This window comes from Equus caballus, chromosome 6 (genome assembly GCF_041296265.1).
Source record: "Equus caballus isolate H_3958 breed thoroughbred chromosome 6, TB-T2T, whole genome shotgun sequence".
Classification (NCBI taxonomy): Eukaryota; Metazoa; Chordata; class Mammalia; order Perissodactyla; family Equidae; genus Equus; species Equus caballus.
Genome location: NC_091689.1, coordinates 63997827 through 64485413, shown reverse-complemented (window position 1 = coordinate 64485413; position 487587 = coordinate 63997827). Strand labels below are relative to the sequence as shown.

The following is a 487587-nucleotide window of genomic DNA, read 5'->3' as shown; positions in this document are numbered from 1 at the left end:
ATACACCAGTCACTGGGTATAGACTGGGGAATAAACCAGCCACTATTCCTGCCTTCAAGGGCAAGAATGAAACATTTAACAACTAAATAATAGATAATTACAAATTGTTGTAAATATCAAGAAGGAAAAGATGATTGTGGTATGAGGGAGAAGATAAAGGGGTTCTAAGTTACATGATGATAAGGGTGGCCTTCTCAGAGAAGACCTTTCTAAGAAGGATATTTGAAACTTACCCAGGGACGAGAAACTACTCAAGGAGATGGTCCTAAAAGAAAGAGAACAACAGCTTGAGCAACAGCCCTGAGGTGACTCTGCTGGACAACTGGACAATGTGATTGGCAAGAGATGAAGATGGGGGCAGGGGCCTAACCACGCAGGACCTTGTAGGCATGCTGGGGATTTAATATTTTTATCCCAAGAATAAATGTGTTTCCTAAGAGCTTTGAAGACTTTAAACAACAAGCAACTTTCTCCTCTTTTTCAGGCTTCCTGGTGGGAAGAGGCACAGGAAGGAGTGTGTGCAGAGGCCTCTGCAATGAGGAAAGACAATTGTGCCTTGAGCTAGGATGGTAGCATACGGGGGACTGGGAACCCGACAGTTTGGAAGGAGATTTTGCCAGAAAAGTGGACAGGACTTTGTGACAAACTGGTTGGGTGGGGGGGTGATAGAACAGGAGAGTGGAGAATAACTCCAGCCTTCTGGCCTGAGTCACTCGCTGGATGGATGAGACGAAAAACAGAGAAGGAACAGCTGAAAGGTTGGGTAATCAAGAGCTCAGTTCTGGAGAAGTCTGAGATGCTGCCATTTATTGGCTAAGATGTGTCAGGCACTATATTAGGTGTTCTACAAGTCACAGCATCCCTTTTAGTTGGAGTATCCCCATTTCACAGAAAGTAAACTGTAGTTCACAGAGTCTGAAGTAGCATGACCAAGCTCGTTCAGTTCCAAGTGAAAAGTCACACTTGCCACCCAAGTCTGGCGGCTGGCTGACTGTGGGGTAAGCATTCTTTCCACTATACAGAGTTCTTGGAAACTATCTCTACACTTTGAATTTTGAAATCTATTTAGGGTTGGAGCAAGACAGCATCCAAGGAGAGTAAACAGGTGATAGATTATTTTTCAAATCCAAATCCTCAGATTTATGATGCACAATGTTTTCCCATTCCACGCCCATCCCCACTCCACTTCTACCCGCAAAGAGTTTTGCAGTGTTTTGAACACTAGTAAGATATCTAGGACCTTAATGTTTTACAATAAATGAGGCAAGCCATTATGTGAGAAATCAACCATAACGAAAAGAGCAACAATACCCAGCAGCAAACAATATTTTTACACTCAAATCATTATGTATGTCAATATAAGATAGCACATTTAATAAGTAAGACATTTTGAAAAACTAATCATTTCTCAAAATGACCAAGGCATTCAAGTCAAAAATTAATGCCAGCCACCCAGTACAGAAGGATACAAAATCCAAGCATTGAGATTCACATTAAAAAATTAAAACTTTAAAAAAAAAATAAAATGTTAAGCAAAAAGAAATGATACAACTACGTAGAATTTAAAATCTGCAATTCCCAATATCTCAACCAAATGCCAAATTCAGTAAACATGCACTCTAAAAACAACCTAAACATTCTCTTCTTTTTAACTGCTTTTCCCTGTAGCATGTGGGCACTTCAGCAAACTGAAGTGCCTTTCTTATCTGCACAGCACCATGATTTCCTCCCTCTCTGGGCTCTCTGAAGTGCCCCTCAACTATTAGAGCCCAGAAATTAGGCTTGATGAATGAACCCAGCAAGAACCCAATGCATTACTGCCAGTTGTGTCTATTATTGAAAGTACCAGCTTGAGACTCTTAAAAGGAGAGGAAATGAGGAAGTACGAGATTTTTGAAAGGTTTTCTCATCTATGTTACGAACTATATTTTTGGGGCTCTGATCTTTCGACAGAATAATTATCAAATTATGTTCAGTCCTCTTAAAGTGGGGTATGGTCACAAGTAATTTTCATGATTTTAGAAGAGTTTCCTACGGAGATAAATAAGATTAAAAGTACTATTAATACGCCCACTAAAAGATAAAAACTCACACAAACCACCCTCCACAATGATAGCGCTGTGTCCTGCGTCCCCCAGGCACCTCTCCCTGCAGAGGGCTAGCTGGCATTCATTACAGCCTCATCCAGGCAAAGGACAGGATGCTGAAAAATCCATTACGAAAGCTTTCCATTTTTCTGTTCCTTCATAACATGATTGCCAACTCCTGGCAACCTAAAGATGAAAGACTTGGAAAAAAAAAAACCTACCTGGTGCCTCCTACTAGAACGAGTGGTTGATCCAACCGACAGAAAAGCAGAGATCTACACACATTTAAAGGTGCTTCCTGAGGACACAACAGATCTAATGAAGAACGGCTGAGCCATATTATACTGGAAATCCACAAATGTTCGTCCTAGCTGTCACTAGGTTGGAGGAATTTTTTTTTAATGCAATGCTTTTACGCATTGACAGGGCTAACCTGACGGGTTTAAATCAGCTACGAAATGTGCCTTGCATCTATTTCCCTTCTAAATCCCTAAAGATCGGGGGCAAAATTGACCCGCAATTATATGCAACGGTTGCATTGCTCAAAATGCCATTTGATGCTGAGAAAGTAGTGGTTGAGCAACACCATGCGGCTCTACGATGCTGAAGTAACAACGCAACACTCGATTACGAACCCAGGTACTCGGCTTGTAAGACCCAGTGCCGTACAAGGACCCACAATCAAAGCTCACGTCCCTTCAGGTTGAATCTTACTAAGCTCTCTGCGATCTACCCTCTGAAAGTTTCTACTTTGCAAAAACGAATTACTTTGGAAGTCCCCTCTGCTGGACACCTCTCCCCAGACCGGTGGGCGGCAAGGGGGAACAGGGACGGAGGATGGTTAATCGTTCAAACAAAATTTAAGAATCTATAAACCAATCATTTCTTTCAAAGGAGAAAATAAGCGTTCCCCAAACCACCACCCGGCCAGCCGAGCATCGGATTTCCATTTGGAAAGAAAAATATTAAAGAAGCCAGACATACATTTCCCTGCCCAACAAAAGTGGCCTCTAAACTCCCCTGCCAAGGACACCGGGAGGAAGCATGGAACAAGCTCGTACTTTTCAGTCCGAGGCGCGTGTGTGTGTGGCGGGGAGAAGGCGCAAAGGGGAACACGACCGGGAAAGGTGGACGGGAGGCGGCGGGAGCGGGCCCGGGGACCGGGAGGGCGAAGAAACCCCCGGTGCAGAGATGGGAATGAGGGGCGGGGAGGAGGAGCCCCGAGGCTGTAGGAAAAGCAGGGAGGGGACCCGGACGCAGCCCAGAAACCGCGGCCGCCGAGTAAAGTTAATACTCACTCAGTTTCGCAACTACGCCGCCCCCGCAGGCCGCCCGGCAGGGCCGGCCGGGGCACGGGGGACGCGGGCGGCCGCGGCGGCGCCCGGAGCCCGGCGGCCGCGCAGCGCCTGCCCGCGGCCGCGCACCTCCCTCGGCGGCGCTCCACGGGCCGCGCGCCCCGCACCGGCCCGAGGCCCCGGCTCCCCGGCGCGCCCTCGCCGCGCACCTCGAGGCCGGCGCTAGGTGAGGGTGGCCGCCCGGGCGCGGTGCCGGGGCTGCGAGCGCGCGGGCAGCCGCTGCACCGCGAGCAGGAGCCGCCCCCTGCGCCGCCGCGGCTGCCGCGGGCGGGCGGGCGAGGCTCGGCGGGGCGCGGGGCGCGGGGCGCGGTGCGGGGCGCCGGGCGAGCGCGGGCGGCCGAGCTGGCGGCCGGCGAGCTCCCGCGGCCGGTGCCTCTGGGCTGGGGGCCGGGCTGGGGGCCGGGCCGGGCCGGGCCGCCCGGCGGCTCCGCCCCTTCTCCGGGCGGCAGGCTGAGCGCGCGGGCGGAGCGGCGCGGGGGCGCCCCCCTCGGCCGGGCGCTCGGGTTACAGCCGCTGCTGCCGCCGCCGCCGGCCCCCCGCCCGCCCGCGCCCCGCCGCTTCGCCGGCGCCCGCAGAGATGGGGTAACGGAACTGGGACGCCAGCGCTGCATTGTGGGAGCTTTTAAAGCGGCGGGGAGCGCGGGGCGACCGCTGGGGCCCACCGGGCCGAGCTCGGCCCGCCACCCCCGCCCCGGCCACCCGGGCCTGCCGACCGGAAAGCCAGAACTGGTGAGCCGACTGCGGCCTCGCTGACTCTCCCGGGAGCCAAATCTTCCATAGCCCGGGGCTGAAACTTGTAAAACTGCCCTCTCCGGTCACCCCGGAAAGTAGGAGGCTTTTTTCGCAGACGCGTTAAAAAAAAAAACAAAAAAAAAAAAACACGCCTTTCCGTCCCCCCAGGACTGGGTCTGAACTGCTTTGCAGCTGGAGTGGCAGTGATTCAGCGACCCCCTTCTCAGCAGCAGGCAATGACAGAGGCAGGAGACGAAAAACAGCGAATGAATCAGCCGTGAGTAACCAAGTTTAGAAAGAGCTGGGCTCAGATTCAGAAAACCGCTCCTCCCCCCAACCCCCCCTTGAAATAGAGCAAATAGTCAGGGAAGGAAACCAGTGTTTTCATCTGGAAATGCAGATGTGGAGGTTTTCACCATCCCACCTTTTTTTGTGTGGCATGCGATTACTCTAGCCACTGGACAAAATTCCATCTTTGGTCCGTGCTTGGGTTCACACCTGCCCACAACTCGGCAAAAGCTATTAATTTGGAGGGAGATGGGGTGAAGATAATGGATGAGATGCAAGACAGCATTCCAGTTATAAAATGCCCCCTCTGCTTCTCCAGACACTCGTTTTTAAATCATCAAAACAAGGAGGTTAAATTGGAAGCCCTTTTTATGGCTCCTCTTGCTCAGGGCTTCGTTTGTTCGTTTTGAGTCCGGGTGCGTGGACCTTTTGCTTCTTGTTTTTTGACCTTTAGTTTTTGCACAGCTCATTAGTTCCTCTACCTCAGGTGAACTGAGGAGAGAGCCTGGTAAGACTCAGCACGGGCTAATCAACTTTGGCAGATTTGGGGACCAGAAGAGTTCTCTCTGATTCAAATGCAAATCCTGAGGGAATTTTATTTAGAGCTGACGCTGTAGGGCAGGGATCCTCTTCTCGGAGGAGTTTCCCAGCCTTAAGGTCAGCATTTCCTAAACTCTCATTCCCTTGTCAGGCTTTCACTCCACTGAGCAACATCAGTCACCGCCTAATTGCCAAATCTAATGGAAAAATTTAATCCCCACCTGGTCGTGCCCTTTGTGGCATTTGCCAATGCTGCCGTCTCCTTCCTTCTTAGAACTTTCCTCCCTTTTATTTGCTGTGATAGTCATCCCTCTTTTGTGGAGGTTTTGAAACAGGGGTGAGTAAGTGTGGCTACTGTTAAACCAGGATTCAGCATCTTACAGAGTAGAAGAATCTTATATGTAGTTTCTGTTGGTCACCGGTAGGGTCCTGAGCTCGATTTTATGGGGCATCCAGAGGTGAATGAGTTGACAACCAACTTTCATGTGACCAGCATTTAAATCAGGATGAGATTTACTATGACTGAATAACCATGTCCACTATTTAGGAGAAGCGCTCCCTGGGATCCAGGTATCTGGTGAGGTATCCCCGCCTCCAGACTAGAGTGTGCCGTACTGATGGCTGCCAAAGTCAGTGAATTTACCTCCATTTGGTCCTGGATAAACCCAGAAAAATCTCTTCCCTACCTCAGCTCCATGTGGTTAATGCATTCTTTCTTCAGCATATAGTGCAATTTGCTTTAAGCTTTCTCAGCTATAATCACATCCCTGTTAAGCCTTCCTGAGATCACACCAAATGCCCTTGACAGGATTTGTAAACAACCCTTATTTCTGGTTTCTAATTATATTCCCAGAAATAACCTAACCAGAATCAGTGAGTATTCATGCCCTTCAAACCCTGTGACATAATCAGATTTGATTTTTAAGAGAACGGTCAGAGGATGGATTCAGAAAAGAGGAGAATCCCAAGGGAGAGAGTTATGTGGAGAACAGAGGGAATGATCCAGGGTATATATGCGGGAACAGCACCTAGAGATATGTTATATGTTTTTAGTTTCCCATTGCTAACTGTAAACAAGTTACCACAAACTTAGTGGCCAAAAACAACAATGTGTTATCTTACAGTTCTAGAGGTCAGAAATCCTAAAATCAAGGTGTGAGCTGTGTTCTATCTGGAGACTCTTAGGGGAGAATCCATTTCCTTTCCTTTTTTCAGTTTCTAGATGCCACCTGCATTCCTTGGCTTGTGGCCTCTTCCTCTATCTTCAAGGCCAACTGCATAACGTCTTCATCGCTCTCTCTCTCTCTCTCTCATCACCTCTGCTTCATGGTTAGGTGGACAGCTCTTTCTCAAAGATAAGCAAAGAAAATAGAAATTGATGTTGATCCATTTATAGCCATATATGTTATGAACTGAATTGAATTATTTGCAGGAAGAGGTGGCTGTCTTCATCACTAGTCAAATAGTCATTGGGGTAATCTGTTTGACTATAAGATTGCCGAAGTGGTGACTCGTTAGTTCAACTAAGCCTGTATCCCTCCAGTGACCTGTGTGACTGAGACCCAGAGTGTTAGCACACTAAGAAAATCAGGTTCACATCTGCAGTTCTTGGAGATAAACCCCTTTCTCTGGAAATCCCCGACAACTGTTTTTTATGGTGTCCAGGGGAGTCATATTGCCAAGTTTGAGAAGTATGTCTCTAGACCAGCGTTTCCCAAACTGGTCCACCAGGGAACACCACCCTGGAAGAAGGGATGCTGGGAAGACTGTCGCTCCATGCTCAGATAAAGTCCGTGGAACACAGCTCGCACCCAGAAAGGGATTGTCTGTGGGTCTCATCCATCAAGGGCAAAGTGTTGGGAAATCCGGTCATGAGGAAGACCAAGGGGGCCATAGGAACAAACATATTATCACAACACATAGGTTTGTGTGCTGGCAGGAATAAACTCTGCACTTCTGCATGTAACTCAGGTTCTTTATTATCTGGCTCTGCCGGTCTTTCCTCCTCTTACCCTCCTTCTCTTCCCACTCCATGTTTCACCCAGCCTGCTTACAGCTTCCTGACCGCTCAAACGGCGGGTCAGGACCACGTCTCAGTTCCCTCGCCACGTTACCCTGCAGTTGCTTGTTTGCTTGTGGAGCCCCCACCCTTCTCCCCCAGTCTCACCCCTACCCCTTCTCAAAGCCGGAACACTGTTTATCCCTGTATCCCCTATGCCCGACACAGGGCCTGGCTCAGACTGAGAGCTCAGTTAATACTAGTTGAAATAACAATATGGCAATATAAGTGGGATAAATTAATACTGTCTATTTACCTGTTATACTTGTCTTCGATCTGCCTCCTTCTAATCTATAATTAGCTAAGATTTCCATTTTCTCCTTTAATTAATAAACATAGTAAACATAACAAGCTATGATATTGTGCTGTGTTCTGGGATTACTAAAATGAGTATGATATAATCTCAACCTTCTATGAGTTCACAGTTCGCATAAGGAAACATGCTAAAAAAGAAAATACGGCAGATAAAGCTGGTTGCCTATTCCATTCCCTTTCTCTCCTTCTTTCTTAGTAACAGAAAATTGATTTTGTGCCCAGTGACAAATTTCGTTTCACAACCTTCCTTGCAGATAGGGATCACTGAGTATAGGTCAATGGTATGTGGATGGAAGGTGTTGTATGGAACTTCCAGGAAAATTTCTTATTTGTGTGCCTGGTGTAGGGTACTGACAGGGCTGACTTTAGCCCTATTCTTGTCTGGAACATGGATGTGATAGCTGGAGCTACAGCAACAATCTTGTGACATCAAGACTACCTTCAGGAGCCAGCCCCGTGGCCAAGTGGTTAACTTCGTGCACTCCACTTTGGTGGCCTAGGGTTTCACTGGTTCAGATCCTGGGTGCGGACCTAGCACTGCTCATGAAGCCATGCTGAGGTGGTGTCCCACACGGCAGAATTAGAAGGACCTACAACTAGAGTATACAACTATGTACTGGGGGGCTTTGGGGAGAAGAAGAAGAAAAAATATTGGCAACAAATGTTAGCTCGGGGCCAATCTTAAAAAAGAAAGATTACCTTGAAGCCCAAAGTCGTATACTAAAATATGTGTAAATAGGGTCATTTAGAGTTTTTCAACCTATCTTTCAAGCCTTCATTTAGTCACTGGTAAGTGTGGAAGGAAAAGAAAAAAAAGTCGCATCTCCTCTTATCTTCACTATATTTGTGGCAAGCAAGTAAATACGGTATTCTTTCCCATTCCTAATGAAAATCTTGTACACATACTGAAATACTGCAAAGATCTGTAGATATTGTGACTGCTTTGACCACTGTAAAGGAACTTTTTAGAAACAACCAAGATCTGTAGGAATTTTTAATTTAATGATAGTCTCCTCTTTAAAAATACAATATTTAGGGGCCAACCCAGTGGTGTAGCAGTTAAGTTCATGTACTCCACTTTGGCGGTGTGGGGTTCATCAGTTCGGATCCCGGGCATGGACCTACATACTGCTTATCAAGCCATGCTGTGACAGCATCCCACATATAAAGTAGAGGAAGATGGGCACAAATGTTAGCTCAGGGCCAGTCTTCCTCGGCAGAAAGAGGAGGATTGGTAGTGGGTGTTAGGTCCAGGGCGAATCATCCTCCAAAAGAATTAAATAAATAAATTAAATAATTAGTTACCAATATACAAACAACCCCTTAAAAGACCCTCCAATAATTTGATGGGACAAGGAGGGATGATCAGTGTATTTGGTTAGACAATGAAGTACAGTATGAAAAGAAAATGAAGCGTAAACTATAAATGGAAGCTATAACAGGTTATACCAAAAGGAATAGTACATCCAAATATATTCAGAAATAGAATTTAAAATATGATTGGGTCCCTATTTAGGTGGAAGCTTTTTGAGAGGATAATCCTATGAAAATTAAAAAGTCTTGATTATTTGTTGTAGGCTAGAAGAACAGGTTTCATCAGCTGAAACTAAGTAAACGGGACTCCCCAAGAGCTTGTACAAGGATCTGTGTATTGGGGTAGAACAGCGAATGTGGTACCTGATGTTATGAAGTTGCATCTTCGTAAATACATGCAGTAAGATCTGCTCTGTCTGACACTCTGAACCCGAGTGCCACTCACCAATCTCTCTGCACTTCTGCAATACTGTAATTGAGGTTTATAATGATGACCCTGATATGACTTCTGAATCATAGCAGAAAGATTAAATTATCTGCTGTTTTGCCTTCATATATTTAATTATATTTTTATTAATTTCAGGCTGCAAATCTGATCTGTTTTATAACACTGCTAGATTAACCAGAGCCTTGTTATCAGGGACCCACCCATCCACAATAGGAGAGTTTACAGTTCATGGGGGAAAAAAAACAACCAACAACTGATTAAAAATGTGAGATTCATACCATCATAGCAAGAATAATTATGACAAAATAATTTAGAATCATTCAGCCACATTTTTAAGAATTGTGACAAATGTATTGGTTAATAATAAATTCTACATAGCTAATTATTTTCATAAGTATAATCATTTATATTCTGTAGTAAGAGAAAAATTACCTTAGAGTATGATTAAATAAATCTTCATTTTGGATTTGATAGAATGTGGTCTTTTAGCGTCAGCTAGAGAGCAGATATTAGGCATAGGCCCAGGCATGTTATAAATTGAGTTGGGTGTATAACCAAATTTGGTTTGTGGGTCCTGTCAAGCTGGTCCTCATCTCAACCTTGATTCCTTCAGAGATGTATTGCTCTGGTGACAATACAGGACCTCTAATAAACATATGGAATAAACATGTGTCTTAAGTCAGGTTCCCTGGATGTGGGGCCTGAGAGGAATTCTTGTGCAAGTGACGTATTGAGGGCATGCCTCAGGAGAAGGGAGAGAGGAGGTTGCACAGAGCAGGGAGGATAAAGCTAAGTAAGGAAATGGTCTCAGCCAGAGGCTAGCTTCAGCCTGATCCTGTGAACGACTGTTGAGCAAGAATTGCACCACACTGTTGGCCACTTGGGGCAAGGAGACTGGGCTTCTGTACTCCCATTATCAGATACTCACCAGCTATGGGTTGGTGGTAACCCCCCAGGCCAGGCAGCCTCTGTTCCCCCAAGGGCAAGCGTAATTCTCTGAGAGGGAGGCAGCTACAGTTAGCAACCAACACTCAACAGCAGCTGGGGCTGCATGCGCCAGCTCAAGAAGGGGATCTGGGCAGAGCGCAAACAGTATCTACTACACGTGGCAACACTGCCATATCCAGGTTAGAGCCCCAGACCAACCCTCAGTGTGATCCCGTAGCAACTGAAGCATCCTACTAAAAGGAAGACAGAAGCCACACAACATGTATGACCTTGTTTCTAAAGGAGAATATGTTCAGAGTACAACTAGGAACACATCTCTTCTAGCATGAGCTTGGGAACCCCCTCTCCCCTCACCTACCCTTTTGCCAAGAAGTGGTGATGCCTTCAGGGAGTGAGGCAAGGTGCCCTGCAGGGAGAGCTCTAAGGATGTTAGGAAACTCTAGGATAGATCCAGAGAGGCTGGGATGGGACGGAGGTTTGTAACCCAAGGCTGATGTCTGAGGCCACTTGCCAATCTGCCCCTTTCTTTTCTTCCACTGGACCTAGAAATTTACTTGCCTGCTTATCTTTCCTCTGCCAATACCCTTTGCTGCCCACCAGGATGTCTGTCTCCCCTGACCTCCTCTGGAGCTGCCCTTGTCTGTCTTCAGCAGCTTTTCTGCCACTCTTCATATAACAAACATTCAACTTCAGCTTCTCTGACATTTCCTAATACTGTAGTGTGACAGCTAAATGTGATGGCAGGTGTGGGGAGAAGGAATAGAGTAAAAATGCTCCCCATGCTATTCTGCTTCCTAAGTTTAGCCCAGCATGAGTGCTACTGGTGGGTCTTGGGGAAAAACAGGGGCCATGTAGTTGATTCACCTGCATTTCAGGGGAGCACCCAGAGGCTGTCCTGGGAGGTGCTGGGTGAAGGCTCTGGGATGCAATATGGGCGTGAAGGAGGCAGAAGCTCCAGAAGAGCTGCAGGAGTGGGCAGGTGGTACAGGAGCAGGGACAAGGCAGTGCCTGGTGTTCCTCTAGCAAACTCAGGGACTCTTCCCTCCCCTGGCCCTTCAGCCTCAGATCTTCCACTGAAGACACCATATTAGACTAAAGGAAGATATGTTGACAACCGAGAATGGATGGGTATGGGGCAAGTAGTGGCAAGATACTGGCTACTATAGACTCGGAAGGAAGGGAGGAAAATCATAATTTTTTTTTTTTCTAATCTGGGAAAATCAAAGTTCCTTTTATTCTAAGGCTAGGGTAAAAATAAATGACTTCAAGAACTACTGATATTGAAATGATGTGTAATACCACTTTGGCTGTTCAGCACAGCATTTCCTGAAACTGTACTCAAATAAGCAAGGGGCCGGGTGGCCTCCGGCAGTACAGCCCACGTGGGTGCTGTGTGGTCCGGGGAAGGCAGGAGGTGGGCTGGTTAAGACATTGATGGAGTCATCACCCTCCAGAAGAGACCCTCCCCTTGCTGCTGCTGCCCTTTACCCTTTGGAGAGAACCCAGTCTTCCTGACCTGTACGGGAGGTAAGGCAACTCATTGAAACAAAAGCCTTTTAAAAGATCTCTCAGACCCTTTTCTCAGAGAAATTGGAAGGTTTCCAAGACAGATCTCAGTTTAAGTCCTGACTCTGGTTCTTACTACGTGGGTGACCATGAGCATGTTGTTTAAGTTCTCTGACCTTAGTTTTCTATTTTCTGCAAAAAAATAAGGGACAAGAGAAGAGAGGATGATACAGTAGCACATAAAGACTTGTTGTGATTAACTGTTTCTAAAGCATTCAGTACAGTGCCTGATACAGAAGTGATGTTGGTGTTTTTCTTATTATCATTATTAAGCTGTAGGCTCATAGGTGAGAAGATACTTTCAGCAAAGCCAGTAATTATAATTTTCTGTTTCAATATATTCTTTGCCAGTCACTGTTCTAAATGGTTCTCATAGATCAACTTTTTAAATACTTACAACAACCCTCTCAGGTTGGGACTATTCCCATTTTATAGATTAGGGAGCCAGAGCATAGAGAGATTCCAAGGTTGCATCGTTAGGTAGTGGCAAAAGTGGAACTCAAACCCAGGAAGTCTGGCTTCACAATCTGCACTCTTCACCACTGCAATATGTAGTTAAAGAGTGAGGTGAGAATCAAAAATAGCTGAAGCATCCATAGAATTGGGACAGGTTCAGGGTGAAAAGATCAGAATGGAATCGCATGTTGGGGTCTGCATTGGGCAGGTTCCTTTCACCTGGTGCTCAGAGTGTGCTAAGGGGGAGGGGAGGGGAGTGAAGATGGGGCAGGCCCAGCAGCATCACAGCCTCTTCTTCATGCATGTCCACCTAGAAAAATAAGTTAACCTCTGTTTTAGGATGATTGATAAGTTTCCAAGTCAATTTACAAGCAAATTGGGAAAATAACTCACTATGACTAACATAACTATATGCATTTTAAAGGACATTCTAGGTCTGATCTGTCTTTTACTGGGTGAGGGACCATTCTAGGATATGACCCAGTAAGTGGTAGTTCTTTTGCTGATATTAGCTTTGTGACCCTGGGCAAGTCCCTTTGCCATCCTGGATCTCTCTCAGATGGGAACGTGATCTGCGAGTAGTGTTTCCCCTTCAAACCCTAGCACTGATTGGCAGATCTGGCTGCTTAATGGGAGTGCCTTTTCCTCTTCTACTGTTCCCTGTGTATCCCCCACAAGACTGTGTGTTATTCCAAGAAGGCCGCGTGTCCGTATGTGGCTGCATTGTTTTTATAGCAAGGGCTTACAGAATTACCTCAAATGTCGCATCTAGCTCTAACATTCTGAATATATGAATCATAAATTAAAATAATTGGTGCCATCCGAAGAAAGAGACATGGCAGAAGAGGCTTGCTCCAGCTTCTAATAAGGACCCAAAGAGCAGTTCAAAATCCAACTAAAAAATCCAGAAAAAAATTTAGATAAGACTTTAAGATAAATTTGCACCAGAAACATAATATTCAGTGGATGTAATTATATTATGTATTTTTTACTTTATTCTGTGACTTCACTCTTGCATTCAATTTATATATCAATTTCTGAGCATTGGTTTCCAAAAAAGTCATTATCCAGTGTGCTTTATGAGCCACTAGAGCTTTATAATAAATAAATGAACAAAGAGTGGATACCCTAAGAAGAAATAGCCTCATGTTACTTGCTGCCCTCAAAACAGGGAAGTCCCTGTACTAATAGGGGTCATGACAGCGTGTCAAACTGAAGGAAAAAACTGCACAGTACTCCAGTGATTCTAGACAGGAGTAGATAGTCAATTCAGCCCTGGCTAGTTTCAGAGAGTAAATCAAGAAAAGGAAATCTTTTTCTTCCCCTGAGGGCAGAGATGTCTTTATTTTTGTGTTTTAATTTTAGCACCTGATATTCCCTAGGGAAGTGTTGATTGAAGCAAAAACATTATTTATTAGAATCCAAGGGTCAGAAATTAATCAAAGATGCAGTAGCATGTCAGTCTCCCGTCTCTTGTAAGGAAAGAGCAGTCATGCTTGTACTGTGGGGCCCTTGTAGGTAAGGGATCTAGTCCTGTCAGGTCACTTTACGGAGGAGCAAATAAAGGGATAAAAAGGAGTTATTAGGAAAAAAATTAAGTTAACAAAAAAAGTGAAACAAGCAAGACAAAATGAAATATGGGAGCTAAAATTCCAGAATTTGGCAATCAAGGCCCAAGCCTGGGTGCCATGCAGATAAAGGAAACCAAAGGAGAGAGGATGGCAGTGTCAGTCCAGCTTTCAAGGCAGGTAATTTTAATTACTGTTGTTCCTACTGGAAAAGGGAAGAAGTGGTGATTTGGAAGAGGAACTACTTCGCATACAACAAATATTTTACTATGAGACCTCAAGAATATACTTAGGACATATTTTAAAGATAGTGCAGAATTCACATGAATGATTAAAATTTAAATTTCTAAAGTTGAGAGAAAATAGACCAAAGATGATCCCCTAATTTTTAATGTAAGTAGAAAGTAATACAGACAGAAGAGAAGATGCATTGGGAGGTCACATGGGTTTAGGAGAGGTTTGAAAGGCTTCGAGTACTGGATTATAATCCTCCTAGGACATGAACAATATCTTGGAGTTCGTTTCTCTTCTTTCAAACCCACTCCCGTAGTCAGTTCAATGGTTACTATGCATGTAAGAGGTGCTTGCGTGAGTCTTTTTGTTAAATAAATGAAAAGCAAATTAATGCACTTTTCAGAGCTCTCTTCAGAGACCTGAGCCTGAGCGAGGACAATTATCAAAAGGATAGAATATTTGAGAATGAAGCGTATTGAAGTCTTCTAAGGCTGTTTGAAGTTTCTCACCCTTCTTCATCCTCCTGGCTATCCTAACCCCACCCTCGAAGGCAAGAGAACAGAGCACTACAGATGGCTCCAGGCAAGCCGTGAAGTGTGAGGATTAGCATCTAGAGTGGGGATGGTCCTGCTGATTTTGGGCGATTTATTTAATCCGTTTGGGCCTCACTTTCTGCCTGTGTAAAAAGGGATGAGGCTAATGTGTATTTACCAAATAGAGTGGTTGAAAGATTAACTTGTGTCTGACCTGGAGCAGGCCCCAATTCAAGTTAGCTATTATCCTTAATCTTTCTACTGAAACCAGAAGTTTCAGGTTCGAGGCCTGATCTCTTAGTGAGAGGCTTTCCCTTATATGGTGTCTTATGGTGGGACAAGGAGGAGGTGTGAGACCAGAAACCCAGCCTCTGGGGGGTGAGGGTGGGACGGGGGTGGACCAACTCTATGTTCTGGTTATGATTCAGAAATGAGTACCAGTACCAGTGGTGGCTTTTGGCTCTAAGCGGTAAAATATTAGACAGAAAAGTTTCTTCATGTACTTGTTTGTTTTTGTTTTTGGTCCGTTCTGCTGATAAACATCCTCACTCAGAGGTTATTACTGCAAATGAAAATACTGGTAAACTAGACCTCTGAATTTTTTTTTTTTTAAATCAGTGTTTTATTTTAAATCTGAGCCCAGACTTGGCATTGTTGTTCTGAATGAGAGTCTGTGAGGCAGGACAGGAGCTGAGCAGGAGACTGACATCTGAAGGGTCTCAGTGTTAATGGTGAATGCCTGTTTGTCACCTTCTAAAGTTGGCTTAGGGTAGTCAGGTCATGGGGGGAAACCTTCTTAAGAGTATCATGGCAGGTTTCGAAAACTCTTTAGAGCTGGGCACAGAATTTCACTGGCCTCAGTCCACCCAAGCGGCCTCTAACAAAAGGAACCACAGCAGCTGTGAGAGATCCATTCAGGGTGATATTACATAGGCTTGATGCAGTATGCTCCATCTTTGAGTAATCCAAGATTACCAGTAAAGTCCCCTGTCACGGCACAAGTGAAGCTGAAAAAATGTGAATTACAGCGTGTCGAACTGCAGGGGGTCTTAGAGTTCATCTCATCTAGTCCCTTCAATTTCCAGTTGAGGAATCAAATCCAGAGATCTAATGACCTGCTCAAGATAATACAGCTAATTAGGCACAGAGTTAAGACCCAAGACAGAACACAAACAGATACTTGTATTTATTAAACTTCACACCATTTCCATCCCTTGTCTCATCGACCTTATCTCTTTGCAAAATAGTTAACTCTGCAATAAACTGGAATAAGAGAAATTTGTGAGAGAAACTGTGCCAACATGTTTGGGGTTGTATTGATATTCTCTGAAACCACAAAAAGCGTTTGATTAATAGTCTGCAGCCAATTTGAGAATTTATGTTTCTTTTCAGAAGATGCTTTCATTTTCAGGAGTTAAATCTTTGTTTTGTGTTCAGGCTTTAGTGACTGGACTCTCGATACCCATGGGGATGGTTCATTGTTGCCAGGGCCACCGTTACACCAAGTACTGCTTCAAAAGCAATTCGAGGCAATTTTAGAGGAGCCCAATGTCGTGTCTCTCTGATTATAGTACATGCAGTTGTCAAGTGAGAGAAGCCAGTGTCCCTTGGTGAATTCTGCCATCACTGGGCTGTGAGCAGTCAGTCAGGCTCATGGAGAACAGCCATCCACTGTATTTAAGACACAGGACTTACTCCCAGATCAAGCTGTTCGAAATTGCCTTTTTCTCAAGATGAAGCATCTTCAGAAGTCATGTTGTAAGCAGTAGGGGAACTATTAAGTTGTACTGAAATAGAACAGCTAGAAAGAGGAAAACAGAAGTGTACTTGAAAGATGCAAAGAGGCTTATCCCGGGTATATTCATAGGGGCCCTGTTCAGATGTATCTTTTTATTTCCGCTAGACTAGTTTCAAAATCTCTGCCATGGAGATTCTTCTAATTTGCATTTTGATATGTTCTCCTTTTCTTAATGTTAAACCATGAGCTTCCCTTGCGTGAATTAAAGAAAAACGATACAGAGGTCAGTCACTCCCTGAATTCCTCTCAGCTCGTGAACATTCTTTCTCTACACCTGGTCACTTGCACTCTGCCTTTCTCGACTGAGACCCTCATTGCAGGCAGTAATCAAATTCCTGGAGATCGTACTAGGGAAAACTCAATCCCAGATTGTTCTCTTCCTTCCCCCTAAGAGATCGTGCATATGCCCGTCTTGGTTCCTCTCCCCCACCCTCAGCTTTGCCTTTCCCTCTGCTTATCTTGTTCTTACATATTCTTGTAGCTGGAGAGCCATGAGCACGTGACACTTTTCCTCCCTTCTGTTCTGCCTCCCAACTCTTTCCTGGTTACTTTGTAGAACCCTCTCTTCCTATACCTCTGCTCATTTTCTTCCTCCCATTTTGTTCCAAAAGTCTACCTGTAATTCGTGGCTGATAAGCATGTGCATTTTGCTTGTGATAAACCTTAAAGGAGGAAAAAGCAAAGTCCACACATTGTGGTGTGTGCTCAAGCTAAAGAACACTGCCAGAATACTTTGGAAAATTCATTTTGACATTACATTGAAGTATTCATTTCCCACTCCCCACCATATCCTTCTCTAATGAAACTTCGTTTCCTTATTGAAAATATTTTTACAAATTATTTCTGGCTAACAGTTTTCTTCCATTTTGAGTGCTAAAGTACAATATTGTCTTCCACTACTTTTCATTGCAGACGCACCGCAGGAGGTAAAGGGGCCCTTTTGAAATTATTTTGGAACCTGGCCATTTTCAGAACATTGTTTCTGTGAGAAAATGAATTCCCAGCTTTTAGAACATGATTTGTTTTAAGTTGGGTATTTCCTGTGTGTGTTTGGTAACAAAAATCTTTTTGATGTGGTGACATAAAATCAAAAAGACCTTCCTTGGTTTTTACCTTGTTGAATATTTTCATAACAGAAAAAAATTAACCTGTTTACTTCTTTTATTTTGTTGTGTTTGTATAACATTCTAGAGACCTTGCCATGCATATTGTTGATTATTTATAACTTTTCGCAATCAGTATATGGAGACTGCAGTTGTCCACTGTTTCTGTCCTCCCCTCTTCCTGGGCACGTTGAGAGACTGTATTTTCCGGTCTCCCTGTGGCTGGGTGTGGCCATGTGACTGGCTACTTGTCAATGAAATATGATTTCAAGTGATTTGAGGAGCTTCTGTCTCATCTACTTAAAAGGATATCCCTAGCCCGAGATTCCCTCTCTTTCCCCCATTTAGCCAGCTGGAATGGTGACAACCAGAGCAACTCTGCAAGCCAACTGTTGATGGCAGAGCCACTTCCAGCCTGGGTCTCCAATGCCTGACAGGAGCAGAGCTGCCCACCAAGCTAACACTTAACTGAAACTGTTACCTGGGAGACAAACTTCATTGTTGTTTAAGCCACTGACTTTTGGGGGCTCGCTTTCTTTCAACAGCTTAGCCTACTTTATGATATTACTACAAAAATTATTTTACAAGGTGCCCTATTGTAAAGTATTTTACCTCAATATACTGAAAAATTGAACTATATAAACAAGAATTAATTTTCTTCAAAAAACAAAACTCTAGATGTTTTCAACTGTTTTAGTTTGATGCTCATAGTGAATTTCTCTAGACATTAAGAAATTGATACGGCTAACTTAATCTCCCCTTGAAACATAAAATGTGTTTACCAAAGCCAGTCGTATTTTCCAGAGTTCTTATTTGAAAGGGGTAATATGTTCTGGCCTTCATTATATCTATTAAAGGAAAGTGAGTAAAAGAATACCCACTTCAGAAGCACATTTCTTTGATATAGTATCCCATGATAATCCCTTTTTAATTAGGGCCAATTCTGCTTATGATAAAATGCACTCTCAAGAAACAAGATTCTTCAAGGGCCGCTCTATAGTACAATAAAGGAAGAAGCATAAAGCAAGGTTAACATCATTGAATTTCCAAAAAGAGTATAAATTAGAATGAGGATAGAATCACACACACCTGTTCATGGTTTGTTTTTATACCCACAATTGGTGTCATACCTAATGGTACTTGCTTGCTGAATGTTTTTGTTTGTATATTTGTTTGCTTTGTTTTCCTCACAAAGCAAAATAACACTTAGGTTCTTTGCAAAGTTCTTCCATCAGAATAGATATTAACAAAATATGTATGTGAACTATATGACTATATAAGCTATATAACTACATTAACAAAATATTCATATGAACTATGAAAGTTAAAATAAATAGTGCCAAATTGGCCCGTGGCTAAAAAACAAACGTGTAGGCTCTGAACGAAGTTAGGGTGAATTTCTCACAATCTTAAAACTGAAGAATTAGGAAAAGGGGTTACAAAAGAATCTGTGACCTTAATAACCTCATAAAAACTAAGTAAATATTACAGTATTCTTAGTAGAACTCAGAACTCTCAGTGAGTTCTAAGAAAATACATTTAAGAGGATAAAATAGGCATTCACTACAGGAAAATAATCCATTCTCTCTTGACATATTTGAACTAAAAACAAATGTATCTCACTTTTTTTTAAATATTTTTTTTTTTTGAGGAAGATTAGCCCTGAGCTAACTGCTGCCAATCCTCCTCTTTTTTCTGAGGAAGACTGGCCCTGAGCCAACATCCATGCCGGTCTTCCTCTGCCCTACATGTGGGACACCCACCACAGCATGGCTTGCCAAGCGGTGCCATGTCCGCACCTGGGATCCGAACCAGCGAACCCGGGGCAGCCAAAGCGGAACGTGTGCACCTAACCGCTGCACCACCAGGCTGGCTCCTCACTTTTTTTTTTAATGCAATAGTGGGCTTTAACTCTCTCTGCCAGTACCAAAATTATGATTGTTGTTATCTAGATCTTCATTAGGCATATGAAGATTTGTACTTCAATCTTAAAAGATGTCTCTGGAACTTTGCTTTAGTAAACATTGTCTCCCCTCTTCCACCAGTTCCTGGCCGCCCAACTCAGCTAAGTAGAAGCATCATAACCAGCCATCAGACTGACGAGAACATGCTTACAGCAGGGGGATACAATATAATATGGATCGTAGATCTGAAAAGAAGCTTAATAAGTTTTCTAACCATTTCTCTTTCTGTGTTGAAAAATACAAACAACACATTGTAGGCAATTGACTGCTGTGTCACAATCCATCTAAGGTCTTGGTCCAAAAAGTCGGGAAAGCTGAGTTCTAATGCTGGCTTTAGCACTACTTAACTCTATGACAATTTCAAGCTGGGCCCCAACTGCCTTATCTGAAAATGGGACTACTGTATTGATAATTGTTTTCCCCAAGCCCACTCTAGAGGAAGTCTGTACCTACAGGAAATTACACAGCACACAACTCTTTATTTTAAAATAAAAATAAAGACAGTCTTAAAGAGGAAACAGAACCACAATGGGGAGAGAGGGGTCAGTGGCTGAGGAGCAGATGATTGTGGCAACCCCTCTGGAACAGAGGTGGGCAGACTACAGCCTGAGGCCCAAATGCAGCGTCCCGCCTGTTTTTATGAGATAAGAATTATCTTTACATTTTTTAATGGCTTTTTAAAAATCCAGAGAAGAATAATATTTTATGATACATGAAAATTAAATGAAATGCAAATATCAGTGTCCATAAATAAAGTTTTATTGAAACGCAGCCACGCTCATTCATTTATGTATTATCTGTGGCTACTTTCACACTACAACAGCAGAGTTTAGTAGTCAGAGACCATATGGCCTGAAAAGCCTAACATATTTACTATCTGTCCTTTTTAGAACTAGTTTTCCAACCCTTTCTCTAGAATATCCAAGGTAGAAATGTCCAATAGGCAGCTGGAATTACATTTTGGAATTATCTACAAGAAGAAATAGTTTAAACTTGAGAGTTGATGAAGTCAAGGAAGACATTGGAGAAATGAGGTCTGGAGAAAGCACCTGATGGCAGATCACTTTCAACAAGCTGGACAGGAAAGAATCCCTGAAGGAGGCAAAGAGGGCACAGTAAGGGCATGGTATGTCTCCTGAAAGCTAAGCAAGGAGTGAGTTCAAGATGAGTTGGTATGAGCAGACATCTCAGAGAGATCAGGTGAACTGAATAATAAAAAGTTCATTGGTTGGTGAGGCTGTGGAGAAAAGGGAACCCTTGTGCACTGTTGGTACCACTATGGAAAACAGTTTGGAGCTTCCTCAAAAAGTTAAAAATAAAACTACCATATGGATTCAGCAATTCCACTTCTAGGTATTTATCCAAAGTACACGAAAACACTAACTTGAAAAGATATATGCACCCCCACATTCATTGCAGCATTATTTACAATATCCAAGATATGGAAACAACCTAAGTGTCCGTTGATGGATGAATGGGTAAAGAAAATGCGATGTATACAATGGAATATTATTCACCCATAAAATAGAATGAAATCTTGCCATTTGCAACAACATGGATGGACCTTGAAGGCATTATGCTAAGTGAAATAAGTCAGAGAAAGATAAATATCATATGATCTCACTTACATGTGGAATCTTAAAAAAAAAAACAAAACAAACAAAAGACCAGGCTTATAGATATATGAGCTCATAGATACTCTGGTGGTTGCCAGAGGTGGGAGGTAAGGGTGGGCAAAATGAATAGAAGGAGTCAAAAGGTACACACTGCCAATTATAAAATAAGTAAATCCTAGGGATGTAATGCACAGCATGGTTAATATAGTTAATAATACTGTATTGCAAATTTGAAAGTCGCTAAGAGAGTATATCTTAAAAGTTCTCATCAGAAGAAAAAATTTTGGTAACTATGTAAGGTGACAGATGTTAAGTAGGCTTATTATGGTGATCATTTAACAATATATGCAAATATCAAATCATTATGTTGTACATCTGAAACTAATATAATGTTATATGTCAATTACAACTCAATTAAAAAAAGGGTTCATTGGGTTTGGTGATTAGAAGTCATTAGTAGCGTTTGAGAAAGCAATTTCTATGAAGCAGTGTGGCATTAGCCAGTTTTCAAGAGGTCCAGGAGCAATCAGATTTACTCTGGAAAGGAAACCAAGAAGATAATAATCTGAAGGGATTGCAAAACCAAGGGAAGTTGACTTTTGTTTGCTTGCTTGTTTGTTGGTTTTTATAGGAGAGTACCGAGAGTGTTTGTAGGCCTAACAAAAGCATTCAAGGGATAGAGATGAAAAGAGAGATAGAGACAGAGAGCTGAGCAAATACTAGGGAAAGGAATGGAGAAAAACTTGAAGGGGCAAAGCTCCCTCTAAAGTAATAAGGAAGAAAGAAAAGGGTGGAAGTGCAAAGAAAATTTGAAGGGGGATGTGGAAAAAGGTGTAATGACAGTAAGTGGAAAGGTCACCTACATAGAATAAGGGAGCTGGGGTTACAATGGGGCATTTCAGGAGGGAAGCCAATGACTGTCCTGCATGAAGCTATGCAAAGTCCACTGGAGGGACTGCAAGGACTACCGAAGAAAAGTATTTGGTATGGTTTGTAATTTCTCCCCAACGTTTGGTAGCTTAGGGGTGGAGATAGAAAAGAAAGTTGAAACGATCAGGGTCAGGGATTAACCTAGAAGACTTAAGAAAAGTTGAGGGGTGGAATGAGTGTTCAAGAAGACAGTGTTGACATAACTGGTCTTGCAGTCTAGACTGGTTGGTGGAGCAAGGGAAACCAAAAGGGACATGATCTGCTAGGATTAGAAAAAAGACTTGAGGCAAATTCGACCAAAGTGCCATTTCTATAAGACGACAGGAATACAAAAGATAGAAATCAATGGAGATAAAATCAGAAAGGACGACCCCTATCATCACTACCACCAAATTTAAGAGCTTGGAGTATTGAAAATAAGGTATAAGTGCTGGCCATTATGGATACTGTGGGGATCTCAGAAGAAATCTGAAGATGCCCCTCTAGAAATGTCTGCTTTACCCTGGAAAGTCCTTGTTCCTCAGGAAGGTCCTTTATTCCATGGATGCCTCCCAGGATCCCGTCAGTGAAGGTGATCAGAGACCAGACAAGTGATTTCTGAGCTGTTGCTGATGGGACTAGATCACAAAGAAAAGCCTTAGCCAGAGAAGCTTGACTTGAACCTAAGGGGTTTAGCTGAAACTGAGTAGTCCTTTGGAATGGAGCTGAACAATGACTCAACTCATTGACTTTGGCTCACTGGGCCCCCTTTCGCTCCCTCCCGGGGAAATTGAGATTGAATGAATAATAGCTGTGAAATACTCCCTTGAGAACAAGACTCCCACACACTAATAAATACTGAAGGCTTTTCATTATAATTTCAGTGAATGACTTGCTTTCCCCCAAAATGCCTCATCATGAATGACATGAGAAAGAATGACATTTCCCCCAAATGTTACACATTAATACTAGTTTCCTGTAGACTCCTGAATGTCTGAAAATTTTGTTGATTGAAAATTAATTTGCATAAACATTTGAGGAATGGTGGGAGGGAAGTTAATAAATACCTGAACATTTCAATTATTTGAAGTACCCAGGCGTTAGCTAAAACTTACTAAGGGATAATTTTAAAACGCTTGCAGTAAATTTAACAGTGATATTTTGGGGTCATTTGAGATGAAAAACATCTTTTCTTCCTCAGCTCCTGTTTTACCTCTTCTCCTCTTCCCTCTTATGCCAACCCCTTCCCCCATCCCTGCTGCCCCTAAATATTTCTTTCAGAAATTCAGCAAAAATAGGAGGGAAAAGATTCATATATTCCAGAAAACAGATAATTTCCTGGTCTTCATGACATAAGAATAATAGCTCTCCCACAGAGAAACAAATTGGATGACAATTTTAGGATAATTGAATTGCTTGATGCTTTTCAAGTTGTTGAGAAACAAATGCTGTGAAAACCAGTTTTTTCTCGTGCTACCTGTAGTTTCCTGTGATAGCGAGATTTTCTATTTACTCATTAAAAACAAAACACAGAGCAAAGATTTGCAGATTTGTGAGTTTATGTTATACAATGGCTGTGAAAATGAACACTTGATAAACTAAACTAAAACTAACTGAGTTGCCCAAATTTTCAATACATCAGATAGAATAATTAGGAGTGGACAAAAAGTCCATATAAAGGAGACTGTAAATCCTTATTTTAAATCGTTTGAGGGCAAATAGTTGCCTTTTATCTCCCTTTTTGGATGAAGATGAGGGGCGGCAGGGCTTTCAGGTATGAAACCATTGATAACAATGCTGAACAAAATGGTTGGTAATCACAAGAGACTATGACACAGCAAGAAAAGTATCTGGGCAGAGATGAGCTATGGAACTGAACAGGAATGGGATGATGTAGGTCTCTGGTTCTCAAACTTGAACTGCATCAGAATCCTCCGGAGGGCTAAACACAAATTGCTGGGCTCCACCTGCAGAGTTTCTGATGCCGTAGATCTGGGGTGGGGCCTGAGAGTTTCCATTTCTAAGTTCCTGAAAGATGCTGATGCTGCTGCCCCTGGGACCACACTTTAAGAAGCAAATTTAGATTGATTTAGGGCAATGTCTAGAGACAAAACGGTTTAATAAGAAAGTGTTGAAGCGTGAACTTAAAGGGAAGAAGCAATTAGGACAATGGGGAAATGACTAAGTTAAAAATAAAATAATAGCAAGGAAAGGTAAACTTTAATCAATGCCAAGCCCTGTGCTAGGCACTTCACAGTCACAGTCCTGCCAGGTTGACAAAATAATCATCAGATAAAACGATAATCCAGAAGATGCTCAAAAACTTGACCAATATGAGTATATAATGACAACTATAGTAAAATAACTCTCCAAGGTCAACATGGTTAAAAGTGGTCCTGAGTTCTAAGCCACTTAAGAGATAGACAAGGAGTAGGACAGATGGAGATCAGAATACCATACTTATTACTGATTAAGGCTAGGAGGGATAATGTGGCTTAGGAGTACAGCAACTGTGGGCTTCCTAATACTGCCGCTCAGAAATAGGCAGACTTATCCATCAGTCCAGACCAGATGGACATATGTTTCCTTCTGTGGGCACCTCCCTTTGTAAAACTTCCACAGAAGAGAAGACGTATGTGCATCACTGTAGCCATTCTTCAAGGAAGGAGAATATGGCATGGGTTGAACTCTGCAAGCCCTGTTTACTCATCTCACATTTACCAACCATTCCCTGAGGCAGAGTGGTAAAGGAGTGAAGAGGCCAGGAATGTTAGGCTAGCTGAGATCTCTCTAGATGTAGGAAAACATCAGGGACTGAGACTAAATATCCTCTCCTTAGAGGTGGGAGAACCTAGATTAAAAGCAGACTTTCACTCTAAAGCCTGCTCCCTGTCAATGATTCTGTGGCTTCTAGAAAGAAAACACACCAAAGATTGGGGAGTAGGGAATAGTATTTTAAAAGCTAGGATTCTTAGTAAAGAATCTTAGGAAGATGCAAGCTGAAGGAATCACGCAGTGATCTATATCAGTAGCATGGTAACAGGTCATTGCCTGTAAGACTAAACATTGGAGCTGGGCCTGGCTGGTGGCTGTGTCAATATCCCAAGGAGAGTCTGGTTGGTCTAAATTTTGTACATGGCTTCCCAGTCTCTCCTCTCTGATTGCGAACATTTTGTAGCCAGAAGATGTAATGACTAGATTTCATCTTGTATATACTGACGTCTATTAGTTTGTTCCTTAAGAAAATGGCTCAAATTGACATTTGAACACAATCAGAGAGAAAAGAAACTAAAGAGCAGGATCATTCTACTCAAATAGAATGTGTGGTCAGGCCAATATTTCCCATCTGCTGTGAGTGTCAACACATCACATCATCAAAGGTTTGCACTCCATTTCCCCTGGAGACCGAGAGTCTCTTCAGTCCTCCTTCAGCCCCGTCTCAACAGTGTCAGAGTACGCTCTGCGAATTCCATCAGTGGGACACGGTTCCACGTACAATGGATGAAGGGCAGCATGTGTCGAGTGGAGAGCTCTTACCTCTTGATTTTTCAATGTACTCAGGCTCAGCAGAGCACCTCCTTGGCACAGCGAAAGTTCTCTAAATTGGACTGTTGAAATGCCCCCGAAGGCACATTTTTAGGCTGATATTTTAACTGTATACCATTAACTATAGCTGCTTCTGCATATTTAAGTTGAGTGCCATATATTTAGTTCTAGAACCCTAGGAATTTTATCCCAACAGGTGAAGTTTTATGTATTCAGTGGGTTTTTTCTTGCTGTTTAAGGAAAAATGTTTGGATTCTGACATTCCTTGCTGGGAACACAGAAGAGGACCTAGAAGATGCCCAGGAACTCAATAAATATGAGGGAATGAAGATGAATACAGGAAAAGCAGCTAAAAAAATGGTGTCTGAACTGAAGTATGAAAAGCCCTAGAACCTTCATACATCTTTTTTTGGGGGGTGGGGGAGGTTAGCCCTGAGTTAACATCTGCTGCCAATCCTCCTCTTTTTGCTGAGGAAGACTGGCCCTGACCTAACATCCGTGCCCATCTTCCTCTACTTTATATGTAGGACGCCTGCCACAGCATGGCTTGCCAAGTGGTGCCATGTCCACACCTGGGATCCGAACCGGTGAAACCCGGGCCGCCAAAGTGAAACGTGTGGACTTAGCCGCTGTGCCACCAGGCCGGCCCCACATCTTTTTTTATTACTCTAAGAATTCTAGTTTTATTTGCAAACCACATGGTTTACATTAATATATTATCTTATAGTTGAGATGATCAGAAAGCTTAAACCTGAACTCAAACCTATAGTTTGGTCAAACCTTGTTGCTGAAAACAGAAGAGAAACTACCTCTTTTAGTATTTCTTCTTGAATTTCTAAACACTTATATAAAATTCTTGACACTTTGAAAAATTTCCGAGTATTAATTACCATAATTAACAACTCACTGCGCTTAATGAGTGTTTGGTCCAGTTTATAAATGCTTGTTTAAATGCAGAGATGTGAAGAGACCAGGCTTCTAGTCTACATTCTGCCGTAAACCAGTGGCACGGTCTCAGGCCAGTTAGTTTTCTGCTGTGTAAAATACCTTGTGTATAGCACTCAGAGGAAAAAGTCTAGTGTTACATGACTTTTAAGTAGTGTTATTATCATCATCATTTTGAATGGATGAATAGCATAAACTGAAGATGTTTGGTTTAGGGGTGGTAAGGCATCAGTGGTCGATCGAAAGTGCCTTCTGATATTTGAGGTTTGCTCAGTTGACCTGGAGGACAGACTTTAAAAGCTGGTGGAAATTACAGTGCAGGAGTTTTCAGCATAACGTAATAAACAACTGTCTCCAGCAGTGGAGCAGATGGCCTTGTGGGAGGGTGATCCAACTGTCCATCACGGCATGCAAGCTGACACTGCTTGTCAGAGATGCCTTTTATGACATTAGCTGCTCTAACTTATTATTGGGCCAAGAGATCCCTAACATCCTTTCAACTTTTAGAGCCTTTGTTTCTATGTTCATCCAGCAAACTAATCAGTGAATTTTGTAGCAATTGATTCCATTGACTATGTTCGTATGACACCATATAATCAAGTGGATAATATATTCACTTAGGTGTACCCTGCAGAGCATAGTATGTTCTCCAGAGAACAGTGTATTTCTAGACCTGGGGGCGCTGCATGCTTCATGGGAAGTCCTTAACCCTCCTAGCACTGCTGTCACTGAGCAGTACTTTAATGTTACCTGCTTGGCCATAGACAATCATATTGATATTAGCAATAAAAATCCAATTGATGATAGTGTATACAGTGTTACATTATGTAGTATTTTTTCTCCACATGAGAAATATTTTTCAAATTTAAAATCAAGGAAAGCCTTTCCTTTTCTTTTTTAAAGTAAGCTTTCTTTTTAGTGAGGAAGATTGGCCCTGAGAAAATGTCTGTTATCAATTTCCCCCCTTTTTTTTTCCTCCCCAAAGCCCCAGTAGATAGTTGTGTATCTTAGTTGTAAGTCCTTCTAGTTCTTTGATGTGGAATGCCACCACAATGTGGCTTGATGAGGGTATGTAAGTCCACACTCAGGATCCAAATCAGTGAATCCTGGGCCGCCAAAGCAGAGCATGCCAACTTAACCACTACACCATCAGGCTGGCCCCAGCCTTTCCTTTTCTAAAGAAGTAGAATGTTTCTTTATTCCAATAACAAAGTTTTATAATTTTGTATGCCCATTCTCCTGGCTGCCAGGAAGCTCAATGCAGACTTGAAACAATCATGGCAACTCAGATGATAGTCAGAGCTGGTGTGTTTACATTATCTCCTTTTTTCCTCATCTTTTTCTTTTCCTTTTATAATGTTTTACACTGTTAAAGTTTTTTAAAAGATGGCCATATATTTAAAATAGTCACTGTAGGTACCTTCAGTTGATTTTGCTGAAAAGGCCTTCATGCTGTTCTTTCTTAGCCAACCTTGCTCTTTTATATACACACACACACACACAAAAGAGTAGTATTTTCTTCTTTTTGATATATGCAGAAAATTTAATAAAACATAGTAAATTATTTGCCACTCCGAAGGGTTTGATAATCAAATAAATCTGATATTATGTCCTTTTTGTAGATGATGCCATGTTTACCAAAAGATTAGGATGATTTGCTGTTTCTTGGTTTTGTACGAATTAGGGGACTTGTAAAATATATTACACCACAGCCCCACGAAGTGCTTTAGTGAAGGCCAAGAGGTTTTGGACAGTGAAGGATTTGGGACTCTTGACCTGATGACAAATGTTAGTTTGAAGTTTAAAGATTCATAGTCTGCCAGTTTTTATTGCCATTTTATTTATTCAACTTTTGTTCCCGCACTCCTACCTGCTTCCTTGTGAGAGCACTTAACTCTTTCCTATAAAGCTTCCTTTTGTCTTTTTAAGCTCCCTCGGAGTCAGCTGCTGGATGTTTGGCTTTCAATTCCATGAACATTCTTTTGTTTTTTCGGAAAACTCTGGAAAGTAGGCACCTTCCTCTTCACATGCAAACCTGCCATCGATGTAACATGGAAAGCTTTTGTTTTACATTTTGAATACCATATTCTGTATGCCCTCTGTTGTAAGTACGCTAATCTTTTGAAAAGAAGTTATCTTATAAGTAATTAAACAAACAAATTAATAAATAAATCTGCTGGATCTTCTTGGGTTCAATTATACAGCTATTGGCATGTGATTGAATTTTAAATTTTAGTACTAGCTATCATAGAGTTACTGACTACTTGTTGCTTGATTTAAATTGTTCTGACATGTGTGTGCGGGTAATGGCATTATTGCTTTTTTAGTATGGAACTTATTCAGCTGGGCAATAAAGTCAGCTTTTCTGTTGTTGAGTCTATTTAAGAGTAGAATATCTAATTTATAGGTAATTCCCATGAAGTTTTTTTTACCTTTATGATGTATAGCAGTTTTTTAAATTACATAAAATATTTTAAGAGGTGTCAGTGCAAGGTTTACAAAAGATTTTTGACACTATTTAAAATTATATCATTTTAAGTATAACAATAATAAGTATAACTATGAAAAATGACAGTGTAACTTCCTATATTCTTTTTTCTTGCTTTCTTCCTGATCGAATTTGCTAATTAGTTTTGTAAATAATATTTTTAATTGCTGCTGCCATGTTCCTCGGGATGTGAAGGCTTTCTGCCTATTACATCTTATAAAGATTTTGTAAAAAGAATCCAGATGACTCTAATGGTGGTGCACAAACCAAATTTAGATGAGGTTAATTTTCCTTCATCAAATTTAGGGGGAAATGTTTGAATCCTCTCAGTGATATTTAAAAACACAAAGATAGCAAGATTACATAATTTGTTCTGGGTCTATTTTGAAAATTTTTTCAATTGTAAGGTTTTTAAATTGCTCTTCTAAATTAAAGAAATATTTTCCTTTGTAATTAATATACAGTAGATACTTTGAAACTAGCTAAATAATGTTGTTTCTCATCAAACTTTTACCCACTAGTTTTAGTATCCATTGATGATTTTCTACTTCCATCATTTTTTTCTATATTTATTAGCTGGCATTCTACTATAAGGAAGCATTTTTCCTATTTATTTATTTATTTATATAGATATGGATTCATGGATTCTTATTTTATTCAGTAGGTTATAATTCACTGCTATCATCATTTATTTTGATACTCAAATTATTCTAGATTTGGCTAGTGGGAACCCCAGTGGTTCTTTTGTGTCATTTTTATATACTCCATCATTTTTTTAGCAATCTTTTACTTTCTTGTGAAATAAGATGTTCTAGGCACATCCTGTACTTTCTCTGCCCCAGCCCTGAAATCAGCCATTTCTCTAAGTAGCTATATTTCCTTTTAATGGAGAATGGTACCAAGATTTGGGGGCTAAGTGTGCTCATTGCTACTGGTATGTCATGGTTGCCAGGCCTCTTCAGAGAAGAAAAAAAGAGATCAGTCGATAGATCAATCGATAGATCAAACTATGAGTTCATATATTCGAATGTGATAACTCCAATTCCAGTCCAACACCACCAGCTACGTTATAGTTCAGCACTGTCCAATAGATACAAATATGAGCCACATGTGTCACCATAAACTTTCTAGTTGCCATGTTTAAAAAAGAAACTATTGAAATTGACTTTAATAATATATTTAATACAATATGTCCAAAATTTTACCATTTCAACATATGATCAATGCAAAAAGTTATTAGTGAGATTTTTTACATTTTCTTTGTACTAAGCGTTCCTAATCTAGTATGTATTTGACACAGCACATCCTCAATTTGGGCTAGCCACATTTCAAGGGTCCAAAAGCCACATGTGGCTAATAGCTACCATATTGGATAGCACAGTTCTAGTCTTCTTCATTTCTGTGTTTGTTACCCCTTTCCTCAACAGTGAGAAACTTGACTTCCATTCTAGAATTTTGCTCAAGTCTAGAATACACGGGAGGTAGCCTCAAAATAGCTAGCTAATACTGCTGGAAAAAAGCAAACTTGTTAAAGTTTAATGGTTGTTTTCACTTTTTAGATCAAAAACATAGTGAAAGCCACAAATCTTTGTGTGCAATTCAATGTTTTAATCAATGCATACTCCTATGAACCCCGCATCTCTATCATTTTCATCACCCCAGAAATTTCTCCTGTGCTCGTTCGTAGTCAGTCCCCTGCCCCTTTCAAAGGCAGCAACTTAACTGACTTTTTTCATCATGGTGTAGATTTTCTTCTTCGAGAACTTCATATAAATGTAATCACAGTGTTGTCTTTTTTGTGTGTGTCTGGCTTCTTTTTCTCAGTATAATGTCTGTGAGATTCATCTATGTTGTTGCAGGTATCAACAGTTTATTCCTTTTTATCGCTGGAAAGTGATGCATTGTACAAATGTAGGCAATTTGTTTATCCATTTAGCTGTTAATAGACATTTAAACTGTTTCCAGTTGGCTAATGTGAGTCAAGTTGCTGAGAACATCTTTATTCTAGTCTCTGTGTGGACATATGTTTTCATTCATCTTGGGTAAATACCTAGGAGTGGAATTACTAGGTCATAGGTTAGATGTAATAATTTTCTTTTATATGGTTAGATAATGTTAACATTTAATGTTATTAACTATTCTGTGCTGAAACCATTGACAATACTTTTATCTACAGTTTGGCTTTAAAAGCTAATTAATGTCATTTATATGATTATGACAGTTTTTCAAGCTGGGTCAAATAGCATGCAGGATACCTTTTTCTTCTTTCTAAGCCCAGTATCATTTCATTCTTTCCTCCTTTTGCACTCACTCTCTCCCCTCCTTCCCCCTTGGACTAGCCGTCTCCTACTTGTTCTTCAGGCCTCACCTCAGGCTGTCCTCCTCCTAAAGGCCACCCTAAGCTTCCCGTTTTGGGCGAGACGACCATCTAGGAGCTCCGTCATTTCCTTCTATCACGACCTGTGTCACTCAGCATTGTGAACATTGGTATATGTGTCCATCTCTTTTCCACGGTGAGCTCCTTGAGAATAAGAATTGTTTCCCATTTTTCTTTGCATACCTATTGCCTAAGCATGTTTGACACAGTAGTCCCTCAGGAAACTTTGGTGGAATGAATAATTAAAAGTGAAATAACTTACTCAAGGTCCATAGTGAGTTAAAGGTGAACGAGAATTTGGATTAAGTTTTGTTTTTAAATTTATCGTTTTCCTTCTGATTTTCTGGGTTGAACGTTTTGCTTAAGCTAGAACAAAAGATAAAGATTTTTCACACATGGCTTAGATAAAGAGAGAAACTAGTAAATCCCAGAGGTCAGATCTGAGTCTCCCAGAGACAGATAGCTGGAGCCAGCAGTGGTATCACTGGATTCCTGTGCAGTTTAGACAGCAGAACCTGTGGGTCCAGGCCCTCAAGAGAGCCTGTGGAACTGAGGCAGGTAAAGGGTGAAAGCAGGACCCATGGGGATGGAGATCTCTGGGGACACTGGGCGTCTGCCCTGAGGCTGCTCTTCCTAATGAGAAAGAGAGAGCACTGGCATCAGTCACAGCAACAGATAACAATAAGATTTGCCCACAATCGGCATTTGAAGTCGGTTGGCCAGATTTTTCAGTATCCATGGTGACAACAGGTTGATCAACTAATTCCATGCCTGGATTATACTCAAGGGGAAAGACTTGCAGGATGTACAACAGTATTTATAGACAGATGTGTGAACAATAATATCATTGTCAGTCACTGTCAAACGAAACAAACTTTGTTGTTGTTTTTCTCCTCTAGCCATTGGTCTAATGATATTTCAGTCTTCATTTTAATAGCTGGGATAGTATAGCGTTCAGTTCTTTGGTTCCTGTTGAGATTGAAATGGAATTCGAGCTGTTAAGAGTTGCAGAATGGGACTAAAAAACAAACAAAACAAAATAACGGAAAAAAATCCAATTGCAAAACACAACATCAAAGCTCCTGATCAATTCATGCTCCATCATTTAACTTTTATACATCATATTTTTCTTGGACTGGAGCAGAGTTGACTAAGGCACATTAGTGAGACATTACTGATAGTAAACCCAGTATTCCTGGGATCAATCTTTCCTTGGAGCACGAACAGCACATAGAGTGTGGGCAGATGGTCAGCAGGCCAAGATTTTTTTAATTCAATCTCTCTGCCATGTTGATAATAAACTACAAGTTTTGATTATAGGACTGTTTTCTTTTCTTTCCTTCCTAACAGTTAAAACCTCAACCTCTAGCCTTCCATTTGTTTTCTTTTTCCCTTCTGCTTTGCCTTTTCCTTTTTCTGGTTCAGCCAAGTTTCCTAAGTCATGTTGATAATAAAATGGAGTCTGATTTTATCTCTAGTATATATTTTGTGATTATAAAACATTTTAAATTTATGTCCAAAGACTTTTAACACAATGTAATCAATCCTCTTTCCATTAGTGATACCAGATAGGGTCACAGCATTAATCCAAAAAAGCAAATTGTATGTTTTGATTTTTAAATAGAAAATTATTTTTCATCTCCAAAAATGACAAATAACTTAAAACTGTAGTAAAATTGATTGGTCACCTTCAGCAGCATCACAAATTAATTTGCTGATCTTAAAATCAATTGCCACAAAAGTGTTGATAGAAATACCTGGCATCTTTGTAGTGCTTTTCATCAAATTTTGCATAGCATACATGAACTGTGCTAGTTTAAACCCTATAATTACAGTTAGTGCTATATTTATGTTAATAAATACACAATATTAAAAATAGATGCTAATTTTACAAATGAATAAGGATCCTGTGCTTTCTAAGTAGAGAGAGGCAAAATGCAGCTCAGAATTACCCTTTCCGTTTGTACACAGAGACACAACTCGATTTATTAGTCAGGGGTGGTCTATTTTTCCCTTTTTTCAGGCTGACTTAGAGGGAATTATGAGTTAGGAAACAGAGAGGCCAACCTAAGGTAAGCCCCAGCTTTGCTTGTAATCGGATTAAGTGACATCCTCAAGTTTTAATTGCCTGTTTAAACATCTTCCTTGATTGTTGGTAATTTGCTCCAGGTGTCATAAAGAGGATATATTTTATAAGGGCTGGCTCCCATGAAGATCAATCATCTTTCCTCAAATTAGGAGAAGTGTTTATGACTTGTTTTGTTTGTGCATTATTATATGAGATGTCTGTCTGAAGACTTTAAATGGAGGGGATATAAACATAAGATCCTATATGTTTGAGCTGTTTTCCCTCATGTACGGATACATTAACAAATACTATCTCACACTCTGCATTTGAGATTAATTGAAAATTTCTTCCAGTATATTCTTTCAACAAAGAAGTAATTAAACTTAGATTTTTATAAAAATATCATTTGATCTGCAGATACTTCACTATGTATCTCTAAAAAATAAGGACTCTTTTAATATAAAAACTTCTCATTATAATTCCAACATCTAAAACATTAGTAACATGAATTTAAATTTTGGAAAGTTAAGAAATAGATTGGGCTATATTGGTTATAATTGTAAATAATAAATTGATATTATCTGGATGTTGGAGGAATTGCTGATGACAGGTATGATTACAATCATTGATGAAGAATGGGGGTTACACCTTTACTGAATCTGATAGTATTCTCTGTTGTGACTCTCATATCAAATAGAATATTAATTCACATGAATCATTTGATATCTACACTGGGAAGCCAATGGAAAAATTGGGAAGATAATTTTGAAAGAATTGTGGGGTATGTCAAAGAAAGGTCTGAGTAATGATTGAAAGTCCTTTATACCTTGATCTTATCAACACTGTTAATTCTCAAGTTTGAGTAAAACTCCATTATACACTTTCAGTCACTGAATATTTCTGGAGGAATTCACTCTGTGTACATTATTTATGTAATCTCTGCCAAATGCTTAATGTACTTTGGTAGTCTTTTCATTGATCTCTATTTAATTTCCTGTCAAATTTACCATTGTTTGTGGTCCCTCTATCACATCAGGTAGAAGATAGGGAGTCAGACACATCCAGATGAGTCCTGTGAGGATTACTAAAGGGTGAGAGGGAGGGATATGAAGCTGGAGGGCACATTTCAGGGATAAAATACTAGTAGGGACCCATCTTCATAGCCTAGAGAGTGAGATCAAAGTCACAACTTCAAACTCAGGACCAGATGGAGACAGGAATTAAACAACGAATCAATAACAAAATTATCTGGAAAATCCCCAAATATTTGGAATTTAAACAAAACACTCTAAATAATCTGTGGATGAAAGAAGAAATCATAAAAAAATCTAGAAAATACTTGTAACTGAATGAAAATAAACACACAGCATATAAAAACTTGTGGGATGAAGCCAAAGCAATGTTTAGAGATAAATTTATAATATTAAATGCTTATATTCTACAAGAAGAAAATTTGCAAATCAATGATCTTAAAAACTAGAAAAAGAAGAACAAATTTAACTAGAAATAAGCAGAAGGAAGGAAATAAAATAAGAGCAGAGATCAATGAAAGAGTAAACAGAAAGACAATAGAGAAAATCAAACTGATTCTTTGAAAAGATCAATGATATTGATAAAACTTTATCCAGACTGAAGAAAGAGAGAAAACACTGATGACCAATATCACAAATGAAAAAAAGAAGCTCACTACAGATCCAACAAGTTAAATTATATTTCTTATACATTCAATGAGTCTATCCTTAATTTTGGCTTCTATCAGAAGCAACATTTAAGGGTTAATAAGGGTACCTTATGAACAACTTAAACAAAATTGACGAATTCCTCAAGAGACGCAACCAACAAAGCTCACTCAAGAAGAAATAGAGTACATAAACAGCCTATATCTATAAAAGTAATTAAATTTGTATTCATTTAGCTGGGTCCACACTAGATTTGTTTGACTCCAAAGCTACTATACAATAAGATGGTCAAGGCTGTTCAACAAAAACTCTCTTACTATTCACTGTAAAATGTCTCTTTGAGCCCATCCAACCAGTTTTCTATCCCTCCTGACTCTGAGGATAAAGTTTTCCTAGTCACTGATTCCCAAATATATTTGGCTTTGCTTGTGCAAACAGGATGAATTAATTCTCAAGTAGGAATAGGATGAATCATAGAAAACATCACAGAGGAGATAAAATTTGATTTGGATATTGAAGGGTAAGGATTAGTGTATTATGGAGAAAAGATGAGAAAAGTTTTCCTAATTGTAATGCTATGCTAGAGCCCTCCTGATGGACTTCCAGAATGACCTCCATCCATTGGAAAGTTTACAGAAATGGAAACTACAGCCTAGGGTGCTTCATTTCTACACCTGGAAAGCTGTTGGAAGCCAAGATTAAGTAGAGACTCATTAAATGCCCAAGAAACATAATTTAATTGTGGAAAGATTTATTTTCCTCTAAGGATACAAATAAAGCATTTGGTCAGACCAAAGTTTTTGAAAAAGATTTTTTAAAAGTTATCCAGGGATTGAAGAACAATTATGACATGGATAAATGACCAGCTTAGCGACTTAAAACAAAAGAAGAATGAGTAATAAATAATCTAAATAATATAGTAGTATAAATAGTGGAATTGGCTGGCATCAGTACTAGAACTGGGTTTATTTACAATTTTTATAAATGAGGGAAAACTTCAAGTTCACAAATTATGTATTTTTATAGGTGGAAAGATGCCAGGTATACAGGGAAAATCTGAGGCAGTATCTTAGTGGGTGAGTTAATGGACAAGAAAGTGGCAAATGTGCTTTTTCTGACAAACATAGGTTATCATGTATTTATGTAGAAAAAAATTCAAACTATATTTATAAAATGATGAATTTCACCATTCAGTCACACTTCTAAAAAGGAATCCAGGAGTTACTGTAGACTGTTCCTTTTCTCCTGTTTTTAAAAGGAAAATTAAATAAATAGAAAAGGAGAGAAAAATTTTTTTGCATGTGCTTGTGAAAATATTTTCATGTCATTAGAAATGTTCCTCAAGTTCCAACCAATGTCATCAGGCATCATAAATTGCCTAGAAAGGGCATAGTATTGCATTGAACTAAAAATTCCAGTAAATTACAGAAATAAGGAGTCATCATTTTAAGAAATCCAGCAAAGAGTATCTTCGAGTAGATGGCAGTGATGAGGCACAGGTTGTAATCTGTAATTACATCTGTGAGTAGAGTCACATATTTCCTTCTTGATTTCAGTCAGCATGAAATAATTATGTGCTCCAGATTGGAGTGCAGTCAAAGTTCTGCTTAAAAAGTTCATGCCGATTTCCCACTTTCCTATAAGGAAAATCTGCTCCTAATGTTATGCTCCCCTCTGGCATGCCATAAATGGACACCCTAGAGATCAGAATAGCTAATAAGTAGAACAAGTTAAGAATAGTTTCTCACAAATCAAACCAGAACAAATGTGAGATCCACATAGCAGTAAGCAACTATATGCTTCCGCAAATCATATAACACACATTCAAGCTTTGAGTAGATCCTATTAACAAATTCAGGTTTGATTCTCTCTGGGGGTTCTAGCAATGCAGTTTAAGAAATGAAAATGGCATTACAGGTTCAAGAGAACTAAGTTGAATGTTCAACAAACAAAGAATATTTAACCCACATTTCCCTCACGGAATACGGTAGCCGTAATTTTTCTTTGGTTTAGGCCTCATACACCTCAATGCAATATTTAGGTAAGTATAACAATCCTTTCTAGATTTTCTTTCTGCTCTTTTTTTTTAGCAGCCTGTGTATTTATGAGGTTATTAAAAAAACATACTTGAAAATCACTGTCGTGGCTGCTTCTTCAGCTAGATCCATGCTAAGGTCTGGCAGTAAAAGTAGTGAACGTTCATGGGGTAGGGTGGGGCACAAGGAGATTGAATCCTGAAGGCAATTACAGGTGATAAAATTCTTCTGTTTTCCTACTCAGAATTCTAAGGGGATCACTATTCAGCTGGCCTACTCCTCACTCAAGATCCGTTCACCTTCGCATACTGAAGAAGTCTGTGTGTTTCTCAGTTCAGGAAAGTTCTTGAGGAAAGAGTCTGAGCAGTTTTGGTCTCATAAGAAACAAAGGCTAAATTTATTAAGCGTAAGAGCACAAAAGTTCTGTAGCTGCACATTAAATGCTTTCTAGTTCAGTGGCTCAAATCAGGGAATCTCTAAAGAATCTCAGATTTGGTCCTTCACACATACCCATACAAAATCTTTTATACTGATTGGCCTTGCTCTGGGCAGAGAGAGAATATCTGTATTGAGTAAGTGGTTCATATTTCTGACTTCACTCCTTACCTTACATTCTCAGTTGTCTATGAGGAGAGAGCTCAGCAGAGAACATCAAACTGAGGTACTCTCCGTGATAAGCATCTCTGAATAGGGGATGTGCCCAGGGCTTGAAGTCACAACTGCATGTAAGTCCTGGCTCACAAGTGTGTGACCTGGAGAAGTTCTCTGAACCAATCGAAGTCTCCTCATTTGGAGATAGTAGTAATAATAATAGCAACAACAACAAGCCTACTCATCTGGTAGTTTTCCATCATGAAGATGGAAAGGGTTGTGTTTGAAAATACTTTGTAATCTGTAAAGCACGCTACTAATGTGCATTATTGTTATTGTTCCTTGTATTTGATAACAATGCTCGTGCTATTGTTATTTCCCAAGCCAGTTTTCAGCTAGCCTCAGGATGGATTCTGAATTGTTTGCAGTGGACAATGACTGGCATTTTATCATCACCCTTGCTTTCTGTGCACATGTAGTCCAGAAGTATACAATGCAAAGCTGTTGGCAGGTGTCCAACCATAGTTTCAAGAGCTGGTGCTGAGTTTCTCTGTTGCATCCTACAGCCCTAATGTAGGCTCAGATTCCCCTTGGACTCTCTACAGTCCTGCCTTCAATTGCATTAGTTAAGATATACCCAAGTGGTTAAGTATTTGAGTATTTATTTATCTGGTTTTTGCTTGATCTTCAGAACTTCATAAAACATTTAAAAATTCTGTGTGACCTTGGGCAAGTCATGTCATCTTTCCAAGTCTTGATTTTCTCGTTTATTAAGTGAAGGAAGTTAAATTACACATCTTCTGTGGTCTTCTCCAACTTAGAATCTTTATTATGTTACTGTAATATCTTTCGAAATAGTTAAAGAATTTCACCAAATAGGGATACTGTGTGTAAATAAGGATTCCTTATTTTTAAGATGGATTAATATTTTGGAAACTGTTTGGCTAAAGAACTTTTTGTTAACTCAATGTCACCCATCGACTTGTTGACTTCAGGGTTCTTTACATGAATTTAATATCAAGAAAGATTAAGTTTTGATACCCACAGGCATTATCATCTCTGCTTCAATCTTTTCATGAATATAACATATCAGAGCTACTACCTTACAAATCAAAAGGGTTATTAACCATCACAATTCCAGGCACCAAATAAGCAGAATAACACTTTGTCTCTATGGTACATCTTTAGGTACAGGCCAGAGCTGATCAGGCCAAGACCTAGGGTCCTGTCTTCTAAAGTGTTCCTTTATTTGCTAGAGAGAAGCCTTCCCAACATGAGGGATCAGAGCTTGAGGGGAGAGTGTGGATCACTGGAGAGCTCAATGGAACTGGGCTTCTGTCCTTTCTAGCTACTCTACCCCAGGTCATTACAATCTCTGATTCTCTCTATATAATATCCTGGCACACAAAAAAATTTAGATAGACAGCTTGACACATACACATACTCTTTGTATACACATGTGCATTTACATATATAGGTGTGTATAAATGTGTGAATGTGTGAATCAGAACTTATTTAATCATTAAATTCTTTTCTTTGCCCTCAAGGAATTTATTGTCTTGAAGAATGGAGATAAAAATGGACAACAGATACAAGTGCTCTGATAATCTGCATGCTCCTAAATACAGACACATACATGGATTATCCAAATGTTTTATGATAAGCTAGCATTTACTGAGAATACACCAAGGGGCAGGACTCGTTTAAGCTCTCTACACTTGTTGGCTCAGAGAATCCTCCCATGAATCTTATGAGGTACATACTATTTGAGATATATATATATTTTTTCAAATGTATGTATTTGTGAGTTAAGTACTATAATATATTCAATTTATAGAGGAGGACTAAATTACACAGAGATTAAGGAATTTGCCCAAGGTCACATGACCAGCAAGCAGCAAACAGGTGGGATTCCATTCAGGCACTTGGCTCTAGAGCCCAAGGGCTTCCCTCCTCCACTAGCCTGCCTCTGTGATAAACACAAGTTTCCAATCAGCCTTTGGTGAACAGGTAGTCTCAGCACGTCCCTGTCCCCTCCATGTTCTTGCTGAGCAGCTGTGCACGTGATTAGCTGATTGTCACGAGCTCTGCCAGCAACATGGTCCTACCAGATTCTGTCCAATATTGTCGAAGGCCATTCGTAGGCTGAGTTTCATAAATAGGCTCTGAGAGGGAGATTTACATGAAGGAGGTTAATTGGGGCGAGCTCCAAGGTATGCCTATTAGGAAGTGAGGGAACAGGGGAAAGTCAGCATCCGTTCAGAGGAGACAGAAGACTTGAATTATGATGCAGTTGCAACAGAGGCCTAAGCAGATCCCTTGTGGAGTTCTAGAGCTGGAACAGCCCTTCCTAAATTGAGGCAAGGGTTCAGGGCCTTTGTACCCCCACCTCAAGTAGTTAGCAGATGCAGGCTGCCCTAGGAGAACAAGGCAGTTCCCTTTGAGGGCAATTCTGGGAAGGGAGTCGCTGTAAGTCATCAGTAGGAAACTCTCCCAGTAGCAGAGGGAATGAGAGGCCCCTGTAGGGGGATCAAGGCAGCATACCATGTATCCTCCATAGACTCTCAGAGTCACGATGAAATGGCAGGCATTGAAGGTAGTGTTTTAAGACAGGAGGTCCCTGCTTTGTTTCTCTGCCTTGGAGAGGCAGATAATATTATGGAGAATGACATGTAGATATGGTTGGGAGTGATAAGCAGGAATGAGGGAGAAAATGTTCACCTGCTTGCTCCCCTTCACATATCCCACTGCTTTCCATTCTATGGCTGGATTACCAAACCTCTTGCTAAAAGAGCTCAGGTGGACGCAGACTGACAAGTCAGGTGGACTCACACTGGTTAGCCTCTTGGGGAGGATATGACTGATAGGCAATCTCTCCCTCTCTCTCTCTCTACCTTGAAGAAAATTTCTTGCCCATTCTCTGGGAAATTAAAGTGAGACGTCCCTCTGAATGGAAGCTGACTCGATGTAAAATCCATTGCTCAAGTAAATTCTATATTATTACCTGGAATGGTGAAGTGATAAAGTAATAAAAATGCGTTTCTACAGGCCTCTTCGTTCTCAACAACACAGAATTATTGCCCCCTTCTCCCCCATGTTCTTCTCCCCACCCTTTCCTCCCTGGTTGTGTGTGTGTGTGTGCACCTGTGTGTGAGTGTGTGTGTATTTTTGAGGAAAAATGGAGATTTTCTACATTTATAGCAATATTTATCACAATATTTATCAAATATTGAAAGCCTCCTATATTCTAGACACTTTATGTATATTATTGCTAAATATCCCAATAACTCTGCACAGTAGATATTATTCACAGTGTTTTACAGAATGGGAAATTGTTGCTCAAAGAGTTTGTGTGAATGGCTCATGATCCACAGGCAGTAAGTGATAGAGCAAGGATTTGAAGTACTCTGTCAGATCCTGAATCCACATCGACTCTCTGTAAAAAGGAGTTTGAAGTTCCTTGTGTCTCATTTGGGGTGTCTTGGTGTAGATGTTAGCCTTGAAAGGCAGGAAAATGAGCTTAGGTGTGGATAAATAGGGCTCTACTTATCCCCCTGCCCACACTTCTCCCACAATCTGCTCTATGTATCCTGTGTGTGATGGCAGGAGCTAATTGCTTACACATCCCCAGTAACACACAAAGTCTTTATTTAACTAGAAAACTTTAATAACTGGTTTTTTCCTTGCTAGAAACAGCCTCTAATCTTCCTGGTAAAAAGTGGTGAATTTTCCCCTCACAGCTGGTATGGGTTTCAAGTACAATAGAATAGTTAACTTTTCATTTGTTGTAACATCTTGAATAGGAATGTGCAGTGTACAATTGTATAATGTCATAGTCCAAACTCAAAAAAGTTTGCCTTCTAATGTTGTTTATGGAATTTTTCCATCATACCTAACAGTGAAGCTGGAAACTTATCCAAAGACTTAAGACCCACCCCCCAATGCGGCTTTTTAATGGAGAACATCTGAAGAGAATGCTATTACCAAGATGATTGCTCCTCATGGTGAAAATATTTGTCTTTAGTGCCTTACAAATAGAGAAGGACCGTAATCTTTGCCACCCACTCTCAGGTCTCAGGAGCAAAAACAAAGTAAGTGCAAAGGCATTGGTCCTTATCTTACAGCCGGAATGGATAAAGATTTGTTCTCTCTCATCTCCCAAGACCTTCCCCAAAGACCTTTTTCTCACAGGTTATATAAGTTTGGTGTCTGACATGCCCAGCACACAGCCTGTGATATTTTTTTCTTAAACAGTACCAGGTTTTTGAAAATGAAGTCAGGTTGTAAAAATCAAAACAGGCCAAAGTATTCATTAACAGGTTAAGACATTTACTCAAGGCGTTGAGTTACTGAAAGATTAGCCTTATGCTGAAATACTAAATGGCTGTAGAAGAAATCTGAGAAACACCGTTTAATATTATTAAAGACTTGAAGAGACAGGAACCAAGTCATGAGAAAAGAAAGTATTGAGGAGAAGGGTCAGTTGACTGAAGGCTTAGAGACATGTTAGGATCCGTATTGGAGAGAAAAGGGGGAAATAGAAATGTATTAGTTTTTACTGTAGTCAGTTTTTTTCTTTCTTACATCAGTGGTAAACAGATGGTTAAATGTTGCCTACAGGTAGCTTAAGTGACCAAATAGCCTGTGTAGCTTTCTGAACTGTGACCACAGGAAGATGCATGCATTCTGGTTGTGACAACGTTTGGTAAAAGATTACAACAAGGGGCTGGCCCTGTGGCCGAGTGGTTAAGTTCGCGCGCTCCGCTGCAGGCGGCCCAGTGTTTCGTTGGTTCGAATCCTGGGTGCGGACATGGCACTGCTCAACAGACCACGCTGAGGCAGCGTCCCACATGCCACAACTGGAAGAACCCACAACGAAGAATACACAACTATGTACCGGGGGCTTTGGGGAGAAAAAGGAAAAAATAAAATCTTAAAAAAAAAAAAAAAAAAAAAGATTACAACAAAACCTTTAGTGATGACATGATACATTAGCCAATACAGCACAACAGGACAAAAACATAATAAGGCACAGACACTGAGCAAAGGAAGCCACAGGCAGCTCCTACCATGTCAGGAAGGTCCCAGTAAAGTATACCCTGAAGAGCGGTTTCATTCAGCAAAAACACCATAGGCATTAGCAGGCAATTTAGGGCATTAAAACGAAGGGCTGTGAAATATTAATCTCATATAAAGTTGTTATTCTTATAGCAACCTTATGAAGAAAGATCAAGGTTGTAGGATAATAAAACTCCTAAGCAACTGACAGTGTTGTACAGAGTTCAACCAACAATCTTCAAGCATGCTGTAATATTGTGGTGTTTTCGAAAAAGGGAAAGCTCCAGAAGAGAGAGGCTGGCTGTCTAAGCTGAGGGCTCACAACAGAATGAGTCCGGCCAGACTGCGGTCCTTAGTATCTCCTGAGATGACACTTTTTATTTCCCTTTCTCAGCCATTGCTCTTGATTTTCCTTCCAGCATGAGAAGAAATGGTTTGACCCCCCCCCCTTTTTTTTAAGGTTCATTAAAGGAGTTTGATAATCAAAGTGAGGAATTTGAATCCTGGAAACAGTCCAACAGAGTGTTCTGAGGACCTGCTCTGAGGTCTACAGGTCTGATGCAGTTGATATACTTTTTAAATTAATTAATTTTTTATTTTTAATTGTAAAATACACGTAACATAAAGCTTACTATCATAACCATTTTTTTGAGGTTTTTAAAAAGAATTCAGTTCATAATAGCTTACATCATTGTGAAATTTCAGTTGTACATTATTTCTTGTGTGTCACCACACAAGTGCTCCCGTTCACCCCCTGTGCCTGTCCCCCACTCCCCTTCTCCTGGTAACCACTCAACTGTTTTCTTTGTCCATGTGTTTGTTTATATTCCACATATGAGTGAAATCATCTGGTGTTTGTCTCTCTCTGTCTGGCTTATTTCACTTAGCATAATTCCCTCTGGGTCCATCTATGTTGTTGCAGATGGGGTGATTTTGTCTTTTTTATGGCTGAGTAGTATTCCATTGTATATATATACCACATCTTCTTTATCCAACCATCTGTCAATGGGCACTTAGATTGTTTCCATGTCTTGGCTATTGTGAATAGGGCTGCAATGAATATAGGGGTGCATGTGTTACTTTGGATTGTTGATTTTGAGTTGTTTGGGTAGATACTCAGTAGTGGGATAGCTGGGTCATATGAGAGTTCTATTTTTAGTTTTTTGAGGAATCTCCATACTGTTTTCCATAATGGCTGCACCAGTTTGCATTCCCACCAGCAGTGTATGAGGGTTCGCTTTTCTCCACACCCTCTCCAACATTTGTTATTTTTAGTCTTAGTGATTAGAGCCATTTTAACAGGCGAAAGGTGGTATCTTAGTGTAGTTTTGATTTGCATTTGCCTGATGATTAGTGATGTTGAACATGTTTTCATGTGCCTCTGTATATCTTCTTTGAAAAAATATCTGTTCATATACTTTGCCCATTTTTTGATTGGGCTGTTTGTTTTTTTGTTGTCCAGTTGTGTGAGTTCCTTTTATATTATGGAGATTAACCCTTTATCAGATATATGATTTGCAAATATTTTCTCCCAATTTGTGGATTGTCTGTTTGTTTTGATCCTATTTTCTTTTGCCTTGCAGAAGCTCTTTAGTCTGATGAAGTCCCACTTGTTTATTTTTTCTTTTGTTTCCCTTGTCTGAGAAGACATGATATTTGAAAAGATCCTTTTAAGTTTGATGTCAAAGAGTGTACTACCTATATTACCTTCCAGGAGTTTTACAGTTTCAGTCTTTGATCCATTTTGAGTTTATTTTTGTGTATGGCATGAGATAATGGTCTACTTTCATTCTTTTGCATGTGGCTGTCCAGTTTTCCCAAGACCGTTTATTGAAGAGACTATCTTTTCTCCATTGTATGTTCTTGGCACCTTTGTCGAAGATTAGCTGTCTGTAGATGTATGGTTTTATTTCTGGGCTTTCACTTCTGTTCCATTCATCTGTGTGCCTGTTTTTGTACCAGTACCATGCTGTTTTGATCACTATGGCTTTGTAGTACATTTTGAAGTCAGGGATTGTGATGCCTCAACCTTTGTTCTTTTTTCTCAGGATTGCTATAGCAATTCGAGGTCTTTGGTTTCCCCATATGAATTTTAGGATTCTTTGTTCTATTTCCATGAAGAATGTCATTGGGATTCTGATTGGGATTGCTTGAATCTGTAGATTGCTTTGGGTAGTATGGACATATTAACCATGTTTATTCTTCCAATCCATGTGAATGGAATCTCTTGCCATCTCTTTATGTCATTATTTCTTTCAATAATATCTTATAGTTTTCATTGTATAAGTCCTTCACCTCCTTGGTTAAATTTATTCCTAGGTACTTTGTTTTTTTTTTGTTGCGATTGTAAAGGAATTGTATTCTTGAGTTCTGTTTCTGTAAGTTCATTATTAGAGCACAGAAAGGCAACTGATTCTTCTAAGTTGACTTCATACCCCATCCTTTCTTTCAAGTTCAACTCAAACCTCATCACCTTCATTCTCAATCACAACAGGCCACGTCTCACCTCTGCCATCTTTGGTAACCCATAGTGCTTATTGCCTGTACTTTTTAGTGTACTTGAAAATTATAGATTGCCATGAAGTTCATCTTGATTTTAAAAGTATATTTGTCTTTCCTTAAATAGAAGAAACAGGGATGTACTTGTAATATTCTTATTCTATTCTTATACTTTCTTTGTTTTACCCAAACTCCTAACATAATCCTGAACTCAGAAGAGGCAGTCAGCAAATACATGGTAGTGAATGAATGAACTAAGTAGTGTGTCTATTAGGAATAGCCAAATTGTTAGTAACAATTATCTGATAACAGTGACTTTAAAAAGATAGAAGTTTAGGGGCTGGCCCCGTGGCCGAGTGGTTAAGTTCGCGCGCTCCGCTGCAGGCGGCCCAGTCTTTCGTTGGTTCGAATCCTGGGCGCAGACATGGCACTGCTCATTAAACCACGCTGAGGCAGCGTCCCACATGCCACAACTAGAAGGACACACAACAAAGAATATACAACTATGTACTGGGGGGCTTTGGGGAGAAAAAGGAAAAAATAAAATCTTTAAAAAAAAAAAGATAGAAGTTTATTTTCTTTCATATGAGAAAAAGTCTGCAAGCAAGTGGTCCAGGGCTATTTCATAATTATACAATATTGTCAATGCCCCCAGTCTCCTTCTAGGTTTCTGTTCCACTATCCTTAGCATGCAGAGACAGTTTTAAGCTTTCCTCCTGGTTGTAAAATTTCTGCTGAAGCTCCAGTCATCACATCTCAGCTAAAGGACTGAAGAAGGGAGAAAGGAGAAAGGCCAAAAGAAGCACACCTCCCAGGTGAGTCAGCTCCCTTTAAAGAGTGTTTTGGGACACCTACCCAGATGACTACGGCATATATCTCATTGGTTACCTTCATTTGTAAGAGAATCTGAGAAATGCAATCTTCGGCTATGCATGTTATCATGCTAAAGAAAATTAGATTCTATCAGTAAGAAAGAAGGTTATGGAGGAGGCAATTACCAATCTCTGCCATAAGTTGTAGTCCAAGTTGTCTCCTGATTGGGATTCAATCTCTTGATATTCCTAAAAAATTAGATGTTCTCCCAATATAATGCATCTGTGGAAAAAAATCAATGCTGTAGAATTTAGACAAGGAAATATGAAAAGAAGTTATATCTGTTATCCAAGGTAGAAATGTTAAGTCAAGGCACTGGACTTAATTTAAGACCCTGGAGATATCAAGGCAGGAGAAATAGTTCATTCTAGGAATAAAGAGACTGTGAAGGAACTGGAGCTCTTGATGATGTTGAAAAGCAACTATCATGGTAAAGGCATGAAAAAGCTAGAAAGACAGGCAGCTGGGGTCTGAGGATAGAATATGGGATTTAAGATTCCAGAGGCTTAGCTGTTCCAGAGAGTGAGTGGCAAGCTTCAGGGCCTGGTTATCCAAGTAGAGCAGAGCTGAAGGTCATGAGAATGGAGAAGATTTATAAGCTCCCATGGTATAAAATCATATCTATTGAATGTACTTTACATATTCCCTTGCTGTGCCAAGCACAGATGGATTTTCTTTTTGTTGTAAAAACAATTTAGCTACATTTTGGAAAACAAAGGGAGAGAATCCTCACATTTTCAACATCTACACAACTCGTATCTCAGTTGGTGTATTGCCTTCCACAAGATGTACATAATTGCAACCATAGCTTAAATATGATCATCTATCCTTTTACTTTAATTTAATGCTATAATGTAAGCATTTTCTATGTTGTAACATAGCTATTGTAATTAATCAATGGGTTCTTAATAAGTATGACAAATTACAATTTGGGGATACTCCAGATCACAGATCAAAACCATGTTTCTAACGACTCGTTAACACAGCATTCACCATGAAAAACACAGTCTCAGGATTCTGAGTGTGTTTTGATTTTGCAAATTTTATTGCATCTTTAGTTCTAACTTGAACAATGAGAATCTTTGGATCCATTCTTGCCAGAGAAGACTGCAGAGGTTAGCAATAAGTTAAAATAAATTCTCACTCCGCTAAATCATCCAGTCTTTCAGCAAACTTGAAATAAATTTTTTCCAACCCAGGAGAAAACAAGAGATGCCCTTTGGCCCCAGGTAGAGAAATGAGAACCAGTGAAATTTTATAACTTTCTTATCTTGCATCCAGGGTAAGAATATATAGAATATCTTCTAAGTACACTTCTACAGGGAAGCCCTGGGTCTGGGGGTGGAGGAAGACCTATCTAATGTAATCCTTGCACTTACTAGATACGGACCTTGATTTGTACTCTGAACAAACTTATGTTAATATCCCTAACTTCAAATGGTTGAGGAATGCAGTTGGCAAAAGGGAAGAATGATTTTTGAAATATCAAGATAAGAGAAATCAGAATACTACGAATCTCTAACAGTAAGACAAAAATGAGTCATATCCGTCTTTATTCTTGATAATTTGGTTGAAGTTTCACAATCCTCTTTGGTTTCACAAAAATGATGATCTTGACCTGTGGTCTAGAGTATCCAAAAATTATGATTTGAAACACTGACTAAGAACCCATCAATTAATTGTAATAGCTAAGCTACGACATGGAAAATGCATGGATTATAATGTCAAAAGAAAAAGATAGATGATCATATGTAAACTATGGTTGCAATTAGGTACATTATGTGGAAGGCAATAAACCAATTTACACAACATGAGTTGTGTAAATGGTGGAAGCGAGAAGATTCTCCCTCTCTATTTTCCAAAATGTACTTATATTGCTTTTACAACAAAAGATATGTATCCTCAAATCTCTTGACATTGCTTCCTCCTGACTTATGTGCCCATCGAACTCCACACATGGTTCAATTCACCTATTCTTGTGGGTCACCTAACGTTGCACTATAAACTTACATAGCACTGTGGATAGACCCCCTACAAAAGCAAATTTTCCATTGTAGGCCATCTCAATGCCACTTAATAACCTTTATACTTTTCCTGGCCTTTTCTCCTTCTTATTTCCCACAATGGCTGGTCCAAACACTTTCTACTTCTTCTACAGCCCCTTACATGTATATTTTCTAGGATTCTGTCCTCAGTCCCTTCTCTTCTCTCTATTCATTCTTCTGCTTTAACTACTATCCACTGAATATCTACCTCCAAATCCCACCCCCGACCCCACCCATACATATACTTGGATACTTGGATGTTTGTGCTCTTGGATGTCACATGAGCAGCTCAGGATCAAATTCATTATATTTTATAAACTTGAAAGCTTTCTTGTTATAGGTTTTACATTTCAATGAATTCTAATGACATCTTTCTAGGCACCAATTCAGAAATCTGGAATGACCTTTTACTGGTCCTTTCCTCCCCTCAACTCCATATCAGCATAATCATATTCTATGAATTCTATCTCATATTCTCTTTCAAATCTATCCCTCCTCTTTGTTCTCATCCTTGCCGCATTAGTCACTCTCCTGTCGTAAATGACAGTGGTCTCATATCTGGTCTTCCTAACTCCTGAGTTGATTCCTGCAAGTCACCCTCTTCTCTCTTACCAGCTTATAAAACACAGTTGTTCATATTACTTGGTCTGCTCAAAGCTCTTCAGTAAGCTCCCACATCACATAGCAGAAAAAGTACAAATCTTTAATGGGGCAAACCAAGCCCTTTGTGATTTGGACTTAGTCTTACTTTTCTAGCATCATCTCTTGCCTCCACCAGTCTCTAGCACTCAGCCACACTGAACATTCATTTCAACAAATGTGCTCATCTTTTATACACCTCCATGCTGGTCCACAGCTGTTCCATTTCTTGCTGATCATCTGTTGATCCACTAATTCACCTACTTCTTTGACCTCTAAGCAAAGTAGGGGCTTCCTCCTCCCTCTTCCTATGGTTCTTTGACCGTGCTGCTATTCCCACTCTCATCACATTTTCCTGTGGCTACTTGTGTTTGTTTCCTGCTCTAGATTATGAGTCCCTTGAAGGCAGGGATCAGATCTCAATCATTTTTTCTCCCTAGCATCTGACATCTATTAGTCGTCTAGGAAATGTTTCTTTAAAGAGAGCAATGTCCCTCTGACACTAGGTCCCCTGTAGCTGCCATTTTGCATTCATTTACCTTCAGTCTTATTGAATGAATTCTCAACACCATGTAGCTCCACTTTTACTTCCTATTCACCTTTCCACTTCAGGGTATTGGGATTCCTACCCTCTCCACTTCCAAGAGGCGATCTTGGATAGGTCAGCAATGACTCGCATATTGCCAAACACCGTAAACACTTTCCAGCACTGGAATTATCTGATTTATCTCATGCTTTTGACACTGGGAACTACTCTCTTCATTGTAAAGCTCTCTCTATGACACTGGACGCTCCTCCTCCCTCTCTAACCCTTTGTCCTCCTTTGTAAACTCCTCTCTGCTTGCCCTTCCCTAAGGTTTGGTGCTCAGTCCACTGCTCTTCTTATCTTCCACACCTAATGTAGAAAACTTCCTCAATGGCATTTTCCCCATGGTTTTTTGTTTTGTTTTATTTTTTCTTCTTCTTCTTCTCCCCAAAGCCTCCCAGTACATAGTTGTATATTCTAGTTGCAGGTCCCTCTGGTTATACTGTCCCCATGGTTTTAACTACCACTTACATTCTAATAAATCTCCAAACTATATCCAGCCCTCACTTCAGATTTGACTATCCAACTGACCAGTGGATATGTTTATATGTTCCATAATCTCCTTAAACACAAGTGAATTAGACAACCTGAATTAGACATCTAGCCTCTAGCCTTTCCTCGTCACAGTCTGACCCACCCTCTCTCCACCGAAGACCCTTCTGAATTTCTTGTGTTCGTTAGCAACCACACCAAAGATCAGTCAGCTACCAGCCATCTTAGTGTCTTCTCTCTTCCTTGTTCCTCCACAACTAATTCACATGTCTTCAGTGTGGCACTGCACCCTAGATCCTCCACTAAGTGAGAGAGCTTTCAAAGCACAAATTCTACCCTGTTTTTCCTTATTTTAAGCCCTTAAATTGTTTTTCATCTCTAGGATTAAGCGAACATTCTTTAGCACAGTTTAGCAGGCTCACGCGACCTGGCCTTTGTCTCCATCTCCATTTCACCTCCTGCCACTCCTTGTTTGGAACGTTTATGCTGTAGTAACCTTGAACTACTTGCGGTTCCACCTCACTTCTTTGTTTTGTTTGTGGTGGTCTCTGCCTAGAATGCCCTTTAACCCTCATTCACCTTGATAATCTTAATCATTACCCAAATCTGCTCTCAGTATCACTTCCTTCAGGACATTTTCTCCACCTCTTCAGGCTGGACTGCTCTCTCATGCACATTCTTGCTTAGCGTTCTTCCCTAGCCCTTATCAGTTTATACTGAAATTATCTTCCTATGTTACTATTTCCCTCATGGAAAGCCAGGTGATCCCGATGGTTTGGGGCTCCAGTTTGGGTTCAAATCCTGCTCCAAACCTTATTGGCTGAGTGACTTTGGGAAAGTTGCTAAACCCCTCCAATCGTGAGTCCCCTCAACTGCAAAATGGGGATAAAAATAGAATTAAATTTACAAGGTTATTAGAGAATTAAATGAACCTGCCACATGGTAAAAGCTCAACAAATACTTTATAATGAGATTATCACTCTTCTGCACAATGCCTTATCTGTTCTTGTATCATCAGAGCTAGGCAGTGCTTTGTATATTGTATGTACTCAATACGTAGTTGTTGAATTGAACCAAACTGAATGAATTAGTGAATGAACTAGAGAATATTTATGCATGGCGGCATATTAAGAGTGTACAAATGAGCCAGACAGAACAAGAGTTTCAGTTAAATGATTCAGTCTGGTAAGCGCCAACACTCTATCATAGAAAGAGGTCAGTATATTTAGTGTGCTGGACGCTGTGGAGCACTGCTCAGATCCACCCTTCAGGATGGAAGCACGCACTCCTCTAGCTGCTGAGAGTGTGTGGCAGACTTCTTGCTGCTGAATATCCCCTCTCTGGTGACTGCACTGGGTTGGAAAGAGCCATTTGCCCAACGTACTTCTCTTGACTGTATCTAAAGACTCGTTGGTGCTGGGGACTAATGTCTGACCTTGCTCCAACTTGGGACAACTTCTCAGGGCCATTCCAGCTCCAGAGTTTACCGTCAGACTGGATGAGGTTCTGTTGGGACTCTACCACAGCCCAGTTGCTTCCTCTGCCCAATCCTACTTCCTTCACATCTGTCCAGATGTTGACCACAAGAGCGCATCCTCTAACATCGTGTGTGCAAATTTCTGTTTTAGAATCTGTTTCCTGGAGAATCCAATCTGCAACATTTTCTGAAGAATGAATCTAATAATTACATTTTAGACACAATGTATATGAGATGTATATGAAATGACTAGCAATAGAGCTGGCACCAAAACGGAAGATCCGATGATGATTATTTTTGGAGGGGTAAGATTTAGAAAGTGATGCCAAGATAGAAGTGGCTGCTTACAGCAATTTTAATCCCTCGCTCACCCTGTACCTTGAATATTGTAAATAGTGAGTCCTTTAGGCTCTGTGCCCACATGCATGTATTTTCCATCACTTGTGTCCTATGGGAAATTCAAACATGGAAAGCAAAAGAAATCCCTGAGGCTCCTGCCTCTGGCGTGCTCTTGGGGAAATTGGTAAACCATGAATTGTGATCATATATCTCCTGGCAAGCAGTGATTGAGTTAAGTACTGGGCTGCATTTTTATTAATAAAAAAAGGGCAGTAACATTAGAAACAATATATTACTTGTCTGTATTATGTTAGAATTTCACTTTAAAACAATTTGTTCTAGAGAAAAAGCCACTAAATAACTAAAGCTAAGAGGTTTTAGTTATTAAACTTGCCACAAGGGTCTAGCCCAGCATAAATTAATTCTTAGCATGGGTGGCCAGGACAGGTTTTATTTTTTTTAAACTATAGGGTATATCATGGTTTCTGTTTATGAATTACAAAGGAAACAGATATATGTTTTACTGCATAAAATACACGCACATAAAAAATTAAACAATACAGAATTATACAAATTAAAATGTGGAAGTCCTCCACCCTCTGACTCCCCACAATGTCACTCCTTAAAAATAGTCACCATGGGGCCTGCGCGGTGGCGCAGCGGTTAAGTTCGCATGTTCCGCTTCTCGGCGGCCCGGGGTTCGCTGGTTCGGATCCCGAGTGCGGACATGGCACTGCTTGGCAGCCATGCTGTGGTAGGCGTCCCATGTATAAACCAGAGGAAGATGGGCACGGATGTTAGCTCAGAGCCAGGCTTCCTCAGCAAAAAGAGGAGGACTGGCAGTAGTTAGCTGAGGGCTAATCTTCCTCAAAAAAAAAAAAAACCCCAAAACAAACAAACAAACAAACAAAAATAGTCACCATGGGGGACCCGCCCCGTGGCTGAGTGGTTAAGTTCGCACGCTCCGCTTCTGTGGCCCAGGGTTTCGCTGGTTCAGATGCTAGGCACAGACATGGCACCACTCATCAGGCCATGCTCAGGCGGCGTCCCACATAGCACAACCAGAGGGACCACAAATAGAATATACAACTATGCACTGGGGGTTTGAGTGCGAAAGAAAAGAAAAAAAAAGAAGAAGAATGGCAACAGATGTTAGCTCAGGTGCCAGTCTTTAAAAAAAAAAAAAAAGTCACCATGAAGAGTTTGGTGTATAACTGGAAGAATATATCTTACATATATTTACATTTATAGCTGTGAAAATAATACAAAAACAGAGATAATGAATCTGTTACCTTTCTTATGCTAATATGGACAGATATGAAAACCTCTATTCTCTCGCTCATCCTTCTCTTCAGTTGAATCTCCTGTGTGCATAATACAGGAGCCTTAGTTATTGTTAGAACACTGACAGTTTTCTTTTTCCTTCTTTCCCAAAACAACTTCCTGTGAGAACACCAGTGGGATTGTATGTTTCTTTGGAAGTTCACCTTCTTTTGAAAATGGTGATATCTCATTATATTACAACTTGGTTAGAAGGACTTATTTTCTCCTTTTTACATTTTCAATCTTCATGTTTATGTCACAGCTAGATTTGCTGCTTTCATTAATTCATATCACTTTCAATTTAATAACAGAGAATTAGAAAGTTTCTGCTTCTTAGAACATTGCTAGTATTTCTCTTTCAATTTGTTCGTACCTGTCATAATTTGTTCTCTCTCTTGTCCCCAAACCGACTGTCTTTCCTGGGTAAATGACAGCAAAAGGCCTCAGTCATTACTGCAGAAATGATTAAGAAGCAACTCCAGATATTGAGGCTTATAAACCATAAAATATACTATCATAGAAAATGATACCTATTTCCTTGGAGAATTCTAAAACACAGGAAGTTTGGATATAAAAGATTAGAAATCATCCAATCTCATTTTACTGAAAGTGAATTTTTAACAGCACAGCAAAATAATCTAATGTGCAAACATAAAATATGTCAGAGCTATGAGTGGCTTAGATTCAAATGCATTTAGAAACAAGAATCTAGGTAGATAGATCTGGATAAATAGATGCAATGATTTGATGACAAGACCTGGACTGAGTCCTTTGCATTAAGAGAGCAAATATTATTGCTGCTTTGGAACATTTTAAGCAAACTGGAGAGAAACTAGCCAATCTTACATCATGGCAGTTAAGTGAAGAAATTTTTTAAAAAAGGGAGTTAGCCATAGCTGGAATTTTTTATTTGAGTTATCAATTTAGATTTTTCAGGTTTGAATCAAAACATAAGGTCCTTGATCATAGACAGCTACTGTCTTTCTTATAAGAAACAAAGGGCTGATTTATATTCGTGTTTCCTTTGTCATAAAAAATAGAAATAAACACTAAATTGTTGTATCTATAGTACTGACTACAAATAAGATATTTTTCTAGTTTCTGATGGGTTGTTTGCAAGTCTTTAAATCCTTGCTGTGGAATTAGCCTTGTCATTAAAACCCCTCCTTTAGAATGAGTGAGACCTCACTTCAAAGAAGCGCATTCTCAGGAGTGCTGAAATGCATGTGCTTTTTATCTGCACTGGAGAAAGCGCTGTAATGCCAACCAGCAACTAAAGGATGACACTAGGAGAGGAATTTAAATGTAAAATGAATCTGTAAAATAAAACTGTGAAAAATATCAACATACTGAAAACTTAATGTACAATATGATAGAACTCTTTAGAGGGAAAAATAAAAAGCTACGATGAGTCAGAGAATTAGTGTCTCTCGGATAGTAGAACTGATAAACACCCATGAAAACAACCTTTTCTATCATGCATCCTACAGGCCCAGAACTTTTATCTTTAAATGGTCATCCTTCTTAGAACAAAGAAGACAGTAGTCAGGAGGGCTGGGGAGTGGTCTGCAGAATAAAAATAGACTACAGATTTCTCACTTGGCAACACACTTTTGTAACCAGATACCATCTGAATTGTTTTCCTAGTCTATTATAATAAGCATGCTTGAGCCAGTCAAGCACAAACTTTCAGACAATAAATGTTTTGAATGCAGTGGCTATTCTACCTTGCCTGGTGTTTACTCATACCTAACGCAGTTAACCATGCCTTGTTAAATGGAAAACATTCCCGCCGCCCCCACCCCCCAACCAGCCCTACAGCCGTTGCCTAGGACAACCCACAACAAATCTGGCTGCAGCTGCCCCAGGGGGATCCCAGTCTAAAAAACTGGTGATTTTACATTAATATTCTGCTGAAACTTCCTGGCACCTATGAGGTTAAAATCTTAGAACATCTAGAAAGAAAAAACGTAAGTACTTCTAAAACAATGCTGGAAAGGGGCTAATAAATTCTTTAGGATTAACACCAAAGCCTGATGTAAACAAATTTAATCCCCTTGATGTTCAGGAAGAAATTAAAGCTAATGAATTAAATATGCAAGTCTTCTTGCGTTGCAATTCTCTTTTGCTAATATTATGATAATCTCGCACTGTCAACATTATTGGCAAGCTACTTTCTAGCTATTTTGAACATATTTCCGTACTGAGCATCCATACACTGAGAATTTTGATGATGAGTGCATTGATTAGCTTTCAAGATCCTAAACTTTTTCCTTCATAAGTTGAAATTTTGATTTCAAAAAATAGACAAAAACATTTTGTGTATATGTGTATGCCACTACCAATATCTTTTGAAATAGACCTTAAACTGTTTTCTTTTTGCCATATAATTATCAAAAATTTTTTTCTGCTGTCTTAAAAAAGATATGCTAGCCATAACATTTTATGAGAAAGCAAAAGAGATTAGGAATTTTTGGACTTTCTGTCTAATACCAAAGTATGCACAAGACAACGAGAAATATGTTCTCATAGTAAATATTTTCTGTTATTTTTTATAGCCACATGTTTCAGTAAGATATTTTAAATTCTGGAATGAGTCCCATTCATGTGAAGTCTAAATATATATTTCTCATGTCATTAATTCATGAACACATTGGTGGATTACATCTATACAGTTTGACATGTGCTTTCCACTGATAGTAAGCAAAGGATTCAGAAAACGACAAGCAAGTTTTTGTGAACCACTTGTCCTGATGCAATATGGATTTGTCTTTAGTCAAATGCTCTGCCTTTGAACTAGGGAGGGGGTGTATATTGGGTTTTGTAACACAGCTTGAAGTGAAGGCAGAACATGTCCCTTTTCTACCACCATATTTAAAAAAAAAATTAGGGGCCGGCCCTGTGGCCGAGTGGTTAAGTTCCTGTGCTCCGCTTCGGCGGCCCAGGGTTTCACTGGTTTGAATCCTGGGCGCGGACATGGCACCGCTTGTCAGGCCATGCTGAGGCAGCATTCCACATGCCACAACTAGAAGGACCCACAACTAAAAATACACAACTATGTACCAGGGGGCTTTGGGGAGAAAAAGAAAAAATAAAATCTTTAAAATCTTTAAAAAAATATTAGTGTCTTTGATGACAGCAGTTTTAGGATTGGTTGAATTGTCAGGTTAAATTTCTTAATCTGGGTTCAAAGGGACCAGACATTATATTATCTGAAAAGGTCAAGGGAAAGCTGTAAGACAAGCTTTTTCCCCAGAGTGTGTATAAATCCTAAAGCTGATAAAATTCAATGTAGGGATATTTTAGCCAAGTTTCGTTAGGTATTACATTCCTTGATAGGAGCTCATGGAGCGGGGCTCAGTCTACCTCCCACGTTGTGGATGGGTTTGTCTGAGCTTGCAGGGATTACCTGGAAGCCTCAGCATACCAACGCTAGCCTCTAGATAAGACATTGTATTGCCTGGAATTATTTGCATTAGTAAGACCATATCCAGGAGCTTTAAAAAAACCTAGGATGCCAACAACTTCTCCTCCCCTCTCTTCTTTTTCTTTTCCTTTCTTCCTCATTTTTTGAAAGCATAAATCCTTCTGTAAAGCAATCAAGGGACTAGTAAACTGTCTCCACCATTTATTAACTCCTTAAGTGCTACCAGTAATGGATTTGGGGATGTTCTAAAAGGCCAACCTGCAGAGCTCTCTGTGTGCTTTTCAAAGATGAATTTTTCATCATGCACTTCACATAAGGTGGTCCTGATAAATCTAATGGTGGCATTCTCCCTGCCTCCTGCACCAATTACCTACCAGTTCTACACAGTTAACTAAACTACCAGTTCTACCCAGTTAACTAAAGACTAGAAAATATTTCCTCTAGAGCTGATAAGACAGTGCCCTAATTAGGGGTTTCCCCAGGAGTCAGGGTGCTCAGGCCTTGCTGAGTCTGTCCACATGGCCCGTATTCTCTGGCATTCTTCAGTACCTTCCTCAAGTGCTTAGTGTTAAAGGATTGGACTGAGCCTCTTTTCATTTACTGATATCAGGAATCATTTGACTGATCCAATATGATTTGGAGGATAAAACTAAATTTGGAGAAATATCAAACCTTTATAGAGCATTTTATTAAATTCTTACCTCCTCTGGAAGGTCTTGAGTCTCAATGAATCATGTTCTAAAATGGAAAATAGTGTTTAAAAGGAAGCGGTGGCGGGGGTGGGGGGGCTGGCCTGATGGTGCAGTGGTGAAGTTCGCATGTTCCACTTTGGTGGCCTGGGGTTTGCTGGTTCGGATCCTGGGTATGGACATGGCACCACTTGGCAAGCCATGCTGTGGCAGGCGTCCCACATATAAAGTGGAGGAAGATGGACATGGATGTTAGCTCAGGGCCAGTGTTCCTCAGCAAAAAAGAGGAAGATTGGTAGCAGATGTTAGCTCAGGGCTAATCTTCCTCAAAAAAAAGGAAGCAGGAAAGCAATTTTTCCAGTTTAAGAATAACAATGGGGGCCAGCCTGGTGGCTGAGTGGTTGAGTTCACCACTCTGCTTCAGTGACCCAGGGTTTTGCCAGTTTGGATCCTGGGTGCAGACTTGGTGCTGCTCATCATGCCATGCTGAGGCGGAGTCCCACATAGCACAACCAGAGGCACTCACAACTAGAACATACAACATCGTACTGGGGGCCTTTGAGGAGAAGGAAAAAAGAAGAAGATTGGCAACAGATGTTAGCTCAGGTGCCAATCTTTAAAAAAAAGCAAAAACAAAAACAAATGAAAGGGATTATTTTTTCTCCAAAGTGAGAATTTGGGGCATTAGGGCTAATGCATCAGTTTAGTTTATTTCAGTTCCTAGCAGTTCAAGTAATAGTTACTGAGCATCCACAGGTGCTGGCACTAAATCAGGTGCTGGCGATACCAAGATGAAGAAGATACTGTCTCTCCATTCAAGTAGCTCAAGGTCTGATGCATGAGACAGGAGCTTAAATGACACTTTCAAAATTATGGCAAGGACTGTGACTGAGTTGTTCTCAGGGTGCTCTGAGAATCCAGAGGAAGGCACTGAATTTAGCCTAGGGATAGATGGATGCATGCTCTCAGATGGGGTTAATGCCTGAACTGTGTTTAAGTATGAAAGGAGGTTGAAGGCTAAGGAAGACTAGGGTAGGAAAGGGGAAAAGAAGAAGTATGATTGGGGAGATTAGAAGTCGATTCAGGCAGAAGGGACAACATGAACAAAGATGGGAAGACACAGCATAGGATATGCTAATTGCAGAGCTATGAATAACTATGAACCGTGAGTAAACATGAGGAGGGAATGGTAGAGGATGGGGCTAGAGAGACAGGTCCACTCAGGTCACTGAAGATCTTATATGCTAGGCTAAAACACCTGGACTTGAGTCTATAAGTGACAGAGAAAAACAGAAACGGGCTGAATGTCAAAAACTGTGAAGGGTCACAGATTTTAACCTGCTTGCAAGCTAACAAGTTAGGCTGCTACAATTTCATGAATGCTTGCAGAAGACACAAGACTCCTGGATCAGAGACAAAAGACTTTGTTACTCATGGCACAAGAGGCAGCATGAGGTTCAATTCATATTGGTTCCCCTTTCCCTCTAAGTTTCATGGGAACAATAGGAAGGTGGGCCCAGGTGGTTGTTTTTCACATAGTGGGTTTGCAACACAGCCAAGAAACCCTAAGCTTAGGATTCCTCAATATTGTATGAGGGAGATGCATGCAAACCTGCCCAACCTTCAGAAGGATATACCATCTTCATTATATCAAGCAACAAACAAATCTGCTCTCTGTCCTGGAGGGAAATACTGTATCTTCCAAGGATATTTGCTATACAAATGTTCTTGAAAAGACAGTCCAGAACAAAAGCTGTCAATGCATTTGCTCAAAAGATGTGCAGACATATTAGATAGCCACGAAGAATTGTCTTCCAACAGTATAACAATCAGATGTACAGTTTAGGTTTATCACTCTGGTGGTAGGTGAGGGATGGAATGAGGAGGCTGTTGCAATAGTCCAGGTGAGAATTGATGAGAGCCCAAGTTTGAGAGGTGATAGGGATGAATTTGAGAAATATGTGGGAGGAAAAAATAGACAGCTTTTGCCATCTGAGACAGAGGAAATGGTCCAAAACAAGAGTCTACAAACTTTTGTTTGCAAAGCGTTGTATAGGAGATAATTTTAGGCTTTGTGGGCCGTGTGGCCTCTATTGCACTCAACTCTGTCATTGCAGTGTGAGAGCAGCCATAGACAACACATAAACGAATGGGCATGGCTGTGTTTCAACAAAACTTTGTTTACCAAAAAGATTCATGGACTGTATTTTCCAACATCAGGCTTAGGTTTTTGTTTTTTATGAGTAGATAGATGGAAATGCTAACAATTGAGAGAAAAGATTTAGCCAGTTTTCTTGATGTGTGTTAGACAGTGAGGAGATGAGTTTTTGAAAGTTTTGAATTTAGGAGAGTAAGACATATCCAGGTTTACTAGGCAGCTGGATATATACATAAATTTCAAGACAAGGTCATTGTTAGAGATAATGATTTAGATGTTCTGAGCATATAGATGGAAGTTAAAACCATGGAAGTGAATAACATCATTTAACAAGAACATGAAGAGTAGGGAGAGAGGTTGGCCAAGGGTGAAATGCTGGGAAGCATCGACATTTAAGGGCCAGGCTGAAATTAGGAGGCACCCCAAAACTTCTTTAGATGCAACATCTTATGTGTGTGTGTCTAGTGTGTGAGTGTAAAGAAGAGATTAGAAAATTCACTTTAACGTTAGAACAAAACAACACTACCTAAGACCTGAAACTCTGAAAACCCCCCAATGTCTGCTATTCTTCATCAGAATAATAAAAGGCTTCTAAGAAATTTAAGAGACACACATATTTTTTTTTAACTTACATTCTCTTTTTGTTTTTCCTTTTTCTCCCCAAAGCCCCCCCGTACATAGTTGTATATTCTTCGTTGTGGGTCCTTCTAGTTGTGGCATTTGGGATGCTGCCTCAGCGTGGTTTGATGAGCAGTGCCATGTCCACGCCCAGGATTCGAACCAATGAAACACTGGGCCGCCTGCAGTGGAGCGTGTGAACTTAACCACTCAGCCATGGGGCCAGTCCCACACACTCCTATTTTTTTCTCTTCTCCATTTGTGATTTTGAGAGTAAAGTTAATTGAGAAGAACCTTGGCTAGTCATACTGAAATCCAAACCCAAATTCAAACTACTTCGCTGAAAATCTAGTTCTTCATTTCATCTGGGAAAGGTAGACAGATGGGTTTGTTCCACTCTTCTCTTCTGAATAGAAGTATGGTGGTAGTCACTAGTCATTCATTTATTTGATCATCACTTAACAAATATTTAGTAAGCACCTACAATGTGTATAGTTAGGTGTTGTGGAGGATAGAAAGAAGAACAAGATGCAAGCTGCCTTTGTTTAAACAAAACAGAGGTGACATCAAAAAGAATGTGATCAGTGTCTCAAGAGATGGCCATTAAAACCAAAGCAATGTTATTGGTGTGTTTTCTCTGCTACTCTTTGTAATTATGCTTAGAAACTTCCAGAAAAAACAGGAATGCGTGCTTTTAAGTCACAGTGATCGATGAGTCCAGAAAGGGGAAACTGCAAATAAAACCACATGATTGCACATGCCCTGTCAGAAGAATTTGGAGTAGGAGGGATGAAATTCAGTCCACACTATTCCCATCTGAGTTGTAAGGACAGCTCTCTTTGCTAGCTTGTTAAATATACTCATACGACAAGAGTAGAAAATGCCTCCTTTTAAAAACATAAATATAAAATCAGGTGGTGAAGATAATGTGCGTCTACACACAAAAATGAGTTTGACGTTAGTTCAAACAACTATTTTTTTTACTTTTTTTTTTTGAGGAAGATTAGCCCTGAGCTAACATCTGCTGCCAATCCTCCTCTTTTTGCTGAGGAAGTCTGGCCCTGACCTAACATCTGTGCCCATCTTCCTCTATTTTATATGTGGGATGCCTGCCACAGCATGGCTTGATAAGCGGTGCTAGGTTCGCAACTGGGATTCGAACCGGCGAAATCCAGTCTGCTGAAGCGGTGTGGGCAAACTGAACCAGTATGCCACCAGGCCGGCCCCTCAAACAACTATTTTTTAATCTACATGACAACAAGTAATTTAATCTTTAAAAATATTTTTAAAATAAAAAAATCTTTTGAACTAGGTTAGAGTTATGTAAAAAGCAAAAAAATAAAAAGCAAAGATTCTTGCTTGCTTGCTTTAGCTTCCAAAATGGAAGAATCTAATATTTATGGGATAGAGTAAGTTATACTGGCAAAGGAGCTTCTTACTTCATTACCAGTGCAAAACAAGCCAAACCTGTAGTCAATTTCTTAATGTCACGAGCATATATCTAAATTTGGGTGTGAAACAAGTCCATATATTCTCTTTCTTGAGTTATTAATTTTTGGATCAGATATAATGTCTTGTTTATACAAACCAGTGAAAATTTGTTTATTGTGACATTATTTAGTGGTTTACTGTTAACCCTATAGAGAAAGAAGCTATAATTTTTACTTCTCAATTTTGATTTTGACTCAATTAAAGCAACACTGAGATTATTAAAAGCTATTACATATTCTATTGAGGGTCTATTGATTCATCCTTTTGAACACTCATTATGGAAACAGTAGTGTTAAATCACAGCTGAGTCTGGGTACTATATTTCGCACAGGGTTTGAGCTGTAAATAGCAGTTATTGTGAAAAATGCCTATTTGTATTCATCAAAGTAAATTTTCTTGACTAACTAGTTGGATCACCTATCTGACAGGGCCTTTGATGAGTGAGTGCTCTCAAGGCTCAAGCAAATGTGGGTTTGATGGGCCACTCACCTCCTCCATTATTTTGAAAGCCTATTTGGTAATTGTAGGCTACCTCCCTAACACAAATAACCTGGTTCAGCATGATCAGAATCTCTTCTTTCTTTCTTTCTTTTTTTTTTGGAAGATTAGCCCTGAGCTAACTGTTACCAATCCTCCTCTTTTTGCTGAGGAAGACTGGCCCTGAGCTAACATCAGTGCCCATCTTCCTCCACTTTATATGTGGGACGCCTACCACAGCAAGGCGTGCCAAGCGGTGCCGTGTCCGCACCCGGGATCCAAACCAGCAAACCCCGGGGGCCGCCAAAGTGGATCATGCGCACTTAACTGCTGCGCCACTGGGCCGGCCCCTAGAATCTCTTGTTTCTTGTCTGTGAAATATGCTCCTTAAAGAAGAGGGTAAATTTGTCGAGCCCTGTGTGGATCAGAATAAAAGAAGATTGTAACTGTATAACATGTATTTGGAAGATCCTAATTCCATTGTCAATTTTGGTACAAAGCTTAATGAATAGTGTTACCTATACTCAGCCCTCACATTTATATGCTTCTAATGTTACCCATAAATGCTTTATGAGTTACAGCTCCTGCCTTCTTCAGAGCCTCTGTAGAGACCGTCTGAGTAAGTGCAAGGGCATCTTTGGTATGACTCTAAGTTCATGGCTGAAGTTAATTTCACCTTCATTAGGGTGTGAGTTTCTCTGGGTAGGGGCTGCCTCTGCTGTTTCCTTTACAACTCTCCTAACAGCAAGACGTGTTTGTGACTGGGACTCTGGGCATTTACTGCTTGTTTGCCATCCAAACTTTAAGGTTTATTAGTAAACAGTGAAGAACTGAAAAATATGGTTGTTTAGAAGCATGGGTTGAAGCCAAATTGTGGAAGGCCTTACCTGCCAGGCAGATTTGTACTTCATGAGTTTTTGTGAGCAGGGTGAGTGGTGTGACAGGAGCTGTGCTATAGGAAGCCCAAAGGGGCAGCAAGCCCTTGGGAGGTAGACAGTGGGTAGTGAGGGTTGGGGGATGGACCAGGCAGTACGCAACTGCTGAAATTTAGAAAAGGACACTCAAAGGCCGTAAATACAGACTACAAATATCAGTGAAGGAAAGCACTACTCAGTGGAGTCCGAAGGAAAGGGGAGATTCACAGAATGTGAAGAAAATAATTGAGCAGAAAGAGAAAGGGAGAATATTCTAGTTTCTAGGAACATTAATGGAATTTCAGCTACTGAAATATTTTTGACAAGGAATTCATGTTTTCCTCACCAGGCTAAATAGTTCTTTCCTTCCTTCCCTCCCTGTCTCCCTCCCTCCTTTCCCTCCCTTTTTCTTTTCCCTCCCTCCTTCCTTTTCTTCCTTTCTTCCCTCCTTCCTTCCTTCCTTCCTTCCTTCTCTCTCCTCATTCTCTTCCTTCTTCAACAAACACTGCCAAAAAAAATCCTACATTTTATTTCCTCTGGTTTCATCCACTTCACCTTTTTTCCCCTGGTATCTTAGTTTGATTTTGTTCATTTGAAACTGCCTTCCTTTGGACTATTCCTTCTGCAAAATACAGTATCAGACCTTGAAATGAGTGACACAGAGAAGTTCAATAATTTCTTCCCTAGAGATTTTTTTGTCAGATTAATATTCAGAATTTTTCTGGACTTTTGAAGACTCCTTTCTCTTCCAAGATTTCCCTGAACTCTCTCTCTAGAGGTCAGGAAATTGTCTCAGGTTCTTCTGGTGGGGTGGGGGGTGGGGGTGGGCGTTGGTTAAGGCAAAGTCCATGGTGAGGTGTCATTTATCAAAAGTGTTAGCAGATAGGGCCAGAGGACAGATTCTGTTGTGTGCTCAAGTCTAAATTGAGTCACCAAGCAAAAGACTCCATAAAGAGAAAGAATTTAATAAGAACCAAAAAATAAAGGGGACAAGCTGGTATCAGGAGCAGAGCTCCAAGCATGGGGGATGCTGGTCTTGAGACGTTCTGGAACTGTGATGCAGATAGTGGAGTCACCAGTGTGACTCCGTGAGGTGGCTAAGTTTAACTTAAGGGATTGAAATGGGTTGGAATTACCTTTCCTGTTCCCAAATCACCAAAGTACTGAAGCTTAGAAAAAACATCTCTCCAAAATACTCCATTTTTCATTTGAAAAAAGGGAGAGACAATATTCCTTGCTTTCTAACTCATCAACTTCTCTAAAGGTTTAATCAGCTTTATTCCAGGAACAAGAGAATCGATTGAACTGTATGATTTTTTAGAGACAATGTGTTCTTGGCAAATTGGAAATGTATAGTTTTATGGTTTAAAGGTCAGTATCTGAAATCAAACAAACCTTGGTTTGAATCATTGTCTGATATTTATTAACTTTGTGAACTTGGGCAAGTTACCTAAACTCTGTAAGCCTCTGTTTCATTATCTATAAAAAGAGGATAACAATAGGACTTATCTCTTAGGATTTGGGTGATAATTTAATGAAGCAACGAGTAAAAAGTGGTTGGAACCATGCCTGACATAGAGTAAATGCTCAATAATGTTAGCTATTGCTACCATTATGATAATTTTCAATCTAATTTTTCCTTCTCCCAGATTACTTTAATATTGAATTGACTCAACTATATATATATATTTTTTTTTTTTTTTTTTGATGAGGAAGATTGGTCCTGAGCCAACATCTGTTGCCAATCTTCCTCTTTTTTTTTTTTTCCTCTCCCTAAAGCTCCCGAGTACATAGTTGTATATCCTAGTTGTAGGTCCTTCTAGCTCTACTATGTGGGACACCACTGCAGCATGGTTGATGAGCGGTGCTAGGTCTGCACCCAGGATCTGAAGCAGCAAACCCTGGGCTGCTGAAGCAGAGCATATGAGCTTAACCACTCTGCCACCAGGCCAGCCCCTCAACTATACCTTTAATACAGAGGGAAGTTGCTTGAAAGATCACCTATACTCCCAAATATTTTTTTTCTTCCAATCTAACATTTGGTGCAAAGTTTACAAATGAAAACACTCAAAATTCAATACAGTAGAACAAAGTATTATTTCTAAGTGGCCTGTTATTGGATCTGACTATTCCCAGACTCCATGGCATGGAGATGGAAATACTATTTGTAAATGCATGTATTGATTCATATTTCTAAAATCTTAATATACTAGGTCAGCTGTGTAATAATTTAGCAACATTTTTTATTATTCACCAGGTACAAATGACCTTAGCAGATGCTAGTGAGAGATGAAGAAGAATTGAAAAATCGTGTATTTGTCATGGGGTTCCTATTGCCAAGTTAGGGAGATAGAAGATAAATACACAGAAAAATAGAAGAAAATGTATAAATTAATATCTTAATAGATAAATTAATTTGCTAGTAACTGAATTAGTCAAAGGAAAGTGAGTGCTGTAGTTATTATTGCTTTAAAAAATTTTATTTTTAAAAAATATTCATACTCATGGAAAATTTAGACAGAACACAAAAGTGCACACTGATATTCCAAGGTTTTTTCTTTTATTATTTACTTTCTGTTTCAGGAACTTCCTTGAGTCATTCTTTTAGAGTAAGTCTATTGGTAAGAAATTCTCTTTCTTTTCTTTCCTCTTATCATGTCTTGATTTCCTTGTCATTACCGAAGGAGATTTTTGCTAGATATGGAACTCTAGGTTGACTCTTCTTTACTTTCCTCCCTTGAAAAATGTTGGCCCCTTCCTACAAGCTCTTGTGGTTTCTGATGAGAAATTCTCTGTCATCTGAATTGATTTTCCCCTGAAGGTAAGATGTCATTTGTCTCTCACTGCTCTTGAGTTTTTTTCTTTGCCTTTAGTTTGCAGAAGTTTGATTATGATGTGTCTTGTTGTGGAATTCTTTGACTTTCTAGCTGAAGTTTGCTCAGTTTCTTGAATAGGTATATACTGTGCCAAATTTATGAATTTTTCGGCCATCGTCAAAATGCTTTTTTCAGCCCTGACTCTTTCTCCTCTCCTTCTGGGTCGCCAGTGACATAAATGTTAGATCTTTTGTTATAGTCCCACAGGTCCTTGAGGATCTGTTCCTTTGTTTTCTCCAGTTTATTTTCTCTCTGTTGTTCAGATTGGGTTATTTCTATTGTTCTATCTTCAAGTTTGCTGATTATTTTCTATATCTTCTCCATTCTTCTGTTGAGCTTATCCACTGAGCTTTTCTTTTCTTTTTTTGTTTATTGTATTTTTCAGTTCTAATATTTCCATCTGGTTCTAATCTATGTCATGAATTTCTTTGCTGAGACTTTCTCTTGTTTTCATTTGTTTCAAGCGTGTCTGTAATTGTTGAGGTATTTTTATGATGGCTGCTATAAAAATCATTGTTAGATAATTCCAACATCTGTGTTATTTCAGTGTTGGCATTCGTTGATTATTTTTTCTTGCTGAAGTTGAGATTTTCCTGCTTCTTGGTATGATGAGTGACTTTCCATTGTATGCTAGACATTAGAGTATTTCACTATGAGACTCTGGATCTTATTTAAATCCACTAGTTTAGGAGACTTTTTATCACATGTTTCCAGAGGGTAAGTGGATGGGAAGCCACCTCCTTACTGCCAGGTGATGGTGGAAGTCTAGATTTCCCACTCTGCCTGTTGACACCTGGGGTTGGGGGTTAGTCCTATAACTGATGGGTGGGCATAGAAGTCAGGATCCCCACAAGGCCACCAGTGACATCACTGTGGTCTGAAGTCGAGAAGTGCCTCATTATTGCTCCCCCTTTGGTCTCCACCAACACTGCTGTGGGGAAGGGGTGCCTTATCACTATCACCACTTAAGAGGTGGCACGCCACATGGCTTCCACTGACACCATCGCAATGGGGAGGTGAAAGGGGGCTTCATTGCCACCAGGTGGGGATCGAAGTCTAGGCTTCCCCAGTGATCTCTGCTGACATTGTGAGGGAGAGGGATTGTTACTGTCAGGCAAGGATGAAGGTCCTGACTCCATTAAGGGGGAAGGTGTGCCTTGTTATAGCCCAGCAAGATCTATAATCCCTACTTAGCTTTTGCTGACAGCATTGTTAGTGGGGCTGCACATTTTTCTATCACCATTGGGCTGGTGTCAGCGGAGGCCATGTGGACTTCCACACTCACTGAGTGGTAACAAGGCAGCCCTCTCCCACAATGATGTTGGTGAAGACAAGTGGGGAACAGTAATGAGGTACCCCTTTCTCTTGGGCCGGGTTGGTTGGGGTAGGGGCAGTTATTTTCTGTAGGTGTTCTCTCTTGCTAGGCTATTCCTTTCTTAGTCCTTTGGTTAGAGAGAATTGGCTCTTTTGGGGCTTTCTTTTTTTTCTATTCTGTCTGTGCCTATTGGCACCTACAGGTCACTGCTTCTCCAGCAAAAAGAAAACCCAGGGTCGTTCCTTAGGTCCTGAACTGGTCTACCTTCTCTCTCCATTTCAAAGTCTTCTTATGTTATCTTATAAAGAAAGTCTAGAGTTTTTGTTGTACTACTTTTGTGCCTGTCTTGAGCCATAATTCATAACTAGTGAATGTATAAGTCGATTCTGACTTTTGGCATTATATGTAATTTTTCAGTGAACATCTTTATGACTAAAACCTTAGGATAAATTATTAGGACAGAAAATACTGACCTGAAGTATATAAATATATTCAAGATTTTTTGATGTATTTTGCCAATTGCTTTTCGGAAGGAACATGACCCACATATACTTTTACCAGCAACGTGTAACAATACTCATTTCAAAAGATACCCTGGTCAATTGGACTTTACATTTTTTCCTAATTTTATAGGGGCAAATTGATATGATAGTAAAATTTCTACCATGGTTTTGAAAGATATGAAGAATTGCCATAATTTATTGTAAGATAATTCACCAAATAAAAGATATGACAATAATATCACTTTCGAATGCTTAAAAGGTGCCAGGCACTCTGCTGAACATTTAACATTTTATTTTCATAACATGAGAATAAACATATCATAATGAGGTAAGTATTATTATCCCTATTTTTATGAGACTTGGAGAGTGGAGGCAATTTGCCTAGGACATATAATTAATGAGGTGGGATTGAAATTTAATCCAGTTTTCTCCCACTCCAAATCCCTTGCCTGGATTCACTGTGGGCAGCAATAATGAGCTGATTTGCTTAAATGATTAACAGGCTCATTTGTTGTCAGAAACGATGGGCAAAATTACAACATTTCTTTGTTCAGTATCAGCAGAAGGCATATAGGAAAAACCATTCAATCTACTGGTTCCATTTTCAATATACAGCTATTAATAAATGGTGATGGAGAAAACCAATCAAGGATGCCAAATCTTCACCTTAATTGCAGACTATTAAAAGCCTTCAAATCAATATCTAGTTTTAAAATATGTGAATGATTTCTTTTGTAAGAACTGCATTCTGGAAATAATGATCCAATCTGGCAGAAAACAAGCTGAGTTATGTCAAATTGGGGTTTGGGTAGGGTTAGATGTGACTAATCCTTTATTACTTTAAGGGATTAGAAAATAAGATCTCCTTGCTTTTTAAAAATTTTCACTCAAGTTCTTCAAAGATGGATCTTGATCACCATTAAAGCTCCTGCCATGGTGACCATGCTTTGAGATAACTCAGAGGAATGAGCCAGCAAGATATCGCCTTTCCAGTCTCCTCTAGTATAACAATTAGAATGTGAATCTGAGCCAAGAGAATTATAACAATTGCACAGAGTCAAATGGCAGGAAAACCAGGTTTTATTCCTCACACCTCGACTGTCATTTGTGAACCCCTGTGGAGAGTCTAGAGACTGTGAAGAATGTCATAAATTAGTGCAGATGATCTTTATGCAAAGTGGACAGAGGTGTGGAATCGCTGTAAAAAGAATATTTATCTAGTAATTTGAAAGTCTTGTTTGAGATGTCAGTACACGTAGAAAGACAAATTGGACAGGCTTGAAAGTTCCAGTTCAGCTAATTTACCATAGCTTGTTAAGTTGACCCTAAATAGGGGGAGATCGATTATTTCCAGTTGCGGTTCTATGGTATCATTAGAACAGCCGGATTTGGCCTTTGTGTCATCTGTTAAAACGGGTGGTGTGTGGAAATGATGAGGCCTTGTTAGCCATAAATCAGATTATAATGAAAATCTGAAATCCCAGTATAATGCCTGTTGTTAGTTGCAATGAGATTTTGATAAAACACAAAGCCTATTACATCTAAAGGATGAATACCATGTTATTAATCAGAATTCCAGCTGCTGTTAATTTCTATTTTTATATTTAATTTTTGTTAATTAAGGAACAGTGTATTTATTCAGAGAAAAGACAATACTTCATTAAATAGCTGTTTCATACAACCGAAAAAGGAAGATTATTTGACACCAACTGTGGCAAACAGCATGTATTCATTTGAGAAAGTATTTGGGGGGAAATCTTTGCCTACAGAATATTGAATAGAGTGTTTATATATATATATTTATTGCTTGTTCTCTGTTCCTCTGGAAATCATTAAACATTTTCTCCAGATGAGGAAGCCTGTTATCTCTATTTCTTCATGAATTATTGAAAAAAATGATCCAAGTAACACTTCAGGTGTCAGTTCCATGCTAGGATGATGTACAGTGCAATCCATTGTGACCTTGAGGTGAATTAACTCAACCCTGATGAAATTTGTTGAAGATAAAATTGGGAGATGCAGTCAAAGCATGAAAAATGCAAAAGAACCTGATTAAGTTTTCTTCCTCTAAAGAGGTGAGATTTTATGTGTAAGAGCTACAGTGATTTACATTCAATACATATTTGTTGTACTCAAAATTGTAAAAGCGAAATATTTTTGAAAACATAAGGAATTCATATAAAATTTGGAGAAATGATATATGTAAGTAAAATGACTCACAACATATTCAGTGGCAGACCATACCTGTTCATAGTTCATAATACTTTATATGACTGAGGTATATATGTATATTTTTTAGCTTTGTAAGATAAGAAAATTTGATACTATGCTTTGAGTTATATGTATTTTAGCTATTTTTGGAGAATCAAAATATTGGTGGGTGTAGCTGTGGAACTGGCACATTTGTTTTCCATGCTATTGGGAAAATAAATGAAATATTGGGAGAAAATATTTACAAGTTATATATTACACTTAGTAGAAAAGAGTACCTACAAATTATTAAGAGAAAAAACAATCCCATTGAAAAATGGACAAAAGATATGAAGTAATATGAAAAAAATATTCAACCTCATTATCAGTGAAATGTAAATTCAAACAAAAATGATATATGATACTTTGCCCATGGAATTGGCCAAAAAAATGTGTAATAGTCATTGGTGGTTGGTGAGGGTATGGGGACATGAGTGCTGTTGATGGAAGTATAAAATGGTATAGCTTTTCAGAAAACAATTTGACTATTTAAAAAGGGTAAATATATATATCCTCTAACCTCACAACTGGACTTAGAGAATTTATCCTATAGAAATATTCATACACATGTGCAAAGATATATGTATGTAAATGTTCACTGCAGGCTTGTTTATAATACCAAAAAAGGGTGATATCTCAATGTTCATTTGTAGGGTAATGATGACAAAAATTATGGTTTTATAAACTGCTATGAATTCATTAATCAGGTAGCTTGATATTAACAGACCATATAATTTGTTGTCCAAACTAGGCTACTTTGATAATAAAAGAGGGCACTATTAATAATTAATCCAAGAAAATAGGATAAACCTGGACGTATGATTGCTGAACTCAGTATGCACTGACATGGAAAAATGTCCAAAACATTGTTAGGTAAACAAAGCACTTTACAAAACTATCTATCTAGATTCGTTTTTAAATCTTCCAGAACTAAAACTCTGGGTGTGCATATTTGTATAAGTGCATAGAAAGAGGCATGGAAAAATACATGCCAAACTACGAATATTTGTTACTTCTGGGGAGAAGCCTGAAACTGGGGAGAAAGGCGAAGGTAAATGTGTTGTTTTAAACTCTATCTATGTCTGTATTAATTGATTTTTTTTACAATGAGCAAGCATTTATGTATTACAAAATCAAATAGCAATAAAACTCTTTCAAAAATTAAGACCATTAAAAAGAGTCTTTGGATGCATGACCCAATAATTTATTTTTGTTAATTGTGATGATTACTTCAGCTGATATGTTCCCTCCAAGTGGAGACCATAAGATGTCTAACTACAAAGCTGAAGGCCATGGAATCACTTTCAACAAAACCTTTTCTCCATAGTAATGAACAATGAGCATTTTCTTACCAGACAGAAGAGAAAGTTGCAGTTATGACTAAGCACAGACTCTGTGTTATGGTAAAGAATCTAACACAATTTTATAGTCATTAAATGTCAGGTGAAGATCGGTTATAAATTAATCATTCTTATGAACTAAGGCCTATTTATAGTGCCTTATACAAAATGCTGTGTTGATGGAAACAGTTCAGACTATATCTGACTTTACTAGCGGCTTCCTGATGGAAAAAACAATAACTAACTGCAGGGTTCTTTCCATGGTAATGATTTCGCAGTCAATCGGTCAGGTCTCTGGAACACCATGACTGACGGTCATGCTGTCATGTCTGTTTATTCATGTGGTTTCTACCATGTGCCTGGCACTGTTCTAGGCACTAGAGATACAGAAAAACGTTAAAAATTCCTGCCCTCTTAGAACTTACTTTCTAGTTGTGGGAGAGTGGGAGATGGATACTAAACAAGATAAATAAAAGTTTATTAGATTGTGATGAGTGTTATGGAAAATATAAATTGGGCAGAGAGTGCTGAAGGGGAGGGATATTTTATTTTTAAATAAAGAAATAAAGTAAGGGAAAGACCTGAAGGAGGTGAGGGAGCAAGCCAGGAGGATAACTGGGAAGCAGACGAGCAAGTGCTCAGTACCCAAGCGTGCCTGGAGACTTTGAGGAACAGCAAGGAGACCAGCACGGCCGCCCCAAAGTGACTGAGGGGAAGGAGTCGTAGGACTTGAAGAATTGAGGTCAGAGTCGGGAGCCTGCTCTTGTAGAGCCATGTGGATCTTTCTAAAGACTGGTTTTTACTCCGAGCACGATGGAAAGACACTGAAGGATTTTAAGTGGGAGCGAGATGATTTAACTTAATTTTAACAGGATTGCTCTTCAAGCACTTTCCTCTACCAACTGCTTTCATCCATTTAAGAAGCCCCCTCACTAGGGTTCTGAATGATTATTAAATTCTTTTATAGTATGTACTTTCAGGTAAGAGTTGATAAGAGGTGTTTTAAAAATGTACATAGATTTAGATCTTAGTCTCAAAAAACCACAAATGAAAATAGCATTAGACAATTTTTATCTAGTCCGTGGAACAAGAAGCCCGACAGGTTTTACTCACACACACATACTTAGATTCTAAGGAGAAATTCGGAACAATAGGCAGGTTGTCTAGAAATTGAGAGAGATCAGATCTTTAAATCCATCGCCTTTTTTTACCACCATCTCTGCTGCCTCAGCCTTCGTTCAGGACAACATGTTTTCTTCCCTGAGGGATTGCAGTAATCTCCTCCTACCTGGTTAGGGTCCTTTGAACTAAACTTCCTTTCTGTCAAAACCATAGTTCAGACGTCATTTCTTTTCTAAATTACTACAACAGCTTCCCCGAACCTGTTTTTCTGCCTGCATTCTTGCTCTGCTTTCAGCATATTTTCAATTGTATTATCACAGAATGTTTTCTGTTATGGAAATGCTATTCTCAGCTAAAATGTTTCAGTGGCTGTGGAGAGGGTTCAAGGTTAAAGTAGAACTCCTTAAGATGCGGAGAAGCTTAATGAACTTATCTAGTTCTGCCTATCTCTATCTAGTCTGCTGACCTCATCTCACAATATCTACGCCCATCTTTAAAGAACTATTTACAGCTTCCTGAATGTGCTATGGTTTCCCTTAATTCCATGACTTTGCACATGCTTCTTCCTTGGTTCACTTCTACTTGTCATTCAAGACTCAATCCATGTGCCTCTTTCGGGACATCAGTGTTGCCTGCCTTTTCTATATGCAACCACAATACTTTTTGTAATGATTAGAGCTGTTGATTTCCTCCATTGGTTTATATACTATTTGAGGGGGGAGTCTAAATATTATTCACCTTTGTATTTCCAACACCTAAGAGGTAGCAGGTGATAAATAAATGATAAGGGAAGTACTATGAAGAAGAAAGTAAGAAGGGAAGTAAGGAGGGAAGATTGGTAGGTTAATATAAACATAACCTCTGTCCCAGATTATAGAGAAAAATAGAATAAAGATGCCAACAATTGACTGAAGTTGTGTGAGGCAAAAGAAACTGAGTCAGCCCTCTCCCTTGGCCTAGAGCTTTTTAGCTACTTAAAATAAATCGGTATATTGAAGCAGAACTTGCAAGTTATGGCTGCTGTTACTATCATAAATCACTGGTGTTTCAAAGATATTTACAACACATACACACATCTGTTAGATCTACATTTTTTTCTTAAAATTCCAAAGAATATGAAGGCATCACGGTGGCCTCTTGATAGGTCAGACTAGAGGGAGAGTTGCTCATCTAACTAATAGCTATTGCTACACTGATAGAAGATCTTTCAATCACCCTGGGATTCCCGTGCGAGGGTCTGCAAAGGAGATATAGGAAAGCACTTCTTCTTGTGACAGTTAAAGTCTGTGACAGTTCAGTGGAGTTGGGCATAGATAACAAAATGCATTCATTTGGTTTAACAAATGTTTAACCAGTTACAATGGGCCAGGTGCTGATCTAGGTACCGGAGATACAATTTTAAGTTAAACAAAGTTGCTGCCCCCATGTAGCTTGTATTAGAATGTCTTCAATTTCCATTCTATAATGAGCATGGGAGCAGAATTGGTGTGAGACCAAAAGATTCAACTGTTCTGGTTGACCCTTGAAAATGTCAGGGAAGCAGAAGAAATCTGGAGCTTAGCTTTCTGTCGCATCCCTGGCAATTTTCCTGTAGAGCCTGAACTGAACTGAGGAAACTTCGTTCAGACCAGTTTCTCCTGTGGGTGCACTGCTTCTCTCCTAAAACGGAGATCTATTTACTTTCAACACAACATTTTGCAATTCTGCTTTGCCTAAATTCCTTCTCCCATATGTGGTTTTTGGTGTTTGTGTTGGAATTTCCAGAAACTCTTGTTTTTAAAATTTTCATCTTCATGAATTAGGCCACTTTATATTTGTTAAAATACTTGAAAAGAGAATGATATTACTTCCAGCTAATAGAGTGACATATTGAGGACATATTAAACTTCCTTAGTGTATATTGAATTCAACAAGAAACTCAAAATGCTAAATAACCAATAATAACTAAGTTACAAGGTAAATGAGTAGTCTGTTAATAGTAATAAATAATAAGAAATAGTAATAGTAATAGAAATAGTAATAAGAAATTGTTTGTCACGTTTTGCCCATTATTCCTTTAGCATTCACAAATATTCAATGTAAAAATCCAACTAAAGTAGCCAGTTGCTAGGTCATCATCATAGCAATAAATAGAAGTTATAGACCATGTGTTAAATTAGTGAAGGGGTACAAAAAACTGGTCAATTCAGTTGGAAGCATCTGAAGTGACATTAGTTTTAGTCTTTGTCTAATTTCTAGGGAAGATCTGGTGGGATAGTGCCAAAAAAAGATTCAAAAGAAGGATTTAGAACTAGGGTCATAAATAGTGAAGTGTGCTGAAGCTGGTGTTCTTGGCCTAAAGGACAACTTTATATTACATTACAATATATTTTTCAGTTACTATTTTCTATTATTCTTTCTATTATTTTTCTATTACTGTTACTATTCTATTTCTATTACTAATATTTTCTATTACTATTACTGTAAATATATTTTCCCACTACTAGCCTGTTAAGACAGATCAATGGATTTTAAAAAAATTGTTCCCAATTTTACCTCTTATTTGAAAGAATGTTTAAGACAAGATGCCCCAATTATTTATGTCTCATTAATTTCTCAACTCAGCAAATTTTGCACCCAAGACCTTAACAGTTGCCCATACTTATGTTTTAATAAATCTTCTCTCTTGGGCTCAGACTGATACTTCTTACAGCTTATACGGCGCCTCTGCTTGAATAGCCTATAGCTAGCTCAAAATATATGTGCAAAATCTCTATGTGCAAACTTGCACTCCTTATCAACAGCCCAACACGCAAACCTCTTCCCATCTCCTGAATTCTTAATCTCAGACCTCACCGTCCATCAGTCGACCCATAACCAAACTCAGAATCATTCTTGAATCCTAGCTGTCCCTCATTTCACATATCCTAGTAGTCAGAGAACCCTATCGACTCTAACTCTAAACTCTCTCCCATCTCTGTATTCACCTCTTCATTACTACTGATGTTGCCTCAGTTTAGGCTTTGTATGTGTGTTTGTACCTCAATACTTTTGCACAAAATCCTCTGTCTGCTGTGTGCACTTTTCTCTCTTGCCTGTCTGGCAGACTCCTACTTATTTCTAAAATCTCAGATTTTCTCTTCTGTAAAGCCTTCTTACTTGCTTCTACTACTCTGCTACCCAGCAGACTTAGTCACTTCTTCCCTGCCACTCCCCTATCTTTTGTAACATACTTTTATGCAATACTTAGCAATTAAAATTCTAGACACTATAGCCACACAGTAAAAAAATTACTGTAAAATTTAATAAATTAATTTTTAACATCTCAGCCTCAGAGGGTGCTAAATAAATATTTGTTGGATAAATTAATGAATTAATTAATGAAGCTGACAAGTTAACAAATTGTTCATTCTTGAGCAGAAAAAAGACACTGACAAAAGATTAGGGAAACATTTTCAGGGACTGTGAGGTTTTAGGCAGGAAACTCGTGGGGTATAGGCCGTGTTTCCATTGCTTCTCTTTCTTTGGAGTAAGGCATTTGAAAGATAGAGAAACCTCTGGGAAGGGAACTTACGGACAATGCAGTCAGTGTTGATGAAATGGGCTTAGATACCTGGACCATGACTTAATATCCTGGAAAGATAGGCTCTTGGCTAGAGTGGTATGCCTATTGCAAAATGGGGAAGAGCAAATATGTTTTCCCAAAGGTTAGCTGACCTGTTCAAGAGGGCTCTACATTGAAAATGTAGAGAAAGCAAAATAAACTCTCAGATAAAGCTATGATGCTGATTCCTTTGGAGGAGAACAGAAAGGACATGGAAAGAAAAATAAGGCGGAAGGAGCTTCTCCGTGATGCACATCAGAAAATAATTAGAAGAAACTGAAAATATTACTTAGACATTCAAATACCAAAACAAATGTAAGACACATGGGTTGTAAATAAAATGAATACACATTATGACATGTATACATATATAGAAGCTAATGGGAAATACTAAGACTTGTTGGAAATATTTTCAGGAACTAGTTTATCTCATGCATCAAATAAATAAACAATAACTAACAATTTGATAGGAGGGAAGGTATAACAGTACAATATGTCAAGAAGATATACCTTTAAGGAAATCCACAAAATATATACCTTACAGATGGATAAAAGGGAGAGAAATGATGTTGAACTGACCTCAGGGAGGAGACAGATGATGTGTTCTTGATATATTTTACAAAACTGGCACAGAATCAAGATACAGTAGTAATGGGGACATAATCTGGCCATCTGCTGGAAGCCTCAGTCAGCTAACAGAGCATCTGACAAGTTCTTGACTTGCTTGATGAAAATTCTCTCTCCCAGAGGGTGAAGGAAAATGTCGAAACTCATCCTAGAAGTGGCAGAACTAGTATGCTAATATTTTGTACTTTTATAAAAAGGAAAAGGAAGAATGTATCTGATTACGCATTTGATGTGTTTTTATGCTCATTTAAAAAACCTCTATAAGGACACAGAAGAAAGTGGTAAAATTAGTGGTCTCTGGGAAAGGGGACCGGAGGCTGGAGAACAGGGATATCAGAGACATTTTACTTAGTTTTACTTCAGAAATTTTGAACTATGGAATTCTGCTGCTTATTCCAAAAGATAAATTAAAATAATCAAAGATGCCCCCCCCCCCAAAAAAAGTAAGAAAAGATTCCAAAACCACATTCATTCTTGGTAACAGACAAGGATGCTTTTAAGACATAACATTTTGCATAAACCCTTATTAAACTGCTTATATTGTATTGCAATAATATAATATGAGTAGATGTCTTAAGCAACCTACCAGAGTAAGCAGAGCATTGCCTGCTGTCTGTGAAATGTCATGACACATGTGGAAGGCACACTGAGGGCTCCCTCTCTCCTGCTCATGCCTTTGCCTCCCTCTAAGTGGGGTGTGCACTTACCAAAAGTCAGTCGTGTTTGTCCTCAAAGCTGATTATGTCCCTTGGTAATTTAAAGCATGTAATTTAATTAAATTTCAAATTGATGAAATAGTAAGTGTGGAATGAAAGTAAGTTGTTGTTTCTTGAGAATGTACTTGAATACTTTGGAATGACTATAAAAATGAGTTGCTAAAACAAGTGCTATCAGAATAGGTATGAGCAAGACAGCTGTAAAAGACTGGGAAAAATCACAAAAACCTAAAGGGTTTCAGTACTCAGATACAAATGTAACAGTGTTGTTACATTTTTAGTCTATCTTAAATAAACTGAAACTAGAAATTATGATGATGTGCTGTGGCTCTGCAGGAAAGACCACGCAAAATCCCAATCAGCAGTTAGAGGAAAGGACCCTATGCCTAAAGTTTGGTGAGTGAATGTGTACTTAAATGTTTAAAGTTGAAAATCATACAGTTCAGTTAGTTATGTGTTATGATTCTCTACTTTAATAGTTTTTGTTTAACCAGCTGACCAGAGACCTTATTCTGTGTTGGCCTACGCATCTGACTCTTCCACAGGACTGTCAATTTCTTTAGAAGAGGGGGCCCTATCTTGTTCATCTTTGTAACCCCTGTGCACCATGTGGATCTTAGTTAGAACACAGCAGATGATCAATGGATGTCGAGTAATGAATATGCCAACAGAAGTGAAAGTGTTGCATGTTTTTGCTTAGTCCTGATACTGGGGAGTCACCAGTCCTGTCAACAAAACTTGAGAAGGGTAGAGTGAAAACAACATGGGGGAAACTGAATTCTAGAACTGAGTGAAGAGAAAGAATATCCAGGCTAATGGAAGGAGCTAGAAAATCTCATCTTTGGTCAGTGTAAGAACTAGAGTATTGAAAGTCAAGGCCAACAGAAAATGACAAAGAAGCAAGAGGAAAAGATCAATATGTTAGGAGTTCCAAGCAAGAGTAAGTTCACTTGAAATTTTAAGACCACGCCCCTTTCAACGTTTCTCTACTGAACTTCCAGAGGAAATACTTGGAGTTTTCGAGAGATGAAATTCTGGAAACTATTTAGCTAGACCTAATTCTATAGGAGTTTGTTGGTAGGGGGAAATGAAAGATTTCTTGGGAGAAAATAACTAAGTCATTTTAGAGTTTGTGATAACCATGGATGGGGGAACTTTAGATGCACGTAAGAGACCAGAATTTCCCAAAGTGTGTTCCATGGAATACGAGATTACAATGTTACATTCTCTATACTAATTTTCTTGTTTATTTGTCCTTTATTCTCTGTCTCCCTTTCTAAAGTGCAATCTCTATGAAAAAACTGGCTCTTTTGGCCTGTCTTGCTTGTTGCCACAGGTCTATACTCTTAAATAGTGCCTAGCACATATTAGCTGCTTCAGGAATATTTATTAAATGAAGGTCTGGGGAACAGCATGGAGAGGCAGGAACTTGCACCATCCCAGAAACAGCAGGGGCAGAAGTTCACAAGCAGGATCACAGAAAAAAGTCACTATGAGGCAGGAGGAGGCAGCAATTACCGAAACTCCCACCACCAAATGGGGTACAGTATTTTCATTTCTAAACTAGAAATAAAATGAGCTCTTTTTGTGTGTGTGTGAAGAAGATTGTCTCTGAACTATCTGTGCCCATCTTCCTCTATTTTGTATGTGACCCTGCCACAGCACAGCTTGATGAGCGGCGCATAGGTCCACACCCGGGATTCAAACTCATAAACACAATCAGTGGGCCATCAGGCCGGCATCAAAATGAGCTCATTTTTTGCCTACTACAAGGCACTGTGATAGAGATGCAAGAATCAGGCATGGATGCCTTAGAGACGAGTGGTGACATTATCAGAAACAGAGAAGACATCTCTCTTTGGAAGTTGAAAAAAGCTCATTAGTTACTTTAATAGAAATTCTCTTCTGCTTTAGTTTATAGCAAAAAAAAAGTCTTAGCTGGTGAACACAGTTTTAATAATTTTTAAATATTAAAATATTTTAAATTTCAAAAATTTAAAACAAAAATTAAAATCAATTTAAAAATGTCTGAGACCGGGGCTGGCCCCATGGCCGAGTGGTTAAGTTCGTGTGCTCCGCTTTGGCAGCCCAGGGTTTCAACAGGTCGGATCCTGGGAGCAGACATGGCACCACTCATCAGGCCATGTTGAGGCAGTGTCCCACATGCCACAACCAGAAGGACCCACAACTAAAATATACAACTATGTACTGGGGGGATTTGGGGAGAAGAAAAAAAGAAAAAAAAAAAGAAGACTGGCAACAGTTGTTAGCTCAGGTGCCAATCTTTAAAAAATAAAAGTATGAGACCATTTCATAGTAACTGGAGGAGTTACTATATCATTCCTCTCTAAATCACTCAAATGAAAAGACGGAATCATTATACAATCAAAGTATTCTTAATTAAAGAGATCATGTTCATATCATAATCTTTCCTAAAATGACTAAGTTGTGAAACTAAAGAAGGAAAGCAAAAGGAGTATTTCATGCCTTTGCATATATAATTCTGCAGAGAGCAGTGGCTCTCAATTCTCCTAGAATCACCTGAGAATTTGAAGGACAAAACCAACAAGCCACACCCCAGGCCAATTAACTGAGAGTCTTTGAGAGTAGGGCTCTAGCATCAGAAGGTTTCAAATGCTCCCTAGGTGATTCCAATGCGCAAAACAGCTGGGGACAATGAAACCCAGCGATGCTGTGGAGAGGAGAACAGGAGACTGGCTTTACCACCACCTTCTATGAAAGTCAAAGTGAACTATAGTGAGAAGTTGAAACTTAAATTCACATCCAAGTTTTCAAATCTGAATTCTCTAGATATGACGTTTACATGGAACTCTAACTTAGAATATTATACATTTTTCTCATTAAGGATTCAATGTACCAGAAGTTCGTTAAAGGAAACAAACCCATCAGAAAGAATGAGAATTGGCCGTTAGAGACAGAATATCATTATGCATAAGAAATGGTCACTGTATGCCCAATCAGAATTTTTATCTTTTTAAGGTAAAGATTATGAGAAGCTGACATAGTTTGTCAGGTGAGGTTGTGAAAATTATTTCTCTACAGATACTTGAAATTAAAGTCATGTTATATCTTTTGAGTTGTTTAAATTGAGTTCTGCCTGGTGAAAGGGAGACAGACCAGATGATTTAGGGAAACTGTTTTCAAGCCAGTGGGTTTATTTATTTTATTTCTTCATCTGTGATTAAACTTTACTGGAGGATCTTGAAATTGGGTTGATGGTGTCCTGCACAGCAACCGCATGTTCCATTTTTAGAAAGATGGCTAACTGGCTAACAGGCCGCCCAGTGTGGATGTGGACAGATGCCCGTTCTCTGCCTGCTGTGACAGTGTGGCCGGCTTCAGTAAAGGGACGCTCTGTTTCCTTATTTAACTTCTCCCCTCTCCTGTCAATCAGCTTTACCTACACCATCATCCGTCCTCTGGGCCACTATACCCCTCCTCTAGACTGAATACTTCATTATGTGACAGGAACTCACAATACCCCTACAATATAGATACTGTTACTATCTCCACTTTCTAGACTAGAAAGGAGGGTCATGGAACTGTAAGACAACTTTTCCCAGTCAGTCAGCTAGTGAGTGGTCAAGCTACCCTTGGATTTAAGGTTGCTCTGACCCAGAAGGCCAAGCTCTTAAGCACTATATTCTCCTTCATCCTCTCAGTGAGGATGGGCTCCTGAGTCATACTCTGGGCTGCTGCCCCTGGAGCCAGATCCTGTCTACTTAGTCTGTAAAATGGAACACTTCTGCCCTTTCTTACTTCACGCTACATGAATCAGTCCCCCTGACCGTGGACACCACACCTGGGATATGCAGCATCTAGGGAAATCCCACCAAAGGGGAAAACAGGGGATAGGCTGGAAAATCAGAGCATGCCCTGCTGCCCACAGCCTTTGGTTTTGCTCTAAGGGCCATTCCAATGGTACTTTAGTCTCTCTCAGCAATAATCTCCTTATTCCTCCTGGAGAGGGGGTTAGGGTCATTTTCCAGCTCTTCTCATTAGGCTTTCCTTTGTGCGGTGGAGCTGAACACTTCTGTAAGATTTCTCCCATTAGAATGCCCCAAGAACCTTCTCCATAATCAGAAGGTCATGTCTCCCCTTATAACTGAGTTAAAAAATATATATATATGTACATAGACACACATACTTATACGTTTAAAGGCAAGTAATGGCTGTCACCGTTGACTCCCTGGAAGTGTTACAGTTCTATGAAAAGGAGGTGGCTGGCTTTTATCCAGCACTACAAATATTTCAAATTAGACTCATTGATTTATTGAATGCCTTTTCATAATTTATACTAAGAAGCAAAAAGTCACCCACTCAGAACCTGGTTAACTGCCAGGAGAAATAAATGCCACGCTCCTTAAAAAAAGGAAGAGAAAAAAAAGTGGTACTTGTTCTTTATGCTGACTAACCTGGTAAATTGCCCCTTAATAGCTTAAAGGTATCCAGTGGTGCTTAATTAGAACCTAGACTATTTGGAGGCTCAGAACATCTGGCTCTGAGTCACATTAGGCTCCCATCTATTCTCATTTGCATCTGAAGTGTTACTATTCACCTCAAGCGCAGTAGATCTTGTCTGACAAGGCTCACTTAGGTGAAGGGTTCTCTAAAGAATTTATTACCTTATAGTAAAAATATTTTGGGTAAATCATGAGATGATCAATTATATACAATTAAAATGCTGAGAAAAGTACAAGTATGACTTTGAATCAGGGTGCAAAATTTATCTTTGTTACTGACAATTTCAAATATTTTTAAAATAAACTTACTTAAAAGGTTCAGTTGCCCCAAATTAATTTTTTTCAGAAGTGATAAACACATTAGAATCTAGCCACTGGCTAGTGTATGTCTATCTTGGATCTTATATCAGGCTCTTTAGTTGATGATATAAGGATTTTATTGCAAGTAGTAGACACTAGAAGTGGATTCTATAAGTGGTATCGTTGAAGAGAATATGGTAGCAACTGTACTGACAGTTTTTTCCTATGAAGAGGTTGGTAATAAAAGTATGAAATTTACTGGGCCCCAAATCTTAGAACTTTGGAAAATGAACAGGAGAATAATGTTTACTGACCTATTCATTATCATATTAAATTATAAATTAGTTAATACAGATGTTGAAAAGAATGTGTAAAATAGTAATAAAATAAATTTCTATAACAATGTATTTTATACTTGTTTTTAAAAATGTTTCATCACTATATATAAGGTACTATACTATGGAAAGCATCAAGTCAATGCCATAAAGTAAGCATTTTGGACTCAACTGCATTAACAACAGCTGCACAAATAAATTGGATACTGGAGTGTGTTGTTTAGGGACTCAGGTTGATGGAATGCTATAAGGAGGTAGCACAGTGGACATCTGGTATCTTTACCTGCCCAATGTTCCTTCTCCTTAAACATGGCACACCTAATCTTTTTGGGGATCACCCTCCACTCTGAGTACACATGGTTCCAATGAGAGTGATTACAGTGACTATAATTGTTGTCCTCGGGGATGAGGTACATGTTCCAGATCTGGCCAATGAAAATACAAATCCTCTTGGCCATTGGAATTGGTTCAGATTTGGCTACATGACTGTTCAGTCCGTCCCAGCGCTTCAGAACTGTCAGGAAGATGTGCACTTTTGCAACAATGGGGTTGCTGAGTTCATGGGGTATAATGACAAATGAAGCCAATGGTAGTCATTTTTAATGTTATACACAAAATATATGCCTGGAAATAAACCCAAAACAAAGGAAAGAAGAGCTTAGACTTGGAGGACATTTGAACGCTTGGATTTTGCTCTACCCAAAGCTAGTAAGCCCTTGAACCTCCCAGATATGTGAGCTATCATTTTTGGTTTTGCTTAAACTAATATGATACTATGTTTCTGTCCTTAGGAAGAAGGTGTCTTATTAATATGCTTAATTCAAATAGTGGGGGTAATAAGTAGTTAACTTCTAATAGTGGCAGAGAAATGTGGTAATTAGGCAGAAATTTTAAAAGAAAAAATTTATGCGTATGTCAAATAGCACTCGAAGCAAGAATATATTTTCGTTAGACCATTTCCAAGTTTAGATAGGATTATAGAATTTTAGGACTGTAGAGATTATTTCTTTTAACTTTCTAATTTTAAATTTATAAGTAAGTAAACTGAGGTCTAGAAGGAAACATCTAAAATATTCAATAAAGATTATTGACAAATGCCTCTATGTGATTATAATAATGGGGGAAAAATGCAATGTTAAAGGATCTTAAAAGATTTAAATTTCTCAAGGCCATCTGGGAATATTAGGCACCTAATTAGTGTTATTTTTCATGCAACTTTAATCTAGCCAAAAAACTCTCAGGAGTGAAATGGAATGTCTGCTAATTTAAAAATAGTTCATTCCTTTTCCTTAAAAGTGACTTCACACTTCCTTCAACTAGGAAATGTAGATAAAATTTACAAATAGATATGCATCCAAAAACATAAACGAGTTTATTTCATATTAAATATTAATTTAGTTTGTTTACTCTCTAAAGAAATAGTAAGCATTTACCCTGTTGAAATGGAACTTTGGTTAAAATTATAAGTTGACATCATGTTAACTTCAGTTTCTAAGCAACTATCAGTATTTTCATGCTACCAAAGTTGATCAAGTCATTAGGAAAAATGATCAGATCCATTGTTTGGCATCACAGCTGGCTGACTTAGATAAAGCTTTCACTCTTCCATAACCGACTGCTGTGACAATTCGGGCATCACGGCAGAGAATTCGGGGACACTACGTTTGTCTTTAAAAATTACACTTGGGAAAAATAAAAACCAGACAATCTGTATTTTGAAATATGTTTTGTTGTTTATTTCAGTCATTTACTTATTTATAATTGTGAATCTGCATGCTGAGATTACAGGTTGGGCTTTTTATGGGCAGCTTTGAAAGGTTTTAAAGCAGAAGAGGAAGCTATTCGTCCTGTCTTTGAAAAACAACGAAACACAATGGAACTATTTCACACCATATGGAGATAATGTATAAATAGCAAGGGGATTGTGTCAATTTATTATCAGTATAAAACATAGGGCACACTCCCAACTCTATATCTTTTGTGAAAAGGATACATAGTAAAACAAGGCTAAACTGATTGTTAGCTTAGTTACTAATGGTAACAGAATACAGTAAATATACTGTCCTGAAAAAATAAGGTTATCGATTCTCATTTAAAATAATCATGTAAAGCTCAAAAACTTAAAAAAACACAACAACAAAGGATATGAACATTGATCAGAAGAAAATATAAATAGACTTTGAATGAAAAAGACTGAAGTCACTCGTATTCATGTTGGAAATTCCAAGATTAGCAACATCGTTGGTACATAGACCAGTGACTTGAGTTACTGTAATTATCCGGCAAATGATTGACCACTTTGTGTGTTGTTAAAGAGTCAGCTGATTACACGGTAATTATACAGAAACTGTGACCTGGGAGAGCTATTACTAATAAGCATTGAGAATATTACACGAAAAAATACTAATAGAAGCAAGTAGGATTGTTTGTAAAATAAAAGTGCTGGTAGTATTTCCTCTGTTCAAAGGATCAGAGAATTAATAAAATCAATGAAAATCTTCAGAAATTATATGGAACTGAACATGAAAGCCAGCTCAAATATTAACATGCCGCCCCGTCAGGGGCCCCAGGCTAAACCAGGTTTTCCACTGCCGTTGTGGCCTCCATTGTTCCCTTAGCATAGGGCTTGCTAAATGACTTGTTTCAGGTCACGTCCTTCCTTAAAAAAATCCAATAATATAGAGGTGAAAAGAGTTAAAATGAAAATATTCTTTTACTTATGTGTGATTCTTCTCAAAGACTTTTTTGTATACATGCAAACATAGCAGGGCCAAGACTAGGGTACCATGCATGAGGCATCTGGGCTGTAAAATTTAAGGAGTTACGTCCTGAGGGTGAGTGCCTTACGCTTTACTCCGTAGGCACCTCTCTCACTTCCCCCTAGTCCTGGTCCTGAAACATATGCAAATATGTGTGTACAATTTTATACAAATTTACATATAATATATTTAAAGTCAAAATGGGATCATACTGTACATGTGTAACTTGCTTGATTCCCTCAATAATGTATGACAAGTGTCCTTCCATGTGAGTATATATAGATCTATGTCATTCTTTCAACCATCTGCCTGGTATGTTATACTATGAAGATATTCCAACTTATTAAATTCCCCCTCTGTTGATGGACACCTATCATTTCTAGTTTTTGAGTATAGCTAATAATGCTGCAATTTTATACATACGTTTTTGTGCATTTGTGTATTTTGGTAGGACAGAGTATTGTCCGTAGTACAATTGTGCATTCAATAAATAGCCTCGTTTTAAGGGTTGATAGATACAGACAACTTTCCCACTAAAGTGCAGCAATGTCAAAACAAACTTTCTGAGATGATGGAAATGTTCTCCCCCTGTGTTGTCCAATATGGTAGCCACTAGACACGTGAGGCCATTGAGCACTTGAAACGTTGCTAGTGAGACTAAGGAACTAAATTTTAATTTTATTTCACCTAAAATTTTTAGTTGATTGTCTTTGATTTTCTTAGCTTATGGCCATTGGCTCGGTCCTCCATAAAAATACTGAATAATATCTGTGAATAAGCATATTTTCTTTCTTTCTTCTTTTTTTTTGGTGAGGAAGCTTGTCGCTGAGCTAACATCTGTGCCAATCTTTATTTTGTGTGTGGAACACCACCAAAGCATGGCTTGAAGAGTAGTGTGTAGGTCTGCACCTGGGACTGGAACCCGCAAACCCGGGGCTGCTGAAGTGGAGCACGTGAACTTAACCACTACACCACCAGGCTGGCCCCTAAGCAGACTTTTCATGTTCTGAGGTTTAATCAGAATACGTGTCTCACCATACGTGTGACATTTGTTGTTGCTTTCTGATAGATTGTCTTTATCAAAGTAACAGACACAGCTAGTTGGCTAGCCCAAAAGCCATCCCCCATAGCTGCTGGAGAGCCAGTAACTTACTTCCTCTGTTAAGGGGAAGTTTGCTGGTGTCTTAAGAGGGATAGAATTTGAATCCTCTTAAGGGATAGGTGTCAGTGCATATGTGAATGCAGATGTTGGCAATTCTCCTTAGGGAACTACATCCAGTCTTGATGCCTAGAGTTGTGGCAGCCCTCCTGATCATAAGCAACCAGCATGAGAACGAAGAGCTGACAACTAAGCATGGTCAGAACACAAGGCCAGAATGAGCCTAAGTCCTGGGTTACATTTTTGGCTCACTGACCCAATTCTGTGACTGTCTGCTTCTTGTAAATAATTGTAAAATAAACACAAAATGTTTTTTATAGCTTAAACCACCATTCATAGAGTTTTCTCTTACTTTCCACCAGAAGCATTCTTAACTGATATCTCAAGAACACTTTTTTCTCTTCCTAGTTTTATGAGTATTATTAAAAACAGAAATAAATATCATAATTAATTGTATATCTTTTCAAATAGAACCTCCAAATAACAACAGCAAACACTTAAATGATGCTTAATATATGGAAGGCACTGTTCTAAATTTTTACATTTATTAATTAATTTAATCTTTACAACAACCCTATGGGGTAGATACTATTATTATCCATATTTTAAAAATGAAGAAATTGAGATATACACAGTTTAGGTGAATTGCCTAAGATCACACAGATAGTAAGTGACAGAGCCAGGATTTGAACCCATACTGTTTGGCTTCAGAATCCTGGGACTTAGTCTATATCTAGTGCTTTCTCTACATTAAAAAATAATACATGGACCATAATATGTATTTCGCAATTCTATCATTATTTTATTATTAGTTGTCTTTATCGTAAGACTGGTTAGCAGAGCTGTTTGCCAGAGAAAGGCAACTACCAGAGCTGTTTGACTAAATTAATGGCAAGTGAATATGAATTAAGTATTTTAATGTCATTTACGTAATTTACTGCTGAAAGAGAGCACCAGTAAAATTCAATTGACCAAGCTTCAAAGTAAATCTTAGATTTTCTTACTCAATTTATTTTCTTAAATTAAGCTTGACTTCACAAATTCCTTTCCTAGCCTTTTTTATTTTTTCTTTCTGGGACTCAAGAGAACAATATTCCTTTCTTATTCTTCCTAAAGCTAGAATTAGATGAATTAAGGTAGTTTTCCCCATTTCTTTGACATGTCCTGACTTTGGCCACATTGTCTTATTTTTCCTCCCCTCCTTTGATCAAGGACAGTGGTACTTTTTTCTCTGTTGTCCAAGAAAGTAGCATAGAAACAAACAAAAAAAGAGAACAAGGACTTAATACTCTCATCTACTCTTGGGTTTTTATGTCTCATCTCATGTCCTATCTTTATTGTGCATGACTCAACATATACGGACAATGTCTTAAAATCCTGTTGGCACTCCATAAATCATAGATAGTAACAACAGAGCCTCCTGACAATGGTAGTTATATAAGTAAATGTAAACCTAGATTATCTATGACACAGGGTACAATGGGAATTACTTTTCAGCTTTCCAGAAGTTGACAATAGAAAATTATGTTGATGCTTGATAATCTTTAAAAGCACTTGTTCTATTTTTCTTCTTTCATATTCTTTATGTAGTCACTGGAATCTGGCAATGCCTTTGGAAATACAGCAAATTTAAAATCACTAAGTAGGAGTTGTTCAGAAGACAGTATTAGTGTCATGACTACAGTCTAACCATTATCATAGGCTTATTCTATTTACCATTACCTAAGGAAGATAAGATGTTTTGTGTTATACAATTATAGTGATATATAGTTCATAGATTTATCATCTTTATTATCATTACCAAAGCGATAATGATAATATTACAAATTATAATCATAATTATCACTATTATGTGATTTTTGCATATTTGCCATTTAATGAAATTAATTTTCTAGTGATTCTTTTAAAAAAAATCATTGCTAGGTGTGCAATTAAATGTCATTGAATCTATATAATTAATCTATATTCTGGGATAAACACTATAATCTCAATCGCAAGTAAATCCATCAATTAACAAATATATCTTTGCATGTCTTTGGCAAATATATACACAAGAGATTATATAGATGTTATCTATTATGTAAATATGGATTTTATTTGAGTTCTGCCAGACAGAAACTCAGAAAAATAAAGATGATGTAGGCAGGAGGATTTATAACATTCACAGGGACAAGGGTAGGGGTGTTTATAATTTTCATAGCCACAGAAGAAAATAGAGAGGAAGATGGGCCATAAAAATGAAAACAGTAGAACAGAGTGAGAAGAAATTGAATAAAGGCAACAAGATTTAGAGATTTGAAAGGGAGACTGAAAACTATTGCTTTGATATAGAATGCAATGGAACCAAATAAAGAACAAAATAAAAATAAGTAGGTGAAAAAAGGAGACATTCTAGGAAATTCAGATAAGGAACTTGAGTTTGTTGGGTGTGAGGGTGTTTGGAAATGCACGTCTCTTCTTTCAATTTCATGCCTGCAGGAGCACATATGAGAAACTAAAAAGAAAACCAAGGCAGGGCCTTTACTGGGGGACTATAAGGGTGTTACTTCATTATTATTACTCCTAAAGGAGTACCACTTCCCATGCCTTTTAGTTTTTCTTGTGTTTCATAATGTTTAGGCAAATTGCATGTGTAATACCCTCATAGACACATCAGGTTTTGGGAAAAAACAGTATTTTCCTCTTTCCTAGGTCAGAGCTTCATGGTGGACCAAGTTTGGTCTTCTCTGTGTTTTTGGACCATTGTCATGCACAGCTTCCTGGGTGAGAGGGTCTAAAATTAAATCTCAGGTAAGAAGGCCTTGGTTCAAATCCTGGTTCTGCATGCTACTAGCAGAGTCACTTATAGGTTCTATAAGCTTCGGTTTCCTTATGTAACTGTAATATTGGGAAAATAATGGTACCTAAGTCAGAGGTGGTAAGATATGAGATAAGCATAGACATGGGATAAGTGAATGGAACATAGTGAATATTCAGCAGCTGATATTATTTCTTTGATATGAACCATCTTACAGTCATCAACTCCATCTTTATCCACCTACTGCTTTCCTTAAAGGCTGAGTATTGTACTGATGAGAAAGCACGCTCTGCCTGACCAAATACTACCTTTATTCTGGGTGTGATGAGGGCATTTACCTAGTTTGCTGGGTTAAAAAGATAAATAATGTTACTGCATATTTGTAATAATATTAAAATTACTATGAATTAGGAAGAGCTATATTTTAAAAGGAACCTGTAATTTGGAACTGCGTAGAAACCAATCTATGTGAACTTGTGACTCCAGCAAGATGAGATTTGGAGTATCACGTGTTTGTGAGGATGCAGGATGCAAGGAGGCAGGGCAGGCAGAGGCAAAGAATAAGCCTCTGGGACCCTTGTCAGCCCAGCTGGGTCCTGCTCTAATATTTGAAAATAAGAGGAGATCAGTCAAGAAAGGGAGGATTTACAGGAGTGCGTGCAGAGTAGTTTGGGCTGACAGCTTAATGGAGTTACCATCCTTTCATTGTTCTTCAGATTATCAAGCTAATAAAGCAAATGCAGATGAATATGGCTTCTGTGGTTGCTACCGCTTAATTGGAAAGACATTTATTAAGAGAGTTGTTTTGGGGTAGAAAGAGCAAGAGATAATTTCTTAAAGGTTGGGACTATGTTTCTCCCTAATACAAATTGTGTCTCATAGTCTTTTACAACTGCAACAGTTTTTTACTCCTGAAAAAATAAAAATCTTACTTTAAAAAGATGATGTATTAAATTGCTTAGACTTATTTTTGCTTTTAAAGTTACAAAGATGCATTAACTTTGATTAAAAGGGAACTTCAAAATCATTCTTTTATTCTACTTATCTTCCTTGTCTACAGACCCATAATGTACGGTCTTCATGAATAGTGTCTACTAGTCCAGAATCAAGATATGCTGATTCCACTGCACTCTCTACAGCATTACATGGCAGACACATTGAACTAGCGTATATATTATTTTGTTCACTTCAACTATATTTAAAGTCTCACCAAAATTTTCTTTCTTCATCTTAGTTATATTAAATAAAAACATAACCAAAGAAAGGCAACTACCAAATCCCTAAGGACTACTGTTTGCTTTTTATTTTTTAACAGAAATAGTTACAATAAAATCAGAATCAGAACATAGATGCGTCACCCAGAAATCTCTCAGCAGTATCTGTAATGTTTCAAACTACATATCAAAGTAAATAGTCTTGGATCATTTTTAACATCTCTGAAGGAATCTGAAGAATTCCTTTATCTTAAGCAACTTGAATAAATATGATTTTGTGGGTTTTTTGCTTGGGATTTTCTCAATGGTCTCAAGGACGATCTTTCTCATCCATTGTCTTGTAATAAAATGACAGGCATTCTGAGAGATGAGAGGCAGGCTGCCCACTTAGAGGCACCATCTCACACATCAGGAAGAGCTCCCAAATTAAGGATCCCAGGGATTCCGTTCAAGCGATAACATGGAAAACAAGCCTGTGCTGCAGAGGTGATCTGGATGCAGGAAGAAATGAAAGACGCCTACAATCAAAAAGTAAGTCTGTAATTTATAGCATGTGCTCTTTGCAGAATTTTAAATGCTATTAGAGATCACTCAACTGCTCTTCTCCTTCAAGGCTGAATCACTGTTAACGTTAACTAAAGAAAAGTGGATTCTATCTCTTGGTCTTAAGAAAGATTGTTAACAAAAAACTTAACAGTTTTTTCTCACTCTCAATGAAAAGGGTAATTATCATACATGGCTTAAATTATTTTTTTGAAATTGAGTTTTATCTTGAAGTCTTGCTCGTCAATTTTCTGGCTATTTGATCTCTCTCCACAAATTTCACGATCTGTAAAACTGAGATGATAATAGTACTTATAAGCACCTGATAATTGTTAAATGTTGATGTAATTATTGTTAAATGAATATGCTCGAGTAGCCTTTCTGCCTTTTTACCTGATGACTTTTGGGTACAGTATGCCCATGTCTGGTAGGTAAAGGACAGTGACATCAACATTGAATGTTACTGTTGGGCCTGGGATTGAGCTAGTTGTTGAGAAAAATGAAAACATGGTCCTGACCTTAGATATCTAAAAATTTATTTATGTGCATAAAATATATAGTAGCAAAATTACTTTCAGTTGTGAAAATTTATTGAACTATATACTTTGTATACTTTTAATGCATATTATTAATCAATAAAAAGAAGAAAAGAATAGACAATTGCTATGGAAATCCTATAATGTGGGGTGTGGAAAAATGAAGATATTTATAGCCTAGTTGAAATTAAAAATTGGAATTAATAGCTTCCAGTTTTTGGAACCACCACATTGATTATAAAGTAGAAGTCATTGTAAGTCACCACTAACCTGGCTACCTTTCTAGAATTGGAGTTGGGTCCCAAACTGGATAAAAATGTATGCCTATTCATAGGACAACTAAAATAATTGGCTGGCTCTGTGTCTTTACACTGTTTGAACATGGCCTCCTAGAAAGTTTCAAGGAAATAAGTCTTACATGGGAGTTTGATAAGTTAATCTATGACTCACCAAAAGCAAGAGAGAGCTTTTCTCTTAACTCTAGCAGAAAAGTCCTGGGACAGAATGCCTGACTGTACTCTTATCATATGCCCATCCTTGAACCTGTCATTGAGCCTTGGGGAATGGAGCTCTCACCTCCTGGCTTGTAATGTTATGGGGAGTGAGAGCGCTGTGACTGACAGTCCCCAAGACTGCATGTTTTGGGGGGAGATTATTTCCTTGAAGGAAATGAAGGTAGATAGACAACTCAAATGTATTCACATAGCATGTAAAGAAGTTTAGACATTCTCCTGCTTGATCAGAATTTCAAAGTGGAGACAAGGGGACTGATTTAAAGATAATTCTTTCAATTTACGTAGGACCAATGAGGACAACAACTATGAAAAAGAGATGTGATAAGGAGAGATCTGACATTAGAATGTGGTGTCTACAGAAATAATCGACTCATTGAAGGCAGAAGGCCAATGAACTAGTGGGAGGACTCCAAGGTAGCTCCCAGATATCCAGTTTGGGTGACTTGAGGATGGTGGTGACATTTCTATTGAAAAAGAAGATAAGAAGAGAAGTAAGTTGAGGCAGGAAGGAAGATAATGAGTTCAGTTTTGGTTATGTTGAGTTGTAGAAAATAATGAGTTGGAAAAACATAAGTAAAACCATACTGTAAAATTTTTAAAAAACTAGATTCTTTCAACAAATCCAAGATTTACATAATTGAAAACATCTACAGAAAGAAAAGAAACATTTCTGGAACATTTGGAACTGATGATGAGAGGGAAGTACACTGCTGGGCCTCGTAAGGCATCTCTTACATAAAGCCACCTCTCTAAGACCAGGAGATGTAGTTGACCTACCTAATACATGAATAAAATGTATTAGACAGAGAAAGAGGCAAAATGAGGAGGCAAAAGAATATGTTCCAAGTAAGGGAACAAGACAAAACCTCGGAAAAAGAACTAAATGAAACAGAAATAAACAATCTACCTGACTAAGAGTTCAAACAAAAAGGCATAAGGATCCTCACTGATCTTGGGAGAAGAATGGATGAACTCAGTGAGAACTTCAGTAAAGAATTGGAAAACATAAAAAAGAATCAATCAGAAATGAAGAATGCCATACTGGAAATGAAAAATTCACTAGAGGGGCTCAATAGCAAAGTAGATGATACAGAAGAATGGATCAGCGAGCTGGACAAAAGACTAGAGGAAATCACCCAAGCTGAACAGATAAAAGAAAAAGAATTAAAAAGAATGGGGACAGTCTGAGGGACCTCTGGGACAAGATCAACTTCACTAACGTCCATATTATAGGTGTCCCAGAAGGAGAAGAGAGAGACAAAGGGGCAAGGAATCTATTTGAAGACATAATAGCTGAAAACTTTCCTAACCTAAGGAAGGAAAGAGACATCCAGGTATAGGAGGCACAGAGAGCACCAAACAAGGTAAACCTAAAGAGGCCCACAACAAGACACATTATGATTAAAGTGTCAAGAATTAAAGATAAAGAGAGAATCCTAAAAGCCATAAGAGAAAGGCAACAAGTTACATACAAAGAAAACCCAATGAGGCTATCAGCTGTCTTCTCAGCAGAAATCTTCTAGGCTAGAAGGGAGTGGCACGATATATTTAAAGGGCTGAAAGGAAAAAACCTACAGCCAAGAATACTCTACCCAGCAAGGTTTTCATTCAGAATGGAAGTAGAGATAAAAAGTTTTCCAGACAAGAAAAACTAAAAGAGTTTATCACCAAGAAACCAATCTTAAAAGAAATGCTAAAGGGACTTATTTAAGTGGGAAAGAGAAGACCACAAATAGGAATAAGAAAATTATTTAAAAAAACACAGCAATAAAATCACTGGTAAAGACAAAAATACAATAAAGGTAGCAGATCAACCACCTATGAAGATAATGTGAAGATCGAAAGACAAAAGTACTAAAATTATCTATTTCCATGATAAGTGGGTAATAGATACACATGTACAAAAAAGAGGTTAGATGTGATATCAAAAACATAAAATGTTGGAGGAGGGGAGTAAAAGAGTAGGGCTTTTAGCAAGAGGTCAAACTAAAGAGACCATCAACTTAAGATAGATTGCTATGCATGTAGGTTATCATATATGAACCTCATGGTAATGACAAACCAGAAATCTATAATACATACACAAAAAATTAAAAGAAAGCAATACAAACAGAATACTAAAGAAAGCCATCAAACCATAAGGGAAGAGAGCAAGAGAGGAAGATAGGAACAGAAAAGTACTACTAAAACATCCAGGAAAAAGAAAGCAACAAAATGCCAATAAGTACATTCTTATCAATAGCTACTTTAAATGTCAATGGACTAAATACTGTAGTCAAACAGCGTAGGGTGGCTGCTTGGATAAAAAAAACAAGACCCATATATATGCTGCATACAAGAGACACACATCAGACACTCAAAAACTGAGTGAAGGATGAAAAATGTATTCCATGAAAATGGAAATGAAAAGAAAGCTGGGGAGGCAACTTATATCAGACAAAATAGACTTTAAAACAAAAACTATAACAAGAGACAAAGACGGGCACTACATAATGATTAAGGGAACAATCCGACAAGAGGATATAATACTTGTAAATATCTATGTACAACATAGGAACACCTAAATATATAAAACAATTATTAACAGACATAAAAGGAGAAGTAGACAGTAACACAATAACAGTAAGGGACTTTAACACTCCACTTACACCTACAGATAGATAATCCAAACAGAAGATTAATAAGGAAGCACTGGCCTTAAATGACACATTAAACCAGATGGACTTAGTAGATATATACAGAACATTCCATCCAAAAACTGCAGAACACACATTATTTTCAAATGCACATGGAACATTCTCCAGAATAGATCACATATTAGGTCACAAAACTAGTCTTAATAAATTTAAGAAGACTGAAATAATACCAAGCATCTTTTCTGACCATAGCAGTATCAAACTAGAAATCAAATAAAGGAAGAAAATAGGAAGCCACAAATATGTGGAGATCAAACAAAATGCTACTGAACAATGATTGGATCAATGAAGAGATCACAGGAGAAATAAAAAAATACCTGGGGACAAATGAAAATGAAAATATGACATGCCAAAATGTGTGGGATACAGCAATAGCAGTTTTAAGAGGGACGTCTATAGAAATACAGGCTGGTCTCAAAAAATAAAAAAAAATTCTCAAATAAACAATCTAACAGTGTATCTAAAATAACTGGAAAAAGAACAACAAACAAAGCCCCAAATCAGCAGAAGGAAGGAAATAATAAAAATCACAGCAGAAATAAATGAAATAGAGGCTAAAAAAACAATTGAAAAAATCAATGAAACTAAGAGCTGGTTCTTTGAAAAGATAAACAAAATTGACAAACCTTTAGCTAGACTCAGTAGGAAAAAAGGATAGAAGTCTCAAATAAACAAAATCAGAAAGAAAAGAGGAGAAATTACAATGGACACCTCAGAAATACAAAAGATTATAAGAGAATACTATGAAAGGCTATATGACGACAAATTGGATAATCTAAAAGAAATGGATAAATTCTTAGGATCATACAACTTTCCAAAACTGACTCAAGAAGAAAGAGAGCTTGAATAGACCAATCACCAGTAAGGAGATTGAAACAGTAATCAAAAACCTCCCAAAAAATAAAAATCCAGGACCAGATGGCTTCCCTGCTGAATTCCACCAAACATTCAAAAACGACTTAATACCTATCCTTCACAAACTCTTCCAAAAAAGTTGAAGAGGCGGGGAAGCTTCCTAACTCATTGTACGAATCCACCATTACTGTGATACCAAAACCAGACAAGGACAATGCAAAAAAAGAAAATTTCGGGCCAATATCACTGATGAACATTGATGCAAAAATCCTCAACAAAATACTAGCAAATCAAATACAAAAATACATTAAAAATATCATATATCATCATCAAGTGGGATTTATTCCAATGATGCAGAGATGGTTCCACATGCACAAATCAATCAACATGATACACCACACTAGAAGAATGAAGAATAAATATCACATGATCATCTCAATAGATGCAGAGACAGCATTTGATAAGACACAGCATCCATTTATGATAAAAACCCTGAATAAAATGAGTCTATAAGGAAAGTACCTCAACATAATAAAGGTGATATATGACAAACCCACAGCTAATGTTGTTCTCCATGGAGAAAAACTGAAAGCTGTCCCTCCAAGAACAGGAACCAGACAAGGATGCTCACTTCCACCACTCGTATTTAACATAGTATTGGAAATCCTAGCTAGAGCAAGCAGGCAAGAAAAACAAATAAAAGGGATCCAAATTGGAAAGGAAGAAGTGAAACTGTCACTATTTGCAGATGACGTGATTTTATATATAGAAAACCCTAAAGAATCCACCGAAAAACTTTTAGAAATAACAAATGAGTATGGTAAAGTTGCAGGACACAAACTCAACATAGAAAAACCAGCTGCATTTCTATACACTAACAGTGAAGTAGCAGAAAGAGAAATTAAGATTACAATCCCATTTACAATTGCAACAAAAAGAATAAAATGCCTAGGAATAAACTTAACCAAAGAGGTGAAAGATCTGTACACTGAAAACTATAAAACATTGTTGAAAGAAATCGAAGAAGACACAAAGAAATGGAAAGATATTCCATGCTCTTGGATTGGAAGAAGTAATATAGTTAAAATGTCCTTACTTCCTAAAGCAATCTACAGATCCAATACAATCTTTATGAAAGTTCCAACAGCATTTTTCACAGAAATAGAACAAAGAATCCTAAAATTTCTATGGAACAACAAAAGACCCCAAATAGCCAAAGGAATCCTGAGAAAAAAGAACAAAGCTGGAGGTATTACACTTCCTGATTTAAAAATATACTACAAAGCTATAGTAACCAAAACAGCATGTTACTGGCATAAGCACAGACACACAGATCTCTGGACAGAATCGAGAGCCCAGAAATAAACCCACACGTCTATGGACAGCTAATTTTCAACAAGGGACATACAATAGAGAAAGGAAAGTCTCTTCAAGAAATGGTGTTGGGATTGCCACATGCAAAAGAATGAAAGTAGACCATTATCTTACACCATACACAAAAATTAACTCAAAATGAATTAAAGACTTGAATGTAAGACCCGAAACCCTGAAACTTCTAGGAGAAAACAAAGGCAGTACAGTCTTCAACATTGGTCTTAGCAACATATTTTCAAGTACTGTATCTGGCTGGGCAAGGGAAACAAAAGAAAAAATAAAAAATGGGACTATACCAAACTAAAAAGCTTCTGCACAGCAAAGGAAACTATCAACAAAATGAAAAGACATCCTAATGATTGGGAGAAGATATTTACAAACCATATATTTGATAAGGGGTTAATATCCAAAATATAAAAAAACTCATACATCTCAGCAACAAAAGACTAACAACCCAATTAAAAAATGGACAAAAGGTCTGAACAGACATTTCTCCAAAGAAGATATACGCGTGGCCAACAGGCACATGAAAAGATGTTCAACATCGTTAACTATCAGGGAAATGCAAATCAAAACTGTAATGAGATATCACCTCACTCCCATCAGAATAGTTATAATTAACAAGACAGGAAACAATAAGTGTTGGAGAGGATGTGAGAGAAGGGAACCCTCATACACTGCTGGTGGCAGTGCAACCCGGTGCAGCTATTATGGAAAACAGTATGGAGATTCCTCAAAAACTTGAGTAGAACTACCATACAATTCAGCTATTCTACTGCTGGGTACTTATCCAAAGAACATGAATGCATAAAGATACATGCACCCCTATGTTCATCACAGCATTACTCACAATAGCCAAGACTTGGAAGCAACCTAGGTGCCCATCAAGGGACAAATGGATAAAGAAAATATGGTATATATACACAACGGAATACTACTCAGCCATAAAAAACGATGAAACCTTGCCATTTGTAACAACATGGATGGACCTTGAGGGCATATGCTAAGTGAAATAAGTCCGAGAGAAAAGTCAAATACCATATGATCTCACTCATAAATAGAAGATAAAAACAGCAAGAAACAATCACATAGAGTTAGAGATTAGATTGGTGGTTACCAGAGGGGACGTGGGGAGGGAGAAGGGCGAAAGGGGTGATTAGGCGCATGTGTGTGGTGATGGGTTGTAATTAATCTTTGGGTGGTGAACATGATGTAATCCACACAGAAATTGAAATATAATAATGTACACCTGAAATTTGTATAATGTTATAAACCAAAGTTACCACAATAAAATATGTATATATATATATAGGAAAGAGAGAAAGAAGAGTTCAGTAACTGAGTTTCTTCTGGCAAAACAAGCTCATTGTGCACTCTGCTTTGTTTGGGTAACTGAAGCAGCTCTGGCCTCCTATTGGGAATACCTTTATTCTGCTGCATTTTATCATCATTGAGAATATCTCTTTATCATTTTTCTCATTTTGAAGTAATTTATACCTTTTAAAGAAAATTTGAAAAAGACAAAATAAAACAATACATCATGTACAATAACAAATATTTTGACACAGTCTCTCTTCCCTAAAATGTTTTCAGTTATTTTAAATAACATTTGTCATTATAAAAAGTAGTCTTGGGGCTAGCCTGGTGGCGCAGTGGTTAAGTTCGTGTGCTGCGCTTCAGCACCCCAGGGTTCCCAGGTTCTGATCCCAGGTGTGGACTTATGCGCTGCTTATCAAGCCATGCTGTGGCAGGGGTCCCAAATAAAAAATGGAGGAAGATGGGCACGAATGTTAGCTCAGGGCCAATCTTCCTCAGCAAAAAGAGGAGGATTAGTGGCAGATGTTACCTCAGGGCTAATCTTCCTCAAAAAATAAAAAAAATAGTCTAGCAATACAGAAAAAGAGTTAAGATCACTTAAATCCACTACCGTGAGATAGCTGCTGTTAATATTTTGACTATGTTTTCATACATTTCATACACACTCACATACACATGTACATACATATTTAGATGCACATTTATTTAAATGCAGTTATATCACATATACTCTTTTTATCATGGACATTCTTGTATTTTTTTAAACTGTCTTATGATTTACTTATGTCTTTTCCTTGTCTTCCTTCTTTTCTTTATCCTTTATTTTCTTTATTCTCTCTCCAAAACAACTTATATTAATTATATGTATATCTAGTAAATTATTTATTATGTAAACATATGCATATATTTTATATGTGTATGTATAATGTATGCATGCAATAATATGGAGGAATCAGTTATTGTTTTAAAAATTGTTTTTAAAAGCTGGGGTCATGTTATATACACTTTTCTGTATCTGGCTTTTCCCCCTAACTATACATGGTGAAAATTCCCCCGAGTCAGTTCCTTTTGGGATCACATAGGAGTGTCTCATGTACCTGAGAGTAACTTTCCTAAGAGCAGAGGCAGCGTCATATTTGTTTAGAACCTAGAATCTCACAGCATATAGCAGGGGCTTAAGGATGAATATGCTGATATTTTTAATAGTTGGAAGCCAGGCTATTAAGAATGAAAATATTTGGGCTGAGAAATTTGTCAAATCTCATTTACATGAAGCACAAAGAGACAGAACTCAGCACCCCATGAGACTGATAATATTATCATTCCCATTTCACACATGAAGAAAACGAGGTGCATATTAAAATGCTTTTCCAAGAACACAAAACCTGTGTTTTTTGTGCAATGCAAGGCACTGCACTCCAGTCTCACAAATGCCAACCACATGTGTTCTCCCTGTTTCATAAAGCAAATGACAACCATGATAAAATCAACATGCCCCGCTTGTATAAGAGAGTAATTAGTCTCGAGGACTCACACATTATTTGCATGGAACTTTTCATACTTCTCCCTTGGTCAGTTTTCCTCTTTAGAGGTCTTCTATGGTGAGTAGTGGACATGAATTTTCACATTCCATTTACAGGGAAGAAGGAAACGCAATGAGGTTAGGTAATTTTATTGAATGACATACAAGACGTCAGTAAAGGAGACAGAGAAACCAGTTCTCTTGATCCCCAGGCTAGAATTCTGTCTCCCAACAAAACCTGAATGCTGGAACACCCCACTCAGCTTAAGTTTTGTTATAAAAATGAATCTCAGCACTTGGTTAATTTATGGCTTTAAGGAGAAATAAAGCAGAAAATGCAGTGTTTCATCTGGAGCTGGAGCATATCTGGAAATGCAGAGCAGTCTGGTCTCTCCTGAGCTGAGTGTGCTGTGCAGCTGGCCTGCATCAGAATCTCCCGGGGAGCTTGTTGAAAGGCAGAGCCTTGGTCCACCCACTGAATCAGAATGTAGGGGACGGAGCCTGGAATTTGGGGGATGGACTCTACAGCATACACTTTTAATAAGCATGTCAGATAACTTTTATGCATACTAACATTTGAGAACAACTGTTATGTCCTTCAAAGGACCCTTCGGGCATCTTGGCTTAATGGGAAAGGCAGCCACTTACCGTGGGCTCTTGGAGAAGTTACTTAAATTCTCTGATTCTTGGTTTCCACATCTATAAAATGGGGATCATAGCACTTATTAACACATAGGGTTATCATAGTAATTAGAAGCAATATATGTAAAGACTCTGGCACCCAATGACTTACTATAAATGGCATTAAGCCTAAATTAATCATAGTAAGAGCAAAAGCTTGTGAGGATATTTTAGAAAACGCGAATGTGATTAAATTTGTGTGGCTTTCAGTTTGGAAAGAATCTTGAAGCAAGGAAGTTAGGAATCCAGTGATATGCAGTGACTAAACCCTACTGAAGGTCAAGATTTTGAAACCCTATATGAAACACCATCACTGCCTAATGGCATTCTTTAGGAACAGATGGATGGGTAACGTAATGGAAAAGCAGACCCAGGCGAGGACGTGGAGCAGAGGAGGGCAGTTGTGAAATCCATTCAGATGGGGTGGCGCTGTTTAGATCGTGGTGGTGAAACTGTTGAGTCAGGTGCCAAAAGGTGAAGCATGACGCCAAGACAAACTGGAAAACAGCAGCACAAATACAGACCACCAGGGAAAAGATTAGGACATGCCAAGTTAGAAAAAAAAAAGCAGGATCTTCACAAATTACAGCTTTGTAAACGCATGTGATGGGAAAAATCATCCATTTTGTCAAAAGGGGAAGCAAACAAAAATTGAAATTTAGAACCGATTCTAATGAGCAATGTGAGAAGTTTTATCAAGGGAGCTTCTTAGATGTGGCTAAGCCACAATCCCCCTTAGCTTTAGAGACCTCAACTATGAAAAGAATAACTGTCTCTCAAGGCCTGGTTTCAGTGGGAGAATCCCCTGACTTTATAATAACACAATAAAATGCTGGCTTTTGTCTAATTTAGTCTAAGTCCCACCTGAATTAGGGATTTTAACAAAATACCATTTCCTTTAGTAGGTTTCCCATGTTGTGTATCTTGTTTTATGTTCTACTGTGCATTGTTCTTTTATACAAAACTAAGTTAACCAAATATACTGGGAAGAAAATAGTAATAATAAAGTTACCATTTACTGAGTGCTTAGCTAGGACTGGGCACCTAGTTAAAGCCTTTTCATATGTTAACTAGACCCCACAAGAATCCTAGAAGGTAAGTACTGTCATGATGCCCATTTTACTTATGAAGAAATTGAGGGGCAGGTTCGAAATCACCCTGCCGGTCAGGGTCAGAGGAGGGATTGGACCCATGCCTCACTCTGTGCACTGATTGCAATCTGGAGAGAGAAGAGGGGCCAACTCCCTGTTATTAAATGTAAAGAATTTAGAAGGGAATTTCTTTATTCCATCAGTGACTGGAGAAACCGTGCTTGTGTTAGCTTCTGTTAGACGTCTGCTCCTGTATTTGCCTTGCTTTCTATTCCTGGAATCATCCCCTCAGAGACCCAAAGGGTAACGTTATAGCAATGAAATGAGCCATCTGTCACTAAATATTGTGGCTACAAAGCTTTATTTTGGGTCCAGGAGGAGGGAAAAAGACCTGACAGGGATTCTGTGGGGGGATTCCTGTCTAGGGCGAAGGTCTGGTAGTGACACCGCTGGTGAATGAGACCCTTCATGCCCACCCCCGAGGGCTTCCACGTGCCTGCTCCCCAAGTGGATTGTGATGATCTTTGAAATATTATCAGGAAATGATCATAGCTCTCAACTATCCTACTGTTTCATTTTTGTTCTCTGGAATCAAAGATAACTTACCTAATGACACGGGGGAAAAGAAACAAAACATTTTAAACAATGTTAAGACGTTTTTCAGCCTATGGCTAATAATACACAGAATATTCTTTATTTTTAAAAATTAATAAAATTATGCTTACATTTAGATTCCCAAAACTTATTATTGGAGCAAAGTTTTCTGGTTTGATAAAAAGGTTCCCCACTAAAAAAAAAAGTGTGGAATTTCACAAGATTTGCATGTCAGCTTAGGGAGTCAGATAGTCAACACTTATTTTTAAATTGAATGCAGTGACTAAGGGAAAAGACTTTATTTTACTTGCATGAATATATCAATTATTAATCAAAATCAAAATCAAAAAATACATGTTTAATAACTAGAAAAAAGCCAAACTTCTGACATTGGCCTCTGAGATGGACTTGAGTCTAGGGGAACAGACAACGTACCTACCAGGAAACTAGGTAGGACCAACCTTTGTTCCAGTCATACAGAAAAAGGCACTCAAAATTCTTTCTTCTGTTAACCTCTCAGCTTCCAACAATGTGCCTGGCAATTTACCATTTATAAACCTGGGCTCCTCTTAACCTTGAAGATTTTGTGATTTAAGCATCTCAACACCGTGATCATCACCATCCCTGGGCAAATACTTCATGAAGCATCTTAACACTTGCTAGTACCTTGTTGCCCGCCTGCAAGGTTGCATAATCTAAGAGAGATAATGTTAATCCAAACATAGGAGACACAAGTCATTTTAAATAATCAATTGAGTAAAATAAATAATAAGTGATGTATTTTTGTCACATGTAAATGGAAGAACAAAGTGCATAAAAATGAGACGGCTAATAAAGAGAGTTCAAGAGAATCACAAGTTTAGCCAGGAAGGAACCAGTTATTCTTTGAGCAAAGGGCGGATTCCTTTGGCATCTTGGTAAGTGGTGTGATGCTGAGAGAGATCAATCACACGGAACTTCAGCTTGGTGGAGAGGGAGTTCCTAACATGTGGCTCACAGAGTGGCCAGAAGCAGTGCAGACCTGACAGAGAAGAGCTACTGCAGTCAGTCCCAGAGGAGCCTGGTGGGTGAGAGAAGGCAGTGAGCAGGAGCTGTGCTAGGGGCTCCGAGACTGGGGAACAGGTCAGGAGATGGAGTGCAAAGTGGGTCAAAACTGATTTCAAGACGTTAGCTATGAATGGAGGAGAGAATGTCAGGGAGCTGCCCAATACCAGGCGTGGGGTCAGCAGGACACATATGGCCTCTTATTGTTTGTAAGGCAAGGTTGGATCTTTTGGCATGTTTTCTAAAATTATGTGTTAAAGAAAATTGACTGCCAAAGTATTGTTACTACTATCTTTAAAAGACACTGGTTGGTTTCTTTAAGATACATCTTTGATGTGTTAACAGTATATCATTTCAGTCTACCTTTTAAACTTCCATGTCTAGACATTTAGACATGATGCTCAATATTATTTCTAAACTGCTTCTGCCTGTGTCTACAATATCTCTATCTTTTGAAGATATGGCAAGCCTAACAGTATTTTTATTAATCCCACTTGCTAGGTGTGGTAGGCTGAATTCTAAAACTGGTCCCTCAAGATTCCATGCCCTGGAATCTGTGGAAGCTGTGAAAGTGTTGTATTATATGGCCTAGTTCACCTTTTAAAAGGGAGATTATCCAGGTAGGTCTAATCTAATCACATGAGCCCTTAAAAGCAGTGAGTTTTCTACTGCTAGTGGCAGAAGAGAAAGTCAGAGAGATTGAAGGCACTTGAAGGATTTCATGTTCTATTATTGGCTTGAAGATGGCGGGACCACGTGATGAGCAATGCAGGTGGTGTCTAGAAACTGAGAGCAGCCTTGGGCTGACAGCCAGCCAGGAGATGGAGGCCTCAGTCCTATGGTAACAAGGAGCTGTATTCTGCCAACAAGCTGAAAGCACTTGGGAGCAGATCCCTCCCCACAGCATCCAGATAAGAGCTCAGCCCAGCTGACACTTTGACTTTGGCTTTGTGGGACCCTAAGCAGAGGACCCAGCCAAGACCACCAGACTTCCTACGTACAGGACTGAGATAATAAATGAGTGTTGTTTTAAGTTGCTAGTTTGTGGCAATTTGTCACACCGCAATAGATCTGTTATGTCTAGAAAAATGGGACCCCTGGCTGAGTGATGGAACAAATAAACCTCATCTAAGCATTCATTCTAAATTTCCGTGATCCTGTGGCTTCATCTTCTATCACATTTGTTTGTTGGCATACATTCTACTTTGTTGGGCACAAGAATATGATGAGTCCTCAGTGTGCTCCTCACTGGGAGCCTGGAATGAATGATGCTGCACTTAATTGCATATCAGCTGGGGCAAGATTTAGCTCCATGAATGCTGAAGTCAAGTTCACCAGCTGCCCTGTGCAGTGAGTGAAATCACTCCAGACAAGTTAAGATTTGCCTCAGCTGTCACTCGCTCCTTGGAATTCTTTTCATTTACTGGGAGGAAATGTAAAAACAAAAATACATCACAGACTGTTAAGATCGGGGTGCTGTGTGCAGAAAGAAAAAAACCCTTCACTCTAACATCAGGCAGATTTTTCAAAAGGTCACCAGAGAATGCAGCCTTAGCTGCTAATGCACTCGGACAAATGTGCGGGCGAATGTGTGCAGCTTACATATTCATGAGGGAGATGCCATTTGGATACATCTCAGAATGAAGGAGCGGCAAAGCAGACAAAATCTGCAAGACTGTCCCACCTTCACTTTAGAACTGGGGCTGTGAAGTACCTCCTGAGCAAACCCTTTGAAAACTTGATCTAGAACAGAAAAATGGCCTGCTTTATGTCTTGTCTTCTTTCTTTCCTCACTGTAGGTGTGAAAAGAGGCAGAAGCCCCAGCAAAGTCTCTATTTTCAGGCCTGATAAACTAATAGATTGATGTCACCCTTAAATCTTCTTGGAAGGACACAACCCTGTCTACTGGGTAGAACCAAGCGGCAGCGATCATGAGTTCCTGCTCTTTTCTTATTAGAAAATCAGAATTTTCTCGTTTCGAAATGGGGGAAATAATACTTCCCTCATAGGGTTATCTTGAGGGTTAAGTGGTAAGTGGATGGAAAGTCTTCAGCACGGTGCCTGGAGTTGTAAGGGCTCCACGGAGCCCCTTATTGATGTTATTTTCTCTTCCAGCTTCTCTGGAGAAGGCACAGGGTTGTGTGTCTGGAGCACACAGGTTAATTCTTGATATGGCTCTTGCAGTGTCAGATTCAGTTCTTTAAGTTTGCAGTTAGCAATGGCTGAGCAGCACAAGAGTTGCAGGACCCTGTGAAGCTGGAGGGTCATTAACTTAGTTAAAATGTGCCAAGCACTTTCAAATACAGCACTACTTGAAGGGTAGTGTTTGGAAATGATCCCGATAAACTTGTGACAATCTGTGTAGATAATTACATATTTGGATATACACACCTAGTTGACAATCATTCTCAATTATATATAGGGTGATGTGGAGAAGTACAGAGCCCTGTGGCAGGATTTTTGTAGGTAACTAATGTCTCTATTAGATTTTATAGTTTATGAAGTCTTCCATAGCAATTATTATAACAGTTCGTTTAGGTTATAATACAGCATCATTGTTATTATTATTATCCCCATGATATGAATGATGCCATTAAGATTCAGGAAGGCAAAGTGACTTGTCCTAAGTTGTTCTTTAAATTCCTAGGGAATAAGATTGTTTTTCTCTCTAAATATCCTTAGGAAGGGCAACTTACTTCCAAGGAGTTATTGACACACTCAGTTGGGGAAAGACAGATTAATTCTTTTATGCCACCAGGAAACCAAATTAGAGATTATCATTGTATAGTACAAGGATTTGTAACAGTCTAAATTTGTTATGGAGACAGGTAAATTAAGGAATCAAAGCTACAAATCTTCAGCGTGTTTTGCGCATAAGAATACAATTGAGGGGGCTGGCCCCGTGGCCGAGTGGTTAAGTTCGCGCGCTCCGCTGCAGGCGGCCCAGTGTTTCGTCGGTTCGAATCCTGGGCGCGGACATGGCACTGCTCGTCAGACCACGCTGAGGCAGCGTCCCACATGCCACAACTAGAGGAACCCACAACGAAGAATACACAACTATGTACCGGGGGGCTTTGGCGAGAAAAAGGAAAAAATAAAATCTTTAAAAAAAAAAAAAAAAAGAATACAATTGAGGAAGAGCGTGATGTATTTGCAATGTTTAGAAAGAAGGCGGAACCACACAATGGGCCTCTTAGGCAGTTCTACTTCTCCCTAACTCATTCATAAGATAAATCTTTGAGAAAGGAGAGACATATTTTGAGGTTTTTCTTTCATTTCCTAGCATATATCTGTGGCCATGGAAAAATAAATTTCTTGCCTGTAAAATCAAAAAGTTGAAAAAAAATTCTGGAGTTAGATCCACTTAGAAGCTTATTTATAACAGCTTCATAATTTCGGAGTTTTGAAGTCACTTCCATATAAATACATCTCTTCATCCATTTTCCATCCTCTGTCCACATTTTGAAACAGGCAGAATCTCAGTAACAAAACTACTACAGGCAGTGTTACAAAGATTGCGGGGAAAAGAATTCATAAAGTGACCCCCTGGAGAGTGTGTCTCAGGAAAGGGGCAATCTTACCCCTTTTCCTTGGTGACACAGTTAGAAATTACAAATTGGTTATGTGTTCAAGATGTGTTTTTCCCCACACCAATACTCAGCTGTTGCTTTTCCTCCAATAGATATCATTTCAGTTGCTACCCAGCCATCAGTTTTCTATGGTTCCCAAAACACAGGGCCTTGGGCAGTTGCCTGTAATTTGCCATAGGTTGGCTTTGCATTAACACAGACACTGATTTCTGTAGTAATGGTAGTTCCATACATTTCACTCTGGTGCAAATTAGAGTGATGCTGCTAAAGCTTTGCCAGCGGACTTCTGCCTTAAGGTGGTGAGATTTGGATAATCTGACAAAGTCAATAAAGTTGAAAGGATTCTATCACTTGGAGAAGAAGATAGGTCTTTTAGATAAGCATGGACATAACCATAAACCAGGGGAATCCAATATGTTCTTTCCCTCAGGGTTGGGGAGGGATAAGGAATAATTCCAGAATGTCCTGATGGGTAGTATAAAATGGGTACACAGAAGAATGCTGCTGGGAGAGGTGAGCTGGGATACATGGAAAGGTCCTTGGGAAAATAACAGGAGGAAATGAGCTGTCAGTAGACATTCTGTTGCTTGGTACCAAGTCCTCAGTTTGTTGTATAATCTGTGTTATTAGAGCACCTGAGTTACGAGTGGTTTTGCTCTTCATCTTGTGATTACAAAAAGAATTGTACCTTGTGCCAGGTACTATTCTGGAACTGCAGAGGACCAGTAAGCTGCCTGACCAGTGCCAAAGATCAATCAGGAGGACTGAGCATCCAACAAGGTAGAAGCAGGAGCCAGGACTCTCTCTCAAGTGGACCAAAGGTCAGGGAGCTGCCTCAGTGACTTATCCATATCAGTCCATGCATAACATGATGTGAATGGAATTTTTCCTTTCGTACTATTGGGAGAGCAAAGGTGCCAGGTATCTCACGTTCTATGTGTAGAGTAACATCAGTAGGTGGGCCAGCTATCTCTCTGCCCCTGCCCCCCAGGGTGTAGTGAGAGGTACCAGTCCTGATAACAGGTCCTATAACCAACCACCTTCCCTCAGAAGCTAGGCCCCCCAAGTTAACATGGGCATCAGGGTGAGGTGGGGGCGGTTGGGAGATAAAATGCTGCCTTTAAAAAAATATTGGTGGGGAGAAGTTATTCTTTCCATATACATATATTAGCACCTCCCAAGACAAGGATGGGAGATGCCAAGATGAATGCTAAGAAAGTTTGCCAAAGGGATGTCAGGGGGAGGGGTGTCTGAACCCTTCTGTCCTCCCCAAACCCTACAGAGTCAGAAACTAAGGATCTTTTCTTTGAAATATGAAAGCCATTGAACCTGCTGAGTGCAAGGACCTGCTGAGTAGACCTTGAAGAAAGGTCAGCAGGGAGAGAAGTGGGTAGAACAGTTTGCACAGACACAGCAGTGCTCCCACCATTTGGGGTGACAAGGATGTGAGAGTTGAGTGGGTTGGGGCTAGGCTATTTTCTGGAAGAGAAGTTCCATGAAGTAAGAGGCTGTGGGGCTGATGGCCAGTGTGGGAGCTAAGAGTGGGTAAGTGGTCTGGCTGCAGCCCACCTCCAAAATCTGGAAATCTTGCAGTGGGAAGGCTGGCCCTGGAAGGAACCCTATGTGTTCTCCAGATCAGTGTTTGGCACCCTGACACACAAACAGCAACAAAGCCAGTTATTCTAGATCAGAGAAACGGCAATGACAACAGAGAGAATCCAATCGTCATCTTGCTTAGTTGAGTAAGGAGGCATTGGTCCCATCCTCTTCTTTCTCGCTGCCCTAACTCCAGAGGCGTCAGCACCTAGAAGAGGAAAGGGAAGACGCCTGCTAGGGCAGATCAGAACACCTCTCCCTAAAGCCACCCTCCGTCCCCTCCACACACATTCACATAGGAGCTTAGTTTGAGCTAGGGAGAGAAAAGGAAAAATATTTGAATTCATCAACACTGAAGTTTTAACGAATAGCACCAAGTTTCAAATGCTGGAATTAGAGTGTACTACTAAGTACAAGTGGCTGAAAATGTTTTTAAGGGAGTTGGTCGGGAAGAAATAAGACGCTCACTGTTTACACACAGAACAAACTGAGCCTCCTCAATAAACTGGAGCAAATATAGCTGGGCAGACTCAGAGTGTAAAGAATGCAATTCATCCTGCAAAGTGAGTGCCACCAAGAAGAGAGGGAGAGAAGGGGAAAGAAGAAAGGAAATAGGTGGGGGTAGGAAGGCAGGGAGTACAGCCCTTTATCTGCTTCCACCAAGTAGGGGCTGTTGATGCTTCCTAAGGGGCCTGAGGAACTGCCCTCGAAGGCACCCTTGTCTAGAGGGTATTCTTAAGTCTGTCAAACTACATCTAATCATTGAATAATAAGCAAAACCTATGGCATCTCCCTTTCATAATTGTCATTTAAGTGTTTTCCTCTAGATTGAACATACTAGTTCTTTGCATCATCAAAATCCTTAATCATTTATTCACTTTCCCTTGGTCTAAAATGTGGTCCCTTTGGCTTTTCTTTTTTAGTATTTTAACAGGAATCATTTCCTGTCTTTCATTTCCCTTTATGTGCATTAAGTAATCATTTGATTTCATGCCTTGAATGTAAGAGGCAGTGGCCAAATCAATACCACTGAACACGTTTGCAAGAGAAAAGAATTTTTAAATAAATTTCCCTAGGCATGCAAATAGATGAACGGCCACGATAGATTATCCCTCCCATTTCTAGAAAACATGATGGGAATAGATTCTTTCCACTAAAACAGAAAGTGTTTATTTCTTGCCATTCTTTGCACTGTTCAGGCCAAAAAGCACAGGCAATGTCTGTAGTTATTTGGACAAAGTGCAGCCACTGAGATTGCCTGCTTTTTGAGAAAAAAAAAAAAAAACAACTAAACAAAAAATCACACTTTCTCTTTTCTTGATCAAGGAAATTTTATCTGCCTCCCCACTTCCAACCTGGCTAAATATAATCGTCAAGTTGCCCAAACAAGTTACCTTCAAATTGAGAATTTTATTTAGAACAATCAACATAGATGGCTGGGGCCACCCCAGCTTGAAGGGCCATGTATACATCATCTTTAATGCTGGGAGGAACTTTCTGGAAGAATATAAATTTTACTCCCACAAGATTTTGATTTTATAGGTGATCATAACTTTTGGAATTCCTAATAAAGAAGAAAAAGAGGATTGTTTTTAGTGGATGCTTTTAGAAGAAACAATTTGATGCATTCTGCCAATACGAACTCTTAAAGGCTGTGCAGGTGCCTCGTAAATACCCAGGCTTAGCTTATGTCAGGAACACATTTATTGCTTTGATACTATTAATAACATAGACATTTACTATCTGGTATGGCTCTGTAGTAGAGCTTACATCAGGCACACACAGACCACAGGATCTAAGAAAAGCTAACTTTTGGGTACACTTGAAAGCATAAAGCAGTGAAATATATTCCTGGTGGTGGATTAGTGACTTTTCACAGAAATCAGAGGTTTTTCTTTTTTCTGCTCAACAATCTTCTTAAGAGAAATGACGAAAGTCAATATTCATATATAGATTTGAATATATATACACACACACATAATTTTTTTCAAAGATGATCACGATGCTTTAAAATTATTGTTTTCTAGATTCCCTTTTCACAGTTTTTTTTTTCACCCCTCAATGAGGGTACTTTGTTCAACAACAACAATAATGAAACATTTGCAGTGAGTGGCTGAATTCTTCATTCTCTCTTCTTTGCTTTTGGGTATTCTGGAAAGGTGTTTGTTTGCCCCCATATAATCCTGCCCTGGAGAGGAGAGCTCTCCAGGCTAGGGGTAAAGGCTCTGAGAAGAACCTCAGCAGGCAGCGCCAAACTTCTGTGCTCCTATGCCCACTAAAGAATTTTTTTTTCAAAAACTATGCACCTTTTCAGTTATTTTTAAGTTGACATCTAAATTTGCTTTATTTATATGTTTTAAAACATTTGGTTTTTTGTTCCTAGGAGATAGAAAATATTGAATGTCTTGTAAAATGAAATAGGATGGGCATTGACTGTGATTGGATAAATATTTCACAATAAGATTTGATTAAATACATCTAATTGTCTTACGAGATAAAGCATGCTGAGTAGCAAAGGCAGCATGCAAAAATTATAGCTGTCAGTTTACCAAGGTATCTTAAACTTTTTGGTAGTCCTATGAAACACTCCAGTTATGAGGAAAAGAAACAAGATCACTGATCTGTGTTTCCTCAGTTGTTCTGAATTCAGAAAAATTGCAAGATAGGCTAGAATACCTTCCTTTTTAATGCAAGCTTCACCTTCACAGATGCATATATAAAACAGGGGAAGAGAGGAGGCCCCTTGTGTTTAAGATGCCTTGATGAATCATGAAAGGAGTCTTCTCCTAAACCAGTCTTTCCCTGGATTCCTTTGTTTGGGGGCTTGGAGACTTTTACACCCCAGGGAAATGCTCAGTGGTAAGATTTGGTGTGTGCATGAAGTGATGCCTTTCTTCAAATCAAATCAATTTTTGGAAAGAACACATATGAAAGTTGAAGATCTGGAAATTAAAACTGTGTATGCAAACCCCTGAGCATTTGCAAAGCCCAGTGTAAAGACCACCTATCTAAGCAATATCTTCCTTCATCTCTTACAATCCGGTGCAATTTTACAAGGCACTAGGGAAGTGAATTTTGACCTACTCCCAGCCCTTTGTCCCCTTTTTTGCAGTGAGGCTGACTAATTAACAGAAGGAGAATAATGACAACATCATGATTTAGTAGTGTGCTGGTAAGGGTTTAAAAACTGGCTCTTGGAGGAAGGAAGAAGCCTGATTTATAGTGTTTGCCCATTCTGTGGTGTAAATACTCCCATCATGGCCTATTTCAAGCCATGACATAAAGTAATAAGGCTTGCAAAATTCCTGAAATTAGCAAGCAGCTCACAGGCTCTCATGAGCTGGTCTGAGCCAGCTTAAGCACATCAGTGTGTCATGATTTGTTGATTATGCTGTTCTGATCAGAATTAGCTGGAGAAACAGCGGGTTTGCAGTCTTCCAGGATTTTTTTAGTATGCATGCTTACATTTACATACTTATAAAAAATCTAACACCTCTCTTGAGGTTTCCACTTGACACCTCCCTCTCTGTCTGTACCATTCTCTGGCCTGTACCTAGAATGATGGCTGGCCTGTCCTTCCTTGGTGACAGCCCTTACCATGGTCTTCTTCCAAGTATGTGGAAAGCACATTATGCTTCTGGGATGAAAATTATGCAGTTGAACAAATGTCTATTTTTTAGTTTGTCTTATAAAACACAGTTGTTGCTAAACTGGCCTGTTTTATTCATTATCTCTGCAATTTTGGTTTTATTTTTTTGAGTATTTATAAAATACTATTTGAGCTTGAAGATACCCTTATACTTAATGGGCCATGTCCTTTTGATTTGGTCCCTTCGAAGCAGACCCTGAGATAAGGATTTGAGTGCAATTTGGGAGGGGCAGGGAACACCGATAGGGAAGTGGGAAATGATGTGGAAAAGAGAAGGCAGCCAATAAAAGGTGCTTTATTAAGCGAGCTACCATAGTGAGTGACTAGAGCTAACTCCCATGGGGAAGTGATATAAACGCATACTTCAGAATTACCCTGCTGAAGAAGCATGGGACCTGGGACATTTATACATGAATCCATGAGAATCATTGGCTGAGGGCTGCTTCTGAGGTTGCTCATTTCCTGACCCTTCCATTTTGCTAGGTATGTGGGAAGAATGGTCCTTAGTTCCGGGAAACATCCTCAGACCAGAGATGCCAATACTGGCAGTTGGAAAAGGCCCAAGGACATTGAAAAGCTGAGGAGTGAGGGTGGGCTCTGTCAACATCTGCTGTGTTTTAAAACTTGCAACAAATATGGGAGTGCATTAATAGTATTATTATTTTGTCTAGAAACTCCAGTTCCTTATACAACATGTGGATGGCACCTAAAGAGACCAAACTCAAATCAATCACATTTTTTCTTGACCACAGTTTCTTACATGAGATGGGCAACCGAATATCATAGGAAAATGGCTCCAAACACAAAAGTCAGAGACCCCACTTATTCTTAAAAGCATCAGAATTTGAGAGTCATTGCTTTAGAAGGTGATTCCCAAATCCTGGTTCAACCAGAGGGAAGAGGGAAGTTTACTATGAAATAATCATCTGGGGTTCTTGAATTAAAAATAGATTCAGGGATGCCCTCCAGACCTCCTTTCTCTGGAGGTATGGGTTTGGATATACGTTTATGTGCTTAAAGCTGTCCAAGAGATGATAATGCACAGTCTGGTTTAAGAAAAACAGTAAATAGAGTTGACACAGTGGTGTAGGACCAAGGCTGCAACTATGAGGGCTGGAAACAGGGATGATTCCTAAGCAAGAAAGTGTAACTATGTTTTTAACCTTCCTGTTACAATTTCTAAGGGCCTGATGGGACAGGATAGGCCTTCACCCCTGGCAAAACTGGGCTTAACAGTGAGTGCAGCTGTATTGCCTGGTGGTAAGGATAGCCCACTAGTTCTGCATCTTTGTAACCTTACCCTATCTGAGTGGGTATGGACTGAGGTGCTTGCTAGACTAATACTTTTGCCTGCAATGTAGACCAGCACAGAGACTGAACCTAATGTCCCTTCCAAAGGTGGAAAAGTTGGGGTATAAATGGAGAGAAGGAAAAATGGTAGCTACGGGTAAAGGAATGAATAAATGGATTATGTAATGAGGGAAATGTGATTTTGCATTAACACCTTGAAAGAGGCTCAGAATAAGAGGTGTTACTGTCTCTTAGCTTGATTATACCAGTTGCCCGAAATGGTGAGGCTATATATTCCTGAGACCACCCCTGCTTTTGGAACTTGACAAAATCGAATCGAAGCCTGCAAATCTGAGTGGCCTTCCTCTGGGAGACATTTTCACATGATATGATGATGGTCTGGATAGTTATTAATAACTGAAGGAGATTCTAGCAATGTGCCAGTATGTTTTGACTTTTATGATTGTTTTACCATTAGGGATTCATGTTCACAGACCAGGGGTGGACTGTGATATTGTGATTTATAGTGAGAAATACATACTTGGTCTTTGTCCCATTTCTATCACAGAGCTCTGAAAACCCTTGGAATTCCCTGAGTGATAAGAGTGTTAAAGATGTCTTGATATTCATAGCAAACCCCTTTCAACCACATCTGAGTTTTACATTAATAAGGTGACTTTTGGAAAGCACCTAAGGATGGGGACTGGTTGTCAGGGGAAATAGTCCCATAATTAGAGGGTTGGAACTTTCAGTCCCACTCTTCTGACCTCCACAGGGGTGAGAAGAGGGGCTGGAGATAGAATCAATCGCCAATGGCCAATGAGTTTAGTCAATCATGCCTACATAGTGAAGCTCCCATAAAAACCCAAAAGGACGGGATTCAGAGGGCATTTCTGTTGGTGAACACATGGATGTTGGGAAGAGTGTTGTCGCTGGAGAGGGCATGAAAGCTCCATGCCCTTTCCCCACGCCTTGCCCTATGCATCTCTTCCATCTGGCTATTCCTGAGTTAAATCCTTTTACAATAAAATGGTAAATGTAAGTAAATGCTTTTTGAGTTCTGGGAGCTACTGTAGCAAATTAGTCAAACCTGAAGAGTGGATTGGGGGAACCTCTGATCTATAACTGGTGGATCAGAAGCACAGGTGCCAAACTGGACTTTGGCTTGGCATCTGAAGTGAGTGTGTATGTGTTGGGGGGAGGCAGTTTTGTGAGACTGGGCCCTTAACTTGCGGAGTCTGATGCTGTCTATAGGTAGTGTCAGAATTGAATTGAATTATAGGGCACAGCTGGTGTCAGAGAACTGCTTGGTGTGAGGAAAAAAACCCACACATCAGAATTGGTGTCAGAATTGGAAATACTGTCAAAATCTTAGAAGTAGCCCTGTGAATCTTCACCAGCTCTGCGTAAGCATTATAAAGAGGAAATATTTTCCCTTTGCCAGTGTCACAGTTGATTAATATTTTGCCTCATCCCCCACTGCTGTCCTCCAATATCTGCCTTCTCAGATTCTCTGCCGCAAACATCGAATAGTGTAAAAATTTCTTTTATACGCACTATTTCCTTAAAAACTAAATTAGAAGTTTTGTTAGTTACAGCAACTCTTCCAGGAAGTCTTCCCTGACTTCACATTCTTCTGGCCACCTATCTGCCAGATGAGACTTTCCTCGTGGTACTTGCCACTTGTACAGAAATTATGTGTTGTGTGTTGGTGGTTCCTGCAAGACTGCAGCCTCCATCAGGTATGGACTTGGCTTTACTCATCTTTGCATTCCCAGCCTTGAACACAATATCTGGTGGATAGTAGGTATTAATATATACCCTCTAAAAAAACCACATTGATCTTTAGGAGCATATTAAAGAAACTCAGGAAGATAAACATTCTTTGTGAAACAAAAACATTCACGAGCCCTTTTGAAAAGAGAATGCTTATCTTATAAGCTTTAAAAACTGATAGACTTCCATAAACTTGCATTTGTACTTAATTCCTAAAAGGATTGATTTGGTTAGTTTTCTCACAGCAAAAATATTCCAGCTATTCATGACCGTGAGCCAATCATTTATGTGTGTCTGTGTGTGCTTTTTTGTCTGTTACGTCGAAGAATGATCAGACAGCAATAATATCTATGATGATCAAAGATCATCAGAAAGGCAGTTTGATGGTAAATCCCTTAACTCAAAATAAAGAATTTTTTGTAAAGATTACTGCATTTGCTAAAATGCACTGAAGGAAAGAGAAAATAAGAAAATAAGAAGGAGGCTAAATAAAAGACAATGAACTCATTAAAAATGTCATCCTAACAACTTGTCTAAAATTATGTGAAAAGTAAGATGTTAGTCTGATAAACTGAGAAATTCCTCTTGTGGAATATGACTATGAAATGAAAGATTTTCAAGAGTGGTTCATGGAAACACGTTTCATTACTGTATCGTCAAAGCAGCAGCAGAAGTTATTGGGAGATGTTATAAAATTTCTTTCCTTGGAGAATCCTAAGACTAGGTTTAGAACTTTCTACCTGATGGATTATAAAAGTGGTGTGGCTTAGACTGGAGGACTCCTTAAGTTATTTTCAGTCCTAAGAATCTGTGATAATGGCTATATATTTCAAGTTTGACTAGAATAGATTTATTTCAAGAATAAATCCATCCTTATAAGGAGGGAATACTGCTGCAATTTTGTGATAATGATGTATTTATTGTGGGCCCCTGGGCTTCAAATTGATATGCAACTGAATCATACAGAATATAGTATGCAGAAGAAGTCGTTGAGAAGCTGGAGTTTGTTCTTACTATATTAAAATTAATCCCATCAGGGGATGTTGGATGTTCAGTCAGGAAAAAATATTCTCCAATGAATGTTGGATTTCATGCTAGAACAACAAAAATCATCATTTGATTTTAACTGGGAACTTCTTGTAATAAAAAAAGGTTTTCTCCCTCCCCACAGTCCCCTTTCTTTTTTGCTGTAGAGGTTACCTTGTTAGCTCTTAAGATTTTTATGCCGCCCCTGATAGGAACTCATAAAAAACAGTGGAATTGCTGAGTCAGTCATAATGTGAAAAAGTACAGTTATCTCACTTTGTGTTTATGAAGGGGAAGAGGAAAAAGAAAGAAGAAAGATAGTAAGAAAACATCGGCTTTTAAAAAATGGAGAATGATTAAAGGCTGTTAAAAATGGCCAGATTTATAGCCTGAAAGACTGAAGGCCCCATTTATTCACAGAAGAGGCAGAGAGAAGTTACCTCTGCTTGCTAGTGACTCATCCTGCTGAGCTGGAAGTTTCGCCCACAGAAGAGAGGGTAATTTAGTTCGTAGGATGGTTCAGTCTTCTTCTTCAGTTTACTCACAAAGGTGCAAATTAGAGGAAATTGTTATGGTGTTATTTTTTCACTTTAACATCTGTTCCCCATGAGCTGGACACACAGAACTAAGTCATTTTGTAGAAGCAGCTAGGGAAGTTGAATGGCAGTGATTCTGAGTCATTGCTAGAATAGGTTAGAATGTGAACTGGAAGCCAGTGTATGAAAGGATCAGAACCCCATAAATCCATGAACTTCCCACATCCAGGTAAATAAATTGTCCATGCTAGGATTAGAAACTGCAGCAGCCAATGATTTAAAGAAACAATAGCTTTTGTACGAAAGAGTTAGAAATGAGGAAATAATGCATATACTTTTACTTTTTTCTTAGAAATGTGGTTAATATTTGTACCTCGTGTTGTTCTAAGTGCTTTACATGTAGTAATTCATTTAATTCCCAGAGCAACCTCAGATATAAGGTAAATATTGTTATTATTCCCATTTTACATAGGCCAAACAAGTACGCATAGCCAAGGAAACTGGGGCATGAAGTCAGCGAGTAACAAGTGAGTGGTGAGTCTAGGACTCTGACTCAAGCAGTCTTATAAGTAAAAATAAAATTAAGTATCTATATTTTTATATCTATATATAAAGAGAAACAGTCAGGCCATATTTTATGATAGAGATCCGGTAGTCTTTTAATGAGGAATTTACCAGAAACTAACCCAAGTACACCATTCAAGTTTTGCCCACTAAGAAAACATATTTAGAACTTAAAATTAAAAATATCCAGAATTGGGGCCGGCCTGGTGGCACAGCGGTTAAGTGTGCACATTCCGCTTTGGCGGCCCAGGGTTCACTGGTTCAAATCCTGAGTGTGGACATGGCACTGCTTGGCAAGCCATGCTGTGGTAGGCGTCCCACATAAAAAGTAGAGGAAGATGGGCACGGATGTTAGCTCAGGGCCAGTCTTCCTCAGAACAAAGAGGAGGATTGGCAGCAGATGTTAGCTCAGGGCTAATCTTCCTCAAAAAAAGACCTTCCAGAATCTAGTAATGTGATACTTCCAAGAGTCTCACCTACCCTGGTTGTGTTCCTGAAAACTCCTCTCCCCAGGTTTTATATGATTTCAAGGATGAACACTAATTTCAATGTCCAAACCAGGATATAGGGGAGAAGCTACTAGAAAAGGTTAAAACAAACTCTTGCTTCATAGTACATTGCCTGTGAGGAGCTCCCAAATGCCTAAGAGAAGTTGTAAAATAATATTGTCCAGATGATCTCTTTTCCACTACTTTATATAAAGCCCATAAAGTGTTATTGTTATCGTTGTTTTCTTTGCTCATGTTATGTAGTGCAGGTCATACAATGGGACAGTGAAATCTAGCAACTCCTCACTAGCTTTGGAGAAAGATTGATAGAAAATCAGTTGTGGTACAGAAAAAATGCTATTTAAAAAATATGGGTCCCAACTGCTTATTCAACAAACTTGGGAATTTTTGGCAGTTGAAGATTTTAAGTGCTTGATAAAACTCTCATATAATTTGCTTTCAGTTCTATCTATGGGGAACTTTGCTCCATTGTCTCACCATTTTTTTCATTTGCTGAAGAAAGTGAAGTTTTATCATGCTTTTTCATTTGTGTCTCTTTCTTAGCATAAGGAAATCATTCTTTATTGGTACCATATTATCCATTGAACAGAAATCAAAGTTAAGCCTCCAAATTACTCTTAGAAATCCTCAGCAAACAACTTTTCAACTTCTGAAAAATATTTTTCCTTTTTACTGATTGGAAAATATTTTAGATACTATTAATTTCCTATAGTACACACCATCACATCATATCTTGATTCGTTCCTACTATTGCCATAGGTGGTTACAATAGGGATAGCCAATTTTTCTAGTCTAAATTTTATATGAAAAATATAGAAGACTTTTGGAGGCTACACCAAAATTATCTTTCCATAGCTTTTCTGCCATAACATTTTTTGTATTTAATTTTTATATTTTTTTGTTTCTTTTATTTTTTTATCCCACTGTAAGCACTTGAGTCTGCAGCTGTTTCTGCTCTGAGAGGCTTGGAGAGGTTATTTGTTCAACGTCATTGTGTTAGTATGTGATGGCGTCTGTTGCATACTCAAAAAACATTCAACCATTCTACAAATATGCCCTGATGTTGTGTAAATGTCCACTTTCTTCTATCCAGTCATGCACTTCATGGACAGCCCCAGCCTGAGCCTGAAAGGGCTGAGTCATGGTTGTTTACAAATGGACACATGATGCAATTCTGGCCAAGGAGACTGACATTGCTATTCCCACTTCACAAAATAGGTGATAGGGCTCAACTAGAACCCAGGTTCTTGACCCCAAGGTCAACCCTTGTCTTTTTTCTACACACAGGAGCACCCATGGAGAGGATGCCTATTTTTTGTGTGTGTGTGAGGAAGGTTGGCCCTGAGCTAACATTTGTTGCCAGTCTTCCTCTTTTTGCTTGAGGAAGATTGTCCCTGAGCTGACATCTGTGCCAATCTTTCTCTATTTTGTAAGTGGGATGCTACCACAGTGTGGCTTAATGAGGGGTGCATAGGTCCGAACCTGGGATGCAAACCTGCAAACCCTGGCCAGTGAAGCAGAGTGCGTGAACTTAACCACTACACCACTGGGCCAACCCCAAGGAGGATGCCTATTTTTAACAAAGTGTTTGGATGTTTATTTACCATCTGTATTGTTATGTCTTGCTGCATAACACATAACCCCCAAACGTTGTCACTTGCAACAGCAAATATCTATTATCTCACCCAGTTTCTGAGAGTCAGGAACCCAGGGGTGGCTTAGCTGGTGGCCCTGGCTCAGGTTTTCATAAGGTTGCAATCAAATGTGGGTCAGCACCAAGATGTTTTGAGGCAGCTTCCAGAAACAGATAGGTAGAGAAAATAAAGAAGATACAGGGATTTGGGTTAAAAGTTCTCTTAAATTTTATCTCAGTCTTTATATTATATCAGAAATTTCCAGATTATAGTTTGTGAGATTTTAGGGAAAAAGAGAACAGTTTTATAAATTTCTGTATTTGGCATTTATCACACTATATTGCAATTTATATAATATGTGATAAACTATATTATTATATGATAATGATGACTCTCCCTTAGACCAGGGGTCCTCAATACTGGCCACAAATTAGAATAACTTGGGAACTTTTAAAAAATACTAATATATGGGCCCCACTTCCATCCAATTGAACCAGATTCTCTCGGTATGAGTCCCGAGAATCAGTAGTCAAAAGCTCCCCAGGAGATTCTAATAAATACCTAGGATTGAGAACAACCATTCTCTTAATTAATTCTTATCCTTTTATTTGTATAATACACACTTTTGAGAATCTAAGGAAAACTATGGATCCTTCTCCCTAGAGAAATGTGATCTGTACACTCACGAAAATATTTTGTGTGACTTCAAGAGACTGTTTACCCATGAGACTGAGCTCCTCAACAGTAGGAACTGTATATTTTTGATATGAACTTCTCTCTGCTCTTACCCACTTCCACTTCCACTTCAAGAAGTGAGAGTGTGAGTCCTGGCATAATGATAGACATATAGACCAGTGGAATAGAATCGAGTCTAGAAATAAACCCACACATCTATGGCCACTTGATTTCTGACAAGGGCATCAAGACAATTCAGTGGGGAAAGAATAGTCTCTTCAACAAATGGTGCTGGGACAACTAGATATCCACATGCAGAAGAAAGAAGCAGTACCCCACCTCATACCATATACAAAAATTAAAGCAAAACGTTAACAATGACCTAACATATAAGAGTTAGAACTATAAAACTTAGAACAAAATGTAGGCCTAAATCTTTGTGACCTTGGGTTTAGCAATGTATTCTTGGATATGACAACAAAAGCAGCGAAAGGGAAAATAGATAAATTTGCTTCACCAAAATTTAAAACTTTTGTTCATCAAAGGACATTATCAAGAAAGTGATGAGACAACCTACACAATGGGAGAAAATATTTGCAAATCATATGTCTGATAAGGATAAGGGTCTAGTATTAAGAATATAAAAAATTCTTACAATTCAGCAACAAAAAGACAAGCAATCCAACTAAAACGTTTACAGAACACTTGAATAGACGTACCTCCAAAGAAGATTGACAGATGGCCTATGAGCACCTGAAAAGATGCTCAACATCGTTAGGCATTAGGGAGGTGAAACTCAAAACCACAAAGAGATACCACTCCACACTCAGTAAGATAGCTATGATTAAACACCCACACACACAAATAGAGAATAACAACTGTTGACAAGGAGAAATGGGAGAAATTTGAACCCTTGTACATTGCCAGTGGCAATGTAAAATGGTGTAGCCACCATGGAAAATAATTTGGTAGTTGTCAAAAAGTTAAACATAGAATTACCATGTGATCCAGCAATTCTACTCCTGGATATATACCCCAAGAATTGAAAACAGGTACTCAAATACTTGTACATGAATATTCATAAAAGCATGTTTACAATAGCCAAAAGGTGGAAACAACCCAAATGTCCATCCACTGCCATGAAAAAAACAAATGTGGGATATATGTACAACAGAATATCGTTCAGCCATCAAAAGGAATGAAGTCTTGATACATGATACAATGTTGATGAACCTCAAAAACATTATGCTAAGTCAAAGAAACCAGACACAAAAGGTCTCATATTGTCTGATTCCCTTTATGTGAAATCTCAGGAATAGATAACTCCATAGAGACAGAGGGCAGATTGGTGGTTGCTAGTGTCTGGGAGAGGCAGGAATAAAGAGGGATTATTTAATGGGTTAGGGAACTTCTTTTGGGGTGATGAAAATGTTTTGCAACTAGATAGAGGTTGTGATTGCACAATGTTGTGAATGTATTAAATCACTGAATTGCACGCTTTAAGATTTTATTTTTCCTTTTTCTCCCCAAAGCCCCCCAGTACATAGTTGTATATTTTTAGTTGTGGGTCCTTCTAGTTGTGGCATGTGCGATACCACTTCAGTATGGCCTGATGAGTGGTGCCGTATCCGCGCCCAGGATCCGAACCAGTGAAACCCTGGGCCACCGAAGAGGAGTGTGAACTTAACCACTCGGCCATGGGACTGGCCCCTGAATTGCACACTTTAAAACAGCTAATTTTATGTTACTTGAATTTCACCTCAATTAAAAAAATAACTGAAGTAGTCCCAGGCAAGCTGGGACAAGTTGGTCATCCTATTCCTTCCATGTGAGAAAATTTTTACACAAAATAACTGACTCTGAATTATTCTTTGAAACTGCTTAAAACACTTAGTGGAATGCACTAAGTGCTCAATTAACTACTATTTTAAAAAGCAGAAGTGGGAGTTTGAGGCAGTTTATAAAACCATGATGCAACAGTAACTGTGTCCTTGGCCCCTAGCACAGTTTCCAACACATGGTACACATTCTCTTAATGTTTGTTAAATTGATCTGACTGGAAATTTCATTCTCTGGAGACATTCAGGAACGAACTATATATCTCATCACTTCAGATCTCTGAAGATTGGCTGATGGATGTGTGAGGGAACAAGAAATTTGGGCAATAGCTGCTAGTCCATACACTATTTCATATAAAACATTGAAAAAATCAATGCAATGAAACCATGGATATGGCACGAGGAGCTATGTTTAGCTTTCTATGAGTAATATTGCATACTATTGAGACAGTGGTACAATTAATTTGTCCTCTAGTCAAGAACTTGAACTGAGTAAATCCATGTGTAACTTCTGAGAGTTTCCTAACTCCAATAGCACAGAAATCCAAGGAAAATGGGGAGAATCTCATCCCTAAATATAGTGGACTTTATTCCAATTAAGGCCCTGATACTATTCCAGATTGAGAGCTTTGTCAAATTGCTTGTTTGGATGCCCACAGACTCTTAAACTAGGCCAGAATTCCTGAACAAGAGTAATACCATTTGTTAATCTGTTAGAGAACACATTTTAAAGGAGGAAACGGGAGTACTATTTTTAGACCTCTACTCTTATTTTTAGCTCTACTGCATCCAACAACACATTCCTGGATACTAAATTAATGAGCCTTTCACACATATTCCGTACTGTCCTCTGAGAAGCTCAAAATGTGCTGTGCATTGTGAGACTCATAGTTCTCACATGTTTAGCGCTATACCAGGTTGAGAGGAATAATTTAGTATTTAGTTTTGTAATCTCCTCATTTTATAAAGCAGATATTTCATGGCTCCAACAGGATCAGTGATGAGGTTATTTGTAGGTGAATTTCTGCTTATTGCCACTTCTGACAGAGTAAATCCACAGAATTAATCCATGAAAAGAGCACTAAGTGTAATTCTTCCCTTCAATCACCTTATCCTTCCCTTCAAATTGTTTCCCAGTGTCTAGTCTTATTCATGTCAGTGCATGCCACCGCTGGCCACCCAAAGGCTCAAGGTTGGAACCTGGGAGTCATTGTTGATTCTTCCCTTTTCTTGCATCTTCATATCCACTCCATCAGCAAGCCACATCTCTTCACTTCTCTCCATCTCCTCTGCTCCGTCTTCATCCTGGCTGCCCACTTCTTTTACCAAGCCCCTCCACTTTCACTCTTGGCTGCCTGCAGCCCATTCTTTGTAAGTCGACCATATCTATCTTTGCAGAAAGGGAGCCGGTCACTGTGGGTCTCTCCTCAAAATTCTTCAATGCTCCTCACACTTTTTCCACCACAGGACCAATTGTGCTGGTTGTTTTTCCCCAGGAAATGCTTCCCCATCTTCCTGTGGCCAACTCCTTCTCATTGGACCTCGACTATTCTGTCTAAAGTACATCCCCATCTACAGTACACACCACAGCCATTATTATTTTTCAGCTTTCATTTGTTCCTTTCATCACATTTCCAATTTTATAATTGTTTTACTATTGTTTGCTTATTTTTTAGCTTTTCTACCTTTAGAATGAAATTTCCATGATAGTGGGCTGCATCTTATTTACCGTCGTATCTCCAGCTTGGTCAGTGAGCCTAGTCACTGCTTACGGAATGAAGTGTCACTTCTCCTGGATCTTTCCCACTTCCTCTGCCTCTTCCCCCACAACCCCAGCCCTCAAACCTCTGAAGACTGAGTAGGAGCAGGTAAAATGATTGACAGAGGTTAAACACTGTTTTATTTGCTGCAAAGAAGATTTTCTCATATTTCTTTAACTTTTCTTTCCCTCTAAATATATGTGTGTGTAGGAAAGATGAGGGTAGAGGAGAGTGGAAGAGTTCACATATTTTCTCTCCTAATCTGTGAGATATAGAAATGAGAAGGGGACCATGTTTCTAGGAAATATGAAAATTAAATGCTTTTGGAGGCAAGTCCAGCTTTTGGAAGCAAAATATCTTTTCTAGGAATCAGTTTGATTGATTGCCATGGACTCTTTCATGTAAAGTAGACCTAAAAAAAGACATCACAGGGTTATGATTTCTCATAAAGTTTTCCTCCGAGTAAGTAGCTACAAGAAAACTCTTTGTTTTCTGATGAAATATATAACATAGCTGTGATATCTTAGAATTGTCTGTAATTTTTAGCATCAAAAGTGGTAAAGTGTATACTTGCTGTGGAATCTTCCTGCTAGTACAAATTTTGTAAAATTTAGTCCCCTATCTAGAAAACAAGATTGGCCTTCACTTTCTAGTTAGAAGCTAATTTCACTTGAGTGATATGGGCCATTTGTGTAGTCATGGACCAACCACTTAAAAAATATATATGCCAGGCACTGTTGGTTGAGCAAGATTAGCCATTCTGGACTGATTTGTCTACTATCTTCTGCCATTCTAAGTCTTTCAACTCCGTGGGAAGAGTGGCTTCCATTTGTATTAAGTGTACCGGGTTAAGCATGAGATTTAAACTTAGCTCAGCTTATTATTTATTTTTTGTCTCTCTTGACATACTTTCACCTTTTTAGTCTTTCACCAGATGTGGTCCATCTCTTCACTCTGCAATGTGCCTCCTGTGATTCAGCCAGTTTATTGAACACCTTTTGTCCCATCAAAAAGCTGTATCTTTTAAATTACCTTCCAAAACAGACCATGTCTCCAGAAAACTTTTGAATATAGCACACCGGGTTTAGTTCAAGGGATGGATTCCCAGAAATGGCAGGACCATTTCTCTGTGGGTTCTTTGGAGAACAGCCCCAAGGAGATGCTCTCTAAACGATCAACGTGGACAATCTCTCTTTGCTGGTCCGTCCTCCAGCTTGCAGTGATGTTTATGATGTTCACGAAGGTCAAAGGACCTTTAAAAATCAGTAAGTGTTTCATGGTCTTTACTCTCTGATTCCTAAGTCATTTCCTTGAAGACATCATGTAGTCTACTTACCCCCTCACCACCTTTTTTTGGGTATATCTATCACTTGCATACTTTGTGACTTTTGGTCATACATTACAGGTTAAAACTGTTCACCATAGCATAAAATGAATAGTAGAAAGAGCAGCCCTAAGAGCAGAGTAAACAATACATGTTTTAGAACCCACTCAACTTAGAAAAATCAGGTAGAGTACTCTTTGGCTAAGGGCCTTTGCAGTATGGTGCACTATTGCTCTTTAGCCAGGAATATGTGTACAGCACAGTGTGTCGGCTAGAGGCTAAATCTCATTGGCTGAGAAAGTGCCACCTACAGCATGGGTGGAGTGCGGTGAAGGAGTTTATATAAATATATACATAAAGAGTTTGTTATAATGTATTATAATATTTATGTGTATTTAATATATATATACATATATTACTTTCTAAAGGAAAGTATTTCAGAGATTTATAGAAATTTAATGAATCAGCACTGTCAGGAGCATTATCAAATTGGCTTTGTGTGTATCACCCTAGATAAGAACTTCCAGAAGATGCTTAAACGAATGCCCCTAATAAATTATAATTAGGTTTAGATAGAACACTTGGTGTTTCATTTCTTTTTGTAATAAAGTCAGTTGATGGTGTTGTCATTTTCAATTTACCACTAAGAAAACAGAAATCTAGATACACCATCCAAGGATTCCACTGGACCCTGCTGCCTCTCAGAATTCAGTGAAATTCAGATATTTGGACGATGAAACAATTATTTACAATTTTAATTTACTTTGCCATCTTGTTACAAATAATCTGTATGTCGCCTTCTTAGTGCCATGTGCTGACTTTTAATTAAAATTTAATTAAGAGAAGCAGAACCAGCAAAGTGTATTATCATTATTATTCATGGTTCATTGTTGATTAAGGCCTTTATAATAAATGTGTAATACAAAGTTATACATTGTGAATATTTATGGAACTATCCTGTAAAGAAATTGAGATTTAAAAAAAATTTAAACAAACTATGCTTCCTGAGGAATTTTTTTTTTTTTTTTGAGGAAGATTAGCCCTGAGCTAACATCTGCTGCCAATCCTCCTCTTTTTTCTGAGGAAGACAGGCCCTGAGCTAAGATCCATGCTTGTCTTCCTCTACTTTATATGTGGGACGCCTACCACAGCGTGGCTTTCCAAGTGGTGCCATGTCTGCACCTGGGATCTGGACCAGTGAACCCTGGGCCGCCAAAGTGGAACATGTGAACTTAACCCCTGAGCCACTGGGCCGCCCCCCTGAGGAAAAATCTTGTTTATAAAAAGGAAATGTATCAGATAATCTGCTGCAATTACTAAATGAATGGACTTGTTAAAACATGAATTGGCTATAAAACGTCATAAAATGTAACATATTAAGCGACTGTTTTTGAAGTCTTTCCAGATTTTTTTTTTAATGAGTTAACATATTGTTTTTAACAAAGAACTCCTGCAGGCAGAAAAGAAATGAGAACTGATGAAAATTCCCATAATGCTTCATTCTCTGGTGGAATTTTTAGATCTTGATGGGGTTTGTTTCATAATCAGCTTTGGCATTCAATGGCGTCTTTTATTATAAAACAGAGAATTCTTGCCTAACATGGCCCTGTTCCCTTTTTTTTTTTCTGCCCTCAGTTTCTGGAGTTACAAATGCCTTTAAACAATGATCAAGTCATGCTGCAACAGGCACAGGAAACAAACGAACCGTGCCACAAGAATTACTAAGCTTGGGTCTGAAATCCCAGCATTGAAGAAGAAGGTGAGATCAATAATGCTCGAAAGGATGAGTTGTGAAAAATTTGGGCTTCATACCTGCTATTTTATCCTCGTTCTTCATAGAACACATGAATTGGGATTATGGAAAGCATTATAAAACAATTACTTGTCATTTCTAATTATGTAATATTTGGAAAGTGTCCAGATGCAACTGTGTCATATATTTTTTTGGACTACTAGGCTATAAAATAATTAGAGAGAGAGATGAAATCTAATTAATTCAATAAAACAATTATCTGACTTAAAAATTGTTATACAATTGACCCAAAGGGTAGTTGATAGAACCCCTTAAATTCTAGGTGTCATCGAACCTTCACATACTACTGAAAATATGTAGCTGCTTTTTTATTACTTCAGAGGATCAAGCGTCTTAACCTTTCTCCACATATTATATTAATTTCCTCAGACTACCTCAATATACTGTTCTCACTCACAAAAAATGTTTCTCATTACAATAACTTACCAAAATGAGAAATTTTTTCTTATGATCATGAACTGGCTAAAACTCACCAAAGATGTGAAAGTGATTAATCAAATATTATTAGACAAAAACAGTAATTCTCCTCCACAGCAAAGGAAACCATCAACAAAATGAAAAGGCAACCTACTGAATGGGAGAAAATATTTGCAAATCATCTGTCTGATAAGGGGTTAACATCCAAAATAACAGACCTAATTGTCATTACCCTTTGTCTACTGGAGTGCGCCAAAGAATTTCAGAAGATTAGTCTGTGTTTTATAGACTATAGTAAAGCTTCTGACTCCGTGGATCCTGAAAAGTTATGGGCTGCTCTGAAAGAAATGGATGTGCCTCGACACTTGATTGCCCTGATGCATAACCTGTATTGTGAACAAGAAATCACTGTCAGGACAGAATATGGAGAGACAGCATTGTCTCCTAAAGGCAAAGGTGTCACACAGGGTGCATTTTATCTCCCTATCTGTTTAGTCTGTATGCAAAACATATCTTATGAAAAACTGGGCTAGACTGAGATGAAGGAGGAGTGGAAACTGGTGGAAGAAGTATCAACAATCTAAGATACCCAGATGACACCATCTTACTGGCAGAAAGCGACCATGACTTGAAACAACTTCTGAGGAAAGTGAAAGAAGAAAGTGCCAAAGCAGGATGGCATGTCAACATCGAGAAGACAAAAATCATTACTACAGAAGAACTACACAACTTTAACATAGACAATGAAGGCATTAAAATTCTTAAAGAGCTTGTTTCCCTTTGTTCAGTCATCAATTTAAATGGAGACTGCAGCCAAGAAATCAAGAGAAGACTGAGACTTGGAAGGACATCAATAAGAGAATTAGGAAAGATCATCAAGTGTGAGGAGGTGTCATTAGAAACCAAGGCCAAGATTATCCACACTCTCATATCCCTAATTACCATGTATGGATGTGAAACGTATCTTGTGGACACTGGACAGTGAAGAAAGCTAACAGGAAAAAATTGATTCATTTGAAACAAGGTGTTAGAAGAGAGCTCTACAGATACCCTGGACTTCCAGAAAGATGAACAAGTGGGTCCCAGAGCAAATTAAGCCTGAACTCTTGCTGGAGGGAAAATGATAAAACTGAGGCTGTCCTACTTGGGCACATCATGAGAAGGCAGGATTCTTTGGAAAAATCAATAATGCTGGGGAAAGTACAAGGCAGCAGGAAAAGAGGAAGAACAAATATGACATGGGTTGACTCCATAAAGGAAATCATAGACGTGAGTCTAAAGGAGCTGCATGGGGCTGTTGAGGACAGGACATTGGAGACATCACTCATTCATGGGGTGGCCAGGAGTTGAGCTGACTTGACAGCATGTAACAGTAACAACCTGAAATATATAAAGAACTTATACAACTCAATAGCAAAAAAATACACAAATTTAAAAATGAGCAAAGGATCTGAATAGACATTTTTCCAAAGAAGACATACAGATGGCCAACAGGTCATGAAAAGGTGCTCAGTATCACTAATCATCAGGGAAATGCAAGTGATAACCACAGTGAGATATCACCACACGTCTGTTAGAAGACCTATTATCAAAAGACAAGAAATAAGACGTTTGGGTGAGGATGTGGAGAAAAGGGAATCCTTCTGCACTGTTGGTGGGAGTGTAAATTGGTGCAGCTACTAAGGAAAATAGTATGGAGTTTCTTCAAAAAATTGAAAATAGAACTATCACATGATTCAGCAATTCCACTTCTGAGTATTTATCCAAAGAAAATGAAAACACTAATTCGAAAAGATATATGCACCTCCATGTTCATTGCAGCATTATTTACAATAGCCAAGATATGGAAACAACATAAAGGTCCATCAATGGGTGAATGGATAAAGCAAATGTGGCATATATACACAAAAGAATATTATTCAGCCACGAAAAGAATGAAATCTTGCTATTTGTGATGACATGGATGTACCTTGAGGGTATTATGCTAAGTGAAATAAGTTAGACAGAAAAAGATAAATACTGTATGATCTCACGTATGTGTGAAATTGTAACAAAACAAGCTCATAGATATAGAGAACAGATTGGTAGTTGCCTGAGGTGAGAGGTGCAGGGTGGGTTAAACGGGTAAAGAGGGTCAAAAGTTACAAATTTCCAGCTTTAAAATGAATAAGTCAGAGGCCGGCCGGCAGTATAGTGAAGTTCCACTTTTGTGACCCGCAGTTTGTGGGTTCAGATCCTGGGCGCAGACCTACACACCATTCATCAAGCCATGCTGTGGCACTGTCCCACATACAAAATAGAGGAAGATTACCACAGATGTTAGCTCAGGGACAATCTTCCTCACCAAAAATAAGTAAATAAATAAATAAAATAAAATGAAAAAGTCATGGGGATGTTATGTACCATGGTGACTATAGGCTATAGTTAATAATACTGCATTGTGTATTCAAGAGTAGCTAGGAGACTGGATCTTGAAAGTTCTCATCACAAGGAAAAAACTGTAACTATGTATGGTGATGGATGTTAACTGAACTTATTTTGGTAGTCATTTTGCAACATATACAAATACCAAATCATTACATTGTACACCGAAAGCTAATATACTGTCATATTAATTAGACTTCAAAAAAAAGAATAATTCTCTTATCTAGTGATGATGATTGCATACTAATGTGAATATACTTAATTCCACTGAACTGTACACTTAAATGGTTAAAACGGTCAATTTTGTGTCATGTATATTTTACTACAATTAATAAAACACCACAAAAAAGAATTTTAAGAAGTATAGTTATGCAATGTTTACCTGGACACCCCCCCACCAAATTTAAGAAAAAGAATACTGTAGTTAACTTTGTCATCTTATGAGAGTCTTCCCAAGATCTCCTCCCTCCACTTCTCTCTGCCCAGCCCATTCCTGTCCTGACCTGAATTTTACCTTATCATTCCCTTGCTCTATTATTTAGTCTTGCATGTCGGAGAGCTTTATAAATGGAATCTTACATATTTTTCTGCAACAGCCTTCTTGTTTAATCTTTAATTCCTGAGATTCATTCACATTGTTACATGTAGCTGTACTTCATTTATTTTCACTTATAAAATATTCCATCACATGGATATACTGTAATCTATGTATCCATTTATCGTTGATCTATTCATTGACATTTGGATTGCTTCTCTGTTTACTTTTTCTTTTCTCTTTTTTTGGTTAATACACGTAGTATTGCTACGAGCCTTTTTTCTTTTTGTATACGTGGACAAAATTGTCCTTATGGCGTATGCCTAGGACTGAAACAACTTTTCTAGATAGTGTCAAATTGCTTTACAGAGTGGTTGGACCTGTGTACCCTCCCACCAGCCTTATGTAAGTGCTTGGGTTACTCCTTACAGGCTTGTAATATTTGTCAGTCAGGTGTGTGTAACATGGTAGTTCACTGTGGTTTTAATTTTCATCTCCTTGATTTCTAATGAGACTGTGTATCTTTTCTTTTGTGTTGGCCATTTATGTTTTCCTCTCTGTGAAGAACCTGTTCAAACCTCTTCTTCATTTTTCTATTGAGTTCTTAGTCTTTTTCTAATTAACTTGCAGGAGTTCTTTTTGTGAGTTATGTGTATTGCAAGTCTCTTCTCCCAATTTGTGACGTCTCTTTTCACCCTCTTTTTAGTGTTTGCAACAATAATTCTTTTAATTTCTATTATGGATGAAATGATGAAGGAAAGAACAAAAGATTTAGTTTTTGGAATCTATTCTATGTCTTGTTGTCTCGTTAATTACGCAGGGTCTATCATCCAAAAAGGTTGAGTTTGTGTTTCTGCTGATTGAAGATAGCAACTGCATCTCAGTCATCATTAAGTATTCTTTATGGTAGTACTTCGGCTGTACATGGAACAAATTATTGCTCCATCAATTTCAGTATCCCACTGTATAGAGTTTATTCAGTAGCTATGCAACCTGACAAACATAGAGATGCTTTATTTTCCAAGATGAGAATAAGTTGCAGGCACTCAAGACTCCCACATTAGGAGCACATTAGGCTTTGTAGCCCCACAGAGCCAGTTGCAAAGACGTCCTCCTTCACTTTCCAAATGCATGAGGTTAGATAAGATCTCTAGGCTTCAATTTCTCTATCTCTGTTTTGGGACTAATAATAGCTACCTCATAGAGTTTTGGGGTAGATTTAATTAGATAATCTATGTAGAGTACTCATCATTTAATACATGCTCAATAAATGGTAATTACTAGTGGTATTATAATTACAAAAAAAATTTCTATGCCAAGATTCACTGTACAGAGATGCTTTATTTTATTAAAACAAAGGAGTAGAAATTTAAACTCCAGGGAGGGTAAAACTTACTCCAATCAGATCTTAGACCTAGCAGAAGTAGTACCAATGAGTTGGTACCACAGCACCAGGGCTAACACCCATACGGTGAGACAAGGTTAGAGAATGTCCTCACCTTCTCCATCTGCCCCCAAATCTCCATCTACTTCTAGTTCAATCCAGCTGTGCCACAATTAGGAATAGAGTAGTTAGGGAGATGGTGGCACAAGAACACAATGTACTCCTTCATTGCATATGGAGAACTTCTTAGAGGCCAGACTGGAATCCTTTCCCATCTCTCTATCCATGTTGAGACATGGATAGCACCGAGACCTTGTGATTTAGCCCTAAATCATGAATGAAAAAGACGTTATTGCTTCCCTGGAGGATTTTATAATCTAGCTGGGAAAATAAGAATTCCTATAAAATAATTGGAGAGTTATGAAGAAAAGATAATTGTCAAACTGGGAGTTATTTGAATAGCTACATCCTAGAAAAAGTTAACTGACATGAAATCATTATTAATTGAAATAGGTTATTTGTTTCAAAATTTACCGCTTATTGAAAAAAAGACAAATGTGCTTCTAATTCAGTATTTTGTTCAAATGTCGTCAGAGGTAGTCCAACCTGATATCATATCAGCTTCAAGTTAATTTGCTGCATTTTCTTTGACTATGTTCGTTATTATTTTGAAAGTGGTTGTTCACTTGGTTGACAAGAAAGGTGGATCAATTCTCTGCAGCTGAAGTGAACTAACCTGGCCAAGGTTACCTCCAGACAGGGAGTCATTTTCACAGACGGAGCTGAAATATGTAAACTGGTAGTTCTGTACTTCTCCAACCCACTGCTTTTCCAGCTCGAGTGAAGATCTATTTTTGTCTGGGTAGCTTAAGTAAGGTGTCATGTTAGTGACAGGATGAATGGCTCTCACAGGGAACATGAACTCTGGCTTCCCAGTGGCTGCCTGTGCCTGCTTCTCCTCCAGGATGCTTTCCTGCTTATCAAGGGAATGAAGACAAGTGGATGCAGGTCCCACTGTGCTGTGGCGTCTTTGAAATACTTGTGAAGTATAAATCAGGGTTTCCATTTCTGAAGCAATTGCAACAACTCTTTAGCACAGAGGATGGGTACAGTTGAAGGAAATAAATTTGCAAAACTCTTTCGAGAATCATTTTACATTAAGATAGCCAGCAAACAAAACTGAAATGACTGGAAAAAAACCAAAAGCATCTGCTACTCTGTTGTAAAAGTCAGGATATCTCTCTACTTATGCAACTTGTTCTGAAATAAAGCTATTATTCTCCCCAGGTCACTAATGTAGATATAAACACCCAGCTGGTAAAATCTTCCTCTCTGAGTTTGCAGACTGCCTTGTTTCCAAGAGCAATGGTTTAGCGAATGTGTCAGCTGTCATACTTACAGCCATCACTCATGCCACAATTGAAATGATGTGCTGTGTACGTGTCCAAGCTTAGGGCAGGATGCTTATTGTCTAGCCAGGAAATGAGGCTTCTGACATTCTCTTCGGCTCTCAAAGATAAAATAGTTAAATATGTGTGATGGCTCGCTGCTTCGTAAACATCTTCATGCACAGGACACCTTTGACAGTCTTTCCTGAGGTCATTAGAGAGTGTGTACTGACCACAGTTGAAAGCCATTGGGTACACCTAGTGTACCTTTACTGCCTAAAGAGGGTGACTGCTTTTAGAAAAGGAAATATTCTAATACAAATAGACGCTCTTAAAAAGAGATAAACCAGAGTATTGATTTCCACTATCATTCTCGTGTCATGTTCAGCAAAGCAAATAATTCTGAACGTAATTAGGGCATACCACCTCTTTAAGGTTTTCACATAGTCAAGTATTTCTTTCATGTGCTTCCTTCTAATATAATTGCTTAGTATAAAATTAAAACCTGTTGAAAGTGAATGTGAGTGTGAATTAGTTTTATATTATAGAAAGTGGAGAGGAACCCTCCGTGGTGATAGGCCCACCAGAAAAAAAAATTTCAGTAGAAAGTTTGTTATAATTTTCCGAAAGAATCTACCTTGAGAATCACCACTGGAGTATGTGAAAGAATGCCAATTCTTTTGTTTTTTGAGGAAGATTAGCCCTCAGCTAACATCTGTGCCCATTTTCCTCTACTATATTATGTGGCGGGGACTCCTGCCACAGCATGGGTTGATAAGCAGTGCCAGTCCTCGCCTGGGAACCGAACCAGCGAATCAGAGCTGCCGAAGTGGTGTGCGTGAACTTCACTGCTACGCCACTGGGCCAGTCCCCCAATTATTTTTTATTATTAATATATAATTGACATATAAGATTACAGTAGTTTCAGGTGTATGGAATGGCCCAATTCTGACAAAGGTGGTCGAATAGGTTTCTCATCCTGTTTTTGCATTTTCACCTCAGCAGATGATGTCACCTTATTATTGTTACTTCTCTGGCTATTTGATCAATGTTCATCAGGTTTGCAGAGGTTGTGCCTTCTACTCATTGAAGAGGTCTAAGTCAGTTATTACTATCAAATTGTCAGAGAGCTGTTGTGTTAAAAGACGAGAGATTCCAAATGGCTGGTGGTTGAGTTTTCAGATGTCTTCTATGATGCTGAACTACAGGATACAAGCCATTGTCTCTCCCCACTTGTCACTGGATTCTAGATTCTTCCTCACTACTCAGAGTGTGGTGGGGGACCAGCAGCACCCTCGGTACCCGGAAGTTTGTTAGAAATGCCAAACCTCTGTTCCCACCCTCTGGGCTACTGAATCAGAATCTGCATTTGAACAAGCTCTCCAGCAGACGTATAGGCACGTGAAAGTCTGAGAAAGGCTTCTCTGCTGTATCAAAGATTCATTCCATTTGGCCTTTCCTAACCCCTCCTTTTGCCCTATTACTTTAAGCCATTCCAAATATTCTTTACTATTCAATTTAATTACATAATAGATAGAACTTACATGTTAGATTCTGCCTTTTCTAGTGAAATATGAACTCAGGATTGAGAAAAGGCAATACAAAAACTGGGCTTTTCATAAATTAATTCTTAGACATTCTGAGTTTCTTACATTAAAAATGTATTCTTAATAGATTAGTCAAAACTACTGGCTAAATACAATACTTATTAAATAATGATAATTACAATAATAATGTTCATAAGTGAAATAGTAGGATGAGACATTCTTTTCACCTCTGAATTTCCATATTTTCTGTTTTTGTTGGTGTCTCAATTGCCATTACATTGGGAAATAATCATATTGATTTAAACCTGAAGAAAATAGGTGAACAGATGCCAAAACCTTCGGGAAAGCTCCTAAAGGTAATGTCTTCAGCATTTGAAACTTTTAATGACAATATTCTTTCTTTTCTCTTATTGAAGAAAAATATGTCTGTGGCACAAAAGGCCTGGGTTTCTTTGGGGGAATGTCACAGTTCTATTGGGTCAAGCCACATCCAGAATCCTGGGACAATCTCTTCATTTGACCGCCCTAGGATAGCATTGGCGATAGAGATATCTGCTCAAATCTCTGCAAGCACATCATGTTACATGTGCTCAAAGTTCTATGGAAAGAGAACAAAAAATTATTCAATAGTAAGCAAATAGGCAAATTACGGTACTCTAACACCCCACAATGAACATTGTTTGTTGTGTGCTAATCACTATTAATTACTTGGCATACATTACCTCAGATTCTATTACATAAGAGCCATTATTCTTATTTTAGAATTAAAGAAACTAAAGTTTAGAGAAATCTAAAAACTTTCCCAAGATTATACAAATAATAAATGATGGAGCTCATATTCAAACTGAGGTCTGTTAACTAACCTAAGGTAGGCTCTTAACTAAGCTATATAGCACTTAACTGCTTGACATAGAATGAGTAATTGCCATTTCAGGCATTAAGGAAAGGAAGCTGCATATAGTGGGCTCCTACAATCCTCTTCTGGCCTAAACACCGAAGTCCTAGCTACTGCTGGCTAATGATAACAGTCTGTGATGTGCTAGGTCATGGTGAGCCCAGGTCTCCAAAGGCCCTGCTTGCACTGCCGACGAGAAATCATCAATATTATTTAAAACTTAGGAAACAAGTTCAGAGCTTTAATTAAAATACGGTAGAGACCTGATTCAAATCCAGTTCTGACTTAAAATCCTGTGCATTTTCGTAAGAGAATGAACAGCAGAAATAGAGGGAGGAAGGGAGAGACGGCGAGGAAGAAGGGAAAGAAAAAGAGGAAGAAAGGACTGGAGGGAAGTAGAGGAAGAAAACTTTGAATCCAGAAAAGTTTCTCTTCAACAAGCAAGAGATTAAAATTGACCATTATATTAATTTCATTGCTCGTACTATTATTTAATTTTATTGTGCAGGAGTACCTTAATATAGGCCTAAAAGCAGATCATAGAAATAGGGGGAAAACCCAACATTAGTAACAAAAACATAGTATACTTAATGGAAAGACCTCTGATCGTCCATTAAATTATGTTTTCTACTGAAATGAAGGCCACATCTAGGGTATCTACATGCTAATTCTGCCACCTTGCTCAACTTTCTGAGGTTTTTGTTAATGTTCAATAAACTGGGATATAGAGCTGATAGCCAAAGAATTTACTGATCTGTGTGTGCTATTTAAATTTTCTTGAAATTATTCAAATTTCTCTGGCCTAGAAATCAGGGCAGAATTTCAGGACAGATGGCTTAGTAATGAGTTTTTCACCTCTTTCAGCTGCCAAGCAATTTGGAAATTGCACTAGGCCAGGCCCCTGTCAGTTCAGTTCAGCACTTCAACTTGAAGACTAGTCTGACACCAGGAAGTTGTCATCAGCAGCAGCTAATGCTTAGCAAGTGTGGCATACCAAGTGTCATAAAAATGGAAAGAAAAAAATATTCTGTTTTGATTATAACTTCCTCATAAGTTTGGAATTCAACTGAATTTCTGCGTTGAACTAGAAGTTCAACTTCTATCTCTAGTCCAGACACCCTTCTTAGTTTTGGGTCCATTTATTTGATTTATCTGTTGGACATTTTTACCTGAATATCATACAGGCATCTCAAAGAACACATGCTCAATCTGAATTCTTGATATCCCCCAAGAAAATTCTTCTTCTCCAGTGCTTCCTACCTTAACAAATATTAATGTCATCCAACCATCCAGTGATTCAGACCTGGAATCATTCTTGACTAATCCCCTCCTCCCTGCACCACATCCAGTCACCAAGCCTGTTGGTTCTACTTCCTAAACATCTCCTGAATCTGTGCACTTCTCTCCCTCCCCACTGCCATCACGAACTTTAGGCCATCATCGATTTTGACCCACATTTGGGCGTAGGTCCCTCACTGAAGGTCGTCAACCTTCCCTCTTCTGCCCAACCCATTTTTCCTATGGAGCCAGTCTGGTACTATACACTAGATCATGCTATTCTGCTGCTGAAAACCATTCCATGCTTTCCACTGGTTGGGAAATGAAGCCTAAACATCTCAGCATCATTTCTTACCAGTTAGTCCTTTAGTCAGCAAATATTTACTCAGTGACTATCGTGTGCCAGACCTTGTTTAGGCTCTGGAGATCCAGCAGTGGACAAACAGTCATTGTCCCGTAAGAAGCTTGCACACTATTGGGAACAGACAGACAGTAAACATGGAAACAAATAAATGAATAATTTTAGGTACTGGCAAATACCCAGAAGGGAGATATTTGTGGGATGTGCTGCCTATCAGCTTTTCCTGGTCCCACCTAAACTAACTTAGCTGCTTACATGCTATTGGGAGCAAGGAGAAAAAACATGAAAACAAATAAATGATTAATTTTAGGTACTGAAAAATACCCAGAAGGAAGATATTTGTAGGATGTGCTCTCCTATAGGTGCTTCTGCCACTACAATTTAGCACCCTTAATTTGTTTCTTGCTTCTCTATCTTCTATGCTGGAATCATTATAGATTTGGCGAGGGCAAGGATTCTTTCTAGATATTCCTATCATATCCCAATGCCTAGTTATTGCCTGGCCTTTGTCAGATGTTTAATAAATATTTGTGAAATAAGTAAACTTTACTTCTTGAGTATGCATTGATTGATTGACAAGTTCTTATCTGATTGGGTGAAAATAAAAAATATACGGTGAAATAAAAAATTGGGTGAAAAGAAAAATATAGGCCTCCTGAAATTTATGACTGTTCAGATATTTACAAACTTACATAAACTATGTTGAACTTTCCAATAAATTTCTTAAACTTATTCACAGCAAATCACTAAATTCCTACAGAAAATGAAATTCTACATATTACTGATTCCTTAGTTTTTCTTCTCATTTGCTGAGAAAACCAAATTGAGAAAGAGCTTTGGGAAATTGTGAGGTGGAAAAATATGCTCTGTAATTAAAATACTGCAAGGACAAAACATACATGGCTTCTGTGTCGTATTAGGTGAAGAAACAAGAAAGTGGGTGGGATAGGTATAATTCTTTTAAGCAATGCTGTGTTAATATCTCCTGCTTTTTCAGTAGATTTACCTTTCCAAGATTTATACCTACTAATCTGTTATATCAAAGTTTAAGTCCGTGCCAGGATTAGTAGAATAGTGTTACACCCTTCTAAAGGGAAATTGAATGACCACAGTATCTTCCATTTTTAGAGTCTGTGGAGAAGAAAATTTTGTCTACCTGTGTTCACCATAAAGTCAAGCAAATCACAACAAATAACATCAGCTTGAATAAAGATTTAGATTGGCTTTTAAATACTTTTTATTTATTTATTTTAGAAGGTAAAACCAGCAACTGTTTATTTAGCTCACAATTCTGTGGGTTGGCAAACTGGACTGAGCTCAGCTGGTTGGTTCTTCCGGTCTCATCAGGGATCATTCATGTGACTTCAGTCAGCTGGCAGTCAATGACCTCAATCACTTGTCTGGTGGTTGGCTTCCTGTTGGCAGGGGCAACCTATATAGTTGGGCCATGTCTTTCATTCTCTGGAAGGCTAGCCTGAGATTATTCACTGGGTAGAGGTCACAGCAAGAACGGAAGCTTCAAGGCCTCTTGATGTCTAGGCTTGGAACTTGCACAGACTCATGTTTGCCACAGTCTGTCGGCCAAAGCACAGCACAGAGCCAGCCCAGGTCCAGGAGATGTGAACATAGACTCCACCCTTGAGGAGAGGAGCTGCAAATATTGTGGCTATCTTTGTAATCCACCATATAGTGTGAAGACTGTGATCAGATGGTCATTCCATTCTATAGCTTTCAGCCTAGTTGCCACAGTAGAAGTTTGTCCCTTGAACATTTTCTGAAGGTTTGTTGTTGCTACCTTGAGGTCCTGAGCAAGAGAATGAAGTTATCTTTTTTTTCCTCTGTTCTTTTCTTTTTTTTTTTCTAATTGCTGTAACATTGGATTATAACATTATATAGCTTTCGGATGTACATTGTAATATATTTTGAATTCTGTGTAGATTACATCATGTTCACCCCCCAAAAACTAATTATAGTCCATCCCCTCACATGTGAGCTAATCACCTTTTTGCCCTCCCCTCCCAAAATGCTTTTTAAAAAATAGCTTGTCCCACTCTTAAAACAAAGTATTTGGTTACATAATTTTCACTATTTTATCTTGTTATGGATGAAAGAAATTCGAGGAGACTTTGAGTTCCAAATCCTTCATTATTTTCTTTTTAAACTCTTTCTTACAACATCCTATGCTTTTACTGTGGTGGTTTAGGTTGTGGATAAGAATTTCTGTTAGAAACATTAACTTTCAAAAAAATCTTGACGTATGGAATTTACAAGAATAGTTGTCTTATCAGTTTCTCTTAAAGATGAATAGTGCTTTTACACTCACCACCGTTCCTCACCAAGCTCATTGCTTGCAAGTGTTCCAATGCATGTACCTATTGTTTGAGATAAATTGCTGGGTTCCCAAATGGAAATAGTTGCAGACAAAATGCAGCACAGTGTTGTGGAAAAACTATGGGCTTTGGAGTTAAAAGCCACTAGGCCAGGATATTTCTCTCAGTGGTGTGTGGAGAACTGCCCTCCTTCTGTTTCTCCATATTTTCATCTCTCCTCAATTCCTTATCTAAAATTTACCTCTTTAGTCACTCAGTTCCAAACCAACCAAGGACTTAGTATTGTTTTCAGTGCTATTGCTGGCTTAGCTAGCTTATTGTCTTGTAGAAACTCTTACTTGTATACAAGCTCAAGTATAGAAATCCTTGCTGGAAATAGAAAACCTTCCGCATACTTCTCAACAATTGCAATGTACCCTACCCTTTCTGTTTTTGTTGCTGTTAATGCCAATCAACTCCTAGTCTTTTTGTGCCATCCTCTCACCTTCTGGTGCCAAATCAGCCAATGCTCCTCCACTGAAATCTGTCCACCATGGATGACCCTGCTGGTATTTGCTGGTATTTGAAATACTAGTGGCATAGTCACGGCACCATGCAACCACCACAGTATGACAACCAACAGACAGGTGGCATGGTTCCCTGACTGAGAATCAAACCCAAGCCATGGCAATGAGAGCACAGAATCATAACCACTAGACCACCAGGGCTGGCTACATTCTTCTGTACTGTCCGTTAATATTATATAGCCTAAATCCCATTCTATAGCCTAAAGCACAGGTGAAAGATGAATTAATAAAAAGAACCTGGCCTGGAAAAATATCTAGCAAATAATTTCTGTGAAACTATGTGGCAGTTGGGCTTCACAAAGACTCTGAGGTCCCAATTGTTTGAAAAAAGAAAAGAAAAAAGTACACAGATCACAATTACCAGTGGCAACATGGAAAAACTCATGGAGCATGCCACTGGCAAAATTCCTCAGAGAGACAGCTTCCCAAATGTGGAAAATATAAAACAAAACCTTCTTTATTTATGATAACTATTTGAATTTCTAATTCTCTAGGCCTTACAGATTTATTATGAAAACCAAATTTAGTTCCCCTAATGGCCAAGAAAGTACTACTTCCTGTTGCATAAAGTTATAGAATAGCAAATTCTTAAAGTTCTATAATTTGTTTCTGGGGTAGCATTACATTGTCCTCTTCTAGGTTACGTAAGTCTGTTTTGGCCTTTCAAACACAGAAACATTTTACCCTTGACACAATTTGGAATTTGGAACCGCCTGTGAAAACATGAATAACTTCATTTTTCCATTTGAAAAGTCCCTAAACACAAATTGATAAATTCTCAAAGAACTTCAGTGCACAGTTTGCAGGCGAGCATTTCAACTGCCAAGACCTATATTCAAAGTGCTTGAATTGCCAGAAAAAACACAGCTGTTAGTCTATATCTCAGGCAATCTGTACTCCATCTTTTAGGCAGGAGAGATTGCAAAATGGGCCAAAGGTTAGATGCAAGTCTTAGAAGAACAAAATGCAGTACTGGAAGGCCACTGACCCAAAGTGAAAAACCCATATAAGTCCCAACTATTAACATTAACTGGGAATATCAGAAGTTTTAAATTACTGCTTATTTTGAAAGGATCCCCCTCCTCGCAAAAAAGTCACAGGCATCCACCAGCAAGAAGTTTTCTCCCATCCTTCGGTTCTACTCTTGAAAAACGTCCTTGTGTCTTCTTTTAGCCTAGAAGCTGGCTACCTGGGGTGATTTCCTGGAGTCGTGGATGGAGAGGATCTCGTGAGGTCAGAGCAGCTGAGACAAAGACAGTATCTGACATTTTCATAAACTAAATTGAATTCTTGGCACATTCTGAGCTTGGATAGCATGAGTTTCTAGCCCTGCTCTCCCTTAGCTGTATCAGTTCTGCCCCGATAATGTGATAGAATAAAGTGGGCTATTTTTTAGTTGAACTTTAATAGTGATCTAAAATACAACAAACTGATCAGATAGTAAAGTAGTTTGTTTCTTAAAATGTGAAAAGCACTTTTGAATTTTCTGGGAGTCTTTTATTATTAGGGAATATGTTCATATGTCTAACCCCCGCTCCAGGGTTAGTTCAGATTTTGACAGTCCGGCTGCTGTAGAGATAAGATAAGCTTCAGGCTGTGTGTAATTTCCTATGCACACACTCCTGTCTTTTCCCACCACTGGTGCAACTCCCCAGTGTGTTGGGATATTCTCATGAGAAACCCTGTCCTAGATGTTCCAGAATTTTCTAAACAAAACCAATGGGTTGCTCACACTCTTTTATTTCAATGAACATTTGTTGAGTATGCCTACCTTATGTCAGCCTTTTATATAAAATGTTTTGATTAATCCTCACAAAAATTCCTATTTTGCAGGTGAAAAAATGAATCCAGAGAGTTGAAGTAACTTGTCCAAGGACACACAACAAGTAAATGGCATGCCAAGATGTCAATTCATGTTCTCTGGAACTATTTTTAGATACTATTAATCCCTTTGATATACCTTAAGCTGACACAGTGGATGCATATCACAATGGAAGCCATGTGTCTTCTGAACCCATGGGACTAGTAATATAATACGGCCCAATGAGTGCTCTCAAGGACCTGCTTTGCACTTTCTCTCTGACATGGGATTCTGTGGGTACTGATGATGCAAAAATTTGACCAATAATACACCAAAGTGATCTTTCCATTTCAGAAAACTTATGCAACTTTCAATCAATATTAATGACATCAAATATCAAAGGTCTATTATTCCACGGGTCTCAAGAGAATTATAAACAGCACCTAAATGTATACATTTCCTAATTTAGAATTTAATGAACTTCCTCTTGGCTTCATGTTACCAGCTACTTTATTAAATGTAGTGAATGGCTTTTCTTAGGATGATTCTTTTTTCAGGAGGCAGGTAACATTGAGACTCTGTCTCTGGCAGTTGTAGCTGTGATTTTAATTGGATTTTGTCACTGTGGTTCAAACCTCAGGGTCTCCTAATGAAAATCATAGAACCATTTGAGTAGGAAAAAACCTTGGAAGTCAACTAGTCCCAAAGTCTCAAAAGGACAGCCCCCTGGCTGCGGCTGTTCCCGGTTCTGTAGTTTGTTCTTCACAATCGATTATCCTAATTGAGTTCTTATAATTTTTTGAATTGGTTGCCAAAATTTTTCAGTGAATGTATTTCAAGTAAAAATCTCTATGTTAGGCTTATCTTGAAAACGTGGAATATTAGGCAGCCCTGGGCCTGCATTCCTGTATGGGAGCCTCCAGCCATAGGCAATAGCGGCTGCTTCTTGTAGGTGGGTCTGACCTCTCCTGTATGACTGCATTCTGGCATTTCCTGATGGCTTGGCAATATTGTAGTCAATGGTCTGTTGACATTAATCATTGTGTTTGTGTTATTATTTTCCTATAGTAGAGTTAAGAAGAAAGAAAAATATTTCTGACTCTGTCAGAAATGGGAAAACAAAACATAATCTGAACGGGCTTTGTGTTAAAAAAAATAGAAAGGATCAAGTTTCTTTGTGCAAGGGAAGAATGTGCCTTTTTGGTTAACATGCAAATGAAATACCTCAGCCTCTAGTTCATTTATGTTATTTGCTTGGCCCTGTAAGTATTTGAAGGCCATGATTTAGTGTTATTTTGGCGATGTGAACACAGAGATGGCAAGAGGCTAAATGGCTTGCACAGGGTTTATATTTTGAGGCCATAATTAGACTGAAAGTTTCCTCACCTTTTACGACAGCGCTTGGCATGTGGGAGATAACAAATACTTGAATGAATGTGTGGGCCGAAATCTAAGAAAAATTTATCATAATGTTATGAAATATTTTAAGATAAATTAAGGCATGGTATTAAAGAAATTTATGTACACTCAAAGGAAGCACACACACTGTGCACACACAACGCAAGCATTGTTTTATGTAGACTTCAGAGTCAGCTAAATCCTTCCTCTTAACCAAAAGAATCTGTTATCATCTTCTTTTTCTGTCAGGTAGGTATTTTGTCCAAACTACTGCAAAATTGTGCTAGAATGTATCTCAAATATAAATATTAGGCTAGAAAAAATAGTTTTAAGAGAAAGCTCTCTCTCTCACACACACACAAGCTCAGAAATATAGCTGACCTACAAAATATGTTTGTAATCATTACTATTTTTCAGCATCACATCCTTTCTTGTCTTCTTCCTCGATTACTAGATTTATAAGATATAAATACTTAGGTTAAATTAAATGTTTCCCTTCTACCCATAAATACTAACAGAGAGTCTCAGGAAAAATGGAAAACTAAAGACATAAAAAGAGAAGCCTGTTGTCACACCCTAATTTTTTTCAATCCATATTAATCCCAGGAGTCAGTTCTTTAAGGCACAACTATCTCGAGAGGTTTTGGATCCATTCCTTACCTTCTGAAACCACCTAAGACATCAGTGCAGACACTTTTCAAAGTTCTCCAGACATGCTTCTTCTCCATCTTAAAGGGAGCTGCGGAGGTTTCTACACATGCAGAGTTTCTAGGACCTAGTGTAACTTCTTGATATTTTTTGTTATCCTCCTAATATTTTATTGGTTTCTGTGATCATTATTATTTTCTTTCAGAGGAAAAGATCCCCAAATAACAACTGTGCTTAGGAATCACTCACAATCTTTCTTCATCGTCAGGAAGCTGTTTCCCGTGTTTATCCTAGACACTGCACGAGTCCATTTACAATCATTTCCTCTGCTTAGTCATATTAAGCGGAAAACAGCTGATCACCATCCCCAAGAGAAAAAGATTTTTTTCCTTTAAGTGGTCTCATCTCAATCTTCTTTTCTGTAGTTTAATAATCTAGGATTTTTAAAAAGTGTTTCAAAGATAAGGCCTGTGGATGTCAGTGACCCTAAAGGAGGGTACAAAAGCTGATGGAGGTCCCCAGTGGTCCATTGTCCCAGGCATATCTGGAGATCCTAGACTCTGTTGTGTTCTGAGCAAACATCACAGGTTTGGTCCACGCTTGCTTCTCTGCCCTGGTGGAAAGGCCCAAAGGCATCAATAACCCTGAAGGGGAGACACCTCAAGATGCGGAGGTGGAGAGCTCATTTATTCGTGCTTGCGTTCCCTCTTGAAGGAGCAGAGAGGCAACAGACCACGGCAGGAAGATGGGGGTAGACCCTCCACTCTGGCCTGCATCCCTCTTCCACTTGTTTAAATTTGATCAAATTACTTCACTTCTCTAAGCCTCTCTTTCCTCAGATGTATCAAGGAAATAACGATAATAATAATACCTACTGTCTTAGATCAGTTCCTAGGGGAATAAACTCAGATGGGGATTTGCAGGCAGGGGCTTTATTGTGGATGGCCTTGTATCCACAAGGGGAGAGTGAAGGAAACAAGTGGACAGAGGGAGGAGTTGAACTATGTGAGGAATCAGAATTAGTTACCCCAAAATGTGTCTCTTTGGCTTGATTAATTTTAAGGACAAAAGACTGACTCTCTGAAAGAAACTTTGACTTTCCCCCTAAGTGCCTAAAAGAATTTAAGATAGAAGTGGCTGTCCCAGGAAGGAGCTATCGCCACAGATAATTCTAGGTGTGGTAGACAGAAAGACATCTAGCAAGGGCCGTTTTATCAAAAGATGTCTTCTGGGTCACAGTGTCTATTGATGGTCCGGCAAACACTTGTTCATCAAACACTCGCATTCCCATCTCCATGTAAGTTGCCTTCCTCCCCTTTGAAGTCCTAAAACCACTGCCCCCAACATCCTCCTTTGTCTTTAGCTGAAGATGGTATTTAAGGTGGTGGCTTTGGCCATTTTGGCCATTGCTCAGTTTTCCTGGGTTTCTCCCTTGTATACATGTTATTAAACTTTGACTTTTCTCCTGTTATTCTGTCTCGCGTCAGTTTAATTCTTAGACCAACCAGAAGGACCTAGAGGGTAGAAGAATTGTCTTCCTCCTCTACAACTAGTCACAATGAAGGCCTCTGCTGATCCCACAAGGAGCTCAGGAGCTAAGACGGCCGTTCACAATCACTCACCTTGAGGCAAGTGGGCTGGGCCTTTAAACCCTTGCATCAGTCAATCAGGGAAGGAAGCATGAACTTGTGTGGCACACTTCTCTTCAGCTGAGGGCAGTCCCTGAAGAGTAACACAAGCCCCCAACACTGCTGGGAGCCAGAGAATGAGCGCTTCAGTTTTACGGAGGGGATCTGGACAGGACGCGATGCACTCACTACGTACACCTGCCGTGTGTGGTTCCCTTATGGGGCATTATATGAGATACTCCATAAGCAGAATTTCATATAGTGCCTGGAATACAGTTTGCTATAAATATTATTCAGTAGACACTTACAGAGTATTCACTATTTGGAATATACTTAGGAAAGTACAAAAATAAATAATGAATGGACCCTGCCCTGAAGAGATCACAGTTGAAAGGAGTAAGAAGTGAACTAAAGGCTACAGATAGTCTAGCCCTCCTGGTCATTGCAGGCACATTTTATAATATCCCTCAATTACCAATGGATACCAAGTACTCTTTCTAGTGTATTTCTGTCCTTAAGCATCTTGTGATCTCATTGGAGAATCAAGACTCATATGCATGCAAGAACCTGATAACAGCATGACATAATGATTATGTGTCAAAATGTGTGGCAAGGTCCTTAACTGCTGAGGCAGGTCAGGCTTGGGAGAGATGGGGGAGTGTTGCAGTAGTCACGAGGGCTTTATGGAGGAATAGATTTGACCTGGACATTGTCACGTGCTGAGACACTGGATACTTGGAGACAATGAAGGAATTCCGGAAAAAGAGAACCTCTGAAGGGTCTGGCCATGTCTGTGGGTGGTGAGGGAGTCAGCTGAACAGAAATGGAGATTTTACATTGGCTCGTGCTACTAAATGGACCTCCACTAATCAGTAGAATTAGATTACTTCTGTGACAGGTTGCGGTATTTATGCTTGATCCTACCAGCACTCTAGGATTTTTCAGTAACGTGGATGAAACTCTGTGACAGGAAGATTGATCTGGTGGTATTGAAGAAGATGAGCTATAAAGGGAAACCAACATTTATGGGAAGGCTCCCAGGTAATCTTCTGGATGACTTCTACTATTTTTAGTAAGTTATCTAGGTGACAGATATTGAAGCTGAGACTAGAAGCTGGAATGGGACACCCTGTTATCAGACACTTTGTGAGGAGGTTTTAGCAGAAAGATGATTTGCACAGAGGAAAAAGGATAGGTTTTGGATCCAGACTTACAGGGCAGGAGTTCAAATTATGGTTCCACAACTTACATGACATATGACCTTGCACAAGCTTGATAACCTCCCTGCATCTTTATGTTTCTGTCTGTGTAGGGTCTGGGCCTTGCTTGCTCAGCAAAAGCCCCCAGGCCCATTGCAACCATGTGTCCTTCTGGCTTCCTTCTGAGCAGGCCGCCCAGCTGCTGGGATTTGTGACAACCTAGGGCCTGGCCAGCCTGGATCCTCCCTTTTCTCACCAACGCCTCTTACGTAGAGACACAGAGCTCCTCCATGTGAGCTACTGTTCCTGGGAACGCTGGTCGTACCAAGGACAGCCCCTTGACAAGCACGCAGGCTTTGTTCCTCTGCCTACTTAAGCAAGCTTCTCTCAGGGGGCGGTAGCGGGTGTACATTGCTGTCCAGCTGGCCGCCACTGGACCTTCCCTGTAAGTAACTCCCAATAAACCCATGTCTTGTTTGCAGTCTCCAGTCTTTTCTTTGGTCTCTTCAGCAACCTATCCCACACTGCTCACCCAGGTGGGCATGTGGCGGAACAGTCTGTAAAATGAAGTCAATAATTCCTGCTAATTCTCAAAAATTCCTTACAGTGTGGTAAGGACAAAATGATAACAAATACAAAATGCATCAAAGTTGCCTGCTAGACTTATAGAAGATGTTCCATCAATGCTATTATTGTTGTCGATATTATTATTATGTCTATGTCAAGAGCCTCCCCCTTCCCTCTCCTCCTTAAACTTATATTTTGGATTTGTCTCTGGTTGTCTGGAAATTCATAGTGCTTAAAATAAAATATGGCGCTGAAATTTCACTCTTCAGTTCTAAAGGTAGAACTTCACCATCCTTTCTCGTGAGAGTGTTGGAAGTAACAAGGCTGAAGGTAACTGATAGATGGAGGGTAAGTTGGTAGATGGAAGTACCTTGATGACAGGTTACTAGTAGGAGGCAACACCCTTTAAATTTCAAGTCCATACTAATTATTCCACCTTGAGAGCATTTATTCCTTCAGGTCTTGAAGCATTTTCTAAAGCAGCCTATTAAACTGTCAACATCTCTGATGGAAGGTCACACCAGACGTCTTTGCTCAGACTGGTCCCTCTTTTTCATCTAACTGTCACCTTGTCTTGGAAAGAACAAGAACCTAGTGATCAGGAGCAGACATGCTGGTCAGGAGCTATGGCTATTAAAATTAAGTGAAATAAAAAATTCAATTTCTCAGTTGCAAATCTCCACATTTAAAATGCTCAGTTGCCACATGTGGCTAGTGGCTGCTGTGTTGGACAGCACAGACAGAGAACATTTTGGTCATCAGAGAAAGTTCTTTTGGACAGTGCTGCTCTAGAGCCAAAGTGGATTTAAATGATATCTTTAACGCATTGTCTGTGTGACTTTAAGCAGATAATTTAATCTTTCTGTGACTTGGTTTTATCATCTATAAAATAAGGATGTAATTATCAAGTTACTGGGATCATTTATGAGAATCAGATGAGTTAATATATGTAATATATTTAGAGAAACTCCTAAATACCATATGGTATTTTCTCAATGACTGTTAGCAATTACTGTTAATCAAAAACCAAATAAAACAACAACTATTTCAGAAGGAAAACATAGAATATGTAGATAAAAGGAGAGTGGCTCAGAGTAGTGGCCCATTATCTGTGTTCCCAAGGTCTGTATACACAGCTCTCGCGGAACTCATCACAAGATATTGGAATTTTCTATGTCTGTGTCTGTCGTCATACTAGACTCCATGCTTTGAGAACTCAAGGACTGATGTCTTCTTCATCTTCATGCCCCTCACACTTACTATGATGCCTTGAGCACAGATGACTCTCAATAAGTGCTTTTTTTTCCAACAGAGTTGAACTAACTTAAGTACTTAAGAACTGACAAACTTCTTATCTATTAATATTTTAGTGGGAATAGTAGGATTTGGATTTTGCTAATTTCACTATATTTTTAATCATATATGAGACATTGGATGTACAGTTAGTTTAAGAACAATGGAGAAGGATATTTAAAATCAAGAATGGATGGGAATATCCAGAATGGATGATCACGTCACATGTTGGGAAGAAAAAGGGAGGAGTGAAAAGAAAGAGAGAAGACAAGAAGTAGAGTTGATAAGTCGTATGGGAGAAAGCTCAAAGTCAAATTTTTTCCCTACTTCAACATTTTACCACAGGCAGATCCTGAAGCACTAGATGTAATTGTTTTGGCTGGAATGCCTGGGCTAGAGTAAACAGAAGTCTGAGTGTGTCAACAAATTATTTAATTAAGCAGAGTAGGTGGCAATGTGAAAGCAAAATCATAATGTGCGATGGGATAATATGATTGAAAGCTTCATTTATGATGGAATGAAGAGAGTGAGACATGAAAGAAAAATTATACAGCCCTAAAGACCAGAGTATGGACTTGTTTAGCCAATGTGAAAAATGAAACAAGCACTAAGATTTTTTTTTTTTTTTTTTTTTTGGTGAGGAAGATTGGCCCTGAGCTAACATCTGTTGCCAATCTTCCTCTTTTTTGTTTTCTCCCCAAAGCCCCAGTACATAGTTGTATATCCTAGTTGTAAGTCCTTCTAGTTCTTCTATGTGGGATGATGTCTCAGCATGGCTTGATGAGCTGTGCTAGGTCCGTGCCCAGGATCCGAACTGGTGAACCCGGGGAGCTGAAGCAGAGTGCATGAACTTCACCACTACACCACTGGGCCCACCCCAAGAACGAAGATTTTTTAAAAATGGAATTATATTATTCAAGAAAACACTTCTTTAGTATAAACATAAGTTTAAAAGCAATTGAGATTAAGCATTCATTTTAGATGTGCCGATGGTCAGGAGGAGAACTGCAAGTGGCATTAAAAGGGTCTCAGGATTTGTGTCATCAGCATTACAGTGGCAGTTACAATTAAAAGCAGAAGTGAAATGACTAAGAACTATAAAAGCTAGAAATGAACAGATGGTCAGGCATTCAGTTTGCTAGGGTGCTAAAATTGGATCTATTTTATATTTTATTCCAAGTTAACAAATATTAGGACATTAAAATGCATGAAAGATGGTGTGTATCCCATCTTGCCTTGTTTTTATTACTAAGTTAGAATTAGGCTGCACGGAACGTGTACAAATGCATCAGGCTGAGCAAACGCTGAGTTAGGGAGGCCAGCAAGGTCAGCTGGATTTCTATTTTCCAAAGAGGAGCCTGGTCAACTGGACACTTAGCAGCCTTTGCAGGGCCATTCCTAAAGTGGCCACCCACTTCTAGAAAGACTGCGAAAAAGGTTAGATTACTGGATGACACTTTAAGGTGGCAGTGGTCAAGCCCCCCAGCGTGTTTTATTTGCAGGACTAGCATTAAATTTAGGGAGTGTGCAAAATGTTTCCTCTACACATGGAAGATGTTTTTATTGGACTGTAGGATGCCATTTACCCTAAGCAATCAGTGATTCAAGGTAGTGGCACTGTGAGCAGTAGACTATTGGTAATACCAGACTGGCATTATAAGATTTGTTTTTCACAGATTTTCTGTTGAGTCTGGAGCTTTCTGCACAGGTTGACTGAGGCCACATGGAGAGAACAAGGTTTTCATTGGCTCACAAGCTTTTTGATTCAGGAATATGAGTATGTTTAGACTAAGTGACCTCTCAACTTCTTTCTTTGATCTCAGTCCATGTCTAGGGTTCGGTAACCAGATCCTGACTCTGATTCTTTGATGGAAAACTTGTCAAGTTTCTTTTTGCATGATTGGGAAACAGCACCTGTGTTCTAGGCCACCAGATTCTCTTCTCTATCTTCAGACTACATAGTGATGCATCCCTGAAAATGCAGAGGAAACTCTTCCTGCCCATTTTTCTTTTCATTTTTACTTGAACCACGATTGCACTATATTCATTCATTCAGTCAGTCAGTCAGTCACTTAATCTGTATATTTTGAGTGCCTACCATGTGCTAGGTACTGAGCCAGGAACTTGGGATAAAATGGTGTTTGCACTTATGTTTAAGAAAAGATCAACTTTCTCCCAGCCTGGGTGTATTAACTCTGACTCCTTTTGACATAATCTAAATGCAGTGTAGAAAAACATCCAAACCTAACATCTATGGAGGCTGTAGCTTCACATATAAGGAAATAGCGTAGAGTGTGTGCCTTTCCCCTATTTCCAACTCCCACTCACTCCACGTTCCATCCTAGAAATACTGTCTATGAAAAGGGAGTGTCTGTGAAAGGTGCCACTTGGCTGTCAGCTTGGGGAGTCATTGGGAGAAGAGTATTTAGCTTCCTCTATGCACCACGTTGACAGCTGAAAGGCAAAGCACTCTGACCAGAGAGAGTGTGTATAATCATAGAAATAGTTGCATACTTTTATATGGATATACCTAAAGAGATATATGTATACATATACACACAAATTAATGTATACTTTTATTGTACATATATAATTTACCTGTGTACAAATACAATAGAAAATAACATGTAAGTTTTTAAACATAGTTAAGACAGCTGTCACTGTAAGTGTGGGCTTGAGAAAGTAAAGTCGTGTGTTTGTGTTTGTGTACGTGTGTGTGCATATGTGTGCATGGACCCATGTGGGTGTGTTGGGATAACGATGGTGGCAAGGAGAGGATGGAGAGACTGAGGGAAGGAATGCAGAGCACAGAAACACAGAATTCCTTGGTATCTCCTATCATAATTACTGAATGGGTATGGATGATACAATAATTGAGACCAGTAGTGATGGTAGTAGAAGGGAGAGGATGGAAAAAATAATGATTAGAGGAAGGTGCCTTGACTGTGTTGATAACATATCCTGCTGCTAATTTAATGCGTAATACTATATATTTATAGGTAACATATTGACTTATCTATGTACACATATACACAGATAGTATATGCATAAATTATGCACCAATAGTAAATAGAAAAGTCCTCCATGTTTCCAAAATTTAGAACTTCACAATAAGTTTTCTTTAGATGATTGCAGAGTTAGGCCACCTTTACTTATAAATATAAACTGTATATCAAAAGTAATTTAAAAATCCATCTGTATGAAATTTGCTATAAAGAAAGTACATTTGAAAACTGATGAAATATGTATATCATTTACAGCTATACCTAGCTATGATTACATGATTTTTTAAAAGCCAATAATTATTTCAGTATTCATTTACGACATTCTGATTGAGTGAGGAGATAAACAAATCTGCTATTAGAAGATGAAAGGAACATGTATATGTAAAATCATCAAAGAGTGTACTTGACAGAATTACACAAATGCTTGAGGGAAATTTATGTAAATATCATTTTTTAGAAGCTTAAATGCAAAAAAGTTCCAAAAGTGGCATACTATTATGTCATAAATATGTATCATTTTAGAAGTAATGCTCAAGGCCTAAAGCATTTCTCTTTGGGATAAACACTATTTAATGAAAATAGAAAAACATCTCCAAGGTATCTTGATTGCTAAGTGTTTACATCAACTACAACTGTTTCAGTAAAAAATAAACATAGACATTTTAGTGGAGAGGATAACTGAAGCAAGCTTTTTCTTCAAAATATCTGATTTAAGGATTAGATATTTCAAAGATAGAAATAATTTTAAGTACTTAAAAATAAGACCTATAAGGTTAAACAGTAGAGTATATTTTGTAGGACATTTTATAAATATAAGTTCCTTTCACTAGCTCTCATTCTCGTAATTGTGGCCTTGTAGAATTAGTTAGAACACAGAGAACAGAGACCATGGACAGGATCGTGGATGAAACAGACGTTGGACTTAGTGTATTGCATACCTTCTCATGCTAGGAACTTGAGATAAATTTTATAAAAATAAATAGCTAATATTGAGTGCTTGCTATGTGCCAAGTGTTGTGAAAGATGGTTTTCATTTATTTTAAAAATTTAATCCTTCCAAAATTCTGTGAGAAGTTACAATTATTATCCTCGTGTTACAGGTGAACAAACAAAGATGCAGAGTGATTTAGGGTAACACACCCAAGGCTGAGCAACTCAAAAATGGCAGAGCAGGATGGAAACTTAGAAAACTGTGCCTTTAGCCACTGCTCTGTATGGCCAACTATATTAAACCCAACTATAACTCTTTATGATTAATTTTATCTCCAGAAGTCAGAGAACTGTAAAATAACCTGCTCAAGGTTATTTCACAGATTAAGTGTCAAAGCAGGATTTAAACCCTATCTGTGTGCCTCCAAAGCCACCTTCCGCTGTGCTTTGCTGCCTTTCGTTTGAGATGTTGCCAAATACTTGTGCCACATACTCGTACCTGCAGTTTATTGGGCTGGTGACATCTGATCAAGGACCTTCACAGGGTGCTAAGGCATTGGTAGGGGGCCAGAGGAGGACCCCTGCCTAAACGTCCATCCAACCTGTCCAGCTGCAAGTCAGAATCTGTTAACTTTGTGCCATGGTGACCGCTCATGGGACCTACATCCTATACAATGCAGAACTGACCACAATATCTCCAAGTGAGTTAAAATGTGCGAATAGCCATAAATCGTGGGCAGTAGATTAGAGTAAAACAAAATCAAACTAGAGGTATTATTAGTAATAAGAAGAATAAGAATGCCATATATATGTATTGGAGTTTCTAGGAATTAAATGATCATTAAGAAATGTATCTGAATACATATTGTCTATTATGCAACTAAAATATTGACTGTTGCTCAGAACCAGATTTTTGAGTGAATGTAGCTTTATATAGATAGTAATCATAATACTATTCATTATCATGGATAGTAATCAAAATAAACTTTATTCTTTTGAAGAACATAATGTGAATAACATTATATATACTATGTTATTGAAAAAGAATTCTTCTGCTTCAATGCCAATTATACAGATCTGTGGAAGAATTTCTTCAGAATAACCCTTGAGGATTCAGATGCTTAAAATATATGTGCATGTTTCACAATTGCTTGAATGTGGGTATGCTGACAGTGGAAATGAAAACTTTTGAATTATTAGAAATGCACTCCCCAAATAGATGATTTTTAGTGAGTACAGAGGCCTTATGAACTTTGCCAAAACAGGTGTTTCATGCAGAGAAGGCTGCTGAGACCAAATGCTAGAATTATTAAGTAACCATCAGAGAAATTCTAGATAGAAAGAGTGCCATGAAAGGACAGAATTTGATGAGACAAATGACCTTTCAGCATTGCTAAGGAATACTTGTGGTGGATTTTTCCCCTTAATTCAAGAGCCAGCAAATAAAGCAATAAATTTGAACATGCCCAACCACTAGGAAATCATTTCTCCTGCTAAAAGGAGTCATAATAGGAAGCAGAACTCAGATGGTTGAGTTGATAGGGCTCTGCTCCCACAGGGCCCATTTTTCAGTGGTGAGCTTTCCCAAAAGCCCTGTGGCTGATAAACTGCTTACCTCTGGAGTCCTGCCACAGCCAACTGACATTAAGCAACCGGACACAGAGCAGACCTGTCCCCCTGCATCAGCCAGGCTCACCCTCCTTTCCCAGACGGGAAGGGACCCCAGGGTGGTAAACACACACTCACTGTGACACAAGGACTTCTGGCATGCACTTCTCTTTTCCCTCCATCTGTTGATTCCTTTAAGCCTGGAGAACTGGAAAATATCTCTGAAGAAATAGACCTAACCTCTTTCCTGCCAGGAGACACTATAACTCAAGAAAAATGGCTTTTTCTTCACTAAGGAATGAATGTTATTTAGACTGTTTTAGGGCTCTCTTTATTCTGACAAAAACAATTGCAAAAAAAAAATAATTGCTACATTATGTAGTAAAAATAAAGAAAACAAATAAATACATAAATAAAATAAGTAAAGCCTGTCTAAAGGGTACTTTAAACCCAGTGATCCCATTATGCACCGATCTACCATTCTCTGTAAGTTACTGCATTGTTAAAGTTGCCACCAAGTGAACTGTTACCAAGGCTACAGTTATAGCTGGGGTCTGGGTCCTGGACCAAGTTCTTGTTTTGTTTTTCTTTTCTCCATAACTTCTTTGTGCTGTATTTCACAAAAATCTGATTTGGTTAACTCTCTAGAGTTGGATTGTTCTTTCACCAGCACTGCCTGTTTGAGAAGCTTCATGATGCTAACACATTAAGAGATCTGTCCTATAAATGATTTAGTCAACCTTGTGAAAGTTCTCTAAATAATAGAAGAAAAGGCTGAAGAACTTCAAGTTCAAGTGAGATTCTTGAAAGATTCATTCACTATTCAAGCTACTACTCTGTTCATTGTCCACATATGGTTATAGACAAATCTTCCTTTCAATGTCCTGCTCAAGGTGCAACTAGGTGACTGCTTAGCTCTTAGTATGCTGTTGACACAAACAAGATCTCTATTAGTTAGGGAAAAAAGCCTTAAAGCCGAAGTCCTAGGAAGAGATGGTGTAAAACAACAAGTTCTCAAGAAAAAAAAAAAAAAAGCCCAAACAACCCTGTTTCTAGTGAGGCTGATTCTTTGATCCATTGGGAGAGGCTCCCAGGTCAACAGAGGTGGAGTTGGTTTAGTCTGGAAAAGCTGGAAGCTTGGCTCTGGAGAGAGGTGACCTGGGGTATTGAGCTGGGAACTAGGAAGCTTGGTTTGTAGTCCTGAATTTGCAGGTCCCATGCTGTGCCACCTCAGGCACAGTTACTGTATCCCTCCAGGTTTCAATTCCTTTGTGTATTTGATGAGGATGGAGAGGGCCTTTTAGCAGATCCCCATGGTAGTTGCCAGCAAAATGCCATGGTCTCAAATTGCACTTGAAATGCCATGAATACCAAAGCCTGAAATATTACTTAATATTAATTGGAAATACCTTTGATATTCTCATGTAAGTATATTTGGGATTATACGGCGTGTGCACATGTGTGTTGTTTTCTCTGCTTGTTTCTACATAATCACGAATTTAAGAGAGTTTCATTACATTTTTAGTTCTAAGAAGGAGAATATAGTTGTAGGATAGCTTGGGCAAGCTCTGTATTTAAGGCACAAAGTCACTTTTACTGAATTCCTACTTAAAATCGGAAATTGAATATTATATTTCCAAGAAACTAATAATTCTGTAAGGTTTTATAAAATATTCCTGAATTTTATCCAAGAAGAGGTCTCATTTGAAACTGGTGGGAGTTTATGTCTCAAATGATGATTTTCCTACTTTTTATTCTAATCAAGTAATTGGAATAAACTAATTCTTTAATTCATTTCACTATTTATGAGTGCCTGCTAAGTGTAGATTACTGTGTAGGAACTGTGGGGATTAGAGAAATAAATAAGTAATTCCCTCCCTCTGGGAATTTGTAAATGACAAGTATAGGATTATGTTTATATGCTTACAGGATTCTTTTGTTTTTTTCTTTCTCCACTTACCTTATCTCAAAGAGGGAGAAGAAACATGTACCATTTTTGTAAGAGCAGACTTACAGGGAAATGCTTTATCACTAGGGACAAAGTTTTTGTGGTGCATAGAGGAGTCTGTAGACATCTTTTGTCTGGTGATGCTAAGGTTGATATAGTGCAAAGCATGTCCATTTTGAAACGCAACCTGCCCTGATCCTTAAGCATCAGGGTGTGCCTGACATTCATGTCAGCACTGCTCTTGAAGGCTGCTGTTTAGCATCACAAGGCAGATTAAGGGAGCAATTGTGTAGGTGTGGGGAGCATTGCTATCTACTTCTCCAGCAACTGCAACTGCGAGGCTTCTTTCCATACATGCAAAGACTAGGGGCATGAGAAATATCAAAGGGCAGAGGGTGTGGATGCTGCAACACTGGACAGCAGTCGCTTTGCTGTACACCTGGAGTGTGGATGAAGAATCCCTAATCTAGGATTTCTCTGTCCTCATATTTTTCACACCAAACTGCTTCACAAATTGGGTTAACCACAGCTTGCAACTTTCAGTTGGAGAAGGTTGGCTACAAACTACACAGTGAACAAGTGAAATAAATGGTGACCACACCTGGGTATAGTCAAAGGCTTGTTCAAAACACTATTCTCTGGTGGCAAGAATTGACTTCATGGAGTAAGTTGGAGGGAAAAGAAGTTATGTTAGAAGGTGGAGACTTTCCTAACAGTTAAGAGCATGTGAAAGTGGAATTGGTCACCCATCTCGTGTTGGCCAGCTCAGACAAATCAGGAATTGTTACCACATGCTGGAGATGAGGAAAATCACTAATCACTGGGGGTTTGAACTGTCCTATGTCTGTGATTCTGTGAATTAACTCTTTCATCTTTTAAAAGGACTCTACTGAAGGAGACTTTGAAGCAGACAAGTGTAGGACAGATTTTCCTAAATTCTGTCCCATGTAATTTGAGTTCTTGGAGATTCTAGTTATGCCAGGAATAAAAGAGTTCTGTGACAAAACATGTTTGGAAAATGCTAGACACTAGACAGTAGAACCCTCTGTTGGAGATTCACAATGCATGTGACCAGTGCATTTGACAAAGTTGATAGTAAAGAAACCTGTTTAAACTTTGTTTAACTCAGTATATCTCAAATACGTTTATTCTAAACATTATAACTCTTATTGTTCCATAAAACTAATGTTCCAAAATTCACAGCTTGAGATACGTTCTGTGGTAAAAAGAACATGACTCTTTGAGCCATGTCAACTTGGGTGGTTTAAGGCTGGCTAAGCCACCAATTAATTGCTGAGCTTAAAGAAGCTTCTTACCATGTCAAGCTTCAATGTCTTCATCTAAAAAATGGATGAAATACCCACGTACAGTCTTATAAGTATTAAAATAATCCTTATAAAGTGCCTAATGGTGCCTGGCCCACAGCAAGTGCTCAATAAATTATAACTATTCCTACCAGTTACTAATATCAGAACTTTTCTTTTTCACTTGGGCACCTAATCATTCCTCTTGCAGTTTAAAATCGACCTCCTTTTGTCTGTCTTTGATGGAGATAGGGGTAGTGTCATTAATCATTAAAGTAACCCTAATTGCATGATTTGGTGAAACAGCTGTGGCTTCATCACCCAGTCTTTGCCCAGGGGACAAAAGGCCTCAGCTGCTGTAATCCCTGGCCCCTAATTTCGGGGAGGAGCTTGGCTTTAATCACTCTTCCTAGATAGACGTGGAGCTGAAGGGCACAGTATTACAAAGTAGTCCTGAGCAGGGTGCTTGAAGGCTGAACACCCACTCAAACAGTATTTCCCTTCCTTCTCTGAACTTCCACAAAACTTTGTGGAACTTTTTTTTTTCCCCACAAAGTTTTGTGGAAGTTCAGACTAATATTATGGGACTAATATTTTATGAGACTAATATTTTAGAATTGAAATGGTTGTGTACCTATGTCTCCTCTTCCTACGTGAGTGAAATTTATTGTCTGTATCTTGCATTTAAATACTTGTTGTCCTAAATGCAAAGATGATCCTTCCAACCAATACATGACCTGGGTCTCCAGGTTCAGCCTCAGAATTTAGGCTACCATCTCCATTTTGGCTTTAGTCCTTAAAGGAGCAAAATTCCGATTGAGAACGCCTAGTGTTGTGCATCATTTCAATAATACTTTTCTTCGCCTAACTTCTTCCTGAAATGAGAGACTTAAAAGAAAAAAATCCATTATTATGGTAATGAGGTCAGGAGAATGCCTTAGAATGGATATCCAATTTCCTGAGGGATGTTCAGTGGTCAGTGGCTGAGGTGCAAATTGAAATACATCCTTTGTTGATGACTAGTCAGTGATCTTGTGACAGCATTCTTCTCTCTGTCTGTCTGTCTCTCTTTTTTTGGCCGAGGGTACATTCTTTTGGGAGAGCACGGTGGTTAAAGGCACAGACAGACCTGGGTTCAAGTGGCCTTGAGCAAGGTGCCTTATCTGATTCTCAGATTCCTCATCTGTAATAGGGGATAGTGCTTCTAGGGGGGCATTGTTAAAAGTCAACGCAGGTACACAGTGCTTGACACATTGGAAGTGCTCAATAAAAGTTAGCTATCTTCATCATCTTTTTATTTCTTAACAAATAATCAGATAATCATCACATTATATAACTTTTTACATGTCACTTTATTGGATATTGTGAGATTAATTAATACAAAGAAGGCTTCATGCCCCCTAGGAGTTTACAGTCTGCTCTAAATGAAACGCAGGTATGAGTCATTTCATCTAAACAGAAGGGAGAGGAAGTTTTCTTATTGGGCTCACTGAATCTTCATACTATTAAGAAACTCAGAAGTCATATATTCCACAACTTTTTGCATTGGAAGGAAATATAGTCTAAAATTAGAGACATCTAGGAAAGGCTATTTTATTAATTTAAACTTCATTTAAATTTCATACTAGGTCTTCAAAATATTTTATTTGACTACATTAGCAATTCAAAATATTTATTATTCCCAGACTCCTTCTGGAAGTTCTTCTGTAGGGATCAACAAATATTTTTGAGAGAAGGGATTCATGACTACATGATGTTTGGTGATTTCTAGATGGCAAAGCATATGGGCAAGTCTTTGCATTGTTTTTCCAGAAGAGAAATTTCACACCACAGTGGCTGGGAGAGGGAAAGGTTGATGTTGGTAGCAAGCCAAACACAAGGTGAGGAGAGATCAGCGGACAGTGAGGAACAGTGGGGAACTGGTGATGGCAGTTTGCTAGAAGGGGCTTAGAAGGATGAGCTTTTCTACCACCATTGCTGCTAAAGAGAACTTTGCGTTGTCACAGCTCTGAGCTTTGCAGTTGGTTTGAGAGAGAAACATTTCTTAGGACAAATGAAGCTTTTCATCATTTCTACATTTAAGAAACAAAGACAAATGATCCATAATTATTCTAACTTTTCTCTAAACCAAAATATGACTTGAACTGTGAATGTACCTTCAGTTTTACTGGTTTCCCTTGTAAATTACATTGTTTGGCCCTCTGCAGGGAAGTAGGGAAGAATTGTGGCATCTGGGGTTACCATTAACGTTTGAGAGCTCCTTAGGGTAATATTGCCCAATTATTTTCACATTATAAACTGAATAGAAATCTTAACTTTCAATATCTCAAAATGAATTCTTCTTGAGTTTCATACACCCCGTGCAGGTAAATTACTTCACTCCCCACCCCCTCCAAAATACCCAGACTTTCCTTATGTTAGCGAACTCACATATCTTCTAAACTAGTATCAGGACACTTCAGCTAAAACTCATAGATTGATTCTGACTCACATATTAAAACAATTATGTCACCTGCTGCTTTCTCATGCAAACAACGTATTTAAAGTGAACCCATATGTTTTCTATCTTTCTACAAACTTTCAGGACAGATTTGGCATATCTAACTTTACTACGGAGATTAATCAGATCATTTTATTTTTTCTTTGTTAATATATGAAAGCTCACTATTTCAAAATCATTTGCTTTTCTAATTACAGGTGTACAAGAAAAGTAAACTTGTCGTTAAGCGCTTTAGTAGCACCAGGTACTAGAGTGAGGGTGTGGAACAGCTAGAGCTCTCATACACGGCTGATGGAAGTGTAAACTGGTACAACCACTTCAGAAAACCATTTTTCAGTGTTGACTAAAGCTGAGTATCTGCATACCCAATGCCACAGCGAGGATTAAAAAATATACAGGTATACTCACCAAGAACCATCTATAATTCTTAAAAAACAGTATACAAGCATGTTCATAGCAGCACTGTTCATAATAGCCAGAAACTAGAAACTACTCAAATGCCTATCAACATTAGAATGGATAGGTAAATTAAAATATATTTATGTAATTGAATACCACATATCTATGAGACTACACAACTACTGCTACACACAATATGTATAAAGCTCAGAAACATAAAATTGGGCAAAAGAAGTACTTACTGTATGATCCACTTACAAAACATCCAGGCAAAGTGAAGCCAGGCTAGTGATTGCTTTGGGGTACTAGTGACCAGAACAGGACACAAAGGGCATGTATAGGATGCTGGAGATGCTGTTTCTTCATTTGGGTGTCGGGAATGTGAGCTGTTCACTTTGTGAAAATTCATCAGGCTGGTAACTGCGATCTGTGTACGTCTTTGTGCATGTGTTATGCTTTCCTAAAAAGTTTTTTGAAGTACTTTAGCGTCAAAGTCAAGATATTGAATGGATGGTATCCAAATAATGTTATATAAATTGATTTGAAAATTGGTCATAACTTTTTCCAGAAAAATCTCAAGTGCATTTATGAGTCAAGTTTCATAAGCTTTTTCCCTTACACTGAACATCATTCTGGACATTTTGAAGGCCTATTTCCTTCAGTGTAGCATGTGTTAGTCTCTTCTCTGTATGTCTCTGAGATGTAGCTCTCTAAGGTCAAGGATTGCTAATTTTATAAGTTCTGTTTACTATAAATACCCAAAGGTCATGAATAGCATTTGCTCAGTCTTTGCAGAGTTAGGAGATATTAATGATGCTCTATATGCAACCCATAAGTCAGCTTTGCTGTAATTAGTTTCAACAAGATGGTGTATGTAAAAGCTGCATTATAAACTTAGTGCAATTCAGATTTTTGATGTGATGTGTTTCATTGTTTGAAAACATCTCTCAGTAAAATCAGCAATAAAAGATCAATAAAGGGGTTGGCCTCGTGGCCGAGTGGTTAAGTTCACATGCTCTGCTTTCGTGGCCCAGGGTTTTGCCGGTTTGTATTCTGGGCGCGGACATGGCACCGCTCATCAGGCCAAACCGAGGTGGTATCCCACATGGCACAACCAGAAGGACCTACAACCAGAATGTACTACTGTGCACTGGGGGACTCTGGGGAGAAGAAGGAAAACAAAAAATAAAGATTGGCAACAGATGTTAGCTCAAGTGCCAATCTTAAAAGAAAAAAAAGAGATCAATAAAAAGCAGTCAGAAGTGAAATGTTTCAATGAAAGTATCAACTATAAGATAAATCTTTAGGTAATGTTTGCCCACTCACATACATGTATTGAAGGTGCTTCAACATTGTAAGTACCCATAAAAAGAGGAAAACAAATATTCTTAATAAGGAAAAATCAATTACCCTTTCTGTACTTTTGTACTATTGACATCTAACTGTTTTAGATCAAGTATTCTCTTTTTCACAGGATGTTATTTTACAGGCAATTCACAATTTCATAATGGTAATAAAGAGAGCACCACATTCTAATGAAGTTCCTTGAGCACCAGACATGGTTCTATCACTAGCTGGAAGACCTTTGAAAGGAACTTAGAATGATAGAAAATCAGAGAGAAAAAATATTTTAGTCCCAAGCTGCCATTTCACAAATGAGGATGCTAAGACCAAGAAATATCAGGTAAACATAAAGTACTTATTAGTAGTGGATCCGTGACTAGCACCCAGTTCTCTAAAAACCAATATGCCATTATTGGAATACTTTGCCCAAAGAGAGCAATTCTTTTTAGTTCCATAACTTGAAAAAAGTAGAAATCAAGTCAATCTCAATGAGTTAAAACTTGCATCTGGCTTTATTTTTTTTAATTATTCAAACTTTTTACTTTTGAAGTTCATTTTTATTTGACTTTGAACGATTGACATACAACTTAGGCTTTTTCTGCTTTGCATTAAAGCATAGCCTTCTCTGTATTAGAATTTGAGTACTACACAGTCACACACACACACATACAAACATATATATAATTTTAGTTGAGAAGTAGCTCATTTCATTTCTTATAGTTGGGATTCCTCATAATTTTGAACTATGATTCATTCTAGTATTGAAGATCAATGCAGAGTTCAGGATCATGGAAGGACAAATAGCACAGGAAAAATACACGTTTTCTTCCAAATCTCATAAAATTTCATATTTATATAAGTCTCATTTTTATCAAAAGTGGAAAAGCAAGTTCCCATCTATTTCGGTGCATAGGATAGTCAATGAAACTTTCTTTGACGTTGTAAGAAGTTGGGTTGCTAACCAAATTGAGAAATTAAAAGCATAACTTTTTTTTTTATTTTTAAAATTTTTTTAAAGATTTTATTTTTTTCCTTTTTCTCCCCAAAGCCCCTCTGGTACATAGTTGTATATTCTTCGTTGTGGGTACTTCTAGTTGTGGTATGTGGGACGCTGCCTCAGCGTGGTCTGATGAGCAGTGCCATGTCTGCGCCCAGGATTCGAACCAACGAAACACTGGGCCGCCTGCAGCGGAGTGCGCGAACTTAACCACTCGGCCATGGGGCCAGCCCCATAGCTTTTCTTTTTGACAGAGATGAAATAATATGAGAAAATGTTCAAAATTAATATTTTCATCTAGGCCCTTAATATATGGTTCTTATTTCCTAGATGTATAATTTGTGATGACTAAATGACTTGAAGGCTCAGATATAGTGAAAAGAACAATGGGAATTGGGCTTGAGATAGCACCCCACCACTTTGATCTTAGGCAAATCACTTGGTCTCTCCTTCACAGATTTCATGTGACAATTAGGTAAGAGTACATCTGTGAAAGTGCCTTGGAAAATGGATAGTAGTATACAATTGTGGAATTGTTATTATTGTTATTAACTTATATGTGCCTGTTAAAAGGTTAGCACCATTTTACAGTGATGGAAAGTCCTTTTCTTATTTTACATTTTCCTCCCTTACTTCAGAATTGTCTTTAAGATTTTTTGCAGGAATATTATCCTGGCTGCGCCAACTTTAATACTTAGTAGGAGAAAAGAGCAGATTCTTAGTATATTACAGAGAAAAATAATTAGTCAAAATGAGAAAATTATGGCAAAGTTTTAAGATCTCATCAAAAACTCCTTGAGTGAGAAGAAAATCCAATCTCTGAGTCACAGTTTCACCCACAGATGTCACATTGCAATGCTGTTATCAAAATACTATCAAAATACTATCCACTTTTGTCACTGATGGTTTCATGAATTGAAGCACATGGAGAAATGTAGCTTTTGGAATGTATTTTTGCTAGTGATTGCTATGTTTAAGCATGGACACATACTAGTCTAGAAAGAATATTTTGATTTTTTGACGGAACATATAACAGCATACTTCGTACTCACAAAACTACATATACAAGTCCTTGTAATAATCTAAACACACTTATAGACAAGATTAACTCAAAGAAGCTGTATTAATGTCACAATGGATTTCACTACTGATAGATGTCTAAGATGCCATATTTGCAAGTCATCCATTTGCTTATTTATTTAACTAATAAATTAAGTTTAACTAATTAATGAAATGTTTTGTCAACGCATTGTGCAAGGTGCCAAGTCTTTGTGTGGGTGATGAGTATCAGTGCATATTCATGTACATATTCGTGAATACCAGTGCATATTATTCATTCTACAACGTACCTTCCCATCCTTCCTACCTTCATTTTCTCCATCTTATCCCAGAGTTTCTCATTTCTCTGGTTTAGGTTATAAGCTCTGGGCAGAAATCATGTTTTATAGTGCAAAAAAGGCAAATGAGGGACAAAGAGGACATACTGAAAAAGGTCTTAGTAGCGAGGAAAAAACTAAGATAATGCAAGCTACAAGAAGGAAGTTATGGCTCTCAGATTTATTAATTTATTAAAGAATCCTATGTATAAAGATATGGTCAAGATGTCAGTTCTTCCCAACTTTATCTATAGGTTAATACAATCAAAATCAAAATCCCAGAAAGTTATCTTGTGAAATTGACAAAATTATTCTAAAGTTAACATGGAAAGGTAAAAGACTCAGAATAGCCAATAGAATATTGAAGGAGAAAAACAATGTCAGAGGACTGATATTACCCAACTTCAAGACTTACTATAAAGCTACAGTAATCAAGACAATGTGATGTTGGTGAAAGAATAGACAAATAGAATAGACAGCCTAGAAATAGACCCACAAAAATATAGTCAAGTGGTTTTTAACAAAGGAGCAAAGGCAGTACAATAGATCAGATAGTTTTTTCAACAAATGGTGCTGGAATCACTGAATATTTACCTGCAAAAAAGTGAATCTCAACACAGAACTTACACCCCTGACAAAAATTAACTCAAAATGAATCATATACCTAAATTTGAAATGTAAAACTACAAAATTCCTTGAGGATAACATAGAAGAAAAGCTAGATGACGCTGGATTTGGTAATGACTTTTTAGGTACAACACAAAAAGCATGATCCATGAAAGAAAAAATTGGTAGGTTGGACTTCATTAAAATTGAAAACTTCTGCTCTGTGAAAGGCACTGTTAAAAGAATGAAAAGACAAGCCAAGACTGGGAGAAAATATTTGCAAAACATATCTGATAAGGACTGGTATGCAAAATATACAAAGAATTCTTAAAACTCAACAATAAGAAAGCAACCAAATTAAAAGATAAGCAAAAGACCAGAAAACACACCTCACCAAAGAAGATATACAGGTGGCAAATAAGCATATGCAATGATGCTCCACATGGTATGTCATCAGGGAAATGCAAATTAAAATAACAGTGAGCTACCACTACACACCTATTAGAATGGCCAAAATCTGGAACACTGACAACACCAAATGCTGTGAGGATGTGGAGCAAGAGGAACTCTCATTCATTGCCGATGGGAATGCAAAATGGTACGGCCATTTTGGAAGACAGTTTGTCAGTTTCTTACAAAACTAAACTTATACTCTTATGATGGAGCAATCGCATTCCTTGGTATTTACTGAAATGAGTTGAAAACATTCCACACAAAAACCTGAACACAAATATTTATAGCAGTTTTATTCATAGTTGCTAAAACTTGGAAGCTACCAAGATGTCCTTCAAGAGATGAATGGATAAACCAACTGTGATACATCCAAACAATGTAATATTATTCAGCAATAAAAAGAAATGAGCTATCAAGCCACGGAAGGACATGGAGGGAACTTAAATGCTACTGCTAAGAAAGAAGCCAATCTGAGAAAGCTACATACTGTGTGATTCCAACAATATGACATTCTGGAAAAGGCAAAACTATAGAGACAGTGAAAAAGATTAATGTTTGACAGGGATTGAGGGAGAGAGAGATGAATAGGTGGAGCACAGGGGATTTTTAGGGAAGTAAAACTCTTCCATATGTTACTGCAATGGTGGATACAGGTCATACATTTGTCCAAACCTGTAGAATGTACAACACAAACCCACAGAATGTACAACATTATGTAATCTATGGACTCTAGTTAATAATCACGTATCAATATTAGCTCATTAATTATAATAAAAGTAACACACTAATGCAAGACGTTAATAATAGGGGAAATCCAGGAAGGGTGAGAGGGATATGGGAACTCTCTGTACTTTCCACCTAATTCTTCTGTAAACCTAAAATTGCTCAAAAAAATAAAGTCTATTAACTTAAAAGGAAAAAAGCATCTCATGTATAGGATTCACTGGGGAGCAAATAACTATTCATTCGGTGAACAGTTTTTTAAGAGTCTTTCTAAAATCTGCTCAAATGTTTGAATTTAGATGAGAGTTATATTGTCTAATCATAAATTGTAATAGTTCATGAGAAGAGAGTTCAAAGTTCTTACTACAGCAACTGTATCTACTGTTAAACCATCACATTGTCTTTACGCCAGCATTTTCCAAATTAAAAGCCTAAGGAATATTAATCCTACAAAATGATCTTGGAAGAAAGTTTCCATGGTCAAATTAGCTAGGAAAATACTGAATAATATTCCCCTATTGGAAATTCACAATGCATATTTGCACATTAAAATCTTCCAGGAGTCCTTCCCGAAGAAATCAATTAACTGTGTTAAACCCAGATTTTTTCAATTATTAAACCACAAAATCCCCTTTTTGAGTAAAACGTGTTAAAGGATGTTAGTTCTAAGGAACATACTTAGAGAAGTGCTGTATAAGGCAGTTATGAAATGCTTTATTTCAAATAAATTGGACCCAACTATTTTTTACAGCTGTTTTGAAGTAAAAGTAATACTATATGCTATGATCTGAATGTTTGTATTTCCCTAAAATTCATATGTTGAAATCCTAACCCCAAAAGATGATAGTATTGGGGGCAGGACCTTTGAGAGGTGCTTAAGTCATGAAGGGAGAACCTTCATGAATGGGATTAGGGCCTCATAAAAGAGGCTTTGGAGAAGTCCCTACCCCTTCTAACACATTAGGACACAGTGAGAAGGCACTGGCTATGAACCAGGAAGAAGACCTTCACCAGAACTCGACCATGACCATGCCTTGATCTTGGACTTCCCAGCCTGCAGAACTGTGGGAAGTAAGTTTCTTTTGTTTATAAACCACCCAGTCTGTGGTATTTTGTTATAACAGCCCGAATGGACTAAGACAAAATATAATAAATCTCACATGCTTAAAGTATCGTTTTGTATCCCTCTACATTTAATTGATCTGTAGCTTTCATACAAAAGCATGTAGTTGAATCTGTTTTACCCAATCTAACAAGCTCTGCCTTTAATTGATGGGTTCACACCCTTTCCAGTCAATGTGATCATTTTAATCTACCATCTTGCTATTTATTTTTTATTTGTCCCATGTCTTCTTTATTCCATTTTCTCTTCAACAGTTTTGGATTAATTGAGTATTTTTTTATGATTCCATTTCATCTCCTTTGTTAGCATATTAGCTATGACTTTCTACATTAGTTTAGTTGTTGCTTTAGAGTTTAAGGTATACATCTTTAACTTATCACAGTCTAACTTCAAGCGCTAGTAGACTTCAAGTATAAGATCCTTACAGAATGCACTTCCATTTCTCCCCTCCCAATTTTCCTGCTATTGTCGTACATTTGACTTCTATGTATGTTATAAACTCCACAGTGCATTATTAATATTTTGCTTCAATCTGTCAATTAACTTTTAAAGAGATTTAAATAATGAGAAAAAATTCTTTATATTTGCTAAGATGGTTACCATTTTTGTGTTCTTTATCCTTTTTTGTACATCCAAGTTTTTGTCAGATATCATTTTGTTCTGCTTAACGGATTTTCTTTAACATATTTTGTAGTTATGTTGTCTGATTTTAAATATTTTCTCATTTTATATGTATGGAAAAGTGTTTATTTCATCTTTGTTTCTAGAAGATATTTTCATTGGGTGAAAAATTCTAGGTTGACAACTTTTTTTCTTTCAGTACTTTATAGATGTTGCTGCAGTACCTTCTAGCTTGCATTGTTTCGATGAGAAATCTGCTGTCACTTTCATCTTTGTTCCTTTGTGTGTAACATATCCTTCCCCCTCCCCCCATGTGGCTTTTAAGATTTTCTCTTTAATTTGGCTTTAAGAAATATTATTATGAAGTATCTTGGTATAGTTTTCTTCTTGTTAATTATGCTAAGAGTTTGTTGAAGTACTTAGATCTCTATGTTTATAATTTTTATCAAATTTGGAAAAATTTTGACCGTTATTTCTTCAAATATTTCCCTCACTCCATTGAGGATTCTAATTACAGATATGTTTGGCTACTTGAAATAGTCCCATCGTTCACTGATGGTTTTCCTTTTCTCTTTATGTTTCATTTTGAGTAGTCTCTATAGCTATGTCTTCAAGTTCACTAGGTTTTCTTCTGAAATGTCTAATCAGCTCTTAACCTTATGCAGTGTCAAAATGTATGTGTCATCTCTAAAAGTTCAATTTTTGTTTTTTTTATATCTTCCATATCTTTACTTAATATATTCAGTCTTTCTGCTAGCTTTTTGAATATGTGAGATATAACTATAATGATTGATTTAATGCCCTTTTCTACTAATTCTACTACCTGTGTCATTTCTAGGTCAGTTTTGATGGACTGATTTTTCTTCTCATTATGCATTCTATTTTCCTCCTCTGCTTGCCTTGTAATTTTTGATTGGATGCTAGACATTGTGGAATTTGCCTTGTTGGATGCCAGGTATGTTTGTATTCTTATAATTATTACTGAGCTTTGTTCTAGGACATGGTTAAGTTATTTAAGAATAGTTGATCTTTTTGGATCATTCCTTTAAATTTTGTTAAGAGGGACCAGCATAATATTTACTCTAGGGTTAATTATCTATCCCATTTTTGAGGCAAACCCTTATTAGTATTCTAATTCATGCCCCATTAATTATGAAGTTTTTCATCTTGGCTACTGGGATTAGGCACTGTTCCTTGCCCTTTTGTGAGCTTCAGACACTGTTCCTCTAATAATTTCTACTGAATCTTTACGCAATGTGGATAGTTTCCTGACACACATGCCTAATCAGTACTCAACTGAATATTTGAGAGCGACCGTCTATAATTCTTCAGAGCTCTGTCTCTGTTCAGTTCTCTCCTCTCCTGTACTATGCCTTGAGAGCTGTAGCCACCTTGACTTTCCCCTACTCCTAGCTCTCTCTCTTTATCTCAGGGGTTTGCCAGACTCTGCCTGGTATCCCCCTCTCTGTGCTGTGGCCAGGAAATGTTCTCCAAGCAGTAATCTGTGGTAATGATAGTGCCTCACCTTACTTGTTTCCCTTCTCTTAAGGTCATTGATCTTTGTTGCCTGTGGTCTTGTTGTTTCATCTAATTTGTCCATGTTCAAAGTTGTTTTAGGTAGGAGGGTAAATTCATATTCTTCTATTCCATCTTACATGCACATGGAAGTCAGAGTTAACTATTTTTAGAAATATGACAAGTAGATCTTCAATGGAAAATAGAAACTAACACTTATTGAGGGTTTACTGCTTTGAGCACTATGTTCAGTTCACATTATCTCAATCACAATGTGAGATAAATACCATGAACTCAATTTGTAGGTAAAACAGAGCCTAGAGTAGTTTATACAAAACCAGCTGGTATATAGTAGAGCTGAAATGTAAATATAAGTCTGCAGGCAAAGTCCAATTTGTTTTCTTTTTTAAGACAGCCTCACACTAAACATACCATATTGACTTCTGCTAATAAATTTACCCCCTTAAAAGTGTATTTAACAACCTACCACCAAACAGTGTTCTACTGGAGCCTATGAGAAAAAGCTTGGTTCATGGGAGCATGTGTAATATATGCTTTTTCCTAATTAAGCCCAAAAGCTCACAGAAAGAAGCAAGAGACCATAATGCATCTCAATATGACCAAGTAAAAATAAGTCAAAACCCATTTCCTACTGATGGTGGTCCACCAGCATCATCTATATATTCAAAAGCATGTGTCATTTTTATGTAGTGCTTGAAGTTGAGACTCACGTGTTGGTAGGCTAGAGAATTTTTACTCCATAGCCAATGTGCACACTTTTTGTTAGAATTCAAAAGTGGCATGATCAATGCTTTAGCTACAACTTAAGGGGCTATCAGAATTATGACTATTCCAAAATAATTTCTAGATGCAATATTTCTGGACTTATGATGGGCTAGGAGTGTATTTTTAAAATGAATCTCCCTTATCACAGTAGCCCTGTACTCTCACAGGGGAGACACAGTGTTTTGATGCTGTGGAATGACCCATGAGTGAGGCTGAGTCACTGAGTAACCGTAGAATATCAGTGTTGTCTCTGCTTCATCTTAACCTTTCGCATGGCATCTTCCCTCACCAGAAAGTGATTCTTCTCTGTCATCATGCTGTGAAACATTATCTATGTCTCCTTTGTCCTCTCAAACACCTTTCCACAAATGAGGCAAAGCCTAGGAACCATCTCCTGTAACTATTGGGAATGAGAGTCCTTATATTTAAATTTTGTTCTCATCTGCTTATCATGTGAAGATAAGAAATGTTGAGATAAGCTGTTGATAATGTGGGCCTATCAAATAAGTGCTAGTAAAATTCCTCCTAGATGGATAAAGTCTTGAATATTTAAATAAATGGACAACGATATCTTGTGTGCCAATTAATTTCTACACCAACTTTTATACATTCTCCTATAGCTGAATGCATCTACATCTGGCACTTAAAAACATGCCACCTGGGGGAAAAAACTGTTGAACATAGAATTTAGGTCAAGTATAATGTGGAAACATTCTACATTAAAGATGAGAACTGGGAATTAGTCTGTTAAGGACCAATTGTCTCTCAATAACATTCCAATTTTGTAAATGCAACTGTTTACATAATTCAAACAACACATGTGCATTACTATAAAATTCACGGCATGATAAATTCTGTGAAAGGATGGTAGCAACAGCCAGAGGTGCGATGAAATCAAAAGTCTCATTCTTTAAAATTACAAACCCTTCAGACACCTCACATAGGATCTTGCATAGCGAAAGTGCTAAATAAATGTTTGCTAGATTTGAAATGAATAAAGATTGATCATACCTAGAAATGCATTGTTTCTGGAAAAGTTATGGAGAACTTGACTGCTTGCTTACTGATTCTCCAGGTTGGCCCCTCCCATGATGGCCACACTGAACAACTACTACTCTCATGTCCTAGGGCATTGTGCTTCTGACCCTTAGAGTGAAGTTGTCTCAAATATCAGCATATACGTTAAATGCTTGGTCAGTGGCAGTCAGTCGGTGTTGTCCAATACTTGAATTATCCACGTGATTAAATATATAACTTAAAACTTCTCTAGCGCCTCACTAGAACAGCTTGAAACAGTTCACGTTGTAGTAGAAATTCCAAATTTCTTTTCAATTATATGAAATAGTACAGAAGTTCCCTTAGATGTAGGAAATGAGAAATAGTCTCTCCCCATTTACCTTTTAGGAAAATGACCAACAAACAGAACATGAAATGTACTCACTAGTTGAAATGAAAAATGGTAAAATGTGGTTGCATGTATGTAGCAGGCTAAGCCAATTGCCAAGTCTAATTCAACAACACATGACAATGTATCTGGTGATTCCTAGATATTCCTGAGAGGGAGTCCCTGGACTTCCTGCACTCAAAAAGTGGGGGTTGGAGGCCTTGGGGCTTGGAAACTAAAATTATTAATTGATTATGCTGGATTGTTATTCCATATCTGCACTGTCACTCCTTCAATTCCTTCAGACCTCTCTGCTTAAATGCTCTTTAGGTCTTTCTTGATCACACTTTCTCTCTATCTCTATCTCTATCTTTATCTAGCTCCTGACTCTGTTATTCTTCTTCATTCTCTTTCTCCTTACTCTGTTTTATTTTTATTATTAGCACTTATACCACCTAACATAATATCTGTTATATTGATTTGTTTATTCCATGAGAGCAGGGACTTTGGTTCATCCACTTCCATATACCCAGCAGTTAGCATAGAAGCACATAGTAGGTGCTCTGTCAATCAATCAGTATTAATAAATATCATTGACATATGGATAAATTATTATTTATCCTCCTCTGAATTAGGCAATAGGTAAATAGTAAACAAACAGAAGTTCTAGATCCTGGCTGTCTTCGTGGAGTTTACCATTTTGTGGGTTAGTTGAGTGAAGCCTAAGAGACTCAGTTTTCTCAATAACCTCTCTCTTTATTCTTCCCTTTCAAAACCTAGCACTACTGCCAAGGAAACAGTGCCCTTCATAGGTTCACAGACCCTCAGGCTCTCTTTATGACTTCTCCTTTTGAACTTCAAAGCCTTCTTTGATGTTCATTTCAGTGTCTGCAGAAAACTGGCACACAGTGAGCTTTGCCCCCACATCTGTTTGGCTGATCTTATTGTTCTGTGCTCTCTCAGGCCAGAGGACATACAGGACAATGACTTTATCTAAGGGATGAGATATTTGCCTGACCCTTTCCTTTCTCAGAACACTCCATCCTGGCTCGCCTAAATACCTTGAGTCTGGGGTTAAACTATTCCCATGACATGGTCTGGAAAATTGCTAAGCAGTTTCTCAGAAGTCAGTCACCTCTCTTCCCCAACACCACCATTCCTTCCCTAGAAAATACAGAGCACAAATTATTCCTCTTGGAAACAGGAAAATACTAGGATGAGCAGAATGGAATCAGATTGTTGGATGTTAAAGAAGAGGGTTGGTGCTCCTGGAGCAGCATGGCATCGCTGAGAGAAAATCAACTGAGAGGCCGGAAGGATGTACTTGAATCTAGGTTTCACCACTTGCCAACTCTGTGACCTTGGGCATCTGACTTCTCCAAGCTTTAGTTTCCCCTGCTGAATAAATGCCAAGGATAATAGCAGTATCCTTGAAAGTTTTGGTGGTTAAATAAGAGAATGTATGTAAAATGCACTTAAGACTTGGTATGTATCTCATTCAAAACTTTTGCTATCATTAACATTAGAATGACAGCTCAGACTTCTTAATATTAGACTTTAGAATAAAGTATAATGTAGATACAAGATTCTAGTCTGACTCAAGCAGCATCTTCATTTAGATTTAAATTGTTGTGTTAAAAATGATTTGTGTTACATTTTTCACGGCTGTATGTCAGTATGTGTGCGTAGCTACTCCTTGTATGTGATATTTTCAGGTTTGTGTATCTACATATACATCAGTGAACTTGATCAGTTGATCAGTTGATAGAAGTTTATATTCTGACTCTCCTAATGGAGTAAAAAGTTCTCACGAGCTTTCTACATCTGCCGTCTCATGTACTCCACACCTCACGCCCCACAAGATACCCTCTTGCTTCCAAAAGCTATGGAGACAGGGATCGTGAATTCCTCCACATTTTACAAATTAAGTAAAATTCAAAGAGAACCATTGATTAAAATCTCCTATATTTTAAAGTTTATCATGTTCTGACTTGAAGTGACCAGTGTCACTTTCTTATTATTTACTGACTTGAAGTCACCAGGGTTCTAGAGAGAAGAAAATATAATTCCCTTTGCTGTACCTGAATATCAGGGTGAGATTTGTTTTATTTGCTTTTTTTTTTTACATGAGTTATTTTGTGTTAAAATCAAATTATCAAAAAGTAAGAATGACAGCAGTGACAACCTTTGCAAGATCTCATTGTTCAAGTTGAACCAAAATAGCACTCTGGGTAGAGCATGCACACTGTACTCTCGACTCTGGCCTTCTGGAATTAAGAGTTCTTAAGGCTGGCAGGACAAAGTACTGGAAGCCATGTGGCATGAAATAAATAAGCCAGAGGTAGAGGTGGACATGAAGAAATAAGTAGGAATTTGCTTTCGCTGCTAAGCAAAGTCAATTTAGATTATGAGGCCGTGGACCTGGCAGTCAGGAAGTATGACTCCTGGGAACTCTCTCTATGATCTTGAGCAAATCGTTTAACCTCTCGGCCTGAGTTTCCCGTTCTAGGAAGCAGGAGGTGCAAGCTAGGAATCCGGGAACTAGGAAATTTAGTCAGCACTTATGAAGCTACCAGAATATGAAATACCTCCTGATAAAAATGTTACTTTTGTTATTTATATTAGAGGAAAGAAAAACTACAGTAATGCAGAAGACTTTGATCAGATAACTCTGGTGGTTCTATTATGTACCGCATGTTGACTTGAATCATTTGCCTCCTGCAGTTATTCTAAGATTTATCATTGGGAAGATGACAGTATTCTTAGTAAATCACTGAATTTAGGAGTCAAAAGACTTGTATTTAAGTTCTTGTATGCCAAGACTATGGGAAAGCCATTTAATCCTTTTGCGTTTTCTTATCTTAAAAATGATGATATCAATGCTTCCCCTTGAGAGCTATTGAGAGGATTAAATGAGGTAATTTGTGTGGGAACATTTTTTAGCAATTGGTGGAGCACAAAGAGCCCAGACTCTGTAGTCAGAGACATTGCTTCAAATTCTCCTCTCACCTCTACCCATCCGGAAGACCCTCGGGCCGTAATTTACACATTGTGGCTCTACTTCTTCACCTGTAGAAGAGGGTAAACTATCTACCTTAAAAAGAGGGTAAAAGGAACAACATGTAAAGAGTTCTGCTGTATATTTAGCCTCAGAAAATTCACCCCTTCAAACAAAAAAACCTGTAGAAATTATAATGGTGCAAGGAAACTCAAGAAGACAGCTTCTATTTTTTTTCACTTTTAAAAACTAAATCCTTAATAACAAGAAAAGAATATTCCATATGTATGTAAAATATTAAAAATAATAATAAAATTGACATCTGTGTATTGGCCATGCATTTAAGAAGTACACTTCTTACTGTGGCCAAGTGGTTCCGTTCATGTGCTCTGCTTTGGCCCAGGGTTTCCCCTGTTTGGATCCAGGGTGCGGACATGGCACCACTCATTGGGCCATGCTGAGGCGGCGTCTCACATGCCACAACTAGAAGGACCCACAACTAAAATATATGACTCTATGCTGGGGGGATTTGGGGAGAAAAAGCAGAAAAAAAAAAAAGATTGGCAACAGTTATTAGCTCAGGTGCCAATCTTTAAGAAAAAAAAAGAAAGAAAGAAATACAAACATCTTTGAGGTCTCCTGTGGACCTCTATCCAATCCCCTCTGACCCCCTTCCCCCTAAAGTAACTAAAGTCCTGAGTTTTGGGTTTCTCTTCTTTACGACACATGCAAGTATTCTCAAACAATATATTTTAGTTTTTAAAAATTTTGTATTAATAGATTTTTACCGTATGATTACTTCTCTGACTTTTTTGACTCAACGTTATGTTTATAAGATTCATTCATGTTGTTTAGCTGTAGATCAGTCATTTTCACTACTATATGTAGTGTAGTACAGAAATATATCTTTGTAAATATGTGTTTATGTATTCATAGGGAGCATGCCTAGCCCAAAGGTCTCTATTTCTAAATATTCTTCTCCACTAGAAGAAACCAGGGCTCCTTGAAAAAAAAATGCCCAATCCCAGGTATAGGGCAGGAAAAACATAAAATGAGTCTAGAACACATTTTATGTGCCAGAAACAAGGATTTGCTCAAAAAATAATGGAGATATGTCCAAAGGACATAGACAATTACATATCACTCTGGTGGGCGATGTTGATAACACTGGAAGCTGTGCTTTTATGGGGGCCAGGAGTATACGGAAAATGTCTGTATCTTTCCCTCAATTTTGCTATGGACCTTAAATTTCTCTAAAGAAAAGTCTTAGTTAAAAAACAATACAAAATAGAGAGACCAGATTGAAGGGGGTCCCACTGGCCAAATCTGTGATAATTTGAGCATCAAAATAAATATTTATAGTAATGGATTAAAGCTGATGAATAAAACATGAAACCATGAGTCCCCCCTGACATAAATAAATGAAGTTGATAGTTTGATGAAGGATGGGATAGTTTCAAAGTACTTTCCCACAAAATGCTTATTAATTTCAAAGGGAAAAAGAGTAGCTTCGTAGTGGAGAATCTTGGCAGACACCTTAATCAAGTAATTTCACATCACCAGTAATGGGACAAATAGAAATTGACAGGATGTAGTGAAAAGAACATAGCATCACTTCTGTGAGGTTTCTGCCAAGAATCTAAATTTAATTAGGAGGAAACATTGGATAAACCCAAACTGAGGAGTATTCTACAAAGTTACTGACCACTTACAATCTTCAAAAATGTCAGGATTATGAAAGTCCAGGAAAAGCTTAGGAATTTTCTAGATGACATGACAACTAAATGCTGCATGTGATTCAAGACTGGATCCTTCTTCTATAAAAGATATTATTAGGACAATTAGCGAAATTCCAATGGAGTCTGAGGATTAGTTGTTAGTAATGTATCAATGTTAATTTCCTTATTTTGATAGTTTATTTTGGTTATATATAGGAGAATAACCTTACCTGAGGAAATTCCCAATAAAGTATTTGGATATTATCAGACATCATATCAGCAGCTAACTCTCAAATATGTTCAGCAGAAGAAAAGTTTTTATACGGTTTTTGCAATTTTTCTATAAGGTTTAGGTTGTTTTAAAAATAATAAAAAAGCTATATACTCAAAGAGGCAACGTACTTAAGATCAAGCTGGACAACTTATTTTAATTAAACTTGTACATAGTACTCAAAGCCCAATGCTCAGAAAATACAGGCATCTTAACCCAATTAGTTAAATCATGTCAGAGATAGGTAGGAGCAGAGAGAATAGAAAATGATCTATGCTGACTGAGCATTAGATCTAGGGAAAGGAAACTATATACTTAAGTATAGACTATTCAGTCAGATGGTGTGAGTTCAAACACAGCCCCATCAGTTACCAGCTGTGTGGCCCTGGGGAATTCATCTCTCTGAGCCTCAGTCGCCTAGTTTGTAAAAAGGGAATGATAATAATGTCCATTTCCCAGAATTTATATGGATTAAAGAAGATAATCTTAAGCAACTAGTACAATGCCTGGTGCATAGCAGGTCCTTAAAATTTGTTCACTGTTAATGTCATTGTTATATTTATTTTTATATTCCTCCTTTCCCTGTTAGGAAAAATTACTTGCATCATTCCCTTCCCTTCCCCTGTGTTGACTTTTTGGGTGGAAAAGATCCACAGATTCTTTCTAAGCGTTTCTGAACCCAGAAGATAGTGTAAAGATGAAAATAATGGTAACAACAAGATCAACATTTCACATATATCAATTCATTTAATCATTTAATCTATGAGGTTAAGAATACTGCTTTTATAGATGGGGAAACACATGTCATATTCAGTAGTTTCATGACCACTCTATATATGCTACATAACAACCAAACTTACATTTCTTTGACTCAAAATTTTCTCCTTTTTTTTTAAAATGTAAGTCAGCTTGCCTCTAAAAACTTCTCATTTGTTCTGGAAGATTTTGGATAGTAGAGATAAACAAAGCCTGATTCTCAGTGGAAACTCTAAAAATATTTATTGTGTTGAATTGAGTAATATGTTTGTGTTCATAATCTAAGTTACCATAATATGGATTACTTTAGGACATTTTTTACTGAGATAGATTTGATAGAGAAGGCAAAAAGTGACAAGGGTCTTTGGTGCCTTCCAGAATGGAAAGACGGAGTTACCGAATTGCTAAAGAAGCACAAAATGCCAAGTAATAGAAACAAACTTCTCATTTGATGATTTCCATAGGGCCAGCTTTACCTCCTGCCATTCTTCATGACACATCTGACCTGACTCAGTCTCTGGTCAAACCAGTTTTTAAAAATTTATGTATAATTATTTTCTACAAATATTTCCTTGAGTCTATGAGAGAGAGAAAGAGAGAGAGAAGGAATAGCTAATTATCTTCCTCTTAATAACTACACTTCATATGCTTGGGAACCATGTGTGAACAAACTCTCTCTTTTCCAAGCTAAGCAAGAGCAGTTGCTTTCCCATCTGATCCATTTTCCAATAATTGAACATGTTTATCATTTTCCTTTGGGATTGCTTCCAAACCTCCCTCTTCTTTGCATATAAGGCTCCAGGCAGTCTCCACTATTCTAATGGGAACCTCTCTCAATTCCAAATATAAGACTTGGAGGGATAACCCAATTTTATTCCTATATTCATCCCATTACAACATGAGCAGCATATATGGTTTGTGATTTATCTTCAGATAATTTTATTAAGATCTGTGGGTGCAATTTTGCCATGCTGGTGCAAATACATAACAAATTAAATGGGTAAAAGCCCTCCTTTCTAAAAAGAAAAATAAATCAGATAATGTGATTTAAAAGACCCACAAAAAAATAATGAGAAATTTTAAATGGTATATGAAATAGAAGATTACAGAGTAGCAAACCTCAAAATTAAGAAATTATTATGTAATATATAATAAATTTGTCTCTTTTACCTGCAACAAACAACTTCTCCAATTTATAGAGGGATAGTTAATATTAATAGAAATGAATGAGATTTGGAATACTGCCTCAAGACCTTGGAATAGAGCAATATTCACGAAATGGGTTTAACATAGTCTTTTCTGTTTCTTTTCTAATTTATTTCACAAAGAAAACACTTCAACAACATATGATTAAGATTTAAACTGAAATAATTATAATTGTAAATTACATTAACAGTTTCCTAGATTGTAAAAACATTACCATATTTTTTTCCAGCTTTGTTGAGATATGCTTGACATATAACATTACGTAAGTAACATTAACATATTTTAGACTGGAATTTCTCCCTTTGGAGGTATTAACAGCTTAGGAAGTAAAACAAAAAATCTTTTGTCTATTGTTCAAAGAAATATTTTGTTTATATTGTCACAAGGAAGAGAGAAGTCTTTTATCGAAAGTCACCCAACATTTGGATCTCACTTAATAAGACTTAAAATCCAAGAAAGAGAAGTTGTGTTGTTGTAAACAATGGTTATGTTGAATGAACTCCTTCCAGTTTTTGAAGATCAAGGTACGGAGAGATTGTCCACAGCAAGACTACTACACATGTGCAAGGAAAATCAGGCTTATGTCCTTCACTAAAATGAAACCTAAAATAAAGATCCTAGACAGTTAATTTTGGATTAATGAAACCTATTTGTGGAAATAATGAGCAACAAAATGGCATAACAAGGACCAAGAAAATAATCCCTCTTTCTTTTTCTTTTTCTTTTTGTTTTTTGCAAACCAGTAGCATGAGTGGCCTGTGGATCTCCTCTATAGGAGGAAGCAGATTTAATCCTGATGTTCATTTGTAAAGCCTTTAGCTTAAAAGGTAAAGAAAAATTATTCCTGGATAATTGTTCCTTACAGCAGATTTATTGTGAATAGAACATTTGTGTTTGTGTGTGTGTATGCGTGTTTGGGAGGGTTGTTTTCCTGGGCACATACAGAAGACAGATTGTTGATAGCAAATGTTTAGTCAAGGGTGAGAACACTTTTGTTTTTGTTACAGATCCTTTCTACCAGCCAGATGATATTTTCTCCTTTTAATCAGTGCCACAGAAGCTTTTGTGCGTTATAGGAGTGCTGCTTAAATATGATAGAACAGCCATATCTTTTAATTTAGTCCCAGTAGGAGAATAAGCCATTCTTCTTTTACTAGGCGACAGACGGGGACTTTTCATGTTACCTAAAGCTCAGCTGTGGGAAGCCTTTGAGAGATAGTGTTATCATGTTGGATTTTCTTGAATCATTTACCAGAGGCAACTGGCTGTCTCCATTTTCCACAAAGCATTGCTTTTGAACTGGAATGCTCTTTGGAAATGAGCCTGAAAGGCAACATGCACACACTTAGCACATTGTTTGCCTGGCCTTATACTTAATAGGTGTGATGGGACAAAAGTAATTAACATATGAGGAAGGTCCTGGCTTGGCCTGCTCAATTCCCTTCACTTCCTTGCATACAGAGGAAGGCTCCACCAATTCCAGACAATTCTTTGGCCTTTTATGATGCAAAATTGATGGAATGAGTATAAGATAGAAAGGCCAAAAGCAAAGCAGATGGATTTTTGACAGAAAAGCAGAGCAGAGAACTAGCATCCAGGGATCTGCAGGCAAGGCATGTCCTTTGCTAGGGGGCTCTGGGAAGAAGTGAACTTTTTGAAGAAAGAAATCTGGATGATGGAATGATGTAGAAGCATAAGCAATTCTTCTGTGGAGGGACAGTGAGAGGCTTCCAGGGGCTTGGGACATTATAAAATAGAGAAAGAGAGGATTTTAATGAGTTCTGTTGTTTATGACTTGTATCCTCTTTAAAGATGTTGACATATGTATGTAAACATTGGACATCCTGTCTGGATTATACTTCTCTGAATGTAACAGCCGTCTGGGACTGAGCCCAGTGACCATGGCTTCCTTGGGATTATATCTGCATGACAGTTATGAGCTTTTATAACAGGCTTTTTCTTTGGGTGCTTCCTATTTCAGACACATTTTCGTCCATTGGAAAATTTCCAATGATGAGAGGTTTCTGTGGGTGTATGAATATCTTTGAACCGATAGACTCATTCATCTACAAGACCATTTTAGACACCTGTGAAGTATTCTCTATGTCACGCAAGCAGTAGATCTGCTGACAATGCTATATCATAAAATAAGATTTGTGATGCTGTTAGAGATACAAGATGGTGAGTGATGATGATGGGGCACAACATCTTAAGAGCCTGAAGATGAACTGGAAAAAATTAAAATCAAGTTTCAAGAGATTTATTTGCCAACATACATCTAGAGAAAACTTGGCAGGGTGTGTAGAAACAAGTAAATACGCAAGTGAGCTATCAAGTTGCTTAAGTCTTCCTTTTGTTCAGAATATTCCTATTGGGTAGAACTCTTAATTGATTACTTGTTGAACGTTCTCTTGAATCTGTGAAGTTTTTTGGGACTTCGACTTTACAGCAATAATAAAAGATTTTCAAAGGAGAATCTAATCATCCCTCAAGAATGATTTCCATTTCTAAACATGCATCTCTGATTCTATATAATATAATCAATTTTGTAACTTTTAAAGTCTTCTCTTGTGTCAACTTGCTGTAGGATTCGCAGTGTGACTACTGATGAGTCTAAATCTACCCAAAAGAAAGACAATAGGTTGTAATAAACCCATTAGTTTAAATCTTTAGCAAGGCTGTGCAATCATATCGGGAAGACCAAGCCACACAGATCCTATAGCCCTGACTGCAGATTAAGGTCATGGGGACTCTGGGAAGGACGAGAGAAGCCTTCGGAGCCCAGCCTTTTGAACTCTCCTAAGTCACATTTGCTCACCTCTCTGCTGTTCTGCTCATTTGAAATAATCCACTTACACCCATTTTTGTGTACAAATAGGTTGTGTTGTCAATCACAATAAGACGTCTCACATGGAGAACCATGATTTCCGATGACATCTACCTTATCTTCTAGCTGTAACAAAGAATTTGGAAAAAGAGAATAATGGGAATACTTTTCTTTTATGTTCTGAGAGCACATTTACACTAATACTTTCTAGATACTTTAGTACTTCAAGTATCCCTATGAGGTAGGCACTTATACTAGTTAGGATAGGTAATTCAAGCTGCTCTAATTAAAAAAACCCCTAATTCTCTCTGGTTTAACACAATAAAGATTTACTTCTGGTTTATGGCAAAGTCCAAAGTCGATGGTCTTACTTGGCAGAAGACCTTCTAGAAGGTCATTCAGAGACTCAAACACCTTCCAGTCTGTGGCTCTGCTGTCGCTTGGGGGCCTGGAGTCCTCTGCTAGATCTTCTGTATTCATCCAGCAGAGCAAGAAGAGAGAGCATGGCGTGTCACTTGGAAGGTTTGTGTGGGCCAAATCTGAAGCCAGCATCCATCACTTCTGCCTTTCTCCTAACAGCCAGCACCATCTGGCCACCCTAAACTGTAAGAGAGGCCAGGAAATGCAGTCTAGCTCTGGGACCAGAAGGAAAGGAAATTGGGTTTGCTGAAAAACTACCCAGTCTCTGGCATAGTGTTATCATCCCCACTTTACTGATGTGGAAACTGAGACATAAAGAAGTTAAGTAATATACCAAAGTCACCTGACTAACAGATGGTGGGCTAGAATCTGAACCCAGGAATCTGACTCCAGAACAGCCTTTTACACCATGGTACAGGGCTGCCTCCCAGATGATTACTGCATGGTACTTCCCATGACTTCAAATCAGTAAAATGAGGCAGAGGAAGATAACATGCCTCCTCCTAGTTGATAAAATGGAGCAGACACAAGACTAATGTTTGCTTATTCATGGAACTGAGGTCTCATCTAGAAGAAGTAGTGACCCTGGCTGTCTTCCTGAGCATCTTTGGGGAAGAGGGGTGTGTGTTCCAATCTCAGTGAATATTTTAGGGTGAGCCAGCTCACCCTCTATCACCTGAGACTCTTGTTTCCAACAGCATGCAACTAAAGAGGCAAATAAGTAGAACAGAGATCATGGGGTCAAACAGACAGGCAGTATGGCATGGGGTTGAGAGGCAGAATCTGGAATCAGAGCTCCTAAATCTGTAAAATCCATCCCTGACTCCGCCACTAGCTGGATGTGTGACTTAAGTTCTTAATCTCTCTATGCTATAGCTTACTCATTTGTAAAATGTTGAAAATAATAATACGTACCTCATATGTTGTTATGAAGATTAAATTAATACATACAAGGTGCTTAGAATAGTATCTGACATATCATAAGCAATCAAGAGGTTAGTCTGTGTTGTTATTGTTGTTGTTATTGTTATTCACTTGCACCTGATCAAGCTAAAGGCATGACACATACTTTTGCTGACACATAAAGAAAACTGTCATCTCAGTAAATGGCAGTTCATCTGCTCAGTAGCTCGTGCTGTTGGACTCTGCCCTTCCTCATCCCCGAACTCCAATCCGTCAGTTAAGTCCTGGCAGCTCTACCTCCAAGGTGTTTATTTATTTTTTTATTTTTTTTAAGATTTTATTCTTTCCTTTTTCTCGCCAAAGCCCCCCGGTACATAGTTGTGTATTCTTCGTTGTGGGTTCTTCTAGTTGTGGCATGTGGGACGCTGCCTCAGCGTGGTCTGATGAGCAGTGCCATGTCCGCGCCCAGGATTCGAACCAACGAAACACTGGGCCGCCTGCAGCGGAGCGCGCGAACTTAACCACTCGGCCACGGGGCCAGCCCCTCCAAGGTGTTTATTATATTTAGTTCACTCCATCTTCTCTGCTCCACCCTAGTTGAAGCCTCTGTCATCTCTTGCCTACAGCACTGAAAAACCCAAACTGCTCCTTGCTTCTCCTCATACCCCTACAAACCAATCTCCATGCAGAAGCTGGAGTGATCTTTTGAAATTACAGAGCAGACCATACGATTCCCCTGATTAAACCTGCAAATGACTTCCTACCTCATTTAAATAAAATCTCAAGACCTTCTCTTGGTCTTTGCCTTAGCAAGGGGTAGATAATTCCTTAATAGGTCCTAGTTAGTCCAAGACAATCTTAGCTTTTACTGTTCTTCCAAGAGTATTATTAATAGCACCTCCTTTTACTCTTAATAGTGTCCTGACGTAGATGATAAATAATATGATTACCCTACTTACAGGACCTGCAGCATCCTCACCCTAAGTAATACTACAAATACTCCTGGGTAATAACACTTTGGAGGGGTGGTGAGGAGGACTCACCTCCCAAATTAATTAAAGTCCTTTCTCCTTAAATGCAAAGTTTGAAGCAATTTAATTATAATACTGAAGTTTGAATTTAGTTTGATTGGCATTTAGCTGTATTTTTAATGAACTGGTGAATGACTTATACGTGGGCCGCTCTGCCTCTGGGCCCTGTCTTCCTCCCGGAGGGACTAGGCCATCTCTCCAGCACGGCCTGAGTCAATAGGCTACTCTCCGGGCCACATTGTTACTGTTACATGTAGATCTCCTAATGGACTGTGGACCCTTCTCTCAGACAAGATTCAGGTTCCTGGAGAAACTTCAGCCCTCACAGCAATCCCTCCACCCTCTCTGCAGGTATCCCACCCAGAACGGTGAGAAGATTTACCCTTTGACTCCCCTTTCTGCCTGGGGAATAGCCCTTTTCCTCTCCACTGAGGACTGAGAAGACAGACGGTACATTTAACCTCCCCTGTCTAGTACCTACCCGTGCCTTGTGAGCCCATGTGCTCTGTGTAAGGCCCACTCACTGAGAGAAACAAGAACCTATTTCTAGTCTTTAACAGACTTTTATGATCTAGTTCTGCCTATCTCTCTGACTTCATCACCTTTTACTTTTCCCCTCCATTAGCCACACTGCCTGCCTTTTCTTTCTGGAATATTCCAAGCATGATCCTGCCTTACAGCCTTTGCACTTGTGGTTCCTTCTGCCTGGAATGCTGTTCTCTTGATCTGCTTGGCTCAGACTAAATGTCACCGTTTTGAGGTGAGAGGCCTTTCTTGATCACCCAATCTGAAGTAATTTTCCCAATTGCTTTCTCATAATCCTCTTTTATTTCCTTCACAATACTTATTATTATCTAAAATTATTTTGCTGGTTTAATTGCTAATTTTTTCTTTCAAACTCCATGATAATAATAATAATAGTTGCTAGAATTGCTGTGAGCCTAACACTCTTTCTACATTGATTAATTTTTAAAATCCTTATTGTCATTTTATGAGATTGATACTGTTATTATTCCCATTTAATAGATAAAGAAACTGAGGTTTACGGAAATGAAGGAACTTTTCCAATGTCACAGAGAAGGAGCCAGGATCAAGCCTAGACACCCTTGCTCCAGTGTCCAACCTGAGCCGTCAGGCAAGGCCACCTCCCATAAAATTTCTCCCCAGCAGAGAGAACTTGCCTGTCCTGTGTGCCACTGTGTCTACTCCCAGCACTTCTGTGATACTGTGATTTATAATAAGAAATATACATTTGGCTTTTGTCCAGGTTCTAGCACAGGACTCCTTAAGATAGCAGAATTTCCTAAGTGGTAAGAGCAATAAAGGTGTTTTTGGTTATGGTAATGAGTGACTTTTGGAAAGTACCTAAGGATGAGGGCTGCTTGCCAGAGGAGCCAATCATGTGACTAGAGCGTTGAAACTTTCAGTCCCACCCCCCTGACCTCCACCAGAGATGTTCAACCACCAATGGCCAATGATTTAATCAAACATGGCTATGAAATGAAGCTTCCATAAAAACTCACAAGGACAAGGTTTAGAGAGCTTCTGGGTTGGTGAACACATGAAGGCTTGGGGAGAGGGGTGAGCTCAGAGAGGGCATGGAAGCTCTTTTTCCATACCTTGCCCTGTGCACCTCTTCCATCTGGATGTTCCTGAGTTATATCCTTTTATTATAAACCCGTACTCTAGTAAGTGAAGTGTTTCTGTGAGTTCTGTGAGCCATTCTAGCGAATTAATTGAACTCAAGGAGGAGGTCATTGGGACCTCTGATCTATAGCTGGTTGGTCAGAAGCCCAGATGACAACCTAGATTTGTGATTGGTGTCTGAAGTGGGTGGGGGGCAATCTTGTAGAACTGAACCTGTAACTTGTAGAATCTGATGCTCTCTCCAGGTAGACTGTGTCAGAACTGAGTTGAATTGTAGGACACCCAGCTGGCATCCGAGATTGCTTGCTGGTGTGAGGAAACCCCTCACCCCTCTGACACACACTGGAATTGGTGGGCAGAACAGCTTTAACCTCACACAGGACTTGGCAAAATTAATGTTTGTTGAACTTTGAGTGAATAAATATTGTTGTAAAACCATGACCCTATTTTTTACAAGCAGAGAAGAAAACCTCTCACTTACCTACCTAATATAAATGATGCAGCCCAATCCCTTGTTTCAAGAGCTGGAGGCAGAGGCCCAGCAAGCCAGGGCTGCCTCAGAAATCCAGACAGGGGAAAAGTGCAGTGTAGATTCCTGGCAGATCCTGCATGGAGTCTTAAGAAATTTCTAGGGGTAGTTTTCCATGGGGTTTCCGAGTTAGTCATAAAATAGGCAATCTGGTGCCAGCTTACTAACTCTAAAAGAAGCAAAATCCAGACATAGAAGCAAAGCATAGAGTGAACTAACAAATCCCCTCACACCTTCTCCATCTTAGGGGTGAGCACAGAAAATTAAGCTGTCTTCAATAGAATGTCCACCACCTGCAACTGAGTACTAGGGGACCTCCTTCCCTCATAGTCTACTTCTCCACCACACCTCCTCTGGGCTCCCACCGCATTCTGTACAGACCTGGGCCTCTTCACTCATCGCATTATATAGAATTTCACTATCCTTCTGCCTCCCATCCCTTCTAGATGGTAAAGTCCTTTAACAATACCATGTCTAGTTCATCCTTTATGTACCATGGCACAGTTAATAACATAAGCTTACTAATGTTAGCTGTGTCCATCTGACTTGCCTTAGTTTACTTCTCTGAGAGCAAAGGAGAGTCACACAATGATCTGCAAGTTGTTTTCCAGGTCTATATACTGTATTGGTCAGGTGCATTGCTCTTGTTTTGGATTTGGGTTCCGCTAAAAAAAGATGAGTCTTTGTCTGTATGCACTAGAATCTGGTTGTGTTCCAACTAGTTTTTAACGAGATGAATATGCCCTTTCAATGTCGTGATCCTATTTGTCCCCCTATCTCTTCCCTGCACTGCTGGTTATTTATATATTTAATGTGCAATTAAAGATGTACCAGCTCATACATCAGAGCCCTGCTCCCAGCATCCAAGGGGCCCATTAGAAGCAGATCTGTGTATCTTGACTAGACTGAATCCCTTGGAGGCCATTTATCTGGGTTGGCTGTGTGTATAAACTAGGACTTCTCTTTTTTTCCCCCCCATTACTTTCTTTATATTACCGATGTTTGTATAACTATTGTTCAGTTCTCATTTTTGTGAACATCTGTTATGCAGCCAATCATAAAAAAAAAGCTAAACATATCAACAACACTTCCCTCACTCCCCAGGGAATTTAGACCTATTTATATAGCGGCTGAATGTAAAGATACTGTGATTTATATCATTTGTATTATTCTAAAACTAACAGAATGTCTTGGGAGCCTTAAACAAGTTATATGATTTTTCTTAATCATCAGCTTCTTTACCACTGAAAACAAATAAGAGAAACTGAACTATGATGTTTTTTACAGTATTAATCCTAATATTCATTAACTAAGTAAAAGGCACTTAGCAGCACAAGGATTTTGTGCTGCTTGAATCTTAGTTCCTTCTTCTCTCAAATTCATTCATTCAACAAATATGTATTGAATGTCCTATGTGGCAGGAAGTAAGTCTCAAAAGCCTAACTTTTTGAATATTGAGTTCATTTGTTGAATGTATCTTTCCACATATGCAATTGTCTAAGTGTCTTTGAATACACTTTGTGCTTCCCGGTACTACCTTTAGTCTTCCATTTCTTCTTTCAAATGTGAGACCCATGCCCAGCACAGAGTGTATTGAGAAGGGGCTTAATGATGTTCCTTCCTGGAGAAATTGGAGAATATTTTGTTTCCTGGCACATAGAAGGTAATCAACCAAGAGTTTTTGAATAAAAATGAGTGGACGAAGTTAAACTCAAATAAAATAAAAGTTTTCAAGTGCTATTGCATGGACTGCCTGTCTTTCTCTTGTTACCATCCCTTCTTTCCTTTTGCCATCAACAGACTCATCAGTCTCTCTGCCTACTCTACAAGCTGAGAACCTTTTTGTCCCATTTTCTCCTTGTGCCCTTGTGCCATTGACCCTTGTGGTTCTCTAGGAACAGTGTTCTGAAGGTTCTAGAAATAGAGAAAGCCTGTAATCATGGTGTTAAATTTGTGCTGATTCTCATAACACCCATAATGAGGAGGAAGGGGGAGAAGATGGGAAGTCTAAGAAAAGAGGAAAGCATACATTTAATTCAACAAATATTTGTTGAATGTATTACATGTATCCTTGTTCTAGATACTGAAGATAAAGAAGTAAACAAGACAACCAATGTCCTTATAATGGCAGAAGAAAGTAAACAAATCATTATAGAAAAAGAAAAATACCAGAGAAGAAGTATTTAAGGGGAATTAAATGGAGTGAAGTGAGAGAGCATGACTCCTAATCCCTTCAGTTTGGGATATCAGAGAAAGCCTTTTTGAGGAGGTGATTGCATCATTCATGCTTATTATTTTCTGTGTTTTATGATATTTTGACATCTCCAGGCCTTGCTAATCCTGGAGAGACTGCTCCTCCCAGGATGAGCTAATTCCTAGAGATAGCAGATGACTATCCCCCTCAATCCCCACCGCCCCCCCCCCCCCCGACTGTGAGCATGCCTTTGATATGCAAACCAACCAATTCTGAGTCCATACCCCCATCACCTCCTTTTATCAGGTTTCTACAGTTCAGGATTCTATCCTCCTGCCCTAAATCACTCCGGGGCCAGACAACTAGGAACCAACCCTATAGTCCAAAGCTGGCCAAAATTCTTCAAACTCCAGTCCTTAATTTGCTCAGCTGCCTACACTGCCTTGCCCATTCTTTCCTGTGAAAACCACAATAAAGTCTCAAGTCTGTGCTTTCCCCTCACCCCTTATTGCCTCCTGACTGACCTTGATGCTTCTTCATGTGGCCCTGTGTGCCGTGCCTCCTGTTTCTAGGGACTTGTGAGTGTAAAAATCTTCTTTCTTCATGATAGTCATTTCTATGTCTGCATATCTTACCATATGTGATTAAAACAAATTCCAGGTACATTTTAACACGGTGATACTTAAGCTGAGATCTGAAAGACAAGAAGGACCAGCCACATAAAGGTCAAGATGACAGCGTTCTAAGTAACGATGCAGAGACTCTAAGCTCAGTAAGACAAAGGACCACATAGGAGATGTGTGTGTCTGGAGTAAATTGCCTTCTCACTTCTTACTTCTTTTCCTTTACCCTCCAGACAACCATTGATCTCCGGTAATCCACAAATTCCTAAAAGCAGATATCTCTGTGGAAGTCTCATGTCCCACCATCCCTTTTATACAATTCAACTCTGTAAGTAGATAAGTGATGAGAAGAACTGAAGTTCTCATTAAAGCAATTCACACTTAGGAGTCAAAGAATCTTTGCTAAGGCACTGTCATTGAAAGGGGGAACGTACTAACTGAAACAAGTTTCATAATCAGTCACACTCAATAGTTTTTCTGTCTTGACGACAATCAAATACCCAACAACATCAAATACATCTTTCATTACACCCCGGTTCTAGGGGCTGAGTGAGGAGGAATGATTTTTCCTACAGGTGTAAATGACTGTTGTGATCACTCTTTGCACTTGTGATTTCTTGTTCAATGTTTGTCTTGTCCTTTATGTTTACAATTATACCCAAAGCTACATGATGGTGGGAGATATGTCCGACTCCGTATCATGAGCAAAATACAGTGTTTGGCAGACTGCAGGCCTTCTATTAATGCCTTCAGAATAAAAATTATTGAATGAAATCAGACTAAGATAAAGTATAAATATGAAAGATAAAAGTAATTTCCAATATTTTAGTCCCTCAGGATCCAGTGAGGCTTAATTTCATAGACTTACGGGTTTCATTTCTCTCTGCACATTAAAATAAACCAGGAAGCTTTTAAAATATATTAATACCAATCCCCATTCCAATTGAGTCAGAATCTAAGGGTGGGGCCTGGGTATCAGCATTTAAAACAACTTCTCTAGATTTTTCTAACATGCAGCCAGGATTGAGGAGCACAGATCTAGACTAAAAGGTTACAAACAGCAAAGTTTAATGCATGTGGTTGGAGTCTGCGGACAATGTGAAGAGCAGCTATTAGAATTTGCACGGATCACTAAGAAAGTAGAATTCTCCAGGAAGAGGTTGACAATGGTCTAAGCTTCAGGGACCTATTATCATGTAGAGAAATGTGGGCAGTGAGGCTTTAGACAGAGATCTGAGCTGTGTGGACCAAGAAGGAAGAAGACAGGTGGGCATTTGTGGAGTAATGAGTTCTCTCGTGTTCATTTTTAAAATGTTTAGAGAACTTCAGGTGCCTGAAGTCACTGGCAGGTGTCTTTGCAGAAGTACAAACCATAATATTTGAGAAACAATAAGGAGAGAACTTGAGCACAGATTTTATATCCATCGTAAAAAAAAAAATAGATAACCTGGAAAATTATACTTCATTTTGCTGCAAGAGCTCATTATGCTGACAAATGTTTGTAAAATATGATTTCAGCCCATGAATTTTATTTTAACAGACATCCAGAGTAAGACCCATCTGCACAGAGCAAATGCTGACCTTCCTTTCTATTCCCAGATCCACAGTCTTACATTTCGAAAGAGGGTACTAGACCTCAGTTGATGTTTTCTTGTAATGGTAGCTGCCATGAAGTTGTAAGCTAACAAATGGTGATGATTCACAAAAGTTGTCCAAATGAATCCTTATCAACTGGAACCGCATTAATGATATGATATCTGAGTTTGTCACTGAAGAAGTTCTTGGGGAGCAAATTCAAATACCAATTAAAAATCCAAGTAGATTATGGTCTGATCTTCCATGGTTGTATAGACTATCATTCTGTTAGATGAGTTTTGTTAGGTATAACATAGTCCAGTGGATTTTAATGGAATACAGTAGGAAATGTTCATTGATATAGTTTCAGATTCCATGTTGCAACAACCATTAAAAACCAGCACTTGTCAAGTTTTGGTGTAGCATCAAAGAATATCCACAATTATCTGAAAGACCACTAAAATAGTCCTTCTTTTTCCAACTACATATCTGTGGGAGGCCAGATTTTCTTCATACATTTCAACCAGAGCAATACATGGCAAAAGATAGAACGCAGAAGCAGATATGTGGGTCCAACTGTCTTCAGTTCATCCAAACATCAAGGAAATTTGCAAAAATATAAAGAAATGACTCTCTTCTTACTAAAATTTTTGTTTTGGAAAATATAGTTATTTTTCATTAAGAGTAGGTTATTTATATTAACTTGTAATGGGGTTGTCACTGTTATTTTTAAATTAATATTTAATTATTCTCAATTTCTGATACAGTAAATATCAATAGACATAAACACTTAATTTAATACCAAATTGTATAACATATTAAAAGGTGATACACGCTGTATCTTTTTTAAAATAGGGGAATTGGGAATTCTGGGAGGGTTAAGAGTAGATTACAATATTAAATAGAGTGCTCAGGGTAGATTTCAGTGAGAAGGTGATATATGAATAACTGCTTGGAGGAGGTGAGGGGGTTAGCCTTGTGGGTATTTAGGGAAAGAGTGTTCTGGGAAAAGTAAAGAGCAAGTACAAAGCCTGGTAGCAGCAGTTTGCTGACGTGTTTGAGGACAGCAAGGAGGCCAGAGTAGTTGGAACAAGGTGAGCAAGGTGGAAAGAAATATGAAATGAGGACAGGGAGGTTGGGAGATGGAGGCAGTCACAGAGTCTTATGGGCTATTGTGGGGAGTCACTGGAGGATTCTGAGCACGAGAGTGGCACAAACTGACTTCTGTTTTAAAAGCTTACTGTGGAGGAGAGCTCCACTTCTGGCATGACAGCATGAAGAGCTCCACAGATCCACTCCCCACAGAAACTGGTGAAAATTAATATTGTTATTTTTTTAAAAAAAAGAGATTGGCCCTGACCTAATATCTGTTGCCAATCTTCAATCTTCCTCTTTTTTTTTTTCATTTTCCCCAAAGCCCCTCAGTACGTAGTTGTATATTCAAGTTGTAAGTCCTTGCAGTTCTGCTATGTGGGATGCTGCCTCAGCATGGCTTGATGAATGGTGCTAGGTCCACACCCAGGATCCAAATCGGCGAAACCCTGGGCCAACAAAGTGGAGCACATGACCGTAACCATTTGGCCGAAGGGCCAGCCCCAAAAATTATTTTTGAAATCAACCATTTAAGGTCTCTGGAAATGGCCCAAAGAGCATACAGTAAATAAACAAACATTTATTTAAGAAATCTACTAAAACTTGGTAAGAACTACAAGAGTCTGTGGTATCTGAACCAAAACCCCTGAGCTCCTCTCCAACCCAGTGAGGTGGAAACCTCACTCCAGAACTGTAGAGCCATGAACACAGGGCTCTCTCTCTGCTAAGCTCCCAGTTGGAAGGGTTGTCTTTTCCAGAGGGGCATTACATAAGCATTGCTCATCCTGCCTCCAGTTGTCTGTTGCTGAGGTTAAGTTCCAGGTGATTGTGTCTGAGAAGTGGAGGCTCCATCTTTTGGCCAGCCCCCACTCATGGGATGGGGGCTATAACTTGAGCATGGCCCCTTTGAGAATACTGGGACACTGTTTATACTTTCCTTGGCTTGTAGGGTGAGAGTTCCATGCCGAGAGAGGCAAGCTGAGGAGACCTGGGGTTGCTGTCTCTCCGACCACTGAATGCTTAGCTCCTAAAATGGTGTGTCACTCAGAGAGCAGTGTACCATTGTCCCACCCCTAGCATCAATGTGTCACTCAGAGATTTTGCCCAGGACGAGAAGCAGGCCGTAAGACAGAGAGCTCAAAATCCCGCCCCAAAGGACTGACTTCATTTGCAACAGCATAGAGAAGTTCAAGCCTAAGGTCACTCTCAAAAACAGTGGAAGTTGTGGTGAAAGACAATCAGGAGGAGATTGATAGATTCTTTGGAGATAAAGACTAAACTGTAGTCCCCACAGCTTTCCAGACAGAAATGGGAAAAGAGACAGATGGGAAGTGACCTCTTAGGGTCAGAACAAATCTCAGAACTATCCCTTTCAAAGGAGCCAAATGTTGATTTGATTAGTCTGTGAAGTAATTTATGCCCCAAAGCACTGTTGAGAACAATAAAGTATCAGCCTACAGTTGGTGCAGCTTGACATCTGGGTGTGGTCAGGGAAAGACACAATCAGAGAGCCTTGCCAAAATCATTGACACCCCAGAATAACTATGGGCCCCAGAAAAGCAGGTACTTTAGTCCACCAACATAGATGTAATGGGAATACCAGAAGGAGAAGAGAGAGAGCAAAAAGAAGGAAAATGTTTGAAGAAATAATGATTGAAAACTAATGAAATATATTTTTAAAAATTAATTTATACATCCAGGAAGCTTAAGAATTCCAAGTAGAATAAACACCAAGAAATATAGAAATAGACACATTATAGTAAAAATGCTGAAAGCCAAGTCAAGGAGAAAATCTTGAAAGTAGCAAGAGAAAATGACTTGTCACTTACAAGGGAAGTGCAATAAAATTAACAGATGACAGAAAAAATGGAAGCTAGAAGCCAGTGGGATAATGCATTTGAAGTGCTCGATGAAAAAACAATGTCAATCAGGAATTCTGTATCCAGCAAAGCTATTTTTTTTTAAATGAAGGTGAAATAAAGACATTCCCAGATATACAAAGTCTGAGTGAATTTACTACTAGCAGACTTGCCTTACAAGAAATAGTAAAGGAAGTTCCTCAGGCTAAAAGCAAGTGACCCCAGATGATAACTGGAATCCACATAGAAAACAAAGAGCATTGATAAAGATAGCTATATGATGGGGCCGGCCTGGTGGCACAGCAGTTAAGTTCACATGTTCGACTTTGGCAGCCCGGGGTTAGCCGGTTCAGATCCTGGGTGCAGGCCTAGCATCACTTGTCAAGCTACCCTGTGGCAGGCATCCCACATATAAAAAATAGAGGAAGATGGGCACAAATATTAGCTCAGGGCCAGTCTTCCTCAGCAAAAAGAGGAGGATTGGTGGCAGATGTTAGCTCAGGGCTAATCTACCTCAAAAAAAAAAGTTAGTTATATGATTATAAAAGACAGTGTAAATGCATATTTCTCCTTTCTTCTATAACCTGATTAAAAAATAATTCTATAAAATAATATTTATATAATGTATTTTGGGGCCTGTAACATATAAAAGTGTAACATAATTACCAATAATAGCACAAAGAAGGTGGGCAGGAGCAAAGGCGTATTGGGCTAAGGAAATGACTCCGTATGGTAACTCAAATTTACAGGAGAAAATGAAGAAGACTGATGATGATAAATAACAAGGTCAATGTAACAAAAGCTAAAAGTATAACTCGCTATCCTTTTTTTTTCTCAGCTTCTTTAAAAGACATAAAATTATATAAAATAATAATTATAACAATGAAATTTTGAGTCGTAACATTTGTAGGTGTAATACATATAGCAATAATACCATACAAAGTGGGGAAGGGGATAGAACTATATAGGAGTAATTTTTCTATAACTCATCGGAATTAATATAAGTCTGAAACTATTTCTAATACATTAAAGTAAGCCCTACAGCAACTGCTAAGGAAATAACTCAAAAAATATGGTATAAAAATTCTTAAATTAAAATGTTATGTTAGAAAATATTCATTTAACATAAAAGAAAGCAGTAAATGAGGAATAGAGTAACAACAACAAAAAAGACATGAGAAATATAGAAAATGAAAAGTTAAACAGAAAATGTAAATCCAACTGTATTAATAACTACATTAAATGCAAATGGGTTAAAGAATCCTATTAAGAGGCAAAGATTGTCAGATTGGATAAAACAAACCAGATCCAACTATATTCTGTCTATAAGAGATACACTTTAGATTCAAAGATATGGTAGATTGAAAGTAAAAGGACGGAAAAAGATATGTCATGCAAATATTAATCACAAGAAATCTGGAGTGTCAGACAAAATAGACTTCAAAACAAAAAATGTTGCTAGGGATAAAGAGGGATATTGTGTAATGATAAAAGAATCAATCTATCAGGAAGATATAATAATTATAAACATATATGCACTTAACAACAGAGCATTAAAATATATGAGGCAATAACTGATATAGGCAATTCAACAATAATAGTTAGAAACTCCAATAACCCATTTTTAATAACAGATAAAGTAACTAGATGGAAGATCAACAAGGAAATAGACTACTTGAACAATACTATAAACCAACTATGCCTAGCAGACATCAATAGAACACTTCGCCCAACAATAGCAGAATACATTCTTCTGAAGTGTATGTGGAACATTCTCCAGGATAGACCACATACAAGGCCATAAAACAAACCTCAATAAATTTTAAAAAGTAAAAATAATGAAACAATATAAAATATGTTTTCTGACCACAATTCAACGAAATTAGAAAACAATAACAGAAATGATTTGAGAAACCCTCAAATATGTGGAAATTTAAGCAATACATTCCCAAATAACTAATGAGTCAAAGAAAAAACCACAGAGAAATTACAGAGTACCTTCAGAAGAATGACAGCGAAGACACAACATATAAAACTTTATGCAGCTAAAGCAGTGCTTAGAGGGATATTTATAACTGTAAATGCCTATATTGAAAAAGAAGAGGGGCTGATCTGCTGGCATAGTGGTTAAGTTTGCATGCTCTCATTTGGTGACCTGAAGTTTTCTGGTTTAGATCCTAGGTGTGGACCTATACACCGCTCATTAAGCCATGCTGTGGTGGCATCCCACATAGAAGAACTAGAAGGGACTACAACTAGGATATACAACTATGTACTGGGGTTTTGGGGAGAAAAAAAAAGAGGAAGATTGGCAACAGATGTTAGCTCAGGGCCAATCTTGCTCAGGAAAAAAAGCATTTCATGGATTGCTAAAAAAAAAGAAAAGAAAAGAAATTTCAAATCAATAATATAACTTTCTGCCTAATACATTGGAAAAATATCAAACTAAACCTAAAGCAACTGGAAGAAAGGAATAATAAAGAGAGGAAATTAATGAAGTAAATAATGGAAAAACAATAGAGAAAGGCAATGAAAACAAAAGCTTATTCTTTGAAACGATTAATAAAATTAACAAATCTTAGCTAGATTGACCAAGAAAAAAAGAGAGAAGACTGAAATTGCTAGAATCAGAAATGCAAGAGGGCACATTTCTACCAACTTTAAAGGAATAAAAACAATTATACAGGAACACTATGCACAATTGTATTCCAATAAATTAGACAACTTAGATGAAATGGATAAATTTCTAGAAAGATATAAAAGCTTACTCTGTTTACTGTGTTTAAAATTTCATGTAGAGTCAAGGGTGGAAGTAGAGAGATCTGTTAGTTGTGAAGGGCAAGAGGTGATGGTGACTCAGTAAGGACGGCGGCAGTAGAAGTAATGAGAAGTGGGCAGAGTTTTGATACATTTGGACAGTAGGATCAATGAGATAGACTGGACGAGAGAGAGAATGAAAGATGACTGCTTGTTTTTTCTGGAGCAAAGAGTAGGACGGTTTTTCCATCAGTTAATAGGAGGAGGATCCTAGATGGAGTTGTTTTGAGAGTGGGCAGGATATCTTTTATTTGCCCCTCTAGATCCATGTCTACCCTTCTTCATTTTGTTCTGTATCTAGAGTACCTAAGCTGATCTCTCGTTCTCTGGCTTTCCAGTTATGTTCAGTTAATGGGGAACACTGAGATTCAAGGGAAGGAGGAGTTGCTTTAAACTGGTTGTACTCTTCCACCAAGGGTCACAGCTCCTGTCAACTGACCTTCTCTCCACCTCTACCTCTCTCTCTCTCCCTCCCCATCTCTCTCTCTCTTCTTTGGTAACAATTGCTTCCTCCCTTTACTACTTTACCCTTCAGGGTTGATGGGACAATAACCACCTTTGTTAGCACTGGAGTATTGCACAATTCTTTGTGGTTTCCCTACACCCTGTAAATAGCTCCTTTATTAAACTGTCCTCAAATTACCTAAATTAAGTGTGCCATCACTTTCGTGCCAGAATTATGACTGATATGGAAGGAAAATCAGAAATTTGGTTTGGGACATACTAAGACAGAGATATCAAAGGGGGGATGAGATTAGGCATTTGGATATTTGGGTCTGGAATTCAGGAGAGTGACATAGCCTAGAGATAAGAATTTGAAATTCATTAGCAGAAAGAACATATTTAGAACCAGGAGACTTGATGAGATCATTGAGAGAGTGAGAGAAGATAGAGAAAAGAAGAGGACTGAGACCTGAGTCTTGGACACTCTAATGTTAAGAGGTTGGATAGATAAGGGGGAACCAGCAAAAGAGACTGAGGAGAAGCAGCAAGGCAGCTAGAGGGAAAACCAAGGGAGTGTGTTCTGGAAGCCAAGTGAAGAACATATATCAAGGAGGGAGAGTGATCCACTGTGTCAAATGCTGCTGAAAGGTCAGGTACAAACAGGACTAAGAATTGACCATTGAATTTAGCAATGTGGAAGCCATCCTTTGACCTTGGCAAGAACATTCTCAATGGAGTAGGGTAACAAAAGCCTGTTTAGAGTGTGTTTTAAAGAGAATGAGAAGAGCTAGAGTGAACAAGTGTAGACACATCTTGAATTTTGCTACAGAGGGAACAGTATATGGTCAGTGGCTAGCGGGGGAAGAGAAATTTTGCTTTTGTGTTCATTTTGTCTTGTTAAGATGGTAGAATAACAGCATATTTGTATGCTGGTAAGCATGATTGAGGAGAGAGGAAAAAATAATAATGCAGGTGAGAAATGGGAGAATTTCTGGAGGATGCCCCTGAATAGGAGAGGGTGGAATCAAGGAGAAGGATTGTTTGAGATAGGAATACACTGCACCAGGATTATCTGAGACAGGAACATGGAGCACATGATTCATCTATAATGACAAGTGGGAAGGCAGAGCATGCAGATTCAGAATTTCTATTCTGATTGTATTTTCTCAGTAAAGCAGGAAGCAAAGTAATCAGCTGGGAATGAGGATAAGAGGGAGGGGTTGGAAGTCTGAGGAGACACTGTGAATGGTTCCCTATGATTCTGAAAGTCAGGGGCCTAAGGAACTGCAGTATGAATGCTGGCAGCATCTAGATATCCCTTAGGGTTTACTGTCATGAATTTAAAATGGGATCATATTCAGCTGAAGGCATGCACTTGTAGAGTAAGCAGAGTTGGATTCAGCAAGGAGCTGGGGTTTTATTAAGCAAGCTGTGTGGCCTCATGTATAAAATGGGGATAATAATACTTCCCATGAGAGTTGCTATATGCCTTAAATATCACAAATAAATTCTTATCACAGTGTCTGGAATATAGCAAGTGTACAGTAAACTTCTGCTAGAATTATTGTTAATTGTAAAATCTATTAGGGCTAGGAAAATTTCCAAAGTGGAAATATTTGTTTTAATCGTATCTATAGTTAGCAAAAGCTTCTATTGGCTAATTGCAGTTTGGTTCAACTGTCTTAGCACACATCTTACCAGGTGGGGACCTAGAGACTATGCCTATGTTGCCTTTGCAACATTTCACTTCTTCTAGGCATAAGCCTGCAAAAAATAGCTCAGAGACTCATTTGCATATCTCTGCAATGCTTCAATCCCCATTGTGGAATAGCAGTTGGAAAGCCCAGCTCCTTCAGCTTGTTCGAGATTTCTAAGATTTGATCATTTTGCTAAATTCTTGGCAATGGCCTTAAGGCAAGTAGGAATTGAGTTGCTTAGATTAGGGTAACTTTGAAGTTATTCCTCTGTTTCTAACACTAGTCCTCTAAAAATAGGAATTCCAAACAAGCACAGATAGCTTGTACGCCTTTCTTGACCTTTCAAACATCATTTCTTTTTTTCTGGACATTGATTGCACTTGATTAAGCTGTCTATATCACATTACTTTGGCTATATTTACTGTTATTACATTTACTTCAAAGACTTTGCTTTGAAGAAATCTAAATTATCCTCTGAATAATACTATTCAGTGCAATAACACACTGAATGCATTCCTGGAGAGAATTGACATTATCTCTTTGCTGAGATGTTCTATTTTTTCATTTGTTTCAAGAGAATTTGTACTTGATTGTTGAAGCATTTTTATGATTGCTGCTCTAAAGCCTTATCACGTAATTCCAACATCTGATTCATGTCGGGTATGGTGTCAATCAAATGTCTTTTCTCATTCAAGTTGTGATTTTCTTGGCTCTTGGGATGATAGGTGATTTTTTTAATTGTATCCTGGACATTTTTTTCTATTCTGTTAGGAGACTCTGCATCCTATTTAAATCTTTTATTTTTGCAAGTTTAGGTTTAGCACATGGATTTTGGCCTACATTTATATATCTTGATTCCAATGGAAGTTTAATTTTCAGAGGCTCATTTTGGTCTGCTTGATTTATCTGGTGCTGATGGGGTTCTCAATTGTCCCTGCTGGTGCTGCCTGAGGGGCAAAGAAATGTCCCCAGGCCAGGCCACTGTTGTGTCTCTTAGTCTGGGAGGGGTATAGTGGCATTTCCCCTATCGATGTCTGCAAGTTGCCCGGGTGTCTCTGGACAGGAAGGAGAGTCTCGAGCCCGTGGGAACAAAGAGCCTTCCCAAGTCAGACAACTTGCTATAGCTGAGTCCCTCTTGCCAGTTTCATCTCTCCTACTCTTATTCTAGTGTCTTCAGGCAGTAAATACAGTTTTAGAATGTGAATCATTCTACCTTCTTGACACAACAAAATTTATAATTAATGTGAAGAAGCCTGACAGTATAATTAAATAAACATATAGAAAACACTTTATAGTTCTATTTAAAAAATTTTCAAACTCACAGAAAAGTTAAATGAAGAACAATGAACACTCATATACCCCTATCTGGATTCATCTACTGTAAAGCTGTCAGAAAACACAGAACTTCCAGTTAAACTTGAGTTTCAGGTCAATGATGAATAATTTTTAAGTACGGGTATGCATGCAATATTTGGGACAGACTTATACTAAAAAATTATTTGTTGTCTACTTGAAATTCAAATTTAACTGAGCATTCTTTGTTTTTACTTGGCAAATCTGACAGCCATAACTCTCTGTTAACATCTGGCCTCGCTTGTTCCAATCTTTTCCCTATGTGCACATCATCTCCTTTGCTAAACCATCTGGGGACAGCTGAAAAATAAAATTTCAAATAGGCTTTGTATGTGGATATGAAGCTGACTCATCTGCATTGACTTTTTTTTTTTTTTATTTTGCTAGTGCTTGAAACAGCATTTTCCATTTGTTATTAGATAGCATTAATTCCCTACTCTTGCCTGGACTCTAGGCTAGTTCTAAGCTCATATCCATAATATAATTGCAAAAGCACTTCAATTCTCATGTAAAAAAGCCAGTTGCTGTCACCAGTGAAACAATAATCAAGTGACCTCTGAACACCATCCTTCTAGAATTAATACTAAAATCATTTCACGCTAAGGGCAAGCACTCTATGAAAACTCTTGTGTTGACTAAGCAACTACCATTGCTTGGTTCTGGTAGATTTTCTAGCTTTTCTCAGTTTCTTTAGTATGAGAAATCTCACCCAAATCCTCCTTTCTTTAGACATATCTATATTTGCAGGTAGTTTAATGGACCAGTTAAGAGCATAAGTCCAAAAGTCAGACAGTTGTGGGCTAAAATCCTGTCTCTTGTCGTCACGGCTATTTCAGGGAAGTTAGTCAACTTCTTTGCAACTCATTTTTCTCTTCTGCAAGATGGAGTAAAATATCTGCTTCATGTACTTGTTGCAAGGCTTAGGTGAGCACTGTGCTTGGCATGAGTAAATTGGCAATTATCATGTAGCTCTCCACTGGAGTTGATCAGACTTTCACTAGAGCCAGTTTTACATTATTTGTTCCTTATCTTTCTGGAAATAATTTCCACACTTGTTTGAATACTTCTAAACCATAGCTACTGCTTGCAACCTTCTTCCTATTACAATATACCCCAAGTAGTCATATGAAAAAGCAGAATGGAGTTAAAAGGGATAAGGTCTCAATTGTATTCTTAGACACCATCAACACAGATATGGGTCAGGGACCACCGTCTAGATAAAGTATAGTAGAAACACATTCAGCTCCATCATCCACCATGTGGTGCGTGTGTCTGTGAATATGTGTGTGTGCTAGGATGTGTATGTGTATGCTACGGATGAAAAATGATACTAACATATATAAAAGCTTATGTGTCATACATGGGAAACGATCTTTCTTTCATACATCATATTAGTCAGATACTTATCAGATCAATATGTCCAGTTTGAGTTATCAGACCTTTAAAAGAATGTGAAGAAACTGGACCAGATGCAGAGAAGAGAATCACAAAAATGCAAATGTTATATGAAAAAAATCAAAAGAATTGAAACTGTCAGTCTTTAAGAAGGTCAAGGAAGGCTTGGCTTTTCTTCAAGAATAAGAAAGTCTTTTCACGAAGATTCCAATCAGCAATTCCTTGTGTCCACAGAAGACCAAACAAGGGGAAAGGAGTACATTAAAACAGTGTGTATTTTTAATTTTGTTTAAAAAAGAACTTATTGTGAAGGTGGTGATAAAATAGTAGACCGGACTGCTCCATTAGTTATGTATAGTTACATATAGAATGGTTATGTATAGTACAGTTATTCTCAGTTAGGTCCGTAATAGGGAGTTTTGCCATAAAGCTTTGTAGATAATCACCAGACCTAGCCATTTTCAATTTGGCATCTACTTGAACCAGGGAGCTGCACCAGATGAATGCTGAAGGTTCTTTCTCGCTTTAGAATATAACTACAAAATAGCACGGGCTGCATATACAAGATATGTTGCACAATTAAAAATCTGTTAAACGATCAACTATCAAAGTGGTGGGTCAGCCACAATACAGAGGCGAGTGTTTTAGCATGCTCTGGCTGTTACACAGAACACAACTTGAGACCATCAGTCAGCTTCTAACAGGCAATTCCAGGTCAGCCAGACCGACAGGATTTTTAGTGCTGATTACATTGTATTTGCATTTGCTTATGAAAGAGACAACCAACAGTTTCTTAGAACATAAATCAGTGTGCATGTGTTGACCCGTAACCAATGAAACAAACAAAATAAAAAGAAATATTGCCTTAAAATGAATAATTCTCAGTATGGATGGGAATGATTCCCTTATTAAATTCAGAGTGGATTCATTCTAGGAACACCTTTGGTGTAGTGGCTCTCACTTATTATAGATTACTAACTTTCAGTGCCTGGCTGCCAAAATACATTGGCTCATTCTCAAGCCCCAAGAATTGCATACATTTTTCCTCTCCTCGTGCTCCAGAGCCATTAACAATATCTCTAGATGTCTTTTCTTCTCATTTTATCTACTTCTTTTGTCTCAAGTCCCCTAAGAATTTCTGTATACACTGTAATATATTAATGATGGTTCATAGCCATATATTGATTCATGTCATCATCCCAAAATTGTGTGCCTTTGTTCCTTTACTTGGTTTATATGTTTTTGTAACCTGTCCACAATCTCAGATAAGCACCTTCTGCGAGTCCATATTTCTCCTCTCACCCACAGGTGGACTGGCACAGATATTGACAAATGAAATGTACTTTTCAGCCAATGTGTATTATCTCTGTCCAGATCTAAAGGGCTTGATTAGCTGCATGTAACAAACAAAACAAAACAACAACAATAATGATGAAACAAGTCAAAACAAAAACCTTGTGGTTAAAATCTGCCAGAACTTTATCTCCCACATGAAAAGGTCTGGAAGAGAGAAGTCCAGGGCTGGTAAGGCAGCTCCAGAGTTAGACGGTTTTGGACTCCTTCTGTCCAACTACCCTGCCATCATCAGTGCATGGCCTCATGGTCCAGGTGGTTTGTCCTATCTTCAGCCATCACATCCACATTCCAGGAGGCAAGGTAGAGGAGACGAAGGAAGGCCAGATTCACCTCCTTTGTGAAAATTTCCTGGAAGTCCTACATATCACTTATAGTTTATTCTCATTGACTAGAACGTAGGTACATGGCCACTCTCAGCAACAAAGAAGGTTAGGAAATGTAGTCTTTTACTCCAGGTGACAATGCGCTCCACCATCATGGAGAAGGGAATCAATGGATGATGGACTGAACAGTGAGCAATCTTCACCATAGAGCCCAAGAGGCAAGAGGAGGTTCAACCCAGCTACACTGATTTAAAATGTCAGTGTGATGTGGACATTTCCCTTTGGTAACTGTGCACCAAGCACTGTGCATAGTTTATTCATTAAGTACTACATCAAAAAATATTCATGAAAACCTGGGGAGAAGGTACTCCTACTATGTCTCAAGGCTAAATAGTTCCATTTCATAGGTGATAAGACTGAAGTACAGAGAGGATAAATAATATACCCCAAGCCAAACAGTTCATGGCAAAGTTGGTAATTGAACTCAGGGAGTCACATCCCTGGACCTGTGCTATTAACCGTTTTGCTGAGTTGCTTGTAAAGCAGCATAGAAGCATTGCCTTTCTAGGAATTTTTCAGCATAAACCGTGGCAGAATTCTCAAGGATTCTGTGACGCTGCCTTTATTATGACAATGCACGTATGCATGTGCACATATATTAAAAAAATTGATATCTCTGCCTTCATTTGGACATGATACACAATTTTCAGGAGATGCTCTGAACTCATATGATTCATTAGCAGTGGCGCCCTGTTCCTACTTCATCTTTCATTTGTTAAGCATTGTCTGTAGTTTTACGCTTGCTAGAAATATGAAACTGTGTAAAGTTTGTTTTAATAATTAAGCCCAGTTACTGCAGTGTATTCAGTCTTTTGAGGCATTTTATTCTTATAGCAACCTAGGACAGTTGAGATGTATTTGTGATTGAAGATGGTGACATCAGTCCATTTGGTTGGGAAACAGGCAAGCCATTGTGAAGCATTGTCAGCTCAGGCACAAGATGGATGACAGGCTCATTGAAAAAAACAACATTAACAGGAAATGGGGGATTGATCAGTCTAGAGAAAGATATTTTATAATTTTGATTGTACAGAAAAAAATAAAAATTTTAGTCACTATACAGTAACAGATGTTTGGCAAATTGGAAAACATACCTTAGTCCTTCTGAGTGTCAGATTAACAGAATGTTACCTTAAGGGAAAATTAAACTCAAAAGAATCTGCATTTAAAAAAAAAAATTCGTATTTTTTCTAACTCAATTATTGTGTTTCCTTCATATGAAATCAAAACCTTCTAGTCAAGGGTCCATTATATAAATATTTCACTTCAGTTGATGTGCGAAATAGTCTTCTTAAATAACTGATGAAGAGTAGAGAAGATTTAATGCTTATGGAATTCATTATTATTTCAGACTGTTCTGAAAAGGGATTTTCATAGTTCTTTATTTCCATAAGTCATGTTATAGTTTTCCATAAAGAACTGAAAGAAAATGGAATAAAGATATGGAGACACCTTTGAAAATGTTTGTTACAGAATTTGTCAAACATTTAAAAAGTAAGCATGATACTATTATTAACCGCCATATACCCATCCCTCAGCTTCAACAGCTATCGACACATGGCCGATCCGTTTCATCTCTTCCTCTACCTCCATCCCCTTCCCTTCTACATGCTGGATTACTTTGGATTAAATTTCCTTTTTTTTTTCTTCTTCACCCCAAAGCCCCTGCCCTCCCAGTACATAGTTGTATATTCTAGTTGTAGGTCTTTCTGGCTCTGCTATGTGGGATGCTGTCTCAGCCTGGCTTGATGAACAGTGCTAGTTCTGTGCCCAGGATCTGAGCCAGAGAAACCCTGGGCTGCTGAAGTAGAGCGTGTGAACTTAACCACTTCGCCATGGGGCCGGCTCCTGGATTAAATTTCAAACATCATCTCATTTATTTGAAAATAATTGAACCTGTGCAAAATATGGATTTTTTGTTTTTTTAAAACATATTCCTTTTTTTTACTTTTTATATTTTATTCATATCACATTGGTTATAACATTGTATAAATTTCAGGTGTACATCATTATATTTCAGCTTCTGTATAGACTGCATCGTGTTCACCAGCAAAAGTCTAGTTTCCGTGGGTCACCATACATATGTGCTCCTTTACTCCTTTTGCCATGCCCCCACCCCCTTCCCCTCTGGTAATCACCAATCTGTTCTCCTTATCTATTTGTTTATCTTCCACATGAGTGAAATCATACAGTATCTGTCTTTCTCTGTCTAACTTATTTCACTTAGCATAATACCCTCAAGGTCCATCCATGTTCTCACAAATGGCACGATTTTGTCTTTTTTTGTGGCTGAGTCATACTTCATTTTGTGTATATATGCTACATCTTCTTTATCCATTCATCCATACTCCCAAACATAATATCACTTCTAAAAAAGGAATGATGGTATTAAGGATACGATATGTTTATTCTTTCCCTCTCTTTTAAACAACTGGTGTGTTTTGATCAGGATCCCAGCAGGTTCACATACTGCATTTCATTGTTATGTCTCCAGCATTCTTGTAGTATATAAATTCATTTTTTTGTTTATTTTTCTTGCAATTTATTTGTTGAAAAAAAATTATCTTACAGAGTGTCTCACATTGTGGATTTTGTTGATTTATATTCCTGTGGTGTAGTTTATTGTGTTCCTCAGTCCTTTGTGTTTCTATAAATTGATCAGATTCAGGTTTGATTTATTTTTTCTTTTTGCAAGAACACTTCATGAAATGGTGCTGTAAACGCTTCTTATTGCATCGTATCAGGAGGGACATAATCTGTAGTTGTCTCTCATTTTGTGATGTTAAGATTGATCCACGTTTGTTAGGTAATGTCAGCCAAATCTTTCCATTATAGAATCTTTCCATCTCATCAGCTTTTCACCTAACAATTTTAAGGGCCATTTATGATCACCTCCTAAACCAATTATTCCATTAGGGATTGCAAAATTTAGATAATCTAATTCTCCAATTTCTTTTTCATTTATTAGCTGGAATTCTATAAAGGATAGCTTTCCTACATCAACTATTTGATTACCTTGAAGCAAAAGAAAGGCCTAAAAATGCTAACTTCTTTCCTTTATCAGTTTTTAGAATAATGAGTGAATTCCTTAACATCTAGCGAAGTTCACCAATGGGCTTTTTAAGGTATTATCATAAATAAATGTGTTTTAAACGTATTTAATATGTTTCAGTTTACTGCTGTTAGTATTCCTTTCTATGCTCAGATTGTCTTGTCTTCGGGCAGTGAGAGCATCTTCAAGTTAGCATCTGAGTTCTTTGCAGGACTTTCTGGTTCAATGAGATGCTCCATGTTCATCTTGTACATTTCTTGCCCTAGATCTGGAATCATTTATTTCTCCAAGGTTCCTTTTAATGGAGAATCCCCAGTCTAGTTGCTAGGTTGGCCATTGTTTCTGGACCTTTTCAGTAGTTAAAGCTAGGAAAAGCATTGAGAAGTTCATACAAATATTTCCAATTCAAATTTTGGTTACAAGATTTTTACTTATTTGATTTACAATGGTATCTTTTCCTTTTTCACTAAAACCTTGATTTCTAAATAGACTAGTATAATTATTTATTTGCTTTATCTTATGATAGATTCAGAAGGACAATATGCTAATACTAACGTTATGATTATTGAGAAGAGTTTTGATTGCTGAAAAGACATTTTTTGCATTTCTTTTGTCCTTAGAATATATCCCACCCGTGATATACAGCAAATTTACTGTTTTGAAGTCACTCTGAGATAACTCTTTGAGTGATTAAGCCACTAGCTCAAAAATAGGTTATTATTTTCTTCTAGCTTTCTAATTTTAGGGATTGATTTTTAAGTTTTGATTTTTTAGGATGATATAAAATATTTATGCTTCCAAAGTAAAATCTACAAAATATTTTGGATATCCAGCTTCCATCCCTATCCTCTCACCCAATTCCCATTCTCTCCTAAGGTGACCATTGTAATTAGCTTTCAATTTATCTCAGCATTTTAAAAATAAACAAGTGTGTGTGTATTTGTATTATCTCTCTTTCTTAGCTGTAAGATGGCATCATATGTACACACTATACATGTTGCTTTTCTCATTTCATAGTATATCTTTGTGATCACAGCTGCATAGTACTCATTTTGTTGGTCTTACATTAGTTTATTCAAATAGCCCACAATTGACAGGCATTGGGTTCTTCCTAATCTTTTGCAAATATAGAAAGGCTGCAATAAATAGCCTTCTTTACCAATTACAATTTACTTGACTAATATTTTGATAAGGACATTTGGATTATTTCAAATCTTTCCTTTTATAAACCAAAGTGTGATTAACATCCTTGCACACGCACCTGTGGTTATCTTATTAGATTGTAAGCTCCCTGAGAGTAAAGCATTTCATTTCTACTGTGTACATAACCCAAAGCTCAACAATTTGTATCTATTGATTGATTAAGCTAAATGGGTCTTGAAAAATACATCAGGAAAACACATTCATCTTTATGGAAAACATATACACATCAATGTGTTACTGATTTTCAAGACCAACAAAACAAAGATTCTTTTCTACCAAATAGATTTGTATCTGTATTTTGTTTACAGGAAAGTTTCTATAAACAGAAATTATTCCCAAATAAATGCTGAACAAAGTTAAAGGAAGGAAATAAAAGAAAGAGTAGTACTATTTATTGAGCGGCTACCACACTCAAATTAGTCAAACAGACCACAAAAATTAACTGTGGTTAATCAATCTAGGTGCTGGGAATAGTGTTAAATTAAATATATGGCATTCTCTCAAGGAGCTTATTTTCTTGTGGGAAGACACAAGTGGGAAAATATAGATAATAAACACATAGAGAAATATGTAATATATTTTAGGAAACTGATGACGGTTTGAGGGAAATCTTTGGGAAGGGGAATAGGGTGGGATTCAGAGCACAAGTGGTAGGTACACCCTTAGATAGGAATGTGGCTTGGAGGATTGGGAAAGAGAGAATAAAGTAGTCCCTTTTTGATTGCATATGTTTTCCCAGAGAAGAATGCAGTGAGAGTGGGTAATGAGAGGATACTATAAGGTGCGGCATAATTGATTTGGAAAGTGGGGAAGTAAAATAACTAGAGGAATATAGCTGATGCCATGTTTGGTACTTCACTTATGAGAGGTTATTTAATAAAAGTTGTCCTTCAATGCCCTCTGTTAAAGGAAATTTTATTGCCTATGGTCTGGCCAATGGGGTTAAGAACTTTTTATTTTCTCTCCTCACTAAGCAAATTAGAATAAGGCTTAGCACTGGACTGGTAGACAATCCATAGATTGCAGCGTCTAGCCTGTGGTGTATCACTTTTGACATGGACATCCAATGATCTTAAGCAATCGGTTTCCTTTCTTAGGAATTTGGAATTGGGAAGCTGAGAGATGAGGCAATAGCGGACAGTCCAGAAATTGAAAGAGTACACTGGAGATGCTATTAGATAGAGTTGGGACCATGACAAGCTAAAGTTAGGAGAAAGCAAACACTCTGCTTAAGCTGAATAAATCCTTCAGAAAGAACAGAAAGAATATGCAGAGAGGGTCAAAGAAGGAAGAGAGTTAGATCAGGGGCTTTATAGCTGCCTCCTTTCCTGAAAACATTCCAGGCCCAATGTCAATCAGCATGTCTCCTTAGAGGAAATCCACTTTGACTTTAACCAGGTTGAGTCAGAATAGTGGACAGCTGCCATTTCAGTGTACCCAACATCTATTTTCTGCCTTTGGTAGTAGTACACTGATTTTTGTCTAGGAGAATCATTCTTCTTCACTGAGCTCCATGAAATTTGGGTGCAGTTGCCCTTGGGGAGGTCATCACTCCTCTCCACCTTACTTTCTCATTTATAAAAGAGAAGGCAACAGAGCTGACCTCTAAGCCAGGAGGAGAAAAAACTGATACTTGTATTCCCATCTCCTCTACCCACCCACCTCACCCTGGCCTATGATTCACCGAGTCCATATTGTGCCTTAGATCATTCTTATGAGAGATAAATCCTGTATGCCTTATCTGTTTGAGGTTTCTTGAAGCCGCGAATTCTGTGATACTTTCAAAAAAGAATGTGATCAAATTTAATATTTCATTATCTTTACTTCCACCTCCTAGAAATTAACTTCTTTTCACAAAAAGCTGACAGCAATCAGAAAAAAATTAATCTTAGAATTTTTGTTTTGTCTAAAAGCTTAATATTAGAGTATCATCTGTATAAATGACCTCTGACAAATTCTACCATTAAGTATAGCTAAAATAAAGAAATTGTGCCATTACAGTAAATAATTTGCCAAATGTTCTTTTCTTAAGAGCCTTAAGATTTGAAACATAAGCTAGTGACTGCATCGCTGCTTCATAGTCACCCCTATTTTTATGCAGTCATCTATGGCTGCCCCTAACATCAAATCAGTCACCAAGATCATTGGTACATCTGTTCCTTCATGACCATTCCCATTGCCACCAGCCTGGTCCAAGGCCTAGAAAATTGCAATATGGTTATAATTTGTCTCTCTGACTAAATAGTTTTTCACTTGCTTCATCATGCACACATGCTCATATTGACCTTGCTATGATAATAGATTGTCATAGCATCTCCCTGATCAAAACCCAAACTCCATGTCTCAGCTCTACAAATTTCCGTGATTTGACCCATTCCTGCTTTTCACTCCTCTATATGAGCTTCCTGCTTAGTTCATTCAATCATGCAGTCAACAAGTATTTATGGGGTAGCAGGATGTATGCTATGGCTGGCTATGCAACTATGCATAAGACACCACCCCTATCATCCCAGAGCTAATATTCTACTGTAGTAGCCAGACAAGTAAACAGGAGATAAGATACGCAGGGATGAATTTTACCATAGGGGAGAGCATGGAGAATTATGGGACCCCCAACACAGTGACAACTCATCTAGTCCTGGAGGCCCCAATAAAGCTTGCTCAAGATGATGGAAATTCACTTGAGTCCTGTAAGATAAGTAGACTGCTCTGCTCATTGGTCCTACATGTGAGAAACACCCTTCAAGGTCCAGCTCAAACCTCAGCCCATGAAATGCTTCCCTACAACCTTGGTTAGTACCACTGATCTCCTCTCCCTACTCTGAGCTGCTATAGCATTCATCCATTCATTTGTTCAAGCAACAAATATTTATTGTGTCCTATTATGTACCAGGAACTGTCTGGGCCCTGAGATACAGCAGTGAATAATTAAGTCCCTGCTCTTGGGAACTTACATTCAAATGGAGCGAGGCAGAGAATACCAAACAAACAAATGTGTAATGTGTCAGGTGGTGGTAGCTCCTTTGAAGAAAAATAAAACAGCGTAAGAAACAGGGAGCGGGAGGTGCTATTTTGGATAGAGCTAAGTCTCCCTGTTCAGGTGACATTTAAGCAGAGATATGCATAAAGTGTGGAGAACCAAAAGAAGAAGCTTCCAGGCTGCAGGAACATTGAGTGCAAACGCCGTGCAACTAAGAGTGAGTTTGGAGTTGTGGGAACAGCAGTGACTTGCTGTCACTCATTTTACTTCTCATTGGATCTCGCCTCGATTCATTATTGCCCTTTCACATGGGTCTGAGCTGTTCCTCCCAAATATGTAGAGGCCACGAACTGTAATTTCAGCCTCTTCATAACGTCACTATGATTCTCCTTACTCCCAAATCCCCTGCACTCAATCCAGTGTCTTTATGAGGCCATCAAGAAGTATTCACTGCCTGAACCATGAAGAAAATGAAAAGATAATGCAGCAACTGGGGTATAATATTTTCAAATCCCATATCCAACAAGGGGTTAATCTCCAAAATATATAAAGAACTCATACAACTCAATAACAGAAAAACAAACAACCAGATCAAAAAACAGGCAGAGGATATGAACAGATATTTTTCCAAAGAAGATACACAGATGGCCAACAGGCACATGAAAAGATGTTTAGCATCACTAATTAGAGAAATGCAAATCAAAACTACAATAAGATATCACCTTACACCTGTCAGCATGGCTGTATAGCCATGACAAGAGATTATTTACCAAGACAAAAAACAACAAATGTTGGAGAGGTTGTGGAGAAAAGAAAACCCTCCTATGCCGCTGGTGGGAATGCAAACTGGTGCAGCCACTATGAAAACAGTGCGGAGATTTCTCCAAAAATTAAAAATAGAAATGCTGTATGACCCAACTATCCCATTACTGGGCATTTATCCAGAGAACTTAAAATCAACAAGTCAAAGAGATTTATGCACCCCTATGTTCATTGTAGCATTATTCACAATAGCAAAAATGTGCAAGCAACACAAGTGCCTATCAACTGATGAATGGATAAAGAAGATGTGGTATATATATACAATGGAATACTATTCTGTCATAAAAAGTACAAAATCTTCCCATTTGCAACAACATGGATGGACCTTGAGGGTATTATGTTAAGTGAAATAAGCCACACAAGGACAAACTGCATGATTTCACTCATATGTGGAAGATAAATAAACACATGGATAAAGAGAACAGATTAGTGGTTACCAGAGGGGAAGGGGGTTGGGAGAGTGTGAAAGGGGTAAAAGGGCACACATATATGGTGACAGATCAAAATTAGACTATTGGTGGTGAGCACGATGCAGTCTATACAGAAACTGAGAAATAATAATGTACACCTGAAATTATATAATGTTATAAACCATTATGACCACAATAAAATAATTGGGGGAAAAAAGTATTCACTGCCTGAATGTGAAGTGGGATTTATTCATGCTCTTGATGAATTATTTTTGCTATAAAGAACCTGTGCTTTCCTTTCTTGCCTGGTATTAAAAGAGAGCACTCCTGAACCACTGAAAGGAAAGGGGGTGTGGTAGTGGGGGGATGCAGGCATGCAGAAAATATCCTCAGAGTAGTAATCGTAGGCCCCTGTGAGTCTGCTTCTAGGCCAGGAGCTGGAACACTTCTGGCAGTGTTTCTGCAGACTTTAATGCTATAGGGATGGGCTGGAAAGCAGGCTTGGATACATGACTCGAAAAAAGCTGATTTAGTGAATTGTAGTCTGTGGGTTGATTAAGTATTGATCAGTGACCCAGCTCAGGTCTGAGACAGCCTCAGAACTACCTTCTGAATAAACCATAAAGCAAAAGAATTATTCACTGATTTAACTGGCAATCTCATTGGGGATGCTGTTAAATCCCTGGGAATAGGATGCTAAGAAAATGTGAACGTTCACCTAGATGTTTGACTCTTTAAAAACTGACGCGCCAAAGAAGGCAAATAAGATTAATGAAGAGACAGATGGCCTGAAAGCTCTGGATTCATTCTTACCTGAGGCTCAAGAAGGGCCAATTCAGATTTCATTGGGTGTTTTAGGATATGTTTAGTATGTCGATTCTTTAGGTCCTGAGTTTGAATAATCTCATGTTGTGGAGTGGAAGGGTAGTCTGTGGACCCCTGGGGATCCTGTGACATCAAAACTATTTTCATAAGGTTGCCGAGCTGTGCTTCTCTATTTACTGTGTGGACATGTCCACTGACGTGAGGAAACCTGCTGGCATCTTTGCTGGAATCAAGGAGGCAGCACCAGACGTTCTTCATTGCCATGCGCTTACAGTTAAAAAAGAGGCAAGTCTTACTTAAGAATGTCCTTGAAGCAGGGAGAATGTATTCAATTTCAGCCCTTGAGTACACATCTTTTTAATATTCTGTACACACTCAGCACTTCTTCGGCCTACCACAGTGCAGTGGAGTCCACGGGAAAGCCACTGAGTGAGTGACAAGCCGAACAACAATTTCACTAAAAGAACGGCTACAAACTATCACTTTACCAAAGACGAATGAAGCGGGCCTGTCAATTCAAGGAAAATAACTGACATTTGGTGCCAACGATAAAATTTAACTTTCAAATGAAAATTCAACTTTGGAAAATTTGTATCTACCACTGTGAGCTTGAAGCTTCCCCAAACTTAGAAAGGACTTTTAGGATAAGATCTGTGTTTATTATGTGGATATTAGTAAATGTGATATTTTGGTAATGTTTCCTGAAATGTGTCAACATCTGGAAGATCTGCATATCTCAGTGAACTGATATTTTTCAAATGATCAATGCATGTTGTTACAAAATCACGCACTGGTCAAAGATCCATTCGAGGTATAACATAGACCAGCTGATTTTAATGTAACACAGTTCATTGGTATGGTTTCAGGTTCCACATTGCAACAACCATTAAAAATTAGCACTAGTCAAGTTTTGGTATAGCCTCAAAGAAGAATATCCACAATTATCTGAAAAACCATTAAAATAGTCCTTCTTTTTCCAAGTACATATATGTGTGAGGCCAGATTTTCTTCATATACTTCAACCAGAGCAACACATGACAAAAGATAGAATGCAGAAACAGATATGTGGATCCAACTGTCTTCGATTAATCCAAACATCAAAGATATTTGAAAAAAGGTAAAAAAATGACTCTCTAAAATTTTTGTTTTGCAAAGTATAGTTATTTTTTATTAAAAATAGATTATTTATACTGACATGTAATGAGGTTATCACTGTTATTTTTAAATTAATAAATATTTAAATATTCTCAGTCTTAATTTCTAATATGTTAAATATGATAGATGTAAACTGATATAAACCTAGCTCTTCAGGCTCTAAACTCCTGAGGGTCCTCAGTAATTTTTGGAGGCTAAAGTGTCCTGAGCCCAAAAGATGTGAGAACTACTACTACAGAGGGGTGATAATTGTTATATAATGAAATATTTTAGTGAGTATCAGGAACACAGAAAATAGTCTCACTTTCCCGTGTTGGCATGAATGAATACATAGATAAGAGGACTCTAGACACGAGTGGATAAACAGAGAGATGCTTCCTTCCAGTTCAGACCTTGGGATCAGAGGGTGGAGTTAACAGCAAGCCTCAGCCCAGGATTAATGATCCCTGTAAGGCTCTGCTCCTGTCTTATTGAAGTTCTTCTAATGAGTTTACTGCATATCTTTTTTGTTTCTGTATATGTACTTGTAAAATGCGTATCATGGTTTCGTATCGCGTATGTTTTTCATTTACATAAATGGTTATGATATACATATAGTTTTCTTTCTATTTTTTATCTTAGCACTCTGTTTTAAAGATCTAGCCTTGCTATCGCATGCTAATAAGAAAATCCATACAGACAAGTCATCTGACTTATGTACATTTTTCTCATCATATGCAGCTAGATATTTTATGGCAGCATTAGAAAATTTTACCTTTTAATATGACGAACATGAAAAACCACCTCTAAGTTATAAGATTTATACAACCAAGTACTAAATGACTCTACTATCTTCTCTCAAACCCCATTCCACTGAACAGCTTTTATTGGTGGTCTGTGTGTGCTGTGAGCTTGTTCACGCCCTGAGGGTTTCTCATAAACATGAGCCAGACTGCAGGGCTTAAAATCTTGGCTCCACAGCTGTGTGATCTTAGGCAAGTTACTTAACCTCTCTGTGTTTCAGTCTCACCTGTAAAGTGAGATTGATAATAGTATCTACTTCACGGTGTTGACATGAGGATTAAATGAATTAATATTTGTAAAGTGCTTAGAACAGTATCTGGAACGTAGGAAGCATTATATAGTTGTTTGTGAAATGAAATGAAGTGAAATGAATGAAAACAGCGTGCCATCTGAGAGCAACAACTTGTTCCCATGAATCATAATCTGCTTTCCCCATTAGAGTATCTCTCCCCTTTATCTTCCTGAGCAGAGTGTTTTGGTAATAAAAAGTCACTGAATGATTATGCATAGAGATAAGAGAATCTTACTCTGTTATTTTTATAAGCCTTCAGTTTTCATACTTTGTAAAGGAATGTAAAAAGCCCCAAGAACGACATCACATCCTTTAAGACCTTTATATAAAATATTCTAAATAACTATTAGTTTCCCAGTATAAGAATCAGGAGCAGAGATTCATGGATCAAAACTTCATGTGCATTTAGACTGAGAAAATAAAAGGACTGTACATCTCACATCAAACGTAATAAGTTGCCACACTCTTGAGGGCACATGAAGCGATCCTCTTTTTTTCCCCATCAAGGCTTCTATGACTTCACTGCTCTCTTCGGGCCACAGAAAACAGAATTCCCGGAGCCAGTCGCTGAGAAGTCAGAGCAACTACAATAGCCTTCAGGTGCTTCTATGATCAAGTCATTCCTGAGACGGGGCATCACATTTTCCACTGCTTTCATCCTTATCGCTGGTGATGGCGTCATTTTGGAAGCACCAACTGAATATCAGAAAAAGATGAGCATTTTTAATGGGATTTGAAGAAGTCTTTCAAATGGAAGGCTAACCGTGGGATGTATTTCTTAATTTGAAAATCAAGCTAAATTTAATTGCTCCAGACTGTTTTCCAGTACAGGCCATTGCAAACTTCTTTTCCAAGAGTGCTTACAATCACTTATTTTTCTGATTGGGTGCCCTGGGATAAAGCCAGATTAACTCTGAGCTGTGAATTTTACAAATGCTCTTGTTTAACCTATAATCGATTTAAATAGAGCCATTCTACAAAATGCAAACATGGTAATTGGTGCAATTTTATATTTTTGCACGAAACAGCACACAAGAATATGCTGGCTTTGACTTTCTGGATTTTTGCACAGCCAGAAGTCTGGCAGAATAATCACTGAAGTTCAAATTAGAGCCCCAGATGGAAACACAAACAGGGGCCACCACTGTGCCTTTTTCATGCTTCGAAGCTCAGTTCTGGACAGAAATGTGTTTCCAGTTAAAATGTAATCATTTCCAATTCCTTCTGATCGCTGGATCATATTGGAAAGAAACAGCCTGAGGACTACAATTGCTTTTAATTACCACTAAATGTTGATTGAAATGATCATTTCCTTCCCATATATTTGTATTTTTATAGAACAAACAAGAGTAAAATAAAGATATGGCCTCTTTATACGTGAAGTTTATTTTGAGAAAGATCTTTGTTTAATATTACCCTCGTTGGGTTAGAGTTTCTCTGTCAGGATTGGATTTTCCCAGCTTTCCTAACCATGAATTGCAGAAAGAGACAGGTCAGTTTAACATCCTTGAATGATCAGGTTTTTAAATTTAGATGACTTTTTTTTTTTTTAATTCAGTAAGGCTCAAAAGAGTTCATATGCTTCTCTGATTAAAGAACTTAAAACTATAGGATACTCTGGATGAAGCTTATTCTAAACCCATCATACTCCTACTCCATACTCTCTGTGCCAGTTAAAAAATGAATGCACTGAGATTACTGAGACAGACAAGTCAAAAACCAACAAAGTGAAAAACCAAAACACTCTCTATTCCACACTAAAGCTACGTGGAATATTCAACATTTGAAATTTTACAGTTTTGATCTTTGCATATTATTCAAATGCTATAACAAACAACTATTCCTCTTCTCAGCTGGGACCTGAGACACGTATCCTAAAACCCAGAAGTGAATTGTGGCACCCAAATCTTGCTCAAAATAGAGATGAATGGCAAACAAAAAGATATCACATGGCTCATGTGATTTCTTCTCCAGTTTCTCAATTCTGAACCCATGTGGCTAAGTCAATGTACTTTTTGATACTTTTCTGTGTGTTTCAAGATTCCTATCAGAAATTAAAGAAAAATGTCTTAAGAAGTTGATTTTATTGTAAAAATGCACAACCTCTAAAATGAATCCCATATTTGGGTTTCCCAAGGAGACATTGGCAGTAAGGAGAGGAAATTTATAGGCGTGTCTGGTGAGATCTCATAAAGCAATATGTTTAATCAAGCCACAGAATGTTAAATCAGAGCATAAGCTGTGGAGTCAGAGAGACCTAGGTGGTTCAAGTCTATTTTACTAATTCTGTGACCTTGGGCAAATAAGTCTACTTCTCTGTGCTTAAATTTTCTCACCTGATAAGTGGCTAATTATAATCCCTCTCTCAAGAGTTTTGGGGAGAATTAAATAGGATAAAATGAAGTGTTTGGCACACAGTCCTAGAAACATAGTTATTCCTGAATGGCAATTATTGTTATTATGCTTGGGTATATGGCATACACGCAAGAAAATAAACTATTGGCCCTGCCTTCCGGAATATTATCCTCTCACTGAGGTTTTGATATACGTACCTGAAAGTTGTATATATGGAAATCAGAATATGACTCAGTGAGTCTAGTAAAGCTATAGGACTCTAGGGAGGAAGAAATTGCTGTGGAATGCAGTGGTCTGATAAGGCTTAATGGGGGAGAGAGGATTTGAGCTGGACCATAAATGAATTGTAGATTTCAGATCTTGAGGAAGGAGGTGTGGTTTGTTCCAAACACGAGCAGTGGAGGGAAACTGTCGTGTGCATAAGATTTCAGAGGATACCTCTGGACCAACGAATATATCTGTTTGACTACAGCCACAGGTCATTCGTGTAAGGGAGAGTGTGAGAAGAAGTGGAAAGATAGATTATGGATGTCTCTAAGGGCCCTGGGGATTTTTGAGTAAGGGAATGAGATGATAACAGTTGAGGAAGATTTATTTGGTTTCTTCTTGTTAGATGGGCTGTAAGAAGGATCAGATGGAGGAAGGACAATGAATTAAGAGATAATTTATGTGTGGACCAGGATGGAGGTCATGAAGTTGGAAAGAGAGGACAGTGATAATACCAAATTAGATAATGCAGTTTATAACCATCGCCTAATTTAATCCTCCCAACAACCCTAAAGAATAGATACCATTATTTTATCCACTTCATTGGTGAGAAAATGGAGGCTGTCAAGGTTAAGCAATCAGTCTGAGATAACACAGCTGGACAGTGAAAATGATGGAGTTTGAAGTCTGGTTTTCTGATTCAAGAATTCAAGCACTTAACCATTGTGCCATACAGCCTGCTACATATGAGGAAATTGGTGCTTGGAAATTTATGCATTATTTCCCTTACAAAATACAGTTTCCTTTTAGACCAAATCCTAGCATGATCATCATTGTGGAAATAAACACTAACCAAATGAGAAGAGCAAAGTGGGAAAGCTTCACAGTGGAAAAAAAGGGAATGCTTCAGGCACGCCCTCATTGGAGCATTTTGGCATGGAGAAGCTGAGGGCAGGCTAACTAAAAGGGGGGCATCTAAAGTAATGGTTCAGGGTGTGTACTTGACTGTGTCTGGTTGGTCCTAAGTTGGAAGTGGGGACAAAAATTAAGGAAGCTGTCAGTTATTAATCAAGTCCTGGCCATTTAGGGCTGATTGTTACAGAAGTTACTGTTTAGTTCCATGGATTGTCACTAGAGATCACAATCTGGCTTCCTGTAAGTCTGGCTAATAGCTGGCTGGCCTCCTGGGATGTTTATTGTACATAAAGAGGTTGGTTTCCTGAGCAGGTTGCTGCAGATTGTGGGTCAAAGTTCTCTTTTTATATGTGATCTGGTCATTTTCCATTTGTATATTCAGTCTCTCAATACTTTTTTAGGGCTTAGTTGCCTTCAAACTCCTCAAGATACTTTCTGATTCTGGTGAAAGAAACATTATTCCAGATACAAATGTTAGAAATTTAATGGAAAATTTATTTGAGAGTACAAAATTGAAACAGAAGACAGGCATACTTCGGAGATATTGCGGATTTGGCTCCAAACAACCTCAATAAAGCAAATATCGCAATAAAGCAAGTCACACAAATTTTTTGGTTTCCTCGTGCATATAAAAGTTATGTTTACACTATACTGTAGTCTATTAAGTGTGCAATAGCTTTGTGTCTAAAAAATAATGTACATACCTTAACTAAAAAATACTTTATTGCTAAAAAATACTAACCATCATCCGAGCCTTCAGCGATCATAATCTTTTTGCTGGTGGAGGGTCTTGTCTTGATGTTGATGGCTGCTGACTGATCAGGGTGGTGGTTGCCAAAGGCTGGGGTGGCTGTGGCAATTTCTTAAAACAAGACAATAATGAAGTTTGCTGCATCAATTGACTCTTCCTTTCATGAACGATTTCTCTGTAGTATGCAATGCTCTTTGACAGCATTTTACCCACAACAGAACTTCTTTCAAAATTGGAGTCAATCCTCTCACCCCTGCCACTGCTTTAATCAACTAAGTTTATGGAATATTCTAAATCCTTTGTTGTCCTTTCAACAGTCTTCACAGCATCTTCACCAGGAGTAGATTCCATCTCAAGAAACCCCTTTCTTTGCTCATCCAGAAGAAGACACTCCTCATCCATTAAGGTTTCATCATGAGATCGCAGCAATTCAGTCACATCTTCACGCTCCATTTCTAATTCTAGTTCTCTTGCTATTTCCACCACATCTGCTGTGACTTCTCCACTGAAGTCTTGAATCCCTTGAAGTCATCCATGAGGGTTGGAATCAACTTCTTCCAAACTCTTGTTAATATTGACATTTGGACCTCTTCCCATGAATCAGGAATCTTCTTAATGGCATCTAGAATGGTGAATCCTTTCCAGAAGGTTTTCAATTTACTTTGCCCAGATCCATCAGTGAAATCATTATCTATGGAAGCTATAGCCTTACAAAATGTATTTCTTAAATAATAAGACTTGAAAGACAAAATTACTCTTTGATCCATGGACTACAGAATGGATGTTGTGTTAACACGCATGAAAACAACATTGTCTCATTGTACATCAGAGCTCATGGATGGACAGGTGCATTGTCAATGAGCAGTAATATTTTGAAAGGAATCTTTTATTCTGAGCAGTAGGTCACAATAGTGGCCTTAAAACATTCAGTAAACCACGTTGTAAACAGAAGAGCTGTCATCTAGGCTTTGTTGTTCCATTTATAGAGCACAGGCAGAGTAGATTTAGCATAATTCTTAAGGGCCATAGGATTTTCGGAATGGTAAATGATCATTGGCTTCAACTTAAAGTCACCAGCTGCATTAGCCCCTAAAAAGAGAGTCAGCCTATGTTTTGAAGCTTTGATGTCAGGCATTGACTTCTCTTCTATGAAGAGCTATAAAGTTCTAGATGGCATCTTCTTCCAATATACGGTTGTTTTGTCTACATTGAAAATCTGTTGTTTGGTGTGGCCCCCTCATTAATTAGATCCTCTGGATAACTTGCTGCAGCTTCTACCTCAGCACTTGCTGCTTCAGTTTACACTTTTATCTTATGGAGACGGCTTCTTTCCTTAAACCTCATGAAGCAACCTCTGCTAGCTTCAAGCTTTTCTTCTGCAGTTTCCTTACCTCTCTCAGCAGTCATAGAATTGAAGAGAGTTAGGACCTTACTCTGGATTAGGTTTTGTCTTAAGAGAATGTTGTGGCTGGTTTGAGCTTCTATCCAGACCACTAAAAACTTTCTCGCTATCAGCAATAAAGCTGTTTCACTTTCTTGTCATTCGTGTCTTCACTGGAGCAGCACTTTTAATTTCCTACAAGAACTTTTCCTTTGCATTCACAGCTTGGCTAACTGATGCAAGAGGCCTAGGTTTCAGCCTGTCTCGGGTTTTGACATGCCTTCCTCACGAAGCTTAATCATTTCCAGCTTTTGACTTACAGTGAGAGATGTGTGACTCTTCTTTTCACTTGAACACCTCGAGGCCATTAGAGGGTTATTTGTTGTCCTAATTTCAATATTGTTGGTCTCCGGGAATAGGGAGGCCCAAGGATAGAGAGAGAAATGGGAAACAACCGGTCAGTGCAGCAGCCAGAACAGAAACAACATTTATCAATTAAGTTCACCGTCTTCTATGGGCACACTTCTTGGCTCCCCAAAACAATTACAATGGTAACATCAAAGATCACTGCTCACAGAGCACCATAACAAATACAATAATAAGGAAAAAGTTTGAAATATTGTGAGAATTATCAAAAGTGGCACAGAGACATGAAGTGAGCAAATGCTGTTGGAAAAATGGCTTGACACAGGGTTGCCAGAAATCTTCAATTTGCAAAAAATACATTATCAGTAGAGTATGATAAAGCAAAGCACAATAAAATGAAATGCCTGCATTTGAGACTCACAGCCATACAATATTTTATCCCAGAGCCAACAACATGCCTAATTTACACATGCCTAGTTATGTATTTCAACTCGGTCTCATGCCCACTCTCTTTCTACATTCTCCCCTGCATTGCAGAGGAGAATCCTGGGAGCTACATTTCCCAGAATCCCTAGCAAGCAGGTTTTAGGTTAGATTCTGATGAGGGGTTCTTCCTTGAACTATATAAAGGGAAAGCCATTAGTCTCCAGGGCAGCCATGAGCAGGCAGGTGGGGATTGGTGGATGGTTCCTGTGAGATTTTGCCAGTGGCTTCCAAGCATCCTCCTGAGAATCACTCACTTTGGTGAAGCAGCTAAGATCAGTGGCAGCAGCTTTCCTGACATTCTTTCACTTCCATATTTTCTGAAAGCTTGCAGGGGCTTCCCTGACCTTGGCTCTCCTAGCCCTTCAAATGGTTTGGTAAGTCTTTAATTCCCAGTATTAAACCCTCTTTTGTTCAAAATACCTAGAGTGGTTTCTGTTTTTCTGACTGACCCTGACTGAATAATCAAACACTCTGCCAAAACTAAGGGTATGCATATCCTCTGAGAATGTTCTGGATGAAACTAGAACATGCTTTGTTGTTAAACAGCCAAGACAACCGAGGGAAAAAGAGTAAATGTTTTAGGTCTCTTGTATTAGATTTAGTTTCTTAATATGGGTATCATTTCTAATTTTCCTTATTTTTCCAATGTTTAGACAAAGACTAGCACAAATTAGTCACTCAATAATGTTTGTTAAATCAAGTTGAATTAAATAAACAGATGAACAGATAAAGAAACAGGAATTTTGAAGGGATTTTGAAGACCAAGGAAGAAAAGCAGTTGATCAAAAGTGAAAGTAAATATAAAAAAGAAAATAATAGAATCATAAGAGACAGTAAAAATATATGTCCTGCTAAGGCCCTTCTACGAAGAGGAAGTTACAGATCAAGGCATTAGTTAGGAAGAGTCTTAGAATTATCCTTTGGTTCATTTATGGTTGTATTTTACCTTTCAAAGCTTTTCCTCTCATTCCTTCATTTCTACCGCTGTTAATTCCTTCCAAAAGAATCTCAAATCCATCCACTTTCTGCCATCTCTATTGTTACTATCCTAATCCAAGCAACGCTTATCTCACTGGGACTTCTGCAGTAACCTCCGAACTGGGCCATCTGCTTCCACTCCAGTCGCCTCCAACCATTCTTTAGAGCTGCACTGTCCAGGATGTGGCTACTGAGCACTGGAAATGCTGCTAGTCTGAATTGAGAGGTACTAAAAGTTTAAAATACACACTGAATTTCAATGGCTTAGTATGGGGGGAGAAAAGCAATGTCAATAAATTTTTACATTGATTGTGATAATGTTCTGATAGTTTAAATATGTTGGGTTAAATAAAATATATCAGTAAAATTAATCCAAAATTTCTTTTTATTTAAAAAAATGTGACAACTAGAAAATGTAAATTTCCTATATGGCTTGCAGTGTATTTCTGTTGAACAGCACTGCTCTAGACAACAGTCAAGTGATCTTTTTGAAAACAAAAGTTAGTTCATAACATTGCCTGCTTTTAACCTTGCACATAGGATAAAGAATAAGATTTGTAATGTTGTGTTCAGGTCCCTGTCTAATCTGGCCCCTGCCTACCTCCCCAGCCCCATCTGATGCTCCTCACCCCTGGTGACTTTGTCCTTTTTGCGGTTCCTCCAAGGCAACTTTCTTTCTTTCTCTCTCTCTCTCTTTCTTTCTTTCTTTCTCTCTCTCTCTTTCTCTTTCTTTCTTTCTTTCTTTCTTTCTTTCTTTCTTTCTCTCTTTCTTTCTTTCCTTTCTTTCTTTCTTTCTTTCTTTCTCTCTTTTTTCTTGCTGAGGAAGAAACTGTGCCAATCTTCCTCTGTTTTGTATGTGGGTCACCACCACAGCATGGCCACTGACAAGTGGTGTAGGTCCACTCCCAGGAACCAAACCTGGGCACCAAAGTGGAGTGCCCTGAACTTAACCGTTAGGCCACAGGGCCAGCTCCAAGGTACCCTTCTTTTCTTATCAGCAATTTCTTTTTACATGTTCTCTCCTACCTCAAATGCTTTCTCACTCTTCACATGTCTGGTTCCTACTCATCCTTTAGGTTTCAGCTGAAATGCTACCCCATGAGAGAGGCATTGCTTGACACTTTGTCTTAGTCAGCTTGGACCGTCACAACAAAATATGACAGGTGACTGGGTGGCTCGGTGGCTTAAACAATAGAAATTTACTTTCCCACAGTTCTGTAGGCTGGAAGCCCAAGATCAAAGTGCCAGCAGGGTGAGGCTCTAGTGAGGGCTCTCTTCCAGGCTTGGAGATGGCCACCTTCTTAATGTGCCCTCACATGGCAAAGAGAGAGAGACAGAAACTCTGTAGTGTCTCTTCTTATAAGGGCACTAATCCTATCATGAGGGCCCCAACCCTCATGACTTCATCTAAGCCCAATTATCTCCCAAAGGCTCCATCTCCAAATACCGTCACACTGGGCATTAGGGCTTCAACATATGGCTTTTGAGGGGGATACACCAGTCCATAGCACTCCCCAACCTATATTAAATCTCCTATTATTTTATCTTTAGCAATATGTTTTGTCCTGTGTAACACTTATGACAATGTATAATTATGGATTTATTAGTTTCACAGAGATAGCATTGCAGAATTCTTATTCAATAAATGGTCATATTAGCATTTGTATTGGGCTCATGTAATTTCAGGGCCAGAGGAACCTTAGATGTCATCTAGACAAATCTTTTTGTTTTAGATATGAGCAAACTGGTACAATTTTACTTTTACTAAAAAAAAAGGAGGAGATTTCCTTTTCTGTGATCTTCTAGAGTTACCATACTTTGAGAAATTGCGAAGTATGATGGGGAAGGTGAGAGGATCCTGCACACTCTTATGAAGAATGCATAGGCTTACCTCATACCATGGTTCATTTAATATGAATCCACTCTAGAACACTGCATCAGAGGGAGAGTGAGAGAGCATAAACATTTAAATTGCAAAGAAGCCTGGACTATCTTTGCTGATTCAAAGTAATGCCAAGAAGTTTTGTCAAATAATTCAAAGGATACCAAAGAAGTGAGGTCAAGCTTGTTTCTCAGCTTGCCCTTGTCTGAAAAAGTCTTCATTTAGCTCTGACTTTTGAAAGATATTTTCAGGGCCAGCCGAGTGGCATAGTGGTTAAGTTCACACACTCCAGTTCATTGGCCCAAGGTTCGTGGGTACAGATCCTGGATGCAAACCCAAACACCACTCATCAAGCCATGCTGTCATGGCACTTACGTATGAAGTGGAGGAAGATTGGCACAGGTGTTAGCTCATGGACAATCTTCCTCAGACATACACGCACGAAAAGATATTTTCACTGGGTATAGAATTCTAGGTTGACAGGACTTGAAAGATATCATCAGTTCTTTTCTGTCTTTCTTATCTTTGTTCCCTGAGTATGTAATGTGTCTACTTTCCTCTGGCTGCTTTTGAGATTGTCTCTTTATTTCCAGTTGTCAGAAATTTGATTATGGTGTGATTTGCCATGCTTTTTTAAGATCTACTCTCTTAGCAACTTTCAAACATGCAGCACAATGTTATAGTCATCATGTGGCATATTCCATCTCCATGACTTACTTATTTTATAACAGGAAGTTTTTACCTTTTGACCTACTTCACTGCTTTCTTCCACTCCCTACCCCTCACCGCTGGCAATCACCAATCTGTTCTCTGTGTCTATGAGCTTGGGTTTTTTTGTTTTTGTCTTTAAGATTCCACATATAAGTGAGATCATACAGTATTTGTCTTTCTCTGTATGACTTATTTCACTTAGCATAATGCCCTCAAGATCCATCCATGTTGTTGCAAACAGCAAAATTTCATTCTTTTTTATGGCTGAATAATATTCCATTGTATATTTATATGCTATATTTTCTTTATCCATTCATCCATCAGTGGACATTTAAGTTGTTTCCATATCTTGGCTATTGTAAATAATACTGCAATGAACATGGAGGTGCATATATCTTTTTGAGTTAGTGTTTTCATTTTCTTTGGATAAATATCCAGAGGTGGAACTGCTGAATCATATGGTGGTTCTATTTTTAATTTTTTGAGGAAGCTCCATAGTGTTTTCCATAGTAGATACATCAATTTACATTCTTGCCAATAATGCACAAGTGTTCCCTTTTCTCCACATCCTTGCCAACACTTGTTATTTCTTATCCTGTTGATAATAGCCATTCTAATAGGTGTGAGGTAATATCTTATTGTGGTTTTGATTTGCATTTCCCTGATGATTAGTGATGTTGAGCATCTTTTCTTGTGTCTATTAGCCATCTGATTGTCTTCTTTGGAAAAATATCTATTCAGATGTTCTGCCAATTTTTTAATCAGATTGTTTGGATCTTTTTGGTATGGAACAGCTCACTCCACCATGATGCTGATGTCACTCCTCTAGAGACTCAGTTTTAAGCTTAGCTAGAGAGGATGCAGGGAAGTTTTTGGTATAGGGTTACTTCAGTCACAGTACTAAGGCCTTCTGAGGATTCTTCCCAATGCCCTGTGTATTGCAAGACCTTTTTATTCTGGCTGGTGGGAACATGAACTATTTTCAGCTGAGCCATTCCAAATATTGTTTTGCCTATTCTTTTCTTGGTGGCTTTCTCTCCCTAGTCTTGGGTAGTTTCCTCATGTACATGCACTGATTAATACAATGCTGAAAGACTCAAAGGGAGCCCTCTGCAGACTTCCGGAGCTCTCTCTCTATATATACGCACCTCTCTTATCTCTGGCACTCTGCTCCATAAAATCTAGTCACCTTGGTCCCCTTGGACTCCAATCTCTATACTCTCAACACAGTGAGACTACCATGCTGTATTTGGTCTCTCTTTGCTCTGTGTCCTGGAAATGCTTCTCGGTAACAAGATAATGCAATACTAGGGCTCATCTTGTTAGTGTTCTATCTCTTGGGGATCACATTCCTGTGGTGTCTGTTGCCCAATGTCTGAAAACTGTTTTTTCCCCGTGTATTTTATATTTGTTTAAAGTGAGGGATAAATCAGTCCCCTGTTACTCCATTTTGACCAGGACTGAAAGTCTCCATTTGTTTGTTTTCTGTGAGGTGACACCATGTCTTTTGTACCTCATAGACTCAAAGAATGTTAGAGCTCAAGGACCCCTAGAGGTCATCTAATCTAAGTCATCATAGGTATCTGGTAAATAATGGTCACAGATGAATAAAAACACACAAAAATATGACTTTGTGCTGTACAGGAATACATTTTATTCCAGCTATTTAAATAACAGTCATATCCCAATTGTTAAAATATAATTGATCAATGATGACATTAAGAATAGAGTAATAATGTTCTGGGCATTGTTGCTAGTTAACTTGCCTTTGGGAGGCACTAACAATTACTTATAGAACCAACTGATTCCCCTCGTGAGTCTAAAGATGAAAAAAAATCACAATTTAGTTCTGTTGGCGGCTAGTTCCCATCCCTGTCCAATGTTTGGACTGAAGGACTCCTTTTCCTTTCCAGGAACCATTTAAGTAATTGGATGATTCCAGGCTCTAACTGACTTCTTGCTGCTTTTTCCCTTCCCAGAGACACTGGTGATATTTTACTGACGCTGATCTACCTACTATTTCCTTAAAAGCAACTTTAATTTGGTTTAAAATGCACCTGCATCTAAAATTTTCTCTGTTCATTACCCTGCCTCTTACCAGGTGGTACTCTCTTTAATACCAACTTTTTTGAAGGTGTCGATGCAAAATAACCAATATCCATTCTACAGATAAGAGAGATAAGGTGAGTTTTACTTGAGCCAAACCAAGGATTATAACCTGGGAAGGCAGTTTCCACAAAGGAAGACAGCATTCAGGAGAAGCATGAATTTCAGTACAGCCTTATACATTTTTAGAACAAAGAACATACATTAAACACGCCCAGGATATGTATTCATGAAAGTTTCAAAGAGGTATTCAGTTGCAAATTAGTAGGTCAATGTGACCCTGATGTCAGGAAAGGGACTAATGTCAGCATTACCAATAGGGCATTACAGTTAGTGTATTATCAATACTGGTGTAGAAGGGGAAGTGTGCATTCTTATCTTAAGAGAGTGCATTCTTTAAGGGTTAAAGCAGATGTACAATGTCTGTTTGGCCATAAGTCCGGCTTCTTTAGTTCAAACCAAATTCGTTTTGAATCAGAATAGCTATCCCATATACCTCAATATGTGAAAATCTCTTGTCAAACGTTTCAGCCCAGTCCACTAAAGTAGAAATTTGAAACTTGGGCGTCTTGTCAAATGCTACACTGACAAGGGACTTAGACTTAGGAAAGCCATGGATAGAAAAGAAACCATGGCTTCTTTTACTACCATAGAAAACACCACAATACAAAATGGATTTCTATTGAAACTGCATTTCTAACTGATTATAGATCAAAGCCAGGGTAAAGATTTTCGGGGTAGTGTGATATTGTGATATAATAATATCTGGTCTTTGCCCTCATTTATTGGCGAAAGCTCCACTTTAGTTTTCTAATTGATAAGAACTACAAAGGCTAAGAAGCATCTTTTGTTAATCAAGACAAACCATTTCAAGCACACTTGAGGTTATATTACTGAGGTCACTTTTGGAAAGCACCTAGGTAATCATGGTTCAGAGGAGCTAATCATGTGATTAAAAGGTTGGAAATTTCAGCCCCACCCCCTGACCTCCAGATAGGGTAGTGGGGCTGGTGGTTGAGTCAATCGCCAATGACCAATGGTTTAATCAATCATGCTTACATAATGAAGCTTCCATAAAAATCTTGGTCAAAGGGATTAGGAGAGCTTCCTGGTTGGTGAATACATGGAGGTACTGGGAGGGTGGCATGCCCAGAGAAGGCATGGAAGCTCCATGCCCTTTCCCTATACCTCTCCCTACACATCTCTTCTAGCTGGCTGTTTCTGGGTTGTATCCTTTTATAATAAAGTGATAATCTACTAAGTAAACTGTTTTCCTGAGTTTTGTCAGCCACTCTAGCAAATTATCGAACCTGAGGAGAGGGTCATGGTACCTCCAGTTTATAGCCAGTCAGTCAGAAGCACAAGTGACAATTTGGACTTGTGATTGGCATCTGAAGTTGGGGTGAGGGGGCATTCTTGTGGGACTGAACTTTTAACCTGTGGGATCTGATGCTAATTTCAGGTAGATATTTTCAGAATTGAGTTAAATTTTAGGACACCTAGTTGGTGTCTGGAAAGTTGGAGAATTATTTGGTGTGGAAAATCCACATATCTGATTTCTGAAGTGAAGTGTTGTGAGTACTAGAGTAGAAGTAGAGGAGAAACAGAAAACGTTTTTCCTCTTTCAAGTAGTATGTATTTTCTATTACCAAAAACATATATACAGAATAGTTTAAGATGGTCACAAAATTCTAATAGATTTTATGACTCTTTCCTCAATCTCTATCTGCTCCTTTCCAATATGCACTTGTTTCAGAGGTAGCTATTATCATAGTATCAAGTTTTTAAGAAGAAAGCAAGTTAAAACTACTCAGGAAACAATTCCACACCTCCATGGCTTTTCCTGTTTTTCAACCTGTTACCCCTTTTAAGATGACATTTCTTTCAATTATTCAGACAATTGAAGGACTTTGGAGAAAATTAAATTAAACTATGCATTAACCTATTGTTATATTTTATAAGATCAGCTATATTTAGCATAAAAAGTTTAAACAATGTATATTCACCAACAATATCTGATTCACGTGTTTTATTAAAAATAAGACTCTCTTGAGCACTCTGTACAACTAATCTTGTTCAGCACCAATGACTCATCTCTTACCAGCTAAACAACAGCTCTTTTTAGACAAAAAAATAAAGTTAGTAAAAGAAGCCTTATAACGTCCCTGACTGTCTATACCATACAAAATCGAATCTAAAGAGATTATGCTGTAACACAGGGAACCATCTAGGGTGCCTGAAAGATGGCTATTGTATGTGTAGGGGAGGAAGATATTTCCTCTACCCACTCTAGGTCCTTCTGCTGGCCAGGCTACAAATTAAACTGACAAGAGACAGAATAACAGGAGAAAATCAAACAAGGCTTTATAGCATGTATACATGAGAGACTCAGGCAAACTGAGCAACTTACCAAAATGGCGGAGGTTCTCATCTTAAATACCACCCTCAGCTAAAGGCAAAGGAGGATGTTGGGGGTGGGGGGAGTCAGTTATGGGAGATTACCAGAGAAGCACAGTAAACAAGAGTAAGGCTATTATGAAGATTTAAGTCCTTGCCTTCTGCATTGATTAAGAGTTTCTAGAGATAAGGTCATCCCCCTTTCTTTCTGGCACAGAGAGGGAGACACCTTTATAGATGAAGATTTCCTTTACAAATGTAAATGTCTCTTAAGAAAGGGTAACTTCTACTTTTCAAAGTTTCTCTCATGTCTGCAGTTTTTAAAAGTAACCAGTCCAAAATAATCCTCATGCCAAAGAGACATATCTTGGGGTGGCCAATTCCAATCTCCCACATATGTGATAACATATATGTACGATGGATATTTTAATCCTAAGAACTTTTATGAAACTATACTTTGTAGTCTATTTATGTGCATGTATACGTTAAAAATCAGGATTCCAAGTCCTGGAAGAATGACCCTGGAATTTGAAAAAGCTGCACAGAATTAAAGTTTATAGCATGGGAAATTGCCCCTTTGTCACAACCCCAAACACCACCAGGGCTTATGGCCTGGAGATTAAAGTCTTGTCACTCAAAATGAGATAAAACAAGGAAGTGACCCTATTTGAAGGTCTGAAGCACTGAGGAAGACTAAAACTTACTTGTATCATATTTTCTTTATGGTAGGTATCATGTATAAGCACCTCATCTTTTCAAGGGGAAATTTCAGGCCAACTTTTCAATGATGTCATTTCTTTGCCCGGTTTTTTCTTCTCTTTCAATATAGTTGTGGTTTTGGTTTTCCCATGTACTGTCTTAAATGAATTGTCAGCAAGATCCAATCTGAATTGCTTCACACCTGAGCACAGGTATAACTCTGTCTTTCTCTACTCCATCTCATCACAAAAACCTGTAATAGCTACTGAAGTCTATTTTCATCATTCATCATTCTATCAACAGTCTTTTGAGGACCTAAGGGTCTAACTCTACTACACTGATGTAGATCCTAAGCTGTTCGTTCCATTGTGGAAGCTGCATCAAAGTACTCCAGGAGGCAGACACCGCTCCAAGTTTCAATATACCAGAGCAAAGCTGGTATTATGCCCTCTTCTTTTAAATAAACAACCAAACATCTTGGCACAACCATTGTATAAATTAGAAAGATAACTGCCTCCAAATAAAAAAAAATTTTTAAAGGTGTTCTGATTATTTTAAGATTCTGAAATTTAAAATACTACTTGTTAATCCGGGTCTTCCCAGATATAGATGCCAAAATGGGATTAAATGTGTAAGGACTTAATTTGGAAAATACCTGTGAGAGAAAAAGTGAAGGGAGCCAGAGAAGGCTGAGAGATTCTTCTGACCACAGTGCAAGGACAGTGAGCAAGAAGAGGGTAAGAGGTTGGATAGAGTATCCTAGACTACCATGCTATCTGAGGTGGGTTCAGCAAGGCCAACAGGAGTCCTGAAGCCAAGAGTGGCTGTCAGAGGTGTCCTGAGTCTCCCAGGAATGGACTATTCTAGTGTCCCTGCTGTACTCAGTCCTTGCCTAGGAGAAGCCCATGGGAAGCTTGGCCTTAGTGCGAACATGGGGATGGATTTGAAATTGAGATGACTGGAGCCCTTGATCAAGTCTCTGTGGTTACATTCTCATGCCCACCACAATCACTTTCTTAAAATATTAAATACTGTTCAGGATTCAGGAATTAGTTTCATATAAAATATCTAAATCCACCTAATGACGATTTCTATCACAATAGGATGTGTATATTAGTACTTCAAACAAGACTGGACACAATACAAAGTAAAACAACTAGGCCTCAAAACAATAGATTTCATAAATCAGGAGCAAAGGATTCTTGCTGCCAAGGTCTCAGTGACAAGCTGATTTCATTTACAGCTTGAATCTGCCTGTGTTTAGCAGCTTAGGCAAAAGCAGAAACACAATAGGCTACACTTGCTTTCTTTTTATGACAAAAAAAGCCCAACAAATTTAATATCAGAGGGCATCTTTTTTTCCTGGAACTAAGCTCAAGCAGGAATTTATTACTTGCTTTTCTGTACAAAGAACACTCACTACCATAACAGGTCAGATCCGCAATTGCGGGTTTACAACAGGATCAGAACATGTTCAAGGACGTGATTCTTGCATTGACCTTCCCTAATGGTAGAGGACTTAGCATTAAGCTGTAACTCGGTCAAGGAATTTCTATGTCTGGCTTTAATAACATGACTCAAACACCATGCCTTCAAGTATTCTAAAATAATACTGGGACAAAACTCAAAGAATTCAGAAGAGAAGATAATAAGCCTGTCATTAGACCAGGCTAGACTTTCCCAATTATCTAATACTGTAGGGAGATCTCTGGCCAATCCTTGATGGAGGTAATTGATAGCAGAATTTATAATCAGTGTTTCCTAAAGTGTGTCATGTATATCATTCCTAGCCCAAAAGAAGATGTTAGAAGATAAACAAAACTTTAATAATTAAAATGTTATTATAATGTGTGCTAGGAAAAAATATAACTAACCCATTGAAACCATGAGTTCACAGATAAGGTTAAGTAAAAAAAAAAAAAAATTAAGACAAATATTAAGTAATAGTAAGCAGACATGGCAGGAATCAAACGGTGAAGATGATATGGTAGGCTGGATAATGGCCCCCAAAGATGTCCACATACTAACCCCAGAATCTGTGAATGTTAACTTACATGGTGAAAGGGATGATTAAGGATTTTGAGATGAAGAGATTATCTGGGTGGGCCCAATGACATAATCACAAGGTTCTTAAAAGAGCAGGCAGGAGGGTCAAAGAGATAGGAATAGGAGATGTGACAAGAGAAGCAAGAGATTAGAGTGATGGAGGAAGGGGCCATGAACCAAGGAACACAGGTGGCCTCTAGAAGCTGAAAACCACAAAGAATGAATCTCCTCTGAAGCTCCAGGACAGAAACACCGCTGCCAACACCCTGATCTTAAACTCGTAAGACTCAATTTAGACTTCTGACTAAGTCTGTGACAATTTGTAACAGCAGAAATAGGAAACGAATACAGATGGTAATCAAATGACTGCCATTTGTGAGACATTGCTTCAGCAAGTGTCTGAGTACAGGTATTTTACATTATTGATCAAGGCAATAGTCATAAGCTACAGATACCAGACTGGTGTAATTTGTGTATTCATCACTCAATAAATATTTCTGCAAGTCATTCATTACCCTGGTATACAATTCATCTGGATCTGGAGACTTGAAGTCATTTGTAATTTCATGATAATAATTAGAGTAATTAATAGCATTTATTGAGTATTATGCAGGTCAAGCATTGTTCTAAGCCCTTTATACATATTATCTAACCTTATGGGATAGTTTCTGTTATAATCCCCATTTTAGAGATGACTTGCTGAGGAATGGAGAGGTAAAATAACTCACCAAGAGCACACAGTTGTGGACTTAGCTTTGAACCTACAGGTCTGTTTCTGTCTGGAGCCCGGCTTTTCACAATATTTAAGGAGTCCTACATGGTCTCTTCCCATTTCCTTGCCTAACTTAGGCTTCAGTTCTTCCTTAAATGTTATACTGTTTTCATTAAGTGATCATGCTTCTGGCTGCAGAAGCCAAAGCAAAGTAAGAATAGCTCTGCCTTCCCTCTGCCATCTGATAACACTAAGTCATCTTCCTGTCCAACGTGCCATCAAGTCTGACTGCTCTTCAAACAATATTTACTAATACAATGTTTGCTGATAATTTTCTCAATAGGAGGCTGCTTCAAATATAAAATCATGGCAAATAAACCAGTTTTAACAACACTAAACAAAAATCATGAAGAAGTAATAAAAATGTAGCACACAGGTAAAATACCATTAATTTTCTTTACAGGAATTTAGACTGGTCTGTGCTTTTGCCCTTGCTTCTTGGAAAAGCAATGAAGGCTTTCTCCCTCACTGTGGAATGTTGGGAAGTCATTTAAGCACATTGGACTTCAGGTCCCTCTTCTGCAAAACTGGAATTGGGGACTGGAAGTTCTCCAAGGCATCTTTGAATTCTTAAATTCAATGACTGAAACACATATATATTTATTTCTTTTGGGAAAAAATAATTCAACAGAACCCTGCCTGTTATTATAACACAGGACCCTGATTTACCAGGAAATATCTCAGCCATTCCTAATAGACATGTGCCTTTGATGCCAGACTCATTACTAATCTTGTAGGCTACTTATGAAATGTGCTCCCTCTCAGTGGGTGGGACTATTTCATTGTGGATGCTTGAACAGTCTGCCTTGCTCCTGTGAACTTTCCATATCTTGATGAAAATCAGAAGCTGAGTTCCCATTTATTGTTTTAGCTTAATCTTCTACTACAGTTCTCCAAATACTGCCTACTTTATCCACATCAGTTAATATATAACATCACTTAGCCAGCAGGCTCAGAAATGTCCAAAGTCAAGACTGTTGCAGGAGGAATATCTGAACTAGACATATGGTTGGACCAGAGGAACTCTTAGGGTGACAACTGTCCCAGTTTTCTAGAGACTGTCCTAATTTTAACACTTAAAGTCCTATAACCCAGGAATCCCTCAGTTCTGAGAAAACCAGGATGGTTGGTTGCCCTTTCTAAGGTCCCTTATGTGCTAAGACTCTAGATCAGTGCTGTCCAGTAGAACTTTCCACAATGATGGAAATATTCTACATTTACACTATCCAATTCAATAGCCTCAGTGGTTATTGAGCACCTGAAATGTGGACAGTGCAATCGAGGAACTGAATTTTTAATTTAATTAACTGAAATTTAAGTAGCCACATGTGACAAGCGGCTACCATATAGGACAACACAGCTCTAGGTCATGCTATGAAAACAATCATTAGTGAGGTGCTTTGTGCAGCACCCTGAAGAGAAGCACACGGGAAAGCAGTATGATTTCACACTTGTATGATACTCAACCCACCAGCTTTACGTCCTGTATCCACTGTTACATTGACAAGGCAGCATAATAAGCTTATCCAGGAATATTGATAAGACTTACCTTTATCACACTTGAAGTCAAAGGATAGCCCTTAGAGGCTATCACTGATGGCCCTTGGAGAAACATATGATTTAAGTTGTGTATTTAGTCTGAGTTTCAGTAGGCAGGTAATCACATCCAAATAAAAACACTCTAGTAATTAGTTCTTTGTGGTTTTGCTGCTGGGACATAGCAGCTGTGGATTTTAGGTGTCTGAAGACTGAGCCCTTTCTGGTCTAGCCTGGTGATTTAATGAAGTTAGGGACATTATACCAAATTAAGTTCCAACTTGGAATGGAAATTGATTTAAAATTTCCCTCTCTAAGAGAAATCCAGGGAACTGAAGTTTGCTTTATTATATCAAAGTGAGCAGTCAGCAGAGAGCAAACACAACATTACATCCTAAAGGAGAAAGAGAATTTTCGTGAATTGCAGCATGTTGATACCACACATCTGTCTCACATCAAAGATGTTGGTTATAAATCTTGCAGATTACTGATCATCCTGAATCCACAAAGGCAAAAGTTGAAAGAGAAGTTGGAACATCAGAAGAGGGGAAGAAACTCCACAGCCCCTGAAGGAGTTGAAGCCAGTTATAGTGTGACATATCTCTTAGGTTTCTGCAGGACTTGGCTGTCCATTTAAATGCTAATGTGCAACCCTGGCATATCCTAGGAATTAAAGTGCTGAAGCAGGCAGGAGTGCTGGAAATTTCAGAACTGTTGTTGAATATTCAGTATCTATGTGCTAAAGAGCCAAGGTATACTTTTAAATATCAGAGAACAAACCTCAGCTCTCACTCTGCTCTCAATCCTTTGGCAATGTGTCACTTTTTAAAGAAGGTCTGAGCGAAGCTTTGAGTTTTCAAGTGATTTGTATTAAGATGACCTGAAAAGCAAAACAAGAGGTCATCACCTGCAATTTATACATAGGGTGTTAATTAAAAGGCAAATTCAAAAGTTCTTTCTGGTTAAACTTAAAAAAAAAAATCTCTTGCTCTTTCGTCTCGGCCACCAACATGCCATCTATACTGAGGAGGAAGACCTGGAAACTTCAGGCCCTGTGAACCATGGCCATGACCATATGGACAAGCACTGGAAGCATCTGGGAGGCCAGGGTAATGCTGGTGGCATGCATCACCACAGGACCAACTTCATCACATATCATTCACCTTACTTGGCATGAGGCATTACCACTTAAACCATCTGTCAACCTTGATAAATTGTGGACCTTGGTCAGTGAACAGACTCAGGTAAATGCTGCCAAAAACAAGACTGGAGCTGCTCCCATCGTTGATGTGGTGCGATCCAGCTACTACAAAGTTCTGGGGAAGGGAAAGCTCCCAAAACAGCCTGTCATCGTGAAGGCCAAATTCTTCAGCAGAAGAGCTGAGGAGAAGATTAAGGTTGGGGGTGAGGGGGTCTGCGTCCTGGTTGCTGGAAGCCACACGGAGAGAAGTTCATTAAATGCTAACAAGTGAAAAAAAAAGAAAAAAACCTCTTAAAGTCTCAATCATCATTAGCTTTGAGAACTGAAGACTGTGAGGGCATTTAAGGCGAATTTCAGGATTTTATCTCATTTTCTTACTCCGTATTTATGTAGCACATCAAAGCCATATTAATATAACATCACTGAGCAATAGGCAGGCACTTTGAGAGGTAGTAATAACTGTTATTAAATTTGGTGCCTTGAGAAAAGGAAGAAGCTATCAGAGGCTGAGAGTGAGTTTCCAGAAGGTCAATTATATAGGGAGTGTAACTGCTATATGGATAACTGCTGTAACTTCCAGAGAGCTCGAGTCCTCAGTATTCACTCAACACTTATATAGACATTGTCCTCCACACGCCAGGCATTGAGCCAGGTGTGGGGATGAAGTAATACTGCCACTCAGGACACTCCTATACTGATCCCCTGTGACTAGCACTATGTGAAGGCTTTACATATATTAACTCGTTTAATCCTGTGAGGACGTAATCCCGTAGGGTTGGAAACACCCTCATGAGGTAAATAGTTATGGAAGGGCAAGCTGAAACACAGACATTATGTAACTTGGCCAAGTTTATACAGCTTGTAATGGATGAAAATGGGATTCAAACCCAGATAGTCTGACCCCCAAATCTACACTCTTAAAACCATCATACCTAGTGCTTTAATCCTTAATATTACATTCCAGTAACATTTTGACCAATCTTCTATTCCAAATTTCTTTAGGTATTTGATTTATTTAAAAATAAAATCCTGGCTCTCATTAGATCATAAATGTTTTGAGGTTGTCCCCATCGTGTGTTGACTTGTCCATATTTGATATTCCATAATGTCTGTGGTGCAGTGTACAGTAAGAAGGAAGGTTTTGGAGCCAGAGGAACCTGGATTAGAATCCCAGCTCGACCACTTCCTCAATACATGAACTCAGTTTCTTCATCTGCAAAATGGGAATAATGGAGTTAGTGTGAGGACTAAACGAGATAATGTGATAAAGTTTTTAGTACAGTGTCTGGCACATAACAGGCTTGCAATAAATACTCACTGTTATTGTTTAAATAATAATGTCCACTCAGGTCTCTTTATACAGAGGATCCTTCCTCCCCCCTCCGTGGGTTCCTTCCTTCTATCACTTTATTCGCTCACTCAATACACTTTTTATTAAGTACCTATCTAAGTACCAGGCTCTATGATAAGGACAAAGCAAGTCGTGGGCTTCCACTCCTGACTCAATTTCTGCTCTAGCAATGCTTCGCTGAGCATGCACCATGGACCAGCAGCAGCATTCCTTGGTGTGATGGTTAATTTCACGTGTTAACTTGCCAGGGCCTTGGGGTGCCTAGACATTTGGTCAAACATTATTCTGGGTGTGTCTGTGAGGGTGTTTCTGGATAAGGTTGCATCTGTCTTGGTAGATTGAGTAAAGCAGATTGCCCTCCCTAATGTGGGTGGGCCTCCATGAATCAGTTGAAGACCTGAAAAGATCAAAAAGGCTGAGTAAGAGGGAACTGCTCCTGCCTTACTGCATGAACTGGGATATCCATCTGCTTTTGAACTTGAACTGAAAAATTGGCTTTTCTTGAGTCTCAAGCCTGCTGGCCTTCAGACTAGAACTTACACCATTGGCTCTCCTTGTTCTTAGCTCTTCAGATTTGGACTGAAATTATGTCATTGGCTTTCCTGGGTTTCCAGCTGTGTGACAGCAGGTCTTGGGACTTCTCAGTCTCCATAATCATGTGAGCCAATTCCTTAAAATCAATCAATCAATCAATCCTATTGGTTCTCTTCCTCTGGAGAACCTGATTCATATCCTTGGGAATTCCATTCAGGCTCCACCCTGAGAGTGGGGCCCAGCATTCCATATTTACCAAGCCCTCCGGGAGATTCTTATGTGCACCAAAGCTTAAGAACCCTGTACTTGAGGCACACATCCTTGACTGACCTGACCAATGAAGAGGGCAGCATTTCAACAGCAGCAGAGTTAAACTCCTGAGTCCTGACTTATTTTCAGATATCACAAATGACTGTCACTTCCCTGAACTAGACCATTTTGACAGCATACCTTTCCTTCAATAACAACCAGGAGGCCCTGGTTGTCAATTTCTTAATGAGCTTCATGTATATAAATATAAATGTAAATAGGCTGGATGTTTGTTGTTGGTGTTCAATATAAATATATTCTAAAGACTGACTGAAACAGGTAATAAAACTCTCCTCAAACCCTTGGAGGATTCTAATTGCTTTTACTTTTAGTGTGTGATGGGCTTTATCTAAGGCAAGCAAGCTGCAGGGACAATAAAACATTTTTACACCACACCGTGCTCAGCAGAGCCTGCCGGAGTTCCGCGGTGCTCCCTCCCCGGGCGCCCTGATCTCTATTATTCCTTCCCCACCATTAAACATGCAGCTCTGCTTCCTGACTCTTCAAGGACAATCAGAGGGGCAACAGGAATTCGCATTCTGCTGTTCCATTACCCAAACACTTACCCTGTCCTTAGGGCTTTTCCCCTGTGAACTATTGGTTGTGCACGTTTGCCATTTTCAATGAAAGTGAGAGTCAGTAATGAAAGTCACAGACTTTCTTTTGCCTCAAGGAAGATTATCTGGAAAGAGTTTCATTCCTTTCCTAACAGAAGGGACCCTTGAACAGATAACAGACCTTCTGTGTCAAACACATTGTACCATTACATGGTCCATGTATAACGTACTGTCGATGGAAATAATCCATAACCAATCTATAAATGAAAATTTGGGTGAGTTTATTCTGAGCCAAAATGTGAGAACCATGGCCTGGAGTCTTCCTTCCTGAAGGAAGGAAGGGCACCAAAGAAGTGCAGTGTACAGGGTGGTTATATACCCTCAAAGAGCATGTTTCACATGATTGAAATGTCCCTTTTACAATAGTCACGAGACTACTCTGTCGGCCCAGCGATTAATGGACACAGCAGGTAGTAGGTCTGCTGTCTTGGTGGACACAACAGGGTGGAGGTCTGTTGTCTCAAGCTGGGCAGTCATAGGTGAGCACAGCAATCAGTTCCTAGCTTAGGGAGAGATGCTTACCCTTAAGGAAATGCCAGTGTGGGGGAAGTTGCACGTTTATCTTAAGGGCATTTGTTCTTGCCATAGGAAATGCTTAAAGCAGATATGCAATGCATGCTCGATGGCCATGTCAGGCCTTTTTGGGAAAAACAAAGACAGGCCATTTTAGGCTTACACCAAATGGCTTCCTCATGTACTCCAGTATATCCTATCTCTTGCCATTTCTATTCCTTAGTACCCACAGAGGTAACACTGACTTCAGCCAAGCAGCATGTTCTGGAATTCTTTGAAGGCAGAGCAGCAGTCTATTTTTCAGTAGATAAACACAACACAAATCGATGATAACCTATTATAGGCTGTTAATCAAATAGTCCAATCTGCTATTTGTCATCACCCACAAACATTCATTGAGAGTTACTATGTACAAGCCAGTGTTCGATGGCGTGGTGCACAGACATGTACACGAAAATGTTAAACCATCTTCACCACCACCACCAAGTGTATCTTGAATGTCTACTGTGTACAAGCCAGTGTGTTAGGCAGTTGTGCACAGACACCCAAAAAATAAAAAAAACATTTGTTGAGTGCCTTTATCTGTTGAATGCCTTTATTAAGGCACTTTATGTATTTTTTGCTCATTATATCCTCTCAACATCAATATGAGGCAGGCATTATTGTCATCATTTTATTGATGAGAAAGCGATGCTTGAAGTTGTTAAATAATTTGCTCAAAATCACTTATTTTGTGCAATGGAAGAACAAGATCCTAAATCGATGTCTTTCTGAATCCAAACTCTGTAAGTTTTTTTCTGTGCTTCCAGAAGTTTTTATCTAAGTGGTAAGTCAGAACACACAGGTTAAAAAATAAAAATTAAAAAAACCCTCTACAATAATGCAAATCTGCAAATACCAAGTGAGAGATGAAGGATATGAAGAGTAAGTGTCAAAGAAACAGATGGATATGGGTACTGTTCTATCAAGGTCCAGCCAGGAAATCAGAAGCCATACCTGGCATTTTAAGGAAGAGATTGACCAAACGGGCATTGAAGGACTGAACAGGCCAAAGGGAACCCAGAAGTAACTGCAGAAACAAAGACAAAGGGTTGGAGATATCAGAATGTACAAGCTCAGAGGAAAGGCCCTGCCCAGTTGAGCCAGTCCTCTGAGGAGGGGGCGCTGACTGGCTGGTGCTGGTAATTCTGAGAGCAGTGTTAAAGCTGATCCTGGGAAGGTGAGGGGGAAAAATCTGAAAACCGCAGCCAATTGCCACTGGAACAACTGCTGCAGATGAAAAAGACGTTGTTGGGGAGATGCTTAAAGGAATAGGGAGTAGTCAGGATGCTTGGAGGAAGCAGATAAAGTCACAAGTCCCTTCTCCTCCTGCAACCTTCAAGTCCGCCTCTCACGCGCCCTATTGGCAGAGTCTGGCACGGACCCAGCAGACACAGCAGAAACGTCTGCTTCTGAAACTCTCATTGTTCCTTACTAAGCCCACCACTGACGGGAGGATAGACCACATGATGCCCCACCTCTGCACTGATTAGTTCATGAACTTGAGGAGAGACCCCATGTATGCAGAGTTCAGTCTCATTTATATCCTCTGCTCCATTTGGGCGACACTACCTGTAATCTTGGCTCATTTCACTCTTGTGGACTAAAAAAGGTAACGTTTACCTGCTTGTGCACCTGGGAGGTGGACATTTGTCAGGTTTTCCACCATGACTTAGTGACTAGTACATGAGTCCACTGACTGAACTCTTCTTAATTTTACCAGTTGCTTCTGATACATTGCCCCCTCTAATAGAATAGATTTTACTCCCACTTAGTACCTCTTTCTGAGTTTCTTCTCATTTTATAAATAGAAGCCTGCCTCTGTTTATATTTTATTTTACTACTTTATTATCTTCTGATCAGAACTAGTCATCACTTTTATTCCAAGTCATAGATAAAATTTCTGGGATCTGAGACTTGAGAGGAAAGTTTAGTTGAGCAAAAAGAATCCTCAAGTAAAATAAATCGGTGGTTCATTCTCCAGATTTCAGACCAGTGCTTATCCATGATGAGATTTTCTCTAGTGAAATATAAAGACATTGTCAAGAACTATGAGAGGTAACAAGGCATAATGGCTAAGGTTGAGGGCCGTGGAGCCACTTAGCCGGGTTTGAATTCTGGCTTTGTGATTTTTGGGATGTTACTTAACCTTTCTTGACCTCAGTTTTCTCATCTATATCGCTGTAATGAAAATAGCTGTTCCACTGGGAATTATGAAGGTTCAATTAATTATTACATGTAAGCACATAGAACAGTAAGTGCTCAATAAATGCTAATAATACTATCACTTTTTGGACAGTTTAAGGATACTAATGGCTCTTCCTTGAGAAGATCAGCCCTATATTAAGAGATGATGTCATTCTTACCTTTTTTGATCTGAAAATGTTCTTTCTTGCATGAAATGGAGTTAACAGCAGATGCGATGAAATCTGAAAGTCTTAGAATACTGTCATGAAACATTCCTAAGACGTGTAAAGAAATGAACAAAAGTCAAATAAGAATTTGATCAGGGCTTTTGAGTTTATAAAGTATTAATTTACTCATTCAACATCAATATACTGGGTGGCAGCCACATACCAGACCCTGAGACCATGCTGGAAACACCATGATGAGCAAGACAGACATAGTTCCTGTCCTCAGGGTAGTAACAGTCTAGTAGGGCTAGGCCCTTGGAATTTAACAGTTGGGTCTCTAACCCTCTCACCTCTTAGTATTTGTTGAGTGTGGAGAGTGCGAATTGTATCTTTAAAGTCTTCTGGCCTCTTCCTTCCACCTTTTTAATGACATTTTTGTCCCATCTATGCCCCAAGAGGCGACTTTACTATGCTAATATGCCTTGTGGATTTCCAAGTAGGAGAACAAAGCATACATTCGTTTTCTTCTCTTTCTACCCATTTGTTTTTCTCCCCCTGTTATTTTTTTAAAAAGTATTTTTCACACTTTTTTTTTTTTTGGTGAAGAAAGTTGGCCCTGAGCTAACATCTGTTGCCAATCATCCTCCTTTTTTTTTTCCTCCCCAAAGGCCCAGTACATAGTTGTATATCTTAGTTGTAGGTCATTCTGGTTCTTCTATGTGGGACGCCATCACAGCATGGCTTGATGAGTGGTGTGTAAGTCCATGCCCAGGATCTGAACCGGCAAACCCCAGGCCGCTGAAGCAAAGCACATGAACTTAACTACTCAACCACGGGGCCGGCCCCCTCTCCCATTATCTTTTAAGTAATGTGTGTTAGAGGTCATTTTATAATAGCTTAATATGATAAAAATGTTGAATCTCAAAGGAAAGGAATTCTGAAATGATAGGCAAAGGAATCGATGAGTTTATGAACGCCCTTTCTACTCAACACATAGCACATATTGGCTTTCTGATCTTTGTTTTAGCTTTGTTCCATTAATCTGTCATGAAGCTATAGTCACTGGAGTGAGATATTTATGTTACATGTACACCATGAACCTTTGAGATAGTATGGCAGGTGTCTTTCATACACAAGTTTATAAATCCTTACAACAGGCCCAGCAGGTAGGTACCCAGTATCCAAAAGAGGAAACAAATTGGCTTTAAATCTCCCTTCTCCTCTACCTCCTTTTTTTGTAACAACATGGAACCTTAATTAAATAAAAGATTTACAGATAGGTTAAATAAATGTCACCAACTAAAAAGCATTGGTGCTAAGACTTGAACCCAGAGCTTTCTGGCATCAAAGTCTGTCCTTTTCCACTTGCACTGTCACTTCCCAAACTTTATACAGCCAGACCTGAATTCCACAAAGTATTAATAATGTTATCCCTCCAATGGCACCCATGATCAAGTACATTTGGGAAACAGTGAACATACTTGATTCCTTTGGAGATTCACAACGTATATTTAGCAAATTAAGACTTTAAGAAGTCTTGCTGAAGAGAGAAAAAAATCCTCTTTATTTGGCTTAACCCAGCATTTGGATTTCTGTTCCCTTCCTGGTTTAAACACTTAAAACACTTGCTTTAGGATGGGGAAAATGGGGCTTTGTGATGTGTCAGTCGAAGTAGTGAGAAAACCAGGACACCTGTTGGAGGTGGATAAAAGACTTTCCCATAGAACTGGGGTTGCTGTCTGGGTCAGGATGCACTGCTGAAATCTACAAGGCAGTGTTAATGACAGTCTTAAGAACAGAAAGTGTCATGCAGGGAATGGAAAAGATCTTTTAAAAGGAAGAGAGGTCTAAGTGGAAAGGACCTCATTTAGCTGGAAGTTCTGTTTAGACACAGAATACTAAGTGGGCAGGAAGAGGCTGCAATTAAAAGAGAATTATCAGGTTATAATTTTATGTGTAGTTACACTTGGGTCCTTTCTCATTTTACAGATCAAGGCCAATAGGCAAGATTGACTCATTTTCCTAGGGTGACCAAATATCTCAGTTTGCAGGATTTTCAGTCTAAAACTGAAGAGTCCTGGGTAAACCTGGACGGTTGGTCACCCTACACTTACTAAAAAATGATTATTTGCAAAGTTTGTTACCAATACTCAGGTACCACATCCATGTGATCGTTTGAAAATGTGTTCACATTTTAAAAGTTCATTCACTTCATCAAAGGAGTTTATTACACAGATAACTGATAAGGCAGTTTTGATGTAGAGAGAAGAATTTTGTGAGTTAGATGTTAATGGGAGAGTTTGGGATCTATTAGGGACACATCAAATTTTTATTCTTAGCAAGCCAGAGCAGAGGGAAGTGTCATTAATCTGTCGTTCGCCGCCCCCTTAGTAATGTGTGGGCGTGGCCTAAGAAGACCTGCGCTAATTCCAGGGCTCACAGGATGGATCCACCGGGAGGCAGAAAGTACCAAGTTTCAGGGTTGTAGCAGCCTCCATCAAGCGTCAACGACAGAAGCCCAAGACGCAAGTGCAGAGAGATTGACAGCCTGCATCCAGCTGGCCTGTGTAAGAGTAGTAGGGACAAGGGCCCTGAACTGGAATGCAGGGCAAAGCTTTATTCAGTTCTTGGCTAGAGGAACCAGCAAGAGCAAAGGAGGGCCAGTTCTCAAAGGCAAGGCAAGTACAGGAGGCCCGTGGGAACATCGCGGAGGAGTGAAAGGCAATGTGTGGGCCAGCACACAAGGCCTGACATCCTGATGTAGGACAGGCAGCAAGGTGTTTACTAACATAATACAAACCAGTGGACTCCCTCTAGGATACTTAATATTAAACATTTCCTCACTGTGAAGAAATCAAGGGCCCCAGGCTCTTTAAACACTTCCTGTCTGAGAAGGGTACAATTGAACATATAGATGGAAAGATCATCAGATCCAACCAGGGGAAGACAGGGAAACAGGAAATGCATCCATACTAATTGCTGGGTACAGTGACTGCTCATTCTATTCCTGAGGGCTTGCGAGTTCTGGCAATCTATACACAGAGAAACCAACTTTGAAGTGACAGTAGTCTTCTACCCACTCAATTTTGTGAAGAATGTATATGGCGCACCCATAAATACTGTGTTTGCACACATCATCCTCTTGAGCTTCCCACCTAAGAAAATGGAGACCAGATGCTTTGTGTGGGTAGGATTCCGCATGTCACAAGGGCGTGAAGATCATGAGATTGGGCATAGAGCCCCAAGTGATCTTATGTAAGGGCAAATGTTAAGTAGTTGGCTTAGTCCTAAAGAAAGAGGAAATGGAGGGACTTGGCAAAGCTGTCATCCTTATTCTTTATCATGTAGACCTCTCTGACAAAGGAGATAGCAGTCTGTTTATTTTCCAGTTAACAAATGGAAGAGTTGCTTTCTGAAATTTCAGTGTTGGAGTTCACGGTCCTGTATATCTTCTGAACTCACATAAAAATGTCTGATTTGAAGGAGGTTGGTGTTGAATTATGATGCTGAGAACCGTGCCGCCACACTCTGAAATCTTGCGAAAGGAAAGCCCTTGTAAAAATCCTGTTAAAATACTACTTTTTCTTTTCACAAGGGCATCTTATAGAACATTTCAAATGATTAGAGGGGAAATAAAGAGATTAATCACTTTATAAGCACCAATTAATGTGGCTTTTTATGCTATTGGTGTCTTACTGGACAATCAATTTTTTAAAAGAAATAAAAGTTTCTAGGACTTACATTGCTTTGCCTCAGCTAATGACTGTTTATTGTTCCCTGGCTTAACTACTAGCTGATTTATATCCTTAAAACAAAGTCCTTACAATTATTTCCTTTATTTGAAAGCCCAGTTTCAGATGTAACACTCTGCAGTCAATTCCTTTGAAAGGGAAGATCTAGAAACAAAGAAGAGATATAATTTTCCAAAAACGACCCTGCAGATTAAATTCTAAGTGTCATTTCTTTGCGTAGCCACTTCCTCCAGATCACCTTCTTACACCTCCAAGTTCATGCTGTAATTCAAATGTTCTCCATTAAGGTCACTTTTTGCTTCTCCTTTAAATGTGGATAATCCTAGGGTTTTGCAGTCTTTTTTGCTCTCTTCATATACTTTCTCTGGACCATTTCCTCAACAGCCATTACTTCAACTGACATCTCTAAACTGATGACATCAAATTTATAGCTCTCCCCTACACTCTCTCAAAAGCTCTCAACTGTCTTCTTAACACCTTCCCTGGGAAATTTCATGGGCATCTCAAACTCGACATGCCCAAAATGGAACTGGTCATTATCTGCTTCTCCTTTATTCTCTATTTCGAGAAATGGCAGCACCACCTATCAGTTGGCCAGACCAGAGATTTGTGAATTGTCTTTGGCTTTCCTCTTCCTGCAAAATGACCCTCCATGCCAAGTGTTTCTCAGAAAGTCAGAAAGAGGTTTCTTTCCCGTGAACGCTGGAAGTAAGGCTCTTTGCTTCAAACAAATATGCCATTTGAGATGTGGTGGATGTGTTGAGAATTTTCGGCCTTATCCCAAGAGCAATCAGAAGCCTTTTGAGGGCCTTAAAAGGCTAAACAATACCTGAGGTGGCCTTTTAAAGACAAAGACAGCGCAAAGAATGGAATTGAGTGAGGCAGGAATAGATGGGGGGAGCAGTCAGAGGCCAAGGTAACAGTTATGGCCAGAGGATGATATTGGCCTCAACAAACGTGATGACAGTGAAGGCGAGAGAAGCGTTAGGAGAAAAAGTGGACAGAACTTGTAGATTGTTTAGAGGGGTGTTCATGAAAGAGAGAGAGGAATCTAGAATGATTCCAAGGTTTCTTCAAGGAGCAGCAGAGGGCATGGTGATGTAGTTGCCCAAAATAGATAACACAAGAGGAAGAGCAGGTTTCGTGGGAGTGGGAGTGAGAGCTACCTCAGATTTCTCACCCATGACTCTCCAACACCTGCCTGGGAAATTCTAACTGCTACCACTATTCCCAGACAGTTCACTGTTGCCATGGGAGATCATACGGAACTGGCTACACTATGCATACATATTATCCTACTTTAGCTGGGGCTCCAGGCTCTTTGAAATATGTTTACCAATTTCAAATTACATCCTTTTTTATTCTTCATACAGAGTTTTGAAAACATTTTCACTCTTTCCATACTTCTAGTCCTATCTCTCTTCCTCAGTTTTAGCGCACTACCTCACCTCTTAATTTACTTAAAATATAAAGAGGCCAAATGATGCGATTCTCCTCAAATTTTCTTACCTCCACTTCAAAATTTCTCTCAATCTTCAGTTGTATGCTTTTCGCTCTTCTCAATGGGAAAAGTGTCCCTGTTCCCTTCCCCAGCTCTCTTCTCCACCTGTGTTCTTGATACCACTCCATTCCACTTTTTCTGGAATGACATTGTTTCATAGACTATCCCCAATCTCATATTTAGTATTGAAAAAAAGCAGGTTTTTTTGAGTTCGGTATTTATACACTCAATTTAGAAAATTTGCAAGATACAGAAAGGAACAAACTTGAAAACAAAAATCACCTATAATCTCATGTTAGAGAAAACCACTTCTATTTCTAATTTTTAAAAATTTCTCTATCCACTGGTTCCCTTCCCTCAGCCTAAAAACGTGTTTAAGTCTTCTCTATTCTAAAGAAGATTCCCCTCAGTCTGGCTTCCTTTTCTAAGTACTATGAGGTCTCTTTCATGGCCACCTACTCTTCCAGCACTATCTGCAGAGCATTAAGATGCCTCTGAAGTGGAAAAAAAAAATACCCCAGGCTTGGCAAAACATTGCCCAAGACAATGAGCAAGACATAGGTAGAATTCCTCTAATCATCTAACCCCATGCCTCTGTCTCTTGGATGTGCCTCTATCTCCTGGGTGTGCTTCTATCTCCTGGGTGTGCCACTATTGCCTCACTGCCCCAGCTCGTTCCACTTGGATCTTAGATTTGCCTCATATCTGATTGTGTATTACCCTGACCAACCTGCCATGTCCTCACTCCTTTTCTGCCTGAGCCCATCCATTCTCATGGCTTCAGTTATCGTTTCTACATGGATGACTACAGGTTGATATCACTAACCAAGACCTCTCACTGAAAGCCAGAATAACATTTCTAGCTGCCATCTGGCCACCTCAACATGGATGCCACACCAAGAAACTCAACACATCCAAAACTAACTTTATTATATTTTCTGCCAAACCTATTTCTCCTCTTGTATTTCCCATTTCACTTTGTTGCCCCAGATCAGATCGTTACAGTAGAAGCTCTGTTAGTCAACCCCCAGTTTGTCAAAGCACCTCATTAACAACCCTCTCCAGTCGTCTTTCACACTCATCACTGGAGCCTAGTAGACTGTTGGTACAGTGAACTTTCCTGGTCCCACCAGTTTAGTTGAATGCCTGCCAACAAACAGTTGTATTTTGTTTGCAAGCCAGTCAATGCAGTTGTACTTTTTATTATGTTACAAAATTTAATTAAATACTATACACAATAATGAAATACAAGTATGAAAGAGAGCTGGCTGTTCCTATGAAAACTAAGTTGAATACTTTGGAAAGAGTTGATGAGAGTGAGTGACTGAAAATGTTACAATCCAAATAAGTATGAGAAAGGTGAACTAAAAATGATTGGGAAAAACTTGTAAAAATTTCTTTAATATTCTGCACTCTGATTGCCTTTTGCTGCAATTTAAAGAAACAGAAACAGAAACACGGTGTGGCTCATGCAAGAAAAATGATACAAAACTCCAATTAGTAGACCTATATACAAAGGAAAGGCCTTGGCGCTCTGTTATACAATTGCTGGATGAATGTACCCATACATGTCTTAAGTTAAAATATAATATCTAAGGTAACTGTATCTGCCTTTTTTATTCTCTGCTTTAATAACTTACACAAATGACTGACAAAATTCAGTGCCTGACATTGAATGAGAGACCTTCTAACTCATCTCCCATTATCTTCCAAACAATAACAGTACCTTTTCTCTCACCTCCTAGTCTTCAGGCGTCATTTCTCCATTCAGTTAACAAATACTTTTTAGGAGCTTACTAATTACCAGATTTACCTTCTTAAAACTCAGATCTAAGCCTCTGCCTCCTCTGCTCACAATAACTCAACGGCTTTCCATTATCTACAGAATGAAGCCAAAAGTGCTTAGCAGAATGTTAAAGGCCTGCCATGCTCTGACTCCCAGCCACCTTTTCAGCTTCAGCTTCCTAACACAGCTCTCCATATCCTCGAAAGATCAGTCACCCACACCCTGGTTGTTGCCCAAACACAGGACACTTTTCAGCATTCATTCAGAGAGGGCCTGAGGCGAACTCTAAATTCATCTCTCTCATAATTTTACTCATTATTGAAAATAGTAGTTTATGGTGGGAAGTGTGTTGTTCACAGAAATTATATACTACAGAAAACGCTAAAAGCATCTGAATAAGTTTTACTGAATAAATTTCAAGTTGTAAAGTCAAGAGTATTGCATAACACATAGTCTGAGGGTGGAGGTGGGGAGTGTTAACTTGTCTTTAATGATCGGAAGTTTAGATTTCTCGACACTCAAGACAATTTAGTAAAGGTTTAAAAGTCTGCATAGACATGATAACTTGATGGCCCTTATCCAGTTGTCCGACCAGGAAAAGTACCTAGTTCCTGGGTGACAAATGTCAGTGGACTGTTGTATCATTACTATTCTCAGTTGTCTCTGCCTCTCATTCACTTTCTTTCCCTGGGAGGTCTTACTCCTGTGGACTGTCTTAGCCGCCACTACTGCAGAGAAATCTCAATGTCCATCTCAGCCAGAGCACCTCCGTCAGTTCCACTCTTCTCTGTTCAATTGCTTTTGCGTATTTTCACTTGGCAAAGCACCATCCAACATACCAGAGTTTAAAATGGAACTTCTCCAGCAAACACCTTCCTCTGCTTTCCGTCTGTGCCACCACTATCTCCAAGGTTTTGGAGTTATCCGCAGCTCTCGGGGGTCTGCTTTGCTCTTTGTTCTCCCCAGGCTACAACTAGTTGCCAATTATTTCCTCCTATAAAGACTGATGGTCTAACAGCTTTGGAAACTATAAGAGTACTTGCCCTTCACCATCAAACCTCTTGCAATATTTGTCTACATTCACTGTATTCACATTATTGCCTCCTGTTCGCTTCTCAACCCAGTGTAATATGGCTTCTGTCCCTAAACTGTTACTGAAGCTGTTCTCATCAAGGTCATGAATTACTGCCTTGGTGCTAAATTTAATAGACATGTCTCAGTTATCAACCTAACTTCTTATAGACTTTGATATCTAGACAACTCCTACTTGAAATGAATTCTTCCCTCAGCCGCTGTCACAGCTTTCTGTCTCTCAGGCTGCTTTATTATAATATTCTTTTTTTTTTTTTTCTGCTTTATCTCCCCAAACTCCCCTGTACATAGTTGTATATCTTAGTTGTGGGTCCTTCTAGTTGTGTTATGTGGGACTCCACCTCAACGTGACCTGTCGAGCAGTGCTATGTCCGCACCCAGGATTCGAACCCTGGGCCGCTGCAGCGGAGCACGCGAACTTAACCACTCGGCCACAGGGCCGGCCCCTATACTATTCTTTTTAAGCTCCTTTCTTCTGCCCTTTTAAAAACTGTGTCTGTTCGTCAGAGTCCCGAGTCTTCCAGTCTCCTCCCTCTACACATTCCTCTAAGCAATCTCATCAATTTCCACGGCTTTAATTACCACCTCTGCCCATGATCACTAGCTCTGTGTCTCCAGCCCAGTTATTCACCTGAGCTCTGAAGATGCGCATATGTAACTACCTCTGGACGTGTCCTCTTGGATATTGCACAGACGCATCGACTTCAATCTGCCTGAAACTGATTTTACAAAAATGCGAAAATACTCCTCCTACTTGCTTAGCGAATGGTACCATTGACTATCCAGTTGCTCACGGCTAAAATTACAGCTATCAGTCTCGACTTCTCCTTTTTCATCCTTATTCTCCAATCAATATCAAAGCTCTGTCAGCTCTACTTTTGAAATTTTTCTAAAATCCATGCACTTTCTCCATCCCTTCTGCACTATATGGTTCAACTCACGATAATATCTCCTATCGATTTCTGCAACAGTCTTCTAAGTGGGCCTCCTGCCTCCATGCCATCCCTTCTCTGATCAGTTTTTCAGGCTACAGCAAAATTCCTTTTTCTAAACATACGGATTTAATCACATCACCTCCCAACGTTCCTGCCAATGTCTCTACACTGCCCTCAGCATTAATTCTAATCTCCTTCACACGGTTTAAGGGCCCTTTGTGATCAACCCCACTTGCCCCTGAGCCCCGTCTTTGCCACCCTCTCACATTCTCTGGTGCTTCTTTAAGTTCCCAGACTGCACCAATTCTCTGCCTGTGGACTCTGGCCATCCTTGGAAATCTTCTCCCCTCTAATCAGGCTCTCCTCTCCGCTTATGACCTCTGCACACCCTTCCCCCTTGCAATGTATTCATCCAGCATACTTTTTGAACACTTACCATGCACCAGGCATTATTCCAGGTGCTAAGATCACAGTAGGGAGCAAAGTGGGCATGTTGTCCTGAACCCATGAGGCTCAGAGTCTACTGGACAGACAGACAAGCAAACTTAGGCCATTGAAGACCTTTGCGATGAAAGGGGACACTGGGAGCTCCAAGATCCCAGAGGAGGGCATCACTCAGGCTGGGAGCAGGAGGCTCCCTAAGGGCCATGTTATTTAGAGTGTTAGAACTGAGACGAAGCAGTAGAAAGGTAAGAAGCCAGGCAGTTTAAGAAAGACCTCAGAATCTTATCTTCTCTCTTTCTTATCTCTTCTGCTTTTTCTTTTACCTTCTCATTCTTCTTAATTCTTGTCCTTCTCTTTATCTCACTACCTCTGTTCTTTAAATAAGCCCTTTGATTGGTTCTTACTGTACCCCTACAAGTTAACTATTCTCTTCCTTCACTGTGGCATCCATTTTCATACAGGCCCTCTCAGCTCTTCAGCAAACCCGCCAGCTCCCTTTCCTCAAGTCTCTCCTCAAGGTGAAAATGAAGAAATCTCATCGTCCATCTCTTGGACAAAGCTATCAACTAACTCGTAGCTGACTAAGGTCGTGCCCAAATGTTCCTTTTTTATCCTTCTCCTGTACACATTTCCGATTGTCCATTTTTCTGTTCTTATTTTCCAATGGCCCATAATGGCAAATTGTCTATGAGAAACAGACAACCTGTGATCTCCCCTCATTGTCCAAAATAGTACTTCACCGATCAGCTTTAAGAAGTCTTTCCTCATAGCTTTGAGATTCCTGTCAGACCGCAGGCTTTCCAGAAGAGTATGGTGGTAAGATTTCTAGACTTTCTGCAGCTTTATTCTAGGCCATGGCAATGCCTCTTACATACAGTAAAAATTAATAATCCGCTAACCCTACTCCGCAAATCTCTCAACTTTCTACTTTCAGAGGGCCACAACATGTTAAAAAAATTTAGCTCACTTGGGGCTTGGTATTTTACATAGACCTCCCATTCAAGAAGTTGTCGCAATGTTACAAGGTTTCTACCAGATGAGAAATCTCCTAGGATAAATTTGCAATCACCCCCCCATCTCCTATCTTCCCCGGGGTAAAAGAGAGGGTGGCCTTACCCATGATTGGTCAGTGGCTGCAGGTGACTGCCTTGCATCAGGAAGGTCATTCTTTTCCTCACTCACTACAGCCTGAAGATTTGGCAGCAGCGCTGGTGCTTACACATAAAAGGAAGCTAATTTCTTCATTTCATTCTTTTGTTGGAACATTTTCCTACCTACTTACAAATAATCTTCCCTTTCCTTTAACAGCTCCTCTCTGAAGAGACCAACAATAGCACATTCATCAGAAGAGCTGAGGTGGAGCCGCGGAGGAGACAACGGAAGGCTGGGCCCCGGGGGGCCAGGCTAGAGGTCAGTGTCCAGGCTCTGGGTGATTGGCTTCCTAGTATTTCGAAAGGGAGCTCTTAACAGAGGCAGATGGAGACTTTCATTTAATTCCTTGTATGTGAAAAATATATATTTATATATACATATGTAATTGGTTTCCCCATAAAGGCAGTCATGTTTCTAGAACAATGGCTTCATTCAGGGCTTCCGAGAGTCATTAATGCCAGTTCTTTGGGGGACTTTATGAGCAATCATTTTCTTGCTCTGAAGCAAAAGAATAATCAGAACACAAGGCTGACTTTTTCAATTTTGTTTTGGGGAAGAAAAAAAAAAGATGGCACCTGAGTGCTTTAATCCTGGGCACCTTTGTGATGACACTGGACACGGGCACTGTGTTTTCACAGAGAACTTAACTGGTGGATAAAGACAATCATAGAAAGGGCAGTTAAACCAGGAGGTAGATGCTTGTACATACCATCTGGCAACTCTTGATAATAATACAAAATAGCTGGAAATGTTTTAAAAGGCTCACTCATCCTCAAAAAGATTCTATGCTTATTGTTCTTTAACATTCCCAGGATACATTTGGAAATTTAAGAGCGGAGCTGCCATATATGGGATCTGATCAGAGGGTGAGTGGGAGTGAGTAAGGCCAAAATCAGGCTGGTGCTCTGACCACAAAGCCGTATACCCTGGCTCCCTCTAATTCTCTGTTTAAGAGATTGAATACTAGAAAATTTACAAATAATCTAAGTATTCAATAATAAGGCACTGGTTAAGTAATACACATAGAATCATTGAGTGAAACCATTAAAATGGCAGTATATATGTATATAACTAAAGGAAAACAAAGGTTACAAAAATAGAATATAATACATAACATCATTTTTGTGAAAGAAATATATGTAAATACACAAAAATACAAATATATACCATATATGTATATGTATATACACACACATTCTATCTGTCTGTCTATCTATCTATTCAGGGAAAAAAATTGGAAGAATAAACACCAAAATGCTGACTTCGGTTATCTCTGCCTGATTAAGTTTTGGAGTGACTTGACTCTTCTTTTCCTCCTCACAAAAGTGTACTGACTTCATTGTGTGTGTAATGGTTATTTTTTTGTATAATAACAAAATGTTAAAACCCTAAATAGTGGATTGAGGCTTAAAAAATAACAACTAATAATAGTTATTTAAAAATATCTGTGAACTAGAAAGTTGAAATAGCATTTAAAACCATCTGGGCAGGTTAAAAAGAAAGCCTAAACAGTCTGAGGACAAAACATTATTCACTGTTTGGTTTGGCCAGTTTTCCAACTGTATTAACTATGACTTTATGACAACATCTTCACGAGCCAAAAATAGGTGTTAAAGTGAATCATCAATTTAGTAAGTAATTATAAAGTAATCCCACCTCTGATATTGATTGCGTTTAACAATCTCATTCGGAAGAGTAATACTATATTCCCTTTACTCTTTGTGATTTGTTACTGCAATGCTCAAAGAGATACTGTATGTAAAGGAATTATGCCTTTGGGACTCTGCATTAGTTTTATTAGGGAAAGGTGTGTTTAGATACGGCTTTCATTCCCTGACTTCTCCCTTTGGAAGAATTACATTCTGGTTAATCCTTGAGACAAGAGGTTGAGGCTAATATTTATCAACACTTATTAGCGTATCTATCAGGCGTTGTACTGGTACGTTTAACATTCACACCAATCCTGTAAGACAGGTATTTACCATTGAAGAGACTGAGGCTCAGAGAAATTTCCTAACTTCTCTGTGGTCACATAGCCAGTAAAGTGGTGGTACCAAGCTTCATACGCAAGTCTTTCTGACCCCAAAGACTCTACTCTCTCCAATGAAGCCACAGTTGTAACATTCTATGGTGGTAGACTGTATTGTGTTTTGAAATTATTCAATCTCCCCTTTTCTATAAGAAGATTATACATCCTGTCCCATTGCCTTTGGGTGTAGCCATGTGACCTGCTTTGGACATTGCAGTGTAAGCAGATGTGATGAACACTACATCCTTTAGGAGGCATTATGGGTTTTTGTCAGTTGACTTACTCTTTCCGCTCTGCCATATGAATGTCTCAAATAGGGAAGCTCCTTCAACATGGGTCCCAGAATGTGAAGACATGTGGAGCAGAGTGGAGTAGAGTCTCACCAGCTGCCACCCCAAAGCTGCCAACATGTGAACAAGTGTGCATTCATTTTCTATTGCTGCATAACAAATTAACACAGATTTAGCAGTTTAAAACCACAAATTTATTATCTCACAGTTTCTGTAGGTCAGATGTCTGGGCATGGCACTATGAGATACCTGCTTAGGGTCTCACTGGGCTGAAACCAAGGTGCCAGCTGCTTTTCTCATTTGAGCTTAAGGGTTCTCTTCTGAGCTCACTGGTCATTGGCAGAATTTATTTCCTTGTGGTTGTAGGACTGAGCTCCTTTTTCTTGCTGGCTGTGGGCCAGGGGTTGCTCTTAGTTGCTAGAGGCTGTTTCAGGTCTTTTCAGTGTGGCCCCTTCCATCTTCAAGCCAGCAATGGCACATTGAATCTCCCCAGCAAATCTCTGATCACCAGCTGGAGAAAATTCTGCTTTTAAAGGGTTTATGTGATTTGGTTAGGTCTACCCAGATAATCTCCTGACCTTAAAGTCAACTGATTAATAAACTTAATTACATCTGCCAAATGCCTTTGCCATGTGATGTAACATAATCAGGGGAGTAACACCAAGGGATAGAGACCATGGGGGCCATTCATAGAATTCTACTACCATAAAGAGATAATTGTTTGTGGTGTAAGCTAGAAGAGATTTTGGAAGACTAGATTTTTTCTGAAGCAAAACTGACTAGTGCAACTGGTTACTTGAAATTTTGTTTGTGCACATGTGTTAATGTGCTATGGAAAAAGATACAAATCATAAAGGGCAGCTCAAAGAATTTTCACAAAATGAACACACCTGTATAATCACCCCCCAGATTAAACAAATAAGCAGAAACAAACAAATAAACAAAACCCAGAACATTATTAACACCACAGAAACCACTTTCCAGTCATTTCCCTTCCCCTAAAACAACCACCATCATATCTTCTAACAACATAGATTACTTTTGCCTCCTTTTGAAATCTTATAAACGGAAACTGGCTTCCTTCTCTTAATACCATATCTATGAGTTTCATTCTTTTTGTTGCTTGCAGTTTTAGTTCCCTTGTTGTATAATATTCTACTATATGGATATGTCACAATTTGTTTCGTCACTCTACCTTTACTGATAGGCATTTACTTAGTCTCCAGTTTTTGGTTATTACAAATAATGCTGCCCAAACTGTTTTTGTAAAGCATCTCTCCCTCTCTCCTCTCTCTCTTTTTCTCTTCCCTCCCTACCTCTCTCCCTCCCTTTTCCTTCTTTCTTTCTTCCTTCCCTTCTTTCCTTCTTTCTGCCTGCCTTCCTTCCTTCTCTCTTCTCTTCCTTCCTTCCTTTCTCTCTTTCTCTCTTTCAGATGCCTTCATATCCTAGATTTAACCTTCCTTTTTCTAAAAAAAAGGAGGGAACCCAATTTGGTTGTCAGTAACTTTCAAAATTAATCTTTAAGAAACCCTCTCTGAAAGATAATTTGGAAAATCACAATGAATAGATTCAGACCAACTAAGTAGGGAACTGAAGGAAGGCCAAAATCAAGATAGGATTTCACACCCTTGGTTTATCTCAGGGCAGAAACCGCTTAGGTAAGACCAAGGTCATTTCAACCATCACTCTGAGGAGCCATGCAGTGTTGTGGGAAACATCATAGGCCTCAGACACCGTTTAGGGCTCTGAATCTGGTTCCTTTTTCTAGCTGGAAATCTTGGCAAGCTGCTACTTCTCTGAACTTCATTTCCCTCACCTGTCATGGGGACAATGATCCGTTGAAATGTTTAGATCTCTTCCCATACTTCTACCGCTTATGCAAAAAACAACTGCACATTTGGCCCCAACCTCCCTCCACCATCAGTTCTCTGGCCTTCTCAGCCCTTCTGGTGCCCCAGAAAACTGACCCCTACAGACTGTACCACCTGGCTCCAGTATTATTTTGCTTCCAGTTGAGTTCAGCCAACAGGAGGCACTGGCAGGAGGTTGGAAAGAAGGAGGGGAGAGAGGTTGGGTAATTACCCTGCACACACACTGCTCCCTCCCTGCCTCACTGCTGTTCTGGGATGGCTGCATTCTAATAAGGCCACAGCTTTTCTATAGCTCTAGCTACTATCTGGCTCCAGCGACACCTTTGTCCCTCTTGCACTTTAAACCTAAAGGTGATCATGAGCTCACATTCATTGGTGCTCCACCATCCCTTGGTTTCTTAACCCAGTCCATCCTTCTGTAAATAGTCCCTTTATTATACTCTCCTCAGGCTTAAGCCCTTTCAGTGGATCTGCCTTTCCTGAGATGTCCCTGATAAGAGAGAAGGGAGCCCAATCAGATTTTCAAACACAATGGAGAATAGGAAACAAGATGAAGGTCAAAGAAAACCAGAGATTTACAGAATCAGGGAGATGAGATGGAGGAATGATGAGAAGGAAGAGTCATATGTGCAATTTCTGTGGTCTCTGCTAAGAACTTCACATGCATGGCATTTCAACTTCATAATATCTCTATGAGTCAGCATGATAACTACCTAATTTTAGAGGTGAGTAAACCATGAACTAGAGTGGTTAAGCAATTTCTTGAGGTCACTCTTTAGTGAGTGGCAGAGCTAAGATTTCAATCCAGGACCTTGTCTCCTAGCCCATGCTCTTAACCATATACTGAACTTACTCTCTTTGGCAGAAACATGAGCTGAAGTTTACTGCTGGCTTTACATACTTTCAAGACTCAGTGTGTGGCATGATTGGCTATCTTGAAGGGGCAGATATTTTGGAGATATTAAGCAAATTTATTTGAGTGTTGATGAGTGCAGAGTTGGAAGGCTGCACTGAGAGTAGTTGGCCTCTCTTCTCTGTGCCACTTCCTGCTCTCAAAGCTCTGACAACTTCCATTGATCCCAAAATAAAATCCAGCCTCCTTTGCCAGTCCTTTAGAGTTCTCTGCAATCATACTGCATCTCCCTTTCTAGAGTTATCTGCCACCAGTCACACACTCAACTTGCTCCAGTGAAATTGACTTATTCTTTGTGGTTCAATTGTTTGTTCAGAAAGTTGCCTTCACTCCATTTTCCTCCTTTGAAATCCGCTTGAGCCTTTCTGGCCCACTTAAAAGCTACTTCTTCCAGACAAATCTTTTCTTATCACCCCAACCACAAGTCACCATCTCTCGCTCCTCTGAACATTGGCAGTTTTGTTTACACTACTTTCTCTTCATGTATCATAAGCTACTTGGAATTTTAGTTGTCTGTGCTCATCTCTTTTTCTCTCCTATTAGACATTAGGAGCTTAGAGGACGGGGAATAAATATTAAGATGAATAAAATAAGACCCTTGCTCCCAAGAAAGTAAGAACACAAAGAACTCAAATACCAGTGCCTCTGTGTAATTTGGCATTTTACTTCAGGCAAATGATAAGTTCTTTGGGCATGTAAAAAAGTGAATGCTCACATTCAGTGGAGGGAATCAGGGAAGCTTTCTTGGATAAAATGACATTTGGTATTTACCTGGCAGTCTGGTTGGGCTGTCAGTTGACATAAGTTGGGGAGGGCATTCTATGAAGAGAAAGCAATGTGAGATAGCTTTAAGAATATTGTTTCCATTGTGCACCCCAGGATCTCTGGTGATTAATGAAACTGATAATAGTGTCCATTATTTATTGAGTGCTAAACACATGCCAGGCATTGTGTTAAATACTGTTTATACATTATCTCATTTCATTCTCATAAGAGCTTCCCCATTTTACAGATGAGAAAACCGGAGCTTAAAGAGGTTTGGTAACTCATCCAAAATGGCCCAGTTAGTCAGTGGCAGAGCTGAATCTTGTACTCAGATCGAGTTGATTAGAAAGTCCAGATGGTGAAATATGAGGCCACATTTCCTTTCTTGTTACAACTTGATATATTGCATAATTCTTCTTTATATAACTACAAATACCATTCCAGGGAAAATTCAAACCCTCAAAGAGCCATATGGAGCCAATTGAATCCACAAATAATATTTATAAACTGACATGTTTTAAGGAAACTAGTTATTTACAATACATCTCTAAGAGTTCTTTTAAAAAACACTTTTAAAAAATATTTCAAATCAATGTTCCATTTATTTTCTTTTATATTGGGGTGTTAAAATTGTGGATCTTTAATCTGAGGTACAAAACAAATTCCAAAATCTCTTTGAGTGATGATACAGTTTTTCTCTTGCAATGTTTTCTAAAAATAAAATATGGTGGCATAGTAATGATGTTAGACACCATTCAAGCTAAGGTCTTTATTTAAATTCAAAACTGTGCCTAGTGAGTTAAAAAAAATTGGCCTTTGATATTTTTATCAGGATAAAAATGTGACAGTGCCTCCCAATTCTACAATGAAATTAAATTCAGAGATATGAAACTGCCATACATTATAAGATATGAGTGAAATTTGCCAAAAACAATGAGCTTCCGTTTTCCAGATGCTCAGATGCTCAAGTAATGAGCATCAACAATGGAGTTTCCTAGGTGCGAGTTACAAACTAGTATGAGCGGAGAAGGAAATGTCAGTATATTTTTTTTCTTAAATCATAAAACCTTTTTCTCTCCAGTTGTTATGAAATGTTATGCCCTGTATAGGAACAGTAATGAATTTTCATATTAACAACATATGATTTGTGCATAAGATGTTGACAATTATATGATTTATAAAGTCTTCAACCCCAGGATGAATGGAAGAGGCAGTCACCATATTGCATTGCATCAGCATATGCAAAAGAGCACCGAGGTAATGTCAGCTTGAGGACAGATGGCTAGCAAAGTTTGTTAAAAAAAGTGAGAGAGAGAGAGAGCCTTCTAGAGGTAGGTTATTATCTGCTGATAGGCAAAAGGATGGCAGACGTTCTTCAGGTACAGTACTACCAAACAGAGCACTCTTTCTCAGGCCTCTCAGTGGATGCTTTGCATTGTTACAGAGAAGCTTCAGTGAGAAAATGTCAGCGTCAGTGGCAATCATAGTGCTGAAGATTTTGGAAAAAAAAATTACATCTTAAAGACACAAAGTTTGGAATTGTCCAGGCATTGGCTCAGTTGGGAAGTAACAGTGGTCAGAAACAAAAGGGCAGCACAAAATGAAATCTTTGCAATTTTATCAAATTGCTGTTTTATGCATGCGTCAACATAGGGACTTTGGGGTCATTAACAAACATTTTTCAGGTCACATGTTCTTGTAAGAAATGTAGAGGGGCTGGCCTGGTGGCATAGTGGTTAAGTTCACCTGCTCTGCTTTGGTGGCCCAGGGTTTGCAGGTTAGGATCCCAGGCGTGGACCTAGCACTGCTCGTCAAGCCATGCTGTGGCGGCATCCCACATAAAATAGAGGAAGACTGACACAGGTGTTAGCTCAGCTCACAAAAAAAAAGAAATGTAAAGAGGGACAAAAACATCTCCCAGAATGACCACAAGAGCCTATTGTTACACTTGACAGAAATTAGACCATAAAGTGGGTAAAAGTTTGATTTATTTAAACTATTATTCACTCCATAGAAAATAACACCAACATTATGAATATTAGTGGCCTGGCAAATATAGCTTATCTGACTGAATGATATATAGGGTGACTAACCATCCTGGTCTGTCTGGGACGGAGGGGTTTCCCCAGGATGTGGGACGTTCAGTGCCACTGCAACTGCCATCACCTAGGATAGTCCCAGGCAAACCTGGATGACTGGCCACCCTACAGTAAGATCAGATGTTTCAGTTTCTATTTCATATGCTACATTCATATGAAATTTTAAAGTGCTAAGAAAAAAAACCCTGGTTTTTTGTTTCTAAGCCACAAACTTCTATTCAACTTTTTAAATTACAGATTTATCGGAAAACTTTAAATGATTGCTTTTTTAGAAATAAAATAATGCAATAAAGTATTACTGCCTTTAATAAACTGAAGATTTTTTTATAAGGAATGATTCAATCATTTCATTACTTTAAAGGGTGTCAAAGCTTATGCTTTAAAATTAAAACAAATAAATAAGCCAACAAAAAAAGCGTGAAATGAAATGACTCCTGGACAGTGAAGGAGAAGCTGTAGTGATGAAGCCAGAGCCATTGCATTGGTGATGCTCGTGGTAATTCTGATTGGGCCTCTGACCTGGGAGATGTTGAAAAGGGCTCAGAGAAGCTGTGATGTATCTTTGTATTTGATGATACAGCAGATAGCTGCATATGTGGATTGCTGAAAGGAAATGATGGGATGGGCTGAGCCTGTGCCTGGAGCCTCCTCGACAGAGGGACAAGCTGCAACTGAAATGGGGAGAACAGGGAGACAGAGCCCTAGAAATGCGCCAAGACCTGAAGATCATCCTCTTTTGTCCTTAAGAGCAGGGTTCAGGGAATTCTGTTTATTGCATTAGGATTTAATAATAGCTGAGTGGTTTTTAAAATACATTTTAGAAGGAACGTTGCACATGTTTGTGATTCATTCTAATTTAAAATATTAGGTGTTTTATTTTCATTCATTGCTTTTATTTTGTGCTTGCTGTACATAAATGGGAAATGATTAACTTTCATCAAATGAAAAAAGCTGGATACAAAGCAAGATGCCAATGGTGATTTTGATTTTTTTTTTAAAAGAGCATATTTTGTATACATCAAGAAAAAAGAAGTAAGTTAAATTTACTAAATGTTATTAGCGTAAGTTATTTCTTGGTTGGAAAATAATAAATTTTTATTTTTCATTATTTCCTATTTCTCTAAAATAAATGTGTCTTATTTTTAGAGTAGAAATAATTCTTTATCAATAAACATTCTCTTTCAAGGAAAATAAAACACTCTGATTACTTTCATATCTACTAGAGAAAATAAACTATTAATCAGCATTTCTTGACTATTGGGTACAAATCAAGAAGAAGGCATGAGCCATACCCTCAAAAAGTGTAGAATATATCAGGAAAGACAGATTGAACCTGAAAAATAGAAAATTTTAAGTATTAGATTGTGATTGTAAAAGCCAATGTTATTCATTTTGTGATTATAAAGGCCATTTTTATTCATTTATTCATTACAACAGTAAGTTTAATATTATTTTGTACCATATTCTACTTTACAACATATTGAAAAAAATCACTGATTGCTAGAACCTGCCTGCATCTTAGAGAATAAAATGTGTCCCAGAAAATCCCCCTAAAAGCTTTATGCATAGGTTCCCAAAACAGCATTTAGTCTACAATAATCCAATCTGCCCCGTTTATGAATGCTCACCCTACTGAATCACTTCCATCCTCTCCATTTGTTACTCATCTCACATCTCACTAATAGGTGTCTGTGTTGAATCTCCCAATTTTATGGAGTCAATGGAAATCGAAACCAAATGGAAAAAGAGAAAATGACCACACTTGCAGAGCTTTAAAAATAATTTTTTGATTCTAATTGGATCCGCTTTGATTACAACTCTGATCACTATGAGTCAGTCATTTTCATTTTGGGCTGAGATAGATTACCGCTAACGTGATACTTCTCTATACTCATCTGTAAAATGGAAATAAAGCTGATTACCTCTCTTTTCTTAGGAGCTTTGGAATGGGGGTGATGCTATCTTCCACTTGCTGATGAAAAGTACCTTCTCTAAAGCAAGTCTTTGTGGGAAAATTTAATATCAAGGCAATCATTATGATTGGCCACGAAATTTGTTAAATATGAGATAGTCTCTTTTTTTCAACACAAGTAAATACAAAATAAAAAACAAGAGACCATTCCCTCAGTATACTAACTGAAAAAACTGGTTTCTCACCCTCCCTAAGAAATTAAGCTTGTTATTGTTACTACAGCAACAGATTGTCAGTGTGAAGACTGCAGTCTCTCTGGCCTTCTTGATTACTGAACGGAAGGAAATAGAAGAACACTTTATTATTATTTTTATTATAAAATTAAGAAAATCATTCATTATGCTCGCAAATGGTTGGGGATACTGGTGCAATAATAAGAACCACACAGCAAAAGGAAGTTGGGCAGGGGGATACTAAGGAAGTGAGCTAGACCTCTGGGCACAGAGGGTGCCATCTGTGACCTGCTGGCTGGGCAGTGACCTCTTGGTTGGCCTGGCTGGATTCTAAGTCCCTTCACTTGGTCTTGTTGCCCTCTCTCTGGTGGGAAATTATGGGTTGGTGATAATGTGGGGATAAAAATTCATTCCCTCACCAATCAGCAGGTGTTTCTTGAGCTCCTGCTACATACCAGGTACCATTCCAGCCCCTGAAACGGTGTTTGAACAAATGGACAAAATTACTGCCATCAGGGACTCACATTCCTGTGGAGGAGTCAGGCCAAAATCAAACAGGTAAACCCACACAGAATATCAGTAGTAACAACTGCTGTGAAGAGATACAAAGTAGATCAAGATAGTAATAGGAACATTTTTGAAACAAGAGAGAAATACTGGAAAACTAAAATCTTCAAGAAAACCATAACATTTTAACTTGCCTATAACTAGGCCTGATAAACATAAATTACACATGAATGTACTACATCAGTCACTTTTGAAACAAATATAGACTAAAAAGGAGCCTCTGTTTGCCAGGTACTGCAATCATTGCTGGGAAAACTGAGACATTGACTCAGTTCTGGAGCTTAAAATATGGGAGCCCTTAATACTGCTAATGGAGGCCCCAAATTTGAGACCTGCAATTATTTCAGGACTCTATATTTTGTACCTCTCTTGAGTAAATTCTCTAAAGTTATCCAAATATGCTTTATTTCTCGAAAAAAATGTCTTTGGGATATTTGAATGTAGTTTCCTACAGAGAAAAGAAGCCTTAAAATTTTCACTCTCTGGCTTACAATTTCAAACAGCAAGTTCTTCTACAGAACTCATGACTTTGGGAGGTAGAAATGGAAGAAAATTTAAATGGGGTTGGAAAGAATTTGAACAGATTTGTGAAGGGCAGAGCCATTCCTAGCAACTAAGAGAAGCTTAAAGGTTTGGAGTGTGCGTTCTGCTAAGGAGCCTGCAAAATGGAGGACCCGCTATGGGATGAAAAGAATTAGGAAAAGCCCTGACAGTTAGGAAGGACGAGCAAGCCCTTCCTTGCCAGCCGAGGTTGTGCTGGCCACGGACGACTGACCAAGCTGCAGGAACACCAGACCACCCAGCGTGTTCTTATCAGACTGCATTTATCTTTATTGTCTCGTAAGGAGACTGGCACTGGTTTGGCAACTTTGCTGGACAGTATGCAGGCATTATATTTTCACATTGCCATGAAACAACAGTAGTGATTGCAGTAAGCACCCTTGCTGCTTTTTTGATTATCAACATTCAGCTCGGATTGTAATTGAAACGTTTGCTTTCTTTACTTGGATTGAAGATCATATTCTGCAAATGATTCTAAGGTGCTTTATAAATACTGTATGTAGCAACATAGAAATGTTTGTTTTTACAAGAACAGCCAGGGTTGAGCAAAACAGGGCGTTCACACGGAAGTCTTGGGAAATCCTGATTCTAGAACCTTGTGAGGATAAATTCCAGAGAGTTACAAGCTGCTGTTTCCCTCCTCTAAAGGTTTTTCATGTTTTTTTGTTTTGTTCTGTTGCTTTTTGTTTTGTTTTGTTTTGTTACTTGTTAACCTTCAGACTATCAGGGTCATGTGCTATTGTGCTTGGGTTAATCTTGCTATCCCGGATTGGAACACGACTCTATTGTGTCAAGTGCCCTTGAGAATCGCATCAAGCTGAACGGTTGACAAAGTGAGACCTACAGCAGTTCTGATGAAACCTTAGAAAAGAAACGATTCCTCTATGAACTTGTCCAGCACTGGCCCTGTGCTCGGATCTCTCTTTTCCACTCCCAGTCTTCCACATAACCCCATTAATTCTCTTCACACTGGGGCATTTTTGGTCCTTTCCCTTTCAGAGAGTATTGGCAATGGGAGCGCCATTAGCACGGGTTCCGGCTGGTGGAACACCCTGTTTCAGCCCATTTCTTCTGACGGGACGGCCTGTACCGAGGCAGACAGCAGCAGCTCTTTGGAAGATCCCATCAGTCAGTTAATTAGTGGCAGAGCTCACATGTGCACAAGCTATATTATGATACATCCTCTCTGAAGGGTCATTTCTAGTCACAGTCCAAATCCCGAAAAATCAAAATCAAAATGTTAATAAGCTAATAAGGCTGGCTGTAAATTTTTTTCAGATTTGGAAACTGATTTTATTAAATTGTAGAATTAACACTTTCTCCTTTTCCTTTCTGCGTTCGTTAATTTGTTTTGAAATGTGTAGACGATGGAGATTGTGTAAACTATAACCTACACCATCTCAGCATTGCCACGTGCTTGCTACAGGTTTACCGCATTGACTCTTTCAAGTTCTCTTTGTTTTCCTTAGTTTCCAGCCTAGCCTAGATATAGGCTCGTTTGCCCTTCTTTTTTATTTATTAGCCTTTTACAACCCAGACCAAGGGTCAGCTATTTCCTTTAGCTGCCATTTAGTCTTCAGAAGAGCAAAGTTCTACTTTGACTTTTGAAATACTTGTCTACCTTCAATACTTGACCAGTTTATATTATTTTGGTTGGGTCATCTTGACATACTGCATCATAAGTTGTTTTCTTACATCCTTGCCTGGGATTCTGTTTGATGAGATATAAGTGGTAGAATCATTTTGGCCTCATATTTGAAGAAAGAACTGCTCTAGCACACGCTCTGTATAGGGTGTGTGTATGTATGTGTGTGTGTGGCGGTGTGAGTTTGTGGTGAACGGCTGAAGAAGAGAGCAGTTGGAGAGAAAACCTTTTTATGCCTGTGGTATCAGCAGCTTCTCCCAATTCAAGGAAGGATTTGAAATACACCCTCAACACCCTTGGGCTACCACCCTTGAGGGACTCTGGAATCCAACTGGGCAATCTCCCATTGAGATTTCCCAGAAAACTGGGAGGTTCTCCAGAAATTGCCATACAGACCAGCCTGGGTTTCTCTCTAAATCTAGGTGGTTTTGGGGCTGCATGGCAAATAAAAGCAAAGAGGTCTGGAAATAGAAATCTGCTTTGGTAAAACCCCAAACCTGTCAGGGCTGATTTTTAAAGTTGTCAGGCTAGTTAATTTTTCAGATCTCCCCAGGAGATTGTTCCATGTGGGGAAGAGGGATGTAATGGGCAGAGAGAAGGATTATATAGACGTTCAAAGGTCATTGATTGAAATGTACGGGAGTGAGAAGGTCAAGATCTTCCTTTGCATTGAGAGCACACTGAGGGTGAAGGATCTGTACACAACAGGCACTCAGAAAATACTTAATTTTAAAATTTTTAATATTTAATTTTATTTCTTACCAAAAAGGCTTTCGGTGGGGATAAAAAATACATGTTAAAACATTTTGAAGTAGCTTCCAGAGCTTTGTAAGCGATAATCAGGCAGAGAGATGGACTAACCAGTGCTCAGCAAGCCCCAAGAAAGGGCTGGAATGAGGAACACAGGATGATCCTGCTTAGCGTGTTCTTCAGGGGCCACTGCATGGCTGGTGACCTGGCATCTCCCATGTTCCACTCTAATTTGGTTCCATGACCCCAGGCTTTGAAGGGTCACCATGAAAGGTGATCTCAGCCCCAGGTGCCATGGCCACTGACCTGGCATGACCTCTCCCACATCTGCCTAGGCCCCTGAGCTAAAGAATCTTTTACATTCCCAGCTCCCAGTAACTCTGTGGGTGTCCCTGGCCTGGTCAGGATCTGCCTGCCGGCTGTTGTCCTTGCTGACCCACACCTAACAGGAAGCACGAAATTGGGCAGAAGCTATTTGCCTTTTGTCCACCCCCACATTCCTCAGCCCCCCTCCTCTGTACTCATGGAAGCATTTCCCCTTAAGGTTAGTCTGGCTTCATAAGTACCAATGCAAATCAAACCAGGATGGAGAGAAGCTGAGAAGTTTTTGCCCTCTCTGACTCCTCCCATCTGAACCTCAGCAGATGAGGTCTGGAATTAGTCTTGATCATTCCAGAAATTAAACAAGAGATCCAGAAATTGGGGAATGATCTCTATTCTACTGTACTGGCCCCTTCTGTGCAACTGTGTTTAGGCCTTGGACTTGTGTTGAACACGTCAGTGCCCTCACATCCTTCCTTACACCTCAGCTTGGTTGGCTAGCTGGGCCCCGCTATCCTGCCTCACTTTTGCTCAGCTCTGTTGCCTTATCTATAGTCTTTCAACAGACTGATCACTTGGCCCCACAATGCTGCTGTTCACCTGACTTCATGGGTCCCTACTCCCTAGAGTTCTGTTGTCTTATCACCTTGGTGCTCCTTTGGATATCTACTTAGGCTAGACTTGATCTGGCCACACCCACTTTTGACTGCATATTTCGGCTATTGGCTACTTTCTGGGAGGCCAGAGCCATGGCTGGGTCAGTTTTCATAGCCGTAATTCTTATTTCCTCTTCCTGCCTACTGGCATCTGTCACTGAGGTCCTAGCATGTGTTCATGCATCTGTGTGCAGGATAGAGCTCATGCTCTTTTCTGCTCATTAGTGCTGTTACTAGACACACTGTCCAGACCTCATGCTGCCCCTAGCTGGCTGGAGTACTTGTCAGGCCTCTCCTGCTTGACTGGCCTCCTGATGCTGACTCTCCTAACTGACTCTCTCCTGGGCTAGCTAGGCTATGTCCTGGCAGGACAGAAAGTCCTTGCAGGCCATTATTCTTAGCGATTCCTTCACTTACCAATCAGCATCCTGGTATACTCCATCATCCTCACATAACCAGGTAAACTGGCCAAGCTGCGTTGAGAATATCCATGCTCAATAAACATTTGTTGTCATTGATTTGATTTGATTTGCCAAACTGTAGTGTGCTTTGTAAGTTGCCCTCTCTCTAAGAGACTCAGTGATAAATGAACTGAGCTAAGACAAACAAATTGAGTGACAGTTCATGGCTTTTAAATGGAATTACTTATGAAAAATATCAACAGAGAATTCCTTTATGTAAAGTTTTCTGGTGCATTTCTTAACTGCTACAGAGAGATGAAGGGACAGAGAAACAGTGACAAGAACACTACTAACAGAAAATTATGCAGACATAAAGAGAAAATATATTTATATCAACAGGTTTGATTTCCAAAGTTTTATTCAGCCACTAGTCAGTAAGAGCTAGATTAAGGAAAAGCTGCTTTAGAGACTACTTCGTCTATCACACATGAAAATTCCTATCTTCTCCTTAAACCTCCAATTCCATGTCCTCTTAATGCTGGGATAAAAGTAAGCCACTGTCATCTGTCACTGTACAAATGTGCCCAATGGCAGCTAGCCTTTTGGTGGTGAACATGATGTATTCTACACAGAAGTCGAAATATAATGACACACCTCTGAAATTTATATAATGTTATAAACCAATGTGAACTCAATAAAAAAAATTACGTTTAAAAAAAAAGTAAGCCACTGTCAATCTCATTCTCCATTTCTTTTTCTGTCCTCACAGTGTCTCGATGCCGACCCTCAGTCTGCTTCTCTGGGAGGCTGTGTGGTGAAATGGGGAATGAACATGGGTTAGGGGCCTAAACGGCTGTATTTGTCCCTTATTAGCAGAGTTGTATATACATAAACTACTTATCTAGGCATAAGATAAATAGATAAATTGTTTAAAAGCATCCATAAAACAAGGACTACCATCTCTCTCAGGGTGCTTGTAATGAAGAAATGATAAAATTTCTGTAAAGTACCTCACGGAGTGTCCAGCTCAACACAGAGCAGTTCCTTATTCCTTCTTTCTCCCCTTGTCACATTTTCTGTCAAAGGAAGGGGAGGCCTCTCCAAGGCTGTCCAGGCTCTTGTGCTGACCTATCGCCCCAGCTCTCCCACAACCAGTTCCCTCACACATCTGCCCTCTCTAGCATGCACAATGTCTCCCTCTCCCCGGGCACCTGCCCTTCTACCTTTGATGGGCACGAACACATCTGATTCTGGAGAATAACTTCTACCTATTATTTTCCAAATTTCTAATGATCTTCTTTTCAAAGCCAACATACTAAAATGAGTCCTGAGTTTTCATTACCAATTTTCTCACTACTTGTCATCCCCTTAATCCTTAATGGCTTGCAGAGACTTTTAAGTCCCTCCAGAGGGAAATTTCCACAGTCCGGAATGCTGTCCTTCTGGCTTGGTGGGATTATTAGTCACTTAGAAGTATTGTCCATGCTCATCAGATGATAGGAGTGTTTTCACATGTATAAAGAGTTAACTATGTTAGAACTATTGCACTGAAAAGGCTGCCTTATAGGAAAAAGAAGACGCAAGGAATTCAGGTCATAAAATTTGAAAATTATGTAATCTTATATTTTCATCAGCAATAAAAAATTGTATTTTAGAGATAATCTCTAAATAGCCTAATACAATATCCTATAGGGAAGGAACTGTAGATATAACTGATACAAAGATAGAAAGATACATAGATAGATAGACAGTGTATTAAATTGTATTAGTGTCCCTTTAAGAAACATCTATTATTATTTCAACCTGCTTTGCATAGACTGGAACCCTTCCAGAAGCATAATACATTATACATTTGGTAAACTACAGCTCTTTTACCTAATTGCTCCTGTAGGAGCTAATGACCCCCTTTGCTGCTTTGTCTAAGGCACCTGATGCAATCAGCGTGGAAAGGGTATGCTCAGGCTCACACACGGCCTTGTAAATTCACATTTAGTTCAAAATTAAGTGCAATTTCAAGGTGTCTTTTTAAAAAAATTCTAATCAATCTAGTATACTGTAAGCATCGCTTAAACTTCCACATTTGCTAAAATTTGTGAAGGTGACTTTGGTGAATGGATTTTTGTCTTTAAATAGACTCAGTTTGCTGTATATGCAAAATGACTTGTGCAGAACCAACCATGGACATTCAGTGAATATGCCCTTTGCTCTCATAATATTGAAAATCACAGCATAACCTAAAGGACCTCGCTTAGATAAGAAATCAGTGTGTGATTTATACAGTTACCACATAGAAATTTTATCAGGGGTCCATGCCCAGCTTGTTTCTCTGTTACAATTATTATTTATCGAGGTAGATTTGTGGATTGGATTTTCTTTTATTTTTGAATACATACTTGATTTCTTGGTCAAATAAAAATGTGTAAGCTCCATACAGTTTAAAAAATAGCTTTCTGTAAAAAGATAAATAATATGATTTAAAACTATTTCTCTATTCATAGCATCTGAGAACTGTAGAGCTGGAAGGACCTAAAAAAAATAGCATATTCCCATGCCCTCATTATACAGGGAAGCAGAGAGTCCCACGAGAGAGCAAGCAACTTGCCAAGGTTTGCTTCTCCCTGCAAATTGATGACCAAACTAGGATAAGAACCTAGTTTACGAGACACTTGATTCCATGGAAAAAGGGAGGCACATACACAGTTATGAAGGATTTCTAAAGAATTAAAAAATTATTTCAAACATTCCATGGCAATATAATGCAGAAGAAAACAGATTTACCTTGGAAAACCATTAACTAATTAATTTATTTTTTGTATGTATGGAGTATCCTGAATTTTGTATTCATTGTCACACTTCTTTTAAATGAAAATAAGTAATTGAATATTTTTTTTCATTTGGAGTTTCACAAACTAAGGTTTAAATAGTTCCATTGATAGAAAAGAAATTTCTTAGTCAAGTTCGGTGTATGAAAATTATAGTGGGAAAGTTTACCTACGTAGTCTAATCATCTACTAGTGTTCTCCATTTATACATAAATATAGCCAGTGCTAAGGGGCCTTGCTAGTTTTGCTAATTACAAATAGTACTGATCTATTCATTATAAGAGATTATATACTAGTTTAACTTAGCTTTGGTGGTTACTCATAACTGAAAATAATGAACGTGCTAGAGTTGAATATAGACTATTCTTTCATTCTAATTTTCACTCACATCAGTGTATTACAGTATTCAATGTTTTACAGTATAAAAACTCAGGATTGCTTATGGTGATATTTCTCTGACATATGATATTTCTCTGCTATATATTTTTAGTCTACTTTTTCCTCCTACAATAATCAAAGCCAGAGATTAGTGAAAAACCAGGAAATTTTGGTTAACACATTGGTGGCCGACACTGCTACTCTCAATGCAGCTGCCCCTCTAAGGGGCTTTGAGAAAATCACAAATGAAAAAAAGATCCAGGGGCCATGTTGGATATTGACAGTCCATCAAAAGAAAAACAGAAGACCATGTGAAAGGGAGATTCGCTGCTGTAAACCAAGATGAATCTGAGAAGAGAGAACAGTCAAATGACAAGTTAGGAGAAGATCAGAGGCCAGAGCAACTGGAGAGGGCAATGAGAGATCAGAGAGAGCTGAGAGGGAGGTAAAGAGTAGGATGCTTTCAGAACCCATTTAGAAACACTGCACTCTAATTGCCGTACCATGTCTGTGAACAACTGGCCTGTTCTTGCTGGGCTGGGATAGGTCTGCGACTCCATTCCATCTTGACCACCACCATGTCTCCTCATTTTTGGTACCATTTATTAAAAACATTAATAAACATCTACTATGTGCGTGCAAGGTATTGAGATCACAAAGAGGAATAAGACAAAGTCATTGCTCTTATTAGACAGAATTGAATTCGCATTCTGGTGAATGTGACAGCACTAACTAGCTAGAAAAACTTGGAAAAATTGTTTCAACTTTCATAAGGCTACACTTGCCCTTATATAAAATAGAGATTATTCTATTGGAATAGATCATTCTATTCTATTCTATTCATACTTCTTGATTTACAATGGCTGCTAGGAAGATAATAATCAAATTTGTACTCCAAGTATACAGGACCTCAGGCATGCCTTTTTTGTGTTTAAAACCCCTTACTATCATATAAACTTTTGTAAGCTGCTTTAAATTTGGGGGGGGGGTAAATTAAATTAAACACAAACATAATTTTAGATAAGGCTGATGCCGATAGAATACCATCCATAAATTACATGTTAGGATTGAAAACATTCTAGTATAGTCTAAATGAGTGGCCTCCAAAACAGGGTTTTATACTCCATGAAATAATCCATTGGAGTGAGGGAAGAAAATGTGAGAAGTAATATTTATGTTTTTAGTTATCAAAAAAACAGAAAAGCCATAAGCTTTCCTAATATTTACTATATGTGATGACAATGATATCCTCCCCTGGTCCATATCAGGGCAGTTAACATGAGACAGCCCGGGGAAGAGTGGGAGTTCGTGGCTGACTGTGGTGCATGCTCTGGTTCCTTGATGAAGGCATATTATAAAATGTTGCAGCTGATGTGTGCCCACTTAATTGGACTCATAAATCACATTATCTAGCATTAACTAAATTTACCTTCACAAAATGGACAAGTGATTTAAAAAGAGGCCTGTGAACAAATGGTGGATCAAAGATAATGTGTGAACACAAAGGAACAAGAAAATTGCAGAAGAGACACTTCTACTCTCAGAAAAAAGGTGCTATTCAGCTACAGAGTGAAATTACAACAGTGATGATTTAATTAGATATGATAAAAGTTAGCCTCTGAAATTCAAAATTGTCAATAAGATTATTTGAAATGTGAATTTGTATCAACTATCGTTAATGATCCCTAAGTATATACTATGCTTTGAAATATTAGTTGACAATGGCAAATACTAATTTTTTTATAAGTAAAAGTGCCTATTTGGGAGTTATTGCTCAAAAATATTTACTCTAGTAGTGTACAATTATAAAAAATTTGGAGATCAATTACCTAAACAATGACATATGCTAGTCCTCACCCTCTTCCTAAATCTCTCTTTCAGCTTCGTTACAGAATTGTTTCTATAATTAGAAAACCACCACATAGGAGAGTCATCAAAAGATTTTGAACGATGGCTCTAATATGATAGGTTCAGAAACATAATTTATTAACAGCCTTGCTAATCTCAGTGTCTCCCCCAGCTTTGTCCAGTGGAACTTTACACAATAACAGAAATATCTATATCTATGCTGTCTGATATGGCACCCGCTAGCTACGTGTGGCTATCCAGCACTTGAAATGTGGTTAGTGTGACTGAGAAACTAAAGTTTTTATTTAATTTTAATTACTTTAAAACTTTAATTTAAATCTAAAGCCACATGTGGCTAATGCCTATAGTTTTGGATAGCACAGCTCTAGAACATGAGATCCTTGAGAGAGGTTACTGAGTTCCTCCAAGATTCCCCAGCACCTAGCACAGTGACCGGTACATATTTGTCAAATAAAACAAGAAATCAGTAAATGCAGCACGTATTATAGGAGGATAAAGAATAACCCCCGTGGCACACACACATATCATTACAATGACCACTGCACTCATCAACCTTATACGGAACGTAGAAAGAATTTACTTAGGAAAATAACTATCAAAAGTCCTTTGCATGCAGGCTAATTCATATAAGGTAGAATTTTAAAAAATAAATTTTCTGTGCGATTAAACTGGGTTACCCAGCAAGTCAGCTATCTATAAAAGCTGGTTAGAGCCTTGCCAGGGCATGAGGTCAGTAAGCTCACGGGCTGACTTCCTTTAAAGGTGACTGCCCCTCTGGGTGAGGTAGGAGCACATCCCTACCTCATGCTGTGTGTTCCAAATCACCTTACCGAGCCAGTGGCGGGCACTTCGGGCCAGCTGTCCTGTCCTTTCACTAGTGTGTAGCTAAGGAAACCTGGCTGACTGAGCAGTTACTAGGATTCTGTGTGCCAGATTTCCAGGTCTGAGAATAACAGGAGAAAGGCTGGGGCAAACGATATTCAAAGGCCATCAGGAGCAGGGAGCATTGCCTTTCCAGAGCCCAGACCCACCACGCTGAATGGGAAAGGAATGCTACATTTTTCCCTTCAGGTAATTAACTGGCTTACCTCATTTCCTTGCTACACTATTAATACCAGACGCTTTAGAAAATGGTCATATTTGTCATCACCACTGATATGAAAGAGCAATGTTTTTTCATAAATGTGGAAATGAAATTTCTAAGTAATGAAAATGGCATGAATTGAAATGCTATTTTTGAGCAAAACATAATACAATCTATTGTGATGTGAAAAAGAATGTTTAAGAAGTGTATAGAGAACGATCCCAGGATTGTAGAAATAAATATGCACGCACAGAATAAGGACAGGTAAAACATATTAAAGGGTAAAAGAGGCTTACCTGTGTTATCCAAGTTTTCTCCAATATATCCACGTTACTTTTATAATGAAAATAAATCTTTGTATTTTTAAAAACCACATTCTCTGTCTTGAATAACTAAGTAAACCTGGTAATAATAATAGTAACATAATCATAGAGCAGGCCCCCCCAAAAAGGAAAGAAAAGGTAAAAACATCCTCAAATTTGTCCTATAGGCCCTACTTTTACCAATTTTCAAAATTATTTGATAGTTGCTACCAAATTGGCTGTTTTTTCCAGACTCTAAGAGTCAAGAGGAATCATTCTGGTCAACTGGAAACAGTTTAGCCAGTTTCAAGACTTTAAATGAAATAATATCATTTAAAAATAATAAGAAATGGGGGCCCTCCCAGTAGTACAGCAGTTAAGTTCGCACGTTCCACTTTGGTGGCCTGGGGTTTCACCAGTTTGGATCCCGGTGCAGACCTACACTCTACTTGGCAAGCCATGCTGTGGCAGCATCCCACATATAAAGTAGAGGAAGATGGGCATGATGTTAGCTCACGGCCAGTCTTCCTCAGCAAAAAGAGGAGGATTGGTGGCAGATGTTAGGTCAGGGCTAATCTTCCTCAATAATAATAATAATAAAAATAATAAGACATGCTTTTTTGGTACATGATACTGGGAACTCAGAAGATGATAAAATTAATTAAGTGATTTATTCATTCATTCAACTGGTGAGTGCTAGGAACGGTGTAACATGCTGGATATAAAGGAATGAATAAGATAGACACAGTCCTTCTCTCACAGATTTAACTACATATATATATTTTTTACTGATATTGTAACTACTTCCAAAAATGGTTTGTGTTGGATTATAGAAATTCTACAAGAAAAATATTTATCATTTTTTGAAACACAATGTTACAGAATGGTCAAACAATCTGTTAGGTATAAAGGCATCATAACCATGTTCAACCATTTTAAAAAATAACACTGTAAAGATTTGAGAAATTACCAGAAGAAAATCTAAATTATTCTCATTCCAGAATACTAAGTAAGGCATTTTAAAAGTATGTCCCTTTTTTCTGCTTTTTCTTAGTTGATGAGTTTTAGGCAAAGTATATCAACCACCCCTCATACGTAATAGAATAATGTTGAGAAGTATTCATATTATTTGAACTATAAAGGTTAAAGTTTAAGATCCAAATACTTACTCTGAAACCAAAGTGACTGAAGAAAAGCTGTCTTGCACCTAAACGTTTTTAGCCCCAGTAAATCCTCACCTGCTTTGTAGGGATTTGCTAAGGCCACCAGGACATTATATTTGAAAACATTTGCAGCTTGCTACTATTGGAATTTTGTTTTGGCCCCTATTCAGTTAGTGGTGATCTCTCTCTGAAATACAGTTGATGCTTCCTCGCTGCATATTTTCAGTCTACTTTTTCCTCCTGTAATAGTCTAAGCCAGGGACTTTAGGTTACCACACATGGATGGCAGATACCACCAGTCCCAAAACAACTGCCCATCCAAGGGGCTTTGAAAAAATCACAAGTTAAGGGTCTGGCCTGGTGATGTAGTGGTTAAGTTTGTGCACTCTGCTTTGGAGGCCTGGGGTTTGCCAGTTCAGATCCTGGATGCAGCCCTGTGCATCACTTATCAAGCCATGCTGTGGCAGCATCTCACATATAAAATAGAGGAAGATGGGCACAGATGTTATCTCAGGGCCAATCTTCCTCAGCAAAAAGAGGAGAATTGACAGTGGATGTTAGCTCAGGGCTAATCTTCTTTCTCAAAAAAAAAGAAAATCATAAGTTAAAAAAAAGATTCAAAGGCCAGCCCTTTGGCCTAGTGGTTAAGTTCAGCATGCTCTGCTTCAGTGACCCAGGTTCAGTTCCTGGGTTCAGAGCTACACCACTCATCGGTAGCCATGCTGTGGTGATGACCCACATACAAAACAGAGGAGAGCTGGGACAGATGTTAGCTCAGAGCAAATCTTCCTCAGCAAAAAAAAAAAAAAAAGATTCAGAAGCCAGGTTGGGTGCTGACAGGCTATCAACAAGAAAGCAGAAAGCCATTTAAAAGGATAATTAGAGCTATAAATCAAGATGGCTCTGGAAAGATAGAACAATCAAAGGACAAATTAGGGGCAGAGGAGAGGCCAGAGGAACTGAGAGGGCTGTGAGAGATCAGAGGGAGCTGAGTGGGAGGCAAAGAGTAGCACGGTTTCAGAACCCATTTAGAGACACTGCACTCTAACTGCCATACAATGTCCACAAACAACTGGCCTGTTCTTGCTGGACCGGGGGTAGGCCTGCCACTCCACACCATCTTGACCACCACCATGTCTCCTAGCTCTGGGTTCATCATTTGTCCAAAAAACATTAACCCAGGTATTGTGATTTTATTTCTGACCTCTAAAATGTCACTGGTCAAAAATTAGATCCTCATTCCTATCATCAAAATTATCAGATATAATGCAATAACCACCCCAGGTTTCACCCTCACCTATGATAGCCCTACCAGGAGAATCCTTTCTTTGCCCTCCTGGTTGATACATCCTTTCAACACCTACAGTCAGAGCACAAGCTTCCCAAAATGAATGCAAAACTACCAAGTGGCAGTAAGAATCTGGCTCCTTATTTCTACAGTGGTTAATATTTACGGAGAATCTATTATTTCCTGGCATTTTACATATGCTATCCTTAATGTGCATAACAACCCCTGTGAGGGAGATAGCCATCGCCCAGTTTAAGAGGCCAATCCAGGATTCAGAGTGGTTAGGAAATACGCCCCAGGGTATACAGTGCTACCTGTCACATCAAAGGTTTGAATCACGTTGCTCCAAGTTTAAGCAGAAGCTCTTTTCCTTCAGCTGTGATGTTGCCCTTTCGTTCAGATGTAAGGTTATGTGGTCTATTTTACCATGTCATTGCTGAATTAGCACTTTACCAACTCCCTAATCACATGGCTGCTTCTCAGCCGCACATAATTGTACCTTTTATGAGCAAGCTGGGCCCAGCAGGTACTTTGATCTCTTTGAAAAGGCTGCCGTAAATGTAGAGTAATAATGAATGAGCAACCTAACTCTTAAAAATGGGAACTGGTTCTGATGGTCGCTACCTCCTTTCCCTTCAGCTTGCTCACTCTAGCACCTCCATGCAATTATTCCTTAATCTTATTGACCCCTGTGACCCTTTGACGCTGCCACTTTTCACAATTTTCACTACTCTCCTAACTTGGCTTCTCTTTTTACCCAGCTTTTAATTCATGACCCATTATTAAAATAATTTACTTGAAAACACGCTCAATTCTCTGGGCCCACTCTACCTGTACTTGCCTGGCTAGACCCCAACCCTTCGGGAGCCCACCAGCCATCTTCTCTATGCCTGTACCTACTGGAGATTATATCATAACTGTCTGCTGGTTGCACTTCAAATTTGTGATCCCAAGCTTCAAGTATGCCCGCATTACTGCCAAAGGGCCCTACTACTTTTTCCTAATAAAATCCCCTTTTGAGTCTTTGCAATAACTATTTCATATTTCCTTTCACCCAAAACCTCCCACACTCTCTTCCTCCCCATTCTTAGCTGATGACTTAGACTCACGCTTAATTGAAAAGATCTAAGCCATCATACAGGAATGCATCTTATCTGCTTACCTCTCGGACTCTGTGCCCATATCCTCTCTGCCTTCCCTCTTTTTGAAGTGGAATAAATGTATCTCCTATCAGAGGTCAATCTTCCCACTCATTCTCAGATCCCAACCTTCTCAAGAATTTTTGATTTTACAGTTAACCCGCCGCTATTCCACAACATCAATGTCTTTCTCTGCGTCGGATCATTCTAGGCACATAAAACAGCTTCTATAATCCCCCAAATTGTAATAACCAAAACTTTCCCTTGACCATCATGATTCTCTCTGCTCTATTTCTCTGTTCTTTCACAGCAAATCTTCTCAAAATACTTCAGTTTTCATTCACACTTTGGTTACTCTATCAAGCTTCTGCGTAAGCATTTACTGAACCTGCTCTTCTCAGGGCCACCAACAATCTCATTATTGCTGGATTCTGAACGCCTCTCCTATTTTGATTGTACTCATCTTCTTTTCAGCAATAGCTGACCCAATTATCCAATCCCTTCTTGGAGAATCTTTCTCTTTTAACTTTTAAGGCAAACATTCTTCTGCAGCTAGCTCTGGCCAATTCTTTCTTTGTTTCTCCTCCTTTACCTGATGTCTAAATATTGGGATACACCAGAGCAGAATACTAAACTGTCTTCTAAATCCATACACAATCTCTCCAAGTGATCTCATCCAGTCCGTGACCTTAAATACCAGCCATATGCAGAAGATGTCATCTGACACCCTTCCCTGAATTCCAGACTTGTATCATCAACTGACTACTTGTCACCTCCAGTTGGATAGCATAGATTTTCTGTGGTATTTTCCATCAGAAGCCTATCCAACAGCCATTCCTTCCCTCTTCCTTGCTAGCAGAAACCTCGATTGTTAGTTACCAGGGGTGATTGGACGTCTAGGTGAAATTTGCTTAGTCATGGCCCAATCCTGGTAGTTCAATTCCTATTGTCAGTGATGGGTTTAAAAATAAAAATGTGTGCATGAGACAATACTGGCCAATGAATTGAACGGAAAACCTGTTGCAGAGCCTCCAGAGACATTTTCCTTGCTATTCAAACGGAATGTGTAAAGCAGATCCTGTCGCTTCCCTGTGTGTCCCACGTCCTATTGTCTATAGGTCTTCTTCAACCAGGCCCTTGCTTATCTTATTCATCTCGTGCCATTCATTCCTTTGCTTATACACCACACTGGCCTCTATTCCTCCAACACACCAAGCTTTCAGGATCCTTGCCCTCTCTGATTCCTCTGCCTGAAATGCCTTTCCTCCAGTTCTTTTCATAGCTTGCTTCTTCTTGTCATGCAGGACTCAACTCAAATGCCATCTGTTTTAGAAAGGCTTCTCTTGCTCATTCCATTATGACTGACTTACTGTTTCAAACTAAAATTGCTATTTTTATATGCTCATTTTCTTGTTTATTTATTTTCTGTCTCATCCACCAAAATATAAGATCCTTGAGAAGCTTATTCTTGAGAGAATATTAATCTTCCTTCAAGGTTATGATCTTGTGTGACATTTCCAATGTCTAGAACAGTGCTTGGCACATCGTATTTGCTGAATCATTGAAGGTGTCCTGACCTCTAATATTGAAAATATATGATAGACATGACATGACCAAATGGTACATTTGAAAATACAGCCCTGAGAGGTCTGATTTGCAGGCAGTATATGTATTATTCCAATTGGCTAGAATTGAGCTCAGACTGGTGATGTGGCATCAGAATGAAATTAATCCACTAAGCATCAGCTAGGGTAGCTGGGACTCAAAATAAAAATTCTTAAGAAACAGTTTCTCAATGCTTTTTTATTTTTTCTGAAGTGAGCAGGGAAAAGGAGATCAAAAGATAAGCTTGTTGTTTTTATATTTTTTGAAAGGAGAAGAAAGTTATATTTGGAAAATAAAGCTAATGTGCATTTTTTGGCGCCTTTAGTACTGAAGCAGAGATGGCCAAACAGAGATGGGGTGTCTTAGTCAGTTCGGGCAGCAGTCACAGAATACCATAGACTGGGGGCTTCAACAACAAACGTTTATTTCTCACAGTTCTGGAGGCTGGGAAGTCTAAGATCAGGGTGCTAGCATGATTGGGTCTTGATGAGGGCCCTACTCCTGGTTCACAGACAGCTGCCTTCCAGCTGTATCCTCACGTGATGGGGAAAGAGCCCTGGTCTCTTCATCCCCTTATGAGGACGCTAATTCTATGGTAGGGGCTTTAACTCCATGACCTAATTACCTCCCAAAGACCCCACCTCCAGATGCCATCACAGTGCGGGGGAGGGCTACAACATAGGAATTTCGGGAGGACACAAACATCCAGTCTATAACATGGGGGTGTTATGAATACCAAGCTTCCGTATCTCAAGGCCAAAATGAAACAAACATTCTAAAGAATTTTAGATTCTTTAACATATGTGATCTTTAAAATGGCATCGAAATCATGAGATTAATTTGGTTAACACTGGGGAAATATTTTTAAAGTTTTGGATGAAGCGTGGTAGTTGGATTCCTGAGGAGACTGTGCAATGAGCAAAAGCCTTTGGGCTGTGAAAATGAGTGTTTGTTAGAACTTCTGATTACAAATTCACGATGTTTTTAGTATAAATAATCCTAAGCTCCTTTTTAAAAAGTAAAAAGTCCTATTATATTTATATGTAATAATGCAAGTAATAATGATATATTTACTATTCGAGAGTGAAGAAAAGATTAAAATGGGAAAGCAGAGAAATCTCAATGGACCAGATTTTCAGCAATTTAGTTTAATTTCTAAATTGTGTGCCTTAAATTATTTTCTGCGAAACTCTACAGTTCCATAAAGTTTCTTTTATTGTTTATCACAAAGCTTGATATAATATAGCAGAAATGTTTACCATTGTGGACATGTATAATCCAAACAGTTGTTATATTCCTCGCTGAACTAAGTCAGATTCATTTAAACTTAATAAAGATGCCTTCCATATTTTGAACATTATGCTGCTTTCTAAATACATATATTATTAATAATCTTATCAAGTAGAGGATGTGTTATTATTATTCCTCTTTAACTGATGACGTGACTAAGAATTAAACAACTTATTTCAGGTCACATTGTTAGTAAGTGCCAGAAACAATATTTGAAGCTGTTTTTTTCCTGACAATAAACCCCAGAACGTTTCCATTGCACCTAGCTTACTATATTAGGCAATAATTTTGTTACTGCTGTTTGATTTTGCAGTTTGTAATAGTTTATAACACCCAATTGGTAAAGGAAAGGAAATTAGGACATAAATATTACCTAGTCTTGGTAAAATTCAAATTTTGATACCTTAATATAGTTTTATAAAAAGAAATATAAACAGAACCCTCCTCCCTTCCTGTGCATCCTTCCCAGACCTATTTTATGGTCAGCCATCCATCCATTCAAAACATATTTGTCGCGCACATACTATATGTCGGGCATAGGAGTAGGTGCAGAAACTATTTTTTGTCTAAGTATTCCTAGTACTGGGCACTTCCTGGTGTCCCATCAGTGTTTGCAGTATGAGTAAACGACAGAAAAGAAAACTAAAATACACTTCGAATTAAAAACACCTCCTTCAATAGGCTGATATTTTGTTACAATTGTGATATCTTGGAAGAATAATAAATTTTGAACAACTTTATTGAGGTATAATCAATGATTCTTAGTATATTCACCGAGTTGTGCAATCACCACAATATAATGTTAGAACATATTCCTCACCCCAAAAAGAAACCCCGTACCCATTAGCAGTCACTCCTCATTCCTCTCTGCAGCTTCAGTCAACTGCTAATCTCTCTTCTGTCCCCATAGACTGGCCTAGTCTTGATATTTCATATAAATGGAATCATATAATTCATGGTTTTTTGTGACTGGCTTCTTTCACTTAGCATAATATTTTCAAGATTCATCCATGTTGTAGCATGTATTAGTACTTTATTTCTTTGTATTACTGAATAATATTCCATTACATCAATATACATTTTGTTTATCCATTAATCAGTTAGTGGACATTTGAGTTGTTTCCACTTTTTGGCTATTATGAACAGTGCTGCTATGAACATTCATATACAAGTTTTTGTGTGGATATACATGTTTATACCTCTTGGGTATATATCTAAGACTCATAAGGTAACTCTATGTTTAACACTTTCAGAAATCACCAACTGTTTTCCAAAGCAAAGTTACAGTTTTACATTCCTGCATGCAACATATGTGGCTTACAACTTGTTTTGCATTTCTTTTGTTAAATTTATTCCTAAGTATTTTATTCTTTTTGATACCATTGTAAATGGAATTGTTTTCTTAATTTCGACTTTGGATTGTTTGTTACTAATGGACAGTTGTTCATTACTAATGGATAGAATCACACTCATTAATGACTAACAGATAGGAATGTAATTGACTTATGTATGTTGATCGTATACCCTGCCACATGGCTGAACTCATTTATTAGCTCTGGTAGATTTTTAGTGAATTCCTTCCTATTTTCTATATAGAGGCTCATGTCATCTGCAAATAGAGATAGTTTTACTTCTTTTCCAACCTGGACGTCTTTTATTTTATTTTCTTGCCGAATTTTCTCTGACTAGACTGGGCCAAAGAAAGAAAAAACTCATGTTCTTGGCCACACCGCTGAGTGGAGATTCAGTTACATTTAGCTGGTGGGTGGGGAGCAAGTCGTGGCTCAAAGGTCAGAGACACTATTTTTAACGAGACTTAATAGATTTTCTTAAATAAATATTTCCTCGTTTTCTGTGTATCCTTAGACCAATTTCCAGAGGCTTTAAGTGGTTGTTATTTTTTATAATTTTCATGAGGTATGGTTGTTTCACTGGGGGGAGTGTCCACAGAGCTCTTCACACCACCACCGAGAAGTGCTTCTCCCTAATACGGTGCATTAGTTTCCTATAGCTGCTGTGACAAATCACCGCAAATTTAGTGGCTTAAAATAATACAGATTTATTCTCCTACAGTTCTGGAGGCCAGATGTCCAAAATTAGTTTCACTGGCCTGAAGTCAAGGTGTTATCAGGGCGAATTGCTTCTGGAGGCTCTAGGGGAAAATCCCTTCCTTACCTCTTCTAGCTTCTAGAGGCTGCTGGCATTCTTTAGCTTGGGGCCCAATAACTCCCACCTTTGCTTCCTTTGGCACAAAGCCTTCTCTCTGACCCTGACTCTTCCTGTATCCCTTTTATAAGGACCTTTGTGATTATATCAGGCCACCTAGGTAATCCAGGATAATCTCTTTATTTCAAGATTTTTAACTGGACCACATCTGCAATTTCCCTCTTGCCATGTAAGGTCACATTCCCAGGTTCCAGGGACTAGTAAGTAACATCTTGGGGGAGGAGGTGCAATTTTTCAGAATTATATAATTTTAGGGTTCGGAAGGAGCTTTAGTCTTTGTAAAAGAAGAAACTGAACCTTGGGTTGGTTACAATCACACCGAAGGCCGTACAGCTAGAGTGTGACAGAGCTAGATAAGGGTCTCCAGCCTCCTGTTTCGGAACATAAAGTTTGACTGCTTAAACAAAAATAAAATCCATATTATTTGTGGATTCTAAGCCACAGATATAAATTTTAAATTGGTGAATTATGGAAGCACAAAATTGGTTTTTATCAAAATTAGCTATCCGAAGTCAACTTAAAAGTAATATATGCAATTCAATCATTATATTCAAATTTCACCTTTTATAACATCCTTTGCCTTTTAAAGATAAGAATTGGCTGCAAGCAAGATGTTTTTCACAAGTCAATTTAATTCATGTTCATGAATATATGCAATAAAAAGTTATTACCATAAGCACTGTGGAATAAATATATGTACATTTAGATAATTTATGGATAATCTGTCCTTTGGTGATTCCAAATGAGAGAAATCATCCACAATTCCAGAAGGAATCTGAAAAATTTAATTGAATGAACTGTGTGTGATGTGAGAGGATTTCTTTCCAAAAAATATTTTCACTAACTTAAGTTTATAAAATGTGATCCTCTCCAGTGCTTTTCTCTAGGGTTGTTTTTTTCCCTGGCTTCTGAAGGACATTCAGGGCATGTTAACATTTCTCTTGTGACATAAAATGACCCATGGAAAGAACTGATTAATGATTGCACACAGTACTTTGGGGGAAAAAGTCATCATGAGAGTTGGAACTGTTCCTTTTAACAACAATGTCCGCACTTAGAGTTTTTCAAAGCCATTTCAGTAAAAAAAGAGAGAAAAGGAACAAACCTCCCTCCCCGATGGATGCCTTTCGCAGACTCATCATCATCGCTCAATGAGAAGTTGAACAATAAGCCATTGTCAGTTATAAGCAGTGGTTACAGGGAAAGAATCTGGCCCTCTAAAAGGATAGATTACACTGCCAAATAGATTTGATCTGACCCTCTTGTTAGCATGTAGAATTCCCTTTGTAGTATCAGCTCAGAGAAAGGGAAAAAGGTAGAGTGAGGGTGTTTCTGGCACATAATTGGGTTCTGTGGAATAGATCGTTTTTTTAAGGGTAGAATATTCTGTACTAGACTTACTTACTACTATTCTATGAATACAGTGCAAGAGTACATCAAACGTTTTCTCAAATGACTGAATTTAAAGGCCTCCTTTAAAAGAATCATAAAAAAACCTCTTTAATCAAGAAAAGCCATTGTTTGATGTATTCTCAAGTGATGTTCAAGCTCACTGAGAATGTTTTTGAGGTTTCAGATTGGGTGGGAGTAATCTTTTATGATTCCTCTGCCCCTTAGTTCTATCAACCGCATAGAACTCTCTGTCCTGAAAATAAACATGGAGAAACAGTGAAGTAGAGCATAACACATGCTAAAAAACTACAGAACAAGGTTTCCAATCACCATTGTACTCTATCCCTTAAATAATACGTGCACTATCTTTTCAGTGGGAAAGGACAAATCCTTCAGGGCCCAGTTGACACTGTTAGAAAATTCAGCCTAGAGAATCACTGGGTACATGAATCAAATCGTACTTGATACATGTTCACAAAACGTGAATTTCATAACAATTCCTCCTCCCATAGAAATGACTATATATAACGATTATTTACTTAAGGGAAAAATATTATTGATAAGCAGCATTTTAAAATCATAATCTGTTCACATAAAAATGTTTATTGAGGTATAATATACATACAAAAATATAGATATCATGAATATTCAGGCCTATTAATTTTAACAAATAACGCACCTGTGTAACCAGCACCCAGATCTACAGGCAGCATCCCCAAAGGCCCCTTTATTTAAAATTTTTAGGAAGGATTTGATATCGCTTGTTTAGAAGTTTGAGAGGCTAACTGAAGAGTCATTTTTCTGGTACTTTTTTTCTTAAGCAGTTTAGAGGGACCCAAAAGTATTTGTCATACACTTTCATATAGTACACTAAAAGGGAAGAAGAGAAAAGTATAACCCTACTTTATTTTTCATTCAGTAAAGGAGGGGGCATTTATAGAAAACCATGGGAGGAATAACCAATTTGTGAAGACTGAATTACTAGTTTTAAATTCACAGACTCTTGAAGACTGTGACTCTAGGAAACAGATTCTGCACACAGCCAGCCTGCTAGAGGGAGACAGAGGTACCAACCCAGGCTCCCAGGCCATCTCTGGGCTGTCACTAGGGCCTGTCTTGGTGGTGGTGAAGCCAAGGCCCAGGCAGGGCTCTGGCAGCCACCAGGTCAAAAAAGGCTTTCTGGACATCTCACTGCTGAGATGAAGACAGGAACGCAAGGAGTATGCAAAGAGGTCTAAAAAGAGCAGATTTAAGAGCTTAAACAGGACCTGAAAAGACTTGAGCTGGGGGCCCAAATGGAGGAGGCAGAGAAGGTTCTAGAATTCCTCAGAGACAGCAGACTGGACCATGGGTTCATAGGGTCCATTTCACAGAAATTGTTCAATGACAATCCTGCCATTATCGATACAGAAATAGAAGCCTAAGGGGTATTCCCAGTTTCAGGGATATAAATGGGGAAGCTCGGACCAGAACACTCATCTACAAGCTTCCAGAGCCCATTCTGTTCTTTATTATTACTCAAGTCAGATCATTTTACTACTTTGTACCACTGAGTTGTGTTGGAAAGGTGTTATGGTTCAGGAGCTGAAAAACACGAGTTGAAAACTTAGGGCCGGGCAGTTTTGAAAGTTGTTGGTTAAGGGAGTTTTGTAGGGTTGCCGTCAAATCAGAGTCATGTTATTATTCAAACGGAGCTCATCATGCTAACTTTATCTTCAGTCGGCTAGGAAAAAATGAGGGGTAAGTGTGAATGAAAAGGACCTGGCTATAGAGGTAGGCTCATAACACTCTGTTCTGATCTGTGTGTGTGTGTTTGGTAGGCGTTTATGTGTGTAGGTATGTGCCTGCCCAACACTCTTGGATCTATTGTAGCTATTGTACTGCTTTTATTTACTTTTTTGGTCTCAATTTTTCCATATAGCAACTGAAGGTGCAGTTGCAAGGACAATGTGTGTCTGCTGGGATGCTTGCCATTTTATTTTTCTTTATTCAGAGGATACAGGTAACTTATTTCATAAAAGTGAGTTTGTGGTCTGGATTTGTTTTGAAACCCAGGTCACATGATTAAATGTAATTAGTTTTAAACTAAAGAGCACACACATGAATAATGCAAATGGTAGCTTGATCCTCCTTTACTCTGGACAAAAATTAACATTATTAGAAACTTGCAAAACTTAGTGGATAGGTTTGGGCTGTTCACTTAACTGCGCTCTGTCAGGCTTTCTGGTTGTGGCTGGCTAGCTCTTTTTTTCTGCTTCAAACAAGCCAAGGTCATTGGTTTAATCCTTATATTAGCTCTTTAGCTTTGGTCTGTGTCACAGCTATGGACTGAGTACCATTCCTAGTTTTCTGTTTTGTAAATGAATATTCCTGAAATTAAGGGAGTCCCATGAAAATCGGAAGAGTTTGGGAGCTTTGTAGACAGTTTTCAGTCTAAGACTGATGGCAAACTTTAAGCCTAATGTTTATGATTCTTTGAGTTAACCACTTCTCAAAAGAAAGATCACTTTCTCAGAAACAGCTAAACTACATCTATATTGACGGTGTGATGTTGTGTCCTTTTCACGTGTGAAGGGTGTTTTCCGTGCACGTTGAATGTAAGAATTGTCATGGGAGCTCTGGTGGGTCCAATCCAAGTACAAGACAAGTTTGGACCAAAGTTAAGTTGGGCTCTGAGGTGCACAAGCCCAGCGCAAAAGGATGCACACATACATGTGATGTGGCCCCTCATGTGCCCACAGGCAGCCACAGCCCAGGGAGCACCAAAGGTCAGACACAAGGAAGCTGAATTCTGTCCTCAGGTCCCACTATGAGTGCAGGCAGCAAAGGGCAGGCCACAGCGGTTGGGGCAGACGCTGGCTGGACCCTGGAATGGAAATGGGAGCAAGGGGGCTGGTGCCGTGAGAGGGTCTGAGGCAGTTGCTGTAAACAGGAAAGTGTGTCTGAGGATGTGTTTTAAAGTCTCTGTTGACCATGTATGTGGCTCACAGGCCAGAGTACAGAATCAGAGCAGATCCCCAATATTATTGGAGAATGAGGTATTTCCCGTCGGTGGATTTTACAAATACCTGAAACAAATCCTCTGAAATGTGTACATTCATCATTTCCAGGGAACCCTTTGAAATGGATTGTATGTTTCCTGACCTTTAAAAGCAGAGTTTATGAGTTTAATGTAAACCTTACTAGATAACCATCCTGACTGTACTGTGCTTTAAATAGTGAAGACTTCAGGTTTATTAAGCTCTGACAGACCTCTTGTCCATACAGGAAACATCAAGTCTCCCCAGACTTCCACATTAAAAACAAAAATTCTTGTGTTTGCTTTTATTTATTTTTTTTAAATCTTTTTCCCTCTAGCAAAGTGGTGGTGTTTCTTATGACATCTAGCTTTACTCAGGGTGCCCACCTCTGTTGGTGCTCTTCCCTGCTCTTCTGCCAAATTATTTCTGATTTATCTGTTTTGAGCTACAAAAACAGATGTTCAGGTATGTTAAAATTATGTGCAAAATAAGAGAAGCGGTCCTAAAAAAAAGTCTTAAGAATTAAGCATATAAACTTTAGTGCATAGACATGAAACTTCAAACATCTACTTAATCTTCTCAGAATCCTTTTGGTACTTCTATGTTGTGTTCGTTTTCATAGGTAAGATTGTCAGCAGTCCTCTCTGAATATGTGATGTATTAACAGAATTTGAAATATTATTTGGTACTTTATATTTGCTGTCATGTCTTTTCTAGAACTGTGACTGGCACACAGTAAGGGCTTAACAAATATTTCTTGTAGGAATGATATATTGATGAATATATTCATCAGGCAGGACATGCAGTTTGTATCCGACGAAATTCAGCTACATGCCCTATTTAGCAGAAGGTATGTATAAGGATTACCTAAGAACAACGTGGATGAAAACCAATGATGCTGATATCATTTTTCAGGGGTCACAAACTCAAGGTCAAGGGCAGCACTGACCAGCACACCTTTTTGTTTTACGTCAGTGCCTGTGGATCATGCATGAACTCTCTAGTTCCCCGGCCTCGCCATTGCTTGTTGCTTTGCATTTGGCCAAGTCGTACAGTCAGGCTACCTGCTTAGTATACCCTGAGGGTGTTTGGATTTTGAGGTCCCTGAGTTGCTGTCTTATATTATCGTTACTGAATATTCTCACCATAGAAGGCAGTACTGGATGATGAGAAACATGTTCAAAACCTAAACTCTTGATACCCCTCCATCCCAAGCCCGATCCTCCCACAGCCATCCCCAGCTGTCAGTAAGTGCCCCCCTTCAAATGCTGAAACCTTAGGGCTGTTCTACTTTCTTTCATATCCCACATTCAGGCCATCAGCAAATCATACCACCTTTGAAAGATTTTAAGGATTTTTCATCACCCCCATCGCTACTATTTTGGTCCAGCCTACCATCGCCTCTAGCCCAGATTGTTGTAAGAGCCCCTGACTGGTCTATCTGCTTCCACGCCTGTCCGCTTACAGTTCTCCGCATAGGGAGATCCTTCGGCTATGGAAGTAAATCACATCAGTTTTCTGTTCAAAATGCTCTGTTAGTTTCCCACCTCGCTCAGTGTAAAAGCTGACGTCCTCTCGATGGCCTATAAAGTCCAACACTTTCCCTTCCCCCACTGCTCTGACCATCTCTCTCGCTACTATCCTCCTTGTTCACTACAAACCATCTACTCTGGCCTCCATTCTTCCTGAAACGTGCTCAACATGCACCAGGTCATGGCCTTTGCACGTGCTTTTGCTTCTGTTTGGTCCCTCTCCCCCTAAATAACCAAATGACTCATTTCCTCCCTCCTTTAGTTGTCTGCCTAAATTTCTCCATTTTAGCCAAGCCTTCCACAACTACCCTAGCTAAAATAGCACTCCCGCCTCATTTTATAATCCCTTTGCCCTGCCCTATTTTCTTCACAACAACTCTTTACCTGACATTAAATATTTATTAGTCTATCTCCTCCCTCAAGAACGTAATTTTCTAGAGGGGAGGGACTTTGTTCATTATTATGTCTTGAGTGTGTAGAATAAGGCCTGATTTTAGGGGTTCAATCAACATTTGTTTAATGAAGAATAAGTGAGAGAAAAAATGAGCAAAGAGATTTATTCATTCAAGAAACATTTATTTTGTGTTAATTGCATCTCAGGCACTGTTCTGGGACCTCAGAATACTTCAGTGAACAAATGAGAAGAACCCTTCCCTGGTGGAGCTTGGCTACGGCAAGGAACAGAGATGAAGAGTGCAGACAGGGAGGCAGCCTAGGTCAGTGGTTAGGAGCGCGGTCTCTGATGTCAGCTCACCTGGGTTGGAGTCTCCTCCTTGCCACTTGCCCAGCTATCTTGAACAAGTTACTTAACCCTTTGATCCTTCAGTTTCTCTCCATCTGTAAAGTTGAGGTCACGTATCTATTGCACAGTGTTGGTCAGAACTGCATGACATGGTACACATAAAGCACTTGACACAAGAATTCAATAAATATTGACCACTCTTAGAATAAATGAAGACATGGAAGCCAACAGCAGTGGCTTTAGAGCTGAATACAATCTCGACTAGGTTTAGGGACAGAACTTAGAGGACTTGGTGCCTGGAGCTGCCGTGCTGAGTTTAGTACTTCTATGTTCAGCACAAGGAGAGGAAGTCAGTTCAGAGAAAAGGGCCACTGAGAAGAGTCAAACAGAATGACTTGCTCTGGGAGAAGCTAGAACATACCGGGAGCACAGACACATGGAGGAGTCACATGTGGGAGCAGCAGTTTTTGTTTTGCTGTGGCAGGAAAAGCTAGTAAATTTGCTCCTATCTTGTTGAAGAAAAAGAAGTATTTACATTGAAATGGTACATTTTAACCCTTTGCCTATCCTTCAGAGAAACAACAGAAAAGAAGACAGATCCATAAAATTTATTTTGCTAACTGTAAAAAGTAGAATTGAGAACATAGAATGAAATGGAATTAGACGGAAGATATTGAAGTTCCGTTAAGATAAAAAAGGCCTGTGTGGGGTTGGGAGGGAGGATTTGTTTTGTTTTGTTTTTGCTGAAATGTCCTTTGAAAGCATTGTATGGAAAATAGCCATAGGTATTGCTATCCCCTCTAAATTACAATCACATCCAGGAACATAGTCTCCCTTGGAAGAGCAGCTCTGTCATAACTAGATGTAAACTACAGCAACAGCTAAGCTCTTTTTTCTGTTTCTCAGCATAGTGCACCCAAATTTCAAGCAGAGTTAAAGGAGAGTCTAAATCATAAAATACACATGGTCATCTACGTATTTATTTCATATCTCTTGACTATTTATAAAGCTAAAGCTTTTGGAGATACAGAGTTCAAAGGATTCCTTAGGAAGAGTCAGACACTTCTACTCCAACTCTGAGAGTTAAACTCTCAGCCAGAATTTCCATGTAGGACAAAAATCTTACAATGAACATTTCAGAAAAAGGGGGAATTGGCATATCTACCTATGATCAGCCTTGGTGAAAATTCTCTTGCATTAGTTATGCCCAGGACAGCCTGATCATCCATTTTGCCAAAACTAGAGTGTCCCTGGGGGGCAAGCAGGGAGGGGAGAGGAAGATAGGCCAGGGAGGGCTCCAGGCTGCCCTGTGTGCCGCCCCGCCCGCACAGGGCTGGGAGTTCGCTTTGGAAAAATGGCAGAATGAGCACCTGCAGTCTTAGATCATTCTTTCCTGGATCTCAGCCTGACTACCATCAGCCAAGCTGCCCTGAAGAACCATCTGGAGATGTGAATATTCTCCTAAATAACTTCTCAGGGCAAAGACAGACACAAAGGTAGGGGGTCTCTCTCAGCCATTTTATGAGCTGGTTACAAAGGGTGAACTTAGAACTTTGAGTTTGTTTATTATATATCTTACTTGTACTGGAAGGAAGTGGAAAGGGCTACAATATGTTTTAGCTTTACTGTATATTTTGTGATTTAGAATTTTTATATTTTAAGGCAAGTTGATCATCTTTTCCTTTATATTTTGCATTTTGTGTGTTATTGGGAGTATAAAATTGGAAAGCTAGTTAACAGTATTTAAACAGATTGCCACCAACCCAGAAATTCTACTTCTGTGGACATATTCTACAGAAACACCTGTATAAGTGTGCAGGCAAACACATACAAAGGTGTTCTTCGCAGTATAGTTTTTAATAGCGAAAACTTGGAAACAATCTAAATATCCCTGAATAGGGAAACGGATAAATAAATTGAAGCAAATTATAGAATGTTCTTACAATGCTATGGCACAGACTGTGAATCAATCACCAAACCTATTTCCTCTTCTGGAACAAATTATTTCACATTGATGAAGATGGGTGGTGAATTGCGCTCATTCAACAAGTGTTTAATGATGGCTACTGGGTTTTAAGTACTGTGCTAGGTGCTATGGATACAGCAAGATAGAACAGCTGCCTTCATGAAACTTACAGCCTAGCCATCTTAATATTCACCAGCCAAAGTATGATCTTGAAATTTATTTAGGGTTATCATTAAATCATTTCAGCAGTTGGTTTGGTCTTGGAGTCCATTATTGAGTTACACTGATAAATATTCAAATGATGTCAAATGATTTTACTAAGAGCAGAGCAAATCCCTGGCTGTTGATTCAACCCGGGCTTCTTTGATTCCTCAGGCCCCTTCCTTTCTACGCCTAGGTGCTCTACTGCAGCCCCTCCTGAAGGTCTCAGCACAAGGAGAAAGGAGAGTTGATAAATTCACTCCCACTAAGCTCTTCCTACAGACTTCACATGTTGCTCCGACCCCAAAGAATATTTCCATTTTAAGGGAGAAATTCTTAACCCAAAGCAATGGTACTGCAGGTATCAAATTCTTTTATCTGCCCCTCAGAACTCTTCTCTTCCATTTAAGTCAGTGATTCTCAGTCCCAGCTGCACGTTAGAATCACCTGGGGAATGATTCTAAAAAACACTGGCACCTGAGCCCCAATCAAGACCAATTAAATCAAAATCCTCCAGGGTGCAGCCTGGGCCTTGGAATTTTCTAAGAGCTCCTTTGGTAACCCCAGGTGGTAAGCTTGGTTGAGATCAATCAAAATGTCTATCTGAAGTAAAATCCTGCAGTCAGCTGACGCATAAACATCCACAGAGGGACAAATAGGAAGTTGTGACGGCCGTTTTTAAATTGTGATGGTATTCATGTGAAAAAGTAAAGATGGGGAAATGATTGAGAGAGGGGAGCAGGCTCTGGAGTCAGCCTAGGCCAGTTTGTGTCAGCGCTGCACACGCCAGCTGTGTGAGCGTGTGCATCACTCCCTTGACCTGGAAATAACATGGGGGCAAGAATCACCCCTGCCTCTCATGGACCATTATGAATAGTAAGTACTGAGAACAGTGTTCATTACCATCAGATCCTTCCAGGGCTGCTTCAAATTTCACCTACCCTGTAAAACTTCTTTGAGTCGCTCAGGAAGAGTAAATCACTCCCTTCTCTGGCCTCACACTTCCTCCACTGAGATATTATTTACTTATTTATCACTTGGTGTTACAGTTGATGTACTTTCTTGACTATCTTCCCCTCATGAGATTCTCCTGTTAAGTATGATGAAGTGTTTTGCATTAAGGAAGATCATGTTATCACTAAGAAAATAAACATCAATCTGTATTTTACTGATTTTTTTTTTTTTTGTCACCCTCCCCTATTTTAACTCTCTGAGAGAGTAGAAGCCACTGGAAGGGAACTTTGGCAAGCTCCCACCACGACCTCCACCCATCACCTGCATCATGGCAGTACACCATGCTTTCCCTCTGTTACCATGGATGAATGACCCATTCTCCTAGTAAAGGCACCCCATCCACTGGTCCATGAGGTTTCATTCATTCTTGCCTACTGAGACACCTGCCTTCTGGCTTGACTGACATCAGTAAAGTGTCTGGTCTTGGTCATGCCTTGGAACCAAGAGGCACATGGTACTCAAGATTGCACAGGGACACTGGAGTTCTGTAAAATTCACCTGTTACCTAAATAATAATCATTAAAAATAAAGCAAAACCCTATACTCAACAGGGCCTCAACTTTAATATTAACATTAATATTAATATTAATTTGGGGCCATTATTCATCCATTAACATTAATATTAAAGTTAATATTAATATTAATAGCAGCTAGGGAAAAAGCAAGGCTCAGCCAGAGCTTGTGAGTCTTACTAGCTCTGTAAGTTACTGAGCAAATTATTTAACTTCCCCGAGCCTCGATTTCCTCCTTTGTAAAATAAATTATTGTAAAGATTAAATGATACAGAATTTAGCACAATCTCTGGCATATAGCAAGTGCTCAATAAATATTGGCTACTATTGTTGATTCCTCTGAGTCCTCCCTTAAATATTTCTTTCTTTGACTGCCGTTCTCTAACCACATTGTCTAAAATAGTATCAATCATTTCAACATCACTAATTATTAGGGAAATGAAATCAAAATACAATAAGATATCACCTTACATCCATCAGAATGGCTATCATTAACAAGACAAGAAACAACAAGTGTTGGAGAGGATGTGGAGAAAAGGGAACCCCCATACACTGCTGGTGGGAATGCAAACTGGTGTGGCCACTATGGAAAACAGTATGAAGACGTCTCAGAAAATTAAAAATAGAAATACCATACGATCCAGCTATCCCATTACTGGGTATTTATCCAAAGAACATGAAATCAACAATTCAAAGGGATTTATGCACCCCTATGTTCACTGCAGCATTACTCACAATAGCCAAGATGTGGAAACAACCCAAGTGCCCATCAACACATGAATGGATAAAGGAGATGTGGTGTATGTATGTATGTATGTATATATATATATATATACATACATACATACACACACACACATACACACACAATAGAATACTACTCAGCCATAAAATCATGCCATTTGTAACAACATGAATGGACCTTGAGAGTATTCTGCTAAGTGAAATAAGTCGGACAGAGAAAGACAAACACCATATGATTTCACTCACATGTGGAAGATAAACAAACATATGGACAAAGAGAACAGATTAGTGGTTACCAGAGGAGGAGGGAGTGGGGGGAGGGCAAAAGGGATAAAGGGGCACGTAAGTGTGATGGATAAAAAATAGTCTATTGGTGGTGAACATGACGCAGTCTAAAGAAACTGAAATATAATTATATACACCAGAAATGTATGTAATGTTATAAGCCAATATGACCTCAATAAAAAATAAATAAAATAAAATAAAATAGTATCCGTCTTGTCACTCTCTGTTCTTTTATCCTGCCTTATTTTCTTCATAGACCTTATCACTCTCTAACATTACGTGTGTGTGTGTGGTCTGCCTTCCCTGCTGTAAGTAAACTTCATAAGGATGGGGACTTTGTTGGTTCGCTGCTAGATCTGGAGTAGTGTCTGGAGCATGGTAGGCACTTAATAAATATTCATTGAATAAACAAATGGTTATAGTCCATATGTTCATAACTTTAGGCCATATCATGATAAAATCACCTGAAATAAAAGACAATTTATCTTATTTTTAAAGTTAGTAAATCATTCCAGTTTTTAACAACTCACACTATTAAGAAATACTTTCTTATGACAACAAATTACTATCAATAAGAAATAATTTATGATAAATCCAAATTTCTTTCCTTTCACTCCCTAATTTGTGGAGTGGAGAACTACTGATCACTATCTTCCAAGTGACATTTTTTGAGTAAAGGAACATCAACAAATCCGTCCTCAGCCTCCTCAGTCCTCGCTGAGAAATTCCAGTACCTTTACTTTCTAATCATTAAAAATACGTGTTTCTATGCAGTTCTCCCCTGAATCACATCCAAAATCTTCACATCGCTCTTTAGTTTGGAGTTCAGAATTGGCAAGGGTGTTGTATTGCTGACCACGGCAAAGCATAATTGCTGAATTACCTCCCAAGTCCTACTGTGGTTGTTCTATTTATATATCCAGGAATCGTGCTTTTGTGTTTTACTGAGTTACATCCCTGACTCGTGGTCAGCACATTACTCATAAGGACCTCGGAACTTTTCCAGCCCAATTTGCATATACCCAGCCCATCCTCATCTGGGGATGAACAAGGAGTTTGTTTTGCTACCTAAATTTCCTCCTTTTAACTGAGCTTCATCCTGTCTTTGGCCACTGTTATGGGCTGAGTTGTGTGCCCCCCACGACCCCAAAATCTATATGTTGAAGTTCTAACACCCAGTACCTCAGAATGTAACTGTATTTGGAGATAGGGCCTTTAACGAGGTGATGAAGGTAAAATGAAGTCATTCGAGTTGGCCCTAATCTAATCTGACTGGTGTGCTTACAAGAAGAGGAGATTAGGACTCAGAGACACACAGAGGGAAGACCATGTGAAGACAGAGAGGAGGCGGCATCTACAAGCCAAGCAGAGAGGCCTCAGAAGAAACCAACCCAGCCAACACCTTGATCTCAGACTTCTAGCCTCTGGAACTGTAAGAAAATAAATTTCTGTTGTTTTAACCATCCAGTCTGTGGTATTTCGTTATGGCAGCCCTAGCAAACTAATATGGGCACTTTTCTTATTTACCAAGCATACTTTGAATTCTGATCCTCTCTCCCAAGGTGCTAGGCTCTGCTTGCAAAGTGCAATCCGCCATTCTACTGCAGTTAACCTCCAGCACTCTGTTCTCTTCCGGGTTTCTGAAAAATAATTCTAGAAGGAAAACATCCGAAAGAGAGTGGGCACAAAAGTTACTGCATACGATAGGATCATGGAAGGTAAATTAAACTCTAGTCTTGGTTTCAGTTCACGGGTGACTACTCTGGAGGATATCCAGAAAAGCACTCAGGAGCAGTCAGCTGAGCTGGAGGTCAACACTAAAGGTCACCCAGAGACTCAATAATTGAGGATTTGGGATGAAGTGAGCTTATCAAGGGAACGCATCTGTGCAGATAATATCACAGACTGAGCTGTAGGAAGCATCAGGGCTCGTGGAGGGAAGAGCACGAGAAGTCAGAAATGGAGCCAGAGAAGGCAGCTGATGAGGCAGGAAGAGAACCAGGAAAACACTTAGGGAGTTTCACAATCAAAACCCACGGAGAAAGAAGGTGGTTCCCTTCCATCCCTCATCGACTCCCACTTGTCAGCATCCCCACCCCACTGGCCACCAATGACACTTCAATAAACCCAAAGGACACTTTTGGTTGACTCTGTCTTTTTTTATTTTAACCCTCTGTCAAAAGTCAACAGTGACAATCATTTCTTCCTATCTTGAAACATTCTCTCCTTTGTCGTAATACTCTTTTCTGATTTTCCTCCTGTCTTTCTGATTGGTCTCCCACTGCTTCTCAGTTTCCTTCTCCTTTAGTCGCTCTTCATATGTCAGATTTAGGAATCTGCCCTTGCCCCACTTCTCACTCCACACATACCTCTCACATCAGCCACTTCATAGCTCTCCACCCCCATCATAGGGGGTACCCTATGGCCTAAACTTTCCCAAATACTTTGTCTCTTCCCAATATTTACTTTCTCTCTGACTCATTCTCAACAAGATCCGATTGATAACTCATCTTGTTTTCTAATAGGCCAATTTCACTTATGCATTCATTTATTAGTTTTTTCCCTCAACAACTGTATACAAAGTATTAGTGCCAAGCACTATTCAAAGCACAGAACTACAACGTCAATGATCAAATGAGGCTTATTTCCATTTTACCAGAAGCCTTCAATTCCTAAGTCCAAAGGAATAAGTAGCAATAACAACAGTTTATATTTTTGTTTCAGCTTACATAATGCTTATATATATATTATACTATGTGATGCTCATAACACCATGAAATAGATTGCGCAGGTATCATTTTAACTTTGTGAAAGTCAAGCTCAATGATTCTGACAAAAATGTCTTGCTAGAAATTGGTAGCATCAAGACTTGAACAGATCTTTTGACTCCTAAGCTAATACTGATTCCTTTCTCCTCTAGACACGATGTCAGAGCTGGGGAAGGATGCTCTCAAGTCTAGACAGAGAATGAGGCTTTCATGGTGTGTTGGTTTCCTAGGCCTGCTGTAACAAATTACCACAAACTTGGTGGCTTAAAACAACGTGCATTTGTTCTTTTACAGTTCTGGATGTCAGAAGTACAAAATAAGTCTCCTGGGCGGAAACTAAGGTGTCTTCAGGACTGCATTCCCTCCAGGGGCTCCAGGGGGAGAATCTGTTTCCTTGCTTTCCCCAGCTTCTAGAAGCTGTCCTCTTTCCTTGGCTCACGACCCCTCATCACATTGCCTTTTCTACCACTGCTGCCATCATTACATTGCCTTCTTCCTCTTTATTCAAATCTCCCTCTAGCTCCTTCTTACAAGGACTTTGCGATTACATCCTTGGGCCCACCCAGATAATCTAAGATAATTGCCCCATCTCAAGATCCTTAATTTAATCACATCTGTAAAATCCCTTTTGCCAATGAATTCACAGGTTCCAAGGATTAGTACCTGGATATCTTTGGTGGCCATTATTCAGTCTACTACACATGATATCCTTTCAATTGTTCATATAGGGGTCTCCTTTTTCTTTCAAATAAAAAGTCACTCCAGGCCTCTGGCTCCCTTTTCCATTTCTCTACATCCAGATAGATTCATCAGTGCTTCCTTCATTTGGCCAACAAACATTTTGGAGCTCCTGTGTGTGGTAGGCACCGTGCAAGGTACTGGGCATACAACAAGCATCCATGGCAGTCAAGGAATGTATAAGATATATTAGAGCTTATTTTGCCTGAGTGACTCGGCAAAGGTTTCCTAGACATGGAATTGCTTGAGCTAAGTCTTGAATAGCAGGATGAATTTGTCAGGCAGATACCAACTAGAAAGCATTATAGGCAAAGGGACAAAAACTGTCCAAAGCCCAGAAGTGTGAAACCCACTGTGTCTTCCAGGAATTATTAGTAGTTGTTCAGTACTGCTGACAATGCGTGTGTGTGTGTGTGTGTATGTGTGTGTGTGCACACGCGTGTGTGTGTCAGGGACCTCAGAGACCTCAGATAGAGCTGGTTAATTATAGGGAATGAAATACTTTTTTCAGGCAGTTTATTCATTTATTTTAACAATAAATATTTGCATTTCTCTCAAAAAATCTAATTTTGCTATGTCTCTATCGAATGCCACAGTATTTTTCTTATTTTCACGGTTAGCAGTGGAAGGAAAAGCTCTACTTTATTGAACACACATAAAAACATTTGAATAGGTACAATTATGTTAAAGCCTAAATTGCTAAAACAAGCTTAATAAGCACTCTCTACCCGTGAACTGAAGTTTTGCTGTTTCAAGGAAAAAATCTTTGATTGATAGACATTGACTCTTTAATTCTCCCACACATAATAAAGGAAAAAAACAGCCAAAATGGTAAGCAAAGGAAATTCAAATTTATAAAGAACCATTTAAATAAGAAATCAAATTGGCATAAAATTATAATTTATGGTTTATACATTTTTAAAATTTATAATTTAGTCCCCTTCTAGTCTACTTTTTGAATGCAAAGCTCTTACTCTCTGAGGACCTAGAATCAGGCTTGAGCACTGAAAATGCTGGCATTTTACTTAATTTACCTGCCTGGGTGAAATAATTCCATGGTAAATATGTAGTTAACTTGGCTCATCAAACCACCTGCTGGAAAAATGGAGTCAAAGAAATATTTTGGAAGTGCCCATGGCTCTGTGTGTGTGTGTGTGTGTGTGTGTGTGTGGTTGGGCGTGTGTGTGAGAGAGAGAGAGAGACAGAGATAGAGACAGAGATTGACAGAGAGACAGACAGAGGCAGAGACTAATAGAGAGGGAGGCAGGAAAGGCAGTCCTTTATCTCTCAATCATATTCTGGGTTTTTTTTTTCATTAAATTTTTCTTTTTTATGGTAATATACTATAAATGTTCTTAAATGGAATACTTGAATGCTACAGCCAAACCATTGTGTTTGAGTGACATGATGGATGGGCTTATACTGAACTATCTTAACACACCTACATAGTCAAGGGTTCCAGATGCACTTATTTCCTTCTTCTCAGTTCCGCCCTCTTCACTGTATCCTTTCGCTGCCTTTGCTCAGGTTTCCCCATCCTAAACAAAACAAAGCAATCCTCTCCCACCACCACCAGAACAATCAAACACCTTCCTTTGATCTTGTTAATCTTCTCCTTAACTTGATTGACAATGTTTTCTAACTCATTTACCTTTGTGTTCTCCTCTTCCTCAGGACCTACCTGTATCCTAACATCTTATAGAATCTCTGTCCCTGATACCTCACTAAAATTTCCCCTTAGTAATATGCATTCTTAATCAGCAAATGTGATAGCTTTGCCTCCGTTTTTATTCTCCTTGACTTCCCTGACATTTAATGATAAAATTTTATCCCTCCCTTGACATCTCTATGCTGCATCATACTGGTTCTCTTCACTCTCCTTCTCTGCTTCTTCTACTACTGCAAGCCCAGAAAAGTAGGTGTTTCTCAAGGTTCTATTCTCTCTTTAAAGACATTACTTTGAGGATCTTACCCACTCCCACAGTTTTGACTGCTAAAGGAAGGTGGCTTCCCAGTTTTCCTCCAGTCTTAACATCTGCTGCCATCTCAAATTTCTTATGTCCAAAACCAAACTCAACATCTTCCCCTGAAGTCAGTTGTGCCTTGAGACTGTCTCCTTATATCTGATTAATGAGACCACCATTTTCCCTATCCAAACTAAAAGCCTTGGAAGTCTCTGTAGCTTTTCCCTCTCCCCCATCCAATCAGATGCCAAGCCCATGGCATCTGTTCCCTATACCCCTCACATCAGTCACTATCTCATTTGCACAATCACCACTTTAATTCAGCCTTACATAGCCTTTTTCCTGGACCATTACCCTAGTTTCCTAATAATCGCCCCCCTGCCTTCATTCTCTTTTCTTCAATCCAACCGTAGCCACTGCCAGCTCTTAGCCTGTGCTCAAAAACCTTTGACGGCCTTGCATCGCCCACTAAACTAAATCCAAACGATGGTGGCCTTAAACTGCATCAGTTACACTGTGATGTCCAGAATAAAAGAGGAGTAGTAGACTGCTCCACTGCACCTTAAAGCCATCAGAATTGTGTCCAATAGAGGTGCTTCAGCTAAAGGGAGATGTAAGAAACACAGAGATCAATCAGAGCACAGTGACCAGGATGGGGAAGATCCACGACCAGGTCACATAGTGAGTGGGTAAAGAAATGGAGATATTTCGGCCATAAGAATAACAATAAAAAAAATAGCTGACTTCAATATTTGAATAAATCCCATTTGGAAAAGGACTTCTTTTGTTCCAGGTGGCCATGAGAGGTAGAACTTGAACAAATAAATGGAAACTATAAGAAAAATTACTTTAGCTCAATATAAAGAGAAAACAGAACTAAACAACGTTGGGACAGAAACTCTCAAGAGGTGGTAGATTCTCTGTTACCAGAGGTTGTTTTTTAAACTGGATGCATTGGTGAGAATGTTATAGGGTTGATCAAGAATATAATTCTCTTCAGTCATGCAGTTCTTAGTTTCTGTAGCTCTTTCTTAGGCTAGCGACCAACCCACTTTTCCAGTTTTCCCTCTCAATTTTCATACATATCCATGCTATTCCCTATTTGCAATTTCCTTCACTTACAGTTTCTCCTGTCAAAATCTTATCCATTTTTCAATGGCCAAGTTATATGTTACCTTTCCTAGGAAAATTTCCCTCCTCCCACCCCAGACACCACCATGAATACACGAACGTTCTTCTACTCTACCTCAGTAATTCATTTATTCATTTTAAGGCATTTAATATTCTTGCTCATTTTATTTCTGTATCTTTCTCATTTTACCTAATAGGATGTCAACTTCTTGAGGCAAGAATTACTGTTATATTGTTATATCTTCTATGAGCCTAGTATAATGGAATTCCTTTCTTTATTCATTCAACATATATTTCATTTTCTTTAGAATTAAAAGACTAGACTAAGTCATCTCTAAGGAGCCTTCCAACTTAAAAAAAAAAGTCTGTGAATCTGGTTCTAGAACTTATTCAATAGTGAATATACAAAAGACCTCTTTGTCCCCATATTGACTGCGAACACAAGGAGTCAGATATACTGATGTGTTTAAACATTTTGTTGGAAAGTTTTTAAAATCTGATTTTGAAAAGTTGGCAACTTTATTTTTCAAGAACTTCTGCAATGTTCCTACTGAGATATTCAACACATGTTCCTGATAGAATTTTGAACATTAAAAGAATTGCACATCTGGTTATATTTTTATGAAATTAAGTGATACCAAATCAGAGCTCCACAAAGTTAAAGTTTGTATAATTAAGAACATCAAGAAAAGTAAACAGTGAACTCTGGCAAGACTTAAGAAAGGGAACATCTTATTGTGATACATCAGAAGTTTTTACCACTCATTTATCTCTACCATTTCTTTCTGCTCTTTATAGCAATACAGAACATTTCCATTGGTGCTGATGTCTGTTTGGCAAATTGCTGCCAAGAGTCCAGATGTTTCTCAGAGTGAATTTATAGAAACTTGTGTTGTCCAAATTTCAGAAGAAAGGCAAGGCTGTAGCCTAGGTTAGATAAAACAAGGAAAAAAAAAAACAGAGCAAGTTGCATTGAAAATTGAGCCTGAATCCTTTATTTGTTAGCTGCTTTTTTTCCCCTTTCTTCTTCCCCATCTGTGTTCAGCTCTCAAGCGACTCAAATTTAGGAAGACTAAAAGCCAAACGAGAAGTTGAAAGGCATCACTTTGGCCTTCAGGAAAATCCAAATATATGGGAGGTTAGTGAGGCAGTTCCATCAGGTCGTAAGTGTCGTTTACTTTTGGTACTTCTTAGGAAACAATCTTCTGAACCTTTTGACTGTCAGCCACTAAAAGCCCCTTAGGAAAGGCCTGAGACAAAGCTCTTCCTTGAGGGTCTGAGGCAAATGTGACACTGCCGAGAAGAGGAAGTCCTGCAACTCCCTGATCATGAAGGCCCCTCAGGAATGAACAAAACTCACTGATTTCCCTCTAGACACATCTCATGCTTTCTGCCATCTTGCCCCTCTAAGCTTTGACTTCCCCCTCACTCTCAGCCTAAACGGGAGAAAGTTAGAATGTGGTCCAAAAGCAGTCAGCAAGAAAGTTGTGGGTATTTTCTTTTCCAGTTGGATGCATGCCCTAGAGAAAGAAAAATTTAGGATTAACAAGTTGCAACCCATGTGCTGCTGCCCAGTTACGAGTCTGACTTCATACTTTTCTGATAGACTGTTGAAGAGGCTAAAAGATATTAAAATTTAATACGGCCCCCTCTCCCTTCTTTCTGGTATTATTGATTAATTAAATTTCTAGATATAAAAAGAACATGGTTAGGAATAATCAAACTTTCTGACATTATTACGTCAAACATGCTTTCTAACGTTATGGTGTAGGCATTAATAAGCTGACAGATCATTTAAGAAAGAATTAACTTGATTTTCAGCAAGAGTAGAGCATGAGGACTGATGATTAAATATTGATTTTCTTTTCTTGTAACCTTGTATCTTGTGTTCGAAAGGCATTGGTTTTGTTTCGCAGGAGAATTCAATCTTCTCGGGGGTTTTAATCCCCACAAATGCACCGGCTCTCTGTAGTAACATGGTAGGACAAATGGTGGCTGCTTCAGGCAGAGCTGTACTATATTCCCCTTCTGCCAGGGCAGGGACCCACAGAGTGGGCAGGTGTGGGGCAGCTGCACACTCAATAATTCCTTTATGCCCTCTACACTCTCTAATTTGTAGATTAGAAAGTATTTTTTTAATAATTATTCCACGTAGAATCTTCCTGCCATCAAGATTGTAAACATCATAATCCCTTCCTGGAAACTTGGCTGGTACCTGGAACATCAAAACAATAATCAAATTATTTATTTAATGCAAAAATTTTATAAAGTGAAATATATTCAAAAAAGTATATGTAAAAGTCTATGCAATTTAAAAATAAGTAAAATGAACAAACATATCTACCAGCCAGCTTGAGAAACAGAACATTAACATTTTGAAGTGACCTGTGTGTCCATTCCCAATCACAGCCCCTAAGAGCCACCTTCAACCATTACCACGAGTTTTGTGTTTATCTGTTCCTTGCAAAATTTTACCACTTATGTACATATCCTTAACATGCACATGTGTGTGTGTGTATAATGTTGTGAGTTTTTAATTTTATGTAAAAGACATCATACTTTTTTCCAGTGACTTGTTTTCCTTAACATGTTTATGAGATTCCTTCATGTAAATGTGTGTAACTTTAGCTAATCTATTTCTGACTATTGTAGAACGGAAATGTTATTCTTTCTCCTATTAATGGACAATTAGTTTGTCTCCAGAACTTTGCTGTTATAAATGATCTTGCTATGAACATCCTTGTACGTGTATCTTGGCCAGTAATCGCTAGGTTTGGGGTATACACGTCTTCGGCTCTGCTAGACAATGCCCCAGTAGTTTTAAGCTTTGGTTTCCAGCAGCATATAGAAGATGCCGTTCCTCTACAGCATCACCAAGACTTGATACTGTCATACTTTTTAAGCACATTGGGTGGGTATTAAATGGTATCTCACTGCATTTTTAATTTGTATGTCCATGATTAGTAATGACGTTGAACATAGTTTTTATGTTTAATGACCATTGTCTTCTGATTTTTTGCCCATTTTCCTATTGGAATGTTTCACTTTTACTTATTGATATGCAGGCTTTCCTCCTTTTTTAATTGTGAGATATGCTATACAAACAAAAACACATGAATCATCTCTGTACAATTTAATGAATAATTTCAAGGAAATACATGTGTAAATGCAACCTATGTCAAGAAATAAACCTTTCCAGAACGCTAGAAACCCAACATGTGTCTCCCTCTAATTCAACCCCATCTTTTGCTCCAGAGAGAACCATTATCTTGATATTTCTGAGAATCATTTCCTTGTTTTTTTTGATAGTTTTATCATCAACGTATGCATCCCTAAGCAATATAGTTTACCTTTTTTATTCTTTTAGGTTTTGCTTCTTTAGATCAACATTATCTTTGTGACACTTAGCCTGATCTCATATCCCATCTCCAAGGGTCCAGGATTTGGGGTCCATCTTACTTTAGTCCTACAGCTTTGCCTATAGTTCAAATTTACACTGGATTGGCTGAGTTGAAATTTAAATAAATGTAAAACAAAATAATACTCATCTAAATCCATTTATATCTTTCATTTTACCACAATTTACAAATCTCTCTCTGTTAATTCCAGATGAGTCAGGAGGTTTCACTATGTTACTAGTTAGTTCCTATGGTAGCAGATTTATTTTCATTTTATTGCTACCTTATTCCTGAACATTTTATTTTATGTTTGGTATAATCATGAATTAACTCTAATACACCCACACCTCACATCTACTACCTCTGAGACATGGCCAGTTGTTTGATATTCTTTTCTCTTCAATACCAGTAGCCTAAATATATATCTTAGAAGGACTCTAGTCTTCTGGGTTCATGGAAATATAATATGAAATAACCAGATAAGTTATAAATATTCAAATTTGCTGCCCAAGCCCAAGTTTACAGTGCTTAGTAAACACTAATAATTAGGACTCAATTATATTGCCAATTATAAATAGATAAACTAATTTTTCAAAAAAGAACTTTATTGGTTTTTACCTAGTTTTCTTGTTCTCCAACTCTGTTTCCTAAGACACCCTCAGAGTTCAATTCAAATTAGTTCAGTTCAACAAACAATTATTGAGGGCCTAAGCAATATCCTCTCCCCCAATCATAAAAAAGGAAGAAAGGATGAAAAAAAAGAAAGAGAAAAAAAGAAATGATTTCTTCTTCAGTGGGTTCATGGTCCAGGCAAGAATACATACATATAGACAAATAATTACCATGTAGCATGAGAGTAACAACAGAAGCAAGAACGAGATGAACGTCACATAGAAGAGAGAAGAATTAACTCAGTTAGAGTTCCGGGGGTTAGAGGAAGATGCTACAGGAGGAGGAAGCATCCAAACTGACTTTAAAAGGATAAGTAGAAATTTCTCAGCCAGGGAAAACAGGATGGGCAAAAGCCTGGAGTTCAGTGAACTACGTGTGAGTCAGTATCGCTGGAGCTTTAAGCACAAAGGGGAAGCGTGAAAAGAGATGAGGCTCCAGAGAAAGTTCAAGGTCAGATCACAAAGGGCCCTGGAGGGCTAGTCAAGGAATTTGAACTTTATTCGATAAGCAATAGGAAGCCATTTAAGTATGGGGACATGATCAAATCTGTGTTTCAGAAATGTTACCTTCAATATATTGTGGAATTTAGGTGGTCAGCTGTATAGTATTAGGATTGGCTTGATTGACAGTAACCCAAAATAACACTGCTTCAAAAAAGTAGTCCAGAGATCCAGTTGAGGGCTGATATGGCATCAGAAGCTCCTGGTCAAAGACTCAGTCTCTTCCTATAATGTTGCTCTCATACGTGACCCCAATCTAATGTCCAAGATAACAGTATTCACATTCCATACAGCAAGGTTAAGAAGGGATACAGTAGGGGCCAGCCCAGTGGCACAATGGTTAAGTTCACGCACTCTGCTTCTGCAGCTGGAGGTTCGTGGGTTTGGATCCTCGGCATGGACTTACACACTGCTCATCAAGCCATGCTGTGGCAGCATCCCACATTCAAAAGAGAGGAAGATTGGCACAGATGTTAGATCAAGGACAATCTCCCTCAAGCAGAAAGAGGAAGATTGGCAAGAGATGTTAGCTCAGTGCCAACCTTCCTCACAAAAAATAAAATAAAATAAATAAAAAAGAAGGGACACTGTAAAAGAGAGCAGAATGTGCCCACTAACCGTCTTTTTAAGATCTCCAGAAACTGCCACATGACTCTTCTCCCTCCTCCCATTGGCCAGAACTTAGTCACATGGTCACACCCAGCTGCAGGGCAAGCAGGGAAGTGTGCCAGAAAAAAATGGAAATGGAGGACAACCGGCAGTTTTTGCCACTGAGAAATAAGACATTGGAAGAGAGAAGACCAACAAAAAGACAACTGCAGTACTGTAGTGAGAGATGACAAGGACGGTGGTAAGGCAGTGTTTGTGAGGATGGAGAGTGAAGGCAAGATCTGAGAGCTGTTTGGGAAGCAGAATGGTTTAAGAGTTGGTGATCTAGTGGACGGGGTGATGGCTCTTGGTTTCTGGCTTGAGTGACTGAGAACAGAGGTAGCACCATGGAGAATTTTCACCATCATAAAACAGATGGAAGGAAAAAAACAAAAACAAGAAAAAAATCAAAATAGTATTTTTACTGTATAAAGTCTTTTTGCCTTTGACCTTACCCTTTCCCCAGAGCTTCCTCCAAATGTTCTGATTTTACTTACAAGCAGAAGGGGAGATACCAGTATCCAAATAACATAAAATGCTGGCCTTTTCCTTCTGTTCACGACAGTGAGATAGGAAAACTTCCAGACTTGACTGTCACCAACTGGAAGAATGACTGAGGGCAAGTAAGTTCATCCTCTGGATCTTAGCTTCCTCATCTGGAAAATAAGAACGCCGCACTTGATAACGTCCAAGGTCTCATCAGCTATAGAATTATTTGATTCACTAATTAGACCAATAACCCATGCTCATCAACAACATGAAGTAAACAACCTTGTGTGACTCCAGCCACACATTCCTTGCCAATGGAAAAAAGTAATTGAAGCAATACCTTAAAGTTCAAGTAAACATAATTTCCTGTCTCATTGCTTCACATTTCTTTTCACTGGGCTGTTGGAAACCTAGTTTAGTGTGGTCTGGTGGTATTAAAGTTTGGCAAATTTACAAAGTCTCTTATTAAAGTGGAGGGGTTTTTGCCAATTGCCTTTCAAGATTACTTTAAAAGGTTTTACTTGGGGGGAAAAAGATTACTTTTCCTATTATGTACAAAAGCCTACATGTGGTAGCTGAAAATATCTCCCTTGAATTAAGAAGTATTTTCCCTTTTGGTTGGTCAAGTACACATTGTTCCACCTACTACAAAGGATTAAAATGACCTGTTTCATCACAGAGCAAAGTAACGGTGGCGGCATGTGACTTTTGGCAGAAAGAACACTTTGTAATTGCTAATTTCCTATATCCAAATTCAGCTGAAGATTGCAGCCTGAGTTCATAGGATTTTGCAAGTCTTAACAAGCAGGACCCAAGGACGCTGCCAGGTTTTTAAAATGCCAGTCAATCTAGACTAGCAGCAAGTTTGCTGAAGATGAGCCTTTTGGAAAGAATGTTCAAATCCAAGACTCCAAATGCCTTATGGATTCATGAAAGAGTCCACGGGACACAACTGGTAGACTCAGGTGTTTGCTTTGGCCCCGTCTCTCTTCTCATCTCTATTGTGTTCTGTGCCAACTGGCAGCTGTCCTCAAGGTCAGACTCTTTTTACAAAATCAGCAACTTAAATGAGAACCAGTAATACTTTCAGCAGGTATAATCCATTTTACTTGGAAAGTGTTTCAACTAGTTTTTCTTTTGATACAAGAAAGTTTGGAAATCTGATAGAAATGTAACATTTTAGAACTCATATCTAGCACCAAATTTGCATTTCTCAGCCAAAGAAAAATATTCCTTACGGAATAAGTATTAGATCCCAGTCTAGGGTGAAAATGTATATCCTCCAGGTGGCCAAAAGAAAACAAACTAAGACAATGATGATACAATCAACTTGGAAGTCTCAGTTTTATGTTCTTCCACTTCCTAAATAATTTTTGATCCTGTCAATTGTAGCTTTAAATTAATCATTCTTTGCATATGGCAAACAGACCTTAAAAACCAAATTTCTTTACTCACTGTCAGAGCATTACATTTCGGCACATTTGCAGGATGTGGGACCTGGAATTCGAGATTACAGCTGATAACACCAGAACACTGCGCTCCTGATTAGGTCTATAAAATATCTTTGATGATGTAAAATCTGTGAATTCTTAAAATCCAAAACACCGTATAGCACTTTTGCTGACCCAAAACTTGAGATGTGTGCAGGAGCTATGTGCTCTAGGGCAAAGAGGACAGGCTCAGTGGTGACACTGAGTGATACTCAAAGCCAAGCTTGTTTCTTGCTAGCAAGGTAACCTTGGGTAAACCAGTTAGCCTCTCTCACACAATTAATTTCTGATTGTTTCAATTGCACTCTGAGAAAAATCATGAATATGTTGCATACATTATATATATATATATATAGGTATGTATATACGTATAAATATATAGATACAGGTCAGTAAACTGGCCACTTAAATCCTCTAGTGGCTCAGGCCTAAATCCCTGAAGCATCTTGTCTTCTCTCTTTCTCTCACACCTCACATCTAATCTACTAGCAAATTCTGCCAACTTTCTTCACGCTACATCCAGAACCTGACCGCATCTCATCACCTCCACTACTACCATGGTGGTGCCCAGTGCCATCAGCTCTCCCTGGATGATGGCAACTGTCTCCTCTTCCCTGAGCTCTCTGCTTCTTACTCTCCTCCGGTTATTTTCAATACAGAGGGGCCTTCTTACAACCGAAGTCAGATCCTGTCACTCCTCTGCTCAAAGCCCTCCAATGACCTTCCTTCTCTCTCAGAGTAAAAGCCAAGGTCCTTCCCATGATCCATAAGTCCCTGAGGAGCTGGCCTTTCTGTCAGTTCTCACTTGTCTCCAACCCTCTCACACCCACCCCTACCTTTGCTCTCTCTGCCCAGCCTCCCCAGCCTCTTTCCAGATGCAACATTGCCTCTGCATTGTCACACCCTCTGCCAGCAGAGGCTGGTTCACCAAACCAGCTATGAGTTAATAAGGACTAAATATCAGAGTTGAATCACTGGGAATGAAAAAGATCCAGTAAATCCAGAGCACATTTAAGAATGAGATATTATAAGACAGTGACAAATTGTAGCAAGGGGATTAAAACGGCTAGAAATAAATGTGTTCCTATATCAACTAAAGATATTTGGAAATATTTTGCTATATTATTTAAATAATTTGTTATATGTATTATGTGTAACAAAGTTTTTCACGTGTGGAATTAGTATGCATTTCAAAATCAGCATTTCAAAGTATCTTTTAACTCTAAAATTCTATAATTAACCGATATTATAAAAAATAATTACCTAAATCAAATATAGATAAGATTTCCCACATAACTGTGCTTATAGAATATTAATACAGTCTTATTTAAATACTTGATTTAGGTTGCTGTATTTAAAAAATTTTTTCTTCAGCTATGTGGTTTTATGTGAAGCCTTTTCCTACTTCCAGAAATTTATTGAGAACCAGTGAAGTTTTAATTTTCCTGCCTATTGAGATCTCATTTTGAGCATTCCCCACCATTCTCTTGATAGACTGGGTGTGTGTTGTGTGCGTATGTGTGTGTTTAATGAATTCATTAATTCATCCACAAGCCAAAAAACAGAAATGGGTTCCCAATTTGGGGCAACTCAACTACCTATCATCATTTATGTATGTATAAAGTAAGACTGATTTTTTTAAAAAAGGAATTTGTATTGCAACCTACATGGATCAGACATAGAAAGACTCTGCTTGTCTGTCCCCTAACCCATTGCCAAGAAGAAAAAAGGCTTAAATAGTTCTAACTTCCCAACAGCCTAGCCAGAGAGGAAGGCTTCTTTCTTTGGATCATGCTGCCATTTCTTAAAAGTAGTAATTGCACAGTGCTTTAGAAGAGGGCTTGTTAAAATGCAGAGGATGTCTAGTGCTGGGGCCCAGGAATCTGATTTTGTGTGTGTGTGTGTGAGGAAGATTGGCCCTGAGCTAACATCTGTGCCAATCTTCCTCCACTTTATATGTGAGACACTGCCACAGCACAGCTTGATGAGCTGTGTGGAGGTCTGTGTCCCGGATCGGAACCTGCAAACCCTGGGCCACCAAAGCAGAGCATGTGAATTTAACCACTACACCTCCAGGCGGGCCCCAGGAATCTGCATTTTAACATGCTCCCCTAGTTTATTTATGCATGTTAAAGTTTGAGGATTAGTGCAAAGAAAGTATACTCCACATTCAGCATGAAAATGAAAACTTAATGAGCATTGCTTGAGGATTCTTAGTCAATACATAAGAGACATTCTCTTAACACATCAGACACATGTTTTCTGCCAGGCATTGTTAACAGCACTGAGAATACAGTTATTATTATTATTGTTGTTATTATTATTATTATTATTATTAGGTAACAGCTGTATTCAGAGATAATTTATAGGCAATACAATTCAACCATTTAAAGTGTGCTATTCAGTGGTTTTTAGTCTATTTACAGAGTTGTGCAACCATCCCAACAATTAATTTTAAAACATTTTCATTATTCTCAAAAGAATCTCCATACTCTTTAGCCATACCTCCCACCTCCTCAGCCCCAGAACCTAACTCAGAACCTAAAAACTAACCTACTTTCTGCCTCTATAGATATGCTGTGAACATTTGTGTACAACTTTTTGTGTGGACATATATTTTCATTTCTCTTAGGTTTATACATAAAGTAGAATTGTTGGGTCAAATTGTAACTCTATGTTTAACTTTTTGAGCAACTGTCAGACTACTTTCCAAAGTGGCTTCGCCATTTTACATTCCCACCAGCAATGTTTGAGGGTTCTGATTTCTCCACATTCTTACCAACACTTGTTATTATCTGTCTTTTTGATAATAGCCATTCTAGTGGGTGTGAAAAACGACTACCATGACAAGAACATTTGCATATGCTTATTGGCCAGTTGTATATATTCTTTGAATGACTATTCAGATCCTTTGCTCATTATTTATCTTTTTATAATTGGGTTGTATTCTTTTATATATTCCATATACAAGTCCTTTATCAGGTATATGATTTGCAAATATTTCCTACCATCCTGTGGATTGTCTTTTCACTTTCTTAATAAAGTCCCTCAATGCACAAAAGTTTATAATCTTGATGAATTCCAACATCTATTTTTTCTTCTGCTGCTCATGCTTCTGGCATCATATCTAAGAATCCATTGCCTAATCCAAGGTCATATAGATTTATCCCTAAATATTCTCCTAAGAATTTTATAGTTTTAGCTCTTACATTTAAGTGTTTTATCCATTCTGAGCTAAATTTTGTATATGGCATGAGGTAGGAGTCCAGGTTTATTCCACTGCATGTGAATGTCCAATTGTCCTGATACTATTTGCTGAAAAGACTATTTTTTTCCCCATTGAATGGTTTTAGCACCCTGTCAAAAGTCAATTGACTGTAAATGTGAGCGTGTATTTCTGGACTCTCAATTCTACTCCATCGATCTAGATGTCCATCCTTATGCTAGTATTATACTGCCTTGACTACTTACTTTATAAGTTTTAATATCAGAAAGTGTGAGTCCTCCAACTTTCTCTCTTTTAAGATTGTCTTGGCTCCTCCGGGTTCCTTGAGTTTCCACATGAATTTTAGGATCAATTTGCCGATTTCTACAAGGAAACCAGGTGGGATTCTGATAGGGATGCACTGAATGTGTAGATCAGTTGGAGGAGTATTGCCATCTTCACAATGTTAAGTCCTCCAATCTATAAACATAGGCTGTCTTTCCATTTATTTCCATTTCCAAGGTCTTCTTTAATTTCTTTCAACAATGCTTTGTAGTTTTCATAGTGTATGTTTTGCACTTTTTTGTTACATGTATTCCTAAATATTTTATTCTTTATGAAGCTATTGTAAATAGAATTTTTTTCTTAATTTCATTTTTGGATTGCTCACACAAGTGTATAGAAATACAACTGATTTTTGTATATTGACCTTGTATCCTGCAACTTGGTTGAACTAATTTATTCTAACAGTTTTTTAGTGAATTTCTTATGATTTTCTATATATAAAATCATGTCATTTGCAAACAGAGATAGTTTTACTTCTTCCTTTCCAATCTGGATGCCTTTTATTTCTTTTGTTTGTCTAATTGCCCTGGATAGTACTTCCAGTACAATGTTAAATGGAAGTGGCAAGAGTGGACATCCTGTTTAATAGGGAACTGATCTTAGGGGAAAAGCTTTCATTTTTTCACCATTAAGAATGATTTAAAAACAAAAAGACAGACAAATAAAAACAGAGTCTTACCCTTATAGAGCTTATAGTCTGATAGAGGAGACAGACAATAGTCAAGTAGTTGCACAAATATAATTAAATTATGATAAGTATGATGGCAGGAAAGTACCCCTGGCCCCATAGATAGATCCCAATGACCTTGTCCTTTCTTTCTCTCCAACCCTTGAGGGGAACAGTTAACTCAAAGCAGAATTAATCTAAAGCATCCTTGCTTCTGGGAGACAGAATTTAAGAAATCCACTACACTGTGAGCTTCTTGATGGCGGAGTCATGTCTTACTCATTGTTATAATTCAGGCACCTATATGGTACATGGGCATATAGTAGACTTCTAGTAAATGATTGTTAAATGCAAGAAGATTGGGAACTTAATATTTGTCCCAGGAGTTTCCAAGACAGTCTGAGAAACAGAGGCAAGGAACCGATTTCTCCAAAAACCATTTGCCTTATTTGACCCCCACTTACAGTTTCCCAAAGCAAGTATCATTCCTATTTTACAATGAAATGCCAAAGAGAGTGTGGCCCTAAGACTCAGGCAAGAAAAGCCTCTGCTTGGTCTCTCTCTGACTGTAACCTGGCTATATGTCTCCCTACTCTCTGGGCCTCCATTTCTTCATTTGTAGATTAGAATAATAATAGTTCATACTTCATGTGATTGTTGTTGAGGATCACATGAATTAACATATGGAGAGTACTTCAAACAGTGCCTGACATAGGAACAAGTTCTACAAAGCTAGCATTAGCAAGAAGCCCTCTTGGGAAACATACATTTTGAAAAGAGGGACATTGCTTCTTCTCTTCCCAATTAGAGAAACTCAGGAGTATTTCTCAAAGCAGTGTCCTTGCACTGTCTTACATCAGAATCAGTAGGATTATTGTTTAAAAAGTAGATTCCTGGGGGGCTGGCCCCGTGGCTGAGTGGTTAAGTTCACGCGCTCCGCTGCAGGCGGCCCAGTGTTTCGTTGGTTCGAATCCTGGGCGCGGACATGGCACTGCTCATCAAACCACGCTGAGGCAGCGTCCCACATGCCACAACTAGAAGAACCCACAACAAAGAATATACAACTATGTACTGGGGGGCTTTGGGGAGAAAAAGAAAAAAATAAAATATTAAAAAAAAAAAAAAAAGTAGATTCCTGGGCCCTATCCAAGATTTCCTATACAAGAATGAATAAGAATCCTAGGAAAGCCGCACTCTTAACAGGAGCCTTTAAGGTTTGAGAACCACATTCTAGAAAGACTGAATCTCCACTGCTATACATTATCCCAGGTAACTCCAACATACCCTTCTTTTTCCATCCCTTCCCTGTGCTTCTGTAAGGATGTTTCAAGTAACAGAACACCACCAAACTGATTTGCTATTAGCTAAGAGTTTCTTAAGAATTCATTTGTTAACTTACTCAATACCTTAAGTATTCTCATTGATCTATCCCACTGAGTTTGAACTTGTTTATAATTGGATCATTTAAAGAATAATTACCAGAGAATCTCAGCAGCCCCTTACCTTCTAAAGGAATGTGATTAATGGAACTCTCTGTACACATAGAAGTTTTAGTCCTTTTAAATCATAATAGAGAGGCTCTCCCATTGATACCTTCTCGGGCTACTTTGGTTTGCCCATCTCTTAAAAGGACTGGCCTGTCTATAATTTAATCCTGATTCAGGACCCATCCATACTCTCTAAGACTCACTTTTAAGTCTTCAGACAGTGCTACATTTATATATGGCATCTATTTCAGCTCTGAATTTGGAGAAATTCCAAAGTCTATGTATATCTGTAGATTCCCAAAAGGTAGACCACAAAGTCAAAGGAGCTTAGTTCAAAGGACAAGGAGAGCCTGTAACCTGAGGCCTCTGTGCCAACAACATCCACCTCTTTGGCCAAAACTACTAACTTATAGCACCCAGGTTGGGGCTGGGAGCAGGAGCAAGGATGCCAAGAAATCTTTCAGAATTATGCAGATTTTCCTTTGGCCCATACCTGTTCCTGCTGAAGCTGACAGTGAGATTATTCTTAATTACAGAATCTTCTAAGCAAGTGTTTGGTGTGATTCCTTATAGGTTTCTGAGTAAGACTGTCACTTGGAGACAGACTTCTCTAAGGTGAGTTTCGTCTTTGTTTGCAAATTACTGATGAACAGGTATGAAAATAACAGCTGATGTAACTTAACTGTTAAATTGTAAAAATGATAAGTTTGGAAGTAAAGTTTGCACATCATCTTGACCATCCAGTGTTGACACAAATATATGAACCGGGCTATTTAGGTCTGCAAAAATTGTGAAGCAGGCAGTACTTGAAGGTGAAAGGAGGAAGCCACACCAAGCTCTTGCCTGGAATTCTCCTTTTGGCCACTTTAGCATCCTAGTTAGATCCTGAAAATCTGTACGGAGCTACCATATAATCTTCTTGTTCCTCAGTAAGGAAACATTTCATATTTCGTAGCTATGGGACCCATGATGCCAGGTTTCTATCCGTTTATGCAGATGGGGATAGGACAGAAGTAGAGGAGGGAAAGAAGTCAAGGGGAAATAAAAGTAAATACATTTTCTAACCTACATGTAACCCTTTATAATATCAATTATTCCTACCTGTCAATTTTCCATGTTAGAATTAGATGCCTAGAATAATCAAATTTAATCAAAAGAGTAATATATTTGGAACAATTCTTGTTTTCTTGGCTTCATTACTAAATTTTGTGATTTAGAGGTATTCAACTTCTTTTTGTCTTAGAATCACTTTTCCTAGTCCTGACGAGTTCAGAGGGTCAGAGAAATAGAATAACTCTGATTACATTACCAATCTTGACAGTTGGCCTACCAATTGCATTACCTAGTTGCTTCTCATATTTCATCAGCAAAAGAGATGCCTCCATTGAAAATGGATTCAGATGTTTTAAAACCAGATTCTTTAGGGATAAAACAACAGTAGTTCCTGTTCTGAAAAATAAAGAGCTGTCTTGAGCCCTTAATTTATCCCTAGCACTAGCCATACAATCATTTCTCAGCAGCTCAGTCAGAATTGGCTCATAGTAGAGGGCCTGTTGTCCACTGCAATGGCTTATGTATAGCTTCTAGAAGATGCTTCCATGCTTCCAGGAATATGCACCTCATCTGCCTTTTCCTACTCTCTTTCTGCTTGGAGATTCACTATTCAAAATGGAAAGTATATCTACTAATTTAAATTAGTTCCAAGTAGGTCAAAGCTTACTGTTTATGAAGGATTATATGTTAAGTCCTTGAATACATTGATCTCACTTAGTTCTCATGACACCTCTGTAAAGGACGTATCTATTTTCCATTTTTGAAGAGGAAATAGATCTCAGAGAGGTTAAGTAGCTACCAAAATCACATAATTTTTAAGAGATTCCTCCCAATTTAATCTTAGGTTTGTCTGATTCCAAAGTCTAGGCTTTTTCCACCCACTTTTCAAGAAGGAAAAGTCATGAAATTACCCAAACCACCTGTCATATCTGGCCCCTGAACTTATCAAATCCATAGTGTAGCTTCAATCATCAAAAAGCCACATGATGGTCATTTTGGTATAAATCACGCAAACTTCATAAAGTAATTACTTAGATAAAAGTTATGCTGTTTTTCAAAGAATTACTGTAAAGTCTAGATAGCTACACACTGTTCATTTCTCCAAATGCATAGGATACAGCTATATGCAGACATTATATCAGTCCCTGGATGAGGATGGATAAGAGACATAGTCCCCACTCTTCTTCTCACAGCATCATGGCAGAGATAGGTCTGAAATAACATCTATTACCAGGAGTGCCATTCAAAATGTTTAATAACTATACTGCACAAGGACCAATCAATCAGGACAGACACTGGCTATATGCAGCTGGTATGGCTGAAGTGTACACTTATTGCCTATCAGCTTTGCCTTTAACAATATAATCAATAGTAAAATAGAGATATGTGTGAACACAGAAGGGGAGAGGCTGGAGGGAAGGGATGGAGGTGGTCATGAACGATTTTACAATAGAGAGGACATATGATCTGACCCTTGAAGGGTAAGTGGGAGTTTTCCACTGGACAGAAGAGGAAAGGGCGTTTTAGGCAGAGGGAAACAACCAAATGAAACAAAGTTTGCAAATGAGGTATCCAGAATAATCAAATTTATTGAATCAAAATGTGAAATAGTGGTTGCCAGGCTAGGGGAAGGGAGGCATGGGGAGTTACTAATCAACAGGCATAAAGTTTCAGTTAAGTAACGAGAGTAAGTTCTAGAGATCTGCTGCACAGCATTGTACCCATGGCCAACAATACTGTATTGTACACTTAAAACTTCTTAATCAAGAGGGTGGATCTCATGTTAAGTGTTCTTACTATAATAAAATAAAATTAAAATATAAACAAACAAACCAACCAAGGCTGGGTGGCATTGGGAAATGTCTGGAAGCCTGCTATGGTTACTTATGGAGCTCACAGAGGTATGGGTAGAGATGATGAGGGAAAATCATGTTAGGCCAGATCATGAAGGGCCTAAGCTAAGCTAAGGAGTTTTTACTTACTTACCTGGGCATCAGAGAACCTGACCATTTACATCTATGCTTGACACAATTTTGGTGGTATTGTAGAAAATATACTAGCAGGGGAAGAGCATTTAGAGGTTATTTCAGTAGTTTAGGGGAAATATAACGAGGGTCTCCACTGATATTGTTGCAAAGAGAAGAGAATGCATGCAAGAGGCATTTGGACTACATGTAATGGCTGATTGAATATATTGAGGGGGGGAGAAAGAATTGAGTATGAGTCCAAAGCTTTTGGCTTGAGCAATTTTGTTGGTTTTTCTTGAGATAGGACAGGCAGATGGAGATAACATCTCCAGTATGTTCGGAAAGTGAGCAAGATAATGATCTTGGTTTGGGACATAGTGTGTCATGCAGAACTCCAGATGGAGAAGTCAAACAGGAAATTAGAAATACAGATGGTTGACAATATCTATTCTGCTTAATTAAATCATCCAATGTCATATACATATGTATATACATACATATATATGAACCTATATATATACACACACATACTTGACAGACAACTCATGGCCTAAGGAGGAAACATTTTGAAACTAAAATATGTAATTACTCCTCCTTTAGGAGAAGTTAGGTTGAAAATAACATTTATTGAGTTGGTGCTTCTTATGAGCCTGATGCTATCTTTTCCCAGCTTGTTTTCATTTGTCCAAAGAATAGAATGGAGATGCTGAATAGATCTTTCTGAATTAGAACAGTTTGACTTGGTTTTATGGTTTGAGTCAATTTATAGATCGTATATTATAATCTATAAATATCTGAATGTATTCAAAAACTGAGTTTGGCCTATTTACATATTTCATCGTGCTGATAAGGCCAAGGTTAGATCCTGATTGCCTTAGAGGTGAGTTTGATTGCACATATACCTGAGACAGGTCTATGAAGAGGGTTTTTATTATTTTGCTTTAGTGAATTCCAAAATTGCATACTGTTGTCTAGTAACAGACTGCACATAAAACTCCAGCACTGACTTGGCAAATGACAACCAGGGGATTTGCTCAGTATTGCTGCGTGGTCTGAACTGGCACTAGTCTACACTCTCGGTAGTAAATCTTCTTATCAATGAACAAAATAGCATTAAATAGCTCCCTCATTTACACAATCTTGCATTAAAGTGATTCACATATGCATGTAATATGTTGTGTGATCAATATCTCAAGTCACACTGAAAGCATATTCTATTTCTATTTAGTTACCTGTCCTCACCAGGGTAACCAGGAAAAATACTAGGAAGTTGAGTAGTTTATTTTTTTTGGCACATTCTTACGTACTGGTGTCACTGTTTTCCCAGCCTTCAGGCACCTGAAGCCATCAAACTAGCTCGGCTTGCCTAAAGGCCACCTCTGCAGTATTTCACTCAAACCAGCCCTTTACATGTGTCCAGATTACCCTTCCTCCTCCTCTCTGGTGTCATTTAAACTCCCCTTTAGGACAACACCACATTTTAGGAATTAAAGTGTATTCACAGTTGTAGAAACATGATTGGCCAATCTTCCCAGGGCAGGGGGTGTGCGCAAGCACATGTGTGTGTGTCCCATAACGTAGAATGTCTGCTTGGCTGAATGAGCTGCTCCACGCTGTGCTCTGTGAGAGGAGGGAAAGACAGCTAAGCAGGTGGATAAGTTGGCAAGTGAAAAAGGCAAGAAGCCTCGCAGCAGGGTGAAGTCAAGGTGCCTGTAGGTAGAAGGAATCGGACCATTGGGACTAGAGAAATTGGTTCTCACCATTTCCTCCCCAGCCCTACATGTCCTCCCATCCTCTAGGATAGGACAATGAGACCAGCACAGACCCTGAAATGCCCCCACCCTCTCAGACTCTATTTTCTGAATGTAGGGGTTACTCCCTAACTGGACTCTAGAAATAAGGCAATTGGCTCTGGTCAAAATGTCAAAGAAAGAGAGGTTTGTTTTTACTTTCTAATCCCCCCACCCCCCCACTGAGTTATGTGTAGGCTATCTCTATATTTAATAGAAGCAACATATTGCATCAATTCTGAGATGATATTTTTTCACAATTTAACACCTCTGAAATTGGGATGCATCATGTGATCAATGGCATCTTATGGCATTGGTGTTGCCTGGACTGAATTTCTTATATAAGCACTTATTTCCAACAGTTACCTAGGACTACTACCAACCTGAGACCACTTTAAATTAAATTCTCTTCCTGGGGTTTTTTTTCTATTTTTTCGCTCAGGAAGATTCACCCTGAGCTAATATCTATTGCCAAGCTTCTTTTTGCTTGAGGAAGAGTCACCTTGAGCTAACCCAGTCTCCCTCTATTTTGTATATGGGTCACAGCCACAGCATGGCTAATGAGTGGTGTAGGTCCACGCCTGGGATCCAAACCTGCGAACTCAGGGTGACAAAGCAGAACATGTGAACTTAACTACTAGGCTACAGGGACTGCCCCCTGTTCCCGAGGTTTGTGAATAACCCTGGTGCCATGAATTCAGCCCTCACACTTAACACGAGTAACAGCTGTGGTTCAGAATCTCGGGAGATTTTTCTTCTCTCTCTCCTCCCAGTGCTAAGGTTGAGAAATACAGTCTGTTTCTTGGGGGTCCAGCTTTCTGCCAATGTCTCCTATTAAATTCCCTATATTGGACTTTTCCTTGGTAATTGATAAAATAATGGTGTATCTTATAGCCAAAAGAATTTACAATATTGGAACTGAAAAGACCAAGGACAGAAATTCTTCCTAATTTCCTAATTCTGAGCAGCAACACTGCCTTCTTCAAGTCTTTGCTTGTCTTTCAGAGCCTGCCAACATCTCTCAAAAAGAGCCAGGTAATCATCCTTCAGAAGAAGGATTCACTATGCAATTTGTAGGTATAATGGGATTTTTTAATTTGTAATTTCATCAAGACGTAATTTGTGAGTAAAGATTGTGATAAAGCTGTAATTACAACTGTGTGATTTTGTTCATTGCTTTTGAAAATACTTATAAGGTATCTATTCTGTGCCCTGGAGAAGGAACAAAGATGTTCAAGAAATGGTCCCTGACCTCAGGAAGCTTAGAATCTATTACGATTGGATAAAGCACGTGCAAAATAAATGTGATGTAATGTAGAAAGTCATGATGCCAGAGGGAAGGAATGGAAAATGTGCCCCATAAATATTCAGGAGAGAAAGAAATCATTTCTAGTTTGGGGAGAATCAAAAAATACCTTGTGGAAGATATGGCTAATAAAAATAATAAGAAAAATAATAAGAATTACCATTTTAAATGCTTCACTCACATTACTTTATTTAATCACCTATGAAATACATATTAATTCCATTTTACACATAAGAAAACTCGTTTTGAAGGATGGATAGATTTTTAGAGGCAGAAGCAGTGTTGGGAAGGGTGTTGCTCATCAGTGGGAACAGTCAGAACAAAGGCCTGAATGTGGGAAAGCAAGGGGCACATACAAAGTCACTATATAGATTAACTTGGTTGGAAGATTGGATGGTAAAGGCAAGTAACAAGAGAGATAAAACTGATGATTTTGTTTGAGCTAGGTCATGAGGGAGTAGATGGGAGTTGTCATGGAGATAGAATAAAATAACCTGGCAGATGGTTTATTTTAGGAATATTGTAGGAAGACTTTTCAAAGATGAAGAACTGATTTGGGGATTGAATGTCTAGGAGAAAGTGACACTAGGATAAAAAAATACTAAAAACAAGGGAATATGACATATTCAGATTCTGTCCTATATGAGCTTAATTATAAATGTCCTAACACTGTCTATGTGAATAGAGAATGCGCTTGGGGGAATGGGCAAACCAGGTGTGAAATATGACCAATGACCTTAGGGTTTATAAAGCTATGAATATGAAGAATTGTCTCCCTGGAGGGATAATCTTAGACTGTGTCTAGACCAGAGTGGGTCAAACTCAAGTCCAGTTCAGGCAGTTACCACAAGGTACCAAAGGCGGTCCTCGTAGGGTGGACCACGGTGCCTCACATGGTAGGTGATGACTAACTGTCATCAGGGAAGACTTTCAGGGCTCAATGAGAGAAGTTGGGAGCAAACTTGAGCCACAAGGAAAAGGACTGATTTAGGCTAAGAAGCCAGTGTTATCCCATTGCCAGTTACCAATTTCCTAGGGTACAAGGTTGACCTTTAAGAAAGATACTCCCCATTCCACCCTGTGGTGAACTGTCAGGAAAACTGGGCATCAATGACCTAGGCAGAAGAAACAGCTAAAGAGCCTTCTGGGTGGGGCTTTGTGGTCTTTTCAATCTTTGGGTTTGAACCTTGAATGTCATACCCCAGAAGTAAGGATAATAGACAGAAATAGACTGGTCTTCACAGAGACTGAAGCCCAGCTTCAAACTGTAATAATCCTTGATTGAATTACTTAAGTTAATATGGACTTCCTGGTGTCCCTACCTCCCTAATGTATCTTCTCTGAAGGAATATAATATCACTTTAGGCCTAAATTATATGTATAATTTTTCCATAAACAATATTTGGTAATTAATCCAGAATACTCAGAAATATGTGGAAACAAGACAAGTTCCTAAATACAAACAGAAATAACAGATATAAGGAACTTATACAACTTAATAGCAAAAAAATAAGTAATTTGCTTAAAAATGGGCAAACGACCTCAATAGACATTATCCCAAAGAAAACATACAAATAGCCAACAGATACATGAAAGATGCTCAACATCACTAATCATCAGGGAAATGAAATTGAAACCACAATGAGATATCACCTAGCACTTGTTAGGATAGCTTTTATCAAAAAGACAAGCAGGGGCAGGCCCTGTGGCCGGGTGGTTAAGTTTGCGCACTGCGCTTTGACAGCCCAGGGTTTCGTCGGTTCGGAGCCGGAGTGTGGACATGGCACTGCTCATCAGGCCATGTTGAGGCAGCATCCACATAGCACAACCAGAGGTACTCACAACTAGAATATACTACTAAGTACTGGGGGGCTTTGGGGAGAAGAAGAAGAAGAAGAAGAAAAAAAAGAAGATTGGCAACAATTGTTGGCTCAGGTGCCAATCTTAAAAAAAAAAAAAAGACAAGCAGTAACAAGAGTTTGCAAGGATGTGGAGAAAAGGGAAGCCTGTACACCGTAGGAATGTAAATTAGTACAGCCACCACGGAAAACAGTAAGGACCGTTCAGGAAAAAATTAAAAATAAAACTATGGGGCTGGCCCCGTGGGCGAGTGGTTAAGTTCGCGCACTCCGCTGCAAGGCAGCCCAGTGTTTCGTTAATTCGAATCCTGGGTGCGGACATGGCACTGCTCATCAGACCACGCTGAGGCGGCGTCCCACATGCCACAACTAGAAGAACCCACAACGAAGAATACACAACTATGTACCGGGGGGCTTTGGGGAGAAAAAGGAAAAAAATAAAATCTTAAAAAAAAAAAAAACTACTATATGATCCAGCACTTCCATTTTGGGGTATTTATCCTAAGGGAAATGAAATCAGTATCTCAAAGAGATAGCTGCACAACCATATTCATTGCAGCATTATTCACAATAGCCAAGATATGGAAATAACCTAGGTGTCTGTCAATGATGCAGGGAAAAAGAAGGTGTGAGATATAGATACAGATATAGATATAGATACAGATATAGACATATTACACATATGCAGAAGATGTGAGAGAGATATATGTACAATAGAATATTATTCACTCATTAAAAAGAAGGAAATCTTGACATTTGCAACAATACAGATGAACCTAGAGGACGTTATGCTAAGTGAAATAAGCCAGACAAAGACAAATATTGTATGGGTAGTATGGCTGCTACTTGGGGGCTGGGGGAGGAGGAGATAAAGAGATGCTGATCGAAGTGTACGAGTCTTCAGTTACAAGAGGAATAAGTTCTGAGAATCTACTATATAGCATGGTGACTATAATACCATGTAACATTAACAATACTGTATTGCACATTTGAAATTTACTAAGAGAGTACATCTTAAGCATTCTCACCACACACACAAAAAAGGTAACTGTGTGAAATGATGAATGTGTTAATTAACCTAATTGTGGTAGTCATTTCACAAAGTATAAATATATCAAATCATCGTGTTGTACACTTCAAATATATAGAATTTTGTCAATTATATCTCTATAAAGCTGGAGAAAAAAAGAAAAACAGAAAATATAAACAAACATCTGGGAGATCCAGATAATGACATATCAGATACAACTCGAAAATACTATAGTTAACATACTATAAAAGATAAAAGACAAGGTTGAGAATATTGGCAGAGAATTGAGAACTATAGTAAAAGAAACAAATAGAAAGAAATCCCAAATTCAAATGATTCATTTAAAAACAGAACAAACACAACTGAAGACAGGATTTGTAAACTGGAAACAGATTAGAATTTTAGAAGAAAATATCCAAGCCAAAATATAAAAAAATAAAAGAATGGGGGGAAAAAGTGCAAGAACCATATAGAACAAAGTGACAAGTTCTACTGTGACTTTAATTGGAGTCTCAAAAGGAAGGAGAATGAGAATGGTGTGGAAGGAGATTTTCTAAAGCTCACAAAGGACATCAAGCCACAGATTCAAAAAGCGCCATGAATGCCAAGCAAGAGGAGCTCAAGGAAAACCATATGCAGATTAGTTATATGAAAACTGATCCAAATGAAACAGAAAATTTTAAGGCAGCCATAGAAAAAAAGACGTTATTTCAAAAGAGCAACATAAGACTTACCAGTTGACCTCTGAAAAAAAACCAATGGAATCCAGAAGAAAACGGAATGCTATCCTCAACGTGTTGGAGGAAATACCTGCCAACTTAATATTCTGTACCTGGAGAAAAATATTCCTCAAAAATGAAGGAGAAACAACCACATTTTCAAACAAATAAAATTGAGAGAATTCATCACTATCAAACCTGCACTAAAAGAAATACTAAAGGATATCTTTTAGGTAAAAGGAAAATAATTCCAGAATGGAGAACAAAGATGACAAAAGGGATGCAGAGCAATATAAATGGTAAATATGTCGATAAATCTAAATAGATACTGATAGCATAAAATAATTATAATAATATCTTGTGAGATTTAAAATATGTACACAATTGAAATACACAAGTTAGGAGTGGATAAATGGAGTTAAAATGTTCTATGAACCTGCTTTGCCCTAGAAGTGGAAAAGATATTATTTAAAATTAAATTTTGATAAATCAAGTATGCCTGTTTTAATCTGTAGGTACAAAGAGTTTCTGGACCCAATTCCAATGTGTGTGTGTCTGGGTGGGTTCCCCCACACCTCCAACAAGCTAATCATGGACACCAGCAGGGTGTCCAATAATTCAACTCAATGCTGACACTATTTACATGGAGATGGCATCAGACTCCACAGGTTAAGGGCTCAATCCTACAAGACTACACCCCCTCCCCACTTCAGACACCAGCCACCAATCCCAGGTTGTTACCTGTGCTTCTGAGCAATCTGTTACAAACTGGAGGTTCCAACAACCCCCTCCAACTCAGAATGCCAACGATAAGTAGGTTGTTGCCTGTACTTCTGACTGACTGGCTACAAATCAGAGGTTCCCATGAACCCCTCCTTAGGTTCAATTAATTTGCCAGGACAGCTCACAGAACTCAGGGAAACACTTACCAGTTTATTAAAGTATATGATAACGGATACAGATGAACACACAGATGGAAGAGATACGTAGGGCAAGGTACGAGGGAAGGGGCAAGGAGCTCCCGTGCCCTCTCTGGGCACACGACTCTCCCAGCACCTCAATGTGTTCACCAACTCGGAAGCTCTCCACAAAAAGGCTAACGAACTGTCCTTTTGGGTTTTTATAGAGGCTTTATTACATAGTCATAATTGACTAAGTCATTGGCCATTGGCAATTGATTCAACCTTAAGCCCCCTTGCCTCCCTGGAAATCAGAGGATGGGACTGAAAGCTCCAATCTTCTGATCACACGGCTGGTTCTCCTGGCAACCAGCCCCCACTCTTGGGTGGGATCCAAAAGTCACCTCCATTAACATAAATAAGAAAGTCCAAGGGTTTGGGGAGCTGTGAGCCAGGAACTGTGAATGAAGACCACACATATATGAGAAATATACTTTGGTCATCTGAATGACCAAATATAGATTTCTCATAAATCACAATATCACAGTACGTTATATATTAAAAGAATAGATAACGTAAATATACAAGCTAAAAAGGGACAAAAATGAATAACTAAAAGTCTTCAATGAAGCTGAAGTAAGGCAGAAAAAGGAGAGGAAAGAGAACAAAGAACGGACGGGACAAATAAAAAAACAAATAATAAGGGGTGGGCCCAGTGGCACAGCAGTTAAGTGCGCACGTTCCGTTTTGGCGGCCCCTGGTTTGCCGGTTCGGATCCCCGGTGTGGGCATGGCACCACTTGACAGGCCAAGCTGTGGTAGGCGTCCCACATATAAAGTAGAGGAAGATGGGCACAGATATTAGCTCGGGACCAGTCTTCCTCAGCAAAAAGAGGAGGATTGGCAGCAGATGTTAGCTCAGGGCTAATCTTCCTCAAAAACAAAAACAAAAACAAAAACAAATAATGAAATAATAAATTTAAACCCCAATAAATCAGTAATTGCATTAAATTTAAAGGTACTAAGTATTTCAATTAAAGACAATGTCAGAGTGGTTTTAAAAAACTATATCCTAATCAAAAGAGGCATATTTAAATACGGGAATACAAAAAAGTTTAAAATCTAAAAAAATTGAAGTGATATGCAGGTACTAATCTGAAGAAAGAAGGTATAGTTAATATAAAAGTAGACTTAAAGGGAAAAAGTATTTCCATAGATAAAGAGGAACATTTTATAATGTTTAATTCATCAAGATGTAACAATTCTATATTTTTATGCACCTAATAAATTAGTCTCAATATATATAGTACAAAATTTTTCAGATCTAAAAGGAAATATAAGCAAAACCTGCAAACAAAATGATGAATTTTTATATACTTCTCTTTGCAATTTTTATAAGTAGGAAAACATCAGTAAAGATACAAGGGATTTAATTAACACAATTGTTACAATTAATCTAACTGAGACTTATAAAACACTACACTCAACAAATTCAGAGCACGTATTTATTTTCAAAAATACATGAAAATTTTACACAAATAGACCATATGCTGGCCATAAGGTAAACTAAGTAAATTTCAAAGGACTTAAATTATTCAGACTATGTTCTCTAACCACAGAGGAATTCAGCTAAAACTCACCAACAAAAAAATAAATAGAAAATCTTCATATGTTTGGAAATTAAGCAATAGCCATCTAAAAAACTATGTAAATTTAAAAAAATTTATTGAAATAAATGATAATGAAAATACTGCATATTAAAACGTATGGAATAAAACTGAAGCCATGCTTAGTGGGAAATGTATAGCCTTAACTGCATATATTACAAAATAAAAATAGGTGCCAAGCAATATTATCTAAGCATCCATCTCCAGTAGTATTCACAAAAAGAACAGTGAACTGAATGCAAAGAAAGTAAAAAGAAAGTATAATAAATAGAAAATATAGAAATAATCATACAATAAATAAGACCAATAGCCAATAGATGGTTCTTTTAAAAGACTGATCAAATTAATGAAGGAAAAAGAACAGAAGAGACAAACACTATAGGTAAAGAATAAGGAGATGACACCACAGATTCCACCAACATTAAAAAGATATTAAGAGGATATTTTGAATAATTTTTGGTAAAAACACAGCTTACCAAAAACCAACAAAGAAAAAATAGAAAATATGATTAGTCCTATACTACCAAAGAAATTGAATTTAAAGCTTCCCAGAAAGAAAAGTCCAGAACCAGATTCTTTCACCAGTAAATTCTACCCGGGATATAAGAAAGTAACAATGTCAATCTTGAACAAATTCTTCCAGATAATGGAAAAAGAGAAAACACTTACCAACTTGTTTTATGAGACCAGCATAATCTTCGTGAGAAAACCTGACATGGATAGTACCAGAAAGGAAGATTACAGGTCATCCGTTCTTTTTACATTGATTTGTAGGTTAAGTGGAATCCCAATCAAAACCTAAGCTGTGATTTTATTTTAATTGACAAGATGATTCTAAAAATTCATATGAATTTGAAATTCATATGAAATTCATATGAAATTCAAAGAACATAGAATAGGTTGTGACAATATAGGAAAAGAACAAATTTGGAAGACTTATAGTATCCTATAAATTTATGCTAATTACGACAGCATGGTAACGGCAAAGGATAGACAAAGACTGACAGAACACAGTAGTGATTCAAGTACATATGGTCACATGATTTGAAAGTCACCATGGTCTTTCAATGGGGGAAATGCTGTCTTTTCAGTAAATAGTGCAGGGTCTATCGGATAACCATGTGGAAAAAGAACTAAATCTTGAATCCTTCTGCATACCATACACAAAAACTAATCTAAGGTGGATCATAAATGTGAAAAGTAAAAAAGTAAAACTTCTAGGAAAATAAACAGTCTGATATTTTTGTGACCTCGAGATAAACATCTCTTAAACAGGACACAAAATCATTAGGCAAAATAGATTGATAAATTGAACTTCATTAAAATTAAGAACATCTACTCATACAATACACCATCCAGAGAATGAAAAGAGAAATCACAGTCTGGGAGAATGTATTTGTAATACATAAATCCAGCAAATAACTTTGATCTGGAATATATAAAGAATTCCTATAAATCAATAAGAAAAAGCAAACCACACACACACTTACATACAAATAGAAGCAAGAAACTCCTGAAGTGTCCTGTAATTAATCTAATTATTGATCCATTATGAACAAATAAATAGCTACATAATGGATACTGAGAATGTACTCTACTCCTTGGCCTAGCATTCAAGGCCCTCCACAGTCTTGTCTCCCCATATCTCTCTGGCTCTACCTCACAGTGCACACCCAGGCCATCTCTCTTCTTTAGCTATTAATATGCCTATGCCATGTCTACTTGTACTTTCTGCCCCTGCATTTTGATGCTTCTCATAAAAGTGCATTCAATACCTCTAGGCATGACCGACAATTAATATGCATTTGTTGAGCAAATGCTTGCATGAAAGAATAACTTAATAAATGCCTTCCTTCCTGTTCTCTGCCTTTTCAAATCCTATCTATCTGTCTACCCATATCTCACCTCTTCTGGGAAGTCTTTTCTAATGATAACAGCAAAAGTAATTCTTCCCTGAGTTCTTCCAGCTCTTAACAGAACTGTTCCTTCGATTCTTGTCACATTCTGTCATGCACTATATCTAAATATATATTTTCATATTGACAGATATTACTGTCCCATCAGAAGAATAAATTCCAGAAGAGCAAGGAACATATCTGACACCTATCCGTATATTATAAAGTATCTGTCCAACTGCCTTGTAAACAGCGGTGCTCAATATTTTGCAGGGCATGGTGTAGGGTAATGTTTAAGAACGCAATCTCTAAAGTCAGACAGACTTGAACTCTGGCCCTGGTTCTGCCACTTCATAGCTGAGTGACTCTTGGCAATTACCTGATTGCTACGGGCGTCAATTTCCTCATCTGTGAAAGGCAGATAATAATACATCCATCAAAGGATGAAATGAGATAATATACATAGAAGACTTAGACAGGAAATGTGATAAATGATGGCTTACAGTAGCAGCGGGAGTAGGTGTCACTGTTGATTATGGCTGACGCTGAATTATAAAAGCATTTACTCAGAAAACTAAGGGAGAAACAAATGCAGACACAGCACAACAACAAAACTAAGAATAATGGAACAGCTAGAGAAAATTTCAAGCCAATAAAAATGTCCAGCTTGTTTCATCCACTACAGACTAACCTGCACGTGGCCAAAAGTCTTTTAGAGAGCTCCATTTCCTAACACTGCATGAATGTCCTCATTCCCTCTCAGACGACTGGCTTCTCACCTCTTTCTAACATAACGCGGTCTCAAACAAATGGCACAAGGTAATTTCAGACACAGTATTATCCACTGCAGGGTTTCTTTTCTATTCCTAGAGGAGGTTAGAGGTATCCTTCTCTTGCGAAAGACAACTCGAACCCCAGGGTCCTTAATATCCTTAAAAGCCTCCCAATTTATTCTGTTCTCTCATTTGCACATGAGAAGAAAAGGTGCTGACCAATTTAAATTTGATTTACCAACTTAAATTTGTTTAGACTTCAAATTGTCAGGAGAATAAAGAAAGCAGCTTCATTTATGTAGATAGTATCATGGATTTTTCAAGAATAACTACTCCATCCTTAGTGAACTGTATCTCTCACCGCCACCTATTGCCATCATCAGTAACGAGTAATGCTAACAGTAGCTACCACTGGTCATATTTATTATGTGTGTGGTAACCAGCGAGGAAGAGAAGGCAGGGCTGAGGCCCCTCCTTGCCTGGGTGTGCTTCCACACTGAGCTTGGCTGGGCTCCATACGGTCTTATGTCTGTGGCTGAAGCCATTGGAAGGGCTCGTATTCAGGATTCTAGTAACTCTCTTTCTTCCTCCTTTAATCCAGTGCTTCTCATACAGTGTTCCTATGGAGCATCAGTGTTCAATGAGCTGCAGAGAGGGAACATTCCACTGTAATGTTGCACGACTGCCTTTACCCTGTTTGCAGAGAAAAGAAAAGTTAATGGAGAACATTTTTTCAATTCAAATTGTTTTCCAATAATTTTTTAGAAGTCTTCGGCTCCAGACACCACTTTTCTGCTAGAGGTTGCCTGTAGGTGACTGATGAAAACAAAATTGCAAATTCATATCAATAGGAAAACTCAAAACCAATCATTTGCTTAGTTCAACAGTTTGTTAGGTGTTTTATTTTGTTTTAAGACGTGAGCTGATGGTTGTGATTTTATATGGTACACACATAATTTAGAGTGGATTTCTTTTTGCTTGTAAAACTATATAAAAATAGTATATAGATGAAATAAAAAATATATTGATTTGTATTTTTGAAAACATTTTACAAAAAACATGATGTTCTGCAAATAAGATCATACGTTCTAGATCTCTGCCCTCTGAACAAGTCGATTTCCTGTCTTAGATTAATAAGTATTATATTCCTCTAAAGAACATGTATAGAAAAGATTCATGGATACAGGCTAAGCCTCAAATACGTGCACCCTATGTGTGAAGTAACCAAGCAGTTATGTATGAACCATTGCTGAAATGGATATGAATGCCTGAGGATTCAAACCGTTGTTGGACACTTGGTATTACACATGCAGATCTAAGATCTTAGTGCTGTTTTGTAATAGAATTTGATGATTGGGAAAACCCAGGAAGGTTATTTGGGCAAACTACTGAAAGTTGAACCTCCCCATAAATGTCCCTTTATCCTCTCTGAACAACTCCGGTAAGACCTTAACGTGACCTTGCCTTCAAGGTGAAATAACAGCATCTATGTTTGAGGCTGTGTTATTTACATGTGAATCTGTGTGAAGGAAATGAATCAACTCAGTACATTTTTAGACTAGCAAGATGCTTTACAATAGGAATTTAGACTATCTTTATGTGGGTACAAATATGAAACTATATTACTATATATACAAACTCATTGACTCTTAGATAGTGGAAGATGTCATGTTTTAAATTATAATCTTCAACTACATACTACTCAATATGGAAATTCCCACCCACAGCTGAGAAGGGAGGAAAATTCTCTTTATACATACAGTCTTCATTCATTCACACAAGACATTTTATTTATATTACTGATTTAATAAAATCCCCTACTGTGCAAATGTTCTCCATATGTGGAGACAGATGACTAGAATGCATAAAGGCAGTTCTTTGTCTTTTTCAGCTTTTTAAAAATTATGTACATGTAACGTTTTTCCAAAATTGCTGAGTATGGTATTTTGCTATTTTTAATTTTTTCTTCAGGTAAAAGCTCACTATATAAAACTCATTTTTCATCATCCTATTTTACTCTATATCTACTCTAATGGGACTTGAATTTCTCGTGCAAAATTCTGGTGTTTTCTCAACAGAGAGTAAGGCCAAAGAGACAATTGACACAGGGTCAGGAAGCTGGAAGAGAGAGTAGTTTGAGAGAAAGATCGGGACAAAACTGGTCCAAGAGTGGACGAGTGGTTGGGCAGTCACCCTGAAAGGAGTTAGGAAGATTTTGGACAGGAATTCCCGCAGAGAAACAGAGAGTAGTACAGGGAAAGGGCTTTTTGTAACAAACAGATGTGGGACCAGATCCTGGCTCTGCCATCTACTGGCTGTATGACCTTGGAAGACATAATTCATCCCTCTGAACTTCCACTTCTTCATTTGGGAAAATGGGGAAATTTCCATCTGCCAGAGCTGTGGTGAAAGAACCTGTGTAAAAAGTATTGTGCCTCACGAGCACTGTTTCTGCTTTTCCCTTTCAGTTCTGGCTTGACCCTATCCTTCCTGAGCTAGAGACAGCCACGATGATGATGCTATCAGTGTTGGAAGTCTGTGCATCCCCAAATCATTCTCCCGTTCTTAGCCTTTTTACTATGAAGAATTTCAAATATTTACAGAAAAATTAGATATAACGTATAATGAATCTCCATGTGCCCATTATCCAGCTTCAACAATGACAAGTCAAGGCCCATCTTTTTCATCTCTATCTCCATCCACTCCCTATCCTCTGTATTATTTTGAAGCAAATATAGAATCATATAATTTTATCTATAAATATTTCAGTATATATCCCTAAATGATAAGGTTTCTTTTTAAAAAATACAATCATAATGCCAAATCATACCTAAAATATTTAACAGTTATTCCTTAATATCATTAAATATCCAGGGTGCTTAAAATTCCAATGCCTCATACATATTTTAACAGTTTATTTGAATTAGGATATAAGATATATCCACAAATTACAAAGCATTTCTTTTAAATCTCTTAATCTATTAGCTAATGTGCTTTTCTGTTCTCTGTACTGTCACGTGTCATTCTGAGAAATACGCCTTTAGGTGATTTCATTGTGCAAACATCATAGAGTACTTACACAAACCCAGACAGTATAGCCTACTACATACCTAGGCCGTATGGTAGTAATCTTATGGGACCACCATCACATACGTGGTCTGTTGTTGCCCAAAACATCATTGTGCAGTGAATGACTGTGTTTCATGTAAGTTACAGGATTCATCAGATTCAGGTTGATTTTGTTATTGTTGTTGGTGGTGGTGCTACTGTTATTACCCATGTTCACATGAATACTACCAAGTGGTATTGACATTGATGATGTAATTTTTCTAAACTGATGGATAACTCTTGGAAAAGGTCTGAACAAACCAATATACAATCCTCCCTCAGTGTAAACAATAAATAGCTACCTCCGGAAAATTTGGTATATGTTAAAAGTGTACAAAGATATTTTGCATTTTTTATGTAATATGGAGTTAGGCTGTGGGCTCAGATAATTATAAATTATTTTTTATCTGCACGAATGTTTGGCAAGTCATGCAGCACATGGTAAAATTCTTTGCTAAGTAGGATTACGTGCCACATTGCAGAAAGCATAGTATCTCTGGCTCTTATCTACTAAATGCCAGCAGCACCCCACCAAATCTTTATGATTAATATTAATGTCCCCTCATATTTACAAAATGCCCCCTATGGTTCACTTTGTCCCCTGTTGAAAACCAGTGGCTTTATTTGAGCAGCAGCAAAAGAGAAACTGGTTTCAGTTGCCTACATGCCATAATTTGGGGAAGGGGAAATAAGGAAAATATCCTGTGTAGGGAATGACTATTGAAACATTCACAAATTTAAAATTTTCCAAAGTTTTTCTCGGTTGACAGAATTTCGTTTCTCCAAATTATGTTGAAAAATGTGAATAGCCTCTCTGATAAAACAAATGAGGTCATAACGACCTCATACTAATATTTGTAGTTCAAGTAGAGAAATTTTTAACAACTAGGAAACCATCTGGAGAGGTAGAGTTAGGGAAACTGGGATCGTGGTAAGAAATAATAAATCCATTTTTAATTCTTTTCTAAGTATATATTTATAAATCTCTTGATGCTATATTTACATAATTGGCCCATAACACTGATAAAGATTTGCGCTTCATCTCTGAGATGGAGAAAACAGTCAAATGTTTACCCCCTTCTAGCTTAATTGCCTTACTGTGTGATGTACTTCTTATCTTTTTCTTTTGATGTATTAAAACAGTTATTTGTTCATGGTCCTTTTTATTTAAATACTGTTCATCGTTCGAAGATGAAGCCAGTATTGAATCTAAATTGGAAGATATTTTATCATTATTCCTTAAAGTAAGAATTGTTTATTAATAGGACCTAGCCTGTTCCTAGTACATAGTAGATGCTCATTTAAATATCTATTGCATGAACTTACTCATCCAGTAGTTATCATCATTAATATATCTTATTACTGTATACAATTATGTACTTCATACATGTTAATTTTATTCTCATACCATCATTATCATGAAACATTAAGAGTGGGTCTTTTTACTCAGAGTAGAGTCTGCATTAAGTTTCTTCTGAATCATGCTGCTGGCATAACTAGAAGAAGAATTTAGGTCTCCTGGTTTTGATTTCCCTATTTCTACCAATAGATTTCTTTTTGCCTTAAAAGTATACAAGTTTTCTGTTCCGTGGCCTGACTGTTTCCATGTGTTCAAAGAGGATTTGTCAAAACAAAACACAAAGAAAAAACAACTTTTAAATAAACAATTCAAAACAGTGATTAATTCCCCCAACATTGACATACCAGCCTTGACCTTCAGAAATCCAAAATAGTATATCAAACATTTCGGTGGCAAAGTTTGTCTGTTGGGATATATGGGTCTCCCAAAAGCGAGTTACATTATTTAATGTCTGCAAACTGCAAAGCAGGTGCAGCATCAACAAAGTAATTGTTCAGAGACTGGAACTTCGTAACTATGGAGACATTACCTCATAGTGTTCTAACCGGCAGTGTTGGCCAGATGTGAAAGTCGTAGTCATAAAGGTACCTTTGCTGGGTTACCACCCTGCCTCTTGAGCTGCTTCCAGTGGATGCTACACACCTTCACCTTGATTTGCCTAATATCCTCAGCTATATCAGTATTGGCTATGTCGGTACTTACACATTCACATTAGAATCCTGGTTCTGGCACCAGCTTGGTAAAGAAATCATTGAATCTGGCCGATGCTTTAAGGTAGATTAACAGGTGAGGTCACTTGAAAAAGAACATCTGCCTTGAACCTCAGCTATATTCATTGCCTAATGTCATGATTTGTTTTCCCAGGAAAGAAAAGAGACTCCTCTTCCAGCCAAGATGAAAGACCTGAACACCATTCAGGAAACTTCAGCGGCCCTGCAGAGTGAAGGCCATGAGCAGGAAGACAAAATGGACAATCAAGCACAGTAAGAATGACACAAATGAGAGGAGAGGATAACGATGGAGTACTTTACCTCTTGTTTCAAAATGTCTTCTGAAGTGTTAGAACTAGAATCCATCTCACAATTTTCTAAAATTAGTGAACTATAACATACAACTATTTCCCCAGCCGCTGTTTTATAAGGTTCCAGTCCTTGAGTAACATAAAAATTCACCTAGACAGATCTCCAGCAGATCAGATCTGGTTGAGATGCCAAAGCTCGTATCTTACATGTCAAGGCAATTTGCAGATAATTTCATTAGAAGCACTTTACTAACGTGGGGACAAAAAATTGCTAGAGAACTCGAGTTTTGGAAACGTCTGTGAAGATGTTGAATAAAAACTACAGCTCCCTATTTTTACTACTAATGTAAATCATTCTATCAACTAAAGCATCAGCATTGGTTTTCCAATATTTCCTAAAAAGTGACCTCTAGTATCGAGTATACATAATTTAAAGCTAATGTTACTTTGGATCTAGATGACCTGTGTTTACTGTTCAGTTCAAGCCCATTTTTTAAATATTTGCCCTTAGAAGTCATCTGAGAAATGAGTGTTGTCAGTATTACCAATGCAGCATCTCTCGAAGTAATACTGAAATTGAGTTTTTATAACTGCCCCGGTTTAGTGCTAATTAATTACAAAGGAAGCAAAACACCAAGAAGGGACTTGGAAAATTCCATATGCTAAATGGAAAGCTAACTAAGCGCTAGGAAAATTCCATCATCTTCCAAAAGGAGTCAAACAGGTCAGTGAGTGCAGGGTTCAGACAATGTTCTGTGTCACACACATCTCCCTGCAGTTTCAGCTCTTCCAAAGGGGGGTGCAGCCATTAGAAATTTCTTGTTCAACTATAAAAAGAGAACACCCGATGGCCCTAGGCCAGATTTCTTTGATCACAACATTTGTGAAGGCTTATTGGGAATCTTTTGTGGAATCAAATTTATTTGGAAACGCTATTGTTTTACCGGAGGAAGAAAAAAAATTGGAGCTTATAAAATGAACATGCTGAAAAGATATAGCCAGTTGGTAATGAAACCCAGATGTGAGGAACTTTAAAAGAGAAAAGTACTTTTCCTGCTTATTCTAGCCAGTGTCAGGGAGAAGTCACGTCATATGATCCTGTCTTGGGTTGGACAGACATTAAATATTTGTAAATTGACAATCGACCTTTATAGTCCCCTTCCCATTACCACCACAGTCATACTCAAGAGTGTATCTTCACGGGTTAGAGCTTTCCAGACAAAGATGAGTACTGGGGTATCAGAAGAATGGCAAGTGCTCAAGCTTAATAATTACTTGGTTAGTCATAACGCAATTTTCAAAAACAATGACATTTAATTATATTTTTTTAAAAAATTGCCTGAGATGTCTGTGCCTTCTGAGAAGTACATTTAAAGAAGTCTGATTTTGAGGACAAAGCTCTCCAGATACAATCTATCTGATGAAGGAACTTACAAATTGTAGGACAAAATGATTGTGAATACCTCTTGATAAACAAAGAGATTGAGACTGACATAGCCAGATGGCAGATGGGAAGCTCCAGGCCAGTGTTCCCTGATGGAAGCATTTGGAAAAAAACAAAAACCAAAAAACAGAAGCCTAGCTAAAACAACTTCATAGGAACTCTGGGGAAAAAAAGAGGTCAAAATAGAGACCATCCACGGAGGCAAAACACTTAACTCCTGCTTTACAGTGGATAGACACGTGACCCTGGAAAGGGGGTGCTTGAGCTGGCCATTTATCCAGTTTTTCAGAAAACCAAAGGGTTTCAGACTCCTGGACTTTGTTCATAATTCAAGCAATAAACATACACACATCACACACACACACACACACCCATGATTGCTTTGAGGTTCCTCAGAAGAGCCTCAGTGTGACTCACAAAATGGAGTTGTCATAAGCCTTTGCATGAGCCACGCCATGAGAATGTTGGTTTACTTGTAAAATAAGTGTGTGGTGGTTTAGGGACTTTGTTTAAATGGTTGCGCACTAGTTAACAAATGCTTTCATATTTATAAAAAACAAAGAAAAGAAAATCTTTGTTCGTAGTGAGATTTACTTAAAATAACTGGAAATTGTCTTTCTTCTCCCTCTTTTCTGCTATTCCCTTCAACGTTCATGCATACATACACAAGTAAACACACACGTACACATGTGTATTATATTTATAGTTATTTGAAGAGTGTATTTGAAAGCCGAAATTAACTCTAGAATCTTTATAAATACAGGAAAATTAGTTAAGCAGCAGCAGGAATTAAAGAAAAAAGGTGTGGTAAACAATGATATATTAAACAGGCATTATAATCATGTTAACGGAAAGGGGAAATATGACGTAATATGTAATAAAAGTGGAACATAAATAGTTTATAGAGTCTCAATTTTGAATAAAAATGCATTAAAAAGCTTTGGAGGAAATGGTAAAATTTTTGTTTGGTGGCCTTTTGGTGATTTTCATTTTCTTCTTCCTACTTTTATACTTTTCCAAAATTATCGACAGTAGGGATTTATTGATTTTTAAGTAGAAAAAATGAAAAGCATGGAGGACAGCTCAGTGCCATAGTGGTTAAGTTCACGTGCTTGGCTTCAGCAGCCCGGGGTTTGCAGGTTCAGATCCCCGGCATGGTCCTACACACCACTCATCAAGCCATGCTGTGGCATCATCCCACATACAAAATAAAGGAATACTGGCACAGATTTTAGCTCAACAACAATCTTCCTCAAGGAAAAAGAGGAAGATTGGCAACAGATGATAGCTCAGGGCCAATCTTGCTCACCAAAAAAAGAAAAGACAAGCATGTCTTGACTTGACACTAAAGTGCTCTATTTCTACTGTTAAAATTAAACATATAAGATGTTCTTGTGCTTATATTAGATGCATAATACCTTTGAAAAGCAGCACTCTTGGTAATAATGATAATTTATGCTTCTTGTGTTCATAGTATACTCATTTTGACTTTCTTACTTAGTGTATTATATTAATTTTTTGTACACAGAAGAGAAGATACACATGACAATCTCCCAAAGACACAGCGCTCTTCAGTACACTTTTTTCCAAAGATGATGGATTCAGATACTACAACACTGTCATGGTCACGGTCATTATCTAATGAAACACCTCTCAGTTGCTTTCTGTCTACGCCTCAGATTAGTGGAGCAACTGTATCAACAATTGGAAGAAAGTCTAAATCTATTATAGTGAGCCATTCCCGATCAGAAAACAGCTTGGGTAAGCAAAACATGTACCAAATTTTTTAGACTATTTCTAAAGCATATAGTTCAATAGATTCTTTACGTGCCTAGAAGCCAGAATGATGTTTTATTATTTGTCTCCAATAATACTAATTTCTTAATGTCATATGCAGAGTAACTTGACTATGCTCACCATTGATCTTAGCACTGGAGTCATTCAGGTCACATAAATGTATGTCACCAAATATATCATCATCATGATTAAAATATCCTGAGTTACAATAATGGTTCATGGGCTGACTGCTTAGATGCTCTAGAATTACTAGATAGTTAAAATTCTGTGTAGTCTTAACTGCGCTTCCTCTGAACACTAGCAGAAAGATTAAGCCATGTCTTGTGTATTTTATGCCTTTAGGAGACTTAGGGCTTAAGTAAGGAAGAGACAGATGGATAAGAAATGAAGAAAAATAAAGTAGGTAATAAAATGGTGGAGAGAAAAGGGAGAAACAATAATTTGGTGGAGAGGAAAATGAAAACCGTACCAGGGTAGGGAGAAGTAACATTTTGGCGGTAGCCAACAATGCATTCAGCAACACCCATGCTGCAGTGGGTTTGTTCCTCACCATTTGAGGGAACTTTGAGGGTATGTGATCACGGTTTACTAAAAAGACCACTGTCCTTGGAAACAAAGGACCTAGCTCCAAACTATCATTCTACTCCCTACAATGTGAGACCTTAGGTAAGGTATTTAGCATCTCTGAGTCCTATTTTCCACAACTGCAAAATGGGGATTAAAATCTCCGCTTCATAGGGCTAGCCTAAGGATTAAATGAGATATTTATGAAAATCTCCTAGCACATTGCAAGTACTCAATACAAACTCGTTGTGAATCTGAACATATCCGTAAGGACCTTCTCATAGAATAGGCTGGATTTGGGTCTATATTTCAATTACCAGTCAACTGACAAGTTTCAAAATTGGTAGCGCACACACATGACTACTTGATTGCCTCATTTTCCTCTACCATTGTATAGACATTTAAAGTCCGGCTGCTTCTTATCTATATTTCATTTTGCTTCTGGTATTTTCCTAAGCCTTTGACACAGTGTTATATGTAGGCTACAGTAGGGTTTTGACCTACTGCCATTATTTTCATATTCCCTACACTTCATTGTATGCTTATGATACATTTTTCAAAGCCTCCTACATTCACACTGACTGTTAGCAACGACCAAAATCCATATGCTTAAAAGTGCAAATACAAATTTTACATCTAGCGAGGGAATGTGTCATCCGTTGGCACTATATCATCATGGCATATGTTCCATATTTCAGTTAAATTGTGAAAGCTCCTCGTATTAGGGGGAAAACCCAAAATGTAGTGGCTTCCTCTTGCAAGATGAGGCTTGACCCAGGATGCAGTCTTCTTCAGTTACTGTGGATTCTGCTTCTGTAGATAGATGTCTGGGTCTACTGAGACTTGTTGCATTTTGTTCATTGCCATCTGTTCCTTCAGATGAAATAAGTACTGGGACTAAAATTAATGCGTCTCCTTTCCTTTTAGAATACAAAGGTTTTCATCCCTCAGAATGTACTGTTAAAAAGGATACTATATATTTTCCTTCCCCAAAGAAATTTAAGGATTAAGTAAATACTTGACTGAGAATGAACTGATTTAATTCCAAATATTTCTCCTAAACAAAACACTTTAAGGAATCCTCTTTAGGAACTATGCATTTTTACTCTCCACCTTTCACATCGCTTTGGTTTTGTTAAAGATACAAAAATATAAAGAAAATTCTAGATTGTCTTAATCCTTTGATGATTTTGGACCCAGAGTCACATTAAACAAACCCCTTGTACTACAATAACAGCTATCATTTATTGAGTACCTGCTAAACATGAGACGCAGTGATGGACACTTACCTACATTGTCTTCAATCCTCGTATCACCTTACACAATGTAGTATTATCTATATCTTATGTTCAGGAAAACTGAGAATTGGAAAGTTTAAATCAGTTGGCTTAGTAAATGGCAGAGTGGGGATACAGTTGCACATCTGCCTCAATCCAAGATGCACTGCTCTATCCACTTCATCATGATGCCTCTATTTAGTGTTACTCTCTCTTTGCAAACACAGCATTAGATTTATCCATCATGATTCTTTCTATGCAAAATCACGAGACCCATTTTGTATTTGAATCTTAGTGATGAGAATTTTAAAAGAACGAATTTCCAAGAAAATATTAGAATCTGATTAAGCATTACTTTATCTTTCTAATAAATATTTTAGTTGATTAGAGGAAACTTAAGTCTTTACCTGGCAAAAGTACTAACCATTGGTAGAAAAGGACTCATTTGAAGCTTTAATTTCTAGGTAGAAATTTGAGGAGAATAGCTAATGTGAACCAGAACAAAGTTGTATTTATACATAACATATCCAAATGTGAGAGACTCAAATGCTTTACCTACTCAAAAACTTATGATGCTTCTAGTACAACTAAACAATCAGTTAAATAGTCATCAGGCTGGTGATATAATTGGTAGTTTAAGATAACTGAAATAACCTCTAGGAATTGAGTGTCACTAAAAGTAATCACTTACTGGTTATTTTATAGACTTTGGTTTAAGCTTTTAACTATCTTCATTGAGTTTGACAGTGACAGTAAAATGTATAAAGAATATAGTTTTGCAGAAGCAAAGACTAAAGATAATGGCTTAGGGTTCTTTTAATACCTTTTATCTACTTCTCTCTCTGTTGCTTCCCTCTTTGGTTTCTTTGAAAGGAATCAACAGCTTCATAATTCCAAAGAAACATACTCCACCAGTCACTGCTCCCGAGCCAGGTGTGACTGGAGAAGGAGAGGATTATTTCCTATCTTTGTTTGGTGATTCAAAGAAACTTAACGCACACTCACTCCACGCTGAGAAAACTTGGAAGCATTTTTCTATGATTCTTGAAGAAGTGGGCCAATCTAGATCCAGGTATGTATTCTATTTGAACTATTTAGTATATTCTGTTGGGGTAGGACCAATAAATCAGTAGGAAATAAAATTTCAATCTGTTGTTAGACCCATGATTTCATCTAAAATCCTAAGCAATTCATTGAAATATAACTGTTTCATGTTCTGAGCAGTTAAAAGCAATCAATATAACTTTCTAGGGAACCAAACAAGGAATGTTAATTCTTCAAAGATGCCAGAGAAAACAGCACTACATAATCCCTACAAATAAAATCAACTCGATTATTCAAAGACCTTTTTTTTGTTATCGGCAAATCATTCAGATGGATTTAGTATCTTTTTTTCTTCTAGAAGCTAGGCTTTTGAGTTCAAGACAGAAAGAGAAAGTTGCACTTTTAACTCACTGATCTATTTTTATGGTTGTTAGTATTTATGGCAAAAAGAATTGATCAAGAAGAAAGTTGATATTAGAACTAAAATTAAAGAGCTGACTCATCTATGCATTTACTTAACCCTGCCTTCTTGATGCATGAACAACAGATTGAATTGTGAATTGTTAGTAATAAACATACATTGATAGAGGATGTTAGAGGACTAAAGAAAGTTGTTAGCCAGGAGTGAGGGTCAGACAACTCAGATGCCTTAGTCAGACTTCCTAAAATCAACCATTACTACCATTTAACAGTGGTGAATACCTAAGTGTTCTCTAAACCATCTAAAAACACTTCATCAAATTATTCATTCAGTACCTACCATGTTAAAAATGATGACTCATTTGGTGTAAAAATTCAAAAAAGACATGAATATGGTTTTAAGAACTTTCACTCAGATATATCAGGGAAGACCTGCAGGTAAGGATCAAGAGAGAGTCAAATAAATTATTGAGGCATTCAGAGGAGAGCTTTCTTCCAGCTGAGGATGATCTGGGAAGATTTTGTGAAAGAGTTATCATCTAGAATATTCTAGAAAGACAAGTAAATTTTGGATGTGCAAATTTGGAGAATGTGAGAATATTCTAGACCATTTTTTCTCAACACTACCTACACAATTGAATCACCTGGGAAGTTTTTAATGTCCTGTTCCTTCCCCAGACTCTTTGAGTCAGAATTTTTAGTGGTAGAATTGGGTATCATTTTTTTTAAACATCTTATAGTAACTCGAATGGACAGCTAGGGTTGAGAAGCACCAGCCAAGAGCAAAGGAGCAGAATAAACAAGTGAAGGAAGCAGAAAAGCTAAGACTGGGTACAAGGCATTTTACAGCATGGCTACACTAAGCAGCACACAAATAGGTGTAACATAGTTGTAGGCGCCAGGGTTGGGACCAGATCACAATGAGTCTTGAATACCAGACAGGAGTGTGGACTTCACTACAGGCAATGGAAAGCAGCGGGAAAGTTTCAAACAAAAGAGTAACAGGAGTGTGATTCAGAAGATTATGAATTGGATTTTGTCAAATGCTTCTTATACATCTATTGAGATGATCATATGTTTTTTTTCTCTTAATGTTAAAGCAACCCTGAACTCTTGGAATAAACTTCATTTGGTCATAATGTTTATCATTTTAATATATTGTTAAATTTGATTGGCTAAAATTTTCTTTCAAACTTTTACATCTACGTTTGTGAAAAATATTGGTGTGTAGTTTTCTTGTCCTGTAATGTCTTCATCTGCTTTGATATCAGGGTAATGCTCACCTCATAGAATGTGTTGTAATATATTCCCTTCCATTCTCTTTTTCCAGAAGAGTTTGTGTAGAAGTAATATTATTTTTTCCTTAAATGTTTTATAGAATTCACCAGTGAAGCCATCTGGGCTTGGATTTTCTTTGCGGGAAGATTTTTACCTACAAATTCTATTTCTTTCAAATAGGTATCAGAATATTCTGGTTACCTACTTTTTCTTGTGTGAACTAGAGTAGTTTGTGTCTTCCAAGGAATTTGTCTATTTCATCTAAGTTGTCAGATTTATTGTCATAAAGTTGTTTACAATATTCCCTTATTATCCTTTAGAATCTATAGAATCTGTAGTGATGTCACATTTCTTGTTGCTGATATTGGTCACATCTGATCAATCTTGCCCACCACTTATCACTTTTATTGAGTTTCTCAAAGAACCAGTGTTTGGTTTCATCGATTTTCTATAATTCTTTTTGTTTTGTTTTCTATTTCATTGATTTCCATTCTGATCTATATTCCCTTTCTCCTGCCTACTTTAGGTTTCATTTGCTTTTCTTTTTCTAGTTTCTCAAGGTGGAAGGTGAGAGCATTGATTTGATACCTTTTTTCCTTCTAATGTAAGCATTTAGTACTATAAATTTTCCCCTAAGTACAGCTTTAGTGGCATCCCACAAATTTTGATATGTTGAATATTTGTTTTCATTCAGTTAAAAAATACTTGGTAATTTCCATTTTTATGTCTTTGATCTTTGAGTAATAAGAAGTATATTATTTACTTCCCAAATATTTTACAGGTTTTCCAGTTCCAATGATATTCCAGATATCTTTTTGTTATTGATTTCTAATAAAATCCCATAGTGGTCAAAGAACATACTTTGCATGACTTGAGTCCTTTTAAATGTATTGAGACTTGTTTTATAGCCAAGATATTGTCTATCTTGGTAAATGTTCTGGGTGCACTTATAAAAGCCATATATTTTGCTGTTGTTGAGTGGTCAATCAGGTCAAATTGGTTGATGGTGTTAAGTCTACTGTCTTTTTGCTGATTTTATGTCTATTTGTTTTATCAATTATCGAGAAAAGGATGTGAAAATCTCTATAATTGTGGATTTGTTGATTTCTCTTTGCAGCTCTATCATTTTTTGCTTCACGTATTTTGAAGCTCTGTTATTAGGTGCACAAACATTTTGGATTGTTATATCCTCTTAATGAATTGCTCTCTATGTCAATCTATATCTTTATCCCTGGCATTATTCTTTGCTCAGAAATCTAGTATGTCTGACGTTAATATAGCTACTTCAATTTTCTTTTTACTGGTGTTAGTATGGTATATCTTTTTCTACCCTTTTACTTTTAACCTATTGACATCTTTATATTTAAAGTGCATGTTGTGTGCTAGCACGTAGGTGGGACTTGCTCTTTTATCCAATCTGACATTCTCTGTCTTTTAACTTGAGCAGTTAAACTATTTTTATTTAAAGCAATTGCTAATATGGTTAAAATTAAGTCTACTATCTTGCTATTTATTTTCTATTTGTCCCAATGCTCTTTGTTCTCTTTTTCTTCTTTTCCTCTCTTCTTTTGAATTAATTGAGTATTATTAATGATTCCATTTTATCACCATTGTTGGCTGATTAGCTATAACTGTCATTTTAGTGGTTCCTTCCAGGTTTACAGGATACATCTTGAGGATATCACAACCACCTTCAAGTGCTATTATACCACTTCACATAGTGTAATACTACTTATAATACTACACTTTCATTTCTCTCCTCTCAGCCATTGTGCTTTTGCTGTCAGGTATTTTACTTCTAGATATGTTATAAATCCCATAATTCATAATTATTTTTGCTTAAATAATCAAATTTTAAAAGAAATTTAAATGATAAGAGAAATATCTTATATATTTACCCTTATATGTCTTCACTGCTTTTCAGTGCCTTTTTTTCTTTTGGTCTGTAAGTCATGTTTCCATTAGTATAATTATTCTACTATCTGAAAAGGACTTTTTAAAACATTTCTTGTTGTATGGATCTGCTTGTGATGTATTCTTCCTTCAGTTTTCTTTTTTAACAGCTTTATTGTGATATCATTGACATAAAAATTGTAGAGGGTCAACTGTATGGTGATGCATGGTAACTAGATTTGTGGTGGTGATCACTTTGTAGTGTATACAGATGTCGAATTATAATGCTGTACACCTGAAATTTATATAATTTAAAAATGTATAAGTTTGTTTTGGGGTTCTCTATTCTGTTCCATTGGTTTATATGTCTGCTTATAAAACCATACTGTTTTAACTATTTTCGCTTTGTAGTATAATTTGAAGTCAGGAAGTAAGATCCTTCCAGCTTTGTTCTTGCTCAAGATTGCCTTAGCTATATATAAGGTCTTTTGTGGTTCATTATGAATTTCAGGATTGTTTGTTCAACTAATGTAAAAAAAAAAAAAGGTCATTGGGATTTTGACAGGGATTGCATTGAATCTTTAGATTGGTTTGGGTAGAATAAACATTTTGACAATATTAGATCTTCCAACCTATGAACATGGAATGTCTTTTCATTTACTTGTGTCTTTTTTAAGTTTCTTTCATCAACGTTGTGTAGTTTTCAGTTTACAAGGCTTTCACTTCTTTGGTTAAGTTAATACCAAAGTATTTTGCTCTTTTTGTTCTTAATGTAAATGGGAGTGTTTTCTTAATTTCCCTTTTGGTTAGTGTGTTTCATTTTGGATAATATTTATTACTATGTCTTCAAGTTCATTAATCTTTTCATTTGAAATGACTAATCTGCTGTTAATCACATCCAGTGTATTTTTCATTTCAACCATGTCTCTACTTATCATGTTCAATCTTTCCTCTAGCTTTTTTGTACTTACAGAATACAGTTACAAGGACTTTTCCTTTTCTGCTATTTCTAATGTCTTTGCCAGTTCTGTGTCAGTTTTGATTTGTTTATTTCTCCTGTTATTATGGGTTGTATTTTCCAATTTATTTGCATGCCTGGTAATTTTTTATTAGATGTCAGAAATTGTGAATTTTACTATGTTTGGGTACTGGAATATTTTTATATTCCTATAAATATTCTTGAGCTTTGTTGTAGAATGAAATTAAGATACTTGGAAATAGTTTGAGGCTTTAGGACTTGCCTTTAAAATTTGTTAGGTGGATGCAGAGCAATGTCTAGTCTAAGGTTAATTACTTCTCACTACTGAGGAAAGACCATATGAGTGCTCTACACAATGCCCCATGAATTATGAGGTTTTTCAGTCTGGCTGAGGGGAATAGGCCCTCTTCCTGATCCTGTGTGAGTTCTGAGTACTGCTCTTCTTAATCCTTTCAAGTAGTCTTTTTCTCTAGTCTTAGAGAGTTTACTCAGATGCATGTGCTGATCAATCCTCTGCTGAATACTCAAAAGGGACCTTCTGAAAATCTCCAGAATTCTCTCTTTATGCAGCATTCTCCTCTCCAATACTCTGCCTGTGACCTCTTGCCACCTTGGTCTCCCCAGGCTCTCAGCTCCATTTCCTCAAGTTGGAGAATTCACCAAGCTCTATCTGGTTTCCCTTCTCTGTAATGCAGCCTGGAAACTCTCTCAAGGCAATAATCTGGGGAAATTTTAAAACTTGCCTCATTTGTTTCCTCTCACTCAGGGATCATTGTTCCTCATTGGCCAGTGTCCAATATCTTGAAAAGCATTGGTTCATATATTTTTTCCAAATTTTTAGGGATGTTTAAAATCTTCCAGCAGGAGGAAAAATGAGTTAGCAGGCAAACAAGAAACAAGATAGAGACATTATTATAATTTTCACTAGTTTTACATGGTCTTTCTCCCTACATCTGAGACCATATCTTAGCTGCAAGGTCAGTTCTCGTTGCCTAGGATTGACCAATCTATATTAAGAAGGCTATTGTCCCACCCATCCTCCATCTCTGCCCCTAGGTAATCCTTCATTCTGTAAGTCTAGAGTCAGGATGATACTAAGTTATGGACTGAGATAGGCCTCACAAAATAATGATAACTACATGAACAGTTCTGACCCTAAACATCTTATGATGTTATAAATCTACTCATATTCCCACAAGACTCTGAGTTAGACTAATCCCATTTATTCTTCCTTTGGATGACTTAGAACCTAGTGGTAGTGATGTACTAACTTAACTCTCCTTTACATTAAAGATTTATCACCAAAACTTTCAGTCTAAAGGCTTTCCTTTTGTAGTACCAATGGACTAAATCAAGTTCCCTGAGTCTTCCCAAGTTTGCCTTTTATAAATTTAGGAGGCCCTAAATGCTGCATCCTCCCTAGTCCTCACCCCACCCCTGCCCAACTATAAACACAGATTCCAATCTGTGTAAATAATGTTAGGTAGATGTTTACTGGAAGAACTGAAACTCTAAAGATAATTTTAGAAAACTTTAAAGTAGCAGAAATCTAAAGGCAGATAAGTAGCATGGAGTTATAAAAGAGAACTCAACAACTCAATAAATCAGAGCTTAAATAATGGAAGCTGATTTTTTTTAAAAAAAAGTGACACAGCCATGTGTCTCTTCAATCTCTTTACAAATCAAGCCCATGAAAAGGCTATGACAGAATGATGGGTACATCTCTCTATACTCTCATCCTTACAAGCAGAGGTCTCAAGTTACTTTCCTACTAGAGAAAAATGGTAAGGCTTATTGGAAAGAGAAAAAGATAGCTACTAAAGGCTGTGTGATAGTAGATTAACAGTCTTGCCTCTGTGAATTTCCGTGTATTGTTTGAAGTATTTTCCTGTAGCTTTTGGCCTTATATCAAAAGGAAGGCAAATGAAGTGACTAGCCCTGATATGGACAACGCTATTTTTTCTTTCAGATAAGCTAGTTTCTTCTACTTATATGCATGAAATAAAAATTTATTATCAATGAATAACCAGTTTACTTCAACAAAGAAAGATTTTTGAAAAGCAATTGTACCTATTCAATCACAAGTATGATAACAAACAGATAAGTGAGCTATTCTAAGGTCTTATCTATTTAAAAGCAAAACTCATCTCCCCAGGCAGAAAAAGTAAGTCTAAAAAACAAAAAAGTTATTCTGTCAAAAAATGAAAACATCCCACAGAGAATGCAATAACAGTAGGATGAGAATGTCATAGAGGAATTCTAGGGATGTGAAAGAAGAGTAAAATGTTATATCCACAATTTAGTATGAACCATAATGGTAATGCAAATGAAAAAAATAGGTATATAAATTGCTCAGAAGTGAACCTCTACAAAATGGAATTTTCATCCAATGCAGTGGGAGTATAAAGTGAGTCCACTATTATAAAGGCAGTTGGTGATGTATATCGAGATTCCATAGATGTTTACATCCTTTTTTCTCACAATTCCTCTTCTCAAAGAGGAAACTCAGAGTGATAGCCTGGCATTTGGAGCCACTTTTCTCCTCAAAACAGTTGTCAGTTTGAAAGCAGCAGCTAAAGAGGCTGAGAAGTTAATCAGAGATTTTGACAGTCTCATAAGACCGGGTGAAAAAAATTGTCACTCACAGTCTGTCAAGAATGAGGGTCACTGATAAATACCCCAGGCTTTCAGTTGAAACTGTGAAGGGTACACCCAATAGCAAGGCTATATTCAAAACAGGCCAGCTTGACTGGAGCCAAAGCCTAGTGCTAAATCATTTCACATCCAGATTGGAATAAAGTGATTTTTCCCCCAATTTAGGTGGCTGCAAGAAGCTAAAGGAAATCCTCTCTGGATTGAGAAAACACTATACAGAGACTTAAATTATCTCTGCAATTTTTTGTCTGTAATACTAACAATAAGTCAAAAATAAAAAGGCATACAAAAGATAAAAGTTGACCAAAAACTAAGATTAAAAATGGACACTAAAAACAGGCATAGGTGATCCAGATATTATGGTTATCTGACAAGGATTTTAAAATAACAATGACTAAAATATTCAAGGAATTAAATGACAACATAAAAATTTTAGCATAGAACTGGAAACTAAAAATAAAAGAAACAATTGGAAATTCTAGAAATGAAAAATCCAATAACAGAAATTACTGTTTCAGAAGTAGATGGGTTTAACAATAGATTTGATGCAACAGAAGAGAGAATTATTGAACTGGAACATTCTCAGAAGAAAATATCTAGACTGAATTATAGAGAGCAAAGAGATTAGAAAAAAGGGAAACAAGCATAAGGACAAATAGAGAAATATTTTTTAAAAATATGACTACTTGTAATTGAAGTCACTTAAGGAGAGGAGAGAAAGATTGAGGTAGAATAGTATTGGTAGAGTACAGCAGAGAATTTTCCCAAACTAATGAAAGACATCAAGCCACAGGTACAAGAAGCACTATCAACTCCCAGGAAGACAAAAGACAGAAAAAAAAAAAAAAGACCCTAAGTACATCATAGGAAAATTTCTAAAACAGAAGACATAAGGAAAACCTTAGTCAGCCAGACAAAAAGACATTTACCTCCAAAGCAACAACAAAATGATTGGTAGTTGGTTTATCAACAGAAAAATAGAAAGCTCTGGAATAAATCTTCAGTGAGGGCATTGGGATCAAAACTAATGACAACACTTCTAGCACAGTGATTCTAAAATTCATAAGAGGTGTATATTAGTTTTCTACTGCTGCCATAATAAATTATCACCAATATAGCAGACTTAGAATAACATGAATAATACCCATTTAATACCGTACAGTTCTTCCTCCAAAAATATGTATATATATTTAAATTATATACTATAAATCAACCATAAAATGTAAAAACAACCGTAAAGAAGTGGACAAAGTGATATCAACAGGTAATTGAAGGAAGAAGAAAACTGAGTGGCAATAAGTAGCTTATTCAACTGCACTATAATCAGAGAAAAGTAAATTAAAATAACAAATGAGATACCATTTTGTATCCATGATATTGAAAGTATTAAGAAGCTTGACAATTTCAAGTCTTGGTAAGGATATGGGGAACACCAAGAGGGAGGAGCCCATGCTTAGGCAGTAGGTGAAGCATGCAATGGCATGAATTATCACAAGTCTTCTGGGAAATTTTTGTGGTTGCAGTTTAAGCAAAGGTAAGAAGTAAGGAAAAAGAGATTAAAGAGACTGACAGATTATGTAGGGCATTGTTTCCCTGCTGTGAAGTCAGCATTTTCTCTGGAAGGAAATGATCAGACATTGAAGGATTTATCCTTGAACAAAGATTGCTCTGGAAGCAAAATGGAGAATGGTTAGGTTGGGGAAAGACTGGAGAAACCAGTTAGGACACTGTTACAATGTCATGTAGAGCTGATGAGAGCCAAATGAAGATAGCAGCAGTAGGGATGAAGAGAAGGAGATACTAAGGATGGACATAGAAGATACTAAAGAGGTGGAATCAATAGAACTTGGTCCCAGAGAAGGCAAGAAGGATAAGAGAGCAGGAAAGTAATGGAAGTTTCAGGCATGGCCTACAGGATAAATGATGATACGATTCACTGGAATAGGTTTCCCATTCTTCCAAAATAATGAGTTCAGTTTGGTCACGTGGATTGAGAAGTATCTTTGAGGTCTTGTCAATAATTTCTATAGGTCTGAAGCTCAGCAGGAAAGTCTGAGCAAGAGATTTCAATTTAGCATTCGCCAGTGTATTAATGGCTATTGAAGCCCTGTTGATGGGTGATATCACACATATGGAGTATGATCCGAATAAAAGAGGCTTAAGGACAGAATTCCAGGGATCAACATCTGAGACATGGATGAAGGAAGAGAAATCTGAAAAAAAGACTGAAAAGGAGCAACCAGACTGATAGAAGGGAAATAACAGATTTGGGGAAACAAGGAGAGGAGTTCCAAAAAAAGAGGACACATCTGGCAGAGGCAAATACCACAGAGACATTAAGACAAAAACTGAGTTGGCAGGAAGGTAAATTTGTGCAGCCACTATGGGAAACAGTATAGCAGTTCCTCAAAAATTTAAAAATAGAACTACCATATGATCCAGCAATCCCACTCCTGAGTATTTAGCCAAAGAAAATGAAAACACTACCTTGAAAAGATATATGCACTCCCATGTTCACTGCAGCATTATTTAAGTAGCCAAGATATGGAAGCAACCTAAGGGTCCATCGGTAAATAAATGGATAAAGAAAATGTGATGGATAGACAGATAGACAATGGAATATTATTCAGCCATAAAAAATGAAATCTTGCCATTTGTGGCAACATAGATGGACCTCAAGGGCATTATGCTAAGTAAAATAAGTTAAAGAAAGACAAACACAGTACAATCTCACCTGTATGTGGAATCTAAAAAATAAAAAAGCCCACAGAACTCAGAGACACAGAGAATATATTGGTGGTTGCAAAAGACAGGAGTTTTAGTTTTTTGAGGAATCTCCATACTGTTTTCCATAATGGCTGCACCAGTTTGCATTCTACCAGCAGTGTATGAGGGTTTCCTTCTCTCCACACCCTGTCCAACACTTGTTATTTTTAGTCTTAGTGATTATAGTCATTTTAACAGGCATAAGGTGGTATCTTAGTGTAGCTTTGATTTGCATTTCCCTGATGATTAGTGATGTTAAACATCTTTTCATGTGTTTGTTGGTGATGGCCCTATTTTCTTAGTGAGATCATTTGCTGAGAGTGAGGCTAGAAATTTGGGGCAGGGATTTGAACATGGTTGAGGGAACTGCAGAAGGTGCTGGCTTGCCTCATGAAGAATGCAACTTGCTGCCAATTACTAAGGGAATCACCAAGGGCCCAGGTGTAGGCGGAGGCCACTCATTTACTTGGTGGCAGCAATGTGTGTGTGTGCGTGTGTTTGTGTGTAGGGGTGTGTGTGTTTTCTAGCAGTGCTCAGCCACCAGGGTATATACAGAATTTAAACAATCTGAATGGTTGGATCAAACCTTTTTGAGATTTTACTAGTTGAGTGAGATAGAAGAGTAAGCTCTACCGTTTATTGAGTGACCCTGGACATAGAAATTCATCCCTCTACATCTCAGTTTCCTTATCTATAAAATGAAGCTAAAAATAGTGCCTGTCTCACTGGGTTGTTGTGGGAATTAAATGAGATAGTACGGTGTTCTTCAGTTTTTTGACTGTGACCTTCAATAAGAAATATGGAGCCTATTGTAAGAAATAACTGAGTTACTATGAGTCTACTCATTACTAAATACTTACTAAAATATTATGAAAATATTTTCTAAAATATTTACTAAAATGTTATGAAATATTTGGGGACTTTGTTTCTAAATTCAGAATTTGGGAGATTTTAGGAAAGTAATATGATAACGGAACATATATTACATAACACCCCATCAGGGCTTGGAGAAGTATCCAAAATCAAACATTAATCTTTCCACAGACAAACTTATGAATATTCATACAAGCCATGCATGAAGTCTATAAATAGCCTCCCCTCACTTTCACATCAGGTTTTTGCCACCAAAGGAATTCAGGTCAGATTTTGCTTCCAATGTGTTTTTTAAAAAGTTTTTGTTGATGGTTTCCTTTGCTGTGCAGAAGCTTCTTAGTTTGATGTAGTCCCATTTGTTCATTTTTTCTTTCGTTTCCCTTGCCTGGTCAGACATGGCACTTGAAAATATGCTGCTAAGACTGATGTCGAAGAGTGTACTGCCTATGTTTACTTCTAGAAGTTTCGGGTCTTACATTCAAGTCTTTAATCCATTTTGAGTTGATTTTTGTGCATGGTGTAAGGGAATGGTCTACTTTCATTCTTTTGCATGTGGCTGTCCAGTTTTCCCAACACCGATTATTGACGAGACTCTCCTTTCTCCACTGTATACTCTTGGCTCCCTTGTCGAATATTAGCTGTCCATAAACGTGTGGGTTTACTTCTGGGCTCTTGATTCTGTTCCACTGATCTGTGTGTCTGTTTTTGTGCCAGTATCATGCTGTTTTGGTTACTATGGCTTTGTAGTATATTTTGAAATCAGGGAGTGTGATACCTCCAGCTTTGCTTTTTTTTCTCAGGAATCCTTTGGCTATTCGGGGTCTTTTGTTGTTCCATATAAATTTTAGGATTCTTAGTTCTATTTCTGTGAAAAATGCTGTTGGAACTTTGATAAGGATTGCATTGAATCTATAGATTTCTTTAGGAAATATGGACATTTTAATGATGTTAATTTATCCAATGCAACAGCATGGAATATCTTTCCATTTCTTTGTGTCTTCTGCGATTTCTTTCAACAATGTTTTATAGTTTTCGGTGTCCAGATCTTTCACCTCTTTGGCTAAGTTTATTCCTAGGTATTTTATTCTTTTTGTTGCAATTATAAATGGGATTGTATTCTTAATTTCTCTTTCTGCTACTTCATTGTTAGTGTATAGAAACACAACTGATTTTTGTACATTGATTTTGTATCCCGCGACTTGACTATATGCGTTTATTGTTTCTAAAAGTTTTTTAGTGGAATCGTTAGGGTTTTCTAGATATAAAATCATGTCATCTGCAAAGATTGACAGTTTCACTTCTTCTTTTCCAATGTAGATCCCTTTTATTTCTTTTTCTTGCCTGATTGCTCTGGCTAGGACTTCCAATACTATGTTAAATAAGAGTGGTGACAGTGGGCATCCTTATCTGGTTCCTGTTCTTAGAGGGATAGCTTTCAGTTTTTCTACATTCAGAATAATATTTGCTGTGGGTTTGTCATATATGGCCTTTATTATGTTGAGGTATTTTCCTTCTATACCCATTTTATTTAGAGTTTTTATCATAAATGGTTTGTAGTATATTTTGAAATCAGGGAGTGTGATACCTCCAGCTTTCTTCTTTTTTCTCAGGAATCCTTTGGCTATTTGGGGTCTTTTGTTGTTCTATATAAATTTTAGGATTCTTTGTTCTATTTCTGCGAAAAATGTTGTTGGAACTTTGATAGGGATTGCGTTGAATATATAGATTGCTTTAGGAAGTATGGACATTTTAACGATGTTAATTCTTCCAATCCAAGAGCACGGACTATCTTTCCATTTCTTTGAGGAAACCAACAACAAAACGAAAAGACAACCTAAGAATTGGGAGAAGATATTTGCAAACCATATATCAGATAAGGGGTTAATATCCAAAATATACAAAGAACTCATACAGCTCAACAATCCAATTAAAAAATGGGCAAAGGATCTGAACAGAGATTTCTCCAAAGAAGATATACGGACAGCCAACAGGCATATGAAAAGATGCTCAACATCATTAGCTATCAGGGAAATGCAAATCAAAACTACAATGAGGTATCACCTCAGTCCAGTCAGAATGGCTATAATTAACAAGACAGGAAACAACAAATGTTGGAGAGGATGTGGAGAGAAGGGAACCCTTGTACACTGCTGGTGGGAGTGCAAACTGGTGCAGCCACTATGGAAAGCAGTATGGAGTACCCTCAGAAAATTAAGATCTACCATATGATCCAGCTATCCCACTGCTGGGTATTTATCCAAAGAACTTGAAAACACAAAGGCATAAAAATACTTGCCCCGCTATGTTCACTGCAGCACTATACACAATAGCCAAGACTTGGAAGCAACCTTGGTGCCCCTCAAGGAAGGAATGGATAAAGAAGATGTGGTATTTATACACAATGGAATACTACTCAGACATAAGAAATGATGAAATCTGGACATTTGTGACAACATGGATGGAGCTTGAGAGTATTATGCTGAGTGAAATAAGTCAGAGGGAGAAAGTCAAATACCACATGATCTCACTCATAAGTAGAAGATAAAAACAACGACAAAAAAACACATAGCAATGGAGATTGGACTGGTGGTTACCATAGGGAAAGGGGGGAGGGCAAAAGGGGTGATTAGGCTCACGTGTGAGGGGATGGACTGTAATTAGTTTTTGGGTGGTGAACATGATGTAATCTACACAGAATTTGAAATATATTGATGTACATATGAAAGCTATATAATGTTATAATCCAATGTTATTGCAATTAAAAATAAATAAATAAATAAATAAAAGTTTTTGTATTTTCAGACCTTTTTGGATTTTGGAATTGTTGATATGAAATTGAAGGTATAGATGCAGATATAATCTTTTTTAAAGTGCTTGGCACATAATAAGTATTGGTTACAATTGTTGGTATGGTATATTTCATTTTAAAAATGATGGCCCTACCCCACTAAAGGGATTTCATGACATACTAACAGGTTGTGACCCACACTCTGAAAAATGCTAATATCTAAATGCTTAGCCTGGTCCCTGCTACATACTAAGTTGTCAACACATGGCAGAAGGAAAAAACCACCATCTTATATTCTTATAATGTTTTAACTTTGCAGAATTCTTTTAAGCACATAGTTGCTATTCATCTTCACAGTAACTGTATCAGAAATAAACTAAAGGGTTTAACTTTCCTCTTGACCTACTGAGAATTTCATGTCTCAGTGGTGTTATGATGAACAGTAGGAAATTTAAATAATGATAATCACATCTTCCTATGGCATTTATACCTTGACACTTACAGCTCTTTTAAAGTTTTCTTTAATTATTTTATGTGAAATAGATCATTTTATTGCACAAACAGAAAAAAGAGATCAAGCCATTTGTCTTACGTAACAAAACACTATTTCTATACAGAATTTGTCCAATAAAATATATAGCTTAGGAACAACTTCCAAAACATATTTATTATTCCGTTCTTAAAGTAAGCTAAAGACATGCTTCTCTGAAGTCACTTTATAATCCTAGTGTTTTACTTTCTAGTGCTCTGGGAGACATTAAAATAGCTGAAGTGAATGTCAAGGGTTTATTCGTGAAGCTCATTAACTCTTCCCTTGACAAAGAACTGGAGATTGGAGATCATATTCTCCAGCAAAATGTGAATGGACAAATAATCTGTTTGTACCGATTCCTTCCAAATATCATAATGCAAGCCAACTCCACAGTAACGGTGAGTAGGGTAGAAATACTGTGACCTAGAATCGTGCGGGAAGAGCTCATTTACCCAGACAGGCTGCAGCTCAGCACCAGTGGTCTCACCATTATGCAATCTCTGTGGCAAAGGTGATATTTTGTTGGTGATGGTTAATGGTGCCACTTTGTCCATCTTTGGATTTAAATTAATAACCATAATTAAATTTCCATAGCTTTCTTCAATTTAGTGTATGATACCTTTTCTCTTCATGATTTAACTATTAAAATGAAATACCTAAGCTCCTAAAACTAAGCAAACATAATCCTTAAAAGAAAAGAAAAGGGATTGTTTGCTTCAAGAACAGGTAATTAGTTGACCCTGGAGGGTTTCCCCTCTTTCTTGTACTCTTTTAAATCATGGACAGTAGCTGTTTAGTGTTACACAGCTTGACATTATATATTATACAGTTACTATATTTTAAAACCCACCTGTTCAGAAAGATACATTACAATAATCCTCTGACATTTACAAAAGTATGCTGAACTCCAGTGGCATTGTCATTAACTATTTTCTTACAGGTGTGGGCAGCAGCATCTGAAGCAAAGCATCAGCCACCAGCAGATTTTCTTTGGAAGGAACAAAACAAGTTCAAAACAAGCCCGAACTGTACAACAATCCTGTGCAAACCTAATGGGGAAGTCAGTGTCCAGCTCTTAACAACAGGCTTTAAAAGAATGGATAGCTCTCCTATGGCCCCCCTCTCCTCTTAGCTCACTCAATTATTTTTCCCTCCTTAAAAGCTTGGATAGAATCCTCACTAACTGTCCTAACACATCAGGCAAATCTACAGCATCCTCTTCCCAGTGCCAAAGTGCCAAAGAGCGGTTTACTATTCAGCAAAAATAATTTTGATATCCCATATTTCTAAGAAGTTATTTCAAATTTCAGGGTCGAGGATGGATTTTATTTATGGTATTTAACCTGAAGAGCAGGATGAGAAAGAAAGGAACTACATACAGCCTTTTCTTTTCATTTACTCATTTCTCAAATGTTGTTGCGATTCTCCTCTATTGCAAGGGCTGTAATAAGTGTTGGGAATATAACATAGAGTAAGACATGATATCTGCTCTCGAGGGACTAATATTCTAATGAAAGAAGCTTCATTCTAATTCATAGTGACTATACTTTACTCACTGTAAAATTAAATGTTAGTAATTACGTTGTGTAACTCATTCCTAATATTTGACAATTTTGTATTTTCACTCTACTTTTTTCTCGGTATAATATTAGCATAATATATACCCAGTGACATACCGATTTAAAGGTATCTCTTTTTACAACAAAAAAGTTGCACCCTTGCCAGAACCATTCTTTAGATTTTTCTTAACTATCTGCCTTTTTTCTCAGTCTAACTTAGTATGTCATAAAACCACTAATCCAGACAATATGTCAATCGGAATCTATTCCCAAGTTTCTTTCCTGCTCCCTTATACCTGATGCTTAGATTGACTATTCCTTTAGAATTGACTTGCTAATTTATTAACAGCCATTTAATGTCTTTCTGTGAGAACAAGAAGTTGTGGCTAGATGGAGAGAATATTTACTAGATGTAATTTTGCAGCCTTCACTCACTTACCCTTAGATATTTTTGTGGGCTCACATTGAATTTTATAACACTTCAGATAATTTTCACTGAGGAGGAATATAAGGCTATGCAATCTAAGTTATTTACTCAGCCTCATTAAAAAAAACCACTAGCAAAACCCAGATTGGAAGGAAGGCATTCTGGTTTCAGATCTTTCATCACATTTACCCACCCATTTATCCACTCTGCAAACACGTTCGTGGTGTCTACTTTGTATGCACTCTGTTCCAAGCACTGAGTGTTGAACCAGACAGACCAGGTCCCTAAGCTCCTAGAATGAACATTTTAGTAAACTGTCATTTCCTGCAACTGAATTAGGCTTTGTACTTAGACTGCTCCTTGTACTAAGTGGTTTGAACTACTTTGCCATATAGGATCAGACCATTTCTGCTGGGTGATGGAAACACAAATAATGTTGTTTGCTAGTGAGTGAGCCTGATTGATTCATACGGAAAATACGTACATATATTTAGTATCTGCCAAGCACTGTGCTAGGTGCTGGAGGAAAGAGCATAACTATTGCATGATTTTTGTCCTCCAGAAACTCAGAGTCTCGTCATAGAAACTGATATGTAACAATAAATAATTGCAGTACAGTGCAACAATGCTTGAATAGAAGCATGTACACAGAGCAGAGCAGCCAGGCTAGAGATGCCAATTTTGTAAAGGAGAATATCAAGAAAAGCATTAGAGGAGAAAACACTTGTTCAGAGTCTGCAGCAGGATGAGAGGGAGCTCACCCAGTTGACCTGAACCATAGTGGTCTTCCCCCTTTCCTCTCTGCTAACTCACCACTTCCTATGCTTCTCCATACTCTCATCTCTAACCACACTGGGCTTCTTTACTTGTTTTACTATCCAGTACTTGATTGTTTTCTCAAGCCACAGGGCCTTTGCACATGTTCTTGCCTCTCCACAGACTCTCTCTCCTCACCTTTTTACCTATTAAATCCTACTCACCTTTCAGACCTCAGCCCAAGCCTTTTTTTTCAGGTCACACCCTACTGGAATTTCCACCTCATGGAAAAACAATCAGAATTACTTAATTCAAATAGAAAATATTTCCATTAAATACACTGAAATGTGACTTTAAGTCAACCTAAAACCATAATGCAAGCATAGAATTCTGATTTCTTTTTTTAACAAATTCATTTCTGTTCTTACCTCAATAATACTGGATCACACTATCTGCAATTGCTAGATGAATTTTCCTTGAAAAGATAGGTTGCTACATTCCCATAGACATGTTGACATACACACAGACCCAAGGCTTCATCATGACCCTGGACTCGCTTTCTGTTTGTGCAATTTGTATACAGAAAATAACCCATATCTCATGGAAAAAGTGACGGAGCCTGCAATCTTCTGCCTAAAATAATAGACAACCATACAGATTAGAATAGCTCCTGTTTCTGGACTAGAAAAATACTTTTTTTAAAACGTGGCAAACAGAAGTCACATTATGGGTCATCAAAAAAAAAAAAAAAAAACCCTAACATAGAATATGACAGACTACTCTTTTGAGTTATCACTAACATGGCAACAGTTAATATTCAATACAGCTACAAATCTCATGGTGTAAGAGAAGGGCAGATTTAGTCCTGCTGTGCCATGAGTTAACTATGCAATATTTATTCTATTTTCTAATATGTAATAGAGAAAATACAGTATAGTCACTAAGAGTCTATGAGTCTATATATTTTTACATAGGACTACATTTTTTTCACCAGTCACATTGTTGTCCTATAGGATTTGTAGCCTCTATATTATACGTCAAAAAATTAATAGGCATCTTATATTTATTCAACACCTGGTACTTTCCCAATACATTGTTAGAGATTCAGATACAGAACAGACCTCTTCTATGCTGTGGGAGCTCATTGAAGGGCTATTTATACGTACATTATCTCATTTGAGTCAGTATTGTTTAAGCATATTTTACAAAGGAAGAAAATGGCAGGGCCAGCCCCATGGCCAAGTGGTTAAGTTAGCACCCTCTGCTTTGGCAGCCCAGCGTGTCACCAGTTCAGATCTTGGGCACAGACCTAGCATGACTCATCAGGCCATGCTGAGGTGGCGTCCGACACAGCACAACCAGAAGGACCTGCAACTAGAATATACAACTATGTACTGGGGGGCTTTGGGGAGAAGAAGAAGGGGGGAAAAAAAAGAAGATTGGCAACAGATGTTAGCTCAGGTGCCAATCTTAAAAAAGAAAAAGGAAAATGGAGCTTGGGAAGTTAAATGGCTTGCTCTAAGTCACATGACTAGTAAAATGGCAGAAATAAAATGAAACCAGATATTCTAACTCCAAGAATTTTTCTATTGTCTGTTTTACTAAAGACAAGGTTCATGTGGCCAACATTCCAGAGGTAAAATTAAAACCATATCATTTTGTTTTGTCACATTATCATTGTCATTGTCATCAAATATTTTTAAGGCCCTATAATACAGGGAGAGATAAAATATTGCTCTTGTCTAGGAAAGGGTTACAATCTAATCGAGGGAGATTGTAATAAAAAGATCATGAACATGTTTTCAAAACAAATGTCTATATCTGAGCTGCTAAAAGAGGAGAATCCCTAACTTATGATCTGAAGCAAAAGTGGGGTTTTCCTACTGTGATCCATGAAACTGAACTTTATTTTTTAAGATTTCATCTTTATTTTTTAAGATTTCATCTTTCTTCTGCCGTGGGTCTAGCCCAGCTGAACTTGCCTTGAGTTGCCTTTCTGTCTATGTAATCTGTCTTGCCAAGCAGAGGGTTTTCCAATGATTACAGCACAAACCCCAAACCTCTAATTTTATAAACTAAAAACAGATCACAAAAACAAGTGGAACGTTAGGCCACACTTTGGTGCTTAATTTCCTCATGTTGAACAAAGACATAATTGTTAGTCCCTAAGCATGATTTTCCTGAATAATTTTTGCATATATATGTTGTGTACATGCCACATATTCAAGAAACCAAAACAAACCCTAGTTTCAGTGTTCTCCTTAAGAGTCCCATCTAGGATTCTAGCCTGGAGAACGTGGTTTCCTCTCCATGTCCCTAGTTCTATGGCCCATTTCCCCATCTCAAATGAGATATACATATACATATAGTGTGTTAAATATTTAAAATTTGAACTTATTCATATTACCCTACTTTTTGTGCAGCTCCTTATAGTTATGAAATTCCGTAACTTAACTGAATCTCACAACACCCTCGTACAGCAATTCCCCACTCCCACCCTTCCCATTTTCCATATGAGGACAATCCAAGCCAGTAAGTGACTAACCCCCCTTGGAAACTAAGACCAGGTTGTCTAACTACATCCTCATTGTGTGTTTCACTAATCCATACACAGTAGATGTGACTTTGAAGTTTGGAGTTTGACTTTGAAGTTTTCTTTGCAATAAACCTATGACATTTAAAAAATCTATCTAACTCCAATACTATTTGAAATTAATGAATCGTCTTTGTTAGGCTGTTGCCTGGTACACTCCTATTCACTGGAAGCAAGCGTGGGAGAAATTAGAGACCGACATTGAATTTGACAGATGCTCAATAGTAAGTCCAGCATCTCGAAGGCATTTGTTCCACTGGCCAGAAGTTCCAAGTACAACTGAAGAAAAACAAGATCAATCTAAGAAAGACATCTCAAAATGTCATATGGAACCAGTACAAGCTTTTCTTAAGAGGTAAAAGTTGATTGCTTTGTCTTTTGGTAGTTGAAACTTTCCCGCAATTAGTAACTGAGTAGATAGAAATGACTGCATGACAAGTAGATATGTGATGAATAGAGAAATTAATAATAACCCAAAAAATCCTATTTGGAAGAGGACCATAAAATCTGTAATATACTCATAAGCAGAGATATACTCATGGGACAATAAATGTTGGTGATTTCTGCTGGGTGATATTGGGACCCCTTTTGTCATTTCACATCTCAATGGCACTGCTGTTAGAGGCAAGGCCGTGGAGACACGAAGAGACGAAGTTATCACTGTGTCTTTCGCAGTGCTTAGCTGAAGGGAGAAGTGCGGCATCTAGGGATTTCATCTTGGATCAATTGCTGGTTGTGGCTGAAGGTGCAGAATTTATGTCATTCATGTGTAGGCAAATGCTTCAGATGTTGTGATAAAAGCACTGCCCACGAGGTCTAGAAAAGCCACGTTCTCTGGTCTTGAAACATGCTTTCAGTTTAATTGAGCCTCCCTTACTGATGCCACTGCATAAAATGCCTTATGGGTTCAATTTGAGCTTAATTTTTCTTTTACAGAGAAAAGGAAATCCCACCAACCCTTTTCCCCAATCGCAGCCCTTGGTGCCACAGTCCCGATGTCCCTGCACACCCCTACTGTTCTCTTATTGAACCTCACATTACCAGCATGGCTGGAAGCAGCTTAGATAGACAGCCCAGGCCTCAGTCAGCCAGGCCTAATCCAGCACAGGTAAGTCAAAGAGATACTCATTCCAGTGGAAAGTAAGGTGCATGTGTGGATGTGTGTTGAGGACTGGTGAAAAGGTGTTAGACGGTAAAATTTGCTACGTACTAAAAACTATTCATATCCTCAAGGATAGATGGCTCCCAAAGCAAGTATTATAAGTCATTCACTTACGTTTGCTCAGCACAGTGTCTTTTATTGGTCTTGATAAATATGTGTTGAATGAATCAATGAATCAAAAGAACACTGTGGCCCACAAAAGAATGTTGGATTCTTGAAGTTTGGTCAAAAGTACATTTTGTTTTTTCACTAGGCAGGAAAAATTGGCCCTACAAGTTATGCTGTGCTAAAAAAAATCCATCTTTTCCAGACATTCAAATGTTAATCCCAAATTCTTATTCTTTTTCAACCAGAAGTTTCTTATTTAAGTCCTCTAAACAAAGCTTTTAGAGGTGGTGTTATTAACCCAACATCTATGAATGGATTTCAGGAAGTCCATATATACGCAAAATTTGGGGCAAAAATGTATGCCTCTATGATGTTTTCTGGGAAGAGAGTCCATGAGGTTCATCAGATGCCCCCAAATGTTTAAGAACTGATTAGAAGACCACAATGCCAGATCCTAAGCTGTGGAGAAAGTCTGTTTCATATAACAGTTATATCCTGGCGAAGTTATAATGATTTGCAAACTTTTATTTAGCAGAGAGATGCCTTTATAAATGAAATCTTGGGCAGAATCTCAATATGTTAAATGGATGAAAGCAAACCTGTCCAAGATGAAGAGAAGGTAGCCATCCCCACTCCCCATTACCCCCTTCTTTTTCTTCCCTCCTTCCCTGTGATCTTTAGGCACTTCTCTGGAACCACAGGATTCTGTACACAACAGTATGAAAACAACTGTGTTCGTATGCTAACACATCAGTGGGAAATAGTACCCTCAAAATAATATCTTTTAGAAGTAGAATGTTTGAAATTTTGTAAATTCCTAAATATATTCCATTTCATGAAATTGAGTACCCCATATCTTTGTGCCTGAGAGTCCTCACCTGTAAAGTAAGAGATTTGGGTCTGAAATTTAGAGTTCTTTCAGAAATGTTTTATATACAAAATAAATATAAAAATTATATATAATTTTATTATATAATATATATTATATTAATGTATTCTTTATATATATATATATACACACACACACATACCCTTAGTACTTTATGACTTAGATTTGAGACTCTCAAGATGTACATTAATTTATGTTTTTCTCCAATTAGTGGTAGCCTTCACTATTTTACTCATTCTGAACAACTTGTTTCCAAAGAAATTTGACTTTGAATTTTCTTGATATACCTTTCTAGAGTAATGACAATTCACCTTACTTATTCAAAAATTTTTGCTATTCAACACAAAACATTTCACTATATGTATATTTTGTAATGGTAATTGAAAAAGATAGTTGCTTTGATGCCTTTAGGGCCTCTGCTCATCCTTATGTATCTTTTTAATTTTCTATTCATTGAATTTTCAATGTGAACGCACATACATCAGAATTGTGAGAGCTTTTCTTTGATTTCAATCACAAAAGACGGCCGCAGAGAGACAGATGTTATGAATGATTGGCGGATGACTGACTGGATAACACCAATCTCTGAATCGCCAGTTCATTTCCTTGAAAGAATATGTAACATGATTCTTCAAGGGAAAGTTACCTAGCTAATGATCCAATTTCTTTTTAATTTGCTTCCCATTGGATTATTTGCTATCATTAGAACACTCAATAATTCACAAAGAAAAAGAGATAAACCAAAAATTCATCAATTTTACTCATAGTTTCTTCAATCCTGCTCCTTTCCCCCTACACTAATAAACAAGCTAGTCTGCTGAGTTACAGAAGAAAGAATCTTAGTGGCATACGACTCTTTGATCTGGGAATAGTTGTCTTTTTTTTTTTTTTTTTTTAAGATTTTTTTATTTTTTTTCCTTTTTTCTCCCCAAAGCCCCCTGGTACATAGCTGTATATTCTTCGTTGTGGGTCCTTCTAGTTGTGGCATGTGGGACGCTGCCTCAGCGTGGTCTGATGAGCAGTGTCATGTCCGCGCCCAGGATTCGAACCAACGAAACACTGGGCCGCCTGCAGTGGAGCGCGCGAACTTAACCACTCGGCCACGGGGCCAGCCCCTAGTTGTCTTGTTTTTAACTATGCCTCCCAAATATGTTATAGACGAGCCTAGAGACTAACAATTAAGGTGATTTTAAAGAGACATCTACACATCACATTTATACCAAGCACATTTTGTTTTTTAAAACACGTTAAAATACAGAAAGTATAGGGGCCGGCCAGCAGCGCAGCGGTTACGTTCGCACGTTCCCCTTCATCAGCCCAGGGCTCGCCACTTCAGGTCCCAGGTGCAGACCTATGCACTGCTTGTCAAGCCATGCTGTGGCTGGAGTCCCACATATAGAGGAAGATGGGCATGGATGTTAGCTCAGGGCCAGTCTTCCTCAGCAAAAAAGAGGAGGATTAGCAGCTGATGTTAGCTCAGGGCTAATCTTCCTCAAAAAAAAATAAAATAAAATACAGAAAGTTTCGAAGATAATGTTAAAAGCACCCACATACTAATCATTCAAGATTAATGCATGTTAACATTTTGTCATATTGCTTCACATTACAAAGAAAAGCCCCATAAATTCAAAATTTCCTTTGATCTTCTCTCCAGTTCTGATATGAAATTGGAATAAGTCACTCTGGTTCTCATTTTTATATTTTAATTACACATATATGGATCCATAAAGAATAAATAGTATAATTGGTGTGTTTTTAATTTACACAAGTGGCACTAAGCGCAATGCAAGACACATAATAGTTGTTTAGTGTTTGACAAAGGACAGACAGAAAAGGAAACACTGAAGGTTTTTAAGCAGGCTTCTTATAGAGTTAGATCTGTGTCTTAAAGAGAATTTTGGAAGCAATGTTGAAAATGAAGTGAAATGAAAAATACATCAAAACCTAGGAGGAAAGAAGGAAGGAAGGAAAGAGTAGGAGATGGGAAAAAAAGGAAAAAAAGAACAAAGCAGGTTAGAAAAACAGACCGGGGCAAGTAGGTCTTGTAGAGCTGTATTTGAGTCCCAAACGGACAGGAGAGAAAGACTGGGGCAGAAGTAACATTTAAAGAAATAATAATAAAAATTCTCAAAAATTGATGAAAGACATCAAGCCACAGAATCAAGAAGAATAAATCCCAAGCAATTCAAATTCAAAGGAAACCACAACTATGTACATTATAATAAAAGTTCAGAAAGCCAAATAATGGAAATCGGAAGACAATGAAATGATATCTTCAGTATGCTAATGTGCTAACAGAACTACCATCTTAGAGTTCTATACCAAGCAAAAATACACTTCAAAAAGTGAAAGTGAAGTAGAGATATTTTCAGGCAAACAAAAACGGAGAGAATTCATCAACAGCAAACCCACAATAAGGAAATACTTCAAGTAGAAAGAAAATCATCCTAGGAGGATGCACAGAGTTGTAGGAAGAAGTGAAGAAAAATGCACTCAAAACATGGATAAACATAAATGAATATTCATGATATAAAACAATACTAATATTGTCTTGTACAGTTGTAAATTTATATAGAATTTAAATAGAGGACAACTGTGTTAGTTTCCCAGAGCTACTGTAACAAAGTACCATAAACTTAGAGGCTTAAAACAACAGAAATGTATTCTCTCACAGTTGTGGAGACTAGAAATCTGAGATCAAGGTGTCAGCAGGGCCACACTCTCTTTCAAGTTTCTAGTGGATTACCCTTCCTTGCCTCTTCCCAGCTTCTAGTGGTTGCCTGCATTCCTGGGTGTTCATTGGCTTGTAGATGCATCACTTTAATCTCTGCCCCCATCTTCACATGGCCTTCTCTCCTGTTATCTGTGTCCATATTTCTCTCTTCTTATAAGGACACCTGTCATTGAATTAGGGCCCACTCTAGTCTAGTATGACCTCATCTTAACTTGATTACATCTGCAAAGACTAAATTTCCAAATAAGGTCATATTCACAAGTTCAAGGAGCTAGGACTTCAACAAATATTTCAGGGTGACACAATTTAATCCATAACAACAGCAATAGCACAAAAGTTGTGGAGGAGTAAAGGGAGTTAAAGTACTCTAAATTCCAAGATTTGTCCAACATGTTCTAAAAGTAACAATTTATATTAGACTCTAGTAAATCAAGAATGTATGTTGGAATCTAAGATAGACACTAAAAGAATAGTATATGAATGTCATGCTCATGACATGACATAATGTCTTACTTCCATTATCATCCTGTAAAAATATATGCTAATTTTCAATGTGGTCTTCTTTGATACATGGGTTATTTGGGGATAATATATCACAAACAAAGTGGGTTTATTTCAGGAATGCAAAGATAGTTCAAGCTTTGAAAATTAATCAGTTAAACTTACCATCTTGACAGAATAAAGAGGAAAATTATATAACCATCTTAATAGATGCAGAAAAAGCATTTGATAAAATTCAATACCCACACATAAATAGGGAACCTTAGGAAATTAGGGTTAGAATTTCCTTAATCTTACAAATGGTATCTACAAAAATCCTAAAGCAAACTATCATGCTTAATGGTGAAGTAATAGAAGTTTTCCCTTGAGATCCAGCTCAAGACAAGAATTCTCTTTATGATGACTTCTACCCAGCATAGCATTGTACTAGAAGTCTGAGTGCAATAAGGCAAGAAAAATGAATATACAAATACCCCATTATCCCATAATCCAGCAATTTCATTTTCAGGAATTATATATATACACGTATGGCTAATAAATACATATGTGCACCAAAAGACAAATACGATAACGATCATAGCAACTGTATTTGTAATAGCCAAAAATTAGAAGCAATCCAATTGTTCATCAACAACATAATGGATAAATAAATTATGATATGTTAGTACAATCCCATAGGCAAGGAAAATGAATGAACTACTGCAACATTCAATTACGTCAATGAATCTCATAAGCATAATATTGAGCAAAGGATGCCAGACAAAAAGGAATGCATATTGTATGATTCCATTTATATAAAATTCAAAAACATACAAAACAAAACCATGGTGTTAAAGGTCACAACAGTAGTTATCTTGGGGAGAAGGAATGGAGTAGTACTTGGAAGTTACACAAAAACTCTTTCTAGAATACTAACAATGTTCCGTTTCTTGATCTGAACGGTGTTTATATGAATCACTGTTTTCACCACGTTGTGCAATTATGACTTACGAACTTTTATGTGTGTATGTTATACTTACATAAAAGTTTATTTTTAGGAACTCGATGACAAAAAATAGGAAAACTAGGAAGGGAAGAAAGCACAGTTAGAGTAATTAGCACTAATAGCTTATACCTTGACAAAGAAGGAGAAAGAAAACCTAAAAAAATAAATTGATGAACTAACAACAAGTATTAATAATATGAGGTTTACAGTGTGGGAGAAAAATAGTATTATCTGAAATAAGTCTAAGCCTATCATTATATTGTAATTTATCGGGAATTAATTTTAATATAGTTCATTGTAGCTCAATCATTTCCAGGAGCATCTCATGGCAGAGACGGTTAATTACTGGCCCCCAAAACTATTGTTCCCTTAGGTCCAGGGAAATCTAGATACATGGCCACCAAGAATGAAGCCTATTTTTCTCAGTCTCTGCTGCAGCTAGATGGGACCACGTGTCTACATGCAGTAATAGAACATGCACAGAAATTGTGTATCCAACACCTGGATCATGCCCTTGGAGCGTGCGCTACCTTGTGTCTCCTTCCAGCCATAACAGGGCTGGAGCTGGCATCTTTCAACTCCGAGATGAAGCCAAACGTTGAGGATGGGAAAGCCATCCTAAACGCCTTGTATTGGCACATCTCCAGACTGTTGAGAGAGAAATAATCTTGTTCAAGCTTTTGTTAAGTTGTGTTTGAACCAGATGGCCCACACAGGATCATTACCATTTAGCTTCACTTAACAGGCTACTGGTTAAAAAGAAAACAAAAATCTCAGCTAGAAAGGGCATTTTAAAGACAATTCCATAAATTTGAATATAGAATGAATATTAGATATTGAGGAGCCATTGTTCTTTTCTTATTCATTATTGTGCTGTGGTTATAGATTCGTATAGAAATCTTTACTTAATTTCTAATGGTTTGGTGATATAGGCATAGATAGATAACACAAATATGGCAAAATACTAATTCTTGAATCTGGGTGATAGGTATACAGATTTGGTTGTATTATTCTTTCATATTTTCTATATGTTTGAAACTTTTCACAATAAAAATTTGAAAAAATAAAATCAACAAGAAAGACATTTTTGATAGAATGTAGCATGCACTTGGAGCTGTTAAAGCAGAGAGGCAAGGCACCGACCACAGCCTAAAGAGTAGCTCTTGGGAAGGCTAAAGACGGTTAGCAAAGCAGATGCGTTTGCCTTGTGTTGCCACTGTTGTTCACAGACCTGGAGAGAATGTGCTTTCCTCTTGCTGTGATTAGCTTACAGATTGTGGACAATTTTGTCATTCTTCTTCTGCAACTCAAGTTCAATAGCAGAAACTAGTTTGAAGATAGTATCCTGCAGACATTGTTTTAAGCTAACAGTGCAGGTGTGTACGCTATTTAATGCACTTTATTTGCACACTGTCTAATACACTTTGCCTATCATCTGTGATCCATGTTGCACTCAAAGGGGGATTCATTTTAATTGTGGATTCTATAGCTGCTACTGTCTTCCATATGTTATTATAGTAATAATAATAATAACGTCCCTTCGTTTCTGGGGGTTGCAAAGCTACACTACAAAAGCCAATCTTTCAGAAAATAAATGAAACTAGAACATAGATAACATTAGGCACATGTGTGTGGTGATGGATTGTAATTAGTCTTTGGGTAGTGAACATGATGTAATCTACACAGAAATCAAAATATATAACAATGTACACCTGAAATTTATATAATGTTATAAACCAATGTTACCGCAATTTAAAAAAAACTAATAATAATAATCTTGTCATTAAATTTCAAGAAATTATAGATGGGAATTTTTTATAAATGATTTCCTCATTTAGTAAATACAGTAAGTTTAGTAATGTCCCGTTTACTAAAATACTGTACTTTGCTGAAAAACAAGCTTTCAGGGTGCAATTCAAAACCTTCATCCTCAGATTAGTCAGTCTGGAAGAACATACATAAAATATTTACACGGTCTCTTTCATGCCAACAAATTGCTCCAGAAGATGAGAAGTGATGAGCTAGATTCTTCTTATATCTAAACCACTGCCTATGGTAAGGAAACTATCTTAAAAGCCTATTTATATTCCAGGTTCATAACTTACTATTCAGAAAGTTTACACTGTGATGTGTGATTCACTGGATTCAGAAACCTATTAGTGGCTAAGAGAATCATTGTGTTAACCAGAAACACCCTGCATTTTTGTTAATCTTCATTGCAGATCACATTTTCACATCCAGCCCCTAGATAGTGTTTCTTTGTAATCAAATGCTGGCAATTTAACTTGATAATTCTTCTTCTGAGCTTGCAGAGAAAAAGAAAGGGTTAGGTATGATGGAGGAGCTTTTCCTGTAGCTGTTTTTTCCAGAAGAGCTCCTTGTTATCTGTGCCTAAAACATAATTTTGATTTCTGATCTTTTATTTTACAGTGACGAAATAACATCTCATCCCTGGGCTAGAAGTAACCTGTATTTGGGATCACTCAATTCATCCCTATTTCAATTTGAAAACACTAGTTTCCTATTTAGAAATTATATTTAAACAAAGTGACTTTCAATCCTTGCTCAAGTGTATGGAAGTGAGGGAGGCCACCATGCCTGTCACCTCATTCATCACCAGGGTGGAGTTGGCTAAAATGGCAGCTAGGGAGCATCTGCTTCTGTCCACACATCTCGTCCATCCCTCCCAATGCAGCCTGATTCCTGTACCTCCCTCCACCAGCTACTTCATCATTAGGGCAGCTGAAAGTGTGGAAAGCAGAAAGCATTTGAGGAATTTTACAGGCTGGTAAAATTCCTCTGCAACCTCAGTTTTTAAATATATATCTTCCAGATGGATATTTCCTCGCTCAAAGTCTTGATTAATTATGTCTTGAAATATATGCTTCCTTTTAAAATGATTCATTGAAAACTTGGACTTAATAATCAAATTACACTTTTCAGGTGGTTTTTAAGTCAGTTGGTTCAAGTTACCATTAAATACTGTCCTTAAACCTTAGATTTCTTCTTCAAATAAAAGAAAATCCTTTTGTTGTTAAGTTTATTTCAGAATTTGTTTTAATATGAAAAATCGATGCTTGGAATATTGGACTGAATTTCTGCCCATCTCCCCAACCCTCCTTTTTTGGGGGGTTTGCAGGGACCAAGAAAAACAAGACATCTCGGTTACAAAAGCAATAGGCAATCAACTCAATCTTTGAAGGTAAGTAACAGAATCGCAAATTTACCTTCTCTGCAGAAAAATAATAAGACTAAAATAATTTGCAGATATATCTTTAAGAGCTATCAGAACATGGATTGTTCTCACATATCCTGTAGTCATTAATTTTCTGTTAAATATTAATGTTGCTTTTGGAGCTATGAGTTTTTGTCTTCTCTGTTGCATGATAAACTTTCTAAGAATGGGAAACAAGGAAATACCACATCTTTACTCTTTGCCCTATATCCTCATCCTATCCTTGTTGATGGATAAGTAAGAGCAATTGAAATCCAGAGTAATTTCAAATACTCAAAAAACAATTCTGCAATGCTACTAATATAATTCCTATAAGGAACAGATTTAATTCCTACAAGGAATAGTATAACAGGAGTTATTCTGGTTAAAGAGACTGCAGAAGCTCTGTAGTTACGCATCTTTTAAATGGCGATGAAAGAGAAGGTTAGGAACCCTGGTCTCTGCTATTCAGTTGATAAATGACCTTGTATCATTTAACCAATCACTTTCTCCATTACCTCATCTCTTTCTCGATGATATCAACATCAAAGTAATTGAGGAAGATGTCGACGGTTTTCTGTTTTGCAAGTGGCCATGTTTGAACTCTTCCCCAAAGACCTGATGATAAGGTGATTTTTTTTGGTCAAGGATTCCTTTTGGTCAGTATCCTTCTCTAGCTGACATCCTTTGCTGCCCTAGTCCATGAACCATCTATTATATGTTTGCTTGCTCTTTTTTCTGACTAGACTTTAGGTTCATTCCTTAGTTTAAGAATAAATCTACAGCCACCTGATCCCTGACTTGTTAGTATTCTAGACTCTGCTGACAGAAATGACTTAATTTTACTATCCCCCCAGCTAGCCACATTTATGTACCAATCTGAGTTTTTCTCAGCTTGCTCAGCTGTCCAATTTCTTTCAGCTTGTCTCTTCCTAGATTTTCCCTAATCATCATCATCTATTTTTCTGAAGGTCATCGACTCTTTTACAAGTCCACTCTCTCCATTGTAATTTTTGAGCTTCCAATTTTCAAAAAATGTGATGGCCACAACCTCGCTATTCTTCTGAGAAGAAAGCTTCTCAGTCATTGGGACTATAAAGGGATTTATTCCAACCACATCATTTTAAAGCCAAAGAAAACGTAGTCTGTAGAGACAAGTTACCAAAATTCATCTAGTAATCAACCAAAGAGTCAAAACTAAACCCAAGGTCTTTGAACTGCAACGAGCTGGAGAATCCAGCCTTTGCCCCCACTGATACAATTCATGCTCCCAGAGGATTTAGAGATAACATCTTCACTGGGATCCATTTCCTCCAGTTGGTATAGCCCTGAGCAGGGTGGAGTTGAAATGCAAAGAATGGGATCCAAAATCTGCCACAGACATTAGCAACTAGCATTTCTACAATTCAATTACCCTCCACTTTCTGTAGTCAGAAGGGAATTATACTGAATACAGCATCTGCATATAAATTGGAAAGGGGATATTTTATTATATACAAAAACAAGGATTTTTTGTTGGTTTTGGTTGGAAAAAAATGTTCTGAATCCTCTCATCGGATATTGAATAACATAATTTTGGCAAAGGTTTTTAGCCTTTGTTGTTATTCTTCAGTTATTATTTTGCTTAACTACCACGGTCACAAATTTGTTCATGGATCCTCTCTGTGGGAGATTCCCTGGTAGGTTGGATGTTTTTTTCTCACCCTGTTTTGAAAAGTTTCTGGCCTCTTGAGATGCCTTACTTCCATCCTCTCAGAGCCTCCACCCCCATTTGCTGGTGTCCTTAGGATTGACCATCAATGCGCCCTCAGAATATTTCTCACGCCTTTACTGGGAGCAAAATTTTACTTCACCTGTCAGTGAATGACTTCTATATTACAGTCAGTTCCTGCATCTGGTGTGTGTGTTCATGGAAAATTGTTCAGAGATGAAGCTATCATTTGGTTCTCATTGGTATTCATGACTATTCCTTGGCAATTTGTAATGTTATACACTTGTATAGCATTTCACGGTTTTTACGTCATCTTGTTTGAACCTATGATATCAGCAAGGCTGATATTATCTCCATTTTATGGTTGAAGAAACTTTAGCTCAGAGAGATTCAACGATGTACCTAAAGTCACTTAGACAGGAAGTGGCAGAGTTAAGACTAGAATCCTAGCCTAATGTCAATGCTCTTCCACACCACTCTGCAAATCAAACATTAAGACTGTCTTTGTCTTATTGTCCCTTTCCCAACTTGTCTGAAAGGAAAAACACCACACTTAGAAATAGGACTAGTAAAAGACATTTTCATCCACAAAAAAAAAGGGGTTGGCTACCATGAGATCTTAGGACTGCTCCATCCAGCAAAAAAGATTCAGGACCTATTTCCAAAATTGCTAATTTAAGAGTGCCAATTATTTATACAAACAGCAAATCAGAACTGATCTCAGGTGTCTTTGACTGCTAATCACATTTCTGTGCTACAACTGATCAAAACCATGCAGTTGTCCTTGGAGTCATAGGTCTCAAATACTCAGTACTTTGCAAGGAATGTGTGGGAGTTCTGCTGTGTGACTAGCGGGCAGCATATGTGGGTGATGCCACCAAATGCCACAGAGACAGAACTTTGCACAAGTTAGAGTAAAGAACTCTGGAAAGGCCAGGTAATTTCCCTTTATGTCTGTCATCTGCCATGTGAGCTCTCAGACATGCTAGGAGACACTGAGGAATCTAAGATAGAAATAAAGAGGAAAGAAGGAACAGGGGCAGCATTGGGACTTGTTGCATATCACCAGCGCTGTCCTCAAGAGTGTGCAATTGCTTAGGACCAGGGAAGAAAACACAAATTTTCAAACATGGGATATTAAATTCATAATTGGTAAAAGTTCTCATACCCAGGAGACACTCCTGTGTATGGTATTGGGTACTCCTAATAAAGTACTGGTGACAGAGTCCTTTCATGAACTCAGTTATGTCCATACATTTCTTACTCTTCTGAATGGTCCCAACTGGACAATCCGAACATAGGGTGCCCTTCTAGCCCTCCAAGGACCCTTTCTTGGGACCCTGACAAGAACTTTCCATGACAATTTCTCCTCCTGGGGCCAATTTTTGTGAGTGAGGAGCCAGTATTTAACAGCCCAGAAAGTAGGACTGATATGTAATGATGTTTAACATGAAACCTTGCTCAAAGAGTTTTGAAAGTCTAAGGCTTAAATTTTTTGGTATCAGTGTTTTCTAACTATACTATCTATACATTTCTATCTACACTTTGTTGTTTATACTATCTACATTCTAATCTTTCTCTTCTCAGCCCTCAAAGTGATCTGTTTCCAAAATTTTTCAGTCAATTGAAATTTCATGAATATTTGTTTCCCACAATCTCCTTCCTTCAAAGTTTGCCAGCTACCCTGTTCTGTGTCTTCGTAGCCTCTCCTTACCGCGTCACAGTTAGGTCATATGGCAGGAGTAAAAAGACCCGCAATCAAGACTCCCCACCATGGTAGCTCAGAGGCAGTCCATAGTTTAAAGGAAACTAAACATCTGTGCAGATGTGTCCAGCTCCACTTCCATAGAGAAGGAATAGAATAAAAACATCTCAGACTGTGAGGCCTCCTGCTAAGACTTCTAGAGAAGACTCAAGCCAATTGAACATAGAGAAATGAATCCTTCCTTTTTTTCTTATTACATTTTTATCTGTGTTACCTTTATATTTTAAATCTAGGGCACATCTTAGATATTTAATGGAAAAGATAATTAGGTATTACTCAAGTACCACCGAGAAGGAAATGAAAGGTGTGAACGTTTAGAAATGGGTCATTAAACTGGTTGCCTCAGAACCATGTTGATCTTCATATTCAAGGCGAGAAGTAAGCAGCATCCATGACCAGCTAATAGCCAAGCTGCTTAGGAGTCAAAGAGCCCTGCAGATCATACGCCACCATTAACACTGCAACCTAAACCAGTGCATATCTTACAGAGTTGAGTTAGAAGGAGAAAAAAAGAATAATCATTTCACCTTGGCAAAAGTTGAGATATCACAGAAATAATTTCCTCCTTCCTGTTATTGTCCTGTGTCCATGAGTATGATCAAGATCTGCTATTTCCAGGTCATAATTTGAGATCAGTGTGAAGGAAAGACTCTGAACATCCCTACTTTATATTGCTATAACAATTGAAACATATTTATAGTCTGTATGATATTTCACCATGCATTGCCATTTTATTTTTTTTGTTCAGAACAATAATATCCAAGCCTAGATAACACAAGAACGCCTGACCTGTCCAGCCAGCCTTCATTACACAGGAGAGGAAGCCGGCAGCAAGCAAGAAAATGGATTCTTTTAGAAAAGATAATTCCTCAGGACTTTACTGTAACGACTTCTTAAAGAAGGAGATAGAGTTTGTGGACAAGTTCAAACATTTGTTTTCTAGGCTGTAAACAAGAAAAACATTGGTCAAAAGCAAAACCATCACAGTTTTCATTTTATGTACATGGAGTTCCCCAATCACTAACTTGAGTCTTTTGTACCCTGCCCCGGGGTTAGGTCAACAACTTCTGCCATTTCCGCAGATGCACTTGTTTCAGGGATTCTCAATCTTATGGTCTGATTCTCTACACTTGGAATCTGTCTCCATATAGCATGGATTAATTTAGCTTCCTAATGACTGGAAGTAATAAGTGAAGTTTGCATGGAGTACCTAGTTGGGAGCTTTTAAACTTGACTACACTTAGCTCAAATTCAGCCAAAATAGTCTCACCTTCCAGCTTGTGATACTAGGCACAAAATCTCATGGATAGAGAGTGCCAAAGGGCCAAGAATTTTTCAATTAAATAACCTGATAGAGCTACCTTTTTTTAACCATTCTGACTTCTTATTCATTAGCTATCTTATTCTATACCTATCAAGAGTATAGAAGTTGAAGAAATAATGAAATATGCTATTTTTAAATATATAAAATATATTTTTATATATATAAATAAAATATGTAAAAATATTTTTAAAAATAAAGTAAAATAACCTAAAAATCCATCAATGGTGACCTGTGAGTTTTGTTTTATTAGATCTAAACACCAAGAGCTAAAATGTTCTATGTTTTTCTAAAGATTGGCACCTGAGCTAACAACTGTTGCCAATCTTCCTTTTTTTAAATTGCTTTCTCTCCCCAAATCCCCCCTTCTGGGCTGTATACTTTAGATGTGGGTCCTTCAAGTTCTGGCATGTGGGACGCCACCTCAACACGGCCTGATGAGTGGTGCCATGTCCACGCCCAGGATCCGAACCAGCGAAACCCTGGGCTGCCAAAGAGGAGCACGCGATCTTAACCACTGGGCCATGGGGCTGGTCCCTAAAAATGCTCTATTTTTAAAAAGTCATGTGCCAAGGGACTCAAACATATACTTGTATACCAGTGTTCATAGCAGCATTATACACAAATTAGCCAAAAGGTGGAAAGAACCCAAGTGTCCATCAACAGATGAATGGATTTTAAAAATGTAATATTTAAAAATGTAGTATATATAATAGAATATTGTTTATCCATAAAACCAAATCCTAACATATGCTACAATGTGGATTAACCTTGAAAACATTATGCTAAGTGAAATAAGCCAGATACAAAGGGACAATTATTCTATGATGTCAATTATTTGAAGTACCTAGAGTAGACAAATTCATAGAAATGGAAAGAATAATAGAGTTTACCAGGGGCTAGGGGTAAGGGGAATCGGAAGTTGTCTAATTGGTACATAATCTCTGTTCAGGATGATGCAAAGGTTCTAGTTATAGAGAATTATGATGGTTACACAATATTGTGAATGTACTTAACGCCACTGAATTGTACACTTAAAAGTAGTTAAAAAGGTAAAAAAAAAAAAACCTCTAATAAAATCTGACTAGTATTTCCAAGACAAAAAAAAAAGTCATATGCCAGTCTAAAGCATCTGAGAAGACATACATTGCTTGACAAAATAATTTGTCCTATACTTTTTGGTTTGATATAAAAAGGATTCACATTAACTCCCGCATTACGATGCAGCATAAATATTTTCTAGTCACAAGGCCACACTGATCACATTATTTCCTCATTTTTTGGACACTTAGGCGTAGACTTGTGCATTTTCAGAAAACTGTCAATAACACCTTATGCCACTTTGAACCATTAAGTATGATCTTTGAATCACACGTTGGCTAAATTGTGTAGGCTGTTCTGTCTTTTTCTTGGTTACTATAGAAACTGCAAAGTCATGGTGTTGTGAGGAGATGACAAGGGCATCTGAAAGTGTACAATAAAAGTTATTTCATGGTTTATAATTTCTTCCAGCTGTCTCCATTTGTGATTATCACGTTCACTCTGGGAGTATAAACATACAACCAAAAGGGCTCTGGTAACTACAGCCAAGAACGATCTCACCCATGACAGACTCGCTCCGAACCCCTTTCCCTCAAAGATTTATAACAGAAACACACAAAACAAGTGACACGTAAAGTTCAGGTGTTTCCAATTATTTCCCTCCTATGAGCTGAGCCTTCCTAAATCCAAAACATGTTGCAGCTCAAATCGGTTTCCTTATACTTGAACATTGTGTCATTTCAGGAGAATTTCATCTACATATCTCTGATTCACTGACACTTCATCAATAACATAATGCATCTCCTCTGAGCTCTTCTACATGATCATTCCCTCTCTGGGTGGTCGAAAATATGGTACATTTAAGTATTGCTTGCTTTTGTGAAACGCACACTTAGAAAGTGTATAACCTTTTGCCCTTGCAGGAAAAAGAGAAATAAATGCTCAGTGCCAGGATTTGTAGCCGATTCCTTGTCAGTTACATCACCACAGAGTGTTCTAGCACAATGCCTCAGCTATCTTCCTGCTCAAGGACTGTCAGTCTCTCTCTACAATGGCGTAGATGGAGGAAGACAGACCCATCCTTGCTGGTATGAATCTTTAACTGCCTCAATGTTAATACTCAGGCTAAACTATTCAGGGATTACAAAGAAAGAGCATTGTATTTTCCTAAGTTTTGGAAATTTAGGAATACAAAGTTGATGGATCCTTTAGGCTATGGCAACCTTAGATAGCAGTGAGCTTTACCTTATGGTCCTAGAAATGTGCTAGTTCATTACTGCCTCTGCAGGTGAATGGCAGCACTCTGCTTATAATTACCTTACAGGAATTGTGAGGATTATTTCATAAAGTATTTCAATAAGGAGAAGTGTTAAATAATATTCACTGTTTAGGGAAACAAATTCATCTACAGATGGATGAACTAGATGAATTACAATGAAGAGGAAATTAAAAACTTTACCTATAGCTGAATACTCTCCAAAATAGGTGAACACTTTAAGCCCGCTCTCACTCGCTCTCTTTCAACACACACACACACACACACACACACACACACTCACTCACTCACTCTTTATGATTTTGGCAGGAAACAGTGAAAGATATTGTGAAAGGATAAACATTGTTCTGATGATGAAGTGTTTTTGGTTAATTGCCAATGAGCTTTGAAGAGGAATCCAAATTTTCAGAACAGCATCAGGGCTAGAGTTCTTTCAAGGGATAAACTCCTACTACTCTTGGCACTTTATCCCGAGTCCAAGTGGGGGAGACATTAGAATCTAACCATCTGAGTACGTTTAATGTTTAGTAACAATATGACTTTGTGCTCAAGATAATATAAATGGTTACCACTCAAGTTATCTATGTTTATGAAAATACTGTCTTGAAATATATCTGTATAGATATATTCATATTCTTTGAAATATGTTATAATACAAATCAGATAAAAGTAGAAATTTCATTTCAGTTTTAGAAGAGTTTTACTTTCCTAACATTTTACTTTCTTAGACTAAAGACAGTTTCAGTGTGTTGAATGCTGTGAAATCACCAGCCTGTTGTTTATATTTACCACAGTATGAGAAGAGGTAGAACTTGTGGAACTGTTTGAAAGCAGTATTGTCTATTCTAAATAGGTTGTGTGTGTGTCTGTATTGTGGTCCTGAGAAAGAGGGTAAAAGGTTTCTCTGAGTGGTCAATATGGTCATCAATTGCAAAGGTGAGTAATAATACTCTTCTCTACCTTCTACCTGCATCACACATTATATTTCACATTAGTCAACTAATAATTAATTTGAGTTCAGGTCTAGAAAGAGGAACACAGTAACCATGAGCAGAAATACCATAGGAACTGTTTTTCAAGTTCATGTCTCATACTCTGCTCTGCAGAAAACGGGAACTACAAGGGACTCAGGGATGGGTGTGGGTGGGGAAGATATCCACTCCCAAGACATCTCATTCACATGGCAGGCAAATGGATGCTGACTGTGTGTTCATGTCCACACTGGTCTCTCTAGAAGGCAGTTTGGGCTCCCTCACACAAAGTGTCTGGGTTCCAAGAGTGAATGGCCTAAGAAACAGGAAGTGGAAGCTATCAGTTTCTTAAGATCTGGACACAGAAACTGGCACAGCATCACTCTGCCATATACTATTAGTCAAGCAGTTACAGAGCCTAGATTCAAGGAGAGGGGACATAGACCCCACTTCTCCATAGGAGGCCTGTCAAAGAATTCTGTGCCCTTGTTTTAAAACCACCACTATGGGGGCCAGCCCAGCAGCGTAGCAGTGGTTTGCTCACTCCACTTCGGCAGCCTGGGGTTCAGCTCTCGGGCACAGACCTACACACCGCTCATCAAACCACGCTGTGGTGGAGTCCCACATACAAAATAGAGGAAGATTGGCACAGATGTTAGCTCAGGGACATGCTTCCTCACCCCCCCCCCCAAAAAAAATGGAATTGCTGGAGGATATGGTAATTCCATGTGATTTAAAACCATCACTATGTGTAAATCAGCAAGAAAATGCATACTGCTTTTCAACTTGATGTTGCCTTCTTTACTCACCTGGGAATATCTGCCCCAATCTTGGAAAATAAAGCATACCGCCAAGTTTAGTTGGTGGACCCGTTGAATCCTGATATTTCAAAGAATCACAACAAAACAGGCAAGAAACTGTGGCCTCCTTTATTTGGGATATATTGTGAGTTTAATTGAAGCAAGGTAAATCAGTTTGAAATATTGCTCTGAAGCAATAATTGGCACTAGAGATTATAAATTACCTCTTAATTTCTTGCATCATATTTCCAGGCCCCCTCAACATCTTTTCCTCTTCCTTAAATCACCAAAATCTATGTGGATTAGCTGGAGATATATCTTGAAGGGCTTGTAGTTGTCTGTTTAGTTTGTATTTTGCAAGTTTATTTTTCCCTGTTGTGCATTCTTAATCACCAGATATTTTTTGAGCATCTATTATACACTAAGCACTGGAATTTTAGAAATACATGGTTTGTGCCTTTGTGGGAGTCATAAGTGGGGAACATACTTGCCACAAAATAAAGAATCAAAAAAGTACTATAATACAGCTGAATACAAAATCCTGTGGGTTCTTCAGAGAATAAAGAATTCCAGATGGGTGCCATGGAGTTGATGTTAAGAGACAGGTTAAGATGCTTCAGGCAAATGGAGAAAAGGAAAGCTGATCAGAACCTGCAGGAAATTATTGGAAGGCACCAGATAGTTTTAAGAATTGGTCATTTATATTGGTGACTTTAGAATGTGGAATGAAAGAAGGAACAAGGAGATGAGGCTAGTAAGGTAGATTGGGCCAAATCATGAGCTTTGTGTCCTGAGCCCAGTGAGTGAACTTGCTTCCATACATTACAGAAGGGAAATAGTAATTCCACACTCTCCTTTGGAATCCGACAGTACATTAGATAGTGAGAGATGGAGATAGAATTTGTTCCATATAATATGGTGGATACTTTTCTAAGAAACCTCAACTTTTCCAAACTTGCTTTTTATAAGGCTTTCTTTAAGAAAAAAAGGTTTAAATGAGAAAAAAATATGGAATAGAGCATTTCTAGCTACATATATATTGTTTTAAAACCTAAAAATCATTGAGCAAATACAGTGTTTGATTACATCTAGCTTTGGCTGGAGAGTTAAAGTGAGTCTTTGCTATCAGCACAGGCTTCTTAAATTCTTCTCACCTTCATTATCACACTTTGTATTAACAAAGCATACAAATATGTACTCAAAGAAGTCAGCCCTGGTTTGTGAGATAGGTTTCCCACCCTCACCCCAAAATTCAGTGTTAAGCCAATATCGACCTCCACAATGAAACTCACGTACCCTAATTAATAAATGACATATTGTCCAATCTCCGTTACAAAAATACACCATTAGGAAATTGCCATGTCCAAGGAGCTGTCTGAGGAAATGAGGAAGGTATTCTTCAAGGGGAAAGATTAGAGGTGTGACCCTCAATTGAAAAGTTGACCTGAATTATTCCAAGCGTATGTTATAAAATTTTCAGGTAAAAACATCATGGGGGATGGAGACATATTCCAATTCTAAAAAGACTTGAAAACTCGGCTAAGATTAATCAATATGCTTTTCTAAACCTGTCCTATTACTTTCAAAGTGAACATATGTACCACTTAGCTCACATTACTATTGAAGATCCCACAATGACTCTTCACTACCCTATAGTGTGAAATCAAAGGTATGTTATGTCTTCTGTTGATGTCTGGTCACATTCCTGCTTTATTTATTTGTACAGTTATGTCCTCGATTAGCTTATTTTTATATAAATTTCTAACTCCCTAAATGTTCCCAAAGACTCCAGTTATCTTGCATGGGAAACCCTCATCTCTCCCAATATCTCTGGTGATTGTTGATTGTTTAGGAGGTTATGTTTCCCCTGATCACGAATGACCTCCTGCTGAATTCTCCACAGGCCATTATCCTGCCTTCTGCATGTGCTGTCCTTTCTCTCCATCATATTGCCATTAGGCTGGACACCACCAGAATCCTTCGCACTCCAAAGTACCTCCTACACAAGGCTGTATGTGTCCAGCACACATTGCCTTGGGGCAATAGAGAGGACTTATGTCACTTAGCCTACAGCACAGCAAATAACTTAAAACTGAATTTTAACATCTCCGTTCCGAAGTCTTTCAGGCATTCCCGTCTCTGGGAACTTCTCAGGGACTTTCCTCCCATAAAGGCATGTTGCTCCATCAACCTTCCTTCTTAGCCCCATTTCCTTAGCTCCATAGCCCAGTTCTAATTCTCCACCCACCCACCACCACCACAGTTGACTTCCCTCTTACTTCTCTCATGGAAAGTTAATCTTTCTAGCTTTTTTGTTTAAAGTCAACCTTCTTCCAAAAGGAACACTGATTTCAGATTTATTAATGGTATAATAATTGGTATAATGTCTTCTGCATGCTGCATTATACCAATTTGTATTATTAAACTATTTTGCTTTTTTTTCTGGGGATTTAGGGTGGTCAACATTCTCTTATGCTGAGCCAGCGGTGCTAGTTGAATACAGAACTTAATTAACAAGTATTTGTGAAGCTTCTGGGATCCCAGCAACATCCCAAGTACTCTAGATTAGTGCTTTTCTAACTTTGATGTGTATCCTATCCTCCTAGGGATAGAATTAAAATGTGGGTTCTAATTCAGTAGGTATAGGGTAGATTCTACGGTCATGAATTTCTTTCCTGTTTGTCCCCCTTTCATTTGTTTAATCAATGTGTTTTTTCCAGTTTTACTGAGATATAATTGACATACAGTACTATATAAATTTAAGGTATACAACATGATGACTTGACTTACATATATTGTGAAATGATTGCCACAGTAAATTTAGTTGATGGATTTCTAACAAGCTCCCAGGTGATTCTATGCAACTGCTCCGGAGACTTCTCTTTGCCTCGCACTCCTCCAGAGGACCAAAAGGCCAAGTTGCATGCCTTTGTGAAAGTGAGATAGCTGACTGGGATGAACCATAGAGCCCTTGGCCAGACAATAGTGCAAAAGTAAAGAGAAAGGAAATGCATTTGCTCTGAATTTAAGCTATTCACAAAAACTAAAGCGATTTTCATGTTTCTAATTCCCTTCCACACTCCCATAAAATAAGGTGTTCTCTTTTCCACACCTTAAAGGTAAACGTTGTGCTTTTAACTTTTACTACTAGATCCATTCCATCTAGACAATAGATTTGCTACTTTCTGTACATTGGCAACTAAAGAGTATACAACTTGTAAAGATTTGCAAATGCCAAGTGTTTCACCATGTCCTTGAAGGAGGTATTATAGTTTAAACTTCACTTACTTTAGGAAAATTTCATGAATATAAGTAAACCCTCTCTGAACGTGCCAAATGGAGTGTTTGCTAGTTCTTTTGCAACTGGCAAAATATAAAAAAAATTTTTAAAAATCCACTATAGATGTCTGTTATTATCTAAAGTGTTTCGTTGCTAGCTGCACATTTGCTTGCTTATTTCTTCCTATCTTTTTAAGGAGCAGAGAGAAGAAAAAACTATGGGATAGTGTTACAGAAGAATAAATTACACGTTATAGGCTTATTCAAAACCTTTAAATGTCAAACAAATGGGGAGTTGGGGAGCAGAGAGCTCAAAAGGATATTCACCGAACTGGTTTTTATTTAAGTTCAAATAGTTTAAAAGGAAACTAAACTTTCTGGTTTCCTTTAGATTTTATCAGCAAGGTTTTCACAGTCTCTCTTTGGTATAAAAATAAATCTAACATATTATGTGAAATTAAACTAACAAATTTATAGCCACATCATAAATATTTTGAAAGCTATAAAAATAAGTATACTTGAAATCAGTACATACAGTCTTTATATGCTGATTGTTTTCTCATTTTTGCTTTTCAATAATATCACTGGATTTCCTTTGGTAATTTTATCATAAGCATAGTACATGTTGCATCAGAGTCTTCATAAACCACTTAAAATGGCCATTGGGTTGAATCTCATAAATTATTTATCTATTTACCTATGGGACAGTTAAATTATTTCCCAAACATTTCTTATTGTAAACAAGGCTTCAAGAAACACATTCATGCGTATTATTTTTCTACAAATAACTTTTTGTATTGGATGGTATTGGATTGTGTTGGATTATTTATTTGGTGTCCAAAAATGCTAAGGAACATATTTATTTTGAAAATAACAATAATTTAGAGAGAAGAATTTAACTTTAATTGAAAACTCTAATTAGATAAAATATGAATATTTTCTAAATCTGACTCCTCCATTCTCAACTCAAAAAAATTTTTTTTTTAATTTCCAGAAGAAAAACCCAAATGTAACTATCCAGGTAACATAAACACATTTGCTTTTTTTCTCAATTACCTGGCAAATTTTGAGGTCAATCCCTTTCCTGGCTAAGCTTTGCTTAGTATGAATACACACAATCATTAGGGTTAATCAGTATGGTTAAAGCTTTTGGTCCTCTAAGCCCTACCTAGTTCCTCCGATTATCTATGTCAGCTGAGAAGTGTTTTAACCAAGAGGTTAAATGGTTAGAATCCTAATTCAAAAATTTTGCAGGGTTACTCCCCAAGGAAGGTTAGCTCCAGCCGTTAACTATTCATCCTTAGAGGACCACACTGACATTTCTTCTACCCACTCTCTTCTCCGCTGTTCGTCTTTCATTTTTAAGTGGTATGTCAAAATACAAGGGGAAAAAAATGCTCAGACCAATGATGAGCAAACACTCTAAAGTTAAGAGAAAAAGATGAGCAGATTGTGTGGCAATAGTTTTACAAAGACATTGTCAGTGTTCTGAAAACCTTATACATGCTTTCCCAAACTAGATGGGTAACGTAAGGGAACACACATTCTGAAGCATTCTTTCTAGAACAGAATTTCTGGGCCTCAGAATGCCGTTGACAAATGATAATTAATTTAATTGTGAACAGCTGTTTCCTAAGCTTGTGCCTTTTCGAGTGAGGGGGCTGAACAGAAACACAATCACCCAGATCAGCACTAGGAGGATGGGAGTTGGGTGAACATGCTGCGCTTGCTCTGAAGACAGGAGGGGGGGGGGGTCTTCTGGAAAAATCAAAAACATGATTGATTCCACTTTACTTCCTGTTTCCTCATTTCGGGAGGAACTGCTCGTTTCTCCCTCTTGAATTTTCTTACTGCTTCTCACTGGGGAACAATAGCAAAGGATCTAACCAAAATTTAACTGATTTTGTTCCTAAGGAGGAGAGATGGCCCCCAAACCATTGTCTTTATGTATAACGGGTCAACAGGCAAGTATTAATAGCTCCTCATTGTCGCAGATTTGCGTTAAATCCTGGATTTTAATTTTTTTTCTTCATGAAAGTAGATTGTCTTAGAACTTCAAGATTAATGATCTCTGACAACTATAAAAAATATCATTAGCGGAAAATGTAAAACTCTCCAGACAATGGAGACCATTGAGGCTAATGCGGTTCTGGGATCAATAAGCAGTATTAAGTTACTTGGTCTCACATGTTATTTTCTGTTGATTTTAATCAAACTCAGCCAATTTACCTCATAACTGTCAAATGTGTACTGCTGACAATAGCCTTTTATAGCCTGAAGTTTACAGTATGAGGAATTCTTTTTTGTTCTTTGTTTTTGCCTCCATTTTATTCTTATATTTATTCTGAACTCCTTTCAAATATTTCACTTCTATCAAATCATCTACACTCAGCTATCTTCCATCACCACAAAGAAAAATACTTCTGCAGACATTTGGGTTTCTTGCCTGACTTAGGGCCTCTAAAGGAAAACCCAGAAGAATTTATTTTTAAATATAGAAATAGATAACAAAACAAGAGACAAGGTATTAACATATGTTAGCGACATAAGTACATATCCAGTGACCTAATTTATTAAGCAAACTAGATGGTTACTTCAGTTTTGATTTGAAAGAAGTCTTGAGAAATCTGACTGCTCCAGAATCTCTCTACTGTCATAACTGTTAAACCAGAGACCCTTTTAGGGTTTAAAGGATTTCTATTAGGATTTAGCTATTGTCTAACGAGGCACAGTTTAGCCACAATAAGTTCTAGATTTTATAGGGCCATGCTGATTTCACATCAAATTCTATTATCTTTGAATCATCAAAATTTCTTTAAAAAAAGAATTAGTGTCTGAATTCTATGTCCCAAGTTGCACAGAAATCTGGGAGTGACTTAAAAATATCGGACCAATTTTTGAGTTAGAAAATACTTTCCTCATTGTACATATGACCTTTGTTGTTTGTGTTATGGAGTCACTATAGCCGCCTCCTAGCCACTCTGTGTACAGCAGAGTTGGACCCTGCCTGGTCTTTTTGCACCATCCTCTCACCTTCCGGCGCTGTATCAGACAATGCTCTGCTGCTATTCATAGGGCTTTTCATGGCCAATTTTTTTCAGAAGTGGGTGGCCAGGTCCTTCTTCCTAGTCTATCTAGTCTGGAAGCTCTGCTGAAAACTGTCCACCATGGGTGACCCTGGTAGTATTTGAAATACTGGTGGCACAGCTTTCAGCATCACAGCAACATGCAGGTGCCACAATATGACAACTGAGAGACAGGTGGTGTGGGTGATAGACCGGGCCGTGGCGGTGAGAACGCCAAATCTTAACCACTTGACCACCACATATGATCTAGAAGAGTAATAGATGAAGCTATTTGCAAGCGATATATTCAACATAGAATGATTGAGTGCCTGTTGTATCATAGGGACTGTTCTCCATTGTGGGAGTATCCTGGATCAGGGCCGGGGAGAAGAAACACAAAAATCTCCGCCCTCCCAGAGCTCATATTTTAGTGGTGGGAGACTAACAACGGACAAGATAAGTACATTAATATATCATGTTAGGAGGTGATGTTATGCTGGAAAACAAAACAGGGAAGGATGATAAGGGAACACTGGAGTGAGTTTACTGCAATTTTAAATAGGTTGGACAGGGAAGATGTTACTGAGAAGGTGACATGTTAGCCGCTACTGAGGAAGATGGGGGAACAAGCCATGCGGAGACATGGAAGAAAGAGTTTCAGCAGTAGGAATGGCAAGTACAGAGACTCTGGGGTAGGAGTGTGCCTGGTGTGTGTCTGCCTTACAGAACAGGGAGGAGGCATGACTGGAACTGCGGACTAGAGGAGGAGAGTAGAAGACTGTCATATCAGAGAGGCAAGGAGTGGAGCAGGTCTTGTAGAGCCTTATGGAATATATTACCTTGATAACTAAGGATTCTTGATTTTAAAGAATGTCACAAGCCTTGAACTTTGGGCAACAAAGGAGACAGATCGTAAGGTAAGGGTTCTCTAGCCCATGGTTGGATCACATGGGCCAGTGGTACCTGAGTGGCTCATCCATCATTCTGCTGTTATTTGTAGATTTCAAATCACTTCAGGACTATGGAGACATATACATCTAAAAATATAGTCATGCAAGGTAGTACCTTGTGAGTAGCAGACAAGGTGCTGGCAACTAGACTTCAGCAGAGAAAAAAATCAGGCACTGAAATCAGGAAAGGATTTGAGGAGGAAGGGAAAATGAGGCTAGGCTTCCAACAATCCATGGTATTTGGAAAAGGGCAGCACAAAGTAGGATAATTCTGTATTAGCTAAGGAGAAAAGCACAGGTCTGTTCTGCAGACAGACCTGATCTTTCTGACTGCAGTACAGGGTCCAAGAGCCTGCTCGCATCCTACCACCCACTACATTATTTCTGCTACCCGCTACAAGCAGAGCTGTGCCACACCACACAGCACCTTTCTGCCAATTTGAGAAAGGCTCTCCCTCTTCAAGACCCTTTGCTTCCATCTTTTGGAAAATTGTAGCGTAGTGATTCTGTGAAAACAAGATGCTTTACTGCCATCTACCAGAAAGTCATGATAAATTACATGCACTGTGTCTACAACGGGAGTGCACCCTCTCAAGTAGCACACTGCACAAAGTATACAACCATGTGTGGCAGCAGTGTATGTAGAAAGAGTTGGGACTAAGGCTAGGCAGAAACTATTTTGAGGCTGCTCAAAATGACCAGGGGAAATCTCATGAGTATACTCATTGATCTCACAACCAATCCATGTTCTTCCATCCCAGCTGGGCCTCCGTGCTGTTGCATCCCCCAAGACAACTTGTCCAAATCTTACCTACTTTTCTCCTATCCCTAATCTCATTCTTGACCTTTTACTTTTAACCAGTAACATCTTTCAACTTTTCTTCCTTCTAACTCATTATTCTGTATCTTCACCATCACTCCTCTCCTCTCAGCAGAAAATTTGCCCCAGCTACTTTATACCATAATCTGTGATCTTGGTTTTACCTCCACCAATCTCCAATAGAGCAATGCTCTATTGATTATTTTCCTCTGCTTCTTTAGTCTTTCTCTCTCTGTTGCCTCTTTCCCCTAAGATCAAAGACATCGCAGTCTCCTTTATATGTTAAAATAAACTTTCCATCAACTCCACTTACCTTTCAAAATATCTTTACTATCTGACTTTCTCTTCAATGCCAAACTTCTAGGAAAAAAATAATAGAATGCTTCACCATTTGAAAGCTGTGGCTTTCCCCTCAGAAAAAGGTTCATATCACCTACATATAAGATTTTCATCTGATTTCAGGAGGTTAATGGATCCCTTGAAGCCCATCCTTAGACCCTCCAAGGGTCTGGCGATGACGATAGAGGGAATGTAAGTCACACTGACTCAAGAAACTCACCTGCTGTGGTGGTGATGACACTGAAAGAGTCTGGCTACTGGTAGTAGTTGCTGTTTATTGGATTAGCCCTGGAAATCCTGGGAAAGTCCAAAAATCATTTTGGTGAATCAGTTCAGTAAATAACACTGAGGACCATATTCCATTACTAAGTCATCCCGGGCGGTGTTTCCTGCTTTCAGTGAGGAACGCTGCCCAGCATTCTCATAGATGACTTTCCAACATGATTTTAATATCCATGTAAATAAAGTCGAGAATCCAAGGTCAGAACTGGGAGAAACCTTAGAAATGTCTAGTCTAGACCTCTCACTTCTATCAGTTCAACCCCAAAGCACCCATGTGACCTTGAACCAGTGTTTTACCTCTTACTTCCTTGGTTTTCTTATCTGTAAAGTGGAGCGAGTAAACACACCTACCTCACAGAGCTATGGAATGGATTCCGCTACTTGAGACAGGAATTTAAAGAATTTAGCACAGTGTCTAACACGTAGAACTCAATAAGACATCACTCTCTTTTTTGTATGATTGTCTACTAATCTGATTGACCCCTAACTAGTTATTAACAAAGCAAGAAAACTCAAGTCCACGAGGCTCACTCCAGCAACCTCCCCGCTATACCACGAGAAGGTAAAAACATCACATTTCTGTAGGCAAGAAGGATCCAAAAATTTGTATGATCTTATAAAATTGGTGCACAGTAGACACTTGATGAAATAAAGAGTTCTGCTACTCTTGCCTTCCCAACTCCTGAGAAAATGAATAATGAATGCAATTGTTATGTGCTTTAGATTTCTCTTGTTCGTAAAGTTATTTTGGGTACAGACCTCACAAAAGGAGAGCATGTGCAATTACTTAGCCACTTTACATTGACTGGTAAATATGGTTTCTCATAACTGTGCCACATTTCATTAAATATTCAATGGAGGCTTTGATTCCACAGTGGGATCCATGCCCAACCACAAAGCTGGAGTGAGGAACACGGTTCCCTGATGTTTGAGATTGTTCTCAGCCTACAGGCTCATTTTATTTAAGTGATAATGTTAACCTAACATAGTTTTATCATCATTTATTATTTTTATTGTTGCTTTTGTTATTATTATTACAAACACACCAAACAAATTATTCAAAGAATGAATAGTACAGAATCCAAGTCACTTTAGAAAAAAAAACTCAGAAATAGAGTGAGAACTATATTTCAGAAAAATTAAAATGTGCTAAAAAATTTTTAAGTTTTTAAAATGTGAGAACACTCTATATTGCTAATAGTTAAAGAATAGTCATCTGGTAAATATAAAATAAATCCAATAACAGCTATTTAAGCTTTATTTATTTTCTCTTAATACTTTTAAAAACGCATTAAAATGTAATCTAGTTCATCCTCCCACTTTCAAGCAGGACCACACTTAAAGCAACTTAGCCAGATTTTTTTTTTCCCCTTATAAATGAAGATCATCAGAGGAGATTCTATCATTTTCCTTTCTTTGCCCCACTGGCAAAAATAAAACCAGCCAACAAACAAAAACACATTGTCTCTTCATGCTCTTATAAAACTAAAGAATTTCTTTTCCCTTTTCCTATCTTTTATATTTTGAAAAAACACGCTACAAAGTATGGTGCTCCTAACAGAGCTATCTGGAGCTCCTCATGCCAAGTCAGGCATGTGTAGTGCCTGGCATTTCTCAGGTATGTCTTTCTCTTTACAGTCTTCTGTGCCCTTCTCTCCTATCTATCACATCGCTACACAGCATTGGCCCACCACCCCTGAGCAAAATCCACCATTTGCCGAGGATCTTAAAATGTGTCGTCAACACTTTAAATATCTACCTCTACCGCAACATCCTTTTTCTCCTCCTCCTTAACAGAGCCCAATTTATATGGGGTGGTAATATAACCAGCTAAAGGGCCATATTCCCCAGTGAAATTCTGGCCAGTAAGATGTAAATGGAAGTACATGTGACTTTCAGGAAATATTTCCAGACAGAGGACATCCCCTCCTCCTCCACCTTCTTCTCTCCTGCTTCCAGCCTGTAACATGGACCTACTCTCAGCTGGAGCACTAGCAACCATACCGAACCACAGGGTGAATATAAGGATGGAAGTCATGTACTTAGGATGACAGATAAGGAAAACAAAAGCCTGGATCACTGATATTATCTTAAAGATATCATATTATATCCCCATACTGCTTAAATGAGAAATAAACTATATCAAGTTTAAGCCACTGTTACTGTGCTTTGTTTCATAGAGTTGTTTCGTAATATGGACCTAACTTTACCTGACTGATAGACAGAGACAACACATGTTACAGAACACGGGAAGAAAAGAGCAGTGAGATAGCACTCATCCAACACGCCCTTACCAACACAACACCAGAGTCAGGACATGCTCATGGGAAACAGTTTTAAACTAACCTTTAATGTAGGGTTAGAAGATATTAGGAGTTGGTTTAAGGATTTCCTATCATGAAAAGATTGCCCAAATTATGAACTATAATGAAATGCAGAAAACTGCCTTAATTTCTCTTCTCAACCAAAGGAGCCCCACCTGTAAATGTACTTTTCTTGATACTTAATATTGTCTCAATCCTCTAATGACGTGTTTGCAGTTTTCTCCCACTACTCAAAAAGTAAAAGAGGAGAGTGTGATAAGTACCATTGACTACATGCAGGTAATAACACCTTATTGTTATACAAAAAGAAAACGGTAGTGCTGAAGTGTGACTTTTAGTTCCAAGACCGTATTTTGCCACATATTCAACATGTTCTTCTTAAATAAAAATAGCTGAATTCTTTTTATCATCTAAAAGATAAAGATTATTGCAAAAGCACACAAACAAGTTCATAGCAGCCCTGTTTGTAACAGCAAAGAACTGAAAATAACCTAAATGGTCTAACAGAACAGAGAACCTGCGGTACTTACATAGGACGGAACGTTATGTAGTAATAAAACAGCCACTCACAAGTACATAGATGAAGTTACAAACACAGTGTAGTATAGAAGAAGCCAGATCGAAAAGAGTACGTACCGTATGTGTCCATTTACGTAAAGTTCAAAACCAATCCCCCGTGTTAGCAGTTAGGACAGTGGTTTCTTTCGAGGCAAGCAGTGATTAAGAGGCAAGAGGGGGCTTCCAGCGAACTGCTAATGTGCTATTTCTTCATCCTGGCCTCACTTTGTAAAAGTGATAAGTTCACTTTGTAAAAATTCACCTAGCTGTTCACTTATGATTTTGTACTTTTATAAGATGGAACGTATACTTCAATAAGAAAATTACTTTAATAAAAGCAAATTTTAAAAAAAACCACCTGATTCTGATTTTCCCATTCTTGCTTCCTGAACCCAGTTAAGTTAGAACATTCACCATCTGACCCTGCAGCCAGCACCAAGATTTTGAGTGACAGATGATCACCTCTTCTCCATCCTTCGTTTGCCCTGGATGGTCCCATATTTTGAACGAAAATCACCTGGTTCCTATGAGCTTTTTTTGTATTCTAACTTCTCCTCCAGTATCACATTTGGAGGATTATTTTGGGGGGGTTCCTAAATTCTAGGTTTCCTTCCATCCTGTTCCTTCTTTTTCCATTTTTTCTATTTGCTCCCATTGGCAGGCAGGGAACCTCAACCGTACTTTCATCCGAGTCAGCAGCAGCCCTAAATAGGATCTGCCCAGTCTCTGTGCTGGCTTTAGCCATGCATATTCTAAATGCAACTGACCAACAGCTCATACATTATCCTAGTGGGTTATTACACTTGGAGCTCTCACTTTACATTGGCTCATCTAGAGGGGTTAAAAAAATTAGTCTGTTACAGCCTTGGTTTTTAATGTTCTTTATTACTATAATTATTATCATGAATGTTTTCTGCACTCTTGCTATGCTTTTAATAATTAAGAACAGAGGTCTAAAAGTCTGCATAGCGAGGCCCAGAGGACCCTCTAGTCAGAAGGACATAGCCTAATCCATAGCAGCATCTCTCAGGAGCCTGAGGAGGCCTGTGGACACTGGCATGGTGCTAGAAAAGACGGACCAACAGTATCACAGCTGCACCGTCCCTTCTTCAGGGTATGAGGGAAGGACTTTGGCCTGCGAAGCTCTTCCCAGGGATACTCTTATCCTCACATAAATTCCTCTGCTGGTATAATAAATGAAAGAGCAAAAGATGTGGTTGATAATGGTTGACACAGTGGCATAGAGCGGTTTGCAAACTTTTCTTGACCTTGGAAGTCTTTATGCAAGTACATTTAGGTAGAAGGTGCTGGTCTGGTTGAATGAGGGTCAGGAGAAGAGCCTTGCCACCTGTGCTGCTCCCTTCCCCATCAACAGCTTCTAAATAGGCTCCACTGGGTCACTTGGACACCACTGCACTGAATCTTTGTCCTCATAAAATGGTATAGTTCACAGGCCACTGGAAGAACACTTCCCAAATCTAATCCTCCAATGGATGCCAGACCAGTTGCACACTAATCACTTAAAGAGTTGGTCAACATTCAGATTGCCAGGCCTGATTAAATTTAGTAGTGGGTCCTGGAAATCTGTATTAAAAAGTCCCCAGGTAATTCTGATGCACAGGCAAGTTTGAGAACAATGGTCACAACCTGAACAAAAACCTACACCTGTGTTTCTGAAAGTGGGACCCAAGGCCTGATATATTAGCATCACCTGCATGTCTGAGATGAGCACATTAGGACATGGAAATGTCCTATGAGAAACGGAATGTGGGGGCTATCTTAGTTGAGTTGAACAAGGGTTCAGGCCTTCACTGGATTGAAAGCAGGCTGCTACTGGATCTGGGAACATTTCCACGTGGATCAAAATTGCTATCCACAGTTTCTCTGATGCAGTTTCTGAATTTAGGGGAGGATCAAGGCCACTTGAAGGGGACCCACCAATGTCCTTGCTGTATTTGCTTACTTTCTTCTCTCCTCTCCTTCCAGCCAGGAATCCTTTATCTAGGTTTAGGGGTTAGAAAAACCAAACTGATTCACATTTTTCCAACTCTCCCATCTTATTCTTGGATCTCTGTCAAAAGGTAAAGACCTTTTTCTCTGTGATCTGCTGAGACGTGTGATCTTGCTGTGTGATCTCTGTAACCTTCCCAAAACATGAAGTTGGAAAACTCTAGCTACTTAAGATAGAGAAAGGGCCTCAGGGTACGAGGAAATGCAGAGGAAATGCACACCAGTTCTTGTAACTTTCTGTTTCTTGAGCTGGTGTTAGGCACACAGGGGTGTTCAGCTTATATATCGATTTGTGCATTAAGTACACTTATGATTTGTGCACTTTTGACTCTGTATATTATACTTCGATAAAATTTACAATAAAAATTGGTTGATATCTCAAAATGTTATTGTGGCCATAGATAGATTGGTAGGTCTGTAGAGGCAAAGATAGAGATACAGATACATTCTGAACAAAAATCCTTAATGGAAATTGTCTCAGTGTTGTAATTACACGTTGTTTTTATTTTCCTCAATTCATTTATCCATATCCTTCAAATTGTTGAACACTTTAAAATAAAAAAAATTCTCAAAGTTTCTACTCCCAATGAGGATAATAATTAACAGCAAAAGTAATCACGTGACCTGATGTTGACCTTTCCGGGGGCTGCTCCAGCAGCGAATTTTGAGCATATTTTCTTTTACATAACTTTATGGTTGTGGAGTTCATTTGCACAGGAACAAATCTATCTCTGGATGTATCTGTACACACTTGCTAGAGCCCATAGAAAACTTCAAAGAACTTATAAGAAATAGAAAGCTTTTCAGAAACCCTTGCAAAGTCAGAACTCTGTAAGTATTTATATAAGAAGCCACTTAATGTCTACTTGACTGATGGGAACATAAATTGCAATAAGGCAGCTGCTGAATAGAAAATAAAGTGCTTTCAAAGATGAAAGAGACAATACTCCTGTATGCTCTCTCACAAGGGTCAATGTCGTATAACATCCATGCCAACGAATCACACGAGGTCCTCCTGAATGGCATTTCCTAGGCCGGCTTAAGAGAAATTGGAAGCAGGTAGATTGTCTCTGGTGCCCAACCAACTTCCCTCTCAGATCCCCTATCCTCCCCAACTCCCATCCTTTCTCCACCCCACCCTACCCCATCCCCAACCACTCACACCACTGAGCTTCCTATTCTTTTTCCCTTTCTTGCTCTCAGCTCAATGACATTAAATTCAATCTTTTCAACAAATACACACAAAGCAGTGATTCCAAGGGATTAACTGGTGATTAGTGCCACCTGAAGTCAGTTTTACATGTTTCTTTTGTCCTCGCCTTTGTAAACAAGAAATTTTGGAAACAGAGGAGTTTTTCAGACAAGAGGTAGGATAGACATTTCTGGGCAGAAGGGAGCCATCTCTGACTCACCTCAGCGTTGTACTAAGAGGCACATTACCCACAAAGTCAGCTCTATCCCTCTCTTGCTGCTATCAGTTCGCATGAATGTCAGGTACCCAAGGTGTGGGAAAGCATTCCTCTGCAGTCTCTTCTGGTAATACGCTCAGTGAGGTGGCTTGGGGAAGTGGCTTCTAGGTGAGGGAGGAAGAAATGTGCCCTTCAGGCTCTCACCACCACCACCCCCTCTGCTAACAAGTAACGGCATTTGCAAAGCTTTAACGTGCCCCCTCGCCCCTCCCAGACCAGGCTGCTGCCTCCTGATGGACAGCCCAGCTTTCAGCATGTGAATAAGGTCCAGTTAGCTCCTTGCACCAAACCACATCCATATGGCCTTTCCTCATAGGAAGTCCTGCCTCCTGCTTAGAGTAACAGGTGCTTAACGTCTCTGTGCCTCAGTTTCTTCATCTGTAAAATGAGAAGAACAACAGTCCCTATCCTATAGCATTATTAGATTAAATGAATTAAAACAGATTAAGTGCTTAGCACAATGCCTTGCAAACAATGTGCCATACGTGTTAGCTGTTTAAGCACCCGGAACCATTCTTTTCCCAGTTCTCCACATGATAGGGGTGAGAATTCCCAATTAACATCTTTTTAGTATTTCGTATTAGGATCTACTTCAAGTTGTTCTCTACTCAAATGCTGTTCACCCAGGTGTCACAGCTACCATTCACGAGAGCTCACAACATGAAGGCACACTGACGGGCACTGTCTCCTTTAATCCTCACGATAGTCCTCTGAGGAAGATGCCACCGTTCTCCCCATTTTACTGATGAGCAAAGTGATGCACAGGGAAGTTAACCAAATGCCCAAGGTTACATGGCTACTAAACAGCAGGACTAGGATTAGAACACAGGCAATCTGGCTCCCCACTCCATGTCATAACTGCTGTGCTGTACCAAACACTGCACCGCCTACTGTGTGCCTTGGGCTGGAAGATGCAAACACAGCTGGGGGTCTGAGAGATGGGTCTGCCTCCTGCACTAATCTGAGCTTGCAGTCAGATGATGGCCCAGTAAGGAACGGTTACTGTCTTGAGTGCTTTTATAATTTCAAATATTTTTAGCATCGTAGTCTGTAAACACTTCCCTTGGACAGTCAGGAATAAAAATAGCATAGCTTTTTAACAGCTGATACTTTTAGCATTTGTAGGGGAGGAAAAATAATTTTCCCTCTACCCTTCTAAGTTCTGTGGCTGGGACCCCTCATAATAAAAGACAGATTAACAGGAGGAAAAAAAGAACAATTTTAAGTACATACGTACGGGAGCCCCACAAAGAGATGAGACTCAAAAGGCAGCCAGACAATTGAGGCTTGTATTCCATCCTGAGCTAAGGAAGGAGGGGGACTGGGGCTTCAAGGGGAAATGTTTGGTAAACTGAGGTGGCCCAGCCAGGCAGATAAATCCCTCAGGTGAAATCTGTCATCTCTGGTAGTAGTTCTCTTCCTGGTACAAGCCCCCTCCTACTGTAAATTTCCCTTCTACTCTGTTTTCAGAGTTTCTCCTGTGTCTGCAGTTTCTCAAAATAATCCTTATGCCAAAGAGGCATATTTTGGGGTGACATATTCTGCTGCCCTCCACAATTAACGTATACTAGGAACTGGGCTAAGTGCTTTACACTGATTCTGTCACTTAATTTTCACAAAAACTCTGAGAAAGTTACTGTGACTCCACCCATTGTACAGATGGAGCTCAGAGAGGTTAAATAACTTACCAGAGAACACACAGCCAGTGATAGCGCTTACCTCATAGGGCTGTTATGGGGGTTAAATGAGGCAATGCATGTGAGCAAGTACTTAGAACGGAGCCTGGTGTATTATGTGTGTTGTTCCCACACTGTGAGATGAGTATGGTAGGATTCTTTGTCTCAGTCTCTTAGGAGAGACCATCCTGGTACAGTCAACATGAAAAGAGATCCTTACTAGGTAAAACAACCACACTAGTCATCAGCTAGCAGGAAGATTTTTAAATCAGCTGCCTATGAAAAATGTCCAGATTCATCAAATTCTCCTTTTATCTGAAATTAACTTTTGACTCCCCAACATATTCAATTTGATCGATCTAAAACTAGAAATTTTCTTGGGGAATAAACTGTAGTCAGAATCACACCATATATTTCTCCTTTTCTTAATTAATTATATTCTTGTTATTTAAAAGTTTGAGGGAAATTACACTTTATATCCTAAAATAAGTTAGTTCCAACAGAACAGATACTTTACTGATCCCTCTTCCTTTTCTATCTCTCTTCCCACTCCAAGGTTCTGGCTCCATCCTTCCCACCCACCACCTCTCCAAAGCCAACCAGACCTTGGCTCCCAGTTCAATTTTGGGATACAACGGTAGCTTCCAACATCCTCAGTAGGGTTCTTGACCAAAGAAGTTATTAGATAAGCAAGTGTAGGGGAGGAAGACATTTCCTCTACCCACTCTGGGTTCTTCTGGCTGGGCTACGAATTAAATTCACATGAGACAGAATAATAGGAGAAAATTAAACAAGCTTTATGACATGGATACATGGGAGAGACTCGGGAAAACTGAGCAACTCAACAAAATGACAGAGGTTCTCGTCTTAAATACCCTCCTCAACTAAAGGCAAAAGAGGATGTTGGGGGTGGGGGGAGTCAGTTGTGAGAGATGACCAGAAAAGCACAGTAAACAAGAGCAAGATTATTATGCAGATTTAAGTTCTTGCCTTCCCCACTGATAAGAGTTTCTAGAGATAAGGTCATCCTCCCTTCTTCCTGGTACAGAGAGGGAGACACCTTTACAGATAGAGATTTCCCTTACAAATGTAAATGTCTCTTACAAAAGGTAATTTCTACTTTTCAGAGTTTCTCTCATGTCTGCAGTTTTTAAAAGTAACCAGCCCAAAATAATCCTCATGCCCAAGAGACATACATTGGGGCTTCCAATCCCCCACCCAAGCCTTCCTCTTCCTGATGCTCACCACCTCTCACAGCATAACTTGGATGTGTGATCAGATTAAAAGACTTCTTCCCCAACAGCGGTGAGGATGAAGGAAGAAGAGAGTGCAGAGGAAGAAGATCCTGTCCTGCCACACTCCATGTTCCCCTCCCCCAATGTGGGGGAGAGCCAGCACTCAGAGCCAGAGCAGGGGAAGCTGGGTCTGGCTCCTGATTGCCCCCTCCTGACCTCTTATGGGAACATGTGTCTTTAAACTCTCAGAGTTTTCAAAGGATTAGCAAGCATACTTTTAAGTGCCTTCTTTCTCTCTGCCCTTTCCTCCCCTCTCGGACCCTTTACACTGATTTCTTTGTTCAATGGAGTGAATCTGGAGGCACTGCCTCCACATTTCCCCACTAGCACTGCAAGGGGAGGAGAGGCAGTGCAAGTAGGTGACACAGATGGTGTTTTAGTCACCTCCTATTCACCCCACTGTCAAGGGAGAGATTCCAATCCTAGGGCTATGAGGATAGCCAAACACCCTACACCCAATATTGAACAGATGAGATCAACAACAGTTTAGTAGTCACGTACACTCAGAGCCTAGGGCAACACGACTCAGCACCCCACGCAGGGCCACACAGAGGTTGCACTCAGGTGCACGGTGAACAATCAGGGGCTGTGGGGGAAAGCATTTGTAGTAGCAAGAGGGTGGGGTGCCCCCTGGTTCCCACAAGAGGGTGTAATTCGCTTGTTTCGATAACTCTACAGGAAATAATTCTGGCAGGAGACTAAAACACATTCCTCAGGGATAAACAGAAACTCTGCCTGGTCCCCTTGATAAAGAGGGTTGCTTGGCTAGGGGGCCTCATTTGTGAGAGCAGAGTCTGGAGGAGAACCTGCTCTTCAGCCATCCAGAGCCCTCTCAATTTTGCCAGCTGTCCAGGCAGCGCATAATATTAATTTTAGGCCTTCTGCCACAGAAGGTGAGTACAAACGGGAGTCCGTGAAAAACAGCTTTTGGCATACACAACTAGATGAAGAGCAGGTTAAAAACCTGAGAGACAAAGTCTATCGTGCAAGCCCGGATGTTCTTCTTCAAAGCCAGAAATAGAGTGTGATGTTCAAGAGCCCTCCGTAAGAGCAAAGCTCGGTTCTCAAGGCTCCAAATCCTCAAATATTAGCTTTATTTCTTGTTCTTTCATAAGATTCTTGAGACTTTTGTTTGCTTTATATTAAACCTAGCTAATTATTTGAGAGAAAATACATCGTTAGGATTATATAACATATATAAATGGAAAGCACATGAATTATAAGCCTTATATCATCGTAAGGTCCCTATTTAAGCACACCAAGAGCAATAGCAAGAGCTCCCATTTTCACTCAGAGCTAACTGTGTGCTTTACACACACCATCTCTTGATTGTGTGGAAGTACAGGCGTCCACTTCTGACCACGATGGAGTAACAGGCTAGATTTACCCTCCCACCTTAAAAACTAAAAAGTAATGAACAAAATATATGAAACAATGGTTTTTAGACACTGGACCACAGGCAGTGGAGGACAGTGATCCTTTAGAGAAGGGAAGCAAATAAGGGGAGCCTGAGGACAGCCCTAGCTCAGCAGTTTTCAGGCCCCAGCACAGAGAGAGGGAACCCAAATAAAGCCCAGTGGTCTCCCTGAGTTGAGCAGACAGAGTTGAGAATTTGGGGAGCCCAAAGCAGCTACAAGTCACAGGGCAGAGCACCAGAGAGGAGAGAGCTGAATGGAGAGGAGGGAACTTCACAGAGAGAAATTTCTGGAGATGTCTTGAGGATTCCTCTTGAGTCTTAAGCTGAGTAATGATCAATGCATGCATGTGAAGAAACTACCCAAGGACAAGGAAGGACCACCTCAAAAAAAGGCAGGATGATCCCTGGGACTCACACAGGACTGGGAGTACTTTGTGTTCGCATCAGCCAGGTGGAACAACCTCATAATACGCAGAGCATTGGACAGAGAACACAGAATACTGCCTTGGTAGTGGGCCTAAAGGCTGCACCGGTCCTGCCTAACAAGTCTGATCTTCAAAAGGATCAAGCTTTTTTCAAGTAACTTAACTGAAGAAAAAAGGCTCGAGAATGTTTAAAAGAATATTACAATATCCAATAAGCAACAAGGTAAAATTCACTATATCTGGCATCCAATCAAAAATTACTAAGTATGCCAAAAGGCAGGAAAATACAAGTTGTGATGAGGAGAAAAAAATAATCATTTAAGGGAAACAGCCCAGAAATGACACAGATGATAGAATTAGTCGACATGGACACTAAAACAATTATATTAAATATATTCCATGTGTTCAAGAAGGTAGAGAAAAGACTGAGCTTGTTAAAAGGAGACATGGATAATACAAAAAAACCCTCAAATTAAGTTTTAAGACATGAAAAACACAATGGATGGTGTTTTGGGTGTCCCAGGACCACCTACATGTTTGGGGGTTCACTCGAAGGGCTCACAGGGCTCATTACCACAGAGGCAGTTAATTACAGCTATAGTTTATTATAGCACTAAGAGTAAGGGGAAAAGAGACATCAGGTGGAATCTGGAGGAATTCAGGCACAGGCTTCCAAAATTCTCCCTCTGGGGCTGGAGGGAGTGAGGAGTGGAGGATAGTCACACAGAACATCCTCCATCCTCCAACAAAATTCAGTGTTTCTTTCCAAGGGCAGCCTGCTTAAAACTCAAAGTCTAGGTTTCCATTGGGGGCTGGTCATGTTGTCACTCTTTGCCTGTGTGTCAAGTCACAGCTACCAAAATTTCAGACTGCCACTAGAAAAGCAGGTGTTCACCATAAATATATTATTTGAACAATTAATTTAGGCAAGCTGGTGTAGCAGGGTCACTGCCCTAGGTGGGCAAAACACGTTATCAATGTAGGGAACATTCCAAAGCCAATTCCAAGATGGCAGCCAAGGACTAGCCCCCCTAAGTAGGTCCTTCTAAAAGGTACTAAACTCTTTCCTGCACAGATGAGATTAACATCAGATTAGACGCTGCTGTAGAAAAGATCAGTGCACAACAGAAGTTATCCAAAACAAAAGTGAATGAATATGATGACCCCTGAGTTTCTGCCTTAGGCAATTTAGAAAATGGTGGCACTCGCTATCAACATAACAGAGAGCAGGCTTTTGATAATACTTCTTAAAATATAATTCTTGAACAAGCAAGCATTAAGCTAACCCATTATACAGTTTTGTATACTTACCAAGGACTAGCCAGGTTTTTATTTGAGTGTTAATTTCTGAAATATCCATAACTAAAGCTTGATAAGGACATTTCCATGTAAACAAAAAACAAAAAAATGTAAGCTATTTAAGCTAAACGGCCTCTATCAGACATAATGAAAGGAAAAAAGAATATGAAAGGATACAGTGTGTTGGTAAATATGAGAGACTGTAGGAGGGGACATTCGTCTTCTGCATATAAGGCACTTCCTATGCAATTATCTGATGTAATCTCCACAACAATGTAAGCAGTAAGAATTGTTTCACACATGAGAAATAGAAGCTAAGAGAGGTTCAGTAAATACTACACAAGAAAACACAGTTAGCTCAATGGAGCCAAAAATGCAAGCTCATATCTCTGTCTCCAAACCCTTTGTGCCTTCTGTTTTTATTTCAACCAAGGACAGACAAAATGAAAGAAGCTAATTTTTTGACGAATATGAAAATAAGAGGTCTTGAAATGCACATGGGTTCATTTGTACTGTAGACATAGCATGCCAGCTGATAGGAAGGGGGTAGACCAAAAGTGTGACTCCAAAGGTTTGAAATAGCCCTAAGCTCTGCCCTCTCATCGCCCTCCTGCAAAAACAATAAATAAGTAAACTCTATTCCACCTACGGATTTTTTTTTTTTTTTATCTCTAGAGCTTTATCCTTTTGAAATGAAACAATTCTTGCATAACTAAAACCATAAGGTAAAGATGGCAAATACCCAATCACCCTTGCCTTTCACATAAGGGAGACACTGTTCATCTACCACGGCCCTTTTCCCCTCTAAATCCAGACACAGCCTCAGAATCCTTCTTAATACATTGTTTCAGGCAGCCATTTCCAATGATTGAAATTAGGACTCAAAATGAAACTTCTTTGGCATCTTTATTCTAGGCATTATTTGTTAAAGCCTAGTGGTTAGAGTTCAGATTCTAAAACTTGGGGGCCTAGGCTCAAATCCTAGCTCTACCACTTACCCACTCTATGTGAATGTGAATAATTAACTTAACCTCTCTGCGATTCCATTTCATCTGTAATTTGGTGATGGTAAAGGTTTCTACTTCAGAAGGTTTTGCAAGGATTAAATGAGTTAAAATAAATGTAACACTTAGACTAGAATCCAGTACATGGTAAGCACCATATGCTTTAGCTGTTGTTGCTGTTATTATTATTATTACTAATACCAGATAGATGAGGGGTTTTTTTCTTTAAAAGATTGGCACCTGGCGCTGGCCCCATGGCCGGGTGGTTAAGCTCATGCACTCCACTTTGGCAGCCCAGGGTTTCACTGGTTCGGATCCTGGGCGCAGACATGGCACCACTCATCAGGCCACGCTGAGACGGTGTCCCATATGCCACAACTAGAAGGACACACAACTAAAATATACAACTATGTACTGGGGGGATTTGGGGAGAAAAAGAAAAAAGAAGATTGGCAAAGTTGTTAGCTCAGGTGCCAATCTTTTTTTTTTTTCAGATTGGCACCTGAGCTAACAACTGTTGCCAATCTTTTTTATTGTTTTTCTGCTTTTTCTCCCCAAATCCCCTCAGCACATAGTTGTATATTTTAGTTGTGGGTCCTTCTAGTTGTGGCAAGATGAGGTTTGGATAATTAGTTTTGGCAATAAGCAGAGAGAGAAGGGGACTGAAGGTATGGGGCACCTGAGCAAGAAGAGGAATAAAAGAGAATGGAATGGAATAAATCCTTTACAGAATTTTACTTCGTCTCAGTCCTGCTTATAGGGATGACTAAAGGACAGTGTACAGAGAAGTTAACATCTCTCAAAGCCTTTTCTATCCCTCTAAATTCTATAACATTTTTGAAAAGCAAAAGGGAAACTTATGCAAGAACCTTTATTTAAAACATCCCAAATATCCAACAACAAAGTATTTGGTTAAGTATAAATTCTGACCTATCTGTATAATGAAATACTGAATGTCTCCATTAAAACGCACATTTCAGAATACTTGATAACTTAGGAAATATCTCATAACATATTAAGCTAAACAATAACACTCCAAATCATACATAAAATATGTTTGAGTTTTATAAAATATATATAAATATTTATATAGTACATGTGAAAAATCTTCTACACATATACATGATATATATATTATCATATTATGTATACCAATGCAAAACATATAAATAAAACTGTATATACATGAAATACGTACATATCCTATCCATAGAAAACATGGGTTGACATATACCAAAATGTCAACATAGCTATATTTGAAAATGATTATAGCTGATTCTTAATTTTTACACATTACTGTATTTATCAAATTTCCAGATAAGCATATATAACTTTTATTTTGATTATTTAATTATACATTTATCCTCAGTCAAAATGCCAAACATTTGTTGGGTAAAGCTAGTATTTTCACTTGGTTACAATGTGGTATTAATCCGACAGACATATCCCATTAGTGAAGGCCAACAATAAAATAAAAGTATCAAGGGTATTTAAACAAATGTCATTCACATAATTCTGCTCCACAAAAATCTTGTTAATTCTTTTCTGTATAAATTAGGGAAAAATTATTTTTCCTGAATAATTATGTCTAGCCTACATTTCCTTGTATCAGACCAAAAGCAATTTTTTTAATCCTTTCCAAAGCTCACAAGACAAGCGCTCAAACTTCAAACAGTGCTTCCCAATATTCAGTCTAAAGGATTATTTATAGCATCAGGTGTCAGAATTTCCAAACTTGGCTATCCCACCACATATTGGCCCTGGACCCCCAGGAAACAGAGCCTGAAGTAAAGGTTATATGCTACCACTCTTGGACCCAGGAGAGCAAGTGGTAAGTGACCAGGGCTCCTCATTGAGCAAGTTGCCAAGGCCTGAGGGGCAAGTGGGGCAAAGTAAGTTGGGGAGGTGCATAAATGAGTATGGTACAACCTATAGGCCTGGTCCTCCAGCCTCAGGCCACAGTTGCCTCATTTCTACAGTCTTTAAGAATGAAACCACCACTTCTAACATGAGGATTTCATGGAAATCGCATTGAGTTAAGTCAACTTTGCCTACCAAGTGTGACTTCGCAAGTCACCTTCTCTGGAGTTTCTCACTAGAATTTTACTTTATTCATCTTCAATAATTGTTTCCTCATTAAATTCCTCCTCAGATATTAAAAGAGTGACGTGTTGCCACTGAAATCAAATAAATAATTCAAAAAAGGAAAATTAATAAGCTTACCTCCTTACTTAGTGCCCTTCTGTGTCATAACCAATATTTATAGCCTGGCCTACATGTATATGCTTTCTAAGCCTGGGAAAGATGTGAAAGGAAGAGTTCCAGGCTGTATGAACCTTCCATTATTTTCTTCTTATTCACAAGGAATCACACCACATAGTTACTCCCTAATTTGCTTTTCTTACTTAACTACACATCAGAGACTTCCTTCCAAGCAAATAGTTATAGCTCCAACTTATTCAAGTATAACCTTCGAATTAATCCGGAATCATTCTCTTTTGGTGACAGCAATTTTTATTTTTCCATGTAAAATTATTTGTTCTGTTTTATTAAAATTATCTTTAGATTTTCTTCTTAACATAAAATAGAGGCAATATAGCACAGTGCATAAGCATGCAGCCTCTGATGTCAGAATGCTTCAATGTAATTCCTAACTCCACCGTTTAGAAGCCTTATAACTTAGGACAAGTTTCTTAACCTCTCCATGCTTCCCCATGTGTATCTATAAAAAGGATTACAGTACTTACCTCCTGGATGGTGTTGGAGAATTAAATGAGCTAACACAACTAAGGCACTTAAGATAGTGCCTAGCACAAAAGAAGCATTTGGAAGAACAAAGTTGGAGGCATCATGTTCTCTGATTTCAACCTATACTGCAAAGCTATAGCAATAAAAACAGTACGGTACTGGTATAAAAACAGACACATAGATCAATGGAATAGGATAGAGAGCCCAGAAAAAATCCCATGCACATACAGTCAATTAATTTACAACAAAGGAGCCAAGAATATACAATGGAGAAAGGACAATCTCTTCAATAAATAGTGCTGGGAAAACTGGACAGCAACATGCAAAAGAATGAAACTGGACCACTATCTTACACTATACACAAAAATTAACTCAAAATGTATTAAAGACTTGAACATAAGACCTGAAACCATAAAACTCCTTGAATAAGAAGCACTCAATAAGTGTTAACTATTACTGTTACAATTATTGGCATCTCCTAATGCCTATATAAAGAGAAACATATCCATTTAACAAAGAAACAAAGTAGATTAAGCTATACTATGTGTCCCAGGCTAAGTACATAAGGACAACCAAGACAGTTCCTGCCCCAGAAGAATGGTGAAGAAGATAAATATAGAGACAGGTAAATTACAGTATCCCATGATAAATGGTCTAATAACAGCAGAAACCAACAACTGTGGGGCTCAGTAATGGGAGTGAGTAACTGTGTCTCAGGAAACACTTCAGGTCTGAGATGGGTTTTGAAAGATGAGTAATATAAATTTGCAAGTCAGAGTGGTGGCGTTCGAGTGGGTGTTCCAAGTCAAGGGAGCAGTATATGCAAAAATGAAAACATTCCTCTAGGCAGCTGACAAATATGTTCCACAGGGAGATAGTAAGATACCACAATTTTCTTCCCATTTTCCAAAATGTCATATCTCAGTAGCTCAAGCCAGAGCATTTGGTCATCTGCCAAGCACTTAGAAAAATGTTTTGGTTCCAGTGACTCATCACCACCACAGACTAATCAACTATTATGACTCATTTCAACCTTGTTGGAATTGTATCTCTGCAAAGCCTATCTCTCTGCATGAAACATGCCTTCAAGTGAGTGTCTAAATATTCCTGATAAGGACTATACCAGACAGTCACTAAGGATAACTGTCACACTTACTAGACACTGCACTCCAACATTGATTTCAGGACTGCCAGGGATTTGTCAGGGAGCAAGAAACTGACATTGAGCCTAAGCAAAAAGTACAGATGGACAACACCAAATAAGGCCAGGAGTTTCACATTGCTACCTTTTGATGTGAGCTCAACAAGGTACTATAAAGCAAATACTGCAATGGCACAACTTAAAAGCCAAAGACTCACAAATAAGTACTAATACTGATGACTCCTTTCTGTCTCCATGACTTCACAGAGTCAGAAGAGATGGAGAATTTGAGAAAACCCTGTTCCTCTAAACTATCTCTTTCGTTTGATCATTTAAAATCAGAATTTTCTTAGTTTTTAGAGTGTACAGACCAGATCACTGTTAAGCAGGTCTCTTACAAGAAAATACCAAGGGGTGAAAGATATTTTTAAAAATATATGTGTTATCTTAGGTTCCCTAAAATTCGAAGCTCAGAAAGCACTCAAACCTAGAGGAGCTTATTATATTGTTGCTTTAGTGACAGCATAAAAACTGGTAACAACCAAAATGCCCATCAACAGGGGAACCTATTAAGACAATGTGGAATAATCAGTCATTAGAAGACACTATGAAGCAACTGCAGCAATTAAAATAGAACTGTGTATATTAACATAGACCAACTTCAAAAATGAGATGTTGATATAGACAAAGAGACCAGATTGGTGGTTACCAGGGGAAAGAGGGGTGTGGGGGGAGGGCACAAAGGGTGAAGTGGTGCACCTACAACACGACTAACAATAATGTACAGCTGAAGTTTCACAAGGTTGTAAACTATCATAATCTTAATAAAAAGTTAAAAAAATGAGATGGGGAAAAAAATGCAAGATGGAGAATATATACACATGATGCTATTTTTAAAACATAAAATACTACTACATATTATTTATATATTAAATATGGATTGGAAGTATATAAACAAACTCAATATAGTGGTTGCTTTGGGGAAGGGAGAAAGGAATGGGAAATGATGCAGTGGGGGATGGTAAAGATTAAAATAGACAGCTTTATCTTCAAGGTTAAAAGAAGACAAAACAAAATGTTGACAGTTATGACTTTTCTGTACCATTTTGATTTTAAAATAAAAATATGTGATTCTTTTTTCTGCTTTACCACTTAGTATCTTCCCATTTTCTTTACTATCAGAGACATAAATTGGTGCTACCATTTGAACTTCAGACATAGACACTCTGATTACAACTTTTTTTTTTAAAGATTGGCACCTGAGCTAACAACTGTTGCCAATCTTCTTTTTTTTTTTTTCTGCTTTTTATCTCCCCAAACGCCCTGTACATAGTTGTATATTCTAGTTGCAGGTCCTTCTAGTTGTGGCATGGGGACGCCGCCTCAACGTGGCCTGACGAGCGGTGCCATGTCCGCACCCAGGATCCAAACCCTGGGCCACCGCACCTGAGCACGTGAACTTAACCACTTGGCCACGGAGCCGGCCCCCTGATTTCACCTTTTTAAATCAGAGGTGAATTATTAAAACGGAAACTACTCTATGTATTTCAAACAGAAAAGGATTAGTATATAGAATTAGTGCATTCAAAACCACTGGAAGAGCTAGAAGCACAAATTGCAGGGAGCGAGGAACCACTAGCTTTCAGTATGTGGCTGTAGTTTTGGGGCAGAGAGTCAAAAAACTCGGGCTGCTGCCCAGTGGTCCGGAAACTGCCAGAAACCACTGCTAAAAGTCACAGCTGCACTGCAGCCCCGGGGAAGGTAACTGGCAGGGAAGTGTAGCAGACAACTCCAAAAACCCGCGGCGGCTGAACTTCACACACCTGCCTCTGACGCCTGAAGAACTTTCTTTTACCTTTGCAAGCTCACATGAATGCATCTCGTTATCATTACTTAAACTGACTCCAAAACTTTCCTGGAAAGGGCGTCTGGGAGATGTAAATCATAGTCTTTCAGCTCCTGAGGTACGAGGGCTGGCATAGAAAGGGATGGAAATAACATGAAGTGCTAAGACAACATCTGGAACACCTTTATTTTATAAAGGTCAAACATGCAGTTTTTTCACTTCAATCACCATTTTTTCTTGGCCAGTTTCAAAAAATTAAATAAGTGCCTCACTGGCCCACATTCATCCCTTGTGACCGAATCAGCAAGGAGCTATCCAGGGAACTCCAACCAGGACAGGAACTTCCTTCTTACCGAGGTCTATAGACCATCTCTTCTCTTTATGGAGCAAAGATGGCTGCTAATTCAGCTTCCCTCTCTCCTAAATAGGCAAATCCTATATCTTTCCAGATTGCCAAATAAATTATGTTATTGTGTCTATTGGCCTAATCCTGAAGGGCACAGAAAAACAGGGGGACATCAGAGTTTGGCAGAAAGGATACTGAATGCATAGTCCAGAGACCTATATTCTGTCTCTGGCCTTACAACTCACTAGCTAAGTGACATCAGGAAAATCACTTAGCCTTCCTGGAAAGATGAAGTGTATCTTTACTCAGTGCTTCCCAGCTCTCTAACTCAGCGCTCAAGTTATACTGCTATAGCAATGCAGTATGACTAAATGTCACTCTTACAAGCCATCATTCTCACCTTAGCACAATTAATCCAGATTCTAGTGGAGAATGAGTAAACACTAGTTCCTCTTGGCACTTGTAAACTGAATACATCAGATGTGCCTTCTAAGCCCTGAGGATATAACAGATCTGAGCAATAATCATCAATGGTTGCTAAAATGATTAAGTAAAGGCTGATGATGAATTTTATAATGGATAGTCAAGTTCACAATATCTTTTTTTTTTTTCCTTGTTTGAACCCTATACTTTTATTTACCACATTAGCATGTGTCTTATACAGGAAAGAAGACAACATTTGGCATCATAAACTCAGTTCAAGTTCCATTTTGGTCACTAACCGGCCGTGTCCTTGGTCAAATGAGCTTCATGTCCTGAGCTTCAGTCGACCTCTTGGTAAAATAGGGATCATTAGGCTTGCCTTAGAGAATTATTATAAGGATAAATAACAATTTTAGTAGCTATCACTCATCAGGTGCTTTTATGCGCCCACATGGTGTGACAAACAATTTGCAACATTAGATCATCCAACCCTTCCAATAACTCTGATGAGGTAGACCGGGTGGCCCCCACTTACAGAATGACAGGTGCAGTCCACAGGTGAGAAAGTTGAGGTTCTTCTCATGATCAAACAACTGTTAAGTGGCAGCTGATATTAGAATCCAGATCTGGCTGACTTCCTTAGCCCTTGCTCCTATCCACCACATGATACTGACGTGTTGGTTTCCTCTCCTCTTTTACTCTGTCTCAATCTTTTCAACGTCCTCTCGCCTTTTTTTCTCTTTTCTTCTTTCTCCTTCTCTTTCTTCCTATTAGTTCTCTCTCTCTCTCCCATTCTTATTGTTTTTAGGTTTTCATGTTTTTGTTTTATAAATTTTAAGTGTACATCATATTTTGACTTCTGTGTCGACTACATCATGTTCACCACCAAAAATCTAGTTGCCATCCATCACCATACAGATGTGCCCTTTTACTTCTTTTGCCTTCTCCCCTCCCCACTTCCTCTCTGGTAACCACCAATCTATTTTCTGAGTCTATCTGTTTGTTGGTTGTTGTTGTTGTTTTTTATCTTCCATATATGAGTGAAATCATATGGTATTTGGTTCTCTCCATCTGACTTATTTTGCCTAGCATAATACCCTTAAGGTCCATCCCTGTTGACACAAATGGCAAGATTTCATCTTTTTTATGGCTGAGTAGTATTCCATTGTATATATATATATATACTACATCTTCTTTATCCATGCATTTGTCAGTGGCCACTTAGGTTGTTTCCAAGCCTTGGCTATTGTGAATAATGCTGCAGTGAACACAGGGGAATTAGTGTTTTCGTGTTCTTTGGATAAATATCCAGAAGTGGAATAGCTGGATCATATGGTAGTTCTATTTTTAATTTTTAGAGGAATCTCCATACTGTTTTCCACATTGGCTCCACCAGTTTACATTCCCACCAGAGGTGTTGAGTGTTCCCTTTTCTCCACATCCTCTCCAACACTTGTTATTCCTTACCTTTTTTATAACAGCCATTCTGACAGGCATGAGGTGATATCTCATTGTGGTTTTGATTTGCATTTCTCTAATAATTAGTAATGTTGAACATCTTTCATGTGCCTCTTGGCCATCTGTATATCTTCTTCAGAAAAATGTTCAGATCCTCTGCCCATTTTTTAATCAGGTTGTTCACTTTTTGTTGTTGTATGAGTTCGTCATATATTTTGGATATTAATACCTCCTAGGACATATGATTTGCAAATATCTTCTCCCAATTGGTAGTTGATCTTTTCGTTTTGTTGATGATTTCCTTTGCTGTACAGAAGCTTTTTAGTTTGATGTAGTCCACTTTGTTTATTTTTTCTATTGTTTCCCTTGCCCAGTGAGACATGGTACTTGAAAATATGCTGCTAAGACCAATGTTGAAGAGCATACTGCCTATGTTTTCTTCTAGAAGTTTTTATTCTCCTTTGATTTCAAATTGTTGTTCAGTAGCATTTTGTTTAATCTCCACATGTTTGTGACTTCCGGTTTTCTTCACGTAGTTGATTTCTAGTTTCATACTGTTGTGGTTGGAAAAGATGCTTGATATTACTTCACTCTTCTTAAATTTATTGAGACTTGTTTTGTGGCCTAATACGTGATCTGTCCTGGAGAATGTTCCATGTGCATTTGAAAAGAATGCGTATTCTGCAGTTTTTGGATGGAATATTCTGTATATATCTACTAAGTCTACCTGGTTAATGTGTCATTTAAGGCCAACGTTTCCTTATTGATCTTCCGTCTGGATGATCCATCCACTCAGGTAAGTGGAGTGCTAAGTGCTCTATTATTGTGTTACTGTCTATTTCTCCATTTACGTCTGTTAATATTTGCTTTATGTAAGTGCTCCCATATCGTACACATAGACATTTATGTGTTGAATCCTCGTGTTGGATTGTTCCCTTTGTCATGATGTAATGCCCCTTGTCTCTTCTACAGTTTTTGCTTTAAAGTCTATTTTGTCTGATGAAAGTATTGCGGCCCCAGCTTTCTTTTCATTTCTTTTTGCATGGAATATCTTTTTCCATCCCATCACTTTCAGTTTGTGAGTTTCTTTAGGTCTGAAGTGTGTCTCTTGTATGCAGCATAAAAAGGGTCTTATTTTTTCATCCATTCATCCACCCTGTCTTTTGATTGGAGCGTTTAGTCTATTTACATTTAAAGTAAGTATTAATAAGTATGCCCTTATTGCCATTTTGTTACTTTTTTTCTGGATGTTTTTTTAGTTCTTCTCTGTTCCTTTCTTCTTTTGCTCTCTTCCCTTGTGATGTGATGGCTTTCTCTAGTGTTATGTTTGGGTTCTCTTATCTTTATTTTTTGTGTATTAATTATAGGTTTTTGGTTTGTGATTACCATGAGGCTCATATATAATAAACTATGTAGATAGCAATCTATACTAAGTTGATGGTCTCTTAAGTTTGACCTCTTACTGAAAGCCCTACAATTTTACTCTCCCCCGATTCTACATTTTATGTTTTTGACATAATATTTTACCTCTTTTAGTTTTGTGTATCCCTTAATCTCTCATCATAGATATAGACGATTTTAGTACTTTTTATTTTGACCTTCATACTAACTTTACAGGCAGTTGATCCGCTACTTGTACTGTATATTTGCCTTTACCTGTGACATTTTTTCTTTGATAATTTTCTTATTCCTATCTGTGGTCTTTTCTTTTCCACTTAACTAAATTCCTTTAACATTTCTTGTAAGACCAGTGTAGTGATGACTAACTCCTTTAGTTTTTGCTTGTTTGGGAAACATTTTATCACTCCTTCCACTCTGAACGATAAACTTCCCAGGTAGAGTATTCTTGGTTGTAGATTTTTTTCTTTCAGCACTTTGAATATATCATGTCTCTCCCTTTTAGCCTGGAAGGTTTCTGCTGAGAAGTCAGCAGATAGCCTTATGGGGTTTCCTTTGTATTTAACTTGTTGCTTTTCTCTTGAAGCTTTTAGGATTCTCTCTTTATCTTTAATCTTAACATTTTAATTATAATGTGTCTTGGTGTGGGTCTCTTTGGGTTCATCTTGTTTGGGACTCTCTGTGCTTCCTGTATCTGGATACCTGTTTCCCTCCCTGGGTTAGGGAAGTTTCAGCTATTATTTCTTCAAATAAGTTCCCTGCTCCTTTGTCTCTCTCTTCTCCTTCTGGGACATATATAATGTGAATGTTAGTGCACTTGATGTTGTCCCAGAGGTCCCTTAGACTGTCCTCATTCTTTTTCATTCTTTTGCCTGTTCAGCTTGTGTGATTTCCTCTACTCTGTCATGCAGATAGCTGATCCATTCTTCTGTGTAATCTACTCTGCTGTTGACTCTCTCTAGTGACTTTTTCATTTTCATTATTGTATTCTTCAGGTCTCATTGGTTCTTTTTTTATATTTTCTACTTCTCTGTTGAAGTTTTCATGTGTTCATCTACTCTTCTCCCCAGTTCAGTAAGCATCCTTGTGACCATTAGTTTGTACTCTTTATCAAGTAGATTGTTTATCTCTGTTTCATTTAGTTCTTATTCTGAGGATTTGTCCCATTCTTTTATTTGGAACATATTCCTTTGTCTCCTCATTTTGCCTATTTCTCTGTGCTTATTTCTATGTATTAGGTAGGTTAGCTATGTCTCCTGATCTTGGAAATGTATGTTTCCATATGTAGGAGATGTTTTATGGGGCCCAGCAGTATGCTCCCCTCTTGTCACCTGTGCCAAATGCTCCAGGTGTGTCCCCTGTGTGGGTTGCATGTCCCCTTCTGTTGTGACAGGATTGCTATTGCTGTGGGCATGTGGGTAAGCTAGGCTGGCCCCCTGGCTGGCTGCTTGTGAGGCTCAGCCATGTGAGGCTGCTACAGGAACTTTATTGGGGAGGATAAGCCCCCAGCACAGCTGGCTGTTGGGTCTGGTAGCACACAATTACTGCTATTTTGCTGGCAAGCAAGTCAGGCCCCCAGTATGGCTGGTTGCTAGGCCTGGGCCACACTACTGCTGCAGGCCCCCAGTGTGGTTGGCTGCATGGCCTGGGGGCACTTGGCTGCCTTGGATGCACTGGTAGGTGGGGCAGGCTTCCAATGAGGCTACCTGTGTAGTACACAGCTACTGCCAGCTCACTTTTGGGTGGAGCAGGCCTCTGGCATGAAATGGCTATGTAGCCCTGAGGCGCTCAGCTACCTCAGGTGCACTGATGGGTGGGGCAGGCCCTAGGTGTGGCAGCACCAATCATTTCAGGCATTGGTAGGCAAGGCAGATCCCCTGTGTGGATGTTTGTGAGGCTCAGCAGCACAAGTCTGCTGCAGGCTTGCTGGCGGGCAGGGCTGGCCCCTGGCGCAGGCTGTCTGCACTGCCTGGCTATGCTCAATTGTCTTGGATGCTCTAGGGGGTGGGGCAGACCCCTCCTGCACTAACAGGCTAAAGGAAGGATTCTAATGGCACCTGCCAGTATCTGCGTCAGCAAGAATGAACTAAGTCACAATAATGGCTGCTGCCAGTGTCTTGGTCCCTGGGGGATGTAGGGCCAGCCACCTCCTGCCTCTCTGAGATGAGCTCCAAGCTTAGTGAGTCTCTTTTACCAACAGACTATGCACTTTGTTATCTGGTGCTTTTGTCCCTGTTTCCAGGCCAAGTGCATCTGTATGTGGGAGCTTTAAGAGCAAGTTTTCCTTTCCCTGAAGTTCTATAGTTTTCCTTGGCATATTCCTTCTTGGTTTTCAAAGCCAGGTGTTTTGGGATCTCGTCTCTCTTGTGCTGGATCTAAGGGCTGGAATGCCTAATGTGGAGCTCAAACCCCCTACTCCTCTGGGAAAAGTTCCATACCTTTTTGATCACTCTTGACTGTGAAGCGCTATGGCTAGGCTGTGGTTTTCCACCTCAGCAGGGCTGTACCGTGCCTCTTACCCCTCTCTGTGTTGTCCCTTATTGTGGAGCTTCTTTTCATCCAGTTTCCAGGTCTCTCTCAGAGGAAACTGTTCCACAGGTAGTTGTAGGTTTCTTGTGTCCCTGGGAGGAGGCAAGTTCAGGATCCTCCTACTCCACTGACTTCCAAACTCTCTGACAACGTCTTAACGCATTGATCAGTCTTAACATCACAAAAAGAAAGATATGTGGGCATTGTGTGCTTCCTGATGGAATGTACTATGTATTCAACCCTACCTATGAAATATTAGTGTCCTCCTGCTCCCATCAAATGTGCTTAGGCTCCTGGATCTACATATAGATTATAGGAATACCAGATTATAGGAAATACAGAGATATTAAGATATTAAATATTAGCAAACTAAGATATTAAGATATAAATTAAGATATTAAATATTAGCAAAACCCAGAATATGGAAAATTCTGTAGAACAAATAAACCATTTCTGCAAAAACTAAATAGCAAGATAAGAATGAGAACAGAAAACCTATAGATGTGAAGAAACTTAAGAGTTATATCAGCCAAATTCAATGAATGAGACTTGTTTATATTTGTGACTCAAACAAGTCAACAGTAAAATAAAACATTTATAAGGTAATAGATGAAAATATGAACACTACTAAACATTTGATGATATTAAGGAATTGTTAATTTTAGGGAGATAAAAATGGTATTATGGATTGCTTTTATTTTGTTATTGCAGTTTTTGTGCTATTTTGGATTTTATAAATCATTAGAGGGGTGAGGGAATGAGGTGCTGACCTAATAACTTTGGAAATGAATGGAGTCTGTAAGGCTAAAAACGAAAGAAATTGTACATAGGCTGATATTTTAGTACATATTTTAGTTGATAAAGTTGTTTCCCATGAAGGTTAACCTTTTGGAAACCACGTGTATCCGGGAATTAAATTACTATGCAAATGAATAGCAGATGGTGGGAGCCAGGATTCTTACTGTTGGAGAAGAGGTTCCAAAGGGGAAAAGGCGAGAATGGTCTATGTAGTAGCGAATTAGAGTTGGAAACAACAGTATAAGTTCATTTTTAGCTTAATATATATACAGATGGTTACATGTAGAAATACTTACAGATATGCGTATACACACATATATTTCCTTGCTCTGTCAGCTGAGAGAACCTTGAAGCAGTGACACCCCAATAGTAAGAAGCACATCTAGCACCCAGATCTTAGTTTCTAGCACTATTCTCCAATAGAAGGAACCAGAAATGACTGATTTTAGGACTGGGGCAGGAAATATACAAGAGCAGCCTGAAGCATAGTAAGGAAGTACTCAAAAAACAGTCATCAAATAAAAAACCCCACAAGATGGGACACAGTAACCCACTGAAAGCGCTCCCAATGACCAAAGCTGGAAGAAACTGAGCAACAAAATAAATACGTTAGTATAGAATTATAACTCAAGATGCAACATAAATACCTATGACTACATACTGATATAAATGATTGAATAAATAAATAAATGAGGGAGAATAGACAAATCTTCCAGCAGAATTCCAAATATTTTATGCAGATATTTCTCTTCAAGAAGGTGGAACATAATTCCCCACTCATTAAATGTGGGCTGCACATAATGACTTTAATGACTTCCTTCCAAAGAGTACAGTACGGAAATAGGGGGGGAAAGTCACTTTACAGTGCAGAAACCTGACAACACGACCTCAGCCAGGCGATCAAGGTTAACATCAACAGTGATATGTCATGTTGATAGTACATGCCAGTGATAGGACGTGATGAGAAGGGCACTTTACCTCTGTAGTCTTTCTCCTCAAATCTCATAGTCCTAGCCTAATTTTGAGAAAAACATCAGACAAGTCCCAATTAAGGTATATTCTACAAAAACATCTAACCAGTATTCCTCAAAACTGTCAAGATCATCAAAAAACAGGGGAAGTCTGAGAAACTGGTACAGCCAAGAGGCCTTTAAGGAGACACAATAACTAAATGTAATGTGTTGTCCTGGACAAGATCCTAGAACAGAAAATGGACATTAGGTAAAAACTAAGGAAATCTCAATAAACAATGGACTCTAGTTAATAACAATGTGTCAATATTAGTTTACTAGTTGTGGCAAATGTACCATATTAATGTAAAATATTAATAATAGGGGAAACCGGGTATAGTGTATACAGAAACTCTTTGTACCATCTTTGCAAACTTTCAGTTCATGCAGAATGCTTCCAAAACAAAAGATTTATTTTTTTTTAAAGTAATGTACATGAAACAAAAAACTCCTTAGAGAATCATTCTGAAGTGGGGGTGGAGGGGTTGGGGATGATGGGAGTGAGAGGAAGTATAGATATAACAAGATTGGCCAAGAGGTGATAATTGATGAAGCTGAGATTGTGGGTATGTCAAGGGTCACTATATTTTCCTGTGGTAAAGTTGTGTCTTTGTATGCCCTATAACGGGAACCACTAATAGCATTTATTCGTGTAATATTGGGAAGATAAATGAAGTGTGATTTTTTTTCAGTCAAGGGTAGTCACATGTTTCTCAGTCAACATTTGGCATTCAGGGTCAGGGAGCATGTCATCACGTCGTGGGACACAGTAACTGCCTGGTACATCTGAGTCTAACATATTGAACTTCCCCACTCAGCAGATCACGGTCATCATGCTTTCAAACCACACAAAGGACTCTTTCTGTCTCAAATGGATGTTCATTTACACTTGAATTTGGTAGAAATTCCAGAAGATCCAGTAGAAGTCAATTTGATTTTTTTTAGTTCATGAGAAATTTTATGTCATGAGTCTTAGCCACATTAACACATTCTAACATATTTCCTGCAACATACACATTTTACAGGTTTTATTTTAACCTTTACAGTTAAATCTAGGTAAAAATATTAATGCAAGATAGTGATAGCCAATGAATCTCCTCTATGGAGAAAATACTTCTGTTTTTATGACCTCTGTCTGGACAGCTATAAGTTTCTCAGTTGTTAAACTGTCTTGTCCTTTTGATATAAAATATTTCTAAAATAGCATTTTTATATGTTGAAAAACGATTTATTACTAGTATGGGTAGAGCAATTTGCTTCATGATTTAAGAGAATATATTCTAAATAAAACAATATATTTTACTATACTAACTCTATTTATTCTTTCTTACATTTACCATTTTCCTTTTTTTTAAAAAGAAAGCATGGCTTAAAATAGAATTATTCTAAATATCCACTCAAATGTGTGTTTCTTCTATAGGGAATAACAAAATTTAGCACTATAGTCTTTTGTCAAATGCTTGGTGAATTATTATAAAATAATGCATAAATGACCTTTTAGGATGACTTAACTAACAGAACTGGAGAGGCAGAATAATGTAGTGCTGTTTTGTGCAAAATGTACACCACATAACTCTAGTTCTGTGGAGTGTCAATAGATTATTTGCTGAGGTGGGGGAAAGTCCTAAGGTCAAATAAGTTTAGAAAACATTCTATTAAACAAGTTCTCTATTGTAGGACTTAAACAAGCTGACAGATATTATGAAGCTTAAAGAAGGGGAGATAGCCTACAGCATTTCTTAGGTTGACTTGACCACAGAATACCTTTTCTTTCGGAGTCACCTTATAGCATTGCATTTATCATGGAAAGAATATAGTGGCAGGTTGGGGAGGTGGGGCGGTACATGTCCTGGAGGAGTGGAAAGTTCAACCTGCACTGAAATTCTGTCTCTGCTGCTTACAAGTAGGATGCTGTTGGGCAAGTGGTCCACTCTAAGTTTCATCTTAATCTGTAAACTAACGATGCAAATAACTAATTTGTATGGTTTTCATAAGGATTACAAATAATTTAGATGAATTCTGCTTTAGGTTATGATGTAAAAGGCTATAGCAGACCATAGTTCTCGCTATAATGAGTAGAGGAAAAAATGGATAAACTGAAAAATAAAATAAAATAAATGGATACAAAAAAATAAAAAGGAATTAAATTTCAGATAGGAAGAGCCTTTTCATCCCTGGTAGCATTTGCTGAGCTTGGGCTAAGTAGATGATCGAGCTTGCCATAAGAAAAGGGATTTTCTTCTGAGGGAAAGGAGAATCTAACAGAGTCTAAAATAGCCACATGAGCATGAGTGATATGCTGAACTCTAGAGGAACCCCCAAAAGAATAAGCAGTCCTCCCCACCAATCAGTCTTCACCCACAAGCTTTCGATGAATGATGAGCAGTTTGTGAAGCTGGGCACCAGGTTGGAAAGGTAGAGACAGATCTCCATAGTCTCATAGTGATTAAATCCCAAAATCAGATAGAGGGAACAGCTGTATTGAACACAAAACAGATCTCATTCTCAATACATTTGAAACCAGATGGGAACTAAAGCAACCTAAAACTGTAACCCACTCCCATCCCAACTCAATTATTGATGGAACTGAAGTGAATAGCCCCTCAACCTTGCTGCCTGGTAGAGGAAACAGTGTGCCCCACCTGGAGAGAAATATATCTGTGTCAAGATCTACTGATCTTTTTATACAATGTTCAGCACAAAATTGTAAAAATTCAAAACAAAAAAAAAGGACATTCAAAGCAGCAGGAAAATGTGACTTGTAAGCAAGAACATAATAGAGTTAAAACTCTATAGATGACCCAGAGGTTGAAATTAACAGACATATCATAATAACTATTATAAATATGTTAAATAAAATAAAGGAAAAGATGGACAAGTGGATGAAAATATGAAGAATTTAAGCAGAGAAATGGAATCCATAAAAAGAACCAAACGAACTTTCTAGAACTATACAGTATAGAAAATTAAGACCTCATGGAATGAGTCAGTGAATTCAAAGACAACTCAAAAAAATTATTCAAACTGAAGCACAGATAGGAAAAGGAATTTAAAAAAAGAAAAAGATAGTCAAATGGTCTAACACATATGCAACTGGAGTCCTAGAAGAAGAGGACAGAAGAACAGGGAAAAAGACTATTTGAAGAGATAATGTCTAAGAATTTTCCAAAATTGATGAAAGATATCACCACAGATACAAGAACTTCAGTAAACCCCAAATAAAATAAATATAAAGAAAAAACTCCTAAGAACATCATATTTAACTGCTTAAGACTAAAGATAAGGGGCTGGTCCAGTGGCGCAGCATTAAGTGCGCAAATTTCACTTCGGCAGCCCAGGGTTCGCCGGTTCAGATCCTGGGTGCGGCCATGGCACCACTTGGCACGCCATTCAGTGGCAGGCATCCCACATATAAAGTAGAGGAAGATGGGCGTGGATGTTAGCTCAGGGCCAGTCTTCCTCAAAAAAAAAAAAAGACCAAAGATAAAAGAAAACTTTTAAAGTAGCCAGAGAAAAGAGACATATCTTCAACGGAACAATTATATGAATAGTGGAGGCCAAAAGACAAATGACATCTTTATTGCTGTAAAAAAAATTTTATAAACTGCCAACATAGAATTCTTTACCTGGTGAAAATATCTTTTAGAATTGAAGGTGAAATAAAGACATCTTTCAAATAAACCAAAGTTGAGGGAATTTTTCACCAGCAAATCTGTAACACAAAAAAAATTCTAAATTTTTTAGGATGAAAGGAAATGACCCCAAATGGAAGTGTGGAATTTTAAAAAAGAATGAAGAGTTCCAGAAGGGTAAATACATGGATAAATGTAAAAGACTAATTCTTTTAAAACTTTTAAGAAGACTGGTGACTATTTAAAACAACAAAAATAATAAAAACAATAACATGTAGTACAGTTTATAATAGGTAGAAGCAAAATATATGGCAATAGTAGCAAAAACAGCAGTCATAAATAAGGGAAATTTTAGAGGTACAAGCTTTTATGTTGTTCACGAAATAGTAAAATACTACTTGAAGGGGGTAATAAGTTAAGGATGCATATTGTAATCTCTAAAGCAGTGGTTTTCAAAGTATCTTCCCCAGGCCAGAAGCATCAGCATCACCTAGAAACTTAGTAGAATTTATTAGTCTTGGTTCCTATTCTGAACCTACTAAATCAGAAACTCTGAGAGTTGAGCCCAGCAATCTATATTTTAAAAAGCCCTCCAGATGATTCTAATGCAAACCAAAGCTTGAGCACCTCTGTGCTAGACTTGGAAAGACAATGGAGAGGGAAATCTTCCCAATGGTAGGGCTGTGAGCAGTACAACTGGTCATTAGCTTTAAGGGGAGGGAGAAATGACCCAAGGTGAGAATATATATAAATTCCTGGGCAGTGGCCAATGACCTGATTTTCTGGTTAGGGAGCTAGAAGGAAAAGAACTGGAAGATCCGAGAAAAGGAGGTTTGTGGATAGACATATGGGTGACAGATGAAGTGTGAAGACTTGTGTATTGCATGTGGATACCAACCAGAAAGCATCTATCATGGAAAAAGCCCTGAACAACCAAGAAGACAAAATGACTATCTACTTGAACTTAGCCAGTCTTTGTCACCCAAAGTAGGCATGATGGATACACGAACAGAGTGGACATGGTGGCAAAAACAGAGGCTATATGTGAGCCCAAGAGTGTGTACCTCACTTATCAATGCCAATCTAGCTACTGCTGCCTCTGAATATCCAACTTGTCAGCAACAGAGCTGAACACTTGAACCCCCCAAGTGGCATTACTCTTCAAGAAAAGCAACCAGCCGGGGAGAAGGGGCGGAGCAAAATGGTGGGGTGAGCTGACCCGGGATTCTCTCCCCTCCAAAATACAACAAAGTATTGGAAAAACTGAATTTCGGAGAATAAATCTAATGCCCACATGTTAGAGACCTACAATACCAAGAAGGCGGAGAACATAAACCTTGCTGACGGCCTCGGAGGCGCTGGAACGGTAGGAGAGAACTCGCTCCCTCCCCTAGAGTCTGCGATCCCTGCTGCCCGGTCCAGGAAGGAGCGGAGGAGGGGCCGTGTGACCGGGGGATCATCCAGGACTCCTGCCGCTGGTTCAGTGGAAACATGCGGATGGGGGAAAGCTTCCATGCATGGGGACCCCATAAACCCAGGGCCTCAGGAGACCAGAGAACAGAACTGATCTGAATCCAGACCAGCGGGCGAGAATAGCAGCCCCTCCCTCACAGAAAAGCACTGGGCACCGCCATCTTGCCTGCAGGCGGAGAACTCAGAACACGTGGCTCTTGACCCCCATCTAGTGGCGACAGGCTGTAACTGCAACCGAATTCTACCACCATGCGAAAAAACCGCTCCTCTACCATCCAGCAATTTATAAAAGCCCCAGACCAGAAGGAAAACAATAAAAACATAGAATTAAGTCCTGAGGACTTGGAATTAGGTAAACTAAGTGATAATGAGTTCAGAGCAGCTATAATCAAAAAACTCATTGAGGTAGAGAGAAAGATAGAGAAACAAGCCAATGAGTTCTGGAGTTACTTCACAAAAGAGATTGAAATTATGAAGAAGAATCAAACAGAATTACTAGAGGTGAAAAACACAATGGACTAGATAAAACAGAATACGGATTCCCTGAATGCCCGTGTAGACACCATAGAAGAGCAAATTAACATAATTGAAGATAGACAGGCTGAATGGCTCCAGACAGAGGAAGAAAGAGAACTAAGAATTAAAAAAAACGAGGAAAATCTCCAAGAGATAGTGGATTCAATGAGGAGTAAGAACTTAAGGATCATAGGAATTCCTGAGAACGTGGAAAAGGAAAATGGAGCAGAAAGTGTGCTTAACGAAATTATTGAAGGGAACTTCCCAAATCTAGGGATTGACGGAGAAATGTGTGCAGAGGAAGCTTTCAGATCTCCTAGATTTTTCAATGTAAAAAGACCTACTGCAAGGCACATAGTAGTACAATTGGCAAGAAGGAAAGATAAAGAAAGAATACTCAGGGAAGTAAGAAAAAAGAAGAGAATAACCTACAAAGGAGCCCCTATCAGACTTTCAGCGGATTTCTCTACAGAAACCTTACAAGCTAGGAGAGAATGGAGTGACATATTCAAAGCTTTAAAAGATAAAAGTCTTCAGCCAAGAATGCTCTATCCAGCAAGAATTTCCTTCAGATATGAGGGAGAAATTAAATCTTTTCCAGACAAACAAAAGTTAAGGGAATTTGTAACTAAAAGCCCTCCACTAGAAGAAATCCTCAAGAAGGCTCTCATACCTGAAAAAAGAAAAAAGGGAGAAACGGGTCACAATCCACTGACTAGGGAGACCGATGGATAGAACCAGAGCAGGATAGCAAATATTCAACTATAGCATTAGGGTAAAGGTAAGGAAACTACCAAAGCAAGGACAATCTTATCACTCTAACTACAAATTCATAACACGAGTTGGAATAAGAAATGAAAATAATTATTTAGGAGGGGAAGAGCAAAGGGTCTAAATCAGTATTGGCCAAGTAAGTAAGAGACCACCAGAGAATAGACTATATTATACACGAGATTCTAAATACAAACTTCAGGGTAGACACTAAAATAAAATACAGAACAGAGTCACAAATCATAAATAAGGAAAAATCTAAGAAAGCCAGCATAAGAAATTGAAGTATTAAATGGGTAGTCTAAAGCACACAGGAAAAGAAACGCAGGAAAACACGATAATGAGGAACAGATTGACAGCATTAAGTCCACATGCATCAATAATCACTCTCAATGTAAACGGATTGAACTCTCCAATAAAAAGACACAGAGTGGCAAAATGGATTAAAGAACACGATCCAACAATTTGTTGCCTCCAAGAAACACACCTCAGCCCCAAGGACAAACACAGGCTCAGGGTGAAGGGGTGGAGGACAATACTTCAAGCTAATAGCAAGCAAAAAAAGGCAGGCGTTACAATTCTTATATCAGATAAAGTGGATTTCAAAATAAGACAGGTAAAGAGAGACACAGAGGGACAATCTATAATGATCACTTATAAAGGGACTTCATCAAGAAGAAATAACGCTTATAAATATCTGTGCACCCAACACAGGAGCACCAAGATTCATAAAGCAACTATTAACAGACCTAAAGGAAGATGTTAAAAACAACACAATAATAGTAGGGGACCTCAACACCCCACTGACATCATTGACAAATCATCCAGACAGAAAAGAAACAAGGAAATAGTGGAGCTAAATGAAAAACTAAAACAATTGGACTTAATAGACATATATAGATCACTTCACCCTAAAACAGCTGAATACACATTCTTCTCAAGTGCACATGGAACATTCTCTAGGATAGACCATATGTTGGGAAACAAGGCAAGCCTCTACCAATTTAAAAAAATTGAATAATAACAAGCATCTTCTCTGATCATAATGCTATAAGGCTAGAAATTAATTACAAGAAAAAAGCTGATTAAGGCACAAAGATGTGGAGACTAAACAACACATTACTGAACAAGCAATGGATCATTGAAGAAATTAAAGAAGAAATAAAAAAATACCTGGAAACAAATGAAAATGATAGCATGCCATACCAACTCATATGGGACACAGCAATGTATTAAGAGGAAAATTCATCACAATACAGGCACATCTTAACAAACAAGAAAAATCCCAAATAAGCAATCTTAAAGAACACCTAACTGAACTAGAGAAAAAAGAGCAAATAAAGCCCAAAGTCAGCAGAAGGAGAGAAATAATAAAAATCAGAGCAGAAATAAATACTATTGAAACGAAAAAGGCAGTAGAAAGGATCAATGAAACAAAGAGCTGGTTTTTTGAAAAGATAAATAAAATTGACACACCCCTAGCCAGACTTACAAAGAAAAAAAGGGAGAAAGCTCAAATAAACAAAATCAGAAATGAAAGAGGAGAAATAACAACAGACTCTGCAGAAATACAATGGATTATAAGAGAATACTACGAAAAACTATATGCCAACAGAATGGATAACCTAGAGGAAATGGATAAATTCTTGGACTCCTACAATCTCCCAAAGCTCACTCAAGAAGAGGCAGACAATTTGAACAGACCAACCACAAGGAAAGAGATTGAAACAGCAATCAAAGACACCCCAAAGAATAAAACCCCAGGACCAGATGGCTTCTCTGGGGAATTCTACCAAACTTTCAGAGAGGATTTAATACCTATCCTTTTCAAGCTATTCCAAAAAATTAAGGAAGATGGAACACTTCCTAAGACATTCTATGAGGCCAACATCACACTGATACCAAAACCTGACAAGGACACCATGAAAAAAGAGAACTACAGGCCAATATCACTGATGAACATAGATGCAAAAATTCTAAACAAAATTTTGGCAACCACAATTCAGCAATTCATCAAAAGGATCATGCATCATGATCAGGTGGGATTCATACCAGCGACACAGGGATGGTTCAACATCCGCAAATCAAGCAATGCGATACACCACATCAACAAACTGAGGAATAAAAACCACATGATCATCTCAATAGATGCAGAGAAGGCATTTGACAAGATCCAACAGCCATTTGTGATAAAAACTCTGAACAAAATGGGCATAGAAGGAAACTACCTCAACATAATAAAGGCCATATATGACAAACCCATAGCCAACATCATACTCAATGGGCAAAAACTGAACGCCATCCCCCTGAAAACAGGAACGAGACAAGGATGCCCTCTATCACCACTCTTATTTAACATAGTACTGGAGGTCCTGGCCAGAGCAATCAGGCAAGAAAAAGGAATAAAAGGAATCCAAATAGGGAGGGAAGAATTGAAACTCTTGCTGTTTGCAGACGACATGATCTTATATATAGAAAACCCCAAAGAATCCATTGGGAAACTCTTAGAAGTAATCAACAGCTACAGCAAAGTTGCAGGGTACAAAATCAATTTGCATAAATCAGTAGCATTTCTATACTCTAATAACGAACTAACAGAAAAAGAACTCAAGAACACAATACCATTCACAATTGCAACAAAAAGAATTAAATACCTCAGGGTAAATCTAACTAAGGAAGTGAAGGACCTATATAATGAAAATTACAAGGCCTTTCTGAGAGAATTGGACGACAACATAAGGAGATGGAAAGACATTCCAGGTACATGGATTGGAAGAATAAACATAGTTAAAATGTCCGTTCTACCTAAAGCAATCTACAGATTCAACACTATCCCAATCAGAATCCCAATGACATTCTTTACAGAATTAGAACAAAGAATCCTAAAATTCATATGGGGCAACAAAAGACCCCGAATTGCTAAAGCAATCCTGAGAAAAAAGAACAAAACGGGAGGCATCACAATCCCTGACCTCAAAACATACTACAAAGCTACAGTAATCAAAACAGCATGGTACTGGTACAAAAACAGGTGAACAGATCAATGGAACAGAATTGAAAGCCCAGAAATAAAACCACACATCTATGGACAGCTTATCTTTGACAAAGGAGCTGAGGGCATACAATGGAGAAAAGAAAGTCTTTTCAACAAATGGTGCTGGGAAAACTGGAAAGCCACATGTAAAAGAATGAAAATTGACCATTCTTTTTCACCATTCACCAAAATAAACTCAAAATGGATCAAAGACCTAAAGGTGAGACCTGAAACCATAAGGCTTCTAGAAGAAAACGTAGGCAGTACACTCTTTGACATCAGTATTAAAAGGATCTTTTCAGACTCCATGCCTTCTCAGAGAAGGGAAACAATAGAAAGAATAAACAAATGGGACTTCATCAGACTAAAGAGCTTCTTCAAGGCAAATGAAAACAGGATTGAAACAAAAAAACAACCCACTAACTGGGAAAAAATATTTGCCAGTCATATATCTGACAAAGGCTTAATATCCATAATATATAAAGAACTCTCACAACTCAACAACAAAAAATCAAACAACCCAAGCAAAAAATGGGCTGGAGACATGAACAGACATTTCTCCAAAGAAGATATACGGATGGCCAGTAGGCACCTGAAAAGATGCTCATCATCACTGATCATCAGGGAAATGCAAATCAAAACTACACTAAGATATCACCTTACACCCATTAGAATGACAAAAATATCTAAAACTAATAGTAACAAATGTTGGAGAGGTTGTGGAGAAAAAGGAACCCTCATACGCTGCTGGTGGGAATGCAAACTGGTGCAGCCACTATGGAAAACAGTATGGAGATTCCTCAAAAAATTAAAAATAGAACTACCATATGATCCAGCCATCCCACTACTGGGTATCTATCCAAAGAGCTTGAAGTCAGCAATTCCAAAAGTCCTATGCATCCCAATGTTCATTGCAGCATTATTTACAATAGCCAAGACATGGAAGCAACCTAAGTGCCCATCAACAGATGAATGGATAAAGAAGATGTGGTACATATACACAATGGAATACTACTCAGCTGCAAAACAGAACAAAATCATTCAATTTGCAACAACATGGATGGACCTTGAGGGAATTGTGTTAAGTGAAATAAGCCAGCTAGAGAAGGATAATCCGTGTATGACTCCACTCATATGAGGAATTTAAAAATGTGGACTAAGAACAATTTAGTGGCTACCAGGGGAAAGGTGGGGTGGGGGGTGGGCACAAAGGGTGAAGTGGTGCACCTACAACACGAATGACAAACATTAATGTACAACTGAAATTTCACAAGATTGTAACCTATCATTAACTCAATTAAAAAAAAAAAAAAGAAAAGAAAAGAAAACCAACCAGCCACTTAGTAGCAAGCTGACTACATGGAGCCCCTCCATCCTGGAAAGGCCAGCCATTCATTCTCACAGGGATAGACACAAATTCCAGGTATGTATTTGCCTTTCCTGCCTGCAGAGTCTCAGCCAGTGCTGCTACCAGGGGTTTATGGAGCACCTCAATCCCAGGCCTGGAAATCCACACAAAGCTCCCAACCAGGAGACCTACTGCACCACGAAGGCGGTGTAGGACTGAGTCCAGGACCACGGGAACCACTAATCGCTTCACATATTGCACCATCCAGAGTCAGCTGGCTTCATAGAATGCTGGAACACCCTATTCTTAGGTAACGAAAGACCTTTTGTCATTTTACTGATTCAAACGACATATTTTGCTATGGGGATGCAGGAAGCAGAGAATACTGATATGCAGGGAGAACAGAATGAAATAAAATAATGACAGAGAGAGAAGCAGACACAAGAGACTGAGTGTGTCCTGATAAATCTCTAATTTCCAGTTCTAGTGTTGGCCACAGCCCATGAGACATCTCTGTTTCCTGACAATGAATTCACGCCCGTCTTTTTTTTCCTCACATAAGCATGCCTGGTTTGGTGTCTACTACTTGCAACTAAAGGATCTTGTCTAATACAATAAATTCCAAAGAGGCAAATTTTCTCTTCACATGAAGAACTTCCAATAAATAATACAGTTGTCTCAAAATGGAAAGAACTTCTCTTACCATTTTTAGATTTAGAGAGCCCCTCATCAGTGTGCAGAAGAGAGTTCGTTTATTATAAATAGGCCCCGTCTATTATAAATAGAACCCCAAGATTCTCTGATAAATATTAAGAAAGGTATGATTTAGAAAATAGAATTGTTTCACTATTTGGGAAATAAAAAATAATGAGTCCCCAAGTGCTCCATAACATTCCAAAAGGGGATGTGCAAGAATGTATAACATTATAGGAAAAACATGGACAGATCTTAGATGTAGAAATATGGAACAAAATTTTACAATGATTTCTCTCTTATTAAATTAATGCACCCAAAAAAAGTCTAGAAGTTAAGTATTTGGGGTGTGAAACAGAAGAATAAAATAGCAAATAAACTAGTTTTTGAAGTACATTATTAAACACTGGCTGAAATGAAAATTGAAAATGATCTCAAAAAAACGTAGGCAAAATTCTTTGTTTTACTTTCTCTTGATATCACTGCCAACAATGCCCTCTAGTGGTAAATTAAGTAGGCACCGAAGAACTGGAAAAAAGAAACACAATTAAGCAGGCCTGTAAAACTCACTGCTAAGATTTTCATGAGAATATGAACTTTTACACTTCCACTTGGTAACTGAATGTCATATTTGGAAAGGAAATGAATATATATACATATAGCAGCCTATACCTTAAAGCACAAGCATTTCAAAGCCAATTTTCCCCTGTGGTTTTTCTGAACATATGCCAAACAGCACACGAAAATAGCCATCTGTAATGTCTTATAGGGGCATTTGTGGGTCACAACTTCCACTACATACCTTAAAAGAAAGTAAAATCTACTTTTATTGAGGATGAAATCAATCTCCCAAATACTTCTCCTTTTAAACCCAATTACCTTCAAGAATTATAGCTTCAGACAACAATAACGACTCTTGTTACCACGTTCAAGATCTTATCTGGATTCTGAACTCATCAACCAAACAAAGTCCCTTTGCCTGAAAATTCTTCAAACTAGAGCTCTCAACCGCTGGGGTAAGCCAGTCAAAACAACAGTTACAGTTACAGGAATAAAATTTCTCCAACCCTGGCTCAGCAAAGAGCTTCCCAAAGGAACTGGAGCTCAAGGCAAAGAAAGAAGACAACATACACAGCTCACTCTCCTCTAATTCAAACCAGCCAATTGCTGGCTCTAGTCTGCCTCAAGATTTCTTTGTCTCTGCAAATTGTTCTCCGTCTCTCCCCTCCAAGCCTCCTTCCCTCATACTTTCTAACCATCCTATATTCCCTTCGGTAACTGATTCTGTGTGTTATTTTGAGAGACACTTAGACCCTTTTGTGATAACTATACTTGCATGAGACTATTTGCTCTGAATGACCTTGATTAAGGCATTAAGCCACTACTCTCTTCCAGGATTTCATTTATTTAAATAGAAAGAAACACACCCTCAGATAGCTATGCTGTGAGTTGACAAGGGCCATTAATATTAATATTAATTCCCTTAGAAAGACTGAGATGATCACATTCTCTGAATGCTAAACATTTCCTGTTTTTGCACTGCTAAAATGGAATCCAAATATTAAGTAATACATCTTCGAAGAACACTTGCCTTCATCAACGTTAGACAAAGTCTCATGAGGCAACCTAAACTTTAATACCATTTTCTCCATTAACATCTGGTGTACCAGAAATACCTCAGCTTTTAGAGTTAGAAGACTGGCCTAGGCATAAATCTCACCATTGCCACTGACTTGGCCATGTTGTTCAGTAAGTCATTTATGATAGTATAGGATGTTGTCTGGAATTTTTCAAATTCAAGTTATACCCTTTACATTTCCTCAGTTGCACCAGCCACATTTCCAGTGTTTAACAGCCACATTTGGCAATGGTTAACGTATTGGACAGTGCAGAATTGAACATTCCATCCTTGCAGAGTGTTCTGTTGGACAGCACTAGTCTAGAGTTTTCCTTCTAATTTTGTAATCATATTCAAACTTCAGCCCTTAAGACTACTCACAAAAATAGTAACTTCACAACAGAGAAAACATTAAGCAATGCCTTAATCAAGTGATCAAAAACAACAACCCCAATAAATGGTCATTAGACATTGTGTACCTCCTGTCGTGTACACTAAGAAGAATACAACATCTCATGTGTAGTATTTCTGCTAACAATACATAACCTGAATCTAATCATTAAGAAACATCAGACAAACACAAATTTAAGGATATCTTACAAAATAACTGGCCTGTTTTCTTTAAAATGTCAAGGTCATAAAAGACAAAGAGAGGCTAAGGAATTGTACCAGATTAAAGGAGACTAAAGAGATATGACAACTAAATTTAATGCACAATCCTTAAATAGACCCTTGGTCAGGGAAAAGAATTACTATAAAAGAAATTATTGGGGCAATTGATAAAATTTGAATATGGACTATGGGTTAGATAAGAGTATTATAAAAATATTAAGTTTTTAAATTTTGATTAGTCATGTGCCATATAATGATGTTTCAGTCAACGGCAGACCACACATACAACAGTGGTCCCATAAGATTAGTACCATATAGTTTAGGTGTGTAGTAGGCTACATCATCCAGGTTTGAGTAAGTACACTCTGTGATGTCTGCACAATGACTAAATCACTATCCACGCATTTCTCAGAATGTATCCCCGTTGTTAAGCAACACATGACTATATTATAATGTAGTCATATGAGAGAAAGTCTTTCATCTTAAGAAATACAACATCAAAATATTTAAAAGCAAAGAAGCACTCTCTGGGTTCCAAAAAAGATGGAGAAAGCATATTCCACTCTCTCTCTCCCACTGAATGCAATTAAAATTCTTGGAGAGGATGTACGGAGCAGATACCTGAGGACTTTGAAAAGGAAATGGTGGCAGACAGATTGGAGAAGACAAACAGATCTCTGAGAACCACTAAACTAGGGGAAGTTTCTCTTTTCTTTAAATTTAGTTTCTCCAGCCTGGACTCAGAGGAAACCTAAATTCCAGAAGTATATAACAAGTGCAGACAGAAAGTGCTCCAAGAGAAGCCTTCTCTTTCTTGTCTGAGGAGCAGGAAAATGGCCTATTACAGATCAGAAGAATTGGGGGAAGTCCTCTGGGATTTTTTTCCCCTCTCTCTTGTTCCAGCCCCTGGGCAATGCTACAGTGGCACAGAGGCAACCACCACTGAGCAAATGCGCAAACTCAGAAGGAAGGGAAACTTTCTGCCGGGTAGATCAAAGACTGTGACAGGAATCCTTATTGCTCTTTTCTCTCCAACCTCTCATTACTTGGTCCTAGTACCAGACACAGTTGTAGAAAGTGCATAACATACTAGGGAAACTAAAGCTGTGGCCATCTAGTCAGAAGACCAGGAAGAGGGTGCCTAGAAGGAGGAACAACTTCCCTGGGGAAAATCATGGAGAGAAGGAAGTTCAAGACAGTGATACCATAAAGTTATGTATGAACTCCTGTGCTCATCCCTGAGCTATGCATGCATGGCTCTGGCTCTAAACTGCATCCAGAAGGTATTGAGACCTGATCTACAGGATGGACCACTGCCCAAGTCCCACACTGGTCACTGGGTGTTACACACATGTGACAGACCCAAGTAACACAGCAAAGGCTTTGAAAACTGAACTGACATTGGAATCACAGTCAACAGAAGGCAGGATAGGAACTTGCAACACAAACCTAAACTGCTCAATTGCCTGCTAAAACAAATGAACAAACGAACATTCTCCATGGGATTTAAACAAGTTCTAGAGTCTTATGACATAATATTCAAAATGCCCAGGATCAAATCCAAAATTATTCAACATATAAAAAACCAGGAAAATCTTGACATTTCTCAAGAGAAAAGACAATCAACAACCACAAACACAGATGTTTAAATTAGACAAAGACTTTTAAACAGCTATTAAAATTATTTTCTAATAAGTAAATATGAAAACTCTTGAAACAAATGGAAAGATAGAGAGTCTCAGAAGAGAAATAGAAGATATAAAAAAGAACCAAAAGAAAGCATTAGAACTGGAAAAATACAATGGCTGAAAGAAAAAATTTACTGGATGGGCTCACTAAATGACTTCAAGATATTCATAAAAATTATCCAATCTGAACAGGATTAAATAAGGTTTTCTTATGAGCAGAGCCTACAGGACCATGGGACAATACCAAAAGGTCTAACATTTGTGTCATTGGAGTCTCAAAAGGAGAACAGAAAGAATCAAACCAAAAAATACTTAAAGAAATAAATGATTTAAAATGCCCAAATTTGGCAAAAAACATAAACTTGCAGATTCAAGAAGCTCACTGAACCCTGAACAGAACATCCAAGGAAATCCATACCCAGATAACACAATAATCAAACTGCTGAAAATGAAAGACAAAGAAAATATCCTGAAAGCAGCCACAGAAAAATAATACATGATATAGAAGGGAATGATGACTCAAATGACATCACACGTCTCATTAGAAACCAGGAGAGTCAGAAGGCAGTGAAACATTTTTAAATTGTTGAAAGAAACAATTTTCCACCCAGAATTCTATATCCAGTTAAAATATGCTTCAAGAATGTAGGCAAAATAAAGATATTCACAGATGAAGAAAGACTGGGAGAATACATCATCAGCAGACCTGCTCTAAAAAAGTGCCAAATTGGGCCGGCCCCTTGGCCGAGTGGTTAAGTTCACACTCTGCTTCAGCAGCCCAGGGTTTCATCGGTTCGGATCCTGGGCGTGGACACAGCACTGCTCCTCAAGCCATGCTGAGGCGTTATCCCACATAACACAACCAGCAGGACCCACAACCAAAAATATATAACTATGTACTGGGGGACTTTGGGGAGAAGAAGAAAAAGAAAGTTCAAAATAAAGTTTCAGATAGAGATATAATAAGAGTAAGAATGCTTATGAATAAATCAAAGAAGACAATTAAAGGAAGACACATGCCATGTTCATGGATTGGAAGATTCAGTTTAATTAATATGTCAATTCTCCTCAAATTCATCTATAGATTTAATATAATCCAATTAAGTTCCAGCAAGATTTTCTCTAGAGATAGACAGCTGATTCTAAAATTTATATGGCAAAGCAAAGGTACTAGAATAGCCAGAACAATGTTTTTTTAAATGAAAATGTTGGAGGATTCATACTATCCAATTTTAAGACTTACTATAAAGTATTCAAGATAGTGTGATATTGGCAAAACCATATACACAGATCAATGGAAGAGAATAAAAAACCCAAAAATAGACCCACGCAAATACGGACAATTGATTTTGGAGAAAAGTGCAAAGGTAATTCAAAGGAGAAAGAATAGCCTTTCAATAAATGGTTTTGAAACAATTAGCCAACCAGATATTTAAAAAAAAAAAAAGTTCTCAAACTAAACCTTGCACCTTAAACAAAAAGTAGCTCAAAATGGATCACAGGTCCAAAGTTAAAACCTAAAACTATAAAACTTTTGAAAGAAAACATAAGGTAAAACCTTCACAAACTTGCATTAGGCAAAGAGTTCTTAAATATAACACCAAAAGCACAATCCATAAAAGAAAAAAATCAGTAAATTAGACTTGATCAAAATTAATGACTTAAACTAGGAAAAAATATTCCCAAATCACATATGCAACAAAGGACTTGAATATTGGGGGAAAAAAACCCTCTTAAAATCAACAATAATAAAATGAATGACACAATTTAAAAATTAGTAAAAGATTTGAACACTTTATCAAAGATGACAAACAGGTGGCAAATAAACACATAAAAAGATGCTTAACCCCACTAGCCTTTATGATAATGCAAATGAAAACCACAATGTGATACCACAGCAAACCTATTAGTATGGTTAAAACTTTAAAAAAAAGATGCCTAACAATATCAAGTACTAGCAAGAATGCAGAACAACTGGACTTCTCATACAGTGCTGGTGGTAATGCCAAAGGGTACAGCCACCTTGGAAAATAGTTTGGCAGTTTCTTATAAATTTAAACATACACTTACCATAGGACCCAGCGATGGCATATACACTAGAGAAATGCAAATTTATGTTCACATAAAAACCTGTACATGAGTGTTTATCACAATTCTATTCATAATAGCCAAAAACTGAAACAACCCAAATGTCCCTCAATGAATGAAGGGATAAACAAACCTTAGTACTTCCATAGAATGCAATAGGAAGGAATAAATGATGGATACACACAACATGAATACATCTCAAAGGCGCTATGCTGAGTGAAGCCAATCTCAAAAGGTTACTCCTGCACGACTGCATTTATATGACACTATGGCAAAGACAAGACTATAGGGAAGGATAAGAGATCTGTGGTTACCAGGGTTTACCCAGAGGTACAGAGGCAGCATGAGGGAGGCTTCTGTGGTAATGGAAGTTTGGTACCCTGACCTTGGTAATAGTTACACGACTCCATACATGTGCTAAAATACATAGAATTGTACATCAAAAGAAAAAGGGAGTCAATATTACTGTAGGTTGTTCTTTTTAAGCTTTGCACCTGAGCTAACAACTGTTGCCAATCTTTTTTCTGCTTTTTCTCCCCAAATCCCCCCAGTACACAGCTTTCTATTTTTTTTAGTTGTGGGTCCTTCTAGTTGTGGCATGTGGGACGCTGCCTGATGAGTGGTGCCATGTCCGCACCCAGGATCCAAACCAGCGAAACCCTGGGCAGCGGAAGCGGAGCGTGGGAACGTAACCACTCGGCCACGGGCCCAGCCCCTACTGTAGGTATTTTTTAAATGAGTAATAATAACACTTTAAGTAAAAGAGTAAAGGAGCATGATGGCAACAACTTTCTCCCAAATGGCTCAGGAAAATACATATATATGTTTATAGATAGACAGAAAGGATGGATAGAATAATATAGTAAACCGGGCAAAATGTATACAATTGGTGAATCTGGATAAAAGGTGTAAAGCAATCCTTTGTCCCATTTTTGCAACTTTTCTGAAAGTTTGAAAGTATACCAAAATGAAAGTTGCCACAGAGTATTTAAAAAATGCATTTCCAATAAATATGTTTTAAAAAACACTTCCAAAAATATCATATGATGTATGATATGCCAATCTCTTTGTTATCCCCACACTCAACGATCTCTCTCCTACATCTGAGCTTGAGAAGTCCCATATAATAAACCTAGCATGGCAAATAGTTTCAAGTCCTGTGCCCACTCTAAACTGTTGTTTGTGGGAACTGGGAGCACTGAGTTGAGAAGGATTCCCAGGCCAAGTCCAGGCACACGGAGGAAGAGTTCTGCTATTGATTAGTGATGCCTACCAAAGGTGCAGACTTGGATTCTGGCCGGATGTATGCCAAGAACCCCTGACGCAACTTAGATCATCCTCTTACTGTTAACCATATTTCTCTTCAAATCACTGCTCAAGGCTCTAAGACTGAATGATATTTTTATCAATTGATATATGTTCTTTAACCCATCAAGTCTTAAATCGCTCTTTTAGAGATAGCTTATAATGCTACTTTCACTTAAAATCTTATATCACTTAGTCATTATCTTTTCATGTCTCCTCACCTTTTTTTTCTACTTTCTTTATCCAAATATAAATCCTTATTTGATTTTTCCTAAACAACTGGAATAGTCTCAGCTCTTTCCTTACCTCATCTTTCCACACTTCAGCTCATCCTACACACAGTGGCTCCCTGAAGCACAGACGATCATATTTATTGACTGTCAATGAACCAGAGTCCATGCTAAGCATGGGAGACAGCTGCTCTGAGGGTTCAATGTCTACTCTCATACATTCAGGTCCAGAGGAGAAGACCAACATGTAAATGATTATAATAAACAGAGAAATTCCTATCACAGTTTTCCTATCTATAAAATAGAAACAATGATAGTGCCTACTTCCCAGTGCATGGAAAGGATTAAAAGAGTTATAGCTAATAAAGTGCTTAGCATATGGTGTGGCACACAGTAATCATACAATAAAAATTAGCCATTAATATAATTAACTCCCAAGTGCCAAATACAGTGTTGTGAACTATGACTATTCTAATTTTCAAGGACAGTGAATTTAAATCACTTTTTCAAGCCACCCAATGAGTCAAGGAATCTCGAACAAAGCCAAAACACTAAAGTCTGTTTACCCAGATCTCCCATAAGGGATTATGATTTTCCAAGTAAAATAAACTGTGTCCTTTTAATTTTATCATCCTTTTCCAATATGCTTTTGAAGATGCTTGCATGATACATTTCAACAGAAGATGATTCCCATTTTCTTCTCAATCATGCGGTTTATACTAAGGAGCACAATGACATAATCCCCGCATTCTATTTTACGATACTATGCCCTATAATTCTTGCCAGCACTCAGAGCTCAGACATTTTTTCCTCTTCCAATAGTCATACATATTTATTGGCATAAAATGAAATCTCTTCTTCAACAAAATGAATTATGAATATTATATATAAAAAATAATAGCTACAACGAAAGGGAAGACTGGAAAATAAGACCCAAAACTCCCAACACCCTGAGGATTTGAAAAATAAAATGACATGATGCTTTTCTGAATCCCAAAGATAATCTCTGAAAGTGTCCCGAAGAAAGCCTGGAGGATATGGATAAGAATCAAAACAATTGTCCATTTCCAAATGTGCCCAGAAAAATATGTTCTCTCCCAGCTGCCAAGATAAATGCAAAACAGAGGTGTTGCTTTTGCTTTTTAATCTCACATTATGGCTTTTCAGATGTGTCCCAGAATAATTTAAAAAATAGACAGGGCTGCCCTTATAAACAGGAATGTATAAGATTCTTGCAGTACAGTGGGATGGAAACAACAGAATGCACAGCTCTGTGTTCTGAAATGAGCACCACACACCACTGGCTGCGTGATTCTGCACAAGGTATGGAAGGATTTTGGACTTTGGTTTCCAAAGCTATAAAAGTTATGGGTGATGACATCTATTCTTGCCTATCTCAGTAAGTTGCTATTCAGAACAATAACTAGCATTTGTGCAGCAATCTAAACACTACCTTTTTCCCCACAAACATTATTTTATTTAGTTACTACAACAACCCTGTGAACTGGGTATTATTATTATCATTGTCAGTATTATTATTATCATTCCTATCATTAAATTCTTTTGACAGATGAAGAAGCTGAAATTCAAAGAATTTTTAACCAACCTGACGAAGGTCAGAGTAAGTGTTAAAATAAGACTCAACCCACGTCTTCTAACTCTACACCTTTGCTTGAGCCACTGGATAATAATTCTGTGCAGGCAAGGACTTCTTCCTGTCATCATATTCTCAGCGCTGAGCATCATCCCTCGCACACAATAGCCACTCAGTAAGTAAGCGATAAACTAAGGGAACTGAGATACCATTGTGGGATGCCTGGTTCACCAAAGGTCAGCCAGATAGACTATTTCTATTACTTAAATTTGCACTAACATATCATACTTAAGGGATATTTCTCCACCTCATGGCTTTTAGGCTTTCTGTTTTAGGGCACATTTAGTTGGTTGTGAGGAACAAAAATGCACTCAGTTGGGGAAAAAGAGACAAATCTTCCTTACTGAAGAATTCCAAATAATATCTGTAGATACTCCTCCATGCAGGAGATGGAGCTTACACCCCCCCCCCCAGTCTTGAAGGTGGGTGTGATGGTTAATTTTATGTCACCTTGACTGAGTCACAGGGTGCTCAGATACTTGGCCAAACATTATTCTGACTGTGTGAGGGTGTTTCTGGATGAGATTAACATTTCAATCAGCAGCCTGAGTAAAGCAGATTGCCCTCCCCAATGTAGGTGGGTCTCATCCAATATCAGGTGAAGTCCTGGACAGAACAAAAAGGCTGACTGCCCCTTGAGTAATAGAACAGATAGTCAACATCATTAGTCATCAGGGAAATGAAAATCGAAACCACAATGAGATATCCCTTCACACACATTAGAAAGGCTATAATAAAAAAAACATAAATAACAAGTGTTGGAGAGAATGTGGATAAATTAAAACCCTCATATACCACCCATGGGAATGTAAAATGGTGCAATCACTGTGGAAAATAGTTTAGTGGTTCCTCAAAAAGCTAAACATGGTGGCAGGCCCCATGGCCAAGCGGTTAAGTTCACACAATCGGCTTCGGCGGCCCAGGGTTTCACCGGTTCAGATCCTGGGCGAGGACATGGCACCGCTCATCCCACCACACTGAGACGATGTCCCACATGCCATAACTAGAAGGACATACAACTAAAATATACAACTATGTGCTGGGGGGCTTTGGGGAGAAGAAGAAAAGAAGAAGAAGAAGAAGATTGGCAACAGATGTTAGCTCAGGTGCCAATCTTTAAAAAAAAAAGCTAAACATAGAAGTACCATATGATACAGCAATTCCCTTCATAGGTATATAAACCCAGGAGAATTGAAAACATATACTCAAACAAAAATTTGCACATGAATATTCATAGAAGCCTTATTCATGATAGCCAAAAAGAGGATACAGTCAAAATGTCCATCAACTGATGAATGGTACACAAAGTGTTGTCTAATTGATTAGTAGTTGCCAGTGGCTGGAGGAAAGGTGGAATGGAAAGTGACTGCTAACAGGCATAGGGACTCTTTTTGGAGTGATGAAATGCTCTGGAATTAGATTCTTGTGCAACTTTGTGAATATACTAACACCCCAATTTGAATACTTCAAAAGAATACATTTTATAGCATGTGAATTACATTTCAATTTTTTTTTTTTTTGCAGGGAAAGATTCACCCTGAGCTAACATCTGTCATCAATCTTCCTCTTTTTTTTTTCCTCCCCAAAGTCCCAGTACATGGTTGTATATCCTAGCTGTAAGTCATTCTAGTTCTTCTGTGTGAGCTGCCACCATAGCATGGCAACTGACAGTCAACTGGTGTGGTTCCATGCCTGGGAACTGAACCTGGGCCACCGAGGTGGAGCACACCAAACTTTAACCAGTAGGCCATTGGGGCTGCCCCTATATTTCGATTTTTAAAAATCATGCGATGCCAACAAAGTAGTGCTTGGAGGGAAATGTATAGCTTTAAATTTATAGAACAGAAGAAAGGTCCAAGACAATGTTCTAAGTTCCAGCCTTATGAAGAAAAAAAAAAAGCAATTAAAACCATACTAAAAGAAAAGAAACAAGAGGAAAATCAAATCAACAAAATAGAAATAAACAATAGGGAAAGTCAATGAGACAGAGATTACAAATTGGGAAAAAGTGGTTATATGAAAATAAAAATAAAATTTATGAACTCCTGCTAAGTTGATCAAGAAAGTAACAGAAGACAGAAATTAGCTGTTTGGAAAATAAAACAGAGCACTCACTACAGATTGTAGAGACATTAAAAAGGTAATAAAGGAAAGTTACACAAAACTTGCAGTAATAAACAATTTAAGTGAAGTGGACAAATTCCTTGAAAGACTCACATTACCAACTAGACTTTTGGTGATGAACACAATGTAGTCTAAATACAATGATGCACACCTGAAATTCATATGATGTTATCAACCAATGTTACCTCAAGAAAAAAAAGATCATAATAATAAAACAGAAACAGAAACAGAAAATCTGAGTAGGCATAACACTACTAAAGGAATTGAATTTATAATTAAAAACCTTCTTACAGCGGCCAGCCCGGTGATGCAGAAGTTAAGTGTGCATGTTCTACTTCAGCAGCCCAGGGTTCGCCCATTCAGATCCCGGGTGCGGACCTTTGTACCACTTGTGAAGCCGTGCTGTGGCAGGCGTCCCACATATAAAGTAGAGGAAGATGGGCACGGATGTTAGCTCAGGGCCAGTCTTCCTCAGATTAAAAAAAAAAAAAAAAGAGGAGGAGGAGGATTGGCAGCAGATGTTAGCTCAGGGCTGATCTTAAAAAAAAAAAAAATCTTCTCACAAAGAAAATGCCAGATCCAGATGGTTTCACCATTGAAGTAATAACATCAATCCCACCTAAGGTCTTTCAGAAAATAGAGGAAAGAACACATCCCAACTCATTTTATGAGGTCTGCATTACCCTGAAACCAAAACTAAGGTATTAAAGAAATGACTAATATGCTTTCTGAACATAAATGAAAAATTCTTTAAGAAACTAACAGCAATCTGAATTCAAAAAATAAATCTGGGAAAAGGTAGTGATATCCGCTCTCACCAGTCCTATTTGACATTGTGCTGAATGTCCTAGCCCATATAATCAGGAAAATAAAAGAAACAAAAAGCATACGAATGGGAAAGGGTAAAGAAAACTGTCTTTTTTTGTACACAACGTGATCACCTATGTAGAAAATATTAAGAAATCTACCAAAATCCTGAATTTAGAAATGTCACAGAATATACATAAAATATCAACTGCTATATACTAGCAATGAACAATTCGGGATTTAAAATTTTTAAATAATATTTGGACCAGTATTAAAAAAATACTTAGGAATCAATTTAACAAAGATTGTGAAAGCCTGATATGAAAACTACAAATATTGTTTAGAAAATTAAAGACCAAATAAATGGAGAGATATCATGTTCATGGACTGGAAGACACAATGTTGTTGAGGTTTCAAATCTCCCCACATTGACTTGTAAATTTAATACAATCCTAAGAAAAATCCTAGCAAATTTATATGGAAATGCAAAGGAACTAGACAGGCCAAGACAATTTTGAAAACAACAACAACAAAGATGGAGTGCTTATGTTACATGATTTCAAGACGTACTACAAAGCTAGAGTAATCAAGACAGTGTGGAGTTGGCACAAGAATAGACATATAGACCAATGCAACGGAATAGAAAGTCCAGAAATTGACTTATACATATATGGTCAATTTTTGACAAAGTTTCAAAGGCCATTCTGTGTGGAAAGGATAATCTCTTTAACAGTTGGCATTAAAACCATTGGATATCCACATGGAAGAAATACTAACCTCAACCCTTACCTCATAGCATATATAAAAACAAACTCAAAATGGATCATAGACTTATAGATAAAAGCAAAGACTATTATGAGTATAAGAAAAAAATAGGAAAATATCATTTGACCTTGGGTTAAGCAAATATTTCTTAGTTATGATACAAAAAAAGCATGAAAAAGAGAATTTTAAAACTGATAAATTGGCCCTTACCAAAATTAAAAACCTTTACTATTTAAAAGATATTAAGAAAGTAAATAAGCAAACTACAAACCAGGAGAAGTGCTTGAAAAACATATATTTCATAAAATACATATATTCAAGATGTATAAGGAATCCTTATAATTTAATAATAAGAAGACAAACAGCCCAAATAAAACATGGGCAATATCACTACACACCTACTAAACCAGCTACATGTTTTTTAAGAGTGGCAATACCAAATGCTGGAAAGGATGCAGAGAAACTGTATTTCTTACACGTTGCTGGTGGGAATGTAAAATTGTACGGCCATTCTAGAAAACAGTTTGGTAGATTCTTGTGAAATTAAACATGCACTTACCATACAACCTAGAAATCACACTCTTGGGCATTTGTCCAAAAGAAATAAAAATCTATGTTTACATAAAAACCTGTATGTGAATGCTCATAGCAGCTTTATAAATAGTCAAAAACTAGAACGACCCAAATATCTTTCAATGAGTGAATGTTAAAACTGTGGTACTTCCACATACTATGGAATACTATACAGCAATAAAAAAAGAACAAACTATTGATAGATGGAAAAACTTGAGTAAATCTCAGGGGAATTACGCTAAGTGAAAAAGCCAATCTCAAAAGGTTGCATGCTGTATGATTCTATTTATGTGATATTCTCAAAATGACAAAATTATAGAGATAGAGAACGGACTAGTTGTTGCTAGCAGACAGGGACAAAGGATGGGAGGGTGTGCAAACAAAAAGTGTATGAGGGAGTTCTTTTGTAGTAATAGAACAGTGCAGTATCTTGATTGTGGTGGTAACAACATTAACCTATGCATGGGATAAAATTACACAGTACTACACACACACACATCCACACACACAAAAAATGAATGCAGGTTTTATGAAAAGTGAAAACTGAATAAAGTCCGTTCACAGTAATATCAACATAAATTTCATGGTTTTAATACTGTATTACAGCTATATAAGATATCACCACTGAGAAGCTGGGTGAAGGGTACACAGGACTTATACTATTTTTCCAACTTGCTGTGAGCCTATAATTATTTCAAAATAAAAAGGTATTTTTAAAAAGTGAGAAAAGGATTTGCATAGATACTTCTCCAAAAAATACATATAAATAGCAAATAAGCACCTCACAAAATGCTCAAAATCCTTAGTCATCAGGAAAGTGCAAATTAAACCACACTGAGATACCATGACACATACACTAGGATAGCTAAAATTGGAAAGAATAACAATACCAAGCATTGACAAGAATGTGGAAGCAACTGGATCTCTCATACATTGCTGGAAGCACAGCCGTTTGGAAAACAGTTGGGCAATTTCTTATGAAGTTAGACAAACATACTCTTACCATATGACCCAGCAACCCAACTCCCAGATATTTACTAAAGAAAAATAGAAACATATCCACACAAAGACCTATGCATGACAAGTTCATGACAGCTTTATATCTAAAAGCCAAAAATGTGAAACAATTCAAATATCCATTTATAGGAGAATGAACTAACAAGTCATAGTATATCCATACAATGGAGTAACTCAACAATAAAATGGGTGAATCTCAAAAACATTATGCTGAATAAAAGAATCCAGACACAAAAGAGTACACACTATATAGTTCCATCTACATATATGAAATACTAGGAAAGGCAAACAATCTACAGTGGTAAAAGAAGACTAGCATTTGACTGGTACGGAGAGTTGACAAGGAGACAGATTGAGAAGGAGCACAAAGGAACCTTTTGGGTAATGGAAATGCTCTGTATCTTGATTGTGTTGAGCATGTGTCACAACTCATTGTACTGTATACATAAGATGTACACACCTTTTTTGGTAAAGTATGCTTCAATAAAGGTGATTTTTTAAAAATACAGATCTTAGGGCCTTCCTGGCTTTGCAAGAACAAGAGTAAGAGGTAAGTCAAAAAAGGTAATAGGCTTAAGTCTAAGTGATTAGTAGAATGATACTGCCATTGACAGGCATGTGTCTCTCAGGAAGTGTAAACTCAACATGACCAAATTGAACCAAAGACCTCCTTTCACCACTAACCCCAAACTACTCTTTCAGTGGCATCCTCAGATATGCAATACAGAAAACTATCAGATTTTTTGACTCTTCCCTTCACCCTCAAATCTAACCAAGTACCCAATACTGCCAATTATATCTCTTAAATAGATATCAAATGTGTTGGCTTCACTCAGTCTCCATTATGACCACACTTATCCAAACCATCATCATCTCTCACCTGCTCCACTAAAACCGAATGGATCTCCCTGCGTCTATTCTCACCTCCAGTATTGGCCTGCACTCTTGGATTGCACATGACAGAAATTCTATTCAAGCTAGATTAACTTTTTTAAAGGAAATATATTCATTGGAATGCATAACGAAGAGGGAGTGAACTAGACATGACTAGGTCTATGGATTTCCCTAATTTATTCAGGAATCTATCTTTCTCTCCGTCTCTTAGTTGTACTTCCCTCTGTGTTGGTTTTGTTCTCAAATGCCTCTCTCCAAATGATGGAAAAGATTGCTGATCTTTTCCCTGATGATCTGACCTGGTCCCTACAGCGAGCAATCCCAAAGAAACAGGGATTGTCTCTTTCCTGGGAGTGTGAGCAGAAGCCCTGGAGAGAGTGTTGATTAGTCTAACTTGGGTTATTGTGTCCACCTCTGAACCAAACACTGAGGCCAGGATAACAGGGAACTCTGATCAGTTATATACTCGATGGGTTCTGTGCCCATCCCTGTGAAGGCGGATGAGGGGGAATCAACTCTACCCAAATCCCATGGAAGGGAGTCCCCTCAAGCAGAGTGGTTCTGTTACCAGAAATGAAGGGAAAGGAAAAGTGTGCTAGATGAACAAAAATTCCAACTCCCCGGAATTCACTTCCATTCTCCTCATAGCAGGCAGAGTTTTGTTTTTTTTTTTAAGTTAAATCTGATGTTATATCATTCTCCTGCTTTAAATCTTTCTATGGCTTTCTATTACTTTTAGAATAAAATTCAAAATCTCCCAGATGACTCAAAGGCCTTCATGCTCTAAATCTACCTTACCGGATTAAACTTTATGTCACTCTCCCTTCATTCTCTATTCCAGAATCCCCAGGGGTTTTTTTCAGTTTCTTTAACACATCATGCTCTTCACAATCCGGGTCTTTTCGACAGGCTGGTGATTCCCCTGGACACACCCATAGTATCCCCATCAAGGGGTGTCTAGTCATTTATAGAACTCAGCTGGGACATTCCTTTCTTAATGAGGTTTTCCTGACTCCCCAGATTAGGACAGATTCCCCTAGTTAAACTCACTCATTGCACCTGGGCATCTCCTTTATAGCATTGTCTCAATTGTAATTATATAATCATTAAGACAATTATTGCTGACAATTTTTTCCTCTATAAATGAATAAATTTGGTGAGCGACCAGAGAAAGATGATAAACTTGGTTCTAGATAGATTGAATCTGAAATTATGACAAGGCAAGGAGTTGGAAAATTTGTAACAGATAGTAGTAAATATGGGAATTCCATGGCGAATAGCATCCAGTGTTCCATGGGACTAGCGTCTTTCCAGAAAGGAACAAATATCAAAATATCAAAAATGTCTGTTGCTTCTCCAAATGAAGATTTATTTCTGCTCAGATATGGTGAGTTGAGGAATCTGGGAGTACAAAAGCCCTGGTTGGTTCTGGAAGTATTTACAGTCTATATACCTAGCACTTTACTTGCAAGCTTGACCCAAACTAGAGTGCCAACCACAGGCAAAAAAGGTGGGAAAAATATTGCATACAGAAACCTGAGGTCATTTTAGTTTTATTTACACAGGTCATTCACCTTAGGAGCTGATGTCAGATTTAGAGATTCAAACCAGTCCTGTAACCAGTACATTTTCTCCCATCCTTTCCCTTGGTAAACAGCTTTTAGCACACTAAAAGCACAGAATTTCTTTCTGAGAAGAGCCCAATGTTCTGTGTCTTTTTTAACATTCTCTTCTCCTCTAGAGCCACTCTCTGCTAAACACAAAGGCTTTGCTTGTTTGGGGATATTCTGAGCTTAAAGAGTACTTCTCAAGAGAGTAGTCTAAAGGGTGTTTCTGTATTTTCCTTCCAGAGGTGTGTGCAGAGGAAAGAAAAAAAAAACTACCACAGCTACACTCCCATTCAAAACAGTCCAACAATCGTTTTTCTTAATAATATTTAACAGTGGGTGGCTAGAGTCCTAGAACATTCAGATATGTTAGGGCTTTAATAAAGAAAAATGAGACTGATATTTTCAAAAGCCAGTTTTGATTATAAAATATAGAAATTTGGCTAATTTTTTAAAATATCAAGTGTCCAAACTTAAAGGGAAAAATGATGGGGAGGAGGAAAAAGCACGGGAAAGGAAACAGCTGTGCTTTAGGTTTACTCCCAAGTTCAATCAAACCCTTCCCAAATTCATGGTTTCTGTTGTCAGCAGCAAATGAAAAAACCTCAAGACAAGGAAAACAGCATATGAGAACCCCTTAGAAGAGAGGGCTTGGGCTGGGAGGGAAAAAAAGAAAAGATGTGAGGCCTTGTTTGAAGCTACGTGTGGACTTCAACATCTTTTCATAGCTTAGCCTCCAAGAATGTTCTCCATACACAAGCCAGGTGTGTTGCCTGCTACATTTCCAAAGGGCAACAGGAGAATAAAGATTTAACTTGAGCTGAGAAATAGGTGAGTTGCTCAGCCACTTGGCACTCACCTTCTCCATGTTGAACCATTTTCTTCCTTTCCCTTGCCTAGCTGGCTCTTTTGCTGGACAGAGAGAGGGGAAGCACACAGGTGCCTGAAGACTGCATAATCACTATTAGCACATCATATGTGCGCACAGCCTAAGTGTTCAGAAATAGAGGGAAAGTAGGAAATACCACGCTAACCAGGCTTGTACAGGACTAGAGGTCCTCTACAACTGATTTTTAAACGGCCCCAGAGTGGTCCTTCATTTTTCTACACACTCCCCTTGTCTGCTCATTAATGTCTATAATTCCAGGCTTAAAAAGCAAATTTTAGGAGCCAGCCCCAGGGCCGAGTGGTTAAGTTTGCATGCTCCACTTTGGTGACCCAGGGTTTCACCGGTTCGGATCCTGGACCTAGACATGGCATAACTCAGGCCACGCTGAGGCGGCATCCCACATGCCACAACTAGAAGGACCCACAACTAAAATATACAGCTATGTACTGGCAGGATTTGGGGAGAAGAAAAGCAATTTAAAAAAAAGAAGAAGAAGATTGGCAACAGTGGTTAGCTCAGGTGCCAATCTTTAAAAAAAAACAAATTTTGTGGAAGGAAAGGCACATTTGGTTAAATCCTTAAGGTGGTTTAAATTGTTGATACTGTTACTGCACAAAGAGCACAGTCTGCTCACCACAAGACAAAAGCCAATCATCAAGAAGCAAGATGGTGGCAGAGAAAGGGCATTTGATTACAGCTTGCTAGCAAGAGGGAAGATGGCCAACTAATGTCCAAAAGAACTATCTTAAGGGGGGGACAGAATCTTGAAGCAGTTATATAGGCCAGTGAGTTATAGGGGAGAGGGTTAGGAATGGTGACCCAGGAGTGGCCACACCAGATCTTTCAGTTTTCATTGATGATGGCTATCAGCATAGACTCTCTGTTTGGGGGGGGTCTTCACATTCATAAGGAACTCAAAAGAACAAAGTTATCATCTTATTGCAGCTAGAAGGTATATGCTCTAGCAGGGGTCATAAAATCTATGGAGCAGGTGGATCTCCTGGAGGGTGCAAATCCAGCTGAGTTAGTTAGTCAGAGGTCATTCAAAGTTACGACATGGTCTCTTTTCTACAATATGGCTTCCCTTATGTCAACCTTGTGTGGAGCCGGTTTCAATACCATAGTCTTTTTCAGAAAACAAGTTTTGACAGGTGTGTAAGGATATGGAAGAAAGGAATGAGGAGGGGGGACATGTGATGGGCCAGGAGAAAGGGCGTAGAAGATCAGGCTAGGAGTAGAGAAGATCAACTGTGTTTTTTTCTCTCTGCTATGGAATCAAAGGGATGGGTACTACAAAGGTGTCATTGACTCTAAGATGTCAATGTTACCAGACAAACAATAACATCTCATTCACACATAAGTGAGTTTAAAATGCCTAGGCAGTACAATAATTGCTATATAAGGAAGTGGATTCCTATGGAACCTGTAACTCCAGCTCCAATCCCCAAAAAGGATAAAAATTTCTTGTGATTTCACAAATTAAAATAATGCCAACAAGGGTAATTTGGAAGTGTATCACAGATCATATACAGAATGCCATTGACTGAATCGTATACCCCCCAAAATCACATGTTGAAGCTGTTGGGGATTGGAATTGGCCACCCCAAGATACATCTCTTTGGCATGAGGATTATTTGGGGCTGGCTACTTTTAAAAACCACAGACAGAGAAACTCTCAAAAGTAAAGTTACCCCTCGTAGGAGACATTTACATTTGTAAGGGAAATCTCCATCTGTAAAGGTGTCTCCCTCTCTGTACCAAGAGGAAGGGGGATGACCTTATCTCCGGAAACTCTTATCAATGTGGAAGGCAAGGACTTAAATCCACATAATAACCTTACTCTTGTTTACTGTATTTTTCTGGTAATCTCCCGTAACTGACTTTCCCCACCGCAAACATCCTCCTTTGACTTTAGCTGAGGATGGTATTCAAAGTGAGAGCTTCCACCATTTTGGTGAGTTACTCAGTTTTCCTGAGTCTCTCCCAAGTATACATGTTATAAAGCTTTGCTTAATTTTTTTCTTATTCTGTCTCATGTGAATTTAATTCATAGCCCAGCCAGAAGGACCTAGAGAGGGTAGAGGAAATGTCTTCCTCCCCAACAAAGCCCAAATCCCCAATATGATAGTATTTGGAGTTGGGACCTTTCAGAGGTAATTAGGGTTAGATGAGGTCATGAGGGTGGGACCCTAATCTGATAGGATTAGTGTTCTTTTAGAAGAGAAGCCAGAGAGCTTGCTGCCTTTCCTTCTACCATGTAAGGATGCAGGAAGAACACAGCCATCTGCAAGCCAGGAAGGGGGCTCTTGCCAAGAATCAAATTGGCTGGCACCTTGACTTTAGATTTCCCAACCTCTAGAACTATAAGAATTAGATTTCTGTCACTTAAGCCTCCCAGTATATGGCATTTTGTTATGGCAGCCCAAGCTGACTAATACTATAGATTTTGATCCAAAGAAGAGGGGTGCTGCTGTAACAAACACCTAAAAATGCAGAAGCAGCTTTGGATCTGGGTAATGGGTAGAGGCTGGAAGAGTTTTGAGGTGCATGCTGGAAATACAAAAATTAAAGGCAATTCTGATGAGAACTCAGAAAAGAGAAGAGTTGGAGAGAAAGCTTCCATCTTCTTAGGGAATACATAAATAACCATGAACAGAACGCTGGTAGAAATATGGATGTTAAAGGCCATTCTGGTGAGGTCTCAGATGGAATGAAGAAACAAGTATTGGAAAGTGGAAGAAAGGAGACCCCTGTTATAATGTGACAAAAAAATTTGGCAGGATTGTGTTTTACGTTCTATGACAGGAAGAAGTTATAAGCAATGAAATTGGGCATTTAGCCAAGGAGATTTCTAAGCAAAGTGTTGAAGGAGCAGCTTGGTTCCCCCTGACGGCTTATAGTAAAATGCAAAAGGAAGAAGATGAATCGAAGAAGGAATTGTTAAGCAAAAAGAAACTTGGAGATTTAGAAAATTCTCAGTCTATCTATATCACAAAAAATGAGAAAGGTTGTTCTGAATAGAACACTAAGGGTTGTGGCTGAACAACCAGTAGATGAAAAGATCCTGGGTGTGACTCATGGATTTAACCAGCCATCTCAGCAGAAACCAGGAATGGAGATGGGATTATGCTGCCAACACTGACAGCTGGGACCAGAGACAGAAAAAACAAGACAGAATGAAGGAAGGCTCTCAGACTTCCTGGATCCTACAGGACCAAACCATAAGAGCTATTTAGCAGAGAATGTGTGCTATTCTTCCAGAAAAGGGAAAAATGATCCCCAAGGCAATTCAGAGATCATCAGGGCTGCCTCTTCAGTTTCAAAAGGTGGGGCCATCACCTCGGTTTTGAAAGGCCAGGTGACTTCTGCCTGAAGTCTTAGAGGTGGGGCTACCCTGCAGAGCCATGGGGTTGGGACTGTCTGGAGCCTTGGGAGTGGGCCTTGCCCAGCAGAACCTTGGGGATGGGGCCACCATGCCAGTGGGTCCAGAAGGCAGAACCCTGCCTCTGTGAGTCTGGAAGGCAGGGCATTCAGCAAAAGAGGAGCCTTAAGATTTAATGTTGTTTGTCTTGCTAGGTTTAGGACTTGCTTGGGATGCATTACCCGCTTCCTTCTTTTATTTCTCTATTTTTGGATAGGAATGTCTATCTTATACTTATCCCACATTGTATTTTGGAAGCAAACAACTTTTCTTCACAGGTTTACAGCTGGAGAAAGTTTTTACCCCGGGATGAATCATACCTCAAATCTCACCCAATATTTACATGAGACTTTGGACCTTAGACTCTAGAATGGATGCTGGAATAAGTTAAGACTTTGCGGGATATTGGGATGGATTGAATGTATTTTGCATGCAATAAGGACATGAGCTGGTGGAGGGGAGGCCAGAGACAGAATACTATGACTGAGTTGTGTCCCTCCAAAATTTGTATGTTGAAGCCCTAACCCCCAGTGTAAAGGTATTTGGAGATGGAACCTTTGGGAGGTAATTACGGTTAGATGAGGTCATGAGGGTGGGGCCCTAATCTGATAGAGTTAGTGTTCTTTTAGAAGAGAAGCCAGAGAGCTTGCTGCCTCTCTTCCTACCATGTGAGGACACAGGAAGAAGGCAGCCATCTGCAAGCCAGGAAGAGGGCCCTCACCAAGAACCGAATTTGCCAGCACCTTGATTTTGGACTTCATAGCCTCCAGAACTGTCAGGATTAAATTTCTGTTTAATTTTAATTAATTAAATTTAATTAAAGCCTCCCAATCTGTGGTATTTTATGTCAGCCCAAGAAGACGAGTACATATACTAACATGCATCATATACATATATTATGATTCGTAAATTGCATCCATCCTACAGAAATAATAAGTGCACATAAAGTTATGTGTATAAGAATGCCCATTGCAGCAGTTTGTAACAGCAAAAAAAAAAAAAAAAAGAACAACATTGTTTTAGTTTCCTGGAACTGCTGTAACAAAGTAACAAAAACTGGGTGGCTTAAAACAACAAATTATTAATCTCACAGTTCTAAAAGCTAGAAGTCTGAAATCAGGGTGTCTACAGGACCATGCTTCCTCTGAAACCTGTACGGGAATCCTTGCTTGTGTCTTCCTAGCTTCTGGTGATTTGCTGGCAATCTTCGGCATTCCTTGGGGTGTAGATGCAGCATTCCAATCCTCTGTTTTTACGTGGTGTTCTCCCTGTATGTCTTCACATCATCTTCCCTCTGTACATGTCTGTCTCTGTCCAAATTTCCTCTTTTTATAAGGACAGCACTCATGTTGAATTAGGGATCATCCTAATGACCTCATTTTAACTTGATTACCTCTGTAAAGACCCTATTTCCAAACAAGGTCACATTCTGAGGTACTGGGGCTTGGGACTTCAACATATCTTTTTGTGGGGGGAGGTTGGAGCAGGGGAGACTTTCCCACTCAACCTCTAACAAACATGAAAGTCCATCAACAGGGGCAATGGAATTCTCCATGCCTACAACGGATCACTCTACAGTCACGAAAAGAAAGAGAGAGTAAGTCAGATGCACTGACCTGGAAAGCTATCTGGAATATATTATTAAATGGAAAATGTGAGCATTTCTGACCAATGTGTATACCGTGGTTGAAAGCACATGGAATCCTTATCTGAAACCTGGATTTTCATCCTGACGCACCATTTGGAACAAAGCTCACCAAAATGTTTAATGTTAGTTTAATTGAGGAGAGGGTGGAACGGGAGGGCAAGGGAGGTATTTTCACTTTTTTAAATTACACTTCTTATTTTGAGATAATTGTAGATTCACTGCAGTTGCAACAAACAATATAGAGATCTCATATATTCTTTATTCAGGTTTCCCTGCTGATAACATCACACAAAAATATAGTACAGCATCACAACCAGGATATTGATATCAATACAGTCAAAATACAGATCACTTCCATCACCAGAAGGATCCCTCAAGTTGCCCTTTTATAGCCACACTCACTTCTCTTTCACCTCCATATGCTCTTTAACCCCTGGCAAACACTAATCTTTTCTCCATTTCTATAATTTTGTCATTTAAAGAATGCTATATAACTGGAATCCCACAGTAAGTAACCTTTTGGCATTAGCTTTGTTTCACTCACATCATTCTCAGGATTTTTATTCACATTGTTTCATATACCAATAGTTCATTCGCTTTTTATTTCTGAGTAGTATTCCAAGGTACAGAGGTATCACAGTTTAACTATTCACCTGTGGAAGGACATCTACAAGTTATTTCCAGTTTGGGCGCTGTTATGAATAAAGCTACTATACACATTTGTCTGCAGGATATATGTGAACATAAGTTTTTGTTTCTCTGAGATAAACATCCATGACTGCAATGTCTGGGTCACACGATCATGGCAAGTTTAGACCTTTAACAAACTGCCATACTGTTTTCCAGGCTAACTATACCATTTTACATTTCCAACAACATATGAGTGATCTAGTTAATCAGCATTTTCTCAAGTACTTGGCATTTTCTATTTCTTGTTTTAGCCTTTCTGAGAGGTGTGTAGTGATATATCATTGTGGCTTTAATTTGCATTTCCATAATGGCAAATGATGTTGAACACTGTTTCCTGTGCTTATTTGTCATCTATATCCTCTTCAGTGAGATAGCTCTTCATGTCTTTTTGGAGTGCTTGATTTTTTTACTATTGAATTTTTAGGGTTCCACATATATTCCAGATACTAGTCCTTTTTTGGGTATGTGTTTTGCAAATATTCTCTCACACTCTGGAACTCATCTTTTTTTTTTTTTAATTGAGTTAATGATAGGTTACAATCTTGTGAAATTTCAGTTGTACATTAATGTTTGTCATTCGTGTTGTAGGTGCACCACTTCACCCTTTGTGCCCACCCCCCACCCCACCTTTCCCCTGGTAGCCACTAATCTGTTCTCTTTGTCCACATTTTTAAATTCCTCATATGAGTGGAGTCATACAGAGATTATCCTTCTCTAACTGGCTTATTTCACTTAACATAATTCCCTCAAGGTCCATCCATGTTGTTGCAAATTGAATGATTTTGTTCTGTTTTGCAGCTGAGTAGTATTCCATTGTATATATACACCACATCTTCTTTATCCATTCATCTGTTGAGGGGCTCTTAGGTTGCTTCCATGTCTTGGCTATTGTAAATAATGCTGCAGTGAACATTGGGATGCATAGGACTTTTGGAATTGCTGACTTCAAGCTCTTTGGATAGATACCCAGTAGTGGAATAGCTGGATTGTATGGTAGTTCTATTTTTAATTTTTTGAGGAATCTCCATACTGTTTTCCATAGTGGCTGCACCAGTTTGCATTCCCACCAGCAGCGTATGAGGGTTCCTTTTTCTCCACAACCTCTCCAACATTTGTTACTATTAGTTTTAGATATTTTTGTCATTCTAATGGGTGTAAGGTGATATCTTAGTGTAGTTTTGATTTGCATTTCCCTGATGATCAGTGATGATGAGCATCTTTTCATTTGCCTACTGGCCATCCATATATCTTCTTTGGAGAAATGTCTGTTCATGTCTCCAGCCCATTTTTTGCTTGGGTTGTTTGATTTTTTGTTGTTGAGTTGTGAGAGTTCTTTATATATTATGGATATTAAGCCTTTGTCAGATATATGACTGGCAAATATTTTTTCCCAGTTAGTGGGTTGTTTTTTTGTTTCAATCCTGTTTTCATTTGCCTTGAAGAAGCTCTTTAGTCTGATGAAGTCCCATTTGTTTATTCTTTCTATTGTTTCCCTTCTCTGAGAAGGCATGGAGTCTGAAAAGATCCTTTTAATACTGATGTCAAAGAGTGTACTGCCTACGTTTTCTTCTAGAAGCATTATGGTTTCAAGTCTCACCTTTAGGTCTTTGATCCATTTTGAGTTTATTTTGGTGAGTGGTGAAAAGGAATGGTCAATTTTCATTCTTTTACATGTGGCTTTCCAGTTTTCCCAGCACCATTTGTTGAAAAGACTTTCTTTTCTCCATTGTATGCCCTCAGCTCCTTTGTCAAAGATAAGCTGTCCATAGATGTGTGGTTTTATTTCTGGGCTTTCAATTCTGTTCCATTGATCTGTTCACCTGTTTTTGTACCAGTACCATGCTGTTTTGATTACTGTAGCTTTGTAGTATGTTTTGAGGTCAGGGATTGTGATGCCTCCCGTTTTGTTCTTTTTTCTCAGGATTGCTTTAGCAATTCGGGGTCTTTTGTTGCCCCATATGAATTTTAGGATTCTTTGTTCTAATTCTGTAAAGAATGTCATTGGGATTCTGATTGGGATAGTGTTGAATCTGTAGATTGCTTTAGGTAGAACGGACATTTTAACTATGTTTATTCTTCCAATCCATGTACCTGGAATGTCTTTCCATCTCCTTATGTTGTCGTCCAATTCTCTCAGAAAGGCCTTGTAATTTTCATTATATAGGTCCTTCACTTCCTTAGTCAAATTTACCCCGAGGTATTTTATTCTTTTTGTTGCGATTGTGAATGATACTGTGTTCTTGAGTTCTTTTTCTGTTAGTTCGTTATTAGAATATAGAAATGCTACTGATTTATGCAAATTGATTTTGTACCCTGCAACTTTGCTGTAGCTGTTGATTACTTCTAAGAGTTTCCCAATGGATTCTTTGGGGTTTTCTATATATAAGATCATGTCATCTGCAAACAGCGAGAGTTTCACTTCTTCCCTCCCTATTTGGATTCCTTTTATTCCTTTTTCTTGCCTGATTGCTCTGGCCAGGACCTCCAGTACAATGTTAAATAAGAGTGGTGACAGAGGGCATCCTTGTCTCGTTTCTGTTTTCAGGGGGATGGTGCTCAGTTTTTGCCCATTGAGTATGATGCTGGCTGTGGGTTTGTCATATATGGCCTTTATTATGTTGAGGTAGTTTCCTTCTATGCCCATTTTGTTCAGAGTTTTTATCACAAATGGCTGTTGGATCTTGCCAAATGCTTTCTCTGCATCTATTGAGATGATCATGTGGTTTTTATTCCTCAGTTTGTTGATGTGGTGTGTCACGTTGATTGATTTGTGGATGTTGAACCATCCCTGTGTCCCTGGTATGAATCCCACCTGATCATGATGTATGATCCTTTTGATGAATTGCTGAATTCTGGTGGCCAAAATTTTGTTTAGAATTTTTGCATCTATGTTCATCAGTGATATTGGCCTGTCGTTCTCTTTTTTCGTGGTGTCCTTGTCAGGCTTTGGTATCAGTGTGATGTTGGCCTCATAGAATGTCTTAGGAAGTGTTCCATCCTCCCTAATTTTTTGGAATAGCTTGAAAAGGATAGGCATTAAGTCGTCTCTGAAAGTTTGGTAGAATTCCCCAGGAAAGCCATCTGGTCCTGGGGTTTTATTCTTTGGGATGTTTTTGATTGCTGTTTCAATCTCTTTCCTTGTGATTGGTCTGTTCAAATTGTCTGCTTCTTTTTGAGTGAGCTTTAGGTGTGGAACTCATCTTTTCATTCTCTTAACAGGGTCTTTTGCAGAGCAAAAGTTTTTAATTTTAATGATGTCAAATTTATCAATTTTTTCCTTTATGAAATTTACTTTTGGTTTCAACTCTAAGAACTCTTTGCCTAGCCAAACAGTTAAGAGCTAAGAACTCTTTGATCTCAAAGATCTTCTCCTATTTTTCTCCTAAAAAGTTTTATAGTTTTACATTTGACATTTACTTTGTGGTCCATTTTGAGTTAACTTTTGTATAACGTCTGAGACTTAGATCCAGTGTCATTTTTTTTGCCTCTGGATGTCCAATTTCCCCAGCACCATTTGTTGAGAAGGCTAATTTTTCCTTAATCAAATTGCTTTTGCACCTTTGTCAAAAATCAGTTGGCAAATTTGTGTCAGACAATTTCTAGGTTCCCTTTCATTCCCTTGATCTATGTGTCTATCCCTCAACAGAGTCTTGATTACTGCGGGTACATAATAAGTCTCAAAATTGGCTAGACTGATTCCTCCCACTTTATCCTTTTTCAAAATTGCTTCAGCTTTTTTTTTAATGATTGGCACCTGAGCTAACATCTGCTGCCATTCTTTTTCTTCTTCTTCTTCTCCCCAAAAGCCCTCAGTACATAGTTGTATATTCTAGTTGTAGGTCCTTCTGGTTGTGGCATATGGGACACCACCTCAGCATGGCCTGATGAGCAGTGCCAGGTCCGTGCCCAGGATCCAAACCAGCAAAACTCTGGGCCACTGAAGTGGAGCGTGTGAACTTAACCACTTGGCCATGGGGCCAGCCCCTCAGCTATTATTATCCCTTTACCTTTCCATATAAATTTGAGAATAATCTTGTACAAATAAACAAGAATTCTTGTAGGAAATTTTATATGAATTGTGTTAAACCTGTACATAAGTGTAGGGAGAATTGATATCTTCGCTATGCTGAGTGTTCCAATCCATGATCATAGTATGTCTCTCCATTTGGATCCTTTTTGGTTTCTTTCAACAGCATTATGCAGTTTTCAGCATACACATCCTGTAAACATTTTGTTAGATTTCCACCTAGGTATTTCTTTTGTTTTTCTAAACTGTTAAAAATGACATTATATTTTTAATTTCAGTGTCCATGAGTTCATTGCTAGTATATAGAAACACAATTGATTTTTGTATATTTATCTTGTATCCTCTGACCTTGCTGAACTCACTTATTAGTTCTAGTCGTTGTTTTGTAGATTCCTTGGGATTTTATATGTAGACAGTCATGTCATCTACAAACAGTGACAGTTTTTTTTCTTCCTTTCCAATCTGTATGTCTTTTGTTTCCTTTTCTTGATTTATTGCACTGGTTAGAACTCAGCACTATGTTGGATAAGAGTGGTAAGACTAGACATCTGCCTTGTTCCCCATCTTAGAGAAGAAAACATTCAGTCTTTAGTTATTAAGCATAATGTTAGCCGTGGGCTTTGTGTAGATGCTCTTTATCAGGTTGAGGAAGTTCCTCTCTTTATTCATTTTTCTGAGGTGTTTTTTTCTTTTGTCATGAACGGGTTTTAAATTTTGTCAAATGCTTTTTCTGCATTCACATATATAATGATGTGATTTGCCTTTTTTAGCACGTTAAAATTATAGATTACATTGATTGATTTTTCAATATTGATCCAGCCTTGCTTCCTTGGAACAAACCCATTTGGTCACGGTGCATAATTCCTTTTATATACCACTGAATTCTATTGGCTAATATTTTGTTAAGGATTTTGCCTCTATTTTCATGAGGGATATTGGTCTGTACTTTTCATCTTTGTGTGTGTTGCTTTGTCTGATTTTGGTGTTAGGATAATACTAGCTTCATAAAATGAACTGGGAGGTATTCTCTCCTCTTCTATTTTTTGGAAGAGATTGTGTAGAACGTGTGCTACTTCTTTTTAAACATTTGATAGAGTTCTCCAATGAAACTATCTGAGCCTGGACGTTTCTTTATTGGGAGTTTTTAAATTATGAGTGCACTTTTCCTAAAATTTGTGGGCTATCCAAATTATCCATTTCATTTTGGGTGAGTTGTGGTAGTTTGCGTATTTTGATAAATTGGCCCATTTCTTCTAAGCTGTCAAATTTGTATGTGTAGAGTTGTTTGTAGTATTTCCTTATTGTTTTAATGTCTGCAGGGTCTGTAATTATATTTCCTGTTTTACTCCTGATAATGGTAATTTGTGTCTTTTCTCTTTTTTTATCACTCTTGCTGGAAGTTTATCAATATTTACCAACGTTTATCAAAGTTTATTGACCTCTTCAAAGAATCAGCTCTGTCTCATTGATTTTCTCTTTTTTCTGTTTTCAATTACATGGATTTTTTTCCTCTTTATTATTTCCTTACCTCTGTCTGCTTTGGGTTTATTTTGCTCTTTTTTTCACTAGAGTCTTGAGGTGAGAACTGAGATTGTTGATTTGATTTTTTTTTCTCTTTTCTAAGTATGCATTTAGTGCTTTAAGTTTCCCTGTCAGCACTGCTTTAGCTATTCCTCACAAATTTTGATATGTCTTATTATCAACAGTGGGCATCTCCCTGCTATTTCTGGGCAGGAATGGGTGTTCCAGCTCCCCAAGTGATCTCCAAAGGCATCACAGTGGATGGTCTTGCCACTGCTGGGTGATGGTGAAAGTCCTGACTCTGTAACAGCTCTTTCTGACACCAATTCAGTGGAAAGAGATAGGGGAGCCTCTTTACTGCTGGGTGGGGGTTGAAGTCCAGTTTCTATTGACACTGCAAGGGGTTGGGGGAGGTACCTTATTACCAACAAGCAGGAATAAAAGTCACAGCCTTGTGAATCTGGAAGTCTAGACTCCCCATTCATCCTTCGCTGGCATAAGTGAGGTAGTGTTTAGCTAGAGTAGAGTGATTATTGTCTAGAAGTTTGTTTTGTTAGGCTGTTTTTTTTTCTGATCCTTTGGCTAAAGAAAGCAGGCTTTTGTCAGGGTTGGGTTTTTTGTGTGTGTTTTTGTTGATACTCAGTGTTTCTGGGTTGCCAGCTTTTCCAGCTTCAAAACTAGGATATAGGAAACAAAAAGAAAACCCAGAATACTTACCACCATGTTGGTCCTCGGGTTCCAAGGTCCCTAATAAGTCTTCCTTCTTATCTTACACCTTTCAGATTCTTTTTCTGTTTGTTGTATATATAATATTCAAGGATTTTAGTTGCACATAATGGGAGGAACAGGAAAAAGTATGTTTACACCATCTTCCTAAAAATAGAAGTTGTATTTTCACTTTTTACCTTAAATAATAATTCTTCTTCTGTGTATGACCACATGATTTTTGACAAGGTGCCAAGACTACACAATGGGGAAAGGACAGTCTCTTCAACAGATGGTGCTTGGAAAACTGGATATCCACATGCAAAAGAATGAAGGTGGACACTTCCCTTACGTCCTACACAAAAATTAACTCAAAATGAATTAAAGACCTAAATGTAAGATCTAAAACAATAAAATTCTTACAAGAAGATATAGGGGAAAAATTTCAGCACTTTGACCTTGACAATGATTTCTTGGGTATGACACCGAAAGCATAGGCCACAAAAGCAAAAACAGACAAATGGGATTACAGCAAACTTAAAAACTTCTGCACATGAAACCATGAGTTTGCTCACCCTCACCCCCAGCCTGCCTGAGACCAGGGATGCCAGAGGTGTGGGGGCCATCCTGGGACCCGTGCTCCTCTGCAGAAACACTACAGGGGTACAGGAACTACAGGGAGGGGCCCTCCCCAGCCTGTGTTAAGCACTTCTATTTAGGTGTCCAGCACTCAAAGACTCTGCTGGGGGGGGAGGGGAGGAGGAGGGGGATGGAGAGGCAGGAGGGGAAGTCTCTCCAAGGACAAAGGAGATGGCTGTTTGGCCAAGCTTGTTCTGTCAAGGGCAGGAGTCCTGAGCAGTGGTGGGATGGTCCCCCGGTGGCTCTGGGGCACGGGACCAGGCAGAGGCTTAGTTGAGGAGGGGCACCCTCTGACTCTTAGTCATTCTGGACAATGTTACACAATGATCTATATGAATAGAAATATAATTTAGATAATGTGCCAATTTCCACCTTCATTCAAATTTAACATCTATTCAGAAGGTATTTACAACAATAAAATTGACAAATTCTTATTCTAAATAGCTCAAAAACTGCTGTCATCACTATAATTATTCATTTTATCATCATTTATCTGTAGTAAACGGTCTTTGGTTGGCCCCCAAATCATGACACATTTCCAAAAAGTGTCCTTCCAACATTTTTGCCTAAACCACAGCACAGTTATTAAAAAGCACTTAAATAATCTGATTGAAGGTTTAATCAAGCACTTGGTTTCTTAAATGAGTTTTGGAGATGTGGTTTTAAATTAGTACTTCAGACTGAGCTATTATTTGCTTTTAAAGACTATAAATTCTAGCACATTGCTGGCACTTGAAAACTAGTGCAACAATCAATTTATGTTCTGGTATTACACAAATTTGAATTTCAGATTCTACTGTTACAAATTGTGTGATTGTACTTGTAAGTTCTTCCAAAAATCCAACAGTTACTCAAAATGAAAAAACACAGGCTTAGCTCCGTAACTTTGGCCAAAGCACTTAAACTAAAAAAGACGCAGTGTCCTCTTCTTTAAAATAGGAATACTAACCTCACATTACTGTCCCGCACTCTGCGTGTCTCACAGAGTCAAAGTATTATAGAATATCGTCGGCAGAAGTTTCCTTCTCTTTTCTATGTCTGTTTCAAGGAATTCCTAAACAATCAAGAATCAGAGAACCATCTCCTCCAGGATATTTATTGACAAAGGGAAAAACAGCGACTTCCCAGGTCACTATTCTCACCAGCTCTGATCACATCCTTTCTTCTCCTGCCCTTCAGATCTATGAAGGTAATGGCTTCCTGCTGTTACTAAGCCCTGGGTGCCTTAACATCTTCTGTTGGACTTAATCCTTTAATTCACTCACATCTCTGTAAATAATCCTTTTAATAAACACGTCTCTTTAAAAAATGCCACAGCTACGCAGGATGAATAAGTTCTGGAGATCTACCGTACAGCATGGCGACTATAGCTAATAAAACTGTATTATATACTTAACATTTGCTAAGAGAATTGATCTTGAGTGCTCTTGCCACACACACAACAAATCATGAAACTTAAATGTTCTCTTCAGAAGAAGATAAAAAGCTAACTATGTAAGGTGATGAATGTATTAATTAACGAGATAGGGAGAATCATTTCACAATGTATCCATCTACCAAGTCAGCACAATGTACGCTTTCAGTATCTTATGATTTTATTGTCAATTATATCTCAATAAAGCTGAAAAAATAAAACAAAATTTTCTCAAAACAGAAAAAAAATCATGGCTGTGAGGTGATGGATATGTTAATTGACTCGATTATGGCAATCATTCCACAATGTATGTGCATATCAAAACATCACATTGTACACCTTAAATATGCACAATTTTTGGCAATTATACCTCAATAAAGCTGGGGGAGTGGGAGGAATCCCAAAGGAGTGGGCTGTCCCCTTCGTCTCAGGGTTCCAACTGATACAGATATGCTACTCAGAATCATTGTGGGGTTTTGACAGGCCTTTTCTTTTTTTTTCCCTTTCCTTTTTTTTGTAAAAAGTCACAAGTACTCTTAACACATCGGGATTCAAGTCACATAAAACAGCATCATGTATTGCACTCACTACACTATAAAACCACATCATTTACCATTATCACTATATAGTGATTTTGAGATGATCTTTCATGGAAATTTGAAGGTTCTCGCATCCTAAAGCCATTTCCCTGAAGCCCAGTAGGAAAAATATCCAGTTCTAGTGACACTCTCAGCTCCAAAACACAGCAAAAATGAAAATATCTACTGAATAATCTAAACAGAGAGGCAGTATAGCCTAATAGTTCACAATACTACCTCTGGGGTGTGCAGACTTGGGTTCATACCCGATTTCCAGGACTTAATAACTACTTGAGCTCAGGCTACTGATTTTCTGTGTCTCAGTTTCTTCATCTGTAAATTAGACAACAACAGCACCTACCTCAAAGAGACCCTACGAGGATTAAATGAGATACTCTAAGCATAATGCTTTACACATAGTAAGTGCTCATTGTTATTATTTTTATTAAATAGGCCTGTTTTTTCTATAGTTGTTTTTTATATAGGTATGACCCAAGAGGAAGCAATATTCATCCTAAAGAGTTGTTGGATTATTTGCCCAAAGATTTAGTAGGTCATGTAGTATCTCTTTCTCTGATTTAATCACTTAGCATAATACCCTCAAGGTTCATCCATGTTGTCACAAATGGCAGGATTTCCTTCTTTTTATGGCTGAATAATATTTTCTTTATCTGTTCATTTATCCATCCAAAACCACATTTTCTTTATCCATTCATCCATTGTCAGACACTTAGGTGGCTTCCAGGTCTTGCCTATTGTGAATAATGCTGCATTGAATATGGGGGTGCAGATAACGCTTTGAGATAGTGATTTCATTTCATTCGGATATATACCCAGAAGTGGGAATGCTGGATCATATGGTAGTCCTATTTTTACAGGGGAAATGGAGAGATGTTGGTCAAAGGGTACAGACTTTCCATTATAAGATGAATAAGTTCTAGGGATTGAATGTACAGAATGGTGACTATAGTTAACAAACTCTACTGTGTACTTAAAAGTTGTTAAGAGTACATCTTAAATGTTCTCACCACACACCCACACACACACACACACACACACAGAAGATAACTGTGCGAGGTGATGGATGTGGTAACTAACCTTAATGTGGGCATCATTTCACAACATGTATATATGTCGAATCATCATGTTATATACCTTAAACTTACACAATGTTATTTGTCAATATATCTCAATAAAGCTGAAAAAAAAAAACAAATCAAAACAAAAAAGATTTAGTTGGGGCCAGCCCCCTAGCCGAGTGGTCAAGTTTGCTGCTCCGCTTTCGTGGCCCAGAGATTCACCAGTTCGGATCCTGGGCACAGACATGGCACCCCTTACCAAGCCATGCTGAGGCAGCATCCCACATAGCACAACCAGAGACACTCACAGCTAGAATATACAACTATGTACTGGGGGGCTTTGGGGACAGGAAAAAAAAGAAGATTGGCAACAGATGTGAGCTCAGGTGCCAATCTTTAAAAAAAAAAAAAGATTTAATAGAGCTCATTGGCAGAATACACATGTGAATCAATTACTTGGAAAATGGGAAACAGATCTCTTTTTTCTCCTCAGGACCCCTCTATACAATTCCTTAACACGGATAAATATCCAGGAGAGCCTGGATATGATATGGGAAGTCTTCAGAGCTCCTTGTTCCACAAAGAGAAAGGGGCAGCTGCTCAGTTGTTTGGAGAAAATCCAACGTCAACTCTTGTTTGGGTAGAGAGATGGAAATGGCAGAACAATCTAAAACAAAGGTATTGATTACTTTCCTTTTCTGAAATTGTCCTAGTGCAGGAAAAAAAGGGAAGTTGTTCAAGATACCCATTTTAATTTTTGATGACCCGATTTTCAGATATTTATGGTAAAGAAACATACTTTGTTTTCCCCTTTATTATAAAAGGAGTACTTACTTGTAACAAATTCAGAAATACTGAAGTGTTTAAACTAAAAAATAATAGTAGCCCTCTCAACACATACTTTTTATTTTTTTTGCTGAGGAAAATTCATGCTGAGCTAACACCTCTTGCCAGTCCTCCTCTTTTTGCTTGAGGATGATTCACCCTGAGCCAATATCTGTGCCAACCTTTCCCTATTTTGCATGTGGGTCTCCCCCACAGCATGGCTGCCAACAGTGGTGTAGGTCCGCACCCAGGAACTGAACCCAGGCTGCTGAAGCGGAGGATGCCAAACTTAACCACTAGGCCACAGGGCCAGCCCCTCAACACGTACTTTTAAACACAGAAATCTCCCTTCTATGTCCAACTTTTATCCTTATGAGTATATTGAAACACAAATGAAAGTATAAACAAAGGGAACTGGAATGTATTACTTTAAAATTAAATTAACTTAGAAGGTTAAGTGAAAAATTCTTCAAAATAATTCTGTCTATATGAAGATTCAATATTTATTCACTCAACAAACAGATGTTTCCATCACAATCTTGGCCTAATTGGAATCTGGCTGCTCCTGGAAATACACTTCCACCATTGTCCTCTCGTCTTTTACCTTTGACCCAAATTTATATAAATCGTCATTTCCAAACCATTTCTCCTCTTCTGTCCCTCAAAAACCCCAGCTTTTATGAAGCTATTCCTTCCAACTTAACCAGTGCCTCATCTGTGATCTTCTAAGTTGCTTCACTGAAGATTGCAGCACACAGCTCACTGTCTCCCTCTTCACTCTGCTTCTGTCACCATTTTCAACGACTATAACATCCCTGTGCTGTCCCATTCAACAACAAGCCTCCTCAGAGTCTTGACCTCCTTCTCTCCAACAATCCTTTTATCTTCTTCCATTTAATCCTCTTACTCCTAAAGTCATAACTTCACCTTACTGTTACCAATCATTACACCACTTCCTAAAAAGTGACCTTAGGGCCAGTTCAGTGGTGTAGTGGTTAAGTTGGCATACCCCTTTTCAGCGGCCCAGGGTTCACAGGTTCAGATCCTGGGTGCAGATCTATGCACCACTTATCAAGCCGTGCTGTGCCAGGCATCCCACATACAAAGTAGAGGAAGATGGGCACGGATGTTAGCTCAAGGTCATTCTTCTTCAGCAAAAAGAGGAGGATTGGTGGCGGATATTAGCTCAGGGCTAATCTTCCTTAAAACAAACAAACAAAAAGTGACCTCAAATCTTTTCTCTCCTGCCAGTGTGTTTACGCTTGTACCCCATTTCAAAAATTCTTTGGCCTCCTTGAGAACTCCAATCCATCGAGCCTACAACTATTTCAATATCCATTACCCACTACATGGCTTTGCTTCCCCCTTTCCACTCTTATCTCTAGTGTCCAGAATCACGCCTACTACAAAGAAAGCACTCAATAACCTTTAAATAAATGCATGAATGCCTGTTGTGAGCCAGGCACATGGCAAGGATAAAGACACAAAAACAGCCTCTCCCATCAAAAAATTTAAACTAATGCATTCTATGCCTATGTATCAGCGCATGCACACAAATTTCAACTATTTTTACTTGGACCAACTACCTGTTCTTAAGCTCATTTAAAAAATAATTTTACATTTCATTATTCCAATGTTCTTAGACCACATTTGGGAAGTCTCTTACTAGCAAGAAAATCTTTTAGCTTTCCAAACATATTTTTTATGTGTGATAAATAACAGTGTAAGGCATTGAAAATCCTAAAGTGATTAGCTATTTTTTTAATCTATCTGGTACAAATAATCTATCAACTCAAAAACCACTAGAAAGAGATGATGTTGGTAATGCGTGAAATGGGACAGTATCCAGGTATTAGGCATCTCATACTATTCCCACTGCTAGCCCCAGTGAGAATCCAATCAGCACCATTGTGCAAAACAGAAAATTCCCCTACTCAAGACACGTCTTGGCATCTCCCGGAAAAATGTTGTAAAAACTATATAAATCCACAATGACTACAAATATGAATGGCTCTCACTAACGTTGTACAGTTCTACCATTAAAAAATACAAGTGTTGAGGGACTGGCCCCGCGGTGCAGCAGTTAAGTTCGCACGTTCTGCTTTGGTGGCCCAGGGTTTTCACCAGTTCGGATCCCAGGTACAGACCTGCCCACGGCTTGGCAAGCCATGCTGTGGCAGGTGCCCCACATATAAAGTAGAGAAAGATGGGCATAGATGTTAGCTTGGGGCCAGTCTTCCTCAGCAAAAAGAGGAGGATTGGCGGCAGATGTTAGCTCAGGACTAATCTTCCTCAAAAAAAAAATATATCGGTTTCATCCATTATTTCCAAAACCTGTTTGATCCTGGAACCTTTCTTTTTTTCTTCATGCCATTCATATAGATCACATGGAACTAACATTATCTGATATATAATTTGGGAAGTATTACTCTAGGATTCCATAAAGAGTGGTTAGTATTAGGCCTATGGCTTTTATTTTCAATTTTATATATCTGCAATATTCTCTGAGAGTTTGACCTGGAGTCACATGAACTTGGGTGTGAACTCCAGCTCTGACACTTGTTTTGAGCAAGTATGTAACCTCTCTAAGGATCCATTACCTCATTTGTAAAATGCAAATAGCAGTAGTACTGCTCTTATCAAACAAAGATTACTAGAAACCCTGGTGTGCTCCTTGATAGACATTAAATTCTCATTAAATGGCAATTCTACTAATAATATTCTTCATACCATCTGTCGTATGGAGCAAAGTTACCTATAGGAAAGTGTGTTTGAATGAGGAAGCATAATTTTGAAGGAGTCATTATTTTAAATAAAAATCAACTGGATTTTGTTGTAAATTCATTTTTATAAAAACAAAAGTAATTTTGGATTTTAACCAGAATTTATGAGCTCCTCAACAGACAACATCTACAAAACTCGAGTCATATGTCAATACAGAAAGCAAACCCAAGTTCAGCAAGTATGTACTTCATACTTTTGCCAGTAGTGAATGCACATACTCCCATATTCATGCCACATGGGTCGTATGACTTCCCTGACGGAAAGCGAGGGCATTGGTAACACAGTTTAGAGACTATCTCTCAGTCAATGGACCAGAGAAGCCAGCATTACAGTCCAGTGAAATTAATTTACTAATTATCCCAGGACCTCAGGAATGTGCTGACCTAACTACAGAGAAGCTGGGCCAATTCATAAGCCTTTTGTCATGTATCCCATCTGCCCCCAAGCCTTGACATTTTTACCAACTTTGTGTGCACAGCAGAAATGTGAACTTCTATAGATAGGACAATCTGTAAATACCACTAAATAAATGGGGGAGGGGAAGACAAACATATTGCCAAGCATATTCTAATGGCCCCAACATCCAGTATTCATTTTCCACCTTTAGAGCTGGCTTGAGGTGTGGTGATCATACGACCATCCCTGTGAAAAAGATGTGGTTCCTGCACCATTAGCTGGAAAAAGGGAGCCCAACGCACAGAGCAGCTGGAGCACTTGGCTCTTCTGTTAGAGTGCTGGATTGTTTGCCCAGGTTCACACAAGGACAGTCTCCCTCTAGCCCTCAAGTTTTTTCTAAATACATTTTTCAGCATAATAATGGACCCTATTTCCATTTCTGCCTCTGCAACCGAGAGAGAATTGAGAACCACAGAATAATTCATGATCATTATCTATATGTTTCTGTAAAGGGTGATAAAGTGCTTACTGCGAAGAACACAGCTGAAATGCCCATATTAGCATTCACAGTGGGAGATATACGCCTCCCTTATCTCTTCATTTGCGGTTTACCAGTTATCCTCTTACCTCCCAGTGACTCAGAGCGGTACCAGTAGCTAACCTCTGAATGTAGTTCTTTCCTCCTCAAGATGAGCAGCTCTGAAAAAAAGAGAACCAATGGAAGTGGCAGTCAAGATGTGCAGTGTTCAACGTACAGTTACTTGGGACTTTCTAAAATCTTTTTTCACCTGGGCGTAATAATAAGGACAACAAAGAAATGAATTAAACATGGATGGACCTTGAGGGTATTATGCTAAGTGAAATAAGTCAGACAGAGAAAGACAAATAGCATATGATTTCATTCATATGTAGAAGAGAAACAAACAAGTAAACACATAGATAAGGAGAACAGATTCGTGGTTACTGCAGAGGAAGGAGGGTGGGGGGTGGGCGAAAGGGGTTAAAGGGGCACATATCTACGGTGACGGATGGAACCAGACTTTCGGTGGTGAATAGGAGGCAGTCTACACAGAAGACAAAATATAATGCTGTGCACCTGAAATTTACACAATGCTGTAAACCAACATGACCTCAATAAAATAATAAGAAATGTAACATTTAAGAAACTTAAGAGAAAAGGAAAATACTGTATAAATGCATTAAATATACAGACACTGCAATAAAATGAGAGTCTATATTGAAGAGATGATTACCAAGAAAGCTTTGGTTATAAGCGCATTTATGTTTGGCCTGGGAAATTAAAAACACTAATTATGACAAAGAGGAAAACAAGATGAGAAGAGAAAGGCTGGTTTTAGATGATTGCAAATAGTCTGAGTTCAAATCAGTCAATTTTGATGATTCATACCGTACAGTACTAAAATTATTGGAAAGAGTATTTCAATGATTAAAATGCTTTTTTTTTCTTACATAGGTATCTGCTAATGCAGAGAATAATGACCGTAAAACAAGTCCATCTTTTTTTAATATTCTTTTTAAAACATAAACTGGTATATATTACTACGGAAATGAGAATGATATTTAAGGTAGTATTCACAACTGAATGATCGTACTGGCTTAGCAGTAATGATTAAAATGGCTAGAATTACAAAGCGACTTACAAACAGATGTTAGTGAAAAATATCACCATTCCAGCTTTGCGATGGGCAGACTCCCCAAGCACTTTACTTTTCAGGTGCGTGGTCCATAAACCGTTTAGCAGCAGGGGGCGCTCTTCTGTTAAAATCCAAAGCTCTTTTTTTGAAAGCTTTTAGGGTAGCATATTCGCTAGGATCCAACTAACAGTAGTTACAGTACTGTTTTCAAGTAACAAGAGTCCGTTTGAGCTTTGAATTTTATTCAGAGGAGAAGGAAGTCTAAGTAGAAGATTTATGAAATATAATTTAATGAGGTCTTTGATTTTAACACGTGCATAGTCTCTTCTGAATAAATCTATTTGCCTGATTCATTCTACTAATATTTTCTGAGGACCTTTACTAAGTGTAGGACACCAACGTATACTTCTAGCAGTCATCCTCGGATAGTGCTACAGAAAGGCTTGAAGCCTCAGAATGTGCTGTGCGTGCTTTAAGGGAAGAACATTTTAAAACAAAGTGAGGGAATTAAGTCATCGTATTTATCACACTCAAAAAGTAAAGAATCCACTATGTTATAGATTCTACCTAAAATATTTGGAAGAGCAGAAACAGTCCCTATTCTCAGATTACATCCTGAAGAGACAATGATTTTGTAACACCCGAATATTAACACAGCAATATCTGCACGTTTCTCTCCCGAATTCAACGGCATCCTCTCGACAGAATCCTCTGCGCCTCTGCACTCCGCAACGCCGGCTCGCTTCTCAAATTCCAAAGCCAGGTCTTTTTGTCCCTCTCTGACCTTCGCCACCACCAGTCCCCTCCCCAGAGCGAACCATGTCGGGTCAGGGTCGAGCTGCGGAACATTTTCTATTGCTACAAGAGATTCTTTTCCCCAAGAACCGCATATCGCTGCTTCATAGTGGTAACTGGTGCATTTTTTAAACTTAGATTTAAACCAAGAGGAATCGTATATCTTGCATTTTCTGAACACTCCTTGTTTCGTTTTCACGCTAACGAGGTCTCACTAGTGATCATGCAAAAGCCTCTTTTGAACACCCCAAGTCGCAAGTCATTGGACAGGGCTCTGGCTGCGTGTCCAGGTCTCACGTGGTGCCTCTGCGAGCCACCCAGAGCGTCTGCTCGCGGGAAACCCTTAAAACCTTCGGTCTTTGCTTTCTACAGAAAAGACCCAGTCTAAATACGCCGGCCTTGGGCTGGCCCAAATTCATCCTTCTGGAAGGCAGTCGGTGTCCCCGAAGACCGCCGCATGACTCAAGACCTAAAAGGTTCCCGAGTTCAAGCGACTCTGGAAGCCGCCGCCGCTCCGCGCTCGTCGCCGGGCCGCGCAGCCGCCACCTCGCTGTCCCCACCCGCCGGCCTGCGCGGCCCCGCGCGCCCGCTGGGGGGAGGGGCGCGCCCGGCCGAGGTCGCCGCCCGGTTGAGCAATCCGGCTATGCAAATAAGCGAGGGGACGGCGGCCAATGGGAGGCCGGCTCTGCGGTGACGCGCGCGCCCAGAGCCCGTAGTATTTATAGATCGTATTTAAAGAGCCCTTGGGAGTCTCCCCGGCCCGGCTGGGCGGTGGCGGCGGTGGCCGCGGGGCTGTAGTTACCCCGGCGCGCGCGGGGTGGCCGCTGCTGCTCCCGTCCCTGTGGGCGTGCGGGGCGTGGGAGAGTGTCCGCGCACGTTCCATGGTGGTTTTTACCCACTTCCCAGCTCGGTTTCTGGAGAGGGAGAGGAAAGGCTGCAGCTTCCACAATCGTTTGGCTTAAAACAAAGCCAGGGCTTTGAAATCTAAAAAAAGAAGAAAAAAAGCTGGGAGAAGGGGGGGCCGGGGGACAGAAGGTTTGAACGGACCCCGCCCCAACTTCGCATTTGAGCCACAAACCGACGCCGTTTCCTGGTGCCGGGCTGTGCGTAGAGGCGGCCTTCCTGGGGGGAGGGGAGAACAATGCCGCCCGAAAAGCCAAAAGTCGTGGAATTTGGGGGCGGGGTTATTTTACCAGTTCAAGTGTATTCGTGGAAAATAAATCGCAAGATAGTGGCAGTAATTATCTTGGCGTTCAGTCCATTGCTCTTCAGGCTTTCCAGCCAGTGAACTGCACACTGCAGTGCGAAAGCAGGAAACGCATTACGTCAGAAGAGAAGAGACCCAAATTGCAACGGTTGCATCTGCAGGGCTGGCTTTCTTCCTCTCCCAAATCTCCCCTTTTTTTTCTTTCCTGAGAGAGATCGCGCTGGCTGCGGGCTCGGGCGCCGGGTGCTGCCCCAGCGCAGGGTTTCGCGCGAGGGTGCGGGCGCGGGTGGCGCGCGGGGGCCTGGCAGGGGTGGCCTGAGCCCCGGCCTTGCGCCACCACTCGTGGCCCCCCGGGCGAGCTCCTTCGGAGCCACATCTAATTCCTTTTTAAGACAGCCCGGCGCTGAGACGGCTTTCCTAAATGTAGGAGTGGGTGGGGACCCGCACGAAGTGCTCAGCTGCTGTCCTTGGTTCGGCGCGAGCCCGCGTCCACCCCTGGAGAGCAGGTGGTTCACGGGAGAAATCCCAGCAGCGTCTGCAACTCGCCACGCTCTCAACACCTTATCAGGGGGCTCACTTATCTACGTTAAGGGACTTGGGCACAAGAAACTTGAGGCTTTGTCACTGCTCCTTTGAACTCTTATCAGGGGGCTCACTTATCTACGTTAAGGGACTTGGGCACAAGAAACTTGAGGCTTTGTCACTGCTCCTTTGAACTCTCTGGAGGACGGAGGTGAAGCACAATACAGTGAATTAGTACATTTGGCCCCTTGGAAAATGTTGAGGAGTTTGACACTAGCCTCACCTGCTCTGCTGCTCCTTGGCTCCCTGGCGCAGGGTCATTACAAGGTAACCTTAGTAACCAATTCTCCCAGGCTCGTGCCCCACTCCACCCCTGGCACAGCTTACCACAAAAAAGGTGGTGACAGTAGCTAATGATTATCGACCGGCCTGTGCTAGGCAGCGAGCGGAGCGCTTTGTCGGAACTTATCTCGTTTAATTCTCGTCCTAGCTGAATGAGGCTGAGTTACCCCCATTTCACAGATAAGGAAACAGACTCGAGAATCACTGTGTCCACCAGCAAGGAGGATGGGAACCCAGGCAGTCTGACTCCAACGCATCCACTGTCTTGGGGGAGCAGGGGTGGGGGGAGATGGCTTTGGTCAGGGGACCTTCCAGGCTCACCTCACATCAGACCAGGAAGGCCAGGACCTTCACTCATCCCCGCTATCCTGTCAAATGCAAGAACCTAGTCCTGGCTAAACATGGTGGGTGTCAGGTGGCCGATTTAGTAGGAGAGATTGCTGGGGAAAACCCAAGCTATTTCAGCTAATTTTCTCATTGCCCTGTGTTTGCAATGGTATCTTATAAAGTCGTTTAATGATTAAACTTTATATAGCACTTCATTCCTAGCTCAGGCCATTGGGTAATGTCAGATCCTGTTCTCCCCATTAAACATATAGCAAACCTCAAGACCTGAGTGAGTTACCCTGTAAGTTAGGAGGGAGGCCATCTTCGGGAGTAGCTGATAGCCTAGTTCAAGGGCAGGTGAGTCCTGTCCCCATCACTAGCATCTAGACAAGGGAGAGAGCCAGGGAAGGGAAACTGCCTGTGGTTTTGGAAGATTGTCTGTGATTCCTGTCTGGGAAGGGAAATTCAAATGAGGAAATGTTTAGAGGGAGAAGGTGGTACCTATTTATACAACCTCAGTCGTGAATATTAGAAACACATGATTTGAAAGCCACGCACCTGATAGAGGTTGAAGCTCCATTCTGCCCCATCCTGGCAAGAAGCTGTGGAATGCGAGACCCAATTTCCTCACCTGTAAAGTGGAAGTTAACCTGCTCCCCATCTGCTGATAGCCTCCCTGCTAACCTTCTCCTCTGCCGCCTCTTCTTCCTCCTCTAGTCCTTTCAATACTGGTGTTTCTCAAAATTCCCTCCTAGGCTTGGTCTCTTCTCACTCAACATACTCTCCTTGGATGATTTTACGCAGGCCATGGCCCCTGCTACTGTTTGAGGTCTCTCTCTCCTGTCCAGGTCTCTTTGCTGAGCCCCAGATCTGTGTATCTGACTATATACAGGACGTCCCCACTTGGACTCCTCAAACTTGAGTGTTCCAAACTGAACTGCTCCTTATCTGTCTCCCAGCCACCTCTGATGAAAGGTCTGCCCTGCTTCTCCATATCCCCACCCAGTTGTTCAAGTCAAAGTCTGACTAGTTCCTCTTTCCCTTAACCAATACATCCAATTAATGGCCGACTCCTACCCTGGATCGGGCTGTTGGCTGCCTTCTGTCTACCAGCCCCTAAAACCTTCTCCACCGTGCAGCCGTCTCCCCTCCGTCACTCCCCTTCCGGGGCTCCTGTTGCCCTCAGGATGAAGCATGGCACAGGTTACACAGCCACTCAAGCCTGGGCCCTGACCTGGGTCTCTAGCTGCTGCCCTTGCTTGCACTCCACCCTTTAGCCATTCTTAAATGCTTTCAATTCCTCTAACAGTGCCAAATTCTTTGGCTGTTTCTCTGAGCACTAGCATAGGCTGTTCCTAGAATTCTGCCATATCATGTCATCTCATCTCCACGGCCCTTCTGACGAACAGTTCCTACTTCTCTTTCACTTTTCATTGTATGTCACTTCCTCCAGAAAGCTCTTTGACCTCCACTCAGCTCCAGCGTAGGTGCTCCTCCGGCTTGCTCAAAGAACTGTGCTTCCCCAGCACAGCACCTATTCTGTATGCTGTGTCTTTTACTTTGCTGAATCTGCCTCCTTATTCATGTGCAAGGGGGATACATCAGAATTATTTGGGGTGCTTTGGATCCACTCACCCCTTGCTGCTCCCAATCTGCCATGAATGTGTCCTGGGCTGAAAAATCATGGCACAGTGAGCCCCTGGTACTAAGGATGTTGTGCTGTATCCCCCAAGTGTGTTAGGGTGGAAGAAAGGTTGAGAACTGCTGCCCTAGACTCAGAGCTCCACAAGGAGACAGATCCTGTTTCTCCTGTCCACCATTGTGTCCCTCGTGCCTGGCACAGTGTGAGGCACAGAGTGGAAGACACCCTTTAAGTACTTGTATGATTGATTGGGGATGTGATAATTAGATAAAACATGTTTATTGAGTCCCCAAGACATAATAGGCATTGGGTAAGTCTGAATTCTTTCCCTTCACTTGCTAAAATGGAGCTTAAGAGTTATCAATTGATGCTTTGTGCCTGTCATCCCTGTCACCCTTTGTCCCCCAAGTGAAGGTAAGTGAAAGATATTTACAGTAGGTTCCTAGAGCCCTGCCACATCACTACAGCCATTGTTTTTTAAAAAGCACCTTATGAAGCCTGGGCCTGATTTTTGACTGACACTCTGTTGTCAATCAGCAAACTGCCTCACATGTATTATTTCTCTGTTGGTCTGCTTTTTTTGTTGGTTTTTAAGGAGAAATATTAGTCTCCCAAAATTCTTTTGGAGGGGAAGCTCTCTTCAGAAAAGGAACTTACTCAGATTGTCTTTGAAGACGTGGGACTGAAGCTCAGGAGCAGTCAAGACTGGGGAGAGAAAGGTGTAAATTGGAAGCTAATGAGAGCAGTGGGGCTTCTCTGAGTCTGGGCAGCGCCCTGCTGGCAGATAGAAGACTGCAAGGCATTAATGGCTGGGATAGTTCTACCCAAAAGAAAATGAGATGCAGCTGGCTTTGGAGTCAGGTCTGGATTTGAGTTTGGCTATGTGGTCTTGGTCAATATACAGCCTCTCTGGGTCCTCCTTGGTGAAATAGGATTCCATTTGTGCTACAATGTACCCCTCTGATTGTTAGAATCAATGGGGTGTATTTGCAGAAATATTTTTTAAGATGTAAATTACTATATAAATATAAGGTGTTATTAATATACAATATGATTATAAACATAGGGTGTTAAGTGATGGATCGGAAGTCAACACATTTATTGAGTATCATGTGGTTAGGTGATAGGATGCAAAGATGAATGAAAGAGAAAAGAATTTATATTTATTCATCCCGCCAACTTCTCTTCCAAGTGCTTTACAGTCATTATCTCTTTTAACAGCACGAGGATTCTGCCCTCAAGAGGCTCATGTTCAGACAGGTGACAGAGACACATATTAAAATTCATATAAAGCAATGGTGATCATGCCAAAATTGTCTAATGGGAACACAGATGAGGGAGCTGTTAATCTGCTAGTCTCTCAGAGGGGAGGGGGAAAGTTGAGGGAGGCATAAAGGATTGATGACATTGATACTTGGGCCTTGAAGAATAAAGTAAGATAAACAGACTCATAAGGAAAGGAAGAGCATGTCAAGTAGAGGGAACAGCAATGGTAAAAGAATGAACCTAGGCAAGTGTCAGTAAGTGAGGGGAAAGGTCAAAGTTGTGTGATGGAGAGGGTGATGGCAGTGGGTGGAGATGAGGCTGAGAAGTGAAACTGGAACTGACCCCAGAACTTTATATGCCATGCTAAGAAATAGGGATTTTATTCTATAGGTAGTGGTGAGTCAGACTCCCAGGACATTTTTTTTTTTTCCAGGAGAAAAGTGACCTGGTTAGATATGTTCATTTTAGAAAGATAACTGTGTGGAAGCCAGACTGGAGACAAAAAGACAAGTTGGGAAATAATCGCAGCCGGTCAGGCAAGTGATCATGAAAGCCTAAAACAGTGGTACTCAAATTGTGGGGCACAACCTGCATTTAGAAAAAATAGATGTAAATGGAAAAGAAAATGTCAAAGGGTCTTAGGTAATAAGGGTCAATGTTTCATAAAACTTCTATTTGATTTACTTGTTTGTTAGCATAAACTTTCTGAGCAATTTGAATTTTTAACAAATTCACTTCTACAGATTTAAATAATCATCAAAATGAGCAAAGTGGATTTACTCATAATTTAGCATGTTTATGTGCCTATGTTTTGACATAGGCACCATCATTTTGGATACAAAGCATGACAGGGTTGAAGCCATTAAGGATAATGTAGCGTTTATTACCTGGAAAATAAAAGCAGGAAATGAGAAAAAATGAGTGATTAATTATTAGATTTAAATCTGGAGTAAGTTTCCTCTTGGTTGCATTTTGCAAATCATTTGTATCTTAGAAGTGACTTTACTAAAAATTTGAACAGGAGAATGCATATCCTGGGTCACGATGCAAAAGGTATTTCTTATTATGGGTCATGGCCAAAAGAATGCTTAAAAGCAATGATGTAGAAGATTGGGGCAGTGGCTATGGGGTGAGAGAGAAGGAACAAGATAGCAGAGAAATTTATGGGCCAAACCTGATGGCCTGGTGGTTAAAGTTCAGTGCACTCTGCTTTGGCAGCTCCTGGGTAGAGAACCACACCACTCGTCTGTCAGTAGCCATGCTGTGGTGGTGGCTCACATGGAAGAGCTAGTAGGACCTACAACTAGAATATACAACTATGTACTGAGGTGTTGGGGAGGAAAAAACAAAAAAAGAGAGGAAGATTGGCAACAGATGTTAGCTCAGGGCAACTCTTTCCCAGCAAAAAAATAAAAATAAAAAATGAAAGGCTTAAAACTTAATTTAAGAAAAAAAGAGAAATTTATGAGGTAAAATTAAGACTAGTAGGAAATGAAGGATGATTCACGGGTTCCTAATTTGGGCTGCCAGGGCACATGGGTGTAATATAGTTCAGTTCAACCAATATCTCTTGATAAGAAGTACACAGAGACAAATGAGGAAGGCATAGTCAGGGCCCTTGAGCCACTTCACCTGGGTGAAAGAGACTCATAAAGAGGGTATTTTAGTAAAATATGGTAAGTGCAGTGATAAAAGTATGCTCAAGATGCTCTGCAAGCCCAGAGGAAGCCCAGCCTGGGTCTTCACAGAAGTTTTCTAGAGGAGACATCCTTGAGCTGAGTTTTGAAGGAGAGTTCAAGTCAGCCAGAAGTAGCTAGGTAGGAAGGAAACAATATAACAAAGATCAGAGAGGTGGAACAGCAGGATGTTTGTGTGTGAGTAGTTGTGTGCATGTATATTTTTGAGTGTGTGTGAACCAATGTTATCAACAACTTGATGTTACTAGAACATTGAGAAGCCAGAGATGAAGTTGGCCGGGGTAAAGAAACAGGTTGTGAAAAGCTTTATTCATCATGAGAAGGAACTGAGCTCTTGTATGAGATGAAGAGCCACCAAAGGGGTTTTTAAGGTTAGTAACAAGGTCACGATAAGGTGACTGTGTTTGAAAGATTGCTCTGGCAACATTGTGGGAAAGGTCTTTAAGGGGAACTAGATTGAAGATGAAAAAACTAGAAATGAGGACATCAGATTAGTCCAGGTGAGAGATGGTGACCTGCATTAGGGCAGTGAGAAAGGAATGAAGAGAAATAGAGCCAAAAATTGGCAAGGTGTGGTCCCCAATTGGATATAGAAGACTCTGTCATTCAGTGTCTGGTCAGGAAAACAGAATCCATGCCAGCAAATTTCATAGAAGAAATTTAACATGGGGGACTATTTTAAAGGGTGATAGAAAAATGAAAGGGGGCCGCCCAGTGGCGTAGTGATTAAGTTTGTGTGCCCCGCTTTGGCGGCCCAGGATCTGCGAGTTCCGATCCCTGGTGCAGACCTACATACCCCTCAGCAAGTCGTGCTTTGGCAGCATCCCACATACAAAATAGGGGAAGATTGGCACAGATGTTAGCCCAGGGACAGTCTTCCTCAAGCAAAAAGAGGAAGATTGGCAACAGATGTTAGCTCAGGGCCAATCTTCCTCACCAAAAAAATAAAATAAAAGATAAAAGTTAAAAAAATAAAGAAAAAGAAAAGAAAAATGAAAGGGAAAATAGGCAACAGTTAGAAATGAGAAAACTGATACCTGGAGAGGTTCAGTGTCCCTCTTCCCCCTTCCCACCTAAGCCTCTCAGCCAGTAAGTGTCAGCAGGGACTGAGACATTTGGGCTGTCTGACTCAAAGCCCATGTCCTTCACCCCTGCACTATAAGACCTCTCACAAGACCAAATAAATAAAACTGTGATAGTATAATGGGGTCCACATATATCTAGTTGCTTATGGACTAGTGAATGTTTTAATAGGTTTCCTCACATCTTGTTCACTATAGATTTTAACAGTTATTGTGCTTTTGTTTCCCAATCTGCGAAACAAGAGCGTATTAGTCAAGACTCTTTTGGTGGCAAGTGACAGAAATCTAAATCCACATAGGTTAAACAAAGAAGAAGCTTTTTGGCTCACTTAAAAATGCCAGGGTTTGGTTTTTGTCTTTGCCGTTGCTGGATGTGGCTCAAATGCTGCTATGAGGATTTTCACTCTCCATTTCTTGGCTCCATCTCTGCCTTGGACTCATTCTCTTGCAGGTTGTCTCCCAGAGGCAAGAAAGCTAGTGTCCCACCATCCCAGGTTTACATGGCCTTGCTAGCCAACGGTTCCAGGAGAGGTGCCCTCAATTCCCCAAAGCCATGCTAATCTCTAAGGCCCAGCTTGGACCCGTGGCCCCTCTGCCTGGGTAAGGTGGTCCCTCTATGCTCAGGCCTGTCGTCGGGCAGCAGAGCTGTCTGATTGACAGTCCTATCAGAATTCCATGGAGCAAAGGAGGGAAGCGGCTACCCAGAGCAAGGCCTATAGGGCAGCAAAAAAGTCACAGATTTCCACTACAGGGAACATACGAACCCTTCATTTTGCCTGCTTCTCCAAGCAGAATCCTGGAAGTATTTCAAGATCATTGGATGATTGTGCATTCTGTTCTTCATTTGGACTAAGAAGACATTTCCTCATGCTTCTTTTTTTATGGCAATTTTACTTGGAACTCTCAGCGTCTTTAAAAGGCAGAGTTAAAGCATCAGGGTTAATTCCAGAGAACATGCAGAATGTCTCTAGCAATACCACTTTTCTGCTGTCCACTATCTCCCCTCCAGACTCCTCCTCCATCTTTAATGTAAGCCTGGTTTATTTTAGAAGCCAGCCTAATGACCAAGATTATTCTTTAAAACGCTTAGACCGTGGCAAGGCAGATACCTCACAGAAAGTAGACAGGGACCCAAGAGCCAATAGTTTGTTTTTTTCCTGTTGGCGTGCAGCCTACCTTTAAAGAAAAAGTGTTACTACTGGAGATTCAAATCTGTCAGTACATGTTAAATATGTCCTATACAATTATCTGTAAAACTTGCTGTGACTTGCTAACACGGCTAGCTAAATGCCTGTGTGAAGGAGTTACTCTACTTCTGAAAATATCTGCAACTGGTACAGTATGCTGGTCTTCCCTATAATGGGTTTCCCTATAATAAATAATAGCTGGAGTATTTATTCCTGTAATGAAATATTTAAATATTAATTCGGCAATCCATAGGCACCACAGGAATTCTGTCTTTTGGCCGGAGTCCCACTTTCCTGGTGTCTTCACATTGTGAAGATTCTCTCAGCTGATCTCGTTAGCTATTTTGGAATCAAAAGGCAGAAGCAGTTTGCACCTAAGTGATTGTTGTTGCAAACCTTGTGTTCCTGTTTAATTCTATGCTATTACTGTCTGGGTGGTTAGGACTTCTGGGTATTATTTGTCTATTTTATTTTTATAGCCAAGAATACTTACATATTAAGACCATTTAGCCTTCTTATGGCTAAATAAAACCAGTTCCCTTCCTTACCATTTTTATGCCCTATTTCTAGCTCTTTAATCAGTCTTTATGCTATGCTCTGTTCCCCTTCTAGTTTCTCTACATTCTTTTAAAAATATGAAACCTCAGACTGGACGTGAGTTTCTCGTATGGGTTTGACTAGCCTTACATATATTGGGAAAATTACTTCATGGTTTTTGCGTGTCGTGTTTCAGTTAGAATACTGTAGGATCGTGTCAGGTCTTTTTAAACAGCAGTTCTACGTTGCTGACACAGTCACAATGACATAACCCGAGCGCCACGGTGGGACTGTCAGACTTCCCTGGAACTATTTTAAGTTAAAGCATCGTGAAAGTTGTTATGGTGGCTGTAACTACCATTAAAGAAAAATATCCTTCAAAATAGATCATCAGCAGCATATTCTTCATTTTAAAGCTATTTTTTCTTCTCAAAGTTCAAAATCCTTAGCCACAAGTTGTTTCGCACCAGATAATTATAGGGTTTCCAAAGTAAGATTTTATGCCTGTATCCTGTGTGATTTTAGACCCCCAAGCAAAACTTTTCCTGAAGGTTCCCCTTTTAAGCCAGTACTCTCAACTACTTTCCCCTCTTGTGCTTGGGGGTCCCCCTTTGGGGGTGATTCTGACTTCTCACAGGCTTTGCTTAAGACTTCTCATGACTAAATGAAATCAGTAGATTTTCATAAAATTAACAGACCTTAGAAAAGTTTCTATTCAAAAATATGATTTTCTACATGATTTAATTACTTGTTTCCCTCCCTCCCACTTCTACTTAATCATGCCTAACATCGCTTTTAAACAGTGCCATCAAAAGGAGAACATCATAAATGTACAGGTCCTGATCAATACGATCTTATTTCAGGCAACATTCAATTTGCATGCAGTATATGCTTTCTCTTTGGATCTCATTAGATTACAAACAGACAAAGAATGTCCATCTGAACTTACAATATAAATCCATTCCTTTTAGCCAGGCTCAGGAGTCGTTTTGGTCATTGTATTGATTGACAGTATTGTGCTGTCACCCATTTAATTTTTGTCTATAGATGACTATTATCCATTTCATTTCTGTATTGGTCAGGGTTCATTTGCAGAAAATAAAATCCGCTCAAGCTAGTTTAAACAAGAAGGGATTTATTATGGGGTATTAAATGGCTTAAGAACCATTGAAATGGCTAAAGAAACAGACTTGAGGTTCAGCTTTAAGGACAACTCACAGAGGCACACCACGGAATTGGACCACCAAGGTGGCTATTGCCTCTTCTCCAGTCAGTATATTGCAGGCTCCAGAACTACACTACCACTGCCACAGTCAGAGCTACTGCCACAGCTGCTGGCTTCAGAACCATTTCATACTCGTTACAACTCAAAGCAATGAAACCAGTGCCCTGCCCTGCCTTTGACACCCATGAAGCTAGTGACTAGACAATGGGGGTGCTGTAGTAACACTGTCTCTGAAAAGCCCCACACTACCACAACTGTGCTTGTCAGCAGAGGCAAAAGAAATATGGCTTTCTCTTCCAGAAGTGCTTCTCATTGGCTGATCCTAAATAAATTCTGGGACCCAGCTGCCAGGAATCTGGGAGACTTTCCAGCCTCTGCAAAATAGGCAGGCACATTAGAAGGATGATGGAAAGGATGTTGAGAACCAATCTCCCAAAGCCATCACAACCACAGTCAGATGGCATCTTAAGTTCATTGGTTTTCCAATTGAGAAAAAAATCTAAGTTCAAATCTCTCCTACTTTCTCAGATATGTAACATTGTCATATATGCGTACACATACCAGGAAGAATGATATGATAATGTGGTGATTGGCTACCTCAACAAACAGTAAAGAACGTCTACATCAAGAGAACTAAGTCAAAGGAATTTTTTTAAAAAATTGCCAGAGAGAGAGAATGGCTAGAGAATGGCTAGAACTTAGTAAGCCTTTAACAAACTATAGCTATCAAGTAGTTGTAATAATAAAAGCAATAGAGGAATTACATGAGGATACAGTAAATGATTAATAATCAAGTGAACGATGAGGGTAAGCACACCATGAAACATTTGATCTGTGTGCTAGGAAGTAATTTTAGCTTAAAGAGTTAAAATTTCCATCCAAACTGGTTTTTAAAAACTTTTTCTCATCGTTTTCTACAAAGAAGATAAAAAATTGGGGAAAATCATAAAACCTCCAAGAACTATAGATTCAATTTTTGTCTGATGCCCTAGTGTATTTTCCACATCCTGTGCTTAACTCTAACAGCATACCCTTTGATTAAAATAGTTAAATCTAATATTTATAGTATATTTGTTTATATTAGATTTTGAATATAACTTACTTACATTAAAATTCATCCCTTTAAATGAGTTCCATGAGTTTTGACAAATGCGCAAAGTCAAGCAATGACACCCACAGTCAAGATCCAGAACATTTCCATCAGCCCGGAAGGTTCCCAGTGTATCTTTGCAGTCAGTGTCCCTTCTCCTCCATCCCCTTGGGAAGCACTGATCTGTTTTCTATCCCTCTTTGTTTTGTTTGTTTGTTTGTTTGTTTATTTTTTTAAAAGATTTTATTTTTTCCTTTTTCTCCCCAAAGCCCCCCGGTACATAGTTGTATATTCTTCATTGTGGGTTCTTCTAGTTGTGGTATGTGGGACACTGCCTCAGCATGGTCTAATGAGCAGTGCCATGTCCGTGCCCAGGATTCGAACCAACGAAACACTGGACCACCTGCGGAGCGCACGAACTTAACCACTCGGCCACGGGGCCAGCCCCCCTCTTTGTTTTTAAAGAGTCATTTTATTTAATTAATTAATTTATTTTTTGAAGAGGAAGATTAGCCCTGAGCTAACATCTACTGCCAATCCTCCTCTTTTTGCTGAGGAAGACTGGCCCTGAGCTAACATCCATGCCCATCTTCCTCTACTTTATATGTGGGACGCCTGCCACAGCATGGCTTGACAAGCGGTGCATAGGTCCGCACACGGGATCCGAACTGGCAAACCCCGGGCTGCCGAAGCGAAACATGCAAACTTAACTGCTGCGCCACGGGGCCAGCCCCCATGTCCCTCTAATTTTGCTTTTCCAGATCATGATATAAACACAATCGTGTAGTAGCAGTCTTTTGTTTCTGGCTTAAAAATTTCATTATAAATATTCTATTTTATTTTAAATATTATATTTTCATTATAAATTTTATGTTTTTTAATAAAATATACAATTCAGCATGGGACATTTAATAAGCTTTTAATTAATTTGTAAGTGTATAGATAGAGTCATAGTTAGGGTGCCTTTAATTATCTTTGGCCTTTTACTTAAGAACTAAAGCTTTCCCCCTCAAAAAACTTTTGTTTCTGGCAGTCAACAAAATCTAGTTAACAGGATTTTTTGGTTGTTACTGTGCCAGAAGTAAAAAACTGAACTTAACAACAAAATGGACTTGGATATGATAGAGTAACAGTTACATATATCAGATAACCTATAGGAAAACAATTTCCTTGTAACCCTTTGAAAGGATTAAAATGCAAAATAGCTGGTACACTTTGTTGTGGTTACAGTAATGTCTATGAAAAGTATGCCTTTTTCACTTGTAAAAGTTTCAGTTTTGCCTTTTTGATTTGCCTTGATAACTGCTAACAACGGTAGCTGTTGCCTCTTCAGTTCTGACAGCAAGTTCAAAGTCTATCAAATTTATTGTCTGAGCACAGGTGAAGCATACCTTTAAGCTTAAAAAAGCCTCCTGGTTGTATTTCTTGTTAGAGAGTTTTTTAAATGTACCGTCGGGGCATCTTAAAATTTGATTTCAGCTTTAGTTGTGGACATGTAACTTCTTAGAAGCAGGAGGAAAATAACGTTTGAACCAGAACCATTCTTTTGGTGACTTTTTGCACACTGCTAATCCTTTAACTGAATATTTTCAGGGTTATCAATGACAATTTTTAAGAACAGTTTTATTGATGTATAATTTATATTTCATAAAATTCACTCATTTCTAATGTGCAGTTCAATGGTTTTTTAGTATATTTACAGAGCTGTGCAGTCATCATCATAATCTAATCTTAGAACATTTTCATCACCCCAAAAAGAAACCTTGAACCTGTTGGCGGTCACTCTCCCTCTCTCATACGCCCACTGCTAGGCAACCACGGATACACTTTCTGAACAATAATAATTTTTAACCTGGTAGAATTTTTTTTTTAACCCCATAGCTAAAAAGAGGCCACATTTTCATATTTACTCATGTTAAATTTTGTGATTTTAGACATTAACTTAGGACAATTAGCTGTTACCTTTGTTAGAATGCCTAGGTCAATTTGAATTTTTCCAGAAATATTTCCTTTTTAGAAAATAGATCTTTCCCTTTCTTCCTTCTTTGCAATTTTTAAAGCTTTCTTTGAATCCTTTGAACATGTAGTTAAAGGACAGTTGGTGCCCAGGAAAGCAAATATTAGCATGAGCGGTTCCAAAAACCCCTTCCTTTAGCAATTAACAAGGAGTTTACATAACTAAAAATATTTCAGTAACACACATTTTCTCAACAAGTGACTTAGTGAAAGTAAATAACGAAAATTCTAAAATGTATGAACAGCAGCACTTTTGTGAAATGTGTGTTTTAAGGTTTAGGTCTGTTTAGGGTTTAAAGGAAAACCTGTTGGGTGGGGTAGGGAGATATTGCCTAACTAACTGCTACTTTGTATTCTTTTACTGGTGACTTCAGCTTTCTCCTGAATTTTTACTACTGGTAAAGACAACAGTGTTTCTCGTTTTTTCTCTGCAACAAAGATCTCATTGGCTGAGGACAAATGTTTAATTATTAGAAATAGGGTGCCTTAGAGAGATAGGCACTTCTCAGAATAGTAGACTCAACAGGAAGAAGGAAGCAGAAAACTATTCCATTTGTGATAATGTGGTATAATTTGACATCTTAAAGTTGACTTTGTATTTCACAAGAAAAGGTTGCTGTAATGCTTGTTAGGATATATTTGTTAAATTTATATTTATCAGTTTAGTATATATTAGTCATTTATTTCTGTGTAACAAGTATCCCCCGCCCCCATTTAGAGCTTGAAATAATAAACATTTATTATTTCTCACAGTATCTATCCATAGGTCAGGAATTAGGGACTGGCTTGGCTGGCCAGTTCAAGCTTAGTCTTCTCAAGAGTTCTCTTAGGTGTCTCCTGAGGTTGACATCATGTAAAGGCTTCACTGGGACTAAAGTTGGCCCACTCACATGGCTGGCAAATTGGTTGGTGGCTATTGCCAGGAGGTCTCAGTTTCTTTCCACACATGCCTCTCCATAGAGCTACTTGAATATCCATGACATGGCATCTGACTTCTCCTAGAGTGAATAATTCAAGAGGACGAGGCACAGCTGCAGAGTCACCTAGCCTCAGAAACCATCACCTCTGTCTTACTTTACTGGTCACACAGAGCAGCCCTGATTTATTGTGGGAGAGGACTATTCAAGGGCCTGAACACCAAGGAGATGAGAACCCCTGGGCATCCTCTCAGAGAGGGGCTACCACAGCTTGTACTATAAAGCTTGCAGTTAATTTTTAGACATTACCAAGATGCAAAACCATCAATTTCTTTTCTAATATAAATATACATATATTTACATATAATATTATATATACATAGTATATATCTCTCCAGTGAACAGCAGAGGCTGGATGAAAATACTTATCTTGGAATTTGAGATTGCAAGGCAATTAATCATGTATTCATTGAGGATATGCTATGTGCCTTAAGCTGTGCTAGGAACATATCTTAAGGGATGTGGCAGAAATGACAGAGTATTCTCAGAATTTTATCAGAAGGATATCTTTGTAATGTCTTTTCAGAACGACGTCCTCTGCCAAAAGTTAGGCATGGAATTCAACCCCAATCCTCAGAGTTATGCCCGCACCTCCAAGTTCTTTTGGGAAATTCTGTTTTTTTCTTGGTCCTGAAAGAAAGCAGAATGCCACCAATGAGAAACAGGGACAATTTTGTCCCTTCATATTAACTCCAGATACAGTCTGACCTCTCTCTCACAGAGAAATCTAAATTCTAGCCATGCTTTGTGTTAAATATTGGGATGCATCTAGCATGAGCAGATACATTGGAATTTTCCTATTAACTACATTTGCTCACAAAGAGAGAAAAGTCTGGAAGGTATGCACCAAGCTGTTCACAGAGGGCACATGAACTGGAACTGTTGATCTGATTTGCCCCTTTCCTTTCTTCTAGAAACAGCAACCCTCTTTGATGAACTCTTCCTCTTCTTGCTCTTGTCAGTTGTTCCAAGTGGAAGCTGCCATCATCTTTTCAATTCTGTCTCTCTGGCTGCAGAAATTGGCCAGTTGTGCTACCCGAGAGCCCCTGGCCAGTTATTGGTTCAGACATTAGCCTGTGACCCAAACCAGACTCATCTAGAGATCTGATAACATCCCGCAGGTCTCTGCCAGGTCTAACAGTCCACGGTTGGTTAGCCTTTGCCCCAGATCACTCGTCTACAGATCACTCAGTCTTTCTCTGTACTTTGTAGCAGGAAACCCAGTTTGAGTTGATTCTGAGCACTTTTCATATCAGAGAATCTTTAAAGCATACAGGATACTATGCAAACATGAAAACTAGCTGTTTGACAAGTGAGAAATAGAATGCTAATAAGTGGTCATAATTAATGACAAATTTTAATTCCTGTGATTAAATCATGATGACAAAACCAACAGCTCAAGCCTGTACTGTCACTATATCTGTGTCCTGGGTTGGATAAGATATTAAACCAAATCCTCTTTCTTGAAATAGAGTCCATTTAAATCAATTATGTCAAGTAATAAGCTCAATACCTCTTTGAAGCATTTTTTTAAACTTTATTTTGAAATAAATTCAAATTTACAGAAAAGTTGCAAGAATAATATGGAGAACTCCATTATACACTTTATAGAAATTCACTAATTTTCTTTTACTTTGCTACATGTTTTATCGTTCTCTATTATTTTTTGATCCGTTTAAAAGTAAGAGACACACATTATGCCCCTTTATCCCTGCACACTTCAGTGTGTATTTCCTAAGAACAAGGATATTCTTTAGATAATGACAGTACAGTTATCAAATTGAGGAAATTCAATCTTGCCAGATTACTTTAATCTACAGTCCATGTTTGAGTTTGGTCAATTTATTCAATAATGAACATCATAGCATTTTCTCTCTTCAGTACAGGATTCAGTCTAAGATCACGCATCGCATCTAATTGCTATTTCTATTCATTCTCCTTTAACTTAAACCAGGTCTTCAGCCTTTTGTTGTCTTTCGTGATATTGACATTTTTGTTTTACAGATGTTGGTTTTACTCATTCATTTCTTCAACAAATTCACAGCAAGCTCTTACGATGTGCTGGGCGCAGATGTAAGCATTGGTTGGTTGTACGGTGATGAACCAGACATCTCTCACGAAGACTATTTTCTAGTAGAGTGTATAGATAAGACAAAAGGACTATATAAATTAAGATAATTTCAGGTAGTATCAAGTGCTCTGAAGACAACAAAACAGGGCAATGAGATAGAGAGAACCAGAGGTGGCGACAGTAGATGACTTGGTCAGGGAAAGCCTTTTGATGACATACATGTCTCTTCATTGCTTATCTAACAAAACTTTTTATAGACATGATTTGAATTGAAACAATGCTAAGCTGCTGATGTTGTTGACAGTTTCTATTTAGAAACTAGTTACATAAACGCTTCTTCCTTCCCTCGATGTATTTTCTAATCTAGCTGTTATGGATGCAAGTTGTCCTTTCAGATATGCTTCATAGTGTCCAAAAGTATACAAAAAGTTGAAACTTACCTCATAGCATCATCATTCCTTAATTTCTCCACAGTCTCTCATTTGCCCCCCTGCACTTCTACATTGGCCTCAGAGATTGTAACATCCCCAGATTATCTTTCGTGCCTTGTGACATCTTACTCAGGGTTTCTCATGTGACCCCCTTGGACATGAGGTATTCTGGGCTTGAAAATCAGACAGACTTTCATTTGAGACTGGGATCTACCACTTATCAGCTATGTGAATTTGAGTGCATTGCTTAACCTCTCTGAGCCTCACCTCTAAAATGTAGGGTGATTGCGATGTTTGGATGAAATTAAGTGAGACTATGTATGTGAAAGCCTAATATAGTGTCTTGTCTGGAGTTCAAGGTACTCATCAAATATAACGTCCTCCTGCTCAGCTCATACCTCTGATAACCTGCAAATGAGTCTCTCCAAGGAGTCCCTGAAACTGATCCAATTCCCTTCAGGATAGAGCTCCTTATCTTGGGAAAACAGCAAATACCTGGATGATGAGATACTTTCCAAAACTACCTCAACAGGCTGGTCCAGGGTTTCTTAGCCTGGGGACTATAGACCCTAAAGCTCAGATCACTGGGATGTGCCTAGAGAAAGCTGGGAGATGTGAAAGCGTGAAGAGCAAGCTTTACCCATTTTGATTTGTGTGATCTGGGCTCTGGTTGATAGAGCAGACATTCTCGCCCTTTCTAGTTCTGCTCCATAGTTCTGATCCTAGTCCTTGATGAAGTAGTGATACGGCATTGCCATTTAATTCCTAATAAATTCAAATTTAATGGTTTCATCACAATCCTTAGTTTACAGTACTGATACACCTACCAATTGCTTATCTCTTAGTGACCAAAATTCAGTAAGAAATCATGGGATATGTTGGGAATTTTGCAAAGTATTTATGGTAGCCTAAGGCAGCAGCTGGAATCATTTTCTTTTTGTTAAAACTAGATGTTTGTTTCTGATTACAAAAATGACACATTCTCAAAACTAGAAAAATTAGAAAGCAAGCAAAGAGATTACAGAGTATTCTAGAATCGTAGTCCAGAAGGGTATTTCTCAAAAACGTGATCTGCTTCAGAATTTCCTGGTTGCTTGTTAACAATGCCACTTCATTTGGCTTCCAGAAGTACTAAATCAGAATCTCTGAGGGTGGAGCCAGAATCGACATTTAATGAACTTCACACATGACTCTCCAGGTAGAAAAGTCTCATAACTAGGCTCTTACCATATATTGAATATGTTTCTTCCCCTTCAATTACTAAATTATTTTCACCCAAAAATATAAAAATGGGTAAGCTCCTGAAAATGTCTGTTTTGTAAAATGATTTGCAAATTTCTGGTGAACTAATGCTTTGCCAAATCAAAAGCTTTCTACAATAAGGTGAGTATGAAGTGTTACAAAAACATTGATTAAGCTAGCCCTGATGGCCCAGTGGTTAAAGTTTGGCACACTCTGCTTCAGCGGCCCAGGTTCGGTTCCTGGGTGCAAAACCACACCGCTTGTCTGTCAGTGGCCAAGCTGTGGCAGCAGCTCACACAGAAGAACTAGAATGACTTACAACTAGAATATACAACTATGTACTGGGGCTTCGGGAAGGGGAAAAAACAAAACAAAACATTGATCAACTAGGAAATTGGATGCCAATTTACATGAATTTGCAAACAAACCCCATCCCCCAATTTATATGGAGATGTCATAGTCTTAAAAGCCCAGAGGGATGCTCAATGAGATTCTTGCGTTAGCTCTTTTATTTTGGTTCTAGTTTCCACATACAAGGGCTGAGGCTAATACACACACGCACTCTTTTAATTCGGAAGCTGGGGCAGAGTCTGTGCTCCACCTCAGCTTGAGGCATCTTCATTTTACCACCTCAGCCCCAGTGTTTGTTTTGGGTCCTGTGGTTTTGAAAGAGGTGTGGCAAACAGGAAGGAGATTCTGCGAGTGCACAGCGGGCAGGTTTACACCTGCAGCTACCGCTTTGTCTCTGCGGATTTAGGACACCATCTACACGTATGATGTTTTGAGCATCAGAGACTCACTGATCCCAGAAAAGCTTGACTAAGTTTCCAAGCAGAGTTGCATAAAGGAAAGGACTTAAAGAATGGTTTTTGGAATCAGATAGACCTGACTTGAAATTTGGTCCCCACCCTTCCAAACCATGTGACCTGAACTCTCAGTTTTCTCATAAGCAAAACAAGCACAGTTCCTAGCAGGAGAGTAAGGATTAAATGTCATAACGTAGGGGCCAGCCTGTGGCATAGTGGTTAAGTTTGGCATGTTCCACTCCAGCAGCCCAGTTTCACAGGTTTGGATCCTGGGCACAGACGTATACCACTCGTTAGCTACAATGTGGTGGTGATCCTAACCACTTGGCCACGGGGCCGGCCCCTGACAGGGCATTTTCTTTGGGAAGGGGAGGGGAGTCAGTCTGAAGGTGCTAGTCTCTTGATTAGGATTGGTTGGTCAGACCCAGGTCCATGCTCTACACTAGCTATGGGATAACTTACCAGTACTTCCAGACATTACCAAAGGACACCTAATGGCTGAAGAGATGGAGGCAGAAGAAATCTGACTATCCAGGGCAAAGCCCTAAGCAATTGTGCCAAACAGCAAATTTTGCTTTTGTTACCACCCAAGGAGGGGTCCTCTGCTCACCACAAGACATGCCAATAGTCAGGAGGCAAGGTGGTAGGAGAGAAAGGACTTTATTACAGCTTGCTAGCAAGAGGGAAGATGGCTGACTCAGTCTGAAAGAACCATCTCACAGAACAAAGACTACAGCCAGTTATATAGGGGGCTGGTCTCCAGGTTGGGGAGGTGGCTGGTCTCTGGGTGGGGCAGACATCTGGTCCCAGTTCCTGATAGTCCTTTGTTTTACTGGATATGCATCAGAGAATGGAGCAACTTTTGTGCTATGCCCTGATCTTTCAGTTGTCCTTGATGATGGCCATCAGCATAGGCTCTCTGCCTGGGGGTCATCACATTCCTAAGGAACTCAAAAGAACAAAGTTGTCATCTTAAAGCAGCTGGGAGGGGCCACAAAATCTACAGAGCATGTCTGGACTAGTTAATCAAAGGTCATTTAAAGTTACAATATGGTTTCTTTTCTACAATATGGCTTCCCTTATGTCAACCTTGTGTTGAGCTGGTATCACTTTCTCCTTTACAACATATGCATGTTTATTTTTATATAAAAACAGTGGTTTTCCCTCCCAAAATCTTCACGTTAAATTGGTACCTAGGAAGCTGCACTATGTTTATCCTAAAGCCTCAGATGCCCTGAGTGAGTACACACACAGCAGAGTGAGAAGCAGCCATCAAAAGTCTAAAGAGGAGAGCCCACATTCCTTCTGAAGGCCTTCAGAACCCAAGTGCTGTTTACTTCTCTGCCCTCTGTCCCCTCCAAGTGCCTCCCCACTTCCCAAACATATGAGGTCCTTCGATGCCTCATGCTTTTATGCCTGTGGTTCCACCCTGCCTGAAATGAAGGGCCTTTCTTCCAACTCCCGTCTTCCCTGCTTCCTGCACACACCAGCTCCACCTCCCAGATCCAGCTGAAAAGACACTTCTGGGAAGCCTTCCTCAGCCTTTCCAGGCAGGGAACATGGCTCCATCCAGGGCACTTCAGTATGTATCACAGTAACTCTTTTGTGGCTCACTAGGAGATGGACCCGGCTTTATTCATCTTTGTATCCCCTAGTGCAGGGGACACTTAGTAAGCACTCAGTAAGTAGCTATGGACTGAACTGGCTAACAAAGGAAGACAACTGGAAAAGGAGCTGTTTTTAAAGACTTTTCTCTTCCTCACCCCCAGGATTGTCCTTTGGACAAGGAGGATAGAATGAGCCCAGCATTTTAAAGGGAGGCATTCTGAATGATGTTAGCTCACATGCCTTGATGTGGACCCTGGAAACCTGGTACAAACAAAACAGCTCTGCGTTAATTACATGACTTTTTATGTTTCCTTCTCACATTACATATTTTTAGGAAAAGACAACTTTTAAATTAAAATTTCGTAATTTTGCAGATGGATCCAGTGTTTGGAAAGTGAAATAAGGGCTGATTTGCCAAAACTGGTTCATTTTTGTTTTGTATTTTTAGTTTGTCAGAGCAGGCTAAATTTCGTCCTCCACTGATTTTTCTTAGAAATTTGTCCTTTTAAATAGATAAGTAATAATGTGAAAAAGCACGCGCACACACGCACGTGCACACGCACACACACACACACGGACACACAGCTGTTGAGGGAGGAAAGAAGTGAAGCCATTATAAGAATCCACTGCTCTGGGAATCTTGCTATATTTGGCTTTAAATAGACAATAAGCACTGAAAATTGTTGGATGCGGCAGTTCGGTTCATTTAATTGCAGATACTAGAAATAACAACCACCAAGAAAAAAACAGCAAAAAAAAAAATCTACTCTCAGACTACTTTGCTCATAAAATGTGTTACTGCCCTGGAGGTCTGCATAACCTTCTTTCCAGCACCTTAAGGATCCTGCATAAACTGCTGGAGCATATCAGCATCTTAAATAAATATGTGACCAGAGCTATAAGTTTATTTTTAATTTTCATTCCCATTCTTACTTATCCATAGTCTAATTGGCTTTTGGGCCTGTTTGAGAGTCCAGTTCAAGAATTATTTATTGAGCTTCCATTATCTGTCATATCTGTGCATACTTGATGATTTGGGCCCCTGATCTCTAGTAACTGACAGTCTAAACAGAGAGTGATGCAAAGAAATACATACAATACAGCTCATTCATTAAGTCCAAGGACCTAGTTGACTTCATTAGCCCGTGCTTTCTCTTTAGTAACAAAATTGTAAGCATACATCCTTCTCTACAAATCTCAAGTTCACTTGAAAATCCGTGACTGCATAAGCTCTCGCACACTGATGTCTACAAAAAGGCAACAGGAAGGACGGGAATTTGAATGTTAGAGTGGTATTTTTCATTGGGAAATATACAAGCTAAATTATTACTTACAGTATAAGCCTAACTTTAAAAGAGATGTTTCTTTGTTTTAGGCAAATACTGTAATAATTCTTTCCCACTAAAATGGAAAAATTTTTAACTTCTAAATTAAAAAAGCAGGAATTTTTTTTTTTTTTTTTTGGAGGAAGATTAGCCCTGAGCTAACTGCTGCCAATCCTCCTCTTTTCGCTGAGGAAGACTGGCCCTGAGCTAACATCCGTGCCCATCTTCCTCTACTTTATATGTGGGATGCCTAACACAGCATGGCTTGCCAAGCGGTGCCATGTCCGCACCCGGGATCCGAACCGGTGAACCCCGGGTCACCTAAGCAGAACGTGTGCACTTATCCGCTGCAAAATCGGAAATTTTTTAAAACCATGAATATTTTCCTCAAAATTTTGCTCCTACTTCAACCTCATTGAATTACTTAATGTTTTCAAAAGCAGAAATTGTCAGCCTTTTCAGGGATGTTTTCTGAGGTTTCTTGTTAGTGAATACGCAAGGACTTTTGAATAAGATTGCTTCCCACTAAGTATGGCTCATTTCTGGATGGTTCAGTGTATTGCTGAATTCTAATTATGGTTTTCTTTTGTCTTAGTGAGCATCAAATGGTAAACCTCTATAAAGAAAGATCACAGAGACCTCTGTGGTTGAAAATTGATCCGAGAGAACTCACAGTGTCCAGAAAGATAGGTCTGAGGCGACAAGGTGAATATTATCAAATTCCTCACCGCTGAGAACCCAGACACATAAGCACTCAACAGATGTTGAGGGAGGCTAGTAATCTACCTTGAAACTCAAGAGAAAAATAACCACTGTTTACTGGCTTAAGAGTTTATCACACACAGGAACTATGTCCAGTTGGAGATTTCGGTTCCAGGAGCCACTGCATGTAAATACTCCAGGAAGAAAATGAAAATATTTTTATGAGATCTGATTTTCCTGGAGGAAAATAGGGCTGGTGTTCTTCAGCCAAGACATTTATACTCTTGCATCTTTACAAAAAAGATCTGCAGAGAGAGAATTTACCCGTTGAAACTGTGATTCAGGCTGGACTTATGAAACGACTGTAGTACCTATTCTTATTGTGTGGCCATGCTTGGATTAGAATCAGGCATTCATAGCCACAGTTCCAGTTGTAGAAAGGAAAAAGGAAGTTTTAATGATGCTAATGAGCTATTTCATTTCAAAGCTATATTTGAAATCATCTGCTACTTATCAAGTGGAATTGTGACCTCAGAAGCTACACCGCTAACAAATTAAATCTCCAATGAGTTATGGCAGCTTGGGAAAAATGGCAGTTATGGGGAAAAAATCATGGTGTTCTTGTCCTCCCATAGTGCAGTGAACTTGCTCCTACTGTAAAATTTGACATACTCCACTTTCTCCTTCAATCTCATCACACATTAATCTCTTTGAGGGCACAGATGGTATCTCATTCACCAAT

General features: G+C 38.7%; 1 protein-coding gene across 26 annotated transcripts; it reads left to right on the top strand.

The window, feature by feature from the left end:
* The first annotated feature begins 3483 nt into the window (after positions 1–3483).
* Positions 3484–373098, top strand: LMNTD1 (lamin tail domain containing 1). Of its 26 annotated transcripts, XM_070271078.1 has the most exons (22): positions 3917–4171; positions 4343–4451; positions 25619–25753; positions 28254–28428; positions 39111–39318; positions 41463–41654; positions 45776–45935; positions 51384–51537; positions 69212–69437; positions 88729–88827; positions 90404–90579; positions 107105–107227; positions 250618–250719; positions 331840–331958; positions 334969–335201; positions 337952–338150; positions 352518–352704; positions 353247–353366; positions 357782–357996; positions 358578–358749; positions 367160–367222; positions 371459–373098. In XM_070271078.1, exons 11-22 carry the CDS (start codon positions 90544–90546, stop codon positions 371477–371479), a joined length of 1590 nt encoding a protein of 529 aa, XP_070127179.1. In that variant the 5' UTR covers positions 3917–4171; positions 4343–4451; positions 25619–25753; positions 28254–28428; positions 39111–39318; positions 41463–41654; positions 45776–45935; positions 51384–51537; positions 69212–69437; positions 88729–88827; positions 90404–90543; the 3' UTR covers positions 371480–373098. The 26 variants fall into 26 exon arrangements, 24 of the variants coding, with proteins under 24 accessions (XP_070127180.1, XP_070127178.1, XP_070127187.1 ...); XM_023643255.2 differs by lacking the exons at positions 25619–25753; positions 28254–28428; positions 51384–51537; positions 69212–69437 and having other exon boundaries at positions 3907–4171; XM_070271081.1 differs by lacking the exons at positions 28254–28428; positions 39111–39318; positions 41463–41654; ... (1 more) ...; positions 69212–69437; positions 107105–107227 and adding an exon at positions 126219–126342.
* The last annotated feature ends 114489 nt before the right edge of the window (positions 373099–487587 follow it).

Coding starts and splice junctions, on each gene's coding strand:
- LMNTD1 (XM_070271077.1), top strand. CDS start 90,544: ATGCAGGAAGAAATGAAAGACGCCTACAATCAAAAA. Junction 338,151..352,517: donor GTGGGCCAATCTAGATCCAG/GTATGTATTCTA, acceptor TTTACTTTCTAG/TGCTCTGGGAGACATTAAAA. Junction 353,367..357,781: donor TGTGCAAACCTAATGGGGAA/GTCAGTGTCCAG, acceptor CGTCTTTGTTAG/GCTGTTGCCTGGTACACTCC.